Raw genomic sequence first — 576,716 nt, 5'->3', positions numbered from 1 at the left:
TGAAGGAATAGGTCCAGGCTAGGAAAGCAGCTACAGAAGGCAGGCAGATTATAACTGTGACAAAACTTTGTGGAAAATGGAATCGAGGATTACTTACTGGTGATTCACTTGCACTTGAAGCATGATTCTGAACTATTGCTTGCTGATTCTGAACTATTGCTTTGATCATTATATTTTCCAAGAAGAAAAAGTGAAATTTAATTGGTAGTAAAGGACTACTAATACATTTTGTCTTCTCATTAAGCATCTTCAATCATCAAAATCACTTGAAGGCAATAGACAGGCCTATTTTTAGATGAAAACAAGTGTCTTTAAAAAAGCAAAAATTCTGGTAGTCATACCAAGGTCTTCTATTTTACTACTGCATTGTACATTTTTTCTAATGTTGGATACCAACATTAGAAAGCTACTAGAAAGCTCTTAAAGCCCATATGTTGAATAGTGAGTTCTCTTACACTATAACATGATATTTCCCAAATCATTTACAAAGAAGGCATTGTTTCCTATTTTCTCATTCCTAGAATAAGCTGCACATGAAGACACCAAGGGTCCTCATGTTCAGACAAGGAACAAGATGAAAAAGTGAGGAATGGTATCAATTTCAAGAAAAAAATGAAGTAGGATCCAAGCAAATTTCTTCTTTGGGATGCCGAAATTAATCTGCTTACTATGGTGTGAAGACTACTTTCCAAAAAGGCCACCTAGATGAATACTAGGGATGAGGATGAGTATACCCCTCTTCATATGGAAGCCTAGAGTAGACATTTAGACATTGTCCATGAGTTGGTAGCTCAAGGCAGATATTCATGCAATAACTCTGAATGGCTGACACCCCAGGACAGTGCTTATATGTGGAATAATACCAGAGTGGCAGATGCCAATCCCCAAATTAAAGGCCTCTTGTCCTCCTTGCATGTTGCTGCTGGGAATAGAAATCGAAAAGATACTCTGTTGAACCATTATATCAAACCAGGTTTGAAGAACAGCTTGGAAGAAACTGCATTTAATATTGCCAAAAGGATAAGTATGTCTCACTACCTCTTTGAAGTTGTGGAAGGCTGTACAAATTTTTCGCATAAGTCGTAATGGTTTGGTTAAGTTTCTTAAATTTCAAAAATGCCAGTCCATCCTTTGTGGCCCTACAAATTTTTTCACAATAAAAAGCAACAGCAATATCTTACTTTAAAAATTCATGGATTCCATGGTATTCTGCCAAGTGAATTGCCTGACTCTGATGTCAAAATGCATTCAAGAATTTTTTGTCTACATCTATAATCATTTCTGCAGAGTTTGTGATTTTTTTTAATCAGAAATAATTTTAACTTATCTGTTGAAATGGTGCTTTTGTGAAAAAAGTATATCTATGTTTGTACAATATCCATAATCTATTTCATTCGCTCCTAGATATAATACTTTGAATTCTACATTTTTATATAATGTATAGTTTCATTAATAAATGTGTCCTTTCAGATTGCATTCCATATAGAAGAAGTTTAAGATTCCTTTTTTCCTAGGTCCTTATATTATTTTATTTCTTTGGGATAACATGACATTGTTATGTAATTTCAGTTTTGTAAAGGTTATGCTATGTAAAGGCCTTTCTAAGGTGAAGATTTAATACACTGATGTCAAACTAACCTTTAATTCTATGAATTACATGTATTGTTACACTTGTATTTTTGTAATCAACTTTTTAATAACTGTTTTTATATTTCTTGCATCAGAAGAATGAAAAATATAGAATACTTCACAAATTTTCATATACTCCTTGTGCAAGTGCCATGTTAATCTCTGTATTATTGTAATTTGGGTAGACCTGCTGCTGAAGCATGAAGTACCCTCTAAATTTAAGTACTTAATGATGCAATCTTTACACAGGCATATATCCATGGTTGCCTATTTGTAACAAGGAACACTTATTGTTCCTTAAAATGTGATTGATCTTATTTCTCTAAAATTCTGTGTATAGTGGAAAAGCTTATATCATTTGGCCGATTGCTCATATTTACAATTTTTTTGTCAATGATTATTTTGTCGTTTTCATTTTAAATTTGATCATACTTTGAAGCCTTTAAAGCTAAGTCCAAAGGTGATGGCTTTTCAAGTACTTATTTATCAACTGAGTTAGCTTTGTAGAGCTAATGGATTCAAAGTAAGCCTTGCTTGAGAGCTACTTCTAAACTTCTGCAGCTTAAAATTTCCCAAATAAGGTCTTGCTGGGACAAATGTCTACCTGAACCTTTACCCTTCTTCCTTGTAGGAACAGACCAACCAGAATATCTTACCCTGACAGCATAGATTGTCTTACTGGAACAAAACTAATCTTAGTTACAAGGGATCATAGAAAGATGAACAGTTCAGACAGAATTGTTCAGAATAGAAGGTATTTTATCAAAATATAATTGTTTATTATACTTATCATTTCAAAAGTAGCTAAAGCCAAGAAGGTGAAAAAATTTTCATATGCATGATTACCTACTGTCCTGGCCTGTCTATCATCCAACCAGGCAGGAACTTACAGTACTGACTCTCTATCACCAAATATTTCCATAGCTCCTGGAAAAGTCCATATGTTTCTCCTCGATATTAGGCCTTAAATTGGTAATGTTTTAATCACAGTGTTTCCTCTTGCCTCTAGGCTGTAAATCTACAAATGGTAAAGCTTTAAGTCTAACTCTACCAAACACTGAGGTAGAGATAATGGAAGAATACTTTGAAACAGAGTTGCCTTTGATTCCCTAACCACAACACAACAATACAAAACTATTTTTATATTATATATACTTATAAATTTTATATTTATAAATATAAAGTATGTGCTGATTTTAAATTCCACACAGTGAATATTACTAGAATTGATAATTTGACAAATATATTGATACTTATTCCGATAAATAGAATGGAATATAAATAATTAGATTTAGGATATATATTAGAATATAAAAAGTATCAATGCAATATCTTCGGTATAAACTTGTGATACGTTCTATGTGTTCGTTATCTTCTGAATTCACATGGTAAAATAACAGTATTGTTTTCTGCTAATCTATAATGGATTTTACTCTGATGCTCTGTTTATTGTTTTAACTCGCTGGTCCCAAAGTGTTTTTCTCCATATTTCTGAAGCATTCTTACTGATTATACCCAAATTTTGCTGATATGATGTCTAAAAGCTATTATTCTTCTGAAGTACCCACGGATCCGAGGATACCAGTTCCTAGTTATCTGTATCATCAGATAACAAGGGCAAGACTTCTCACATAGGCCCATGCAACATGCCAACAGAAAATAATTGAAGACATCTCAATTTCTCATTTCCTATAATATTTCAGGACCCCAGTTGCTTACAAGATTTAGCAGAATTCAATTGTGAACTGCAAGGCAAGTTAAAATGAAAGATGAGATGACAAAATCTGAGAGAAAGTACTATAATTCAAACTTTCAATTTACAGATGATCAGCCCATATGAGTCAACAAAATTACAAATGAACAAGATTATTTTTAATAGCCCTCTCCTAATGATTAATGAAAGATTTTAGTGAAGCCAAAAAATAGTTTTTGTAATGATAGATCCATAAGTGGCCTACCAAGGCTAGGAATACCTGATTTAGAGGTCAAATATAATTTAGAAAAACATTAATTGAGAAGATCCTTAGTGCTACAAAACACTGGTACTTCAGTAAAATGAGGTTCTGTAGTATAAAAAAATGTTGTAATTCTCAAACCAAAGATAACCTATATTTAATCTCCTGAAAGTATATTCATTTTCAAATAAACTATTTAAAATCACATTTGCCAAAATAGCACTTGACAAGTAGATGATAGTGATATTACAAGGATTTCAAGTATAGGGAGCTAGTTACAATAGAGTTGATTTATGTACCCAGCACCAATAGCAAACAAGTTCAACCATTCATCCAAGTGTAGAAATAGTACTCCCCACCATTTGTGTTGTTCAGTAGGTGCCTTCCAGAAATGTGTTAAATATATCAGCCTCCCATATTTCAAACCCAAATATTAGCTAATAAAGTAAATTTTATCACATAAGAAGGTACATTTTAAAAAGTCACTAATAGTTGCCTTATCATGTGTTGTTTTATATTTTCCCTATCTGTCTAACATAGTAAGAAATATGACTTTAAGTTTTGAATATCGGTACTGATGAGAGATGTGACAAAAACAAAATCTGTCTTTTATTTGTGTCATATTCCTCTAAGTAGTAAATTTTAGTTTTCTTCGTTTTCCAAAACTTATAGGTAGTAAAAAAATTATCCTATGTAAAATAAAATAATCATACACCATTTTACAAAGCAATTTATAAAAACTGGTAGTTAGAAATAAATTCTAAGCCATTTTTAAATTTTCTTGTTGACTAAAGATTAATCTTCCAAATGAACTAGAATAAAATCATGTCTAAGTGCTTCACATCTCCAGTCTTGCAAATTGTTATTGCAGATGAATGAATTATGGAAATATAAGCTGACATCAGTTCAAGTATATGTGGGAGTGAAAATCCATGGAATGTATATAAACGTTTCAAAGTATTAACAGGCAGTTTAACAGAATGACTATCAGGAAATTGAAACCAGAGAGGAACAATAGTAAAGAAATAGAATGAATGAAAAATGGAACAAGGGGCAAGTACAGCTAGAATACTCAATGTACATATGTAATGAAGGAAGTGCTAAATCTGAACTCAATCTTGGAAAAAGAGTTGGTTGACATTGATAGAAGGAGTGACTCCGATCCAGGAGAATTAGACAATTAGATGGACATATTTAATTGTAAAACACTTGCACAACCTTTTGAAATTCAGTTAAAAAAAACAACCAACAAAAACACACAAAAATGACAACCAAACAGCAATCACTAGAGAGTATGAATATGACCTCTCAAAATTTTAAGCAGTTAATGAAGGGCAGTCTTTGGAAAAGCAAACAATCTGTTCAAAGAGGGCATTTTGGGGTAGGGGAGAATTTTGACCAGATTTAGAAAGATTGTCTAAGGTTATAAATCACCTATATCTTCGGCAAATATTTTCTTCTGCGAGTGCTCTTTGTCTGAAATGGATACTCCAGTCCTGAGTCACACTTGATAGCTTGTGAAGACAGAATGGAAGAAACAAGATCAAGAACCTATTTCTCCACTGGAGAGAAAACAGTCCTCTCTGTTTTCTCTCAATCTCCTCACTACTCCATTTTCATACTTTTAATAAAGTCAAGTGATTTTGAATTATATCTTTCCTTCTTTGTTCTCACAAAGTAATTGTTCAAAATAATTCATTAAATATTATTTGCCATTATTTTCTATCATGCTGTTTACTTGTTCAAGCGTGTCCATTAAACTTCCCCTTTTCATTTGGTTGCCACGAAAATCCAACAACTGTGTTAATGAGGACCAACGCTAATGCAAAACTTTGTCTCCAAAAATCCAGTCCAAGAAAATATAATCACAAATATTTAGCTATAATTTTTTCTTTTTTTTTAACCTTGAAATCTTCTTGTGTCTAAAGTGCCCACAAAAATAAGTATTCCACCACTTTTTGGATCAATCACTTCTAACCTCAAAGATATTTTGCTAACAAGAAGCTTAGAGGAAACCTAAGAATACTCCACTTTTATCTTCTCTCTTAAAACTTTTATCTTCTCTCTTAAGAATTTCTTTAGATACCATATCAGGAACAGTGAAGTTATTCTTTGCAAAATTATTTCAATAGGTTATTTTCCTCTTGGTCTTGTATTTGCTCAACAAGATGTATGGAGAAGAATAGAGTTAAATCACCAATTCCTTGGATGATATTGTCTGTTACAAAGGACAATACTTCTATGTCCTACTTCTATGTCCTCTTCTTAGCTCTTGCCTGATTTCCAATTAATCACAGGTTCTTGGCTTCAATTCTAGTGAAGCTGAAGCACTATAAGGCTTCCCCCACTGCTACATCTTCATGGTTTCTCTTTGAAAACTCTTTTATTTGGAGGTGGAATTTATTTTCATGTCTTGATTCAATTTGTTCTGCATTATACTGAGCCAAATAAGCTCTGTAAAATCACTTTAGGTAGCAAAAAGATTAACACAATCTATATCACTATATAAAATAGTTTTGGCCCCCTCCAGTGCTGAAACCAAAACGCTTAGCTAGGGCTTCTAATGACGTGTTTTCTTACCTTTTCTATTTGCTCGATTCTTTTCTGATCCCCAAACTTTTGGGCTTATGTAATAAGAGAAGTTTTCACTATCTCATGTTAATAAGGATATTATATTTTTGAGCTACTTAGAAATGTGAAATCATTGAAGTATCCAGTCAGATTTTTTTCTGTGTTTCAGTGCTTCACGTGCAAAGAAATTGTGGAAAGTATTAAAACAGAGAAGTGTAAACTCAATACGTTCTTTCATTGTGCAGGACACTTTCTCCCTAAATATTTTGACCCAAATAATCTTTTTAAGAGAATTACTGTTTAGTAATTAAAGGTCAATTCTGAAATTTTGATGTCTTATTTAAAAAAAAAACTTTGAATTTAAATTCCAATACAACCTTGTTTCACACAGTAAGAGTATATTTCCTGGGTAAGGACAATTCTCATGGGAACCTATACAGGATTTACAGCAAGGTTTGAGAGGTTTGTTTGTTTACTGTGAAAATGAGCCACCTTACCCACATTGCTCCCTCTTAGCTAAGTCTCCATGGATTTCTTTGCATGAAAGCCTATTTTCCCAGGAAATTTTAAATTTTCTTAATAGGCTAAGTTAAAAGTTAGAACAATTAAAATTTACCTGCCATAATTTTAAAACACTTTTGGAATTCCTTTATCAGAATCTCAAATTTACCAATCCTAATTCCACGTTTATCATCAAAAACAGTTAACATGTTGTTTTCATGATATAGTATCCATGAAACTATTATTTTCCAGTGGTTTTGTTACGCATATATATGAAGGTATATGCTGATGCTGAGCAAAATGAATTCCAAGATATGGAAAGAGATATTTATTTGCAGTTGTTGTTTTTAATGTACTATGTGATTTCTATTTTCCTTGGGTTTTTCCCCTATGGTATAACTCCTACTGTGTTTGAATTTGGTACCCTGTGTATTGTGTATACATTTACCTTAATTAGGGAAGGGAAGAGAAACCACAAAATGGCGAGATAAAGGACAAAAAGCAAACCAATGCAATAGCAATACTCAGGAGACAATATGTTGGAAATGTACATTACAACGTGTGAGGGGTTTGGGTATGAAGGAAAAACGTGAGAAAAAATGAGAGAGGGCATAACAAGTTTGAAAAGTTATGTATTCACTGCCTTACCATTGCTAACCCACTGCACATCACTTTCACATTAAAATTAAATTTAAAAAATAGCCTGCATGAAATAAAATTTCACTGTATTGGTATAGTAAATATTATTCTTTATGTAGTAACTTTTTAAAAATTCAGTACTATTTGGCATATAATTTGAATTAATTACCCCTTCTTTATCAGAGGGCCATCAACTTGAATGTTATCCAACTAGATAATTTATTCACAATATACTTGCCAATATTTTCAGAAAAGAATAAATTAGTACTTTCTCATACTAAAACCAAAAGCCATTTAATTCTATGGAAACCCATAACTTTTAAAAGTAAATAAGTTGTTAAGAGGACAGAATAGGTGTGTTCTTCAAAATTCCTATGACTAATAACTACTCACTTTCAAATTCTCAACATTCCATACCTGAGAGATTCAAAATAGTACCTGTTTGCATTTTATGTAATTCTGCAATAGATGCATTTTCCAATGGGGTGTTACAGATTGAGAAGTGAACAGAAAAATAGCCACATTCTGGTATAGGATAAAAGTATAAAGCACCGGTTATAATTAATTCTTCAAGAGTAAGCAATTGTTTATCAGATTAAGCTATTATTTCTATGACCATCAATCCCAAAATTTATGACCTAAAGTCATCCTAGACCAACAGTTTCCAACTTGTAGTGTGCACCTCAAAATTCCCTTAATTCACATCACAAATAGCTTATCTCTATTGGGAAAAATATTACACCTTGCTAATGTGATGCCCTCCGTGTTCTGGAAAGAACACCACAACGTACTGGGTTGCATCATTTTTCCTCCACTGGTATTCTTGCAAATATTATTTATATTTATACTTTTTTACTATCATAGATATTCAGGATGCTAAGATTGGAAGATTACAGTTGAAAGCCCACCCAGGCAGGAAGGTTCCCTAGATTTTTATCTCCAATAAACTTCTCAGCAAAAGCCAGACACAAGTGGTACTGAGGTTGAAGTGGTAGGGCACAAGCCTTGGGCTTAACAGGCTCAGAGACAGTGTCCAGGTCCAGAGTTCAAGCCCTATGACAAAGCAATAAAACAAAAAAAAATAAAAACAAACCCAAATCCTAGCATTTTTCTCACTGTATACAGAGGCACGTAATTAAGGAAATTGCTTCCTGTGTTACATACAGGTAGAAGAAAGAAGAGGTCACACAATTATTCTATTCATACCATGTTATATTAAAGCCTCAAAAATTGCTTTTTCTAAATTTATAAATTAATATCATCAATTTCTTGGCAACTCTGTCTAAATTATTCACATTATCATTTTCTACATTAACAGTTAGAATTATCTATTAACTGAGTTCTAATTATAACTCGCTTGAAACAATATGCTAGGTAAATAGAATGCAAGAAACATCTGTAAATTTGTCAATTAAACCCTCTACCTAAAAAGAATTTTGTAGTATCCTATAGAATATGAAATTACAAATGAAACCAAAGTATTTTTTGAAGTCTAAACTCCAATTTAGCAAGATCTATAAAGACCTACATTAGGTGATCTTTGCTATTCCTCCAGGCTTAAGCTTTTGTAATCCTTCATCCTTTCCTTGGAATCTAACAGAATGATGATTACGTACTTTTTCAAATTTTGGATGGGAATCATGAACCACTTTGCATCTAGGAATGTTCTGTAATGAAGAGCGCATTTAAAACACAACTGAGGAGGGGCTGGGAAGGTGGCTTAGTGGAAGAGCACTTGCCTCAAATGCATGAGGCCCTGGGTTCAATTCCTCAGCACAACATAAGCAAAAAGGAAAAAAAGCAGAAAGTGGCGCTGTGGCTCAAGTGGTAGAGCACTAGCCTTGACCTGAAGAGATGAGGGACAGTGCCCAGCCAGAGTTCAGGCCCCAAAACCGGAACCAAAAAAAAAAAATTTAAAAAGAGTTAAAAAAATAAAAAATAAAATAAAACACAACTGAGGATTATATACCAGTTGTATTTCAATAGAAAACTTGGCTTCTCAAAACATAATGAAAAAATTAGCCCAAATTTCCAACTGTGTATTCCTTCCTTGTTTGGTTTGTTTTATTAAGACAAAATTATACTACCTGGTCCAGCGAAGTTATCAGTAGTAATTCCAGTCTCTAATCTCCTGTCAGTTTGAGTGCTAGAATTCAAGGCTTGTATCACATTGCCCCACCATAGTTTCTTGGTTTATTTCTTTATCTGTTTGTTTGTTTATTTATTTATTTTTGGGTCCGGTAATGGGTCCTGAACTTTGGGCCTGGATGCTGTCCCTCAGCTAATCAGCTCAAGGCTAGTGCTCTAACACTTGAGCCACAGAGCCACTTCTGGCTTTTTTCTTTTTGCTTACGTGGTGCTGAGGAATCAAACCCAGGGCTTCATGCATGCAAGGCAAGCACTCTACCACTGAGCCACCTTCCCAGCCCCTTCTTGGTTTATTTAATCTAGATACAGACTATCAATTCTGAACTTATCCAGTGATATTATCCACTAGACTTCTTAGACTGTTCATGCACTATTTTGAAAGATGTTCTAACATTTGACACAGGGTATGAACATTTTCAAATGCACCTGCCGGGTCTCTGATTCATTCCTCCATGGATCCTATCCCTTTAATATTGATTACTTGACTCTCTTACTATCTCTGGTCCCTACTTATGTAATATTCTCAAACTTTTTTGAAGAAAGTTCACTTTAGGATTTTCTAATTTTAAAAATTACCACTTGATTCTAGTCTCACTCAGGAAATACTTTCTATTGTTTTCTAACTTTTCTACATATTCTGAGAGTTGCTTCATTTGTGTATATGTGTGTGCACATATAAGTGTGTTTATGTTTATATGTATGTATGCAAAAGCCTCTAGCTCTTATTCATCATTCTTGCTCATGACTGTTATTCCATCACCTGAGCCAGTCTTCCAATCTAGCTTTTGGCTGGTTAATTATAGATAGTGTCTCAAACACTGTTCTTCCCAGGCTGGATGCAATCTGAACTTCCCAGACTCCTTTACATACTTAGGTTTAATTTATCCAGTAGAAACAACTTTTAAGCTACAAACATTTTTGTGAGTGTAAAGTCTAAGCTGTAGCCCAGATTTTTAACTCAAGAATTCATATAATGATAGATGAACATAACATTACATATGTTGAATGTACAGTGTTAGAAATGTGATCCTAAGCTGGGTGCTGGGTGGTGGTGAGATCTGAGGATTGGGGTTCAAAGGCAGCCCAGGTAGGAAAGTCCAGGAGACTCTTTTCTCCAATTTACTGCAAGAAAACTGGAAGCCGCACTGTGGCTAAAGTGGTAGAGCATTAGCCTTGAGCGGAATAGCAGAGGGACAGTGCCCAGGCCCAGAATTCAAGTGCCAAGACCACCACCAACAAAAAATATATAAGTAAAGGAAAGAAAAAATGTGATCTTATCCACCAGTTGATGGCTAGTATAATCCCTGCTCTCTCAAGTTGGAATTTTTTACTTATTAAATCCATGCTCTTATATCTGACTTGCATTGGAAACAGAATTATTCTTCCATTCTAATTTCTACAAAGTTGTGTCATTAGCAAGCGTGATTAGGAAGGGAGTGGCCTCATACTTCGGGATCCACGTAGGAGTAATGCTTTCTCAATATCACTCTCATAAATCTACATACTGGACTTGGCTTTATTATTTCAATGTGGTCTTATTTGTAGAGTCTTCTATAGTGTATTGAACCCTTATACTTAAACACAGAATTTCCCTTTCTCTTATTATTGCTATAGTTAACACGAGTTAACAAATTCATGTACACTTGGGAAATAATGTGCAGCATATATACTCACAAAAAAATGATCTAGGACCCTTCTTCCTCTTTAAAATTCGCCTTAATTTACAGAGAATTTACAAATTTTGAATTCAATATACTCATGAATAATGTATTTATAAGAAATATAAATTTCATATTTTCTCTTTACTAAGTTGTCTCTGAAATACGTGTTACATCAGGTCCAAAGTGTTCTTGTGTTATTTCTGTGAAGCCGGAAATCATTCATTATACCTCAAGCAGCACCATAGATTGTTCCTGGAAGTAACTGTTACTGGATATGGAAACTGATCCCAGTAGAGGAATGGAACATAGAGTATTGACAAAGTTCAAGTTAACTTGTGCTTTCCTTTATACTGTAAAAGAAGAGAATCCGAAGGCTTGAAGGAAACTCTGTCCCTGACTTTTTCTAGTGTGTTTTGACTTATATATAATTATTCTGTAAACTTCTAGTTGAGAGTATTACAAAAAGATATAATGTGCCATTTGCTGGCCAGCATAGAACAAAAAGAAATAACGTTGTTTTAAATATGTTCTTCTTCAGGGGCTGGGAAGTTGGCTCTGTGGTAGTGCACTTGCCTTGCATGCCTGAGGCCCTGGGTTAGGTTTTTCAGCACCACATAAACAAAAATAAGCCAGAAGTGGTGCTGTGGCTCAAGTAGTAGAGCGCTAGCCTTGAGTTAAAGAGCTGAGGTAAAGCGCCCAGGCCCAGAGTTCAGGCCCAAGACTGGACCCCCCCAAAAAATTCTACTGCAATGAAACAAAGACATGGATGTTTTATAGTGTTTTTTGGATGGATATTTCACCCCGAGATGATTCTTTTGTTGCAGAAGTCAGTTATCAATTACTTTAGTTTGGTCCTGAGTTCTCCAGAGCAATAAGGATTCCAAAAAAGCATCCAGTGCCTATGATCAGCAAAAGGAGCCATTTCTCAGACCAATACTCCTTTAAGGAGGGTCCAATGAAATATCTGTTTTTTTGTTTGCTTTTGTGTTTAGCTTGTGTTGTTTCTGGGGCTTGAACCCAGAGGCTGAACCCTGTCCCTGAACAGTTTTCTTTCCTGCTCACCTACCCCCAGAGCTAGTACTCTACTGCTTGTACCAAAACTCCAATTCTGGCTTTTTGCTGTGTAATTACAAATAAGAGTTTGACAGATGCTCCTGCCAGGTTTGGCTTTAAACTAAGATAGTAAGAAAGCCCAGTGACATCAACTGTATAGACTTCTCTTTTCAAACGAGAAATATTAGATGAAGTTTATTGTAAAGCTAATATTTTACAATTTTTTTCTTTCTTTATTATTGTGAGCATAAGGTACAGAGGAGTTACAATTACATGGGCAAGATAACGAGTACATTTCTTATCAATCATTGTTGCCTCCTCTTTGTTTCCCCTTCCCATCCCTTCCCATATTCCCCCCTCCCCATACCGGATCCTCCCCCACACCAACGTTGTAAAGTTCGTTTTTCGACATAACGACTTGTACATCTCATTGTTGAAATGGGTCCACCTGTATCCCTAGTTAAATGATTTGTTTTTAGAGCATATGTCCAGAAAAGAATCCATAACATTACTCAGCAAAAGTTGGTGCACTGAATCATTTTGGAATTTTTTTGTTTGGGAGGATTATTGAACTTGCCATTCCTTTTGGGGAAACTTAAAGTCATATTTCACCTTTTTTGTTGGTTGTGGGGCTTGAACTCTGATCCTGGGTGCTAAGCTAGAGCACCACCTCTGGGTTTCTGGTGGTTAATTGAAGGTTAGGGTATCGTGGACTTTCCTGACCAGGCTGGCTTTGAACCACAATCCTCTGGTCTCAACCTCCTGAGTAGCTAGGATTACAGGAGTAAACCACCAGCACCTGGCTCATATTTGAATTTATGTGCACTGAATGACACTGTGTAGACAAAGAATGGAAATTTTAACCAAATGATATTGCAGCATTTCAGAAAAATTGAAGTAGCAATAAATATGTCCTCCTTTCCATTTTGTTACATTAATGACTGATGATCTATGGGACCCTTACATGAGCATCCTCTGCCATCTGTATAGGTGTATTTAGTATCAGGAAATGTTCATAGAGAAATATAGAAAGAATAAGATTTTTAGAAAGCAAAGGAGATAAGGTATGAAAGAATAGCTTAGAAGGAGATACATTTATCACACAGAGATTAAGAGCTAGCCTAAGAGATTTAGAATGTTAAAGGCAATGAGGAACAGCCTAGCTGACAACTAGTTCTACAATAACCAAAAATGGTTCTCAAGAACATTTTCTGGTATACCTTAATTACTATCATTTATTCCTTCTATCTGGAGTTATTCCTTATTTTCTTTCACAACTATTAATTAACCTCTGCATTTTTGGTGCCATAACTGTCCAAAAAGATTTCAAAATCACACATAGCCTACCATTCCCTTTGTGATTAGCAGTTACGACACAAATCCTGGAGTGGTTGAATTTCCAGAATTAAACGTTACCTGACATCTAAGCACATCTCTGGCATTAATTGTTGTGACTTAATGAACAAGACTTTTTTCAACACAGTATCCTCATATAAGTAAAGTACATGAATTAGGAACTGTTGTCAGGGGTCAGTATGGAAGGAGTAATTATATATTCCAAGTGTGGGTTATTTATTTTGCATTTACTAACTGAATGTTTTTGTTTTCTTTTGATTTGATTTGTTTTTGTTCTTTTTGCCAGTAGAGGGGCATAAACTCAGGGGTAGGGAATTTTCCTGAGCTTTTTTTTTTTCTTGCTCAATGCTAGCTCTCTATCATTTGAGGCACAGCACCACTTCCAGTGGTTTTGTGTGTGTGTGTGTGTGTTACTAAGGAATTGAACCCAGGGTTTCATGGATGCTAGGCAAACACCGTACCATGAAGCCACATTCCCGGAGCCCTAAATAACTTTCTTAAGATGGCATTTCATTTTCATTCTGTAACTATATATCATATTTTTGGCCAGGTGCTAGAAAATGATGTAGAAAGCAATACAATACAATAAGTCTAGTAAGGCTGGATGGACAATGAATAACTGTTACCGTCTATCCAGGTAACAGAAGGGCTTATCTCATGGAGCTGTTTCAACAAGCTGAGGAGACAGCTCCTGACCCACAGCCAACCTTGGGTTCCAGCCACATGGGGATGCTGAGCCCCCTCCTCCAGCACCCATTTGACCCGTTCTTGTGAAAGAGAGAGAGAAAAAAAGTCAGAATTACAATTAAGTCTGGTGCCAGTGGCTCAGAATTCTAATCCTAACTATACAGGATTCTGAGATATGAGGATCATGGTTCATAACCAGCCCAGGCAGGAACGTCTGTGAGACTTTCATCTCCAAAGAACCACCAGAAAATCAAAAGTAGTGTTGTGGGCTCAAGTGGTAGAACACTAGCCTTTTGCTGAGGCTTTTGGGAACATCGCCCATGCCTAGAGTTCTAGCTCCACGACTGACAAGAAGTGGACTTCATACCACAAGAAGCGGACTGAATAGCACCCATTGTCCTAGGGAGCATTTTAGCAAAGTCAGGCAGAGCTTCCTCTGAAGTTGAAGTCATAAGTAGGTTACCTGGCTTCTCTCTGCCTTGGTATCTCCAGTTGCAAAACTCAACACAGTGAAGGATCCTCTTCCTCATGGGGATAGGGTAATGATGAGAGAGAGCCATGTTTTGTTTCATAATCCCACATCTGTTGCACAATTAATAACAGGCCCCACCTGAGCCCTTTCTGGCTATCTTCCTGTCATTTCCTCAGAGAATTGCCGAGAACCTTATCTGACGACTACTCCCTCTGTTCCTAGCCATGCTCCAGAGATCCCTCTGTATAAATCCCTTGTTTCCTCACAACTGTCCTGTGAGGAGAATGAGGTCTGATTGTTACGAACCTACCCAGACCTTCACCTGTGGTCAAGAATTGTCTGCTGTGATTTTTCTGCCTGCTCAAACTGACTTAAGAAACCATTAAACCACAGGAAAATCAAACACAAATAGACCAGAGTCTCCAACAAGAGACAGGTTAAGAACACAAGGGAGATACAGGATCTTCCCATCCCCCACAAAAAAAAAAAATCAAAGAACTCTTTCTTTGTACCTTTTACAAAATTTTTTATAAAAGTTTTTTATTAATTTTTAATTTTTTACTTTAATTTTTTCTATTAATTTTTTTCTTCCTCTCATAATTTTATCTCTTTTCAGAAACATTGAAGTAAAACCTTGCATTCTCTCAGGCCACAAGGAAAAAAAATTAAAACATAAAAGGAAAAGCCACCAGAGAAAATCCTGTAACACACTGTAACAACACACTGCTGAATCACGAGTGGGTCATTGAAGAGATTAGAAAAGAAATTCAAATGTTGATGAATACACAAATTACCAGCTCCTTTGGGACACAGCAAAGGCAGTACTCACAGGCAAGTTTATAGCTGTGAGTTCATACATCAACGAATTGGAGAGATCTGAAAACAACCATTTAATGAGACATCTGAGTCTCCTTGAAAAAGAGCAGCAAGATGATCCCCAATCCAGTAGATGGTAAGAAATAATTAAAATTAAATCAGAATTAAATGAATTAGAATCCCAAAAAAATCATAGAAAGAATCAACAAAACAAAGATTTGTTACTTCCAAAAAATTAACAAAATTGACAGACTCTTAGCAAATCTTATAAGAAAAAGAAGAGAACACACCCAAATAAACTCAGAGATGAGAATGGAAACATCACCACAGAAACAACCAAGATTCAGAACATTATAAGGGAATACTTCTCAAAACTTTATGCTAATAAGTTTGAGAACTTGGCAGAAATGGACCTTTTCCTAGCAAATATTGACATGCCAAAACTAAACCAAGATGAGTTATACCATCTTAACAGGCCCATATCAAGCATTGAAATAGAAACATCAATAACAAACCTTCCATCTAAGAAAAGCCCAGGATCAGGTGGCTTTACAGCATAATTCTATAAGCCCTTGAAAACACAGCTCACACCAATACTCCTCCAAATCTTCAATGAAATTGAAAGAGAAAGTTCACTGCTGAACTCATTCTATGAAGCCATAATAACCCTCATGCCCAAACCAGGCAGGGACACATCACAGAAAGATAACTATAAACCCATTTATTTGATGAACATTGATGCAAAACTTTTCAACAAAATGTTGGCCAATCAAATTCAACAATTCATCCAAAAAATTCTACACACTGATCAAACAGGATTCATTTCAGGGATGCAAAGCTGGATCAATATACCCAAATCAATTAATATAATTCAACACATCAACAGGAGCAAAGATAACAACCACCTGGTTATCTCAATAGATGCAGGAAAAACATTTGACAAGATCCAACGCCCCTTTATGATGATGGTTCTGGAAAAATTAGGAATCCATGGAACTTTCCTCAATGCAATAAAGACTATATATGACAAACCTACAGCCAGCATTATACTTAATGGTGAAAAACTAAAGCCATTTCCTCTTAACTCAGGAACGAGACAAGAAGGTCCACTCTCGCCACTTCTCTTCAATCTAGTATTAGAATGCCTAGCTACAGGAATAAGACAAGATGCAAACCTAAAGGGGATCCAAATAGGGAAAGAAGAAGTGAAACTCTCCCTCTTTGCAGATGTCATGATCTTGTATTTAAAGAATCCAATAGACTCCACTCCCAAATTACTCAAGCTGATTCAAATCTTTGGCAAAGTATCAGGGTATAAAATTAACCCCTCAAAATCAATGGCTTTTCTGTATACCAACAATGAGAAAAGTGTGGCTGAAATTAGGAAAGCAACTACATTCGTAATATCCCCACAAAAAATAAAATACCTGGGAATTAACCAAAGAAGTGAAGGAATTCTATGATGAAAATTTTAAAAACCTGAAAAAGGAAATCAAAAGAGATCTTAGAAAGTGGCAAAAACTCCCATGCTCATGGATTGGAAAGATAAACATCGTGAAAATTGCAATCCTTCCAAAGGCTATCTACAAATTCAGTGCGATACCTATCAATGTTCCAATCTCATTCTTCAAGGAAATAGAAGAGGCAATCCAATAATTCATAGAGGATAATAAAAGACCGCGAATAGCAAAGCGATCCTCAACAGAAAAAAACTGTGCTGGAGGAATATCATACCAAATTTCAAACTCTACTACAAAGCAATTGTAATCAAAACAGCTTGGTAATGGCATAAGAACAGACCTCAGGACCAATGGAATAGAATTGAAACCCCAGAAATGAACCTACAGACATATAGCCAACTACCCTTCAATAAGGGAGCTAAAATAATAGACTGGAAGAAAGACAGCCTCTTCAGTAAAGGGTGCTGGCAAAATTGGTTAACTACTTATAGAAAACTAAAGCTAGATCCGTATATATCACCCTGCACCAGAATCAACTCCAAATGGATCAAAAACCTCGGAGTCAAAGCAGACACTCTGAAAACACTGCAGGATGGAATAGGAGAAATCCTAGGTCTCCTTGGCCCAGGTTGAATTTTTTTTAATAGAGACCCAGAAACACAAGAAATCAAAGAAAGGTTGGACAAATGGGATTGCACGAAGTTGCAGAGCTTCTGCAAGGCAAAGGACATAGCTAGCAAGATCAATAGAAAGCCCACGGATTAGGAGAAAATCTTCACTAGCCATACTAGAGACAAGGGTCTCATATCTAAAATATACTTGGAACTCAAAAAATTAAATCCCCCAACAACAAATCCTCAAAGAAACAACTGCCCAATAAATAAGGCTAAAGCCTTAAAGAGAAACTTCTCTGAAGAGGAAAGAAGGATGGCCAATAGACAAATGAAGAAATGCTCAACCTCTCTAGCCATAAAAGAAATGCAAATCAAAACAACATCGAGATACCACCACACCCCAGTTAGAATGGCTATACTTAAGAACTCTGATAACAGATTCTGGAGGGGATGTGGACAGAAGGGAACCTTACTTCATTGTTGGTGAGAGTGTAAATTTGTTCAACCTCTTTTGAAAGCTCTATGGAGGTTCCTCAAAGCACTCAACATAGAGCTCCCCTATGATCCAGCAATCCCACTTTTGGGCACTTACCCAAAGGTTTACAAAGAAGACCACACTAAAGCATCCAGCACAACTATGTTTATTGCAGCCTTTTTTTACCATAGCTAAGATATGGAAGCAACCCAGATGCCCTTCAGTAGATGAATGGATCAAAAAATTGGGTTATATATACACAATGGAATTCTATGCCTCCATCAGAATGAATGACATTGCTCTATTTGTTAGGAAATGGAAAGACTTGGAAAAAATTATATTAAGTGAAGTAAGCAAGAACCACAGAAACATAGGTCCCATGTTTTCCCTTATTTGCAATAACTAGTATATATCTGAGTCAAGCATAAAAGTTCAGATAAATACATGTTAGTGAAAAGAACCCTAAAATATCTATTCAATTTTTTTTCTTTCATACGATTGTTTCTAGTACATTCATAAAATTTATTTATTTGTTGCTTTTTATATCCCTCCCCCACCGTATAATCCATGCTTTCACTGTATTTGATGTTGTTACAATTTATGGAGGGGAAGGGAAAAAACAAATCGTTGCAATAGGGATTAAAGTTGGACCCATTGCAACAATGAGACGTAGAAGTGGTATGTAGAAAATGAACTTGACAACTCTGGTAGGGGGAGGGGGAGGATGGGATGGGAAGGGGAAACAAAGGAGGTGGCTACAATGCTTGATAAAATATGTTTTCATATCTTGCCCATGTAATTTTAACCCCTCTGGATAGTATTTTCACAATTAAAAAAAACTCTGCTGCTGTGGACTAAATGTTTGAGATAATCCATCTAAATCGATGACTGTGCATGTTGCTACATGTTTACCACCCCAACTACAGATGACCAGGCCCGGTGGAGCAAACCTGTCACAGATAGGAGGACATCAATCCAGCCCAGCCAGAGCATATAGAGGCTCTGTTTCAGAAATGCCCAAATCAGAAAGGTGGCTTCTCAGAGCCAGGGAGAGGAAACAAGTAGTGGGTCTTGGTGCCCTCAGAGGGGCGTCTGACCCAGGGTAGGGGTGGTTTTGGGGCAGCCACTCACATGTGCTCCTAGGAGAAGTTGCTTGAGGCTGCTCCAGGTGGGGCAAGCGGGAATGGCAGTGGCATTGCAGACACATGTCCTCAGAGAACCAAGGCCATTGACCAAGTTGGAGCTTTACACAGCCTGGCAGGGTGCCATTGCCTGGTTTGAAATTCTGAACCTTGGGAAGGCGGGGAGGGGGCTGGGGACTAGGCAGGCATCTCAATTTCCTTCTATATTCCAGTCGCCTTGAGTGTCTTCTCACCACTCAGCCATCTATACCTTCCTCAACTGCTGGTAGTGTTGTAAACTAACAGAGGGAATCCTGGTGCTACCAGGCAGCATGGAATGTGGGCGTGGCCACCATGCTTGTATCTCATTGGTCAGAAAGAACAATGAAAGAATGGGGGTGTGGCCAGAATCCTGTGATGCAAACAGCATGTGCTGAGTCAAGAAGATAGCAGCTCCCCCAGCTCTTTTCCCAGGGAACAATGTCCAATTCAGTTGGAGACAAGAGCGTGACCTGCTTAAGCTGCATGGCTGCACAGATCATTGTGTATGGCTGTTTGTTCCCAGTCCCAGACCATGAACTGAGGATATGGGCAAAGTCTGTGAGCTGCTTTTGCTCAAGGCTGGCCTTCCACACTGGAGCCACAGGGATTCTGGCTTTGTTGGCACTGAAGTTGGACTTTCCTGCCTAGGGTGACTTCGACCATGAGCCACCCATCACAGCCTTGTAAGTATCAAGGAAGACTGTTGAGGGCCACTGATGCCTGCCTAATCATTGGTCTTACTGGTGTTCTTGGACAGACTGATAAGTTCCCTATCCTCGGGTTTAAGTGGTGGAAGCTATAGCCCACAGTTGGAATCCTGGTCCAGCCACCTCAAAATGGAAGGAGATCCTAAGAAACTTACTCCTGTCCATATGATTACCAATAGAATATGATGTATGTCATGATTGAAAGAGCAGTCCTTGAATGATTGTAGGATAAATTTATATATAATTATTTTATAGGACACTGATCGATGTTAGTTAATGCTTTATGAAGCATTTAAACAATCACATTCATAAAATGGAGGCATAAAGAAATACCTAAGAATTACTATACTATTACATAATATAAAGGTGCCATTATTCTGCATGGACTGGGATTGGAACCTATGGTCTTGGTAACTCTGTTGCACTGTGTGGGAAGGGGAAGCTTGCCTCCTTGAAGTCAAGAAATACAAGTCGGTTCTTTAGGCCTGGAATAGATCCCCACCACTAGAAAACATCCTATTCATGTACAATTTACATATATGATTCATATTTACATACATACGTTGACTCCATATTGCATTCAGTGCAGTTATTTTATTTGTTTTATTCATGTATTGACCATTTATTTTGACTATTATGGCACATAAAACATTGATTACATAAGATATAGGTCTGCATATGTATTCCACTTCATACCTGACACTCAAGACTTTCACAGAAAAGGAAAACATGCATCGCCATCAACTTCTTACTCCACAATTCATTTTTAGGGAGTGCTGGCAACTGAACTCACAGCCTACAAGCCTAGTAGGCCCAATTCATGAATGGGTGAGTGTCAGCATGCCATACTGGGGCAAATTAAGCTGAAAGGCTATAACCAGGAACTGAGATCAAGCCCCAGGTGTTAGCAAAATAAGAACAGATTGAACTGCAGATGGAAGTATTTATATGTATTTATATATATATATATATATATATATTAATATGTATTTATATAGAGTGTTAAAGATGTCTATATATTACTCAGTTATATAGACTAGATTCCTACCAATTCCTGGGTATTAATAATGCGTCCATGTCAATAATGTTATTGTTTTCATCCTTATACTATTAATGAAATCAATCAGTGTCCTGAAATTATTGCATTCCTGTAAGTAATAATATTCTTTTTATTCTTCATAAATACTAAATAAAAATCAATTAGCCTCCTGAAATGATGCTGCCTAAATTTATAGTAGCATCATTCATGATCAATTCATTGAACATTGACATTGATAACATTCCATTTTTCTTCCTATGGTTGGGAACAATTTTCTTAGTATCTCCTGCCATTGGTTGGTGTTAGGAGGGGGATTCGAAATCAGGGCCTATGTTGCCACGTGGGCCTATGGGTTCCCAGATAGTCTGGCAGCCTTCAGCAATGCAAGGTGAAGTACCCTTTGCAACAGTGTCATTCAGACCCATGAGGGTCACCGTGCAAAGGAAGAAAACATAAAAAGGCCACATTTTTTCTGTGCATTGCTTTCCCTGAAAGACCTGAGGGTCTAGGATCCCAGAAGGAGCTGTAGGTCTAGTCGCTGCACCCCAGCCTAGGGTGATCCAAGTTGAGGCAGAGTTGCCACAAACTGACTTCAAGCCCATACTGAGAAAAGTAAAATAAAAAATTAACTCACTGGCTTGCAATTCGTGATGTTTAATCTTCCAAGCTTTAAATTTGAACTCAGGATCTCGGTAAATCTGCAGCAATGTTGATGAAGGAGAAGATCACTGTACTTGAATATAAGAAAGTCAGACCTGGGACGATGGTGGAGAAGCTGGAGTCTAAACAAGCTCTCACATAGAAAGCAGTTTTAGAGTTCCAGTGAACAGTCCTAAGCCAGATAATCACACCAAGTGTGCCATCACAGGACAGAGAGTCAGGCCAGAGTGGGAAAATCCAGGCAAAGAGACAGATCTGAGCTCTTGTGAGCAGCCGCCGCAGCGGAGGCAGCAGTGGCAGCTGAGACTGCAGGCGCCATACCTGAGCAACACAGAGTCCGGGACGAAGGAGCCAGACGCAGCGGGTGAGCGGATTCTACTCAAAACCAGCAAGAACCGACAAGGAGCACACATCTTCATCCTGCAGTTCACAGACCAGAGACGACCCAGGAACCAAGACGGCGTGAGTAGAAGCCTGATGTCCTCACTCCTTCTCAGGGAGCAGAGGAGGGAATGCTACCCCTCCCCCCCCTATTGGAGATCTCCATCTTGGATACTGACAAAGAGCTCCAACTCAAGCCTTGGAATAAAATGAATCATTTAGCAGGTCACAAGAACTTAACGGCGTTGTGACCTGCCAGACTCAGCTCCACCCAGGGAAAAGTCACCCAGGTTGGGCGCCAGCCCTAGTAGTGGCATTCTTCACTGGGTAATCAGAGCCAGAGGCTGGCCCTCCCTAGAGAAGCCTCGACAATCAATTGAAATTCAGTAAACAGAAACCCTGAGAATGTCTCCAGGCTGGGCTTTGTGAGTCTTTCACAAACTAGCCACCAGGAAAAGCTACTGCTTGTTGAAAGGCTTCAACTATACCCAGAAACTAGCCTCATCACTGCATCTCCCTCTTTTGTGATACTCAAAGCAGATCTGACTCCCATTGAACTAGCCTGGGAGGAGGATCACAAAATCCTGGGTAAAGCAGAACATTTTTCTGCCTGTTAGAATAAACTGACTTAAGAAACCAACCAAGCCAAAGGACCAAAAGCAGACAAGAGACTCCAACAAGAGGCTGGTTACGGACACAAGGGAGATACAGGATTTTTCCCACCCCTCCGCAAAAAATCAAAGAATTTTTTTTCTTCTTCTTCTTTTTTTTTTTTTTTTTTTGGTACCTTATATAAAAAAAATTTCATTTCTAAAACTTTTTTTAATCATTAATTTTTGCCTTGATTGAAAAAAAAATGTTTTCCAGTAACTTTTTTTTCCTCTTACAATTTTTATTTTAGGGATACGTGTGTGCATTTTTCCTTCATTTTTGATTTCTTTCTTTTTTTTTCTTTTTTACTTATCTTTTTGTTTTTTGTTTAGCTCTACTGAACTTCTCATCTTTTTTCTTCCTTTCTTATCCTTTTCATCTTTTCCTCTCTTTCGTTCTTCTTTATGGAATGTACCTCTTGTTCTGCACATCCTCAGATAAACCTGTAGTTGACTATTAGACCCTATCCTCCATTGTGTACACACTTAATCCACAAATTTATTATTCAATTCAATACCTCTGAGATATAAATTCCTTAATAGCAGTAATACTTCTTTATAACTATATAATATATTAAGCATTTTATTTTTAAGTTTTCACATCTCCTTTATATCCCTCCCCTTCTCTCATTATATTCACATTCTTCTCTAAATAGATTCTTGTCGAATTCCTGCATAATATTATTAATTTTATTTTTCTATTTTTTTATGGTCTCTTTTCTTTTCCATTTCCCTTTCTTCATTTTTTTCTCTCTCTCTACTTTCATCCTACCCAACCTATTTCCTGCTTTGAGATTAGGACTTAGTTAACACTCCCTGTGATTTCCCACATCAATCTATTCCTATTTTTTACCCACATCGCTCCCTAACCCAAATAATTTCTGGTTTTCCAAATTCTTCTCCATGGTTCGTAGCCCATTAACATATAGTTGTTTGATATTGAATAAATGTATCTGTTGAACTAGATTGTATCTGTTGAACTAGATTGTATCTGTAGACTATTGACTGTGCAAATTCAGACTTTGGTTGATGCTTGCCTTAAGATAGTGTTCTAGCACAAAACTGGTGCTATTTTCATCTCAAATGGGCAGAGTAAGCCGGAAAAACACAAGAAAAATGGCAAGTCCGTGTATCTCAATTCCCAATCTTGATAATCAGGGAACAGAACAGATCATTAATAATCCAGAGGAGAGTTCCCAAATAGCTCTACAAACACTGTTGGCAAACATGATAAATGAAAAGATTGAAAACTTACAAAGGACTCTGTATGAGCATGATAAGGAGAGAGAGGAGGCAATCCAAAAGTTTATACAGGAATATCATAAGTGTGAGGAAGCTACCCAAAAACTGACACAGGATTTGCGTGAGCAGCTTGAGAATACTCAAAGAGAAAGGGAGGAATGGCGTGAGCAGGCTGAGAACACTCAAAGAGAACTACAGGAATCCCACGAACAGGAGGAAGCTAATCAAAGAGTAATACAGGAATTGAGAGAGCAGAAAAAGAATACAAAAAGATCACTAAAGGCATTCATGGAATCTATTAACAACACACTGCTGAATCACGAGTGGGTCATGGAAGAGATTAGAAAGGAAATTCAAATGCTCATACTATTCAACAAAAATGAACACACAAATTACCAGCTCCACTGAGACATAGCAAAGGTAGTACTCAGAGGCAAGTTTATACCTCTGAGCTCCTACATCAACAAATTGGAGAGATCTGAAACCAACAATTTAATGACACATCTAAACCTCCTTGGAAAAGAGCAGTAAGATAAACCCCAAACCAGTAGACAGAAAGAAATAATTAAAATTAAATCAGAATTAAATGAATTAGAATCCAAAAAAACTATACAAAGAATCAACAAAACAAAGAGTTGGTTCATTGAGAAAATAAACAAAATTGACAGACCCCTAGCAAATCTTATCAGAAAAAGAAGAGAACACATCCAAATAAATAAACTCAGAGATGAGAATGGAAACATCACCACGGAAACAACCAAGATTCAGAACATTATAAGGGAATACTTCTCAAAACTTTATGCTCAAAAGTTTGAGAACTTGACAGAAATGGACTTGTCCTAGCAAATATTGACATGCCAAAACTAAACCAAGATGAGTTAAACCATCTTAACAGGCCCATATCAACCATTGAAATAGAAAGAGCAATAAGAGGCCTCCCAGCTAAGAAAAGTCCAGGACGAGATGGTTTTACAGCGGAATTTTACAAGGCCTTCAAAGCAGAACTCACACCAATACTCCTCCAACTCTTCAATGAAATTGAAAGAGAAAGTTCACTACCGAACACATTCTATGAAGCCATCATAACCCTCATCCCAAAACCAAGCATGGACTCATCCAAGAAAGAGAACTATAGACCCATTTCTTTGATGAACACTGATGCAAAACTTCTACACAAAATTTTGGCCAATCGACTTCAACAATTCATCCAAAAAATCATACACCACAATCAAACAGGATTCATTTCAGGAATGCAAAGCTGGTCCAATATATGCAAATCAATTAATATTATTCATCACATCAAGGGGAGCAAGAATAAGAACCACATGGTTATCTCAATAGATGCAGAAAAAGCATTCGACAAGATCCAACACCCCTTTATGATGAAGGTTTTGGAAAAATTAGGAATCCATGGAACATTTCTCAATACAATAAAGGCTGTATATGACAAACATACAGCCAGCATTATACTTAATGGTGAAAAACGAAAACCATTTCCTCTTAACTCAGGAACAAGACAAGGATGTCCACTCTCTCCACTTCTCTTAAATCTAGTATTAGAATACCTTGCTACAGCAATAAGACAATATGCAAACATAAAGGGGATCCAAATAGGGAAAGAAGAAATATAACTCTCCCTCTTTGCAGATGATATGATCTTGTATTTAAAGAATCCAATAGACTCCACTCCCAAATTACTCAAGCTGATTCAAAACTTTGCCAAAGTAGCAGGGTATAAAATAAACCCTCAAAATCCATGGCTTTTCTGTATACCAACAATGAGAAAAGTGTGGCTGAAATTAGGAAAGTAACTCCATTTGTAATAGCCCCTCAAAAAATAAAATACCAAAGAAGTGAAGGACCTCTATGATGAAAACTTTAAAATCTTGAAAAAGGAAAACAAAACAGAACTTAGAAAATGGCAAAACCTCCCGTGCTCCTGGATTGGAAAGATTAACATCGTGAAAATGGCAATACTTCCCAAGGCTATCTACAAATTCAACGTGAGACCTATCAAAATTCCACCCTCATTCTTCAAGGACATAGAAGAGGCAATCCAAAAATTCATATGGAACAATAAAAGACCCCGAATAGCAAAACAATCCTCAACAGAAAAAACTGCTGGAGGAATATCAATACCAAATTTCAAACTCTACTATAAAGCCATAGTAATCACAACAGCTTGGTACTGGCATAAGAACAGACCTCAGGACCAGTGGAAAAGAATTGAAAACCCCGAAATGAACCTACAGACCTATAGCCAACTAATCTTCAATAAGGGATCTAAAATAATAGAATGGAAGAAAGACAGCCTCTTCAGTAAATGGTTCTGGCAAAATTGGTTAACTACTTATAGAAAACTAAAACTATATCCTTATATATCACCCCGCACCAGAATTAACTCCAAAAGGATCAAAGATCTCGGAGTCAAAGCAGACAATCTGAAAACTTTACAGGATGGAATAGGAGAAACCCTAAGCCTCGTTGGCTGAGGACAAAATTTTCTTAATAGAGACCCAGAAACACAACAAATCAAAGAAAGGTTGGACAAATGGGATTGCATGAAGTTGCAGAGCTTCTGCATGGCAAAGGACATAGCTAGCAATATCAATAGAAAGCCCACAGAATGGGAAAAGATCTTCACTAGCCATACAACGAACTAGGGTCTCATATCTAAAATATACTTGGAGCTCAAAAAATTAAATCCCCCAACAAGAAATCCTCAAAGAAACAACTGCCCAATAAATAAGTGGGCTAAAGACTTGAAGAGAAACTTCTGTGAAGAAGAAAGAAGGATATCCAACAGACACATGAAGAATTGCTCAACCTCGCTAGCCCTAAAAGAAATGCAAACCAAAACAACCTTGAGGTACCACCTCACCCTAGCTAGAATGTCTATAATCAAGAACTCTAACAACAACAGATGCTGGAGGTGATGTGGACAGAAGGGAACCTTACTTCATTGTTGGTGGGAGTGTAAACTTGTTCAACCACTTTGGTAAGCAGTATGGAGTTTCCTGAAAAGACTTCACGTAGAGCTGCCCTATGACCCAGCAATCCCACTTTTGGGCATTTACCCAAATGTTTTCAAACAAGACCACACTAAAGCTACCAGCACAACTATGTTTATTGCAGCATTATGTACCATAGCTAAGATCTGAAACCAACCCTGATGCCCCTCAGTATATGAATGCATAAAGAAAATGTGGTATATATACACAATGGAATTCTATGCCTCCATCAGAAAGAATGACATTTCCCCATTTGTTAGGAAATGGAAAGGCTTGGAAAAAATTATATTAAATGAAGTAAGCCAAGCCCAAAAAACAAAGGTCCATGGTTTCCCTTATTTGCAATATCTAGTATATGTATCAGTCAAGCAGAAAAGGTTAGATAATGTGATGTTTGGAAAATGAACCCTTAGATAAGTATTTAAATGCTTTTTTCATTATCTTGCCCATGTATTTGTAACCCCTCTGTACAATATGTTCACAAAAAATAAATATTAAAATTAATTTTAAAAATGTCATATGTGAAATTTAATGAGGTCAACAAGAGATTATGGGGACAAAACGGCCTTAGAATTACAATTGCAGCATATCACAAAAGTTATGATGACAGGATAGGTTTGTGATGTCATGGGGTGTTATGTGATATTGTGATATGTGGTTATTGTGATATTACAGTGGCAACGTGATGTAAAAAGGGATTGTAATGTCACAATGGTTATGAGTTTATGATTTCTTTATGATATCAACCTACAGGCCGCATTTTAAATAGTATGAAATCACAGAAAAGGCATTCATAATGTGTCTATGATGTCACAGGGAAAATGTGAAGATCTAAATCTATCATATCATTTTAGTTTTGTGATTTCCCAATGAGCAGATGTTGTCAAAAATGACAAAGTGATGTCACAATTGTGATGAACTCACAAACTGTTTTTGATGTTAAAATGTCTTGTCTGATTCTCAATTGTCAATATTTAACAGTGGGGATTTGAGTACACAAAGGGAATGTAATGTCACAAAGCTATGTATTTTATCATAGGATGTAAGAGGTCATAATAGATTTGAGATGACACAATGTGATCCTGGTGTCAAACCAGCAATGTGATGTCACAATGGGTTTGTGATGTCACACTGGTGATGAGATCATAATGGATTAGTTATGCCACTACTTTTAATATCACAATTATTTGTCCAATTTCAATTGCTACTAGACCACCATGAGGATACAGTAAAAACCAGCAGTGCCCTTATAATCCAAGGGAACATATAGTCATCATGGCCTCTTGGTCTCCACCACCAGAGGGGGTGGCTTCATGCCACTGGAGGGGGCAGGACATGCTGCTAAAGGAGATAGTATGTCAAGCCCAACATGGTGAGCTACCAAGAAGTCATTGGGTATGAACATTTGGGAAGTGATGATTGAAAACTGTTATGCAGAAAACATCGCAGTGGGGGAAGGGCCCAGCCTATATATAGGCTGCAGGTTCAGAGCAACAGAAGGGGAGAGAAAAAGGGGAAAGGCCTGCAAGGAAAGAAGTGATGAGCCAGTAGGAAGGTAAAGACCTGGGAGTAGAGGAAATTGAGGGAGAGCAGGAGGTGAAGGATGGCAGCTGGCCACCTGGATATGGGAGGGCAGGACTGTCAAGAGTAGAGCAGCCTGAAGAGAAGAAGGGAATGGTGGAAGGAGAAAATGAAAAGACTTGAAATTTAGGACAAGTCTGGAGAGAAGGAGGATGAAGAGCACGGAAAAAGCCTTGTCCTTTGAATTGTGGAGTTTTTGAGATCATTATTTTGGGGGATGGTTGTTTGCAGACCAGTTAACAAATGGCTGGGCTTCTGTTTGGAGTTCTGAGGTTTCATGGTTGAGGCTGAATTTAGCTCTGGGCATACAGCCCAGGTAAAGGTCGTCGCTTGTTACAAAACTTATGAGGACAAGGCAGGTTTGTGATGTTACATTGCATTAATGATATCACAATATCAATATGAGGTCGCAAAGGGATTGTATTGTCACAATGGTGATGTGGTCGCAATGGGTTTCTGAAATCAAACTATATGCCACATTTGAGATAAAATGAAATCACAGAATAGGCAAGCACATTGTCTCTATGACCTCACAATGAAAATGTGATGTCATAATGCTATGATGTCATTGTCATTTTGAGATGTCACAATGGGCTGATGTTATCCTAACAACAACGTGATCTCACTCTGGAGATGATGTCACAAAGCATTTGTAATGGTAAAACGGCCTGTTTGATATGTTGTCCTTTGCTCACAATGAGGATATAATTACCCAAAGGGACTGTGATGTCACAAACACTATGTGCTTTTTCAAAGGTGCTAAGAGGTCACAACAGGTTTGGTATATCACAAGGTGATCGTGATATCACTGTGGAACTATGATGTCACAATGGGTTTGTGATATCACAGTGGGGATAAGGAAACACTTCGATAGCGATGTCACTATGAATTTGTAATATCACCATTAGATGGTGATATTACTAGATCACAATGAAGATAGTTGTTCACATAAGGAGCTAGAAGTCAGAAAGGCCATGAATTTTGTAAAATATTATGAGTACATAATAGATTGGTGGAAATGCGTTGGGACAGAGATATCCCATTGGCAATATAAAGTTACCATTACATGAGATAGTATTGTTTTGAAGTCACAAATAGTTGGTAATGCCATATAGGTGATGAGGTCATATAGATTTGTGATTTCAAAATGGGATGGTGATGTCACAATCTCATGCTAGGTCTCTAATTGACAATGAATATATAAGTTCACAAGGGATAATGATGTATCCGAAGGCATATGTTGGCACAAGTGTAATGAGTCTTAACAGGTTTATGATGTCACAATATGACTCAATGTTCATGACATCTGGCAATGTGTTGTCACAGTAGTTGTGATGTCACACTTGATTTCTGATATCACATGTCATACCTGATATATTATGAATTAAACAATTATTAGCTCAGGGAGGCCAGAGATCACACTGGCAGCATGTCAAAACATTTATGAGGATAGGAGAGTTTTGTGATGTCACGGTGGGTTAGTGATATCATAATGGCAATGTGGTGTCATCAAGGTATTGTGATGTCATAATGGTTAGGTTGTCACAATCTATTTCTGATATCAACCCACCTGCCACATTAGCAATAGAATTAAGTCACAGAATAGGCATTCCAATGTATCTGTGACATCACAATGAGTATGTGATGTCATAATGCTATGAAGTCATTGTTGTTTTATGATGTCACAATGGTCTGATGGTGTCGTAATGACAATGTAATGTTACACTGGTGATGATGTCACAAAAGTTTTGCGATGTTAAAATGGCATGTCTGATCTCAGCTCAAAATGAGGATATGGGTACACAAAGGGCCTGTGATGACACAAAGGCCATGCTTTCAAAGCTTCTGAGGTCATAATAGTTTTGGGATGTCACAATATGATCATGGTGGCACAATGGCAATGTGATATCACAATGAGTTTGTGATGTCACCACAGTGATGAGGTCACAATGCATTAGTGATATCTCATCAAGTTTTAATATAACAATGACATATACAACTTCAATTTCTTCTAATTCATTATTAGGATACTGTAATAACCAGTGTTGGAGCCTATAATCATTGTAAATTCTTGGCCTGGCCCACAGGAGAATGTGGGGAATGCCGCCAAAGGTGGAGGTGTCAGGCTGTCAAAAAGTGATTGAGCATTGGGCAGATTGGGAAGAGACGATTAAAAATTGTTAGGCAGGAGACCCGTTAGAGTGAGGAGGGGTACAAGCTGTATATAGGTTGCATTTTTAGAGCATTGGAAGTGGGGATAAAAATAGGAGCTATCTGGATGGAAGAAAGTGATGAGACAACAGGAAGGAAAACAACCTGAGAAGAGAGGAATATGAAGGAGAGCAGAAGTTTGGCAAGTGGTCACTGGGTCAGAGTAGAGCAGGCATGTGGAGACTGGAGAAACCTAAAGAGAATAAGGAAATGGTGGAAGGGAAAAAGGGAACTACCAGGAAGGAAGGACAGGTCTGTAGTGAAGGAGGGAGGAATGAAAAAGTAAAAAGCCTTGCCCATTGAGGTTTGGAGATTCGGAGATCATAATTTTTTGGCTGGTGGTTTGCAGACCAATTAAGAAAGGGTGGGACTGCCCATTGGAGGTCTCAGGTTTGGTGGTCAAGGCTGCTTTTGGATCTGGCTCTCCAGGCCAGCATAAGGTAATCACAGTCCTCTTGCTATTGTAAATTGTTTTATTATATTAAATGTGACTACATGGTTTGTCTCCTTGTCTTAGAGGTCATAAGTACACGAGTTCACAGAAAGAGCTTGAAGTCTCAAAGGCCACGAATTTTCTAAGATGTGATGTGGCCATATAGGTTTGTAAAAACACAATGGGACAGTGATATCACAACGACAATACAATGTCAAAATAATGCTTTGATTCTAGAATTATTTCTTGATGCCATTCTCGTGATGAGGTCACAATAAGTTTGTGATGTCACAATGGGTTCATAATGTCAGATGGCAGATCTCAATGGTCATTATTTGGAAATGAATATATGAGTTCAAAAAGGGACTGTAATGTCTCCAAAGGCATGTGCTGTCACAAATGTGATGCCGTTCTCACAGGTTTGTGATGTCACAATGTGACACAATGGCCATGATATCTGGCAGTATGAAGTCACAGGGGATTTCTGACATCACATGTCCTATCAGAAATATGAGATTGAAAACAGATTATGAGCTGACAAAGGGTCTAACATATGACAATGTCACAAAACTTATAAGGACAGGACTGGTTTGTAATGGCATAGCAAGCAGGTTAATGATGTCACAATAGCAATGTGATGTCACAAAGGATTGTGATATCACAATGGTTATATGGTCAAATGGGTTTCTGAAATAAAATGAATTGACAGAATAAGCCTTCACACTGTTTTGTCTATGACATAACGATGTCACTGTGATTTATCATGCTATGATGCCATTGTCATTTGGTGATGTCACAATGAGCTGATGGTGTCATAATGACAATTTGATGTCACTGCTGATTTATGATGTTACAACGGTTATGAGGTCACATTATGTTTCTGATGTCAACACACATGTCAAATTTTAAATAGAATGACAAAGCCTGGCACGGGTGGCTCATGCCTGTAATCCCAGCTACTCAGGAGGCTGAGATCTGAGGATTGCAGTTCAAAGTCACCTAAGGCTGGAAAGTCCATGAGCCTCTTATCTCCAATAAAAACCATTAGAAAACGAGAAGTGGTGCTGTGGCTCGAGTGATAGTGTGCTCGCCTAGAGCTGTAGAGTAGGGACAGCACCCAAGCCCAGAGTTCAAGTCCCATGACCAACTACAACAAAAAAGAATAAAAACAGGCATTCACAATCTGTTTATAACATCACAATGACAATGGGATCTCATAATACTATCTTGTCATAGTTTTCTGATGTCAAAATAGTTGATGCTGTTATAATGAGAATGTTATGTCACACTGGTGCTGTCACAAAGTGTTCATGATGTTAAAATGGCATGTCTGATGTCAATTGTCAGTTCATAATGAGGGTATAGTTACACAAAGGGACTGTGATGTCAAAAAGGCCATATGTTTTTCAAAGGTGCTAAGAGGTCCTAATAAGTTTGGGATTTTACAATGTGATAGTGATGTCAAATATCTATGAAAGCTCACAATGGGTTTGTGATGTCACACTGGTGATGAAATCAAAGTTTTGTGAAGTCACATCTCACAATCACATGCCCAATTTCAGTTGATACTATTTCACAATGAGGATAAGAGTTCACAGAAGAAGACAAATATAAAAGGCCCTGAATTTTCTAAAATGCTATGAAGACATACTAGGTTATTGAAAACACAATGAAACAGTGATATCACTATGGCAATGTGATGTTGCAATATGATGACTTAAAAATGTTTTGATACCACAATTGGTGATGCCACACTAGTAATGAGTTTATAAGAGGTGATGTCACAATGGGTTGGTGACAGCAAAATTACAAATATGTGATCTCAATTGTCAACTCACAATGAGTATATGTGCTCACAAAGGGACTGTGATGTCTCCCAAGGCATGCGTTGTCTCAAAAGTGATGAAGTTCTAATGTGCGTGTTATCAGAATGTGACAAATGCTCATATCATCTATCAGTGTGATGTCACCATGATCTAAATGTCACACTGGATTCGGGTATCACATTTCATACCTGGATTGAGTATGAGAGAATTGAAATTTCACAGTGGATTAGTGAAATTACTATGGAAATGTAGGGTCACAAAGAGATTGTGCTACCACAATGGCTAATAGATCATAATGTGTTTCTACTCTAATAGGTTTGTTCTGTCACAATTGGTTGGAAATGTCACAATGGCATGTCGATTCTCAAATATCATTAATTCACAATGAGGATATGAGTTCACAAAGGGACTGTGTAGTCACCAAAGTCATGTGTTGGCACAAATGTGATGAAATCCTAACAGATTTGTGAGTTCACAATGTGACACCATGGTCTGGATGTCTATCAATGGGATGTCACAATATTCATAATTTCACAGTCAATTTCTGATATCATATACCTGAATTATTATGAGTTTGAAAACAGAATATAAGCTTACTAAAGGCCTAAAATATCCTAAGGGCAGCATATCACACGTTATGACTAAAAACTCATGGTCTTGGATCTTAAGATTCTTACTTTGAAATTGTATCCTCATTGTGAACTAGTAGAAATTGAAATTGGACATGTCTTTGTAATAATACAAACTCAGAGTGACATCACAAACTCATTGTGATCTCATCACCACTGTGACATCACGAACTCATTGTGACATCACATTATTGTTGTGCCTTCACAATCACATTGTGACATCACAAAGCAATTGTGAAGTCTTAGCACATTAAAAAAAAACACATGACCTCTGTGGCCTCACAGACCCTTTGTGTACCCATATTCTCATAGTGAAAATTTTGATCACACATAGCATTGTATCATCACAAATACTTTGTGCAATAATTACAGCTGTGAAATCACATTGTCATCATGACACCATCATCTCATTGTGATAACACCAAACCCCAATGACACTATACCATTTGTTTCTTTTCTTTTCTTCTGTATGTTTTTTATTTTAAATATATTGTACAGAGGGATTAGAGTTACATGAGTAAGGTAATGAGTACATATCTTATCAAACATTGCTGCCTTGTCATCACATTGTCACTTTGATGTCATAGACCCATGGTGAATGCCATTCTTTGATTTCAATCTATTTCAAATGTGCCATGTGGGTTGATATCAAGAAACCATTGGGAACTCATTACCTTTGTGACATCAAATTCTCTTTGTCATACCACATTACCTTCTTTATATCACTAACCCACTGTGACATCAAATACTTCTCCTGTCCTCACAACATTTGTGACATGTCATTGTGATATTTTAGACCCTTTGTGAGTTGAAAATCTGTGTTTGACTTCATATTTCAGATATGACATGAGATAGCTAAAATCCAGTGTAACATCATGATATTACACCACTGGACATCATAAAAATTGTGTCACTTTGTGACATCTCAGAACTGTTAGTTCTTCACCTTTTTGACTACATATACTTTGGAGACATCAGAATCCCTTCCCAAACCCATATACTCATGGTGTATGACAACTGAGGTCCCACATGCCATTGTGACATCACCAACTCCTTGGGACATCTCAAACCTATTGAGACCTCCTCATCAGTATGGTGTCACCAATTGTGACATCAAAACATTATTATAACATGATGTTGAGATATCACATTGTCATTGGGAAATCAGTGTCCCATTGGGTTTTCACATAGTATGACCTCATACTATGAAGCTTCTTCTATCACCTGGTATCCTCATATTGAATTAAGAGTAATTGAAATTGGATATATCATTCTGATATTATAAACTGTGACATCACAAAACCATTGTGACCTCATCAAAAACCCAATGGGACATCTCATTTCCATTGTGATATTATGAATCACAGTGTGCCTTCCAAAGCTATTATGACCTCTTACCACCTTTGAAAACACACATGGCCTCTATGACATCACAGAATATTTTTTGTATCCATATCCTCATGGGGAACTAATGACAACTGACATCAGACATACCATTAAAATACAAAAAAATTCTTTCTGACATCATCGTAATTGTGACATCATGTTGCCATTATGACAACATCAGCTCATTTTGACATGTAAAACTACAATGACATCATAGCACTGTAACATTATATTGTCATTCTGATATCATAGACATGTTGTGTTTGCCCTTTATGTTATTTGATTCTATATCTAATGTGGCATGTTGGTTGATATCAGAAACCCATTGTGAGTTCATCACCATTGTGATATCATGGTGCCTTAGTAGCATCACATTGCCATTGTGATGTCACATTGCCAAATTGATGTCACAAAGGGATATTAATGTCACAAAGGTTATGACATCACAATGAGTTTCTGATATCCACCCACATGCCACATTTCAAATACAATGAAATCACAGATTAGGCATTCATAATGTGACTATGGTGTCACAATGACATAATGGCAAATGCTATAATGTTATTGTCATTTTGTGATGTCACCATAAGCTAAAGATATCATAACAACAATGTGATATCATACTGGTTATGACGCCACACAGGGTTTATAATGTTACAATGGTTATGAGGTCACAATATGTTTCTGATATCAACTGATATGCCACATTTAAAATAGAATGAAATCATAGGATATACATTCTCAATGTGTCTATGACAGCAAAATGGCAATGCAATTTCATAATGCCATGATGTCAGTGTAGCTTGGTGATATCACCATGAGCTGAAGGTGTCATAACCACAGTCTGATGTCACATTGGTGATGATGTCACAAAGGGTTTGTGATGTCATAGTGGCAAGTCAGATCTTAATTGCCATGAGTTTATAGTGTGGATATGAGAATGAAATCACAATGACATACGCAAATGAACTGTGATGACACAAAGGCCATATTTTTTTCAAAAGTGCTAAAGTTCCTAACAGGTTTCAGTTGTCAAAATGTTAATGATATAAAAATGCTCTCAGCAGTCCTCCTTGATACTTACAAGGCTGTGATAGGAGGATCATGGTCAAAGTCACCCTAGGCAGGAAAGTCCTTGAGACTACTGTCCAAATTGTGCCAACAAAACCAGAAGTAAAGCCATGTAGCTCCATTGGTAGAGGGCTAGCCTGGATCAAAAGCAGCTCACAGACTGTGCCCAAAACCTGAGTTCAAGGTCTGGGACTGGGAACAAACAGACATACACAACAATTTGTCCAGCCATCTGGCTAAAGCAGGTAAACTTCTTGTCCCCAAGTGGATTGAACCTGGGAAAGGGGCTGCCATCATCTTGACTCCACCCATTCTGCCTGCATCACAGGATTCCAGCCACACTCTCATTCTTTCATGGTTCTTTCTGACCAATGGGATACAAGAATGGTGGCCATGCCCACATTCCATACTACCCAGTAGCGCTGGGATTCCGTCTGTTGGTTGACACCACTACCAGCAGTTGAGGTAGAGGTAGCTGAGTGATGAGCAAGAGACTCGAGGCTAGGAGGAGATGCCTTGCTCAGGCACAACATGTGCCCGCCTGCGCTCCGGCCCCCTCCTCCCCTTCCCTGTGGCACAGCATTTCAAACCTGGTGCTGCTGGCTAAAACCCATGTTGCCTCTTGGATTCCTCAGACAATGGTGTAATAGTGCACCTCTAGCCAGCTTGTTGCCCTGACCTGGTCCTGGCAACCTTGTCCTCTGCTCTGGGCCTGATGTCAACCATACCACTGCCATTGCTGTTCGCCCCACCTGGAGCAGCTGTAAACAGATTTTGCCAGCAGCACATGTGAGTGGTGGCCACACAGGCCCGCTCCTTGCGACCCCATATCACCCCCACTCCTGACCAGGACCTGCACCTCCTCTGTGCCCCACAGCCTGGCCCACGCCCTGACATAAATGTGTCCCAGGAGTGTGGGTGGGTGTTGACCTGAGGATCCCATCCCCATATCCAGTGTCTAGTGTGCCAGGAAATGGGGAGATGCCAGGTTGGGTGAGGAGTGGACGCCACAGAGCCCCTGACCTGGAGCAGTGGGAGACACACAGCCGCACATCTGCACCCTTCCTTTCCCTGGTGGGAACCTGGTGGGGAGCACCATGTCCACACCTGCCTTCTGGGGTCTTTTCCCTTTTTCTGGGGATGGGAGGCTTTGGATGCAGAAGATAAACCCTCCTTTCTGTGTGAACCCTTGTCTTCTGTGCTTGATCATCCTTTCACCTGAAGACGGAAAGACAGAGAGAGAAAGAGAGACAGAGAGAGAGATCATCTTTCTCCTTGTACAGCCTGACTGTGCTCAGGTGAGTGATCAGTTGGCAAATTGCAGGTACTGCATGGATGAGTCTTCTGTCACCAGTCTGTATGTGTGTGTGTGTGTGTGTGTGTGTGTGTGTGTGTGTGTGTATGTGTGTGTGTGTGTGTATAGAAGTGAGTGGTAACAAGGAGACTGAATGCTTTGGTAACTTCTACCTGCTATATTTCGGACATTCATGGGCCTCATAGCTGAGGTCTGGGAGCCGGGAAGTGTGAGATGCTTGAACGGGACACAGCACTGTTGAATTACAAGAACAAGGGATCTGTGTGCCCTGGAACTGTGTACTACCTTGGGCCTGGTTGGTGGGAGTGGGAGCTTCAGAGGACCTAGGAGTGCAGCTGCAGGGGATGGCTTTCCCGGAGGACAGAGAGCATGTCCAACACTTAGTAAAGATATGAGTCCTGCTAGTATGGAGTGCAACAGCATATGTCAGACTCTGGGTCTTCTCATCATGACCTCTGATGGGCGAGGTGAGACCTACTTTAAATCTTGAGCTGTGATCTTCAGATCCCAACCGCCTAAGTAACTAGGATTATTGGCATGAGCCTCTGGCACTGTGATTCTGGTTTTTTTTGGTATATTAGGGTTTGACCTCAAGGCTTTAGGCTTGCCAGTCAGGTGATCTACCAGGTTTTCTGTCTTGGGCATTTCTGAGATGGAGACTTAATATATGCTCAGGCTGGGGTGGATCACAGTCCTCCTGTATGTGACAGGCATGAGCCACCAGGGTCGGTCCACTGTAGTTGGATGGTAGACATGTAGTGCCACGCTCAGTCATTGGTTTAGATGGATTGTCACAAACTCAGTCCACAGCAGCCCATTTTTGACCACAGGTGAAGTTCTGGGTTGGGCCTCAACCATTGGACTTCAATCTCCTCATGGGACAGTTTTGAGAAAACAAGGGATTAATACATTGTGATCTCTAGAGCAGGGTCAGACACAGAGGGAGGGGCCCTCAGATACGGTTCTTGGCAGTTCTGTGAGTAAATGACAGAAAATACCCGGAAAGATCTCAGATGGTTTTGTGTTATTAATGTTGTGACAGGTATGGGATTATAAAACAAAACAGGATACTCTTTCTTTAATACCAATCCCCATGAGGAATGGGATCCTTCACTTTGTTCAGTTTTGAAGCTGGGGAAACTGAGGCACAGAGAAGCTGGGTGACCTACTAATGACTCCCAGCTGACAGGAAGCTTGGCCTGACTTCTCTGCCATGCTCCCTAGGACAATGGGTGTTATTCAGTCTACTTCTTGTGGTGGGAAGTCCACATCTTTTCAGTCATGGGGCTTGAACTCTGGGCCTGGGGCAGCTCCCTGAGCTCCTCAGCTCAAAGCTAGCACTCTACCACTTGAGTCACAGGACCACTTCCAGTTTTCTAGTGGTTCTTTGGAAATAAGAATCTCACATGTGTTACTGCCAGGGCTGGCTATAAACCACAATCCTCATATCTCTGCCTCCACTGTACTTAGGATTACAGGCCTGAGCAACAGGTACCTGGCTTAAGTATAATTCTGACCTTCTTCTCTCTCTCTCTCTCTCTCTCTCTCTCTCTCTCTCTCTCTCTCTCTCTCTCTCTCTCTCTCTCTCTCTCTCTCTCTCTCTCTCTCTCTCTCTCTCTCTCTCTCTCTCTCTCTCTCTCTCTCTCTCTCTCTCTCTCTCTCTCACAGGACCTGATTGAATGGGTGATGGAGGAGTTTGCCTAGCGTCCCTAATGTGGTTGGAACCAAGGTGGCCCTCTTATTCTGGAGGTGGGCTGTGGGTCAGGAGCTGTCTCGCTCAGTCTGTTGTACTAGCTCCATGAGGTAAGTCCCTCTGTGCCCTGGCTAGACCGTGACAGTTATTCATTGTCTATCTAGCCTTACTGGATTCAGTGCTGTGACCAATGCCCTTTTCTAGCAAAAATTTCTGGCTAAAATTATGATACATCGTTACGGAATGAAAATTTAATGCCATCTTAAGAGAGTTATTTAGTGTTCTGGGAATGTGGCTTCATGGTAAAGTGATTGCCTAGCATTTATGAAACCCTGGGTTCAATTCCTCAGTAACACATAAACAGAAAAAGAAACACTGGAAGTGGTCCTGTGCCTCAAGTGGTAGAGGGTTAGAATTGAGCAAAAAAAAAAAAAAAGGTGAGGAATAATTCCCAAGTGCTGAGTTTCAGCCTCAGGACTGCCAAAACAACAAGAGCAACAACAACAACAATGAACATTTAGTTAGTAAATGCAAAATAAAGAACCCAAACTTGGAATATATAATTGTTCCTTCCATACTGATACTTGACAATAATCCCTAATTCATGTACTTTACCTATATTAGGATACTGTGTTAAAAAAAGTTTTGTTCATTAGGTCAGGGCAATTAATGCCAGGAATGTGCTTAGATGTTAGGTGTACATTAATTCTGGAAATTCACATATTCCAGGACTTTGAGAGGGGTCACTTCTAATCGCAATGAGAAGGGTAGTCTAAGTGAGATTTGGAAATCATTTTGGCCAATCATAGCACCAAAAAGGCAGAGGCTAATTAACAGTCGTGACAGAAGAGAAGTAATAACTCCAGATGGAAGGAAAAAATGATAGTAGATAAGGTATAGCAGAAACAGTTCTAGGGAACCATTTTTGGTTATTGAAGAACTAGTTATCAACTAGGCTTATTCCTCATTGTTTTAGCATTCTAAATCTCTTAGGCTAGATAAATGTGTCTCCTTCTATGCTGTTCTTTCATACCTGATATCCTTTGCTTTCTGAAAATCTGTCTTTCTATATTTCTTTATGAACATTTCCTAATACGAAATACACCTACACAGATGTCACAGGATGCTAATGTAAGGGTCCCATAGCTCATGAGTCATTAATGTAACAAAATGGAAAAGGAGGAGATATTTATTGTTACCTCAATTTTTCTGAAAAGCTGCAATGTCATCATTTGGTTCAAATTTCCATTCTTTGTCTACATAGAGTCATTAAGTGCACAAAAATGCAAATATGAGCCAGGTGATGGTGGCTCTTGCCTGTAATCCTAGCTAAAACCAGAGGATTGTGATTCAAATCCAGCCTGGTCAGGAAAGTCCATGAAACACTTATCTTCAATTAGCCACCAGAAACCCAGAAGTGGTGCTGTAGCTAATGTGGTACAGCATTCAAGTTGAGCTGAAGAGTTGAGAGACAGTGCCCAGGATCAGTGTTCAATCCCCACAATCAAAAAAAAGTGCAAATATGGCTTTAAGTTTCCCCCAAAGGAATGATTAAGTCAACAGTAATCTTCCCAAAGGATTCAGTGCACCTACTTTGCTGAGTTATTTAAGTTATGGCTTCTTTGATGAACATATTCTCTTCTTGAAAAATGGTCAAAGATTAGCTTTATCGTAACTTCATCTAAAATTTTTTGGTTCAAAAGAGAAGTCCAAACAGTTGTTGTCACTTAGCTTTCTTACTGTCTTAGTTCAAAGCCAACCAGGCAGGAGAGTCTGTCATACTCTTATCTGAAATTAAACACCAAAAAACCAGAAATGGAGTTTTGGCTTAAGCAGTTGTGTACTAGCTTTGGGGGCAGGTCAGAAAGAAAGACAACTGTTCAGGGACAGGTTCCAGCCTCTGAGTTCAAGCCCCAGAACTAGCACAAAGTAAACAAACAAGCAAACAACACAATTCCTGGGTATTTCTTTGGGACTCTCCTTAAAGGAGTAGTGGTCCGATAACAGGCTGGTTTTGCTGATCATACTCTCTGGATCCTGTTTTTTGAAATCTTTATTGCTATGGAAAACTCAGGACCAGACTAAAGGAATTGATAACTGACTCCTGCAACAAGAGAATCATCTCAGGAGTGAAACATCCATCCATAAGACACTTCAAAACTTCCATATCTTTGTTTATTTGCAGTAGAACACTTTTAAAACAAACTCATTTCTTTTTGTTATGCTGGCCTTCAAATGGCATATTGTTTCCTTTAGTGATACTCTCAACTACAAGTTTACAGACAAGTTTTATATAAAGAACACACTCAAAATTGTCAGGAAGAAAGTTTCCTTCAAGCCTTGAATTCTTTTTTTGTACAGTAAAAAGAAAGCAAAAGTTAACTTGAACTTTGTCATTCCTCTATGCTCAATTCATCTCCTGAGATCAATTTCCACATCTAGTAACAGTTACTTCCGCTTACTTCCAGTAACAATCTATGGTGCCTCTCCAGAAAAAAAAAATGAATGTTTTCTGGCTTCATTGAAATAGCACAAGGACACTTTTGGACATGAGGTAACACGTGTTTCAGAGACAACTTAGTAAGGAGAAAATATGAAATTTAATTTGCTTATGAATACTTTTTTCATGAGTACATTTTGTTCAAAGTTCTTAAGTGCTCTGTAAATTATGGTGAATTTTAAATGGGAGAAGGTTCTCAAATCATTTTTTGTGAGTGTATGTGCTGTGCATTAATTTCCCAAGTGTACACGAGTGAACAGTAAGAGAAACAATAGGAATAATAGGAAAGAGAAGTTCTGTGTTTATTTAAAAGGCTTCAGTAAAATATAGAACACTCTACAAATAAGACAACATTGAAACAGTAAAGCCAAGTCCAGTAGGTAGATTTATGGGAGTGATATAGGGAAAGCATTACTTCTATGTGGAAGATGAAGCCAAATCCTTTCTAAATCATGCTTTATAAACACGTAATTTTGTAAAAAGAAGAATGGAAGAATGATTGTTTCCAATGCAAGTCACGTATGAGAGAATGGACTTAACTGGAAAAAATAAGATTTATACTAGCAATGAATCTGGTGGCTAAGATCACATTTCTTTTTTTTTTTTCCTTTTCTTATATTCTTTTTTGTAGTTGTTGGTCGTGGTACTTGAAATCTGGGACTGGGCACTGTCCTTCTGCTCAAGGCTAGTGCTCTTCCACTTGAGCCACAGTGCCACTCCCAGTTTTCTGGTAGTTATTGGAGAAAAGAGTCTCCAGGACTTTCCTACCTGGGCTGGCTTTAAACCCCAATCCTCAGATCTCACCACACCCAGCTTAGGACCACATTTCTAACATTGTATACTCAAGGTATGTAATGTATATGTTCATCTATCTTTATATTAATTCTTGAGTTAAAAATCTGGGCTACAGGTTATACTTAACACTCACAAAAGTGTTTGTAGTTTAAAAGTTGATACTCCTGGAAAAATAAAACCTAAAAATTAAAACAGTCTGAGAAGTTCAATTTGCATCCAACCTGGGCAGAACAGGCTTTGAGACACTACCTGAAATTAAACAGCCAAAAGCTGGAATACTAGTCATGAGCAAGATTGCTGAATAAGAGCATGAGGTTTTTGCATACATACATACAAACATACACATACACACAAAGGGACTTATATGTGCACACAAAAATACACAAGTGAAACAACTCTCAGAATATGTAGAAAAGTTAGAAAACAATAGAAAATATGTCCTGAGTAAGACTAGAATCAAGTGATAATTTTTAATATTAGAAAGCCCTCCAGTGAACTTTCCCCCAAAAAGTTGAGAATAATACATAGCTAGGAATCAGTGATAGTAAGGGAGTCAAGCAACATTATTAACAGGATAGGATCCATGGAGGAACGAATCAGGGAACCCTGTAGGTGCATATAAAAATGTTCATATCTTGCGTGAATTGTTAGAACATCTTTGAAAATAGTACATAAAGAGTCTGAGCAGTCAATTTAGTGGATAAGATCTTAGGAGTTCAGAATTACGAGTCTGTTTCTAGAGTAAATAAACAAACTATGGCAGGGCAATGTGATACAAGCCTGGAATTCTAGCACTTCGTCAGGAGATTAGAGAATGGAATTACATTGCGATACCTTCCCTGGAGCAGGTAGAACAACTTTGTCTCAATAAAACAAACCAAACAACAAAAAAGGAATACACAGTTGGAATTTTGGGCTAATTTTCTCATTATGTTTTGAGAAGTCAAGTTTCCTATTGAAATGCAACTTATATATATCCTCATTTGGTTTTAAATGCTCTCTTATTACAGAAAATTCTAGATGCAGAATGGCTCACTATTTCCATCCAAAAATTTACAAAACTTAGTAAGCACCATTCTGTTGGATTCCAAAGAAATGTTGAAGGATTACAAAAGCTTAAGCCAGGAGAAATAGCAAAGTTCATCTAATGTAGTACTTTGTAGACTTTGTTAAATTAGAATTTAGATTTAAAATATGTATTTTTGTTTTGTTTGTAATTTTATATTCTATAGGATACTAAAAAATTCTTTTTAAGTAGAGGGATTAATGGACAAATTCACAAATGATTCTTGCATTCTATTTTCCTAGAATATTCTTTCAAGAGAGTTATAATTAGAACATAGTTAATAGATAATTCCCACAGTTCATGTATACCATGTTAATGTGAATAATCTAGACAGAGTTGCTAACAAATGGATGATATTAATTTATAAATTTAAAAAAACAGCAATTTCCTCTCTGTTTGTTTCTAGCTCTCTGCTCTCTCATTTCTATCTCTCTCTCTCTCTGTTCTATTCTAGCTCCCTCTCTCTGTTCTTACCTCTCTCTCTCTCTGTCCTTTTCTAGCTCTCCCTGCTCTAGCTCTTTCCTCTCTTTTCAAGCTCTCTCTCATTCCCAGCCACGTGGAGAGCCAACCTTGCCTGGTCCCAGCAGGCCTACTGAATAAACCTACCCCCTTACCTGAATACCACGAGCATGCTGGTGCTGTCCTTCCTCGGTTACCTCTTTATAAAAAACCTAACATAAATGGTGCCGTGACTCGGATAAAGAGCTTAAAGTCAGGATAGCTGGGATTTCTTTCTGTTTTTTTTTTCCCTCTTTTTTCTTTTTTTGTTTGCTTTTTCCTTTTTTGCTCTGAGGAATACCCACAGTTCTGACGGCCTTTTGCGAACCAGTCTGTCTGCGGCAGAAACAGCGCATCGATACCATTGCTGGCCTTCACATCCATGTCCACACCACTTCTCTACTCTGGCCCTGGTAACTGAGGCCCAACCATCTGATGTGCTTTGTTAGCAAAGATGTCTAAATGTCGTCAAAATTTTAGGTTTTGAGATTTTCCTTTTTTGTTTTGTGTTGTGTATTCTACTACTGACTACATGGTTCTAAAATACTGGGCATATCTATGCTAAAATTCTGATCACGTCTAATGAGTTTTGTCATTGCAGAATATTTGTTGGTCAGTTCTTGATAGGAGCAGGTAAGCTCTACTTATTCTACTTGATCTCCTTGTTGCTTTAATTGGAAATAATAAAGGGCTTTTGTGGCAAAGATTTCAGTTCAAAGCCAGCTCGGGCTGAAAAATCCCTAAGACTCCATCTCCCAGCTAAACTCTGCAAGTGATACTAAAACTCAAAGTGGTTCATTGCTAGCCTTGAGCAGAAGTGCTCAGGGACAGTGCCCAGGCCTTGAGTTCAAACCTCCTTGAACACTGGAAGTGTTATTGTAACTCAACGTGGTAGAGCACTAGCCTTGAGCATAAGTGCTCAGGGACTCTGCCCAGGCATGGAGTTCAAATCTTTAATACCAACTGGGAGAAGCCATCCGAGCAACAAGCACCTAGACTCAGCCAGTCTGGGGAACAAGGAAACATGGAGAGGACAAAGAGGAGATAATATCACATCAGCTACTTTGTGCCTGCCCTTTCAAAATTAACCAGAGCTGGGAGGTCAGTGGAAGTAAGAAGCCTACCCAGCCAATGGTTATACCTGTCTACCTATTAACAGAACAGGAATTTATATTCTTGCCTTTTGTCACCTGACTTCTCTACTTAGTCGCCAGATGTCAGAAGTAGCTAGGGACATTTCTACCAACATTTTCAGCCCCAAGTCCTTCCTCTTGCCATTTATTTGCCGTTTAGTATTTTTTTTTTTCCAGCCGCTCAATGCTCATGAGACTTCTCCAGACTTCACCCAAGGACTCAATCCACCAAGGGACAGCTACTGCTCAATGCCTTCTGGGAGGGGACCAAATTCCAGCCTTTTGCCCCTATTGTCGATGTCCCTTGTCAGCAGGAAGTAGCCAGAGAGAATCCTTGCCCTATTTCAAGATTATTAAAAGGCTGGAATGTAAGGTCCACTCCTGGATGGCTAGCAGACTCCACCCTCCTCGCAGCAAAGTCTCCACCCAGTACCTGCATTACCTAGGCAACTGGGACACCTAGCAGAGGTCACATCTGAATTTGATGTGGCCACACCTTTCCCCGCCCATACCCTAGATAAGGCCTACCACAGGCCCAGGTGCTCTCTCTGTTCGTTTCTAGCTCTCTGCTCTTTCTGTTCATTTCTAGCTCTCTCTCTCTCTATTCTATTCTAGCTCTCTCTCTCTCTGTTCTTACCTCTCTCTCTCTGTTCTTTTCTCATTCTCTCTGCTCTAGCTCTTTCCTCGATTTTCCAGCTCTTTCTAATTCCCAGCCACGTGGAGTGCCAACCTTGCCTGGTCCCAGCAGGCCTACTGAATAAACCTACCCCTTACCTGAAAAAAAAAAAAAAAGAAAAAGCAATTTTTGAGGGTTTGGTTTAAAATGGTATGAAGAGAGTAGTTGTGTGACATCTTCTTTTTTCAACCTCTAAGTAACACAGGAAGCCATTTCCTTATTTACGTGCCTCTGTGTACATTGAGAAAAATGCTAGGTTGGGGTTTGTACTCAACATTGTTTTTGTTTTATTGGTTTGCCTAGAGCTTGAACTCTTGGCCTGGACAGTGTCTCTGAGTCTGTTTATGCTCAAGGCTCATGCCCTACCACTTCAACCTCAGTGCCACTTGTGTCTGGCTTTTGTGGAGAAGTATATTGGAGATAAGATTCTAAGAAACCTTCCTGCCAGGGTGGGCTTTGAACCATAATTTTTCAATCTTAGCTTCCTGAATATCTATGATAATTAAAAAAGTATAAATATAAATAATATTTGCAAGTGATCTGATCTCAAGAATACCAGTGGAGGAAAAATTATGCATCTCAGGTTATTGTGATATTCTTTCCAGAACACGGAGGGCTTCACATTAGCAGAGGTGTAGTATTTTTCACAATAGAGATAAGCTATTCATGATATGAATTAAGGAATTTTAGGGTGCCCCTTAATGTTGGGCTAGGATGACTTCATGGCATAAATGTTGGGATTGATAGTCATAGAAATAACAGATTACTCTGATAAGAAAATGCTTACTCTTGACGAATTATTACAGATGCTTCATAGTTTTATCCTCTACCAGAATGTGGCTATTTTTCTATTGACTTCTCAATCTGTACACTCCATTGGAAACTGAATCTATTGCAGAATTTTATAACATGCAAAAAAAGTACTGTTTTGAATCTCTAACGTATGGAATGTTGAGAATTTAAAAATGAGTAATTATGAGTAGTTATTTCTCATATGAATTTTGAAGAAAATATATACTCTGTCCTCTTAACAAATTATTTAATTTTAAAAGTTATGGGTTTCCATAGCATTAAACTGTTTTTCTGTTTTAGAATAAGAAAGTAATAAATTTATTCTTTTTTGAAAAATTCGGCAAGTATATTATGAAAATATTTTCTAGTTGGATAACAATCACGTTGATGACCCTCTGGTAAAAAAGAGGTAATCAATTTGAATTAGATGTCAAATAGAATTGATTTTTAAAATATTGCTACATAAAGAATAATATTTACTGTGCCAATACAGTAAAATTACATTTTACGCAGCTTATTTTTTTCAATTTTATTATCAAATTGATGTACAGTGAGGTTACAGTAATTGTAAGGTAGTGAATAAAAAACATTTCAAACTTGTTACCCCTCCTTCATTTTTCTCGCAGTTTTCCTTCACCCCTTCACCCCTCACAAGTTATAAGGTACATTTCCAACATGTTGTCTTGCGAGTATTGCTATTGCATTGATTTTCCCTTTGTCTTTTGTCTCACCATTTTGCTTTTCCTCTTCCCTTCCCTATTTAAGGGATATGCATACACAATACAAAATCAAATACAGCAGGAATGAACTATAGGGGAAAAACCCAAAGGAAACAAGTCACATAGTTCAACAAAAACAACAACCACAAATGAAAAAATCTGGTTCCATATCTTGGAATTCATTTTGCTTAGCATCAGCTTATAGGGCTGTATATACACAGTACAAAGCTACTGGAAACTAATAGTTGCATGGACACTATATCATGAAAAGAGCATGTTAACTTTTGGATGGTAAAGGTGGAATTAGGATTGGTGAATTCGCGGTTCTGATAAAGGAATTTCAAGAGTTTTAAAGTTATGACAGGTAAATTTGAATTGTTCAAAATTTTTAACAACTTAGCCTATTAAGAAAATTTAAAATTTCCTGGGAGAATAGGCTTTCATGCAAAGAAATCCATGGAGACTTAGTAGAGAGGAAGCAATGTGGGTGAAGATGGCTCTTTTTCACACTAAAAAAACCTCAGAAACATTGCTGTAAATCCTGTAGGTTACCTTGGAATCATCCTTACCCAGGAACTATATTCTCACTGTGTGAAACAAGGTGGTATTGGAATTTAATTCAAGTTCTTAAAAAATAAGACATCAAAATTTGTGAATTTATCTTTAATTACCAAACAGTAATTCTCTGAAAAAGATAATTTGAGTCAAAATATTTAGGGAGAAAGTGCCCTCCAAAATGCAAGAAGGTGTTGGGTTTACACATTTCTGTTTGTAACACTTTCCACAATGTCTTTGCATTTGAAGCAGTGAAACAGAAAAAAATCTGATTATATAATTCAAACCAATGATTTCACATTTCTAAGTGGCTCATAAAAAATAATATCTTTAATAACATGAGATAGTGAAGACTTCTCTTATTACATAAGCCAAAATGTTTTGGGTTCAGAAAAGAATTGAACATATGGAAAAGGTAAGAAAACATAGTTCTTAGAAGCCCTAGCTAAGCGTATTGGCTTTAGCAGTGAAGGGAGTCCAAACATTTTATATAAATTATATTAATATTTTTTGGAGGGTCCGGTCGTGGGGCCTGAACTCTGGGCCTGGGTCCCTCAGGTCTTCAGGTCACTTGAGCCACAGCGCCACTTTCGGCTTTTTTTCTTTTTGCTTATGTGGTGCTGAGGAATCAAACCCAGGGTCTCAGGCATTCAAGGCAAGCACTCTACCAAAGAGCAACTTCCCAGCCCTAAATTGTGTTAATATTTTTACTAACTTAAGTGATTTTACAGAGCCTATTTGGCTCACTACAATGCCGAACAGATTGGGTGGAGACATGGAAATACATTCCACATCCAAAAGAGGCAACTTAAAGAGTTTTCAAAGACAAATCATGAAGATTTAACAGTGGTGGAGCACATATAGTCCTTCAGCTTCACTAGACTTGAAGCCAAGATGCTGTGATTAATTGGAAATCAGGCAAGAGCTAAGAGGAGGACATAGAAGCAGGACATAGAAGAATTGACCTTTTGTAACAGACACTGTCTTTCTAGGTATAGGTGATTTAACTCTACTCTCCTCCATACATCTTGGTGAACAAACGCAAGACCAAGAGAAAAATAATCTATTGAAATAATTTTGCATAGAATAACTTCATTGTTCCTGATATGGTATCTAAGGAGAGTCTTACAATAGAAGATAAAAGTGCAGTATTTTTCAGTTTCCTCTAAGCATCTTCTTAGCAAAATATATCTTTTAGTTTAGAATTGATTCAACCAATAAGTGATGGAGTACTTATGTTTGTGGGCACTTTAGACACAAGAAGACTTTCAAGGTAAGAGAAAAATTACAGCCAAATATTTGTGATCACAGCTTCTAGGGCTGTTTTCTGGAGACAAAGTTTTACATTAGACTTCTTCTCATTGACATAGATGTTGTTTCATGGCAACCAAGTGCAAGAGGGAAGTTTCATAGACTCGCCTGGCCAATTAATCAGCATGAAAGAAGAAAATGGCAAATAATATTTAATGAATTACTTTGACCAATTACTTTGCCAGAAGAAAGAAGGAAAAATATAATTCAAAATCAATTGACTTAAAAGTATGAAGAAAGAGTAGTGAAGAAAGATTAGAGAAAATATGGAGGATTGTTTTCTCTCCAGTGGAGTAATGCGTTCTTGATCTTGTTTCTTCCATTCTATCTTCACAAGCTATCAAGTGTGTCTCACGACTGGATTATCCAGTTCAGACAGAGAACTCCTAGAAGAAAGATACTATTTGCAGGAGATGTAGGTGATTGTGATTTATAACAATCTATTTAAATCTGTTCAAAATTCTCTCCTATCCCAAACTTCTCTCTTTGGACAGCGTTGTTTGCTTTTCCCAAGACTACCCTTCATTAACTGCTTAAAATTTTGGGAGGAAATATTCATACTCTCTAGAGATTTCTGGTTGGTTGTGATTTTTGTGTGTTTTTGTTTTTTGTTGTGTTTTTAAACTGAATTTCAAAAGGTTGTGCAATTGTGTTACAATTAAATATATCCATCTAATTGTCCATTGCTCTTGGATCACAGTCACTCCTTCCATCATTCTCAACCAAATGCTTCTCCAATATTTATTTCAGATTTACCACTTCCGTTATCATATGTGTACAATGAGTATTCTAGCTGTACTTGCCCCTTGTTCATTTTTCAATCATTCTATGTCTTTACTATAATTTCTTTCAACTTCCTGATAGTCATCCTGTTAAACTGTCTATTAATACTTTGAAAGGTTTATATACATTTCATGGAGTTTCCATTCTGCATATGCTTGAACTGATGTCAGCTTATATTTCCATAATTCATTCATCTGCAGTAACAATTTGCAAGTCAGGAGATGAGAAGCACCTAAACATGATTTTATTCTCATCCATTTGGAAGATTAATCTTCAGTCAAAAAGAAAGTTAAAAAATGCATAGAATGTACTCCTAGCTACCAATTTCTATAAATAGCTTTGTACAGTGGTGTGATTGTTTTATTTTACATGGTATCATATGGTTTACTACCTATAAGTTTTGGAAAAAGAAGAAAACTAAAATTTATTCCTATATAGGAATGTGATAGAAATAGAAGACAGATTTTATGTTTGTCATATTTCTGATGAGTACCCATATTCAAGACCTAAAGTCATATTTCTCCCTATGTTACACAGATAGGGAAAACATAATATTACATAAGATAAGACAACTATTTGTGACATTTTAAAATGTGCCTTATTAAATGATGACATTTACTTTATTAGCAAACGTTTTGGTTTGAAATTTGGCAGGATGATCTATTTAACACATTTCCGGAAGGCTCCTACTGAAAAACACAAATTGTGGTTGGTACTATTTCTAGACTTCAATGAATGGTTGAACGTGTTTGGCATTAGTGCTGGGTAAATAATTCAACTCTATTATAACTTGCTCCCTACACTTGAAAAACTTGTAATGTCACTAAGTATCATCTACTTGTCAAATGTTATTGGGGCGAATGTGATTTTAAAAAGTTAATTTGTAAAGGAATAACTTTCAGTTGATTAAATGTAGATTATCATTGGTTTGAGAGTGACATTTTATACCACTGAACCATGTTGTACTGAAGCCCCAGTGTTTTGCAGCACTAAGGATCTTCTCAATGTTTTTCTGAATTATATTTGAACTCTAAGTAAATTTTTCTGGATCTTGGTAGACCAATTATGGATCTATCCTTCCAGGAACTATTTTTGGCCCACTTATGCTGGACTAAAATCTTTCATTAATCATAGGGGAGGGGTATTAAAAATAATCTTATGACACCTTGTGAACTTGTTCTCTAATATGGGCTGGCCATCTGTAAGTTGAATGTTTGAATCATAGTACATACTCTCAAAATTTGTGATCTCATCTTTCATTTTAAGTTGCCTTGCATTTCACAATTGCTTACTGCTAAATCCTGCATCTCAAGGAACTGTGGCCCTGAAATATAGGAAATGAGAAATTGAAATGGGTCTTCAATTACTTTGTTGTATGTTGCATGGGCCTATGTGAGAAGTCTTGCCCTTGTTATCTGATGATGCAGGTAACTGGTACCTGGGATCATAGGAATCATTGGGTCGTGCAGAAGAATAATATTTGTTAGACATCTTATCAGAAAAATTTGGGCATAATCAGTAGGAATGTGTCAGAAATATGGAGAAAAACAGTTTGGAATCAGTGAATTGAAACAATAAACAGAGAAGCAGAGTAAAATCCCTTATAGATTAGAGGAAAACAAAATTGGTTTTTTACCATGTGAATTCAGAAAACCAAAACAGTTTGAATGTATCACAAGTTTATACCAAAGACACTGCGTTGATACTTTTTATATTCTAATATACATTTTAAACCTAATTATTTATATTCCAATTCTATTTATTGGAATAAATAAATTTTAATTTATTTGTGAAATTATCAACTAATTCTAGTAAGTTTCATTGTGTGAAATATAAAATCAGCACATATAAATATAAAATATATAACTATATATACTATAAGAAAAAAGACACATGTTTTGAATTGTTCTGTTGTGGTTACAGTATCAAAGGCAACTCTGTTTTAAAGTATTATTACATTATCTCTACCTCAGTGTTTGATAGAGTTGGACCTAAAGCTTTACTATTTGTAGATTTACAGCCTGTAGGCAAGAGAAAACACTGTGATGAAAACATTACCAATTTAAGGCCTAATAATGAGAAGAAATATCTGGACTTCTCCTGCTTCCTGCCTGGTAGGATGGTAGACAGGCCAGGATATTAAGTAATCACGAATATGATCAATTTTTTTCCCCTTCTTGGCTTTAGTTACTTGTGAAATGTTAGATATAATAAACAATTATATTTTGATAAAATACCTTCTAGTCTGAACAGTTATGACTGAACTGTTCATCTCTCTATGATCCCTTGTAACTAAGATTAGTGTTGTTCAAGTAAAACAATCTATGGTGTCAGGGTAAGATATTCTGATTGGTCTGTTCCTACATGGAAGAAGAATAAAGGGTCAGGTAGACATTTGTGCCAGTAAGACCTCACTTGGGAATATGTCAACTGCAGAAGGTTAGAAGTAGCTCTTAAGCAAGGCTTACTTTGAATCCATTAGCTCCACAAAGCTAATTCAGTTGGATCAATTAGTATATGAAAAAGCCATCACCTTTGGACCTAGCAATAAATTATTGAAAGTATGATCAAATTCCAAATGAAAAAGACTTAAAATTGTCATTGACAAAAAAAATTTGCAAATGTGAGCATTAAGATGAACAATATATTTTTTTCCACTATTCACAGAATTTTAGGGAAATAAGATCAGTAGCATTGTGAGGAACAATATAGTTTCCTTATTACAAGTAGGCAACCGTAGATATAAGTCTGTATAAAGATTGCATCATGAACTGCTTAAATTTGGAAGATACTACATGCTTCAGCAGCAGGTATTCCCAAATTACAATACAGAGATTAACATGGCAATTGCACAAGGATGATATGAAAATTTGTGAAGTATTCCGTATTTTTCTTTCTTCAGATGCAAGAAATGAAAAACAGTTATTAAAAAGTTGATTACAAAATAACAAGTGTAACAACACACGTAATTCATATAATTAAATTTAGTTTGACATCAGTGTATTAAATCTTCACCTCAGAAAGGCTTTTACATACCATAAACTTTACAAAACTTTTGAAATTAGACAACATTTTCATTTTATCCCAAAGAAAAATAATATTAGGACCTAGGAAAAAAAGGAATCTAAAACTTTCTATATGGAATACAATCTGAAAGGACACATTATACAAACATAGAATATTTTAAAATATTCTTTTTCAGACAAGCACCAGAAATACTTTAGTTTCTGTACTATTCATTTAAACAGATAAGTTAAAAATATTTCTGATTAAAATTTCACAAACTCTGCAGAAATCATTATACATGTATACAAAAACTCTTGAATACATTTTGACATCCAATGCAGGCAATTCACTTGGAAGAATTCCACGGAATTCATGAATTTTTTACAGTAAGTATTGGTGTTGCCGTACGCTGGTGGCTCAAACTATAAAAAGAATTTTGAGGTATTACCAGGTGTAATAGACTCAGAGGTCTACCACTATAAAGGTCATGATAAGGTCTCTAAAAGAGACTGTTCAAGTTAATAAAGGGCAGACGATTGCCCAAATATTTTACTCTCATATCTAAACTTGCTTAATCCCACACTGACTCAAAACAGAAAAGGAGGGTTTGGCACCACAGATACTGTAGCCTGGGTTCAGGAAATTACAGACAAAAGGCCTTACAAGGCCATTAAAGTCAATGGAAAACAAATGACAGGACTCTTAGACACAGGAGCTGACAGATCCTGTATAGTTGGAAAAGATTTTCCTATGGCCTGGCCAGTGCAAGGGTCTTCTTCTTCCTTAATTGGATTAGGGATGGCTTCTAATGTAGCTTAGTCAGCTCAGAGACTCAAATGTGTATGTGAAGGGCAGTAAGGCCACTTCAAACCTTATGTTATTCCCACCTTGCCCTTTTCTTTATGGGGCAGAGACATCATGCAAGACATGAAAATAAAATAGGACAAATAGACTCCTCATCGAAGGAGCAAAATTTTTCATAGGGGCCACTGAGGAACAGCTTTATGCTGACAAAATAATATGGAAAAGTGTTGATCCTGTATGGATTAATCAGTGGCCCCTAACTCAAGAAAAGATTCAAGCCATACAGGACTTAGTTCAAGAACAATTGAGTCAAGGGAAGAATAGAAAAGACTACCCATTCTTGGAATACTCCATTTTTTGTAATTAAAAAAGAAGTCAGGAAAATGGAGATTATTACAAGATCTAAGGGCAATTAATGAGACCATGCATGACATGGGAGCCCTTCAACCAGGTCTACCCTCTCCTGTTGCAGTCCCACAGGGTAGATACATAATAATAATAAACTTACAGGATTGCTTTTTTACAATAAAATTACAACCAGAAGATTCCAAGAGATTTGCTTTCAGTGTCCCTTCGGCTAATTTTAAACAAACTTATAATAGGTACCAATGGAAAGTGCTACCTCAGGGCATGAAAAACAGCCCTACCTTATTTCAACAATATGTGAAAAGGGCTATAAAACAAATTAGAGAAAAATATCCAGGGGCATATATTATTCATTATATGGATGATATACTTATGGCCGATGAAACTAGAGAAAAGACAGAAAAAATATTACAGGATATGGTAGAACAATTAACAAAATTCGGTTTGATAATAGCTCCTGATAAAGTTCAACATGAATGACCTTTAAATTATCTGGGAAAAGTGATTGGACATGATTATATTATGTCTCAAAAACACAAATTAGAATAGATAAACGAAAAACATTAAATGATTTCCAAAAATTATTAGGGAATATTAATTGGATTCGGCCTAGTTTAAAAATAACTACAGGACAATTAGATCCTTTGATGAAAATGTTGGACGGAGACCCTAATCCTAAATCTACCAGGAAAATAACTCCTGCCGCCTTATCCTGTATAAAATTGGTAGAAAAAGCATTGAATACAGCTAAAATACAGAAAATTAATATTGCACAAACATGGTCCTTTATAATTCTGGCTACAAGCTTTACTCCCACAGGATGTTTTTGGCAGGATGGGATACTAGAATGGATCCATTATTACCATAACCCTGGAAAAATAGTTGCTTCATATCCCTTTTTTTGTGCTAATTTGATTTTAAAGGCTAGATTAAGAGCTAGAGAATTATTTGGCCAAGAAATACCTAACATTATTATCCCTTATAATAAGAAACAATTAGATCATTTGATACGATTTGATGATGATTGGAAAATTGTTGTATTAACTTACACAGGTAAAATAAGCTTTCATATGCCCCAACATCCTTTTATACTGAAACCCCTGTGATATTTCCAAAGGTTTTGGTTACAGAACCTTTGGGCGGGGCATTAACTATTTTTACAGATGGATCTTCTAGCGGAAAGTCTGTGGTTTATTGCAGTACAAAACCACCATTAATATCTTCTGACCCAACTGTACCTGCACAACAGATTATTGCAGTTCTGCTAGCCTTTCAAAATTATTCAGAGGAGTTTAACCTTTACACAGATTCCCGCTATGTGGTTTCCTTGTTTCCTGCCATTGAAACAGCCCTAGTTACTGGTCATTCTAAAGTAATAGAGTAATTAATAAAATTACAACAGCTATTACAACAAAGAACGATAAAGGCATTTGTGGGACACATCAGGGGGCATAGTAATCTCCCTGTACCTTTGTCTCAAGGGAACAAGTTAGCAGATTTACTAACTAAGGAAAGTCATGTAATGTCAGCTTTAGAAGAAGCTCAGGAAAGTCATAGACTACACCATCAGAATGCTAATGCCTTAAGAAAGATGTTTCAAGTGTCCTGAGAACAGGCAAGACAAATTGTAAGGGAATGTGTGGCATGCCCGGAAGTTTTTCATCCACAAAAAATGGGAGTTAATCCTAGAGGCTTAAAGCCTAGAGTTCTGTGGCAAATGGATGTTACCCATGTAACAAAATTTGGGAAAATCTCCTTTGTCCATGTTACTATAAATACTTATTCTCATGTTATGGTTGCTACAGCCCATTCTGGAGAGGCTGTGAAAGATGTTATTCAACATTTGGTTAAAGCCTTTGTAGACCTAGGAATTCCTAAGGAAATAAAAACTGACCATGGACCAGCATACACCTCCAATGCTTTTGCTAAATTTTATGCACAATGGAAAATCGTGCACAAAACAGGGATTCCGTATAATCCACAAGGCCAAGCAATCATAAAACGAGCTCATAAGACCTTAAAAAGTCAATTGACAAGAATTAGACAGGGAGGAGAGAAGCAATACTTCCCCCATTACACTCTTAACCATGCTTAACTTGTTCTTAATCATTTCAATGCTGATGAGCAAGGAATAACCCCAATGATGAGACATTGGGGCATGGAAAAAACTACAACTTTTCCTTTACTAAAATGGAAGGATCTACTTACTGGAACCTGGCATGGGCCAGACATCCTGTTAAAATCCGGGAGAGGCTATGCTTATGTTTTCCCACAGAATGCGGAATCCCCCATTTGGGTCCCAAACAGACTCATCAGGCCTTTCTCGGGCCCAAAAAAGAGACAGGAAGAAAATGAAAATACATCAGCAGAGAAAACTGGAGCAGAAGATAAAGACTCTTTCTCTATCACCACCACAGGCTAATTCAACAAAAACCGCAACACCACCTATATGGGGAAAGATCAAGAAGCTGGTTGAAAAGGCCCGGCACATTTTGTTAATGAGTTAAATAAGGATGTTTCTCTAACATTAACAGAGCAAAAAATTATTGATCCAAAATTAAAAAAAAAAACAAAATAGAGGCTTTGGAAAAAGTAGTCTTAAAGTTAAGGACTGAAGTCAATAATCTAATAACCCAGTAGCTGTCATCAGTCATTTAAATATATTTGTGTTACCCCATTACCTTATAATGAGAGCTTAGACTGGGAAGTTACCAAAGTGCATTTACAAAAATTCTGGAAGGACAATAGCTTAATTCATGAGATAGGATAGCTACAGGAAGACAATTCAGCCCTTAGTCAAGCTCATTTGGAAACCGTGGGGATAAATTCTTTGGCAGCAGATTTACAGAGAGGATTAAAAAGTCTTAATCCTTTATATTGGTGGCACTACTTGATTACATTTGAAGTCATAATACTTATTGTTATATGTATTATTGTTGTCTTTCCAGTCCTCTTCAAACTAGTCTTCTGCTCCATCTTCTCTATATGAGAAGAAATTTCTCTGGCACCTCTAACATATAAAAAAGGAGCAAATGCCATGCCTACTCCGGTGAAGTCTGCTGAGCATGGAACACCTGCATTTAGACCTGAGAACGGGGCTTCACAGAAGCCTATCTCTGAGAATGGGACTTCACCAAAGTCTACCTCAGAGAATGGGGCTTCAAAGAGGCCTATCTCTGAGAATGGGACTTCACCAAAGTCTACCTCAGAGAATGGGGCTTCAAAGAGGCCTATCTCTGAGAATGAGACTTCACTGAAGTCTACCTCAGAGAATGGGGCTTCAAAGAGGCCTACCTCCTGGAAAGGCAGGCAAGCCCCTGGGAAAGATGTGTTTCTGTTCCTGTTTTGCTTTTCTTCGCTGTATAGGAGTGCCTATTAATCTTTTACTGTTCCTGCTGCTTGTTCTACTTACTCATGCTCAATATTCCCTTATTCAAGGCTCTTTCTTAAAAGTGTTGATGACTCCAACATCCGATGAGTGTCCTGAGAATATGACTAACTCACCAGAGTTAAGTGCTACGGTACAAGCCCCTCTTATGGAAGCTATTAGACAAGTCATAAGTAGATATAAAAGTATGGGGGGTTCATGACATCACTTCAGCAGAAGGAATTGTTTGTAAGAGATTTACAGGAAGCTGTAGGCATGGCTAGAGCAAAAAGAGTGTATGGCTACTGGAGACTTCCCTTTAATCCTAAAGCATATACAATAGACTCATATAGATATCCTGTAGATAAGAAAGATATAGAGGGATATTTAGACCAAAAGCTAAATAAGATTCTTAAAAAGTTGGTAGATGGAAGGTGGCAATGGCTTATCAGAGGAAAATGGTGGGATCCTCCATTATCTAGAGGACCCCAAAGACTTCCCCCAGATCCATAGCCTTTTACAGGTGTGTATGATAAGTATGGCAACCATTGGGAAAACTACTTAGAAGAAAAAACTTCCTATTACTCTCTTTCTTTTACTGAGAGACTTGCTAGATCTAAGTCTCCTTGGTACTTACTATCAAAGAAGGAACAAGAAAGATCTTATGAGACAGTTAAGGCCTCTATGGAGAAGAGTAAACGATTATGTGAAAGGGTTACAGAAAAGACACTATGAGCTTAAATTTGATATATGGCCAGATTTAACTAAGTATACTAAATATCATGATTTTGGCCACAAATTGGGGACCCTCTAAAGAATGGCAAAGAAGCACAATTGCTTAAAAAAGATTTGAAACATATAAAGTACAAAACTAAACAAAAGTAACTATAAAGTACTAGAGTTCATGCCTTTCTATCCAGCACCTTGCCTGTGTGCTCTGGTTAATGGTTAATAGGTGATAAACATCAAAACCAATTGTATTTCTTAAAAATAGAGGTAAAGCCGAAAACAAGTGCCTATTGTCATAGCTGGTAATCCAAAAAACAAGATCAGGCGACCGGCTGGTGAACACCCAAAAATGAAGCCTTGCAGCAAGATTGTGTAACTTTTTGCCCTTTCTCATGGAGACTTTAGCTATAAAAGTGTGTTATCCTCTGCAATAAATCATACTCAGCATTCACTCCTCTTCTGTGTGAGTTGTCTGTTTGCCATCTCCCCACCTGTTCCAGTTCCTCCACTAGGTGTCCTCCATCGTCCCGACAGAGCCAGTCAGCGGCAGAGGTCCATTGTATCTTTGCTATCTCAATTCTCAGCAGCAAGAGGCCTTTAGTTTGGGCATTGGTATCTGTAACATGATTAAGTAAGAAAGAAGCCACTCTGGTATTATTCTGCATATATACAATGTGCAGGGTTGTCCAGCCATCTACAGTTATTGCATTTGCCACTTGAGCCACCAACTCATGGACAATGTCTAAGTGTCCACTGTAGGCTTCCTGATGAAGAGGGGTATACTCATCATCATCCCTAGTATTCACATGAGTGGCCTTTTTGGAAAGTAGTCTCCGTATTGTAGTAGGCTGAATATTTTCAGCAGCCCAATGAAGAAATTTACTTGGATCCTTCTCCAATTTTTGTCTTGCAATTGATACCATTCCTTATTTTTTCATCTTGTTCCTCATCTTCCTAAGAATTGCCTAACCAGAGACTTTGAGTGCCAATGGGAATGAAGTTTCCATGTATTTCCCTAATAGTTCACATAGGTTGAACTGGTCAGAAAAATCTAGTGAATTTTCTGCATATTTGATTTATATCCTTTTTTCCAATTTTACTATTCAAAATTATTCTAACTAGAGAGTAGGGAATTGATGGAGAACAGAGGAAAGATGTTCCTTCGTATTCAAAGGTACAGACTGAAAATAAGGACCAGTGATGTCTTCATGTGCAGCTTATTCTAGGAATGAGAAAAGATGAAATAATGCCCTCTATATAATGATTTGGGAAATGGCAGAGCAAAAAGTGAAATGATGCAACCAAAAATATAAAAGCAAAATAAATTAGGATAATTATGGTCCAATCATATTATCTATGAGAACCTTGAAATAGAGAAAGGAAGGGAGATACAGATATGTAATGACCTAGCTAGCCACAAAATTCATGCCTCTGATCAACTGATAGAGCAAACAAAATTTTATTTTTAAAAAAAAGATGGAAATATAATTTATATATTTACTTGGAATTAGTAAATACATTTTAGTAGCCTATATAAAGAGACATAGCTTTGACCAAATTACAGACAAGAATCTAAATCCTTCGTAATTCTAGTAAATCCTTGGTAATTCTTGTAAAATTTCTCTGAAATCAGTTGAATCACACTTTTCCTGTACAATGAAGAAATAGGTCCAAGTTAGTAAAGCAGCTAGAGAAGGCAGGAAGATTTTATCTGACAAAACTTTGTGGATAATGGTATTGAGGATTTCTCACTGGTGATCCACTTGCACTGGAAGCATGATTCTGAACTATTGCTTTGATCATTATATTCTCCAAGAAGAAAAAATGAGAATTGATAGTTTAGGACTACTAATACATTTTGACCTTCTCACTAAGCACCTTCAATCATCAAAATCACATGAAGAAAATAGACAGGCCTACTTTTTTAGATGAAAACAAGTGTCTTAAAAAACAAAGAATTTATGTAGTCATGCATAGGACTTCTATTTTACCAGTGCCTCATACATTTTTTATAATGTTGGGTAACAATAAATAATGGATCTATTAGAAGGCTCTTAAAGCTCATATGTTCAATAGTGAGTTCTCTTACAGTGTATCATGGTATTTTTTGTTTATGGTCTTAAGAAATTTACATAACTAACTTGAATTTCTGACAGGACAGTATCATCACTGTACATCTTGCTTCTATAATCTCAGTTTTACATTACTATCTAAGTATGTGCATTAGATAGTTATAGAGAAAAAAGTAGAAGCCACACTAGTGGCTCATGTCATTAATACTAGTTAATCAGAAAGATGAAATCTGAGGATTGTGTTTGAAAGCAGACCAAGAAAAAAATGTCCATTAGATTCTGATTTGAAAGTAACCAGCAAAAACTAGAAATGGAGCTGTGGTACAAGCAATAAAATGCTAGCCTTGAGAAAACTGAAATAAAAAATAAATTCTGGAAAAAGCTGTGTGTACAGTAGGAAATGACCTGCTGTGTTAGGAGCCATTCCAGATGTGTAGAGGCTCTGAGTTTTGTCTACAGTTGTTCTGATAACAATAGTGCCATCTTCTCGGTGGTTGGAATATTCATGTGCTCAAGGACTCCCTGAGGCCTTGGGCTACCCGTTAGTGTGTGTGTGTGTGTGTGTGTGTGTGTGTGTGTGTGTGTGTGTGTGTGTGTTTCCCTCATTTTCACCTGTCCACTTTGTGAGTGCCTGTCTGCCTATTCCTAATCTCGGATAGTGCCCCTTCTCCATTGCATACTTGCCTTTTGCCTCGATCAGGACCTGTAATGAGTCTTAAATTGTCAGAGACCTAAATATTCCACTTTTCCTTTGGAGCCCAAATTCGGCTGTCCATATCTTTGTACACCTCCAGAGGATTCTGGTTCAGCAGGGCCAGCTGGCATATGTTCTCCCCTGCCTCTGGGTGGGGGGCAGGGTCATTCATGTGATGTCCTGTCATTTTTCTCAGCTGGGCCTCTGGCTGTACTTCCCACTCTCAGCAGTCTGGCAGTGGAGTGGGGGAAGGGTGGTTGCCAGTGGCTCTGACCAACTCGAGCTTGATAACTGACTGAAGGCTAACCCAGCACGGATGATCAGGGTTTACATGGGAGGTGAGGCCAAGGTGGCTTGGAAGTATTGGTCGATGTCTAGGAAATGTCAACATATCTTTTCACAGGTAAGTCTATCTTCCAACCCTAGCAGGGCCTCTAGACAATTCCAGATGTCAGAATACAGAGGCACAGACTTTGAGCTCCAGGGCCAGAGAACTAGGGGATGAGAGACTGGTTTGGCCAGTGCCTCAATGTTCTGGGGCATTATCTTTGAACTGGCTATGTCCCCCTTGTGTAAGTTCTTAACCCAGTGCTAGCCACACACCAGACACTTGTGCTGTGGAAGTGGTAGGAGTAGAGGTGAGATCTAGGATGACCAAAATCAGGATTTATGGCCTGAATGGGGTGTAGGGTGTCTTTAAAAAAATCTTAGAGCTGGAACTCAGAGCTTGGCACTGTCCCTGAGATTCCTTTGTTCGAAGCTAACCCTCTAACACTTGAACCACAGCTCACCTTTCATCTTTTTAAATAGCTGAATAGACAGAAGAGTCTCACATACTTTCCTGCCTTGGCTGGTTTAAGTTGCTGCCCTAAGAGCTCAACCACTTGAGTAGTTAGGATTTCTGGTATGAGCCTCTGGCAACTGCTAAGGATGTGTGTGTGTGTGTGTGTGTGTGTGTGTGTGTGTGTGTGTGTGTGTGTGTGTGTGTGTGCATGTGTGTGTGTGTGTGTGTTTACCAGGGCTTAAACTCAGAGATTAGGTGGTATCCTAGGTATCTTTAACTTGTTTGCACAAGGTTGGTGCTGTACTACTTGAACTACAGTAGCTCCGCTTCCCATCTTTTTCATAATTCTTTGGAGATAAGAGTTTGCCCAGGCTAGCTTTGAATCTTGATTGATCCATAGGTCTCAGCCTTCAGTAGCTAGGATTATAGGCATGAGCCACTGGCATCCAGCTGCATGGATGTCTTTTCCTAATCTCTTCTGTTCTAACAGCTGTCTACTTGCCCTGGCCTAGATCTCTGACCTCCACATCAGCTTCCACCAGCCCCTGACTGTGTGAAGAACGTATAACTCAAACCTGATCCCATTCTTTTTCCTTAGGGGAGGAGGTTATGTTTCATCTGAAGCCTGAGGTAGGAGGGGTAGCTGTAGATGAGTGCTCAGCTGGGAGAGCGGTAATATGTTTTAGCCAAGAAAGGAAGTGTGGCCAGATGCTAATAGCTCATGCTCTCATACTCCTAGCTCCTCAGGAGTCTGAGATCTGAGGAGTGCCATTCAGAGGCAGCCTAGATAGAAAAGTCTGTGAGGCTCTCTTCTGCAAATAACCACCCAAAACCTGGAAGAAAAGCTGTGGCTTAAGTGGTAGAGTGCTAGCCCTGAATGAAAAAAGTGAGGGACAGAGCCCAGGCCCTGAGGTCAAACCCTAGTACCAAGGTGTTTATGCATGCACACACAGACACACACAGACACACAGACATGCAGACAAACATACAAACACACACACACACACACACACACACACACACACACACACACACAAAACACATACACAGGAAGGTGGTAATGATGAGCTGAGCTAGAACTGGGGGCAGTCCTGAGGCATTGTCACAGTAAACTCTACAGGCATATCAAGTGGTTTCTCCCTAAATCCTTCTTGGGCTAAGGGGTCTGGGCCATGGCAGTAAGTTCCATGGAACCTGTCCCTCCATCTGTGCACTGGGCCACAGGACAAATTGGATGCTCATTTGTAGTCGGCCCACGATTGCAGACCTTCATGTGCCCCTGAGCACTAGTGAGGAAAGGAGGCCTCTGAGCCCTGGGACTACAGGGACAGCCAGCCGGCTGTGGATTCCTGAGACTACACGTCTTTCATGAGACCAACTCAACACCTGCCCAAGGTGTGCCTGACAAATTTACACTCTTGTGATAGCCTCATGAGTGGGCATTACCTGGTGTGACATCTTGAAGCTTCTTCCCCTCCTGGCTCAGAACTGTGGTCTGAGACTTCAATTTACTGTTCAGATCCACCTTACATCCATGACAGATGCCATTCTGATTATCTCCATGCCCCAAGGCTCCACCCTTCTCTGGTACTGTGTCTTGCTCTGTAGGGAATGGCCTCCAAACAGGCTGCTCTCAAGACTTGTAGGACACCTAGAATTGGGAGACCCTTAGGGGCCCGCTGGAAAGTGGGCCTAGAGCCACAGAGTGAGGTACAAGCAGGCCAGGGGTTGGTCATGGGGCTTGAACTCTGGGCCTGGGCGCTGTCCCCAAAGTCTTCAGCTTACCACTTGAGCTACAGAGCCACTTCCGGTTTTATGGAGGTTCCTTGGAGATCAGAGTCTCCCAGACTTTCCTGCTTGGGCTGGCTTTGAACCGTGGTCCTCACATCTCAGTCTTCTGAGGACTAGGAGGACAGGTGTGAGCCACCAGTGCCCAGCTGATATGGCCTTTCACCACAGTGAGCTAGGAGCTCCTGAAAGCTTTTCTTTATTTTTCTGTGCCAGTACAGTGGCTTGAACGCAGGGTCTGGGCTCTGGTCTCTTAACTTTTTCACTCAAGGTTAGCACTTTACCACTTGAGCCACATCTCCATTTCTGGCTTTTGGTAGGTCATCGGCAAGAAGAGTCTCACTAACTTTCCTCCCCTGAGCTGGCTTGACACAGATATCTATTTCAGTCTCCTGAGTAGCTAAGATTTACAGGGGTTGAGCCACTGGTGGCATTGGGCTAGAAGCTTTTCTTAAGCAAGCATTATTCCCTGCATTTGCCCTGAATCCTACATGCAAAGGAGGTCTGAGGGTCAGGAGCTGTTAAAAATAAGCTCCCAGCCACAGGAAATGGATGGGGTCCCTGGTAAAATCTGAGCTAATCTTCACCCTGGGCCCCATTCTGGGACCCCACCCTCTGCCCTACCTGTGACTCAGCCTTGAATGTCCTGCCATACTTGCCTGAAGCCACAGAACCTTCATTCCACCCATACCATCTGCTCTACACCACACCTCAGGACCTTTGCCCATGCTGTACCTTCTTCCTGAGGCCCTCTGCCCTTAATCCACATCTTAGAACTCCTGTGGAATTTTGGCACTGCTTATATCACCTCCTGGAGCAAGCCTTTCCTTCCCTTCTCCCTCTTTTTTTTAAAATATTGAGTTGCTAGAGATGGAACGTGTGCAGGCTGACTGGCAAATGCTCTATCTTGTGTGTGTGTGTGTGTGTGTGTGTGTGTGTGCGTGCTTGTGGGGTTTGATTTCATGGCCTGGATGGTATCTGATCCCTGAGCTTTTTTTTTTTGGGGGGTCCGGTTGTGGGGCCTGAACTCTAGGCCTGGGTGCTGTCCCTCAGCTCTTTAGCTCATGGCTAGCACTCTACCATTTGAGTCACAGCGCCATTCCGGCTTTTTTCTTTTTTTTTATGTGGTGCTGAGGAATCGAACCCAGGGCCTCAGGCATGCAAGGCAAGCGCTCTACCACTGAGCCACCTTCCCAGTCCCTGATCCCTGAGCTTTTGTGCTCAAGGCTAGCACTCTAGTACTTAAACCACAGCTCTACTTCTGGCTTTTTGTGTGTTTAATTAGAGAAAAGTGTCTCATATAGACTTTCCTGCTTGCAATTGGGATCCTCAGATCTCAGCCTCCTGAGTAGCTTACAGAGGTTAACCACCATCACCTACCCTCTACCCTACCTCTTACCTATAAACTCGGCCCTCCTCTGATTCCCAGAAGAATATGTCTTATCAGGCTCACTTATTTTTTTGCCAATCTTGGGGGTTGAACTCAAGTTCTGGGCATGTTCCTGAGCTTCTTTTGCTTAAGGCTAGCACTCTATCACTTAAGTCACAGTGTCACTTTTGGCTTTTTCTTTTTCTGTGGTACAGAGGAATTGAACCTAGTCATGGAAGGGTCCTAATTAAAGTTATATAAAACATGAATTATAATATGAATGAAATTCATGGTTCCATTACTTGTTCTGAGAAAAAAATTATGCCTTTTGTTTTCAATTATATTTCTTTGAGAATGTGTAACATTCATATATTTCACTGTTAAAATTGATAAGTTACATTATATCAAGTTGATTCAAACTTGTATTTGAAAATTGCACACTGAAAACAAATATACTTCCAGTTTCTTCTAACACATAATTAAAATAACAGTATAGCAAAGCTTGGTGTTAGCTGTTCATGTGTAGAATCCTAGAAACTCAGGAGGCTAAGACCTGAATATTTTAGTTCAATGTCAGTGCAAACAGACAAAAATGTGAAAAATTATCTCCAATTATCCAGCAAGAAGCAGAAGGTGAGGATGTGGCTCAAGGAATAGAGTGTCATCATCCATGAGTAAAAAATATGAAGGAGACCATTAAACATTGAGTTCAAGCACGTACACACAAGACAACAACAAAAAAAGAGCATCAATAATGAAGACAAAATAGGAAAGATAATGAGAAATGTTTAAACATCTTGGAGACAGAAATCATTTGACAGAATTTTGATTCATGAGAGGGAAAAGTCACAGTATGATTTGTACATTCTCATTGTAGTCATTTGTGTTGAAACTTGGCTATTGGTTAACATGTGAAAGAGAAGACTGGACTACCTGACAGTGCAGACATTGCCTGTGACTATGCACTATCCCACTCTGCAAAAATCTAAAATAGTGCTTGTTAATTTTTTTAAAAAACCTTGTTAGCGACTGGTCCACACAGACTGGGGTCCTTATTTTGAGGCTTCAGACCAGTGCTTTTGTTTATAACCACTCCTATTTTATCCCTCTTCCTTTGTGCAGCTATACCTTACTTAGCTGGCACCAAGCCAAGGCTTTGAACTAGCCCCCCTGCCTAAATCCCTCCCTTTTTTCAGCTATAGCTCATTTCACATGCTATCAATGTTTTAGCATTGTCTTCCTATTCTCCACAAGAAAACTCTTATATTCATGTAAACCCACTACAAATAACCTAGGTAGATAAGGGAGTAAGGGTTTAGCATTGGCTGAGGCTCTCATCTGTAGGTTTGCTCCCTAATAAATCTGTGCTACACTATCTCATTTTTCTTCATGGCTTTTGAGTCTGACAAATGATTGATTTGGTTTGATGTAATCCCATTTATCCAAAATTACTTTGGAAGTTTTGACCTGTGACAAGGGGCCCTCGTGTTTCCCCTAACCTTCCCTGTAACATTCTCAAGTTATCCGGACTTACATTGAGGTCTTTGATCCATTTGGGATCAATTCTGGTGCAGGGGAATATATAAGGATCTAACTAAAGTTTTCTGTGTACAGACAATTCTTTCAGCACAATTTTTGGGGGTCTAGTCGTGGGGCCTGAACTCTCGGCCTGGGCTCTGTCCCTCAGCTCTGCAGATCAAGGCTAGTGCTCTACCACTTAAGCCACAGCCCCACTTCTGGCTTTTTTCTTTTTGCTTATGTGGTGCTGAAGAATCGAACCCAGGGCCTCAGGCATGCAAGGCAAGCTCTCTACCACTGAGCTACCTTCCCAGCCCCTCAGCACAATTTTTTGAAAAGGCTGTCTTTCTTCCATCCTGGGTTTCTGACTTACTTATCAAAGATTATGTGCCTATAGGAGTGGCCTCATTTCTGGGCCTTCAATTCTGTTTTATTGATGAAATTCTGTGTTTCCTTTGGAAAGAATGGTATTACCCATTCCTGAGGAAATGGAAAGACTGGAAAACGATATTAAGTGAAATAAGCCAGATCCAATTAAATATATGCTGCAATTTTTTCCTCATTTGAAATAACTACACTATGTGCATAAATCTACAAGTTAATCCAATAGATAGTAAACGACAAATAATTCCTCTTGGACATGATTAACTAACTGCACTCTAAGCATTCACATGGCAAGAAGATGGGAAGCTATTCTTAGGAGAGGATCACAATGGCTCAATATGTATGTGCATGTGACCATATAAAATGTTGATTATTGCAATGAACTCTAATAATCAATCATACATGTGAAGAACATATATCTGCATATAATTTTAAAAGATGTCAAAAGATGTCATAGAAACAACCGACTTCTCTATAAACTCAACAGCAACATTCTAAGTTTAGAAGATAAAATTGAGGAAAGTTTTCAACACAAATTGAAATACACAGTGGAAAAGGTGGGAGAGAAAAGATAAGATGAAAAGTAGAATAGCAAACTATTCAAGAATTCATAAAAAGTTTCTAAACTTTACAAGAGAGCTGGGGTACAGTTCAGTTGTAGAAACAGACTAATATATACAAAGCCATGCGTTAAATCTCCAAGAAGGCCTAATAATAATTTCATAAATAGTAGTAATACAATAGTTACTTGAAATAAATACTTTCATATTAGAGAGGCCTGAATCCTCAAAAACTAAACAAAATATTTTCAATTCTTGTACCCACTGACATAAAACTAAGAATGAAATGGAAATAGTTTCCTTTTCTGTCCTTTCCTTTCCTTTTCTGTTTTCTTCTTTTTCTTTTTTTCCTTTGGCACTACTGGTGCTTGAAGCTGCTAAGACTCTAACCACATTAGATTATTTTTCTGGCCAAGCCTCTCGTGAGTAATGACTTCCACAAACATGAGATAACAGGGAAATTACACTATGTCTAACTTACTTTGGTTTTGTAATTTCTCACAATTTTTTTTGTCAAAAGTGGCCCTGATATTTCTTCTAAATCTCTGCCTTCTAATTAGCAGGGTATATTTCAGCTCAAGCTTGGACCCAGACTATTTTTCAATGTAAACATTCCATATTGAGTTCTGTTTTCTAGTTATCATTAAATTCTATTGAGGTTAGTATGGATTTTTATGAAGTTATAAGAAGAACACAGAAATATCCCTGGAATAATTTTCCTGGTTTCTTTAAATATTTATAGCATGACATCACAAGTAGGACATTAATATTTCACAAATACTTTATGCAGACTTCAGTAGTTTTAATTATTTTGCACACATATTAAGCCCAACATATTTCTATCAACTCTATATGAATATACCATATTTACAGACACGTTTCTTTACCAAAAATGAGTCTGTCTCATGCTTCCTTTTTATAATTAAACCCACTACTTCTCTTTGTCCCATCCCAAACCTGTTTCATCCTGGTAACACATTTTTTTTCTCTGACTTCTAGATCATGCAATGTTTGCCTTGCATGTGTGAAGCCCTGGGTTTGATTCCTCAGTACTACATAAACAAAACAATCTGTAATTGGCACTATGACAAGTCATAGAGTGCTAGCATGAGGAAAAGAAGCTCAAGAACATTGCCAAGACCCTGAGTTCAACCCCCAGGACTAGCCAAAAATAAACATGATGCATTTTATTAAGCCTGGCACTAGAGGCTCACGCCTGTTGTCCTAGATGCTCAGGAGGCTGAGGATTGAGTTTTGAAGCCAGCCCTGGCAGGAAAGTCCATGAGATTCTTATCTCCAATTAAATCTCAGAAAAATCTGAAAGTATTGCTGTGCTTCAAGTGAAAGAGTTCTAGCATTCATCCAAAGGAGCTCAGGGACAGCGCCCAGACCCATATTTCAAACCTCAGGAAAGAAAAAAGAAAAGAAAAAAAACCACACTAAATACTATACATAAACTGCTTTGTCAAACAGCAATTTCTATACAGCTACTTAAAGTTAATTTAAAAATATGATTAGAATAAAATACCAATCACTTTGGGAAGAAGACATAGATAGAATTGAAAGGTTGTTTACAGGAGACAAAGTAAATTTTATATCATACACTTTGAGTTGAAATTTGTTCTTGTCTTCTTACATCATTTATGGATTTGAAAATACTATAGTTATGGTTCAGTTTCCTTGAGAAACTGATTGTATTATTCTGTCTTTTCACAAGAAACCATAGAGGTGATTTTTTGCCTCTTTTTTTAAAAATTGTGAACTTATCTTTCAGAGGGGCTACAATTACATGGGCAATGTAATGAGTTCATTTCTTACCAAGCGTTGTTGCCTCCTCATTTGTTTCCCCTTTCCATCCCTTCCCATCTTCCCCCACCCCACCAAAGTTGTACATTTTGTTTTTCGACATAAAGTCTTGTACATCTCATTGCTGGAATGGGTCCACCTGTATCCCTATTTAAACAATATGTTTTTTGCCTCCCCTCCAGAAATTATACAAACATCAAATACAGTGAAATCAAGGCCTTACCGTAGGGGTAGGACATACAAAGAAACAAAGAAATCACCTTATACATATGTTAGAAAAAAATCACAAGAAAAAAATACATTTGAATCCTTATCTTGGAGTTAATTTCTACTAACATCAACTTCTCTGACAGTTTCTGCTTGTCTCAGACATATAATAGTTATTGCAAATAAGGGAAACCATGGGACCTATGTTTCTTTGGGCCTGGTTTACTTCACTTAATATAATTTTTCCAAGTCGTTCCATTTCATAACAAATGGGGCAATGCCATCTTTTCTGATGGAGGCATAGAATTCCATAGTGTATATATACTACATTTTATTGATCCATTTATTTGCTGAGGGGTATCTGGGTTGGTTCCACATCTTAGCTGTAGTAAATAATGCTGCAATAAACATAGTTGAGCTGATAGCTTTGTTTGTGATCATTTGGGTAAATGCCCAAAAGTGGGATTGCTGGGTCATAGGGGAGCTGTAAGTGGAGTCTTTTGAGGAACCTCTATACTACTTCCAAAGTGGTTGGACAAGTTTACACTCCCACCAACAATGCAGTAAGGTTCCCTTTTGTCCACATCTCCTCCAGCATCTGTTTTTATTACAATTCTTGAATATATACATTCTAAATGGAATGAGGTGGTATCTCAATGGTGTTTTGCTTTGCATTACTTTTACGGCTATGGAGGTTTTGCATTTCTTCTTGTGTCTATTGGCCACCCTTCTTTCCTCTTCAGAGAAATTTCTGTTTAAGTCTTTAGCTCACTTATTCATTAGGCAGTTGTTTCTTTGAGCGTTTGTTTTTAGGCATTTTAATTATTTGCGTTTCAGGTATATTTTAGATGTGAGACCCTTGTCCATTGTATGGCTAGTGAAGATCTTCTCCAAATCCTTGGGATTTCTATTGATCTGGCTAGCTATGTCCTGTGCCAGCAGAAACTCTGCGATTTCGTGCAATCCCGTTTGTCCAAGCTTTCTTTGATTTGTTGTGTTTCTGGGTTTCTATTAAGAAAATTTCTGCCTGTGCCAAGGAGACCTACGGTATCTTGTATTCCGTTCTGTACTGTTTTCAGGGTGTCTGCTTTGACTCTGAGTTCTTTGATACATATGGTGTTGATTCTTGTTCAGGATGCTATATAAGGCTCTAGCTTTAGTTTTCTACAAGTGGTCAACCAATTTAGCCAGCACCCTTTACAGAAGAGGCTGTCTTTCTTCCATTATATGTTTTAGCTCCTTTATCGAAGATTAGGTGTGGGTTCATATCTGGGTTTTCAATTCTATTCCATTGGTCCTGAGGTCTGTTCTTGTGCCAGTAGCAGGCTGTTTTGATTACTATGGCTTTGTAGTGGAGTTTGAAATTTGGTATTGATATTCCTCCAGCACTGTGCTTTCTGTTAAGGATTATTTTTGCTATTTGGGTTTTTTATTGTTCTATATGAATTTTTGGATTGCCTCTTCTATTTCCTTGATGAATAAGGTTGGAATACTGATAAGTATCACATTGAATTTGTAGATAGCTTTGGGAAGTATTGCCATTTTCACGATGTTGATCCTTCCAATCCAGGAGCATAGGAGGTTTTCTGCTTCCAAATTTCTCTTTTGATTTCCTTTTTAAGGTTTTAAAGTTTTCATCATAGAGGTCCTTCACTTTTTTGGTTAAGTTAATTTGTAGAGAGCTGCGAGAGGCCGCACCTGGAAGATGGCGCCGGCTTCCGCCCTCCGCCTTCCCGATGGCGAGTGCTCTCGTGGTAAACAACTCCTGATATGGCTAAGGCAAAGAATCTGGCTTGCTTCTGTGCACCTGAACCTATTGGCGGTTCCCACGTGGCGTATCAGGGTTGGCTACCCAGCGGGTATTTAAAGCTGTGGGGAATTCTCCCCGGGGTTGGGGTCAGAAGATTACTAAAAGGTCCTGAATAAACTGCGGAGAGAAGAGTCCGGTGTCGCGTCGTCATTACCGGCCGAGGCGGTAGCGACATTAATTCCTAGGTTTTTTATTTGTTGTGGCGCTATTATGAATGGAGTTGCCTTCTTGATTTCACCCATGATATTCGCAATGTTGTCATACAGAAAAGCCACTGATTATTGAGGATTAATTTTATACCCTTCTACTTTGCCAAATTTTCAATCAGCTTCAGTAATTTGGTAGTGGAATCTTTGGGATACTTTAAATAGCAAATCATGTCATCTACAAAGAGGGAGAATTTTACTTCTTCTTTCCCAATTTGGATCCCTTTGATATTTGCATCTTGTCTTATTGCTGTAGCTAGGCATTCTAATGCTAAATTGAACAGAAGTGGAAAGTGGACATCCTTATCTCATTCCTGAGATAAGAGGAAATGGCTTTAGTTTTTCACCATTAATTGTAATGCTTGCTGTAGGTTTGTCATATACAGCCTTTATTGTGTTGAGGAATGTTCCATAAATTCCTAATTTTTCCAGAAACTTCATCATAAAGGGTTGGTTGGATCTTGTCAAATGCTTTTTCTGCATCTATTGAGATAAGCATATGGTTCTAATCCTGGCTGTTTGTTGATGTGACGAGTCATGTTAATTGATTTGCTATATTGAACCAGCTTTCCATCCTTGAAATGAATATTGTTTGATCACAGTTTATGATTTTTTGGATGAAATGTTGAAATCGATTGGCCAAAATTTTGTTGAGAAGTTTTGCATCAATGTTCATCAAAGAAATGGGCCTATAGTTCTTTTTCTTTGATGAGTCCCTGCCTGGTTTTGGAATGAGCGTTATCATGGCGTCATAGAATGAGTTCGGTATGTAACATTCTCTTTCAATTTCATTGAATAATTGGAGGGACTATTGGTGTGGCCTCTGCTTTGAAGGCCTTGTAGAATTCCACTGTAAATCCATCTAGTCCTGGGCTTTTCTTAGTTGGAAGATCTCTTACTGGTGTTTCTATTTCAATGGTTGGTATGAGCCTGTTAAGTTGGTTTAACTCATTGTGGTTGAGTTTCGGCTTGTCGATATCTGCCAGGAAAAGGTTCATTTCTGCCACGTTTTCAAACTTATTAACGTAAAGTTTTGAGAAGTATTCCCTTATAATGTTCTGAATCTTGGTTGTTTCTGTGGTGAAGTTTCCATTCTCATTTCTGAGTTTATTTAATTGGCTGTGTACTCTCCTTTTTCTGATAAGATTTGCTATGGGTCTGTCAGTTTTGTTAATTTTTTCAAAGAACCAACTCTTTGTTTTGTTGATTATTTTTATCATTTTCAAAACTAATTCGTTTAATTCTGATGTAATTTTAATTATTTCTTTCTGTCTCCTGGACTGTGATTTATCTTTTTGCTCTTTTTCTAGGATGTTCAGATGTCTCATTAAATTGTTGGTTTCAGATCTCTCCAATTTGTTGGTGTAGGAACTCAGAGCTCTAAACTGCCTCTGAGTACTGTATTTGATGTTTCTCAGAGGAGCTGGTAATTGTGTGTTAATTTTTGTTGAATATCATGAATATTTGAATTTCCTTTCTAATCACTTCCATGACCCACTGGTAATTCAACAGTGTGTTGTTCAGCCTCCATGTGTTACAGGACTTTCTTTGGTGGCTTTTGGCGTTGAGTTCTAATTTTATTCCCTTGTTGTCTGAGAGAACACAAGGTAAAAGTACAATGTTTCTGAATTTAGAGACGTTTGCTTTGTGACCTAAAATGTGGTCTATTTTGAAAAATATCCCATGTGCTTCTGAGGAAAACGTGTATTCTGATGGTGCTGGCCGAAATATTTGGTAGATGTCTGTTAAATCTAGTTGATCAATGCAGTTGAGGACCTCCCTATTTATTTTCAGAGCAGTTACAATAGGTTGATGATATCCTATAATATGTGGATATCAGATGAAAATTTAAATATATCACTGCACACATACAGGACCATCATATATAGCTTGTAACTTGAAATTTTAAGAAGGCAACAGTTGGGGAAAAAGACAATGTTAGAAGGTTAATATCAAATACACAGACATGGAAAAATACAAAAAAAATGTGCAAATAGTTAGTGCTAATAGTAACAAAACATTTTCCTCAAGTTTTAAAGTTGAAACTATAAAAATAATACTTAATATCATCAAATAAATATGCCATGGAGAAAATTTACCATAGACATATATTTCCACATAATTTGTTTTATTTGATAACAAATGGATTAGAAGAAAATATAATTACATGTCTGAAGATTATAACACTTTCAAGTGTCATTGATTGAATCCAGCAAAGGAAAGTAACAGAGAAGTGGAGTGAGAACAACCTGGGGTATGGATGAAGATACTCAATAGAACTCAGTTAGGAAAGAATGTGCTCCATTTCCCTCATCAAAATACAACTAGGACAGCTACCTTTTGACAGAACAGTTGTGATGTACAATAGACGAGTTACTAATTTAGGTAGTAATATATTGCTTTTATTTCCTAATCTTATGATGTCATTCCCAAATGATGTGAGTGATCCTAGATTTTCTGAGCCCTTGTTTCCCCCAATGTTTCTAATTCCTCCCCCTGCCAATGATTCTTCTGCTATTTTCATTTATCTTTGTTTCTGAAGTGAACTCCTGTAACCTTTTGGTTCATGACAAAGAGCTGGAGAAATATGAGGATGGCCTGGAGTCTGAGCTAACATCCACTCCAGCTTGGAGGATCTGGTGAAGGACTTCCACTTGGGTCTTAGAATCAGATATTTATTGACCTCTTTGGAATTGGAGAAACTCACTCCCTCAGGCAAAATTCAGAGAATGAGCTTTCCCAATGTCAGAAAGAACAGGTTCAAAACCAAAAGTGGCCTCAGTTCCCACAGGGCCAGTCAGAAGCCAAAAGATCACACTTTCTTCATCAAGGACATTCTGGAAGGAACAGACTATGAGCAAAGTCTAAGATGGAGATAAAATGAGAGTGGGCCTAAGGAGGACACAAAAGAATGACCCTCTCTTTGACTACAAGTGAGTTGTGTAGTGAAACATGACAGCTTCCTCCATATACGAAAATTCGCTAGGCGAGTTATCTCACTGCCACTTTGCAGGAGGTCAGTTTCTCCAAAAGAGAAGTTGTTAAATGTTGTGACTGTCAGTTTGCTCTCTAGGCTGTTGTCTCTCTCACCCCTTCCCATGCCAGGAACGCATTGCTTCTTTCAGGCACTCAACTAATTGTCCAGACTCCTAGGCAGGATTACTGTAGGCTATTCTTTGGATAACCTCTTGCTTTTGAGGTAGAATGGGCCCAGACTCTGCTCATGCCAAGAGGTAGATGGAAGAGGTGAGTATAAGCTCAGATTTGTACTGAAGAACAATCATATTGAAAAAAAATTAAATGAAATTAATAGTTGAATGATTTAGGGTTTATAACCACAAAATTTAGGTAATTATTAGTAACACATCTAGAATCATGGATTGGAAAGAGAACAGTGAATTAGGTCTAGGATACGATGCAAAAGACACACCATAGACATAACAGGACATAAGAGTTTGAAGGAAGTATTGGCATAGGTCCATTTACTCTCTTAGGAGTGACCTTGGACAGGAGGCTTTTACAATAATATCTAAAAGAGAGGGACTTGCTGGGCACTGGTGGCTCACACCTGTAATCCTAGCTACCCAGGAGGCTGAGATCTGAGTATTATGCTTCAAAGCAAGCCAAGGCTGAAAAACCCAAAAGTTGTGCTGTGGATCAAGTGGCAGCGTACTAGCCTTGAGCTCAGGGACACTGCCTAGGACCTGAGTTCAAGCTTCAGGATCAGCAAAACTACAACAACAAAATAATAATGATAAAAGAAATAAATGAAGCACTTAAAGATATGCGATGGAGCCGGGCGCTGGTGGCTCATGCCTGTAATCCTAGCTACTCAGGAGGCTGAGATCTGAGGATCGCGGTTCAAAGCCATCCCGGGCAGGAGAGACCGTGAGACTCCTATCTCCATTAAACCACCAGAAAAATGGAAGTGGCGCTGTAGCTCAAGTGGTAGAGCGCTCGCCTTGAGCTGAAGAGCTGAGGGACAGCGCCCAGGCCCAGAGTTCAAGCCCCACGACCGACAAAAAAAAAAAAAAGATATGCGATGGAATGATGATCATGTGTAACTGTTTATGGAACATAAAAGGAGATGAAATTTGGAGTAAAATAATACCTATTCATTAATAATCAAGGATGCAAAGCAAATGCCAAATCCCTCTTCTCAAAAACTTCCATACTTGGGCTGGGAAGGTGGCTCAGTGGTAGATTGCTTGCCTTGTATGCATGAGGCCCTGGGTTCGATTCTTCAGAGCCACATAAGTACAAAAAGCCAGAAGTGGTACTATGGCTTGAGTGGTAGAGCACTAGCCTTGATCTGAAGAGGTGAAAGGCAGTGCCCAGGCCCAAAGTTCAGGCCATTTGACCGGCCAAAATCAAAACAAACAAAAAAAACACCAAAAAACTTCCAAACTTCTCTTTTCTCATAATTGAGGAGAGGCTCTTTTTACAGGAATTCTCCTTATCTAGGTCAAGGTCATCATAACTTCAGTAGACTTTCCATGTGGAGATGTAATGCACCTAACTCTACTGAACCTAATCATGGCTAAGAAAGTATGGACATTGATACGTTTGCCATATTTAACCTTATGAATATATAATACTGTCAGGTATTATATATAATATATTATATATTGTGTTATGTATTAAATATGTAATAATTTAAAATATATTATGTATTAACAGACTTCCTAATTTTAGAGGTAGGAACAAGCAACATATTGAAAGAAAAAAACTTGAATCTCTGAGTAATTTCTCTACCACAGGACAATACCACGTTTCATTTTTATTACCCAAAGAGCAACATAGGAAAGCGATGCCCATGGTTGTGGTTCTCTGGATTTTGGAAACTGTGAATGTGTAAAACTCTAGCAATAGATAAATAAGTGAACACCTATGTGCACACACACTCAATCATTTTCAAGTGTAACAATTTCTTTTCTATGCTCCCTATTCACCTACATAGAGAGTACATGAGTTGCCCTTGAATTGTCCTGGAAGATCTTTATCTGGCTAGTGTAGCTTCACATCCTTTGTTCTCTAAGTAGCCAAATGTTATGTATTCAACAATACTTGTTACAGGCAAAGGTATCCACCCTGACACACAGGGTTTCAGAAATGCCACAAATAAGTGGGAAGTACAGCAGTACTTTTCAAAATTGAATAGATTACATATTTATTAGAAAGCTTGGAAGAAAAAAACTTGAGTGTAAGATGAAATACTTGAAGAAAACTACAGTTTTAATTACACATAGCAAGGTGCTGCAATAGAAAATAAATAAAAATAAAAAAATAAATGACATATAATTTATTACCAAGTCTGTACAAGGAACATAGGATATGACACGTGGCATCATATGACTTGAAGTTACAATGTTCCAGGGCATTTCCCCACTCTTCAGAACTGGGAGTAATCCTTATTAAAAAAAAATAAAAAGACTAATCTTTTTTTTTACCAAATTTCAAAACACAGTATATGTTATACAAAGGAAATGCAATAAGCATATGGTATAAAGTATCTAATTAATTGATTCATAAAAATCAATACAATGCAGTTAAAACATCCAATATCTCAAGTGTCAATTTAGCAGAATACTTTCAATCTATGATGTCTATTTTGTATATAATCCAGCTCTATCCATCCCACGATTGCAGAAGGCTCTTCCTGAGAAATTCCAGAAACCTGTCTCCTGTGAGTGCTCAATGTAGACCTGTTCACATTCTCTATTATTTGGAAATGTGATAGACTGAATATCTGATAAATTGCCAAAGGCAAAATTTGGGACTGGCTTCCAGTAATGATATTTTGGTACTCAGAAAAAAAAGGAAAATTGAAGACCGAGGGAAATCTACCAGATACCTGAAATATTTCTATCATTGTGCTAAAACTGTACCCTTCTACTGATACTTGCAGTAATTGTCACTCCAACCACATATCCAAAAATTGGCTTTCCAAATATTGGCCTGTTTTCACTTTGGTAAATCAAGACTCACTATTGTGGCCCTGTTTTACTTAAACTATCAGCTATGGTTGGCACAAGGGATAGTTGACCTTACCAATTTCTTAAATTTTAGGTTATCACACAATCACTTCATAGGCCTTAAACATTAAAAATACCTATCCCTATAAGTCTGCATTGCTTACTTATTACTGTTTTCTTCATTTGTCATGTTTTACATATTTGTATCCCAGGGCTTACTTCTATCTTAGTTCTATAATATTACTTCTCATGGTTGTTACCACTGAGTACATGTAATTATATCTGTTTTTTCTCCAGCTTTGTTCTTTCTTTAATTACAGTGCTTAATAGCATCCCGTTTACTGAAAACTCCTAGCTACTGATTTTAACAAACTCAACAGTTTCCAAAGTGAGCTTTGATCTTTATCTACAAACCAATCCATCATTGCTATTTGATTAAGTGATAACTCTTCCAGTTGTCTTGTCAAAATACCTTGGAGTCATTTCAGACTTACATACTTTTTCACACTTCATATTTAATCTATGACCAGGTTTCGACTATATTAGGAACCATATATCTATATGGAATATGTGTGCTTCTACTATCACTTAAATTTGGGGCCTAGGTTCTTTTACTCTTCTTTTTGTTCAGGCTTTCAGTCTTCTATTTGAACCACAGCTCCACTTTTAGCTTTTTGGTTCTTAGTTGAAGATAAGTGACTCATGGTCTATTTACCTATTCTAGCTTGAAACTATGATCCTCTGTTTTCAGCCATTCTAAACAGCTAGATTTAAAGGCATGCAACACTAAAACCATCCCTATTATATTTGAATTAAAAATACATTTAAAGAATGAATATTTGTAGTATTTTCAAATCAGTATGTTTTTATTTACAGTAAAACACATTGCCTTAAATGTTTTTCATTATTCCAGCTCACTTGCCAAGAAAGGAAAGGAAAAATTCACAACCAAAGAACTTCTGAATATACCAATACCCAAGCCTGCTAGCCACAATTTTTTTGATGGGAAATAACAAAGGATGATATCATCTACAGGCAGGAGAAAATGTTCTGCACTGAAGTTACTGAAAGGTTCATGAGAATGAGGACAAGCAACTTTATCCAGAAAGTATCACAAAGTATTTGTGATTGTAAGCTGACGCTAGTGGATAAGTGTAGCCAATCTTAGAAGATGTTCATAGCGATGAAGATGAACACGTGATTTCAGAGGTGTGCTTTCTTGAAGATATATTTTTATAGCATAGTTTGTCTACCGTTGAAAATGAGACAGTTAAGATAGGGATGTTTTCTTTCCTTGTATCCTTCACAGTATAATATTAAAACTAGTTTTATACATATATTTTTATAGTAGTTATAGGATATCCTTAATTATGCATATATTATAAATATATCATTTACATGTTATGTAATATAATATAGTACATTTATTATGAACACTTAATATCATTTTTCTACTCGTCTGTCCAGGTATTAAACTAGGAATATCTTTGAAAATTGATAGTAAAATAGGGTCCTTACAATTTCTATTGCAACAAAGAGCTTTACCCAATAAGTAGTTATTTATTCTGAATTGGTTTAGAAATGAAATATCATAATATAATTGAACATTCAAAAATAATTATGTAAGAACATGCCAAGGATGGAATTTTAAAAAACCATAATATGACTCATGATTGTAATTCCAGCTACTTAGGGGCTGAAATCTACATATAGCTATATGAAGCCAGCTTGAGTTAAATGACTCAAGGACAACACCCAGACCATAGTTAAAGCCTCAGTACTGACACAGAAAAAAATAATTCGACAAAAGCATACAAATATATTTATTCAAGCCGGGCGCTGGTGGCTCTCGCCTGTAATCCTAGCTACTCAGGAGGCTGAGATCTGAGGATCACGGTTCAAAGCCAGCCCGGGCAGGAGAGACCGTGAGACTCCTATCTCCAATAAACCACCAGAAAACCGGAAGTGGCGCTGTAGCTCAAGTGGTAGAGCGCTCGCCTTGAGCTGAAGAGCTGAAGGACAGCGCCCAGGCCCAGAGTTCAAGCCCCACGACCGACAAAAAAAAAAAAAAAAACAAATATATTTATTCAAATAAAGTTGTCATTCTTTGTATCCTTCACAATATAATACTAAAACCAGTTTTAAACATATTTATAGTATTTATAGAATATCAGTAATTATACATACATTATAAATATATAATTTATGTTATGTAATATAATACATTACATATATTATGCATGCATAATTTATACTGATAACACTAACATCTACTAAATTGATATATGTTTTAGAATAGGGAATAGATTTTCTTATTTAAACGACTAGTTTTTCCCCTTCCCCTCCACAAATTATACTGACATCAAATACAGTGAAAGCAGGGGTTATACTGTGGGGGAGGGACATACAAAGCAACAAAGAATTAATCTTATAAATGTGTTACAAACGAATGCATGAAAGGAAAAAAAATATTTCAATACAAAACTTAGGGTTCATTTTCCTAACATCGCCTTATCTGACCTTTTCTGCTTGGCTCATACATATACTAGATATTGGAAATAAGGGAAACCATGGGACCTATGTTTCTTTGGCTTGGCTTACTTCACTTAATATAATTTTTTCCAAGTCTTTATATTTCCTAAAAAATGGGGCAATGTCATTCTTTCTGATGGAGGCATAGAATTCCATTGTGTATATATACCACATTCTCTGGATCCATTCATCTTCTAAGGGGCATCTGGGTTGGTTCCATATCTTACCTATAGTAAATAATACTGCAATAAACATAGCTGTGCTGGTAGCTTTAGTGTGGTCTTGTTTGTAAACATTTGGATAAATGCCCAAAAGTGGGATTGTTGGGTCATAGGGGAGCTCTATGTGGAGTCTTTTGAGGAACCTTCATATTACTTTCCAAAGTGGTTGAACAAGTTTACACTCCCACCAAGAGTGCAGTAAGGTTCCCTTCAGTCCACATCCACTCCAGCATCTGTTGTTTTTAGAGCTCTTGATTATAGCCCTTCTAACTGGGGTGAGGTGATGTATCAGTGTTGTTTTGATTTGAATTTCTTTGATGGCTAGGGAGGTTGAGCATTTCTTCATGTGTCTATTGGCCATCCTTTTTTCCTCTTCAGAGAAGTTTATCTTTAAGTCTTAGCCTACTTATTTATTGGGCAGTTGTTTCTTTGAGAACTTGTTGTTGGTGGATTTAATTTTTTGAGTTCCAAGTATATTTTATATATGAGACACTTATCCGTTGTATGGCTAGTGAAGATCTCCCAGTAGTGGGCTTTCTATTGATCTTTCTACGAATGCCCTTTGCCGTGCAGAATCTCTGCAATTTCATGCAATCCCATTTGTCCAACCTTTCTTTGAATGGTTGTGTTTCTGAGTTTCTATTAAGAAAATTTCTGCCTGTGCCAAGGAGACTTAGGTTTCTCCTATTCACGGACTCCACTCACAAATTACTCAGCTGATTCAAAACTTTGGCAAAGTGGCAAGGTATAAAATTAACCCTCAAAAAGCAATGGCTTTTCTGTATGCCAACAATGAGAAAAGCGTGGCTGAAATCATTAAAGCAACTCCATTTGTAATAGCCCCACAAAATTAAAATATCTAGGAATTAACTTAACCAAAGAAGTGAAGGACATCTAGGATGAAAATTTTACAACTGAAAATGGAAATCAAAACAGAACTTAGAAAATGGAAAAACCTCCCGTGCTCCTGTATTGTAAGGATCAACATCGCAAAAATGTCAATATTTCCCAAGGCTCTCTACAATTTCAATGGGATATCCATATTCCACCCTCATTCTTCAAGAAAATAGAACAAGCAGTCCAAAAATTCATACGGAACAATAAAAGACCTCGAATAGCAGAAATGATCCTTAATAGAAAGAACGGTGCTGGAGGAATATCAATACCAAATTTCAATCTCTACTACAAGCCATAGTAATCAAAACAGCTTGGTTCTAGCACAAGAACAGATTTTAGGACTAATGGTATAGAATTAATATCCCAGAAATGAACCTATAGACATAGCTATTAATCTTCGATAAGGGAGGTAAAAAATACAATGGAAGAAAGACAGGCTCTTCAGTGAATGGTGCTGGCAAAATTGGTTAATCAATTGTATAAAACTAAAACTATATCCTTATATATCCCCCTGCACCAGAATCAACTCCATATAGATCAAAGAACTCCGAGTCAAATCAGACACTCAAATAGTCATTTTTAAAATAATGAACTGCTTAGTTCCTCCGGCTCACATATATAATCCTAGCTATAGTTAGGATTACAGGTATGAGAAACAAACACTAGATGTGTGTTGTTCATGATGGTTTGTATTAGCATGTTTTAATATTGTTCGTTTCTTATACTATAATGCTCTTATTTTTATTTTCACTTATGTGGGGGAGTGTTCAACCTTCTTTGATTGAGATGGAGCCATGTGGAAATTCTGGAGAAGTATGGCATGAAATTCAAATCCTCCAGTTCTCAGCTCCCCATGGACCTGTGATGATAGACGTATTCCATCACACAGAGCCAGGGGTTGGGGACCATTGCATGTAAAACTACACTGGTCATGAACTGATGTCCCAAATAGCTAGCTTTATAGGCATATGCTTTCAAAACCTTGTTGTATTTCAGTTCTCTTTGAAGTAGTGTTTGTACATACTTAGAGATACAATAATAACACATTACATGTTTAATTTATATAAAATAGTCAATATGATTAACACGTTTATCTCCTAAAATCATTGAAGCTAATGTATTTTGGTAACTCCTGCCTCTGATAGTTATTTTTTGGAATACACCATAAACATGAATACATTGATAATGTGCACTAGAAGACTGGAAGTTTATAGAGATAAGACAAGTTAAACTATGTGCAGTAAATATATATTTATCTATTGCTCCTCTGAAGAACATTATCATATATTCACCATAACAATACCACCATATATTCACCATGACAATAATATTCCTGCAGTGTAGAATATTCCATTTCATAATCTGCCGTCTTTTATCTTTTTAACATTCTCCTTAGAAGTATGAATGTTTTCTTATTCCTTATAATGTTTTGAAATTATTAAGATGGAATTTAAAAAATTCATAGAATCTACTGAAATTATCTCATTTTGTTTGGTTTCGTGTTGCTAAATCATTAAGACCAACTTTTCCTGAAAGTTATGCTAGCAGAGTATATCACTAAATTGTATTCTAATTACACCTTATTATTGTATTTTGATATAGGGTTTTGCTGTTGCTGTTTCATGATATAGAGTGTTGTGAAGCTGGACTGAAACATGCACTCCCACTCTCTCCAGTAACAGTGCTTTATCACCAGGTTCTGGAGACTCATAATTATAACTCTACCTAATCAGGAGGTTGAGACGTGAGATTTAGTTCAGACAGCCTGATCAGGAATTTTTATGAGTCTCTCCTCTCCAGTTCACTAGGAAAAGCTTGCATTGGAACTGTGGCACAATTGGTACAGCACTACAGTCAAGGTAAAGATGCTCGGGATTGTCATATAGTCCCTGTTCAAGTCCTAAAACACCCATATGCACAGACACATGTTCACCTACATACACACACACTCCCGCACACATGTACATGCACAAAATCACAGGCAATGTTGTATCTTAAATTCTTATCCAGGGATTGGACAACAGTCCACTTATTTGTGAAGGGTTTTCCTTGATTATTTTGAAGGAGGAGGATAGTTCATGGGACACAGATGACAAGACTTTAGTGAGGAATGTTTTATAAACGACTAGCTTATGAAAAGAACAGGAGCACAGTTTTTATCTTTAAATATTACATTCTTTCAAATACAGTATTTTAAAATAATAATCATTGAATTATGAGAATACAGTGCAGCACCTCTTCCCTTCTCCCCTTCCCATCTGTCATAAAATATGATAAAAGTATCAAAAATACTCTTGTCTTACAAGACTGTACACCTGTAAAAATTTCTGACTATATGTATAATGTTTGTTTTCAATACTTTTTTGATTTTTCCCACCTCTAAGTACTTATCTTTTTTCCAAGTGACAGCACACAGGGTCTTCAAGAGCAAACAGAAGATTAGGAAACAAAAACCTAACAATGTTCTAGGAATACATGCAAGAAGCACATGGCAGGCTGATAGGGCCCTGAGAAACAAAATGATTTGTGCAGGATGTGAAGAATAGTGACAAATAAGGCCTGAATCTGACCTAGGAAGGGCTCTTTGAGGCTGAGACAATGCCTGTATCTAGTCCAAACTGAGGATGTTGGGATGTAACAATGTCCATATGTGTATAAAGTGATGTGGCAGGGGAGATTTCAGCCTCCAGTTTGTCTTTGGGATGGTCTTATGTGAGAAAGCAGCTTAAACATTGGGCTCTGAGAGATGACACTACCTCCCTCATAATGGAATTCTGAGCGCCAAGTAACTGTAACTGACAGCTCAAGCCAGCTCACTTGGCCTGTGGCTCAAGAACAAGAAAGATGTTCCTGTGTTGTTTTCAAAGTTCAAGAGACTCAGGTCTCAGGAATGAGAGGTGTGAGTGCCTCACTCAATGCTGCAGACATTGGATCAGTGCTAAACTACAAAACCAATGTCCCAGGCCTTATTATAGTAAGAAACAAAGGGAAACACAAGGCAACCCAGGCCAGGTAGAACTATGACAGGAAACCTATTTAATATCACCCTAGCCCACACTAGACCCTTCTTCTTGTGTGCTTTTATATGTGTAGACTGAGAAAATATTTACGTGTAGTTTTCAATCTACTCTATTACAATTTCTCAATTTGAAGTGTACAAGTCCTTCCTGGGATGCTGTGTGCCGAGTCCTTCACAGGGTGCTATGTGCTGAGCCCTTAAAGGGGGATTTTCTTTCATCTGGTCCTTGTTATAGCTCAACAAGTAAGATGATTGTGCTGGTGAGAAAGTTGAGGTTCAGATATGTCCCCAAAGAAGAGCCAAATTTATGTATGTACTGAACTCTAGTGACTTGTATCCTACAGACAATTGTTTTGGTTTAGTTTTCTCCATCATTAACCTTCAACTCAGAGCCGAGGCGCTGACTATCCTCTTGTGCTCATGGCTAGCGCTCTACCACATGGAGCCAAGCATCCCCTTGCAGCAAAGTGTCACAGCTTCGGTGTCTTTAGCTGAGGTCTGTCATCCTGCCTGGTCAGGAATCTGAGGATCTGGATTCCAAACTATCCCAGACACAAAAGTCCCATGAGACTATTATCTTCTATTCATCACTTAGAAACTTGAAGTGGAAGCTGGGCACTGGTGACTCATGCCTGTCATCCTAGCTACTCAGGAACCTGAGAGCTGAGGATCACAGTTCAAAGCCAGCCTGGGCAGGAAATTCCTTGAGATGCTTTCTCCAGTGAACCACCAGAAAGCCTGAAGAGGCTCAAGTGGTAGAGTGCTAGACTTGAGCACCCAGTCCCAGTCTTCAATTCCTCCAACTTACAAGAAAAGAAAAAAACCTGAAGTGGAGTGCTGGGAATGTGTCTTAGGGGTAGAGTGTTTTGCATGTATGAAATCCTTGGTTTGAATCCTCAGTACCACATTCCTAGAAAAAAAGCCTGAAGTGGCTCTGTGGCTCATGTGGTAGTGCACTATCTTTATACAGGATAAACTCAGGTACAGTGCTCAGGTACTGAGTTCAAGCTCCAGGACTGGTGTTTGCACACACGCGCGCGCGCACGCGCGCGCGCACACACACACACACACACACACACACAAAACATACAAACACAAAACAGATACCAAAAGTGGAACTGTGACACCAAATGGTGGTAAAGCGAAGAGCTTCTGCTCTGAGCTCATGGTCAGCACCCTGGCCCTGTGTTCAACCACAAAACCTAGGCACCCAGGGCCCAACAAGGAGAGGTCAAAGGTTTCAAAACCTGATGATCTTCACCAGCCATAGATGACAGGAAGCGTTGTGATTTTGCACAAGTGCTTAGAATTAGCAAGCTTCAGGAAACCTAGGGAGGCACCTTTGCCAATTAGGAATCTTTTCATTAGGTTCAGCTAACTTGTTGTCTGCCAGAAAGACCCTTGAATTAATTGTAGCAATTTGTTTCAACACTGGAACATAGTCTAACAAAGACAGGATAAGTGCAGGGAACTTGGCCTGCCACAGGACGTGGCACAAATGAAGGCTTCCTGTCAAAAGAGAGCACTGGGGAGAGAGATAGCTTGGGATACAAAGAGGCCTTTTTCTCCTGGCCTTCAGAATCTGCCCACACTCATCCTCACTAATTGCCCTGGATGAATTGTTTGTTATACACTTGTACAGGAGTGAGGCCTTTTGTCTACTTGTTACAACAATGAGGCAGACTTCCTCCAGCAGCCTGGGGTGTGCAGACACCCTCAGGCTACACTGGGAACAGTGAGGGGAGCCCCGGAACATACACTGTCTTTAAAGCACTCTGTGCTATGAAATCATTCTATTCAAACCTTTCTTCATAGCAACTCTGGATGTTCACTGATAAAAATACATGCATACATACACAGACACATGGAGTTACTGGCTCTTGTTTTTGTGGCAGGTCCTGAGGCTTGAACTGTGAGCTTAGGCACTGTCCCTGAGCTACTTTTGCACAAGGAAGCACTGTATTGTGTCTTAACTTAGGATTACCTTAGGCTGGGGTACAGCATTTACACCCACATATGATCCAGGCTTCCTAAGACCTGAGTTCAACTCCCAACACTGGCAAAAATGCATCAAACCAACAAAAATGGAGGAGGAAAAAAACCAGTAAGTTTTGCACAACCGTTTTACCTTTGTTTCGTTTGCACTGTGACCATCCTGGGTCTCAATGATTCGGCTTGAAAATTGTATGTGACGTTACATGGCCAAAGGCTCCCAGTCTGTCGGTGAAACCTGAGTCCAACCCAGACACCTAGGTCCTTAGTTTGATCATGGGACTGCCACCTACACATGTCTGAAGATCCTAGAAAACTCTTTCCTCTCTATAGGAACTAATAGTACGTTTGACATTTATTAATTGAATTACTAATTAGCTAATAATTCTAAAATAAGATTGTATGCAATAAATATGGGTCAATGATTAATTTAATTAATTCTTTGTAAGTTTTCTACCATGATTAATTGATGGAGGCATAATTTTATTCCAAATAATTTATAGTATAGAACATATAAAACATCACTTCATATAGAGTTATACACTAGAATCTACATAAATGTTCATCTGTCTCTGTATACATTTATTTATAGATGTACATACATACATAAACATACACACACACACACACACACACACACACAAACACACACACTGCAATCTACACATCTATCAGTTTATATATTAGCCACTTCTAGGGCTTGATCTCAGGTCATCAAATTTGCCTGCCAACTTCACTTGCATCAGACTGGTGTGCTAACATTGACCCATTCATGAAGTGGGCCTTCGAGGCCCAGAGTTCAAATCACAGAACTACCAAAAACTTAATCCTTGTGGTAGAAACCAATTGTCCCACTTGTTTTCCTTATCAGTGAAAGTCCTGGGTCTGAGGATGATGTATAATACATAGTATGTCCTATGTAATAGAATGTAAAAAATGTTATACATTTAATCATACTCTCTAAAATACAAAAGAAATAAATAAAACACAAAATAAAATGAATAACTACACTAATTGTAATATGTAGTAAACATGTGTATGTAAATATAAATCCTGTATTTAAAATGTATATGAATATTATTTTTTTGAGTGGTAGGGCTTGAATTCAGCCCCTGGGAACAGGCCTGACTTTCTTGTCTTTTAGCATGGTGAGCTTTCCCTTCGCCAACAGTGCTGCAGATTTACCCAAACCCTGAGTTCAAACCCCAAGTCCGGCAGAAGAAAATGGCATGAATTCCAAGCCAAGGAGCCTTATAATTTTTTAAATATTTTAAATGTATGTATATATGCATGCATGCATGCATGCATGTATGTATGTATGTATGTATGTATGTATGTATGTATGTATGTATGTATGTATGTATTTTTATTTTGTCAAGCCCAGGGCTTCAACTCAGCTTTGATCACTCTAGGCTTTGTTGAAGCCACTCGACCCACAGCCAAACCTGGGTTCCTGAGCCTAAAAGGCTGACAGTAAATAAATAAATAAATAAATAAATAAATAAATAAATAAAATGACACAGAAAAAAACCCAGCATCTTGAAGATGGCTGCCAGTTTTACATTTTTTTTTTCAAGTTGACCATACTGGGTCTGAATGGTACGGCTGAAAAGTCTTTGTTACCTGGCATTGCTGAAGGGTGGCAGGCTGCCAGGGAAGCCATAGACCAACACAGCAACATAGGACCTGTGTTTGAAGCCCAGTCCAGACCCCTACCAATGGAGGGAGATCCTAAGAGTCTCATTCCTATTCATAGGAATACGGATGGAAGGTTATGTATATCAAGGTTGAATTAGTTTTCCTTGAATGATACTAGTATAAAATTAGAGAGTGATTTTAGGAGGCCAATGGATTTTAATGAATACTTTTTGACACATTCAAAGAGTACTATTAATTACATGGATGCAATAGTTTCGGGACAGCGGTTGATTTAATTAATAATTCATTAAGGATGAAAACAACAATAATTACAGGGAGGCATAATAAATACCCAAGAATTGGTAGGAATGTAGCCTATATAACTGAATAATGTGTAGACATCTCTGGCACCTTTTAAGGATATACATTTATTTGTGTACTACCATCCGCATGTCAATCTGTTCTTGTTTTGTCAACACCTGGGGCTGGATCTCAGGTGCTGGGACCTGCTTGTTAGCGCCATATGCCCCATGCTGGAGTGCTGACACTCACCTATTCATGAATTGATCCATGTATGCTGTGAGTTCAAATGCCAGTACTCACAAAAATTGAATCGTGGTGTAAGAAGACTAGGGTGACACGTTTTCCTTTTCTGTGAAAAGCCTGGGTGTCAGGTGTGAAGTTTCATACATAGGCAAATGTATATCCTATACAATAAATGTAGTAAATATTCCATGTGTAATAACATTCAATAAAATAATGGTAAATAAATGAGTAAAAAATAAAATGAATAAGTACACTAAGTGCAATATGGCTAGAGGCTGCTGTGCTGGCAGTCACCAATTCATGAATTGAGCCTTCTAAGCCCTGAGTTTAGATCCCAGCACTGCCAAAAATGTAATCTTGGAGTAAGAAGCCGAGCGTGACACATGTTTTCCTTTTCTTTTAAAGTGCTCAGCGTCAGGTAGGATGTATAATTTGGATGAAAATCTATATGCTATGTAAGAGAATGTCATAAAGGTAAGAAATGTCATAGGCAGAAGGATTGTCACTACAATAAATGAAAAACAGATTGAATTAGTAGTGAATCATTCTGGGATAAAATTAGACACAATAGTTATAGAACGTGAACGAAGTAAAATTACTATTTTATTAAGCATTAACAGAATAAAAATTACATGGAGACATAATTAAATACCTAATAATTGGTTGTAACACATGATGCATAATTTAATTATATATAGACATCTGTCTCATTCAATAAAATATGTAATTATATGTATGGATGTATATATATATATTATAAACAATAACAGGATATTAAGTAATTATTAATTAATGTTTTATTAGTTGTTCTACAGAGACAAATCATTAAGGTTCTGCTGTCTTTCAATCAATTGAACATTATCCTGGAGCACAAACACTTAAGGACAGTGTCTAAGCCCTTACTCAAGGCCCAGGACTGCCGCAAAAAAAGGTAGAATGTTCTAACTGCAACTACAGACGGGCAGGACTTCAAACACCTCATCACAAAGCAAGCTAGGAGTCTGGCACTGACAACTGCCACTTAACCTGACTTAGCCAGATGTAAGCCGCTGCAACCCAGCTACATGGAACCAGAGGCAGCTGGCTTACCCCCATCATCCAAGTTGCTCGGGGGCTATAAAACCCAGCCCTGACAGGAAGTCAGTGAGTCTCTTTGAAATGAGATGATTATGCAGACAAGAATATTGAGGCTCAGATATGTCCCGATGGCAGGGACGAAATTATGTATTACTAAAGAGTGGGTGAGTTGTCTCCTGCAGACAATTTTTTTGTTTTGTTTTTCCTCAGTCATGAATCTTGAACTTGGGGCTTGGCACTGACCCTTACCTCTTGGGCTCATGGCTAGCACTCCACCATGTGGAGCCAAGGAGCCCCTTGCAGCAGAGTGCCATGGCCTAGGGTTCTATAGCCAATGTCTGTCATACTGCCTTTTCAGGAAACTGAAATCTGAGGATCTGGGTGCCAAACTATCCCTGATACAAAAGGTCCCATGAGATTATATCTCCAATTCATCACTAAGAAACCTGAAGTGGAAGCTGGGTGCTTGAGGCTCATGTTGGTCATCCTAGCTACTCAGGAGGATGAGATCTGAGGATCATGGTTGAAAGCTAGCCTGGGAAGGAAAGTCCTTGAGACACTTAGCTCCAATGAACCACCAGAAAACTTGAAGTGGCTCTGTGGCTCAAGTGGTAAAGCACAAGACTTGAGCTGAAGAGCTCAGGGACAGCACCCGGCCTAGACTTCAACTCCTGCAACCGATAACAACAATAAAGAAAGAAACTAACAAACCTGAAGTAGAGGGCTGGGAATGTGCCTTAGGGGTAGAGTGCTTTACATATATGAAACCCTGGGCATGATTTCTCAGGACCACATCACTAGAAAAAAAAAAAGCCTGAAGTGTCTCTGTGGCTCAAGTGGGAGAGGGCTATCCTTGTACAAGAGAAACTATGTACAGTACTCAGGTTCTGAGTTCAAGCTCCAGGACTGGTATAAGTGTGCATGCACATGAACACACACACACACACACACACACACACACACACACACACACACACACAAACACACACACACAAGCAGATCAGAAATGAAGCTATGACACAAAATGGTAAAGCACTGGGATTCTGCACTGAGCTCATGCTCAGCAACCAGGCCCTGTGTTCAACCAAAATCTAGCCACCCAGGGCCCAAGTAGGAGAGGTCAACGATTTCATAACCTGATGATCTTCACCAACCCCATATGACAGGGAGCGTTGTGATATCTGACAAACACTTGGATTTCTCAAGCTTCTGCAAACCTAGAATAGATATCATAGGCCCATCATCACCATCAGTGAAACATCTCATAAAGGCCCCTTGCCCGAGTTGTCTGCCAGAAGGACTTCTGAATTATATTGAGCACTGTATCTGAACACCACTTATATTGTCTCACGAAGGCAGAATAAGTGAACAGAACTTGGCCTGCCACAGGAGGTAGCACAAATGAAGGCTTCCTGTCAACATGGAGCACTGGGGAGAGAGATAACTTTGGGTACAAAGAGGCCTTTTTCTCCTGACCGTCAGAGCCCTCCCACACTCCTCCTCACTAAGTGGCCCTGATGGAATTGTTTGTTACACAGCTGTACAGGAGTGAAGCCTTTTGTCTGCATATCCAGACAATGAGAGAGACTTCTTCCAGCAGGCCTTGGAGGCAGAGAAACCCTCAGCCTACATTGGGAACAGTGAAGGGAAGCCTGAAATATGTACTGTCATGAAGGCAGTCTTTGTGTTATGAAATAATTGTATTGAATACAAATTTCCTAGCTTGGTGCCTATCATCATAAATACTCTGGAGCTTCACCTATAGGAATACATCCATATATACAAATGACATGATGTACAGACTCTTTTTTTCGGGGGGGGCAGGTTCTGCGGTTGAAATATGACCCTAAGGGTCATATTTCAGGGGTTGTCCCTGAGCTCCTTTGTTCAAGGGTCGTGCATTAACTTTGAGTCACTGCCTCACTTCTGTGTTTTAAATTGATCTTTCAGAAATAACAGTGCATTGACTTTCCTATGCTGGCTGGATTCAAACTCAGATTCTCTACATCTCAGCCTCCTTAGGAGCTGGAATTACAGCCAGCAGCCACTGGCACCTGCCTTCCTTTTCTTCTTCATTTTTTTAATCTGTATAATCTGACTTCTTCACAAGGTCATTCCAATGGTTTGAATTTATAAGTAAACTACCAAATGTTCTTTATAGATGCTTTCTCTGAGAAGGAATCGCTCTTGTCATCTTCTCCTCTGGTCAGAGGTTGGAAGCCAAAAGTGAGAAATGAGTGTCGCAGGATTTGGAAACAAATGTCCACAAGACATACCAGTTCTGTAACTTAGCATTGAGCTGCAGTGAATTTATTGTCTCAGGATGAGAGGACCAAAAGCTGGAGCAATCTTCCTGCTGTCTGCATTGCTCCTTTTGCCTATAAAATGATCTAATTATTATGAGTGTATTTTGTCTCCCACTTTAATTATCTAGAACACACTAGAAGCATCTTCATGTGTCTGTTTTACTCTAGTTGCTCTCGAGATTTAGACTAAGGGTTTCTGTGGATCTGCTCTTGGTGAATCCCTGAGGAAAGCCACTTGAATCCTCCTCAAGAGATCACAATCCAAAGCCAGCCTGAGCAGGAGAGACTGTGAGAGGCTTATCTCCAATAAGCCACCAGAAAAACAGAAGTGGAGCAGTGGCCCAGAGTGTAGAGCTCCAGCTTTGATAAAACCAAGTAGTAGATACAGTCCAGACCAGGCAGGAAAAACTGGGAGGCGCTTATGTCCAATTAACGACCAGATGGATGTAAGTGGAGTTGTGGCAGTGATAGAGCCTCAGCCTTGAGCAAAACAGCTGAAGAATGCATCCGGCCTTGAGTATAAGCCCTGGGATGACCACAAAAAATTGCAAAAAGAGAAGGCAAAAAAAATTCAAAAAAATGAGAGCCCTAACTACTAATGTGTGTATATTACCTCCCTGAGTGCAAACAGACCATATGAAATGCTTCTGCTTTTATTTACAGATTTATTTTTCAGATATGCTCTTGTGCATACTGCACCATTCTCTTCATTTCTGGCCCATGGATTTTCTCTTCCAGGGTTCCAGGCATGTGACCTTATATGATGCCCACCTAAGCTCACAGTAGCCTTTATTTACATTTTATTATGAGGTGAAGGCCAGTACAGTCACAAATCAGGTAGGGGAAGAGAAGGTTATGTTTTGTAGAAATAACCTGTATTCAGAAAATTAAACTTGGAGATGTTGGCTGGTAGCATAATTATGTAAAAACTACCACTAAGAAAAAGATAGGGGCCTGGGAATGTGGATTACTGAGAGAGTGCTTGCCTAAGATGCAAGAAGCCCTGGGTTTGATTCCTCAGTAGCATGGTGTGGCTCAAGTAGTAGAATGCTAGAGACAGTGCCCAGGCCATGAGTTCAACCCAAGAACTAGCAAAGAGATTGCTAGGTAGGTATGTAGATACCTAAGTAGATAGATGAATGGATGGATAGATGGATGATAGATAGATAGATGATAGATAGATAGATAGATAGATAGATAGATAGATAGATAGATAGATAGATAGATAGATGAACCTGCTCTTGGATGTCAGGAGTAATGAAGGGAATACTTTCCAGTGATGAGGCCTTCTGCAGTGTGCCATGCCACCAGCATCGCCTTCACACAACCACAGAGCAGGCAGACTGTGTCTGTCCCACTTCTCAGGAAGCCGAGGGCTCCAAAGCCAAGAAGGCAGAGCCAGGTTCTAACTCAGATGTTCAGAGACAGAAAAGAAACAGCCCTACCTCTCTCCTTGGACTGGGGATTTGCATTAATGATGTGGAGAATGCAGGAAGGAAAAAGCACTGGCAGAGGTAGAAGAAGGGCCTTTAAATCTGACAGATGGAGAGTCAAAAACCCACTCCCTAAAACCAGCAAGCAAGGTTTTCTACTCTGTTCCTCCCCTATCCCCCTCTAAACTGGCTCTTGATTGTTAAACTAAAGATAGCCTAAGGCTCCCTTCACCTGAGGGAGGAAGGTTAATTAGTCATTGTTTGAAGAGGCTGAGAAAAGCCTGATCCTGGTGTAACTCTAACAAATGTTTCAGGTTTCCTCCCATTGCTGGCTTTGCCAGGAATGTATGAAGTGGTTTTGCAGCTTACTTCCCTGTTGGGTGTGTTCATTCTGCCTCCCAGTCCAGCAGGCCTAGGTTTCTTCACCTAGCCTGGCTTTTGAAACTGTTTTCTGTTCCTCAAATACAGTGTTACACTGGAGTTCATCTTGCTAACAGGGCTACAGGTTGGATGCTGAGAACTTCATTTAAACCCAGGATGGGTCAATGATGTTTTTTATCCTACTTCTATAGCTCGAGAACTCTAAGAACATTTAGGGGCAAATAACTTCTCATTACCAAAGGAAATCTAAGAAGCTGTTGAATATCTGATCTTTCAGAAGTGGAAGTCAAAGTGTCATAGAGTTTCCTGCCCTGGCTGGCTTCACCCTGTGATGCTCAGAACTCAGCCTCCTGAGCTAGGGTGATGGGCATGAGCTACTGGTGCTTTGCTAGGTTCAGAACTTTAATGACATTGACAATACAAGTCAACTGCTTATCACAAAGGGCTTGGGGAGCATATTAAGCCTTTCAACATTGGACGTTTCAGAACCCTCTAGGACACAAGGTTATAATGCTAGAGACAGAGAGCCTCGGCATATGGATCTACTACACTTGAACAATGAACTCAGACTCCAATTCTGGTGTACATCAGCGTTCATTTTCCAGATAATGTTCTCATAATTAGCAAATAAGAAAAATATTTTGATTATCCCCCACTTTTTTCCTGTTTTTTTTTTTTTCTCAAACTCAAGCCTGGGCACTCTCCCTGAGCCCTTCAGCTCAAGGTGAACACTACCACTTGAGCCACAGCACCATGTGGGGTCTTTTGGTGGTTCATTGGAGAAAAGAGTCTGTCTTTCCTTTCCGAGGCTGTCTTTGAACTGTGGTCTTTAGATCTCAGCCTCCCGAGAAGCTAGATTTCCAGGCGTGAGCCACTGGCATCTGGCCATTTGTTTTTGCCAGTCCTGGGGCTTGATCTTAGGGCCTGGGTACTGTCTCTGAGCTCCTTTATATCAAGCCTAGCACTGTGCCACTTGAGCCACTGCACAGCGTCTGGCTTTTTCTGAGAATGTGGCACTGAGGATTCAAACCTTGGCATTTATGCATGCTGAGCGAGCTCTTTACCACTCAGCCACATTTCTAACCCCACCCTTGCAATTTTATCCCTCAACTTGCCTATGCTCATGAAAAGGCTTCTGAGGATAAATCATCTAAAAAATCCCTAGAGGAAGATGTCCATAGATAAAGAAGTGAAATCTCATACTTGGGAGAGATTCTAAACATGTGAAGACTGTGACAAATGCCTCCATTTAATTATGTATCATGTTTCAACACTTAATATAGTATTAAGGAAAAATGAGTCAATGTCCTAAATTATTTTGTATAATTTTAAATAAATATGTGTATAATAACACTAAATACAATAAACAATAAATGAATCAAATAAAAAATGATACAAAATCAATAATAAAAAATCATAATATGTAGTTAGCAGACATATGTAAGTTTATATCATATATTACACATATGTAGAAATATTTTTTCTTTTTCTTTTCTTTTTTTCTTTTTCTTTTTTGGGTCCAGTCGTGGGGCCTGAACTCTGGGCCTGGGCGCTGTCCCTCAGCTCTTCAGCTCAAGGCTAACACTCTACCACTTGGGCCACAGCGCCACTTCTGGCTTTTTTCTTTTTGCTTATGTGGTGCTGAGGAATTGAACCCAGGGCCTCAGGCATGCAAGGCAAGCGCTCTACCACTGAGCCACCTTCCCAGCCCCTAGAAATATTTTTTTTCTATTGCAGGGCCTGCATTCTGTCCCTGGGAACTCTAACCTGAATTTCTTTTCCTCAAGGACAGTGAGCCTTGCCGTCACCCATGGTTCAAAAGAGTTACCTGGACGGTGGGATCAGATCCCAGTAATGGCAGAAATACTGGTCCCAGTTTCAAGACAGTGACTTAATTTTTTTTAATAAAAGCAGTTCTGTTTATTCAGTTCCATAGTGAACATTAAAAAACAAAGCAGTGTAGAATTTTGTACAGCTATTCAGACATCCTTCCCTTACTCCCAAAATGCTTCTCTGAGCATTACATTGTTTCTTTTTTTGTACACTTTTTATTGTAAAAATGTTGTACAGAGGGTTACAATTACATGAACAACGTAAAGAGTACATTTCCTATTGAGCATTGTTGCCTCCTTTGTTTCCCCCTACCATCCCTTCCCTCCCATCTCCACAACTTCTCCCCCTGCCAAAGTCAGTGACTTAATTTTTTTTAATTTTTGGCTTGGCATGGGGTTTGAACTCAAGTAGTGGCAACTCTGCACCTTCCCTTACATTGCTACGGATTTACCAAGAGCCTGAGTTCAAATCCCAGGCTAGAAAGAAAACTGGCAGATATGCCAAACCAGGGAGATTTTTTTTTTAATTTACTTACTTACTTACTTAGTTTTTTTAGTTATTCTTTTTTTTTTGCCAACCACGGGGCTTGAACTCAGGTCGTGGCAGCTCTACCTCAGCCTCAATCATTTAGGCTGGGTGCAGCCTCCAGACCCATAGCCAGTCTTGGGATCTTAGGCCCAGAGGGTTTGTAGGAAGAAAAAAAAGTGGGAAAGCACAAAAAGTGGTGAGCTGCAGAGGGCTGGGGGTTTTATGGGGTTTTTTTGGACAGTTACTATCCCGGGTCTGAATGACAGGGCTGCAAAGTGGACCTGACCTGACATTGCTGAAGTCTGGAGGGCTATCATGGAAGCTACAGCCAACCTGTCAACATAGGCCCAGGGTTCAAATCCTAGTCCTGACACCACGAATGGCAGGAGATCTCTAGAGATACAATTGAAAGAGTAGTTTGTGCATCAGTCGAGCCTAAAATTTTATGCAATATTCCTAGGATGCTAATTGATCTTAATTAATAGTTTATTAAGCATGAAAAGAATAATATTCCTTCAATGGTGGTATAATAAATACCTAAGAGTTGGTCAGAACATAGTAGATGCCATTCAGTCATAGACAGACTTGCACTTTTTACCAATATATATTTTATGGATATCACCGTCTGCCTCCCCATGTATAGCTGTTTTGTACAAACCTGGCGCTCGATCTCAGTGCATGGGAACGATCTGACAGCTTCACTGGCTAGAGGCTGCTGTTCTCATACTCACCCATTCATGAATTGGGCCTGCTAGGCCCTGAGTTCAGATCCCAGCACTGCCAATAATTTAATCTTGGAATAAGAAGCCAAGTGTGACACATGTTTTCCTTTTCTGGGAGCGTCCTGGATGTCAGGCATTATAGAGAACACATCTACAAATCTAGATGCTATGTGATAGTATATAAACACTGTAATAAATGGTATAAGTGTCATCAGAGTCAATAAAATAAATGGTAAATAAATGAATAAAACAAGAAATAAAATGAATAATCACACCAAACATGATATGGACTGAATATCTGAATGGAAGTATAAGTCATATTTTTAAAATGTATATAAGGAGTATGTTTTCCAGGACTGAGGCTTGAATTCAGGCCTAGGGAACAGGCCTGACTTTCTTGTCTTCAAGCATAGTAAGATTCCCCTTTCCCCAGTGCTGCCTATTTACCCAGACCTGGAGTTCAAATCCCAGGCTTGGCAGAAAAAAATGGCACAAATTGCAAACCAGGGAGATACGTAATCGTTTTATTATATTTTTAATTGTCTTTATTTTTTAATTTTTTTTCTTTTTCTTTTTTTTTCTTTTTGGCCATGCACATCGCTTGAACTCAATCGTCCCAGCTCTGTCTCAGCTTCCGTCACACTAGGCTGGGGTGCAGCCTCAGGAACCAAAGCCGATCCTGAAATCCTAAGACCCTAGTTCTGACAGGAATCCAAAATTAAAATGTCAAAAAAAAAGCTGCAAGCTGCACATGGTAAGTGGTTTCTTGGCTGTGGTTCCTTGCACGGTGACTATCCTGGGTCTGAATGACATGGTTGCCACGCACAGGTGACTTGTCATTGCTGAGGGCTGGCGAACTGTCAGAAAAGCCATAGTTCAACCCCGCAACAGAGTCGCTGAGTTCAAATTCCAGTGCTGACACCTACCAATGGCAAGAGATCACAAGAGACTCCTGCCCATGCATAAAAGTTCTGATTGAATGAGTAGTCTGTGTAGCGGTCTAGTATCAAATTAGACACAATAATCCTAAGACATAGACTGCATTTAATTAATGGTTAATTAGGCATTAAAAGAATAATATTACTTCAATGGAGGCATAATAAATACCTAAGACTGGTTAGGAACCTAGTAGATGTCATTGAATACTAGATGCACGGCTCTGACACTCTGTACTAATATGCATTTATTGGTATACTACCGCCTGCCTATCCATGTATAGCTATTTTGGCCACCTCTGAGGCTTGATCTCAGTGCCTGCCAAAACTTTCAACCTGGAGTAAGAAGCCAAGTGTGACACTTGTTTTCCTTTTCTGGGAGAGTGCTGGGTGTCAGGCATGATGGAGAACAAGTCTACAAATCTAGATGCTATGGGATAGGATGTAAACAATGTAATACATGGTTAGGTGTCATCAAAGTCAATAAAACAAATGGTAAATAAATGAATAAAACAAAAAATACAATGAATAACCACACCAAACATGATATAGACTGAACAACTGTACGGAAGTTCAATCCTATCTTTAAAATGTATATAAGGAGTATGACTGGGGCAAGAATTCAGGCCCAGGGAACAGGCCTGACTTTCTGGTCTTCAAGCACAGTGAGCTTCCCCTTCCCCCACAGCGCAACAGAGTTACCCAGACCCTGAGTTCTAATTCCAGGCCTTGAAAAGAAAAAATGGCACATTCCAAGCCATGGAGCTTCATTAGCATTTTTAATATTGTTTTAAGCTCACTTTGCCTTCATTTGAAACATTTTGATTTTATAACATGAGAGTTTTTTTTAAAAAAAGGGGGTTTAAACTTTTACATTTCAGCATAGCACATTGGTTTTTCTATTTTGACCATCTGCCATGAAGAGTGAGAATGAAAATCAGGATATATTTTCTCCCTAGAAGGTTGGGACAGTTGATGTTATTTCTTCTTCTTTCTTCTTCTTTCTTCTTCTTCTTCTTCTTCTTCTTCTTCTTCTTCTTCTTCTTCTTCTTCTTCTTCTTCTTCTTCTTCTTCTTCTTCTTCTTCTTCTTCTTCTTCTTCTTCTTCTTCTTTTCGTCGGTCGTGGGGCTTGAACTCTAGGCTTGGGCACTGTCCCTGTGATCTTCAGCTCAAGACAAGCGCTCACCTGCTTGAGCCACAGAACCACTTCCAGGCTTCTAGTGGTTTATTGGAGATAAGAGTCTCACAGACCTCAGATCTCAGCCTCCTGAATAGCTAGGATTACAGGCATGAGCCACCTGTGCCCAATAGTTTATGTTATTTCTATTTAGAATTATTTCTATAAGTATAAAATGTCTGCAATTGTGTCGTGTGAGTTTTCCTCAGTGCCTACCACGAAATACACTAGGGGAGTCTTCATACCACAAAAAGTTTGGGTTTCTGAATATAAACTCACTTCTGTGAGGACAGTAGTATTTGTAAGCATTTTGGGAATAAACTGGATTGTAAAATGAAAAACAAAAACATTGGTACTGAAATGTAGCTCAGTAGTTCAGTAGTTGCCTGAAGAGCATAAGACCATGGAAGAAAATTTTCCTAAAGCTCAGAATGTTAGAATTTTGTATGAACAAACTTCTGCCTTTTTTTTTTTTGTCTGTGGTGGGGCTTGAACTCTGATTGGGCGTTATCCCTGCACTCTATAGCTGTATGCGAGCACTCTACAGCTTGAGCCACAGCGCCACTTCGAGTTTTCTAGTGGTTTATTGGAGATAAGAGTCTCACGGATTTTCCTGCAGGGGGGGGGCTTGAACTGCCATCCTCACATCTCAGCCTCCTGAGTAGCTAGTATTATAGGCATAAGCCACTGACGCCTGGTGCGTGAAGAAACATTTAAGATTGATTCTGCAGAAAGAAACTTGGAATATACTTTTAGTACAAATAATTTATAGTGCCATGAATATAAATATAAAGGCACTAATTCAGAAGTATTTGGTCATTGGCTGGTTTCTTAGTTTATTCATATATATATATACATTATTAATTTTATATATACATATATTATTAAAAACATGGCTTTGAAGTGTACCTAAGAGCATATGTGCTCATGTAAATTTATACAACTGCACAAGCTTGATTGTTTTTTCAGTTTGTTGGTTCCATAAATTAGGTGGGATTTGTGTGTTGTTTAGTTCTCTGTTTTTGGAGGATTTCTCTCCCCTTTATCCCCCTACTCCCCTCTCCCCGCAATTGAACTCAGCTTGCTCTTTCTTGGCTTGGTTGTTCATAGCTGATTTTCTACCACTTCAGCCATACTTGTAGCCTGGCTTTTTGCCAGTTAATTAGAGATGATGTCTCTCAGGCTATGCTGCCTGGATTGGATTTGAAACTTCATCTTCTACTTCTCACCTCCTGAGTAGCTGGGATTACAGATGTGAGCCACTGGGGTACCTAGGGATAAATTAGACTTTGGTTGGTGTATTCTTTCTGTTTTTCTAAGCATGGGATGATATACTCTAGAATTTCGGTGAATGTCCTGGGTCTGAAATAAGATACATAATACATATGCAAATCTGTATAGTTCTCATAAGATATAATCAATTTAATACATAAGTGTAATAATAGTCAACAAAAATAATGAATCAATAAAAATAAAATAAATACACTCAAAGCAATTTCAATAAACATAAGTATGCAGATATTAATTATTTCAAATGTGGATGAATATTACTTTAACAGGGCTAGGTATTGAATTCAGGCCTAGGGAACAGGCCTTATTACTTGTCTTCAAAGAGGGTGAGTTTCCTTGTCCCCCACAGTGCATAAGAGTTACCCAGTCTCTGAGTTCAATTCCTAGGCCTGGCAGAAAAAAAAAAGGGCACGAATTCCAAGCCAGGGAGCATTAGTTTGATATATATCTGGCCTTGGGAACTGTTCTTGCACTCTTCAGCTCAAGGCAAGCACTATACTGCTTAAGCCACAGCACCACTTCCGGTTTTCTAGTGGTTTATTGGAGAGAAGTGTCTCAAGGACTTTCCTGCCCAGGCTGGCTTTGAACAGTGATTTTCAGATCTCAGCGTCCTGAGTTGTTAAGAGTACAGGCATGAACCACCAGCGCCCGACTATTTTTAATATTTTTAAATTATTTATTATTTATTTATTTATGTATTGCCCAGCACGGAGCTTGAACTCATAGCGTGGCAACTCTACCTCAGCTAACGTCACCCTAGTCTGGGATGGTGCAGCCTCCGGACCCACAACCCATCGTGGGATATTAGGCCTCGGGGGCTGGCAGGAAAACAAAATGAAAATGGCACCAAAAAAAAAAAAAAGCTAGGAACCGACCATGGATGGTGTTTTCTTCGTTTTCCCTCCTTGCATGGTGATCATCCCGGGTCCAAATAACACTGCTGTAACCTGTAGGTCACCTGGCAGATTCTCTCTTTTCCTTCCTTGGATGTTGACTGTCCTGGGTCTAAATGACATGGTTGCAACCTGTAGGTCACCTGGCATTGCTGAAGGCTGGCAGGCTGGCAGAGAAGCCATAGGCCAGTCTGGACACCTATGTCCTGAGTTTGAATCCCAGTAATGCCACTTACAAAGGGCTGGAGAGCCTAAGAAGCTATTGCCAGTCCATAGGAACACCAGAGAAATGTAATCAATGTCATGGTTGGATGAGTAGTTCATCAATCAGTCTAATATAAATTTAGACCCAATAATCACAGTTTATTATGCATTAAATCATAGTTTTTTATGCATTAAAAGAATACTATTCATTAAATGGAGTCCTCACTAAAGACCTGAGAACCTGTATGAACATAATATATGTCATTTAATACTAGATAGACATCACTGGCAGTATCAAAATATCTAAATATATATTTACCTGTATACCACCATCTGCATAGAAAGGTATTGCTATTTTGGCCAAACATGTGGCTGCATCCCAGTTCCTAGGATCCACTTGGCAGCTGAATGGGCTAGAGGCTGCCGTGCTGACACTCACCCTTTCATGAGTTGGGCCTTCTAGGCCCTCAGTTCAAGTCCCAGCATTGGCAAAAATTTCATCTTGGAATAAGATTACAAGTGTGACACCTTTTTCCTTTTCTGTGCAAGTGCTGGATGTCAGGTATGATATACATAATATGTGTGCAAAGCTACCTGTTATGGAATAGATTGAAATAAATGTAATAAATGATATAGGTGCACTCAAGTCCATAAAATAAATGCTAATTCAATCAGTCAATAATAAAATATAATGAATCACTCCAGCAAACACGATATAGACTGAATATATAGATGGAAGTACAAAGCATATATTTAAAATGTCTATAAATGTTACGTTTTTCAGGCTAGTGCTTGAATTATGGTCTAGGGAAGAGTTGAGAAGTTCATGCATGATTCATATAGGAAATGATAGGCAAGAACTTTGGCAAAATGAATATTTTTAATTAAGACTTCACGAAGGGTGACAATAATAATTACCTTCAGGAAATCGAGGCATTGGGAAAGATCCAAGAATTAGTAGTCACATGGTAGATAGGATTCCAACACAACTTGCCACATCTCTATACAAATAGGCATTTATTAACATACTAGCTTGAGCTTATGAATGGATGAATATGGTGCACAAACCCCAACCCGGGGATCAATCTCTGGTCCTGGGTATAGCCTAGATCGTTAATATCTTAAAAGCTGGTGTGCTCATTTGGACCCATTAGAAAGTTGGGCTTGCTAGGACTGGAGTTCAACTACCAGCAATGCCAAAAGGTTCATCCAGCTGTGTGAAGCCAATCTTTACAGCTGTTTTCTTGTCCTGTGAAAGTCCTGGGACTCAGCGAGGATGGAGAATGCTATATAGGCAATTCTATAGCCATAGGAATAGGTTGTCATCCATGGCAACACAGATATACCTGTCACCATACTCAATAAAATACATAATACATCCATGAATAAGACTCAAAATTAAAAAAAATAATTACATTGAATGCAAGATGCATATCACACCTGTCTGCAAATAGAGATCCCATGTTTAAAGGAGATGGGCTTCTTATTTTGGCCACTGCTGGGTCTTCAAATCTGGCCTTTGACCAAGCTTGACATTCTAGTCTTCAGGGATGATGATCTTCCCCTTCCCCCAAAGTGCAATGGGGTTACCCAGACTTGAGCTCAAATTTCAGCACTGACAAAAGATTCATCCTGATGTCAGAAGCCAGTCGTTGCACCTGTTTTCCTCTCGTGTGGAAGTCCTGGGTCTCAGCTAGGATGGAGAGTGAATGCATAGGCAAACTTATAACCATGAGAACAGGTCATCATCCATGTTAGCACAGTTAACATGTCACCATACTCAGTAAAATACACAATACATTCATGAATTAGACACAAATTAAGGAGAAGTGCACTGAATGCAAAATGCTGTCCACACATATTTATCAATATATATCCTATGTTTCAAGTATGATTTTATGCCTATCCTGGCTCTCCCTGGTGCTCGATGTCAGGTCCTGGGAACAGTCTAGCTCTTCAGTTGCTCACAGGCCAGTGTCCTCACTATGACCCTTTTGCCAATTGGGCCTGCTAGGTCCTGAGTTCAAATCCCAACAGTGCCAAAACATGAATCCTGATGTGAGAAGCCCATCGGTCCACTTGTTTTTTTGTCCTGTGAAAGTCCTTGATCTGAGCTAGGATAGAGAAGGCATAGGCAACTCCATGGCCATAGAAATAGGTTGCTACCCATGTCAGCACATTTATATCTGTCATCATACTTCATAAAATACAGAATGCAACCCTGATTAATACACACAACAAAAAGAATAACTACACTGAAAACATGATGCATTCCACACATGTATGTAAATAGAGATCCTATGTGTAAAATAGGTGGGCATATGATTTTTTTCAGAGCTGGGGCTTCAATTCAGGCTCTGGGACCATGCCTAATTTGTAGTCTTCAACAATAGTGAGCTTCTCCTTCCCCCACAGTGCAACAGAGTTACCTAGACCTGAGTTCACATTCCAGCTCTAGCAATAAAATGGCGTGAATTCTGAGCTAGGGTGCTTCATTTATAATTTTTCAATTTTTTAATTTTTTTTTGCCACACCCAGGCCTTGAACTCAAGTTGTGGCAACTCTGCCTCAGGTCCGATGATCCTAGACTGCAGCCTCTGGACCCACAGCCCATCCTTGGATCCTAGGACCCCAGGGCTTGGAGGAAAAAGAAAAGCCGGATATGGGAAAAAATAGCGGTGGGAAGTTCCAGCTGGCGCTTTTAGTTTTTTTTTTTTTTTTTTTTTTTTGAATATTGACCATGGTGGGACCAAACCCAGCAGACTGCAGATTGAAGGTGACTGGGTGTGGCTGAAGGCCTGCTGGCTATCAGGGGAGCCACAGGCTGACCGGGCAATGGAGTCCCCGAGGTTGAATCCCAGTCAGCCCCCCTACATTGTGGGAATGGCAGGAGATCCTGAGATACTCGATTCCGGACCTAGGAAGAGTCATGAAATGAGATCAATCTCATCCTTGAATGAGTAGTTCCTGAGAATGTGAGTAGGAAATGATAGTCAAGATTCATGGGGTATCAATTATTTTTAATAAAGAGTTGATGAAGCATATCTACAATCATCACAGTCATGAAATGGAGGCATCGGGGAAGGTCCAAGAATTGGTAGTCACAGGGTAGATTGGATTACATCACAGCTCACCATCTCTCCTACTCTATACAGATATCTACTTATTTGCATACTACCTTCAGCTGATGAATGCATGATTATTGTGCTCCCCCTGCCTTACTCCCGGGGCTAGATCTCATGTCCTAGGAACGCCCTAGCTCCTTAGTGGCTCAAAGGCTGGTGTGCTTACATGGACCCATTCACCTACTGGGCCTGCTAAGTGGTGAGTTCAGATCCCAGCAGTTCCAAAAGATTCATCCTGTCAGAAGCCAGATGTTGCACCTGTTTTCCTTACCTGTGTGAGTCCTGGGTCCCAGCTATGATGCCATGGCCAGTGGCCATGGCAAAAGGTTTTCATCCATGTCAGCCCAGTTACACCTGTCATATATACTCAAAAACATACACAATACATCCATGAATAGCATACAAAAATAAAGAGGATAACTACATTCAATGCACGAGCCAGTCCACACAATGGATGTGAATATACATCCCATTTTTCAATGATGCATTGAGGACTCTTGTGACCACCCTGGTGCTCGATCTCAGTTCCTGGGAATGGCCCAGTTCCTTAGTGGCTCACAGGCTGGTGTGCTCATGAGGACCCATTGGGCAGTTGGGGCTCCTAGGCACTGAGTTTGAATCTGAGCACTGCCAAAAATTGACCCTGATGTGAGAAACCATTCATTGCACCTGTTCTTCTGTGCTGTGCAAGTTCTTGGTCTCAGCTAGGATGGAGAATGATTAGGCAACTCTATACTCATGGGAATAGGTTGTAATCCAGGTCACCACACTTATATTTGTCATCCTATACTCAAGAAAATACACAATACATCAATGAATAAGACACCAGATAAAGACAATGACTACACCGAACCCAAGATGCCGCCCACCCATGTATGGAAATAGAGATCCTCTGTTTAAATTCTGAATTTATGGCTACGATGGCCCCCACTGAGGATCGGTCTCAGGTCCCGGGAAAAACCTAGCTGCTTAGTGGCTCACAGGCTGGTGTGCTCACCATTACCCATCCACCACTTGGGCCTGCTAGGTCTTGAGTTCAAATCCAAGCACTACCAAAAGATTCATCCTGATGTTAGAAGTCAGGCGTTGCACCTGTTTTCCTATGCTGTGAAAGTCCTGGATCTCAGCTAGGATGTAGTATGCCATATAGGCAACTCTATCCTCATGGGAATCAGTTGACATCCATGTCAGCACAGTTATAGTTGTCATCACACTCAAAAAAATACACAATGCATTCATGAATAAGACACAAAATCAAGAGAACCAGTACACGGAATGCAAGATGCTTTCCACCTATGTATGGAAATATAGCTCCTGTGTTTAAATTATGAATTCATGAATATATTGACCACCGCAGGGCAATACCTCAGGCCCTGAGAACGGCCTAGCATCTTAGTGGCTTACAGGCTGGTGTGCTCACCTTAACCCATTCATCAATTCTGCCTGCTAGGCTCTCAGTACAAAAACCAGCACAGCCAAAAGAGTCATCCTGATGTGAGAAACCAATGGATCCACATGATTTCCTGTCCTGTGAAGGTCCTGAGCCTCAGAGAGGATGGAAAATGCTATATATGCAACTCAGTAGTCATGGGAATAGGTTGTCATCCATGGCATCACAGATATACCTGTCACCATACTCAAAAAAATACACAATACATCCATGAATAAGACTCAAAATTAGAAAATAACGCATACCACACCTGTATGTAAATAGATATCCTATGTTTAAAAGAGGGGGGCTTCTTATTTTGTTCAGTGCTAGGGCTCCAAATCAGGCCCTGGACCAGGCCTGACATTCTAGTCTTCAAGGATGGAAAGCTTCTCCTTCCCCCCAGGGAAGGTTACCCAGACTTGAGTTCAAATCCCAGAACTGACAAAAAATTCATCCTGATGTCAGAAGCCAGTCGTTGCACCTGTTTTCCTCTCGTGTGGAAGTCCTGGGTCTCAACTAGGATGGAGAATGAATGCATAGGCAAACTTATAACCATGGGAACACGTCATCATCCATGTCAGTAGTTATACCTGCCACCATACTCAGTAAAATACACAATACCTCCATGAATTAGACACAAATTAAGGAGAATTGCACTGAATGAAAGATGGTTCCACACATGTATGTCAATACAGATCCTATGTTTCAAGTATGAATTTATGCCTATCCTGGCCCTACGTGGTGCTCGATGACAGGCTTACCTTCTCAGTTTCTCACAGGCCAGTGTCCTCCCCTTGACCCTTTTGCCAATTGGGCCTGCTAAGCTTTGAGTTCAAATCCCAATTCTGCCAAAATATGAATGCTGTTGTGAGAAGTCCAGAGTTGCACCTGTTTTCCTGTACTGTGAAAGTTCTGGGTCTCAGCTAGGTTGCAGTATGCTATATAGGCAACTCTATACTCATTGGAATCCATTCCCATCCATGTCAGCACAGTTATATCTGTCATCACACGCAATAAAATACAAAATGCATCCCTGATTAAGACATACAATAAAAAGAATAACTACACTGAATACATGATGCATTCCACAGATGTTTGTAAATACAGATCATCTCTATAAATTATGAATTTATATCAATAATGGACCCCAAATAGAGATCATCTCTATAAATTATGAATTTTTATCAATAATGGACCCCACCAGGGTTTGATCACAGGTCCTGGGATGGACCTAACCCCCTATTGGCTCACGGGCTGGTGTACTCACCATTACCGATTCACCACTTGGGCTTTCTAGGCCTTGAGTTCAAATCCCAGCACTGTCAAAAGATGAATACTGATGTGAGAAGCCAATTGATCCACCTCTTTTCCTGTGCTGTGAAAGTCCTACTTCTCAGCTACGAATGGAGCATACTATGTAGCCAACCTATAGCCAAGGGAATAGGTTGACATCCAGTATAGCACAGTTATACCTGTCACCATACACAGTAAAATACACAATAACTCCATGAATTAGACACAAATTAAGAAGTGCACCAAATGCAAGATGCTGTCCACACACATTTATCAATATATATCCTACGTTTAAATTATGAATTTATTCTTATCCTGGCCCTCCCTGGTGCTCGATGTCAGGTCCTGGGAACAGTCTAGCTGCTCAGTTGCCCACAGGCCAGTGTACTCACCCTGACCCTTTTGACAATTGGGCCTGCTAGGTCCTGCGATCAAATCCCAACAGTGCCAAAACATGAATCCTGATGTGAGAAGCCCATCGGTCCACTTGTTTTTTTTGTCCTGTGAAAGTCCTTGGTCTGAGCTAGGATGGAGAAGGCATAGGCAACTCCATGGCCATAGAAATAGGTTGCTATCCATGTCAGCACATTTATATCTGTCATCATACTCAATAAAATACAAAATGCATGCCTGACTCAGACACATAATAAAAAGAATAACTACACTGAAAACATGATGCATTCCAGACATGTATGTAAATAGAGATCCTATTTAGGTGGGCATATGATTTTTGCCAGTGCTTGGACTTCAATTCAGGCCCTGGGACCAGGCCTGATTTGTAATCTTCAACGATGGTGAGCTTTTCCTTCCCCAAAAGTGCAACAATGTTTCCCAGACCTGAGTTCAAATCCCAGCTCTAGCAGTAATATGGTGTGAATTCTGAGCTAGGGTGCTTCATGTATATGTATATATACACATATATACACTCATATATACGTATATATATGTATATATATACATATATATGTATATATGTATAAATATACATATATACGTATATATACATATATATACATATGTATGTATACATATACATATATATATATGTATACATATATACATATATGTATATATACATATGTATATATACACATTTATACATATGTACATATATATATATATATACATATTTAACCAGACCCGGTGCTTGAACTCAAGTCGTGGCAACTCTGCCTTAGCTCCGATCATCCTAGCCTGTGGCCTGTGGGCCTACAGCCCATCCTCAGTTCCTAGGTCCCCAGGGCTTGCAGGACAATAAAATAGCCACGAGGGGAAAAAGAGCCGTGGGAGTTTCCACCTGGTGCTTTTACATTCATTTTCCTTTGCACGGTGACCATGGTGGTTCTGAACCTGGAGACCTACAGAGTGAAGGTGACCTGGAGTTGGTGAAGGCTTGAAGCTGTTGGGGAAGCCCAGGCCGACTGGGCAATGGAGGCCCCGAAGTCTAATCCCGTTCAGCCCCCTTCATTGAGGGAATGGTGGGAGATCCTGAGATACTCATTTCCGGACCTAGGAAGAATCGTGGAATGTGATCAATCTCATCCTTGAATGAGTAGTTCCTGCAGGATGTGAGTAGAAAATGATAGGCAAGATTCCTGGGGTGTCAATTATTTTTAATGAAGAGTTGTTGAAGCATGACCATAATCATCACAGTCATGAAATTGAGGCATCCGGAAAGATCCAACAATCAGTGGTCACAGGGTAGATTGGATTAGATCACAGGTTGCCATCTCTTCTTCTCTATACAAATATGCATACTGTCTTCAGCTTATGAATGGAAGACTATTGTGCTCTCCACCTGCCCTACTCCCGGGGCTCAATATAGGTCCTGGGAACAGCCAAGTTCCTTAGTTGCTCACATCATGGTGTCCTCACCTTGACCCTTTCTCCAATTGGGCCTGTTAGGCTCTGAGTTCAAATCCCAACACTGCCAAACGAGGAATGCAGGTGTGAGAATCCAATCCGTCCACCGGTTTTCCTGTCCTGTGAAAGTTCTGGGTCTCAGATATGATGGAGAAGGCTTAAGCAATTCTATAGACATGAGAATAGATTGTCATCCATGCCAGCACAGTTATATCTGTCATCATGCCCAATAAACAAAATGCATCCATGACTAAGACATACAATACAAATGATAACTACACTGAACAAATGAATGTGAATAGAGATCTTATGTTAAAATAGGTAGGCATATGATTTTTGCCAGTGCTGGGGCTTCAATTTAGGCCCTGGGAGCAGACCTGAACTTGTAGTCTTCAAGGATGGTAAGCTTCTCTTCTCCAACAGTGCTATAGTGTTACCTAAACCTGAGTTGGAAGCCCAGCTGTGGCAGAAAAATGGTGTGAATTTTGAACTAGGCAGCTTTATTAGTTGTTTTAGTTTTGTTTTTGCTCACCACGGTGTTTGAACTCAGTTCATGGCAACGCTGCCTCACCTTCGATCACTTTAGCCTGGTGGGCTGCCACAGGCCCATAGTTGATCCTGTGATCCTAGGCCCTGAAGCTTTGCAAGAGTTAAAAATCCCACACAGAAAAATAGCCATGGGATGAATTTTTAAAATTTTCTTCCTTTGCATGGTGACCAATCTGGGTCGGAATTACACGGTTATAAAGGGTACTTCACTTTGCATTGGCCATGGCTAGCATGTTATCAGGGAAGCCACAGGCCCATATGTCATCGTAGGCCCTGATTTTTAATCCTGGTGCTGACACCTACCAATGCAGAGACTTCCCAAGAGACTCATTCTTATGCATGGGAATAACAATAGAATGTGAGCAAACTCATGATTGAATGAGAAGTTTCTGCGGGCATAGGTCTAGTATAAAATTAGACGCAATGATCCTAGGATGCTGATTGATGTTAATGAATGGTTTATTAAGCATGAAAACAATACTATTCCTTCAATGGGAGCATAATAAATTCCTAAGAGTTGGTAGGAATGTAGTTTATGTCATTGAATCCTAGGTAGATGTCTCTGGAATTCTATACAAATATATATTTATTGATATACTACCACCTGCCTATCCATGTATGGCTATTTTGTCATCCCATGTGTCTCAATCCCAGGGTCTGGGAACTGCCTGGCAGCTTTTTTGCTAGAGGATGCCGTGTTGACACACTCATTCATGAATTGGGTCTGCTAGGCCCTGAGTTCAGATCCCAGCACTGCAAACAATTGGATTGTGGAATAAGAAACCAAGTGTGAAACCTGTTTTCCTTTTCTCTGGGTGTCAGACATTGTGGAGAACACGTCTACAAATTTAGATACTATGTGATGGGATGTCATAAATATAATAAATGGAATGTATATCATATGTCATCATAGTCAATAAATGGTAAATAAATGAATAAAACAAAAATACAGCCAATAAACAGGATATAGACTGAACATCTATAGGTAAGTACAAATCCTATCTTTATAATGTATATAAACAGTATGTTTTCCAGGGCTGGGATTGAATGCAGGCCTAGAGACCAGGCCCGACTTTCTTGCCTTCAAGCATGTTGAGCTTCGCCTTCATCAACAGTGCTGCAGTTACCCAGACCCTGAGTTCAAATCCAAAGCCTGGTAGGAAAAACGGTGAGAATTGAAAGCAGGGAGCTAAATTGTGTGTGTGTGTGTGTGTGTGTGTGTGTGTGTGTGTGTGTGTGTGTGTGTGTGTGTGTGTGTGTGTGTGTGTGTGTGTGTTTTGAAATGCAAGGTCTTGAACTCAGGTCGTGACAACTCTGCCTCAGCTTCCATCACCCTAGGCTGGGGTGCAGCCACTGGAGCCACAGCTGATCCTGGGATTCTAGATCTCCAGGCCTTGTGTGGGGAAAAAATGTGCACAGAAAAAAAGTGGTGGGAAGAAAAAAATAGGGCTAGGAAGGTGGCTCAGTGGTAGAGCACTTGCCTTGCATGCTTGAGGCCCTGGGTTTGATTCCTCAGCACCATATAAGCAAAAATAAAAAAAGCCGGAAGTGGTGTTGTGGCTCAAGTGGTAGAGCGCGAGCCTTGAGCTGAAGAGCTGAGGGACAAGGCCCAGGCCCAGAGTTCAAGCCCACGATTGGACCCCCTCCCCACAAAAAAGGTGGTAGAGCCAGGTGCCCGTGGCTCACACCTTTCATCCTAGCTACTCAGGAGACTGAGATCTGAGTATCTCGGTTCAAAGGTAGCCTTGACAGGAAAGTCAATGAGACACTTATCTCCAAGAAATCACTAGAAAAATGGAAGTGGTGATGTGACTCAAGTGGTAGAGTGCTTGCCTTCTGCTGAAGAGCACAGGAATAGGGCCCAGGCCCAGAGTTCAAGCCTTATGACCGACCAAAAAAAAAAAAAGTGACGGGATTGTGTTTTTACATTTTCTTCCTTTGCACCATGACCATCTGGGTATGAATGACATTGCTCCAAAGGGTACTTCACCTTGCATTGCTGAAGGATGGCAGGGTATTGGGGAAGCCATAGTCTCGCACGGCAATGCAGGCCTAGAGTTTGAATACCAGTAATGCCACTTCCAGATGGCGGGAGATCCTAAGAGACTAGTTCCCATCCATAGGAATAATGATGAGCTTATCGTGAATGCTACTCATATAAAATTAGACTTCATGTTTTCAGTAGACTGATTCCATTCAATATGAAGCGTTAAAAGAATACTATTTCTTACAGATATGCAATAATTCCAGGACACTGATTTACTTAATAGTTTATTAAGGATGAAAACAATAACATTAATTATATGGAGGCGTAATAAATACTCAAGAACTGGTAGGAATGTAGTCTATGTAACTGAATAATGTGTAGACATCTCTGGCACTCTATAAAGATATATATTTATTAGCATACTACCATCTGCGTGTCACTCTATTCTTATTTTGTCAACCCCTGGGGCTCGATCTCAGATCGTAGGAACTGCCTGTCAGGTCAATTTGCCCCAGGATGGCATGCTGACACTCATCCATTAATGAATTGGGCCTTGTAGGCCATGAGTTCAGATTCCAGCATTCCCAAAAAAATGAATCGTGGAGTAAGAAGGTGATGGTGACACAAGTTTTCCTTCTTAGTGAAAGTCTTGGGTGTCAGGTATGAAATGGAACACATATGCAGACCTATATCCTATGGAATCAATGTAATCAATGTTCTGTGTGCCATAATATTCAATAAAATGAATGGCCAATACATGAATAAAACAAAAAATAAAATGAATACACTGAACGCTATATGGAGTCCACCTATGTATGTAAATATAAATCATATATTTAAAATGTACATGAATAGGATGTTTTCCAGTGCTAGGGATCGATTTCAGGCCTAAGGAATAGACTTGAATTTCACAACTTCAAGGAGGTGAGCCTCCCCTTCTCACACAGTGCAACAGAGTTACCCAGACCATGCATTCCAATCCCAGTCCTGACAGAAAAAATGGTAGCTATATACCATGTGATGCCCAATTCTTAGGTATTTCATTCTGCCTCCATTTAATGAATGTGATTGTTTAAATGCTTCATAAACTATTAATTAAAATCAATCAGTTTCATAGAATATAATTGTGGACAATTTTATACTAGAATCATTCAAGAACTGCCCATTCAATCATGACATATATCACATGCCATTGGTATTCATATGGATAGGATTGAGTTTCTTAGGATCTCTAGCCATTTGGACGTGGCAGGACCAGGATTCCAATTGTGGGTTCCAGTTCCCACCACTTCAACCCGAGGATAGGGAACTCACTGGTCTGTGCCAGAATATCAGCAAGGCCAATGATTAGGTAGGCACCAATGGCTCTCAGCAGTCTTGATTGACACTTTCAAGGCTGTGATAGGAGGATCATGGTCAAAGTCACCCTAGGCAGGAAACTCCTTGAGACCCTGTCCAACTTCAGTGCCAACAAAGCCAGAAGTAGAGCCATGTGGCTTCACTGGTTGAGGCTAGCCTCGAGCAAAAGCAGCTCAAGGACTGTGCCCAGATCCTGAGTTAAAGGTCCAGGACTAGCAACAAACAGACATACACAACAATCTCTGCAGCCATCCAGCTAAAGCAGGTCACCCTCTTGTCCCCAACTGGATTGGACTGAGTTTCCTGCATAACAGGATTCCTGCCACACCCCCATTCTTCCATGGTTCTTTCTGACCAATAGGAAATAAGAATGGTGCCCACTCCCACATTCCATGCTGCCTGGTAACACCTGGATTACCTCAGTTGGTTGACACCAATACTAGCAGTTGAGGAAGGTAGAGGTGGCTGAGTGGTGAGCAAGAGACTTGAGGAGACTTTGGACTAAAGTAGGAAATTGACGTCCTAGTCAGTGAGTCAGAGAATAGAGGATTTCCCAGAGCCTGGGAACGTCGACAGCCCATCTTTCCCAGTGCTCAGATATCTGAAAAAACAAGACTCCATGATAGAGCTGCAGGCAAGAAACTGCCACAAGAACACTAGCAGAAGAATCCTCCCTACAGACTTGCAACATTCAAGAAAACAAAGAACACGAAAAAGTGAAGGATCCCCAAGACAAACGCCACTGGGGAGCGTGATTCAAAGCAGAGTCCGGCCAAAGGTGATGCTGACCACGGGCCTCCCCTGCCTATGGACACAGTCACAGCCACAAGCATCCAGAGTGGCGATGGTCCCGATACCACCAAGGATACACAGAGGTGTTACTGACATGAGGTTCCTGCCCTGGATCTCAGCAAAAGAAGTAAAGAGTCGCTCTGTGCCAAGATCCAATCACTGAAGCAGAAAAGGCCAGGATCAATGGGAGAAAGAGAGGGAGAAGATAGCCAGCTCTAAGCAGCACTGAAAACAGAGCTAGAGTTCCACAAGGCACCCATACAGAGGTGGGTTTGGCAGAAAGTTATTTACAATATGCACTGTCCCGCTTGCAGCACGCGACCAATGACAGAGAAGAGAGCAAGAAGTTCTCACCAGCTGCCTGCAGGCTGGTGGAGCTGGAGATGGCAGCGTCTGTGGTCACTGCTCACAGAATGAGACCGAAATGTTCTTCAAACAGCTGAATGATGTGACCCTTTAGCTCGAGGTAAATATTAGAAGCTTCAATGATCTGGAGCAAGTGAACACCGAGTTGCAGGAGAAGCTGGAAGTGCTCTGGACACAGTGGAGCAACAGGAAGAAGAGAATCTGCAAGTTCCAACAAGCGCTGGTGTGGCATGAGTTACTAAAGACACTACTGGACAACCTGAACTGGATGGTGACTGCAGCAAATCTAGAGAGAGACACCTTCATGGAAGACCTGAGCATTGAGAAATCTGTGCAGAAGGAGGAGGCCCGGTGGCAGACCCAGTGGATGAACCAACTGACAGAGGAGAAGGGTCGAGGAGCAAGGCAGGTGTTTGACCTAGAGGAGGAGCTGCTGGAACTGAGAAGGAAGCAGGCAGAACCACGGGCCCCTGAGGGACCATCTCCAGCCACGCAGCAGGTGCAGGCCCAGGCTTACTGCACGCAGATGGAGTTGAAAAGCCTGGAGGAACAACTTCACATCCAGGTCCAGGAAAACCAGATGCTCTGTTTCCAGAACGGAGCAGCAGAAGCAACTGTGGAGACCGGAGGAAAAGGCCAAGGATCAGCAAGAGATCCCTGAGACCCCATGATGCAAATGTGTGTGCAGTGGACAGATGGAGGAACAGCTGGCCCTGCTGCAGGATGCTCTTCACAGGGTGAGCAGTGAGAAGGAGAAGCTCTCCAGCATCATGTATTCAGAGCAGCAGGTGAAGAAACACCTGCTGGAACAGCTGGACCACACAGAGGAGAAGATATAGGAATGGAAAGAGATGGCTGAGAGAGAGCCAAGTGGCTCAGGAGTGGCAGGAGCAGTCCTTTGCCCAGCTGCAGGAGCTCAGAGCCACCTGTGAGCCACACGTCCCCTCCAATGAGCAGCTGAGCTCCGAGAAGGAGGCACTGCAGCAGCACCTAGAGAGGCAGTCCCAGCTGCTGTAGCAGCTGAAGCAAGTGCAGGGCCCCACCAACTGGCAGGACCACATGGTTCCCCCAAAGTGGCAGGATACCCTCAAATGCCTGGAAGTGATCAGACCACAGGAGGAGTGCCTGCAGTCCCAGCTGAGCTTCCTGGCTTTCCCCTGGGAAGGTGAAGATGAGAGCCCTGGAAAAGCAAAAGATGAGGCAATTTTTCCCAACGTGACCATCGCAGAGGCTGGAGACGTCCCCCAAAGCTAGAGGGATGTGGATCTGTGAGCGCTCTCGGTGGCTGAAATCCACAGGGGGAAACTCCTGTGCCAAGAGTGGCAGACATACTGTGGGTGCCCAGCCCATCTGGCAGCTCAGTGTCAGAGAAAGCAGGAGCCATAGGCTGGCACCACAGCCTGCATGGGGATGGGAAGTGGGACACGTGGGCGTCAGAGAAGAAAATCTTCTTCATCCATGACGTGCATGATGAGGTGGACTTCCAGAGTCCAGAGGATGAGCTCCACCATCGATGCAGTCAGCTGTTGGCACACATCAGCACCATTGAGGACTCCCTTGTGGTGTTTAAACACCAGATGTTCCTGGATGAGCTGTGTGAGGAGAAACCTGAGTACATGTGTTGGCTGTCCCAGGAGAAGTTGGAGAAGAGGAGAGAGCTGTAGGAGCCGCTGTGGTTCCTCTCAGAGGAAGGCATGGACAGTGGGCACCAGACACCAGCACAGGCTGAGTCCCCCGCCACCATCGCTACTTCAGATGCCTCAGGCTCCAGGGTGGTTAAATGAGTGAGGAACAGAAAGATTTTATGAATTGCCACTTCAACACAATGTGGAAACTTCCAGAAGAGAGGTCGGGGTTCCCTACCCCGTACAAGACTCCCGCTTGGAGCATATCCTGCCACAGAAGCACCAAATCCAGATCGCCCACAGTTCGAGGGCTCAGGTGAAGAGCACTCCCTCCCTTTCTTCTGTAGACTGATGTGGATGATGACCCTCTATGTGACACACTGACTCTCAAAAGCCTCAGCAGCCACCACAAGTAGGTGGTCAGGTGCCCTTCTCTCAGGCCTCCATCTGACAGGTGATTGGAAGGGTAAACTGCGGGTCGGGTAGGGCAGAGGCTGCCAGGAGGCGGTCCATATTCAAGTGACATCTAATGAACCATTGGTGGCCAGGGAAGAGGCCCATGTTATGCTTATCACAAAGAATGAATTGTTTTCAAAGGGAAAACATGCCTCCAACAAAGATTTGTTCTTCCAGTCCTGGGGCTTGAACTCAGGGCTTGGCAACTGTCCCTGAGTTCTCTTTTGTCATGGCTAGCACTCTACCACTTGAACCGCAGTGCCACTTCTTGTTTTCTGATGGTTCATCGAGGATAACAGTCTCACATACTTTCCTGCCTAGGATGGTTTTGAACTGTGATCCTCCAGATCTCAGCTTCCAGAGTAGCTAGGATGACAGATATGAGCCATCAGTGCCCAGCATGTGATACCTATTGAAGGCTTCTTGGCAAGTCTGTAAAAGGAGCTCCAAAGGGCCTGGATAGACCTTGACTCAATCAAGGAGCTGGGATGGGGGAAGGCTGATGTTCTAGCCATTCTGTTCCCCAAAATTAAAGATGCCACCTGGTGTTGGATGCATGAATCACCTAGGTCAACTGCCACCAGGCTTAGCGGAGAAAAGGTAGAGAATATCCAAAGATTGCAGTGTAGAAATCTGATTGTGCATGCATGTGGTGTGTGTAGTGTGTGTGTGTGTGTGTGTGTGTGTGTGTGTGTGTGTGTGTGTGTGTGTGTGTGAACTCAGGGCCTAGGCTCTATCCTGAGTTTTCTTGCTCAAGGCTAGTGCTCTGCCACTTGAGCCACAGCCCCAATTGCTTTTCGATGGTTAATTGTAGGTAAGAATCTCAAGGATTTTCCTGTCCAGGGTGGCTTTGAAGCATAATGGTGGCCTCAGGGAACAAGAGTAAACACAACTTGCAGGTATAATCCTTATGGTGGGAGACTCCTGCCCCCTTGTAGCTGGATGTGGGACATGTGGCCTCATGCTATTGTGGGGGACTATTGTCCTGTCGAGTTATTGGGGGAGGTGACCAGGGCCACGCTGACTTTTGCCCACACTGAATGCTGATTCCAGAGCAGATCTGTTCTACCCTAGGCCAAGAGAGCTCTAGGAGGCCCAGCTCCCAGGGGCACAAGGAAGGGAGAGGTCAGCTCCAGGCCCAGCTAAGAGCCTTTGCCCACGAACACCCCAACTTGCCCTTCCTGATCCCCGTAATTCCTGTCAAAGAACAACCTCCCCAAAAAATAGGAGCTGTGGCTCAAAGTGGTAGAGCTCTAACAGTGAACCAAAGAGCTCAGAGACAGGGCCCCCAAGCTTTGAGTTCAAGACCCCCAGCTGACCCTCCCCCATAAACCATAGGTTAGCTAAATGTGAGCTAGTAGGATTTGTGAAGTGTTTCTGAAGAACGGTGATACAGAAGAAAGCACCCTAATTCTAATTACAGCTGAACTTTTGATGTACAGCTATGTGCTGAGTCCTTCACAGGGTACTGTTTTCTGTGTCCTTCCCACATGATGGTTTTGTGCTGAGTCCTCAAAAAGCATTTTGTGTATTGAGTCATCACAAAGGGTGCTATGTTCTGAGTCCTTGAGAACAGTGGGCCGTGCTGGGTTTTCCAAAGTGTGCTGTGTCCTGAGTCCATTACACAATATACGTTATGCTGAGTCTGTCAAAAGGTGTAGTGTGCCATTTCATCCCAAAGGGTGCTATGTGCTGAGCGCTTGAGAAGGGAGGGACAGGTGAATTTTTCAATGGGTTCTGTGGGCTGAGTTCTTTACACAGGGTACATTTGCTGAGTCCTTCAAAAGAGGCTGTGTGCTGAATCATTCCAATGGTTGCAATGTGCTGCATCCTTGAGAAGAGTGGGACAAGGTGAGTTTTTCGAGTGCTGTATGCCGAGTCTTTTACACAGGTTGCTCTGTACTGTCCTTCAAATGGTGCTGTGTGCTGAGTCCTTTCACAGGGTGGTATGTGTAAGTCCTTCAAAACTGTGTTATGTGCTGAGTTTTTCAAAGGGTGCTGTGCAATGAATGTTTTACACAAGGTGCTACATACTCAGCCATTCAGAGTGGTGTGTGTGTGGAGTCTTCACACAGGGTGCTATGTGCTGAGTTCTGGGAAAGAGCGTTATGTGCTGAGTTTTTTCAAAGCCTGCCATGCACTGTGTCCTATACACTGTGTGCTATGGACTTCCTCCTTCAAAGGGAGCTGTGTGCTGAGTCATCCCAAAGGTTACTATATGCTAAGTCCTTCAAAGGGTGCACTGTGATGATTCCTTTAAGCAGGGTGCTTTGTGCTGGTTTTTGAAGTGTGCTGTGTGCTTAGTCATCCCAAAAGGTGCTATGTTCTGAGGTAGTTATCCCCAACAATCTCTCTCTCTCTCTCTCACTCTCTCTCTCTCTCTCTCTCCCTCCCTCCCTCCCTCTCTCTCTCTCTCTCTCTCTCTCTCGCTGTCTCTCTCTCTCTCTCTCTCTCTCTCTCTCTCTCTCACACAGAGACACACACACACACACAGCGGTCACTGTGCACCTGCTTGATGTGTGGAGTGGAGAAGAATGGAGGAGAGTCTCCTCCAGAGGTGGGGCTGAGGGGAGATTCGGTCCCCCAGGCAAATGTTAGGGTTGGCATGGAGTGCTGAGCTGAAGTGAGGTTGCAATTCCTATGGCCTGGAAGCCTTAGGGCCCAGTCAGAGCTGCTCTTGTAGTCAAGGGTGGGGGGCTGGGCTGAGGAGAGGAGGGGGTGGGGCCCAGGGGAGGAGGAGGCATGGACCAGGAGGCTCACTGTGGTGGCAGCAGTGGCCAGGGTCTCTCAGTCGTAGGCACGCATGCATGGAGGGGCTAAGCAGCCCACAAGAGGAGTGGAGGCAGAGACAGAGAGAGAGAGAGAGAGAGAGACAGACAGACAGACAGACAGACAGACAGACAGACAGACAGACAGACAGACAGACAGACACAGACACAGACACAGACACAGACACAGACACAGACACAGAGAGACAGAGAGACAGAGAAAGAGAGAGCAGAGAGGAGCGAGGACATGCACGAGAGGAAGCAGCTTCAGTAGCTGTCTGAGGCCTCAATTGAAATGAAGGTCCTGGCCAGGAGCCCAGAGCATATGGAGCTGGCACAGCAGACACATCACCTCAACTTTGGAACCCTTTAAGTTTGATTGGGACAACTGACATGCCAGCTTTTCCAGGGTTTTATCTTTAAGCTGGCAATTACTACTAATGACTGGGATTATAGGTCAAATTAGATGGAGGATTTCAGCTGCCAAACTATGATGTTCAAAGCAGCACATGCAGAGTTCCCAAGACAGATCGTCTCTTATCATGAATATCGTACCATGACTGCCTTCCTCCAGCAGCTGCTGATCCTCCTCTGGTTCTCTCTAGTGTGACCACCACATTCAAGGACAACATGGGAAGCAGAGACGGTGACCTCGCATCCCAAGCCTGCCAGCTGTGAGCAGAGTTGATTCCCAGCACCTGCACGGGAATCTGAGAGATCCAGAGACCCCAGATGCCTCAAGCATCCTTTCTCTGCAACATGAAACTTGGGGGCCATATGTGGTGGACCATCCTGTCTGGCCCCAGGGGGAGAAGAGGAGGCCCCTTGAGCCAGGTGTTCACCTCATGGCAACCTCATTCACACCTGAGGGCGGAAATGAGTGGCAAAGTGTGGGTCAGCCGCTGGACAAAGATCTTTGAGAAGAGAGGCATCCAAGAGGCCCCAGAATCCAGCGAGTACATCGTGGCTCACATCCTCAGAGCCAAAACAGTTAAGTGTGGTGGCACCAGGAGGGCAGGACGAGGGACGAAGGAGAAATGTGGTAGAACTACATAGGCTTTGACACCTCCCCCACCAATCCTTCCACCCCCCAGGATACTTACCTGAGTTGGATGGGAGTTTTCTGTAATATTGTCATAGAGAGATGCTCATTTATTTGTCCAACAAACCGTTACAGTGTGTGTGCCAGGTCCAGGCGGTCATAGACAATGAAAGGTTCCAATGCCGGTTCCACAGCACATGGAGAAATCTTGATTTGAGCTGGATGCCGGTGCTTCACACCTGACATCCTAGCTACTTAGAAGGCTGAGATAGGAGGACTGAGACTTAATACCCAGGCAGAAAAGCCTGTAAGACTCTTTTTTTTGGGGGGGGGGGCGTCCGGTCGTGGGGCCTGAACTCTGGGCCTGGGTGCCGTCCCTCAGCTCTTCAGCTCAAGGCTAGCGCTCTACCACTTGAGCCACAGCACCAGTTCCGGCTTTTTTCTTTTTTCTTATGTGGTGCTGAGGAATCGAACCCAGGGCCTTGAGCATGCAAGGCAAGCTCTCTACCACTGAACCACCTTCCCAGCCCACCTGTAAGACTCTTATCTCCAACAAACAACCAAAAAAAAAATGCCAGAAATGGATGAGTGGCTCAAACTCTAGACTGTTGGCCTTGAGTAAAAAGGCTCAGAGACAGCACCCGGATCTGAATTCAAGGCCCAGAAGTGACACAAAGAAAGGAAAGAGAAAGAGAGGAGGGAAGGATGGAGGGAGAAAAGGAGGAAAGGAAGGAAGAACGGAACATGCAAGCCTTGGTTTGGAGTCCCTGGATCAAGGGAGCCAACCATTCACTGTGGGGACAGTTTCAGAGCCTAAAGCCAGTATGTAGGACAAAGCCATTGACCTCTCAGCAACTTCATGACATCCAGGAGCTGTGTGTTCACCGACTGCAGAGGGAAACAGCCTCGGGTAGACCTTAGGGCTCAGGATGTGTCACCAAATTTCAGTCTCCGCAGGCCCTCCGAGTTTATTTTCTGGTCAGATAAGAAGAAAGTGTCCAAGGAATAGGGAGGTATAGGCTGAGGGAGTGTCAAGAGGAGGGGGGCAATGTATAAACAGGAAGATGAAGAGGGAGGACCATCCCAGGTCAGGTGTGTCAGGCCATTGGAGCCATGACCTCACCTGACAACCTAGACCATCAGTGATAGAGCCTTCGACCGAGCCACATGGCTGTTAAAAATCCTGGCACTTTGGTTTCACTATTGACAAGCTGGCTGTCATCCACTGCGGGATGCCTGTGCGGTACATCCTTGGGGACTGGGATTATTGCTGGCTCTATCTGAAGATGACACCCCCGGTGTTCATTCCTTGACCAGAGACAGACGTGAGTGTGCCAATGGCACAGGACAGCCAGAGAATGAGGGCTGGAGTTAGACCTTGTTGCCCCGAGACTTCCTCTAGGGGACTCTAGGGCCCTGTGACTGCCATTCTCAGAGGCAGAGGTGGGTCACTTTGCTGGCTCAGCCTTTAGTCCAGATGGCAGATCTGGCATTCAGAGAGGGCCGATTGTAAGTGGGGCAGGGCTGGGTAGAGGCTGGTGCAAAAAACAGAGGCACTGACTCTGAGCAGTGTTGTTTGATTGAGGATACTCACAACCCAGGAACATTCCTGGGATGGATCGGCCCTTTTCTCCCTCCTTAGAGAGAGAGACCGAGAGCCCTCCAGTCTGCATCCCTTGGCCAAGAAATCCTTTCATTCCCATAACTTGTGGTTGGATAACTAGACCTCACTTGCCTGCCCAGTGTCGATGCAGGACAGTGAGATCTTGTGTAGAGAGTTGTGTGCAGCCATACCTGAAAGATGGCGCTGGCTTCTGCCCTCCGCCTTTCCGATGGCGAGTGCTCTCTGTGGTAAACAACTCCTTATATGGCTAAGGCAAAGAATCTGGCTTGCTTCTGTGCACCTGAACCTATTGGTGGTTCCCAAGAGGCGTATCAGGGTTGGCTACCCAGCGGGTACTTAAGGCTGTGGGAAATTCTCCCCGGGGTTGGGGTCAGAAGATTACTCAAAGGTCCTGAATAAACTGCAGAGAGAAGAGCTCGGTGTCTTGTCTTCCTTGCTGGTCGAGGTGGTCGGGACAGGTGGTGGCCCGTACGGGGATTCAGCCATAACCCCAACGGGGACTCAGAACTCTCTGTGGTCAGGGTGGTGCACCAGTAAGTTCCCAGGTAAAGGGGAAATCCAAGACAATAGCGGGGGTAAGTTCCCAGGTAAAGGGGGAATCCGCGACAAGAGCGGGGGGATTTTTGCTCTTCTTGGTAGATAAAGAGAGAGCGAGAACCGGGGGCTAGTCAATAGAGTAGCCAAAAGTGAAAGTAAAAGATTGTTTACCAGGTTAAGATTTTTAAAACATGGGCGCTTCTTCTTCGCACCCAATTTTTTTGGCTCTCAATGAGCTGCTGCACTCAAAGAAGTTAAAAGTAGAAACGAGAACTTTAGAGAGATTTTTGGATGAATGTGACATCATTGCCCCGGGGTTCACTGTCTCCGGAAGTCTCACGGTGGCCTCTTGGGAGAAACTAGGGAGGGACCTAGATTTTGCCTCTGAACAAGGAACGCTTAAGAGTGGAGTGAGACCAATATGGAAACTAATAAGAGGCTGTCTTGAGGACCAGCGCTGCAGTGAGGCGGTGGAGAATGGTCAGGCGGCCCTAGAAATGCTGCAGGAAGAAAGATCGGAAGGGGCTGGGAAAGTAGGGGGCTGGGAAAGTAAGGGGCTGGGAAGGTGACTCAGTGGTAGAGCACTTGCCTTGCATGTCTGAGGCCCTGGGCTTGATTCCTCAGCACCACATAATCAAAATGAAAAAAGCCGGAAGTGGCACTGTGGCTCAAGTGGTAGAGCGCTGGCCTTGAGCTGAAGAGCTGAGGGACAGTGCCCAGGCCCAGAGTTCAGGCCCAGGAAAAGACCTATTCAAAAAATGCTGCAAAGTTGTCTAAACAGTTGTCTAGTTATCTTTTAGGTAATTGAACTGGGGAGTTCCACAGCCTGATGGAACAGTTCAGGGTTGCCATTGTCATGGTGAACTCGACCTGATTGGATGCCGGATTGGCGGAGGGGTTATCTTCATGGATCTCCGCTGCTATGAATCATCTTAAGGAGTGGGCGGGTTTGGGAGCCCTGACAGGCCTCCTGTTATTAGCCTCCTTGTTATGTCTGTGGTGCATTTGCCAAATTAGAGTTTCTCAGCGTCGCAGTGCAGCCATGATTATCCAAGCCTTTACAGCCATTGGAGCAAGACAGTCCCCCCATGTATGGCTTGATAAGACTGGCCTTTTTTGAGCACAGGATGCGAGGCTTGAGCACTTCACTTGGGGTCCTCTGAGGTTGTGGGCCCCAAGAAGAGCATGTCTGATTGCATGTGGGTTGATACCCTAAGTCCCACCTCTGTAAAAAGGTATCAGACTGGTCTGGTAATGATTCGAGTGGATAACACCTGAGTGAAGATCAGTACAATGTCCCAAATTTCTTCCACAGAGATCAGACCTCTACTCTTGCCTGTTGCGAAATAAAAAAGGGGGAACTGTAGAGAGCTGCTTGCTGCCGCACCTGAAAGATGGCGCCAGCTTCCGCCCTCCGACTTCCCGATGGCAAGTGCTCTCTGTGGTAAACAACTCCTTATATGGCTAAGGCAAAGAATCTGACTTGCTTCCGCGCACCTGAACCTATTGGTGGTTCCCAAGTGGCGTATCAGGGTTGGCTACCCAGCGGGTACTTAAGGCTGTGGGAAATTCTCCCCATGGTTGGGGTCAGAAGATTACTCAAAGGTCCTAAATAAACTGCAGAGAGAAGAGCTCGGTGTTGCGTCTTCCTTTCTGGTCGAGGCAGTCGGGACAATCTTGAGTCCTTGATGAGGTCACGGGATCCTCAGTATGAGATTGTACTTGACCATCCTGACTTGGTGCCTGGTCAGTCCCATCTAAGACTACTGTGATCTAGGACATAGAATCCAGACAATCAGAGCAGGATGGAATCTATTCTGTGAGTCTTGAGTATTATTTGTGAGCTTTGAGCTCCTATGTGCACACCTGCTTCCCTTTCTTGGGTGGGTCTGTGCTAGAAAAAGCTTAAAACTAGGGCCTGGGTGTCATCTGTTGTTTTATGCTCAATGCTAGCCCTCTGCCATTTGAGCCACAGCTCCACTTGCAAGGTTTTTGGGTATTTAAATGGAGATAAGAGTGCTCATGGACTTTGCTGCCAAGGGTGGCATCCAACTGCAGGCAACAGATCTCAGCCTCCTGAGGGGATAGGATGACAGGAATGGAAAAGCATCTTTGGCCGGGTGCCAGTGGCTAATGGCTGTCATTCTAAGGACTCAGGAGCTGAGATCTGAAGATTACGGTTCAAAGCAAACTTGGGCAGGAAAGACCCTCAGACTCTTCTCTCCAACAAAGCACCAGAAAACCAGAAGTGGTGTTGTGGCTCAAGTAGTAGAGTGCTGGCCTTGAGCTGAGGAGCTCCAGAACAGCACCCAGGCCCAAAGTTCAAGCGTCACAACCAACAAAAAGAAAGTACAATATCTTTTCCTGCAAAGGACTGTGGATGTGTGTTGGGGGGGGGGCAGGTTGGGATGGTAGGCATTAGTGCCATGCTCAGTCATTGGTTTCGATGGATTGTCCCAAACTCTTAGTCCTCGGCAGCTGATTCTTGAACCCAGGTGAAGCTCTGGGTTGGACGTCAACCATCGGACCTCAGTCTCCTCACGGGAGAGTTGTGAGAAAAATAAGGAACTTATACAGAGGGATCTCCTGAGCAGGGCCAGCCACAAATGGCGCGGCTGTCAGATACGGTTGTCAGCAATTCTGTGAGCATATGACAGGAAGTTACTCGGAAAGGGCTCAGATGGGGCCTGTTATTAATCATGCAACACGTGTGGGATTATGAAACAAAATATGGCTCTTTAATCATTACTCTATACCCATGAGGAAGGAGAAGCTGGGTGAACTACTCATAACCCCCAGCTGACAGGAAGCTCAGCCTGACTTCTCTGCCTTTCTCCTTAGGACAGTGGGTGTTATTCAGTCCACTTCTTGTGGTGACAAGTCCACTTCTTGTCATTCGTGGGGTTTGAATTCTGGGCCTGGATGCTGTCCCCAAGCTCCTCAGGTCAAGGCTAGCGCTCTACCTCATGAGACACAATGACTTTTCCATTTTTCTTGAGGTTCTTTGAGGATAAGAGTCTCACAGATGTTTCTGCCCTGGCCACCCATGAACCATGATCTTCACATCTCAGCCTCCTGTGTAGTTAGGATTATAGGCCTGAGTCACCAGCAACTGGCTTAAGTGTAATTCTGGCCCTCTCTCTCTCTCCCTCTCCCTCTCCCTCTCCCTCTCTGTCTCTGTCTCTCGCTGTCTCTGCCTCTCTGTCTGTCTGTCTGTCTGTCTGTCTGTCTCATTCTCTCTCTCTCTCTCTCTCTCTCTCTCTCTCTCTCTCTCTCTCTCTCTCTCTCTCTCTCTCTCTCCTCTTTCTCTCTCTCTGGAACTGGAACTGTTTGAATGGGTGCTGGAAGAGATGGCCCATCATCCCCATGTGGCTGGAACCCAAGGTGGCCTTCTCATTCTGGATGTGGGCTGTGGATCAGGAGCTGTGTCACTAAAGTGTCTTTGGAAAAGGCTAGTTTGAGTTGGCCTTAGGGTATGTGTGTGTGTGTGTGTGTGTGTGTGTGTGTGTGTGTGTGTGTGTGTGTGTGTGTGTGTGTGTGTGTGTAAGTGTCGGGGATACCTACCCTCCTCTCTGCAGTGCCTCATCCTCCCAGCAGGAAGTGCATCCAGTATCCTGACCCCAAGGAAGGTGGATGGGGGAGGGTACTTAAGGTCACATCCAGGGGTATGATCCGAATTCTGTCCTACAACCGAAGGCTGGACAGATAAAGGAGAGAAGGAGAGGTGTAGGGGAACATCAAGAGAAGCCCCTTAACTTTGGCTAAAAATACCAGCCAGATCAAAGACTGAATTCATCTTTCTTGGTAGTCAGATAAAATGTGTACACTGTTCATTTATTATGATTGTGTGAGTCCTAGGGCTTGGATTCAGGTGTTATCCCTGAGCTTCTTTTGTTCAAGGCTGAGGCTCTACCACTTGAGCCACAGCACCACATCTGGCTTTTTTGTGTGTGGGTTGGGGGCGGGACAGGTGGTATATGGGAGATAAGAATCTCACGGACTTTCCCGCCCGGGCTGGCTCTGAGTCACGACCATCAGACCTCAGACTCCCGAATAGCCAGGATGATGAGTGGGAGCCAAGAGCTCCTGAGCTCCACCATCCATGGGGCCACAGGACCAAGGGAAAGGACACCGTGGATGCAACTTTGTAGTTGCCCCCCATTTGCAGACCTTCATCTGCCCCTGAGCACTGGTGAGGAAAGCAGGGATCCGAGCCCTGGGACTCCTGAGATAGGACTGCTACGAGCAGCAGCCAGCTAGCTGGCTGTGGATTTGTGAGCCCACAAGACTTTCATGAGCCCAACTCAACACCCAGTGGAAGTGTGCCTGACAGAGTCGCACTCTTGGGATACCCGTTTGAGCGGCTGTTCCCTGCCATGCCAGTTGCAACTTCTGGCCCTCCTTGCCCCAAACCCGTGGTCTGAGAAGTGGATTTACTGCTCAGATCCACACTGCACCCATGACAGATGCCATTCTGATGACCCAGCCAATGACCTCGGTTCCCCAAGGCTGGAAACTTCTCTGATAATGTGGCCTGCTCTGTAGCAAAGGCTTCCAAATGGGCTGCTCTCAAGACTTGTAGGACACCTAGACATTGGGAGAAACTCAGGGGCCCACTGGAAAATACTCTGGCTAGAGCCAAAGAGTGAGTTCCAAGCAGGCCAGGGGAGTTGGTCATGGGACTGGAACTCTGAGTCTGGGTGCTATCCCCTCAGCTCTTCAGCTTATCACTTGAGCCACAGTGCCTCTTTCAGTTTGCTGGTGCTTCCTTGGAGATCAGAGTCTCACAGACGTTCCTGCCAGGGCTGGCTTTCAACCAAGCTCCTCAGATTTCGGCCTCCTGTGGAGCTAGGGGGACAGACGTGAGTCACTGGCGCCCAGCTGATCTGGCCATTCACCACAGTGAACTAGGAGCTCCTGACAGCTTTTCTTTTCTTTTTCTTTTTTTTGCTATGTCATTACTGGCCTTGAACTCAGGGTCTAGTTCCAGTCACTTAAGTTTTTCCCTCAAGTTTGGCACTCTACCACTTGAGCAACAGTGCCATTTCTGGCTTTTGGTAGTTCACTGGCAAGAAAAGTCTCACTAACATACCTTTCCTGAGCTGGCATTGGTCCATGATCTCTGATCCCAGTCTCCTGAGTAGCTAAAGGGAGGGAGCTAATGGTGTCATTGGGGTAGAAACTTTTCTTTTCTTTCTTTTTTTTTTTTTTTGGAGGGGATCTCTGGTCCTGGGGCCTGAACTATGGGCCTGGGCACTGTCCCTCAGCTCTTCATCTCAAGGCTAGCACTCTAACACTTGAGCCACATCGACACTTCTGGCTTTTTTTCTTTTTGCTTTTGTGGTGCTGAAGAATCGAACCCAGAGCCTCATGGATGCAAGGCAAGTGCTCTACTACTGAGCCACCTTCCCAGCCCAGAAGCTTTTCTTAAGCAAGTGTTCTTCCCTGCATTTGTCCTGACTCCTCAATGCAAAGGAGGCCCAAGGGTCAGGAGCTGTGAAAAATAGACTTCCAGCCACAGGAAATGGCTGGGGTCCATGGAGAAAAGCCAAGCTAATCTTCCCCCTGGGCCCCATTCTGGGACTCCACCCTCTTCCAAACCTGTGACTCAAGTACAAACCTTGACCCAGCCTTGAATGCTCTGCCAGACTTTTCTGAAGCCACAGAACCTTCATTCCACCCACACCACCTGCTCTATACCACACCTCAGGACTTTTGCCTATTCTGTACCTTCTGCCTGAGGCTCTGTCCTGTTCCACACCTTATAAATCCTGTGGAATTTTGGCACTGATTATATCACCTCCTGGAGCAAGTCTTTCCTTCCTTTCTCTCTCTAGAGGTGGAACTTTTGCAGGCTTACTGGCAAATGCTCTATCTTGGTGTGTGTGTGTGTGTGTGTGTGTGTGTGTGTGTGTGTGTGTGTGTGTGTGTGTGTGTGTGTGTGTGTGTGTGTGTATGTGTGTGTGTGAATGTGTGTGTGTGGGTTTTCCAGTCCTAGGGTTTGAATTCATGGCATGGACACTATCCCTGAGCTTTTCTGCTCAAGGCTAACAGTCCACTACTTGAAACACAGCTCTACTTCTGGGTGTTTAATTGGAGAAAAGTTTCTCATATAGAATTTTCTACTTGTAATTATGATCCTCAGATCTCAGGCTCCTGAGTAGCTGAGATTATAGGGGTGAGCCACAAGTAGCTGCCCTCTATCTCTTACCTATAACCTCAGCCCTCTTGAGTCCCAGAAGAATATGTCTCACCAGGCTCACTTTTTTTTTTGCCAGTCTTGGGGCTTGAACTTAGGGTCTGGGCATGTTCCTTAGATTTTTTTCCTGAGGGCTAGCCATGATGCCACTTTTGTCGTTTTCTGTTTCTGTATTACTGAGGAATCGAACTCAGGGCTTCGTGCATGCTAGATAAGCACTCTACCACTAAGCCACATTTGCAGCCCAAGGCTGAATTTTAACAGGAGTTATGAGGGTGAGATTTATTGGCTTACCCCTTCAGGCATAGAAATTGCTGACTATTTCATATCTTTGCCGAGATTTGGAACCAGTCTTTGACTCGGCAATGAGGAATGATGAATGAGTGAGAGCCACCAGGCCCTAGAGGTCTAGGGATAGAGAATATGGATCCAGAACCTTCCACCACTCCTACAGCCTAGGAACTCTGAGGGCTTGTCCCAGCTTGCCCAAGTTGGGTGGGCTGAGCATGGGCAACCTGCTGAATGCCCATCATCCATACAACATCCTTTCATACACAGAGACATGAAGTTACTGCTGCCTTTTTTATTCGGGGTTGGGGGGCTGGGGAGGCAAGTCTGGGGTTGAACTGTGAGCCTATGCTCTGTCCCTGAGCTCCTTTTGCTCAAGGGTAACACTCTGCAACTTGAAACACAATCCCACTCATTTTTTTTCCTGTGATCTGTTAGAAATAAGAGTGTCACCGACTTTCCTGCCATGGTTGAATTCAAATTGGCATTCTCTACATTCTCAGCCTCCTGAGGAGCTAGGATTATAGGCAGGAGCTGATGACACCTGGCTTTCTTTTCTTCTTGTTGTTATTTTTTTAATAGTGACAATCTAAAATATTCATGGTGTCATTCTAATTGTTTGCATTCAAAGTAAGCTACCCAAGCTTGGAGTTCGAATGCTAGGACTGCTACCTAAAAATGGAAGGAGATCCTGACAAATTCATTCCTACTCATGTGAATGCTAATGGAATGCTATAAAATAATAATTAAATTTGCAGTTAATTCATGATTCTATTTTAGAATGCCACACAAATATTATTGGATTTATATCTTCCATTTGAGCACCATGGTATGATTCCTCTAATGGAAGAATATTAACTAATTTTTAATTAATGCTTTTATATGTATTCAACCATGATACTTCATTAAATGGTGCCATAATATAATAACAAATAATTGGTAATAATATACATATATACATAAATTAATATCCTCACATTCCTTCTCATATATATATATATATAAATATGGGAAGGAATATATATATGTGTGTGTGTGTGTGTGTGTACATATATATATGTATATACACATACACATATACATATCTATCAATGTATATATTGGTCACTACTGTGGTTTGATCAAAGGTCCTCAGAATTTCCTGGCATCTCAGTTTGCTGGAGGCTGGTGTGTTCAGACTGTGACCCCATGTATGGATTGGGCATTGCAGGCAGGGGGTTGAAATCCCAGCATGGCCAAAAATTTATTCATGGAGTAAGAGGCCAATTTTGACACATTTTTTTTCCTTCTCTGAGAAAGTCCTGAGTCTCAATATGATGTATAATCCGTATGCAAATATAATCTAGGTGATATGATGTAATAAATGAAGTGTTATATGTGTAATAATACCACATAAATAAGGGTAATAAAGGTCATATGCAGTAAACCCATGTATGTAAATAGATACAATATATGAATATTATTTTTTCCAAGTGCTGGGGCTTGAGTCCATGCCCTGGGAACTGGTCTGAATTTCTTGTCTTCAAGGATGGTGAGCTTCTCCTTCACCCACAATGTCACAGAGTTACCCAGGCCCTGAGTTTAAATCCAGGGCTTGCCAGAAAAATGGTGCATATTCCAAGCCAGGGCCATATTATTATTATTTATTTCTTTTTTGGCCCAGCACAGGGCTTTAACTTAGGTCTTGGCACCTCTGCCACAACCAACCCTGGGATCCTAGGACCCGAGTTCAAATCTCAGGGCTGGCAAAAATAAAAAACAAAAACAAGGAGAAGCATAAAACTGAGAAGTTCAAGAAAGGGATTTTACTTTTTTTTTCCTTTGGTATTGTGACCATCCTGGGTCTAAATGACAGGGCCCAGAAAGTGCACCTTGCATTGCTGATGTTTGGCAGGCTATTAGGGAAGCCATAGCCAAAACCGGCAACTTGGGCCTGGAGTTCTAATCCCGGAACTGTCACTAATGAATGGTGGGAGGTTCTAAGAAATACATTCTGATGATACATCCATACAAATGGATTGTTATAAAAGTAACAAATTAGTAGTGCATGATTTTCATATTATACACAATTATATTACATTGACTGATTTTCAATTAATACTTTATTATGTATTCAATCATGATACTTAAACAAGGAAGGAATAATTTAGTTGCCAATAATTAGTAGTAATAACGAATATGCAATTTCATAAGATAGAATTTCTCTTAGTTTATACATATACATCTATCTATCTACCTATCTACCTATCTATCTACGAATCTACACATTTATCTGTTTATACACTTGTTACTCCTGGGGCTCTGTAGTAGACTGTTCCCCTAGTACGTACAAAGCCCTGGGTTCGATTCCTGGTTACCACATGCACAGAAAAATCCGGAAGTTGTGCTGTTGCTCAAGCAGTTGAGCACTAGCTTTGAGCATAAAAGCTTCGGGACTGTGTCTAGACCCTTACTCAAGACCCAAGACTGGCACCAAAAAAGAAAAAAATGCCCCCATCAGAAAGAATGTCATTGCACCATTTGTTAGGAAATGGAAAAACTTGGAAAAAATTATATTAAGTGAAGTAAGCCAGGCCCAAAGAAACATAGGGCCCATGGTTTCCCTTATTTGTAATATCTAGTATATGTAGGAGTCAAGCGGAAAAGGTCAGATAATGTGATGTCAGGAAAATGAACCCTTAGATGTGTATTTTAATGTTTTTTTTTTCTTTCATGCATGTTTCTAACGCATTTATAAGATTATCTCTTTGTTGCTTTGTATGTCCCTCCCCCACAGTATAACCCTTGCTTTCACTATATTTGATGTCAGTATAACTTGTGGAGGAGATGGGAAAAAACCAGTTGTTTAAGGATACAGGTAGACCTGTTGCAACAATGAGAAGTACAAGTTGTCATGTCCAAAACAAGCTTTACAACGTCGGTGCGGGGGGGCGGGGAAGAGGGGGGAAGGAGAAGGATTGGGATTGGCGGGGAGGGGGGAGGCTGGGAAGGGATGTGAAGGGTAAACAAAGGAGGAGGCTGCAATGCTTGGTAAGCAATGTATGCATTATCCTGCCCATGTAATTGTAACTCCTCTGTACAGTATGTTCACAAATAAAATTAAATTAAATTAAAAAAAAAATGTTCTGACCTCAACTATATAAGGATAGGACTGCAAATATCTCATCACAGAGCAAGCTTGGAATCTGTTGCTGACAGTTGCCATCTAACCTGATTTAGCCAGAGGTAAACTGCTGCAACCCAGCTCCACGGAACCAGATGCTGCTGGCTCACTCATCCTTATCATCCAAGATACTCCGGGGCTGAGATCTAACACTGGTGTGCCACGCCACATATACTTGGTTGAAACTTTTGGAATGAAAGGTTCTGGACAGGAGTGGAGCCTGACATAGACTCAAGCCCCAGGCATCCCCCAGGAGTTGGTGGAGAAGTGGATTCCCTAAAAACAACAATCTGGTCAGACTTAACACGTTGTTCTCTGAGAAAGAGACATTCCAGTGTGACTGCTGCTCACCACAGTGACCCAGGGCCCAGTGGCAGGATGCCTGCCCTGTGCCCTGACAAGTCCCACCTGGGAGAGCGTCTGTCCTGCCTCCAGGCCAATTCAGGCCTGCCATTGTATACAACAACTCTTGTTTCCTCCTCTAACAAGCAGCTCAGTATCCAACCACCATGGGAACCCAGTCCGAGAGGCACAATGGAGAGGAAGCTGCCGAAGCAAGCGTTTGGAAAGGAGCAGAGATCACAGCAGGCAAAGCAGCCATGAAGATGTGTCTGCAAGGAGTCCTTAGCTGGGTTCAGCAAAGAGAAGCCAGGGCAGGTGGGCGGAGCACTTCCATAAAGCTGCCTGTGGTGGATAGATGGCTTCTGATTTGACCTCGACAACAGAATAAGGGACTGCAAGTTCAATGAATAGTCTCTGGCCAGAGAAACAAGGTCAAACACTTAAGTTTCTTCACTTCCAGTGGTTCCTGGTATTTCCAGCTGAGTGGACATCTTTCTGTAACCAGTGGGTGCCACGCCACCTTCTGCGGAGTCTGCCTGAGAGATTGTGTTGGACAAAGAGCTTCAAGGAAGCATGCCCCAGGAAGGGGGTGTTGGCTCAAGGCTTCCCATACACTTGGCTGCACCTTTATAGCCTCTACCTTTATTCTTACTATATTCTTCTTGGCTGTACATTCGTTGCCTTTATTCTCGTTTTGACTATTTTTCTATTGATCCGTGAACAGAGCATGTTGTATTTTTCCAGTCCAATAGAGATGGCTTCTCTAAGTAATAAAGACTAAGGCCAAAGATTAAATGTGGGCAATCCCCCAATCAGTCTATCATCTGATGTGACGTTGCCTCCAGATACTCCTACAACTTCACAAGCGGTTTTGCAGCTCACAAATAGTAAATATAAAGACTTAAAATTTCTAGATATGTCTAACAGACAAAATCAATGAACTAAACTAAGTTAGAAAGAGTTATCCCAGTAGTTTAGAGAGTTCTAAAAAGAAAGGTCCTCTGATTATAAAAGAAAAAGAAAGATTCTCCCAACAGTTATGATTAAGTTTAGTCCAACTTACGTTATAGGGAATAGATGGTGTTTTCACACAAAATATAAAGTTAGTGACATATTTCCTCAACCAACCAAGAACCATTTCCTTATACAGGAGCTTATAAAGATGAAATTAGTTGGATAAAATTAAAAAGAGTATAATGTAAGTACAGCCCTGTCTTAGGTTTGTTAATTATTAAACATAAAAAAGCCTGAATAGATGACGTATTCTATTAAACAATATGCTAGGCTTGTTTCGCACCACTTAGCTTAAACAGTTGGTGGGATAGTCATTAATTTTCATGTAATTCATCAATGCTTTGCCTTTAAAAAATTGATTACGTGCTTAAATAAACAAAGAATCTATGTCACAATCACACACTGAATAAAAAGGTTAATTCTCCTCAATAAAGATACACTCAGATGCAACTCTTTTGAGTCTATGTCTGTTTGTCACTTCGCCGACTCCTTTGCCCACCTATCCCGAGATCCCTGTCCCGTCGGTCCCAGTGCTCCGGCCGAGCTGGTCCATCGCACTGTGGTTTTAAAACCCAGCCCTGGCAGGAAGTCTGTGAAACTCTAAGCTGTTGCTCAAAGTGTAAGAGCTCTGGCCTTGAGCTAAAATCTTCGGGCAGTAGCCCCAACCTTCTAGTGCAATCTTCATGGCTAACTTCCTCCTAAAAAACCTCACCCCATTAAACCATTAGATGTGAACTTTGTGCAGTTTGTGATGTGTTTCTGAAAAAAAAAAGGTGATACTGATGAAAACACCCTAATTCTAATGACAGCTTGTGGGATAGAGCTATGTGATTAGTCCTTCATGAGGTGTTATGTGCTGAGTCCTTCATGGGGTGCATTCTTTCACCTGGTCCTTGTAAGAGCTCCACATGTAAGATGATTGTGCATATGAGAAAGTTGAGGCTCAAATATGTCCCATGTCAGGGCCAAAATTTTGGATGTTCTGAACTCTAATGAGTTGTCCCCTGCAGACAATTGTCTTGGTTTTATTTTTTCCGGTTGTAAATGTTGAACTCAGGGCCTAGGCACTGACCCTTCCCTGTTGGTTTCATGGCTAGTGTCCTATCATGTGGAGCCAAGGACCCTTGGCATCTGTAGCTGAGGTCTGTCATCTTGCCTACTCAGGAAGCTGAGATCTAACAATCTGGGTTCAACATTATCCCAGACACAAAAGATCCCATGAGACTATTATCTCCTATTTACCACTTAGAAACTTAAAGTGGAAGCTGGGAACCGGTGAGTTGCACCTCTCATCCTAGCTACTCAGGAGCCTGAGAGCTGAGGATCAGGGTCCAAAGCCAGCCTGGGCAGGAGATTCCTTGAGATGGTTATCTCCAATGAAACACCAGAAAGCTGAAGGGACATTGTAGCTCAAGTAGTAGTGTTCTAGATTTGAGCTGAAGAGCTCAGAGACAGCACCCAGGCCCAGACTTCAACTCCTTCTACTTACAAGAAAATAAAGCAAGAAAACTGAAGTGGAGTGCTGGGAATGTGTTTTAGGGGTAGAGTGCCTTGCATATATGAAACCCTGGGTTAGAATCCTCAGTACCACATCCCTAGGGGGAAAAAAGCCTGAAGGGGCTCTGTGGTTCAAGTGGTAGAGTGCTATCCTCATACAGGAGAAACTCATGTACAGTGCTCAGGTCCTGAGTTCAATCTCCAGGACGGGTGTGCGTGCACACACACACACACACACACACACACACACACACACACACACTCACAGATAAGGATACCAGAAATGAAACTGTGACACCAAATGGTAAAGCAAAGAGCTTCTGCTCTGAGCTTATGGTCAGCACCCTGGCCCTGTGCTCAACCTCAAAACCTAGCCATCCAGGGCCCAACTAGGAGAGGTCAAATGTTTCAAAACCTGATGAGCTTCACCAGCCCTAGATGACTGGAAGCATTGTGATATTACACATGTACTTAGATTTACCAAGCTTCTGGAAACCAAGTGAGGCACCATTGCCAATGGTGAATCATTTCATTAGGTTCAGCTCCCCAGTTGTCTGCCAGAAGGACTCTTGAATTAATTGTAGCAGTTTGTTTCAACAATGGGACATAGTCTAACAAAGACAGGATAAGTACAAGGAACTTGGCCTGCCATGGAAGGTGACACTAATGAAGGCTTCCTGTCAAAACAGAGCCCTGGGGAGATAAAGAGCTTGGGGTACAAAGAGGCCTTTATCTCCTGGACTTCAGAGCCCACCCACATTCATCCTCACTAATTGCCCCTGGATGAATTGTTTGTTACACAGTTGTACAGGAGAGAGGTTTTTTGTCTGCCTGTTCCAACAATGAGGCAGACTTCCTCCAGCAGCTTGAGGTGTGGGGAAACACGTAGGCTACACCGGGAACAGTGAGGGGAGCCCCGAACATGCACTGTCTTGAAAGCACTCTCTGTACTATGAAATCATTATATTCAAAGCAAATTTCCTAGCTGGGTGCCTTTCTTCAGAGATACTCTGGATGTTCACCAATAGAAATGCATGCATGCATACATAGACACATGGAGTTACTGGCTCTATTTTTGTGTGGCAGGTCCTGAGGCTTGAAATGTTAGCCTAGACATTTTCTGTGAGCTCTTATTGCTAAAGGAAGCATTTTATTGTGTCTTAAACTATGATTACCCTAGGCTGGGGTGCTGCTTTTACACCCACAGATGATCCAGGGATCCTAGGGTCTGAGTTCCACTCCCAACACTGGCATAAAAACATCAAATCAACACAAATGGAGAAGGAAAAAAACCAGGAAGTTTTACACAACCGTTTTACCTTTGTTTCCTTTGAACTTGACCGGCTTGGGTCTCAATGACTCAGCTTGAAAATTGAACGTGACCTTGCCTGGCTGAATGCTGGTGGGCTGTCAGTGAAGCCCGAGCCTAATTCACACACCTAGGTCCTGAGTTGGATCCTGGGAATGGCACCTACACACTACTGAAGATCCTAGAAAACTCATTCCTATGTATAGGAACACTAATAGAATGTTTGAAATGTACTAATTGAATTACTACTTAGCTAGTCATTCTAATATAAGATTGTATGCAATAAATACAGGTCATTGATTAATTTAATAATTTATTAAGTCTTCTTCTGTGATTAATTAATGGAGGCATAATTTTAGACCAAATAATTGGTAGCAATAGAACATATGAAAATAAGATATAGACATCACTCTTTATATAGAGTTATACACTAGAATCTACATAAATGTTTATCTGTCTCTGTATACATTTATATATGCATATACATATGTAAATACAAACACACTGCAATCTACACATGTATGTGTTTATATATTGGCCACTCTCAGGGCTTGATCTCCAGTCCTCAAATTTGCCGATAACTTCATTTGCATCAGATTGGTGGGATAACATTGACCCATTCATGAATTGGGCCTTCTAGGCCTGGTGTTCAAATCACAGAACTGCCAAAAACTTAATCCTTGTGGAAGAAGCCAACTGTCCTACTTATTTTCCTTATCAGTGAAAGTCCTGGGTCTCAGGAATGATGCATAATACATACACAAAACTATGTCCTATGTAATAGGATGTAAAAAATATTATATGTGTAATCATACTCACTAAAATACATAATACATAAATATAACACAAAATAAAATGAATAAATACACTAATTGAAATATGCAGTAAACATGTGTATGTAAATATAATTCATGTATTTAAAATGTGTACAAGTGGTAGGACTTGAAGTCAGGCCCTGGGAGCCTGTCTTTCTTGTCTTCCAGCACGGTGAGCTTCCCCTTACCCCACTATGCTGCAGATTTACCCAACACTGAGTTCAAATCCCAGGCCTGGCAGAAAAAAATTGGCATGAATTCCAAACCAAGGAGCCTCAAAAATTTAAAAATATTTTAAATGTATGTATGTATTTTTGTATGTATTTTTATTTTGTCAAAGACAGGGCTTGAACTCAGGTCGCGTCAACTCTGCCTGAGCTTTGATCACTCTAGGCTATGGTGCAGCCATTGGACCCACAGCCGAACCTGGATTCCGGGCCCAAAGGCTGACAGGAAAAAATAAAATAAAACAAAACAGGTAAAAAAAAAAACCCAGCAACTTCCAAATAGCTGCTGGTTTTACATTTGTTTTCTTTGCAAGGTGACCTTCCTGGGTTTGACTGACATGAAAAGTGCTGGTAACCTGGCATTGCTGAAGGCTGGTGGGATTCCAGGGAAGCCATTGGCCAACAGGACAAAATAGGACCTGGGTTTGAAGCGCGGTCCTGACCTTTACCAATGGTGGGAGATCCTAAGAGTCTTGTTCCTATTCATAGGAATACCAATGGAAGGTTATGAATGTCAAGGTTGAATTAGTTGTTCCTGAAAGATACTATTATAAAATTAGAGTGATTTTAGGAGGCTGGTGGATATTACTGAAGATTTTTGACACATTAAAAGAATACTTTTAATTACATGGACACAATAATTCCAGGACAGTGGTTGATTTAATTAATAATTCATTAAGGATGAAAACAATATTAATTACATGGAGGCATAATAAATACCCACGAATTGGTTGGAATGTAGCATATATAATTGATTATTGTATAGACATTTCTGGCATTCTATAAAGATCTATATTTATTTGTGTACTACCATCTGCATGTCAATCTGTTCTCATTTTCTCAACCCCTGGAGCTCGATCTCAGGTGCTGGGAACTACTTGTCAGCTAAATATTCACCAGGTTGGTGTGCTGACAGTCACCCATTCATGCATTGAGCCTTGTAAGCTGTAAGTTCAGATGCCAGCACTCCCAAAAATTGAATCGTGGAGTAAGAAGCCTATGGTGACACATGTTTTCCTTTGCTGTGAAAGTCCTGAGTATCAGGTATGAAGTTTCATACATAGGCAAATCTATAATCTCTGTAATAAATGTAATCAATATTCCATGTGTAATAACAGTCAATAAAATAAATGGTAAATAGATGAATAAAACAAAAATAAAATGAATAACTACACGAGGCACAATATGGAGTCAAAATATGGGGCTCCATCTCAGGGCCTGGGAACTGCCTAGGAGCTGAATTGGCTAGAGGCTGCTGGGCTGAAAATTACCCATTCATGAATTTCTAAGCCCTGAGTTTAGATCCCAGCACTGCCAAAAATGTATTCTTGGAGTGAGAAGCCGAACATGACACATTTTTTTTTTCTTCAAAAGTCCTCGGTGTCAGGTAGGATGTATAATTCGGATGCAACTCTATATGCTATGTAATAGGATGTCATAAATGTAATAAATGTCATAGGTGGAATAATTGTCACTACCATAAATGATGAAGGATTGAATTAGTGAATCATTCTAGATAAAATGAGACATAATAATTATAGGATGTGTATTAAGTTTTATTAATATTTTATTAAGCACTAACAGAATAAAAATTGCATGGAGTCATTATTAAATACCTAATAATTGGTAGTGACACATGATGTATATTTAATTATATATAGACATCTGTCTTATTCTATAAAGTATATAAATATATGTATGTATATATGTACATATATGATAAATAATAACAGGATATTGAGTAATTATAATTGATGCTTTATTAATTTTTCAACTGGCACACATCATTAAGTGGAGACATAATTTAATATCTAATAATTGGCAGTAATATCTATGTTAATAATATAGGGATGTCTCTTTTTGTGTACATAATATTTATATACAGCAATGTCTACCTACTTATACCTCATTCAGTCATGGGGCTCGATGGTTGAGTGCTTCCCTAGTAAGCAGGAAGACCTGGGTTCAATTCCTCAGTGCCATATAAACAGAAAACCCAGAAGTTCTGCTGTCATTCAATCAATTGAGTGCTAGCCTGGAGCACAAACACTTAATGACGGTGTCTAAGCCCTTACTGAAACCCCAGGACTGCTGCCAAAAAAAGGTAGAATGTTCTAACTGCAACTATAGAAGGCTAGGACTTCAAATGCCTCATCACAGAGCAAGCTAGGAGTCTGGTGCTGACAGTTGCCACTTAACCTGACAGCCAGATGTAAACTGCTGCAACCCAGCTCCAAGAAACCAGACACTGCTGGTTTACCCCCATCATCCTGGCTGCTTGGGGGCTTTAAAACCCAGCCCTGTCAGGAAGTCTGTGAGAATCCTGGAAATGTGGCTCAAAGAGGTAGATTTCTAGCTTTGAGCAAATGTTATTTGAACAGTATCCCTATGCATAGAGTACAACTCCCATGTATAACCCCCCAAAAACCCACCCCAATAAACCATTAGATGTGAACTTGTGTGGCTTATAAAATGTTCCTCAAAGAATGGTGATACTGATGAAAGCACCCTAATTCTAATGACAACTTGTGGAATAGAGTTATGTGCTGAGTCCTTCACAGGGTTCAGTGTGCTGAGTCTATCACATGATGCTGTGGGCTGAGTCCTTCAAAGAGTGCTATGTGCTGTGTCCTTCATAGGGTGCATTCTTTCATCTGGTCCTTGTAAGAGCTCCACAACTGAGATGATTATGAAGACACGAATATTGAGGCCCAGATATGTCCCCTGGCAGGGACAAAATTATGTATTACTAAAGAGTCGGTGAGTTGTCTCTTGCAGACAATTGTTTTGTTTTTCCTCAGTCATGAATCTTGAACTCAGGGCAGAGGTGCTGACCCTTACCTCTTGTGCTCATGGCCAACACTCTACCATGTGGAGCCAAGGACCCCCTTGCAACAGAGTGCCATGACCTAGGGGTCTATAGCTGAGGACTATCATCCTGCCTTCTCAGGAAGCTGAAATCTGTGGACCTGGGTTCTAAACTATTCCGGACACAAAAGGTCCCATGATACTATTATCTCCAATTCACCACTAAGAAACCTGAAGTGGAAGCTGGGTGCTTGTGGCTCATGCCTGTCATCCTAGCTACTCAAGAGGATGAGATCTGAAGATCATGGGCAGGAAAGTCCTTGAGACATTTAGCTCCAATGAACCACCAGAAAACCTGAAGTGGACCTGTGCCTCAAGTGGTAGGGCACACGACTTTAGCTGAAGAACCCAGGCCTAGATTTCAACTCCTACAACTGACAACAACAACAACAAAAAGACATAAACAAACTAACAAACCTGAAGTAGAGGGCTGGAAATGTGCCTTAGGGGTAGAGTTCTTTGCATATATGAAACCCTGGTCTTGATTTCTCAGTACCACATTACCAGAAAAAAGCCTGAAGTACCGCTGTGGCTCAAGTGGGAGAGGGCTTGCCCATATAATTGTAACCCCTCTGTACAATATTTTCACAATAAAAAAATTAAGAAGAAAATGATCCCAAAGTAATCATTTTTGTATTATTTTCTTATTTCCATGTGATTTACCTCCAATTTAGAAATCTAGATATATAATTTAATTTAATTTTACCAAAAATATTATTGAGTATAAGATTCTTATACTCTCTACATTCTTCACACTGAGATCATCAAATATGGTGAGTTTGAAATGATTAGTCTCTGTTTGACCCACGTGAATATTATTTACAATGTGAGTGAAATGTTTAAAAGTTAGTATTTATTTTAGTTGCTCTGAAGAGACAATAACTGATAAAATCAAAGGCTAAAAATGATTAGATTTAAAATTTAGAATTTAGGAAATATTTTTGACCACACTGGTTACTGGAGCCTTCACAAAAACCTCATGAGATAATTTATATTGATGAAGCAAACATCCCACACTGGTTACTGGAGCTTTCACAAAAACCTCATGAGACAATTTATATTGATGAAGGAAAAATCCCAGAGTTTAGACATTTACGAATAGGAAAATCATGTCATTCTGAATATGTAGAGCTACATAACAAACATAGAAAATTTAGCTTTTAAATATCTGAATATACTAATACATTTAATTGCAGGGTAAGTACTTGTTCTGAAAGGAGTTAAAATTGCATTTATTTTGAAAAGTAAACCTAACTATTCATTTGAATAATAGACAATGTTTAAAATATCACTAATCCAAGACACAAGATGTACAGTTCATTGTTTTTTATGCCTATTATGTTCTCTAAACTTACTACAAATATTAGATTAGTAAACCTAAATCATTGCTTTGTAGGGAAATAGAAAGATTCTTAAAACTCATGACTATAACTTTTTCTCATACAATTACTAGGTAAATGTTTTATTTTTTTTGTCAGGGAATCTTATTTTTATTCATTAAGTTAAATAATTCTCCAATAACAATATAAATTATGCATGAACAAAGTTTAGAACAAGTATTTCTTTCACAAAACATATCATAGTTCTCTTCACGAACAGTGGAAGGCAGTGTGTTATTTATTTATTTATTTTTAGTTATTTTATTAATGGTTATTAATTTTCAGAAGTGGCAGTTTCGTTATTCTCTTTCCATAATATATTTAAAACATTTTATTATACTCACTCTATTTCCTTTTTGTTACTCCTTCCTCCAAAGATCTTGTTTTTTACATAAAATTGTATCTTTATATATGCACATATAAACTCTTTTGGAAGACTTAAGCTAAACTGCAACTTAATTTTGAAGTAGGCCCTGAGAGGAGACCCGAGCTAGTACAGCTTCTTTACAGACTTTGTTTTTGTTTTAGGGATTTTAGGAAAAAAACCAAAAACCTCTAAACAAGGTTAACTGGACCTTGGCTCCAACCAGCCCAGTTCTTAGAATGAGAAGAATGCCCCTAGGTTCCCCTCCCCTTAACATCTTAACCCACCTTCATTATTCTGTTAAGGACTGACCTTTTAAACAGATAGCCAGTAATCAGGCTCATGCTGGCAACATCCTGAGTTTACCATAAAGTCCGCCTTTTTCACATGCTTGTGTTAAACTCCACTAAACTCCTTGTATATGCTTACCTTAAGCTCCACTTTACCATTGAATTCATGAGTCATTTAAACCAAAAGTGATAGGCTGGTTTAAACAGCCATTATGTGACAAAGTGTAACCTCATTGGCCACCTGTGTGTGGTCTGGTATGACTGTGCAATCTTTTTGGTGTGAGACAATCTCATTTGTTGCCTACATGACCAGGCTGTGAGTTTTGCCTTTAAAAACCTAAGTACGTGGGCCGCTGGGGATCGCAGTATCAGCTCCTGAGCCTGTGCTGCAGCCCTGGCCAGTCAGTGTAGGAACCTTCTCAATAAAGTTGCTTCTTTAATAACAACTTTGTTGTGGTGGGCTCTGTCACTCCAGACGACTAGGTGGGCTTGCCTGCCTGAGTAGGGGGTCTTCCTACTACAAATTTAAGATGTACAGAGGATTAACAGGATGAAAAAAAAATGAGTATTTTTTTTGTTAACTTCTAATTGAACTATCATTATTATTATGGTTAGGGTTAGGATACCAGACAGAATTAGAATTAGGGTTAGAGAAATAGCAAATTTAGGTTCAACTCAGGATGACCTATTGCAACAATAATACTCACAGCACACTGTACTGAAAATGAACTTTACACCATGGAGAGAGAAGAGTGATGGAGATGGGAGAGGGAAGGGATAGTTGGACAACAACAAAGAAGGGAGTAACAATGGTCAACAAGAAATGTACTCATTACCTTATGCATTTAACTTTAATCCCCCTGTCAGCCTCATTACCTACTTAGGAAGCTGATTTCTGAGGACCGCAGTTCAAAGCCAGCCCAGGCAGGAAAGTCTGTGAGAATTTTATCTCCAATTAACTACCAGTAAACCAGAAAGTGGTGCTGTGGCTCAAGTGGTACAAGCGCACACCTTGAGCTAAAGAACTCAGGGATTGTGCTCAGGCCCAGAGTTCAAGCTCCAGGACTGACAAAAAGAAAAAAAAGAAAAAGAAATGTGTTAAATGTTAAGTAAAACTAAACTTTTTTAGATTTTAGGAATTCAGGAAAATCTGGGATAATGGAAGTGCAATGTATTTCATAATATCAGGATTTGAGATCAATGGGTATAATGATTCCTCTTATGGAACAAGATAGGTTCAGAGATAAGAGTGAGAAAATCTGTAGGGCTTAGGAAAACCTGCAATTTATTTCGAGGATTACAGTGGAATTTCAGGATTGCAAAAAATGAGCATTTTTCATAAATTTTAGAATTGGGATAACTTTAGAGTTAAGGTTATGGTTAGGGTTAGGTTGAAAGAGAAAAAAAATGAGGGTCAAATTGAAGGTAAATTTTAATATAAGCCTGGCAATTATTAGAATGAATGTGAATTAGAGTATTGCTATTAATATTAGAATCAACTTGCAATTAGGCTTATATTTATTCTCAATATTCCAGTTAAGATTAAGTTTAGGGTTAGAAAATGACTAAGATATTGGAAAAAAATTGAAACTTATGTTTGGAAGGCTTATTTGAATCAAGTTAGGATGAATGAAAACTAGTGAAATACTAACTAATTAGTGTTAGTATTGATATATAATTTGGATTAAAATCAGGGTCAGTATTTTGTTCTGATTATGATTAGCGTTATGAATAGGAAAGTTTTACTATAAAATTGAGATTTCACTAACAGGTAGAAGCAAAAATGTGAGCCTTAATAGTAACTAGAGCATTATTATTATACTTATTTCTCAGTGATCATTCTTGTAATGATTAATGAGAGTTTTACAGCCAGTTTTAGGGTGAGAGTTAGCGTTAAGTAAAGGACTAGGTGATATATAAATCTGAAATTGTTTTAGGATACAGTGGTGCAGGAAAAGGTAGGATTAATGGAAACTACAGTATTTTTCCCGGTAAGAGAATTTGAGGACAAGTAATATAATGGTTCATGTTAGGAAACAAGATAACTTCACAGGCAGAATCAGGAAATTTGTTGGAATTAGGGCAAATTGAAACTCATTTCCAGAGTGCAAACTGGAATATTCATTAAAATGAATAAATCTAGAGTATTTATTATTATTAATTTTGGACTATTATTAGTTTGAAAATTAGGTTTCAGTTCCAGCTGGACAGTGTTAGTATTAGGGAAATGGAAAATTTAGGGTCAAATTGAAAATAAATCTTTGAATAACAAGTCAAGATCGAATTAGGATGAATAGGAAATAGGAAACTGCTAATAATATTAGGATTAGGGTATGATTAGTGTGAGGGAGCCTGAATGTTGTGTTAGAAAAATGGCAAGATATTAAGTAGAAACAATTTTAAGAAAGATGAGTTGAATCAAAGACAGGATGTATAAATTTAATGTACTTTATTGGCTTTTAGAATCCAAAGGCCATTGGTTCTAGGGTTAGGGATACTTTTTCTAATTTATGAACTAATGAATTAAAGGCACAATTCTTTCATTCTTACAAACCAAGACAGTCACGATTTGGGGAAAAAACAATTTCCTACATGAAAATGTGTCTTAAAATATTTTCCAACCAGGATTAAATAATAGTGAACAGGTTGTCATTTATTAAAATTGGGTAAGTTGATGATAAAACTTTCAAAAAATATCCAAACACATCAAATTGGAACTCAGATATGTTAATGGGAATACAGATACTTGCTCTAGCTGGGAAATTGTGTGTGTGTGTGTGTGTGTGTGTGTGTGTGTGTGTGTGTGTGTGTGTGTGTGTGTGTTTGTGTGTGTATGCACCCACCACATGTCTTCAAATCAGGCCTGGGCCCTGTCGTCAGCTTATTCTGTGGAAGTATGGTACTAAACCACGTAGCCACAGGCTTTCTTCTGGCTTTTTAGTAGTTATTTTGAGATAAATATCTCATGGATTTTCCTGTTTAGACTTAATCTTCTGATCCCCAGCAATCCTTGGGTTAGTGTTACTGTGGGTGCTACCACAAAATGACAGTTCATTAAACTGGGAGCAATATGGAAGTACTCTTGCAAGATATGAAGTAACCAGTTCATTAATGTGGGAGTAACAGGATCACATTAGACTGCCTTCAAACACATTATTTCTGATGAGTTTAACTGAAGCCCAAAGCATAATCCAAACCTATTTGCCACACTGTATGAAGTAGCACATATTCATGATGTAGAATATGAACAATGAATTAAATCATAAAGACTTTGTTGGGTTTGCAACAAAGAAATAGAGTGTCATTGAAATGAAGTCCAGACTGGAGGCCTGTAGCAAGCAGGAGAGCATCTGCTTAGTGTGTGTCCAACCCCCAGGACCATAAAGAATTAGAAGAGAAAGTATAATAGAAAGAGGAAAGGAAAGGAGGAAGAAGGGGTAAGAGAAGAGGAAGGGCATAGCAGGAGGGAGAAGAGGAGGGGACAGGGAGAAAGTAGAGTTAGGAGAGAAGGAAGAGGGAAACAGGACTCTGGAGAAGAGGAGCAGGTGAGGAGGCAGGAAGAGGAAGATAAATGCAATATATCAACAAGAATTGTTGGGAAACATTTTGCATAAGCGATCTGCATGTTCAATGGCAGGATTATTTTCTAATCAGAGACACATCTAGCACAGTGACAATATGGGTGATACCTGTTACTCAATCATTTTATTCCCTTCCTTCAGTGAGGAGTTCAGAAGAAATGCTTAGTTCGGTGTTTTACATATATACTTCAGGATTTCTTTTTCATGAATCAAACAATGGAAAGAACTAAATGCAACTTCCCTTAATTAAAAAAGAATAGAAGCTATATTTATTTGTATTAGTATGCATGAAGAAATCCTGGGGATTTCTGGTTAATTCAGAGGGCCCCATGCAAAAATACAGGACAGGAAGAAAGTAAAACTGTTTTTAAAGTATAATAGGTTATCATTGCTGAAAAGTTTTACTGGACGTCTTTCGTTTTTTGTTTTGTTTTGTTTTGTTTTGTTTTTGTTTTTGCCAGTTGTTCATTGCTCCAAAGCTGTGCCCTGGAGCCCTTTCCAAGTCACATGAAACTCCATTTCTGTAGTCCCTGGGGGTGTGGGTGCCTACTCAGGTCACCCGTTGAGATGTGTGGCCAACTCCTTTATCGTGGATGTGCAGTGAGTGGAGTATGTGCATGCTCCCCAGCATTTCCAGATGAGCCCAGCCCACCCTTCCCACCTAACTTCCCAGTCTCAGTTGCTCCATTTCACCCAGGAGCTGGCAGCTATGGGTATGGATTTGAGGCCACTGTTGCCCTCTCCTCCTCCAGCTGTGTTGGTACTGGTCTTCTGTGCTCCTGAGTGCGTGGCCCATCCTAGGGAGACTCTGTTCTGGGGTCACTGTTTGCCCCCATGAGTGCGGGGTGAGGGACACCCTGTTTGTACACTGTACAGTCCATTGGTAAAGGAAGGCTGGGCATGCAGTCTGCCCCCTTGGGGCCAGGCAGCCCAGCCTTGGTTCACCTCATCTGTTTTTAAGGGGGTCTGGGTACTGGAGCCATGTGTTGGCCCTTCTGCCAGCTGGCTTGTGACAGATGGAGCAGCTCAGCAACCTGGAGCCCCTTCAGCAACTCTGTGGACCTCCATTTTCTGGTCCTTGTGGACTCGGGTACAGGGCCAACCCTACATATTCCAATCAGCACACCAGCTGCAGCACCGAGGGAATGAAGTTCCTCTTGCTTTGCTGTGTAGCCTCCTCCGTCGCCTTTCTGGCCCACATGGGCCCAGCTCTGGGTGCCATTCCAGGGATACTCCATTTGGAGGCAATGGGCTCACCCCCTACCCTTGTTGTTCTCCAAAGCAGGGGAAAGGGCCTGGCCTTGGCAGTTTAGGCTGCACAGATGGAAGGCAGGACTTGCCTTGCCTTCCCCCCGGCTTTGGCACCTGAGTCTGGGTTGCTTGGTTTGGTCACTAATGGAACCTTGTTGGCTACAGCCCACCGCAAAGGTCCTGCACCTGCTGCAGCAACAATGCAATGTCCTGGACTCCCTTAGGGTCACCACATGGACCCCTGATGGGCCTACTTGGGCTGGGTGTGGGTTTCATCTCAGGAATCCCATTAGGAAGTGCCACTCTCCTTCGTGGTACTGCAAGCAAGAGGTGCCACATATAATATCTACTTTCTAACATTTTCCTTCACTGAGATAAACAGAACTTGGAGATATAAATAAGTTTTATAAAAACAATATATAAACTATATCACTTCAACCTTTTAAACCACTGTAATATTTTTATCCAGTAGGAATTCTGTCTGTAATTACCTATTTTACATTTGAATGTAACAAATGTAATGTATTTTGTGTGTATTTTACTTTTCTAGTATAATTTCATTTGCACTACTTACAATTTTTTTCAAATTCTGTGATTTAATCACGTGTTTATGGATAGGAGTTTTGTTGTACTTTTATTTCAGTTTTCCATTATGGCCTTATGAATACAAACAATAAAATCCATTCTTGTTGGTATAAAGTTCAATGATTTTGGACTAGAGACTCAAGGATATAGCATAGCATTACATATCATACAGTAATGTGTACCACTTTGTTTAATACTGCTCCAAAAAAATTGATAATTCAGGTGGCAGCCACTTCATCTGGCATGCTGGTCTGTCTGGTGAAGTAGGATCCTAGTGGCAGCCTGCCCATATCAGGCCATTGCAGGCACCTTGCCTGGGATGTGGGAGAGGATCAGGGTGCATCTGCTGTTCAGCTAGGGCAGCAACTCGGCAGCTGCTGTGTGAATGACACAGTGTCACTGACTCACATCTAACACATGCCTGCCCCGTGGGCTTGGGCCCTGAGGATCAGCCTCTCCCTCAGATAGCAGAGTTATTCTGGGTTTTGTAAAACGTTCTGCATCTGAGCATTCCCAAGTTTGGTTTTTGTATTGTTTCTTGTAAATGCTTTGTGAAATTTGTGTTTTAGGTGTTGAGGTGCGAGAGAAGGAGCCAGATTATGAACACAGTTTCCTACCAGTCTTTCATTTAAAAATGAAAGCAGATTATCTATAAAAATGCCTATCAGGAAATAAATTTGAGAGGGGAAAAAAGGCTGCTTTCTCATAAGATCAAAATGTGCTAGTTTTATATGCATGTTTTATGCGCTCAAAATACAATTAAGTAACTCACTGTCTAGGAACAATTGTCCAGAGCTAAGAGTTAAGTGTCTGGGACCTAGAGGCATAGTGTTTGTGAGGTTTATCCAAAGGGAGGGAAGAAAGTTAAAATTCATAAATGACTTTGTAGAATCAAGGTGGCAATACAAAATGAGAATCACAATAAACTTCTTTGCTATTCGGGGTCTTTTATTATTCCATATGAATTTTTGGATTGCTTCTTCTATTTCATTGAAGAGTGACATTGGGATATTGGTAGGTATCGCATTGAATTTGCATATAGCCTTTGGCAGTATTGCCATTTTCATTATGTTAATCCTCCCAATCCAGGAGAATGGGAAGTTTCCCTCTTCCATAGCTCTGCTTTAATTTTCTTTTTCAGGTTTTTAAAGTTCCCATCATAGAGGTCCTTCACCTCTTAAATTATCTCCTAGGTATTTTACTTTTTGTGCGGCTAGTAAAAAGGGGTTGCTTTCCTAATTTCAGCTGCACTCTTATCGTTATTGGAATACAGGAAAGCCTTTATTTTCTGAGGGTTAATTTTATAATCTGCTAGTTTACCAAAGTTTCTGATCAGCTCAAGTAACTTGGGAATGGAGTCCATGGGTTTCATTAAATACAAGACCATGTCGTCTGCAAAGAGGGAGAGTTTTACTTCATCTTTTACTATTTGGATCCCTTTAAGATTGCATCTTATCTTATTGCCCAAGATAGCATTCTAATATTAAGTTGAAAAGGAATGGAGAGAGCAGAAATCCTTATCTTATTCCTGAATTTATAAGTAATGGGTTTAACTTCTCACCATTAAGTATAACGCTGGCTGTAGGTTTGTCAGTTCTTAGCAGAAAGAACAGCACTAGAGCAATATCAGTTCCAAATTTCAAGAGCTACTAAAAAGCTTGTTTTTGGCACAAGAACAGACCTGAGGACCAATGGAGTAGGACTGAAGACTCAGAAATGAACCCCCTGACCGATAGCCACTTAATCTTTGACAAGGGAGCTAAAAAAAGAGAATGGAAGAAAGACAGACTTTTGAGTAAATGGTGTGGGAAAAATTGGTTAAACACCTGTTAAACTAAAGCTGGATCGGTATATATCATCCTGCACAAGAATCAACTCCAAATGGATCAAAGACCTCAACATAAAAGAGGACACCATGAAAACATTACATGAAGGAATAGGATAAACTCTAGGGCTTTTTAGCACATACCGAAATTTTCTTAATAGAAAGCCAGAAACAAAGAGTAAAGAAAAATAAGTTAAGAAATTCATTCCTTAATTCATCTCTTTATGAAACAAGTAATTTACTATTACAAGATGAGATGAAATTATAAATTCCAAATGCTGATGCAGTCTGTATGTAATAAACATATTACAATAGTCAGAAAAAGAAATCAAAGAAACGTTGGACAAATGGGATTGCTTGAAACATGAGAGCTTCTGCAAGGTAAAGGTCATAGCTAGCAATATCAATAGAAAACACACGTTTTGGGAGAGCTTCATGAGGTATATAATGGACAAGGTCTTATATCTAAAATGTACTTAGGACTCAAAAAATTAAATCCCCCAACAGCAGATCCTCAAAGAAACAACTGCTCGATAATTAAGTGGGCTAAAACTTAAAGAGAGACTTCTCTGAAGAGGAAATAAAAATGGCCATTAGACACATGAAGAAATGTTCAACTATTCTAGCCACAAAAGAACTGAAAATCAAGACAACATTGCGATTGCAACTTACTCTAGTTAGAATGGCTATAATCAGGAAATTTAATAACAACGTGTTGGAGGGGATGTGGCTAAAACGGAACCCTATTTCATTAATGGTGGGAGTGTAAACTTGTTTAACCACTTTGGAAAGCAGTATGGAAGTTCTTCAAAAGACTTCATTTAAAGTTCCCCTATGTCCCAGCAAGCCCACTTTTGTGCATTTAGGCATTTACCCAAAAGATCATATTTACTGCAACATTATTCACCATAGCTAAGATATGGAACCAACCTCGATGCTCCTCAGTTCATGAATGGATCAAGAAAATGTGACACACACACACACACACACACACACACACACACACACACACACACGCACGCACAATGGAATTCTATGCCTCCATTAGAAAGAATGAAATTGTCACATTTGTTAGGAAATGGATTTGGTACATATTATATTAAGTGAAGTAAGCTAGGCCCAAAGAAACATATTTCCCATGGTTTTCCTTGTTTGCAAGGATTACTTTATGTCTAGGACAAGCAGAGAAGATCAAAGGCTATGGACGTATAACCATATAAGATGACACTAAGTGAAAGGTACCCCAAGTCACACACACAAGTGATTTTGTCTTTCTTGTTTTTGCTTTTAATATACTTATAATGCACTATGTGTTTCTTTTGTAGGTTCATCCCCCCATGGTATAATCCCTGTTTTCATTGTATTTGATTCCAGTGTTCTGCATTTTTGTATACATTTTTGTAATTTGGGGTGTGGAAAGGTTATAGCAGAATGCTGAAATGGGGATACAGGTTGACCCATTGTGATGATGAGATGTACAGGACACTGTCAAAAATGAATTTACAATGTCAGGTAGGGGTCAAGGAGGGAGGAGTTGGAGAGTTGGGGAGGGAAAGGGTAGTAGGGGAAAAACAAAGGAGGAGATAACAATGCTCAATAGGAAATGTACTCATTACCCTACTCATGTAACTGTAAACCCTCTGTATAGTATTTTTACAATAAAAAATATAAAACTCTCTTCCTGGTATAGATTTCCAGTGCTGCCCTCGGCATTGCATTTTTTGCCTTTTCTGGCTGTGGTTAGGTCCATCTGCCTAGTGGATCAGTAGTCTTCAAGGCTTCTTGGTCCTGAAGTGGGACTTGGATTATCCAGTGATGGTTGGAACTAGGCCAAGGACAGGACAAAACCACTTCCAGGACATTGCTTCTTCATCTCCCCCCCATGCAACTAGGATTGCAAGCAGAATTTCTATGAATTTGACTCCAGAAAACAACCACTGAACCAAAAGGTAAGGTCACCAAACACCTCCCTTCCTCCCCCATTCCTTCCTTTCTTCCTCCTTGGGAAAGTACAAAATAATTTTGCAGGTTTTGGCAAACACACAAATTGCCCACCACCTCCCCTTTTAAACTAGGTTTAAGGTCACTAAGTCATGTAAATGGATAATGCCGCACTCATTATTCTGGACAACTTCAGGTTGTTTGATGCTTTAATTTGTTGTTGTTGGTGGTGGTGGTAGGAGGGCCTGAACTCTGGGTCTGGTTGCTGTACCTGATGAGCTTTACAGCTCAAGGCTAGTGTTCCTCCATTTGAGCCACAGAGCCATTTCCACATTTTTCTGCTTATGTGGTGCTGAGGAATTGAACCCAGGACCCCATGCATTCAGGAAAAGCACTCTACCACTGAGTCTCCTTCCCAGCCTTAATGCTTCAATTCTTTAAATTTTATTTTTGTCAGTCCTGGGGTTTAATCTCAGTGTGTAAATATATCCCTGAGATCTTCAGCTCAAGTGGAGCCCTCTAACACTTGAGCCACAGTGCCAATTCCTGTTTTCAGATAAGCATTTTCAGACATTCCTGTCAGGGTTTGCTTTGATCAGTGAATTTTTAATTATATTTCTTCTATGTATTTATTGGAATATTGCAGTTTATCTGAAATTTAAAGTTTTTTGTAAAACTTTGTCTTCAAGTATTTCAATAGTATTACATATTACATTTACAATCTATTCTGTAGCAATACATTTTGAAATTATTATGTTAAGATGAAAATCTTGTTGTTTGTAGAAAAGTCCCATTAAAGTCCAAATTGGTTTTCTACAAGTAGTTAACCAATTTTGCTAGCACCATTTACTGAAGAGGTTGTATTTCTTCCATTCTAATTTTTTAGCTCCCTTATCGAACATTAGATGTCTATAGGTCTGTAGGTTCATTTCTGGGTTTTAATTTCTAGTCCATTGATCCTATGGTCTGTTCTTGTGAGAGTGACAAGCTATTTAATTACTATAGCTTTGTAGAAGAGTTTGAAATTTGGTATTGATATTCCTCCAGCACTGTCGTTTCCGTTAAATAATCATTTTTGCTATTTGTGGTCTTTTATGAATTTTTGGATTGCCTCTTCTTTTTACTAAAAGAATGAGGCTGGAATATTGATAGGTATCATACTGAATTTGTAGATAGCCTTGGGAAGTATTACCATTTTCACTATGTTGATCTTTCCAATGCAGGTGCATGGGAGTTTTTGCCACTTTGTAAGTTCGGTTTTGATTTCCTTTTTCAGGTTTTTAAAGTTTTCATCATAGAGTTGCTTCTTTTCTTTGTTAATTCCTAGGTATTTTATTTTTTGTGGGGCTATTACGAATGGAGTTGCTTTCCTGAATTCAGCCCTACTTTTCTCATTGTTGGCATACAGAAAAGCCATTGTTTTTTGAGGATTAATTTTATACCCTGCTACTTTGTCAAAGTTTTGAATAAGCATGAATAATTTGGGAGTGGAGTCCATGGGATTCTTTAAATCCAAGTTCATGTCATTTGCAAAGAGGGAGTGCTTCTTCTTTCCCTATTTGGATTCCATTTTATATTTGAATCTTATTGCTGTAGCTAGGCATTCTAATACAAGTTTGAAGAGAAGTGCAGTGAGTGGACATCCTTATCGCATTCATTAGTTAAAAGGAAATACCTTTATTTCTTCACCATTAAGTAAAATGCTGGATCTATGTTTGTCATATACATCCTTTATTGTATTGAGGAATGTTCCCTGAATTCCTAATTTTTCCAGAACCTTCAATATAAGTGGGTGGTGGATCTTGTCAAATCCTTTTTCTTCATCTATTGAGGTATCCATGTGGTTCTTATCCTTGCTCTTGTTGATGTAAGTTATTGTATTAATTGATGTGCGTATATTGAAGCAGCTTTACATCCCTGAAATGAATCCTGTTTGATCATAATGTATGATTTTTTGGATGAATTGTGAAAGTTGATTGACCAAAATTTTGTTGAGAAATTTTGCATCAATATTCATAAAAGAAATGGGTCTATAGTTCTCTTTCTTTGATGAATCCGTGCCTGGTTTGGGGATGAGTTTTATGATGGCTTCATAGAATGAGTTCGGTAGTGAACTTTCTCTTTCAATTTCATTGAAGACTTGGAGGAGTATTGATGTGAGCTCTGCTTTGAAGGCCTTGTAGATTTCTGCTGTTAAACTATCTGGTCCTGGGCTTTTCTTAGATGGGAGGTCTCTTATTGCTATTTCTATCTCATTGCTTAATATGGGCCTGTTAAGATGGTTTAACTCATCTTGGTTTAGTTTCAGCATGTCTATATTTACTAGGAAACGGTACATTTCTGACAGGGTCTCAAACTTATTAGCATAAAGGTTTGAGAAGTATTCATTATAATGTACTGAATCTTGGTTGTTTCTGTGGTGATGTTTCCTGTCGCTACCGCCTCGACCAGCAAGGAAGATGTGACACCGAACTCTTCTCTCTGCAGTTTATTCAGGACCTTTGAGTAATCTTCTGACCCCAACCCCGGGGAGAATTCTCCACAGCCTTAAGTACCCGCTGGGTAGCCAACACTGATATGCCACGTGGGAACCACCAATAGATTCAGGTGCGCGGAAACAAGCCAGATTCTTTGCCTTAGCCATATAAGGAGTTGTTTACCACAGAGAGCACTCGCCATCAGGAAGGTGGAGGGCGGAAGACGGCGCCATCTTCCAGGTGCGGCCTCTCACAGCTCTCTACAGTTCCCCCTTTTTTGTTTAAAGAACACAGATGAGAATAGAGGTCTGATCCCTGTTGTGCAATGCAAGGACTGCATACAAGCCTTCTCCCAGAGGGTACCTTCTCTAGGGATGGCTCAGCCTGTCCATTGATTCATTTTTCACAAGGACAGGAAAAGGTGAATCGAACCCGTGTGCAATCAAACATGCTCTCCTCGAGGGCAAAACTCATGCCTCTCGACTGCAGTACATTGGCTTTGCAATCTGAGTTCATTGTTTTAGGGTGGCAAGCCATGCTTGGGGGGACTGACCTGCTCCAATGGCTGTAAAGGCTTGGATAATCATGGCTGCACTGCGACGCTGAGAACCTCTAATTTGGCAAATGCACCACAGACATACCAAAGAGGTTAACACCAGGAGGCCTGTCAGGGCTCCCAAACCCACCCACTCGTTGAGATGATTCATAGCAGCGTAGATCCATGAAGATAACCCCTCTGCCAATCCGGCATCCACTCGGGTCAAGTTCACCGTGACTATGGCAACCCTGAGCTGTTCCATCAGGCTGTCGAACTCCCCAGTTCAATTACCTAAAAGATAACTAGACAACTGTTTAAACAAATTTGCAGCGTTTTTTGCATAGGTTTTTTCCTGGGCCTGAACTCTGGGTCTGGGCACTGTCCCTCAGCCCTTCAGCTCAAGACAAGTGCTCTACCACTTGAGCTACAGCGCCACTTCTGGCTTTTTTCTTTTTGCTTATGTGGTGCTGGGGAATTGAACCCAGGGCCTCAGGCATGCAAAGCAAGTGTTCCACCACTGAGCCACCTTCCTAGCCCCATTCTTCTGGGTTAATTGCACCACAGCAGCAGCTAATCCAGCATTAGTTAGTGGTCCGCCCAGCTCTCTGCAAACTTTCATCCATGCTTCTAGTCCCCTATTCTTATATGGGGTTATGGCGGCTCTGCATTCCTTAGTGCACTGCTCGTAAACAAGCTGTTTAATTAATGGCATGGCTGCGTCTGGATCACCAAAAATTCTGCCAGCGGCCTTGACCATACTGGCAACAAAGTCTGAAAACGGCTCCATAGAGCCCTGCAGGATTTTGGTGAGATTGCCACTCACCTCGCCTTTATTTGGTAAGGCCTTCCATGCCTTTATGCCAATTTTATTGATTTGTTCATAAACTTGAACCGGGTAGCCTATCAGCTGATTGGCGAATCTCCCCTGTCCAAGCAGCCTATCTCTGTCCCAAGCTGGGTTTCCCGCAGCCTGATTGGCCGCAGCTTATTCACTAGAAAATTCAATCAAAAAGGACTTCCAATCTAAATACTGACCTGGGCTCAAACAAGCTCATGCGAGCCTACTCCAATCACCGGGTGTCATGCAGTGTCTGTTTGGGCCTCCACCTGGGCTACAGTAAAGGAGGCTGTGATTCCGTATGTCCGCACAGACTCAGCTAAAGATTTTATAACCTTAAAATCTAAGGGTTCATGATACCGCTGTCCCTGTGGATCCTGAAATATTGGACAGGCTAGATGTAACTCAGTTCTGACTGCTTTCCACATGCCTGGGCTGAAAGAACAGCCGGGGCTGCCACTCCCGGGGTCCTCCACATAGAGCGGAGGGGCCGAAGGTGTGGCAAGGTGCACGGAGGGCGTGCATTCGTCTTTATCTGGGTCCTCTCTCTTCTTCCCTTTCCTCTTCTTTCTTATCTTTGTTTTTTCTATTTGTTCTATGAGTGATTGTAGTTCCTCTGAGTCTGTAGACTCAGAGGTCTCTAGTTCAGCAAGATCGGGGTATAACCCCTCCCTGCTCTCCTGCTTTTTGTTGTCTGCCCTTTCTGATCTTTCTTCCTGCAGCATTTCTAGGGCGGCCTGACCATTCTCTACTGCCTCACTGCAACACTGGTCCTCGAGACAGCCTCTTATCAGTTTCCATATTGGTCTCACTCTGCTCTTAAGTGTTCCTTGTTCAGAGGCAAAACCCTAGGTCCCTCCCTAGTTTCTCCCAAGAGGCCACCATGAGACTTCCAGAGACAGCAAACCACGGGGCAACGATGTCACATTCATCCAAAAATCTCTCTAAAGTACTCTTTTTTATTTTTAACTTTTTTGAGTGCAGTAGCTCATTGAGAGCCAAAAAAATTGGGTGCGAAGAAGAAGCCCCCATGTTTTAAACATTTAAAGCAGGTAAACAAACATTTACTTTCTCTTTTGGCTACTCTACTGACTAGCCCCCGGTTCTTGCTCTCTCTTTATCTACCAAGAAGAGCAAAAATCCCCCCCCCCCCGCTCTTGTCGCGGATTCCCCTTTTACCTGGGAACTTACCCCTCGCTCTTGTCACGGATTCCCCTTTTACCTGGGGACTTATCCCAGCTCTTGTCGCAGATTCCCCTTTTATCTGGGAACTTACTGGTGCACCACCCTGACAGCAGAGAGTTCAGAGTCCTCGTTGGGGTTATGGCTGAGCTCCCCTAATGATCCACCACATGTTGCTACCGCCTCGACCAGCAAGGAAGACGCGACACCGAACTCTTCTCTCTGCAGTTTATTCAGGACCTTTGAGTAATCTTCTGACCCCAACCCCGGGGAGAATTCTCCACAGCCTTAAGTACCTGCTGGGTAGCTAACCCTGGATAAGCCACGTGGGAACCACCAATAGGTTCAGGTGCGCGGAAGCAAGGCAGATTCTTTGCCTTAGCCATATAAGGAGTGTTTACCACAGAGAGCACTTGCCATCGGGAAGGCAGAGGGCGGAAGCCGGCGCCATCTTCCAGGTGCGGCCTCTCGCAGCTCTCTACAGTTTCCATTCTCATTTCTGAGTTTATTTATTTGAGTGTGTTCTCTTGTTCTTCTAATAAGATTTGTTAAGGGTCTGTCAATTTGTTAATTTTTCAAAGAATCAACTCTGTTTTGTTGATTCTTTCTATGCTTTTTTTGGATTCTAATTCATTTAATTTTGATTTAATTTTAATTATTTCTTTCCATCTACAGGATTGGGGTTTATCCTGCTGCTCTTTTTCAAGGAGGCTCAGATGTGTCATTAAATTGTTGGTTTCAGATCACTTCAATTTGTTGATGTAGGAACTCAGAGCTATAAACTTGCCTCTGAGTACTGCATTTGCTGTGTCCCAGAGGAGCTGGTAATTTGAGTGTTCATTTTTGTTGAATATTATAAACATTTGAATTTCGTTTATGATCTCTTCCATGACCCACTGGTGATTCAACAGTGTGTTGTTCAACCTCCATGTGTTACATGACTTTCATTGGTGGCTTTTGGTGTTGAGTTCTAATTTTATTCCCTTGTGGTTTGAGAGAATGCAAGGTTTAAGTTCAATGATTTTGGATTTGGACAAGTTTGCTTTGTGACCTAAATGTGGTCAATTTGGAAAAAATTCCCTGTGCTGCTGAGAAAACGTGTATTCTGATGCTGCTGGGTGAAATATTCGGTAGATGTTTGTTAAATCTAGGTGATCTATGCAGTTTTTTATATCCATAATTTCTCTGTTAATTTTTTTGCCGAGTTGATATATCTAGTGGGGAGAATGTGTGTTAAAGTCCCCAACAATTAATATCTTTGGATCTATGGGAACTGTGAGAAAAAGTCAAGTTTCTTGGATAATTTTGGGTGCTCTTATGGGAAATAGATATTTAGAATTGTAATATCCTCCTGAAGGAGAGATCCCTTAATTATTATATAGCAACCTTCTTTATCTCTTCTCAATAATTTTAATTTGAAATGTATTTTATCTAATATGAGGATTGCAACTCCTTCCTCTATATGAGGCCGTTTTCCTGTTAGATTTTGTCCAGCCTTTCACTTTCAACATGTGTTCCTTTTTATGAGCAAGTTGTGACTCCTGAATGCAGCAGACAGAAGGATCTTTTTTTAAAAATCCAACTAGATAGTTTATGTTGCTTAAGTGTATTGTTAAGTTTGTTAATGTTTGGAGATAGTACTGAGAGATATTTGGGAGTTCTTGCCATTTTATACACCTTCTTGGGGGCTGCTCCAACTGGGTTCTTCCTACGGTTCTTGGATTCTCAATTTGGGTGCAGTTTCTTAGCTTTTATTATGTTCCTGTTGGTTTTCTCTGTGTAGGACATCTTTAAGTAACTTTTGTAGGGCTGGTTTGGTAGAGATATATTGTTTCACTTTTTCTTTGGTATGGAAAATTTTTATTTGTCCTTCAGTTATGAAGGAGATTATAGCTGGGTACAGTATTCTTGGTTGATAGTTGTTTGTCTTTAGGGCATGGCCTACATCATTCCAGGCTCTTCTTGCTTTAATTGTCTCTGCTGAGAAATCTGAGGTGATTCTAATTGGTTCCCCTTATAGGTGATTGATCTTTTCTCCTTGACAATTTTGAGGATCTTTTCCTTGGTCTGAATTGATCCTGTGGATATTATAATGTGTAGTTGTGATGTCTTGTTATGGTCTGGTCTATTTGGTGTTCTAAAAGCTTCTTGTATCTGAATAGGCCTATCTTTTTGCATGTTTATGAAGCGTTCTGCTAGGATCCTGTGAAACAAATTTCCTAGACCTTCTGTTTCCATGAGCTCCTCTACACCTATTATCCTCAGATTAGGCTTTCTGTTTGTGTCTTCCAAATGTTGAATAGATCTATCATATTTCTTGGATTTGTCTTAGATAGTTGTATGTTCTTCCACTATAATATATAGGCTGTCTTCAATCCCCGAGTTTCAGACTTCTGCATAGTCTAACCTACTGTCAAGAATTTCTACTTTTTTTTATTTCTTTTCCTTCTAATTGCTCAGCTTTGATGGCTTCAAATTCTTTGTTGGAGCTTTGTTTTAGATCTTGTATGAATTTGTTTATTTCCTTAATTTCGTGTTCAATGTTTATTCTCACAGGACTTAGTTGATTGGTTATGGTTTCCTTGGACTCTAATTCCTTCTGTTGGACTCCATTCAACATTCCCTTTCGGGTCTCCCTGACTTCTTTCAGCTGTCTTTTAATAGATTCCATGAATGCCTCTATTTGGTATGAAAGTAACACCAGTTTTGTGCTAGAACACTATTTTAAGGCAAACATCAACCAAAGTCCTGTAGTTGCACAGTCAAAAGTCGACAGATACAATCTATTTCAACAGATACAATCTATTCAACATAAAACAACAATATATTAATGGGCTAAGAACAGCAAAGTAGAATTTGGCAAACCAGAAATGATTAGTTTTAGGGAGAAAAGGGGGGGAAAATAGGATTAGAGAGATGTGGCTAGGTCAACGGAGAGTGAAATTAACCAAGTCTTAATCTCAAAGGGGAAAATGGATTGGACAGAATGATAGGAGAAAGAGAAGAGAAAATAAAAGAGGCAGGAAAAAATGGAAAAACCAAAATTTAAATTTAAAAAGTGTAACACAAAAATTATTCAAGTTTAAAGAAGTAATATTGAGTGAAGAATGGGAAAAGGATGAGAGGAGAGGAGGAGTAGAAAGGAGATATGAAGAACTAAAAATACTTATAATAAAAATAAAAATAAAAAATAATTATAATATTATATAGGTATTATGAGATAATATGGTTATTAAGGAATTTAAGCCTAAGAGTTTTTGAAATAAGTAATAAATTTCTGGATTAAGTGTGTAAACAATGTGGAATAAGGTCTAATAATCAATGAAGGGTATATCTGAGGATGAGCAGAACAGCAATTAAGTCACCCAAAAGAGAATGAAGAGAAGAAAAAGTGAAAAGAATGAGAAAGAAAGAAAGAAAGGAAAAGGATCAAAATTTCAGTAGAGATAAAATAAAAATACAAAAGTGCACATATATATACACCTAAAATAAAAGTTGTAAGAGGAAAAAAAGATTAATAGAAAACAATTTTTTAAAAAATTACAAGTTAATAAAAAGGTACAAAGAAAGGGTTCTTTGGTGGGGGGAGGGCATTGAATGGGAAGATGCTGTATCTCCCTTGTGTCTATAACTAGTCTCTTGGTGGAGTCTCTGGTTTACGTGTGGTATTTGGTTTTCCTGTGGCTTGATTGGTTTCTTAAGTTAGTTTGTTTGGGCAGGCAGAAAAATGGTCCGCTTTACCCGGAATTTTGTGAACCTCCTCCCAGGCTAGTTCAGTGGGAGGGAGATCTGCTTTCTTTCTTACAAATGAGGGAGTTGGCTGTTTCCTCTTGTTTGGAGATGCTGTGATGAGCCTAGGTTCTGGGTAGAGTTGAGGCCTTTCAGCAAACAGTAGCTTTTCCCTGAGGGGCTACCTTCTGAGACACTCACAGAGCCCAGCATGGAGTAATTCTCAGGGTTTATGTTTATTGAATTTCAATTGATTATCTAGGCTGCTATAGGGAGGGGAACCCTCTGGCTCTGTTTACCCAGTGAAGAAAGACATTCCTCTGGGGGCAGAGTTTTCACTGGCTGGGCTGAGTGCCTTTCTCCTGGGTGGAGCTGAGCCTGGCAGGTCAGGTCAGGTTCCTGTGACCTGCTAAATGACTCTTTTGTTTTCCTCCAAGGCCAGGGTTGGAGCTATATTCTGAGCCTTTGCCAGTATCAAAGATGGAGATCTCAGATAGTGGCACAGTGCGGAGTAGGAGGGAGAGGGGTGACCTTGCCTCCTCTGCTCCCTGAGAAGGTGTTATTATGTCAGGGTTCTACTCATGCCAGTGTATTGGTTCTTGAGTCGTCTCTGGTCTGTGAACTGCAGGATAAAGATACCTGTTCCTTGTCAATTCTTTCTGGTTTTGGGTAGAATCTGATCACGTGCTGTGTCTGGCACTTTTGTCCAGGACTCTCTGTGTTGTAGGTATGGCAGCAGCTGCCACTGCTACCGCTGCTGTCACCACAGCCACAGCTACCGACAATTGCTCAGATCTGTTTCCTTTCCTGGATTTTCCCTTTCTGGCAAAACTCTCTGTACTGGGATGGCATACTTGGTGTAATTCTCCCACCTACGACTATTCACTGGTACACTAAAAGTGCTTTCTAGGTGAGAGCTTGTTTAGCCTCCAGGTTCTCCTCTGCCATCTTCCCGGAACTACTCTTTTTTTTCTCTACAGTATATTTTTTGGTTTGGAACAAGTGTCATGGATTGTCCAACCATTCAAAAGGAAGCTTATTCCATTAATTTAATAGAAAAAGAATGCAGCCTTCCTGCCTCTCAAGGCAACTTTGAGTATAATGTTAATCTGATAATTCACATCATTGAATTTTCAAATTCGTATTGAGAATTTTTTGTTAAACTATTCATTAAAAAGGTTCCAAATATCAAGAATAAAAACAATGTTTTGCTTTCTAAGAATGTTTTAAAAGCTAGTAATTCAATAAAACACATTTTATTCTTCCAAGATTCCATGGTGAAGAATTTCTCTTTTATCATAGCCCTTACCAGTGACCCCCTCCCTTCAAACTTGTAGCATTATTCAGTTTTCTTGTTCCAGGTTTCATTTTGGTACTAGCATGAATAATCTCCCTGTAGTATTTGACAATGATATTCTATTTGTTGTTAGATAGCTCAATACATATTGCCAAAGGCAGACCCATGGGCATATCATAGAGCATAAACTATTGAATATCATTAACGTGATCCATCAATTAACTAGTCCATCTTTTAATATAAATACCACATAAATGTGCACCTTCATATAATTTTTAAAATGCAATGTAGTTACATATCATATGTCATAAAATAATTCAGACCACTAGTAGAAGAGAGTAAGCTCAACCTTTTGCATCATTCCCAATGCTATTTGTAAAATTTTCTTTCTCATTAACTTTCACTGCAGGGCCTTCTTTTCCTAGCAATAAGTTATGTCATGTCCTTGGATTTTTGTCAACTTTGAGTAAGCTGTTTTCTTTCCACCACCAGTTAGTCCCTCGCGTTAAAAACTTGAGGAATAACTTGTCCAAATGTGCCTGCAAGAGGAGTATCCAAGTCAACTCTCTGTGCCACTATTTCCTTACTTTGTTTGGGAATGGGGTATCAGAGACCGGGGAGACAGGGGTGTCAGGGTTCAGGTGGCTGGAACCATGGTGTTATGAATTATGGGTAGCAGAAAAGAGTAGTAGAGACTAGGATACCAGGTAAAGGTTAATTGTGACTGTAATTGCTGAGTTCCAGTGTTAGGAAATTGGTTAGCTTTGCAGGGGTTGGGGTAGCTAACACAGGTATCCAGAACTGTTTAGCAGGAACAAGTAAGCATAGACAAAAAAAGTTGTGAAGGATTGTCGGGCCCAATCAGGGTAACAAGGTCATGGGTGTGTAAACTGGGTAGCCAGTACTATGGTAGAAGCAATTGGCATGGTGGCCTGATGTGGTGCAGAGCTCTGGGTTTTCCTGTCCAGTTTTGGCTGTTAGATCTTTAGGGAAACTACCTCTAGCAGCTCATTATCAGCTTGTGTTCAGGCACGTGCCATATATAAATGTCTACTCCAAGTAGATTGCATTCTTTGACATCAGCTATAGGATCTTTGCTCTAAGCATCCTGAGAGACCACACTCCACAATGCTACAGAACAGGCTCCACTTAGTGAGCTGCAATCACCGCATACAACTCTTGCTGCTCCTCTCCAGTGTCAATTATAATGGTAGCAAGGGATCTGAGATGTGCTCAGCAGCAGTGCTCTGAAAAGCTACCAATTCTTACCATGGCAATTTGGGAGCTCCCTAGAAATGGGCAAGAGCACTTGCTGATGTTCTTCCAACTTCTCTCTGTGGCTCTGCACAACCAGTTTGTTGTACCTCAGATAGAATACTTTGATGTCTAGGTGGCATCAAACTTGCTCTATCTTCTCTCTCTAGGTGCTCTTCTGTTTCAGATGCCTCTCCATTTCCCTCCAGTTAGCTCGCTTCATCTCCACATCTTTTGAATTGTGCTTCATATCAACCTGTGGCTTTCACACCAAACCCTTCCACTTTCTCATCTACCTCTCTGTCAATATGGTACAACATGCTAACTTCTGTATCTGTTTATCGAGATTTGAGCTGGAATCCAAGATGGTACTAGCTAACTGATAACATGGGGAGATTCTTAAATACTCCGCTGCCATTCACTGCTCATTGAGAAAGATGCAAATGTGTTCTGGTCAGTCTCTCCTCCATTTCTCGTTCACAGCATAAAGTGAATTCACAATGGAGCTACCAGACAGCTGCTATGTCAGCAAGTGACAAAACCAAAGATAATTTATTGAGGGGATACTTACCAAGTGTAGTAGGATAAATGCACATATTTGTAGGATATTACTAAGAGCTTTCATCAAACTGGTTATTTTATGCTCAAAATGGCAGACCAGTGTTAATCTCTCTCCGAGATCTTCCTGTTGTGAAGGCACTGAGGACTCCTACATACAACTCAGACCTAATGACATGGGTGAATAAAAAAGTAGGTGAGTATGGATTAGTATTTTGAAGGTGTGGTAAGATGTTGTCTTGTCATGACCAAGATGTAATCAATGTCTTTATGTCCTTTCTCTGACCTTCATCATATCTCTTTATTTGGCATAATTGGCAGATTTCTTAGTGTGTCATCTTCTCATGTTAATTCAGTGCACAAGTTAAAACATTAAGTATGCCAAACCATGGGTTTCCATTGTCCTAGTAGATGTTTTGCCTTCTAGGACCTTCCTTCTAGGTAACTCTCTGTTTAGCATATTGCACAATGTCCCAATCAATGAAATCATTTTGATCCTAGGAGAAAATCTCCATTTGTAAATCAGTACACATCAGAAGGAGATGATGCCCCACACTCAAATGCTCCAGGAGAACAGAGTGTCTACACAGGGTGTCTACACAGTTGGGAAATAGGATTCTGAGGGGTGGAAATGGATGAGTTTAGATAGCAAACTTAGAAGTAATTATAAGTTTCTGAATTTCTAACCTTATTTCCTTCTGCCCCTCAGATCCAATTCAGGAGGTGGTGCAATGTTTATGATCACAAAAAGGAGTTTTTAATCCCAGACCCAAACTCTAAGTTTTCCTGTTACATCTTCCCACCTGCCCCTGATGTAAATTGTCAGAAGGGCAAAGGGGAAGGGAGCCCCCTGCTCAGGAATAGAAATGGAGCTTACATGTAACTGCAGTCTCTGACTTTCTATTTTGAAGGTAAGATAAAAGGCAGTTTGAGTTTCTACAAAATCAGTTTCTAGGCTCTATGCTTCCTTCAGAACTTCTTTCTCTCCTTCTATGTTTTGACAGCAACAGTTAATAAAGTGATTCTGTCTCTTAGGGGCAATCCTTCTCTTCACACAATGCTTAAAGTAGACAATAGATGGAAGCTGCCATTAAATTAAAAAAAAAACATGAAATAGCACACAGTGAGTGCTTTCCCTGAATTCCTGGACCTAACAAGTTACCAATTCTGAAGAGAACGTTATTATTGGTGCATACTAACAACCTCCACTGAATGGTGAGGTTAGAACACTTTTCCCACGATAGGTTCTGTCCAGGTTATTAGGATGGCTGATTTCTACTGCATCAATTAACTTACAGACCATGCAAGACAGAAAAGTCTAAGAGATTGAGATCCCAAAAAGAAACTGGACCAACAAGAGAAAACTTATCATTGCTGAAAATGTGGGAAGACTTAACTAGGAGAATGTTCCTCTGAATACAGATATGGATATAATTATAACAAAGCTCAAATTTGTGGCTCATCAGTAGAAACTATCAAGTCAAACCTCACTAAAGCAAAAAATAAAACTTATAAAATTAAAAAAAATCTATTTGGATTTCAGTACTAACATCTGTTTTAAGGAGTGCGATTGTGGTGTGTGTGTGTGTGTGTGTGTGTGTGTGTGTGTGTGTGTGTGTGTGTGTGTGTGTGTGTGTGGTGGCTGAGATTATGTATGGGACAGCATTAGTTCTTAAAACCCATCATTTTGTCAATATTCTTTAGGTTTCCCATTCAAGTCTGGTGGCATTCTAGCTCTACCATGTGAAACACACAATTCTCGCTTTCTTCTGGTTAAATGGAGATAAACATGTAATGGATATGTCAAACTGGGTTGGTTTCAAACTATGATCTTCAGATCTTACTCTCTGGAGTAGGTAATGTATAAGAGTGAGCCACTATGTTCAGCCCAGTATTTCCAGTGACTTACATAATCTTTCTGAATCTCAGGTCTTCCTGTGTGGAAAGTGAAAAGAATTACTGTGTGGACCTTAGAATCAGGTGGGAGTTATGACTGGATGTAGAAAGTATACGTGTTTGGGATGTGTGTACAAAGCCTGAAACGCTCATAAAACTACTGATGTTTATATTGAAATGTATTCCAGGAATTGGAAACAGGAGGGATTTTTCTGTTCTAGTTTATCCATTCATGGCATTGAGGGAGCCAGAGATATTCAAGAAGAACAGGCAAACAAATGCAGTAATTGTACACTGTAGATATTGTATTCACAACGAGCTATACCACTGTGGACAGGGACAGGAGGGATGGGATTGTCAAACAAGAAATGAACTCATTACCTGACTTACAAAATTGTTATCTTTTTATTTTATTTTATTTTATTTGTGAACATACTGTACAGAGGGGTTACAATTACATGGGCAGGATAATGCATACATTTCTTACCAAGCATTGCAGCCTCCTCCTTTGTTTACCCTTCACCTGCCTTCCCAGCGTCCCCCCTCCCCCACAAGCCTTCGCCCTCCCCCCCCAACGACTTTGTAAAGCTGATTTTTGACATGGCAATTTTTACTTCTCATTGTTGCAACAGGTCCACCTGAATCCTTAAACGACTTGTTTTTCCCGTCTCCTCCCCAAGTTATACTGACCTCAAATATAGTGAAAGCAGGGATCATACTGTGGGGGAGGGACATACAAAGCAACAAAGAGATAATCTTATAAATGTGTTAGAAACACATGCATGAAAGGAAAAAAAAACATTAAAATACAAATCTAAGGGTTATTTCCCTAACATCACATTATCTCACCTTTTCCCCTTGACTCATACATATACTAGATATTGGAAAGAAGGGAAACCATGGGACCTATGTTTCTTTGGGCCTGGCTTACTTCACTTAATATAATTTTTTCCAAGTTTTTCCATTTCCTAACAAATGGGGCAATGTTATTCTTTCTGATGGAGGCATAGAATTCCATTGTGTATATATACCACATTTTCTTGATCCATTCATCTACTGAAGGGCATTTGGGTTGGTTCCATATCTTAGCTATAGTAAATAATGCTGCAATAAACATAGTTGTGTTGGTAGCTTTAGTGTGGTCTTGTTTGTAAACATTTGGGTAAATGCCCAAAAGTGGGATTACTGGGTCATAGGAGAGATCTATGTGAAGTCTTTTGAGGAACCTCCATACTGCTTTCCGAAGTGGTTGAACAAGTATACATTCCCACCAACAATGAAGTAAGGTTCCCTATAACAATTTTAATAATACAGTAACAATTTTAAAAATCCGGGTTGATTCTCTACTCCAGTTTTTGTAGGTGCCCTTATGACTCAGGCCCACCAATGGAGGTTTTGAAGGTCAATTTATATAATTAATATAAAGCCATAATCTCCTAAGAAATGTTATAACAAGTATTTCATTCTTAGTACTGGTTTCTCTTTGAGTAGCAATTCTATATGTTGTTGGTAGAGCTAATGTTTTACTTTCTGGTTTTAGTATTTGTTAGATGTTGAAATCCTTCATAAAGTTTTTCAACAGATTTCTGCTATATCTTGGCACCCTGCCCCTAACTAAAATGGTAATCAACCTTTGAAATTAATGTACTTGAGTATGAGTTTTATTTATTTAATTTGCTGATGATGGTGAAATGTCGTTGTCCTTTAGCTCTTCAGTTCAAAACTAGTACTCTACCACTTGAGCCAAAGTACCTCTTCTAGCTGTTTCTGCTTAGGTGGTGCTGTGGAATAAAACCTAGGGTCTCGTGAATTCAAGATAATCTGTCTACCACTGATCCACCTTCTCAGCCCCCATAAGTGGTATTTTTGTGCAAGGGTCTATCAAACAAATCTATTGAGCAAATGTATTCATTCGCCACTAGACATAATCAAAATTTATGAATTATCTGATATTTTAATGAATAAAACTGTTATCATTGTTACTAGGAATTGTTTGTCTCCCCATGCTGTAAACATGGAGGAGGTATTTTAAACTAAAACTACTAAAGTACTCATATCTAAAATATACTAGGAACTCAAAAAATTAAACCCCCCAACAACAAAGACTCAAAGAAACAACTGCCCAATAAATAAGTGGGCGAAAGACTTAAAGAGAAACTTCTCTGAAGAAGAAAGAAGGATGGCCAATAGACAAATGAAGAAATGTTCAACATCCCTAGCCATGAAAGAAATGCAAATCAAAACAACATTGAGATATCACCTCATCCCAGTTAGAACGGCAAAAATCAAGAACTCTAACAACAAAAGATGCTGGAGAGGATGTGGACAGAAAGGAACCTTACTTCATTGCTGGTGGGAATGTAAACTTGTTCAACCACTTTGGAAAGGAGTATGGAGGTTCCTCAAAAGACTTCACATAGATCTCTCCTATGACCCAGCAATCCCACTTTTGGGCATTTACCCAAATGTTTACAAACAAGACCACACTAAAGCTACCAGCACAACAATGTTTATTGCAGCATTATTTACCATAGCTAAGATATGGAACCAACCCAGATGTCCCTCAGCAGATGAATGGATCAAGAAAATGTGGTATATATACACAATGGAATTCTATGCCTCCATCAGAAAGAATGACATTGCCCCATTTGTTAGGAAATGGAAAAACTTGGAAAAAATTATATTAAGTGAAGTAAGCCAGGCCCAAAGAAACATAGGTTCCCATGGTTTCCCTTATTTGAAATATTTAGTATATGTATGAGTCAAGCGGAAAAGGTCAGATAATGTGATGTCAAGAAAATGAACCCTTAGATATGTATTTTAATGTTTTTTTTCTTTCATGCATGTGTTTCTAACACATTTATAAGATTATCTCTTTGTTGCTTTGTATGTCCCTCCCCCACAGTATAACCCTTGCTTTCACTATATTTGATGTCAGTTTAACTTGTGGAGGAGATGGGGAAAAACCAGTTGTTTAAGGATACAGGTGGACCTGTTGCAACAATGAGAAGTACAAGTTGTCATGTCCAAAACGAGCTTTACAACGTCGGTGCGGTGGGGGGGGGGAGGGGGGAAGGAGAAGGATTGGGATTGGGGGGGAGGGGGGAAGCTGGGAAGGAATGTGAAGGGTAAACCAAAGGAGGAGGGTGCAATGCTTGGTAAGAAATGTACGCATTATCCTGCCCATGTAATTGTAACCCCTCTGTACAGTATGTTCACAAATAAAATAAAATTAAATTTAAAAAAAAGTAATTTTAAGGTCTTGGTGCTAACAAAACTGTCCAGGTGTTATTACACTAAACAGAGAATTCAAGATGAGTTTTGTTCATAAATATAGAGATTAAAGGACATATAATCCTTATTTCAAAATGCAAATTAAAGGGAAAATCAGTCAGGAGGTAAAATTTATATTGAATGTTAATTTTTGAAGAGGAAAAGAAGATCTTAGATGGCAGACTAAAAACACTATCAGAGCCCTTTATGCTGAATTATAAAAAAAATAAGCTTTAATTGAAAATTGAGCTGGAATGTGCACATCAGGCAAAGGCAAGCAATCAGAGCATAGCACCAACAACGAAACGCCATAATGTATATCTCAGAAAAAGGAAACACGTACAGACCAGGGCTCAACATCCTTATCCTTGATTTCAATGATACACATATACCCCCCTACACACAGATGCACACTCACACACATACACACACACACAAACGAACACACAAGAATGTATGCAACAGCTCAACCTAATCACTTCCATTTAACATGAATCAAAGATCTTCCTGTAATATTTGAAACTTTAAAAGTTTCAAGTCTTGTAAGTAATTGATAAAAGATGCATAGGCAATTATTTTCTGAATAGACTCTCCTATAGAAGTGAGAGTTCATGATGGTTATAACTACTTAAACATCTTTGAATCTCAAAAGAATTAAACAAGAGGCAATCTGAATTTTGGAACTATATTTCTACCAGCTATTCTTCAAAGGCTTAATAAGAGGTTACAAAGTCCAAAAATGAATACCAAATTAATACAACTAATACTTGTGTATGTGAAGTGAAAGACACTTCTCAGTGACCTATGCTGCCTCAATTTCTAAGCCTGCTGCACATTGTGGAACCTTTGATTCTGCTGGGCCAGCCCCACAGTTGTCTTCCCCAGAGCAGTAGCCCTGCTGGGGTTGGCACTGGGAGCTGTGTGGAGAGGAGGGGAGGCCTCCGGGGAGGCGGAGCTGGGGTTGGGGATGGGGGTAGTAGGGAGAGTATGGGAGGCCCTGGCAGAGGCTGGTGAAGGGAGGAAGGAGGTAGTAGGCCAATAGCTCAGGAAGTAGCATCCCCAAATGCAGCTGGGTTCTGGAGAGTGTCTGTGAGTTGCAGAGTTTGGCCCCTGGGGCCTCGTGGCTGGGTGAGGAGAGGAAAGAGTCTCAAATCCCACCCAAACAGACAATGAGAAATGAGACAACCAGTGGTTGAAGAATTTCAAGAAAAAAGGCAGGGACTTGTAGGTAAACTCTGGGGGTGGGGAGGGTAGTAGTGCCTAGCCAGTGGTGGTCATGCCTCTTTGGAGGCCCTTGATGTGAATGAGGGCCTGCTCTGCTGTGCACTAGGCCTCACTCTTGCCTTGAAGCAGGCACCAGGAATTGCAGGCACATCCTCAGGTTACCCCACAGAGCTGGCCTGCCATGAGTGCTGGGGACCGGGCAGCTGCTGGGAGGTTATGTGCAGCATGGGAGAGGAAGAATGGCTGGTGCATACTGCTCCACCCTAGCCAGGCACAGGGTCACTGGGGAAGTTCTGGTTCTGGATCAGGACCAGGGACTGCCCTCCAGGCAAGTGGCCTCTGGGGACTTGCATTGTGGCTGTTATATGTGGGCTGGGAAATTCCTTAGCATGATCAAGGTGTCTCCACAGATCGGCAAATTTACTCCTGTGCCCCTCCTATCTTCTGGATTCCCACTTTCCTCCTGCCTCGTGCCATTTCCAACTATAGGAGTAAAGTTCTCCAGCCTTTAAGAGGCCATCCCAGAGATGCTTACAGGGCTTCCCACGTCTGGTTCACCATGCATGCAGGGCTCATAGGGTTCCATCCTCCAGGCAAAGGGTACCACAATTTCAGTTTGGAAGAGGGAAAAACTTCATTGCCCCAGATACAGCTGCCCTTGGGGTTCTCTGTGTACACTAGTCTTGTGCTGAGATAATGATCCCCAAAGACCACCAAGGAGCCATTTCTGATGTGAGCACACGAGGGTCATTTATTGCAAGCTCGAGCCTGGACTCACAACTGTCAGCATCGCAGTGGGTCAGAATTGCGACCTCCAAACCTTCAATTAACAGGGTTTCTATAGGGCATAGGGCTGAGGTAAGTTGGCTCATAGCTTGTCAGTTACATGATTGGTTGACATTTAATGAGATAATATTGTAACAATCTTATTGGCTAACACGTGCAGGCTTAGCAGTAAGAAGCAAATTATGTTAACTATGTAATCTTAAGAAACATCTGTAGCTTTAGGTACCTTCCTGTCATCTGCTGATGGCTATTGCTAGAGGAGTTACGGGAAGAAGGTTGTTGGGACATTTCATGGTTTTTTCAGGAACCTGAGTCCTAACATTCGGTAAAAGTTTTTGCAATAGGTACTTTCAGTAAATGCCTTCACAATGGATACTTTCAGTATAGGCCTTCAAAATGGACTAAGTCCAGAATGGCTATACTTTGGCTAAGGTCTCTCACTAGGGGTGTGTGTGTGTGTGTGTGTGTGTGTGTGTGTGTGTGTGTGTGTGTGTGTGTGTGTGTGTGTGTGTGTGTGTGTGTGTGTGTGTGTGTGTGTGTGTGTGTGTTGTGTGTGGTTTGGTGTGAGAGAGTCAGACACAGCTGAGGTTTTGTGTAAAACATTTCTTCCCTTCAGCATTGAGTTTTGGTATCTAGTGGTTGTTCCAGCTCCTGAATTCTGAACTATAAATTTGTTCTTCTATATACTTTTATCCTTAGATCTTCTTTATTCAGATTCCTAATATCTGCTGTGAACTTCAGAATTGCTTCATAAAGGGGGTGCCTTTCTTCTAACTTTTATGATGCCCTTTGCTCTATTTAAATGCAGGATGTGCTGTGTTAGTGGTTTTACTTAGCCCAGATTGTTGTGGCCCAGGCTGTGACTGTTAGTTCTGAGATTAGTTTAGGCTAATATGAAATACTATCATTTCAATCTATCTAGTGAAAAAAGTTCAGCATCTTTATTGAAACAATTTCCTGGCTGTAAAACCAATAAAAAAAATTCCAGTGGTATAAATGTACAATGTGTTGATTTTAGTTAATTGTGCACCACAGCAATGAAAAATTTCTTCTTACTAAAGTGAATAGTACGTGAAAAAACCAAATATTATAGAACTTAAAAACTGATAAAATACCAAAAGTAAAAGAAAGACACTGATCAGGAATGCAGTACAAATGTAAGTGTTTAATAAATAAATGAAATATTTGAGATTCTTATCCACATAGGAAATACAAAGGAAAATAAATAGGAAAGTCACTGAAATCACATCCTACACACCAGAATAACTATCACCACTCGAATAAATAAACATCTGGAGAGGTTGAAATAAATCAGGAACTGTATTTGGTTTTGTGGTATTGTAAACTAGTGCAACTCATATGGAGATCATAATGGAAGTTTAGACAATACCAAAAAGACACATGTGTTGATGACTTTTACTGCAACCTTGATACATAAAGAAGGAATATAAATCAACATCAACATCCATGTGCATGGCAGCAAGAAAGAAAGCTGTGCAATCAACTTAGATTCACAAAAAAGAGGGAATAAAGAAATATGCTATTCATAACTATAAACATGTTCTGGTATATAAGAGAAGTGAATTTCTCCAATATCACTGCTAAATATTTTTGGATATACACCTAATCCTAATTTCACAGGATTTGTGGCTTCGTGTTTTTCTTTAAAAGGGACCTCCATATTGATTTTTAGAGGAGTTACAATAGGTTGAAGATATCCTATAATATGTGGACATTAGAAGAAATTTAAATATATCAATGAACACATAAAGGACCATCATATACAGTTTATAATTTGATCCAATTTTAAGAAGGCAACAGTTGGGAGAGAAGACAATGTTAGAAGCTTAATAACAAAAACACAGACATGGAAAAATTTTTTTAAAAATGTGCAACTGATTAGTGCTAATACTAACAAAATATTTTCCTCGTTTTAAAAATGAAAAAATTAAAATAATACCTAATAACATCAAATAAGTATGCCATGGAAGAAAATGTACCATAGACATATGTTCCCCATAATTTGTTTTAATTTATAACAAATGGACACAGGTCTCATGGTTTCCCTTATTTGCAATATCTAGTATATGTATGAGTCAAGCGTAAAAGGTCAGGTAATGTGATGTTAGGAAAATGAACCCTTAGATATGTATATTAATGTTTTTTTTTCTTTCATGCATGTGTTTCTAATGCATTTATAAGATTATTTCTTTGTTGCTTTGTATGTCCCTCCCCCACAGTATAACCCCCGCTTTCACTATATTTGATGTCAGTATAACTTGTGGAGGAGATGGGGACAAACAAGTCGTTTAAGGATTCAGGTGGACCTGTTGCAACAATGAGAAGTACAAGTGTTCATGTCAAAAACGAGCTTTACAACATTGGTGCGGGGGGGAGGGGAAGGATGGGGTGGGGGCAAAGGGGGAGGCTGGGAAGGGAGGTGAAGGGTAAACAAAGGAGGAGGCTGCAATGCTTGGTAAGAAATGTATGCATTATCCTGCCCATGTAATTGTAACCCCTCTGTACAGTAGGTTCACAAATAAAATTAAAAAACATTAAAAAAGGAAAAAAAAAAGAAAATGTGATTACATGTCTGAAGATGATAACACATTCAAGTATCATTTATTGAATCCAGCAACGAAAAGTAACAAAGAAGTAGAAAGTAAGAACAACCTGGGGCATGGATGAAGATACTCAGTAGAACTTTGTGAGGAAAAAATGTGCTCCATTTTGCTCATCAACGTTGAGCTAAGACAGCTACCTTTTGACAGAGCACTTGTAATGTAGTCAGAGCAGTGGAGGTACGAATTTAGGCAGTAATTTATTACTTTTATTCCCTAATCTTATGATGTGATTCCCAAATGATATGAGTGATCCTATATTTTCTGAGCCCTTTTTCACCCAAATTTTCTAATTCCTTCCCTTGCCAGTAATTCTTCTGCTATTCTCATTTCTCCTTGTTTCTGAACTCAACTCCTGTGACCTTTTGATTCATGAGAAAGAGCTGAAGAAATATGAGGATGGTCAGGAATCTGAGGAACATCCACTCCAGCTTGGAGGATCTGGTAAAAGACCTCCATCTGGGACTCAGAATCAGATATTAATTGACCTCTTTGGAAATAGAGAAACTCAATCCTTCAGGCAGGATTCATTATTCCTTGACTTTCTCTGAAGAGATTTGGTACTATGGCACAATTCAGAGAATGAGTTTTCCCACCACTCACCACAGCTTTGTCAGGAGGAATAGGTTCAAAACTAAAAGTGACCTCAGTTCTCACAGGGCCAGTCAGAAACCAAGAGATCACATTTTCCTCCTCATCAGGCACCTTCTGTTAGAAACAGAGTCTGGGCAAAGTCTAAGATGGAGATAAAGTGAGACTGGGCCTAAGGAGTACACAAAAGAATGACCCTCTCTGACTAAAAGTGAGTTGTGCAGTGAGACATGATAACTTCCTTTATATATGAAAATTCACTAGGTGTGTTATCTCACTGCCATTGTGCGGGAGGTCAGTTTCCCCAAAGAAGTTGTTAAGTGTTGTGTCTACCAGTTTGCTCTCTAGGCTATTGTCTCTCCCACCCATTCCCATGCCAAGAATGCATTGCTTCTTTCAGGCACTCAACTACTTGTCCTGAATCCTAAGAAGGAATATTGTAGGCTATACTTTGGCTAACCTCTTGCATTGGAGGTAGAAAAGGCCCAGGCTCTGCACATGCCAAGAGGTAGAAAAGGTGAGTATAAGCTCAGATTGGAACTGAACAACAATCATATTGAAAAAAATAATAAATGAAATTAATGGTTGAGTAATTTAGGGTGGATAGCCACTAAATTTAGGTAATTATTAGTAACACATATACAATCATGGATTAGGAAGAAAACAGTGAAGTAGGTTCAAGATAACATGGAAAAGACACATAATAACCATAACAGGAGATGAGAGTGTGAAGGAACTGTTGGCATAGGTCCATTTACTATCTGAGGAATGAGCTTGGTTAGGAAGCTTTTAGAATAATATCTAAAAGAGACGGACTTGCTGGGCACTAGTGGCTCACACCAGTAATCCTAGGTACCCAGGAGAGTGAGATCTGAGTATTACGATTCAAAGCAAGCCCAGGCAGAAAAAGCCAGAAGTAGTCCTGTGGCTCAAGTGGTAGAGCACTAGCCTGGAGCTCAGGGACACTATCTAGGCCATGAGTTCAAGCTTCATGATCATCAAAACAACAACAACAACACAATAATGATAAAAAGAAATAAAAGAAGGACTTAAAGATATGCGATGGAATGATGTTCCTGTGTAACTGTCTAGGGAACATAAAAGGAGACAAAATTTGGACCAAAATGATACCTATTCTTACTAATCAAGGATGCATAGCAAATGCCAAATTCCTCTTCCGAGAAACTTCCAAACCTGAGTTCCGAACATGGCTCATTGGTTGAGTGCTTGCCTTGCAGGCTTGACGCCCTGGGTTCAATTCCTCAGCCAGAAGTGGTGCTATGGCTAGAGTGGTAGAGCATTAGCCTTGAGGTGAAGAGGAGAGGGACAGGACCCAGGCCCAGAATTCAGGCCCCATGACCTGCCAAAAAAAAAAAAACCCAAAAACAAAAAAAGCTTCCAAACTTATTTTTTCTCATAAATTAGGAGACGCTTTTTTTTTTAACATGTATTCTTATCTAGTTCAAGGTCATCAGAACTTCAGTAGAGTTTTCCTGTTGAGATATAATGCACCAACTCTGCTGAACTTAATCATGACTAGGAAAGTATGGACACTAATGTGTTTATTATAATTTTCCTTATAAATATATAATTCTGTCAGATATTATATATAATATATAGTGTAAAATATATTATACATTATATAGTATAATAAATATAGTCTAATATAACATATATTATATATTAACAAACTTCCTAATTTTAGAGTTAGGAACAAGCAACATATTGAAAGACAAATGCTTGAATCTCTGAGTAATTTCTCTACCACTGGACAATTCCAGGTTTTATTCTTATTACCCAAAGAGCAACATAGGCAAGCGGTGCCCATGGATGTGGTTCTCTGTATTCTGGAAACTGTGATCTGCATATATATATATATATATATATATATATATATATATATATATATACATGCATATATGAAATATTGTTTTATACTAGTGAATGTGTAAAACTATAGCAACAGATAATTAAGTCAACATCTATGTGCACACACACTCAATCACTTTCAAGTATAAGAATTTCTTTTCTGGCTGGGAAGATGGCTCAGGGGTAAAGCGCTTGCCTTGCATGCATGAGGCTCTGGGTTCAATTCCTCAGCACCACATAAGCAAAAAGAAAAAAGCCAGAAGTGGTGCAGTGGCTCAAGTGGTAGAGCACTAGCCTTGAGCAGAAGAGTTGAGGGACAGCACCCAGGCCCAGAGTTCAGGCCCCATGACCGGCCCCCCAACAAAAAAATAATGTCTTTTCTTTGTTCCGTATGCACCTACACAGAGAGTACATGAGTTGCCCTTGAATTGTCCTGGTAGTTATTTATCTGTCTCCTGTAGCTACACATCCTTTGTTCTCTTAGTAGCCAGATGTCATGTGTTCAACAACAATACTTGTTACAGGCAAAAGTATCTACCCTGACACACATAGGAACTTGGATTTCAGAAATGCCACAAATAATTGGGAGTTACAGCAGTACTTATCAAAATTAAATAGATTACATATTTATTAGAAAGTTTGTCAGAAAAATAAACTTCAATGCAGGATGAAACACTTGAAGAAAATTACAGTTGAAATTACATATAGCTATGTGCTGGTAGCTCATGCCTGTAATCTTGGCTAATCTGGAGGCTATCTGAGAATCAGTTCAAAGCCATCTTGGGCAGAAAAGTTGCCATGAGACACTTACCTCCAGTTACTCAATCAAGACTAAAATTGATACTGTGGCTCAATGTTGTAGATAGATAACCTTGAGCCAAAGACCTCAGGAACAGTGCCCAGGACCCAAGTTCAAACTCTGCAATAGACAATAAATAAAAATAAAAAATAAATTACATATAATTTATTATCAACTCTGTACAAGGAAAATAGGATATGACACATGGCAACATATGACTTCAAGTTACAAAGTTCCAAAGCATTTCCCCACTCTTGAGAACTAGGAGTAATCCACATTGAAAAAAATAAAAACATGAATAATTTATACCAAATTTCAAACCATACTATATGTTATACAAAGGAAATGCAATAAACATGCATTTCACAATTTAGTAACATCATATAGTATAAAGAATCTGATTAATTGATTCATAAAAATCAATACAATGGAGATAAAACATCTAATATCTCAGGGGTCAAATAAGCAGAATACTTTCCATCTATGGTGGCTGTTCTGTAAATTATCCAGCCTTATCCATCCCACAATTGCAGAAGGCTCCTCCTTAGAATGGCCAGAAATCTGTTTACTGTGAGTACTCAATGTAGACCTGGTCCCATTCTCTATTATTTGGGCAAGTGATTGACTGAATATCTGAAAACTTGCCAAAGGCACAATTTGGGAATGGCTTCCAGTAACGACATTTTAGTTCTCAGAAAAAAAGGGAAATTGAAGAGAGTGGGAAAATGTACCAGACCCGGAAAGATTTCTATCATTGTATTAAAACTGTACCCTTCTACTGACACTTGAACAAAGTGCAGCAATTGTCACTCCAACCACATGTCCAAAAAATAGCTTTCCAAATATTGACCTGTTTTCACGTTGGCAAATCAAGACACTCTATTGTGGCCCTGTTTTATTTAACCTATCTGCTATAGTTTGCCCAAGAGATAGTTGACCTTACCAATTTCTCAAATTTTAGGTCATCACATAAACACTTCATAGCCCTTAAACATTAAAAATATCTATCCATATAAGTCTGCATTACATACTTATTACTGTTTTTCTTCATTTGCCATGTTATACATATTTGTGTATCCCATGGCTTAGTTCTGTAATCTTCCTTCTCATGAGTGTTACCACTGAGTACATGTAATTATTTCGTTTTTTTTCCTCCAGCTCTGTTCTTTCTTTAATTCAATTCCTTAATAGCATCATGTTTACTGACAACTCCTAGCTATTGATTTTAACAAATTCAAAAGAGTCCAAAGTGAGCTTTGATTGTATCCCTCATTACTATTTGATTAATTGATAACTCTTCCAGTTGCCTTGTCAAAATATCTTGTAGTCATTTCAGACTTACCTATTATTTCTCACCTCATATGTAATGTATGAGCAGGTTTTGACAAATTAACTCACATAATATTTTAGGAACCATAAATATATAGTATATGAATACTAATACTATGACTTAAATTCGTGGACTTGGTTTTTTTTTTTTTTCTTTTGTGCTCAGGTTGTCAGTCTTCCATTTGAGCCACAGCTCCACTTTTACCTTTTTGGTTCTTAGTTGAAGATAAATGTCTCATGGTCTATTTACCTGGTCTAGCTTGAAACTACGATCTTCTGTTTTCAGCCTTATAAATAGCTAGATTTAAAGGCGTACACCAATAAAACCACCCCTGTTATATTTGAATTAAAAATAAGTTCAAAGAACGAATATTTATAGTATTTTCAAATCAATATGTTTTCATTTACACATTGTCTTAAGAGGTTTTTGTTATTACAGCTCACTTATCAAGAAAGGAATGGAAAAATTCATAACCAAAGAACCTTTGTATGTACCAATGCTCAAGCCTGCTAACCACAATTTCTTTGCTGGGAAATAACAAAGGATGATATCGACTACAGGCAAAGCAAGAGAAAAAGCTCTTCACTGAAGTTGCTGAAAGACTGATAAGGATGAGGACAAGCAACTTTATCCAGAAAGTATCACAAAGTGATTGCTGTGGATAAGTGTAGCCAATCTTAGAGGATGTTCATAATGATGAGGAGAATATTTTATTACAGAGGTGTGCTTTCTTGAAGATATCTATTTATAACATAGTTTGTGTACTGGTAAAAATGAGACAGTTATGATAGGGATATTGTCATTCCTTGTATCCTTCACAGTATAATATTAAAACCAGTTTTATACATATAGTATTTATAGTAATTATAGACTATCACTAATTATGCATGTATTATAAATATATCATTTATGTTATGTAATATAGTATATTACATATATTATGCACACATAATTTAATTTTTCTACTTGTCTGTCCAGGAATTAAACTACCAATATCTTTGAAAATGGATAATAAAGTAGGGTCCTTACAATTTTGATTGCAACATAGAGTTTTACTCAGTTAGTAGTTATTTATTCTGAATTGGTTTAGAAATGGAATATCAGAATATAATTGAGCATTCAAAAATAATTATGTAAGAATATGCCAAGGATGGGATTAAAAATCTATAACCTGACTCATGTATGTAATTCCTGCTACTTAGGGCCTGAGATCTGAAGATAGCTATATGAAGCCAGTCTGAGTGAAATGGCTCAGGGACAAAACCCAGTCTCAGTAATGGCACAAAAATAAATTATGTGACTAAAACATACATATATATTTATTTACATAAACTTGTCATTCCTTGTATACTTCACAGTATAATACTAAAATGTTTTATACATATATTATTTATAGTAGTCCTAGAATATCAGTAATGATACATACATATGCATATATATGATATATAAATATATAATTTCTATTTTATGTAATAAGATACATTACATATATTATGCACACCTAATTTATACTGATAACACTAATATCCATTAAATTGATATATGTTTTAGAATAGGGAATAGATTTTTTTTGGTACAACAAGGAAGTAAGTACACACGAAAATTATTCCTTATGGATTGTATATCCATAACAATCTACCCTGTGTATTGAGGGTATTGATTGATAAAAGCCTGTGTTCGTCAGCACAGGTGTCTTCGATACCAGGAATAATAAACAGTGGAAGCTGAATGATGTTCATTCAGATATTTCTTTAGAAATTAAACTGATCTTCATTTGATATAAAGATCACTTGTGCTGTCATTATCCACACCCTTTTCATTTAAAAATATTTATAAGCTGGGCGCTGGTGGCTCACGCCTGTAATCCTAGCTACTCAGGAGGCTGAGATCTGAGGATCGCGGTTCAAAGCCAGCCCGGGCAGGAGACACCGTGAGACTCCTATCTCCAATAAACCACCAGAAAACCGGAAGTGGCGCTGTAGCTCAAGTGGTAGAGCACTAGCCTTGAGCTGAAGAGCTGAGGGACAGCGCCCAGGCCCAGAGTTCAAGCCCCACGACTGACAAAAAAAAAAAAATATTTATATTCTGTATCAATGTTATTGATCTCATAACCATAATTAGGAAGATAATGTGGATTCATCTGCTCCATAGCTCTTGAAAAGTAATGAATGTGACACAGAATATCCACAGATGTGGCTGGTGGAATTCTGGTTTTGAATTATGGGTCTCAACTGATCAGTCTTAGCACCTTGGGAAATTTGTTTGGGCTTCTTTCCTACTTTTGTTTTTAATAAAAAACTTAATTCATTTCCTAACTTGAAGAAGACTCATGAGCACTTAAATTACCCTAATGCAGGTTCAGTGCTTGGAATGGTGTCTGCACCTTGTGTAGTAGGTCCCGAAGAAGTTAGCTTCCATCAACATGGTCACAGCATCCTTCCTGAAGGACTTCAGAAATATATACCCAATTGATGTTAATATCTTTGAAAATTTATCTTTACTAAAAAAAGTCTTGTCCTCATATGAAACAATGAAAGCAATGTTGGGGTTGTCCTGTGGCTTTTATTATGAAGGAGTTTTGCCTAAATTTCATTCTTACTCTATTAGTGGTAGCAGTAGCATTCTTTAGTGCTACCCTTCATATTTCTAGTTCTGTGTTCCAGGTGGAATACTATTGTAACTTCGTTTATAATCTTTGTTATAAGAATAAATAAACTACAACTGCTGAAGTTTTCAATAGTCAATGCATTACATTTTATGTGCTTAATATTTTCCTGAAATTATTACCTTTGGATTATATATCCCTAACAAACTATTTTTTATGATTTCCTATATGATTTATATAGATTTCTTATGTGATTCTTATATGACATCTTAGAGATTCATAATTAAAACAGCTCAGAACAGGAAAAAAGTAGGTAAGAAGTCATAAACAATACTATTATGGTGCTCTTAATGGCTAAGTGTAAAGAATATATGACAAAACTGTTTGAAGATTCACTTGGTTTTTTTTTTGTTTTTTTTTGTTTGCAAATCTCTCCCCTTTCTTTGTAGAAAAGGTTCTCACTATAAAGTGCCAACTAGCCTGGACCTTTCAAGGCTTGTCTCAGTGACATAAGTGATGGGATTAGGGACATATGCCCCCATGGCTGGCTTTTAGGAAGTTCACAATATCGCAATACCAATACACATAAAGAAACTTTTGTGAGTAATGTGTATTCACTTCCTCAATAGCCACAATGTCAAATTACTAATAACTGGCATCACTAACACCTCCATAAATCAAATGCAAACTAAAAGCTCTACTTCAAAAACCAACATCTAAGGCAGTGTTGGAAATACAAGAAGATACATAATACATCTAAAGGAGTGAGTTCTTTAACACTGGCAATGAGCAGTGATAGCTGAATTTTTAACCAGCTTGAAAAGTTCGGGTGTCCACTAACTATGTGATTAGAGTTGCAGAGTTGACCTTGGTATCAAGATTGGAGGTAACATTCTAAGGCAGCTAAGTTGCTGCAATATTGTAGCTCGATACAGTGTGACCCTTCCTGATAATGGTAAACAGAGAGTAGAAGCTAAGTCAGTAAAATGTATAGGAAGGATTCTCCACTGAGAATAATTTTAAAGGGTGATCTTTACTCTTGCGTTGAAAATGAATAGCCCATCATTCTGCTTTAAGCTCTAGCATATTTATGATTTGAGGACAATTATAACAAACCACTGTGCCATGAGTACTGAGCAGTGTAGGTGTATATTACTATAATATATGTAAATATCCTTACAGGTATGGAATGGCCTGACCCTGACACTTCATTCTGTGTTGTTGAGTTTCATGGAGAAATGTTCATAATTAGGCAATTCATAGTCATCTAAGTCTGAATCAGGCAACTGAGATAAGACATTAGAGTCATCACTCCAGTGACATGGTCTGTGACCTGTGAAATAAATAACATTATTTAACAATGCATATGTGTTTCTGAAAATGCATGCAGTACCAAATACCAAATATACAAAAGGGACAATAATCCATCTCATATTATCAGAAGTAAAGATATTCCTGAATTGTACTTACTTGCTAGAGGATCACAGGGTCACTGATAATGTTTGGTATCTTTCCAGGTGCTCAATCTTCCTCAATCATTTTTGAGTACGTGTTTTTCCATAGTTTGTTTTGAGGTGTTCAGAAAATCAGTACTGTCACTAACCACAACCATGGGACAGGAAAGATGATGGGATACATGGCCAAAAAACTGAGAAATCACTGGAAATGATAGGAAAGAAGACACCAGAGGACCCAAAGCCTCATTGCCAGCTTCTGGATCACCAAATCATGCTTAAGATGTTTATATTCCTTCTACTACAAGGCGGGTGGTGGTCAGTGGCTATAGGTATGTCCACAAACTAAGGCATTAACCTAGCTTTGGTTACAACTATTAACATGAGGTATTGTTTGTATACATAGTGATAATTCAATCCCTTATTGTTAGGGAGCAGAAGGAAGTAATAGTCATTACATCCATAACACAGACATCCATCTTGTCTCGAAAGTCTTAATCTTTTAGTGTCCAACAGCTCGAATTTATATACTTTTGAGGTAATAACTCATACCCCTGTCTTCCCTTGACTGACCTTTCCAGAACAGAGCTCTCAGTCTTTTGATTGCTGTTTGAGATGGCTTCGCAATCTATCCCTTTCCAGGTTTAACAGTTTGACCCTAGAATCCCTCACAAGTACTGTGACAGTTATCTTATTTTGAAAACTATATTTTTTCTAGGATAGGTTCAATTTTTAAATTTTATTTTATTTCAAAAATACTGTACAGAGTGGTTAGAGTTACATGAATAAGATACAATCCTTGTTGAATATTTTTATCCACTCCATTGTTGTTCTCATTTCCCTTCCCACTCTCTACACATCCTCCCCACCCCATAGTTGTAAAGTTCATTTCTGAAAGTGTCTTGTGAATATCATTGTTGCAATGGGTCACTCTTTGTACTTCTTTCATCACTATATTTTGTCCCTTTCCATCTCCAAATCAGATAAATGTATATACAAGATGGAAGGTACCAAAATCAAGACAGAGTTTGCTAGGGATAAACCAATAGAAAAGACAAATGAAATAAAATAATGTCTAGATACTCTACTGACATCAAGGTTGATATCTGAAAAAAAAACTTGCTGTTTCCATGTCATGGAGTTCAACCAAGCTACAGGAAAATCAAATACCACAAGCCGACCAGAGACTCCAACAAGAGACTGGTTATGGACACAAGGGAGATACAGGATCTTCCCTTCTCACCCCCAAAAAGCAAAGAACTCTTTTTTGTCACCTTTTATTAAAATTTTTTTAACATTTTTAATTTTTAATTTTTAACTTTAAAAAATTGTTTTCTATTAACTTTTTTTTCTTCCTCTTATAATTTTTATTTTACGGTTATATGTGTGTGTGTGTGTGTGTGTGTGTGTGTGTGTGTGTGTGTGTGCGTGCTTTTTTCCATTTTTGTTTAGCACTACTGACCTTTTGATCCTTTTTTCCTTTCTTTCTCATTCTTTTCACTTTTTTTCTATTTCGTTCTTCTTTGCGTGAATTAGTCGCATTTCCGCTCATTCTCAAATATACCTGTAGTTGATTATTAGACCTTATCCCCGATTGTATACACACTTAATCCAGAAATTTATTACTGAATTCAAAACCTCTTAGACTTAACTTCTTTAATAGCTGTACTACCTCTATATACCTATATAAAATTTTAAGCATTTTTATTTTTTATTTTTTGACATCTCCTTTCTATCCCTCCCCTTCTCTTATCATATTCCCATCCTTCTCTGAATATTACGTTTTTATTCTGCATAATTTTAAGTGTTTCACTTTTTAATTTTTAATTTTTGTTTTAGTATTTTTCCTTGTCTTTTTTTTTCTCTTTCTTTTTACCCCCGGTGTCTACTATCATTCTATGGAATCTATTTCCTGTTTTGAGATTAGGACTAAGTTAGCTCCCCTCTACCTTTCCACATCCCTCTATTCCTATTAATACCCACATCTCTCACTAAACCTAATAATTTCTCGTTTGCAAAATTCTTCTTTGCGGTTCATAGCCTATTAATACATAGTTGGTTGATGTTGAAAATGTATCTGTTGAACTAGATTATATCTGCAGGCTTTTGTAATATTTATTTATTTATTTTTATTGTGAAAATACTGTACAGAGCGGTTACAATTACATGGGAAAATATTTGCTGCCTTCAGGAGTCACACCTTGCCCGTAAAAACAAACACATTTTCAATGTTAAAGGCTGGAACAAAATCTACCAAGCAAACGGCTCCCATAAACAGGTGGGAGTTGCAATCCTAAAATCAGATAAAATAGAGTTCAAATTAAAATTTGTGAGAAGAGATAAAGAAGGTCGCTACATACTAATCAAGGGATCTCTCCTTCAGGAGGATTTGCAGGCTTTGGACTGTGCAACTACAGACTTTGTTGATGCTTCCCTTAAGATAGTTTTCTAGCACAAAATTGGTGTTACTCTCATGCCAAATGGGCAGAAGAAGCCGGAAAAACACAAGAAAAATGGCAAGTCCGGGTATCTCAACTCCCACACATGATAATTAGTGGACAGAACAGATAATAAATAATCCAGAGGAGAGTTTTCAAAAAGCTCTAAAAACACTAATGGTAAACATGGTAAATAACAAGATTGAAAACCTTCAAAGGACTCTGGGTAAGCATGATATAGAGAGAGAGGAGGCAAACAAATGTCAAAAAAGAAAGCTCATAGGTGTGAGGAAGCTACTCATAGATAGATAAAAGAATTGCATGAGCAGCTTGGGAACACTCAAAGAGAAATAAAGGAATTGTGTGAGTAGGCTGAGATTCGTCAAAGAGAACTAAAGGAATTGCATGAACATGAAGAAGCTGATCAAAGAGTAATACAGGAATTTCAAGAGCGGGAAGAGCATAGACAAAGATCACTAGATGCATTCATGGAATCCATAAACAGAGAGCTGAAAGAAGTCAGGGAGTCCACAAAGGGAATGCTGAATGGATCCCAACAGAAGTAATGGGAGTCCAAGGAAACCATAACCAATCAACCAAGTGATTTGATAATAAACACTTGACACTAAATTAAGGAAGTAAAGAATTTCATACAAGATCTAAAACAAAGATCCAACAAAGAATTAGAAGCCATAAAAGCCGACCAACTGGAAGGAAAAGAAAAAAAAAAGTAGAAAGTCTGGATAGTAGGATTGGCCATGCAGAAGATTGAATCCTGAGGATTGAAGACAGCCTAGATATTATAGAGAAAGAATATACAACCTTCAAAGACAAATCCAAGAAATATGATAGATCTATTCAACATTCAAGCCTTGGAAGACTGCACTAGAAGGCCTAATCTGAGGATAATGGGTGTAGAGGAGCACCTAGAGCCAGAAGTCAATGGTCTAGGAAATATGTTTAACAGGATCCTAGCAGAGAACTTCCCAAACATGCAAAAAGATAGGTCTATTCAGATACAAGAAGCTTTTAGAACTCCCAATAGACTAGATCAGAAGAGGATATCCCATTGTCACATTATAATACTCACAGGATCGATTCAGAACAAGGAAAAAATCCTTAAAGTTGTCATGAATCAAAGATCAAACACCTATAAAGGGAAACCAACTAGAATCACCTCAGATTTCTCAGCAGAAACAATCAAAGCAAGAAGAGCCTAGAATGATGTAATCTATGTCCTAAATACAAACAACTATCAACCAAGAATACTTTACCCAGCTATACTCTCCTTAATAATTGGAGGTCAAATAAAACCCTTCCATAGCAAAGAAAAATTGAAACAATATATCTCCACCAAACCAGCCCTACTAAAGGGTCTTAAAGATGTCCTACACAGAGAAAACCAACAAGACCACACTAAAGGCCAAGAAATATCACCCAAACTGAGAATCCAAGAACCATAGGAAGAACACAGTTGCCACAGCTCTGAAGTAGTTGGATAAAATGGAAGGAACTCCCAAATACCTCTCAGTTCTATCTCTCAACATTAACAGACTTAACTCACCAATTAAGCGACAAAGTCTGTCTACTTGGATTAAAAAGCAAGATCCTTTTATCTGCTGGCTTCAGGAGTCACATCTTGCCCACAAAAACAAACACATTTTCAATTTTAAAGGCTTAAACAAAATCTACCAAGCAAACGGCTCCCATAAACAGGATGGAGTTGCAATCCAAAATCAGATAAAATAGACTTTTAATTAAAATTAGTGAAAAGGTTGCTACATACTAATTAAGGGATCACTCCTTCAGGAGGATATTACAATTCTAAATATCTATTTGCCAAACAGCAGAGCACCCTAATTCGTCCAAGAAACTCTACTTTCCCTCAAATCCCACATAGATCCATAAACATTAATTGTTGGGGACTTTAACACACAACTTTCCCCACTAGATAAATGAACTTCGCAAAAACTCAACAGAGAAACCGTAGATATAAACAACTGCACATACCAACTAGATTTAACACACATCTACTGAATATTTCACCCAGCAGCATTAGACAATACGTTTTTCTCAGCAGCACATGGAACATTTTCCAAAATAGACCACATTATAGGCCACAAAGCAAACGTCCAAATTCAGAAACATTGAAGTTATACCTTGTCAGACCACAAGGGAATATATTTAGAACTCAACACCAAAAGCCACCAAAGAAAGTCATGTAACACATGGATCCTGAACAACACACTGCTGAATCACGAGTGGGTCATGGAAGAGATTAGAAAGGAAATTCAAATGTTCATGATATTCAACAAAACTGAACACACCAATTACTAGCTCCTCTGGGACACAGCAAACACAGTATTCAGAGGCAAGTTTATAGCTCTGAGCTCCTACATCAACAAATTGGAGAGATCTGAAAACAACTATTTAATGAGACATCTGAACCTCCTTGAAAAAGAGCAGCAAGACAAACCCCAATCAAGTAGACAGAAAGAAAAAATTAAAATTAAATCAGAATTAAATTAATTAGAATCCAAAAAAGCTATAGAAAGAAACAACAAAACTAAGAGTTGGTTCTTTGAAAAAATTAACAAAATTGACACACCCTTAGCAAATCTTATCAGAAAAAGAAGAGAACACACACAAATAAACTCAGAGATGAGAATGGAAACATCATCACAGAAACAACTAATATTCAGAACACTATAAGGGAATGCTTCTAAAACCTGTATACTAATAAGTTTGAGAACTTGGCAGAAATGGAACTTATTCTAGAAAATACTGACATGTCAAAACTAAGCCAAGATGAGTCAAACTATCTTAAAAGGCCTATATCAAGCACTGAAATAGAAACAGTAATAAGAGACCTCCAATCTAAGAAAATCCCAGGACCAAATGGTTTTACAGCAGAATTCTATTAGGCCTTCAAAGCAGACATCACACCAATACTCCTCCAACTCTTCAATGAAACTGAAAAAGAAAGTTCACTACTGAACTCATTCTATGAGGCCATCATAACACACATCCCAAAACCAGGAAGGGACTCATCTAGGAAAGAGAAATATAGACCCATTTCTTTGACGAACTTTGATGCAAAACTTCTCAACAAAATTTTGGCCAATCGACTTCAACAATTCATCCAAAAAATCATACACTACGATCAAACAGGATTCATTTCATGGATGCAAAGCTGGTTTAAGATACGCAAATCAATTAATAAAATTTATCACATCAACAGAAGCAAGGATAAGAACCACATGGTTATCTCAATAGATGCAGAAAAAGCAATTGACAAGATCCAACATCCCTTTTTATGAAGTTTCTGGAAAAATGAGGAATCCATGGAACTTTCCTCAATACATTAAAGATTTTATATGACAAACCTATAGCCAGCATTATACTTAATGGTAAAAAACTAAAGCTATTTCCTCTTAACTCAGGAATGAAACAGGATGACCACTATCTCCACTTTTCTTCAATCTAGTATTGGAATGCCTAAATACAGTAATAAGACTAGATGCAAGTATAAGAAGGATCCTAATAGGGAAAGAAGAAGTAAAAGTCTCCCTCTTTGCAGATGACATGATCTTGTATTTAAAGAATCGCACAGAGTGCACTCCAAAATTACTCAAGATGATTCAAAACTCTGGCAAAGTAGCATGGTATGAAATTAACCCTCAAAAATCAATGGATTTTTCTGTATGCCAACAATAAGAAAAGTGTGCCTGAAATTAGGAAAGCAACTCCATTTGTAATAGCCACACAAAAATTAAAATACCTAGGATTTAACTTAACCAAAAAAGTGAAGGACCTCTATGAGGAAAACTTTAAAAAACGGAAAAAGGAAATCAAAACTGAACTTAGAAAGTGGCAAAAACTCCCATGCTCCTGGATTGGGAAAGATCAACATAGTGAAAAAGGCAATACTTCCCAAGGCTATCTACAAATTCAATGCGATATCTATCAATATTCTAACCTCATTCTTCAAGGAAATAGAAGAGGCAATCAAAAAATTCATATGGAACAATAAAAGACCCTGAATAGCAAAAATGATCCTTAACAGAGAGAACAGAGCTGGAAGAATATCAATACCAAATTCAAATTCAACTACAAAGCCATAGTAATCAAAACAGTTTGGTACTGACACAAGAACCGACCTCAGGACCAATGGAATAGAATTGAAACCCAGAAATGAACCTACAGACCTATAGCCATCTAATCTTCGGTAAGGGAGCTAAAAAATAGAATGGAAGAAAGACAGCCTCTTCAGTAAATGGTGCTGGAAAAATTGGTTAACAACTTGTAGAACACTAAAGCTAGATCCTTATATATCACCCTGTACCCGAATCAACACTAAATAGATCAAAGACCTCGGAGTCAAAGCGGACACTCTGAAAACATTACGGATTGGAATAGGAGAAACCCTAGGTCTTGTTGGCACAGGCTGAAATTTTCTTAATAGAGACCCAGAAACACAACAAATCAAAGAAAGGTTGGACAAATGGGATTGCATAAAATTGCAGAGCTTCTGCATGGCAAAGGTCATAGCTAGCAAGATCAATAGAAAGCACACAGATTGGTAGAAGATCTTCACTAGCCATAAAATGGACAAGGGTCTCATATCTAAAATATACATGTAACTCAAAAATTTAAATCCCCCAACAAATCTTCAAAGAAACAACTGCCCAAAAATAAGTGGGCTAAAGACTTAAAGAGAAACTTCTCTGAAGAGGAAAGAAGGATGGCCAATATACACATAAAAGTCATAAAAGAAATGCAAATCAAAACAACATTGAGATACCACCTCACCCCAGTTAGGATGGCTCTAATCAAGAACTCTAATAACACCAGATGCTGGAGGGGATGTGGCAGAACGGAACATTACTGTATTGTGAATGGGAGTATAAATTTGTTCAACCAGTTTGGAAATCAGTATTGAGGTTCCTCAAAAGTCTCCACATAGAGCTCCCCTATGACCCAGAATCCCACTTTGGGTATTTACCCAAATGTTCACATACAAGGCCACAGTAGAACTTCCAGCACAACTATGTTTATTGCATCATTATTTACCATAGCTAATATATGGAACCAACCCAGATGCCCCTTATTAGATGAGTAGATCAAGAAAATGTGGTATATATACACACTGGAATTCTATGCCTCCATCAGAAAGCATGACATTGGCTCCATTTGTTAGGAAATGGAAAGACTTGGAAAAAATATATTAAGTGACGTAAGCCAGGCCCAAAGAAACATTAGTGCCATGATTTCCCTTATTTGCAATAACTAGTATATGTCTGAGACAAACAGAAACTGTCAGACAAGTTGATGTTAGGGAAATGAGTCCTAAGCTATATATTCAAATGTTTTTCGCTTTCATGCAATTGTTTCTAACACATTTATAAGAATATTTATTTTTTGCTTTGTATGTCCCTCCCCCAATGTACAAACCCTGCTTTCACTGAACTTGATGTTGTTATAATTTGAGGAAGGGAAGGGAAAAAACAAATCATTTATATAATAGGGATACAGTTGGACCATTAAAACAATGAGATGTACAAGTCATTATGTCGAAAACAAACTTTAAAATTTTGGTGGGGGAAGGACTGGGTGGGGAGCGGGGAGAGGACGGGAAGTTATGGGAAGGTGAAACAAAGGAGGAGGCTACAATGCTTGATAGGAAATGTACTCATTATCATGTCCATGTAATTGAAACCCCTTTGTACAGTATTTTCACAACAACAAAAAATAAATTTAAATATGGAATGAAATTAGTTCCAATAATGCATTGCATTAAGGTATTTAGAAATAACTGAGAAACTTAAAGGTGCATACGATTTTTTTTATTGGAAATGAAGGGATATTGGAATTTGGTTCTCTACATTTTAAGCAATTTGCTTAAAAGAATCGGCAAAATAAAATTTATATTTGCAGCAGACTTCACACATTAAATTTTGTATATTGAAAGGGAAACAAGCCTCAACAATATGTCAATTCTCTCTTCTTATTTATCTCTAAAGGTTTGTGCTTCTGGTCTCTGAATATTAAAACTTCAAAAAAATTGTTTAGCTAGTTGTGCAAAGGGGTTTTGCTTCATCATGTCAGTGTTGAATAGAGTGTGTGTGCATTTCAATATACAGTGAATTTTTCTTCTTTCCCTTACCCCAACCTCACCTATCCCTTCATGTTTCCTACTTATATTCTGACATGTGTACATTGAATGGTATGACTGTATTAGTCCACCATTTCCCTCTCCATTCTTCTACCCTACTCCCTTTTAGCCCAGATCCCCCTTTAAGACTTGTTTCAACTTCATGGTATTTTGTTAAATATCTCTACTTTGGCATTTGGCTATGGGCTTGCCACATCCTCTCTTCCATGTTTGACATACATAAATTAGTATATTTCTCCACATTTCTAATCTCAGATTGGCAAAGATAGCTCTTCTTTACTATTCACCTTCTGTCCTAAATTTAGAATTGTACTTTCAGGGCCTTCCAATAGAGCATTTTTATTCTCTACTCACTGAAGATGGAAGGGAAATAATTTCCATGCTGTCAGCATTATGTTATCCATCATAAATTCCCATCGCTTATCACTTCAGCAGTCTAAATTTAAAGTCATATTTTCTGCATTATATTCACACAGTATAAGTGAATATCAAGGGTATTTTACCTAGTATTTGACATTTAGGGACAATCTTCAATTTCTGATGATAGAGACAGGAATCAGTTTCAATTTTCAGATTCCACTATGTAGTGAGCTTTGTAGTCTTCTAAATTTTCGATAAATTTCAAGTTACTTTTTGTTAATAATTTAAAAAGTTTTATTTCAGTATTTGAAATGCTGCTCCAATTATTTTAAAAGTTTCACAATAAGTTAGACTGAACTTTTTCCTCCCATGTTCCCCACTAGTTCAGTTAATTCTCCTTTTGCTTTATATTTTGAGAGACCAAGGGATGAGGGTAAACAGAGAGATGATCATTACTCACATATCTCCTTCCTCTCCTGTTTCTGCTGTTCTTGTTGAGAGGAAGACTGGAGCAGGGAACAAGAGTGAAGCTTGACTTCACCATACAAGGGAGCATTCCTGGCATGTCAATTATTGTTTCTCAGAATCACTTAAATTGCTTACTCTTGCCTTCTCTCTGACAGTAACCTAATTGTGGCTTCCTTGGTGCAGACGGAAGCACACTAACAGGTTATTACCTGTAAATTGGTATTTTATATCTCAGCTTACTACTACCGAAAATAAAAAGCTTTGGCTACATAAATGCAAAGGTACTGATTGTCCAACAAAACCTTAGTGAGGAGTAGATAATTCTACTCAGCTACCCCCTTCTCTCGTATCCTCCCTTCCACTCCCCTCCCCTCTTTTAATCTCCCTTCCTTTCTTCTTTCTTTGTTTCTCTCTCCTGCATATTCATGTCTATCTTCTCTCTTTTTCCCTTCCAGTAGCAAGTGCTTTGTTTTATCAGACAACACATAAATAATTGAACAAATATTTTTTCTCCTCTTTGTGTGATTTTTTATACTTAAGAAGTGAGTTCTAGCACAGCACCAGTGGCTTACATCTAGATAGTCGGTAGGTTCAAATTTGACAATTGAAATTCGAAGCTATTCCAAGTGGATAAACCAAAGAGATTCTTTTCTCCACTTGTGGTAAATGGAAGAAGTGAAGGTGTGGCTCAGGTGGTATAGAGCAAACATTGAGAATTAAAGCCCAGATATAGATCAAGTCCAGGAATTCAAACCCCAGTACCAGCACAATATTAAAAAAATGAGTCCTTTGTCTTTGAAAAGGGATATTTCATGGTGTATATATACCACATTTTCTTGATCCATTCATCTACTGAGAGGCATCTGGGTTGGTTCCATATCTTAGCTATGGTAAATAATGCTGCAATAAACATAGTTGTGCTGGTAGCTTTAGTGTGGTCTTGTTTGTAAACATTTGGGTAAATGCCCAAAAGTGGGATTGCTGGATCATAGGGGAGATCTATGTGAAGTCTTTTGATCAGAAAGAATGACATTTCCCCATTTGTTAGGAAATGGAAAGGTTTAGAAAAAATTATATTAAGTGAAGTAAGCCAGGCCCAAAGAAGCATAGGTCCCATGGTTTCCCTTATTTGCAATATCTAATATAGGTATGAGTCAAGCGGAAAAGATCAGATAATGTGATGTTAGGAAAATGAACCCTTAAATATGTATTTTAATGTTTTCGTTTCTTTCATGCATGTGTTTCTAACGCATTTATAAGATTATTTCTTTGTTGCTTTGTATGTCCCTCCCCCACAGTGTAACCCCCGCTTTCACTATATTTGATGTCAGTATAACATGTGGAGGAGATGGGGACAAACAAGTCATTTAAGGATTCAGGTGGACCTGTTGCAACAATGAGAAGTACAAAATGTCATGTCAAAACCAGCTTTACAATGTCGGTTTGGGGGGGAGGGGGTATAATTGGGTGGGGGAAGGGGGGACGCTGGGAAGGGAGGTGAAGGGTAAACAAAGGAGGAGGCTGCAATGCTTGGTAAGAAATGTATGCATTATCCTGCCCATGTAATTGTAGCCCCTCTGTACAATATGTTCTCAAATAAAATAAAATAAAATTAAAAAAAAAAAGAAAAGGGATATTTCTCCAAAAATTCATACAAAGGACAGTTTCCAAGGTCCAAGACTCTTTCTAAGGCTCTTTCACATCTTAAACTGATTCCTCTGCTTGATTCATATTAAGGAAAATAGGAGTCACACTTCATATTAAAATGTATGCACATTACTGAACAGTTCTTACCATTTTTAATGTAAAGGAAGCATGAGAGAAGAATTCACCTCACTTGGGTGAGTTAGGTTTGATACACTGACAGACTTTTGCAAGTAAATGAGGGTTTGTTTACATGTAAAGAAGTCTATATAGATGCTTTCTAGGAGAGAGAACAAGCTACCTGTTTCCATGTTTGAATCAGATTAAGTTTATTCCTATGAAATGGTAAAGAGAAGCTCATCTCATACAACATTATGCAGACAGCAATTTCAAAAATATTAAAAACCCATGTCTATGTTTTGAACAGCTAAGTTTTCACAAACAAAAAACAGTTTACTGAACCAAGAAAATATAAGTTAGAGCAATAGGAACTATGTGAAATATAGTTAATGGCTGAGTGATATGTGTAAAAGAGTTCTGTAATCACAACTAAACTATAAATTTTTTCATCATGTACCTAACAAGAATCTCTAAGATAGGCCTTTCTAATCTGTCATAGAGAGCTGTGTTTATGCAATTGTAAGGGTCCAATATCTCCCACAGTCACTTGGGTTGCAAACTGCTCACACCACATGCAGTGTATGGAAACACATGCTGTCTTGCTAGGCACCTAAGGAATTTTTGTGCCATTGTGAATAGTTATTGTTTTCTTCTTGTAATTATACCTGTCAGTGTGATGTCCTTTCATGATAAGAATAATAGTTCCTGTATCCTTTGTTCTACTAACAAATCTCAGATATAAGTATAGTCGGGTACCCGTGGCTCATGCCTATAGTCCTAGCTACTCAGGAGGCTGAGATCTGAGGATTACAGTTCAATGCCAGCTCAGGCAGGAAATTCCATGAAATTCTTTTCTCCAATAAACTACCAGAAAACTGGAAGTGCCGCTAGGTCTCAAGCGGTAGAGCTCTTGCCTTGAGCAGAAGAGCACATGGACAGCACCTAAGCCCAGAGTTCAAGCCCCACGACTGACCAAAAAAAAATCTATCTATCTATCTATCTATCTATCTATCTATCTATCTATCTATCTATCTATCTATCTATCTATCTATCTATCATCTATCTATCTATCTATCTATCTATCTATCTATCTATCTATCTATCTATCTATCTATCTATCTAATCTATCTAATCTATCTATCTATCTATCTATCTATCTATCTATCTATCTATCTATCTATCTATCTATCTATCTATCTATCTATCTATCTATCTATCTATCTATCTGTCTATCTGTCTATCTATCTATCTGTCTATCTATCTATCTATCTGTCTATCTGTCTATCTGTCTATCTGTCTGTCTGTCTGTCTGTCTGTCTGTCTGTCTGACTGTCTGTCTGTCTATGTATCTATGATGAGATGAATTACATTTAAATATAAATCAATATTTGTGATACACATTTAAAATATAAGTAAATATATGATGTATTTATAATATATACATATATTTACATATATAAGATCATATTATATCTGTACGTTTATAAATATACTTGTAATTTATATCCAAAGAGTACATCTGAAGATTTTGGGGAAAATGTAGAGTGTCTAAAGGTTACTAATGACCCACCATACTTTCAATCATTTTTTCCACTTATTGCAATGTCTGGATTACTAAGACTGAATGATTATGAAACAGAGTTGTTGTTTTAATCCTTACGATTTTGGATTAGAAACATCTACTTACTTGGTATAAAACCTACCAAAATGTGACCTTGAAATCACACTCCAAAAACTGGATATATATATATATATATGTATATATATATATATATATATATATATATATATATATATATATATATATATATATATATATATATATATCAATTTAGCAACTTACAGGTCTTAAACTTTTATTTGAATCTTGTATCTCACATACATTCAGTTTCCTTCGAGTCAGCTACATGTACAAACATGCCTAGATTTTCATGCTCACATACATCCCCATACTCACATTACACACTAAATGTAACATTGTAATAAAAAATAATATGTATACTGAAAAAGAACATCTTTGCAAATGTAATTAAATTTTATTTTTAAACACAATGCATTATTGAAAAACTGATGAAAGAGCAGTGGAGAGATGTTTCAAATAGTAGATTGCCTGCCTAAAGAGCATGTTTCTTATTCCAAACATCATTATTTCCATCCTTCCTTCTCCCACATAGAAAAGCATAAATAACTACAGAATTAACTGCATGTTCCTTAATCACTCATTGAAGAAACTATTTTATATATATATATATATATATATATATATATATATATATATATATATATATATACTATTTAGCCACACACAATTATGAAATCACATCATCTTCAAGAAAATAGAATTGAAACCTTCATATTTAAGCAATTAGTGATACTGTGAAAAACAATTATTAGATTTCTCATATCCAAACGCTAGACCCAGAAAATAAAATGAATGACCCAGGTGTAAAAGCTGGAACTGATTAAGTTTGGAAAAATGTAAGAGAGGAGATAAAGAGAAATATTGTGGAGTAAATATGTTCAAATATTTCATAAATTTGTATGATGACATAATAAAATATAAGTATAAAAATAGGATAATGAAATTAATAAAAGGAATAAAATTTAACAAACTACATTATGTGGATATATGTGTATAACACAATAAAATAAAATACTTTTGTGAAATTGATATTTGCTTAAAAAAAGTAAAATTCATTCCAGTTGTTATAGATTCATAGGTTAATTTCCATTTTTAGCTGAGATATTTCCCTGATAAAGTAAAAGGAGGAATTGGTTTTGCTCATTTAGAAGGACAATCTTGTCCAATTAGCATTAAAGTATTCTAGATAGTTAATGTCAATGTGAAATTGTTCGTTATTATATTAGAATATTTCCAATTGACTCTTCAAAATATTACCCTATAGGTATATACGTTTTGCTACTAATTGAATATCTTTCTACTCAATTACTATATACCATTTTCTGAATGAAGTTTGGTAAATGTAACTAGGATATATTATACCTGACCAGGAAATCAATTATTCAAATAGTTTTTATCAAAAATGCCTATAACGAAATAAAGATATAAATCCAAATTATGTATATTTGAAGACAATACTTGCTTAGTCCTCGTCTCATATTCTTCATTCCCTTCTTGAGAATAATACACATTGTAAGGGAATGCTTAATATGTTTCAGAGAAATAGATTGACTTTAGTCAAATGAGTTACTCTATGCTGCATTTTGGTTTAAATTATATTCAGAAGAGCTAAATTCTTAACTTATGATTTTCCTTAGATTTTATACTCAGGTTTAACCTCTGATAGGTGACAGATAAAGGTATAAACATTTTTAACAGTGGCTAAATTTAGGCTGAGGAATCTAGGTACAACTTTACTCATGCAGATAGGCCTGATCAGTCATGAGACCACGTTATCAAAATGTTAACCTCTGCTTCCTGAAATCATGCTTATGAGATTTTGTGTATTATAAACAGAGGTTATTAGAATTTGTTTTGTAAACAACATCATTTCATGGGATAGGAGCTGAAGTGAGATATTATACCCAGAACAAAATTTAAGGAGGCATCCAAAATTAGTTACCAAGATATAAATCATTTAACACAACGTTTTAAAAATGCAAGACAAAGGAAATAATTTATGAAAAAAGCCAACGTTTAAAATAAATACAGAATCAGTATGACTGATTTTTATTTTATCCCAGTTGCAATACGAATTGCATGATGACTTTTCTAGTTATATGTTTAGTTAGGACTTGATACTTAGTTGGAGAAGTTATGTTCCTTCATATATTCATTTGTCAGATCAAAAAGGAAATGAATTCCATGCCAGAGTCAATATCAATAATAATGTTACTGATGTATTCTACTACTTTGCCAGTTTCAAATCAGCTCGAGTAACTTCGGTCTTCTTTGGATCTAACTAATTAGGTATACAATTTAGTCAGTACTGGATTTTGACCACCATTTATTAAAGTATTATTTTCCAGAAACTACTACTATTCTCTCTTTTCGTGAGATTTTTAATTTCATTTATATAACGTGCTGATGTTTTCCTTTAGATAATCCACATTCAGTCTTCTAAAAACTGTATAATTTGGAGTATTTATAAATTATGTACACTCATGTACACTGCTCAGATTCTATTATTTGCACATTTTGTTCTTGTTAAGTCAGTAGTATTTAGTTCTCATTATGGATATTTTGGAATTACTAATTGCATTTCAGAAATTTTAAGAATGTTATGATTTTTGTGATTTCATACTGTAGCATTTTTTTCTTTTAAGTATGTGCAGATCTTTCTTTACATACAGTTACATTTGTTTTAAACAATTTGATCCATTCAAGGGATTTTCTATATTAGGTTGATCCAGATGAATTTAATTACAGATTAACACAACCTTATTTCTGAGAGACAGTTATACTTATAGCTCTACTTAAATTAACATGTGTTTGAAAGTTTTGTAGTTTAAAAAATAAACTGGGCACAACATGTTTTTGTTCCTGGGGAAGTTCCAATTTGTTGGTTGTTTTTCCAGCTGTGATGACTTCAAAATATGTGTGCATTTTATTTCAATTGTTTTGTGCATATATTTTGTTTCATATAACAGAAAATACAAAAAGAATCAGTGATTTAGAACGTTTCCAAATAGAATTCAAAGAGAGACACTTGAAGTTTTGTGACAACTGGGAAAAGGGGGTCTTCTTAGTGGAGGGGTTAGCAGAATAACAGAGACATTGTTCGATGAGATTTGAATTCTGCCACTTCCTGCCTCACTATTTCCAATGGTATTTCTTCAACGTATTTAGTGGAAAGAAAATAATTTTGTCTGTATGAATTCACAATTTTTGGTTTAATTGGGCCACACTACACATTCATATTTGATTTTACCTCTAAAATCTTTTCTCCTTAGTTTAAAACCACAGATGTGAATTTATAATGTAAAATAGCACCGAGAATTTATATGAAATGGTCCAGACTATTTGGAATGTAATGAATATAGTGTGTGAGATAGTATGTAATAATTGATTTTGGAGAAAGTCAATTACAGTGGATTTTTGTGAAATACTGAGTAATAGAATTATATTTGTTTCTATAAAAAATTCACAGTTACATCTAAAAATAACTAAGTTATAAGCTAATTCTGAAAAAATACGATTGTTTACTGGAAAAAGCTAGACGTTTCAATAAGCTTGCTTTTTAAAAATTGACTTGGATCTGGACTTTGATGGCTCATGCCTGTAATCCTCGCTACTCAGGAGTCTGAGATTTGAGGATAGTGGTTGAAAGCCAGCCTGGGCAGAAAAGTCTGTGAGACTCTTATCTCCAATAAACCACCTTAAAACCAGAAATGGCACTGTGGCTGAAATGGTACAGTGGTAGCCTTGAGATGTAGAGCTGAGGGACAGTGCCCAGGCCCAGCGTTCAAGGCACACAACCAACAAATAAATTGACATGGAGTTTTACTATATTATTTCATGATTTTTTATGAGTGGTTGTTCAGTGAAAATGTCATTGGTTTTTATATTTTGTGTTGGCATAAAATGAGCCTAGTGTTGTCTTAAATTAATAAAAAAATTTCTTATTCTATGACTGCATACATTTTGTGGGTAATGGTTAAAACCAAGTTGCCTTATTAAAGTAAAATATTTATATCATCCCCCCAAAAAGAGGAACAAAATAAAATATATGCCAGAAACTTACTCTGTAAATCTTCATGGACTAATAACCTGTCAGTTTGTTTTAACTTTTAATAAAAAATTAAAGTAATACTGGATAATATGAACCCATTTAAATTTCTTCATCCTTGTCATTTAAGATTCACTTTAAAAAGTTCAACAGGTGAGTGTTTTTTCCTTACTTTTCCAAAGAAATGATCATTTCCTCATTATAGTGTATAGTACAATATACCCAGAAAGCATTTCTTAAAGAAAAAGTTTTTTTCCCATTCTTTGGTTTGCTTCAGTCTGTATTTAAACTGCATACCACAACTTACCCACCCTATTGTCTGTCTTTTCATTTGAAACATTTCAAAAGTTTTCCTTCCCTGTTGTGTCAGCCAGCAAAGTTTTTACAAAACAGCACACTTTCATTCATTGTGCTTTCCAAAATATATCTCACAAATGCAAACAATGAAACACAATCTGAAACATCTGTGGACTTTTCTACTTATAGTGGAAAAAATCACTTTCCATACTCCTTAGAACCAGCTGTTTACAGGCATTAATTGCTGCCAGTTCCATGCTTTAGAACAGCTGCATTTGACAATGGCATACATGGTAATTTGTTTACCACATCTGGTTTGTTTTCAGGAAGGACTGTGTTCATAGAAGATGGTAATAGATGAGTTTTGAAATTATGTAGTTTAATAGGGCTCTGAGTTGTGGATATAGAACATCCATTTCAGTGACTAAATTTTAAATTAAATCCTATAAAGTATATTCCTTCAATTTTCTGGGTAAAGTGTTCTACAGTCTAGGTATTTTTAAAGAAATATTATATGTTGTTTCCTTGGTGACAACGTAATTGGAGGACTTAAAATATTATATACCATGACCATCTTAAATGCAGTAGATGTACTTGGGTTGGCATGCAAAACTTTTGGTAAGTAAGGAAAGTGCTCTACCACTGAGCCACCTTCCCAGCCCTTCATGCATGCAAAACTTTTGGGAGAGCATTAATGTTTGAATCTTGGATAGGATTTGATTGGGAATTGTGGCAGACCTTCATAGTATAAGAAGAAAAACAAAAGGCCATACTAATATTTTTTTTGGGTCCGGTTGTGGGGCCTGAACTCTGGGCCTGGGCATTGTCACTCAGCTATTAAGATCAAGGTTAGCGCTCTATCACTTGAGCCACAGCGCCAGTTTTTTCTTTTTGTTTATGTGGTGCTGAGGAAGCGAACCCAGGGCCTCATGCATGCAAGGCAAAGGCTCCACAACTAAGACACTTTCCCAGCCCCACTAATACTTTTCTCTGCTACATTGTTATATTAGTTTATTAAACACACACATACAAACACACAGATACACACATTTGTATTATAAAGACATACTCCGTCTGCAAGAAAATATTTTAATAGGAATTCCATAAAATATTTAGTCTGCTGAGTTATGATTAGAATTTACAGAAATATCTACTTGCTTCTTCCCCTGGACAAGTCATTATCCTTTGTGAAGGTGTTGCCAATTGAATTTAGAATGCCCCAGAAAGATCTATGAGTTAAAGAAAAGTGACTTTCTATTTCCTCCCAGACTGTGGAGAATATCTGAATAGTTCTGGAGATTAAGTTCTTCAGCGTGAAAGCTATGAGAACATAGACTCTCCACTATTTTCTTATTTTATCTTTTAATCAGTCTAGGTAAAAAAAAATTCTCTTTGATATACTCCCCACCTTGCCATTGTCTTCTCACAGGCTTCCAAAGCAATAAAACCAACTGAACATATACTGAAACCTTCAAACTTGGAAATCTGAATAAGCATTTCTGTTTAATAAGTCGACAACATCACTTATTATCGTAGGTTATAAAGCTAACCCAGAAGACTAGTCTTTCTAACAATGTAGAGTATATTAATTATGTTTCATTATAAAATATCTAACTCCATGTTTTATTTTATATTTTTGTTTCTGTTGATCCCAGGGCTTAAACTCAGGGCCTGGATGGTGTTTTTGTGTTTTAGAACACAGTGCTTGCCAGTGCTTGCCATACAATCTGAACTGTAACTCCATTTGCCCTGGTGGTTAATTGGAGATAAGAATCTAATGAACTTTCTTATGCAGGTTGGATTTGAACTGTGATCTTCAGATCTTAGCCTCTTATCTAGCTAAGATTATATCCTTGAGCCACCAGTGCCTACCCATGTTGCATATTTTGTGTAATTCAAATTTTCAGCATTGTATAGATGCTCTTAGTACAATTAAAAAAACAACAACCTAGTTTTCACTGTATTTGATGTTGGTATAATTTGTGGAGGGATACAGGGATACAGGTTGACCCAGTGCAACAATGAGATGTACAAGATGTTATGTAGAAAAAATGAAATTTACAACTTTGGCTCAAGATGGGAGAGAGGGTCGGGAAGGGGAGATGGAAAGGGATGATATAGGGATAGAAAGGAGGAGGTAACAATGCTTAATGAGAAATGTACTCATTACATTGTCCCTGTAATTGTAACCCCTCTGTATGGTATTTTCACAAAAAACTTAAAACATAATAAGGATATTTGTAAAGTATATAATGAAGGAAGAATTTTCATCCTTTACAAAATCTATGCTAAGCTATCTATATTTTACTGTACCTTTCCTGCAACCAGTTTGATATAGTTTAACACCTGTCACTCCAAGTTTCTCTATATTCTACTGGAGATTTAATTTTTCGTGTATGTATGTATATGCACATGTATATGTATATGTATATATCTATCTATCTGTATATGTTCCAATGTGGATCATCAAACTTGAAACTTTGCTTTTTTTTGGCTGTTCAGCAGTTAACCTGGTCGGCTCAATCTGTGACAATATCTGTGCTCATTCTGATCATTCCTTTATTTACCAAACCCTCAGCCTTTAAAATCAGCTTTATTTCCAGAGATGATTACCAATCAGTCCAACCAATATACACCCAGAGGGTTTTAATAAAACAAGCTTTAAGGAAGGAAGATAACATGAAATGACAACTACAAAATTTCTACAGAGACCTGACATCCTTCTGATACTTAAGCAAGAATTGACTAACACTATAAATAATACTGCAATTATAACTTAAAGATCAGTGTTTTTTTGAACCTGAAGCCTTCTTTCCATGATTTTTGACATAAACTTTTGTGAGACTTTTTTTTTTATTGTGATGGCATTCCATCCAAAACAAAGCCATGTATAAAAAGAAAGCCAATGGTTTCAACTCAGAGTACTAAACAAAAAAGGGAGAAAATTAAGGTTAGCTATATATGTTAGGCACAAATATAGGCAATACCAAGATATTTTGAAATTGTATACTTTTACTGGATAAAGTGGCTCAAATCTATAATATTATCTACTTGGAAAACAGAGCTTAGAGAATTCCAGTTCCAGGCAAAATGTTTTTGGCTTGTGTTAGGAGGACCTCAGTCCAAGCAGGCCCAGGCATAGTGATACTACCTCAAAATAAGCAATCAAATTATAATCTGCAGGTATGGTAGTGTCAGAGATGCTGTTTCACAAGTATAGGTTTTGAGTTCAATTTTCCAATAGCACTGGGAATTTAAATGTGGCACGTCTAAGGTATAACCATATCTTCCATGTCCCAAACAAATAATTTCATATTAGAGATTTTCTTCTATTAAGTAATATGTTATGTCCCACTGAAATCAGACTAAAGATAAAAAACCATTGTTTTACAAAGTGATTGCATATGGAAACAGAATCTCAAAGGTAGCATTTAAGTTGAAGTCTACTCCGAGAGAAGCAGAATGCCTTGAATATGCCAAGGAAAGAGGAATCAGAAGCCAACTCTAATCTTGGAGTTCTAATTCGACCAACTCAGAGACAATGTATTTACAATATTAATGCTACCCAATCTGTGGTAGTTTATTATTGCAATTACTAGCAAACATGTGGAAGCTATAAGACACGAAAAGTCATTGACTCTTCGGATCCAAGACTCATCTCTATAATCCTAGTGATTAAGAAGTACGAGACTTGGGGGATAATGGTTTTCAGGCTAGTAGGAAAGTTCATGAGGTTCTATCTCCAATTAACTACAAAAATTTCTGGGCTGGGGCATGGTTCAAATAGTAGACTGACCACTGTTAGCAAAAAAAATAAAAAACAAAAAAACTGAGAGCATGATGTATGTTCAAGCCCCAAACTGGCAGAAAGAAAAAGTCCTTAGAAGAATACTATGAGAAAAATTATGAATAGGACAGCAGAAACAAAAGAAATAAACTTATTGATATAAACAAACCTTCTTATTGTGAAATATGGCACAAACTGTAATATTTAGGGTTTACCTTCCTAAACAGTAGAAATAAATGGCATTTTTACTTGACGAAACTAAAATATAAAACTGTATGCAATAAATAATCACATTACTTTTATCTTTCCATAATTTAACTTGTTTTACTAAATATTTCTCGAATAGTGTAGCTTTTGAAAATCAATAAATGTTGTATTTTCATATATGATTACATATCCTTCCAAGTGTTGTGTAAAATTGATCTACACTGAAATGATTGCTATTGACATCTTTCTGAAGATATTTATACTTTCAGCTGACCTTCCACAAAACTCATACCCAAAATATAACTTTTTAGTTTGTTCATGCAAACATAGGAACATAAACATATGTCTCAAAAATGTTAATTACTTTTATCTCCTGTCATTAATGTAGTATAACTAAAAGAATTAAGTATATACCCTGAGAGAAATAAGATATTTCCTTCTAAATACAGACTTGGAGGCACTCACACAATCACACATGCACACATATATATTTACCACTCTGACTCAGGTTAGATTCCTGACATTGGGTGTCAGCAGTGATCTAATAATCAAATTTTCCAGCCCAGACATTAAATACATTCATACTTCCACACAGACAAAAACACCAGATCATTCAAAATAATGAGAATATCTAACAGAACCAACCAGTCCTGAGCCATCTACTCCCTGATTTCATTCATTCATGATGATGCATGTTTCATATCATAATTAAAAATATTTTTGTCTCTGATTATCAGAAAAAATATGCTATCATATAATAGAAATTGTAGGTAAAATTCTTGTAGTCTTTAATAGATCTTATCAAAGACTTCTTTTTCCTTCTTGCAGAGTGTTTTGGGCATTTTGCCCTAATGTCTATAATTAAATTACAAAGGACATGCCATATATCTTAATTCACTTTTCCTAAAGGTTATGCTATGAAGTTGAATCTGATTTGTTTGCTTATTCTAAATTAAATATTCTCAACAACTTGGAATTATTGTTTATGTTACTCCTAATCCATTTGAAATATCAAATAGAACTGGAAATTCCCCTCGGCAATGATTTGTGAATGTCATTAATGGTTGTGGAGGGATGAAGGATTCGAATTTTCTAGAATGCATTAATAATGGCACTGTTATTCAAAGGGCTGATCATTTAGTCAGCTTTTAAAGTGTGGTGTTCTTATTTCATCTAAGAAGATAACACTATGCTTTCCATCACATTCTTGCCTGCAGAGAAGTAGAATTATTTCCTTTGTACAGTTCATGTCCAGCTGCGACATTAGTGAAACCTACAAACAACTGCACAGGTGTATTAGCTGCTCTAGCTTTTGAAATTTTCTTCCTGTAGCCCTTGTGATTTGAGCCCAGATTCATGGGAGAGTCACATAATCCACAGTAACAAAGCACCACAATATACAAAGACCACATGCAAAATGAGGTTCAATTTTTTCATTGTTGTTTCCTTTTTTATTGATTGTCTTTTAAGGAGCTAAGGGTGTTTATTTCTCATTATTTTTGATGTGACTTAAATAAATTTTCCAGATTTTTCAAATAAAATAAAGAGATATAATAGAGAACTATTTAGTCACAAAATACAGCTAACCATTTGCTTGATTTTTTTATTCTAATCCTGTTATCAGATATCTTCAAATAACTTTGAGATGAGCCTACCATATGTGTAAATTGACATGTATAAAGCACACAGAATTCTGGAATCTTTGGACTGTGATTTCTATATAACTTCACTTAGAAAAGAAAATTATCACTTGGTGCATGTCTGAAGTAATCTACTTAAAACAAGTTTTATTAATTTTATTAATAGATGTCATAATCTATGGTACTGATGCATTGCATAAGTATTTGATTCCTTATGTCCACTGAATTAACATTACATATATTTTACTTTTTTACACATGAAATAATGACATTTGTGAGGATAAAACATGCCTGTTTTTAATTTTGGTTGCCAAAAGGGAATTATTAGACATTTGGAACATCTAAATATGAACTTTCAAATTTCACTAGGACTTCAATTGTGTTACTTACAACTTTAATATTAAAATAAAAAGCATTACTAAATAGAAAGCAATATTATTTTATTACACCTTAATCCCTGAATTGACTTCATGATAAAAAACAATTAGATTTATATAACAACATATACATACTCAAATGAACTATGAGATACAGAAACAGAAAACTTCTTTTTTGTTTTGTGTTTGTAGTTGTTTATAGCTTGTGATAATTCTGTCTTTTTTACCTTATGCCTGGTATATTCATTGTGTGTCTTCAGGAAGGTGAGGGGTGGGCACAGAGCTTTAGGGAAAAGAGTGAAAAATTGCAGCAGTGGAGTTCATTGAACATTGATGAAAGTGAACTATTTAACACATGGGTGGGGACAGAAGGGTGGGACTGGGAACAAGTGAGGGAACTGAAGACATTTCACAAAAGGAAATGTACTCATTACCTGACCCATGTAATTACAATCCATCTATAAATCACCTTAATAATAACAACATAGATTTTTTTAAAGTCAAACAGAATGTTGCTTGTTAGAATTCTAGATTTATTTTGTTCACTGGTTTGAGCTTGTTGAGTCTATCTCTGAAAATAGCTACATTGACATTCATTGGGTGAATTTTTGAGCTACTAGTAGATAAAAGTCAATTATGATTGTATGTTTTTTGAGACTGATTCATTTATTTTTTTAATCTAATTTGTATTATTTCTGTCTAGTGTTTTTTGGTTTTATTTTTCCTGTTTTGTCAAAGACTTAGTGGTGCATCATTAGTGCTGATTTAAGATTGTTCTAATTTGTTGATGTACATACTCAAAGCTATAAATATTCCTCTGAGTATTGTCTGTGCTGCTGTTGTGTCCCAGGGGAGGTAGTATTTTGTGTGTTCACTTCCACTGAATTCCATAAACGTTGGAACTTTCCTGTATATCTCTTCAGTGACTCACTGATGATTTAACAATGTGTTATTCAATCTCTGTGGGTTTCAGAATGTTATGTGATGCCTTTTGATGTCGAGATCTAATTTGGTACAATCATGGTCTGACAGGATACAAAGAGTAGTTTCGTTTTTATTTTTGAATTATGAAAGATTTTCCTTGTGATATAAAATATGACCTAATTTGGAGAACATTTCTTGGGCTGCTGAATGGAATATATATTGTGACACTGGTAGATGAAATACTCTGTAAATATCTGTTAGGTATAACTTGTCAATACAATTATTTAGCTCTAAAAATTTTTGCTAAGTTTTCACCTGGATGGCGTGTCCAGATTTGTTCAAGCAACCAACAATTTATTTGGATATATGCATGTTTTTAGGGTAAGTAGTATTTCTCTGATGAATTTCTCTAGGATTCAGGACATTGATATTTAGAATTTTTATATCCTTCTGATGGAGAGTTTTCTTTGTCAATATTTAATGTCCTTCTTTGTCTCTTTTTATTTTCATACCATTTTTATTTTAAAGCCATTTTAATCTAATATTTGTATAGCTACTCGTCTGTTTATGAGGTCCATTTTTAATTTGTAAAGATGATTTACAGATGGGTTACAATTACAAAAGTCAGATGATGAGCACATTTCTTTTTGAACAGTGTCACCTCTTCACACATATTCTCCCAGTTTTTCCCTTTCAAACGCCCTCTCGCATAAGTTGTATAGTTCATTTACTATGTAATGTCTATTGAGTAGCACTGCTGCATTTAAGCCTTTGTCCCACCATTTCTGTATTCCCCCTTGCCCTATCCAAACGTACATATAAGACCAAAGGTGCAGAAATTAACAAAATGGCATCAGAACACTGAAGGAAAAAGCAAAATAATAAAGAAACTCTCATAATCATTTCTTGGAGATCATTTTAATGAATATTATTTTATATGATAATATTCGTACAGCTATTGATCCTTTGTGATCCTCTCCAAAGGGCATCCTCCTTTGATCTCACTGTATAAATGTTTAGAATCCCATAAAATTTATCATGTCCAAGTGTAATGTTTTCTCTTTTACCATCCAATTGTGTTTACTTGTAGAATTAGAGGCACGTTCTACTACAAGATATGAGGGAAATTAGGCAACTTATGTTTCTTTGAGTCTGTCTTTCTTCACTTAATATAAGTTTGTTCCAAGGCTTTCCATTTCCTTATGAATGGTGTAATATCATTCTTTCTGGATCAATAAAATCGCATCATACTGAAGAGTTTCTACATGGCAACAGAAAAAGTTAGCAGAATATATAGAAAGAGAACAGAATGGAAGAAGATTTTTATTACCTAAGCATTAGACAAGTGTTTTCATAACTAACCCATATTTAGAGATCAAAAAGTTAAACCCAACAAAATAAACCCTCAAATAAACAAGAACCCAATTAATATATGGGATAAAGACTTAAAGATAACTTCTTAGAAGAAGTAAGAATGACAAATAGCTGCATCTCTCTCCATAAAAGAAATGCAAATCCAAACAACACTGAGATTCATCTCACCCTTCTTACAATGTCATTATGAAAAAACGAACGATCACAGATACTAATAGGGATGTGGCCAAAAGGAAACTCTATTACACTGTTGGTGGGAATGTAATCTTGTTCAATCACTTTGGAAAACAGTATGGAAATTGCTCACAGAACTGAATAGAGAGCTACCCACCTATGATCCAGCAATTCCACTTATGGTCATTTATCCAATAGAGCAGAAACAAGGCCACACTGAAGCTGTTCATTATCACATTATTTTCTGTAGCCAACATATGGAATCAGCCCAGATGCCTCTCATTGTAAAAAGAGATCAAGAAATATATATGTATATATAGATTATATATACATATATATATATATATATAATTTTATTGGTCCCAATTTACAAGTATATATGTACGTATATAAATGTATGTATACAAACATATATGCATATAAATATATATACAAACATATAAATACATAATGGAATTCTGTTCATTCATCAGAAAGAATAACATTGCACCATTCTAAAGGAAAAATGAAACACTTAGAAATAATATTAAGTGAAATAAAGCAGACCCAGAGAAACTTATTTTGCATGACTTTCCTCACTTGTGGTAGATAGGAGTGTCTATAAATGTAAAAGTAAACACATTGGATGGTATGCAAGGAGGTACAAATGAATTAGCTGAAGTGTCAGAGTCCATGGAGAGTGAAAATACTATAATTCTCTTAAAAGGCTAAGTGAAAGCCAACAAAATGAATACCAGTAAATGTGTAGTGCAAGAGAGGATAGTGGGGGGCAATGTGAGAGGGGTAGGAAATTGAAGGGGAAAAGGATAGAATACAGGCAAGAATCCATTGTATACTTCCCAGAATTGAAATATACAAAGCAAGGGGTAGTTTGAAATGAGGTTGAAGATGTTGAAGTGGTGACACAATTCCAGGTGCATTGTACACCTAAACTGCTTTGTTAAATGGCAAGAAATTCCATAATATAATATTGAGATACATAAGGATTGGATGAGAGTGTTGAAAGGGGTGACATTGATCAAGATGCACTGTATCCATATACTGTTTCAGTGAATGGCAACACCTTTGTACAACTAAAGAAAATTAAAATATTCAAAAAATTAATTTTGATAGTTCAATAGAGAGTTGAACCTCAATTCAATTCCTATTTACAACCCGAAGACTTGGAGAATAAAATTCAAATAATAAAACCTTATGAATCTTTTTTATCAGAATTTGTGAAATTTAAATCAGAACTTTGCTTTTTGTCAGCCATTGGGCTGTTAAAATATTTCAAAGTAAGTGGCTTAAAAATATCAGGAGTATATTATCCATACTCCAGAAGCTTAAACATTGATTTTAAAAATGGTTATTCAAAGCAATTTTTGTCTTATGGGGGTCTACTTTCTGATTCATAATAATCTATTTGCTGGGCGTTCACATGGCAGAGTAGTTATATTGGGCTTCTTTCATCAGAATCATTATTGCAGGGTCATCTTTGAAAGGTAGATTCTAATGTCACCAGACAGGAGAATAGAATTTTAACATGTGTATCTGGAAGGAGTTACATCGTCCAAAACACTTTGCTACTTTTTCTTTAACTCAGTGTGGTGTACATTTGGATAATATTTCATAGAACATAATAACTTAAGGACAAGATTATATCATGTAAATTATGTGAATTATTCTTGTTACAATGGGAATAATTATAGTGATGGCAAAATGAAGTATGATTGTTTAGTGGCTCTTGAATCACATCATCGGTAACCATGTTAACGTGGTACAGCCTTTCTAAGGCCCTTCTGATGTATTTGAACAATCTCCAATGAGTTAATTGCTTTCAGAAATATTCATTTGTGCCAACAAATACAGATCTCCTTTCATTTTAATTACTGTCTGCTATTAGGACTCCCACAAACACCAAAATCAGAGTATGCTAATTTCTCTGCTAAAACACATAATAAAATTGTTACAATTAATATAACATAAAGACTATTATTAATAGCATTATAATTATTAGTATTCACATTATATAATATATTGACATGCCTTGGTTACTGGAATTTTTAGAATATTTATAACTAAATGTAAATTGTTTGCAAATAATTATTTGATGATGTATGGAAAATGAGAAAAATATTTACATACATATTTACTACAGATGCAATCAGATTCACCTGGTTATTTCTGAACCTTCATTTGTTGGTTTCATTCATGCATTGGAAACATGCAGAGAAATGAAAATTACAAACTTACATTTACTAAAGGGTTAATTACAAGTTTATATTGGGCTAAATAGCACATTTTATAAATTAAATTGTTGTTGTCCCTTTCTTCCTCCCTCCCTTCCTTCGTTTCTTTGTGCCTTAATTCCTTAATTCCTTCCTTTTTTCCTTCCTTCCTTCTTTTCTTCTTTCCTTCCTCCCTCCTTCCCTTCATCCCTACTCCTCTCTCTCTTTCTCTCTTCCTTCCTTTTCTTTCCTTCTTTCTTTCATTCTTTTTCTTCCTTTCTTCCTTTCTTTCTTTTACTCAGACTATCTCTTATGGCTATAGAAAAATTACCAACTCTTATACTCCAAGGTGTTATGAGTAATTATAAATATACTATATTATCATTAATTTTAATAACCTAAGTTATATCTTAAGACAAATGATAATAAAAACAAATTCACAAAATTTCAGGATATGTAACAAATATTACTTTCCATGATATTGTTTATTTCTTTAAACTAAAATAAGAATTTATACATAATATTGTGTGTGTGTGTTGTTCTTGTGATTTGAACTCCAGACCTATCCCTTGATTTTTTACCTAGCAAGGACATTGCTCTAACATTTGAGCCACAACTCCACTTCTGGCTTTGTGTATGTTTGCGTGTGTCCTGATGTGTGTGTGTGATTAATTGAGATGCGACTCACAAACTCTTGGCAAGTCTGGCCTTTTTTATTCAATTTTTATTGTGAAAATACTGTACAGAGGGGTTATAATTACATGAGCAAGGTAATGAGTACATTTCTTATCAAGCATTGTTGCCTCCTCCTTTGTTTCCCCCTCCCAAACCTTCCCATCTACCCCCCCTCCGCCCCTCACCAGGCCAAAGTTGTAAAGTTCATTTTGCAACATAACGACTTTTACACCTCATAGTTTTAATGGGTCCACCTTTATCCTTATTTAAATCATTTGTTTTTTCCCTTCCACTCCACAAATTGTACCAACATCAAATACAATGAAAGCAGTGGGGGAGGGACATATCTGAGATAAGCAGCAAAGGTCAGATAAGTTGATGTTAGGTGAAATGGACCCCAAAATAAGTATTCAAATGTTTTTTTCTTGTAATTGTTTCTAACTTAGTTATAAGATGATACCATTGTTGTCAAGGCTGGCTTTGAACCCCAGCTTCCTGAGTAGTGAGGATTACAAGCTTGCGATACCCATATTCAGCACTGATATAATATATGTAAGAATAAAATAAATTTCTTATTATTTGACTTCTAGAGGCTCAATTTAACAAATTAATTTTTACATATTTATTTAGTTAGTGAATCTGAACCTGCAGTGTGAAAAAAGTTTTCATTTTTATGAAAAAATATACACTCAAAGGTTAAAATGACAGAATGTTTGCACAAATTGAAATACTCTAATATTCAAAAGTGATGAAGGGATCGTTAATCAAATTTCTCATGTAAGCTAAAAGCAATAGGCTCTGTTAGGGTGAATGAAGTAATTTTTCATTAAATTAAATATTATCGACTGTGCTCACATGATTTTCTCTTCTTTTAAACCAAAACTTTTTTTGACATAAAATATAGATTCATACATTTTTGGAGTATATAAAAATCTTAATTACTAGTTATTTATTTCTGAGGTTTGGGTACCGAGACATTTCAGAGAAACACTGAATTTCATGTATTTTATGTCAACAGTGATTTTTAGAAATTGAATCAATCTCCATATAAAATAAAGCAAGATATTCCATTACATGCAATTATTCCTATAGACTTGAATATAACTTATTTTTGAATGGTAGGAAATTCATATTCCTACTCTATGGAATAATTAAGAAATAAATGGTTGTGATAGTATTTATTTTTCCTTCAACTAGAAAGAAAGAATCTAATTATAGATGACAAAATATTGAATAGAAATGTCATAAAACTATGAAAAATTAAAGTCATTATGAGTTAACTGAAATAGTCATTTTTGAAAGTCACCAAATGAAATCTCTAAAGCTTCCTTATCTGTTAAATAAAATGTATTTGCACTCAAAATGTTTCTCCAGCAATGGTATAACCAAACCACTTCCATGCCAAATAGCTTCTTTGATTAATTCAAGTAAATATTTAGGAACAGAAGTTATCACAGTGTATAGAAATATCTACCCACCACTCTAGAAATTAAATCTGAAATCATAAAGGATTGAGATTAATAATTAGCTTTCACTAAGTTGCCATAAAGAGGTGAAACCTTTCATGTGGGCATAGTTATAGAGATTTGGTCGCTGAGAACTTGTGATTAAAGGTGTTCAGATCAAAGTCCTTTCCTCCTCTTCCTTCTTTTTCTTCTCTGTCTCCTTCTTCTTCTTTTCCTTCTCCCTCTCTCTCTTCCCTCTTCCTCCTTCGCCCTCTCCCACTCCTATTCCTGTCTTCCACGAATACACATATTTCAACACATATTCCTGACATGGGGTACTGTGCCACCACCAACCCAAGTCAATGAGGATAAGAAACATAATCTGAAATGTATAAAATCAGAAGTCAAGTTTAATCTTTCCCCCTTTTAAGTTAATTTTATAAAGTATTTTTTCATATTAATAGGAGACTGTCACAGCATGCTCTCATTTATTATAGGGGATAAGATTTACTGGAAAAAATCTAACCAACATCACCCTAATGAAATGATTGATTAAATTAATATTATATTAGGACAAATCTACTTTAAAATATCAGATATAGTTCAATACAAGGCAAAATATCACCTCTATGATTTCGTATAAAAGACAGCAGCATACAATCTGTTCCTCAAGGAAATTGACCTATAATTGGCAGTATTGTCAATTTCATAAATGATTTAAGAAGACTATAGAACAAATTTCAACTCAAACTGCATGATATAATATTTACTTTGTCCCCTGTATACCATCTTTGTCTGGTTCCCAAAATGACTTGTATTTTATCATTTTTTTAATTAACTTTAAGTAGTTGTGTGGGACTTGCTGTTTGACAAAGCAGTATATTAACAGTGTATAGTGAGTTTTCTTTTTCTTTTTCCTCTCCTGAAGTTTGAACTCTGGGTCTGGGGGTTGTCCCCGAGCTCCTTTGGATGAATGCTAGAACTCTATCACTTGAGGCACAGCAGCACTTTCTGATTTTTCTGAGATTTAATTGGAAATAAGAATATCACAGACTTTCTTGCCTGGGCTGGCTTCAAACCTCAATTTTCTGCCTGCTGATTATCTAGGATTACAGCCGTGAGCCACTAGTGCCCTGCTTAATAAAATGCACCTTTTTTTTTTTTTGCCTAGTCCTGGAGCTTGAATTCATGCCTTGGCAACGTCCTTGAGTTTTTTTCCTCATGCTAGTACTCTATGACTTGTGTGATAGTGCCAATTCCTGCTTTTTAGTTTATGTAGTACTGAGAAATCAAACCCAGGGCTTCACACATGCAAGTCAAGCATCTACCACTAAGCCACATTCCATAGCCAATACAATGCATCTTATGATCATTATCCCTCATCCTTCTCAATCCTATCTCATAGCTCAATTTACATGAATTTGTAGAATACTCACTGTCTCTTAATGTCATATATAGGCACTCAGAGGACATATCACAGATCATATTTTCTTGATAGTCTTATTCATCAACATACTAAAGTTGTGCATTATAGAATTCTGTGATTTTAAATTCTAAATTATCACTCAGATTAACCCACTACTATTCTAAAATTTTTCCTAATGTTAATGCAAATGCAATCTGTGATTCTTCGATAAAGTCCAATGATTCTTAGAGTGTTAAAGAGTTGTAGTAAGGACATCACCTTCAGTTCAGGAACATTTTATCATTACTACCCTCTCAAAATACTCAAATATTTATTAATAGTCATTTCCTGTCATCATTTCAACCTACTCTCCCTTTGAGCAGCTATTATTTCATATTCTACCTTTACAGATGTGCCCATTTTAAAAACCTCATATAATTAGAAAATGTAGTCTATTTTATCCATTTCTCCCATGTAATATTACTGTTTCCAAAGTAAGTCCCTGTAAATTTTTCTCATGGATAGAGCATATTTTTTGCATGCATGTGTATATTGGAATAACATCCTCAATGAGCATTTCCATGTTTTATTATATGATATTATGAAGGGTTTTGCTATGTATATTCTTGTACATGTGTCTCATTGGACATATGTTGTAACCTATTTTGTATATAAAATTATAATTCAAAATACTGGATCATAGAGACAATTCTATGTTTAATGTCTTAAAGATTTCCAGTATATTTAAGAAACTGACTATATCATTTTAGGTGCCAAGCACCAATGTATAAGGATTGTAATTTCTTCATAATGGTTGTGCAGGGCTATTTTATTCTTTCTATTTCCACTAATCTCTATATGTATGTAATGTCTAGGTATGGTATGATCTTTCCATATGTTCCTTGATTGTTATTATATTACTATAGAGATATGTATTTGGATTTTTGGATAACATATTCAGGATGGTTAAAGTATTTCATTGGCATTAATATGCTCTTAATATATTTCTGATTCAAGTCTATTTAAATAAATATATATGTGTACACACTACATGTACATATGCATATAGTCATACTTATATGTGTATATATTCAAATACATATATGTATACATATATAAGAATATACAGATGTGTACATACATGTATATATACAGATACATATATTATAATTTTTATTTGTCTGTAAGTTATTGGCTCATGCCTGTATTTCTAGCCACTCAGGAGGCTGAGATCTGAGCATCATGGTTCAAAGCCACCCTGTGCAGGAAAAGTCTATGAGACTTTTATCTCCAATAAACCACCAGAAAGCCGGAGGTGATATTATGGCTCAAGTGGTAGAGCTCTAACCTTGAGTGGAAGAGCTGAGGGACAGAGCCCAGGCCCAGGGTTCAAGGCCCAGAACCTCCACCACAACCAGCAACAAGGAAAAGAATACTGACTCAAAAAGCAATAGTATTAAACAGTCTTAAAGATAGGATCAAGTCTAACATTTTAGAATTATCTTAGATACCAGCAACTTTCGAGTCCAATGAGCCATGAGCCCTCAGAATGTTGACTGAATTTCTTAGTTTATTTACACAATCATTATAAGTATGCATTTTCTCATCTATCTTTCTTTCATTTCACCACAGAATGTGTATTTATCCTTTATGTCATACTTGAATACCAAAGCCTTTGGAAGATAGTTATTAATTGGTGCATATTAATTATATGAAGATATTTTATTGCAATATCTTACATTCTCACATATTGATGAAGGGCCTGATTAACCCGTTTCTGGCTTTCTCCATTTCCATTTCCCTTTATATTTCAACTGTTTTCTTTGAACTTCTTTATGCTACCTTCACACATTGTCAAAATGTATTAAAGTGCTATTTACTCACCATCATTGAAAATTATACAATGCTGAATATAAAAGCAAACATCTAAATAAATGGAGACATAATTTTTGTCGATTGGAGGATACAATTCAGAAAAGATATAAATTGTCTCTTCCCCTTTTTTTGGTCATTCATGGGGCTTGAAATCTGGTCCTGGCATTGTCCTTCTGCTATTCATTTCAAAGTGAATGCTCTACTCATTGAGCAACTGTGCCACTTCTGGTTTTCTGGTGGTTAATAGGACATAACAGTCTTACAGACATTCCCATTCCAGCTAAATTTCAACCACAATCCTCAGATCTCAGCCTCCTATGCAGCTAGGATTACAAGCATAAACCAACAGCACTCAGCTTCACAGTTTTATTTATGTTTATGACAATTTCTAAGAACACCTGACTAGCACTCTTTGAGTCATTCACAAAGAAAAGTAATCTGTAATATATTTCTCTGTCCAATATTAAAGCTATTAGTGTAAAATTGTTATATTTGTAGAGGAAAGATTATCCAGCTCAATCGGTCTGTAGGGCACCAGATTAGATCCACATAAATATTATCAAGGAATATTTAATAAGGGGTAAAACCAAACATTTGTGGAATGATGTTCTGTTTAATAAGTGATGATACATTAGGAAGTATTTGGGAAAATTAAAAAGTGAACATTGACTTAAACATAACAATTTATTCAAATGTTAACTTCAAGCAGGATTAAAACGTGGCATATAAAACAAAAAGAGAGATGGAAATATACAGCAACGGAAGATGTTTTGACAATTTTGAGATTTGGCATTAAAATTATAGGAAAGGAAAATGAAAGAGTTGAACTTATTGAAAGTGTAAAACAATTTAGCCTATGAAAGTTCATATACAAGTGGTGAGCAGGTGTGTCATGTATCTCATCCTAGCTACTTGGGAGGCTGTGATTTGAGTTTTGCTGTTTGAAGGCAGCCCACAAAATAAACTCCCTGATAATCTTATCTCTGATTAATCAGCAAAAAAGCCAGAAGTGAGGCATGACTGAAAGGGTAAATTGTTAAAAAATTGCAACAAATCTCAGGGACTCTGAGTTCAAGCCCCAGGACCAAACAAGTTTGAATCAACTTGATATAATGTAACGGTTATAAATTTTAACAATTAAATCAATGAATATTACACATTTCCACAGAAATATAATTGGAAACAAAAGGCATAATTGTTTTCTTAAAACAAGTAATGGAACCATGAATTTCTTTCACTTTACAATTCATGTTTTATGTAACTTTAATTAGCAGACTTCCAGGACTAAAACTAAATATATTAATTGTATACCACAAGAAGAAAAGTGATTATAGTTAAGAATAGATATTTAATCCTAGCCAGAAGATAAGTTTTTGAGCATTCTCTCTAAAAAGAAATGTTACATGCAGAAATTAATGGATATGATGTAGCTTTATTATTACACAACATATAAATGAATGGGATTATCAAGCAATATTTCATAGCTATGTAAAAAATAATTGTGTAGCTAGGAGTCAGTGGCTCATGCTTATAACCCTAGCTACTAAGAAGGCTGAGAGCTGAGGCTCATGGTTCAAAGCCAGCTTAGGCAGGAAAGTTCATGAGACTCTTATTTCCAATGGGCCACCAGAAAACTGGCAGTGGCTCAAGTGGTAGAGCACTAGTCTTGAGCTGAAGAGCTGAGGGACAATCTCCAGGCCCAGATTTCAATCCCCACTACCAACAAAAATTAAAAATAAACAGTTACAAATAAACAAATATTTTGAAATAAATGTTAAAAATATATTCTAACAATTTTTAAATCCTTACTAGGTATACTAGTTTATATAAATATAAAGAATTGCTTTCTGGATTAGTTGTCATTGAGTCAAATTTGTAAATCACACATTTGTCACTCAATTCATATTTGTATATTTCTATACTTACATACTTTAAGTATAATTAAGTGATAAGTGAAAGGCAATACTGTTTTAGGAATCTCCCTTGGCTTTCTATAATTAAGCCTCCTATCCTAAAATCAATATGCCCTCCAAAATAGTCAGACGTTTCATCTCATTGGAGAAGAAAAGTATAAGCCATAATCATTGCTAGAACAAGTAACATTTGACATGTATTTCACTTAGTTTAAGAACCAAAACATTCAAATCATCTTAATAATGCCAGTAATAGCAAAATGTCTTCTGAGCTTTTCAGTCTTTAAGGAGATGAAAATCTTTAATTATACATCTATTTTTTTCTACATTACATCCTATATCTTAGGAAGATATTTTTGGTAACCCTCTGTTCCTGATTAGAAGACCAGAACAAAGGCAATAATGAAAATAGCCAAGGAAAATACTTGAAAACTATTAAAAAAGCAATCACAGACACTCTTGTTTTCATCAATTTCAATGAGAATGTACGGAAAAGTATCACGTTTTGTTGCATTTAAAGAGTAATAATTAAACTTTAATTAGCAGTGAAGAACGGAACAGAAAACTTTGAAGACAGCTTGACTTTGAACAATTCAACACAAGCATAATGGATTTATCTTGTTTTTCGATGCAGTTGCCAAAATAATAGAGAACAACATCCAAAGGCAGGAAAACACCTAAATCAAAGCAGTAAACTTTTGTCTATAAAATAGTTTTGAGGGTCTAACTCTTTCAAAGTCAGGCTTGCAAAGAGGAAAGTGTATTTGCTTTGGAGTGAACAATAAAAATATAAAAATCCTCTATTAATGTTTATCATATTTTGATTAGGACTTCTTGTGTTGGAGAAAAGTTATGAGAAAGTTCAAGATAATTTGACTATTCCCCAATATCATTATTATTTATCAGCTGTAGCTATGGAAGTAGCCTTGATTACTCTTAATATCATTCTTCTTTACATTTAGAAGCATTGTTTGTTTCTGGGTTATAAACTGCAAACACTTGAGTGTTAATAAAGGGTCATTTCTTAAGAGTGGAAAGATGCTGTGCAAACAAACCTAAAATATCAAAGTCTTAGAATAGTAGAAACTATTTTCTAGCTATATCACAATCTGCAGATGTAGATTTTGTTTCAAATTGTTCCAGGGGAACGATTTTTGTTATCTTCTTTTTGACCATCTAGTGATCCTATTCCATCCTATACCATCCTGGGATGGCTGTACATTTACTGGATTCTCTAATTGCTGTTGGAAAGTTAGGAGGAATAGAAAATTGAGTTTTTGTATCTGTTTTACCTTATTTTTTTATTACATTAAAAACTGTAACTCAAAATGACATAAAAGAGGAAAAGAGAAGGAGAAATCTAGATATTTTTTTCTTCCTCATCTCAATCACAAGATCTGGATAATTATTGTGGATATTAGATCCAGTGCTCTAGAGTGATTAAACACATCTATAGAAATAGATAACCCCACAAATGATCACATGGAGAATGCTTATTTATAAAAAAATTGTAATATCGCTCTCTGCTCTTTTCTAGCTCTCTCTGCTCTCTCTCTGCTCTAGCTTTCTCTGCTCTCTATGCTCTTTTCTAGCTCTTTCTGCTCTCTGCTCTCTCTGTTATTTTCTAGCTCTTCTCTCTCTCTTACCCAGCTCTCTCTCTTTCCCAGCTCTCCCAGCTCTCTTTCCCAGGCCTTTCCCCACCGCATTGAATACCAAAATGGCCTGGTGCCAGCCGGAATGCTCCATGTAGTACCTGTGTTACCTAGGCAACTTGGACACCTGGAAGAGGTCACATCTGAATTTGATGTGGCAATACCTTTCTCCACACATAAGGCCTAATTCAAGCCCAGACACTCTCTCTCTGTTCTTTTTTAGCTCTCTCTGCTCTCTCTGCTCTTTTCTAGCTCTTTCCTCTCTTTATTCTAGGTCCCTTCTCTTTCCTAGCTCTCTCTCTTTCCCACTTTTCCCAGACACGCTCTCTCTCTGCTCTTTTATCTCTTTTTCCTCTCTCTTTCCTCTCTTTCCCAGCTCTCGCTCTTTCCCAGGCCTTTCCCAGCCACGTGGAGTGCCAACTTTGCCTGGTCCCAGCAGGTCTACTGAATAAACCTACCCTTTACCTGAAAAAAAAACGTAATATCTTCCAATAGGAAATGTTATCAATTTGTTTAGTTCTTGTTTAGGATTTGTTGAATTCTGGTGTGCTATAGCCAGCTATCATATATATATAAAAGAATGGTAAGAAACTAGCATCTTAATATATTCTAATATTAGCTTAGTTTTGCCTGTGTTATATGTATGAGGCTGTATTTGAGTTTTGCCTCATTTTCACATGCTACACTCTTCCAACACATAAGTTGAAAGAAGACTCTCTCTGGAAATATGCTATTTTTATAGCTAAGGAGAAAAAGACACAGATAATGAGATAGAAATCTTCCCCTAGAAATAGCCTTTCACCACTTCTGGTTCACTTTTGTAAGCTGAAGTAAGTCACATGACCCATCTTGACACTGCAGAGTAGAGGTAAATCTCACCTACAGGAAGCTGATTCAGGACATAGAGTAATATGGCAAGATATGCAACACTTTAGATAAAGAGGAAAAAAAGAGAACCATAATACAATCAATCATACTTGTCATCACATGTCTCTGCAGAAAGGATGCAATTACGTTCCTTATTTTCTAAAACAACTGAGATCTTCAAATCATGTCTTTTATGTTTGGAAGTTACAGAAATTAGAGAACATTTTGATACTGAAACAGCATAAAATTTCAAAGAAAGTTGGAGTAATCACTTCAATACTACCTTTTGTTCTCCAAGAAAAGAAACCATTTTATAGACAATAATTTGTAATTTCTTAACTAGTATCTTATTTTTCCAGAAATGGATTTTGTTAATATATGTGATTATCCTCCAGAATAAATGTCTTCATTTATCTGCATCTTGTGCAAACAGCAAGTCAATTAGATGTAAGTGGGAGTTCATCAGTAGCACTTTTTAAAAATGCAAAAAATGTGGACAGGGAGCCAATATACATATTTTTCCACCATCACTTACTACATCCTCCTTCTTCCTTCCTAGGAAACACACCCAATCAATAAAAAGGCGTACATATTTGGTTCTTGACCTGGAAAGTGGAAGCAGAATGTTATGGATGTCTGGGATGACAGTTAATAGTGTTTTACATAATAATGTCACATACAACAGCCCTAAGAGTCCTGCAGGTCTTAACACTACTTCCTTAGTGATGTGATCGGAATGTCAGCCTTACTGGACTTAGTATTGTTTTCCACTTCCTTTCCTATCACTTGTCCAAAATTGTAATACATATTAACCTAATGAAAAAGTAATGTCATCTTAAGAAATTCTTATTGCAACAAGACATTATGTCGAAAAAAGAACTTTACAACTTTGGCGGTGGATGGGTGGGGAATCGGAGGGCAGGGATGGTAAGGGTAAACAAAGGAGGAGGCAAAAATGTTTGATAAGAAATGTACTCATTACCTTGCTCATGTAATTATAACCCCTCTGTACTGTATTTTCACACAAAAAACTTAACATAAAAAAAGAAAGTCATTTAGGGCTCTGGGAATGTGGTTTCATGGAACAGTTATTGCTTAGCATGCATGAAACCACATAAACAGAAAAAGAAACACTGGAAGTGGTGTTTTGCCTCAAGTGGTATAATGCTAGCCTCGATTAAAAAAAAAAGAAGCTCAAGGACAGTTCCTTGGCCCTGAGTTCAAGCCCCAGGACTGTCAAAAGAGTCATTTAGCTAGGAAATGCAAAATAAAGAACCCATACTTGGAATATATAATTGCTCCTTCCAACTGATACCTATCAATAGTCCTTAATTCATGTACTTTACCTATATTAGAATACTGTGTTGAACAAAAAAAAAGTTTTGTTAATAGGTCATGGCAATTAAGACCAAGAATGTGCTTAGATATCAGTGAAGATTAATCCTGGAAATTTAAAGATTCCAGGCTCTTGAGTGGGCACTGCTAATCACAATCAGAAGAGGAGTATAAGTGAGATTTGGAAATCTTTTTGGTAAGTTATGGCACCAAAAAGGCAGAGGTTAATTGATAGTTTTGACAGAAGGAATAACTCCAGATGGAAGGTATAAATGATAATAATAACTAAGTTATACCATAAACTGTTCTAGAGAACCATTTTTGATTATAAATAACCAAATAACTTAGGCTAGTCCGTAATCTCTGTGTGATAAGTTGTATATACTTCTATGCTGCTCTTTCATACTTGATCTCCTTTGCTTTCTACAAATCTGTCTTTTTCTATTTCTCTATGAACAATTTCTGATACTAAGTCCACATATGCAGACAACAGAGGATGCTAATGTAAGAGTCCCATAGGTCATGAGTCATTAATGTAAGAACATGGAAAAAGAGGACATATTTATTGCTACATCCATTTTATTGAAAAGCTGCAATGTCACATCATTTGATTCAAATTTCCATTCTTTGTCAACATAGTGTCATTAAGTGTACATAAATGCAAATATGAGCTGGGTGCTGGTGACTCACACTTGTAATACTAGCTACTCAGGAGGTTGAAACCACAGGATTGTGGTTAAAAGCCAGCCTGGTCAGGAAAATCCATGAGAATCTTATCTTCAATTACGACCAGAAATCTGGAAGTGGTGCTGTAACTAAAGTGGTAGAGCCCTCAACTTGAGCTGAAATGCTGAGGGACAGCGCCAAGAATCAGAGTTCAAGCCCCATGACTAACAGAAAAAGTTCCTCAAAAGGCACGATGAAGTCAATACTAATCTTCCCAAGCAGAGAACATAATTCCAAAATAATTCAGTGCACCTACTTTTCCTGAGTTAAGTTATGGTTTCTTTGCTGAATATATTCTCTTCTTTTAAAAATTTGTCGAATATTAGCTTTATAATAAACTTCATCTAACATGTCTTGGTTCAAAAGAGAAATGCATACAATTGATCTCACTTGGATTTATTACAGTCTCAAAGCCAACAGGCAGAAGAGTCTGTCAAACTCTTATCTTTAATTAAACACCAAAAAAGCCAGAAGTGGAGTTTTGGCTCAAGCAGTAGAGTACTAGCTATGGTGGCAGGAGGGCAGGAAAGACAACTATTCAGTGACAGGGGCCAGACTCTGAGTTCAAGCCCCAGAACCAGCACAAACTAAACAAACAAGCAAGCAAAAAACGTCCACATATTTATTTTGGACCATCCTTAAAGCACTGGTTTGAAAACAGGCTCGTTTTGCTGATCATACTCACTGGATCCTGATTTTTGGAATCCTTATTGCTATGGTGAACTCAGGACCAGATTAAAGTAATGGATAACTGAATCCTGCAACAAGACAATCATGTCAGGAGTGAAATATTGAGGCATAAGTTACCTTTAAACCTACATGTCTTTGTTTCTTTGCAGTAGAACACTTTTAAAACAACCTTATTTCCTTTTTATCTATGTTGGCCTTCAAATGGCATATTGTTTCCTTTTGTAATACTCTTAACTAGAAATTTGCAAACAAGTTTTATGTGAGTAAAGAACACACTCGAAAAAGTCAGGGACAGAGTTTCCTTCAAGCTTTGAATTCTTTTCTTGTACAGTAAAGCGAGTGCACAAATTAAGTTGAACTTGTCATTTCTCTATGTTCAATTCCTCTCTTGGAATCAGTTTCCACTTCCAGTAACAGTTCCTTCCAGTTACTTCAAGTAACAATCTATGGCGCTGCTCCAGGTAAAATGAACGTTTTGTGGCTTCATTGAAATAGCACAAGTACATCTTTGTACATGAGATAAAGCGCTTCAGAAACAACTTAGTCATGAGAAAATACGGAATTTAAATCACTTATAAAACATTATACATGTACATATAGCCATATAAAATGATGTTAAGTGAAATGGACTCCAAGATAGTACACAACTTGATTTTTCTTTATTGTTACCTAACAGGTACTATGTGATTTTTTTTTCTCTTCTATTTTCTACCACCATGGTATAACCCCTGTTTTTACTGTATTTGATGTCAGTGATCTGCATCTTGCATATACCTTTTTCTAATGTGGGGAGGGGAAGGGAAATAATAAAATGCTGAAAGAAGAGTACAGTATGATCCATTGTAACAATGAGTTCTACAAGACGCTATGTAGAAAATGAACTTTATAACTTGGGGAGGAGAGGGGGGATTTGGGGCAGCGAGGAGGAAAGGGAAGACAGGAAAAACAAAAGAAGAGTTAACAATGCTTGATAGATTATGTACTAATTAACTTACATATATAACTCTAACCCTTCTGAACAACATTTTTACAATAAAAAACATGAAAAACCATTATCCTGGAGTACATTAAGTTCAAATTTCCTAAGTGCTCTATAAATTAAGACCAATTTTAAGTGAGAAGAAGGTTCTCAGAAATATGTGTGTGTGTTTTGTACATTTTTTCACAAGTGTGCATAAGTTTACAGTAGGAGAAACAATATGAATAATAGGAGAAAAAGAAGTTCTGTGTTTAAGTATGGTTGTTCAATACAGTATAGAAGACTCTGCAAATAAGACAAATTTGTAACAATAAAGCCAAGGCCAGTATGTATATCTATGGGAGTGATGTAGAGAAAGCATTACTACTCAGTGGAACATGAAGGATGAGGCCACTCTGTTTCTTCTTCTATCTCTAAATCATGGCGACTAATCATGCAAATTTGTAAAAACTAGAATGGAAGAATAATTCTAGTTTCAAAGCAAAGCATATATAAGAGCATGGACTTAACTGGAAAAAGAAAGCCATGTGGTGAGAGCAGGAATTATACTAGCAATGAACTGGTGGCTAAGTTCACATATCTTTTATTTCTTTACTTTTCTTTTCTTTTGGTATTTGTGGGGCTTGAAGTCTGGGCCTGGGCACACTTCCTCTACTCTTCACCTTAAGGCTAGCAGTCTACCGCTTGATCCACAGTGCCACTTCCAGTTTTCTGGTTGTTAATTGGAGATAAGTGCTTCAGAAACTTTCCTACTTGTGCTTGATTTGAACTGCAATCCTCAGATCTCAGCCTCCTGAGTAGCTAGTATTATAGGCGTGAGCCACTGTCATCCGGCTTAAGATCACATATCTAACAGTGTACACTCAATGTATGTAATGTGTATGGTCATCTATCTTTATATGAATTCTTAAGTTAAAAATCTGGGCTACAGGTTAGACTTTACACTCACAAAACTGTTTCAAGTTTAAAAAATGACACCCCTGGAAATATAAAACCTAAGAATGTAAAGGATTCTGGGAAGTTCAGTTTGCATCCAGCCTGAGAAAAAAAAGTATTTGCCACAATACCTATAATATAACCAGGCTAACCTGCGTTGTAAGAATGTCTGAAGTCATGGAATACTAGGTATGAGCAAGACTGCTGAATAAGAGCTTGAGGTTTTGGCATACATACACGCAAGCATGCACATACACAGAGGCACTTATATGTGTAAACACACATATGAAACAACTCTCAGAATGTGTAGAAAAAGTTGGAAAATAACAGTAAATAGGTCCTGAGTAAGACTACGACAAGTGATAATTTTAATATTAGAAAGTCCTCAAGTGAACTTTCCCCCAAAAAGCTTAAGAATATTACAAAGATAGGGACCAGAGATACTAAGAAAGTCAAGTAATCACTATTAAAGGGATCAGATCCATGGAGGAATGAATCAGAGAACCCTGCAGGTGCATCTGAAAATGTTCATATCCTGTGTCAAATGTTAGAACGTCTTTGAAAGTTGTACATAAACAGTCAAAGCAGTCAGTCTAGTGGATAAGATCATCGGAGAAGTTCAGAATTGCTAGCCTGTTTCTAGATTAAATAAACCAACAAACTATGGCAGGGCAATGTGATACAAGCCTGGAATTCTAGCACTCAGACTAAGATAGGAGATTAGAGAGTGGAATTACATAGCGATACCTTCCCTGGACCAGGTAGTATAATTTGTCTCAATAAAACAAGCCAAACAACAAGAAAGGAATACCCAGTTGGAAGTTTGGGCTAATTTTTTCACTATGTTTTGATAAGTCAAGTTTCCTAGTGAAATGCAACTCATATATCATCCTCAGTTCTGTTTTACATGCTCTCTTCATTACAGAACATTGCTAGATGCAAAATAGCTCATGATTCCCAATCGAAAATTTGAAAAAGTAAGCACCATTCTGTTGGATTCTAAAGAAATGATGAAGCTTCAGCCTGGAGAAATAGCAAAGTTCATCTAATGTATGACTTTGGAGACCTGCCTAAATTAGAATTTAGATTTGAAATAAATGCTTTTTGTTTGTAATTTCATATTCTCTAGGATACTACAAAAATGTTTTCAAGTAGAAGATTTAATTTAGAAATTCACAAATGGTTCTGGCATTCTAATTCCCTAGAATATTCTTTCAAGTGAGGTATAATAAGAAATTAGTTAATGCATAATTCCAACAGTTCATGTATAACATGATAATCTGAATAATCTAGACAATGTTGCCAACAAATGGATGCTATTAATATATAAATTTAGAAAAAGATCAATTTTTTGAGGCTTTGGTGTAACATTGTATGAATAGAGTAATTGTATGACATCTTTTTTCTTCTACCTATACATAACACAGGAAGAAATTTCCTTACGTACCTCGTAATTACTCATACAATGAGGGAAAAAAGCTAGGTTTAATGCTTATTTATATTTTGTTTTTGTTGTTTAGTTTATGCTAGGGCTTGACCTCTAGGTCTGGGCACTGTCCCTGAGCCTGTTTTTGCTCAAGGCTACTGCTCTACCACTTGAACCTCAGTGCCGCTTGTGTCTGGCTATTCCTTATGAGTTTATTGGAAATAAGAATATAAGGAACCTTGCTACCTGGGTGGGTTTGATCCATAATCTTCAGATCTTAATATTCAGATATTCTGATCTCCTAATCTTCAGATCTTAATATTCAGATATTCTGATCTCCTGAATATCTACGATAGATAAAAATAATACATAATAAAATTAATATAAAATAATAATATAAATACTATTTGCAAGTGTTCTGATCTCAAGAATACCACTGGAGGAAAAATGATGCAGAAAAGTTTAGTGTAGTGTTCTTTGCACAATTGGGAGGGCATCACAGCAGAAGTGTAGTATTTTTTTCACAATAGTGATAAGCTAGTCATGATGTGAATTTAGGCAATTTTAAGGTGCACCTTACAAGTTGCAAACTGTTGGGCTAGGATAAAAATTTGGAATTGATTGTCATAGAAATAATAGCTTTTTCTGATGAACAAATGTTTACTCTTCAGGAATTAATTATTATAGATAGGTCATAGTTTTATCTTCTACCAGAATGTGGCTATTTTTTCTATTCACTTTTACATATGTAACATCACATTGGAAATTTCATCTATTGCAGAATTAATTAAAATGCAAACAGATACTGTTTTAAATGTCTCTGGCATGACATGATCAGAATTTGAAAATGATTAGTTAGTAGTCATCTGAATTTTGAAGAATACATATATTCTTTCGTTGTAACAATTATTCAGTTTTAAAAGTTAGGAGTTTCCGTAGAATTAAACTTTTCTGTTTTAATATGAGGTAATGGTTTTTTCAACATAAAGGCAAATATATTGTGAAGATATTGTATAGTTTGATAACATTCAAGTTGATGACCCTCTGATAAAGAAAGGGGGAATAGAGTGGTATTTACTATACCAATACGGTGAAATTATATTTTATGTAAGTTATTTTTTTATTTAATTTTATTGTCAAGGTGATATATAGAAGGGGTTGCCGTAATTGTAAGATGGTGAATACATAACATGTAGAACTTTTTATCCACTACCTCACTTTTCTAACAGTTTTCCTTTACCCCAATACCCTTCCCAAGTTGTAATGTCAATTTCCATATTGTTGTCCTGTGAGCATTGCTATTACATTGGTTTATACTTTGTCCTTTGTCACGCCATGTTATTGTTCCTCTTCCCTTCCCTAATTATGATAAATATATATACAATAACACATGATACTGAAATCAAATACAGCAGGGGACAAACCATAGGGGAAAACACAAAAGAAAAAAGAATCACAGAGTACATTAAAAACAACCACGAAGAAAACCTTTGTTTCCATATGTAGGAGTTCATTTTGTTCATCATCTTCTTATACATAGCTACTGAGCCATTCTGCTCATCTGCTAGGACTATCCTAGATATTTCCTACTTGTTGCAAATTAGGGAAACCATGGAATCTCTTTCTTTGTGTCTTGTTTATTTTACTTAGTAGGATTTTTCCATTTCCATATGAATTGCAAGCATAGAATTCCACAGTGGATATATTTATCACATTTTGTCAATTCGTTCATCTCCTGAGAGGCATATTGATTTAAAACATGATTGCATGTAAGTATCACTTAAGGTCATTCAAAAATGACAAATGCCACCTCCCCAGATATTCTAAAATCATGATTTTAATGAAGATAGGATTTCATGGTGGTACAAGTGTTGAGATATCTGGATGAATCTAATGTATATCTTGCACTGAATTAGACAGGAAGATATCCAATATCATAGGGGTTAAAATGGTAGTGACAAAATATTCTCTTGAGAAAGATAGAGGAGGCTTCCGAAGTATGAATTAGTTCATATAATTTTGAAAGATTTAGTAATGCAAGCTCAAGTATGTCTCTTTAAATAAAAATTATGTAATTGTTAGGGCAAAAGATGGGGAGGGGAAAGAAAACGACTGACAGCAGATCATTTTCCCAAGTTAGAGTATAAAAAGACGTAATCTAAAACTTCCCAGTTAAAAAGAGAGTAATATACTATGTCCCACTTAATTTAGGTACATGCAAAAAATTTACTTGGGTTTTTCCTACTTTAACCCACCAAAATAATTGAAGTCTTATAAGAAAAATTATGTTATTTCCATTACTTCAACCTGAACACTAACTGTGATGAGCCCTCTTTTTCTCACTTTGCACTTGGAAAATAGTCCCTAAGTTGATGATGATGTGGCTGATTAGAGTCAGAGTTAGGGGCTTCTACTTGCACAATTATCACCGAAGAGTTTAAAGCAGTTTTTCCCCAAGATACCCAACTACTTTTTCTTAAGCTGTACTTTGAACACACCCTCACACCTGAGCACATAATTTGAAATTATACTTCAGCATTTCCTTGGCACATTCTACTTTGTGCCTTTCGCTTTTTTGCAAATTCCTTTTGAGTTCATAGTTGCTCTCTTTCCATTTCATCTATACAAACTGCTAAGAACATTGTTCAACTACCACTTCTTGTTTGCACAAGACCAGTCTATGTACGAAAGTACTTTGTCCATATTAAGCAATAGGGTAGTACTCACTCTTTGAGGAGAAAAGTTCCACAGTGTAACCCTATGCTCACATTAGAGAATGTAGAATTTAAAGCATTTTGAGAAAAACTGATATTAGAATTGAAAGTCTCCTTAGGTCAATTTCCATGGGGCTCATTAGGTTTCCCATGAGAAATATAAATAGCCACAAAATCTAAAGCTAATTAGTAAGTATCCGAATTAACACTAGATCCAAGATGTTGTGTTAGTAAAAGTCAGCATTGTAGGTGAATCCTTCCCTACTTGCCAATGGGTATGAGAAAATGAAAGGAAGGCATTACAGCAAAATGTTTTACCTTTTTAGGCATTCAGTCGTACTGGTGAGGGTAAAATCTGAACTCTCCAATTCAATAAAAGCTTGAAATTTATAAAAGCATTCCCTACATATAAGAATTTGTGGCAGGATGATTGACAGGGTTATTTCACCATGGAGATATCCCTAACAAGAACTAGAGTTAAATGGAGTATATGGCAGTTATGATGTGTCAATGACTATTGAGGCATTTTCTATTCTAAAGAAGAATCAATTTGAGGAGTCTTCAGTCACATCAGTAATGCTGTTTGTTCAAGCTAATACTTAGTGTTACTTGGCTTACATTTATAACGAATAGGCTGATTAGACATCCAAACATATCTAAAAATATTTCAATAAAATCCCAAACTGATGTGGATACATGGGCCACACATTGGAACTGTAGGACAAATTAGGCTTGTCTGTGCTGTAGTTCAATCTACAAACTCCTGAATAAACAAAGTCTTCAAAAATATTCACACAATACCTATGAGTAAAGTTCATGACAGTTATATCTGTATAATTTTTCTAAGTTCAGGATAAAAGCATTGGTTCCCAACATTTAAAATCAACAGGATCTGTTGAATTTATGGATCCAGAATTTTATGGCTTCATATTCATATCCCAAAATTTTATCAATATGACTTTCACCAAAACAATGATCTTATTGAACTTGTCTATGTCCTTTTACTTTTCAAATCCAAATAGCATATTTCTTTCAATATCTTCTTGCAAATTCCTTCCTTTACTTCTGTAAATCTGTGTTTGTTACTTTTTTATTTCCTTATTTATCTCTTTCTTCCAATCTTGTCTACAGTGGTGCCCACATTGCTCACACCTGTGTCAGAACTTTCCTTTTCCTTTTCCTTTCAATAATGCCCCCAATTTTATAATTCTTTGCCATATTCATGGTCGTGGATATTTTGATGATGTCTAAACAGAGCCATCTTTGCAACTAAACTTTAGAACTATCAGATTTTTTCCCCTAAATCGATCAGTTCCACCTGTGGTCCTTATAACTAAGAGTAGCACTAACAGAGTTGCCAGCCAAACGTGTGGAAGCACATTAAGATTTCTTCTTACCCTTCTACTCCCTCCCATTAGATAAGATGAATGATCCAGATTTTCTCAGTTTCTGTCACTCAAATAATTTCTATTTTTTGGGTGGGCGCATTCGTGGGGCCTGACCTCTGGGCCTGGGCGCTGTCCCTCAGTTCTTCAGCTCAAGACTAGCACTCTACCACTTGAGCCACAGCACCACTTCCGGATTTTTTCTCTGCTTATGTGGTGCTGAGAAATCGAATCCAGGGCCTCATGCATGCAAGGCAAGCGCTCTATCACTGAGCCACCTTCCCAGCCCCCACTCAAATGATTTCTATATACTCCTTTTTTATGCCCCTGACACCAGCCTGTTTCATTTACTCAACACTGTCACCTAGTCCTAAAACAACCATATCCAAAGTATGCTTTTTCCCCATAGTCTTTTCATATTGGTCCCTTCCATCACCAAAATACTCTCTTTGTAAGCACACAGAGTGAATAACTCAGACACAAATTCTAGTATCATTATTTACTCACTACATTGACTGTTGGCCTTACATTTCTCATCTATAAATGGATGTAATCTACCAGAAATAATGAAGAATATATGGGTTGACTTCTAGAGCAGGAAAAAAGAAAATTGAAGAGTCCTTACATTTTCCACCTTACCTTACAAATAAGGAAAGACTCAAATTCAGTTTGTTGGTATAAAGTCACAAATTGTTTCCTGCAGAAATAAAAATAAATTTTACCTCCTGGCTCTAAGGTATATGTCATTTTAAGGTAACTACAGTTATATAAGTGGTACTATGTAAAAAAAATAGTGTCATGTTTTTTCAGATGTATTGAAGAACATACCCTTAATATATCATTGGAAACATTGGTTATTGAATAGTATCTATAGGAGAATGTTTTTGAACTAATCATACTAAGCTGAAAACTATACCTTAGTCCATCAAAATGTGGAAATAAATAATTTTATTTATAAGAAAATAATACCACCAAGAAAAGTGTGTATACATTAGAGAGACTTCAGGAATAACATTAGGGTTTTTACTGTCTCTACCCATTTATGTGATAGTATTTCTTGATATTGAAACTCTCCTCTTGTTATTCTTATTGTATGTAATTCAACGCTATTTTTTACTATATATTTAATATGGGAAATATAGATTCAAAAATGTGTAAAGTTTTTTTCCTTTTCAATCACAATATTGTCATTATCAGGATACTCTGTGATCATCATTATCCTCATCAAAATTATTATTAGAATCATATGTGGTAGCTATTGAAACTCTGATATGTATCTATGATTTTGCGATTATTCCTTTTGTCTTTTGATTAATAGTTTTAATGTTAATCACTGTGCATGCATCCATATTAAAATTTTGAACAAAGAAACCAAAAAACTAAACCATAACAGGTAGCTTGGCTGTTTGCTTATAACATATTATAGAATACATTTTTGAAGTATTGCAATTTCCTAACAAGTATGAATTAACTTCCTCTCTCCTCACCACTACACACAAATATTTGAGTTTGAACAGAATTATTTTAAGTAATATACTACAATATCATGTGTATATCTAAAATTCCCTTAAAAGTAATAAACGCTACATTCTATTGAAATATTAGATATTTTATTCTAGGAAACTTTTGGAAAAACATACTCTATATCTTTGAAATAAAAAGGTAAAAAAATAGTAGCATAAGAAGTTTTAGAAGGAGTCTGTCTTCAGAAATGTTTATATATATATATATATATATATATATATATATATATATATATAATGTGTAGAAAGACATACATTTTTAGAGATTGTCATCAGAAATACATACATATATCTAAATTTATGTGTAGAACGATGTACATTATAATGAAACAAAAATCTTGAAACATCAGGTGGACCTCTTGCAACAATGAGAAGTACAAAATGTCATGTCAAAACCAGCTTTACAATGTCGGCGTGGGGGGGGAGGGGGGTATAATTGGGTGGGGGGAGGGGGGAGGCGGGGAAGGGAGGTGAAGGGTAAACAAAGGAGGAGGCTGCAATGCTTGGTAAGAAATGTATGCATTATCCTGCCCATGTAATTGTAGCCCCTCTGTACAGTATGTTCTCAAATAAAATAAAATAAAATTTTAAAACAAAATAAAAAAAATAAAAAAAGAAAAAGAAAAATTAGATGTCCACATAAAAACCCATAAAAAAATCTTGAAACATAATTAAAATTAAAAATATACATTAAACCATGTGCCAGTGACTCACACTTATAATTCGAGCTATTCTGGGTAATGAGGTCTTGGAATTGTTTTTGAAACTAGCCCAGACAGAAAAGTACTTGTTAGATTCTCCAATTAACCACTAAAACCAGGAATTAGCTCTATACCTCAAGTTGTAGAGTGCTGGCTTTGAACACAAAATGGCTTAGGGACAATGCATAACTTTGCAAACAACATCTAGACCAACAAAATATATCTCATTAATTTCACAGAAGCATCTTTTACCTGCTGTGAACATTTCTTAGAAACATGAATACATGCCAATGGAAAATGTTAGGTAAAACATATAGAATATTTACGTCTATGTTAAAGACATGACTATTTAGATTGTTTAAGATATTTAGGTAATGATTTAACATTAAGAATAATGATAATATATTGGGACTGTCTTTTATTCTATTTTATGATAGTAATACAATATTTGTAATTAATCTGTAAAATTACTCTTGCTTGGTATTTAAATTATAATAAATGATAAACATTTTTAAATGAATTCCATAGGAAAGGATAATTTTAATGGTATTAATTCTTTTGTAATTTCAAAACAATTAAGAAAATTATTCCAAGGCTGGTTTTTTCTAAAACTATATTTATTTTCTTATTCTAATTTTCATATGTTCGTAGAAATTAAAATTCCAAAAATTCAATGGATGTTGGCATTCAGAATCATCTTCATAAATACTAATAATGGAGTCGCTTAAGTGGAATTGTTTTATTTCATTTGTTTTTGTCACAAATAAATCAAGATGATTGTATGTTTTGTTTCTTTTCACGTTATTGGCTCTTATCCTGAGAATACTTTTTTCTAGCAAAGTAGAGAAAAGCAATTGGATTGAGCAAGTAACATATGGCTATCAAAAAATGCAGATGCATATATTTGTGTTTTCTATCATTTGCTAAAAGTTTCTTCCAGAAAAGGTTATCAATTACGTATAAGTGATGTATAATTCCTAGATATTCCAGTTATCACATACATTTTTTGATTGGGTTATCTCTGCATAAAGTATAAAAACAGACAAAAAACTCAAAATAAACAGAAATCACATCTTTGTTTTAGAAACTGCAGTTTACAAAGAATTTTTAGCCAACACCAAAAACATTAGGTATTTTGCAATTTGTAGGAAGAATTTTTAACTATAGGTTTATTTTTTTGCTGACATGAAATTCACATACAATATATTATCTCCTTTCATTGTATACATTTTAGTGCTTTGGAAGTGAATTGTACACTCATAGGTTTTCCAAGCCTAATTTTCACAAACTTGGATTTCTTCAAATAGAAATGCTATAAATTTTAGAACAGATATTAAAATAGATATAAAATTGAGTTACAGGAATTTATCCAGCATACATTTTCTATAGGGTGTATTTTCAAAATTAGTTTTGAGGAATTATTTCAGGTTCTCACTCATACTGTCCAAGTGCACAGTCAATGAACTACATTCCCGATCCATACAAGTTTTTTACTTCTCTTTAATACATACATAGAAGTGTAATAGCTAGAACATATACAATTCTCTTTGACCTTTTGAAGACTTGAAAAATTGCTTAATAAAATGACTGCAGTATTACACAAATCATTCTACTATACGAAGTATATCAATTTCTCCACAAATGCATTACTATATTTTGTGTCATCTTTTTATATTATGGTCATACTACTGAATTTTCTTTTTCTTTTTTCTTAGATACTAAAGAGGAGCTTAATTCATATGCTTCTCCTATTGACTATTAATTTACATATGTTCTTTGTAGAAATATCCTGTTCGGAAAAAATTTATACAGAATTAGAAGATATAATAGTACTTAAGATTCAGGATCACTGTAGCACTAACATTGTAGCATTAACAAATATGTACCCTCTATCTGTTGGATATGTTTTCACTACTTTCATAGAATTAAGAAAGGTCATCAGTTGATATTAGTTTATTCTTGCTTTTCTTTAGCCACTAATGCTTTCCATGTCAAATTTTTGGAAACCGTTACTGATCCATTGTCATGAATTTTTACATGTTGGTTTTGTAGGATTTTACAACTCACATTTAGTTTGATAATAATTTTTATTTAAAAATTTTTGTATATGGTTTGAGGTAGTAGTCTAAGATCATTCTTTAAAACTAGAGAGGCAGTAGTGCCAATATACCCATTTAATATTCTACTTTTATTTCATTAAGTCATGGCATCCTTTTCAAAATCAATTGACAATAAAACTAAGAATTTATTTTTGATAAATCTGTTACATTCTTCTGTGTGTCGGTTCTTTCACTAATAAACATGGTAATAAAATTCAAATCTAGTTAGAGTGCTCAAGCTACACCATTTTACAAGATTGTTCTGATTGACCTGTATTCCTTGAATTTACATACAAGTTTATTGAGTTGGTGGACCAATATTCTACAGATATCTAGATGTTTGATAGTCACTCATATTTTGCACCTTGTGAAAACACAAGACCCCAGATATTATATAGTGAAAAATGTCTTTAGAGAATGCTTAAAACAACTAAAATTAATTTAGGAATGACTTAAGATTTAGATAACACTATAGAATAATAAAGGTGAATGATAACGACTACAGAGAAGAGTGAAAGGGGATAGAATGATGGACCACCTAGGAGCTGTATGTCATTGTTATTGTGTTTCAAAAACAGAAAGACTTCAGAGAACAGAAGGAGGAAAATAATCAAAGGGTCCTTAATCAAGTTCTTTTTAACCCAGCTAATAGTGTGGACTGAGAGTCAGAGAAGATAGGAAAAACAAAATAGAAAATAAAGCATTGTATAGACCTCTTACAATGTAAATAAATTGTAATAGCAATATGATAATTAATTTCCAAAGAAATAAAAGAAACATTAGCTAAAATCTAAAGGCAAAAAGAATGAAGGGAGAAAAGAAGCAAAGTAAAACCTTTATCAATAACAAACACAAGAATTTGGAAGTGAAAAAGCAGTGGAAATACTCTAAATAACAATAAAATAACAATACAAATTGCTAACATGGATAGAAAATGGATCACATTTAATCATATATAATTTTGAAAAAACATACTAGGAATGAAAATTTTAAAGTCATAATTTAAAACACTAATTACATTATAACTACACAGTATAGTTCAGTGGTAAAATCTTGACCTAGCATATGTGAAATAATGGTGTGATCTCTCAAGCATTACAAAGGTACCCACAAAGCACACACACACAAAAACCACATAAACACACACACACACACACACACACACATACACACACATACCACATACACATATTTGGAATATTGATATTATAATATTAAATAGAGGAAATTTTCACAAATAGTAAAAAAAGACTAATATATGAAATCATAATATTGCTCATACTATTTAAGCGTTTAGTAGAAATCAAATAATCACCATATACTTGGATTCTTATAGATTAAGTAAATGGAAAATTAAGAAATAGAAGACATGAGAACCTTTGTAAATAAGTTTTAAATAATAAACATTTTGAAACATGTATCCTTTAATTTTGACAAAAGATTAATGTTACTGGTGTTTAAGTCTCAAGATTTAGAATATGATAACCAGGTGCTCTATATCTCGCTATGGGTGGCTATATCTCAAATCATTTCACTCTGGATATTTTTATGATAAGGTCTCATAGTTTTTCAGGATCTCCCGAATTACAAACCCTATTTACAGTTCCTACCATAGGTAAAAAATGGAAGACCCAAATCACCATGCCCAGCTCAAACTTTTTTTTTAATTCAAGTACAAATATTTACAAAAAAGTGACCAGGAAATGAAGCCTTTCTTAATATAGTATGTGATTCTTGAAAATAAAGTAATTATTTGTTACCGGGAAAAATATGTTTAGAACTATAAGAAAACCAATTTATGTAAATTCACCAACCATATAATAATTAAGAAAATTATATTAAATATTCACATGTTAAATATTTTAAAAGTAACATATATGTGAATAATTTACATGTGTAAAAATCATGCAAAATTAAATGAAATAATCCTAAACTCTGAAAAAAGAATTATCTTCAAAAACAAGAAAATAATTAATTAAGACCAAAATTTGAAATATAGAAAATAAAATGACATGTACCCTTTAGTTGACTTAAGTAACTGTAAACCATTTTTATATTAATTTTATAATAAAAAAGTTTGAACAAAGAAAGCAAAAGTACATTTGAACAATACCAACAGCAAAAGCATCAGTAATTGAGTGTACAAAACAAAAATCGATGGAGGGGATAACAATATTCCTTCCAAAAAATGTACTCATTACCTTAATTATGTACCTGTAACCCCTCTGTAAATTACCTTTAAATAAAATTATATTGAAATTAAAATTAAAACAGATAATATAGCAATTAAGAATTCTTAGAAGCCATTAGTTAAAAACTTTATAAAAAACTGCACCAAGTAACCAAGGAATATATTTTGATGATAATATTTAAAAACTTAAACTTCAGCAGAAAAGCAAAATGTTTAAAATCTTTTACAAATAAAGTAATAAATCAGAATATATTACTATAGGGGTTCCGGGAAGATGGCGGAGGAGAAGCTGGATTCTGAATAATCTCTCGCATAGAAAGCAGTTTTAGAGTTCCAGTGAAGAGTCCTAAGCCAGAGAATCACACCAAGTGTGCCATCACAGGACAGAGAGTTAGACAAGAGAGGGAAAGCCAAGGCAAGAAGACACATCTGAGCGCTTGCCATCAGCCACCGCGGCGGCGGCAGCAGGGTCCCGGCTGAGACCGCAGCCAGGGCTATACCTGAGCACTCACACAGAGAGTCCAGGACGAAGGAGCCAGAAGCAGTGGACAAGCAGATTCTACACAACACCAGCAAGAACCGACAAGGAGCGGACATCTTCATCCTGCAGTTTGCAGACCAGAGACAACCCAGGATCCAAGACTCAGTGTGAGTAGAAGCCCGACGTCCTCACTCCTTCTCAGGGAGCAGAGGAGGGAAGGCCACCCCTCCCCCCACAGCACCGGTGATCTCCATCTTGGATACCAACAAAGCTTGGAGGAGCTGCAAGCTCCAACTAAGGCCTTGGAGTAAAACGAGTCATTTAGCAGGTCATAAGAACTTAACAGCGAAGTGACCTGCCAGACTCAGCTCCATCCAGGGAAAAGTCACCCAGCTCAGGCGCCAGCCATTGGAGTGGCTTTCCTCACTGGGTAACCAGAGCCAGAGGCTGCCCCTCCCTCTAGCAGCCTCAACAATCAATTGAAAAACAGAAACCCTGAGAAAGGCTCCAGGCTGGGCTCTGTGAGTTTTTTTCACAAAATAGCCCCATGGAAAAGCTACTGTTTGTTGAAAGGCATCAAATCTACCCAGAGTCTAGCCTCACCACTGCATCCCCCTCTTTTGTGATTCTCAAAGCAGATCACCCTCCCATTAAACTAATCTGGGAGGGGGATCTCAAAATTTTGGGTAAAGCAGAGCATTTTTCTGCCTGTTCCAACAAACTGACTTATGAAACCAATCAAGCCACAGGACCTCAAGCTGACCAGAGACTCCAAAAAGAGGCTGGTTACAGACAAAAGGGAGATACAGGATTCTTCCCACCCCTCCCAAAAAAATAAAAAAAAATCAAAGAGCTTTTTTTTTCTTCTTCTTCTTCTTTTCTTTTTCTTTTTCCTTTTCTTTTTTTGGTACCTAATATATATAAATTTTTTTTAAAAAAATTTTTTTTAAAAAATTTTTTAAAAAAATTTTATTAATCTTTAATTTTTGTCTTTTTTGAAAAAAATATTGTTTTCCAGTAACTTTTTTTTCCTCTTATAATTTTTATTTTAGGAATACGTGAATGTGCGTTTTCCTTTCTTTTCTTGTCTTCTTTCTCTTTTTCTTTCTTTCTTAACTATCTTTTTGTTTTTTTTCTAGCTCTACTGAGCTTCTGACCTTTTTTCTCCTTTTCTTATCCTTTTCACCTTTTCCTCTCTTTTGATCTTCTTTATGTGACTTAACTTTTGTCCTGCACATCCTCAGATAAACCCGTGGTTAACTAGTAGACCCTATCCCCCATTGTGTACACACTTAATCCACAAATTTATTACTCAATTCAAAACCTCTGATACTTAAATCCCTTAATAGCAGTACTACCTCTTTATACCTATATAATATTTTAAGCATTTTTTCAGTTTTTCACTTCTCCACTATGTCCCTTCCCTCCCCTTCATATACTCACATTCCTCTCTAAATAGATGGTCTTTTAATCTCCAAAATAATATTAATTTTTACGTTTCTATTTTTTTCTGGTCTCTTTTCATTTCCTTTTCCCTTTCTTCTTTTTCTCTCTCTCTCTACTTTCATCCTACCCAACCTATTTTCTGCATTGGGATTAGGACATAGTTAACTCTACCTATGCCTCCCCACACCAATCTATTCCTATTTTTTACCCGCATCTCTCCCTAACCCTACTAATTTCTGGTTTTCCAAATTCTTGTCTGCGGTTCGAAGCCCATTAACATATAGTTGTTTGATGTTGAATAGATGTATCTGTTGAACTAGATTGTATCTGAAGACTATTGACTGTACAAATGCAAACTTTGATTGATGGTTGCCTTAAGATACACAAAACTGCCTTAAGATACACAAAACTGGTGCTATTTTCATCTCAAATGGGCAGAGTAAGCCGGGAAAAACACCAGAAAAATGGCAAATACGGATATCTCAATTCCCAATCTTGATAAACAGGGGTCAGAACAGATAATGAATAATCCAGAGGAGAGTTCCCAAATAGCTCTACAAACACTGCTGGCAAACATGATAAATGAGAAGTTTGACAACTTACAAAGGACTCTGTATGAGCGTAAAAGTGATAGAGAGGAGGCATCCCAAAAGCTTATACAGGAATATCATAAGCGTGAGGAAGCTACTCAAAAACTGATACAGGATTTGCATGAACAACTTGCGAATACTCAAAGAGAAAGGGAGGAATGGCGTGAGCAGGCTGAGAACACTCAAAGAGAACTGCAGGAATCCCACGAACGGGAACAACACTAATACCCCAAAACAATGAGGTATTGGCCATACCAGTCTCTCATTCCCCCAGTTCCCTGGCCCTGGAATCTAAAGTCTGTGCCTCTGTATTCTGAGCACCTGGAATTGCCTAGAAGGACCTGAGGGGCACAGCTGGGGCCAGAAGATAGACTGTCCTGTGATAAAGTACGTTTACATTTCCTAGAAACTGACCTATACTTCCAAGCCACCTTGCCCTCACCTCCCATGTAGCACTAGATCCTCCTTGCTTGGGCAGTCTTCAGTCAGCTGTCAAGTTCGAGTTGTCCAGAGCCACCAGCAATCCCCCATTCCACACTCCACTGCCAGCCTGATGAGAGGGATATGAAGTCAGAGGCCCAGTTGAGGAAAAGGATAGGACATCACATGACTGAGGCCCTCCCTTTCCGGCAGAGGAGACCCTATGCCAGCTGGCATCACTGACCCAGAATCCGCTGAAGGTGACCAAATATTGGGACAGCCAGACTTGTGCGCCAGAGAAAAGTTGGAACACAGGACTGTGGCAATTTAGGACTCATTGTAGACCCTAATAGGTGGCTAAAGCAAGGTCGGTGTGAAGGATAGGCACCATCTGAGATCAGAAAGAGGCAGACCAGCAACCAGGAACGGGACAAAAAAATACGAGGGAAAATTACACACACACACACACACACACACACACACACACACACACACACACACACACACAAATATTCCAAGCCCTTAGAAGTTCCTGAGAACAAAACCATGAACTCCCTCTATTAGGATCACATCCAACCCATGAGAAGATGGCACTATCATACTCAGACTAACTGTAGACACATCATTGAGCCTCTCATATCTGGAATGTCTCAGAACCCAGCATGGAATTTCCTACCGTACACACTGCAATGTCGAAAACTCAGCTAACCCCTTTTTTTAATGTTGGTCATGGGGTTTGAACTCTGGGTCAGGGCGCTGTCCTCCAGCTCTTCAGCAGAAGATGAGCACTCTATATTTTGAGCCACAGTGACGTTTTCTGTTTTCTGGTGGCTCATTGGATATCAAGACCCACAGACTTTCCTGCCCAAGCTACTTTGAACCATTATCTTTACATTTCAGATTTATGAGTAGTTAGGATAACAGTTCTGAGCCACCAGAGGTGCCAGACATCATCCATCTTCATATACCCAGAGAAAACCCATTTCATCAGACCACAAACTTTCTTGCAACCCTTTACTTCAGACTTTGACACCCAGCATCCAAATCAATCCTTCATTAGGGAGAATACAGACACAACAATCCCACCCCTGCACCCATTTGCCCACTCCCTGCCTGCCATAGGCCTTGACCACTTGAGTTCTTGGTAAGACACCATGCATTCTACTGTGGCTTCAAACAGGTGCAAATTTGGGGAGTTCTTAGAATGTCTGTAAAGTGAGGCCAGCACCTGGTCTCTCAATCACAGCACCCTCCCACACACACCTCCACATCTTTGCAGCGAAGATGTTTTACTTTCTTTCATTTTTTCGATTGTGAGCTTGAATGCTGGGCCTGGGTGCTGTCCCTGAGCTCTTCAGCTCAAGGCAAGTACTCTACTATTTGAGCCACAGCACTCCTTCCAGTTTTCTGGTGGTTTGTTGGAGATGAGAGTCTCAGGGTCTTTCCTGCCCAGTCCTCTTATCTCACCTCCTGAGTACCTGGGATGATAGCCATGAGCTACTGGCACCCAGCAAAACATACTTTTCAATGCCTGTCATCCTATCCTCTCAGGAGACTGAGATCTGAGGAGTGAATTTGGATGCCACCCTTGGCAGCAAAGTGCACGAGAACTCTTTATCTCCAATTAAACACCCAAAAACCTGGAAGTGGTGCTGTGGCTCAAGCAGTAAAGGGCTCGCCTTGAGCTGAAGAGCTGAGGGATAGCGCCCAAGCCCAGAGTTCAAGCCCCATGCCTGACCAAAAAAAATTCAGTTTTCACTAACAAGTAGGAGCAAAAATGAGAGATTGAATATTAACTAGAGCATTATCATTATATTTATTTCTCAGTGATCATTCTTGTAATGATTAATGAGAGTTTTCAAGCCAGGTTTAGCTTAAGAGTTAGTGTTAAGTAATGGATTAGATGGCAAGTAAATTTGAAATTGTTTTAGGGTACAGGGATTCAGGGAAAGGTAGGATCATTGGAAACTACAGTATTTTTCCTGATAAGTGAATTTGAGGACAAATAATATAATACTTCATGTTAGGGAACAAGATAACTTCAGAGGTAGAGTCAAAAATTTTGTGGGAATTAGGGCAAATTGAAATGCATTTCCAGAGTGCAAATTGGAGTATCCATTAGAATGATTAAAAACTAGAGTTTTTTTCTTAAACATTAGAATTGGACTATCATTAGAGTGAAAGTTAGGTTTCAGTTCCAGCTGAAGTTAGAGTTAGCCTTAGGGAAATGGAAAGTTTAGGGCCAAACTGAAAGTAAATCTTCAAATAACAAGTCTAGTTAGAATTCAGATGAATGTGAAATAAGAAAGTGCTAATAATATTAAGATTAGGGTATGATTAATGCGAGGGTTATCCTCAATATTCCAGTTAGGTTTCGGGTTACAAAAATGGCAAGATACTGAGTAAAACTACAAACTGTTTTTAGAAAGATGAGTTGAATCAAAGTTAGGATGAATAAAAACTAATGTATTTGTATGGCTTTTAGAATCCAAAGGCTATTAGTTCTAGGGTTAGGGTTACTGTTCTAGTTCAGGTTAGACTTAGGCTTAGGGAAGGGTAAGCTTTACAGTAAAACTGAGTTTTCTGCTAACATTTTCAAGTATAATAAGTTTGAAATTTAACAAAAACTACAGAGTTTTCCTAAGTTTCCTATTCAAGGTTGAATAGGGTTAAATTTAGAGTTAGGTTTCTAGTAAGGTTTATATATAGTTAGGGTTAGGTACTAAAGTAGATTTTAAATAAACCTGCAACTTCTTTTTGGAGATATAGGAGTTCAGTAAACGTTAAGATCAGGGGAAACTGAGATAGTTTTCATAATATGAAGATTTGAGGTTAATGATTCATAACAGGGAACGATTTCATAGTCCAAGTCATGGAATCTAGTATTTGGAGCAAACTGCAAAGCATTTCAAAAGCAATGAGTATCTGTTAGAATGTGTCTAAACAGGAGGATTTTCCATTAATTTTAGGATTGGGTTACTATTATCATCAAGATTACTCTTAGGGTTCTGTCCAAAATTAGAGTTAGAATTAGGGAAATGGAAAGTTGAGAAATTGAGTGACTTACTTTGTTTGTGATGTATATGCACTATTCTAAGGCTTGAACACAAGGATTGGGTTCTGCCCCTGAGCTTTTTGCTGTAGGCTAGAATTCTACCACTTGAGCCATGAGTCCAATTCCAGGTTTCTTTGACAGTGAATTGGAGATGAGACTCTCACAGACGTTCCTATCTAAGCTGACATTGAACTGAGATCCCCAGAGCTCTGCTTTCTGATTTAAAGTAGGATTAATGCATGAGCTACTAGTGCCCTGGAAAGTGCCTGAATTATACTGATTGTTTTTAATTTTGTTCGATATTGAGACTTGAATTCATTATCTTACAGCTTTGCTCACTAAGTATCACTCGGCCACTTGAGCCATGTATTCACAAATGATTATTTTAAATAGCTGGAAATCATTAAATTTTCTTCAAATGATATGTATCATTAGTGTTGTTCTAAAACTTATCCTAACCAAAAAAGATTTATTGACCCTAGAGATTATCTGAGCAGATTCTCATGCTTTGCTTCTAATTGCATAATATTTTAGGGACATGATTTTTTAATTATCATTTTGAGTAGCAAAGCAGTTATCATTTAACAAAGCAGTTTATGCGTACAATACACGTTGATCAATGCCAACCCTTTCAACATTCTCATCCATCCCTCCATCCCTCCCCTATACACCTCTTCCTTCACTCTTCTTAATTTTATAAGATATTTACTGGATTCCTCTCTGCATTTTACACCTTTTCTCCTATTCAATCTTCTGCCTTTTCCCACTTCACTCCTCTTTTGACTACCCACTTCCATATAATCCAGCAACTCTACTCCTGGGCATTTACCGGAAAGAATACAAACCAGGATATAGTAAAGGTTTCAGCACAACCATGCTTACTGAATCAGCCCAGATACTTCTCAAAAGAGAAATGAATCAAGTAAATGTAACACACACACACACACACACACACACACACACACACACACACACACACACACACACACACACACACACACACACACACTGGAAATTATTCTTACTCATCAGAATGAATATTGTACCATTTGTATCTCTCATTTATCATTTCATCTGCCTGGTATCTCATTGCCAGCGTATTGTCCCTGTACTGCAGTAACTGACACATGCAAACTGATGTAAAAGATTTTTAGGTTATGGGCTAACCATAGATTCCTAAGTATGAGTTCTCTGCTCATTCTCTTTGTCTATGCATGCCTTTGAGTAGTGATTGTACAGATTCATTTGTACCATTTGCTACACAGAAAAAAGATGAACCATACATATATATGTATATATATATATATATATAATTATACACACACACACACACACACACATATATATATATATATATATATACATACAAGGATATATGCACACATGTGGATATATATTAAATACTTGGGTACATTTTATGTTTTCAAGAATTATGGAGCTAACAAATATCACATGCATTTTCCTACCTTTTCAATTTTTTCAAAACCTAAAGAATTTTGTCTCTTTTGCAAACCTAATTTTTAAGATAATTTCATCATCTCTGATCTGTCAGTGGCCTTGAAATTAGATGTTCAAATAGGACAAAGTTATTTAGGCTTTTTTGTGGAAGAAAGGAATATTACTAGGGTTCTATTCAGGGGTTCTCTGCTTGCTAGACAGGACTTTGTATAGCACCAAGCATCTCAACTACTTTTGCTATACTTCTAGTCCATTTTATTTACTTGAGGTCTTGAACTTCTGCCCTGGTCAGATCTTAGATTGACTAAGACTTTGCTACCTATGCCTCCCACATAATTAGCTAGGATTACAGATGTGAACCACTATGGCCAGCTCATTTGTTGAGATGGCTGTCTTGGCAGTTATTTCTTTGGCCTGCCTCAGACCAAGATCCTTGTCATTTCTGCTTCCCAATCAGCTGGGATTACAGATGGAGCTACTATACTTGGTGTACATGACACCTGCTTTTTTTTTTTTTTTGTCGGTCGTGGGGCTTGAACTCCGTTCTTGGGCGATGTTCCTGCACTCTTCAGCTCAAGAGGAGTGCTCTACCCCTTGAGCCACAGCGCCAGTATCTGTTTTCTAGTGGGTTTATTGGAGATAAGAGTCTCACAGACTTTCTTTCTAGGGCTGTCTTTGAACCATGATCCTCAGATCTCAGCATCCTGAGTAGCTAGGATTACAGGGGTCAGCCACAGGTGTTCGGCACACCTTCTGTTCTTTAAATCAGGTTTTAATTGTAAAAAATGCTGTGTAGAGGGGTTATAGTTACATGAGCAAGTTAATGAGTACATTTTCTATCAAGCATTGTTACCTCCTCCTTTGTTTTTCCCCTACTCTCCCCTCCCACCTCCACAACTACACTCCCCTGTACTCCCTTCCCTTCTTCCCAGCCTATATTGTAAAGCTCTTTTTTTTTTAACATATGTCTTATGCATCTCATTGTTACAATGGGTCAGCCTGTATCACTATTTATCTATTTTGTTTTTTCCCTTCTGCTCCACAAGCTAGAGAAGGGTGTATACAAGATACAGGGCACCAACACTAAATATAGTGAAAACAAGGGTTAAACCATGGGGGAGGAACATAAAAAGAATAAAAAAACACTTGGTAGATTATAAACCCTATCGTGGGTTTCATTTCACTTAACATCATCTTATCTGGTCGTATGTACATAGCTTTTGAACTTTTATGCTTGCCCCAGACATGTAATAGTTATTGCAAATAAGGGAAAACATAGGAGCAATGTTTCTTTGGTTTTGGCTTACTTCACTTGATATAATGTTTTCTAAGTCCTCACTTAGAGTTCCCCTATGATCCAGCAGTCCACATTTTTGGGTATTTATCCAAATGATCACAAAAAACCATACTAAGCTACTGGTACAACTATGTTTATTGCAGCATTATTTACCATAGCTAAGATATGGAACCAACCTATATGCACCTCAGTAGATAAATGGATCAAGAAAATGTGATACACACACACACACACACACACACATGCACAGACACACTGGAATTCTATGCCTCCATCAGAGAGAATGACATCACCCCATTTGCTAGGAAATGGAAAGACACAGAAACAATTATATTAAATGAAATTAGCCAGGCTCAAATAACCATAGGTCCCATGGTTAATCTTACTTGGAGTAACTAGTACATGGTACCATATAACCGTATAAGAGGATGTTATGTGAAATGAACCCCAAGATAGGGACACAAATAATTTGTATTCCATGAGATTCTTTTCTCTCTATGATCCCCCAAATAAAACTGGAAGGGGAGCTGTCGTTAAAATACAGAGCACCACCCTTAAGGGAAAAAGCCTAAGTGACAAGGTTAGGTCCTAATTTTAAACCATAATATCAGCCCTCAAAAAAGTTGATTTCTTTTCCTTGAGGTTTTTATTAAATTGCTCGGGAAAATAATCAACGTTTTATTTATGTTTAGCATTACTATTAAAATCATGTTATGTTTATTTATGGTATTCTTTATTTTCTTAAATTTTACTTACACTTTAATATCCAGTAATGATAAGAGATGATTACTGTTTCACAAGTTTTTATGTCACTTGAATATATGGATGAGAGGTACATACAAGGAGTTTGGACTGAAAATAGATATTAGCAAGGTCTTAACATAAGAAATGATAGTTGAAAGAGCTGTGGGCATGTATGAAATAAACTAAAGAAACCAGCAAGGAAAGATAAGGTATGATTCTGGAAAGCAAACAATTTTGGAAGAAAAAAAAGGAAAATATGTAGCTTTTGGTAAGAACTTTGTAATGCATCTGCACATTCAATTCCTTATTTGTAGTGGAAGGCATTTCAGTTAACTTTATTTTACAAAGTTAAACATGATTGACATTTAATACCAACTAGCCTCTGTCTCAGGTAAGCAATTATTCTAACCAGGTGCAAGGGGCTCAGGCCTATAATCCTAGCTACTCAGAGAGCTGAAACCTCTAGATCCTAGTTCAAAGCCAGTCTGGAGAGAAAAATTGGTGAGACTTTTCTGTGGCACTGTGGCTTAAAGTGGCAGCACTAGTCTTGAGTAATAAATCTCAGAGACAGAACCCAGGCCCTGAGTTCAAGCTCTCTGAAATTATTCTAAAAATACTTGTTCTCATTATTTCTTTAACTTGTTTAGAAGGATGTTTTAAACTTAGGGTTTTTTTCTTTTTTTAATTTTAATGTTTTTTGTGAACATATTGTACAGAGGGGTTACAATTACATAAGCAAGATAAGGAGTACATTTCTTATCAAGCATTGCAGCCTCCTCCTTTGTTTACCCTTCACATCCCTTCCCAGCCTCCCTCTCTCCCCGACCTAATCTCCCCCCTCCCCTCACCAAAGTTGTAAAGTTCGTTTTCGAAATGACAACTCGTACTTCTCATAGTCCCAACAGGTCCACCTGTATCCTTAAATGACTTGTTTTTCTCATCTCCTCCACAAATTATACCAACATCAAATATAGTGAAAGCAGGGGTTATACAGTGGGGGAGGGACATACAAAGCAACAAAGAAATAATCTTATAAATGAGTTAGAAACAAATGCATGAAAGAAAAAAAAAACATTCAAATACATTTCTAAGGGTTCATTTTCCTAACATCACATTATCTGATCTTTACTGCTTGACTCATACATATACGAGATATTGCACATAAGGGAAAGCATGGGACATATGTTTCGTTGGGCTTGCATTATTACACTTAATATAATTTTTTCCAAGTTTTTCCATTTCCTAACAAATGGGGCAATGACATTCATTCTGATGGAGGCATAGAATCCCATTGTGTATATATACCACATTTTCTTGATCCATTCATCTACTGAGGGGCATCTGGGTTGGTTCCATATCTTAGCTATGGTAAACAATGTTGCAATAAACATAGTTGTGCTGGTAGCTTTAGTGTCGTCTTGTTTGTAAACATTTGGGTAAATGCCCAAAAGTGGGATTTCTGGGTTATAGGGGAGCTCTAAGTGAAGTATTTTGTGGAACCTCCATGCTAATTTCCAAAGTAGTTGAACAAGTTTACATGCCAACAATGAAGTAAGGTACCCTTCTGTCAACATCCTCTCCAGCATCTGTTGCTGTTAGAGTTCTTGATTATAGCCATTCTAACTGGGGTGAGGTTGTATCTCAATGTTGTTTTGATTTGCATTTCTTTTATGGCTAGGGAGGTTGAGCATTTCTTCATGTGTCTATTGGCCATCCTTCTTTCTTCTTCAGAGATTTTTCTCTTCAAGTCTTTATTCCACTTATTTATTGGGCAGTTGTTTCTTTGAGGATTTGTTGTTGGGGGATTTACTTTTTTGAGTTCCAAGTATATTTTATATATGAGACCTTTGTCCATTGTATGGCTAGTGAATATCTTCTCCCAATCTGTGGGCTTTCTATTGGTATTGAAAGCTATGTCCTTTGCCATGCAGAAGCTCTGCAACTTCATGCAATCCCATTTGTCCAACCTTTCTTTGATTTGTTGTGTTTCCGGGTCTCTATTCAGAAATTTTCGGCCTGAGCGAAGGAGACCTAGGGTTTCTCCTATTCCATCTGTAATATTTTCAGAATGTCTGCTTTGACTCCAAGGTCTTTGATCCATTTGGAGTTGATTCTGGTACAGGGTGATATATAAGGATCTAGTTTTAGTTTTCTACAAGCAGTTAACCAATTTTTCCAGCACCATTTACTGAAGAGGCTGTCTTTCTTCCATTCTATTATTTTAGCTCCCTTATCAGAGATTAGTTGGCTATAGGTCTGTAGGTTCATTTCTGGGTTTTCAATTCTATTCCATTGGTCCTGATGCCAGTACCAAGCTGTTTTGATTACTATGGCTTCATAGTAGAGTTAGAAATTTGGTATTGATATTCCACCAGCAGTGTTCTTTCCATTGAGGAGCGTTTTTGCTATTCGGGGTTTTTTACTGTTCCATATGAATTTTTGGCTTGCCTCTTCTATTTCCTTGAAGAATGAGGTTGGAATTTTGATAGTATCAAGGGATTTTTTATTTCATGTTGTCTTAATTTATTTTTAAGATGTTCAGAGAAAAATGATGTATAGTAAGAACTGGTTTGTATTGCTTTGTATTTCGTTTTGCTTCTACACCTGGAAAGGAGATGGTCAAAACCATCCTCCCCCCACCAAAGTTGTAAAGTTAATTTTTCGACATAATGATTTGTATATCTCATTGTTGCAATGCGTCCACCTGTATCCCTAGTTAAACGATTTGTTTTTGCCCTTCCACTTCACAAATTGTACCAACATCAAATACAGTGAAAGCAGGGGGAGAGACATGAAAAGCAGTATAGAAATAATCTTATAAATATGTTAGAAACAACTGCATGAAAGAAAAAAATTGAATACTTATCTTGGGGTTCATTTCCCTAGCATCAATTTATCTGACCTTTTCTGCTTGACTCAGCATAGTTATTTCAAAAAAGGGAAGCCATGGGACCTATGTTGCTTTGGGTCTGGCTTACTACACTTAATATAATTTTTTCCAAGACTTTCCATTTCCTAACAAATGGGGCAATGATATTCTTCCTGATGGGTGCATAGAATTTCATTGTGTATATATACCATATTTTCTTGATCCATTCATCTACTGAGGGGCATCTCGGTTGGTTCCATATCATAGCTATGGTAAATAATTCTACAATAAAAAATAGGTGTGCTGGTAGCTTTAGTATGGTCTTGTTTGTGATCATGTGGTTAAATGCCCAAAAATTTGGATTGCTGGATCATAGGAGAGCTCTATGTGGAGTCTTTTGATGAACCTCCGTACTGCTTTCCACAGTGGTTGAACAAGTTTACACTTCCACCAACAATGTAGTAAGGTTCTCAGCTGTCCAAATCCCCTCCAGCATCTGTTGTTATCAGATATCTTGATTTTGCCATTCTAACTGTGGTGAGGTGGTACCAAAATGTTGTTTTTTTATTTGCAATTCTTTTATGGCTAGAGAGGTTGAGCATTTCTTCATGTGTTTATTGCGCATCCTTCTTTCCTCTTCAGAGAAGTTTCTCTTTAAGTCTTTAGCCCACTTATTTAATGGGCAGTTGTTCCTTTGAAGATTTATTGTTGAGGGATTTAATTTTTTCAGTTCCAGGTATATTTTAGATATGAGACCCTTGTATGTTGTATGTCTAGTGCAGATCTTCTCCCAATCCATGGGCTTTCTAGTGATCTGGCTAGCTATGTCCTTTGCCATGCGGAAGCTCTGAAATTGCATGCAATATCATTTGACCCATTTGTCTTGGATTTTTTTTTGTATTTCTGAGTCTCTATTAAGAAAATTTCGGCCTGTGCCAAGGAGACCTAGGGTTTCTCCTATTCCATCCTGTAATGTTTTCAGAGTATGACTTCAAACTTTTAATGTTTGAAGATCTTTGATTCATGTTGAATCGATGTGAGTAGATTGAGCTGTTGCATACATTTGTGTATGTGTGTGTGTGTGTGTGTGCGCGCGCGCGCTCGCTTACGCGCCTGTGTGTGTATCATTGAAATCAAGGATAAGGAACTTGGTTCCTTTTTCTGAGATATACAATATGGTGTTTCTTTGTTGGTGTTAGGCTGATTGCTTGCCTTTGCCTTATGTGTACATTCCAGCTCAATTTTTCAATTAAAGTTACTTTATTATTGAACATATAATGCTCTGATATTGCTTTCTTTTTAGTCTGCCATCTAGGATTTTCTTTTCCTCTTAAATATTAACATTCAATATGAATTTTACCTCCTGACTAATTTTCCCTTTAATTTGCATTTTGAAAGAAGAATTATAATACCTTTGATCTCTGTATTCATGAAGAAAATCCACTTTGAATTCTCTGTTTAAAGTAATAACACCTGGACAGATTTGTTAGCACCAAGACCTTAAATTATCTTTTGTAGTTTTAGTTTAAAATAACCCTCCTCCATGTTTTTAGCGTGGGTAGAAAAGAATTCCCACAATGCCTCACAACTTTTATCTTTCACTTTGTCTATGCTTCCTTGTCAATGCTAAATTGTTCTGGATGCCTGTATTAGCTACCCCAAACCCTGCAAAGCTGTTGCTGCTACCCAATTTACTGACAATACAACTCAGCAATTACAGTCACAATTACCCTTTCCATGTTATCCTATTCTCTCCTACTCATTTTGCTACCCATAATTCTTAACACCATGGTTCCAGCTACCTGATCCCTGATACCCCTGTCTCTGGTAACACATTCCCAAACAAAGCAAGGCAAGAGTAGGCACAGACAGTCGAATTGGGTACTACTCTTGCAGGCACAATGGGACATTATTCCTCAGGTATTTAACATGAGGAACTAACTAGTGGTGGAAACAAAAGAGGTTACTCAGAGGGGACTAAAATCCAAGGATATCAACTTGTAACTTGTTGCTAGGAAAAGCAGGCCCTAAGGTGAATGTTAATGAGAAAAGAAAATTTGACAAAAATATTGGGAATGATATAAACAAAAGTTCCAGCTTAATCTCTTCTACCATTGATCTGAATTATTTTATGACATAGATATGTAACTACTTTGCAGTTTTAAAAGTTTAAGAAGTTGCAAATTTATGTGGTACTTATATTAATTTATGGAATATTTGCATATGATCATGTTAATGATACTCAATAGTTTATGCTTTATGATATGCTCACGAGTCTGCCTTTGGCAATATGAATTGAGCTCTCTAACAATAAATGGGATTTCATTGTCAAATACTACAAGGATATTACTGAGGCTAATACCAAAATGAAAGCTGAAACAAGAAAACTGAACAAAGCTACAACTTTGAAGGGAAGGGATCAGTGGTAAGGGCTATGATAAAACAGAAATTCTTCACATAGGAATCTTGGAAGAATAGAATATGTCTTGTTGAATCACTACTTTTTAAAACATTCTTAGAAAGAAGAACATGATTTTTGATTCTAGCTTTTTGGGACCTCTTTAATGAGTGGTTAAAGAAAAAAATTTTGAAATGACTGAAAATCCACTGACATGAATTATTAGATTAACAGTATACTCAAAGGTGCCTTGAGATGCAGGCAGGCTGGATTCCTTTTCTATTAAATTAATGGAATAATCTTCCTTTTGAATGGTTGGACAGTCCATGACACTTGTTCCAAAACAAGAAAAGATACTGGAGAGAAAAAAAAAAAGAGGAAGGAGAGCCAAGGCTGCTGAAATTAGCATATTTCCCATTTGGACTTTAATGGGTTGTTACTACAAAGAATTACAATTTCATCTTAAGATAATAATTTTAAAATGGATGTGCTAAAGGATAGCTTCGAAATGTAATATTTAATGCTGTTGCATTACTTGAAGACAAAGGTTTACAGAAAACTTTAAATTCCAGAAAAACTGTAATGTACCAATAAACACCTAGAAGAAATATAATTTAAAAATTTACCCGTTCACCTTAAATATGTATTTTAATGTTTTCGTTTCTTTCATGCATATGTTTCTAACGCATTTACAAGATTATTTCTTTGTTGCTTTGTATGTCCCTCCCCCACAGTGTAACCCCCGCTTTCACTATATTTGATGTCAGTATAACATGTGGAGGAGATGGGGGCAAACAAGTCGTTTAAGGATTCAGGTGGACCTGTTGCAACAATGAGAAGTACAAAATGTCATGTCAAAACCAGCTTTACAATGTCGGGGGGGGAGGGGGGTATAATTGGGTGGGGGGAGGGGGGAGGCTGGGAAGGGAGGTGAAGGGTAAACAAAGGAGGAGGCTGCAATGCTTGGTAAGAAATGTATGCATTATCCTGCCCATGTAATTGTAGCCCCTCTGTACAGTATGTTCTCAAATAAAATAAAATAATATTAAAAAAAATTTACCTGTTCAAAGCAAATCCTGGCATGAAAGTCTGTGAGTCACTTATCTCCAAACAGGAAGAGGCACAGTAGCTCAATTGGGAGAGGGCTCCCCTTGAGCTGAAGGACTCTGGGATATGTTAATACCCAAGCCCTGAGTTCAAGGCCCATGACTGACAAAAAGAAATTTTAAAGAATTAAATCGTTAGGGTTGAAGAAGACTTGTGGTAGAGTCATTGTATTGCATGTATGAGGTCCTGGTTCAATTCCTAAGCACCACATAAGCAGAAAAAACTGGAAGTGGCACTGTGGCTAAAGTGGTAGTGCACTAGCCTTGAGCTGATCAGCTCAGGGACAGCACCCAGACCCAGAGTTCAGGCACCCCTACCAACAACATCAACAACAGCAACAACAAATTAAAGCATCAAACAACCTAAAGATTTTGTCCAGAATAATGAATGCAGCATTATCCGTTGACATGACTCAGTGACTTGAAACCAAGTTTACCAGGGGAGATGGTGGACATTTTGTGTGTGTGTCAAAACATGCAAAATTATTTTCTACATTCCCAGGGAGGGAGAAAGGAGGAAATGGTTGGGGGAGGGGGGAGGTGTTTGGTGGACTTGCCTTTTGTTTCACTGATTGTTTTCTCTAGTCAAATTCAGAGAAATTCTGCTTGCAATCCTAGTTGCATGGGCAATGACGAAGCCATGTCCTGGAAGTGGTTTTGTCCTGTCCTTGGCCTGGTTCCAAACACCACTGGATAATCCAAGTCCCACTGGAAGACCAAGATGCCTTGAAGACTACTGATCCATTGGGCAGGTGGACCTAACCACAGCCAGAATAAGCAGAAAATGCAATTCTGAAGGCAGCACTGGAAATTTATATCGGGTAGATATTTTAAATATATTTTTATTGTAAAAATACTGTACAGAGGGCTCAGAGTTACAAAACTAGATAATGAGTACATTTCCTATACAGCATTGTTACCTCCTCCTTTGTTTTTCCCCTGCCATCTTTTCCCTCCCCACATCTCCAACTCCTCACTCCTCAACCCCTGCCTGACATTGTAAACTCATTTTCGACACAGTGTCCTGTACATCTCATTATCACAATGGTCAACCTGCATCCCCATTTATGCATTCTGCTATATTCCTTCCACTCCCCAAATTACAAATATATATATATAAATAAATATATATATGTATATACATATATATGTGTATATATATATACATATATATGTGTATATATATATATATATATATATATATATATATATATATATATATATATATATATATATATATGGTGCAGAACACTGGAATCAAATAAAGTGAAAACAGGGTTTTACCGTGGGGGAATAACGTACAAAAGGATCATAGAATACATTATAATCATACTAAAAACAAAAGAAAGAAAGGAAAAAACAATTGTGTCTCTGACTTGGAGTACATTTTGCTTAACATCATCTTGTATGGTCATATGTACCTAGCTTTGATCTTCTCTACTTGTCCTAGACATGTACTAATCCTTGCAAAGAAAGGTAAACCATGGGTTCTCTGTTTCTTTGGGTCTGGCTTACTTCTTTCTGATGGAAGCATAGAATTCCAGTGTGTGTGTGTGTGTGTGTGTGTGTGTGTGTGTGTGTGTGTGTGTGTGTGTGTGTGTGTGTGTGTGTGTGTGTGTGTGTGTGTGTGTGTGTGTGGGTGTGGGTGTGGGTGTGTGTGTACCACATTTTCTTGAACCATTCATCTACTGAGGGGCATTGGGGTTGGTTCCATATCATAGCTATTGTGACTAATACTGCAATAAACATGGTTGTGCTGGTAGTTTTGTGATCATTTTGGTAAGTGCACAAAAGTGGGGTTGCTAGGTCATTGGGGAGCTCTAGGTGGAGTCTTTTGAAGAAATTTCATACTGTTTTCCAAAGTGGTTAAACAAGTTTAAACAGCTGCAAGTAATGCAGTAGGGTTCCCTTTTAGATATATCCCCATCAGCATCTGTCATTATTACATTTCTTGATTACAGCCATTCTAACTGGAGTGAGGTGTAATCTCAATGTATTGATTTGCATTTCATTTATGACTAGAAAAATTGAGTATTTCTTCATGTCGCTAATGGACATTTTTTATTTCCTCTTCAAAGAAGTCTTTCTTTAAGTCTTCAGCCCACTAGGTTATTGGGCAGTTGTTCCTTGCAGGATTTGTTGTTGTGGGATTTATGATTTGGAGTCCTAAGTATATTTTAGATATAAGACTTTGTCTGTTTTATGACTCATGAAGAACTTCTCCCAGTAAGTGGGCTTTTTATTGATCTTGCTATCTATGAACTTTACCGTGCAGAAGCTCTGCTGTTTCATGCAATCCCATTTCTCCAACCTTTCTTTGATTTGTTTTGTTTCTGGTTCCCTATTAAGAAGTTTTTGGCCTGTTCTAAAGAGCCCTAGAGTTTCTCTTATCCTTCATGTAATGTTTTCACAGTGTCTGCTTTTATTTTGAAGTCTTTGATCCATTTTGATTTGATTAACATGCTCCCCTGTCAAAGATTGCGTGGCTATAAGTCAGTGGGTTTATTTCTGAGTCTTCAGTCCTATTCCATTGGTCCTCAGGACTGTTCTTGTGCCAGTACCAAGCTGTTTGTATTACTATGGTTTTTTAGTATAGTTTGAAATTTGGAACTGATATTTCTCCAGTGCTATTCTTTCTGCTAAGAATTGACGAACCTACATCCAGCATTATACTTTATGGTGAAAAGTTAAAGGCATTTCTTATTAATTCAGGAAAGAGATAAGTATGTCTGCTCTCTCCACTCCTCTTCAACTTAGTATTAGAATGCTAGCTGGGGCAATAAGACTAGATGCAAACTTAAAGGGAATCCAAATAGGGAAATATGATGTAAAACATCCAAGATGACCAATGGAATAGAATTGAAAACCCAGAAGTGAACCTACAGTCCCATAGGCATCTAATTTTCGATAAGGGAGCTAAAAAATAGAATGGAAGAAAGACAGCCTCTTCAGTAAATGGTGATGGAAAAATTGGTTAACTACTTGTAGAAAACTAAAGCTAGATCCTTATCACCCTGCACCAGAATCAACTCAAATGGATTAAAGACCTCGGAGTCAAAGCAGACACTTTGAAAAAATTACAGGATGGAATAGGAGAAACCCTAGGTCTCCTTGGCACAGGCCAAAATTTTCTTAATAGAGACCCAGAAACACAAAAAAAAATCAAAAAAAGGTTGGACAAATTGGATTGCATGCAATTGCAGAGCTTCTGCCCAGCAAAGGACATAGCTTGCAAGATCACTAGAAAGCTCACGGATTGGGAGAAGATCTTCACTAGTCATACAACATACAAGGGTCTCATATCTAAAATATACCTGGAACTTAAAAAATTAAATCCCCCAACAACAAATCTTCAAAGAATCAACTGCCCAATAAATAAGTGTCCTAAAGACTTAAAGAGAAATTTCTCTGAAGAGGAAAGAAGGATGGCCAATAAACACATGAAGAAATGCTCAAACTCTCAAACCATGAAAGAAATGCAAATCAAAACAGCATTGAAATACCACCTCACCCCAGCTAGAATGGCTATAATCAAGAACTCTAATAACAGATGCTGGAGGGGATGTGGACAGATGGGAAGCTTACTGCACTGTCGTTGGCAGTGTAAACTTTTTCAAGGACTTTGGAAAGCAATATGGAATTTCCTCAAAAGACTCCACATAGACCTCCCCTATGACCCAGCAATCGCACTTTTGGGCATTTCCCCAAATGTTCACAAACAAGACCACACTAAAGCTTCCAGCATGACTATGTTTATTGCATCATTATTTACCATAGCTAAGATATGGAACCAACCGAGATGCCCCTCAGTACATGAATGCATCAAGAAAAAGTGATATATATGCACAATGGAATTCTATGGCTCCATCAGAACGAATGACATTGCCCCATTTGTTAGGAAATGGAAAGACTTGGAAAAAATTATATTAACTGAAGTAAGCCAGGCCCAAAGATACATAGGTCCCATAGTCTCCCTTATTTACAGTAACTAGTATATGTCTGAGTCAAGCAGAATAGGTCAGCTAAGTTGATGTTAGGGAAATGAACCCTAAGGCATATATTCAAATCTTGTTTCTAACACATTTATAAGATTATTTCTTTGTTGCTTTGTATTCCTTCCCCCATGGCATAACCCCTGCTTTCACTGTATTTGATGTTAGTATAATTTGTGGAGGGGAAGGGAAAAAAACAAATCGTTTAAATAGGGATACAGGTGGACCCATTGCAACAATGAGATATACAAGTCATTATATCGGAAACGAACTTTACAACTTTGGTGGTGGGGAGGAGGATTGGGTGGGGGCAAGGGAGGAGGATGGGAAGGGATGGGAAGGGGAAACAAAGTAGGAGGATACAACGCTTCAGAAGAAATGTACGCATTATCCTGCCCAGGTAATTTTAATCCCTCTGGACAATTTTTCCCAATTAAAAATAATAAATTTAAAAATAGCAAAAAAGAAAAAAAATATGAAAATGACATGATCTTGTATTTAATGGACCCCATGGACTCCACTCCCAAGTTATGTGAGCTGATCAGAAACTTGGCCAACTTGAAGACTATAATTTTGTCTCAATAAAACCAAACAAGAAAGGAATAAAAAATAAACAAGAAAGGAATACACAGTTGGAAATTTGGGCTAATTTTGTCATTATGCTTTGAGAAGTCAAGTTTCCTATTGAAATGCAACTCATATATAATCCTCAATGGTGTTTTAAATGTTGTCTTAATTACAGAACATTTCTAGATGCAAGAGAGCTCATGATTCCCAACCAAAAATTTGAAAAAGTAAGTATCATTCTGTTAGAGTGCCAAGAAATGATGAAAGATTACAAAAGTTTAAGCCTGATGAAATAGGAAAGTTCATTTAATGTAGGACTTTGTAGACCTGGTTAAATTAGAATTTAGAGTTAAAATAGATATTTTTTGTTTGTGATTTAATATTATATAGGATACTACAAAATTCTTTTCAAGTAAAAGGTTTAATTTACAAATTCACTAATTAGTCTGGCATTCTAATTGACTAGAATATTCTTTCAGCTGGGAAGGTGGCTCAGTGGTTGAGTGCTTGCCTTGCATGCCTGAGGCCCTGGGTTTGATTCCTCAGCACCACATAAGCAAAAAGAAAAAAGCCAGAAGTGGCGCTGTGGCTCAAGTGGTGGAGCACTAGCCATGAGCTGAAGAGCTGAGGGACAGTGCCCAGGCCCAGACTTCAGGCCCCACAACCGGACCTTCATAAATAAAATATAATATTCTTTCAAGGGAGATATAATAAGAACTTAGTTAATAGATAATTCCAACAGTTCATGTGTAAGAAGATAATGTGAATAATCTAGACAAACTGTCAACAAATTGATTATATTAATTTATATAGAAAAGGAGCAATCTTTTGAGACTTTGGTGTAATGTGGTATGAAGAGAGTAATTGTGTGACATCTTTTTTTTTCTACCTATACATAACACAGGAAGAAATTTTCTTAATTATGTACCTCTGTATACAATGAGAAAAATGCTAGGATGGAGGTTTGTTTTTATTTTGTTTTTGTTGCTTGTTTTGTCCTAGGGCTTAACCTCAGGGCTTGGGCACTGTCCCTGAGCCTGTTTTTGCTCCAGGCTACTGCTCTACCACTTGAACCTCAGTGCCTCTTGGGTCTGGCTTTTCCTTATGACTTTATTGGAGGTAAGAATCTAAAGAAGCTTCCTGCCTGGGTGGGCTTTCAACCATAATCTTCAAATATTAATATTAATATATACAGATCTCCTGAATATCTATGATAGATAATATATATATATAATAATTATAAAATAAAATAAAAATAAATAATATTTGCAAGTGTTCTGATCTCAGGAATACCACTGTGGTGAAAATGATGTAGCAAAGTTTAGTGTAGTATTCTTGCCACAATAGGAAGGGCAACACATTAGGATAAGTGTAGTATTTTTTCACTATAGTGATAAAGTAGTCATGATGTGAATTTAGGGAATTTTAAGGTGCACCTTACAAGTTGGAAATTGTTGGGCTAGAATGACTTTATGGAAGAAAATTTGGGATTGATTGTCATAGAAATAATAGCTTACTCTGATGAAGAAATGTTTACTCTTAAGGAATTAATTATTATAGATACTTCTATTGTTATCCTCTACCAGAACGTGTCTATTTTTCCTGTTGACTTTTAAATATGTAATGCCTCATTGGAAACTGCATCTATTGCTGAATTAATTAAAATGCAAACAGTTAATGTTTTGAATGTCTCTGATATGGCATGTTCAGAATTTGAAAATGAGTAGTTAGTAGTCATAGGAATGTTGAGGAACAGATATATTCTGTCCTCTTAACAATTAGTGAGTTTTCAAAGTTAGTAGTTTCCATAGATTTGAACTGTTTTCTGTTTTATTTTTATTTTTTTTTAATTGTATTTTATTTTATTTGGGAACATACTGTACAGAGGGGCTACAATTACATGGGCAGGATAATGCATACATTTCTTACCAAGCATTGCAGCCTCCTCCTTTGTTTACACTTCACTTCCCTTCCCCGCCTCCCCCCTCCCCCCCACAATTTTACCCCCCTCCCCCCACCCAATTATACCCCGCTCCCCCCCCACACCGACATTGTAAAGCTGGTTTTGACATGACATTTTGTACTTCTCATTGTTGCAACAGGTCCACCTGAATCCTTAAACGACTTGTTTGTCCCCATCTCCTCCACATGTTATACTGACATCAATTATAGTGAAAGCGGGGGTTACACTGTGGGGGAGGGACATACAAAGCAACAAAGAAATAATCTTGTAAATGCGTTAGAAACACATGCATGAAAGAAACGAAAACATTAAAATACATATTTAAGGGTTCATTTTCCTAACATCACATTATCTGACCTTTTCCGCTTGACTCATACCTATACTAGATATTGCAAATAAGGGAAACCATGGGACCTATAGTTCTTTGGGCCTGGCTTACTTCACTTAATATAATTTTTTCCAAACCTTTCCATTTCCTAACAAACGGGGAAATGTCATTCTTTCTGGTGGAGGCATAGAATTCCATTGTGTATATATACCACATTTTCTTGATCCATTCATCTACTGAGGGGCATCTGGGTTGGTTCCATATCTTAGCTATGGTAAATAATGCTGCAATAAACATAGTTGTGCTGGTAGCTTTAGTGTGGTCTTGTTTGTAAACATTTGGGTAAATGCCCAAAAGTGGGATTGCTGGATCATAGGGGAACTCTATGTGAAGTCTTTTGAGGAACCTCCATACTGCTTTCCAAAGTGGTTGAACAAGTTTACATTCCCACCAACAATGAAGTAAGGTTCCTTTCTGTCCACATCCCCTCCAGCATCTGTTGTTGTTAGAGTTCTTGATTTTTGCTGTTCTAACTGGAGTGAGGTGATATCTCAATGTTGTTTTGATTTGCATTTCTTTTATGGCTAGGGATGTTGAACATTTCTTCATGTGTCTATTGGCCATCCTTCTTTCTTCTTCAGAGAAGCTTCTCTTTAAGTCTTTCGCCCACTTATTTATTGGGCAGTTGTTTCTTTGAGTATTTGTTGTTGGGTGGTTTAATTTTTTGAGTTCCAAGTATATTTTAGATATGAGACCCTTGTCCGTTGTATGGCTAGTAAAGATCTTCTCCCAATCGGTGGGCTTTCTATTGATCTTGCCAGCTATGTCATTTGCCCTGCAGAAGCTCTGCAATCTTATGCAATCCCATTTGTCCAACCTTTCTTTGATTTGTTGTGCTTCCGGGTCTCTATTCAGAAAATTTCGACCTGAGCCAAGGAGACCTAGGGTTTCTCCTATTCCATCCTGTAATGTTTTCAGAGTGTCTGCTTTGAGTTCAAGTTCTTTGATCCATTTGGAGTTGATTCTGGTGCAGGGTGATATATAAGGATCTAGCTTTAGTTTTCTACATGTAGTTAACCAATTTTGCCAGCACCATTTACTGAAGAGGCTGTCTTTCTTCCATTCTATTGTTTTAGCTTCCTTATCGAAGATTAGATGGCTGTAGGTCTGTAGGTTCATTTCTGGGTTTTCAATTCTATTCCATTGGTCCTGAGGTCTGTTCTTATGCCAATACCAAGCTGTTTTGATTACTATGGCTTTATAGTAGAGTTTGAAATTTGGTATTGATCTTCCTCCAGTAGTGTTCTTTCCGTTGAGGAGCGTTTTTGCTATTCGGGGTCTTTTATTGTTCCATATGAATTTTTGGATTGCCTCCTCTATTTCCTTGAAGAATGAGGGTGGAATTTTGATAGGTATCGCGTTGAATTTGTACATAGCCTTGGGAAGTATTGCCATTTTCACGATGTTAATCTTGCCAATCCAGGAGCATGGGAGGTTTTGCCATTTTTTAAGTTCTGTGTTGATTTCCTTTTTCAAGATTTTAAAGTTTTCATCATAGAGGTCCTTCACTTCTTTGGTTAAGTTAATTCCTAGGTATTTTATTTTTTGTGGGGCTATTACAAATGGAGTTGTTTTCCTAATTTCAGCCACACTTTTCTCATTGTTGGCATATAGAAAAGCCTTTGATTTTTGGGGGTTAATTTTATAAACTGCTACTTTGCCAAAGTTTTGAATCAGCTTGAGTAATTTGGGAGTGGAGTCTATGGGATTCTTTAAATACAAGATTATGTCATCTGCAAAGAGGGAGAGTTTTATTTCTTCTTTCCCTATTTGGATCCCCTTTATGTCTGCATCTTGTCTTATTGCTGTAGCTAGGCATTCTAATACTAGATTGAAGAGAAGTGGAGAGAGTGGGCATCCTTGTCTTGTTCCTGAGTTAAGAGGAAATGGCTTTAGTTTTTCACCATTGAGTATAATGCTGGCTGTAGGCTTGTCATATACAGCCTTTATTGTATTGAGGAATGTTCCATGGATTCCTAATTTTTCCAGAACCTTCATCATAAAGGGGTGTTGGATCTTGTCAAATGCTTTTTCTGCATCTATTGAGATAAGGATGTGGTTCTTATTCTTGATCCTGTTGATGTGATGAATAATATTAATTGATTTGCGTATATTGAACCAGCTTTGCATCCCTGAAATGAATCCTGTTTGATCATGGTGTATGATTTTTTGGATGAATTGTTGAAGTCGATTGGCCAAAATTTTGTTGAGAAGTTTTGCATCAATGTTCATCAAAGAAATGGGTCTGTAGTTCTCTTTCTTTGATGAGTCCCTGCCTGGTTTTGGGATGAGGGTTATGATGGCTTCATAGAATGTGTTCGGTAGTGAGCTTTCTCTTTCAATTTCATTGAAGAGTTGGAGGAGTATTGGTGTGAGCTCTGCTTTGAAGGCCTTGTAAAATTCCGCTGTAAAACCATCTGGTCCTGGACTTTTCTTAGCTGGGAGGTCTCTTATTGCTGTTTCTATTTCAATGCTTGATATGGGCCTGTTAAGCTGCTTTAACTCATCTTGGTTTAGTTTTGGCATGCCAATATTTGCTAGGAAAAGGTCCATTTCTGTCAAGTTCTCAAACTTATTAGCATAAAGTTTTGAGAAGTATTCCCTTATAATGTTCTGAATCTTGGTTGTTTCCGTGGTGATGTTTCCATTCTCATCTCTGAGTTTATTAATTTGGGTGTGTTCTCTCCTTTTTCTGATAAGGTTTGCTAAGGGTCTGTCAATTTTGTTAAGTTTTTCAAAGAACCAACTCTTTGTTTTGTTGATTCTTTTTATAGTTTTTTTGGATTCTAATTCATTTAATTCTGATTTAATTTTGATTATTTCTTTCTGTCTACTGGATTGGGGTTTATCTTGCTGCTCTTTTTCAAGGAGGTTTAGATGTGTCATTAAATTGTTAGTTTCCGATCTCTCCAATTTGTTGATGTAGGAGCTCAGAGCTATAAACTTGCCTCTGAGTACTGCCTTTGCTGTGTCCCAGAGGAGCTGGTAATTTGTGTGTTCATTTTTGTTGAATAGCATGAACATTTGAATTTCCTTTCTAATCTCTTCCATGACCCACTCATGATTCAGCAGTGTGTTGTTCAGCCTCCATGTGATACTGGACTTTCTTTGGTGGCTTTTGGTGTTGAGATCTAATTTTATTCCCTTGTGGTCAGAGAGAATGCAAGGTATAACTTCAATGTTTCTGAATTTAGACAAGTTTGCTTTGTGGCCTAAAATGTGGTCTATTTTAGAAAACGTTCCATGTGCTGCTGAGAAGAATGTGTATTCTGTTGCTGCTGGGTGAAATGTTCGGTAAATGTCTGTTAAGTCTAGTTGATCTATGCAGCTGTTTAGATCTGCGGTTTCTCTGTTGAGTTTTGCTGAGTTGATCTATCTAGTGGGGAGAGTGGTGTGTTAAAATCCCCAACAATTAATGTCTTTGGATCTATATGGGATTTGAGGGAAAGTAGTGTTTCTTTGATAAATTTGGGTGCTCCATTGTTTGGCGAATAGATATTTAGAATTGTAATATCCTCCTGAAGGAGAGATCCTTTAATTAGTATGTAGCGACATTCTTTATCTCTTCTCACGAATTTTAGTTTGAAGTCTATTTTATCTGATATTGGGATTGCAACTCCCGCCTGTTTATGAGGGCCGTTTGCTTGGTAGCTTTTGTTCCAGCCTTTAACCTTGAAAATATGTTTGTTTTTACGGGCAAGATGTGACTCCTGCAGGCAGCAGATAGAAGGGTCTTGTTTTTTAATCCAACTAGATAGTCTATGTCTCTTAATTGTAGAGTTCAGTCCGTTAACGTTAAGAGATAGGACTGAGAGGTATTTGGGGGTTCCTGCCATGTTATCCACCTTCGTGGGGGCTGTGAAAACTGGGTTCTTCCTAAGGTTCTTGGATTCTCAGTTTGGGTGCAGTTTCTTGGCATTTGTTGCGTTCTTGTTGGTTTTCTATGTGTAGGACATCTTTAAGAAGCTTTTGCAGGGCTGGTTTGGTGGAGATGTATTGTTTCAATTTTTCTTTGCTATGGAAGGTTTTTATTTGGCCTTCAGTTATGAAGGAGAGTTTAGCTGGGTACAGTATTCTTGGTTGATAGTTGTTTGTTTTTAGGGCATGGCATACGTCATTCCAGGCTCTTCTTGCTTTGATTGTCTCTGCTGAGAAGTCTGAGGTGATTCTAATTGGTTTCCCTTTATAGGTGATTAACCTTTTCTCCTTGACAGCTTTAAGGATCTTTTCCTTGGTCTGGGTTGATCCTGTGTGGATTATAATGTGACGGTGGGATGTCCTATTCTGGTCTGGTCTATTTGGGGTTCTAAAAGCTTCTTGTATCTGAATAGGCCTATCTTTTTGTATGTTTGGGAAGTTCTCTGCTAGGATCCTGTTAAACAAATTTCCTAGACCATTAACTTCTGTTTGTAGGTGCTCCTCTACACCCATTATCCTTAGATTGGGCCTTCTGATGGTGTCTTCCAGGTTTTGGATAGACCTATCATATTTCTTGGACTTGTCTTGGATGGTTGTATGTTCTTTCTCTATAATATCTAGGCTGTCTTCAATCCCTGAGATTCGATCTTCTGCATGGTCTAACCTGCTGTCAAGACTCTCTACTTTGTTTTTTATCTCTTTTCCTTCTAATTGGTCAGCTTTGATGGCTTCAAGTTCTTTGTTGAAGCTCTGTTTTAGGTCTTGTATGAATTTCTTTACTTCCTTAATTTGGTGTTCAGTGTTTGTTCTCAGATCACTTAGTTGATTGGTTATGGTTTCTTTGGACTCCCATTCCTTCTGTTGGGTTCCATTCAGCATTCCCTTTGTGGTCTCCCTGACTTCCTTCAGCTCTTTGTTAATGGATTCCATGAATGCCTTTAGTGATCTTTGTGTATTCTCTACCTGGTCTCTTAATTCGTGAATTACTCTTTGATTAGTTTCCTCCCTTCTGTGGGATTCCTGCAGTTCTCTTTGAGTGTTCTCTGCCTGCTCACGCCATTCCTCCCTTTCTCTTTGAGTATTCTCAAGTTGTTCATGCAAATCCTGTATCAGTTTTTGAGAAGCTTCCTCACGCTTATTATATTCCTGTATAAACTTCTGGGATGCCTCCTCTCTCTCCCTATCACGCTCATACAGAGTCCTTTGTACATTGTCAAACTTCTCATTTATCATGTTTGCTATTAGTGTTTGTAGAGCTATTTGGGAACTCTCCTCTGGATTATTCTTTATCTGTTCTAATCCCTGATTATCAAGGTTGGGAATTGAGATACCCGAATTTGCCATTTTTTTTGTGTTTTTCCGGCTTCCTCGGCCCATTTGAGATAAAGATTGCACCAGTTTTGTGCTAGAACACTATCTTAAGGCAACCATCAACCAAAGTTTGCATTTGTACAGTCAATAGTCTACAGATACAATCTAGTTCAACAGATACATCTATTCAACATCAAACGACTATATGTTAAAAGACTTCGAACCGCAGAAAAGAATTTGGAAAACCAGAAATTATTAGGATTAGGGAGAGATGTGGGTAAAAAATGGGAATAGATTGGTGTGGGGAGGCACAGGGAGAGTTAACTATGTCCTATTCACAATGCAGGAAATGAGTTGGGTAGGATGCAAGTAGAGAGAGAGAGCAAAAGAAGAGACGGAAAGGGGAATAAAGAGAGACCAGAAAAAGAATAGAAACGTAAAAATTAATGTTATTATAGAGGTTAAAAGACCGTCTATTTAGAGAGGAATGTGAATATGTTCAGAGAAGGGGAGGGACATAGAGGAGATGTGAAAAGCTTTAAGGATGGGAACGGGAGAAGAAAAGATCAGAAGTTCAGTAGAGCTAGATAAAAAACAAAAAGATAATTAAGAAAGAAAGAAAAAGGGAAAGAAGACAAGAAAAGAAAGGAAAACTCTCATTCACGTATTCCTAAAATAAAAATTATAAGATGAGAAAAAAAAAGTTACTGGAAAACAATTATTTTTTCAGAAGAGGCAAAAATTAAAGATTAATAAAAGTTTTAGAAGGGAAAAAATTTATATATATATATATATATATATATATATATATATATATATATATATATATATATATATATATATGGTAACAAAAAACAAAAAACAAGCAAAAAAAAAGAAAAGAAGAAGAAGAAGAAAAAAAGAAAAAAAAAGAAAAAAAAGTCTTTTGATTTTTTTTGGGGGGGGGGAGGAGTGGGAAGAATCCTGTATCTCCCTTTTGTCTGCAACCAGTCTCTTGTTGGAGTCTCTGGTCAGCTTGAGGTCCTGTGGCTTGATTGGTTTCTTAAGTCGGTTGGTTGGAAGAGGTAGAAAAATGCTCTGCTTTACCCAAGATTTTGAGATCCCCCTCCCAGGTTAGTTTTCTGGGAGGGTGGTCTGCTTTGAGAGTCACAAAAGAGGGGGATGTGGTGATGAGAGTATGTTCTGGGTAGAGTTGAGGCCTTTCAACAAACAGTAGCTTTTCCCTGGGGCTATTTTGTGATAAAGCTCACAGTGCCCAGCCTGGAGCCATTCTCCGGGTTTCTGTTTTTCAATTGATTGTGGTGGCTGCTAGAGGGAGGGGCAGCCTCTGGCTCTGGTTACCCAGTGAGGGAAGGCACTCCGATGGCTGGCGCCTGAGCTGGGTGACTTTTCCCTGGATGGAGCTGAGTCTGGCAGGTCACTTCGCCGTTAAGTTCTTGTGACCTGCTAAATGACTCATTTTATTCCAAGGCCTGAGCTGGAGCTAGCAGCTCCTCAGAGCTTTGTCGGTATCCAAGATGGAGATCACCGGTGCTGGGGGGGGAGGGGTGGCCTTCCCTCCTCTGCTCCCTGAGGAGTGAGGATGTCGGGCTTGTACTCACGCCGAGTCTTGGATCCTGGGTCGTCTCTGGTCTGCAAACAGCAGGATGAAGATGTTCGCTCCTTGTCGGTTCTTGTTGGTGTTGAGTAGAATCCGCTCGTCCGCTGCGTCTGGCTCCTTTGTCCCCAACTCTCTGTGTCTCAGGTATGACTCCGCGGTCGCCACCGTGGCCCCGCCGCCGGAGCGGCAGCTGGTGCGTTTCCTTGGCTTCCCCTCTCTTGTCTAACTCTCTGTCCTGTGATGACACACTTGGTGTGATTCTCTGGCTTAGGACTGTTCACTGGAACTCTAAAACTCCTTTCTATGTGAGAGCTTGTTCAGATTCCAGCTTCTCCTCCGCCATCTTCCCGGAACCCATCTGTTTTCTGTTTTAGAATGAGACAATACTAAAATAATGTTTTTTAAAAAATAATGGCAATTGTATTCTGACAATATTGTATAGTTTGATAACATTCATGTTGATGTCCCTCTGATAAATAAAGAGGTAACTCAAATTAGCAGGCCAAATGTTCATTTTTATAAAAGATAATACACATAGAATAATATTTACTATACCAATACAGTGAAATTATATATTATGCAGCTCATTTTAAGTTAATTTTTTTGTCAAGGTGATATATAGAAGGGGTTGCAGTAATTGTAAGGTAGTGGATATATAACATCTCAAAATTTTTACCCCTCCCTTATTTTTCTGACACTTTTCCTTCACCCCAATACTCCTCACAAGTTGTAAAGTAAATTTCTAACATGTTGTCTTGTGAGTGTTGCTATTGCATTGGTTTTCCATTTGTCCTTTGTTGGGCCATTTTATTGTTACGTTTCCCTTGCCAAATGAAGATAAATGTATATATAATACACAGGATACTGAAATCAAATACAACAGTGGACAAAAAATAGAGGAAAACACAAAAGAAAAAAGAAATCACATAGTACATTAAAAAAAACAACCACAAAGTAAAACCTCTATTTCAATATCTAGGAGTTTATTTTGCTCAGCATCATTTTCTGTGGTCATTTATACATAGCTATTGAGCCATTCTACTCATCTGCTAGGACTATCCTAGATATTTCCTAGTTATTACAAATGAGGGAAACCATGGAATCTGTTTCTTTGTGTCTTGCTTATTTTTCTTAGTAGGATTTTTCCAGCTCTTTCCATTTCCTTATGAATTGGAAGCATAGAATTCCTCCGTACATATATAAAACACATTTTTTTCAATTCCCTCATCTACTGAGTGGTATATCGGTTTAAAACATGATTGCATGTAAGTATCACTTAAGGCCATTCAAAATGACAGATGGCAACTCAGCAGATATACTAATGTTATGATTTCCAAATAAAACAGTATTTTATGGTGGCAGAAGTGTTGAGATATCTGAATGAATCTAATGTATATCTTGCACTGAATTAGGCAGGAAGATATCCAATATCATATAGGATAAAAATGGTAGTGACAAAATATTTCCCTTGAGAAAGATATAGGAGGCTGCCAGAAGTATGAATTAGTTCAGATAATTTGAAGAATTTAGAAATGCAAGCTCAATTATGACTCTTTACATAATAATCATGTAAGTGGAAGGGCAAAATAAGGGTAAGAGAAGAAAATAACTGACAGCAGACAATTTTCCCAAGTTACAGTACAAAAAAATATAATCTATAACTACCAAATTAAAGAGATCCCAATATAATATGTCCCACTTAATTTAGGTACATGCAGAATTTTACTTGGCTTTTTCCTACTCTAATGCTCCAAAATAAATGAATACTTATAAGAAAAGTTATGTGATTGCCATTGCTTCAACTTGAACACTAACTGTGATAAGCCCTCTTTGTTTGATTTTTGCACTTGGAAAATAGTCCCGAAGTAGATGGTGTTGTGGCTGATTAGAGTCAGAGTTAGGGGCTTCTATTGTACAATTATCCCAGAATAGTTTAAAGCCGTTTTTCCCCAAGACATCCAACTACATTGTCAAACTGTATTTTGAACACACCCTCACACCTGAGCACATTATTTGAAATTATACTTCAGTTTTTCTTGGCACATTCTACTTTGTGCCTTTGTCTTTTTTGCACATTCCTTTTGAGTTCATAGTTGCTCTATTTCCATTTCATCTGTACAAACTGCAAAGAACATTGTTCAACTACCACTTCTTGTTTGCACATGCCCAGTCTATGTATGAAAGTACTTTGTCCATGTTAAGCAATAGAGTAATACTCACTCTCTGAGGAGAAAACTTCCACAATATAATCCTATGCCCACATTAGAGGATGTAGAATTTAAAGTATTTTGAGACAGTGATATTAGAAGTGAAAGGCTCCTTAGGGAAATTTTCCTGGAGCTCATTAGTTTACCCTAAAGAAATAAAAATATCCACAAAATTTGGAGCTAATTACTAAGTATCTGAATTAACATTAGATCCTAGATGTTGTTTTAATACAAGTCATGATTGTATTATTGTTACAACAGAAACCTTCACAACTTGGCAATGTGTATGAGAAAATGAAAGAAAGGCATTAAAGCAAAATGTCTTATCTTTTTAGGCATTTAATCCTAGTGGTGAGGGTAATGTCTGAACTCTTTCATTCAATAAAAGCTTGAAATTTATAAGAACACTTTCCTACATATACAAATTTGTGTCAGGTTGATAGACAGGGTTATTTCAGCATGGAGATATACCTAACAAAAATTACATTTCAATAGAGTATTTGGAAGTTATGATGTGTCAATAGCTATTGAAGCATTTTCTATTTTAAAGAAGAATCAATTTGAGGAGTCTTCAGTCACATCAGTAAAGCTGTATGTTCAACTTAATACTTGGTGTTACTTGTCCTACATTTTTAATGAGTAGGCTGATAAGATATCCAAACATATCTAAATATATTTCAATAAAATCCCGAACTGATATGGATAGATGAGTCACTAATTGGAACTGTAGGACAAATTACGCTTGTCTGTGCTTTAGTTCAATCTATAATCTCCTGGATAAATAAAGTTTTCAAAAATGTTCACAGAATACCTCTAAGAAAAGTTCATGACAGTTATATCTGTATAATATTTCTAAGGTCAGGATTAAAGCATTTGTTCCCAACATTGAGAATCAACAGGACCTGTTGAATTTATTGGTCCAGAATTTTATGTCTTCACATTCATAGCTCAACATTTTATCAATATGACTTTCACCAAAACACTGTTCTTATTGATCTTGTCTATGTCCTTTTACTTTTCAAATCCAAATAGTAGATTTCCTTACTGAAATTTCTTTCCTTCTTTTTCTTCTGTAAATCTGTGTTTATTACCTTTTTGTTTCCTTATTTGTCTCTTTCCTCCAATCTTGTCCACACTGGTACTCACATTGTTCACACTTTTGTCAGAACTTTCCTTTTCCTCTTCCCTTTAATAATGTTCCTGAATTTATCATTACATTTCATATTCATGTTCGTGGATATTTTGATGTTGTTCATATAGACCTATCTTGGCATCTATTTAACATAAACCTTAGAACTATCAGAGAGTTTATTTTCATTTAAATCCATCTTTTCCTCCTGAAATCCTTATCACCAAGAATGTAACTAACACAGTTAGGAGACAGAGATGTGAAAACACTTTATATTTCTTCTTACCCTACCTCCATCCATAGATAAGATGAATGATCAAGATTTTTTCAGTTTCTGTCATAATGTAATTTCTATGTACTCCTTTTTATGCCCCTGACACCAGCCTATTGCAAATACTCATCACCAGTCACTCAGTCCTAAAACAACTGTTTACAAAGTATGCATTTTTCCCCATAGTCTTTTCATATTGGTCCTCTCCTTCACCAAATGACTCTCCTTGCAAGCACACAGAGTAAAGAACTCAGAGAAAAATTCTAGTACCATTATTTACTAACAACATTGACTGTTGGTCTTATATTTCTCATCTGTAAATGGATGTAATCTACTAGAAATATTGAAGACTATATTTGTTGAATTCTAGAGCAAGGAAAAAGAAAGTAAACAGTCCTTCCATTTTCTACCTTAGCTTACAAATAAGGAAAGAATCAAATTCAGTTTGTTGGTATAAAGTCAGAAATAGTTTCATGCAGAAATAAAAATAAATTTTAACTCCTGGCTCTGTAGCTTGTGTCCTTTTATGGTAACTGCAGTTATGTAAGTGGTATTATGTAAATTGTATCATGTATTTATAGCTGTCATGAAGAACATTTTCTTAATATATCATTGGTAAACATTGATTATTGAATAGTATCTATATGAGAATGTTATTTGAACTAATCACACTAAGTTGAAACCTACATCTTAGTCCATCAAAATACGGAAATAAATGATTTTATTTATAAGAAAATAATACCACCAAGAACAGTGAGTATACATTAGAAAGACCGCTGGAATAACATTACGGTTTTTACTGTCTCTACCTGTTTATGTGATTGTATTTCTTGATATTCAAACTCTCCTCTTGTTATTCTGGTTCTTTTTTTTTCTTTTTGGTTCGTCATGGGGCCTGGACTCTGGGCTTGGCACTGTCCCTCAGCTCTTCAGCTCAATGCACTCTACCACTTGAGCCACAGTGCCACTTCCCGCTTCTTCTGCTTATGTGGTGCTGAGGATTCAAACCCAGAGCCTCATGTAGGCAAGGCCATCACTCTGCCTCTGAGTCAGCTTCCCAGCCTTCCTCTTGTTATTGTTATTGTATGTAATCCAACTCTGTTTATAACTATGCATTCAATGTGGGAAATTTAGCTTCAAAGATATCTAAAGATTTTTTTTTTCCTTTTCAATCACACCATCGTCATTATCGGGCTACACTGTGGTAATCATCCTCTCCATAAAAATTATTATTAGTATCATAAGTGCTAATTATTGAACGTTGGATTTGTGTCTATGATTTTATTATTATTTGTCTTTTGATTAATAATTTTAATGTTACCACTCTGCATGCATCCATATTGAAATTTTGAACAAATAAACAAAAAAAACTAAACCATATCAGGTTGCTTCACTATGTGCTTATAACAAATTATGGAATAGATTTTTTGAAGCATTGAAAATTCCTAATCAGTATGAATTAACTTCCTCCCTCTCCTTTACTACAAACAAATATTTAAGTTTGGGCAGAACCTTTTCAAGTAATACACTGTAAATATTACTACAATATCATATGTATATCTTCAATTCCCTTGAAAGTAATAAACTCTACTTTCTATTGAAATATTAGTTATTTTATTCTAGGAAACTTTTAGAAAAATATAGTGTATATCTTTGAAATGAAAAAGGTCAAGAATAGTAACATGAAAATTTTAGAGGGTGTCTGTTAAATATATATATATATATATATATACATATATATACATATATATATAAATGTTATGTGTAAAATAGTACATTTTTAGAGATTATTTGTCATCAGAAATATATACATATATCTAAATTTATTTGCAGAATGATATAAATCCTAGTGAAACAAACATCTTAAAACATAATTAAAATTAAAAAAAAAAATACTTCATGAAACCAAGTGCCGGTAACTCACCCTAATAATATGAGCTATTCTGGGTGCTGAGATCTTAGAATTGTTTTCAAAACCAGCCCAGACAGAAAAGTACTTATTAAATTCTTATCTCCAATTAACCACTGAAAACAGGAATTAGCTCTTTTCCTCAATTTCTGGAGTGCTGTCTTTGAGCATAAAAATAATTAGGGACAATGCCCAGGCCTTGCAAACAACACCACCACCAACAAATTGTATCATATTAATTTCACAAAGGCATCTTTTAACTGCTGTGAACATTTCTTAGAAACATGAATACATACCCCTGGAAAATGTTAAGTAAAAAAGTATAGAATATTTATGTCTGTGTTAAAGACATGACTATTTATACTGTTTAAGATATTTAGGTAATCATTAGAAGTTAAGAATAATGATAGGTAGGTCATATACTGGGAGTGGTTTTTTATTCTATTTTTTATTCTATTTTACAATAGTAATAAAATGATATTTACAATGCTTATATAAAATTACTCTTGCTTGGTATTTGAATTATCATAAGTGTTAAATGTTTTTAAATGATTTCCAAAGCAAAGGAGTATCAATTCTTTTGTGATTTCAAAACAATTAAGAAAATGATTTCAAGGTTGGTTCACTCTAAGTCTATATTTGTTTTATTGTTCTAGTTTTCATATGTTTGTAGAAATTGAAATTCCAAAAATTTAATGGATATTGGCATTCAGCAACATCTTCACATACACTAATATTGGATTCCCTTAAGTGGAATTGCTTTATTTTATTGTTACTTTCACCAGTAAATCAAGATGATTGTGTATTTTGTTCTTTTCATTGCTTTGGGCTCTTATCTTGAGAATACGTTTTTCCTAGCAAAGTAGAGATAAGCAATTGGATTGAACAAGTAACATATGACTTTCATAAAATGCAGATGCATAGATTTGTGTCTTCTGTAATTTGCTAAAAGTTTCCTCCAGAAAAGTTTCTCAATTAATTAGAAATTTTTTCCTTTCCCCTCCACAAATTATACCGACATCAAATACAGTGAAAGCAGAGGTTATACTGTGGGGGAGGGACATACAAAGCAACAAAGAAATAATCTTATAAATGTGTTAGAAACAATCGCATGAAAGAAAAAAAAACATTTGAATACATATCTTAGGGTTCATTTCCCTAACATCACCTTATCTGACCTTTTCTGCTTGACTCAGTCATATACTAGATATTGCAAATAAGGGAAACCATGGGGGAAAAATAGGGATACAGGTGAACCCATTGCAACAGTGAGATGTACAAGTCGAAAAATGAACCTTACAACAGTGGGGGGGGGGTAGCGGGGAGGATTGGGTGGGGCGGCGGGGGAGGATGGGAAGGGATAGGAAGGGCAAACAAAGGAGTAGGCTACAATGCTTGATAAGAAATATACTCATTATCTTGCCTATGTAATTGTAACCCCTCTGTACAGTTTTTTCACAATAAAAATAATAAAAATAAAAAAAATTACTTATCACATATACTTTTGGATTGAGTTATCTCTGTATAAACTCAAACGGACAAAATACCCTCAAAATAAACAGAAATCACATCTTTGTTTTAAATGCAGCAGTTTACAAAGAGTATTTAGCCAGCACCAAAAATATCTTTTTAGCAATTCTGCAGTTTGTGTGAAGAAGTTTTAACAATAGTTTTTTTTCCTGACATGCAATTCACTTACAATATAATATCTTCTTTTATTGTATACATTTTAGTGCTTTGGAAGTGAATTGTACCTTCATAGGTTTTCAAAGCCTAATTTTCACAAACTTGTATTTCTTCAAATAGAAATGCTGTAAATTTTAGAACAGACATTAAAATAGATATAAAATTCAGTTAGAGGAATTTGCCCAGCATATATTCTCTATAGTGTGTCTTTTCAAAATTTGTCTTTGGGGATCATATCCAGGGTCTCACACCTACTATTCAAGTTCACTGTCAATTAACTACATTCTCTGTCCAAAAAAGTTTTTTACTTCTGTTTAATACATTCATAAAAGTGTAATACCTGAATCCTGTACAATTCTTTCACCTTTGAAGATTTGAAAACTTGTTTGCTAAAATGATTGCAGTATTATACAAATCGATCACTATGAGAAGGATATCAATTTATCCACAAATGCATTACTATATTTTGGGTCCTCTTTTTATATTATGGTCATACTAGTGAGTTTTCTTTTTATTATTTCTTAGACACTAAAGGGAAGCTTATTTCATATGTTCCTCCTATTGACTATTAAATTACATATGTTATTTAAAGAAATATCTTATTCAGGAAAAAATTTATATAGAATTAGAAGATAGAAAAATACTTAAGTTTCAGAATCACTATAGCATTAACTTTGTAGCATTAACAAATCTGTGCCCTCTGTTGGATATGTTTTCATTTCTGTTATACTGTCCCTTGAGTTATGAAATGTTATCACTTGATATAATCCACTTCTTGCTTTTCTTTAGCCCCTAATGTTTTCCATGTCAAATTTTTAGAAACCTTTACTGATCAATGTCATGAATTTTTACATTTAATTCTTATAGGTTTTTACAATTCACATTTAGTTTGATAATCATTTTTTATAAGATTTGAGGTAGGCCATGTGCCAGTGGCTCATGCCTGTAATCCTAGCTACTCAGGAGGCTGACATCTGAGGATCGTGGTTTAAAGCCAGCCTGGGCAAGAAAGTCCATGAGACTGTTATCTCCAATAAACCACTAGAAAACGGGAAGTTTTTGCTGTTGCTCAAGTGGTAGAGTGCTCACCTTGAGCTGAATAGCACATGGGCAGCGCCCAAGCCCAGAGTTCAAACCCCATGACCGGCAGACAAACAAACAAACAAAGGATTGAGGTAGTAGTCTAAGATCATTCTTTAAATGTAGAGAGGCAATAGTGCCAACACAACCATTTAAGTTTCTGTTTTTATTTCATAAAGTCATAGCATCCTTTTCAAAATCTGTGGATCATAAAACTAAGAATTTATTTTTGACAAATCTGTTACCTTCTTCTATGTGTCTGTTCTTATAGTAGAACTATGTTATCTTCACTACTAAACATGGTAATACTATTAAAAGCTATTATGAAGGCTCAAGCTACACCATTTTACAAGATTTCTCTGACTGACCTGTATTCCTTGAATTTACATATGAGATTATTGAGCAGGTGGACCAATATTCTACAGAGATATCTAAATATTTGATAGTCACTCATATTTCACACCTTGTGAAAATACAAACCCCTGATATTATATATAGAAAATGTCTTAGAGACTGCTCAATGAAACTAAAATTAACTTAGGAATGAGTTAAGATTTAGATAGCAGTACAGCATAATAAAGTTGAATGATAACTACTTCAGCTGCACTGCAGAACAGAGTGAGAGGGAGAAGAATGGTGGACCACAGGGGAGCTCTATGTCATTGGTATTGTTTCAAAAAACAGAAAGAAATCAGAGAAGAGAAGGAGAAAAATAAAGTGTCCTGAATCTAGTTTCTTTTTAATCCACCTGATAGATTGGACTGAAAGTCAGATAACATGGGAAAAATAAAATAGAAAATAAAGCATTGTATAGAGCTGTTATAATGTAAAGAAGCTGTACTAGGAATATAATTAATTTCCAAATAAATAAGAGAAAGAATAACAATAACAATTGCTAACGTGGATAGAAAATGGATCACATTTTATCATACATAATTTTGAAAAAACATACTAGGAATGAAAATTTCAAAGACATAATTTAAAATACAATTTGTATTATAAGTAGATAATATAGCTCAGAGGTAAACCACTGGCCTAACATATGTGAAGCAATTGTGTGATCTCCCAAGCATTACAAAGTACACACAAAGCACACACACAAAAAAACACATAAACACACACACACACACCACATACACACATTTGTTATTATCATATTAAACAGGAAATTTCCACAAATAGTAAAATTATTTTAAAATATGAAATCATAATATTGCTCATAATATTTAAAAGTTTAGTAGAAATAAAATAGTCACAAGATTCTTGGATTCTTTTTTTAAATTTTTACTTTTTATTGTGAACATATTGTACAGAAGGGTTACAATTTCATGGGGAAGATAATGAGTACATTTCTTATCAAGCATTGTAGCTTCCTCATTTCTTTACCTTCACATCCCTCCCCAGCCTCCCCCAGCCCCGCGGCACCAAAGTTGTAAAGTTCGTTTTCAACATGAAAACTTGTACTTCTCATTGTTGCAATGGGTCCACCTGTATCCTTATTTAAACCACTTGTTCTACCCCTCCCCCCCCACAAATTATACCGACATCAAATACAGTGAAAGTAGGGGTTACACTGTGGGGGAGGGACATACAAAGAAACAAAGAAATAATCTTATAAATGCGTTAGAAAGCAATGCATCAGAGAAAAAGCAATTAAATACCTATCTAAGGGTTCATTTTCCTAACATCACCTTATCTGACCTTTTCTGCTTGACTCATACATATACGAGATATTGCAAATAAGGCAAACAATGGAAACTATGTTTCTTTGGGCTTGGCTTACTTCACTTAATATAATTTTTTCCAAGTCTTTCCATTTCCTAACAAATGGGGCAATGTCATTCTTTCTGATGGAGGCATAGGATTCCATTGTGTATATATACCACATTTTCTTGATCCATTCATCTACAGAGGGGCATCTGGGTTGGTTTCATATCTTAGCAATGGTAAATAATGCTGCAGTAAAATAGTTGTGCACGTAGCTTTAGTGTGGTCTTGTTTGTAAACATTTGGGTAAATGTCCAAAAGTGGGATTGCTGGGTCATAGGGGAACTCTATGTGAAGTCTTTTGAGGAACTTCCATATTACTTTCCAAAGTGCTTGAACAAGTTTACACTCCCACCACCAATGAAGTAAGGTTCCCTTCTGTCCACATCCCCTCCAGCGTCTGTTGTTATTAGAGTTCTTGATGTTTGCCATTCTAACTGGTGTGAGGTGGTATCTCAGTGTTGTTTTGATTTGCATTTCTTTTATGGCTAGGGACGTTGAGCATTTCTTCATGGGTCTATTGGCCATCATTCTTTCTTCTTCAGAGTAGTTTCTCTTTAAGCCTTTAGCCCACTTCTTTATTGGGTGGTTATTTCTTTGAGGATTTGTTGTTCTGGGATTTAATTTTTTGAGTTCCAAGTATATTTTAGATATGAGACCCTTGTCCGTTGTATGGCTATTGAAGATCTTCTCCCAATCCGTGGGCTTTTTATTGATCTTGCTAGCTACGTCCTTTGCCATGCAGAAGCTCTGCAACTTCATGCAATCCCATTTGTCCAACCTTCCTTTGATTTGTTGTGTTTCCGGGTCTCTATTAAGAAAATTTTGGCCTGTGCCAAGGAGACCTAGAGTTTCTCCTATTCCATCCTGTAATGTTTTCAGATTGTCTGCTTTGACTCCAAGGTCTTTGATCCATTTGGAGTTGATTCTGCTGCAAGGTGATATATATATGCATCTAGCTTTAGTTTTCTACAAGTAGTTAACCAATTTTTCCAGCACCATTTACTGAAGAGGCTGTTTTTTTTCCATTCTATTTTTTTAGCTCCCTTATTTAAGATTAGATGGCTCTAGGTCTGTAGGTTCATTTCTGGGTTTTCAATTCTATTCCATTGGTCCTGAGGTCTGTTCTTGTGCCAGTAAAGAGCTGTTTTTATTTCTATGGCTTTATAGTAGAGTTTGAAATTTGGTATTGATATTCCTCCAGCGGTGTTCTTTCTGTTGCGGAGCGTTTTTGCTATTTGGGGTCTTTTATTGTTCCATATGAATTTTTGGATTGCCTCCTCTATTTCCTTGAAGAATGAGGATGGAATTTTGATAGGTATCGCATTGAATTTGTAGATAGCCTTGGGAAGTATTGCCAATTCACGTTGTTAACCTTTCCAATCCAGGAGCATGGGAGTTTTTGCCACTTTCTAAGTTCTGTTTTGATTTCCTTTTTCAAGTTTTTAAAGTTTTCATCATAAAGGTCCTTCACTTCTTTGGTTAAGCTAATTCCTAGGTATTTTAGTTTTGTGGGGCTATCACAAATGGAGTTGATTTCCTAATTTCAGCCACACTATTCTCATTGTTGGGATACAGAAAAGCAATTGACTTTGGGGGGTTAATTTTATACCCTTGTAATTTGCCAAAGCTTTGAATCAGCTTGAGTAATTTGGGAGTGGCTTCTTATATATTAAGTAAATTGAAAATTAAGAATTAAAGGACATGAGAAATTTGTAAATAAAGTTTTAAGTAATAAACATTTTGAAATATGTGTCCTTTTATTTTGACAAAAGATTGATGTTACTAGTGTTTTAACTCAAGATTTAGAATATGATAACCAGGTGCTCTATATCTTGCTAGGGATGGCTATATCTCTAATCATTTCACTCTGGAAATTTTATGATAAGGTCTCATATTTTCTCAGTCTCTCCGAATTACAAACCCTATTTACACTTCCCCCAATAGTTAGAAAATGGAAACCACAAATCACTATGCCTAGCTCAAACATTTCCAAAAAGTGACCAAGTAATAAAGCCTTTTTAAATAAAGTATGTGCTTCTTGAAAATACAGTATTTGTTACATGTACAAATATGTACAAATATGTTTAGAACTATAAGAAAATAAATTTATTTAAATTCACAAACCACATAAAATTTAAGAAAATAATTTGTACATATTCACATGTTAACTATTTTGAAAGCAAAATATATATCTGAATAATTTACATGTGTTAAAATTATACAAAACTAAATTAACAAATCCTCCAACTCTGAAAAAAGAATTACCCTAAAGAAACAAAACAAAATAAGTTCAAAATTTGGAATTTAGAAAATAAAATGAAGTGTTCTCTTTAGTTGACTTAAGTAACTGTAAACCCTCTGTATATCAATTTTATAGTAAGAAATGCATAAACAAAGAAAGAAATGTACCCATTGGTCAATTGCGACAGGAAAAACATCAGTAGTTTTTTTTTGAGTGTGCAAAAATTCAATGGAAGAGATAACAATGTTCCTTCCATAATAAATGTACTCATCATCTTACTTATGTAACTGTATCCCCTCTGTACATTACCTTTAGAGTAGAATTAAATTGAAATTAACAATAAACTAATTAATATACCAATTAAGAATTCGTAGGGAGCTAGGAAGTTGGCTCAGTGGTAGTGCGCTTGCCTTGCATGCTTGAGGCCCTGGGTTCGATTCCTCAACATCACATAAACAGAAAAAAAGCCGGAAGTGCCGCTGTGGCTCAAGTGGTAGAGTGCTAGCCTTGAGCTAGCCTTGAGGGACAGTGCCAAATCCAGAGTTCAGGTTCCACGACTGGACCCCCCCAAAATAAAACAAAAAGAAAAACAAAAAACCCCACCAGAATTACTAGAAGCCATTGGTTAAAAACGTTTTAGAAAACTGCCCTAATTACCCAAGTAATATAATTTGATGATACTATTTAAATACTTCAACTTCAGCAGAGAAGCCAAAAGTTTAAAAATGTTACAAAGTAAAGTAATAAATCAGAATATATGACTATTAATAATAATCAAAAGATGAATTTATAGTGGTAGTCAAATATGTAAGAAATGAGGAAATTTGCCATTCGTTTGCACTTAATAAGTGAGAAGGAATTTTCTAGGTCTTTTTAAATATATAGTAAGTTTAATGAAGAAACTATTCTGTCACATCATATGATACTGAGATGAAGCTGATATTAGAACAAAGAGCAGATTGTACTAAGTGTTGGATGTTAATGTTTATACTTATTTTGGTTGTGGGAAATTGTGTTCAACTTGGGGTATTATTTTTGTTAACTGGTGTCATATCACTGGTTAATTTTAGGATAGGGGTTCCCTTTCCACAAGAACACGCACCTGATCTGTCTTTTTAGCCTTCCCATTATCAATGGCATAAGAGTTGCACACCAACTTGTCTAGATTCCTACCTTGGTTGGCCTGGATTCTGTAGTCCTTCCAATTTTATCCTGTAGATAGTGCAGGATGGTGGAAATAATCCAATGCACCCAGCAATAAATAGAGAAGGAAGTCCACTAAACTTTTGGCCTGGGTTCTGTTCTCAAGCCTCCTCAATAATTAAGAGTTCAGATGGGAGCCCCCGGTGCCATGCAGTAAGACTATTTTTTTAAAGCAACTACACATATATATGACTTAGTCATGTGAAAACCTCAGGACAAGAATAAAAGATCGGTGAAGCATAAAGGACAGGCCCAATTTTAACTAGCTACTTAGAGGCTGAATAAGCTTAGCTAGCTACTCAGGAGGCTGAGATATGAAGACCACTATTCAAAGCCAGTCCAATCATGAAAATAAATGTGATTATCTCCAAAAAAAAACCAGAAGTGGAACAATGGCTCAAGTGGTAAACCACTATCCTTGGTCACAGAAGAATAGGGAGAGTGCCCAGGCACTATCAAGCCTCAGGAATGATGAATGAATGAATGAGCACTTGCACATGCACGTGCGTGTATATGCGTGCATGTGTACACACACACTCTCTCTCTAACACACACACACACACACACACACACACACAAATGAGTATTTCAATGCGAAGTTCTTTTTTTACGGTGTTGTAATCTATTTCCCTGTATTAGTTTACAAATTAACAAAATCAGCTAAGCACCTACTTACATAAACTCATCATGTTTCTCTAAAGTCAACTCTCTTTTAGGAAGCATGCTTTTATTTGAACCAAATGTAAATTATTCAGAAGTTCGATTTATCTCCTTCAATTCTGTAGAATTAGATGACTGTTTAGCTTCTTCCAAGCAATATAATTTTGTGAAATCCTGCATCAAGCAACGTATTTCTTTCACTAGACGGGAAGCCTCTGTCAAACAATTAATAATAGGTTTTCTTCTCCTTGCTAGCATCTGTAGTTTTATTATCTTCTTATATTTCATGATCTGTCTGTGTATGACAAAGACTGCTGTGAAAATAAAAAGACCCTTCGCAGCACTTATCATTTATATACCATTAATAGATATGAAGGTGTTTAAATATTATTGAAATTGCTTTGGAATGAATCATGTTCACTTTGACTATCGTGAAAAAGAAGAATTGGTTTCTCAGAACTTTAGGTAAGAACTTGATTGAAAGAAAGAAAAGGAAAAGGGAGAAACAACTCCACACATACATTCAAATGAAAAAAAAAACAACACAAGAAAACAAATTAAGTACTGAAGAACCTGCAGGAAATGCAAAGACTTAAAAAAAATCAGCTATGACAAGCTTATGAAAATCCTGACTACATGGGAGTCTACTCTTGTGAGGATAGAGGTTAAAGCCCAGACTGGACAAAGATGTGTACATAATGCCATGCACCTGATATTCTAAATTCCAGAAAGAATAACATAATGTGGACTGAGCCCAAGATCATATACAAGTATCTGAAAAATAATCAAGATAATTTAGTCCTGGAAACCTGACAAAGCGGTAAGAACACCCATTTTTGGGGCACAAGACACTCAATTCAAACTCTAATATTATGAGTATTAAAGTAAAAAGCTATGATTTTAAATAATTGGAACAATTGTAAGATTTGAATATTTGAGTGGAAAATGCATGAGAGAGATAGAATGAACCCATGGTGCAATGCTTTCAACTTAAGTGAAAATATTTTCTGGTACTTCAGACAAAACAGAGTTACCTTGCAAATGAGCATGGTTGTGCATTTGTGTGATGGACATACTTTACTTACACAGGTATAAATTAAATAGATTTTATTTGGGTAGTTTGTACTTCTTGAACTAAGAGCCTTCATGATGTCCCTGAAATTTTTCTCTCAAGGCTACCACTCTACTACTTTGAGCCACAGTTCCAATTCTGATTTTCTGTTGATTGTTTGGTGATAAGAGGCTCCTGGACATTCCTGCCCAGGATGACTTCAAACCATGATCATCAGATCTCAGCCTCCCGAGTAACCAGGATGCCAGGCATGAGCCGTCGATAGTTTTTATAATTTAGTAAATTGTACAGTTACTGAAGTTATTCATTATCATTATAACCTGTGTAATATATGTGTGTATGTATATAACAATGCATATGGATAGAAATATTTTAACATATTTTTGTATCTACAGTATGAAATCATACATTATAAAATAAAATGGAGACAAAAGTTAATAAGGAGCAAAACAAAGGAAATTATCACATGTTTCTTGTTGTTGAATGGAATACGAATTGCAAAAATCTGTTTGGGAAAATCATCTGTACGTTAACAAAATGGATAAGAGCTATTAATTCCAATCCATCTATTTGCCCATGTTGTGCAACCTCACAGATGAGTGTCAAAATCAAACCACAATTTTTCCTTTGCTTTTAACTCACCTGTTATAATTTACAGGTTAGATGAAGTAATCAAATAAAGATTAAAATAATATTATATGAAGCTATGAATTGGAGCTGAAAATTATATTAAATGTGATAATAGCTAATTCAATTGCATACTTCTTACTTTTACTTTGTGATGTCCCTCATTCCCACATTAGGAAAGTACATAGAAGGTTCTCACTAAATTATGGGAACAATGTGGTTTTAGCTTATTTAGACCTGTAGGGGGAAGTGTGTTTTTGAGGACTTGCAATACATTGTGATGAAGATGAAGGGAGGGATGTTCTTATTCTGGAAAACTGGCTAGAGGCTTGCTCCCATAAAGGTAATGATGAATTCTACCAAAAGATTACAATAAAATCACTTTCACAATCACTGCTGCACTATTCACCGTAGCCAAGTTACGGAAACAAACCAGATACCCTTTGGTGGAGTGATGGTTGGAGAAAGTGTGGCACATATACACAATTTGATTGCACCCATCCATTCTGAAGACTGTTACATTATTTGCAATGAAATGGATAGATCTAAAAATATACTAAGTGAACTAAGTCACTAAGTGAACTAAGCCAGACACACAAAAGACCCATGTTTTGTCTCATATTTGGAAGCTAGAACTTCATACAGGTTTACACAAATATATTAACCAAAGCGTGCTATTTGCAGAGGAGTATTTCAAAGGTGTAATTTCTTATAAAATTGAAGCTTTAATCCAACAAAATATATATCAGGAAACTATCACTTGGAAGATGTGAGGGGAAGTCAAAAGGAAGGAATAAAGAGAGCTATGGAGGAAGAGAGTGAAGGTATAATATTCAATGCAGATAGTATGAAACTAGAAAAAATTAAAGTGGGGTGAGGTTTGGAAGGGTGTGGAAAAGTTATATAAAGATACATTATACTTAAAAAAATACTAATTTGTTGAATGGAAATTCCATTATCCAAGTATTTAGGATAATAAAAATCTAATTAAAAACAATGGAGACATCTGATCTTAAATTCTATTTCCATCTCTTTTAAAAAATTAAATTATTTGCTCTATAAATTGATCAGAGGGATGGATTTTGTGGCTAGCTATATCATTTCAGATCTGTCTCTCTCTTCCTCTCTCCCTTTCATGGTTCTCATAGGTAATATGATTGCTCCATAATTATCTTAATTTATTTTGCTTTTATATTTTTGGTTGCATCATTTCACTTTCTGCTCTGCCATTTCACAGTTCATTTACATAGAAGGCATTATTTCCTATTTTCTCATTCCTAGAATAAGCTGCACATGAAGACACCACTGGTCCTCATTTTCAGTCTGTACCTTTGAATACGGAGGAAAATCTTTGCTCTCTACCAATTCCCTACTCTCCAGTTAGAATAATTTAGAATAGTAAAAATTAAAAAGGAGAAAATAAATAATAGTGAAAAAAAGCAGATGCAGAAAATTTACTGGATTTTTCTGACCAGTTCATCCGATGTGAACTATTGGAGAAATACATGGACACCTCATTCTCACTGGCACTCAAAATCTCTGGCTAGGCAATTCTGATGAAGATGAGGAACAAGATGAAAAAGTAAGAAATGGTATCAATTGCAAGAGAAAAATGGAGAAGTATTCATGTAAATTTATTCTTTGGTCTGACGAAAATAATCGCCTTCATACAGTGTAGAGACTACTTTCCAAAAAGGCCACTCATGTGAATGTTAGGGATAACGATGAATATACCCCTCTTCATCGAGAAGCCTACAGTGGACACTCAGATATTGTCCATGAGTTGGTGGCTCAAGGTAGATATTCATGCAATAATCGTGAATGTCTGGACAACCCTGCACAGTACTTATACATGGAATAATACCAGAGTGGCTTCTTTATTTCATCATGATGCAGATACAAATGGCCAAACTAAAGGCTTCTTGAGCCCCTTGCATCTTTCTGCTGAGAATAGAAATAGCAAAGTTATGCTAGATCTCCTTCTGTTGAACCATTATATCAAACCAGGTCTGAAGCACAAATTGAAAGAAACTGCATTTGATATTGCCAAAAGAATAATTATGTATCACTACCTCTTTGAAGTTGTGGAAGGCTGTACAAATTGTTCTCCTAAAGACTAATGGTTTGGGTAAGTTTCTTAAATTTCAAAATTGCCAGTCCATCCTATGTGTCCATACAAAATATTTTTAAAATACAACAGCAATATCTTACTTTAAAAATTCATGGATTCCATGGTATTCTTCCAAGTGAACTGCCTGACTTTGATATCAAAATATATTTGAGTAGTTTTTATACACCTATAATGATTTTTGTGATTTTTTAATCAGAAATAATTTTAAGTTGTCTGTTGAAATGAGTAGTACAGAAACTAACGATAATTCTGGTGCTTGTCTGAAACAGTATATTTTAAAATATTTAGTTTTCTGTTTGTATAATGTCCATAATCTATTTCATTCTCTCCTAGATATAATACTTTGAATTCGACATTGTTTTCACAATATATAGGTTCATTAATAAATGTGGCCTTTCAGATTGCATTCCATATAGAAACAGTTTAAGATTCCTTTAATTCCTAGGTCCTTATAGAATTTTATTTCTTTGGGATAAAATGACAATGTTATCATATTTCAAAAGTTTTATAAAAGTTATGCTATGTAAAGACCTTTCTAAAAAGGTAAAGATTGAATACACTGATGTCAAACTAACTTTTATTTCTATTAATTACATGTATTATTACACTTGTATATTTGTAATCAATTTTTTAATTACTGTTTAATTTCTTGCATCTGAAGAATAAAAAATAATGAATACTTCACAAATTTTCATATCATCCTTGTACAAGAACCATGTAAAATTCTGTATTGTAATTTGGGTGGACGTGCTGCTGAAGCATGTAGTACCCTGTAAATTTAAGTAGTTAATGATGCAATCTTAAGACAGGCATATATCCTTGGTTGACTATTTGTAACAAGGAAACCTTATTGTTCTCAAAATTTCTATTCATCTTATTTCTGTAAAATTCTGTGTATGGTGGAAAAAACATATTGTTTGTTCGATTGCTCACATTTGCAATTTTTGTCAATGATTATTTTAAGTCTTTTTCATTTGAAATTTGATTATACTTTGGAGCCTTTATAGCTAGGTCCAAAGGTGATGGCTTTTCAAATACTTATTTATCAACTGAATTAGCTTTGTGGAGCTAATGGATTCAAAGTAAGGCTTACATAAGAGCTACTTCTAAACTTAGGCAGCATAAAATTTCCTAAATGACTTAGAGCTTACTGGCACAAATGTCTCCCTGACCCTTTTCCCTTGCTCCATGTAGGAACAGACCAACCAGAATATCTTACCCTGATAGCATAGATTGTCTAACTGGAGCAAAACTAATCTTAGTTACAAGGGATCATAGAGAGACGAACAGTTCAGACAGAAATGTTCAGACTAGAAGGTATTTTTTCCAAATATAATTGTTCATTACACCCTACTATTTCAAAAGTAGCTAAAGCCAAGAAGGTGAAAAAATTGTTCATATGCATGATTCCCTAATGTCCTGGCCTGTCTACCATCCAACCAGGCAGGAACTTATACCACTAATTTTCTATCACCAAATATATTCCATAGCGCCAGGAGAAGTCCATATGCTTCTCCTCGTTATTAGGCCTTAATTTGGTAATGTTTTAATCACAGTGTTTCCTCTTGTCTCTAGGCTGTACATCTCCGAATGGTAATGCTTTAGTTCTAATTCTACCAAACACTGAGGTAGAGGTAATGGAATAATACTTTCAAACAGTTGCCTTTGATACCATAACAACACAGAACAATGCAAAACATTTTCATATATTATATATAATTATATATTTTATATTTATATGTTTTGATTTTATATTTCACACAGTGAATTTTACTAGAATTAATTGATAATTTGACAAATTAATTGATATTTATTCCAATAAATAGATTGGAATATAAATAATCAGGATTAGAATATATATTAGAATATAAAAAGTATCAATGCAATGTTTTCGGTATAAACTTGTGATACATTCTAAGTATTCTTGGTTTCTGAATTCACATGGTAAAAAAAAAAACAACAATATTGTTTTCCTCTAATCTATAAGGGATTTTACTCTGCTGATGTTTATTGTTTAACTCGCTTGTCCCAAACTGTTTTTCTCCATATTTCTGAAGCATTCCTACTGATTATACTCAAATTTTATTGAAATGATGTATAAAAGCTATTATTCTTCTACAGGATCCACGGGTCCTAGGATCCCAGGTCCCAGTTATTCGCATCATCAGATAACTAGGGCAAGAGTTCTCACCTAGGCCCAAGCAACATGCCAGCAGAAAGTAATTGAAGACCCATCTCAATTTCTCATTTCCTATATTTCAGGGCCCCAATTCCTTGAAATGCAGGAATTAGCAGTGAGCAATTGGGAAATGCAAGGCAACCTAAAATGCAAGATGAAATCACAAAAGGTGAAAGTACAGTAATTCAAACTTTCAGTTTTCAGATGACCATCCCATATGAGTGAACAAGACCACAAATGTCACAAGATTATTTGTAATACCCTTCTCCTAATGATTAATAAATGATTTCAGTCCAACATCATCAGGCCAAAAAAATAGTTCCTGGAATGATAGATTCATAATTGTCTACCAATGCCAGGAATACTTGACATAGAGGTCAAATATAATTCAGAAAAACATTAATTGAGAAGATCCTTAGTGCTTCAAAACACTGGTACTTCAGTAAAACTTGCTTCTGTAGTAGAAAAATGTTAACATTCTCAAACAAATGATAACCTACATTGAATCTCCTGAAAGTATATTCCTTTTCAAATAAACTTTTAAAAATCACATTTGCCAAAATAACACTTTACAAATAGATGATATTTAGTGCCGTTACAGGTTTTTCAAGTGTAGGGAGCAAGTTACAATAGAGTTGATTTATTTACTCTGCACTAATGCCAAACAGGTTCAACCATTCATTAAAGTGTAGAAATAGTACCCCCCTCCATTTGTGCTTTTCAGTAGGTGCCTTCGAAAATTTGTTAACTAGATCAGCCTCCCATATTTCAAACCAAAACATTAGCTAATAAAGTAAATTTCATCACATAATAAATACATTTTAAAAAGTCATGAATAGTTGCTTTATCATATGGTGTTTTATGTTTTCCCTATCTGTCTAACATAGTAAGAAATATGACTTTAAGTCTTGAATATGGGTACTCATCAGAGATTTGACAAACATAAAACTGTCTTCTATTTCTATCATATTCCTCTACAGTAGTAAATTTTTAGTTTTCTTCTTTTGCCAAAACTTATAGTAGTAGAAAATATTATCCCATGTAAAATAATCACAAACCACTGTACAAAGCCATTTATAAAACTGGTGGTTAGGAACACATTCTAAGCCATTTTTAAACTTTCTTTTTGACTACAGATTAGTCAAAAAAAAACAATACTGTTTGGCGTCTAATTTAAATTAATTATCCATTTTTAATCAGAGGACCATCAACTTGAATGCTATCCAACTAGACAATATTTTCACAATATACTTACCAATATTTTGAAAAAAGAATAAATATAGTCCATTCTCATACTAAAAGGGAAAACAGTTTAATTCTATGGAAATTTATAACTTTTAAAAGTAAATAAGTTGTTAAGAAGACAGAATGTATGTGTTCTTCAACATTCCAATGACTAGTAACTGCTCATTTTTAAATTCGGAAGATTCCATATCTGAGATATTCAAAAAAGTACCGGCTTGCATGTTATGTAATTCTGCAATAGATGCATTTTCCAAAGGCATGTTACAGACTGAAGGTCAACAGAAAAAAACACATTCTGGTAGAGGATAAAACGATGTAGCAATGGTAATAATTAATTCTTCAAGAGTAAGCAATTGTTCATCACAGTAAGCTAGTATTTTTATGACCATCAATACCAATATTTATGATATAGAGTCATCCTAGCCCAACAGTTTCCAAATTTTAGGGTGCACCTCAAACTTCCCTTCATTCACATCATGAATAGCTTATCTCTATTGTGAAAAAATAGAACTCTACTAATGTGATGCCATACATGTTCTGGAAAGAATACCATAATAAACTGGGTTGCATCATTTCACACCCCCACCACCACCACTGGTATTCTTGAGATTGGAACACTTGCAAATATTATTTATATTTATACTTTTTAAACTATCTTTTAAATTCTGGATGCTAAGATCGGAACATTACACTTCAAAGCGCACCCAGGCAGAAAGATTCCCTAGATTCTTATCTCCAATAAACTTCTCAGCAAAAGCCAGACGCAAGTGGCACTGAGGTTGAAGTGGTAGGGCACGAGCCTTGAGCATAAACAAGCTCAGAGACAGTGTCCAGGCCCAGAGTAAAAGCCCTAGGACAAACCAATAAAACAAAAACAAAAATATAAACAAATCCAAACCTAACATTTTTCTCAGTGTATACAGTAGCAAATAATTAAGGAAATTGCTTCCTATGTTACATACAGGTAGAAGAAAGAAGATGTCACAGGATTATTCTCTTCATACCATGTTATACCAAAGACTCCAAAAATTGCTCTTATTCTAAATTTATAAATTAATATCATCAATTTTTTGGCAACTCTGTCTACAACGTTCACATTATCATTTTATACATGAACTGTTGGAATTATCTATTAATTAAGTTCTAATTATAACTCTCTTGAAATAATATTCTAGGGAAATAGAATGCAAAATCATTTGTGAATTTGTCAATTAACTCTCTACTTAAAAAGAATTTCGTAGAATCCTATAGAATATAAAATTTCAAGCAAAAACAAATTATTTTAAATCTAAATTCTAATTTAGCAAGATCTTCAAAATCCTATATTAGACGAACTTTGCTATTTTTCCAGGCTTAATCTTTTGTAATCCTTCATCATTTCTTTGGTATACAACAGAATGATGATAACTTATTTTTCAAATTTTGGATGGGAATCATAAGTCATTTTACATCTAGGAATGTTCTGTAATGAAGAGAGAATTTGAAACACAAGTGAGGATTAAGTATGAGTTGTATTTCAACAGGAAACTTGCCTCCTCAAAAGATAATGACAAAATTAGCCCAAATGTGCAAGTATGTATTCCTTTCTTGTTTGTTTTGTTTTATTAAGACAAAATAACCTGGTCCAGGGAACATATCACTATGTAATTCCATTCTCTAATCTCCTGTCTTAATCTCAGTGCTAGAATTCTAAGCTTGTATCACATTGCCCTGCCATAGTTTCTTGGTTTATTTAATCTAGATATAGACTACTATCAAATTTTAAACTACAAACATTTTTGAGGGTGATGTCTAAGCTGTAGCCCAGATTTTTAACTCAAGAATTATTTTTTGGGTAGAGTTGTGGCCTTTATCACCTCACTCCAGTTAGAACAGCAAAAATCAAGAACTCTAACAACAACAGATGCTGGAGGGGATGTGGACAGAAAGGAACCTTACTTCATTGTTGGTGGAAATGTAAACTTGTTCAACCACTTTGGAAAGCAGTATGGAGGTTCCTCAAAAGTCTTCACATAGATCTCCCCTATGATCCAGCAATCCCACTTTTGGGCATTTACCCAAATGTTTACAAACAAAACCACACTAAAGCTACCAGCACAACTATGTTTATTGCAGCATTATTTACCATAGCTAAGATATGGAACCAACCCAGATGCCCCTCAGTAGATGAATGGATCAAGAAAATGTGGTATATATACACAATGGAATTCTATGCCTCCATCAGAAAGAATGACATTTCCCCATTTGTTAGGAAATGGAAAGGTTTGGAAAAAATTATATTAAGTGAAGTAAGCCAGGCCCAAAGAAGCATAGGTCCCATGGTTTCCCTTATTTGCAATATCTAGTATAGGTATGAGTCAAGCGGAAAAGGTCAGATAATGTGATGTTAGGAAAATGAACCCTTAAATATGTATTTTAATGTTTTCGTTTCTTTCATGCATGTGTTTCTAACGCATTTATAAGATTATTTCTTTGTTGCTTTGTATGTCCCTCCCCCACAGTGTAACCCCTGCTTTCACTATATTTAATGTCAGTATAACATTTGGAGGAGATAGGGACAAACATGTCGTTTAAGGATTCAGGTGGACCTGTTGCAACAATGAGAAGTACAAAATGTCATGTCAAAACCAACTTTACAATGTCGGTGTGGGGGGGGAGGGGGGTATAATTGTGTCGGGGGAGGGGGGAGGCTGGGAAGGGATGTGAAGGCTAAACAAAGGAGGAGGGGGCAATGCTTGGTAAGAAATGTATGCATTATCCTGCCCATGTAATTGTAGCCCCTCTGTACAGTATGTTCTCAAATAAAATAAAATAAAATTTAAAAAAAAAGAATTATTTTTTGTTTGTTTGTTTTGGTGGGGGGTCTGGTCATGGGGCCTGAACTCTGGGCCTGGGCTCTATTCCTCAGCTCTTCAGCTACGGCTAGCCCTCTACCACTTGAGTGACAGCGCCAATTTTGGCTTTTTTCTTTTTTGCTTAAGTGGTGCTGAGGAATCGAACCCAGGGCTTCATGCATGCAAGGCAAGAGCTCTACCACTGAGCCACCTTCCCGGCCTCTAACTCAAGAATTCTTATAAAGATAGATGAACACACACATTACATATCCTGAGTGTATACTGTTAGGAATGTGATCATAAGCTGGGTCATGTTGAGATATGAGGATTGAGGTTCAAAGCCAGGCCAGGTAGGAAAACCCAGAGACTCTTTGCTCAAATTAACTAAAAGAAAACTGGAAATGGCACTGTGGATCAAGTTGTAGAGTATTAGCCTTGAGCTGAATAGAAGAGAGACAGCTCGCAGACCCACAGTTCAAGTGCCAAGACCACTGCCAACAAATATGTGTGTGTGTGTATGTATGTGTGTAAAGACAAAAAGAAATGTGATCTTAGCCACCAGTTCATTGCTAGCATAATCGCGGCTCTCACAAGATGGATATTTTTTTACAGTTAATTCCATGTTGTTACATTTGACTTGCATTGAAAACATAATTATTCTTCCATTCTACTTTCTACAAAGTTGCATGATTACCAAGCATGATTTACAATGGGATTGGCCTAATACTTCATGTTCCACATAGGAGTCTTGCTTTCTGTATATCAGTCCCATAAATCTACATACTCGGCTTGGCTTTATTGTTTCAATGTTGCCTTATTTGTAGTCTTCTATATCGTATTGAGCCCTTATACTTAAACAGAGAACTTCTCTTTCTCCTATTATTGCTATTGTTTCCTTACTGTTAGCTCATGTACACTTGGGAAATAATGAAAACACATACACTCACAAAAAGAATGTTCTGAAAACCTTCTTCCCATTTAAAATTCACCTTAATTTACAGAGAACTTACAAAGTTTGAACTCAATGTACTCATGTATAATGTATTTATAAGCAATATAAATTTCTTATTTTCCTTTTACCAAGCTGTCTCTGAAACACGTGTTACCTCTCAGGTCCATAGGTGTTCTAGTGTTATTTCAGTGAAGCCAGAATACATTCATTATACCTCAAGCAGCACCATCGATTGTTACTGGAAGTAACTGTTACTGAATTTGGAAACTGACCCCAGGAGAGGAATGGAACATAGAGGAATAACAAAGTCAAGTTATCTTGTGCTTTCCTTTTTACTGTACAAATGTATCCCAAGGCTTGAAGGAAACTCTGCCCCTGGCTTTTTGAGTGTGTTCTTTACTCATATAAAATTTGTCTGTAAACTTCTAGTTCAGAGTATTACAAAAAGAAATAATGTACCATTTGAAGGTCAGCATAGAACAAAAGGAAAATAAAACGTTGTTTTAAATGTGTTCTCCAGCAAAGTAACAAAGACATGGAGGTTTTAAAGTGTCTTATGGATGGCTATTTCAATCCTGAGATGATTCTCTTGATGCAGGAGTCAGTTATCAGTTCCTTTGGTCTGGTCCTGAGTTCTCCAGAGCAACAAGGATTCCAAAAAAGCAGGATCCAGTGAGTTTGATCAGCAAAAGGAGCATGTTCTCTGGCCAGTATTCCTTTAAGGAGGGTCCCAAAGAAATATCTGGGATTTTTGTTTGCTTGTTTGTTAGTTTGTGGTGGTTCTGGGTCTTGAACCCAGAGGCTGGATCCTGTCCCTGAACAGTTGTCTTTCCTGCCCACCTGCCCCCAAAGCTAGTACAAAACTGCTTGAGCCAAAACCCACTTCTGGTTTTTTGGTGTTCAATTTGTGATAAGAGTTTGACAGACTCTCCTGCCTGGTTTGGCTTTGAATTAAGATAGTAAGAAAGCTAATTGACATCAACTGTATAGACTTCTTTTTTGAAACAAAAAATATTAGACGAAGTTTATTGTAAAGCTAGTATTTGACAATTTTTAAAGGAAGACAATATGTCTAGCAAAGAAGCCATAACTTAAATAATTCAGCAAAAGTAGATGCACTGAATCATTTTGAAATTACTTTTTTCTGCTTGAGAAGATTATTGATCTTGTTCTTCCTTTTGGGGAAACTTAAGGTAATATTTGCACTTTTTGTTGGTTGTGGGGCTTGAACTCTGATCCTGGGTGCACTCCCTCACCTCTTCACCTCAAGTTGAGCACTGTACGGCTTAAGCTACAGCACCATTTCCGGGTTTTAGGTGGTTAATTGAAGATAAGTGTCTCATGGACATTCCTGACCAGGCTTTCTTTGAACCACAATTCTCTGGTTTCCTGAATAGCTAGGATTACAGGCCTGAACCACCAACGACCAGCTCATATTTGCGTTTATGTGCACTGAATGACACTATGTAAACAAATAATGGAAATTTGAATCAAATGATGGCATTGCAGCTTTTCAGAAAATTTGAGGTAACAATAAATATGCCCTCCTTGTCCATGTGGTTTCATTAATAACTCATCAGTTATGGGACCCTTAAATGATCATTCTCTGCCATCTGTGTAGGAATTTAGTATCAGGAAATGTTCATAGAGAAATATAGAAAGACTGAGATTTTTAGAAAGCAAAGAAGATAAAGTAAGAAAAAATAGCACAGAAGGAGATACATTTTTAAGAGGTAACATAAGAGATTTAGAATGTTAAAGGTAATGAGGAATAAGACTAGTTGATAACTATTTTTTCAATAACCAAAAATGGTTCTCTAAAACAGGTTCTGGTATACCTTAGTTATTACCATTTATTAACTCTGGAATTATTCCTTCTCTTCTGTCACAACTGTTACTTTGCCTCTGTGTTTTGGTGCCATGAATGACCAAAAATATTTCCAAATCTCACTTAGACTACCCTTCTCATTGTGATTAGCAGTGCCATTCAAAAACCTGGAATCTTTGAATTTCCAGAATTAATCTTCACCTGACATCTAAGCACATTCAAGACATTAATTGTTGTGAGCTAATGAACAAATTTTTTTTCAACACAATATCCTAATATAAGTAAAGTTCATGAATTAGGGACTATTGTCAGGTGTCAGTAGGCAGGAGCAATTATATATTCCAAGTATGGGTTCTTTATTTTGCATTTGCTAATTAAATGTTTTTTGGTTTGGTTTTGGTTTGGGATTTTTTTTTGTTTATTTTGCTCAAGGCTATCACTGTACCACTTGAGGCACAGCTCCACTTCCAATGTTTTTCTGTTTATGTGGTACTGAGGAATTGAACTCAGGGTTTCATGCATGCTAAGCAATCACCGTATCATGAAGCCACATTCCCAGAGCCCTAAATGACTTTCTTAAGTTGAAATTACATTTTCATTCAGTAACTATGTACCATAGTATTGTCCAGGTGCTAGAAAATAATGTAGAAAAGAATACAATAAAATAAATCCAGTAAGGCAAGATGGACAATGAATAACCTTCACAGTCTTTCAATGGCACAGAGGGTTTACCTCATGGAGATCTATCAACACGCTGAATGAGACAGCTCCTGACACACAGCCCACCTCCAGAATGAGTGGGCCATCTTCGGTTCCAGCCACCTGGGGACGTTGTGCCACCTCCTACAGCACCCATTGAACCAGTTCCTAAGAGAAAGAGAGAGAAATCAGAATTACACTTAAATCGGGTGCCAGTGGCATAAAACTCTAATCCAAACTACACAGGAGGCTGAGATATGAGGATCATGGTTCATAGACAGCCCAGGCAGGAACGTCTGTGAGAATCTTATCTCCAAAGAACCACCAGAAAACTGGAAGTGGCACTGTGATCTCAAGTGGTAGAGCGCTAGTGTTGAGCTGAGGAGGTCAGGAACAGTGCCCAATCCTAGATTTCAAACGACTGAAAAGAAGTGGACTACCCACCACAAGAAGTGGACTGAATAGCACCCATTGTCCTAGGGAGCATAGTAGAGAAGTCAGGCCGAGCTTCCTGTGAACTTGAGGTCATAAATAGATCACCTGGCTTCTCTGTGCCTCGGTTTCCCCAGCTGCAAAAAAAGTGAAGGATCCCCTTCCTCATGGGGATAGAGTAATAAAAGAGACATGTTTCAGTTCATAATCCCATACCTGTTGTACTATTAATAACAAGCCCCACCTGAGCCCTTTCTGGTATCTTCCTGTCATATGCTCACAGAATTGCCAAAACCTTATCTGAAGGTCGCTCCCTCTCTGCCTAGCCATTCTCCAGAGATCTCTCTGTATAAATCCCTTGTTTCCTCACAACTGTCCTGTGAGGAGACTGAGGTCCAATGGTTGAGGCCCTACAAAGAGCTTCACGTGTGGTCAAGAATCCGCTGCTATGGACTGAGTTTAGGATAATCCATGTTAACCGATGACTGAGCATGACACCACATGTCTACCATCCCAATTACAGAGGACCAGGCCTGGTGGAGCATACCTTTCACAGGAGGACCGTGATGCAGCCCAGCCTGAGCATATTTGTAATTTCTATCTCAGAAATCCTCAAGACAGAAAGGTGGCTCATCAGCGCCATGGAGAGGAAACAAGAAGGGGGGACATGGTGCCCCCAGAGGGGTGTTTGACCCAGGGTATGTTGTTGTTGGGACAGAAACTCACCTGTGCTGCTGGGAGAAGCTGTTGGCAGCTGCTCCAATTGGGGCAGCAGCAATGGAAGCAGCATCGCGGACACATGGGCCCAGAGCAGAAGACTAGGGGCAGGGACCAGGTCGGGGATTTAGGCCTGCTTGCAGCACAGCCTTTCCTGAGGTTTGAAACCTGGCACCGTGTGAAGGGAGGGAAAGGGCCAGGTGGGGGTGGGAGCATCAATTTTCTACTATACTCCAAAGTCACCTCGAGTCTCTTCCTCACCACTCAGACACTGCTACTTTCCTCAACTGCTGGTAATGGTGTAAACTAACAGAGGGAATCCCAGTGCTACCTGGCAACATGGAATGTGGGCGTGGCCACCATTCTTGTATCCCATTGGTCAGAAAGAAGCATGAAAGAATGGGGGTGTGGCCATAATCCTGTGAAGCATGCAGCATGGGCGGAGTCAAGAACACAGAGCTTCTCCCAGCCCTTTTCCCAGGGAATTCTGTCCAATTCAGTTGGGGACAAGAGGGTGACCTGCTTTAGCTGGATGGCTACACAGATTGTTGTGTATTTCTGTTTGTTGCCAGTCCCAGACCTTGAACTCAGGGTCTGGGCACAGTCCACAGCTGCTTTTGCTCAAGGATGGTCCTCTACAGTAGAGCCACAAAGCTTGTGGCTTTGTTGGCACTGAAGTTGGACAGGGGTCTCAAGAATTTTCCTGCTTAGGATGACTTTGACCATGATCCTACTATCACAGCCTTGTAAGTATCAAGGAGGTCTGCTGAGAGCCACTGGTGCCTGCTTAATCACTGGTCTTATTTATGTGCTTGGACAGATTGGTGAGTTCCCTATCCTCAGGTTGAAATGGTGGGAGCTGGAGCCCACTATTCGAATCCTGGTCCTGCCACCTCTAAATGGTAGGAGATCCTAAGAAACTTGTTCCTATCCATATGATTACCAATGGAATGTGATGTAAGACATGATTGAACAGTTCTTGAATAATTCTAGGATACAATTATACACAATTATATTACACGACATTGATCGATTTAGTTAATATTTTATTAAGTATTTAAACAACCACATTCATTAAATGGAGGCATAATGAAATACCTAAGAATTGGGCCTCACATACTATAAAGGTGACATTTTTTCTACCAGGACTGGGATTGGAGCTTATAGTCTGGGTAACTCTATTGCACTGTGTGGGAAGGGGAAACTTGCTTCCTTGAAGTCAAGAAATTCAAGTCTGTTCCTTAGGCTTGAAATCGATCCCCAGCAATAGAAAACACCCTATTCATGTACAATTTACATATATGTTTTATAGTTATATATATATGTTGACTCCATATTGTGTTCAGTGTAGTTATTTTTTTTATTTTATTCATGTATTGACCATTTATTATATTGACTATTATAGCAAATAGAACATTGACTACATAGGATATAGGTCTCCATATGTATTCCACCTCATACCTAACACGCAGAAGATTCACAGTAAAGGAAACCAGGTGTCACCATCATCTTCTTACTCCACGATTCATTGTTTGGAAGTGCTGGCATCTGAACTCATGGACTACAAGGCCAAATTCATTAATGGGTGAGTGTAAACACGCCATCCTGGGGCAAATTGAGCTGACAGGTTGTTCCCAGGACCTGAGAACAGGCCCCAGGGGTTAACCCAATAAGAACAGATTGGCATGCAAATGGCAGTATGCTAATAAATATATATCTTTATAGAGTGCCAGAGATGTCTATACATTATTCGGTTACATAGACTATATTCCTACCAATTCCTGGGTATTTATTATGCGTCCATGTTATTAATGTTATTGCTTTCATCCTTAAAATATTAATGAAAGCACTCAGTGTCCTGAAAATATTGCATTCCTTTAAGTAATAATATTTTTAATGCTTCATAAATATTAAATAAAATCCACCAGCCTTCTGAAATTATGCTATTTAATTTTATAGGATCATGATTCACGATCAACTCATTCAACTGTGAAATTGACAAAATTCTAGTGTTATTCCTTTGGATGGAAACCAGTTTCTTAGTACCTCCTGCCATTGGTTGGTGTCAGGACGGGGATTCGAAGTGAGGGCCTAGGTTGCCACGTGGGCTTATGGCTTCCCTGATAGTCTGCAAGCCTTCAGCAATGCAACATGAAGTAACCTTTGCAACAGTGTCATTCAGACCCAGAAGGGTCACTGTGCAAAGGAAGAAAACATAAAAGGCCACATTTTCCTGTGCATTGTTTTCCCTACAACACCTGGGGGTCTAGAACCCCAGTAGCACCTGGGTGTCCAGTGGCTGCACCCGATCCTAGGATTATCGAAGCTAAGGCGGACTTGCTAAGACCTGAGTTCAGGCCACATGCTGAGAAAAAAATTAACTCACTGGCTTGCAATTCACAAAGTTTATACTTACAGGCTTTGGATTTGTACTCAGGATCTGGGTAAATCTGAAGCAATGTGGATAAAGGGGAAGATCACCTTACATGAAGATAAAAAAGTCAGGCATATTCACTAGTCCTGAATTCAAGACCCAGCCCTGGAAAACATACTATTTATATGTATTATAAAGATAGGATTTATACTTACCTATAGATGTTCAGTCCATACATGTTTGCTGTGTTTGTTCCTTGTATCTATTGTTTTATTCATTTATTTACCATTGATTTTACTATGATGAAATACATTCTGTTTAATACATTGATGAAAAACTATCACAGATCATTTAGATTTGGAGAAATGGTCTCCATTAGGCTTGACCCACAGAATTCTCAGAGAAAAGGAAAACAAGTTTCACACTCTCCTTCTTACTCCACAATCCACTTGTTGGTAGTGCTGGGATCTGAATTCAGGGCAAAGCAAAACAAATTGGCCAATCAGTCAAGGTGATCATACGAACCTGTGAGCAACTAAGGAGTGTGGCCATTCCCAGAATCTGACATTGATCCCCAGGGTGGTCCATTATAGTCATAAATTCATAATTTAAACATAGGATCTATATTGACGTCCATGTTTGGACAGCATCTTGTGTTCAATGCAATTATTCTCCTTATTTTGTCTCTAATTCATGGAGGTATTGTGTATTTTAATAAATATGGGGACAGGTATAAATGTGCTGACATGGATGACAACCTGTTCTGATAGTTACAGGGTTGTCTATCGTGTTCTCCATCGTATTTGAGGCACAGGACTTTCAAAGGAGAGGATAAAAGGAACAAAGACTGGCTTCTGACATCAGGATGAAGCTTTAGTCAGTGCTGGGATTTTAGCTCAGGTCTGGGTAACTCTGTTGCACTGTGGAAGAAGGGGAAGCTCACCATCTTTGAAGAGAAGAATGTCAGGTCTGGTGCAGGGCCTGATTTGAAGCCTCAGCACTGGACAAAATAGCAAGCCCACCTTTTTAAAACATAGGATTTCTCTTTAACTGCAGGTATGGTATGCATCTTGCATTCAGTGTAGTTATTGTTTTTATTTTGTGTCTTTTTCAAGGATGTATTGTGTATTTTATTTCGTATGGGGTGACAGATATAACTATGCTGACATGGATGACAACCTATTCCCATGGCTACGAGTAGCCTATATAGCATTCCCCATCCTCAATGAGACCCAGGACATTCACAGGACAGGAAAACCTGTGCCACCATAGGCTTCTCACATCAGATTGAATCTTTTGGTAGTGCAGGAATTTGAACTCAAACCTAGCAGGCCCAATTGGTGAATGTGTCATGGTGAGCACACCAGGCTTTGAGCCACTAAGGAATTAGGCCATTCCTGGGACCTGAGATGGAGCCCTGGTGGGGGCCAATATAGTCATAAATTCATAACTAAATAGAGGATCTATATTTCCAAACATGGGTGGGCGGCATCTTGCATTTGGTGTAGTCATTCTCTTTGTTTTGTGTCTTATTCATTGATGTATTGTGTATTTCCTTGAGTATAGGATGACAAAAATAACTGTGGTGAACTGGATGACAACCTATTCCCATGAGTATAGAGTTGCATATACATTCTCCTTCCTAGCTAAGCCCCAGAACTTGCACAGTACAGGAAAACAGGTGCAATGACTGGCTTCTCACATCAGGTGAATTTTTGGCAGTGCTGGGATTCAAACTTTGGACCTAGGAGGCCAAACTGCCCAATGGGTCCACGTGATCACACCAGACTGTGAGACACTAAGGAGCTGGGCCGTTTCCAGGAACTGAGATCGAGCCCCAGGGAGGCCAAAATAGTCCTCAATGATCATTGAAACATGGGATGTACATTCATATCCATGTGTGGACTGCATCGTGCATTGAGTGTAGTTATTCTTTTTATTATGTATGCTATTCATGGGTGTATTGTGTATTTTCTTGAGTATATGATGACAGGAATAACTGGGCTGACATGGATAACAACTTATTCCCATGGCCACAGGGTGGCCCATGCATTCTCCGACCTAGCTGAGATCCAGGACTTGCACAGGAAAGAAAACAATTGCAATGATTGACTTCTGACATCAAGATGAATTTTTTGGCAGGGCGGGGCATCTGAACTCTGGACCTAGCAGGACCAAGTGGTGAATGGGGTCATATGAGCACACCAGCCTTTGAGCCACGAAGGAGCTAGGCCGTTCCAAGGACCTGTGATTGAGCCTCCACCCCCGAGGGGACAGCGGGGAGCCCAACAGTCATCCATTCATAAGGTGAAGGTAATATGGAAATGAGTACACATTAATATAGAGTAGGAGAGATGGTTACCTGTGGTAGAATCCAATCTGTGTGACTACCGATTCTTGGATCTTTCCTGATACCTCCATTTCATACTGTGATGATAATTGTCATGCTTCATCAACTGTTCTTTACAAATAATCAATACCCCATGAGTCGTGCCTATCATTTCCTACTTGCATCATGCACAAACTACTCATTCAAGGATGAGATCAATCACATTCCATGAGTCATCCCAGGTCCAGAAATGAGTATCTCAGGATCTGCTGCCATTTCTTCTGCATAGAAGGGCTAAATTCAAGCCTCAGGCCTGGAAAATTTACTCCATATATATATATATATATATATATATATTGGTCCACTCGTGGGCCTGAACTCTGGGCCTGGGCGCTGTCCCTCAGCTCTTCACCTGAAAGGTAGCGCTGTACCACTTGAGCCACGGCGCCACTGCCGGCTTTTTTTCTGCTTATGTGGTGCTGAGAAATGGAGCCCAGGGCCTCATGAATGCAAGGCAAGCGCTTTACCATTGAGCCACCTTCCAAGCCCTCCTTGTATATATTTTAAAGATAGGATTTATACTTCCCTACAGATGTTCAGTCTATATTGTGTTTGGTGTGGTTATTTATTTTATTTCTTGTTTCATTCATTTATTTAGAATTTATTTTATTGACTCTGATGACACCTATACCATTTATTACATTGTTTACATCCTGTCACATAACATCCAGATGTAAGATGTGTTCTCCATCATGCCTGGCCGTGCTAGGATCTGAACTTAGTCCCTAGCAGGCCCAATTCATGATTGTGTGAGTTTGAGCATGGCAGCCTGTAGCCAATGAAGATGTCAGGTGTTCCCCAGACTCTGAGATCAACCCCGGTTTGGCCAAAACAGTGATACATGGATAGGCAGACAGAGGTATACAAATATATATATATATATATATATATATATATATATATATATGTATGTATATATGTATATATATAGGTAAAGAGTTCCATAATCGTCTATGATAGAATGACACCTACTATGTTCCTACCAACTCTTAGGTATTATTATACCCCAATTGAAGAAATATTATTCTTTTCATGCTTAATAAACTATTAATTATGCTCAATCAGCATTCTAGGATTATTGCATCCAATTTTAGCCTAGACCGATGTATAAAATATTCTTTCAATCAGTATTCCTATGCATAGGAATGAGTCCCTTGTATTTTTCTGCGATTGATATCAGGAATGCAATGTGAACCCAGGGCCTATGTTAACAGGTTGGACTATGGCTTCACTGATAGCCCACCAGCCACCAGCAATGGCAGCTTAAGTCCATATTGCAGCTTTGTCATTCAGACACAGGATGGTCACTGTCCAAAGAAAAAAATCGTAAAACCCCACCTCTCCGCAGGTCACCACTTTTTGTGCTTTCCAATGATTTTTTTCTTCCTGAAAGCCCTCTGGGCCCAGGATCCGAGGATGGGCTATGGGACCAGAGACTGCACACCAGCAAAGGGAGATCCAACATGAAGTAGAATTTCCACGACCTGTGTTCAAATCCCATGCTTGGTCAAAAAAAAACTATATATATATAGATATATATAATATATCTATATCTATCTATCTATCTATCTATCTATATATATATATATATATATATATATAAATTATTTAACTAAATTAAAAAAGTAAAGCTCTCTGGTTTGGAATTTCTGCCAGTTTTCTTTTCTAGTCTGGGATTTGAACTCAGGGTCTTGGTAAATCTGTAGGAATGTGAGTAAAGAGTTGCCATTACTTGAGTTCAGCCTTGTGCCAACCAAAAATGAAAAACTAAGTCACTGACCTCGGCAGGGGGAGGTAGTAGTGGAGATGGGAAGGAAGGGATGGTAGGGGAAAAACACAGGAGTAGTAAACAATGCTCAATAAGAAATGTACTCATTATCTTGCTCCTGGAACTGTAACCCCTCTGTAGAATATTTTTACAATAAAAATATACAAAAAAAGAGAAACAATGTAGTTCTCAGAGAAGCACTTTGGAGGTAAGGGAAGGACGTTTGAATAGCTGTACAAAACTCTACACTGCTTTTTTTAATGTCCAGTATGGAACTGAATAAACATAATTGCATCCATCAAAAAATTAAGTTACTCTCTTGGAACTGGGGCCAGTATTTCTGCCATTGCTACTTTTTGAGCTCACCGTCCAGGTAACTCTTTTGCAACAGGGGTGAATGCGAAGCTCATTGTCCTTGAGGAAAAGAAATTCAGGATAGTGTTCCCAGGGCCTGAATGAAGGCCTTGCAATGGAAGAAATATTTCTATACATGTGTAATACATGATATATACATATATATTCATGTTAATTTCATATTATGAATTTTATTATAGTTTTTGTATTGTATTTTTCTTTGATTCAATTATTCATTATGGTATTTAGTATTATTATACACATAATATCATATTTTGCACATCTATCATAAAATTATACAGAATAATTTAGGGCATTGACCCATTTTAATTAACATTTTATTAAGTGTTGAAACATGATACATAATTGAATGGAAGCATTTGTCCCAGTCTTCACATATTTAGAGTCCCTCCTAAGTATGAGCTTTGAGTTCAAGCCCAAGTCTGGCAAAAAAAATTGAGCCTGGTGAGATATATTATTCTGGAACTCAGAGGAGGGCCGAGGTTATAGTAAGAGGTAGGATAGAGAGCAGGTGCTGGAGGCTCACCTCTGTAATCTACTCAGGAGGATGAGATCTGAAGATTCCAACTGCAAGCAGGAAAGTCAATATGAGACACTTTTCTCCAATTAAACACCCCAAAAGCCAGAAGTAGAGGTGTGGTTCAAGTAGAAGAGTGCTAGCATGGAGCACAAAACCTCAGGGATAGGATATCATCCAGGCCCTGAATTCAAACACCAGGACTGGTGCACACACACACACACACACACACACACACACACACACACACACACACACACACACACACACACACACACACACACACACACACACACAAACACACACACACCAATATAGAGCATTTGCCAGTCAGCCTGCACAAGTTCCCTCTCTAGCAACTCAATATTAAAAAAAAAAAAGATGGAGAAGGGAAGGAAAGATTTGCTCCAGGAAGTCATATAGCCAGTGCCAAAATTCCACAGTAGTTCTAACATGTGGGTACAAGACAGAGAGCCTCAGGCAGAAGGTATAGCATGGGCAAAGGTCCTGAAATGTGCTGTAGATCAGGTGGTATGAGTGGTATGAAGGTTTTATGGCTTCAGAAAAGTCTGGCAGGAAATTCAAGGCTGGGTCAACGTTGACTTGAGTCATAGGGCAGAGGGTGGGAATGGTGGGTAGAATGGTGCCCAGGGGGAAGCTTAGCTTGGCTTTTCACCAGGGACCCAAAGCCATTTCCTGTGGTTTGGAACCTGTTTTCCTAGCTCCTGACCCTCAGGCCTCCTTTGCAGGGAGGAGTCAGGGCAAACGCAGGGAAGAACTCTTGCTTTAGAAAAGCTTCTAGCCCAATGCCACCAATGGCTCAACCCCTATAAATCCTAGCTACTCAGGAGACTGAGATAGAAATCAAGGGTCATGCCAGCTGTGGAGGGGAAAGTTAATGAGACTCTTCTCGCCGATTAACTACCAAAATCCAGAAATGGAGCTGTGGCACAAATGGTAAAGTGGTAACCTTGAAGGAAAAAAGAGACCAGAGCCAAGACCCTGAGTTCAAACCCCAATACTAGCACAGGAAAATTAAAGAAAAGCTTTCAGGAGCTCCTAGTCCACTGTGGTGTAAGGCCAGATCACCAGGCACAGGTGGCTCAGCCTGTCCTCCTAGCTCCTCAAGAGGCTGAGATGTGAAGATCACGTTTCAAAGCCAGCCCAGGCAGGAAAGTCTAGGAGACTCAGATCTCCAAGGAACCTACAGAAAACCAGAAGTTGCTCTGTGGCTCAAGTGGTAAGGTGAAGAGCTGGGGGACAGCGCCCAGGCCCAAAGTTCAAGCCCCATGACTAACACCTGGCTTGCTTAGACCTTGCTCTGTAGCTCTAGGCAGAGTTCTTTCCAGTGGGTCCCTGAGGGTCTCCTAATGTCTAGGTGTCCTACAAGTCTTGATAGCAGCCTGTTTGGAGGCCATTGCCTACAGAGCAGGACACAGTAGCAGAGAAGTATCCAGCCGTGGGGCATGAAGATCATCAGAATGGCATCTGTCATGGGTGCAATGTGGATCAGAGCAGTAAATCACTATCTCAGACCACAGTTCTGGGCCAAGAGGGGCAGGAGCTGTAAGATGTCACACCAGATAATGCCCATCACATGAGTATCATAAGAGTGCAAATTTGTCAGTCAGACCTTGGGCAGGTGTTGAGTTGGGCTCATGAAAGTTTTGTAGGCTCAGGAGTCCACAGCCAACTGGCTGCTCCTTGTAGCAGTCACTAGTCCAGGAGTCCGATGGCTCAGTGCCCTGCTTTCCTCATCAGTGCTTGGGGAAGGGGGCCAGAGGAAAGTCTGGAATCATGGGCCGACTACCAAAAGCAACCCTAATGTCCTTCACTTGATCCTGTAGACCCATGTTGAGATAGAGGGGCATGTTCCATGGAACTTACTGCCATGGCCCAAACCCCTCAGCCCAAGAAGGACTTAGGGAGAAACCACTTGATCTGGCTTGAGAGTTTACTGTGACTATGACTCAGGACTGCCCCCCAATTGTAGCTCAGCTAGCTCATCCAGGGCAAAACTAATGCCCCAGAACATTGAGGTACTGGTTATACCAGGTTCTCATCCCCCAGTTCCCTGGGCCTGGAATTTAAAGTTTATGCCTCTGTATTCTGGGAATCCAGAATTGTCTAGAAGGACCTAAGAGGCCCAGCTGTTGCCAGAAGATAGATTTGCCTACAATAAGGTATGTTGACATTTCCTAGACATCGAACAATACATCCAAGCCACCTTGGCCTCACCTCTCATGTAGCCCCAGATTACCCTTATTTGGGGAGCCTTCAGTCAGATATCAAGGTCGAGTTGGCCAGAGCCACTGGCAACCACCCTTCCCCCACACCACTGCCAGCCTGCTGGGAGTGGGAAATGCAGCCAGGGTCCCAGCTGAGAAAAAGACAGGACACAGCATGAGTCACCCTGGCCCCCAGAGGCAGGAGAGAACATATGCCAGCCGGCCCTGAGGATCCAGAATCCCCTGGATGAGGACAAAGATATGGACAGCCAGACTTGTGTCCCAAGGAAAAGTTGGAATAGGCAGGTCTCTGGCAATTTGGGACTCATTGTAGACCATGATAGGGGACTAAAGACAAGGTTGCTATTGAGGAAGGGTTCCATCCAAGGTCAGGAAGAGGCAGACAAGCACCCAGGAAGTGGGTAGAGAATGATCAGGGAAAAATACACACACATAGAAACACACACACACACACACACACACACACACACACACACACACACACACACACACACACACACACACACACACGGGTAGCCCAAGGACTCAGCAGTCCCTGAGCAACTGAACATCCCAAACTCCAAGAAGATGGCACTACCAATCTCAGACCAAATGTTGACAAAACTCAGAGTCTCTCACACATCTGGAATGGCTCATAAAGCAGCATGGCATTTCCTACTGTATACCCCACTATGAAGAAAACTCAGCCACAGCATTTTGGTTGTCAGTCATGGGGTTTGAACTGTGTGCCTGCGTGCTATCCCTCAGCTCTTCAGTTGAAGCTATGCACTCTACCACTAGAGCCACAGCACCAATTCCAGTTTTCTGGTGCTTCCCTTGAGTTAATTTCTCACAGACTTTCCTGCTCAAGCTGGCTTTGAACTGTGATCCTCAGATCTCAGCCTCCTGAGTAGCTAGGATGACAGTTGTGGGACACTGGCAGTGCCCAGTTTCAGCCACCTTCTTACAACCAGGGGAAATCCAAATTGTCAGGCCATAAAGCACATGCGACCCTATTCCCATTCTCCCACTCCCTGCATAAGATAGGCCACAACCTCTGGAGTTCTTGGTAAGACAACGCCCAGGCTGCTGTAACTTTACACTTGGGCAAATGTGGGGAGTTCTTAGAAATGGCTGTACACTGAGGCCAGAACCTGGTGTCCCAACAACAGCAACCCCACTCCTTCACCATTTCTGGCAAGCAAAGGGTGTCTTTCTTTCTTGTTTTTCTGGATGAGGGGCTTGAACTCAGGGCTTGGGTACTGTCCTTGATGATGAATTTGCTCAAAGCCAGTGCTCTACCACTTGAGTCATGGCACCACTTCAAGTTGGAGATTGGAGATGAGAATCTCATCGGAATTTCCTCCTTGTGCTGGGAAACAAGACCCTCTGGATCTCAGCCTCCCGAGTAGCCAGGATGAAAGGAGTGAGCCATCAGCGCATGGCCTATGATGTCTCATTCTTTACAATTTCTATCTATTCTTCCTCTAGACACTACCACCTAGAACCTCCTCTACCTCCCTTAGGGACAGCAAAGGGAGGCTCAGAATCTGGGAAGGGCCATGGGCATAAAAGGGGCCCCTTCACATCACTAATCCTTTCTAAGCTCCCATCCACTTCCTCTGGATGGCCTGGATGTCTGGCGTAGATCAGACCTACTAGGACTTCTTAGGCCTGCCCTGTATCCCCCCCGCCCCCCGTCACACCCAACCAGTACCTGAGAATTTCTGGGGGCAGCTGCTCCATGTCCCAGTGGAAGACGTTGGAAGGTTGCTGATAACCAAGTCCAGGGGTGCCCAGGGAAGAAAGAGTGTCCAGATCCCCTCTGTCAAAGAAGGAGACACAAAGCATGAATGGATCTACTAAGTGCTACAGGGCACACCATCCACCTGTCACCCAGGTCCCTTGGAGTGAAGTTTTACCTTGACAGAGCTGGGGCTTAAACTCAGGGTCCAGGTGCTGTCCCTGAGCTTCTTTTGCTTGATGTGAGCACTCTTCTACCTGAGCCACAGTACCACTTCTGGCTTTTTCTGTGTATGTGGGACCTAGGAATCGAACCCAGGGTTTCCTGTGTGCTAGGTGATCCCACTACTGCTAAGACAAAATCCCAATATTGGATAGCTGTTCTTCTGTGACCCCTTAGGCCTGACCCGGGACAGTCTTGCACATCTTTACCGAGTATATAACCAGCAGCCTTGGCTGGAAAAGAACACGCTCTTGCTATGTTGTCCTTTATCTATGGCATCTTTTCTCTCTGTGCTTCCTGTCCCATCCTCCTTCTTAAGCAAGATCTCCTTTCAAGTGCTGCCTCTAAGAAGCCCACTCTAATCACCTTGGCAGAGGGGGATCTTCTCCACTCTGCAGGCTTTTGGCCTTGTCATGCTCTGCCTCAAGCTGTTGTGGTTGAGAGCGCACAAAGGCGAAGGCCTGGCTTTCACCACCCAATTTCTGAAGGCTCTGATACACTACCTAGGGACCAGTGTGGTATCACATTCTGTGAGAGGGCACTTGAGGCCCAGGCAGCCAAGGAGCAACAAATGGGGCCATTTCTTATGTGGGTTGGAACTGAAGATCTGGGAGCTGTCTCTCTGAGTTTTCATGCTCAAGGCTGCTACTCTACCACTTGAACCACAGCTACACGTCTGGATTTTTGGTGGTTCCATGCATAGAAGTGTCTTATCACCTTGCCAGCTTATGGCTGGCTTCGATCTTTGATCCTCAGATCTCTGCCTACTGAGGAGCCAGGATGTCAAGTGTGAGCCTGAGCCAGACAGGCTCCAGAACCTTTCCTTTGAGCTTCTGTTTATCTTGTGTCAACTAGCAAGCCCTAGTTAAAATAGTCATTTATAGAGGATCATGTTCCTCTCCTAGGTCAGTTAACCCAAGGAGATAAAGTATCTTTGGAAAAGGCTAGTAAGAGTTGGCCTAGGTGAGTGTGTGTGTGTGTGTGTGTGTGTGTGTGTGTGTGTGTGTGTGTGTGTGTGTGTGTGTGTGTATGAGTTTCAGGGATACCTACCCCCATCTCTCTGGTGCTTCTTTCACCCAGAGGTGAGTACATCCAGGATCCCCACCCCATGAAAGGCGGGTAGGGGAGGGTACTTAAGGTCACATCAAGTGGGATGATCTGAATTCTATCCTGCAACTGAAGCCAGGAGAGATAATAGAGAGAAAGAGAGCTTTAGAGGAACATCAAGGGAAGCCCCTTACCTTTGGCTACAAGTACCAGAGAAAAGAATGTATCCATCCTTTTTGGTAGTAAGATAACAAGTGTCCACTGTTCTTTTTTTTTTTTTTTTTGTGAGTCCCAGGTGTTGGATTCAGGGACTCGGTTTCATCCCTGAGCTTCTTTTACTCAAGGCTGAGGCTCTATAACTTGATCCACAGCACCAAAACTGGCTTTTTTCAGGGTGGGGTGAAGGAGGTCGTTTATGGGAGATAAGAATCTCGCAGACCTTCCTGCCTGGGCTGGCTCTGAGTCACGACCATCAGAACTCAGCCTCCCAAATAGGCCGGATGACAAGCGACAGCCACTGGCACCTTGTTGGGTCTTCATCTGCACAAAAGACTGACGGGGTCTGAGGAAAGGAAAGGTAAGTGCTGTGCTCGCCCGTTCCCCAGCCTCCCTCAGCCCAGGAGACAATCAGATACAGCGGGGAGCCAAATCCAGCAGGTAAAACACTCATTTATTAACAGAGAGCAGCCCCGTTTAAAGACAAAAAGGGCAGGTGGCATGGTATGTGAGGAACCAATCACTGTCAAGGTCACACCCTATCATTCACCTGAGCCTTCATGGGCTGGTTAGGCACTGATCAGCAGGTCAATTGGGCTCTGCCCACTCTACTCTCTCCCAGCGCCATCTTGGCTGCCCATGTGCTCTACAGTAAATTAGGCTCTGCCCACTCAACCCCCTCTCAGCGCCATCTTTGCTGCCCATGTGCTCCACAGATTCCCCCCTTTTTCTTTGTTTTGTTTTAATGGCAGACCCACCTAGCACAATAATAAACATCAGTCCCACCACAGTTAGAAATGTCTGAAGCAGTTCATGGCTGGGCACTGGTGGCTCACGCCTGTAATCCTAGCTACTCAGGAGGCTGAGATCTGAGGATGGCGGTTCAAAGCCAGCCCGGGCAGGAAAGACCATGAGACTCCTATCTCCAAAAAACCACCAGAAAACCGGAAGTGGCATTGTAGCTCAAGTGGTAAAGCGCTCGCCTTGAGCTGAAGAGCTGAGGGACAGCGCCCAGGCCCAGAGTTCAAGCCCCACGACCGACAAAAAAAAAAAAAAAAAGAAATGTCTGAAGCTGTTCAATTAATTCCTGGGCACCTGGTGTCTTTTAAATAAGCCAATTCCTTGTACATGCCTTTAAGCTAGCACAGGGGTCAAGATAAACTTTGAGCTTTACTGTCAGCTCCCAATGGCTCCCAACATCATCTCTCCCCCCCCCCGTCTTTGTTTAAAGAAGCGAACCCACCTGTCTTAGGTTGGGTGGATCGCCTTGTCTGCCTTCCCTGTAATCGGGAACTTCTTCAGAGAGAAGCTGAAGGCCCTGTCTTAGGTTGGTCACACTGACACCCCCTCTTACCCGTCTCTGGCTGCGATTCCTCTGGGGGGGGGAATTCATTCATTTGGAGCTTGATAACTGGCTGGCTAAGCTCATAAGAGTTTTGCAGTGCACGTATAATGCAAGGAAAGCATAGAAAAAACCATCAGCAAAAGCATTACCAGGCCAGGAAATGTCACTACAAGTCCTTTAACCTTAGTGAAGGATGGGATAGCAGTCTTTGCCACTTCAGAGTCCGGAGGTGGGGATTGTTCTAATCCAGCTATTTGCCTGTGGGGTTGGACAAGATCTAAACTGCAAGCATAACAAAAGGTGGTTGTTTAACAATAATTATGGATAATGCTGCTAGACAAGCAATTAGTAAAAGAACAATTAAAGCAGGTAACATTGAAATAATTAACTCCTACAAAAATATTAAACACTTCATAGGGTGGGGAGCAAAATGAAAGTCAGGCCACCAGGTCGAAGGGACAGATTCTCTTGTGGTGCTCCCGACGATTTTTGCATTGCCAGCGTTGATCACTGCCCAGGTCACCCATTGAGGTTGATGCAGAATCTATGAATCAGGGTTGGGAGAGTCAGGACAGCCAACAGCTGGAGTATCGCCATCTGCAATTGTTAGAGAACACAAGAGTTTCTCAAGGGCTGGTTGCCCTTGGGTATGGTTAATAATTGTCTTTCTGGCTTTTGTCTTTAAAACACAAGCCTAGGCCATGGCCATTTTTCTTTCCTTGTTGGTTAGCTTATCCTTTGGCATCCTCCTGTAGAGAGGAAATGGGTAAAAACTTAAGGTTCCTGGCAGGGATCCAAATGGGAGTGTACTCCCCTACGGGAAAAACGCATCCAAATCCCCTGCTCATAGTAACTAGGGGGTCAGGTCCTCTCCATTGTTGTGTCTCCACCTGACTTGCACTTGGGGCTTAGGGTTTAGTTGTCTCCAGTGCTTCTGAAATCTGGATTTAGTTGCCCCTTTTGAAAAATTTAAAAACAAAGCTATCTGTAACTGTATATGGGGGCTAACTCCCCCTTTTTTGTTTTATAGGCTATCAGAATACAAATTAAAGGCCAGCATTTCCTTATATTGTAATTGTAGGGACAGAAACCCGTGACAACAGCCAATTGATTTCCCCTAAAAGACTCTGAAGTTGGGTTAAGGTTAGAGAGGCTGGAATATCCAGCAAAGGCTTAAGGTGGCTGGCCTGAGTCAAGGTAAGGTGGGTCCTGAGCACCTTAAAAGGAGCTACCTTTTGAATTTTATTAAGGGCTATGGTAAAACCCCCCTTTTTTAATATGGGGGGAAGCTGGGTCAGAAGGCCCTCCAGGCAGCTTGGGTCTCGGTGCCCCAGAATCATATCATCCATGTATGCATAGACAAGGGAGGTATCTGAACCCAGCACAGGCTCTAAAAGTGTGGCCAAGTATGGTTGGCAGAAGGCCGGGCTATTGGCCATACCCTGTTGCAGCACCGTCCATTCAAACCTCTGATCAGGCTGGGAAAAATTAAGAGAAGGTATAAAGAAAGCAAACTTCTTGCAGTCATCTGGATGCAGAGCAATAGAAAAAGAAAAACAATCTTTAATATCAATCACAACCAAAGTATATTCTGAAGGTATAGCAGGAGTCCAGGGCATGCCTCTTAGGGGCATTCCTACTAGCTCCATCCTTTCATTTACCTTATGTAGGTCTTGGAGCATATGCTAAGCCCCGGAGGCTTTTTGAATAACAAATACAGGTATGTTCCAAGGACTTATAGAAGGGCTGATATGCCCAAGGCTTTATCTGTTCCTCTACCAGAAGGTGGAGGGCTTCAAGTTTAGGTTTGGTCAATGGCCACTGCTCCACCCAGATTGGGCTTCCCGGCTTCCACCTAATGGGAGGTACTCGGGGGGCAGTGGCCTTTAGGATTGGGGATGCACCCGGGAGGGTCCCCTATGTTCTTCTCTGTAATTATGAAAGTTAAAAAAATCCCTTTCCTTAACTCCCTCTAGATCCTGTTTATGCCTTTGTGCGTCTTCCCCATCCAGGATATCATCATAGGATGCTTGATGGTCTGTAGTGACCACGGCATCCATTTGTCTTAGCATAGCTTGCCCTAGTATATTGGCAGTGAGGTTCTTTGCCACTAAATGGCGTATCTTTCCCTGTTCTCTTTCTGGGCTAGTCCATGTCATAACGGAAACAGTCTCTTTGGTCTGGGAATTGCCCCTACCCCCAATATAGGAGGCCCAGGTGCAAGCTTCCAATCCAAGGGCACTTCCTCCTCCCTGAGTATGGTTCGGTCTGCCCCACTGTCAATTAAGCAGTGAAACCTCTTTCAGCCTATGAGAATACTCTTTTTAGGGCAGAGTCGGTCCACCAGGAGGATGGTCCAATGGAACTGGGCTGCCCTGCCATGAGGCTGCCTGGGCTTCACAGCAGAGGGAGTTCCTCCTTGAATTAATGGGGCTAGAGAATACCCCTCTCTAAGTTTAAAGACTTCCTATCTAAATTAAACTTGTATCCCTCCATGTCCCTGGGGCAGGGTGTAGGGGGCAGTTTGCCCTCAGGCTGGTTGGCAGGGGATTGTTGTAAACAGTCCCTCTTAAAGTGCCCCTCCTGCCCGCATTTAAAACAAGTCCCTCTCCTCGATAATCTCGGGGTTCCTTGGCCCTGGGCTGCCAGCACCTGAGAAATAGCCTCAGTCATTGCAGACGTCTGAGCCTGTAAAGCTAAAGCTAGTGATTGGGACTGGTGCTGTTGCATTCCCACATCCTGTGAGGCCACCACCCATCTGCTCAGGGAACTCTCTCTCAATCCTGCGCAGGCCATGCGGTGGTCTGCATTCATCTCTTCCCAGACCAGCAGCTTTACAAACTGATCTCAGAGGTTCCCTGCTGGTAGCTTGCAGTGAACACTCTGTTGGACTCGGTCTATGAAATCAGGTAGAGATTCACCCGGTTTTTGTCTCACTCCTGCTATGGGGAACTCAGTAGGTCCATCATCTAGTTTGTACTACGCGGCAAGTCCTGCCTGCCTCACCTGGTCATGGTACAAGCCACGTATTGCGGCCTGTTGGACGCTGGTGGAGTACCCTTCCCCCATCTGTGCTAGCATGGCATAAGTAATGGGTATCGCGGGTTGAGCCTACCGGTTACTCTCTGCTCACACTCTGCATTCTTCCTGAAAGAAAGCACAGCATTTAATAAACTGAGAACTAGTAAGAACGGATTTGGCCACATCCATCCAGTCCTTAGGGGCACACGGGTGATAGGCAATATCTTGTAATAGGGTCTGGGCCCAGGGAGAATTTGGGCCATCCTCCGCCACCGCCTTGCGGAACTCTTTAAGATCCTTAACTTCCCATGGATACCATTCCAAGGGCCTGTTAGCTCCTGGTGCCAGGTTGACCAGATATGCTTGGGGAAGTGAATCCTGTGGCCGAGAGTCTGGGCTCTTGAGTGGCCCTTCCTTTCCAGAGGAGGTCTCCGAGTAGGTTACTTTCCCAGCCCTCGGCCCCTCCAATGAAGGTTGGTAGGGGTCTGGGTCTTCCAAGTCCCTCTCGCAGGTCTCGTAGGGCGCCGTACCTCCTCTCCAATTGGGGGAATAGGGAGGGGGCCTAGGACCGTCATTATCAGCTGGGTCAGAGCGGGTAATTTTTACCCTCCTTTTAACTTCTACTGTGCACGTTTCAGTGCTTTCTCGATCGGATTTGACCGTTTCCTTTTCCTTCTCATTTCCAAGTCATCCTGTACTTCTTCTAGGCCTAATGTTGCCTCCTCCTTCTTCTGTGATATAGCATTACCCAAATTTAGGGTTTCACTTACCCCGAGAGACCACTTAGCCTCGGCCGGTATCTTTTCCTTTCGTGCCCCACGTTGGGCACCAGATGTTGGGTCTTCGTCTGTCCCACAAAAGATGGACGGGGTCCGAGGAAAGGAAAGGTGAGTGCGGCGCTCGCCCGTTCCCCAGCCTCCCTCAGCCAGGGAGACAATCAGACACAGCGGGGAGCCAAATCCAGCAGGTAAAAACTAGTTTATTAACAGAGAGCAGCCCCTTTTAAAGACAAAAAGGGCGGGTGGCATGGTAAGGGAGGAAGAGGAACCAATCACTGTCAAGGTCACACCCTATCATTCACCTTAGCTTTCATGGGCTGGTTAGGCACTGATCAGCAGGTCAATTGGGCTCTGCCCACTCTACTCTCTCCCAGCGCCATCTTGGCTGCCCATGTGCTCTACAGTAAATTAGGCTCTGCCCACTCAACCCCCTCTCAGCGCCATCTTTGCTGCCCATGTGCTCCACAGTAACTGACTGCCACCATCCATTCATAGTCCCCTAGATCCAGTGCTAGGCTACCTGCACTGCATCCTCCTTTTTGTGAGTTGGAAGCAGACCTGTGTGGGTTTGATTCTTCAACCGCCTACCTACCTTTGAGCATTGTTCTGGCTCAGTCTGATGCCGGCTTCCTCCTTATCTACATCAATGACTTCGTGCTGTCATGGAACAATTGTCCCCCAGGAGGTGTCGGACCTGGGGTCTTTCCTCTGCACACTGACTCTACTCCCCGAAATGACACACTGCAGCAATGTGAAGTTGACATAGAGTGAATTCAGTTTCTTATAATCAGGGTCTGGCCAGATAGGTGGCAGTGAGGATCAGAGGCTCAGGATAGTGCTGTGCATTTGGACAATGTGATGCCTCCTCATCCACTTTCCTTTAACTGTCTTAGAAGAGAGTAGTGGGGAAAGATTCACCAGACAGACTGACAATGAGTTACCATCACGGTCTACACCGGGCATAGAGGGGCTTACCTAAGGGAGCTAGTTCCACAGTCCAAGTGGGAATGATCCTGACACAGCCTACCTCCAGAATGAGAAGGTCACCTTGGGTCCCAGCCACATGGGGACGCTGAGCCAACTCCTTGAGGACAAATTCAACAAGTTACTGAGAGAGAGAGACAGAGTCAGAGACAGAGAGAGAAAGAGAGAGAGAGAGAGAGAGGGAGAGAATTACACTTAAGCAGGCTGCCGGTGGCACAGGCCTACAATGGTAACTACACATTGAGATATGAGGATCATGGTTCATAGCCAGCCGAGGCAGGAATGTCTGTAAGACGCTTATCTCCAAAGAACCACCAGAAAACCAGAAGTGGTGTTATGGCTCAAGTGGTAGAGCCCTAAACTTGATCTGAGCAGCTTGTGGACAGTGCCCAGGCCCAGAATTCAAGCCCCACGACAGACAATAAGTGGACTTCCCACCACAAGAAATGGACTGAATAGCATCCATTGTCCTAGGGAGCATGGCCAAGAAGTCAGGCCAAACTTCCTGTCTCCTGGGGGTCATGAGTAGGTCACCCAGCTTTTCCGTGCCACATTTGCCCCAGCTGCAAAGCTGAACAGTGAAGGATCCCCTTCCTCATGAGGATAGGGTAAGGATGAAAGAGAGCCATGTTTTGTTTCATAATCCCATACCTGTAGCATGATAAATAACAGGCCCCTTCTGAGTCCTTTCCAGGTATCTTCTTGTTATATGCTCACAGAATTGCCAAGAAACTTATCTGATGACAGTTGCCTCTATGCCTGGCCCTGCCGCAGATTTCCCCTTGTATTGATCCCTTGTTTCCTCACAACTGTCCTGTGAGGAGGACCAATGGTTCCAGGCTGAACCCAGAGCTTCAACTGTGGTCAAAAATTGGCTGCTGTGGACTAAGAGTTTGGGACAGTAATCTAAACCGATGACTGAGCATGGCGCTACATACCTACAACTACAGAGGACAAGGCATGGTGACACCTGCCTGTCATAGGAGTACCATGATCCAGACAAGCCTGAACATATATGGAGTCTCTATCTCAGAAATGCCCAAGACAGAAAGGCTTGGCTCCCATGGAACAAGACCTGATTGGAAACCCTAAGCTCTTGAGTTCAAACCCTAATATACCAAAAAGAATCTGAGGCCTGGTGCCAGTGGCTCATGCCTATAATGCTACCTACTCAGGATGCTGAGATCTGAAGATCACAGGTCAAGATTTAAAGTAGGGTTGGCCTTGCCCATCAGACGTCATGATGAGATTACCCAGAGTCTGACCCATGCCAATAAGGTCCATACTAACAGGGCTCACAGCCTTAATAAGTGCTAACCACCCTTTCTATCCCCCTGGGGAGCCAACCCCTAAGGGCCCCACCCCCAGGTCCTCCCGTGCTCCCTCTGCCACCAACCAGGCCCAAGAGAGTAGACAGTTCTGGATCACAAAGATCCCTTGTTCTTATAATTAAAGGTGCTGAGTCCCCTTCAAACGTCTCACCCTTCCAAGCCCCCAGACCTCAGCCACAAAGTCCATGCACCCCCCCAAAGACAGCAGATAGAAGTTACCAAAGGTTCCAGCACTCCTTGTAACAACCAACTTCTACACACACACACACACACACACACACACACACACACACACACACACACACACACACACACACACACACACACACACACACACACACACACACACAGAGCCATCACGGGTGGCTCCTGTCTGTCATCCTAGTTATTTAGGAGGCTGAGATCTGAGGATCACTGTTCAAAGCCAGCCACTCAGGAAAGTTTGTGAAGCTCCTATCTACACTGAACCACCAAATAGCCACAGGTGGAGCTGTGGCTCAATTGTCAGAGCTCTAGCTTTGAGCAAGATATCTCAGGGACAGCACCTAGGCCTTGAGTTCAAGGCTCAGTTCTTCTACCTCCAAACACACACAATCACAGACACAGACAGTCAGACAGACAGACAGACACACACACACACACACACACACACACACACACACACACACACACACACACACAGGATAAACCAAGGATTCCGCAGTCCCTGAGAACAGAAACATGAACTCCCTCAATTAGGATCAGATCCCACCCACTAGAAGGTGGCAGTACCAACATCAGACCCACTGTAGACAAAACCTTGAGCCGCACATATATCTGGAATGTCTCATAGACCAGTATGGCATTTCGTATCATGCACACTGCTATGTGGAAAACTTAGTCACCTCTTTTTTTTGTTGTTGGTCAAGGTGTTTGAACTCTGGGCCAAGGTGCTGTCCCTCAGCAATTCAGCTGAAGGTGAGCACTCTCCCACTTGAGCCAAAGCAACACTTCCTGTTCTCTAGTGGTCTATCATCAAGTCTCACAGACTATTCTGCCCAAGCTGACTTGTAACCATGGTCCTCACATCTCAGCCTTCTGAGTAGCTAGGATGAGAGTTGTGAGCCACGGGTGGCTTCTGGTTTCAGCCACCTTCATATACACAGAGGAAACCCATCTTGTCAGTCCAAAAACTTTTTGCAACCATTCACTTCAGATTTTGATACCCAGCATCCAAATCTATCCTTCAATGGAGAAAAAAAAAGACAAAACAATCACACCTGCACCCCTTCGCCCACTCCCTGCCTGTCACAGGACATGTCCTCTTGAAGCTGTGGCTTCAAACTTGGGCAAACTTGGGGACTTCATACAAATATCTTTACAGTGAGGCCAGCACTTGGTCTCCCAAACACAGCACCCTCCCCACACCCCCACACCTCCACCATCATTTGCAGGCAAAGATGTCTTACTTTCTTTCTTTTTTATGTTGTGGGGCTTGAACTCTGGGCCTGGATGCTGTCCCTGAGCATTTCAGATTAAGGCAAGCACTCAATTGCTTGAGCCACAGCACAACTTCTGGTTTTCTGGCAATTCCTTTTAGGTAAGAGTCTCAGGCCAGCTTTGACCTGTGATCCTCAGATCTCATGACCTGAGTACCTAGGATAACAGCCATGAGCTACTGGCACCCAGCCAAACAAACTTCCATTCCTGTCATCCTCTCCCCCTAGGAGACTGAAATCTGAGGACTGCAGTTGGATGCCACTTAGCAGCAAGGCCCGTGAGAACTCTTTATCTCCAATTAAACACCCCAAAAAGCTGGAAGTGGAGCTGTGATTCAAATGGTAGAGTGCTATCTTGGAGCAAAGAAGATAAGATCCATGCCCTAGTTTCAAACTTTTTCTAGCATAGACCCACCCAAGAAAGGGAAGCAAGTGGGCACACGGGAGCTCAAAGCTAACACATAATACTCAGAACTCCCACAACAGACACCATCCAGCTCTGATTCTCTAGATTCTATGTCCTACACCATGGCAGTCTTAGATGGTACTGACCATGCACCAAGTTGGGACATTCAAGTACAATCTCATACTGAAGATCCCCTGACCTTATCACTCAGGATCTCTCGCTGTCCTGCCTGAAAACTAGGCAGTGAGGTAAGATCTAGTTATCCACCACATGATATGGGAACCAAAGGGATTCCTGGTCAAGGGACGGAGACTGGGGGAATCTAGTTCCCTCTTTGGGAGGTGAAAAGGGAGGTTCTATCCCAGAAATTTTCCTATGTTGTGAGTATTATCAAAGAAACAACCCTGCTCAGACCACAGTGCCTCTGATTTTTCCACCAGCCTCTATCCAGCTCTGCCCCACCTTCAGCCTGCACTCTCTGAATCCCAGATCTGCCATCTATACTAAAGAGTGAGCCAGCCAAGAGACGCACTTCCTGCCCTTATTCAGAGGCTGTCCTGTGTCAGTGGCATGCATTCCTCAGTCTTTGTTGAAGGAATGAACACCGGGAGTGGTATCATCAGATTGAGCCCTGTAAAGTCCTAGTCCCTAAGGGTGTACTGCACAGGCATCCTGCAGTGAACGGCAGCCAGGTTGTCAATGATGAACCCAAGGTGCCAGGACTTTTAACAGCAGTGTGGCTGGATCAAAGGCAGGTAGTCTATGTTGTCAGGCGAGGTCATAGCTCCAAAGGCCTGACACACGTGACCCAGGATCATTCTCCCTCTTCAAATTCCTACTTATACTTTGATCCCCCCTTGAAACTGTCTCACTCCAATACCTCCCTAGCCCTTGGAAACTTTCTTTTTATCTGACCAGAAAATAAACTCAATGAGGCTGGGCATAATTGATACCTGGTGACCCACTTTGAGCCTTAGGTTCTACCCAAGGCTGGTTCCCTATATTGTCAGTGACCACACAGCTCCTGGATGGCATGAAGTTTCTGAGGGGTCAGTGGCTTGGTCCTCCATACTGGCTTTAAGCTCTGAAACTGTCCCAACATAGATTGTGAATAATTGGCTCCCTTGATCCAGAGACTCCAAACCATGGCTTGCATGTTCTCCCTTCTTCCTTCCTTTCCTTTTTTTCTCCCTCTGTCCTTCCTTCCTTTCTCTCTTTACTTTCTTTGTGTCAGTTCTGGGACTTGTACTCGGAGCCTAGGTGCTGTCCCTAAGCCTTTTTACTCAAGGCTAGCAGTCTATGGCTTGAGCCACACATCCATTTCTGGTGTTTTGGTTTTGGTAGTTAATTGAAGACAAGAGTCTTACAGGCTTTCCTGCCTGGGCCAAAAGCCTCAATCCTCTGATCTCAGCCTCCTAAGTAACTGGGATGACAGGCTTGAAGCACTGGCATCCAGATCAATCCAAGGTTTCTTCATGGGTTGTGGAACCAGTCCTGGAACTTTTCATTGTCTATGACCCCCCAGAGCCTCGTGCACACTGTAATGGTTTGTTGGTTAAATAAATGAGCATCTATGACAATACTACAGAAAATCCCATCTGATTCAGGTAAGAATCCTCTGTGGGGGAGTGGGGAGAAAGCCTGTGTAGCTCTCCCACAGTTCTCCCTCCTCCCTCTTACCCACTCCTGGTGCCACAACACTTAACTGTTTTGGCTCTGAGGGTGTGAGCCACTATGTACTTGCTACATTCCAGAGTCTCTGGGATGCCTGTCTTCTCAACGATCTCTGTCCAGCAGCTGACCAGCTCTGTGGCACTCAATTCACCATGGAGGTGTGAATGAGTTTGCTGTGAGCTGAATGGCTGGCTCAAAGGGACTCCTCTCCTCCCCGTGGGGCCAGGCAGGATTGTCCACCACATGTGGCCCCTAAATTTCATGTTGTAGATGAAGGATTCTTGAGGTAGCCTGGGTTCTCTGAATCTCCCAGAGTCCAGTACAGGTGCTGGGAATCATCTCTACTCATTGCTGGCAGGCTGGGGATGGTGAGGTCACAATGTCTGCTCCCCACAATGTCCTCAATTGGGGTCATCACCCTAGAGAGATGCCACAGCTGCCAGAGAAAGGCAGTCAAGGCACAACGTTCAAAGCAGGAGACTATCTGGCTTGGGAACTCTGTGTGTGCCACTTTGAACATCATTGTTTGATGGCTGAAATCATCCATCTAATTTGATCCATTATCCCAGGTATTAGTGGAAATTGCCAGCTTAACTAAAAAAAAAAAACCTGGAAAATGTGGTATTTAATTTGTCCCAATCAAACTTAAAGGGTTCCAAAATCAGTGGTCCCCTTTTCCTTCCAGACTGCCTATAACAGGTTACAGAAACTGGCATTCAGCCAGCCCTAGCTAACTGCTACCTCCTGATACTAAGCGGGCTCCAGCAAGGGAAATGGACTTGACTACCACTGCCCAGCTGGAAACAGCCCAGGCGGGACACAGACTGGATTCTGCAGGACTCCAGGGAGGATTGACACTGAGCACTGCCCCAGGAGGGTGTCCTGACCATCGGGGGGGCCCGCAACCCTGTGCCAGAATGCCCACAGAGACAGTTAATGCCCTAGATATGGTTCCCTTCTCACCCACTGTCATGGTGAACCATCTGCCATGTCACACCATACGCCAGTCCCCAAAACCTCATAGCTTCACAGCCCCTGCCTTATCATTTCCCTCATCTCGTTCCCTAATTATGTTGGGCAAACATTCCAAACCCTTGAATTCCCTCCAACTAAACACACAAGAGCAGAGTATCTGGCTTGGAGAATGTGGCTGTGATCTCATTCACCTCATGAAACTTCTGGCTGGGGATAGAAGGACAGGCTTCCACTCCAGTCCAGGGTTCGCAAAGTTCTTCTAGAGGAGGCCCACTCTGGCCCAGCAGCTCCTGTGGGCTAAAAGAAAGGGGGAAGAGAGAGGTGGAAAGAGGAAGAAAGTAATGTCTACTTAAATCTTCCATAAAGGAGCCATGAAACTGTGAAGGAGAAAACAAAAATTGTGGTTTGGCTTGTACTTGGTATTGATGAAGAACAACAACAACAAATACACACACATACAGAGAAATAAAATGTTTTTGCTGTTTTTAGACATGGTGACTTAAATATATTTTCATTGTTCTCATCTCCCTGCTCTCCCAACACACACACACACACACACACACACACACACACACACACACACACACACACACACACACACACATACACACACACACACACACACACACACACACACATACACACACACACCTCCAGAATGGTGACAGATGACACTTCCATGCAGCACCTGCAATTTGCCAACTGATCACTCACCTGAGGACAGTCAGGCTGTACAAGGAGAAAGATTCTCTCTCTCTCTCTCTCTCTCTCTCTCTCTCTCTCTCTCTCTCTCTCTCTCTCACACACACACACACACACACACACACAGACTCAGAGTAGTACCTCTCCTAAGTTTGTTGATTCCTCCTCGGAGCACGTGGCTTCCCATTCTCCATTCCCTTGTCAGAACCAAGGGCTCCCACACAAGGGGAGCACCACTCTAATGACACAGCACAAACCCGCCTCTCCCCTTCTCCAGGGACAGACCCTTCCCCTTGGGAACAGCCAGCCTTAACTTCTCATTCACCAAAACCCTACGCCAGGATGGTGGGTGAAGGAATCCCCAGACAGGTTGGTCCTCAGAGCAGGACTGAAACAAGCATGGGTCATGGGGTGCCAAGGGGGGTTTCTGACCCAGGGTGGGGGCGGTGTTGAGGAAATGGATGGGGTCCTAAAGGCTACATACATGCACAGACTCCTACTTCCAGCCTAGATACTTCTGGGCAACTGGGCAGATTCTTGGGGAGGACAAGGAGACCAGATGGACAGGGAACACTGGCAGACACTGTCAGAACTGGGAAATGTGATCACCCTGTGAGTACTGTTGACAGCTGGGGTGGGGGGATAGGCCGGGTATATGTGTGTCTGAGGGCGTGTGTTCCTCCCATATATTCACCTAGTATCTGACCCCCAGTGCCCTCACCTCCCTAGTGGGCTTTTCTGGGACCCTCCTCAGATGAAAGGGTGACTGAGCACAGAGGACAAGGGCTCACATAGCAAGGAAGGCCTATCTGCTGCATCCAACATCCCCCACTCCCAGAAAAAAAGGAAAAGACCCAATAAGGCAGGTGCAGAGGTGATGTTCCCCACCTCTGACTAAAGCCACCAGGTTCCCACCAGGGAGAAGAAGGGTGCAGATGTGGGACTGTGTAGCTCCCACTGCTCCAGCCAGGTGCTCAGTGGTCACCCCTTCTCACCCATTCTTGCATCTCCCCATTTCCATGGATACTGGCCACTAGGGATGGGGGTGAGTTCCCAGAGTCAACACCTACTCCCCAACCCCCCACTCCTGGGGCGCATTTGTGGCAGAGTCAGGGCTGGCCTGCCTGGTGCTGGGGAGGCATGGTTCTGACACAAGAGGGTTTGCAGGGGGGGGAGTGGGAGTGGTAGGGGGAGGTAACAAGGTACTGACCTGCGATCGGCCACTTACTTGTGCTGCTGGGAGAATCTGTAGGCTGTGGTCTGTGTGCAGCGTGCAGCAATGGTGTGAGGGATGTGCCTGATGTGCTGGCTTTCTGTGCTCTGTACTCCTGGCCCAGACCAATGCTCCCACAGCAGCAGAGGTTTTGAGGCCGCCATCCCTGGTGTATGTGCCTGCTCTTCTCTCTGCTCTCTCTGCCCCCACTTCTCTCCAGGGCTGCCCTGCCCCTGTTGCACAAGTGCTGCAGTCCATGTGTGCCCCTGGCTGCAGTAGATATGTGCCCCCTCAGCCACGCCCTGTCCTCCCCTGGGTCACGCCTCCTCCCTCCCTCAGCCACGCCTCGATCCCTGGCTTTGTGCTGTCCTGACTCTCCCCTAAGTCTACCAGGCCATGGCAGAAGTAGTCTCACCTCAGGTCAGGGCTTCCCCCTAACCCCAGCAGCTGCCCGGGGGGGGGGGTGATCGAATCTCCACTCAGCCCAACGGAGGAATCTTCTCCATCCACCCCACACCAAGCTGGTGCACGGTGTCTCTGTATGTTTGTGTGTGTGTGTGTGTGTGTGTGTGTGTGTGTGTGTGTGTGTGTGTGTGTGTGTGTGATTTTTGGGGATACCAACCTTGCAAGGACTCAGAACGATTTTAAAAAATAGCACAAAGAATCCTGTGTAATGGACTCAGCACAATAGCAACCTTTGGGATCCTCATGGTAATCTAATGACTAGTAAGATAAGACATGCAATTTTAACATCACTAAACTTACATATCATAGTATTATGACATCATATGTCATAGTGACATTATAGACATATTGTGAATGCCTATTCTGTGATTTCATTCTATTTCAAGTGAGCAATATTGGTGGATTTCAGAAATCCATTGTGACCTCAAAACCATTGTGATGAGAAAATCCCTTTTTCACATCACAGTGCCATTGTGATAGTAACCTGTTGTGACATTACAAACTGGTCCTGTCCATTGTTACCTCATCACCAAGGTGACATCATAAAGCCATTATCATATCACATTGCTGTTGTGACATTACAATCAAGTTGAGACCTCCCAAACCCATTATGACATCTTTAGCACCTTTGAAAAAACACATGGCCTTTGTGACATGACAGTCCCTTTGTGGACCCATATCCTCATTGTGAAATGTCAATTGAGATCAGATATGCCAGAGGAATATCACAAAGTATTTACAATATAATCATAGGTGTGACATCACATTGTCATTGTGACAAAATCAGCTCATTGTGACATCACAAATCTGTAATGACATCATACCACTATGACATCACATTGTCATTGTGACATCATATATACATTATGAATGCCTATTAGGTGATTTCATTACATTTCAAATGTGGCATGTGGATTCATATCAAAAACACATTTTGACTTCATAACCATTGTGACATCACAATCCCTTTGTGATGTAACATTGAAATTGTGATATCTCTAAACAACTGTGACAACTCAAATATATCCTGTCCTCAAAAGTTTTGTGACATGTTGCCACTGTGTTAGGCACATTGATAGCTCAATCTATTTTCGACCTCAAATTATTTCAGGAATGACATGAAATATTAGAAATATACTTTGACATCATGAGCATAGTGACATCACACTGCTAGATGTAATGACCATTGTGTCATATTGTCACATCACAAATCTGTTTTGACTTCATTACATTTGTGCCAACAAATGCTTTGGAATCCTCACAAGCCCATTCTAAATTTATATACTCATTGTGAGTTAGTGACAATTGAGGTCTGGAATGCCATTGTCACATCATCAATCTACTGCAACATCACAAAACAATTTTGAACTCATCACTATTATAGCATCAACAATTAATTGTAATTTGACATCATATTGCAATTGTGATATTACTGTAACATCATGCTTTCACAAACCTATTATGTCCTAATCACATCTTAGAAAATGCATGGCCTTTGGGACATCAAGCTCCTTCTGTGAACTTGTATCATTGTGAACTTGTAGCAATTGAAATTTGAAATAATATGTGATATTACAAACTAGTTTTGACATCATTAACCCATTTTTATATCATTAACGTTTTGACAACCAAAACCTGTTAGGAACTTTAGCACTTTTGACAAAAAACATGGCGTTTGTGTCATCACAGTTCATTTGTATATGTCATGGTGACTTCATTCTCATGTCCTCATTGTAAACTAATAGCAATTAAGATCTGACATACCATTGTGACATCACAAACCATTTGTGCCATCATCACCAGTGTGATCTCAATCATTATGACACCATCAGCACATTGTGACATCAACAAGTTACAGTGACCTCATAGCATTATGACATCACATTGCCATTTTGCTGTCTTAGACACATTGTGAATGTATATCCTGTGATTTCATTCTATTTAAAATGTGGCATGTCAGTTGATATCAGTAACACATTGTGACCTCATAACCACTGTAACATTATAAACCCTGTGTGACGTCATAGCTGGTGTAACATCACATTGTTGTTATGACATCTTTAGCTTATGGTGACATCACAAAATGGCAATGACATTATAACATTTGCCATTATGTCATTGTGATATCATAGTCACATTATGAATGCCTAATTTGAAATGTGGCATGTGAGTTGATATCAGAAACTCATTCTGATTTCACAACCGTTGTCACATCAAAATCCCTTTGTGACATTAATTTGGCAATGTGACATCACAATGGCAATGTGATGGAACTAAGACATCATGATATCAAAATGGTCATGAACACACAATGTGTTTCTGATAACCGACATGCCACATTAAAAATAGAATCAATAACATAATAGGCAAACACAACGTGTCTATGACATCAGAATAACAATGTGATGTGGTAATGCTATGATGTCATTGTAGTTTTACATGTCAAAATGAGCTGATGGTGTCATAATGGCAACATGATGTCACAATTATGATGTCAGAAAGGATTTGTTATGTTTCCTTGGTATGTCTGATGTCAGTTGTCATTTGTTCCCCATGAAGTTATGGATACAAAACAGGTTCTGTGATGTCACAGAGGCCATGTTTGTTTTCAAAGGTGGTTATAAGTCATAATAGTTTTGGAATGGCACAATGTGATCCATAATGTCACAATGGACTGAGATGTCCTTTTGGGTTTTGATGTCACCGTGGTGATGAGGTCACAATGGCTTTGTGATGTCACAGTTTGTTTGTAATATCAGAATGATCCAATTTCAATTACTCATAATTCAATATGAGGATACCATTTGATAGAAGAAGCTTCATAGTGTGAGGTCATACTATGTGAAAACCAAACGGGACAGTGATTTCACAATGACAATGTGATGTCTCAACATCATGTTATAATAATGTTCTGATGTCACAATTCGTGATGCCATACTGATGAGGAGGTCATAACTTAGTCATAACTTGTGTGAAATGCTGCCATTAGGATATTTTGGCTTTTAGTAAGCTTATAATCTGTTTTGAAACATAATAATTCAGGTATGACATATGATATCAGAAATTGACTCTGACATCATGAACATTGTGACATCATGAACATTGTGACATCACATTGATAGATATCAAGATCATAGTGGCACAATATGAACTCACAAATCTGTTAGGACTTCATCATATTTGTGAAACACATGACTTTAGAGACAACACAGTCCCTTTGTAAACTCATATCTTCATTGTGAATTAATGACATTTGAGATCTGGCATGCCATTGTGACATTTCCAACCAATTGTGACAGCACAAACCTATTATACTAGAAACACATTGTGATCTAATAGCCATTGTGACAGCACAATCCCTTTGTGACCCCACATTTCCATAGTGATAATACTAACCCACTGTGAAATTCCAATCCTCTCAAGCCCAATCCAGGTATGAAATGTGATACTCGAATCCAGTGTGACATCTAGATCATGGTGACATCACACTGATAGATGTTAGCATTTTGTCACATTCTGACAACACACACCTGTTAGGACTTCATCACTTTTGTGAAAATACATGCCTTAGGAGACATCAGAGTCCCTTTGTGAGCTCATGTACTTATTGTGAGTTAATGAAAATTGAAATTACATGTGTCATTTTGATATCACCAACCCATTGTGACATCACACACTTCTTGTGAACTCATCAGTGTGGCATTACAAATTATGATATCAAAACATTATTAAGTCAACATATCGCAACATCACATTGTCATCATGATATCACTATCCCATTGTGTTTTCACAAACCTAGTATGTCTTCATAGCATTTTAGAAAATTCATGGCCATTTATACGTGTCTTCTTCTGTGAACTCATATCCTCATTGGACATGTGAAACAGGACATGTGATTATGAGATGTGACTTCACAAAACTATTTGATATCATCACCAATGTGTCATCACAAAACCATTGTGAGCTTTCATTGCCATTTGACATCACTATCACATTGTGACATCGCAAACCTATTAGGACCTCTTATCACCTTTGAAAAAACACATGCCCTTTGTGACAAAACAGTCCCTTTGTGGAACTATACCTTCATTATGAACTGACAATTGATATCAGACATGCCAATTTAACATCATGAACCTTTTGTGACATCACCAGAGTGACACAACATTTTCATTATGACAGCATCAACTACTTTTGACATGACAAAACTACAAGGACAAGAGAGCATTATGAGATCATATTGTCATTGTGATGTTATAAAAAGATTGTGTATGTGCCACGCCGACCCCAGTAGAGTCTGCTTAGCATGGGAAACCATCTATCAGACCATGATAGGGGCCTCGAGACCTATCTCTGAGTTTTGGGACTTCACCGAAGTCTACCTCAGAGAATGGGGTTTTACAGAATCCTATCTCCAAGTTTTGGGACTTCACCGAAGTCTACCTCGGAGAATAGGGCTTCTAAGAGGCCTACTCCTGGGAAAAGGCTGGCAAAAACCCCTGGAAAAGATGTGTTTCTGCCTATCTTTTCCTCATAAGAGTGCCTATTAATCTTTTACTGTTTCTACTGCTCTTTGTACTTGCTCATTGTCAACGTTTCCCTTATTCAAAGCTCTTTCTTAAGAGTGTTGATGACTCCAATATCTGATGAGTGTCTTAAAAATATGACTAACTCACCAGAGTTAAGTGCTACCCTGAAACCCCTCTTATGGAGGCTAGTAGACAAGTTATAAGTAAATATAAAAGTATTGGAGGTTTCACAAAGTCACTCCAGCAGAAGGAATTGTAAGAAATTTACAAGAAGCTGTAGGCGCGGCTAGAACAGAAGGAATGTATGGCAGTTGCTGAGATAACTACTTAGGAGAAAGAACTTCCTGGTACTCTCATTTACTAAGAGACTTGCTAGATCTAGGCCTCCGTGACCTTACTATTAAAGAAGGAACAGGAAAGATCTTATGGGATAATTAAGGCCTCTATAGAAATAAGGTAATGGTGAGATGGTGACAAACGTCGAAACCCATTATATTTCTTAGAGATATAACGGAAACAAGTGCCTTTCAGGCGACCAGCTGGTGACCACCTAAGAATGAAGCCCTGCAGCAAGATTGTGTAAACTTTTGCCCTTTCAGGCGACCAGCTGGTGACCATCCAAGAACGAAGCTTTTCAGCAAGATTGTGTAACCTTTTGCCCCTTTCTTATGAAGACTTCTGTTATAAAAGTTTGTTATCCTCTGCATTAAATCGCACTCAGCACTCAGCATCCACTCCTAATGTGTGTGAGTTGTCTGTTTGCCATCTCCCCATCCTATTCCAGGTTCCTCCCCTAGGTATCCTCTGTCGTCCTGACAGAACCTGGCCCGCGGCAGGTGGCGCCCAACGTGGGGCTCAAAGCGGGGCACGAAGCAGTTTCTTCAGTCAAGGAACCTTGGGAGGTAAGCATCTATCTCTCTCTTTTCCTTTCACCTGGAATAGTAGTCAGAAGCTCGTTGGGGTGCTGCAGGCCCCTCAGTTGTGGCTAAGAAAGATAACGAGTAAATCATGGGGAGTTCATCTTCTAAGAATAAGGATAGTTTGTCTCTATTTTAAAACATATACTCCACAGCAGCAGTGGGAGAACAAACTAATCCTTGGTTCCTGCAGGAAAAAGGAAACCATTGAAAAAGTGAATGTAAATCTAAGTTCCATAAAGACGGAACTCCTCCTTCGAGAGGAAACAAAAAACGGAAAAAGGAAACCATTAGAAAAGTGAATGTAAATCTAAGTTCCATAAAGACGGAACTCCTCCTTCGAGAGGAAACAAACAAACAAACAAAAAAAAAAAAAACGGAAAAAGGGAACCACTGAAAAAGTGAATGTAAATCTAAGTTCCATAAAGAGGAAACTCCTCTTCAAGAGGAAACAAAAAACGGACAGAGGGGCAACCAGCCCCTCCCCAAGAGAATAAGAAACAGTTAGATCATTTGATACAATTTTCATATTTCAGGAATAGTGAAAGCCTGCAGGTGTGGTCTTGGGGCTGGCGGAGAGTCTTGGCGGACGCGCTATAAGACTGCCAGTGGGGCCAGTGGGAGACGTCCCCTGGACCCCTGGGTGGGGCTGTCCTCGAGATCGGGTAGAGGGGGTTCGAGTCCCCCTGATTAGCCTATTCTCTCTGGTTGGAAGCCCTTCTGGACAGACTGTCTGACCAGCAGTCTGATGCGCTTGCTGTCTGTCTTGAGTGTGCGTATATGTCTTCTGTTAACTCTAATTTGAATCTTAGGCACGCAGCCCGGGGGCTGGTGGATGAGGGGCTTACTGATCCCCTAGACCAGAGGAAGAGTGCGCATTTCCCACTTAATTGCCCCTTCCACCCTTTTAGAATTCCAGGAGTGCCCGGACCAGATTGCCCACCTCCCCAGAGAAAGCGTGACCAAGTGCACGTACATTACCAACCCCCGTATGCAGCAGTGTGTGTGTGTGTGTGTGTGTGTGTGTGTGTGTGTGTGTGTGTGTGTGTGTAATTTTAACTTCTTTTTCTTTCTTATCTCGGTTTTATTAATTTGGACACTCCTTGTCCCAGAGATGGGGCAAGGACAAAGCAAGCTTACTCCTCTCAACTTCCTGCTCAGTCATTTCAAAGAGGTAAAAGATAGGGGGTATAATTTGAGTATAATTGAAAATCTCAGAAGAATCTAAAAAGAAAAATTCTCTAGAATAAGTAGAGGGGGTTCGAGTCCCCTGGTAAGTGGTGAGATGTCACCCCATTCACTGGGACCTGATTTTGTCTTTGTGGCCACTTGTTTGTCTTGTTTAGTGTGTGTGTGTGTTCATTTTATGTTTTCTGAGGTAGGAAAGTTTTGGGTGAGTGTGGCAGGCTCACTCAGCCGACTCTGGATTCAGCTTGCTGAATGAGAACAGCACAGAGATTCAAAAGACTAATTAGTGAATTGCCTTGCTAGATAAGCAAGCTCTGGGAAAATGAAGCCCAGCAAAGGTACCTAGTTTAAAAGAAATACTGTCTTAAATTTTTGTTTAAAACCTTTAGAAAGTGTACGTACAACTGATTTTGATTTTTGCGTGCTTTAAGATCTGTGTGTTTTGTGTGTGTCTGTGAACGTGTTCAAAGATAAAAAATTGTCAGCATGCTGTAACAATTGGGTGAGTTTAAATTTAAAAAATTCAAAAGGTTATGAGGTTTGGACATTACCAAAAAATTTTAAAAATCTTCACATTGTTTTAAATGGCTTTTTAAAAGGTTCTTTAACTTGTAAATTAGAAAATCTGGTATTTTAAAAACTAATATTTTAAAATGCATAAGACTGTTTATACTGTAATCAAGTTACCTGGCTTAACAAAAATGCATTGGCAGTTCGGGATTTAATTCCCTTGGCTAAAATTTGGGATAAATATTAAAAATTTAAATGTAAAAGTTAGTTTAACACTGTCAAAGAAGTTACCTGTTCTGTCTGTCAAAAACTGTATTTCATTCGAGAACCAAGAGAAGAGACAGGGAAAAACTTAGAAACCAACAGAAGACCTATCTTTAGAGGTGAAGGGTGAACAAGCAGAAGTGCAGTTCAGCTGGTCATGCAGTGGGACAGGCCCTGGGAGGGGTCCACGCATGGTGAGGCAAGCTGGGACAAACGCAGTTCATCTAACCCTAAAGAGTCAGATTGAGTGTGTGGCCATTCCATAGGAGGGGCCAAGTGGCCCATCGTTGTTCTGTCTCTTTTCCCTGCAGATAGACACTGAAAACATGATGGTTAAAATGAATGATGTGATGATCTGATTAGTATTGCTAAAACTTTCCCTTGGATGTGTTAACATTAAAATTAGGAAGGCTTTAAAAAGAGGGTAAAAATTATTTGTATAATGTGGCTTACTTTCAATTATGTTCTACAATTAGGATGTTTTTAAAAGTTATAAAGATGTTAAATCTAGCTTTGTGGTATAGTAAAGGTGACTGTAATTCTTGCATTAAGGAAAATTGTCATTTGAGTTTAAAAATCTTAATGTGTGTCTGTTTTAAAACAAGCAGCCAAGAGACAATGAGTGACACTTGGCCTCAAGATTTCAAGGGATCATTTCAAAATGCAAATAAAAACTAAAGTATAAAATATTAAAGGTGATTAGTAAGAGGTTTAAAAAAATAGGGAATGGATTTTTGGATATAAAGTTTAAATGTAAAATCATTCTTGACATTGGCCTCAATGTGCAAAAAAAAAAAAAAAAATTGCTATTCTAGTTTGCTCTTATAGTTTCTTTCAGTTTCCAGCAAAGTCCAGAGCAAAGCACAGAGGATTCTCACAGTTTGTCAGATGTAACTTTGACTCTTAATAAGTGTCAGGTAAGTGCATGCTTAAAAGCTACTTCTATGTTGACCACCTTGTTGCTTTTAATTGGAGTAAAATGGCCTTTTATAAGACTCACTGATCTGCAAACTGGTTCAAGGCCAGCCCGGGCGCAAAAAGGTTCCTGTGAGACTGTCACCTCCATTCAGCCAGCAGCAGAGTACTAGCCCTGGACTGAAGAGTCAGGGGACAGTACTCAAGCCCCAAGCTGGAGACTCACAGTGGCAGAGCACTAGCCCTGGACTGAAGAGTTAGGGGACAGCATTCAAGCCCCGAGTCTGGGACTCAAAGTGGCAGAGTGCTAGCTTTAAGCTGTAGAGCTGAGGGACAGTGCTCAGGCCCCGAGTTCAAGTCCAGCGACCAGCTAAAGGGAAATGCCAATGAGGCATTTATCCAGTGTAGAGAAGACACTCATGGGACAAAAGCAATGGAGGAGCATCCAGAGGCAGTAAGCCACTGCTTGGATGGCAGAAATGTCAGATCCTAGAGTCATTTGTGAGTGGCCCTTCAAAACTGGTCAGAGCCGGGAGGTAATGGGAAGAGTTTATAAGCATGCCTAATGTTCATGACTACCTTGTAAGGGACAGGAACTTGCCAGTCCTCTGTGATAGTAAAAAGCTAATGTTATAAAATGTGGGACATAGCTTAAATCTTAACCCCTTTATGTGCCAAAAGCTCTAATTGGCAGTAACTATTGAGCTGACACTAGTTACATGAAATTCATCTGCCCAGGAAAAAGTTTGTAAACCTGAGAGACTGTTTCTATTGATATCTGTCTTAGGCATTATTTGGGATCATTAGAGATCACATTCCTAAGCCTTCTAAAAAGATGCTTTTACAAACCAGAGTGCTAAACAAGCTACACTACTGTAGCCGGAGAAAAGGTCTGTGCAGTTGTCAAAAGTTAAATATTGTTCTTAATGACATCTAACCCTGATAGCCTCTTTGTAAAATAGGCTAAGGTTATAGGCTCCTGTCTAGGTAAGATCAACGCCCCTAAAGTCAGCTTGAAGAAGTTACAGAAGATGGACCTTCACCCATCAATCCCCTTTTAAGATCAAGGGTCCAGAGTCAGTTTTGAAAAAATGAGGCAAAATAGATAAAATAATTTTTTAAAGGCATAAAGAATAGTGTTAACAGCTGTAGGTGTGCAAGTGTGGAGACTGCATCTGTCAGAGATGGTTACAAGACTAAGCCTTCTGTGTCTATTTATAAAAAAAAAATCTGGTTAGTAAAAAAGGTTATTTTGGTAAATTGTCCTGGTCTATTGTCTAAATGTTCTTAGAAACCAACGGAGTCACGGCCTGCCAAGCCTATGTATTACTTGCAACCTTAACCAGTCTGTGTAGGAATTTACAGCCCAGCATGAGGTGTGACAGTCCCTTGGAGCCACTGAGAGACCCAGCTGTTGCGGTTGCTGCTGCTGCTGCTGTTGCTGCATACCCTAATGGGTAAAGTTCAACGACGGCCTGACAGTCAACCGGAGATACTCCTGCTTGATTCCATCACCTGAATCTGCTTCCTGGTTGAAAGCTGCTAAATCTAAGATCTTGTGGGACATTCTTTTGGGTGATATACAGAAATCCTCTCTATTCCCACAGTGGATATTGGGGAAAAGAATATCACTGGCTTGCTTGCCTTAGGCACTTCAGTGCATAGTGACTGGAAATCCACTCTATGGTCACAGCCTAGTTTGACTCTGGTATGGAAATAACCTGAGTGTGTTATCAATAGTGGTAATACTCTTAGCCTTAAAATCTAGCAAGCTTCTGCATCACGGTGGTGCCTTAAGGCTGTTCTAAGATAAAGGTTCCGCAAGCCATAGGAAAATTGGGCAGTTTTAAACTACAGCCACAAAGATGGTCAAGAGATTGTAAAGAAAGAGGGTGGTAAAGAAAGTCTTGGGAAAGGAATTGTAAAGAAAGAAGGAAGTAAAGAAAGCCTTGGAAAGAGAATTGGGGAAATTTGAAAAGTAAGGATTGTCTTTAAGACAAACCTCAGAAAGTTTAAGTATGTCGCAAATGGTATGAGTATGTCTTAAAATTGGAGCTTACAAGTACAGCTGGTATAAAATTGATACACGGAGTCAGGACTGGTGAAAATTAAAATAAAAAAAAAAAAGGGGGCAAATGCCACGCCAACCCCAGTAGAGTCTGCTTAGCATGGGAAACCATCTATCAGACCATGATAGGGGCCTCGAGACCTATCTCTGAGTTTTGGGACTTCACCGAAGTCTACCTCAGAGAATGGGGTTTTACAGAATCCTATCTCCAAGTTTTGGGACTTCACCGAAGTCTACCTCGGAGAATAGGGCTTCTAAGAGGCCTACTCCTGGGAAAAGGCTGGCAAAAACCCCTGGAAAAGATGTGTTTCTGCCTATCTTTTCCTCATAAGAGTGCCTATTAATCTTTTACTGTTTCTACTGCTCTTTGTACTTGCTCATTGTCAACGTTTCCCTTATTCAAAGCTCTTTCTTAAGAGTGTTGATGACTCCAATATCTGATGAGTGTCTTAAAAATATGACTAACTCACCAGAGTTAAGTGCTACCCTGAAACCCCTCTTATGGAGGCTAGTAGACAAGTTATAAGTAAATATAAAAGTATTGGAGGTTTCACAAAGTCACTCCAGCAGAAGGAATTGTAAGAAATTTACAAGAAGCTGTAGGCGCGGCTAGAACAGAAGGAATGTATGGCAGTTGCTGAGATAACTACTTAGGAGAAAGAACTTCCTGGTACTCTCATTTACTAAGAGACTTGCTAGATCTAGGCCTCCGTGACCTTACTATTAAAGAAGGAACAGGAAAGATCTTATGGGATAATTAAGGCCTCTATAGAAATAAGGTAATGGTGAGATGGTGACAAACGTCGAAACCCATTATATTTCTTAGAGATAAAACGGAAACAAGTGCCTTTCAGGCGACCAGCTGGTGACCACCTAAGAATGAAGCCCTGCAGCAAGATTGTGTAAACTTTTGCCCTTTCAGGCGACCAGCTGGTGACCATCCAAGAACGAAGCTTTTCAGCAAGATTGTGTAACCTTTTGCCCCTTTCTTATGAAGACTTCTGTTATAAAAGTTTGTTATCCTCTGCATTAAATCGCACTCAGCACTCAGCATCCACTCCTAATGTGTGTGAGTTGTCTGTTTGCCATCTCCCCATCCTATTCCAGGTTCCTCCCCTAGGTATCCTCCGTCGTCCCGACAGAACCCGGTCCGCGGCATGTATGCCTGTTTTTAACATTTTTTTGTCTATCGTGGGGCTTGAACTCTGGGCTTGGGTGTTGTCCCTGCTCTTCAGCTCAAGGCGAGTGCTCTATCACATGAGTCTCAGAGCCACTTCCGGTTTTCTAATGGTTTTTATTGGGAATAAGATTCTCATAGACTTTCCAGCCTAAGCTGGCTTTGAACCTCGAACCTCAGATCTCAGCCTCTGGAGTAGCAAGGATTACAGATGTGAGGCACCGGCGCCCAGCTTTTTCATTTTATTTCAAATTTGACATGCGTGTTAATATCAGAAACATAATGTGAACTCATAACCATTGTAACATCATAAATCAGCAATGACATCAAATTGTCATTATGACACCATCAGCTCATTGTGACATACCAAAACGACAATGGCATCACAGCAATATAAATCACAGTGACATTGTTACATCATAGACTTAACAGTGTGAAGGCCTATTCTGTGAATTCATTATATACCAGAAACCCATTTTGACCATATAACCATTGTGATATCACAATCCTTTGTAACATCACATTGCCATTGTGATATCATTAACCTGCTGCTCCATCACAAACCAGTCCTGTCCTTATAAGTTTTGTGACATACTGCCATTGCCATATATTAGGTCCTTTCTCAGCTCATAATCTGTTTGCAATCTGATCTTTCTGGTATGACAGGTGATATTGGAAATCCCCGGTGACATCAAACTGCCAGATGTCATGACCATTTTGTCATATTGTGACCTCACATTTCTAACAAAACATGCCTTTGGAGACATTACAGTCCCTTTTTGAACTCATATATTCATTGCCAATTAATGACAGTTGAGATCTCCCATTCCACTCTGACATCGTGAACCCATTATGACATCACAAACTTATTGTGACCTCATCACGAGAATAGCATCAACAACTAATTGTTGTATCAAATCATTATTTTGACATGATATTGTGGTATTGCTGTTGTGATATCACTCTCCCATTGTGGTTTTACAAACCTGTTATGGCCTCATCAAATCTTAGAAAATTCATGGACTTTGAGACTTCAAGCTCTTTCTGTGTACTCATGTACATATGACCTCTAAGGCAAGGAGAAAATCCATCGAGTCACATTTAACATAATAAACCATTTTTCACTAGAAAGGGGACTGTGATTAACTTATTCAGGACTTGATACCCAGGTTCAAGAGCAGCCTTGACCACCAAACCTCAGACCTCCAATGGGCAGCTCCACCCTTTCTTAATTGTTCTGCAAACCACCAATCACAAAATTATGATCTCCAAAGCTCCAAAGCTCAATGGGCAAGGCTTTTTTTCTTTTCCATTCTTCCCTCCTTCTCTACAGACCTGTCATTCCTTCCTTGTCTTTCCCTTTTTCCCTTCCACCACTTCCTTCTTCTCTTCAGGCCTCTCGTCTGCACAGGCCTGCCCTACTCGGCCCCAGTGACCAATTGCCAACCTTCTGCTCTCCCTCAGCTTCCCCCTTCTCAGGTTTTTCCTTTCCTGCTGTCTCAGAACTTTCTTCCATCCAGGTAACTCCCATTTTTATCTCCCCTAACAATGCCCTGAAAATGCAACTTATATATAGGTTGTACCCCTCCTCCCTCCAACGGATCTCAAGACTAACAGTTTTCAGACATCACTTCCAAAACTGCCCAATGCTCAATCACTTCTTGACAGCTCACTGTGTGAGGCTTGACACCTCCACCTTTGGCAGCATTCCCCACACTCTCCGGTGGGCCAAGCCAAGAATTTACAATGAATATCGGCACCCACAGATAATCCTGGCCCCACTGGTTATTATAGTATCCTCATAGTGAATTAGAAGAAATTGAAATTGTGTATGTCACTGTTATATTAAAAACTTGATAAGACATCTTTAACTCTTTGTGGCCTCATCACCTCGGAGACATCACAAACTCTTTGTGTTATCACATTGCCATTGTACCAACATGATCACATTGTGAAATCCCAAAACTATTATGACTTCAGAAGCTTTCAAAGAAAGCATGGCCTTTGTGACATGACAGGCCTTTTGTATACTCCTATCCTCATGTTGAGCTAATGACAATTGAGATCAGGCATGCCATTTAACATCGCAAAACCTTTGTGACATAATCACCAGTGTAACATCACATTGTCATTATGATAACATCAGCCCATCATGACATCATAAAACAACAATGACATCAAATCACATGTAATTGTGATGTCACAGATACATTGGAATGCCTATTCTGTGATCTCATTCTATTTCAAATATTGCTGGTGGGTTGATATCAGAAATACATTGTGACCACATAAGCATTATAATATCACAATACTTTGATGACACCACATTGCCATTATTATATCACTAATGCACTGTGACATCACAAAACAGTCTTATCCTCATAAATTATTTTACATGCTGCCAGTGTGATCTCTTTGGCCTCCCTGAGTTCATAAATTGTTTAACTCATAATACTTCAGGCATGACATGTGATATCAAAAATCCACTGTGATATCATGACCACTGTGACATCACACTGCCAGATTTCTTGACACTGAGTCACATGAGGACAACACAAACGTGTTAAGACTCATTACACTTGTGCCAATGTATGCCTTAGGATACATGATTATCCATTGTGAACTTATATAGTCATTGTCAATTTGAGATCTGGCATGAGATTGTGACATCACCAACCCATTGTCAAATCACAAACCTATGTGACCTCATCACCTGTATGGCATCACCATTTGTAACTTCAAAACCATACTATCTCATGTAATGGTAGCATCACATTGCCAATGGGATATCTCTGTCTCATTGCATTTTCACCAGCCTATTATGTCCTCATAATATTTTACAAAATTCATGGCCTTTCTGACTTCTAGCTCCTTACGTGAACTCGTATCTTCATTGTGATCTAGTAGAATGAAATTGGACATGTAATGGTGATATTACACATTCATTGTGACATCACTATCCAAGTGTGACCTTATCATCACTTGACATTACAAACCCATTATGACATCATATTGCCACAGTGATATCATGATCACCGTGTGATATCCCAAAACTGTTGTGACCTCTTAGCACCTTTGAAAAAGCATATGGTGTTTGTGAGATCATGGTCCCTTTGGGTAACCATGTTGTCATTATGAACAAAGACAACTGACATCAGACAGGCCAAATTACCATTACAAACGCATTGTGACATCACCTCCAGAGTGAGATCACATTGTTGTTATAATACCATCAGCCCATTGTTACATCCCAAAATGACAATGACATCATGGCATTATGACATCACATTTTCATTGTGAGGTCCTAGAGACAATGTGATTGCCTGTTATGTGATTTCATTCTATCACAAATGTGGCACAAAGGTTTATTTCAGAAACCCATTGTGACCACACCATCATTGTGACATTACAATCCCTTTTTGACCTCATATTGACATTGTGATATCATTAATGCAATGTAACATTGCAAATCTGTCTTGTCCTCATAAATTTTGTAACAAGCCACTACCTTGGCCAGGCTGGATGCGGAGAGCTAAATTCAGTCTCAACCATGAACCCTCAGACCTCCAAAGAGCAGTTCAGGCATTTGTTAACTGGTCTGCAAACAACCAACCGCCAAAATAATGATCTCCAATACTCCACACTTCAAAGGCCAAGGCTGTTTTCCTATCTCTTCATTATCCTTCTCTACAGATCTGTCCTACCTTTCAGCTCTTTTCATTTTTTCCTTCCAGCATTCCATTCTTCGCTTCAGGCTGCTCTGCTCTTGACAGGCCTGCCCTGCCTTGTCCAGGTGGCCAGTTGCCATCCTTCACCTCCTTCTCTCTCTCAATTTCCTCTCCTCCCAGGTCTTTGCCCTCCAGCAGTCTCATCATTTCTTTCCATCCAGGCCTTTAACCTTTTTATCTCCCCTTATCTTGCTCTGAAAATGCAGCTTATATATAGGCTGTACCCTTCCCCAACTGCAATAATTTCTTGCCTTCCAGTTTTTAATCATCACTTACCAAATGTCCATGCCCAATCACTTCTTGGCAGCTCACCATGTTGGACTTGACATCCTATCTCCTTCAGCAGCATGTCTTGCCCCCTCCAGTGTCATGCACCCCCTTTCAATTGGTCCAGATTAGGAGGCCATGATGACTATCTGTTCCGGTGGATTATAGGGGCACTGCTGGTTATTACAGTGTCCTCATGGTCAACTAGTAGCAATTGAAATTGGACAAATAATTGTGATATTACAAACTCGTGACATAACTAACCCATTGTGACCTCATCACCACTGTGACATCACAAACCCATTGTGACTTCACATTGTTGTTTTTGATACCAAGATCACATTGTGACATTTCAAATCTATTATAACCTCTTATAACATTTGAAAAATGCATAGCTTTGTGATATCAGAGTCCCTTTGTGTACCCAAAGCCCCACTGTGAAATATTGACAATTGAGAATCAGACATGACATTTTGACATCCAAAACAGTTTGTGAGATCATCATAATTGTGACATCACATTATCATTTTTATACCATCTACTCATTGTGAAATCACAAAACTATAATGATAGAATTATAACTTCACATTGTCATGGTGATATCATAGACACATTATGAATGCCTTTTCTGTGATTTCATTCTATTTTAAATGTGGCATATAGGTAGATATCATAAAAAATCAGGAACTCATAATCATTGTGAGATGACAATCCCTTTGTATATCATGTTGCCATTGTGATATTACTAAACCACCGTGATATCACAAACCTATCCTCTCATGATAACTTTTGTGACATGCTGAAATTCTGATACCTTAGGCCTCATTGTCCTCATAATCTGTTGTTGACCTCATTAAATTTCATATATGACATTTGATATCACAAATTCCCAGTGACATCATGACCATGTTGGCATCATACTGCCAGATGTCATGTCCATTGTGTCAAATTATGACATCACAAAACTTTTAGGATTTCAATATATGTGTGACAACACATACTTTTAGAGAAACCACAGTCCCTTTGGGAACTCATATACTCATTGTAAGTTAGGACAATTGAGAATCATAATGTCATTGTGACATGCCCAACACATCACCAATATTTTGTGACCTCACAACCAATGTGGAATCATCAACTACTAGTGACACCAAAACAATATTTTGACATGATGTAATGAGTTGACATTGTCGTGGTGATATCACTCTCCCATTGTTAATTCACAAACCTAAAATGACCTCCTAACATTTTTAAAAATTCATGTCCATTAGTACTTCCAACTCATTCTGTGAACTTGTATGCACATTGTGAAATAGTAACAATTGAAAATGGACTTGTGTTTAGATATTACAAATCATTTTGACGTCAAAAGCCCATTGTGACCTCATCACAACTGTGTATCATAAAGCTATCATGACCCCTATGTACCTTTGAAAACACACATGGCATATGTGACATCATAGTCCCTTTGTGTCTCCATATCCTCATTGTGAATACATGACAATTGAATATATATATGCCATTGTAACATCACAAACCTTTGTGACCCCATCACCAGTGGGACAACACATATTCATTATTACACAATTACCTCCTTGCAACATCACCAATTTACAATGACCTCATAGCATTATGACATTTATTGTCACTGTGATGTCATAGTCACATTGTAAATGCCTATTCTCTTATTTCATTCTATTTCAAATGTGGCATGTGGGTTGATGTCAGAAATATATTGTGATCTTATAAATATATGGCATCACAATCACTTTGTGACATCACAGTTCCATGGTGATATCACTAACAAACTGTGATATCACAAACCTGCCCTGTCCTCATAAGTCTTGTGATGTGCAGCAATTATGATGTCTTAGGCCCTTTATGAGCTCGTAATCTGTTTTCAACCTTATAATATTGCAGTTATGATATATGATATCAGAAATGCACTGTGACATCATACCATTGTGACATCACACTGACAGACATCATAAACATTGTGTCACACTGTGACATCACAATCCTCATCTGACTTCATAACGTTTGTGAAAACACATGACTTTGGAGATACCACAGTCTGTTTTGAACTCATATTCTCTGTGATTTCATGACAATTGAGATCCGTTTTGCCATTTGGATATCACTAATCAATTGTGACATCATAGACCCCTTAGCATATAGCATCACCAATTAATTGTAACATCAAAACCTTTTGTAATGTCACAATGTGACACGATGATCATGACATCTGTCAATGTGATGTCACAATGGTCATGATGTCACAGTTGATTTCTGTTATCTCAAGTCATACATGAAATATGAGGTTGATAACAAATTATGAGGGCAAAAAGGTCTAAGATATCACAATGTCAGCATGTCACAAAAGTTATGAGGACAGAGCTTTGTGATGTCACATTGTGTTAGAGATATCACAATGGTACTGTGATGTCACAAAGTGATTATCATGTCAAAATGGTTTGTAGGCACAAAATTGCGTTTCTGATATCAACTCTCATGCCACATTAGAAATACAATGAAATCACAGAATAGGCATTCACAATGTGTCTATGATATCACAATGAGAATTGTTGTCATAATGCGATTCTGTCATTGAGTTTGGTGATGTCACAATGAGCTGATGCTCTCATAATGAAAATGTGATGTCACACTGTTGAGGATGTATCAAACACTTTTTGATGTTATAATGGCATGTCTAATCTCAATTGTCATTACTTAACAACAAGGATATGGATACATAAAGGGACTGTGATGTTGAAAAGGGCATGTGATTTTCAAAGGAGCTAAGAGGTCATAATAGATTTGAGATGTAACAATGGAATCATCATGTAACAATGACAATGTTGTCACAATGGCTTTGTGATGTAATGGCGGTGATGATGTCAAAATGGATTTGTGATGTCACAACGAGTTTGTAATACCACAATCAAATTTCCAATTTCAATTGCTACTAGTTCACAAGGAGGATACTGTAATAATTAGCAGTGCCCGATAATTTATAGGGTCTGATAATCAGCATGGGCCCATCTCCTGGCCAGCTGGGGAGGACAAAGAATGCCACCAAAGAAGTTGAGGTATCCTGTGGGAGGGACTGGTGCATTAATCACCATGTGTTGAGCTGTTAAGAAGTGATTGGGTTGTGGGCAGTTTGGGATGTGATAGTCGAAAACAGGCAGTTGGAGTGGAGAAAGGGTACAGACTTTATATAGGCTGCTTGTTCAGAGCAATAGAAGGTGAGAGAAAAAGGAAAAAGTCTTGGAAGGAAAGAACTGGTGTGATAGCATAAGGGGAAAGACCTGGGTGGAGAGGAAGTTGAGAGAGGGCAGAAGGTGAAGGATGGCAACTGATGAGCCCTGCAAAGCAGTTCAGGTCTGTGGAGAGTGGAGAGCCCTAAAGAGAAGAAGGACCTGGTGGAAGTGAAAAAAGAAAAGACCTCGAAAGAAGTATAGGTCTGTAGTGAAGGAGAGATAAAGAGAAGAGGAAAAGAGGCTGTCCCTTTGATGCTTGGATTTTGGATATCATAATTTTGGGGGTTGCTGGTTTGGAGAACATTTATTATATAAAACGTATCTCGATGGATTTTCTTGAACTATAGAGGTCTTAATTTTTGAAGACTCCATCGAGATAATCCATTTGGATTGTATCAGGCCTTGGCCCCAGGGAAAAATCCCCATAGGTGTGAGTGTCAGCCTTCAGGGTTGAGAGTCTACCTCGAATGTTTGTCTCCGGAGGTCCAACATGAAAAAAAGTCATTTATGTACCTCTAGAGGTGCATCTTGGCATGCTTGCCAGCTTGTTTAGGACCCCTCTGGAAGCAATTTGTGGCTTCCTTGGGACGCCATCTGGAACCTACTTGAGAGATAATGTAGGGCTTCCATGGGAAGCCATCTGGAACCTCATCAAGAGTACATCTGCAACTTCCTTGAGAAGCCATCTGAGACCTAAGCTGGAGGTCATCTGCGGCCTTCTCCAGGGGCCATCTTGGACTTTCTCCAGAAGTCATCTGGGGCTTCCTCAGGAGGCCACCTGAGACCTCTTCAAAAGTAGTCATTGGGGCTTTCTTAAGAGGCAATCTAGTACCACCTCCTGAGGTCATCTGGAGCTTCTTTGGGAGGTCATCTCAGGCTACCATGATGAGAAATCTATGACCGTCTTTGGACATCATCTGGGACTTCCTTGAGAAGCTATATAGGACCTTTCCTGGAGGTCATCTGTTGCTTTCTCAAGAGGGTTATTTGGAACTTCCTCTGGAGTTCATATGTGGCCTCCTTGAGTGGCCATCTGGGAGCTACTTGAGAGGTAATGTCAGCCTCATTGAAAAGACATCTGGAAACTCCTTTGGAGATTATCTGACACTTCCTTGGGAATCAATTTGGAACCTCCATGAGAGGTCATCTAGGGCATCCTAGGGAGGACATATGTGACATCATCCAGAGGTCATCTGTGTCCTCCTCAAGACACAATCTGGGACGTTCTCTCTGTCATCTGGGACCTCTTGTAGAGGTCAACATTGAGAGGTATGACACATGTGGGTTAAGTGTCTGTGGCTCTTGGTCTTTGTATGTATGCTGATAGTTCTATCTGTGTCCTGCATACACCTGTTTACTCCTTTTCTCAGGATGGGAGAACAAGGCCTTAGGTTGTCATATCCAAAAAATATTCTCCCCCAGGTTTACAGAATTCCTCAGTGGAAGATGCACTGATGTATTCTCTCTCCTATTCTTTGCCATCAGCACCTCTAATGTTAAGTCTTCCCATACCAAAATGGTTACTTGTACTAGTATGAGGTGGTACAAAGTTGTATGTTACCCTTATTACCTTTGAGACAGGAACTTGGAGGAGATGGTGGGCAAGCCCTATTTCTAGTATATGTTCCCTTTACAACTAGTGACCTGTATAACTGGAAACAGCAAAATCCATCTTTACAGAAAAAAAGGGGCTCATTACTTCATTAGAGACAGTAATTTTCACACACAAGCACATCTGGGATGAGTGTCAGCAAATTTTACAGGCACTTTTCACCTGGTAGAAAAGGGAGTGAATCCTGCTTGGTGACTTGAAGGTGGTCCTTCGACCAGAGAGTAGCCCCACTATTGATCCAGAAAGTCTTTCCATAGACTTACCCAAGCTGAGACTAACAGCAATTGAGGTATGGAGGTGGTTACCTATTATTACCAGGTTCTGTTAGCAGGGATACCGCAGTGGCTAAAAAGCCAAATCATCAATCTAAGTTGGGTGAGATGGTACAGTTCCCCAGTGAGCACTCTAATGCTTTTCTGAAACTTCTCCCAGAAGCCTATAGGACATATAGGCCTATTGATCTTGAAGCCCTGGAGAATGAAAGAGCCCTAAATATGGCCTCTGTTACCCAGACAGCCCCAAATATTAGAAGAAAGCTTCAAAAGTCAGAAGGTTTTGAGGGAAAAAGTTTATTCTAATTTGGAAGTAGTTGCCCAGAGGGTGTTTGTTAACAGAGATACCCAGGAAAAAGAGTCTAAGAAGAGGGTTTGAGTTTTGGTAGGAGCACCAGAATAGGGATCAAGAAACTCTTGGCAAAAACAGTACAAGTCATTTCCAAATGGCAATAGGGAACCTCTAAGAATACATCAGTGTGCTCATTGCAAACAAAATGGACATTGGGAAAAGGAATGTCCAAGGAGGAGAAAGATAGAAAATGACAGGTTAATTAATCACATTAACCACCTGGAAAATGTGTTTATATCTCTGGAGAAACATGCAAAGGAGCTTGGGGCTCTGAATTCCAACTATGTTCAATTTAAAAAGCAGCCCTCTGAACTTCAGAAATGTGGCAAAGAAAAAATTCCACCCTTCTATCTCAAAACATAGTCTTATAAAAGACTGTGTCTCCAATATGTGTCAGTCAAACCCACCAAGAGATTAAAAGCACATAGAAAAGCACATTGGAGAAAACAGAGAGAATTATTTGACGTGAAGAAAAGATTTGAAGATATAAATTAGGAACATCTGACAGTCAAAAATGAGAAGAAAATCCTCAAAGGGAACCTAGAAAACACTCAAAATCAAATGAAATTCAAGTACATTAGCCTGGGTGAGCATGAGGCAAATTAGGGGACCACAGGTCAGAGGCAAACAGGAGCACAGGACAGCAATTTTACCATCCTTGCGAACCACAAGTGAGGCCAAAAAGAGATCCTGATGCTGCATTAAGAAATCATTGCCATGAAAAAGGAGCTGGACCTCATATAAGAATGTATTAGGCTGAAGTACATGTCAATTATCAGCTTTGAAATGTGTCACCAGAAATTCAAAGCAAAAGAGAAAGAAGGAAAGGGTAGTTAGCAGAGAAGATGGGGAAGTGCTGTGTCATAGAAGATGAGGCCAAGAAAAGTGAAAAGGAAAATATCAGGCCCAAGTTCTCAATTATTAACTAATGCCCTAGGAATAAATTGGAAGTTACAATCCATTTATAAGCCTCACAGTTCAAGCACTAGAAAGAATGAATATGACCTTAAAGGAAACTTTAACTAAATTAAATACAGAAACTGGCAATAGCTAGGTAAGCCTCCTACTCTTCACTCTCCTTTGAGCAAGATGTAGCCCATATGTTAATGGATTCAATACCTTGAAATACTTTAGTGTAGAACACCCACTTGGGTTCCTAAAATTAGGAAGGCTATATTAACAGAAATGTCTAACTACAATCTGCAGGTTTTACAACATATTCTTTTATGTACCTATCCTTTGGTAACCAAGGCCCAACGGCCGGATAAGAAAAAGTCCAACTGAAGGGGAGGGACCAAGAAAGTGATGGAACAGCAGGGAAACACCACAGCTCTCTCCAACCAAATACTGAGTTTGGATTTCAATTCTCTGTTTCTCCAAGTGACCCACAAAAAAAGACAATTACTCAGAGAGATAAAGGAAGTGCAAAAAGAAAAGTGAAAAACCCACAGAGACAGTAAAGTGGGAAGACCCTTCCCCCACCCTTTGTTGGTGATGGCGCTCCATGTTGCGCAGCTTAAGTGATGGGGTTTTGTGCCAAGCTGCTTAAGTGCCCCGGGACTGGACCCTATGAGGACCACACACCCACAAGCATCCCAAGTCCCAGGAGACACCCAAGAGCTGGGCCAACCCAGAATATACAAACAGAAATCTCAGAAGGCAGAGCTGGAACAAAGACTCCCCTCACCCTCCCTGGTACAGCGCCTCTGCCTGGCTGGTACAAGTAGCCCATCCCAGTCAGGAGCAGTAACAGCTGTCAACAGTGGCAAATGACCCTAGTCTCTCAGGGTGGCACCTCTGTCCTGCTGGTGTAAATAGCCTAGCCTAACCTGGAACAGCAGCAGCAGCTGGCAGTGCTGGCAAACCACCCAGAATTGGGGCACAATGCCTCTTGGCAATGGCCAGACCAGCCTGGGGCGGCAGCGGTGGCTGAGGTGGGGACAGCTACAGTGAACAAGTCCAGACCTGTGGTGGTTTGTGGCCTGCATAAGTGGCCCAGCCTAACCTGAGACAACAGCAGTGGTTAACACCTGACTTGTGGTGGGGTGCCTGGCTTGCATAAGTGGCCCAACTGATCCTGGGGCAGTGGCAGCAGCTGGGGTAGTGGCAACAGCTGTGGCAGCAGCAGTGGCATCAACAGTGGCAGCAAACAACTCTGGACCCGTAGTGGGTGTGGCACCTCTCCATACTGGTTTGCATAAGCAGCCCATGGTGGCAAAGGTGGTGAACAACCCTAGACCTGAAGCAGGGTGTGGTGCTGAGCAACCCCAGAAGAGAATCCCTGGGCTGGCTTTGAACCTGAATACACAGATCTGAGCCTCCTGAGTAGCTAGAATTAAAGGTATTCACACCAGTAGGGTCTTCCTCTTGCAACCCCCCTAACTTTTTCTAAAATAGATAATTTCTTAGTTCAAACATGGAATTTAAGCAAATACAAGAGGATCAACATAATACTCTGTATTCTATCTGAGCATAGTGGAATCTCCCAGACTTTCCTGCCTGGGCTGGATTTGAAACGTGATCCACACATCTCAGCCTCCTGAGGAGCTAGGAGGACAGGTGTGAGCCACCTGTGCCTGGATGATCTGGCCTTACACCACAGTGGAATAGGAGCCCCTGAAATCTTTTCTTTAATTTTCCTGTGCTAGTTTTGGGGCTTGAACTCAGGGTCTGGGCTCTGGTCTCTAAAAATTTTCCTTCAAGGTTACCACTTTACCATTTGTGCCACAGCTCCATTTCTAGATTTTGGTAGTTAATTGCCAAGAAGTGTCTCATTAACGTCCTCTCCTGAGCTCGCTTGACCCTCTATCTATATCTCAGTCTCCTGAGTAGCTAGGATTTACAGGGGCTGAGCCACTGGTGGAATTGGGCTAGAAGCTTTTCTAAAGCAGGAGTTTTTCCCTGCGTTTGCCCTGACTCCTCCATTCAAAGGAGGCCTGAGGGTCAGGAGTTGTGAAAACAGGTTTCCAGCTACAGGAAATGGCTTTGGGTCCTTGGTGAAAAGAAAAGCTAATCGTCCCCCAGTGCGCTATTCTGGGACCCCACCCTCTGCCCTGTGACTCAAGTCAACTTTGACCCAGACTTGAATATCCTGCCAGACTTTTCTGAAGCCATAACACCTTCATACCATTCACACCACCTGCGCTACAGCACACCTCAGGACCTTTGCCCATGCTATACTTTCTGCCTGAGGCTCTCTGTCCTGTACCCACATATTAGAACTACTGTGAAATTTTGGCACTGGGTATATCACATCCTGGAGAAAGTCTTTCCTTCCCTTCTCCATCTTTTTATTTTTTTAATATTGAGTTGCTAGGCATGGAATTTGTGCAGGCTGACTGGCAAATGCTCTATATTGGTGTATGTGTGTGTGTGTGTGTGTGTGTGTGTGTGTGTGTGTGTGTGTGTGTGTGTGTGCCAATCCTGGAGTTTGAATTCAGGGCCTGGATGCTTTCCTATCCCTGAGGTTTTGTGCTCCAGGCTAGCACTGTACTACTTGAACAACAGCTCTTCTTCTGGCTTTTTGGGTGTTTAATTGGAGAAAAGTTTCTTAAATTGACTTTTCCACTTGCAATTAGGATCCTTCCTCCTGAGTAGCTTACAGGGGTGAGCCACCAGCACTGCCCTCTACCCTACCTCTTACCTATAACCTCGGCCCTCCTTTGAGTCCGAGAAGAATATGTCTCACCAGGCTCAATTTTTTTTGCCCAGTCTTGGTGCGTGAACTCAAAGCTCATACTTGGGAGAGACTCTAAACATGTGAAGACTGTGACAAATGTTTCCATTTAATTATGTATCATGTTTCAACACTTAATATAATGTTAATGAAAAATGAGTCAATGTCTTAAATTTTTGTGTATAATTTTATAATAGATGTGCAAAATATAATGTGTATAATAATACTAAATACAACAATCAATAAATGAATCAAAGAAAAATACAATACAAAATCAATAATAAAATTATAATCTGAAATTAACATACATATATAAGTATATATCATGTATTACACATGTATAGAAATATTTCTTCCATTGCAGGGCCATCATTCAGGCCCTGGGAACTCTATCCTGAATTTGTTTTCCTCAAGGACAATGAGCTTCACATTCACCCATGGTACAAAAGAGTTACCTGGATGGTGAGCTCAAAAACTAGCAATGACAGAAATACTGGCCCCAGTTCCAAGACAGTGACTTAATTTTTTTAATGGAAGCAGTTATGATTATTCATTTCCATACTGAGCATTAAAAAAATAGTGTAGAGTTTTGTACAGCTATTCAAACATCCTGCCCTTACTTCCAAAGTGCTTCTCTAAGAACTACATTGTTTCTCCTTTTTTGTATGTTTTTTATTGTAAAAATGTTCTACAGAGGGGTTACAGTTCCAGGAGCAAGGTAATGAGTACATTTCCTATTGAGCATTGTTTACTCCTCCTGTGTTTTTCCCCTATCATCCCTTCCCTCCCATCTCCACAACTACATCCCCCTGCTGAGGTCAGTGACTTAGTTTTTCATTTTTGGTTGGCACAAGGCTTGAACTCAAGTAATGGCAACTCTTCGCTCACATTGCTACAGATTTACCAAGACCCTGAGTTCAAATCCCAGGCTTTAAATTAAAACTTGCAGAAATTCCAAACTAGGGAGCTTTATTTTTTTAATTTAGTTAAATAATTATACATATATATATATATATATATATATATATATATATACACATATGTGTGTGTATATATATATTGATTTTGGCCAAGCATGGGGCTTGAACACAGGTCATGGAAATTCTACTTCAGCTTGGATATGCCTCAGCTGGGGTACAATCTCTGGACCCATAGCCGATCCTGGGCCAAGAGGGCTTTCAGGAAGAAAAAATCGTTGGAAAGCACAAAAAGTGGTGAGCTGCAGAGAGCTGGGGTTTTATGATTTTTTTTTCTTTGAACAGTGACCATCCTGGGTCTGAATGACAAAGCTGCAAAAGGGACCTGACCTGCCATTGCTGGTGGCTGGCAGGCTATCAATGAAGCCATAGGCCACCTGTCAACATAGTCCCTGGGTGAAATCGTAGTTCTGACATCAATCACAGGAGATCACAAAAGACTCATTCTTATGCATAAGAATACTGATTGAAAGAGTAGTTTATTCATCAGTCTACTCTAAAGTTGGATGCAGTAATCCTAGAATGCTGATTGAGCTTAATTAATAGTTTATTAAGCATGAAAAGAGCAATATTCCTTCAATTGCGGTTTAATAAATACCTAAGAGTTGGTAGGAACATAGTGCGTGTCATTCTATCATACATAGATGGCTATGGAACTCTTTACAAATATGTATATTTATTTGTATACCTCCGTCTGCCTATCCATGTATCCCTGTTTTGGCCAAACCTGGTGGTCGATCTCAGATCCTAGGAACCACTTGACATCTTCATTGGCTAGAGGCTGCCATGCTCAAACTCACCCAATCATGAATTGGGCCTGCTAGGCAGTATGTTCAGATCCTGGCACTGCCAGGCATACTTGAGAACACATCTAACATCTAGATCTTATGTGACAGGATGTAAACAATGTAATAAATGCTATAGGTGTCATCAGAGTCAATAATATAAATTCTAAATAAATGAATGACACAAGAAATAAAATAAATAACCACACCAAACACAATATGGACTGAACATCTGTAAGGAAGTAAAAATACTATCTTTAAAATATATATAAGGAGGGCTGGGAAGGTGGCTCAGTGGTAGAGCTCCTGCCTTGCATGCATGAGGCCCTGGGCTCAATTCCTCAGCACCACATAAGCAGAAAAAAAAGCTGGCAGTGGCGCTGTGGCTCAAGTGGTAGAGCACTAACCTTGAGATGATGAACTGAGGGACAGCGCCCAGGCCCAGAGTTTAGGCCCACAAGTGGCCCCCCAAAAAATTATATACGGAGAATCTTTTCTATGCCTGAGGCTTGAATTCAGTCCCCCTATGAGGAGGGAATGTCGGGAGATCTTGAGGTACTAGTTTCTGGCCTGGGAAGAGTCATGGAATGTGATTGATCTCATCCTTGAATGAGTAGTTTGTGCATGATGCAAGTAGGAAATGATAGGCAAGACTCATGGAGTATCGATTATTTGTAAAGAAGTTGATGAAGCATGACAATAATCATCACAGTCATGAAATGGAGGCATCAGTAAAGATCCAAGAATCTGTATTCACACAGATTGGATTCCACCACAGGTTACCATCTCTCCTACTCTATACATGCATACTACCTTCAGCTTATGAATGGATGACTGCTGTGCTCACTGCTCTCCCCTGGGAGGGGGGCTCAATCGCAGGTTCCAAAGGCTGGTGTGCTCATGTGGACAAATTCGCCACTTGGTCCTGCTAGGCACCGAGTTCAGATTCCTTGCCCTGCCAAAATATTTATCTTGATGTCAGAAGTCAATCATTGCACCTGTTTTCTTTCTGTGCAAGTCCTGGATCTCAGCTAGGATGGACAATGCTTGATCCACCCTGTGGCCATGGGAATAAGTTGTTATCCATGTCAGCCCAGTTATTCCTGTCATCATATACTCAAGAAAATACACAATACACCCATGAATAGCATACAAAATAAAGAGAATAACTACACTCAATGAACGATGCAGTCCACACACGGATGTGAATATACATCCCATGTTTCAATGATCATTGAGGACTATTTTGGCCTCCCTGGGGCTCGATCTCAGTTCCTGGGAATGGCCCAGCTCCTTAGTGGCTCACAGTCTGGTGTGATCACGTGGACCCATTGGGCAGTTTGGCCTCCCAGGCCCAAAGTTTGAGTCCCAGCACTGCCAAAAATTCACCCTGATGTAAGAAGCCAGGCGTTGCACTTGTTTTCCTGTACTGTGCAAGTTCTGGGGCTCAGCTAGGAAGGAGAATGTATATGCAACTCTATACTCATGGGAATAGGTTGTCATCCAGTTCACCACAGTTATATTTGTCATCCTATACTCAAGGATATACACAATACATCAATGAATAAGACACAAAACAAAGAGAATGACTACACCAAATGCAAGATGCCGCCCACCCATGTTTGGAAATACAGATCCTCTATTTAATTATGAATTTATGACTATATTGGCCCCCACCAGGGCTCCATCTCAGGTCCCAGGAATGGCCTAGTTCCTTAGTGGCTCAAAGCCTGATGTGCTCACCATGACCCATTCACCAATTTGGCATGCTAGGTTTGAGTTCAAATTCCTGCACTACCAAACGATTTATTTTGATGTGAGAAGCCTAAGGTGGCACAGGTTTTCCTGTCCTGTGAATGTCCTGGGTCTCATTGAGGATGGAGAATGCTATATTGGTAACTCTTAGCCATGGGAATAGGTTGTCATCCATGTCAGCACAGTTATATCTGTCACCCCATACACAATAAAATACACAATACATCCATGAAAAAGACACAAAATAGAAAGAATAACTACACTGAATGCAAGATGCATACCACACATGTAAGTAAAGAAAAATCTTATGTTTTAAAAAGGTGGGCTTGTTATTTTGTCCAGTGCTGGGGGCTTCAAATCAGGCCCTGCAACAGGCCTGACATTCTACTCTTCAAAGATGGTGAGCTTACCCTTCTTCCACAGTGCAACAGAATTACCCAGACCTGAGCTAAAAATCCCAGCACTGACAAAAGATTCATATTGATGTCAGAAACTAAAAATCCCAGCACTGACAAAAGATTCATACTGATGTCAGAAGCCAGTCGTTGTGACTTTTATCCTCTCCTGTGAAAGTCCTGGGTCACAAATATGATGGAGAATGCATGGACAACACTGTAACCTTGGTAACTGTTAGGTTTTTAAAAAGAGGTAGTCGAGTAAGAACAGCACCAGCACACACGTGGTATTCAGATAAGGGGTAGGTTTATTCAGTAGACCTGCTGGGACCAGGCAAGGTTGGCACTCCACGTGGCTGGGAAAGGCCTGGGAATGAGAGAAAGCTAGGAAGAGAGGAAAGAGAGAGAAAAGAGTAGAGAGAGGGGTAAGAACAGTAGCACTCACGTGGTATTCAGGTAAGAGGTAGACCTGCTGGGACCAGGCAAGGTTGGCACTCCACGTGGCTGGGAAAGAGAGAGAGCAAGAGAGCAAGAGAGCAAGAAAAGAGCAGCAAGAGCTAGAAAGAACAGAGAGAGAAAAAAGGGAGAGTCTGGGCCTGGGCTAGCCCTTATGTAGGGTATGGGTGGGGAAAGGTGTGGCCACATCAAATTCAGATGTGACCTCAGCGGATGCAGATGTGACCTCTTCCCAGTGTACCAGTTGCCTAGGTAACGCAGGTACTGGGTGGAGACTTTGCTGCGAGGAGGGTGGAGTCTGCTTGCCATCTAGGAGCGGACCTTACAGTAACGGGTTCTCATCCATGTCAGCACTGTCATAGCAGTCACCATACTTATTAAAATACACAATACCTCCATGAATTAGAGACAAAATAAGGAGAATAAATGCACTGAACCCAAGATGCTAACCAAACATATATGTCAATATAGATCCTTTGTTTAAATTATGAATTTCTGACTATAGTGGACCACCCTGGGGATCAATGTCAGATTCTGGGATTGGCCATACTCCTTAGTTGCTCACAGGTTCATATGATCACCTTGAATGATTGGCCAATTTGTTTTGCTCTGCCCTGAGTTCAGATACCAGCATTATCAACAAGTGGATCGTGGAGTAAGAAGGAGAGTGTGAAACTTTTTTTCCTTTTCTCTGAGAATCCTGGGGGTAAGGCATGAGAGAGAACATTTCTACAAATCTAGATGTTCTGTGATAGGTTGTCATCAATGTAATAAACACATTGAGTACATAAATGAATAAAACAGAAGATACAAGGAACAACCCCACCAAACATGTATGGACTGAGCATCTATAGGTAAGTATAAATCCTATTTTTACAATATATAGAAATAGTATGATTTCCAGGTCTGGGTCTTGAATTCAGGACTAGTGAAAAGACCTGACTTTTTTATTTTCATGAAAGGTGATCTTCCCCTTTATGCACATTGCTGCAGATTTACCCAGAGCCTGAGTTACAATCCAAAGCCTGTAAGAATAAACTGTGTGAATTGCATGCCAGGGAGTTAATTTTTTTCTCAGCATGGGTCTTGAACTCAGGTCGTGGCAACACTGCCTCAGCTTTGATCACACTAGGATGGGGTGCAGCCACTGGACACACAGGTGCTTCTGGGATTCTACACCCCCACGTGTTGCAAGGAAAACAATGCACAGAAAACATGTGGCCTTTTATGTTTTCTTCCTTTGCACAGTGACCCTACTGGGTCTGAATGACACTGTTGCAAAGGGTACTTCACCTTGCATTTCTGAAGGCTGGCAGACAATCAAGAAAGCCATAGGCCCACGTGGCAACATAGGCCCTCATTTCAAATCCCCATACTGACACCAACCAATGGCAGGAAGTACTAAGAAACTGGTTCCCATCCAAAGGCATAACACTGGAATTTTGTCAATGTCACAGTTGAATGAGTTGATCGTGAATGATGATCCTATAAAATTAAACAGCATCATTTCAGAAGGCTGATTGATTTTATTTAATATTTATGAAGCATTAAAAGAATATTATTACTTACAGGAACACAATAATTTCAGGACACTGAGTGCTTTCATTAATATTTTAAGGATGAAAACAATAACATTAATTACATGGACGCATAATAAATACCCAGGAATTGGTAGGAATATAGTCTATATAACTGAATAATGTATAAACATCTCTGGCACTCTATAAACACACAGACACACACACACACACACACACACACACACACACACACACACACACACATATGCCATCTACATGTCAATCTGTTCTTCTTTGATTAACCCCAGGGGTTCTCAGGTCCTGGGAACAACCTGCACCTCAATTTCCCCCAGGATGGCATGTTTGCACTCACCCATTCATGAATTTGGCCTTGTAGGCCATGAGTTCAGATGTCAGTAGTCCCAAACAATGAATCGTGGAGTAAGAGGATGATGGTGACACATGGATTCCTTTACTGTGCATCTTCTGTGTGTCAGGTATGAAGTGGAATACATCTGTAGACCTATATCCTATGTAGTCAATGTTTTATGTGCTATAATAGTCAATACAATAAATGGTCAATACATGAATAAAACAAAAAATAAAATAACTACTCTGAATGCAATACGGTGTCAACATATGTATAAGAATATAAAACATATATGTAAATTGTACATGAATAGGGTGTTTTCTAGTGCTGGTGATCGTTTTCAAGCCTAAGGAACAAACTTGAATTTTTTGACTTTAAGGAAGCAAGCTTCCCCTTCCCACACAGTGCAACAGAGGTACCCAGACTATGAGTTCCAATCCCAGTCCTGGTAGAAAAAACTCACCTTTATAGTATTTGAGGCCCAATTCTTAGGTATTTCATTATGCCTCCATTTGATGAATGTGATTGCTTAAATGCTTAATAAAATATTAACTAAAATCAATCAGTGTCGTGTAATATAAGTGTGTATAATTTTATCCTAGAATCATTCAAGAACTGTTCATTCAATCATGACTTACATCACATTACATTGGTAATCATATGGATAGGAACAAGTTTCTTAGGATCTCCTACAATTTGGAGGTGGCACGACCAGGATTTGAATTGTGGGCTCCAGCTCCCACCACTTCAACCCGAGGATCGGGAACTCACCAGTCTGTCCAAGAACATCAACAAGGCCAATGATTAGGCAGGCACCAGTGGATCTCAGCAGTCCTTCTTGATACTTACAAGGCTGTGAATAGAGGATCATGGTCAAAGTCACCCTAAGCAGGAAAATCCTTGAGACCCCTGTCCAACTTCAGTGCCAACAAAGCCAGAAATCTTGTGGCTCTAGTGTAGAGGACCAGCCTTGAGCAAAAGCAGCTCATGAACTGTGCCCAGATCCTAAGTTCAAAGTCTGGGACTGGCAACAAACAGAACTATACAGCAATCTGTGTAGCCATCCAGTTAAAGCAGGTCACCCTCTTCTCTCCAACTGAATTGGACAGAATTTCCTGGGAAAAAGGCTGGGAGAACCACTGTCATCTTGACTCCGCCCATGCTGTTTGCTTCACAGGATTCTGGCCACACCCCCATTCTTTCATGCTTCTTTCTGACCAATGGGATACAAGAATGGTGGCCATGCCCACATTCCATGCTGCCAGGTAGCACTGGGATTCCCTCTGTTAGTTTACACCACTACCAGCAGTTCAGGAAGGTAGAAGGGGCTGAGTCCTGAGGAATAGACTCAAGGTGACTTTGGAGTTTAGTAGAAAATTGATGCTCGCACCCCACCTGGCCCCTCCCCTCCCTTCACGCAGTGCCAGGTTTCAAACCTCAATCAATGTCTAGCTGCCAGCCGGCCTAAATCCCAGACCGGGTCCCTGCCCCTAGTCTTCTGCTCTGGGCCCATGTGTCCACAATGCTGGCGCCATCGCTGCTGCCCCAATTGGAGCAGCTGCCAACAGCTTCTCCCAGCAGCACAGGTGAGTTTCTGTCCCAACAACAACATACCCTGGGTCAAACACCCCTCTGGGGGCACCATGTCCCCCCTGCTTGTTTCCTCTCCATGGCGCTGATGAGCCACCTTTCTGTCTTGAGGATTTCTGAGATAGAAACTACAAATATGCTCAGGCTGGGCTGGATCATGGTCCTCCTGTGAAAGGTATGTTCCACCAGGCCTGGTCCTCTGTAATTGGGATGGTAGACATGTGGTGTCATGCTCAGTCATCGGTTAACATGGATTATCCTAAACTCAGTCCATAGCAGAGGATTCTTGACCACACGTGAAGCTCTTTGTAGGGCCTCAACCATTGGACCTCAGTCTCCTCACAGGACAGTTGTGAGGAAACAAGGGATTTATACAGAGCGATCTCTGGAAAAGAGAGGGAATGGCCTTCAGATAAGGTTTTAGCAATTCTGTGAGCATATGACAGGAAGATACCAGAAAGGGCTCAGGTGGGGCCTGTTATTAATCATGCAACAGGTGTGGGATTATGAACCGAAACATGGCTCTCTTTCATTACTACCCTATCCCAATGAGGAAGGGGATCCTTCACTTTGTTCAGTTTTGCAGCTGGGGAATCTGAGGCAAAGAGAAGCCAGATGACCTACTTATGACCTCAAGTTCACAGGAAGCTCGGCCTGACTTCTCTACCATGCTCCCTAGGACAATGGGTGCTATTCAGTCCAGTTCTTGTGGTGGGAAGTCCACTTCTTTCAATCGTGGTTCTTGAACTCTAGGATTGGGCATTGTTCCCGAGCTCCTCAGCTCAAGGCTTGCGCTTTATCACTTGATCCCACAGTGTCACTTCCAGTTTTCTGGTGGTTCTTTGGAGATAAGATTCTCAAACACGTTCCTCCAGGGCTGTCTATGAACCATGATCCTCAAATCTCAGCCTCCAGTGTAGTTAGGATTAGAGTTTTATGCCACTGGCACCTGATTTAAGTGTAATTCTGATTTTCTCTCTCTCTCTTTCCCTCTCTCCCTCTCTCCCTCTCTCCCTATCACCAACTCTCCCTCCCTCCCTCTCTTCCTCTCTCTCTCTCTCTCTCTCTCTCTCTCTCTCTCTCTCTCTCTCTCTCTCTCTCTTTCTCTCTCTCTCTCTCTCTCTCTCTCTCTCTCTTCTCTCTCTCACTGTAGCTCTCAGGAACGGGTAGAATGGGTGCTGTAGGAGGTGGGCCAATGTCCCCAGGTAGCTGGAACCCAAGATGGCCCACTCATTCTGGAGTTGGGCTGTGGGTAGGGAGCTGTCTCGTTCAGCATGTTGATACATCTCCATGAGATCAACCCTCTGAGCCCTTGCAAGACTGTCAGGGTTATTCATTTTCCACCTAGCCTTACTGGATTTTTTATATTGTATTCTTTTCTACATTATTTTCTAGCACCTGGCCAATATTATGGTACATAGTTACAGAATGAAAATGTAATGTTAACTTAAGAAAGTCATTTAGGGATCTGGGAATGTGGCTTCATGATATGATGATTGCCTAGCATGCATGAAACCCTGAATTCAATTCCTCAGTACCACATAAACAGAAAAACACTGGAAATGGTGCTGTGCCTCAAGTGGTACAGTGATTGCCTTGAGCAAAAAAGGAAAAAAAAACCCAAAGCAAAAAACATTTAATTAGTAAATGCAAAATAAAGAACCCCTACTTGGAATATGTAATTGCTCCTGCCATACTGACACCTGACAATAGTCCATAATTCATGTACTTTTTCTTATATTAGGATATTGTGTTGAAAAAAAGTTTTGTTCATTAGGTCAGAGCAATTAATGTCTTGAATGTGCTTAGATGTCAGGTGAAGATTAATTCTGGAAATTCAAAGATTCCAGGTTTTTGAATGGTCTCTGCTAATCACAATGAGAAGGGTAGTCTAAGTGAGATTTGGAAATCTTTTTGGTTATTCATGGCACCACAACGGCAGAGGCAAATTAACAGTTGTGACAGAAGAGAAGGAATAACTACAGAGGTAATGAATAAATGATAGTTACTAACGTATACCAGAAACGTTTATAGAGAACCATTTTTGGTTATTGAACAAATAGTTATCAACTAGTCTTATTCCGCATTACCTTTAGCATTCTAAATCTCTTAGGCTACTTCTTAATCTCTGTGTAATACATGTATCTCCTTCTGTGCTGTTTTTTCTTACCTTAACTTCTTTGCTTTCTAAAAATCTCAGTCTTTCTATATTTCTCTATGAACATTTCCTGATACTAAATACACCTACACAGACGGCAGAGAATGCTAACTAAGGGTCCCATAGCTCATGAGTCATTAATGAAACAACATGGAAAAGGAGGACATATTTATTGTTACCTCAAATTTTCTGAAAAGCTGCAATGCCATCATTTGATTCAAATTTCCATTATTTGTCTACATAGTATCATTCAGTGCACATAAATGCAAATATGAGCTGGGTGCTGGTGGATCACGCCTGGAATCCTAGCTATTCAGGAAACCAGAGAATTGTGGTTCAAAGCCAGCCTGGTCAGGAATGTCCATGAGACACTTATCTTCAATTAACCACCTGAAACCCAGAAGTGGTGCTGTAGCTTAAGCGGTAGAGCACTCAATTTGAGCTGAAGAGCTGTGGGAGTGCGCCCAGGATCAGAGTTCAAGCCCCACAACCAACAAAAAGTGCAAATATTACCTTAAGTTTCCCCAAAAGGAAGGACAAGATCAATAAACTTCCCAAGCAGAAAAAATAATTTCAAAATGATTCAGTGCACCTACTTTTGCTGAGTTATTTAAGTTATGGCTTCTTTGCTAGACATATTGTCTTCCTTTAAAAATTGTCAAATACTAGCTTTACAATAAACTTCGTCTAATATTTTTTGTTTCAAAAGAGAAGTCTATACAGTTGATGTCACTTAGCTTTCTTACTATCTTAATTCATTTTTTTTTTTTTTTGGTCGGTCGTGGGGCTTGAACTCTGGGCCTGGGCGCTGTCCCTCAGCTCTTCAGCTCAAGGCGAGCGCTCTACCACTTGAGCTACAGCGCCACTTCCGATTTTCTGGTGGTTTATTGGAGATAGGAGTCTCACGGTCTCTCCTGCCCGGGCTGGCTTTGAACCGCGATCCTCAGATCTCAGCCTCCTGAGTAGCTAGGATTACAGGCGTGAGCCACCAGCGCCCGGCCTATCTTAATTCAAAGCCAAACCAGGCAGGAGAGTATGTCAAACTCTTATCGCAAATTGAACACCAAAAAACCAGAAGTGGAGTTTTGGCTCAAACAGTAGATTACTAGCTTTTGGGGTAGGTGGGCAGGAAAGACAACTGTTCAGGGACAGGATCCAGCCTCTGGGTTCAAGCCCCAGGACTAGCACAAACTAAACAAACAAGCAAATAAAAATCCCAGATTTTTCTTTGGGGCCCTCCTTAAAGGTGAACTGGTCAGAGTAGAGTCTTCTTTTGCTGATCATATTGACTGGATCCTGCTTTTTTGGAATCCTTGTTGCTCTGCAGAACTCAGAACCAGACCAAAGGAATTGATAACTGACTCCTGCATCAAGAGAATCATCTCAGGATTGAAATAGCCATCTATAAGATACTTTAAAACCTCTATGTCTTTGTTACTTTGCAGGAGAACACTTTTAAAACAATGTTATTTCCTTTTGTTTTATACTGGCCTTCAAATGGTACATTATTTCTTTTTGTAACACTATGAACTAGAAGTTTCCAAAAAAAATTATATGAGTAAAGAACACACTCAAAAGCCAGGGACAGAGTTTCCTTCAAGCCTTGGGATAACTTTCTTGTACAGTAAAAAGGAAAGCACAAGGTAACTTGAACTTTGTTTTTCCTCTATGTTCCATTCCTCTCCTGGGGTCAGTTTCCACATCCAGTAACAGTTACTTCCAGTAACAATCGATGGTGCTGCTTGAGCTATAGTGAATGTTTTCTGGCTTCACTGCTAGAAGACTAGAACACCTATGGACCTGAGGTAAAACGTATTTCAGAGAAAATTTAGTAAAGAGAAAATATGAAATTTATATTGCTTATAAATATATTATACATGAGTACATTGAGTTCAAACTTTGTAAGTTCTCTGTAAGTTAAGGCGAATTTTAAATAGGAAGAATGTTTTCAGAACATTCTTTTTGTGACTGTACGTGCTGTTCATTATTTCCCAAGTGTGCATGAGCTAACAGTAAGGAAACAATAGCAATAATAGGAGAAAGAGAAGTTCTGTGTTTAAGTATAAGGGTTACATACAGTATAGAAGACTACAAATAAGCAACATTGAAACAATAAAGCCAAGTCCAGTATGTAGATTTATGAGAGTGATATACAGAAAGCAAGAACCCTATGTGGAACATGAAGTATGAGGCCACTCCCATTCTAAATCATGCTTGCTAATCATGCAACTTTGTAGAAAGTACAATGGAAGAATAATTCTGTTTTCAATGAAAGTCAGATATAAAAGCATGGATTTAATTGGAAAAATGTCCATCTTGTGAGAGCAGGGATTATGCTAGCAATAAACTGGTGTCTAAGATCTCATTTCTTTTTTTTTTCTTTACACACACACACAGACACACAGACACAAACACACACACACACACACACACACACACACACACACACACACACACACACACACACACACACACACATATATATATATATATTTGTTGGCGGTGATCTTGGGACTTGAACTCTGGGCCTGCGAGCAGTCTCTCTGCTATTCAGCTCAAGCTAATGCTCTACCACTTGATCCACAGTGCCAATTCCAGTTTTCTTTTAGTTAATTTGAGAAAAGAGTCTCTGGGACTTTCCTACCGGGGCTGGTTTTGAACCTCAATCCTCATATCCCTCCATAACCCAGCTTACGATCACATTCCTAACAGTGTACACTCAAGATGTGTAATGTGTCTGTTCATCTATCTTTATAAGAATTCTTTAGTTAGGGCTGAAAGGTGTCTCAGAGGTACAGAGCTTGCCTCGCATGCATGAGGCCCTTGGTTCGATTCCTCAGTACCACTTAAGCAAAAAAGAAAAAAGCCAAAATTGGCGCTGTGACTCAAGTGGTAGAGGGCTAGCCGTGAGCTGAATTGCTGAGGGACAGAGCCCAGGACCAGAGTTCAGGCACCATGACCAGACACCCCACCAAAACAAAAAAAAAGAATTCTTGAGTTAAAAATATGGGCTACAGCTTAGACATTACTCTCACAAAAATGTTTGTCGTTTAAAAGTTGATACTCCTGGAGAAATAAAACCTAAGAATGTAAAGGAGTCTGGGAAGTTCTATTGGCATCCAGCCTGGGCAGAACATTCTTTGCAACAGTATATAAAATTAAGCAGTCAAAATCTGGATTGGAAGAATGGCTCAATTGATGGAATATCAGTCATGAGCAAGATTGCTTAATAAAAGCTTGAGGCTTTTGCATATATACATACAGACATACACATACACCCAGAGGCACTTATATATGCACACACAAATACACAAATGAAACAACTCTCAGAATGTGTAGAAAAGTTACAAAACAATAAATATATGTCCTGAACAAGACTAGAATCAAGTGATAATTTTTAATATTTGAAAGTCCTCAAATGAACTTCCTTCAAATAAGTTTGAGAATATTACATTGGTAGGGATCAGAGATAGTAAGAATCAATAATCATTATTAAAGGGATCAGGTCCATGGAGGAATGAATCAGAGATCTGGCAGGTGCATTTGAAAATGTTCATATCCTGTATCAAATGTTAGAACATCTTTGAAAATAGTAGATAAAGTTTAAGCAGTCACTCTGGTGTATAATATCACTGGAGAAGTTCAGAATTGGTAGTCTATATCTAGATTAAATAAACCAAGAAACTATGGCAGGGCAATGTGATACAAGCTTAGAATTCTAGCACTGAGATTAAGACAGGAGATTAGAGAATGGAATTACATATTGATACCTTCCCTGGACCAAAGTGTATAATTTTAACTTAATAAAACAAAATAAACAAGAAAGGAATACATAGTTGGACATTTGGGCTAATTTTGTCATTATGTTTTGAGAAGTCAAATTTCCTGTTGAAATGCAACTCATACTTAATCCTCACTTGTGTTTTAAATTCTCTCTTCATTACAGAACACTCCTAGATGCAAAATGACTCATGATTCCCATCCAAAATTTGAAAAAATAAGTTATCATCATTCTGTTGTAACCCAAAGAAATGATGAAGAATTACACAAGCTTAAGCTTGGAAAAATAGCAAAGTTCCTCTAATGAAGGATTTTGAAGATCTTGCTAAATTAGAATTTAGATTTAAAATATTTTGGTTTTGTTTGTAATTTTATATTCTATAGGATTCTACAAAATTGTTTTTAATTAGAGGGTTTAATTGACATTCACAAATGATTTTGCATTCTATGTGCCTAGAATATTCTTTCAAAAACTTAGTTAATAGATAATTCCAACAGTTCATGTATGAAATGATAATGTGAATGTTGTAGACAGAGTTGCCAACAAATTGATGACATTAATTTATGAATTTAGAATAAGAGAAATTTTTGGAGTCTTTGGTATAACATGGTATGAAGAGTATAATCGTGTGACATCTTCTTTCTTCTACCTGTATGTAACACAGGAAGCAATTTCCTTAATTATTTGCTACTGTATACAGTGAGAAAAATGTTACATTTGGGGTTTGATTTTATTTTTGTTTTTGTTTTATTGGTTTGTCCTAGGGCTTTTACTCTGGGCCTGGACACTGTCTCTGAGCCTGTTTATGCTCAAGGCTCATGCCCTACCACTTCAACCTCAGTGCCACTTTCATCTGGCTTTTGCTGAGAAGTTTATTGGAGATAAGAATCTAGGGAATATTCTTGCCTGGGTGGGCTTTCAACTGTAATCTTCCAATCTTAGCATCCAGAATTTATATGATAGCTAAAAATTATAAATATAAGTAATATTTGCAAATGTTCTGATCTCAAAAATACCAGTGGGGGGAAAATGATGCAACCCACTTTATTGTGGTGTTCTTACCAGAACATGAATCGCATCACATTAGCAGAGTTGTATTTTTTCACAATAGAGATAAGCTATTTATCATATGAATTAAGGGAAGTTTGAGATGCACCCTAAAAGTTGGAGAATTTTGGGCTAGGATGACTCTATATCATAAATATTGGTATTGGTGGTCATAAAAATAATAGCTTATTGTGATAAACAATTGCTTACTCTTGAAGAATTAATTATTACCGATGCTACATAGTTTTATCCTCTACCAGAACATGGTTATTTTTCTGTTGTCTCTCAATCTGTAACAACCCATTGGAAAATGCATCTATTGTAAAATTACATAACATGCAAGCCGGTATTGTTTTGAATCTCTCAGGTATGGAATCTTCAGAATTTGAAAATGAGTAATTACTAGTCATTGGAATGTTGACGAACACATATATTCTGTCTTCTTAACAACTTATTTACTTTTACAAGTTATTTATTTCCATAGAATTAAACTCTTTTCACTTTTAGTATGAGAAAGTACTATATTTATTCTTTTTTCAAAATATTGGTAAGTATATTGTGAAAATATTGTCTAGTTGGATAGCATTCAAGTTGATGGTCCTCTGATTAAAAAGGGGTAATTAATTCAAATTAGACACCAAAAGTATGGAATTTTAAAAAGTTACTACATAAAGAGTACTATGTACTTTACCAATACAGTGAAATTTTATTTCATGCAGCTTATTTTTTAAATTTAATTTTATTGTCAAAGTGATGTACAGTGTGGTTACAGTAACTTTAAGGTAGTGAATACATAACTTTTCAAACTTGTTACCCCTTCCCTCATTTTCTTCACAGTTTTCCTTGACCCCAGTACCCCTCACAAGTTGTAATGTACATTTCCAACATATTGTCTTGTGAGTATTGCTATTGCATTGGTTTGCCTTTGTCCTTTGTCTCACCATTTTGTTGTTCCTCGTCCCTTCCTTAATTAAGGTAAATATATACACAATACACAGGCTACCAAAATCAAATACAGCAGGGAAAAAAGCATAGGGGAAAACCCCAAAAGAAAATGGAAATCACATAGTACATTAAAAACAACAATCGCAAATAATACTCTCTGTTTCCATATCTTGGAGTTCATTTTGCTTATCATCAGATTATAAGGCTATATATATGCATAACAAAGCCACTGGAAAATAGTAGTTTCATGGACACTATATCATGAAAACAACATGTTAACTGTTTTTGATATTAAAGGTGGAGTTAGGATTGATGAACTTGTGGTTCTAATAAAGGAATTTCAAAAGAGTTTTAAAATTATGACAGGTTTGGCTGGGAAGGTGGCTCAGTGGTAAGAGCGCTTGCCTTGCATGCCTGAGGCCCTGGGTTCAATTCCTCAGCACCACATAAGCAAAAAGAAAAAAAAAGCCGGAAGTGGTGCTGTGGATCAGGTGGTAGAGCGCTAGCCTTGAGCTGAAGAGCTGAGCTAAAGCGCCCAGGCCCAGAGTTCAGGCCCCACGACTGCACACCCCCCAAAACTGACAGGTAAATTTTAATTTGTTCAAACTTTTTAACAACTTAGCCTATTAGGAAAATTTAAAATTTCTTGGGAAAATAGGCTTTCATGCAAAATAATCAATGGAGACTTAACTGAGAGGGAGCAAAGAGGGTGAAGATGGCTCATGTTCATACTAAACAAACAAACCTCAGAACCCTTGGTATAAGTCCTGTAGGTTCCCTTGAGAATTGTCCTTACCCAGGAAATCTACTCACTGTGTGAAACAAGGTTGTAGTGGAATTTAAATTCAACGTTCTTAAAAAAAAATCAAAATTTGTGTATTGACTTTAATTACCAAACAGTAATTCTCTGAAAAAGATAATTTGGGTCAAAATATTTAGGGAAAAAGTGCACTCAAAAATGTTTGTAATACGTTCTACAATGTCTTTGCATGTGAAGCACTGAACTACAGAAAAAAACCTGATTGGATACTTGAAACCAATGATTTCACATTTCTTAGTAGCTCAAAAATATAATATCCTTATTAACGAGATAGTGAAGACTTCTCTTATTATATAAGCCCAAAAGTTTTGGGATCAGAAAAGAATTGAGCAAATTGAAAAGTCAAGAAAACGTGTTCTTAGAAGCCCTAGCTAAGCATATTGGCTTCAGCAGTGGAGGGTGGCCAAACTTTTTGATATATTGTCTTAATATTTTTGCTACCTAAAGTGATTTTACAGAGCCTATTTAGCTCACTACAATTTAGAATGGATTGAATGAAGACATGAAAATAAATTCCACATCCAAATAAAAGAGTTTTAATAGAGAAACCATGAAGAGGTAGCAGTGGGGAAGGACTTATAGTGGTTCACCTTCACTAGACTTGAAGCCAAGAATCTGTGATTAGTTGGAAATCACGCAAGAGCTAAGAGAAGGACAGAGACATAGGACATAGGAGCATTGTCATTTTGTAACAGACACTGTCATAAAATGTATGGATGATTTAACTCTATTCTTTTCCATACATCCTTCTGAGCAAATGCAAGACCAAGAGAAAGATAATCTATTGAAATAATTTTTGAAAGAATAACTTCACTGGTCCTGATATGGTATCTAAAGAGATTCTTAAGAGAGAAGATAAAAGTGAAGTATTCTTCGGTTTCTTCTAAGCATTTTGTTAGCAAAGTATATCTTTGAGGTTAGAAGTGATTGAACCAAAAAGTGGTGGAGTACCCATGTTTTTTTTTAATTTTTATTTTATTTGTGAACATACTGTACAAAGGGGTTACAATTACATGGGCAAGATAATGCATACATTTCTTACCAAGCATTGCAGCCTCCTCCTTTGTTTACCCTTTACCTCCCTTCCCAGCCTCCCACTCACCCCCCACCCAATCCTTCCTCCCATCCCTCCACCCCCACCGACATTGTAAAGCTCATTTTTGACATGACAATTTGTACTTCTCATTGTTGCAACAGGTCCACCTGAATCCTTAAACGACTTGTTTTTCCCTATCTCCTCCACAAGTTACACTGACATCAAATATATTGAAAGTGGGGGTTATACTGTGGGGGAGGGACATACAAAGCAACAAAGAAATAATCTTATAAATGCATTAGAAACACATGCATGAAACAAAAAAAAAAACATTAAAATACCTATCTAAGGATTCATTTTCCTAACATCACATTATCTGAATTTTTCCGCTTGACTCATACATATACTAGATATTGCAAATAAGGGAAACCATGGGACCTGTGTTACTTTGTTCCTGGCTTACTTCACTTACTATAATTTTTTCCAAGTTTTTCCATTTCCTAACAAATGGGGCAATGTCATTCTTTCTGATGGAGGCATAGAATTCCATTGTGTATATATACCACATTTTCTTGATCCATTCATCTACTGAAGGGCATCTGGGTTGGTTCCATATCTTAGCTATGGTAAAAAATGCTGCAATATACATAGTTGTGCTGGTAGCTTTAGTGTGGTCTTGTTTGTCAACATTTGGGTAAATGCCCAAAAGTGGGATTGCTGGGTCATAGGGGAGCTCTATGTGAAGTCTTTTGAGGAACCTCCATACTTCTTTCCAAAGTGGTTGAGCAAGTTTACATTCCCACCAACAGTGAAGTAAGGTTCCCTTCTGTTCATATCCCCTCCAGCATCTGCTGTTGTTAGAGTTCTTGATTTTTGCCATTCTAACTGGAGTGAGGTGGTATCTCAATGTTGCTTTGATTTGCATTTCTTTTATGGCTAAGGATGTTGAGCATTTCTAAATGTGTCTATTGGCCATCCTTCTTTCTTCTTCAGAGAAGTTTCTCTTTAAGTCTTTAGCCCACTTATTTATTGGGCAGTTGTTTCTTTGAGGATTTGTTGTTGGGGGATTTAATATTTTGAGTTCCAAGTATATTTTAGATATGAGACCCTTGTAAATTGTATGGCTAGTGAATATCTACTCCCAATCCGTGGGCTTTCTAGTGATCTGGCTAGCTATGTCCTTGGCCAGGCAGAAGCTCTGCAATTGCATGCAATCCCATTTGTCCAACCTTTTTTTGATTTTTTTTGTGTATCTGGGTCTCTATTAAGATAATTTCGGCCTGTGCCAAGGACACCTAGGGTTTCTCCTATTCCATCCTGTAATATTTTCAGAGTGTCTACTTTGACTCTGAGGTCTTTAATCCATTTGGAGTTGATTCTGTTGCAGGGTGATAAATAAGGATCTAGCTTTAGTTTTCTACAAGTAGTGGATGAATTTTGCCAGCACCATTTACTGAAGAGGCTTTCTTTCTTCCATTCTATTTTTCAGCTCCCTTATCGAAAATTAGATGGCTATGGGACTGTAGGTTCGTTCCTGTGTTTTCAATTCTATTCCGTTGGTCATCTTTTACGTTTTACTTCATCTTTCACTATTTGGATTCCCTTTAAATTTGCATCTTGTCTTAATGTCCCAGCTAGCATTCTAATACTAAGTAGTTGAAGAGGAGTGGAGAGAGCAGACATCCTTATCTCTTTCCTGAATTAATAAGAAATGCCTTTAACTTTTCACCTTTAAGTATAATGCTGGCTGTAGTTTCATCAATTCTTAGAAGAAAGAAGAGCACTGGAGCAATATCAGTTCCAAATTTCAAACTATACTAAAAAGCCACAATAATAAGAAGAGCTTGGTACTGGCACAAGAACAGTTCTGAGGACCAATGAATAGGACTGAAGACTCAAAAATAAACACACTGACATATTGCAACCTAATCTTTGACAAGGGAGCTAAAAAAATAGAACGGAAGAAAAACAGCCTTTTCAGTAAATGGTGCTGGTAAAATTGGTTATACACCTGTAGAAAACGAAAGCTAGATCCATATACATATTTATGTATCATATATATCATGCAGGGTGATATATATATATATATATATATATATATATATATATATATATATATATTAATAGAGAACCACAAACAAAACAAATCAAAGAGAGGTTGGACAAATGGGATTGCATGAAACAGCAGAGCTTCTGCAAGGTAAAGTTCATAGACAGCAAGATCAATAAAAAGCCCACTTAGTGGGAGAAGTTCTTCATGAGTCATAAAGCAGACAAAGTCTTATATAGAAAATATACTTAGGACTCAAAATCATAAATACCCCAACAACACATCCTCAAAGGAACAACTGTCCAATATCTAAATTGGCTGAAGACTTAAAGAGAGACTTCTTTGAAGATGAAGAAGTATATATATATAGTATATATATATATATATATATACATATATACATATATATATATATATATATCTGTAATTTGGAGAGAGGAAGGGATATAGCAGAATGCTTAAATGGGGATTCAGGTTGACCATTGTGACAATGAGATGTACAGGACACTGTGCAGAAAATGAATTTACAATCTCAGGCAGGGGTCGAGGAGGGAGGAGTTGGAGATGTGGGGAAGGAAAGGATGGTAGGAGAAAAACAAAGGAGGAGGTAACAATGCTGTATACGAAATGTACTCATTACCTAGTCCTGTAACTCTGAGCCCTCTGTACAGTATTTTTACAATAAAAATATATTAAAAAAATCTCTGCCTGCTGTAGATTTCCAGTGCTTCCCTCGGAATTGCATTTTCTGCCTATTCTGGCTGTGGTTAGGTCCACCTGCACAATGGATCAGTAGTCTTCAAGGCATCTTGGTCTTCCAGTGGGACTTGGATTATCCAGTGGTGGTTGGAACCAGGCCAAGGACAGGACAAAATCACTTCCAGGACATGCCTTCGTCATTACGCAGGCAACTAGGATTGCAAGCAGAATTTCTCTGAATTTGACTCCAGCAATCTATCAGTGAACCAAAAGGCAAGTCCACCAAACACCTCACTCTTCCCCCCCCATTTCCTCCTTTCTCCTTCCCTGGGAAAGTAGAAAATAATTTTGCATGTTTTGACACACACACAAAATACCCACCATCTCCCCTGGTAAACTTGGTTTCAAGTCACTGAGTCATGTCAACGGATAATGCTGCATTCATTATTCTGGACAACATCTTCAGGTTGTTTGATGCCTTAATTTGTTGTTGTTGTTGTTGATGTTGTTGGTAGGGGTGCCTGAACTCTGGGTCTGGGTGCTGTCTCTGAGCTGTTCAGCTAAAGGCTAGCGCACAACCACTTTAGCCACAGTGCCACTTCTAGTTTTTTCTGCTTATATGGTGCTGAAGAATTGAACCTAAGACTTCATGCATGCAATACAATGACTCTACCACTGAGTCTTCTTCCAGCCCTAATGATTTAATTCTTTAAAATTTATTTTTGTCAGTTATGGGCCTTGAACTCAGGGCTTGGGTATTAACATATCCCAAAGTTCTTTAGCTCAAGGGGAGCCCACTCCAAATTGAGCTACAGTGCCACTTCCTGTTTGGAGATAACTGACTCACAGACTTTCATGCCAGGATTTGCTTTGAACAGATGAATTTTTAAATTATATTTCTCCTAGGTGTTTATTGGAACATTACAGTGTTTCTGGAATTTAAAGTTTTCTGTAAACCTTTGTTTTCAAGTAATGCTACAGCATTAAATATTACATTTCGAAGCTATCCTTTAGCACATCCATTTTGAAATTATTATCTTAAGATGAAATTCTAATTCTTTGTAGTCACAAAGCATTAAAGTCCAAATGGGAAATATGCTAATTTCAGCAGCCTTAGCTCTCCTTCCTCTTTTTTTCTCTCCAGTATCTTTTCTTGTTTTGGAACAAGTGTCATGGACTGTCCAACCAAGCAAAAGGAAGATTATTCCATTAATTTAATAGAAAAGGAATCCAGCCTACCTGCATCTCAAGGGAACTTTGAGTATAATGTTAATCTAATAGTGGATTTTCAGTCATTTTGATAATTTTTTGTTTAACCACTCATTAAAGAGGTTCCAAAAGGCTAGATTCAAAAATCATGTTCTGCTTTCTAAGAATGTTTAATAAGCTAGCAATTCAACAACGATTACATGGTGAAGAATTTCTCTTTTAACATAGCCCTTGCCACTGATCCCTTCCCTTCAAACTTGTAGCTTTGTTCAGTTTTCTTGTTCCAGCATTCATTTTGGTATTTGCTTCAGTAATATCCTTGTAGGATTTGACAATGAAATCCCATTTATTGTTAGAGAGCTCAATTCATATTGCCAAAGGCAGACTCATGAGCAGTTCATAAAGCATAAACTATTGAGAATCATTAACATGGTCATATGCAAATATTCCATAAATTAATATAAGTACCACATAAATGTGCATCTTCATATACTTTTAAAAATGCAAAGTAGTTACATATATATGTCATAAAATAATTCAGATCACTGGTAGAAGAGATTAAGCTAAAATTTTTATTTATATCATCCCCAATATTTTGTGAAATTTTCTTTTCTCATTAACATTCACCTTAGGACCTGCTTTTCCTAGCAACAAGTTGTAAGTTGATATACTTAGATATTAGTCCCCTCTGAGTAACGTCTTTTCTTTCCACCACTAGTTAGTCCCTCATGTTAAATACCTGAGGAATAACGTCCCATTGTGCCTGCAAGAGAAGTACCCAAGTCGACTGTCTGTACCTACTCTTGCTTTGCTTTGTTTGTGAATGTTGTAGCAGAGACAGGGGTGTCAGAGATCAGGTGGCTGGAACCATGGTGTTAAGAATTATGGGTAGCAAAATGAGTAGGAGAGAATAGGATACCAGGGAAAGGGTAATTGTGACTGTAATTGCTGAGTTGTATTGTCAGTAAATTGGGTAGCAGCAACAGCTTTGCAGGGGTTGGGGTAGCTAATACATGTATCCAGAACAATTTAGCAGTGACAAGGAAGGACAGACAAAATGAAAGATAAAAGTTGTGAGGCATTGTGGGAATTCTTTGTCTACCCATTCTAAAAACATAGAAGAGGGTATATTAAACTAAAACTACAAAAGAAAATTTAAGTTCTTGGTGCTAACAAATCTGTCCAGGTGTTATTACATTAAATAGAGAATTCAAAATGGTTTTTCTTCATGAATACAGAGATCAAAGATATTATAATTCTTATTTCAAAATGCAAATTAAAGGGGAAAATTAGTCAAGAGGTAAAATTCATATTGAATGTTAATATTTAAGAAGAAAAGAAGATCCTAGATGTCGGACTAAAGACAAAGCAATATTAGAGCATTATATGTTCAATAATAAGAAACTTTAATTGAAAAATTGAGCTAGAATGTTCACATCAGGAAAAGGCAAGCAATCAGAGTCCACCACCAACAAAGAAACATCATAATGTATATCTCAGAAAAAGGAACCAAGTTCCTTATCCTTGATGTCAATGATACACATAACACCCTTACAAACACACACACACACACACACACACACACACACACACACACACACACACACAAATTATGCAACAGCTCAAGCTACTCACATCCATTCAACATGAATCAAAGATCTTCTTGTAATACTTGAAACTTTAAATTTTGAAGTCTTACTCTGAAAACATTACAGGAAGGAATAGGAGAAACCCTAGGTCTCCTTGGCACAGGCCGAAATTTTCTTAACAGAAACCCAGAAATACAAAAAATCAAAGACAAATGGGACAAATTGGATTTCATGAAATTGCAGAGCTTCTGCATGGCAAAGGACATAGCTAGCAAGATCACTAGAAAGCCTATGGATTGGGAGAAGATATGCACTAGTCATTCAACGGATAAGGGTCTCATATCTAAAATATACCTGGAACTCAAAAAATTAAATCCCTCAACAACAAATCTTCAGAGAAACAACTGCCCCTTAAATAAGTGGGCTAAAGACTTGAGAAACTTCTCTGAAGGGGAAAGAAGGATGGCCAGTAAACACATGAAGTAATACTCAACCTCTCTAGCCATAAAAGAATTACAAATAAAAACAACATTGAGGTACCACCTCACCCAATTAGAATGGCTATACTCAAGTACTCTAATAACAACTGATGCTGGAGGGGATGTAGTCAGAAGGGAACCTCACTGCATTGTTGGTGGGAGTGTAAACTTGTTCAAACACTTTGGAAAGCAGTATGTAGGTTCATCAAAAGACTCCACATAGAGCTCCCCTATGACCCAGCAATATCACTGTTGGGCATTTACCCACATGATCACAAACAAGATCATAGTAAACCTATCAGCACACCTATGCTTATTGTAGAATTATTTACCATACCTATGATATGGAACCAACCAAGATGCCCCTCAGTAGATGAATGGATCAAGAAAATGTGGTATATATACACAATGGAATTCTATGCCTCCATCAGAAAGAATGACATTGCCCCATTTGTTAGGAAATGGAAAGACTTGGAAAAATTATATTAAGTGAAGTAAGCCAGACCCAAAGAAACATAGGTCCCATGGCTTCCCTCATTTGCAATAACTAGTATATGTCTGAGGCAAGCAAAAAATTCACATAAATGGATGCTAGGGAAATGAACCCCAGGATAAGTATTCAATTTTTTTTATTTAATGCAGTTGTTTCTAACATATTTTTAAGATGATTTCTATATTGCTTTTTATGTCTCTCCCCCTGCTTTCACTGTATTTGATGTTGGTACAATTTGTGTAGGGGAAGGGCATAAACAAATCGTTTAACTACGGGTACAGGTGGACACATTGCAACAATGAGATATACAAGTCATTATGTTGAAAAAATGAACTTTACAACTTTGGTGGAGGGAGGAGGGGTTTGGCCATCTACTTTCCAGCTGATCTATAGGTGTAGAAGCAAAATGTAATACAAAGCAATACAAACCAGTTCTTACTATAAATAATTTTTCTCTGAACATCTTAAAAATCAATTCTGACAACATGCAATAAAAAAATCCCTAAGTTTAAAGCATTCTTCTTGACAAATTGAAGAAATACTGAGAACATGTATTTTAAGAATAATTTCAGAGAGCTTGAACTCAGGGCCTGGGTTCTGTCTCTGATATTTATTACTAAAGACTAGTGCTGCCACTTTGAGCCACAGTGCCACAGTAAAGTCTCACCAATTTTCCTCTCCATACTGGCTTTGAACTATGATCTAGATGTTTCAGCTCTCTGCATAACTAGGATTATAGGCATGAGCCCTTGCACCTGGCTAGAATAATTGCTTACCTGAGACACAGGCCAGTTAGTATTAAATGTCATTCATGTTTAACTTTGTAAAATAAAGTTAACTGAAATGCCTTCCACTACAAATAAGGAATTAAATGTGTAGGTGGGTTACAAATTTCTTACCAAAAGATACATATTTTCCTTGCTTTGTTTTTCTTCCAAAATTGTTTGCTTTCCAGAATCATACCTTATCTTTCCTTGCTGGTTTCTTTAGTTTATTTCATACATGCCCACAGCTGCTTCAACTATCAATTCTTATGTGAAGACCTTGCAAATATCTATTTTCAGTCCAAACTCCTTGTATGCACCTCTCCTCCATATATTCAACTAACATAAAAACTTGTGTAACAGTAATCATCTCTTATCATTACTGGATATTAAAGTGTAAGTAAAATTTAAGAAAATAAAGAATAACATAACTAAATATAACATGATTTTAATAGTAATGCTAAACATAAATGCAACGTTGATTATTTTCCGGAGCAATTTAATAAAAACCTCAAGGTAAAGAAATCACAAAATGTCATGTCAAAACCAGCTTTACAAAGTCGGTGGGGGGGGAGAGGGGGTATAATTAGGTGGGGGGAGGGGGGAGGCTGGGAAGGGAGGTGAAGGGTAAACAAAGGAGGAGGCTGCAATGCTTGGTAAGAAATGTATCCATTATCCTGCCAATGTAATTGTAGGCCCTCTGTACAGTATGTTCTCAAATAAAATAAAATAATATTAAAAAATAAAAATAAAAAAATAAAAAAAAATCAACTTTTTTGAGGGCTGATATTATGGTTTAAACTTAGGACCTTACCTTGTCACTTAGGCTTTTTCCCTCAAAGGTGGTGCTCTGTATTTGAATGACAGCTCCCCTTCCAACTTTATTTGGGGGATTATATACAGATAAGAATCTCATGTAATAAAAACATTTGTGTCCCTATCTTGGGGTTCCTTTCACATAACATCCTCTTATACGGTACCATGTACAAGTTACTCCAAGTAAGATTAACCATGGGACCTTAATCACTTAATATAATTGTTTCTGCGTCTTTCCATTTCCTAGCAAATGGGGCGATGCCATTTTCTCTGATTGGAAGCATAGAATTCCAGTGTGTGTGTGTGTGTGTGTGTGTGTGTGTGTGTGTGTGTGTGTGTGTGTGTGTGTGTGTGTGTATCACATTTTCTTGATCCATTAATCTACTGAGGGGCATCTGGGTTGGTTCCATATCTTAGCTATGGTAAATAATGCTGCAATAAACATAGTTGTACCGGTAGCTTAGTATGGTCTTGTTTGTGATCATTTGTGTAAATGCCCAAAAATGGGGACTGCTGGATCATAGGGTGGCTCTAAGTGAGGTCTTAGAAAACTTTATATCAAGTGAAGTAAGCCAAAACCAAAGAAACATTGGTCCTATGGTTTCCCTTATTTGCAATAACTATTATATGTCTGGGACAAGCATAAAAGTTCAAAAGCTATCTCCATATGACCAGATAAGATGCTGTTAAGCAAAATGAACCCCAAGATAGGATTTACAATCTACCATGTGTTTTTTTTATGTTCCTCCCCCATGGTTTAACCTTTGTTTTCACTGTATTTAGTGTTGGTGCCCTGCATCTTGTATACACCCTTCTCTAGCTTCGGGAGGGGAAGGGACAAAACAAAATAGATAAATAGTGATACAGGCTGACGCATTGTAACAATGAGATGCACAAGACACTATGTTGAAAAAGTATATTTACAATATAGGTGGGGAAGAGGGGAAGGGAGTAGAGGGGAGTGTATTTGTGGAGGTGGGAGGGAAGGGGAGGGGAAAAACAAAGGAGGAAGTAACAATGCTTGATAGAAAATGTACTCATTAACTTGCTCATGTAACTATAACCCCTCTACACAGCATTTTTACAATGAAAATCTCTTTTAAAAGATAGAAGGTGTGCCGGGCATCGTTGGCTCATGCCTGTAATCCTAGCTACTCAGGATGCTGAGATCTGAGGATCACGGTTCAAAGACAGTTCGAGAAAAAGTCCGTGAGACTCTTATCTCCAATAAAACCACTATAAAACCGATGCTGGTGCTGTGAGTCAAGCGGTAGAGCACTCTACTTGAGCTGAAGAGTGCAGGGACAATGCTTGTGTCCAGAGTTCAAGCCCCGCGACCAACACACACACACACACAAAACAGAACTTGTCATGTACACCAAGTATAGTAGCCCCATCTGTAATCCCAGCTGATTGGGAAGCAGAAATGACAAGGATCTTTGTCTCAGGCCAGGCCAAAGTAATAACTGCCAAGACAGCCATCTCAACAAATGTGCTGGCCATTGTAGTTCACATCTTTAATCCTAGCTAATTGTGTGGGAGACAAAAGAAGCAATCTAAGATCATTCAGTCAATCTGAGATCAAACCTGGGCAAAAAGTTCAAGACCTCAAGTAAATAAAATGGACCAGAAGTATGGCAAAAGTAATTGAACTGCTTGTTGCTAAACAACTAAAGTCCTATCTAACAAGCAGAGAACACCTGAATAGAACCCTAGTAATACTCCTCTCTTCCACCAAAAAGCCTAAATAACTTTGTCCTATTTGAACATCTAATTTCAAGGCCACTGACAGATCAGAGATGGTGATATTATCTTAAAAATTGGGTATTCAAAAGAGACAAAGTTCTTTAGGTTTTGAAAAAGTTGAAAAGGTAGGAAAATGCATGTGATGTTTGTTAACTCCATAATTCTTGAAAACATAAAATATACTCAAGTATTTAATATATATCCATATGTGTGCATATATCCATGTATGTATATATATATATATGTGTGTATATATATAATCATATATATGTGTACATACATATATATGTATGGTTCATCTCTTTTCTGTGTAGCAAATGGTTCAAATGAATCTGTACAATCACTACTCAAAGGCATGAATAGACAAAGAGAATGAGCAGAGAACTCATACTAAGGAATCTATGGTTAGCCCATAACCTGAAAATCTTTTACATCAGTTTGCATGTGTTAGTTACTGCAGTACAGGGACAATACGATGGCAATGAGATACCAGGCAGATGAAATGAGAAATGAGAGATACAAATGGTACAATATTCTTCTGATGGGTAAGTAGAATTTCCAGTGTGTTTATGTGTGTGTGTGTGTGTGTGTGTGTGTGTGTGTGTGTGTGTGTGAGTGTGTGTGGGGGGAGTGGGTGGGTGGGTGTATTACATTTACTTGGTTCATTTCTCTCTTGAGGAGTATTTGGGCTGATTCTGTAAGCATGGTTGTGCTGAAAACGTTACTATATCCTGGTTTGTAATCTTTTGGGTAAATGCCCAGGAGTAGAATTGCTGGATCATATGGAAGTGGGTAGTCAATAGAGGAGTGAAGTGGGAAAAGGTAGAAGATTGAATAGGAGAAAAGGTGTAAAATGCAGAGAGGAATCCAGTAAATATCCTACAAAATTAAGAAGAGTGAAGGAAGAGGTGTATAGGGGAGGGATGGATGAGAATGTTGAAAGGGTTGACATTGATCAAAGTATATTTTACGCATAAACTGTTTTGTTTAATGATAACTGCTTTGCTACTTAATAATTAAAAAATCATGTCCCTACAATGTTATGCAATTAGAAGCAAAGCAGGAGAATCTGCTCAGATAATCTCGAGGGTCAATAAATCTTTTTGATTAGGATAAGTTTTAGAACAACACTAATGATACTTATCATCTGAAGAAAATTTAATGATTTCCAGCTATTTAAAATAATCATTTTTGAAGATATGGCTCAAGTGGCAGAGTGCTACTTAGTGAGCAAAGCTGTCAGATAATGAATTCAAGTCTCAATCTCGAACACAAGTAAAAACAATAAGTATAATTTGGGCACTTTCCTGGGCATTAGTAGTACCTTATATCAGAAGGCAGAGATCTGGGGATCTCAGTTCAATGTCAGCTTAGATTGGAATGTCTGTGAGACTCTCATCTCCAATTCACTGTCAAAGAAAGCTGGAAGTGGAATCATGAGTTAAGTGGTAGAATGCTAGCCTACAGCAAAAAGCTCAGGGGCAGAAGCCAAGCCTTGAGTTCAAGCCTTAGAATAGTGCATATATATACACAAAGAAAGTAAGTCACTCAATTTCTCAACCTTCCATTTCCCTAATCCTAACTCTAATCTTGGACAAAACCCTAAGAGTCACCTTGATGATAATAGTAACCCAATCCTAAAATTAATGGAAAACACTCGAGTTTAGACACATTCTAACAGATACTCATTGTCTTTGAAATGATTTGCAGTTTGTTCCAAATCCCTGACTTGGACCCTGAAATAGTTCCCTATTATGAATCATTAACCTCAAATCTTCATATCATGAAAACTATCACAGTTTCCACTGATCTTAACGTTTACTGAACTCCTATATCTCCAAAAAGGAGTTAAAGGTTCATTTAAAATATACTTCAATACGTAACACTAACTATATATAAATCTTACTAGAAACCTAAATCTAAATTTAACCCAATTCAACCTTAACAAGTAAAACTCTGTAGTTTTTGTTAAATCTCAAACTTATTTTACTTGAAAATACTAGCAGAAAACTCAGTTTTACCATAGAGCTTATCCTTCCCTAAGCCTAAGTCTACCGTGAACTAGAACAGTAACCCTAACCCTAGAACTAATAGACTTTGGATTCTAAAAGCCATACAAATATATTATTATTTATTCATCTTAACTTTGATTCAACTCATCTTTCTAAAAATAGTTTGTAGTTTTACTCAGTATCTTGCCATTTTTTAATTTAATTTAATTTAATTTGTGAACATACTGTACAGAGGAGTTACAATTACATGGACAGGATAATGTGTACATTTCTTACCAAGCATTGCAGCTTCCTCCTTTGTTTACCCTTCACATCCCTTCCCAAACTCCCCCTTCCCCCCAATCCCAATCCTTCTCCTTCTTCCCCCTTTCCCTCCCCCCCACCTGCACCGACCTTGTAAAGCTCGATTTGGACATGACAACTTGTACTTCTCATTGTTGCAACAGGTCCACCTGTATCCTTAAACAACTGGTTTTTCTCCATCTCCTCCACAAGTTATACTGACATCAAATATAGTGAAAGCAGCCATTATACTGTGGGGGAGGGACATACAAAGCAACAAAGAGATAATCTTATAAATGCGTTAGAAACACATGCATGAAAAAAAAAACATTAAAATACATATCTAAGGGTTCATTTTCCTGACATCACTTTATCTGACCTTTTCCGCTTGACTCACACATCTACTAGGTATTACAAATAAGGGAAACCATGGGACCTATGTTTCTTTGGGCCTGGCTTATTTCACTTAATATAATTTTTTCCAAGTTTTTCCATTTCCTAACAAATGGGGCAATGTCATTCTTTCTGATGGAGGCATAGAATTCCATTGTGTATATATACCACATTTTCTTGATCCATTCATCTACTTAGGGGCATCTGGGTTGGTTCCATATCTTAGCTTTGGTAAATAATGCTGCAATAAACATAGTGGTGCTGGTTGCTTTAGTGTGGTCTTGTTTGTCAACATTTGGGTAAATGCCCAAAAGTGGGATTGCTGGGTCATAGGGGAGTTCTATGTGAAGTCAAATATTACATGGGTATAAGTCTGTAGGTTCATTTCTGGGTTTCCAATTCTATTCCATTGGTCCTGAGGTCTGTTCTTATGCCAATACCAAGCTGTTTTGATTACTATGGCTTTACAGTAGAGTTTGAAATTTGATATTGATATTCCTCCAGCAGTGTTCTTTCCGTTGAGGAGCGTTTTTGCTATTCGGGATCGTTTATTGTTCCATATGAATTTTTGGATTGCCTCTTATACTTCCTTGAAGAATGAGGTTGGAATTTTGATAGGTATTGCGTTGAATTTGTAGATAGCCTTGGGAAGTATTGCCATTTTCACAATGTTTATCTTTCCAATCCAGGAGCATGGGAGGTTTTGCCATATTTTAAGTTCTGTGTTGATATCCTTTTTTAAGATTTTAAAGTTTTCATCATAGAGGTCCTTCACTTCTATAGTTAAGTTAATTCCTAGGTATTTTATTTTTTGTGGGGCTATCACGAATGGAGTTGCTTTCCTAATTTCAGCCACACTTTTCTCATTGTTGGCATACAGAAAAGCCATTGATTTTTGGGGGTTAATTTTATACCCTGCTACTTTGCCAAAGTTTTGAATGAGCTTGAGTAATTTGGGAGTTGAGATTGTGGGATTCTTTAAATATAAGATCATGTCATCTGCAAAGAGGGAGAGTTTTTTTTCTTCTTTCCCTATTTGGATCCCCTTTATATCTGCATCTTTTCTTATTGCTGTAGATAAGCATTCTAATACTAGATTGAACAGAAGTCGAGAGAGTGGGCATCCTTGTCTTGTTCCTGAGTTAAGAGGAAATGGCTTTAGTTTTTCAACATTGAGTATAATTCTGGCTGTAGGTTTGTCATATAAAACCTTTATTGTATTGAGGAATGTTCTGTGGATTCCTAATTTTTCCAAAACCTTCATCATAAAGGGGTGTTGGATCTTGTCGAATGCTTTTTCTGCATCTATTGAGATAACCATGTGGTTCTTATTCTTGCTCCTGTTGATGTTATGAATAATATTAATTGATTTGCGTATATTTAACTGCTATGCATCCCTGAAATGAATCCTGTTTGATCGTGGTGTATGATTTTTTGGATGAGTTGTTGAAGTCGATTGGCCAAAATTTTGTTGAGAAGTTTTGAATCAATGTTCATCAATGAAATGGGTCTATAGTTCTCTTTCTTTGATGAGTCCCTGCCTGGTTTTGGGATGAGGGTTTTGATGTCTTCATAGAATGTGTTCGGCAGTGAACTTTCTCTTTCAATTTCTTTGAAGAGTTGGAGGAGTATTGGTGTGAGATCTGCTTTGAAGCCCTTGTAAAATTCTGCTGTAAAACCATCTGGTCTTGGACTTTTCTTAGCTGGGAGGTCTCTTATTGCTGTTTCTATTTCCATGCTTGACATTAGCCTGTTAAGATAGTTTAACTCATCTTGGTTTAGTTTGGCATGTCAATATTTGCTAGGAAAAGGTCCATTTCTGTCAAGTTCTCAAACTTATTGGCATAAAGTATTTAGAAGTATTCTCTTATAATGTTCAGAATCTTTGTTGTTTCCGTGGTGATGTTTCCATTCTCATCTCTGAGTTGATTAATTTGGGTATGTTCTCTTCTTTTTCTGATAAGTTTTGCTAAGGGTCTGTCAATTTTGTTATTTTTTTCGAAGAACAAACTCTTTGTTTTCTTGATTGTTTCTATAGTTTTTTTAGATTCTAATTCATTTAATTCTGATTTAATTTTGATTATTTCTTTCTGTCTACTGGATTGGTGTTTATCTTGCTGCTCTTTTTCAAGGAGGTTTAGATGTGTCACTAAATTGCTAGTTTCAGATCTCTCCAATTTGTTGATGTAGGATCTCAGAGCTATAAACTTGCCTCTGAGTACTGCCTTTGATGTGTCCCATAGGAGCTGGTAATTTGTGTGTTCATTTTTGTTCAATAGCATGAACATTTGAATTTCCTTTCTAATCTCTTCCATGACCGACTCATGATTCAGCATTGTGTTGTTCAGCCTCCATGTGATACCGGACTTTCTTTGGTGGCTTTTGGTATTGAGTTCTAATTTTATTCCCTTGTGGTCAGAGAGAATGCAAGGTATAATTTCAATGATTCTGAATTTAGACAAGTTTGCTTTGTGGCCTAAAATGTGGTCTATTTTAGAAAACGTTCCATGTGCTGCTGAGAAAAACGGGTATTCTGATGCTTCTGGGTGAAATGTTCGGTAGATGTCTGTTAAGTCTAGTTGATCTATACAGCTGTTTAGATCTGCGGTTTCTCTGTTGAGTTTTTGCCGAGTTGATCTATCTAGTGGGGAGAGTGGTGTGTTAAAATCCCCAACAATTAATGTCTTTGGATCTATATGGGATTTGAGGGAAACTAGTGTTTCTTTGATAAATTTGGGTGCTCCATTGTTTGGCGAATAGATATTTAGAATTGTAATATCCTCCTGAAGGAGAGATCCTTTAATTAGTATGTAGCGACCTTCTTTATCTCTTCTCACGTATTTTAATTTGAAGTCTATTTTATCTGATATTAGGATTGCAACTCCAGCCTGTTTATGGGTGCCGTTTGCTTGGTAGATTTTGTTCCAGCCTTTAACATTGAAAATGTGTTTGTTTTTACGGGCAAGATGTGACTCCTGCAGGCAGCAGATAGAAGGGTCTTGTTTTTAAATCCAACCAGACAGTCTATGTCGCTTAATTGGAGAGTTCAGTCTGTTAACGTTAATAGATAGGACTGAGAGGTATTGGGGAGTTCCTGCCATGTTATTCACCTTCTTGGGGGCTGCGAAAACTGGGTTCTTCCTATGGTTCTTGGATTCTCAGTTTGGGTGCAGTTTCTTGGCCTTAATTTCTGTCTTGTTGGTTTTCTTTGTGTAGGACATCTTTAAAAATCTTTTGTAGGGCTGGGTGGTGGAGATGTATTGTTTCAATTTTTCTTTGCTATGGAAGGTTTTTATTTGGCCTTTAGTTATGAAGGAGAGTTTATCTGGGTACAGTATTCTTGGTTGATAGTTGTTTGTTTTTAGGGCATGTCATACATCATTTCAGTCTCTTCGTGCTTTGATTGTCTCTGCTGAGAAATCTGAGGTGATTCTAATTGGTTTCCCTTTATAGGTGATTAATCTTTTCTCCTTGTCAGCTTTAAGGATCTTTTCCTTGGTCTGAGTTGATCCTGTGTGGATTATAATGTGATGGTGGTATGTACTATTCTGGTCTGGTCTATTTGGGATTCTAAAAGATTCTTGTATCTGAATAGGCCTATCCTTTTGTATGTTTGGGAAGTTCTCTGCTAGAATCCTGTTAAACAAATTTCCTAGACCATTAACTTCTGTTTCTAGGTGCTCCTCTACACCTATTATTCTTAGAGTAGGCCTTCTGATGATGTTTTCCGGGTATTGGATAGATCTATCATATTTCTTGGACTTGTCTTGGATGGTTGTATGTTCTTTCTCTATAATATCTAGGCTGTCTTCAATCCCTGAGATTCGATCTTCTGCATGGTCTAACCTGCTGTCAAGACTCTCTACTTTGTTTTTTTATCTCTTTTCCTTCTAATTGGTCAGCTTTGATGGCTTCAAGTTCTTTGTTGAAGCTCTGTTTTAGGTCTTGTATGAATTTCTTTACTTCCTTAATTTGGTGTTCAGTGTTTGTTCTCAAATCACTTAGTTGATTGGTTATGGTTTCTTTGGACTCCCATTCCTTCTGTTGGGTTCCATTCAGCATTCCCTTTGTGGTCTCCCTGACTTCCTTCAGCTCTTTGTTAATGGATTCCATGAATGCCTTTAGTGATCTTTGTGTATTCTCTCCTTGGTCTCTCAATTCCTGTATTACTCTTTGATTAGCTTCCTCCCGTTCATGATATTCCTGCAGTTCTCTTTCTTCCTGTCCGTGGGATTCCTGCAGTTCTCTTTGAGTGTTCTCAGCCTGCTCATGCCATTCCTCCCTTTCTCTTTGAGTATTCTCAAGTTGTTCACGCAAATCCTGTATCAGTTTTTGAGTAGCTTCCTCACGCTTATGATATTCCTGTATAAACTTTTGGGATGCCTCCTCTCTCTCCCTATCACGCTCATACTGAGTCCTTTGTAAGTTTCAAACTTCTCATTTATCATGTTTTCCAACAGTGTTTGTAGAGCTATTTGGGAACTCTACTCTGGATTATTCATTATCTGTTCTGACCCCTGATTATCGAGATTGGGAATTGAGATACCCAGATTTGCCTTTTTTTGTGTTTTTTTTTTCTGGCTTACTCTGCCCATTTGAGATGAAAATAGCACCAGTTTTGTGCTAGAACACTATTTTAAGGCAACCATCAACCAACGTTTGCATTTATACAGTCAATAGTCTACAGATACAATCTAGTTCAACAGATACATATATTCAACATCAAACAACTATATGTTAATGGACTTCGAACCACAGAGAAGAATTTGGAAAACCAGAAATTTTTAGGGTTAGGGAGAGATGTGGGTAAAAAATAGGAACAGATTGGTGTGGGGAGGCACAGGGAGAGTTAACTATGTCCTAATCTTAATGCAGGAAATAGGTTGGGTAGGATGCATGTAGAGAGAGAGAGAGAAAGAAGAAAGGGAAAGGGAAATGAAAAGAGACCAGAAAAAAATAGAAACGTAAAAATTAATATTATTATGGAGATTAAAAGACCATCTATTTAGAGAGGAATGTGAGTATATTAATAGATGTGTAGGGACATATAGGAGAAGTGAAAAACTTAAGAAAATGCTTAAAATATTATATAGGTATAAAGAGGTAGTACTGCTATTAAGGAATTTAAGTCTCAGAGGTTTTGAATTGAGTAATAAATTTGTGGATTAAGTGTGTACACAATGGGGGATAGGGTCTACTAGTTATCTACAGGTTTATCTGAGGATGTGCAGGACAAGAGTTAAGTCACATAAGGAAGAACAAAAGAGACGAAAAGGTGAAAAAGGATAAGAAAGGGAGAAAAAAAGATCAGAAGTTCAGTAGAGCTAGACAAAAGACAAAAAGATAATTAAGAAAGAAAGAAATAGAGAGAGAAGACAAGAAAAGAAAGAAAAACGCACATTCACGTATTCCTAAAATAAAAATTATAAGAGGAAAAAAAGTTACTGGAAAACAATTTTTTTTTCAAAAAAGGCAAAAATTAAAGATTAATAAAAGTTTTAGAAAAGGAAAAAAAATTATATATATAAGGTACCAAAAAAAAAAAAAGAAAAAAGAAAAGGAGAAGAAGAAAAAAGAAAAAAAAAAAGTTCTTTGATATTTTTTTTTTATTTTGTTGGGAGGGGTGGGAAGAATCCTGTATCTCCCTTTTGTCTATAAACTGCCTCTTATTGGAGTCTCTGGTCAGCTTGAGGTCCTGTGGCTTGATTGGTTTCTTATGTTGGTTTCTTCGAACAGGCAGAAAAATGGTCTTCTTTACCCAAGATTTTGAGATTCCCGCTCCTAGGTTAGTTTAATGGGAGGGTGATCTGCTTTGAGAATTACAAAACAGGGGGATGCAGTGATGAGGCTATGTTCTGGGTAAATTTGAGGCCTTTCAACAAACAGTAGCTTTTCCCTGGGGCTATTTTGTGAAAAACTCACAGAGCCCAGCCTGGAGGCATTCTCAGGGTTTCTGTTTTTCCATTGATTGTGGAGGCTGCTAGAGGGAGGGGCAGCCTCTGGCTGTGGTTACCCAGTGAGGAAAGCCACTCCAATGGCTGGTGCCTGAGCTGGGTGACTTTTGCCTGGATGGAGCTGAGTCTGGCAGGTCACTTCACCGTTAAATTCTTGTGACCTGCTAAATGACTCGTTTTATTCCTAGGCCTGAGTTGGAGCTGGCAGCTCCTCTGATCTTTGTCGATATCCAAGATGGAGATCACCGGTGCTGGGGGGGGGAGGGGTGGCCTTCCCTCATCTGCTCCCTGAGAAGGAGTGAGGAAGTCCAGCTTCTACTCACGCCGAGTCTTGGATCCTGGGTCGTCTCTGGTCTGCAAACTGCAGGATGAAGATGTACGCTCCTTGTCAGTTCTTGCTGGTGTTGAGTAGAATCCGCTCGCTCACTGCGTCTGGCTCCTTTGTCCCAGACTCTGTGGCTTAGTTATGGCTGAGGTCAGCGCTGCGACCCTGCCGCCGCCGCCACCGCGGGAGCTGCTGGCAAGTGCTCAGATGTGTCTCCTTGCCTTGGCTTCCCCTCTCTTGTCTAACTGTCTGTCCTGTGATGGCACACTTGGTGTGATTTTCTGGCTTAGTACTGTTCACTGGAACTCTAAAACTGCTTTCTATGAGAGAGCTTGTTCAGATTTCAGCTTCTCCTCTGCCATCTTCCCGGAACTCCTCTTCCCATTTTTTTAACCCGAACCCTAACTGGAATATTGAGGATAACCCTCGCATTAATCATACCCTAATTGTAATATTATTATCAGTTTCTTATCTCACATTCATCCTAATTCTAACTAGATTTGTTATTCGAAGATTTACTTTCATTTTGACCCTAAGCTTTCCATTTCCTTAAGGCTAACTCTAACTCCAGGTGGAACTGAAACCTAACTTTCACTCTAATGATAGTCCAGTTCTAATGTTTAAGAAAAAAACTCTAGTTTTTAATCATTCTAATGGATACTCCAGTTTGCACTCTGGAAATGTGTTTTAATTTGCTCTAATTCCCACAAATTTTCTGACTCTACCTCTGAAGTTATCTTGTTCCCTAACATGAAGTATTATATTATTTGTCCTCAAATTCTCTTATCAGGAAAAATACTGTAGTTTCCAATGATCCTACATTTTTCTGAACCCCTGTACCCTAAAACAATTTCAGATTTACTTACCATCTAATCCATTACCTCACTAACTCTCAAGTTTAACCTGGCTGGAAGACTCTCATTAATAATTACAAGAATGATCACTGAGAAATAAATATAATGATAATGCTCTAGTTACTTTTTAATCTCTCATATTTGTTCCTACTTTTAGTTAAAACTGAATACTTTTTTGTTCAGGCATGGGGCTTGAACTCTGGGCTTGGGCACTATCCCTCAGCTCTTCAGCTCAAGGCGAGCCCTCTACTGCTTGAGCCACAGCACCACTTCCAGGTTTTTTGGGTGTTTAATTGGAGATAAAGAGTTCTCATGCACTATGCTTCCAAGGGTGGCATCCAACTGCAGTCCTCAGATCTCAGTCTCCTGAGAGGATAGGATGACAGGCATTGAAAAATATGTTTTGCTGGGTGCCAGTTGCTCATGGCTATCATCCTAAGTACTCAGGAGTTGAGATCTGAGGATCACGGCTCAAAGCCAGACTGGGCAAGAAGGACCCTGAGACTCTTATCTCCAACAAACAACCAGAAACCTGAAAGGGGTGCTGTGGCTCAAGTAGTAGAGTCCTTGCCTTGAGCTGAAGAGCTCAGGGGCAGCACCCAGGCCCAGCGTTCAAGCCCACAATCGAAAAAAAGAAAGAAAGTAAAACATCTTCGCTGCAAGGATGTAGAGGTGTGTGGGGGAGGGTGTTGTGATTGAGAGACCAGGTGCTGGCCTCACTTTACAGACATTTCTAAGAACTCCCCAAGTTTGCACCACTTTGAAGCCACAGTAGAATGGATGGGGCCTTGCCATGAACTCAAGTGGTCAAAGCCTATGGCAGGCAGGGAGTGGGCAAATGGGTGCAGGGGTGGGATTTTTGTGTCTGTATTCTCCCGAATGAAGGATGATTTGGATGCTGGGTGTCAAAGCCTGGAGTAAAGAGTTGCAAGAAGTTTGTGGCCTGATGAATTTGGTTTCCTCTGGGTATATGAAGATGGATGAATCTGGCGCCTGCTGTGGCTCACAATTGTCATCCTAGCTACTCATAAAGCTAAGATGTATAGACCACGGTTCAAAGCCAGTTTGGGCAGGAAAGTCTGTGGGTCTTGATATACAATGAGCCACCAGAAAACAGGAAACGGCACTATGGCTCAAATTGTAGAGTGCTCATCTTCAGCTGAAGAGCTGAAGGAGAGCTCCCTGACCCAGAGTTCAAACCCCATGGCCAACAATAAACAAAGAGGTTGGCTGAGTTTTCCACATTGCAGTGTGTATGGTAGGAAATTCCATGCTGGGTTATGAGCATTCCAGCTATGAGAGGCTCAATGCTGTGTCTACAGTTAGTCTGAGTATGATAGTGCCATCTTCTCAGGGGTTGGATGTGATCCTAATAAAGGGAATTCATGGTATTGTTCTCAGGAACTGCTAAGGGCTTGGAATATCCGTGTGTGTGTTTGTGTGTGTGTGTGTGTGTGTGTGTGTGTGTGTGTGTGTGTGTGTGTGTGTGTGTGTGTGTGTGTGTGTGTGTGTGTAATTTTCCCTCGTCTTTTTCTGTCCCCTTCCTGGTTGCTGGTCTTCCTCTTTCTGACCTCAGATGGTGCCCCTCCTTCACACCGATGTTCCTTTTAGCCCCCTATCAGGGTCTACAATGAGTCCTAAATTGCCACAGGCCTGTGTTCCAACTTTTCTCTAGGGCACAAGTCTTGCTGTCGCAATATTTGGCCGCCTACAGGGGATTCTGGGTCAGTGATGCCAGCTGGCATAGGGTCTCCTCTGCCTGAGAGAGATAGCCTCAGTCATGCGATGTCCTATCCTTTTCCTCAGCTAGGCCTCTGACTGCACATCCATCTCATCAGGCTGGCAGTGGAGTGGGGAATCAGGGATTGCTGGTGGCTCTGGCCAACTCGAGATTGACAGCTGACTGAAGGCTGCCCAAGCAAGGAGGATCTAGGGCGACATGGGAGGTGAGGCCAAGGAGGCTTGGAAGTATAGGTCAGTGTCTAGGAAATGTAAATGTACTTTATCACAGGACAGTCTATCTTCCGGTCCCAACTGGGCCTCACAGGTCCTTCTAAAAAAATTGCAGATGCTCAGAATACAGAGGCACAAACTTTAGATTCCAGGACCAGGGAACTGGGGAATGAGAGACTGGTATGGCCAATACCTCATTGTTTTGGGGTATTAGTGTTGACCTGGCTATACACCCCCTTGTGTACTTTCACTTCTTAACCCAGTGTTGTCCACACACCGGACAATTGTGGCAGTACTGTGGAAGTGGCAGGAGTGGATGTGAGGTCTAGGATGACCAAAATCAGGATTTATGACCTTTGGGGGTGGCAAAGGATGACTTTCAAAAAAAAATCTTAGAGCTGGGGCTCAGGGCCTAGGCAATGTCCCAGAGCTTCTTTTGCTCAAAGCTAACATTCTACCACTTAAACCAGAACTCACCTATCATCTTTTTTTTAGTAGTTTAGTGGAGATAAGAATCTCATGGACTTTCCTGCCTGTTCTGGCTTCAAGCTGCCATCCTAAGATCTCAGCCTATTGAGTAGCTAGGATTGTTGGGATAAGCCACTGGCACCTATTAAGGATATTAGTGTGTGTGTGTGTGTGTGTGTGTGTGTGTGTGTGTGTGTGTGTGTGTGTGTGTTTACCGGGACTTGAACTCAGAGCCTAGGTGGTATCCTTTATCTTGTTTTCACAAGGTTGGTGCTGTACCACTTGAACTACAGTAGCGCTTCTTCCCAGCTTTTTGGTGATTCATTGGACATAAGAGTGCCCAAGCTAGCTTTTAATTTTGATTGATCCTCAGGTCTCAGGCTTGCATACCTAGGATGACAGACATTAGCCACAGGCGCCCAGCTGATAATGGCCTTTCACCACAGTGTACTGGGATCTCCTGAAAACTTCCTTTATTTTTTCTGTGCCAGTACTGGGGCTTGAACTCAGGGTCTGGGCTCTGGTCTCTTAACTTTTTCCCTTAAGGCTGATACTCTACCACTTGAGCCACAGCTTGATTTCTGGATTTTGGTAGTTCATTGGATAGAAGAGTGTCACTAATTTTCCTCCACTGAGCTGGCTTTGACCAACGATCTCTGATCTCAGACTTCTGAATAGCTAGGATTTACAGGGGTTGAGCCACTGGAGGCATTGGGTAGAAGCTTCTCTTGAGCAAGAGTTCTTCCCTTCATTTGCCTTGACTCCTCCATGCAAAGGGGGCCTTAAGGTCAGGAGCTGTGTAAAATAGGCTTCCAGCCACAGAAATTGGCTGGGGTCTTTGGTAAAAAGTCAAGCTAATCTTCCACTGAGACCCATTCTGGGACGCCACCCTCTGCCCTACCTGTGACTCAAGTACAATCCTTGACCCAGCCTTCAGTGTTCTGCCAGACTTGTCTGAGGCCATAGAACCTTCATTCCACCCACACCACCCTCAGGACCTTTGCACATGCTCTGCACCTTCTTCCCTAGGCCCTCTGTCCTGTTCCACATCTTAGAACTCCTGTGGAATTTTGGCACTGATCATATCACCTCCTGGAGCAAGTCTTTCCTTCCTTTCTCTCACTTTTTTTAATACTGAGTTGCTAGAGATCGAACTAGTGCAGGCTGACTGTCAAATGCTCTATGTTGGTGTGGGCGTGTGGGGGGGTGCCAGTCCTGGGGTTAGAATTCATGGCCTTGATGTTATCCCTGAGTTTTTATGCTCAAGGATAGCATTCTATTACTTGTACCACAGCTCTGTTTTTTGGTGCTTAATTGGAGAAAAGAGTCTCATATAGACTTTCCTGCCTGCACAGGCTTGCAGTTATAATCTTCAGATCTCAACTTCCTGAGTGCTATTATTACAGGGCTGAGCCACCACCACCTGCCCTCTACCTCTTACCTACCTCAGCTCTCCTCTGAGTTCCAGAAGTGTATGTCTCACCAAGCTCACATTTTTTTTGCCAGTGTTGTGGCTTGATCTCAGGGTCTAGGCATGTTCCTGAGCTGCTTTTGCTCAAGGCTACATTCAATCACTGTGATACTGAGGAATCCAACCCAGGGATTCATGCTTGCTTGGTAAGCACTTTACCACTTAGCCACATTCACAGCCCAAGGATTATTTCTAACAGGAACTATGAGGGTGGGATTTATTGGCATACTCTTTTCAGCACAGAAATCGATGGGCTTTTCAAATCTTTGCCAGGATTTGGGATCAGAGTGGGACTCGGCAATGAGGAATGATGAATGAGTGATAGCCACCAGGCCCCAGAGATCTAGTCTGAAGTCCTACAGAGGGATAGGGAATATGGAGCCAGAAACTTCCACAATACCTACAGTCTAGGAACAGTGGTCTCCCTGGAGGCAGTGGCTGGCTGCTAGATGTCCCAATGGGACACCTCAGCCAGAACATAATGAACCCGTTGAATACACCAGCCAAGGCAAGCCTTCTGGGCTTCAGTTATTAAATGGCAGAGAAGGATGCTTTGTTCAAGCTACTGGCTTAGTACACTCTGAGGGCTTGTCCCAGCATTCACATGTTGGGGGTCTGTTCATGGGCAACCTGCTGAATGCATATCATCCATACATCATCCATACATACACAGAGACATGAAGTTACTGCCTTCTTTTTTTCTTTGGCAGGTCTCAGGTTGAAATATGAACCTAGGCCTTATCCTTAATCTACTCTTTCTCAAAAGTAGCACTCTGCCCTTGAGCCACAGCCCCAATACATGGGGATATTTTCCTGTGATCTCTTAGAAATAAGAGTTTTGCAGACTTTCCTGCCCTGGCTGAATTCAAATTGGCATTCTCTACATCTCAGGCTCCTGAGGAGCTAGGATTACAAACAGGAGCCACTGACACCTGGCTTTCTTTGCTTCTTCTTGTTCTTTTTTTAATCATGACAATCTGAAATCTTCAGTGTCATTCCAATGGTTTGCATTCGAAGTAAACTTCCCAGGCCTAGAGTTTGAACCCCAGGACTGCCACACAGAAATGGAGGGAGATCTTGACAAACTAATTCCTATTTATGTGAAGGATAATGGAATGTTATAAAAGTAATTAAATTTGCAGTTAATTCATGATTCTATTTTAGAAAGCAACACATAAATCATTGGATTTATATCTTCCATTCTAGTACCATGTTATGTTTTCCCTAATGGAAGGATATTGATTAATTTTTAATTAATGCTTTCATAAGTATTCAACCATGATACTTCATTAAACGGAGACATAATTTAATAACTAATTATTGGTAACTATATATCATTAAATGGAGACATAACTTAATAACTAATTATTGGTAACTATATATATAACATTTAATAATATCTTCACATTCTCTCTCTCTACATATATATATATATATACAGCAATCTACACACATACATATATATATGTATATATATATATGTATATTTATATCTATATTGGGAACTACTGTGGCTTGATAACAGGTAACAGGTCCTTAGAACTTCCTGGCATCTCAGTTTTCCAGAGGTTGGTGTGTTAAGACTTTGATCCCATTTATGTATTGGACATTGTAGGCCGTGAGTTGAAATCCCAGCATTGCCAAAAATTTATTCATGTAGTAAGAAGGTACTTCTGACACATTTTTTTCCTAAAAAAAAGTCCTGGGTCTCAGTATGATGTATAATTCATATGCAAATATATCATGTATGATAAGATGTAATAAATGAAATGTTATATGTGTAATAATAAATGAATAAGGGTAATAAACATCATATTCACTAAACTCATGTGTGTATTTTTTCCAGTGCTGGAGCTTCAATTCAGGCCCTGGGAACTGGTTTGAATTTCTTGTCTTCAAGGAGGGTGAGATTCCCCTTCACCCACAGTGACTCAGAGATACCCAGATGCTGAGTTCAAATCCCAGGCCTGCCAGAAAAATGGTGCAAATTCCAAGTCATGGCCTTATTTTATTATTTTTTTGCCAAGCAAGGGACTTGAACTCAGGTCTTGGCTTCTCTGCCACAGCTGGCCCTAGGATTCTAGGACCCAAGTTCAAATATTGGGGTTGGCAAGAAATAAAATAAATAGGAAAAGGATAAAATGGAGAAATTCAAGAAGGTGGTTTTACTTTTTTTCCCTTTGCATTGTGACCATCCTGCGTGTAAATGACAAAGCCCTGAAAGTGTACATGACATTGCATGCTGATGTTTGGCTGGCTATTAGGGACGCCATAACCAAAACCATAACTTAGGCCTGGAGGTTGAATCCCAGGGCTGCCACTAAATATTGGCGGGAGATTCCAAGAAACCCATTTCCATGTACATCCTTTCGAATGGAATTTTATAAAAGTAACAAATTAGTAGTTAGTGTATGAATATACTATAAAATTATACACAACAATTTTATTACATTGATTAATTTTAAATTAATACTTTACTATGTATTCAACCATGATACTTAAAAGTGGAAGGAATAATTTGAATGTCAATAATGGATAGTAATATAATATATGTAATTTCATAATATGCAGACACATTTCTCTTGTCTTATACATACATATATGTATATATATATATATATATATGTATATACATATACATATATGCCAATATACACATTTATCTGTTCATACACTTGTCACTCCTGGGGCTCAGTGGTATAATGATAGCTAGTACATACAAAGCCCTGGATTCGATTCCTCACTACCACAAGCACATAAAAATCCAGAAGTTGTGCTCTCGCTCAAGCAGTCGAGCATTAGCTTTGAGCATCAAGCCTAGGGACTGTGTCTAGACTCTTACTCAAGGTCCAGGATGGGCATGAAAAAATATTGAATGTTGTGACTGCAACTCTATAAGGATAGGACTTCAAATACCTCATCACAGAGCAAGCCGGGAGTCTGGTGCTGACAGTTGCCATCTAACCTGACTTAGTCAGAAGTATACGACTGCAACTCAGCCCCAGAGAACCAGATGCTGCTGGCTTGCTCACCCCTGTCATCCAAGCTACTCGGGAGCTGAGATCTGACACTGTTGTATTTAAAACCCAGTCCTGGCGGGATGTCTGTGAAACTCTGAGCTGTGGATCAAAGTGATAGATCTCTAGCCTTGAGCAAAAGATCTTAGGACAGTACCCCCAACATTTCAGTGCAATCCCTGTGGCTGACACCCCCCCAAAAATGCTCCTCTGACTCATTAGATGGGAACTTTGTGCAGTTTGTGATGTGTTTCTGAAAGAATGGTGATACTGATGAAAGCACCCTAATACTAATGACAGCTTGTGGGATGCATCTATGTGATGAGTCCTTCCTGGAATGCTTGGGCCCTCACGGGGTGCTGTGTGCTGAGTCCTGCACAGGATGCTATGTGCTGAGTCCTTCACAGGGTGCAGTGTGCTGAGTCTTGCATTGGGTGCTGGGTGATGAGTCTTTCACAGGATGCTGTGTGCTGAGTCCTGTAAAGAGGGTTATTTGGAGCCGGGCACCAGTGGCTCACGCCTCTACTCCTAACTACTCTGGAGGCTGAGATTTGAGGATAGTGGTTCAAAGCCAGCCCTGGCAGGAAAGTCGCTGAAAGTCTGATCTCCAATAAATCACCAGACAACTGGAAGTGTCGCTGTAGCTCAAGTGGTAGAGCACTAGACTTGAGCTGAAGAGCTGAAGGACTGTGTTCAGGCCCAGATTTCAAGGCCCATGATTGACAAAAAAAAGTGTTATGTATTTTGTTCTTGAAAGGGTGCATACTTTCATCTTGTCCTTGTAAGAACTCCAACTGACATGACTATGCAGAAAAGAATATTGAGACTCAGATCTGTCCCCAGGGCAGGGACAAAATTATGTATTACTGAAGACTAGTGAGTTGTCTACAGGAGACAATGGTTTTGTCTTGTTTTTTCTAAGTCATGAACCTTGAACTCAGGGCTTACGCACTGACCCATACCTCTTGGGCTCATGGCTAGCACTCACCACACAGAGCCAAGGACCCCCTTGCAGCAGAGTGTCACAGCTTAGGGTTCTATAACCGAGGTCTGTCATCCTGCCTTCTCAAGAAGCTGAGGTCTGGGTTCCAAACTATCCCTGACACAAAAGGTACCATGAGACTATTATATCTTATTCACCACTAAGAAACCTGAAGTGGAAAATAGGTGCTTGTGGCTCATGCCGATCATCCTAGCTACTCAGGAGGATGACATCTGAGGATCATGGTTCAAAGTTAGCTTAGCCAGGAACGTCCTTGAGACACTTAGCTCCAATGAACCACCAGAAAACTGGAAGTGGCTCTGTGGCTCAAGTGGTAGAGCACAAGATTTGAGCTGAAGAGATCAGGGACAGCTTCCAGGCTCAGATTTCAACTCCAACAATGACAACAACAACAAAAAAATACAGAAACAAACTAACACACTTGAAGTAGAGGGCTAGGAATGTGCCTTAGAGGTAGAGTGTTTTGCATATACGAAACCCTGGGCTTGATTTCTCAGAACCACATCACTAGGAAAAAGCTTGAAGGGGCTCTGTGGTTCAAGTGGGAGAGAGCAACCATTGTACAAGAGAAACTAGGTACAGTGCTCATGTCTTGAGTTCAAGCTCCAGGACTAGTGTATGCACACACACATGCACATACACACACTCAACACAGAGAGAAAGCAGAAGTGAAGCTGTGACAAAGTGGTAAAGCACTAGAGTTCAGCTCTGATCTCATGGTCAGCACCCAGGCCCTATGTTTAACCTCAAAACCTAGCCACCCAAGGCCCAACTAGGAGAGGGCAAAGGTTTCAAAACCTGATGAGCTTCATCAGTCCTAGTTGACAGGAAGCTTTGTGATATCCAACATGTGCTTGGATTTCCCAAGGTTCTGGAAACCTAGGAGAAGCATTATAGGCCCATCATTGCCGACGATGAAATGTTTCATTATGTTCAGTGCCCTAGTTATCTGCCTGAAGGATTCCTGAATTATATTGAGCACTGTATCTGTACACTGGAATATAGTCTCATAAAGGCAGGATAAGAGCACAGAACTTGGCCTGCGATGGGAGGTGGCAAAAATGAAGGTCTCCTGTTAAAACAGAGCACTGGGAAGAGAGATAGCTAAGGGTAAAAACAGGCCTTTTTCTCCTGACCCTCAGAGCCCGCCCACACAGCTTCACTAATTGGCCCAGATGGAGTTATTTGGTACACAGCTGTACAGGAGTGAGGGCTTTTGTGTGCCTGTCCAGACAAAAAGGGAGACTTTTTCCAGCAGGCCTGGGGTGAAGAGAACCCCTCAGGCTACATTGGGAGCAGTGAGGGGAGCCCTGGAACATGCAATATCATAAAAGCAGTCTCTGTGTTATGAACTCATTGTTTTGAATACAATTTTCCCTGCTTGGTGCCACTCATCATACCTACTCAGGAGTTTCACCTAGAGGAATACATCCATACATACACAAAGAAATTGAGGTACAATTTTTTTTGAGGGGGCAGTCCTGGGTTTGAACTATGAGCCTAGGCCTGGTCCAAGAGCTCCTTTTGCTCAAGGGTACTGCATTAAGCTTGAGTCACAACCCCACTTCTGGGTTTTTCTGTGATCTCTTAGAAATAACATTGTCAAGGACTTTCTTACACTGGCTGGTTTCAAACTCAAATGCTCTACATCTCAGCCTCCTGAGGAGCTGGGATTATAGTCAGCAGGCACTTTCACCTTCTTTTTTTTTCTTCTTTGTTTTATAATCTGAACTTACTTCTTAATAAGGTCATTCCTATGGTTGGGACTTATAAGTAAACTACCCAACGTTCTTTATACCTGCTTTCTCTGAGAGTATTTTCTCTCTTCATCTTACCCTCTGGTCACAGGGTTGAAGCCAAAAGTGAGAAATGAGTGTTACAGGATTTAGGAGCAAATGTCAACAGGACATGTCATTTCTGTCACTTAGCATTGAGCTGCAGTGAATTTATTGTCTCAGGATATGAGGACCGAAGACTAGAGTGATCCTCATACAGTCTGCATTGCTCCATTTGCCTATAAAATGATCTAATAATTATGAGTGTTTTGTATCTCCAACCTTAATTATCTGGGACACACTAGAAGCATGTTCCTGTTTCCGTTTTTCTCTAGTACCTCTTGATATTTAGACTAAAGGTTTGGGTGGAGCAGCTTCTAGGTGAATCCCTGAGGAAATCCACTTGAAGCCTCCTCAGGAGATCTCCATTCAAAGCCAGCCCTAGCAGGAAAGGTTTATTGTCTCCAATAAACCACCAGAAAACCAGAAGTGGAGCAGTGGCCTAGAGGGTAGAGCTCCAGCTTTGAGAGAGAAATCCAAGCAGGACTACAGGCCAGACCAGGCAGGAAAGCCTAGGAGGTGCTTATGTCCATTGAACAACCAGATGGCTGGAAGTGGAGCTGTGCCAGTGGTAGAAACTCAGCCTTGTGAAAAACAGCTGAGGAATGCATCATGTCCTCAGTTTAAGCAATGGGATGGCCACAAAAGAAAATTCAAAAAGAGAAGGCCAAGTTTATGTATCACGTGTGTATATTACTTCCCTAAGTGCAAAGAGGCTGTATGCAAAACTTCTGCTTTTATTTACACATTTATGTTTTAGATATGCTCATTGTACATACTGCATCATTTTCTTCATTTCAGCCCCATTGATTTTCTCTTCCAGGATTCTAAGCCTATTTCCTAATATGATGCACACTGAAGCTCTCAGCAGCCTTTATTTACATTTTATTATGAGGCCAATGCAGGAGCAGTCATAAATCAGGCAGGGGAAAAGAAGATCAGAGTTCATAGAAATAAGCGGTATTCAGAAAATTATACTTGGGGACACAAACTGGTAGCATATATATGTAAAAACTACCATTAAGAAAAAAGATGAGGGGGCTAGGAATGTGGATTAGTGGGAGAGTGCTTGCCTAGCATTCAAGAGGCCCTGGGTTCGATTCCTCAGTAACACATACACAGAAAAATCCAGAATTGGTGCTGTGGCTCAAGTAGCAGAGTGCTAGAGACAATGCCCAGGCCTTGAGTTCAGCCCAAGAAATGTCAAAGAGATAACTAAGTAGGTAGTTAGGTAGTTAGGTAGTTAGTTAGGTAGGTAGGTAGGCAGATAGGTAAGTTGGTACATAGATAGATACAAAGAAAGAAAGAAAGAAAGAAAGAAAGAAAGAAAGAAAGAAAGAAAGAAAGAAAGAAAGAAAGAAAGAAAGAAAGAAAGAAAGAAAGAAAGAAAGAAAGAAAGAAAGAAAGAAAGAAAGAAAGAAAGGTCAATATATGATAGATAGATAGATAGATAGATAGATAGATAGATAGATAGATAGATAGATAGATAGATAGATAGATAGATAGATAGATGATAGATAGATAGAAAAATGATAGATGAATCTGGTCTTGGACTTCAGGAGGAAAGAAGGGAACTATTCCCAGTCATGAAGCTTCTGCAGTGTGCCAGGACACCAGCATCACCTTCACACAACCACAAAGCAGGAAAAATGTCTCTTTACCACTTCTCAGGCAGCCGAATGCCGCAGAGCCAAGAGGGCAGAGCCAGGTTCTAACTCAGCTGCTTGGGGACAAAAGAGAAATTACCCTGCCTCACCTTGGACTGGGGATTAGCATTAATGATGTGGAGAATGAAGGAAGGAGAAAAGACAGGCAGAGGTTGAAGAAGGTCCTTCAAATCTGATAGATGTAGAGTAAAACACCCACTCCCTAAGACCAGAGAGCAGGGCTTTTCTACTCTGTTCTTCCCCTCTCCCTCACTAAACTGGCTCTCTATTGGGGTAACCTAAAGATAGCCTGAAGCTCTCTTCACCTGAGTGAGGAAGGTTAGTCATTGTTTGAGGAAGCTGAGAAAAGCCTGATCCTGGTGTAACTGTAACAAACATTTCAGGTTTCCCCCATTGCTGGCTGTCCCTGGAATGAATGAAGTGGTGTTGCAGCTCACTTCCCTGTTGAGTGTGTATATTCTGCCTCCTTGTTCTGGCTTTTGAAATTGTTTTCTGTCCTTCAAATACAGTGTTATACTGGAGTTCTTCCTGCTGACTGTGCCAGGGCTTGGATCCTGAGAACTTCATTTGAACCCAGGATGGGGCAATGGGTCAAGAACACTAAGAACATTCAGAGTAACTTCTCATCAGCAAGGGGAAAACAAGAAGCTCTTGAACATCTGACTTTGCAGATGTGGAAGTCAGAGGGTCATAGAATTTTCTGCCCTGGCTGGCTTCAGTGTGATCCTGAGACCTCAGCCTCCTGAGCTAGGGTGATGGGCAAGAGCTACTGGTGCTCTGCTAGGTTCAGATGAGTAATGACATTAACAATACAAGTCAACTGCTTATCACAAAAGGGTTTGGGGAGCATATTAAGCCTTTCAACATTGGACCTTTCAGAACCCTGTGGACACAAGGTTACAATGCTAGAGCCAGTGAAGGCTGGACATGTGGATCTGCTACACTTAAGCCTGGAGGTCTGACTCCAATTCTGGTGTATATTAGTGTTGATTTTCCAGAGAATATTCTCATAATTAGCAAATAGGAAAAGTACTTTGAGTAACCCTCAATTTTTTCCAGTTGTGTGTCTTGTATCAACCCTGGGCACTGTCTCTGAGCAATTCAGTCATGTCTAACCCTCTACCACTTGAGCCACAGCTCTACATTGGATTTTTTAGTGGTTCATTGGAGATAAGAGTCTAACAGGCTTTTCTTGCCTAGGCTGTCTTTGAACTGTGGTCTTCAAATCTCAGCCTCATGAGAAGGTAGTTTTCCAGGTGTGAGCTACCAGCATCTGGCCTATTGTTTTTGACAGTCCTGGGGATTGTTTTTCTCAAGGCTAGCACTCTACCACTTGAGCCACTCCACTGCGTCTGGTATTTTTTGAATATGTGGCATTGAGGATTCAAACCCTGGTATTCATGCATGTTGAGTGAGCTCTTTAGCACTAAGCCACATTTCTAGCTTCCCCCTTACAATTTTATCCCACAAGTTTCCTGTCCTCAAGAAAGCCTTCTCAGTATAAACCATCTAAAAACACCCCTATAGGAAGGTGTCCAAAGATAAATAAGACAAAGCTCATTCTTGGGAGAGACTCTAAACGTGAGAAGACTGTGACAAATGCCTCCATTTAATTAGGTATCATGTTTCAACACAAAAAGTTTTAATGATAAATGAGTCAATGTCCTAAATTATTGTGTATAATTTTATAATAGATGTGCAAAATGTAAATGGGAATAATATAAATAAATTAAACAATAAAAATGAATCAAATAAAAAATAAAATAAATACAAAACCAATAATGAAAATCATAACATGTAATAAACATACATATGTACGTATATATCATCTATTACACATGTATAGAAATATCTTTTCCATTGCAGGGCCTTCATTCACGCCATGGGAACTCTAGCCTGAATTTCTTTTCCTCAAGGACAGTAAATTTTTCCTTTACTCATGGTACAAAAGAGTTACCTGGACGGTGAGATCAAATCCCAACAATGGTAGAAATACTGGCCCCAGTTCCAAGACAGTGACTTAATCTTTTAATGGAAGCAGTTATGTTTATTCAATTCCATACTGAACATTAAATAAAAAGCAGTGTAGAATTTTGTACATCTATTCAGACATCCTACCCTTACCCAGAAAGTGCTTCTCGAAATACTACATGGTTTCTTTTTTGTATGTTTTTTATTGTAAAAATGTTGTACAGAATGGTCACAGTTACATGAGCAAGGTCATGAGTATATTTCCTATTGAGCATTGTTACCTTCTCCTTTGTTTTCCCCCTACCATCCTCTACTTCCCATCTCCACAACTACTCCCCTTACCAAGCTCAGTGACTTACTTTTTAGTTTTGGCTTGGTAAGGTGTTTGAACTCAAATAGTAACAAATCTGCACCTTCCCTCACATTGCTACAAGTTCCTGAGTTCAAATCCCAGTCTAGGAAAGAAAACTGGCAGAAATTCAAAACCAGAGAGATCTATTTTTTTTTAATTTAGTTAAATAATCATTTTTTTTCTTTTTTGTGGCTTTTTTAGGGCTTGAACTCAGGTCGTGGCAACTCTGCCTCAGCTTTGATCACCCTAGGCTAGGTGCAGCCTCGGAACCCATACCCAATCCTGGAATCCTAGGCCCAGAGGGCTTGCGGAAAGAAAAAAAAAGTGGGATAGCACAAAAAGTGGCAAGCTGCAGAGGGATGGGGGTTTAATTTTTTTTTTAATCTTTGCACGGTGACCATCCTGGGTCTGAATGCCATGGGTGCAAAGTACACCTGACTTGCCATTCCTGAGGGCTGGCGGATTAGCAGGGAAGCCATAGGTCAACCGGTCAACATAGGCCCTGGGTTCAAATCCAGGTCCTGACAACTACCAATGGCAGGAGATCACAAGATGCTCATTCCTATGCATAGGAATATCAATTGAAAGAGAAGTTTGTGCATTTGTCAAGCCTAAAATTGGATGCAATAATCCTAGGACACTGATTGATCTTAATTTCATGCTTTATTAAGCATGAAAAGAATAGCATTCCTTTAATTGTGTTATAATAAATACCTAAGAGTTGGGAAGAATGTAGTATATGTCATTCAATCATAGATAGGATGCTATGGTGCTTTTTACCAATATATATTTATTTGTATACTACTGTCTGCCTATCCTTGTATCGCTGTTTTGGCCAATCCTGGATCACGATCTCAGCACCTAGGAACCACCTCACAGCTTCATTGGCTAGAGGCTGTTGTGCTCACACTCACCCAGTCATGATTTGGACCTGCTAGACCCTGACTTCAGATCCCAGCACTGCCAAAAATTTAATCTTGGAATAAGAAGCCAAATGCGACACCTGTTTTCCTTTTCTGGAAGAGTTCTGCGTGTCAGGCATTATGGAGAACACATCTACAAATCTAGATGGTATATGATAGCATGTAAACAATGTAATACATAGTTAGGATGCATAAGTGTCAGTAAAATAAACGGTAAATAAATGAAAAAAATAAATATATATAATGTATAACCACACAAACATAATATAGACTGAACATCTGTAGGGAAGTTCAATCCTATCTTTAAAATGTATATAAGGAGTAAGTTTTCCAGGTCTGGGGCTTGAATTCAGGCCTAGGGAATAGGCATAACTTACTGGTCTTCAAGCAGGGCGAGCTTCCCCTTCCCTGACAGTGCAATAGAGTTACCCAGAACCCGGGTTCAAATTCCAGGACTTGCAGACAAAATATGGCACACATTCCAAGCCAGGGAGCTTCATTAGCATTTTTAATATTTATTAAGTTCACTTCACCTTTATTTGATACATATTGATTTTATCATATGAGAATTTTTCCAAAAAGGGGTCTAAACTTTTACATTTCAGCATAGCACATTGGTGTTTCTATTTTGACCATCTGCCCTGAAGAGTGAGAATGAAAATAAGGACATTTCTCCATAGGAGATCAGGACAGTTGAATTTATTTCTATTTAGAGTTTTTTCTACAATTATAAACTCTCTGCATTTGTGTCGTATGAGTTTTCCTCAGTGCCTACCATGAAATACACTAGTGGAGTCCTCATAGAACAAAAGGTAGGATTTCTGAATAAAACCTCACTTCTGTGAGGACAGTAGGTACTTCTAAGCATTTTGGGAATAAACTGGATTGTAAAATGAAAAACGAAAACAATGGGACTGTGATGTATCTCAGTAGTGGAGTACTTTGCTAAAGAGCATAAGAACCTGGCAGAAAAGTTTCCTAAGGCTCAGAATGTTAGAATTTTATGATCTGCAGGAACAGACATTTCTTGGGGGGTCCTGTGCTTTGAACTCAGGGGTTATCCCTGTGCTCTTCAGCTCAAGACAAGCGATCTACTGCTTGAGTCACAGTGCCACTTCGGTTTTCTAGTGGTTTATTGGAGATAAGAGTCTCACAGACTTTTCTGCCTGGGCCGACTTTGAACCGCCAAACTCAGATCACAGCCTCCTGAGTAGTTAGGATTATAGGCATGAGTCACTGGTGCCAGGCACATGAAAAAACTTCTTAAAGATGGATTCTGAGAAAAGAAACTTGGAAAACACTTTTAGTATAAATAATTTACAGTGCCATGGTTAAGGCACTAATTCAGAAGTATTTATTCATTGGCTGGTTTCTTAGTTTATTTAAAAAATATATATATATATTCATTATTAAATTATATATGTATATATATATATTATTAAAAACATAGCTTTGAAGTGTACCTAAGAGCATATGTGCTCATGTAAATTTATACAAATGAAAAAGATTCATTTTTCTTTTCAGTTTGGTTGGTACCATAAATTAGGGGGGATTTGTGTATTGTTTTTTTCTCTGTTCTCCCAACCCCCTCTCCTCACATTTGAACACAGCTTGCTCTTCCTTGGCTTCGTTGTTCATAGCTGATTTTCTACCACTTCAGCTATACCTTAGCCTGGCATTTTGCCACTTAATTGGAGATGATGTCTCTCAGGCTTTTCTGCCTTCATTGGCTTTGAAATTTCATCTTCCAGTTCTCAGCCTCCTGAGTAGCTAGGATTAAATATGTGAGCCACTGGGGTGCCTACGGATAATTTAGACTTTGGTTAGTGTATTCTTTGTGTTTTTCTTGGCATGGGATCATTTACTATAAAATTTCTGTGAATGACCTGGGTCTGAAGTAAGGTATATAATACATATGTAAATCTGTAGAATTTTCATAAGATGTAATAAATTTAATACGTGTTATAAGTGTATTAATAGTCAACAAATATAATGAATTAATAATACAAAAAATAAACACACTCAAAGCAATATGCAGTAAACATAAATATGTAGATATTAATCATTTCATATGTGGATGAATATTAATTAACAGGGTTGGGATTGAATTCAGGTCTAGGGAACAGGCCTGAATTGCTTGTATTCAAAGAGTGTGAGTTTCTCCATCCCGCAGAGTGCATTAGATTTTCCCAGACTACAAGTGCAAATCCCAGGCCGAGCAGAAAAAAACGAGCATGAAATCCAAGCCAGAGAGCACCATTAGTATTTTTAAATTTTTAAAATTCATTTTATTTTATTTTCTATGTATGTATGTATGTATGTATGTATGTATGTATGTATGTATGTATGTATGTATGTATGTATGTATGTATGTGTGTGTGTATGTATTTTGCCAAGCACTGGATTTGCACTTAGGTCGTGGCAACTCTGCCTTAGCTTCCATCAGCTTAGGCTGGGTTTGTGCAGCCTTTGGACCCACAGCCCATCCTGGGAGCCTAGGCCTCATGGCTGACAGGAAAAAAAAAGAAAATACAAGGAAAAATAGCCACGAATTGCAAACAGTTAGAGGTTTCTCGGTTTTCCTTCCATGCATGGTGACCATCCCGGGTCCAAATGACACGACTGCAACCTGTAAGTCACCTGGCACTGCTGTTAGTGGGCTGTCAGCGAAGCCATAGGCCCATCTTCACACCTAGGCCCTGAGTTTGAATCCCGGTCTTGCCACTTACAAAGGACTGGAGAGTGTAAGAAACTATTGCCTGCCCATAGGAACACCATAGGAATGTGATCAATGTTATGGTTGGATGAGTAGTTTGTCAATTAGTCTAGCAAAAACTAAATCCAGTATTCACAAGATGTGGATTGATTTTAATTTATAGTTTATTATACATTAAAAGAAACATTGTGTGTGTGTGTGTGTGTGTGTGTGTGTGTGTGTGTGTGTGTGTGTGTGTGTGTGTTTGTGTGTGTGTGTTTTGTCAGTAGTGTGGACTGAACTCGGACCTGGGCGTTATCCCTCAGCTTTTCAGCTCAGGGTTAGGGCGGTACCATGTGAGACACAGTGCCATTCCCAGCTTTTTCTGATCATGTGTTGCTGAGGAATCGAAACCGGGACTCATGCATGCAAGGTAACGCTCTCCCAATGAGCCACCTTCCCATCCCCTAAAAGAATACTATTGATTAAATGGAGTCCTCATTAAATACCTGAGAATCTCTAGGAAGGTAGTATATGTCATTGAATAACAGATAGACATCACTGGCAATATCTACATATCTAAATATATATTTGTATACCACTGTCTGCATAGAAAGGTATTGCTATTTTGGCCAAACCTGTGTCTCCATCCTAGGTCCTGGGATCCACCTGGCACCTGAATGTGCTAGAGGCTGTTGTGCTGACACTCATCCATTTGTGAATGGGGCCTCTAGGCCCTCAGTTCAGTTTCCAGCATTGCTAAAAATGTCTTCCTGGAGTCAGATTGCAAATATGATACCTGTTTTCCTTTTCTGTGCAAGTGCTGGGTGTCAGGTATGATATTTATAATATGTCTGCAAAGCTACCTGCTATGGAATAGATTTGAATGAATGTAATAAATGTAATAGGTGTACTCACAGTCCATAAAATAAATTGTAAACAAATAAATATATAATAAAATATAATTAATCATTCCAACAAACAAGATATAGACTGAATGTATGGATGTAAGTATAAATCATAAAATAAAAATGGTTATAAATGTTATGTTCTCCAGGGGGGGCTTGAATTCAGGCCTAGGGTACAGGCCTGAATTGCTTGCATTCAAGGGAGGAGATCTTCCTTTCCTCCGGCTCCCCCAAGTGCATCAGAGTTACCTAGATCCCAGGTGACATCCCTGGCATGGCAGACAATAAAATGGCACGAAATCCAAGACAGGGAGCTTCAATAGTGTTGTTAATTAATTAATTAATTTTTGCCAAGCACAGAGTTTGCACTCAGGTTTTGGCAACTCCTCGTCATTTTCTATCACCCTAGGCTGGGATAGTGCAGCCTTTGGACCCACAGCCCATCCTGTGGTCCTAGACCTCAGGGGCTCACAGGAAAAGAAAATGAAAATAGCATCGAAAAAAAGACACAAACCAAGGACGGTCAGCAGTTTCTGTTTTCCTTCCTTGCACGTTGACCATCCTGGATGTGAATGACATGGCTGCAACCTGTAGGTCATCAGGCATTTCTGAAGGCTGGCTCTATCAGCGAAGCCATAGGCCAACGTGGACACTAGGCCCTGAGTTCGAATCCCGGTCATGCCACTTACAAGGGGCTGAAGAGCCTAAGAAAATATTCTTGTCCATAGGAATACCAGAAGAATGTGGTTAATGTCATGGTTGGATGAGTAGTCCGTCAATCTGTCTTGCTTAAAATTAGACCCAATAATCACTGGACAGGGATTGACTTTAATTCATAGTATATTATGTATTAAAAGAATACTATTGATTAAATGGTGTTCTCACTAAATACATGAGAATCGGTAGGAAGGTAGTATATGTCATTGAATACTAGATAGACACCTCTGGCAGTACCTAAATATCTAAATTTATATTTGGGCTGGAAAAGTGGCTCCGTTGTAGAGCTCTTACCTTGCATGCCTGAGGTCCTGCATTCGATTCTTCAGCACCACATAAGCAAAAAGAAAAAGCCAGAAGTGGTGCTGTGGCTCAAGTGGTAGAGTGCTAGCCTTGAGCTGAGGTCAAGCAACCAGGCCCAAAGTTCAGGCCCCACGACCAGACACCAAAATAAATACATAAATTTTACTTATTTATATATCTCCATCGTCATAGAAAGTTACTGCTATTTTGGCCAAACCTGGGGCTTGATCCCAGGTCCTGAGATCCACTTGGCAGCTGAATCGGCTAGAGGCTGCAGTGCTGACACTCACCCATTCATGAATTCAGCCTCTCAGGCATTCACATCAGGTCCCATTATTCCCAAAAATTTCTTCCTGGTGTAATATTTCAAGGGTGACACCTGTTTTCCTTTTCTATACAAGTTCATAATATGTCTGCAAAGCTACACGCTATGGAATAGATGGGAATAAATGTAATAAATGTTATAGGTGCACTCACGGTCCATAAAATAAATGCTAAATAAATAAATAAATGATAAAATATCACTCAAAAAACATGATATAGACTGAATATATTGATGTAAGTAGAAATCATATATTTAACATGTCTATAAATGTTATGAGATGCTTGAATTCAGGCCCAGGGAAGAGTTTAGTTCATGCATGATTCTCATTGGAAATGATACGCAAGATGTATGACACAACAATTATTTTTAATTAAGAGTTCATGAAGTGTGACAATAAGAATCACATTCAGGAAATGGAGGCATTGGGAAAGATCCAAGAATCGGTACTTAAATGGTAGATAGGATTTGAACACAGCTCGCTACATCTCCTACTCTATCCAAATAGGTAATTAGCATACTAGCTTCAGCTTATGAATGGATGAATATTGTGCCCCATCCCCACACTGGGGCTTGATCTCAGGTCTGGTTATGTCTTAGCTCAGAAGCTGATGGGCTCATGTGGACCTATTTGGCTGTTGGGCTTCCTAGACCCCAAGTTCAAATCCCAGCACTACCAAAAGGTTTATCTTGATGTGAGAAGCCAATTCTTGCACCTGTTTTCCTGTACTGTGCAAGTGCTGGGTCTCAGCAAGAATCAAGAAACATTGGCAACTCTACACCCATGAGAATAGGTTGTCATCCATGTCAGCACAGTTTTATATGTCATTCTATGCTCAATAAAATACACAATACATCCTTGAAAAAGACACAAAATAAAAAGAATAACTACACTGAATGCAAGATGCATACCATACCTGTACGTAAATAGAGATCCTATGTTTAAAAGAGCTGGGCTTCTTTTTTTGTCCAGTGCTGTGACTTCAGATCAGGCCCAGTACTAGGCCTGACATTCTATTCTTCAAGGATGGTGAGCCTCCCTTTCCCCCACAGTGCAACAGAGTTACCCATACCTGAGTTCAAATCCCAGCACTGACAAAAGATTCATCCTGATGTCAGAAGCCAGTCGTTGTACCTGTTTTCCTCTCCTGTGAAAGTCCTGGGTCTCAGCTAGGCTGGAGAATGAATGCATAGGCAACCCTGTAAACATGGGAAAACTTTGTCATCCATGTCAGCACAGTTATAGCTGTCACCATACTCAGTAAAATACTCCATACCTCCATGAATTAGACACAAATTAAGGAGAAGTGCACCAAATGCAAAATGATGACCGCACATGTATGTCAATATAGATCCTGTGTTTAAATTATGAATTTAGGACTATCCTGGCCCTCCCTGGGGATCGATGTCAGGTCCTGGGAAAGGTCTAGCTCCTTAGTTGCTCACAGGCTGGTATCCTCACCTAGACCTTTTCGCCAATTTGCCCTGCTGGGCTATGAGTTAAAATCTCAATACTGCCAATAGATGAACTCTCATGTGAGAAACACATCGATCCTCCTGTTTTCCTATGAAAGTCCAGGTTCTCAGGGAGGATGGAGAATGCTATATAGGCAACTCGATAGCCATGGGATAGGTGGTCATCCGTTTCGGCACAGTTATGTCTGTCATCATGCTCAATAAATCACAAAATGCATACATGACTAAGACACACAATAAAAAGAGTAACTATACTGAATGCATGAGGCATTCCACACATCTATGTAAATAGAGATCCTATATGTAAAATAGGTGGGTATATTACTTTTGCCAATACTGCGGCTTCAATTCAGGCCCTGTGACTTAGCCTGATATTGTAGTCTTCAAGGATGGTGAGCTTCCCTTTCCTCCACAGTGCTATAGATTTACCCAGACCTGAGTTGGAAACCCAGCAGTGGTAGAAAAATGGTGGGAGTTCTGAGCCAGGGTGTTTATTATCATTATTATTATCATTATTATTACTATTATTATTACTATTACTATTATTATTTGCCAAGGAAGGGATTTGAACTCAGTTCGTGGTAACTCTGCCTTAGCTCCAATCACCTCAGGGTGACAGGCTGCCATGGGCCCATAGCCAATCCTGGGATGCTAGGCTTTGAAGTCTTGCAGGAAAACACACACACAGAGAGAGAGAGAGAGAGAGAGAGAGAGAGAGAGAGAGAGAGAGAGAGAGAGAGAGAGAGAGACAGAGAGACAGAGAGACAGAGAGACAGAGAGACAGAGAGACAGAGAGACAGAGAGACAGAGAGACAGAGAGACAGAGAAAGACAGAGACAGAGACAGAGACAGAGAGAGAGAGAGAGAGAGAGAGAGAGAGAGAGAGAGAGAGAGAGAGAGAGAGAGAGAGAGAGAGAGAGAGAGGAAAGGCTGCGGGATGGATTTTTTACATTTTTTTTCCCTTTCTATGGTGACCATCCTGGGTCTGAATGACATGTCTACAAAGGGTACTTCACCGTGCATTGGCGAAGGCTAGTGGGCTATCAGGGAAGCCATAGTCCCATGCAGCAATGTAGGCCCTGAGTTTAACTGTTGGTCCTGACACCTACGAATCGGGGGATTTCCTGAGACTTATTCCTATGCATCGGAATACCGATGGAATATTAACAAACTATGATTGAGAAGTTTCTGCATGCATAGGTCTAGTCTAAAATTAGACACATTGATCTTATTGAATAGTTTATTAAGCATGAAAAGAATCCTATTCCTTCAATGGCACATAATAACTACCTAAGAGTTGGTAGGAACGTAGTTGATGACATCGAATCCTAGGTAGATGTCTCTGGCACTCTATACAAATATATATTTATTGGTATACTACCACCTGCCTATCCATGTATGGCTATTTTGTCCACCCCTGTGGCTTGATGTCAGAGTCTGGGAACTGCCTGGCAGTTTCCTGGGCTAGAGGTTGTCGTTTTGACACACCCATTCATGAATTGGTTCTGCTAGGCCCTGAGTTCAGATTCCAGCACTGCCAACAATTGGATCGTGGAATAAGAAGCCAAGCGTGACACCTGTTTTCCTTTGCTCTGAGCGTTCTGGATGTCAGACATGCTTGAGAACACTTCTATAAATCTAAATACTATGTGATAGGATGTCATCAAAATAATAAATGGAATGAGTGTTATCACAGTCAATAAAATAAATGGTTAATGAATAAAACAAAAATACAATAAATAACCACAACAAACAGGATATGTACTGAACATCTATAAGTAAGTATAAATCTTATCATTACAATATATATAAATAGTATGTTTCCCAGAGCTGGGGCTTGAATTCAAGCCTAGGGAGCAAGCCTGACTTTCTTGACTTCAAGCACAGTGAGCTTCTCCTTTGTCCACAGTGCTGCAAAGTTACCCAGACCCTGAGTTCAAATCCAAAGCCTAGCAGAAAAAACGGCACCAATTGCAAGCCAGGGAGATTATTTATTTATCTATCTATCTATCTATCTATCTACTTATTTATTTTGTGCGAAGCAAGCTCTCGAACTCAGGTCATGGCAACTCTGCCTCATCTTCCATCACTCTAGTCTGGGGTGCAGCCACTGGAACCACAGGCAATCCTGGGATCCTAAACCTCCAGGCCTTCTGGAGGGGAAAAATGCACAGAGAATAAGTGGTGGGATGAAGTTTTAACATTTTGCACCATGACCATTTGGGTCTGAATGATACGGCTCCAAAGGGTACTTCACTTTGTATTTCTGAAAGCTGGCAGGGTACTGGGGAAGACATAGTCCTGCACGGCAATATAAGCCTAGAGTCGAATCTAAGTCATGTCACTTCCGGATGGTGGGAGATCCTAAGAGACCCATTCCCATTTATAGGAATAATGATTGAATGTTGTAAGTGTCACGGTTGAATGAGTTGCTCATGAGTGATACTCGTATAAAATTAGACATTATGATTTCAGTAGGCTGACTAATTTTATTTAATATGAAGCATTAAAAGACTACTATTTTTGGAAGTGGCTCTGTGGCTCAAGTGATAGAGTGCTCGCTTTGAGCTGAATAGTGCAGGGACAGCGCCAAGCCCACAGTTTATGTTTTTGAAAAGACTACTATTTCTTACAGGGACACATTAATTTCAGAACACTGATTTACTTAGTAGTTTATTAAGGATGAAAACAATAATATTAATTATATGGAGACATAATAAATACCCAAGAATTGTTAAGAATGTAGTGTATATAACTGAATAATGGATAGACATCTCTAGCACACTATAAAGATATATATTTATTAGCATACTAACATCTGCGTGTCAATCTGTTTTTATTTTGTCAACCCCTGGGGCTCAATCTCAGGTCCTGGGAAATGCCTGTCAGTATGGCATGCTGACAATCATTCATGAATTTTGCCCTGTAGGCCATGAGTTCAAATGCCAGCACTCCCAAACAAGAAATCATGGAGTAAGAAGCAGATGGTGACACATGTTTTCCTTTTCTGTGAAAGTCCTGTGTGTCAGGTATGAAATGAAATACATATGCAGACCTATATCCTATGTAATCAATATTATATGTGCCATAATAGTCAATAAAATAAATGGTCACTACATGAACAAAACAAAAAATAAAACCCTCCCATCAGATCTTCAGCATTCAAGAAAACAAAGAATAAATAAAATGGAAGGATCCCAAAGACAAATACCTCTGGGAAGGGTGATTCAACCAAGGGTCTGGCCATAGGTGATGCTGACCACTGGCCTCCCCTGCCTTTGGACACAGTCACAGCCACCAGGGTCCAGATGGTCAAGGGTCCCGAAAGCACCAAGAATATGCAGAGGTGCTAGCAACATGTGGTGCCTGCCCTGGACCACAGCAAAAGGAGAAACCAGGTGCTCTATGCCAAGATCCAACCACTGAAACAGGAAAAGACAGACCTGCAGGATTGACGAGAGAAAGAGAAGGAGAAGGTAGCCAAAGTACACAAAGCACCAAAAACAGAGCTAGACATCCACAAGCCACCCATATAGAGGTTGGTTTCGGCAGAAAGTGATTTACAATCAGCACCAGCCCACATGCAGCTCATGGCCGATGACAGCGAAATGGAGCATGAAGCTCTCACCAGCTGCCTACAGGCCGCAGAGCAGTGCATGGCAGAGCTGGAGATGGTGGCTTCTGTGGTTACTACTTACAGAAGGTGACCAAAATGTTCAAACAGGTAAATGATGTAACACTTCAGCTCAAGAGAAAGAAGAGAAGCTTCTATGACCTGCAGCAAGTGAACACAGAATTTTAGGAGAAGGTGTAAGCATTCTGGACATAGAGGAGCAACAGGAAGAACAGAATCTGCAAGTTCCAACAAGTGCTGGAGGGGTGTGAGGTACTAAGGAGACTTCAGGACAACCTGAGTTGAATGGTGTCTGCAGCGAATCTGGAGACAGACAACTTCTTGCAGAACCTGAGCATTGAGAGGTCCAAGCAGAAGGAGGAGCCCTGGTGGCAGACCGAGCAGGTGAACCAACTGACAGAGGAAAAGGAGTGAGGATGAAGCTAGGTGCTGCACCTAGAGAATGAGCTGGGGGAACTGAGAAGGAAGTTGGCAAAGCCATGGCCCTCTGCGGGTCCATCTCAGGAGGAGCAGCACCTGCGGGCCCAGACCTACAGCACGCAGATGGGGTGGAAAAACCAGGAGAAACAACTTCACATCCAGGTACAGGAAAACTATAAACTCCGTCTCCATTATGCAGAACAGCGGGAGCAAGTGGGAGGATTGGAGGAGAAAACCAAGGATCCACAGGAGATCCCCGAGACCCCACGGTGTGCATGTGTATGGAACCCACAGCTGGAGGAACAGCTGGCCTTGCTGCAGGACACTCTCTACAGGGTGAGCAGTGAGAAGGAGGATCTCACCAGCATCGTGGACTCAGAGTAGCAGGTGAAGAAACATCTACAGGAATAGCTGTACTGCTGAGAGGAGAAGATAGAGAAAGGGAAAGAGGTAGCTGAGAGAGAAAGCCAAATGACTCAGGATCTCCGGGAGCAGCAGGAGCAGTCTCTGGCCCAGCTTCAGGAGCTCAGAGTCAACTGTGAGCAGCACATCACCTCCAAAGAGGAGCTGTGCTCCAAGTAGTAGGTCCTGCAGTAGCACCTGCAGAGGCAGACCCAGCTGTTGGAGCACCTGAAACAAGTGCAGGGTCCAACCAACTGGAGGGACAAGATGGTGCCCCCAAAGTGGCAGGACAGTTTCTAGTGCCTGGATGTGACCAGTCCAGAGGAGGAGCACATGCAGGCCCAGCTGAGCTTCCTGGCTTTCCCTGGGGAAGGAGAAGCTGTGAACCCTGGAGAAGCAAAAGCTGAGGAAGCCACTCTCCTCGATGTGCCCATGGCAGAGGATGGAGATGTCCCCCAAACTCAGAGGGACGTGGAGCTGTTAGCACTCTCGGAGGCTGAGATCCACAGGGGGATACTCCTGCCACAGGAGCAGCGAGACTGCTGCAGGCACTCCCCCTCCCACCGACAGCTCAGTGCCAGATAGAGCTGGAGCCACAGGTCCCCCGCCCAATGAGCTGCCACCACAGCATGTGTGAAGATGGGAAGTGGGACACGTGGGCGTCCAAGAAGAAAATCTTCTTCATCCACAAACTGCCTGATGAGGTGGACTTCCAGAGTCCTGCAGATGAGCTCCACCATCGATGCAACCAGCTGTCGGCACATATCTGCACCATCCAGGAGTCCCTCCTGACATGTAAAGGACAGATGTTCATTCTGGATCAGCTGTGTCAGGAGAAAGCCGAGTGCATGTGCCAGCTATCCCAGGAGAATATGAAGAGTAGATAGCTGCCAGAGCTTCTGTCGCTCCTACACGGGTCTCCAGATGCTGACACAGGCTGAGCTCCCCACCAGTGCAGCTGATTCAGAGGACTCAGGGTCCTGGGTGGTCAAAATCAGGGAGAAGCAGAAAGGTTTTGAAGAATTGCAACTTCAGGATAGTGTGGAAACTGCAAGAGGAGAGGTCAAGTTTCCCTGCCCCGTACAGGACTCCCCCACAGAGCATGTCCTACTGCAGATCCCCACATGCAGAACTGCCCACAGCTGGTGTGCTCAGGCTTGCATTGCTCTGTACCTTTTTTCTGTAGACAGATGGGGATGATGACTCCCTATGTGACTTACTGAGTCCCAAAATCCTCAGCAGCCACCAGAACTAGGTGGCCAGGTGGGCTTCTCTAGGCCTCCATCTGCCTAGTGATAGGAAGGGTAAACTATGGGCCTGGTAGAGCAGAGGCTGCTGGGAGGAGGCCCAAATTCCAGGAACATCTAATGGCTCATTGGTGGCCAGGGAAGAGGCCCGTGTTATGCTTAACAAAAAGAATAAATTGTTTCCAAAGGGGAAAAAAATGCCTCCACAAAGATTTGTTCTTCCAGTTATGGGGCTTGAACTCAGGGCCTCTCCACTGTCCTTGAGCTCTATTTGATCAAGACTGGTGGTCTACAAGTTGAGCACCATCTCCCCTTCCAGCTTTTTCTTTGTGGAATCGAACCTAGGGCTTCAGGCTTGCTAGGCAACCATTCTATCACTGAGCCACATTCTCAGCTAGGATGATCTCCTGCCCCCAAACCCATATGGCCATTCCTCAGATAAATAGGAAGTAGGGGCTAGGATGAATATGAAGCACAAGTTTGGTTCACACAGAAACAATCCCCTGTCCCCTCTTCGACACCCTTATTTAAAGTTTCTCTTTTACTATTGAGGGATGAGGGAGGGAGAGGGACATCTGAGAGAGGAGTACCATGAACAGTGGCCCCCTGAGCCCCACAGCTTCCCCCACACAAGTCGTCCTACAGATTCCCATCTTACCTGACTCAATGTTGTGTCTACACTGTCTCCCTACTCCTGCAAAGCTCAGAATGAAATAAATGTCAGCCCTGGCCTCATCCCACACCCAGGGTAGAAGCTCCTAGTCCCAAACTGATTTCCACCTCTGACTTCCCAGAGTTAGGCTGGACCCACCACTCACCACTGTGTTGGTGTCAATGATCTCATGGATGGATTTCAGGAAGAAGGCCTATGGCAAAGAGCAGATGCAGCAGGGTAAGCAGGGAGGAAGGACCCAGGGCAATTGGTCTGGGATATTCCTCCTTGGAGTCCTCCCAGAGCCATCCTGACCCAAAACCCAGACAAGGGCAGGGGGTGGAGAAGATATAGGAGCACGGGACTAGAGGAGGTACTGCTTTATCTTGGTGCACTTGAAATTTCCAATATTTGGCCCATGCCAATCCCAAAGCCAACATGCAATGCCTCTCCTTGTTATTGTCCATGAGTGTTGTCCCTGAGCTCTTTTTCTCAAGGTTTGCACTCTACCACTTTAGCCAAGGGACACTTCTTGTTTTCTGATGGTTCATAGAGGATAAGATTCTCACACACTTTCCTGCCCAAGCTGGCTTGGAAGCCAGATCTCACCTTCCTGAGTAGCAAGGATGTCAGGCGTGAGCCACAACTGCCCAGCATATGCTGCCTTTTTAAAGGATCTTGGCAAGTCTGTAAATGGAACCCTAAAGGGCCTGGATAGACCAAGACCCAATCAAGGAGCTGGGACTGGGGAAGGCTGACATTCTAGCCATTCTGTTCCCCAAAAGTATAGATGTCAGGTGATGTTGGATGCATCGAATTACTAGGCCAACAACCACCAGACTTTGTGGGAAAAAGGTATAGAATACCCAAAGGTTACAGTGTAGAAATCTCTGATTTTGCATGCATATGGGTGTGTGTGTGTGTGTGTGTGTGTGTGTGTGTGTGTGTGTGTGTGTATGTGTGTGTGTGTGTGTTTGTGTGTGTGTGTGTGTGTGTGTGTGTGTGTGTTTACCAAGGGTTGAAGAGCCTAGGTGGTAACCTTTAGCTTGTTTGCACAAGTTTGGTGCTCTAACACTTGAACTATAGTATTACTTCTTCCCAGCTTTTTGGTGATTCTTTGGAGATAAGAGTATGCCCAGGCTAGGTTTGAATCTTGATTGATCTTCCAGTGTCAGCGTTGAGTAGCTAGGATTATAGGCATGTGCCACTGTCATCCAGCTGCATGGATGTCTTTTCATACTTTCTGTTCTAACAGCTGTCTACTTGCCTTGGCCTAGATTGCTGACCTCTACATCAGCTCCCAGCAGCACCTGACTGTGTGGAGACCATAATGTTCAAAAATTGTCAGTGCATCCTATTTCTTTGTCCTCAGGGGAGGGTATGTCTCCTCTGAAGACCGGAGGGGTAGGGGAAGGGGTACGAGGGATAGCTGTAGATGGGTGCTCGGCTAGGAAATAGGTACTCTGTTTTATCCAAAAAGGAATGCGTGCCCAGATGCTAATGGCTCATGCTCTCATAATCCTAGCTCGTTCAGCAGGCTGAGATTGGAGGATTAACGTTCAAATGCAGCCCAGCAAGAATTGTCTGTGAGACTCTCCTCTCCCAAGAACCACCTGAAAGCTGGAAGAAAAGCTCTGGCTTAAGTGGTAGAGTGGTATCCTTGAATGAAAAAACTGAGGGACAGAGCACAGGCCCTGGATACAAGCCCTACTACTAAGATGCACTCATGTGCACGCACACACACACACACACACACACACACACACACACACACACACACACACACACACACACACAGAGGAAGGTAGTAATGATAAGCTGAGCTAGAACTGGGGGCAGTCCTGAGGCATAATCATAATAAACTCTCAAGCCACATCAGTTGTTTTCTCCTTAAGTCCTTCTTGGGCTGAGGGGTCTGGGCTATGGCAGTAAATTGCATGGAACCAGCCCCTCCATCCCAGCACGGGGACATAGAACCAAGGGAAGGCCAATATGGATGCTCCTTTGTAGTTGTCTCATGATTGCAGACCTTCATCTGCCCTGAACACTGGTGAGTTAAGCAGGGCTCCGAGTCCTGGGACTCCTGGAATATAGTGACTGCTACAAGCAGCAGCCAACCTGCTTTTGTTCCTCAGCCTACAAGTCTTTCATGAGCCCAACTCAAAACCTGCCCAAGGTGTGCCTGACAAATTCACATTCTTGTGATTCCCTTGTGAGCTGGCCTTAACTGGTCTACCCCTTCTGGCCCAGAACCATGGTCTGAGACATTGATTTAGTGCTTAGATCCACACTGCACTCATGACAGATGCCCTTCTGATGAACGGCGGATGACCTGAATGCCACAAGGCATTACCTTTTCTGGTACTGTGTCCTGCACTGTAGGCAAAGGCCTTCAAGGAGGCTGCTCTCAAGACTTGTAGGACACATAGACATTGGAAGACCATCAGGAGCCCACTGGAAAGTACTTGCTAGAGCCATAACATGAGGTCAAAGCAGGCCAGGTATTGGTCATGGGGCTCTAAGTCTGGGCCTGGGCACCATCTCTCAGCTCTTCAGCTTAGCACTTCAGCCACTTCTGGTTTTCTGGTGGATCTTTGGAGATCAGAGTCTCCTGGACATTCCTGCCCAGGATGGCTTTGAACGGCAATCCTCACATCTCAGCCTCCTGATGTGCTAGGAGGACCAGCATAAGCCACCCATGCCTGGCCTATCTGTCCATTCACCACAGTGGACTAGGAGCTCCTGAAAGCTTTTCTTTAGTTTTTAGGTGCCAGTAATGGGGCCTGAACTCATGGTCTGGCCTGTAGTCTCTTAACATTTTCTCTCAATGAGGACATGCTACCACTTGAGCCAAAGCTCCATTTCTGGCTTTTGTTAGTTCACGGGCAAGAAAGTCTCACTAACTTTCCTCCCTTGAGATGGCTTTGACCCACAATCTCTGATCTCAGTCTCCTGAGTAGCTAGGATTTACGGGGGTTGAGCCAATGGTGGCATTGGGCTAGAAGCTTTTCTTAAGAAGAGTTCTTCCCTGCATTTGCCCTGACTCCTCCATGCAAAGAGGGCCTGAGGGTCAGGAGCTGTGAAAAATAGGCTTCCAGCCACAGAAATTTGCTGGGGTCTTTGGTGAAATGTCAAGCTAATATTTCCCTGTGCCTCATTCTGGGACCCCACCCTCTGCCCTACTTGTGACTCAAGTACAAATCTAGACCCAGCCTTCAGTGTTCTGCAAGACTTGTCTGAAGCCACAGAATCATCATTCCATCCACACAACCTGCTCTACACCACACCTCAGGACCTTTGCCCATGCTGTACCTTGTGCCTGAGGCTCTCTGTCCTGTTCCACAACTTAGAACTCCTATGGAATTTTGGCACTGGTTATATCACTTCCTGGAGCAAGTCTTTCCTATCCTTCTCCATCTTTAAAAAAAAAAATACTGAGTTTCTAGAGGTGGAATTTGTGCAGGTTGACTGTCAAATTCTCTATCTTGGGGTGTGTGTGTGTGTGTGTGTGTGTGTGTGTGTGTGTGTGTGTGTGTGTGTGTGTGTGTGTGTGTATGTGTGTGTATGTGTGTGTGTGTGTGCCTGTGCCTGTGCCACTCCTAGGGTTTGAATTCAGGGCCTGGATGCTATAACTGATCTTTTGTGCTCAAGACTAGCACTCTACTACTTCAACCACAGCTCTACTTCTGGCTTTGTGGGTGTTTAATTGGAGAAAAGAATCTCATATAGACTTTCCTGCTTGCATTTGGCATCCTCAGATCTCAGCCTCCTGAGTAGCTAAGGTTACAGGAGTGAGCAAACAGCATCTGCCTTCGACCTATTACCCATAACCTCGGCCCTCCTCTAAGTCCCAGAAGAATATGTCTCACTATGCTCACGTTTTTTGTTGCTGTTGTTGTTGTTGTTGTTGTTGTTTTTGCCAATCTTAGGGCTTGAACTCAGGGTCTGGGCATGTTCCTGACCTTTTTTTGCTCAAGGTTAGCACTTTTATTGCTTAAGCCACAGTTTCACTTTTGGCTTTTTCTGTTTCTGTGGTAGGAAGGAATCGAACTCAGGGCTTCATGTGTGCTAAGTAAGCACTCTACCAGTAAGCCACATTCAAAGCCCAAAGCTTACTTCTAATGGGAGTTATGATGGTGGGATTTATTGGATTACCCCTTTTGGCACAGAAATTGCTGGCTATTTCCTATCTTTCCCAGGATTTGGGACCAGCCTGAGACTCAACAATGAAGAATGATGAATGAGTGATGGCCACCAGGCCCCAGAGACCTAGGCTCACATCTTAATGAGGGATAGAGGATTTAGAGCCACAACCTTCAACAACTTCTACAGCCTAAGAATTGTGGTTTCCCTTGAGAAGTGCCAGGACATAATGCACCCATTGTACACACCAGTTGCACACACCAGCCCAGGCAAACCCTTTGTGGCTTCAGTTCTTAAATTGCAGTGAAGGATGCTTATTCAAGCTGCCTGCTCAGACTTAGTACTCTCTGAGGGCCTGTTCCAGCTTGCCCAGTTTGAGGGGCTGGGCATGGCCAACCTGCTGAATGCCCATCATCCTGGCCCTGTCCCTGAGACTTTTGCTCAAGGGTAGTGCTCTGCAACTTGAGCCACAGGGCCACTCAGGGTATTTTTGTTGTTATTTTATTTTGATTTCCTGTGATCTCTTAAGAAATATGAGTGTCGCAGTCTGTCCTACCCAGGCTGAATTCAACTTGGCATCTCAGCCTCCTGAGGAGCTAGGATTACAGGCAAGAGACACTGACACTTGGCTTCCTTTTCGTCTTGTTGTTCTTTTTTTTCGTGACAATCTGAAATCTTCAAGGTGTCATTCCTTTGGTTTGTATTAGAAGTAAACTTCCCAGGCCTGGAATTCGAATGCTAGGACTACCACCCACAAATGGAGGGAGATCCTAACAAACTCATTCCTATTCATGCGAATGCTAATGGAATGTTATGAAAGTAATAATTAAATTTGCAGTTAATTCATGATTCTACTTTAGAATGCCACACAAAAATTATTGAATTTATATCTTCCATTCTAGCACCATGGTATGATTCAGGATATTGACTGATTTTTATTAATGATTTTATAAGTATTAGATGATGATACTGAAGTGCCCCCGTCGCAGGACCCCCACCAAGAAGACCACCGAGAGTTGGATGTTCTGAAATACAAAAGCAAGGCTTTATTCAGTCAGGCTGCAGCTCAGGCCTCATCCTACACACCGACACAGTGGAGCTTAGGAGGAAGCCCCGAGCTGAAATTTCATAGGGCTTATAAAGGCAAAAACTACAAAGTTACAGTAACCAGATGTGTTAACAGGACATCCTAGTGTGATAAGGGGTGATAGGGGGTGATCAGACCATTTGGGCTAGGGCATTAAAGGGCAGGGTGTTATCAGACCATTTGGGCTAGGGCAATAAAGGGCAGGGGGTTATCAGACCATTTGGGCTAGGGCAATAAAGGGCAGGGGGTTATCATACCATTTGGGCTAGGGCAATAAAGGGCAGGGGGTTATCTGTGAAGCAAGGGAAGTTTGTGGCCACAGATAACTCTGTCCTTGGGATTCATGTGAGCTCTGGTTAACTTCAACAGGGACAAGTCAGTTCCTGGAATTTATGTTTGCTCTGGGTCACTCATAATTTAACATAAAGGACAGAATGGCTGCTGCCTCAAAATGGAGTTACTTCAACTCTTCAATACTTCATTAAATGGAAGCATAATTTAATAACTAATAATATGTAATAATATATAATTTAATAATATCCTCACATTCCCTCTGTCTATATGTATGTATGTATGTATGTATGTATGTATGTATGTATATATATATATATATATATATATATATATATATATATATATTTGGCGTTACTGTGGCTTGATCACAGGTCCTCAGAACTTCCTGGCAGCTCAGTTTTCTGGAGGCTGGTGTGCTAAATCTGTGACCCCATTTATGGATTGGGCATTTTAGGCCGTGCGTTGAAATCCCAGCATGGCCAATAATGTATGCATGGAGTAAGAAGCCAATTTTGACACATTTTTTTCTTTCTCTGTGAAAGTTCTGGGTCTCAGTATATGTGATATGATGTAATAAAATAAATGATTTATGTGCAATAATACTAAATAAATAAGGGTAATAACTGTCATATGGAGTAAACCCATGTATGTAAATAGAACTCATATGTGAGTATCATTTTTTCCAGTACTAGGGCTTCAATTTAGGCGCTTGGAACTTTTCTGAACTAGTCTTCAAGGAAGGCAATCTTCCCCTTCACCCAAAGTGCCACAGAATTACCCAGACTCTGAGTTTAAATGCCAGGCCTGCCAGTATAATGGTGCAAATACCAAGCCAGGGCCATATTATTATTGTTATTGTTGTTGTTGTTATCATTATTATTATTATTTGGTTTTAGGCCAAGTACCGAGCTTGAACTCAGGTCTTGGCATCTCTGCCAAAGCCAATCCTGGGATCCTAGGTCCCGAGTTCAAATCTCAGGGCTGGCAAAAAAATAAAAATAGAAAGGAAAAAAATAAAACTGAGAAGTTCAATGAGGTGATTACACGTTTTTTCCTTTGTATTGTACCATCCTGGGTCTAAATAACAATGCCCAGACAATGTACATGACCTTACATTGCTGATGTTTGGCAGGCTATTAGTGAAGCCAAGCTGAAATCGGCAACTTAGGCCTGGAGCTTGAATCCCAGGACTCCCACTAATGAATGGCTGTCGGGAGATTCTATGAAACGCTTTCCAATAGACATCTGTACAAGTGGAATGCTGTAAAAGTAACAATTACATTAGTAGTTAGTGTACAATTATATTAGAAAATTATTCACAACAGGTATACTACATTGACTAATTTTCAATTAACACTTTATTATGTAGTCAATCATGATACCTAAAAAAGGAAGGAATAATTTAATTGGAAATATTTAATTTAATTGGCAATATTTGATAGAAATATCATATATGCAATTTCATAATTTACAGATATCTCTCATTAAATATATCTACATCTATCTATCTGTCTATCTATCTATCTATATATCTATCTATCTATCTACCTATCTATCTATCTATCTGTCTGTCTGTCTACCAATCTACACATTTATCTGTTTATACACTTGTGACTACTGGGGATCCATGGTAGAGTGCTCGCCTAGTAAGTACGAAGCCGTGGGTTCAATTCCTCACTACCATTTGCATAGAAAAATCCAGAAGTTTTGCTGTAGCTCAAACACTTGAGCACTAGCTTTGAGCATAAAGGCTTAGGGACTGTGTCTAGATCCTTACTCAAGAGCCAGGACTGGCACCAAAACAAAAAATAAAAAAGGAAAAGTTAGAATGTTCTGACTGCAACTACATACGGATAGGGCTGCAAATACCTCATCACAGAGCAAGCTGGGAATCTAGTGCTGACATTTGCCAACTAACTTGAATTAGACAGAGGTAAACTGCTGGAACCCAGTTCCATGGACTAGATGCTGCTGGCTTGCTCACCCTGTCATCCAAGATACTAGGGGGCTGAGATCCTACACTGGTGGGTTTAAAACCTAGGCTTGGCAGGAAGTCTGTGAAACTCTGAGCTGTGGCTTAAAGTCGCAGAGTTCTAGCCTGATCAAAAGACCTTAGGACAGTACCGCCAAAATTTCAGTGCAATCCCCGTGGCTGACTCCTCCCCCCCAAAAAACTCACCCCTCCAAAATCTAAATTTGGACTGTTTGTGGTGTGTTTCTGAAAGAATGATGATACTGATGAAAGCACCCTAATTCTAATGATATTATGTGGGCTACAGCTATGTGATGAGAATTTCATGAGGTGTTGTGTGCTGAGTACTTCTTGGAGTGCATTTTTTCATCTGGTTCTTGTAAGAGCTCCACAAGTAAGATGATTGTGCAGATGAGAAACTTGTGGCAGCATTTCATGGCCAAAATTATGTATGTAACTAACTGTAGTGAGTTGTCTCCTGCAGACAATTGTTTTGTATTATATTTCTTGATAATGAACCTTGAACTCAGGGCCTAGCCACTGACTTTTACCTTTGGGGATCATGGGTAGCACCCTACCACAAGGAGGCAAGGACCCCCTTGCAACAGAGTGTTACAGTCTAGGCGTGCATTAGCTGAGGTCTGTCATCCTGTCTACTCAGGAAGCTGAGATCTGACGGTCTGGGTTCAAAACTATCCCAGACACAAAAAGTCCCATGAGACTTTTATCTCCTATTCACTACTTAGGAACTTGAAGTGGAAGCTAGTTGCTGCTGACTTGTGCCTGTCATCCTAGGTACTCCGGATGCTGAGATCTGAGGATCACGGTCCAAAGCCAGGCTGGGCAGGAAATTCCTTGAGATGCTTTTCTCTAGTGACACACCAAAAACCTCAAGGGGTGCTGTTGCTCAAGTGGTACAGTGATTGGCTTTAGCTAAAGAGCTCAAAGACATCACCCAGGCCTAGACTTAAATTCCTCCAACTTCCAACAAAAGAAAGAAAGAAACCTGAAGTAGAGTGCTGGGAATGGGTCTTAGGAGTAGAGTGCTTTGCATGTATGAATCCCTGGGTTTGATTCCTTAGTACTACACTAGAAAAAATCCTGAAGTGGCTGTGTGCCTCAAGTGGTAGAGTGCTATTCTTGTACAGGAGAAACTCAGGTACAGTGTTCAGGTCCTGAGTTGAAGCTCCAGGACAAGTGTATGAACACACATACATGCACGCACACACACACACACACACACACACAGATAACAGAAGTGAAGCTGTGACAAGAAATGATAAAGCACTGAGCTTCTGCTCTGAGCTCATGGTCAGTATCCAGGTCCTGTGTTCAACCCTGAAACACAGCCACCCAGGGCCCAACTAGGAGAGGTCAAAGTTTCAAAACCTGATGAGTTTCACCAGCCATAGATGACATGAAGCATAATAATATTACACATGTACTTTGATTTAGCAAGCTTCTGGAAACACAGGGAAGCATCATTGCCAATAATGGATCATTTTATTAGGTTCAGCTCCTTAGTTGTCTGCCAAAAGGACCCTTGAATTAATTGTAGCAGTTTGTTTCAACACTGGAACATAGTCTAACAAATGCAGGATAAGTGCAGGGAACTTGGCCTGCCACCGGAGGTGGCACAAATGAAGTCTTCCTGTCACAACAGAGCTCTCAGCAGAGAGATAGCTTGAGATACATAGAGGCCTTTTTCTCCTGGCCTTCAGAGCCCACCCACACTCCTCACTAATTGGCCTAGAAAGAGTTTTTTGTCACTCAGCTCTACAGGAGTGAGGCCTTTTGTCTGCCTGTTCCAATAATGAGGAAGTCTTCTTCCAGCAGGCCCAGGCTACAATGGGAACAGTGAGAGGAGCCCCGGAAGATGCACTGTCTTGAAAACTCTCTCTGTGCTATGAAATCATTTTATTCAAAGCAAATATCCTAGCTGGATGCCTTTCATTATAGGGATTCTGGACCTTCACCAATAGAAATACATGTGTACATACATGGGGAGACATGTTGTTACTGGCTTTTCTTTTAATTGCCAGGCTCGGGAGTTTTACTATGAGCCTAGGCACTGTCCCTGAGTTCTTGTGCTTAAGGTTAATGCTCTGGCCTTGAGCCATAGCCCCATTCATGGGGATTTTTTATTCCTGTAATCCCTCAGAAATAAGAGTGTGGTGGATTTTCCTGTCCTGGCTGAATTCAAACTGGCATTCTCTACCTCTCAGCCTCCTGAAGAGCTAGGATTACAGGTAGGATCCACTGACATTTGGCTTTCATTCCTTCTCATTCTTTTCTTTCATCCTGACAATCTGAAATCTTCACAGTGTAATTCCAATGGTTTGCATTTCAAAGTAAAATATCCAGGCCTGGAGTTAAAGTGACAGTACTACCACCTACAAATGGAGGGAGATCTTGAGAAAATCATTCCTATCCGTGGGAATGCCTAATGAAATGTTATAAAAGTAACAATTAAATTTGCAATTAGTTAATAATTCTCTTATAGAATGCCACACAAAAAGTATTGGATAATGTCTTCCATTCTAGCAACATGATTTGATTCTCCCAATTATGGAATACTGACTACTTTTACATTAATACTTTAATAAGTATTCAACCATGATACTTCATTAAAAGGAGGCATAATTTAATAACTAATAATTCATAATATATATAATTCAATATTCTCACATTCTCTCTCATATACATAGCAAACTACATGTCTATCTATCTATCTATCTATCTATCTATCTATCTATCTATCTATCTATCTATCTATCTATCTATCTATCTATCTATCTATCTATCTATCTATCTATCTATCTATCTATCTATCTATCCGCCACTACTATTTCTTGAATACAGGTATTCAGAACTGGCTGGCAGTTCAGTTTGCCAAAGGCTTTTGTTTTACAAATGACCCATTCATGATTTGTGCATTGTGGGCTGTGAGTTTAAATCCTAGCATGGCCAAAAGTTTATATGTGGAGTCATAAGCCAATTTTGACCCATTTTTGTCCTTCTCTGTGAAAGTTGTGGGTCTCAGGATGATGTATAATCCATATGCAAATAAATCCATGTGATAATATGTAATAAATGAAATAAATGTGATATATGTAATAATACAAAATAAAATAAATAAAAAATAAATAAGGGTAATAAATGTCATAGGGAGTAAACACATGTATGTAAATAGATCTCATGTATGAATATTATTTTTTCCAGGGCTAGTGCTTGAATTCAGGCCCTGGAAACTGGTCTGAAATTCTTGTCTTCAACGATGGTGAGTTTCTCCTCCCCTACAGTGCCAAAGAGTTAATCAGACCCTGAGTTGAAATCCCAGGCCTGCCAGAAAAATGGTGCAAATTCCAAGCCAGTGTCTTAATTTTTTGACCAGGGACATGCACTATCTTGAAAGCACTCTCTGTGCTATGATATCATTCTATTCAAAGCAAATTTCTTAGCTGGGTGCTATTTTTCCTAATGACTATGGATGTTCACTGATAGAAATACATGCATATATACACAGACACATGGAATTACTGACTCTTTCTTTTTAGTGCAGATCCTGAGGTTTGAACTATGAGCCTAGAAATTATCTCTGAGCTCCATTTACACAAGGCAATACTATATTGTGCCTTAATCCATGATACTTCATTAAATGGAGGAATAATTTAATACCTAATAATTATTAGTAATATGTTAAATGTCATTTAATAATATACAAACATCTCACATTCTATAATATATTTATATTTAAATGTACAGTGGAATATACATATACATCTCTCTCTCTCTCTCTCTCTCTCTCTCTCTCTCTCTCTCTCTATATATATATATATATATATATATATATATATATATATATACATGTATTTGCAGCAAATTACACATCTATCTATTTATATATTGACCACTCCTGGGGCTAGAACTCAGGTCTTGGGAACTGCCTGGCATTGAATTTGTTTGAGGCTGCTGTGCTTAAACTGACCCCTTGATGAATTGGACATTCCAGGACCTGAGTTCAAATCACAGGAGTGCTGAAGTCAATTGGTGGAGTAAGAAGCCAATGTTGACCTAATTTCCTCTCCGTGGAAATATTATGCCCTAGGTACAATATGTAATATCTATGCAAATACATATGTATGATATATATTATACATGTATATAAATATTATTTTTGCCAGTTCTAGGGCTGGAATTCACACACTGGGAAATGCTCCAGATTATTTTTTTCTTCTAGGTTAGCTTTCACTTCACCCAGAGCACAATAGAGTTACCCAGTCCCTGAGTTCAAATTACAACTATGGCAGATAAAATGGCCCAAACTCCTATCCAGGACCTTAACTTTTTTGGAGTGGCAGGCACGGAGCTTGAACTCTGTCTCCACAACTCTTCCTCAGCCTTGATTATCCTAGGCTGGGGTGCAGCTTTTACACCCACAGATGATCCAGGGATCCTAGGACCTGTGTTCAACTCCCAGCTCTGACAAAAAAATAAACCAACCAAGATTGAGGAGGAAAAACCAGGAAGTTTTAGACAACAGTTTTACCTTTGTTTCTTTTGCACTGTGATCATCTTGGATCTCAATGACACGGCATGAAAATTGTATATGACCTTGCATGGCTGAAGGTTGGCGGGCTGGCAGTGAAGCCTCAGCCCAACCCAGAAACCAAAGCCCTGAGTTTGATCCTGGGACTTCCACCTACTCGTTCCTATCTATAGGAACAATAATAGAATCTTTGTAATGTACCAATTGAACTACTAATTAGCTAGTCATTATAGTATAAGATTGTACGCAATAAATATAGGTCATTGATTAATTTAATATTTTATTGTCTCCCACTGTGATTAATTAATGGAGGCATAATTTTAGACCAAATAATTCATAATAATAGAGTATATAAAATAAGATATAGACATCATTATACAGTAGAATCTATATAAATGTCTATTTGTCTCTCTCTATAACTTCATTTATAGATTCATATACATATGTAAATACACACCCTGCAATATGCATATCTGTTTATATATTGGCCGCTCCTAGGGCTTTATCTCAGGTCCTCAAATTTGCCTGACAACTTCACTTGCATCAGACTGGTGTGCTAACATTGACACATTCATGAAGTGGGCCTTCTAGGGCCAGAGTTTAAATCACAGAACTGCCAAGAACTTAATCGTTGTAGAAGAAGCCAATTGTCCCACTTGTTTTCCTTATCAGTGAAAGTCCTGGGTCTCAGGAATGATGTATAATACATAGGCAAATCTGTGTTCTATTTAATAGGATGTAAATAATGTTATACATGTAATCATACTCTCTAAAATATATAATAAATAAATAAAAAACAAAATAAAATTAATACCTACACTAAATGCAATATGTCATAAACATGCATATGTAAATATAAATCATGTTTTTAAAATGTATACAAATATTATTTTTGCCAGTGCTAGGGCTTGAATTCAGACCCTGGGAACAGGCCTGTCTTTTTTGTCTTCCAGCATTGTGAGCTTTCCCTTCCCCCACAGCACTGCAGATTTACCCAGACCCTGAGTTCAAATCCCAGGCTCGGCAGAAAAAATGGCTCGAATACGCCAAGTAGCCTCATAATTATATAAATATTTTTAATGTATCTATGTATATATGTATGTATGCATGTATGTATTATGTATTTTTATTTTGTCAAGCTCAATGGCAGCTCTGCCTCAGCTTTGATCACTCTAGGCTGGGTTGTAGCCAGTGGACCCACATCCAAACCTAGGTTCCTGGGCCTCAAAGGCTGACAGAAAAAATAAATAAATAAAAAGACACAGAAAAAAACCCAGTAACCTTCAGATGTCTGCCGGTTTTACATTTGTTCTCTTTTCAAGGTGACCATCCTGGATCTAAAAGACAGGGCTTAAAAGTGTTGGTAACCTGCCATTGCTGAATGCTGTTGGGCTTTCAGGGAAGTAATGGGCCAACACCACAACATAGGCCCTGTGTTCGAAGCTGGGTCCTGACCCCTACCAGTGAAGGGAGATCCTAAGAGTCTCGTTCTTATTCATAGGAATACCGATGAAAGATTATGAATGTCAAGGTTTAATTGGTTCTTCCTGAATGATACTAGTATAAAATTAGAGAGTGATTTTAGGAGTCCGAAGGATTTTAATGAATATTTTTGGCACATTAAAAGAATACTATGTGGACACAATAGTTTTGGGACAGTGGTCGATTTAATTAATAATTCATTAAGGATGAAAACAGTAATATTAATTACATGGAGGCATAATAAATACCCAAGAATTAATAGGAATGTAGCCTATATAACTGAATAATGTACAGACATCTCTGGCACTCTATAAAGATCTGTATTTATTTGTGTACTACCATCTGCATGTCAACCTGTTCTTGTTTTGTCAATCCCTGGGACTCAATCTTAGGTGCTGGGAACTGCTTGTCGGTTCAATATGCCCCAGGCTGGCATGCTGACACTCACCCATTCATGAATTGGGCCTTGTAGCCTGTGAGTTCAGATGCCAGTACTCACAAAAATTGAATCGTGCAGTAAGACACAGGGTGACACATGTTTTCTTTTTCTGTGAAAGTCCTGGGTGTCAGGTGTGAAGTTTCATGAATAGGCAATTCTATATCTTATTTAATAAATGTAGTAAATATTCCATGTGTTGTAGCAGTCAATAAAATAAATGATAAATGAATAAAAATTGAATAATTTCATTAAGCACAATTTGGAGTCAACATACAAGGCTCTAGCTCAGGGCCTGGGAACTGCCTGGCAGCTGAATTGACTAGTGGCTGCTGTGCTGGCATTAACCCATTCATGAACTGAGCCTTCTTTGCCTGAGTTTAGATCCCAGCACTGCCAAAATGTAATTTTGGAGTGAGAAGCTGAGCATGACACATGTTTTCCTTTTCTGTGAATGTGCTCTGTGTCAGGTAGGGTGTATAATTTGGATGCAAATCTATATTCTATGTAATAGGATGTAATAAAGGTAAAAAACATCATAGGTTGAAGAATTGCCACTACAGTAAATAATAAACAGATTGAATTAGTAGTGAATCATTCTAGGATAAAATTAGATGCAATAAGTGTAGGATGTGCACTAAGTTTAATTGCTATTTTATTAAGCATTAACAGAATAAAAATTACATGGAGACATAATTAAATAACTAATAATTGGTAGTAACACATGATGCATAATTTAATAATATATAGACATTGGTCTCATTCTATGAAATATCTAATTATATATATGGATATATGTACATATATGATAAACAATAATGGGATATTGAGTAATAATTAATTAATGCTTTATTAATTGTTAACTGGGACACATCATTAAATGGAGATATAATTTAATACCAAATAATTGGTAGTAATATTATCTATAATTTAATAACATGCAGAAATCTCATTTTGTATATATAATATTTATATAAAGCAATCTCTATCTATTTGTACCTCATTCACTCCTGTGGCTCAGTGGTTGAGTGCTCCCCTAATAAGCACGAAGCTCTGGGTTCGATTCCTCAGTGCTACAAAACAGAAAACCCTGAAGTTCTGCTGTCTTTCAATCAATTGAGTGCTAGCCTTGAGCACAAACGTTTAGGGACAGTGTCTAAGCTCTTACTCATACCCCAGGTCTGATAAGAAAGAGGTAGAATGGTCTAACTGCAATTATAGGACATAACTTCAAATACCTCATTACAGATCAAGCTAGGAGACTGGTGCTGACAGCAGCCACCTAACCTGACTTGACCATATGTAAACCGCTGCAACCCAGCTCCACGGGTTACCTATATCATCCTGGCTTATGCCCATCATCCTGGCTGCTCAGGAGCTTTAAAACCCAGTCTTTGCAGGAAGTCTGTGACACCTCAAAATGTGGCTCCAAGAGGTAGAGCTCTAGCCTTGAGCAAATGTTATTGGAACAGTACCCCATGCTTTGAATTCAAGCCCCTTGGCTAACAACCCCTCCCCCAAAAAAACACCCCACTAAACCATTAGATGTGAACTTGTATGGTTTGTAAAATTTTCCTCAAAGAATGGTGATACTGATGAAAGCACCCTAATTCTAATGACAGCTTGTGGAATGGAGCTATGTGCTGAGTCCCCCATAGGCTGCTCTATTCTGAGTCCCGCACAGGGTGCTTTGTCTTGAGTCTTTCATAGGATGCAGTGTGCTGAGTCCTGCATTGGGTGCTGGGTGCTGAGTCTTTAACAGGATGTTCTGTGCTGAGTGGTACAAAGAGTGCCATGTGCTGTGACCGTAACCGGGTGCATTCTTACATCTTGTCTATGTAAGAGCTCCACAACTTAGATGATTATACAGACAAGAATATTGAGGCTCAGATAGGTCCCCATGTCAGGGATAAAGTTATGTGTTACCGAAGACTAATGACTTGTCTACAGCAGACAATGGTTTTGTTTTATTTTTTCTCGGTCATGAACCTTGTACTCAGGGCTTAAGCGCTGACCCTTATGTCTTGGGCTCATGGCTAGCACTCTACCATGTGGAGCCATGGACTCCCTTGCAACAGAGGCCACAGCCAAGGGGTCAGTAGCTGAAGTCTCTCATCCTGCCTTCTCAGGAAGCTGAGTTCTAAAGTCCATAAGACTATTATCTCCAATTCACTACTAAGAACCTGAAGGGGAAGCTGGGTGCTTTTAGCTCATGTCTCTCATCTTAGCTACTCAGGAGGATGAGATCTGAGGATTATGGTTCAAAGCTAGCCTAGGCAGGAAAGTCCTTGAGAAACATAGCTCCAATGAACAACCAGAAACCCGGAAGAAGCTCTGTGGCTCAAGTGGTAGAGCACAAGATTTGAACTAAAGAGGTCAGGGACAGCACCCAGGCCAAGACTTCATCTCATTCAACCGACAACAACAACAATAAAAAAAGACAGAACTAAACTAACAAAGCTGAAGTAGAGGGCTGGGAATGTGCTCTAGTGGTAGAGTGCTTTCCATATATGAAATCCTGGGCTTCATTTCTCAGGAGCACATCACTAGGACAAAGCCTGAAGAGGCTCTGTGGCTCAAGTGAGAGAGGGATATCATTATACAAGAGAAACTAGGTACGGTGCTCAGGTCCTGAGGTCAAGCTTCAGGAGTCATGTATGTGTGTGCAGGCACACACACACCCGCGCACACACACACCGTCATGTGCTCACACACACACAGACACACACACACACACATACTAGATATTGCAAATAAGGGAAATCATGTGACCTATGTTTCTTTGGGCTTGGCTTATTCACTTAATATAAATTTTTCCAAGTCTTTCCATTTCCTGACAAATGGGGCAATGTCAGTCTTTCTGATGGAGGCATAGAATTCCATTGTGTATATATACCACATTTTCTTGATCCATTCATCTACTGAGGAGCATCTGGGTTGGTTCCATATCTTAGCTATGGTAAATAATGCTGCAATAAACATAGTTGTGCTGGTAGCTTTAGTGTGGTCTTGTTTGTAAATATTTGGGTAGATGCCCAAAAGTGGGATTGCTGGGTCATAGGGGAGCTCTATGTGGAGTCTTTTGAGGAACCTCCATACTACTTTCCAAACTGGTTGAACAAGTTTACACTCCCACCAACAATGAAGTAAGGTTCCCTTCTGTCCACATCCCCTCCAGCATTTGTTGTTATTAGAGTTCTTGATTTTTGACATTTTAACTGGGGTGAGGTGGTATCTCAATATTGTTTTGATTTGCATTTCTTTTATGGCTAGGGAGGTTGAGCATTTCTTCATGTGTCTATTGGCCATCCTTCTTTATTATTCAGAGAAGTTTCTCTTTAAGTCAATAGTCCACTTACTTATTGGGCAGTTGTTTCTTTGAGGATTTGTTTTTGGGGGATTTAATTTTTTGAGTTCCAAGTATATTTTAGTTATGAGACCCTTGTCCATTGTATGGCTAGTGAAGATCTTCTCCCAATCCGTGGGCTTTCTATTGATCTTGCTAGCTATGTCCTTTGCCATGCAGAAGCTCTGCAACTTCATGCAATCCCATTTGTCCAACCTTTGTTTGATTTGTTGTTTCTCCGGGTCTCTATTAAGAAAATTTTGGCCTGCGCCAAGGAGACCTAGGGTTTCTCCTATCCCATCCTGTAATATTTTCAGAGTGTCTACATTGAGTTCAAGGTCTTTGATCCATTTGGAGTTGATTCTGATGCAGGGTGATATATAAGGATCTAGCTTTAGTTTTCTACAAGTAGTTAACCAATTTTGCCAGCACCATTTACTGAAGAGGCTGTCTTTCTTCCATTCTATTTTTTAGTTCCCTTATCAAAGTTTAGATGGCTCTAGTTCTGTAGGTTCATTTCAGGGTTTTCAATTCTATTCCATTGGTCCTGAGGTCTGTTCTTGTGCCATTACCAAGCTGTTTTGATTACTATGGCTTTATAGTAGAGTTTGAAATTTGGTATTGATATTCTGTATGCCAACATTGAGAAAAGAGGGGCTGAAATTACGTAAGCAACTCCATTTTTAATAGCCCCACGAAAAATAAAATACCTATGAATTAACTTAACCAAAGAAGTGAAGGACCTCAATGATGAAAACATTAATAACATGAAAAAGGAAATCAAAACAGAACTTAGAAAATGGGAAAACCTGCCATGCTCCTGGATTGGAAAGATTAACATCGTGAAAATGACAATACTTCTCAAGGCTATCTATATATTTAATGCGATACCTATCAAAATTCCAACCACATTCTTCAAGGAAATAGAAGAGGCAATCCAAAAATTCATGTGGAACAATAAAATTCCCCGAGTAGCAAAAAGGCTCTTCAAAGGTTGTGTGCCTTTATAAATCATGCAAATCTTTAGCTCGGGGTTCTCCTCCTTGGCTCTGCTGTGTTGGAGTGTAGGATGAGACTCGAGCTGCAGCCTGTTTAAATAAAACTTTAAAACAAATGTAAAGTCTGACTCTCAATGGTCTTCTTGGTGGAGATCCTGCAACCTGGGTATAACATTAGTGGAGGCCTTCAGGGATCCCCCGAAAGACATCTGAGATCTCAGACTCCAAAGGTAAATTTTGTTAATTTGTTAATTTGTCATGTCCTGTCGTTGTCTGTTTTACTTTCATTTTCATTTGTGAGGATGGCTGCTACCATGTACAAAGGGTTGTCGAGCTGAAGCACTTGTACAACAATTCTGGAGGAACTGGGAGACGTCCCACATCCTCTTGTGGGGAGGGGGTCTTTTGAACCCCGCCATGTGGGGAGGGAGTTGGAACCCCACTGTGTAGGGTGGGCTGGGGGGGTTCTTAGAACACCGCCTTGTGAATTTTGGGACGGGGGTCGTTTCGGTGTTGTGCTGGAACTGACCAAGAGGGCCTCCTAACTGAGGCCTAACTTGCCCACTGTGGCTCTGTTCCTTCTGCTGTGGGGCGTGAGTGGGGAACCTCGCCATGACAGGAGTCAGTGGACCAATTTGGGAAATCTCCTCTTAGTAAGCTTTTTTTTTTGTAACTGTCAGGCCTGCATGTGTTTTGTTTGTACTGTTTATTGGTTTTTGGACTGTACAACTGACCACTCCATCTAGCCCCCTAGACTTACAAAAAGAAACTGAGGAAGAGGTAAAGAAGAGGTACCCCTGGTTTTTCAGGGAGATAACTTGGAAGAAGAAATATTTCCTCCCCCATACTCTCCTTTCCAGGTTCTTTTTGCAGAATCTGAGAATGATCAAGAGGAGGAGGGAGCTATAGAATCCTCGGCACCTGCCCTTAAAGTTTCTGAGGGACCAGTCACTCAACGATGCCATGGGATCAACCCCTCTTCTAATACAGCTGTTTTTCTCTTAGCACCATAGGTCCTGTGTATGTGGATGGTCAACAGCAACTCCAATATTGGTCATTTTCTACCAGTGACCTATACAAAAATGCCTATACACCCAAAATGCCCCCTTTTCTGAGAAACACCAGGATTTAATTAGTTTGCTTAAACTATTCACTTTATTCATCAGCCCATTGGGATTTTAGTCAGCTTTTACAGGCCTTTTTTTACCACCGAAGAAACAGACTGTATCCAAGAGGTGGCACGGAAACATCCCTGGCCCCACAGGAGCACCTATCATGGATCCTGCCCTGATCACTGCCTATTTTCCTGAGATCCGACCAACATGGGACTACAATATGGTTGAAGGTAAGGAGTGACTCCTCATCTATCACCAGGCTCTGTTGGCAGGTCTCAAGGCGGCAGCTTGCCAACCTCCTAATATGGCCAAAGTTTTTTATGTTAGACAGGGAGGAAGTGAAAGTCCATCAACATATCTTGAGTAGCTCGTAGAAGCTTTTAGTCAATATACTCCAAATATCTTGAGACCCAGGAGTCGGCTCAGATGATTATGTTTGCCTATATAAGTCAAGCTGAACCAGACATAAAGCAAAATTTGCAGACTCTAGACAGACTTGGTGAAAAGTCTATTAGGGATCTATTAGCTGTGGTAGAAAAGGTTTACAATAAGAGAGAGACAGAGGAGCAAAGACAGGAAAGGAAGGACAGAGCATGTGAAATTGAGTGTTAAAAGAGCAACCAGACCAAGGAAAAGAGTCCAGACTTGTTGAACACGACACTATCGCATGCCGAGCATACCTGGTTCACAGAAGGGAGCAGTTTCATTTGAGATGGAAAAAGGTACGCAGGTGCAGGAGTCACCATGGACACTGAGATAGTGTGGGCAGAAGCACTCCCCCAGGGAACGTCTACACAAAGAGCAGAACTAGTGACACTAACAAAAGCCCTACACATGGGAAAAGGGAAGAGACTAAACATTTACATGGATAGTCAGTATGCTTTTGCCACTGTGCATGTTCATGGAACCATTTACCAAGAGAGGGGCTGTTGACACCTGAGGGAAAGGCAATTAAAAACAAACAAGAAATTTTAAGCCTCATCCAGGCCTTATGGGAACCAGCAAATATTGCCATTATGCACTGTCCTGGCCATCAAAAGGTAACTGATTCAATAACCAAAGGAAATAACTTGGTCCATCAGGCAGCTAAGAAGGCGGCCCTCCAGCCCAGAGTGGAAGTAGACCCAGGGCCACAAGTTATGCCTCTTGAGCCTCAGTACTACCAAGAAGATTTGCAGTGAATAAAGAAAATTTCCATGGCCTAACCCCTGAACAGAGAAAGAAATGAAGACTGATGGAAAACTGGTGAGGGAAAAGTTATCTTGCCACAAAGATTGGGCAAGGGAATTCTTATGAGAATCCATTGGGTCTCACACATGGGAACCCGAAGAATGCAGCACTTGCTGACACTCAGAAGTAAAAATCAGGCAAGGAAATCAACTCATTGAAAACATTGTTAAAAATTTTAAAGCCTGTTAGCTCACCAATGCCCCCAATCAACCGGTTACAAAAGGAGCTCGCCTCTGTGGAGATAGACCAGGTGTGTGTCAGAAAGTAGACTTCACAGAAATTAAAACTGGAAAATTTGGATATAAATATTTGCTAGTTTTTGTAGACACTTTTTCAGGATGGGTTGAAGCCTACCCAACAAAGCATGAGACCAGGAACGTTGTGGCTAAGAAGATCCTGGAAAAAATCCTACCCAGGTATGGCTTCCCATCCACCATTGGGCCTTCTATTCAAAAGTAAGTCAGGGAATAGCCGCAGCATTGGAGACAGATTGGAAATTACACTGTGTTTATAGACCCCAGAGTTCAGGGAAGGTAGAAAGAATGAATCGGACTCTAAAAGAGACCTTAACTAAATTGGCCTTGGAGAATGGTGCAGACTGGGTAACTCTGCTTCCTTTTGACCTGTTTAGAGTAAGAAATTCATCCTATCAGCTTGGCTTTACTCCTTTTGAAATAATGTATGGACAACTCCCAACCTAGCCTCCAGACTGAATTGCTTGCTGATTTGGATGATACTGAATTTCTGTGTAAGCTTGACTATTTAGAGCTGGTGCATAAGAGGATGTGGCCCCAGCTTAGAGCATCATATGATTCTGCTTCTATTCCTGCCCCCAATTTGTTTAAACCAGGGGACTAGGTGTTTGTTTGAAGGGACAACTTGAGATCTCTGGAACCTTGGTAGAAGGGACCTTACATAGTGCTACTGGGTACACCTACTGCCCTTAAGGTGGATGGCATTGCTGCTTGGATCCACTGCTCCCACTCCAGACCTGCTGACCACTTTGCCCTAGACGACTGTGGGGAAACTTAGGGAAGTCTCCAAGCATCCTACCCAACCACTCCGCATATGCCTCAAGTAAAGAAAAATGAACTCCTTGTTATTGGTATTGTTGTTTAATAGAATAGCTAAGGTCAAAGAGGGACCATAATCCATTCAAAATCAAGAGCTGTTGGAGTTTAGTTTTGGGCCAGAGCCATAAGATGGTGTCTTGGGACTATAAGTCAAAGGGGGGAAATGCAGGGTTAAAGTTTTGAGGCAGTGACCACTTGTTGCTTGTTTCTAGCAGAGCAACACATGGTGGTAATCCAAACACCAGGTTGGTTGTGTGCCTTTATAAACCCTTCAAATCTTCAGCTTGATGCTCTCCACCTAGGCTCCTCTGTGTCAGAGTGTGGGACTAGGCCCGAGCTGCAGCTCATTTAAGTAAAACCTTAAAACAGCTGTAAAGTCTGACTCTCGGTGGTCTTTTTGGTGGGGGTCCTGCGACTTGGGTATAACAATGTTTCAATTTTTCTCTAGTACCCCTCGAGATTTATACTAAGGGCTTGTGTGGAGCGGTTCCTCGGTGAATTCTTGAGGAAACCACTTGAAGCGTCCTCAGGAGATTGCCATTCAAGCCAGCCAAGCAGGAGAGTCTCTGAGACTATTTTATCCAATAAACCACCAGAGAACCAGAAGGGGAACAGTGGCCCAGAGGGTAGAGCTCCTGCTTTGAGAGAGAAAACTGAGCAGGAGATACAATCCTGACCAGGCAGGAAAGCCTGGGAATTGCTTATGTCCAGTTAACTACGAGATGGTGGTAAGTGGAGCTTTCGTGGTGGTAGTGCCTCAGCCTTGAGCAAAGCATCTCAGGAACACATCAGGCGCTGAGTTTAAGCCCCGGGATGGCTACAAAAAAATTCAAAAAGAGAAAGCCAAGTTTATGTGTCAGTGTCCTACCTACTTATGTGTGTATGTATATTACCTCCCATAGTGCAAACAGACCTATGCAATGCTTCTGCTTTTATTTACTGGTTTATTTTTCAGATATGCTAGTTGCGCATACTGCATCATTCTGTTTATTTCAGGCCCATTGCTTTTCTCTTCCAGGGTTCTAGGCCTGTGTCTTTATATGATGCACACTGAAGCTCTCAGCAGCCTTTATTTACATTTTATTATGAGGCCAATGCAGGAACAGTCACAAATCAGGCAGGGGAAGAGAAGATCAGGTTTTTTAGAAGTAATCGGTATTCAGAAAATTAAATTTGAGAACATAAAATGGTAGCATACTTATGTAAAAACTACCATTAAGAAAAAATGAAGGGGCTGGGAATATGGATTTAATGAGAAAGTGCTTGCCTAGCATGCAAGAAGCCCTGGGTTCGATTCCTTGAGTTCAACCCAACAACTGTCAAAGAGATAGCTACCTAGGTAGGTAAGTAGGTATAAAGAAAGAAACAGAGAGAGAGAGAGAGAAAGATAGAAAGACAGAAAGAAAAAAAGAAAGGAAGGAAGGAAGGAAGGAAGAAAGAAAGAAAGAAAGAAAGAAAGAAAGAAAGAAAGAAAGAAAGAAAGAAAGAAAGAAAGAAAGAAAGAAAGAAAGAAAGAAAGAAAGAAAGAAAGAAAGAAGGAAGGAAGGAAGGAAGGAAAGAAAGAAAGAAAGAAAGAAGAAAGAAAGGCAGTTGATAGATGAAGCTGTTTTTCACATCAGAAGGAAAGAAGGGAACATTTTCTAGTCATGAGGGTTTCTGCAGTGTGCCAGGACACCAGCATCACTTTCACACAACCGCAGAGCCCGATGACTGTCTCTGTCCCACTTCTCAGGCAGCCAAGCACCCCAGAGTCAAGAGGGGAGAGCCACGTTCTAACTCAGCTGCTTGGAGACAGAAGAGAAATGGCCCTACCTCTCCTTGGACTGGGGATTTGCATTAATGATTTGGAGCATGAAGTAAGGAGAATAGACTGGCAGAGATAGAAGGGTCTTCAAACCGGACAGATGGAGAGTCAAAAATCCACTCCCTAAGAACAGGAAGCAGGATTTTTCTACTCTGTTCCACCCCTCTCCCCCACTAAACTGACTCTCTGTTGGTAAGCTAAAGATAGCCTGAGGCTCCTTTCACCTGAAGGAGGAAGGTTAATTCTTCATCATTTGAAGAGGCTGAGAAAAGCCTGACCCTGCTGTCACTCTAACAAATGTTTCAGGTTTCCCTCATTACTGGTTGTGCCTGGAATGAATGAAGTGGTTTTGCAGCTCACTTCCCTGTTGACTGTGTACATTATGCCTCTTAATCCCGCAGGTCTAGGTCTCTCCAAGTAGCCTGGCTTTTGAACTTTTTTCTGTCCTTCAAATAATGTTACACTGTAGTTCTTCCTGCTAACAGGGCTAGGGCTTGGATCCTGAGAACTTCATTTGAACCCAGGATGGGTCAATAATATTTCTTTCCTTCTATAGCTCAAGAACTCCAAGAACATTTAGAGTGTAAGTAACTTATCACGAAGGGAAACACAGAAACCTCTTGAGCATCTGACCTTTCAGAACTGGAAGTCAGAGTGTCCTAGACTTCCCTGCCTTGGCTGTTTTCACCCTGTGATACTGAGACCTAGGCCTCCTGAGATAGTGTGATGGGCGTGAGCTATTGGTTCTCTGCTAGGTTCAGAACTATAATGACATTGACAATACAAGTCAACTGCTTATCACAAAGAACTTGAGGAGCACATTAAGCCTTTCAACAATAGGCCTTTCAGAACCCTGCAGGACACAAGTTTATAATGCTAGAGACTGACAGGCTGGGCTTATGTATGTTCTACACTTGAACCTTGAGGTCTGACTCCAAATCTGTTGTACAACAGCATTCATTTTCCAAAAAAATATTCTCATAATTAGCAAATAGGAAAAGTACTTTGATTATCCCTCACTCTTTTTCCAGTTGTGTGTCTCAAACTGAAGCCTGGGCGCTGTCCCTGAGCCATTCAGCTCAAGGCAAACACTGTACCAATTGACCCACAGTGACACATGGGGTTTTTTGATGGTTCATTGGAGGCAAGAGTCTAACAGGCTTTCCTTCCCGATGCTGTCTTCAAACTGTGATCTTCAGATCTCAGCCTTCTGAGAAAGTAGGTTTCCAGAGCCACTGGAATCTGGCGTATTGTTTTTGCCAGACCTGGGGCTTGAAATTAGGGCCTGGGTACTGTCTCTGAGCTTCTTTTTCTCAAGGCTAGCCCTCTACCACTTGAGCCACACCACAGCTTCTGGCTTTTTCTGAGTATGTGGCAGTGAGGATTCAAACCCTGGCAATCATGCATGCTGAGCAAGCTCTCTACCACTAAGCCACATTCCCAGCCCCAACCTTATGATTTCATCCCTCGACTTTCCTATCCACAAGAAAAGGCTTCTGAGTATAAATCATCTAAACAAATCACTATAGGAATTTGTCCAAAGATAAATAAGACAAAGCTCATACTGGGGACAGACTCTAACCATGTGATGACTTGAAAAATGCCTCCATTTAATTATGTATCATGTTTCAGTACTTAATAAAGTATTAATGAAAAATGAGCATGAGTCAATGTACTAAATTATTGTGTATAATATATGTACAAAACATAATTAATATTATGTGTATAATAATACTAAATAAAATAAACAATATAATGAATAAATTAAAATTAAATACAAAATCAATAAATATAATCATAATATGAAATAAACATACATATGTACCTATATATCACATATTACACATGTATACAAATATTTTTTTCTATTGCAGGGTCTTAATTCATGCCCTGTGAACTCTAGCTTGAAAATCTTTTCCTCAAGAACAGTGCTCTTAGCCTTCACCCATGGTGCAAAAGAGTTACATGGACAGTGAGCTCAAATCCCAGCAATGTCAGAAATACTGGCCCCAGTTCCAAGACAGTGACTTAATATTTGTAACAGAAGCAGTTATGTTTATTCAGTTCCATAATGAACATTTAAGAATATCAGTGTAGAATTTTGTACAGCTACTCAGACATCCTTCACTTACCCCCAAAGTGCTTCTTGAGCACTACATATTTTTGTACGTTTTTTACTGTAAAAATATTGTACAGAGGGGTCACAGTTATATGAGCAAAATAATGAGTATATTTCCTATTGAGCATTGTTGCCTCGTTGTTTGTTTTCACCCTACCTTCCCTTCCCGCCAGTCTTCACAACTAACTTTCCTTGTCGAGGTCAGTGACTTAATTATTTATTTTGGCTTGGCATGGGGTTTGAACTCAAGTAGTGGCAACTCTGTGCCTTCTGTCACATTGCTACACATTCATCAAGTCTCTGAGTTCAAATCCCAGGCTAGGAAAGAAAACTGGTAGAAATTGCAAACCAGGGAGCTTTATCATATCAAATTAGTTAGTTAGTTAGTTAGTTCATTAATTTTGCCAACTACGGGTCTTGAACTCAGGTCATGGCAACTCTGACTCAGCTTCACTCTCCCTAGGATGGGGGGCAGCCTCGGGACCCACAACCTATCCTGGGACCCTAGACCCAGATGGCTTGCAGGATGAAAAAAAAAAAAAAAACAGAACAGCACAAAAAATAGGGAGCTGTAGAGGGCTCAGGGTTTTATAACTTTTTCTTTGCACGGTAACCATCCTGGGTCTGAATGACGGGAAATCCTGAAATACTGGTTTCTGGACCAGGAAAAGTCATGGAATGCGATCGATCTTATCCTTGAATGAGTACTTCATGCATGATGTGACTAGGAAATGATGGGCAAGACTCATGGGATATCGCTTATTTGTAAAGCAGTGTAGATGAAGCGTGACAATAATCATCACAGTCATGAAATGAAAGCATCTGGAAAGATCCAAGAATCAGTAGACACATGGTAGATTGGATTCCATCACAGGTTATCATCTCTCCTACTCTATACAAATGTGTACTTATTTGCATACTACCTTCAACTTATGAATGGATGACTGCTGTGTGCCCTCCCCCCATACCCACACCTGGGGGTCCATCTCAGGTTCTGGGAACGGCCTTACTCCTTAGTGGCTCACAGACTGGTGTGCTCACATGGACCCATTCGTCAATTGGGTCTGCTGGTCCCCGAATTCAGATCCCAGCAGTGCAAAAAGATTCATCCTGATGTCAAAAGCCAATTTTTGCCCCTGTGTTCCTTTCCTATGCAAGTGTTGGGTCTCAAGTAGGATGGAAAATGCATGGGCCACCCTGGGGCCATGGGAATAGGTTGTTATCATATGAGCCCAGTTATACCTGTCATCATTTACTGAAGAAAATACACAATACATCCATGAATAGCATACAAAATAGAATAACTACACTAAATGCACAATGCAGTCCACACGGATTTGAATATACATCCCATGTTGAAATGATGCATTCAGGACAATTGTGGCCTCCCTAGTGCTCGATCTCTGTTTCTGGGAAGAGCCCAGCAACTTAGTGGCTCACAGTCTAGTGTGATCACATGGACCTATTGGGCAGTTGGACCTCCTAGGCCCAAAGTTCAAATCCCAGCACTGCCAAAAATTCACTCTGATGTGAGAAGCCAGCCATTGCACAAGGTTTCCTGTGCTGTGCAAGTACTCAGCTAGGATGGAGAATGCATAGGCAACTCTATACTCATGGGAATAGTTTGTCATCCAGGTCACCACAGTTATATCTGTCATCCTATACTCACGGAAATACACAATACATCAATGAATAAGACACAAAACCAAGACAATGACTATACTGAATGCAAGATGCTGCCATCAAGCTATGGAAATATAGATCCTCTGTTTAAATGATGAATTTATGACTATATTGGCCCCACCTGGGCTCCATCTCAGGTCCTGGGAATGGCCTAGCTCCTTAGTGCCTCACAGGCTGTTGTATTCATTATGACTCATTCACCAATTGGGCCTGCTAGGCCTTGAGTTCAAATCCCAGCACTACCAAAAGATTCATCTAGATGTGAGAAGCCAATAGATCCACCTGTTTTCCTGTCCTGTGAAAGTCCTGGGTCTCAGCAAGGATGGGAAATGATATATAGGCAACTCCATAGCCATGGGAATAGGTTGTCATCCATGTCAGCACAGTTATATCTATCACCATACTCAATAAAATACACAATACATCCATGAATAAGACACAATTAAAAGAATAATTACACTGAAGCATACCACACCTGCAGGTAAAGAGAAACCCTATGTTTAAAAAAGGTGGGCTTGTTATTTTTTCCAGTGTTGGGGATTCAAATCAGGCTCTGGGTCAGGCCTGACATTCTAGTCTTCAAGGATTGTGAGATTCTCCTTACCCCAAAGTGCAACAGAGCTACCCATTCCTCAGTTCACATCCCAGTACTGACAAAAAATTCATTCTGTTGTTAGAAGCCAGTCTTTGCACATGTTTTCCTCTCTTGTGCAAGTCCCGGATCTCAACTACGATAGAGAATGCATAGGCAACCCTATAACCAGGGGAACAGGTTGTCATCCATGTCAGCACAGTTATACCTGTCACTATACTCAATAAAATACACAATAACTTCATTAATTAGACACAAAATAAGGAGAAGTGCACCAAATGCAAGATGCTGTCCTCACTGGTATGTAAATATAGATCCTATGTTTAAATTATGAATTTCTGCCTATCCTGGCCCTCCCTGGGATTCGATGTCAGGTTCTGGGAATGGCCTATCTCCTTCGTTGCTCACAGGGTGGTGTCCTCACCTTGACCCTTTTGCCAATTGGGCCTGCTAGGCTCTGAGTTCAAATCCCAACACTGTCAAAGATGAATCCTGATGTGTGAAGCCCATCAATTCACCTGTTTTCCTGTCCTGTGAAAGTCCTGGGTCTCAGCTAGGATGGAGAATGCATAGGAAATCCTATAATCCTATAGCAATAGATTGTCATCCATGTAAACACTATTATATCTGTAACCATGCTCAGGAAAATACACAGTACTTCCATGGATAAGACAGAAAATAAGGAGAATAAGTAAACCAAATACAAGATGCTGTCCACACATGTAAATATAGATCCTATGTTTAAACAATGACTTTATGACTACTGTGGCCCATCCTGGGGATCAATATCAGATCCTGGGAATGGCCTAACTCCTTAGTTGCTCACAGGCACGTGTGTTCACCGTAAACTATTCACCAATTGGTCCTGCTAAGCCCTGAGTTCAGATCCCAACACTACCAACAATTGGATCATGGAGTACGAAGCCAAGTGTGCAACTTTTTTTATGTTCTCTGAGAGTCCAGGTTGTCAGGCATGCTGGAGTAGATGTCTACAAATCTAGATGCCATGTTATAGGATGTCATCAATGTAATAAACAGAATGGGTGTCATCATATTAAAATCAACAGTAAATAAATGAATAAAACAAAAAGTACAAGGAACAACCACATCCTAGTCCTGGCACCTTTACACTATGTGATGCCCAATTCTTAGGTATTTCATTATGCCCACATTTAAATGAATGTGATTGTTTAAATGCTTCATAAAGTATTAATTAAAATTGATCAGTGTACCATAATATAATTGCATATTATTTTGTCCTAGAATCATTCCAGAACTATTCAATCATGACACACATCACATTCCATTATATGGATAGAAATGAGATTCTTAGGATCTCCTGCCATTTAGAGGTAGCAGGACCAGGATTTGAATTGTGGGCTCCAGCTCCTACTACTTTAACCTGAGGATAGGGAACTCATTGGTCTGTCCAAGAACATCAGCAAGACCCATGATTAGCCAGGCACCAGTGGCTCTCACCAGTCCTCCTTGATACTTACCAGGCTGTGATAAGGGGATCATGCTCAGTCACCCTTGGCAGGAAAGTCCTTGAAACTCCTGTCCAACTTGTGCCAACAAATCCAGAAGTAGAGGTGTATGGCTCCAGTGGTAGTGGAGCAGCCTTGAGCAAAAGCAGCTCACAGACTGTGCCTAGATCCTGAGTTCTAGGTCCAGGACTGGCAATAAACAGCCATATACAATAATCTGTGCAGCCATCTGGCTAAAGCAGGTCACCCTCTTGTTCCCAACTGGATTGGACAGAGTTTCCTGGGAAAGGTTCTGCTATTATTTGACTCTGCCCATTCATTCTGCATCACAGGATTCCAGCCACACCCCCATTCTTTCATGGTTCTTTCTGACCAATGGGATACAAGAATGGAAGCCACACCCCATATTCCTCCTTCCCCCGTCCTGGCCCGGACCCGTACCTCTACCGTGCCCCACACTCTGGGCCAGGCAAATATGCCCCAGTGGGTGTTTACCTGAGGATCCCACCCCCATCCCTACTGGCCAGTGCCCCTGGATAAAGGAAGATGCAGGCTTGGATGAGGAGTTGGCAACAAAGAGCCCCTGGCCTGGAGCAGTGGGAGCCACACAGCGGCACATCTGCACCCTTCTTCCTGGTGAGAACCTGAGGCTTTAGCTAGAGGTGGGGAGCTGCATGGCTGCCTTCTGGGGTCTTTTCCTTTTTCCTGGGGGTGAGAGTGTTGGATGCAGAAGATAGACCCCCCCCCCTTGCTGTGTGAGACCTTGTCTTCTGTGCTTGGTAAACTTTTTCAACTGAAGAGGGTCCCAGAAAACCCAGCAGGGAGGTAAGAATGCTGGGGTCAGAACAGAAGGTGAATATCTGGGAAGACCCCCTCCCCCCCCACACACATACAATCGGCCTATCCCCCGCCCCCAACTGTCTAAAGTTCTCACAAGTTGATCACATTTCCCATGTCTACCAGCTTCTGCTGGTGCTCCCGGTCCATCAGGTCTCCAACAAACTCAGGAGATGCACAGCTCTGTGTGTGTGTGTGTGTGTGTGTGTGTGTGTGTGTGTGTGTGTGTGTGTGTGTGTGTGTGTGTGTATGTGTGAAAGAGAGAGAGACAGACAGACAGACAGAGAGTCAGAGACAGAGAGAGTCAGAGACAGAAACAGAGACAGAGGCAGGGACAGACAAAGAGAGACAGAGAGATCAGAGAGACAGAGAGACATACATAGAGAGACAGAGAGACAGAGAAAGAGAGGTCATGTTTCTCTTTGTACAGCCTGACTGTACTAAGGTGAGTGATCTGTTGGCAAATTGCAGGTGCTACAAGGAAGAGTGTTCTGTTCTGTCACCATTCTGAATATGTGTGTGTGTGTGTGTGTGTGTGTGTGTGTGTGTGTGTGTGTGTTTGTGTATGTGTGTAGAATTGGGTTGTAACAAGGAGGCTGGATGCTTTTGGTAACTTCTACCTGCTTTCTTTCGGGGGTGCATGGGCTTCACAGCTGAGGTCTGGGGGCCTGGAAGGGTGAGAGGCTTGAAGGGGACTCAGCATTGTTAAATTACAAGAACAAGGGATCTCTGTTCCCTGGAGCTGTGTACTCTCTTGGGCCTGGTTGGTGGCAGTGGGAGCTTGGGAGGACCTGGGAGTGTGGCTTGAAGTTGGTGGCTTCCCAGGGGGAAAGAGAGTATGGCCAACACTTAGTAAGGATATGAGCCCTGCTAGTATGGAGTACAACAGCATAGCTCAGACTCCAGGTCTTATCATGATGTCTGAAGGGTGAAGCCAAGCTACTTTAAATCTTGAGCTGTGATCTTCAGATCTCAGCCTCCTGAGTAGCTAGGATTATAGGCAAGAGCCTCCGGCACTGGGCCTCTGGTTATTTTTTGTATATTAGGGTTTGACCTCAAGGCCTTAGGCTTGCCAGTCAGCTCTTCTATCATTCAAGCCAAGCTTTTATGTCTTGGGGATTTCTGAGATGGTGACTTAATATATGCTCAGGCTGGGCTGGATCATGGTCTTCCTATCTGTGATAGGCATGCGCCACCAGGTCTTGTCCCCTGTAATTGGAATTGTAGACATGTGGTGCCATGCTCTGTCATTGGTTTAGAGGGATTGTCCCAAACTCAGTCCATGGCAGCCAATTCTTGACCATAGGTGAAGCTCTGGCTTGCGCCTTGACCATTGGACTTCAATCTCCTCATGTGACAGTTGTTAGGAATCAAGGGATTAATACAGAGGGTATCTGGAGCAGGGCCAGGCAAAGGGAGGGACCTTCAGATACAGTTCTCAGAAATCCTCTGAGCATATGACAGTAAGATACCCAGAAAGAGATAAGATGGTATCTGTTATTAATGGTGTGACAGACATGGGATTATGAAACAAAACATGGCTTTCTTTCATTATTTCCCTATCCCCATGAGGAAGGGGATCCTTCACTTTGTTCACTTTTGCAGCTGGGGAAACTGAGGCACAGAGTAGCTGAGTGACCTATTCATGACTCCCAGCTGAGAGGAAGCACGGCCTGACTTCTCAGCCATGCGCCCTAGGACAATGGGTGCTATTCAGTCCAATTTTTTGTGGTGGGAAGTCCACTTCTTGTCAGTCTTGGGGCTTGAACTCGGCCTGGACCCTGTCCCAGAGCTCCTCAGCTCAAGGCTAAGGCTCTACCACGTGAGTCACAGCACCACTTCTGGTTTTGTAGTGGTTCTTTGGAGATAACAGTCTCACAGTCATTCCTGCCCGGGTTTGCTATGAACCATGATCTCATATTTCATCCTCCTGTGTACTTAAGATTATAGGTATGAGCCACCTGCACCAGGATTAAGTGTAATTCTGACATTCTTTCAATCTCTCTCTCTGTCTCTCTCTCTGTCTCTCTCTCTGTCTCTCTCTCTGTCTCTCTCTCTCTCTGTCTCTCTGTCTCTCTCTCTCTCTCTGTCTCTCTCTCTCTCTCTCTCTCTCTCTCTCTCTCTCTCTCTCTCTCTCTCTCTCTCTCTCTCTCTCTCTGTCACAGGATCTTGTTGAATGGGTGCTGGAGGAGGTGGCCCAGCGTCCCCATGTGGCTGGAACCTGTGGCCCTCTCATCCTGGAGGTGTACTGTGGGTCAGGAGATATCTTGCTCAGTCTGTTGTACCAGCTCCATGAGGTAAGCCCTGCTGTGCCTGGCTAGACCAAGACGGTTATTCATTGTCCATCTAGCCTTACTGTACTCAGTATTGGGTTCAATGTCCTTTTCTAGCAAAAAAATTTCTGGCCAAAATTGATACATAGTTAAAGAATAAAAATGTAATGCCATCTTAAGAAAGTCATTGAGGGCTGTGGGAAAGTGGCTTCATGGTATGGTGATTGCCTAGCATGCATGAAACTGGGTTGAATATCTCAGAACCACATAAACAGAAAAAGAAACACTGGAAATGGTGCTGTGCCTCAAGTGGTAGAGGGTTGGCCTTGAAGGGAAAAAAAACTGAGGAATAATTCTCTATTCCTGAGTTTATGTCCTAGGACTGGCAAACAACAACAACAACAAAAAACAAACATTTAGTAAATGAAAATAAAGAACCTATACTTGGAATATATAATTGCTGGTTCCAAACTGATACCTGACAATAGTCCTAATTCATGCACTTTAACTATATTAGGATACTTTCTTGAAAAAAACTTTTTTTCATAAGGTCACTGCAATTAATGCCAGGAATGTGCTTAGATGTCAGGTGAAGATTAATTCAGGAAATTCAAAGATTCCAGGCTTTTGAGTATTCACTGCTAATCTCATTGAGAAGGGTAGTCTAAGTGAGATTTGGAAACCATTTTGGCCAGTCATGTCACCAAAATGGCAGAGGCTAATTAACAGTTGTGACAGAAGAGAAGAAATGACTCCAGATGGAAGGAATAAATGATAGTAAGTAAGGTATAGCAGAAACCATTCTAGGGAACCATTTTTGGTTATTGAAGAAGTAGTTGTCAACTAGGCATATTCCTCATTGCCTTTAGCATTCTAAATCTCTTAGGCTAGTTCTTAATCTCTGTGTGATAAATATATCCCTTTCTATGCTGTTCTTGCATACCTGGTCTCCTTTGCTTTCTTTTTTTTATTATTTTTTATTGTAAAAATACAGTGCTTTCTAAAAATATGTCTTTCTCAATTTCTCTATGAATATTTCCTGATAATAAATATACCTACACAGATGGAAGAGGCTACTAATGTAAGGGTCCCATAGCTTCTGAGTCATTAATGTAACAAAATGGCAAAGGAAGACATATTTATTGCTACCTCAATTATTCTAAAAACTGCAATGTCAAATCATTTGATTAAGATTTCCATTCTTGTCTACTTAGTGTCATTAACTGCACTAAATACAAATAGGAGCCGGGTACTGGTGGCTCATGCCTGTAATCCTAGCTAGTCAAGAGGTTGAGACCTCAGGATTGTGGTTCAAAGACAGCCTGGTCAGGGAAGTCCATGAAACACTTATCTTCAATTAACCACTAGAAATCAGGAAGTGGTGCTGTAGCTAAAGTGGTCGAGCACTGGACTTGAGATGAAGAGCTGAGGGACATTGCCCAGGATCAGAGTTCAAGCTCCATGACCAACAGAAAAAGTGCAAAAATGACTTTAAGTTTCCCCAAAAGGAATGACAAAGTCAATAGTAATCTTCCCAAGCAAAGAAAATAATTCCAAAATGATTCAGTGCACCTAATTTTGCTGAGTTACTTAAGTTATGGATTCGTTTCTGAACATATTCTCTTCTTATAAAAATTGTCAAATATTAGCTTTAGTATAAACTTAATCTAATATTTCTCGGTTCAAAAGAGAAGTCCATAAGTTGATGTCACTTAGATTTATTACTATCTCAGTTCAAAGCCAACCCAGGCAGCAGAGTTGGTCAAACTCTTATCTGTAATTAAACACCATAAAATGCAAAAGTGGAGTATTGGCTCAGTCAGTAGAGTCAGTCAGTCAGTAGGGGGCAGGTAGGCAGGAAAGACAACTGTACAGGGACAGGGTCCAACCTCTGAGTTCAAGCCCCAGAACCAGCACAAACTAAAAAAAAAAACAAGCAAACAAAAGAAATCTCAGGTATTTCTTTGGGACCCTCTTATAGGAGTACTGGTCTGAGAAGAGACTCCTTTTACTGATCATACTCACTGGATCCTGCTCTTTTGAAATCCTTATTGCTATGGAAAACTCAGGTCCACACTAAAGGAATTGATAACTCCTGCAACAAGAGAATCATCTCAGGAGTGAAACATCCATCCATAAGACACTTTAAAACCTCCATGCCTTTGCTCCTTTGCAGGAGACCACTTTTAATATGAAGCTATTTCCTTTGTCCTATGTTGGCCTTCAAATGGCATATTGTTTCCTTTTGTAATACACTCAACTAGATTAGAAGTTTATAGACAAGTTTTATATGAGTAAAGGACACACTAAAAAAAGTCAGGAACAGAGTTTCTTTCAAGCCTTGGATTCTTTTCTTGTATTGTAAAAAGGAAAACAAAACTTAACTTGAATTTTGTCATTCCTCTATGTTCAATTCCTCTCCTGGGATCAGTTTACACTTTCAGTAACAGTTACTTCCACTCACTTCCAGTAACAATCTATGGTGCTGCTCCAGATAAAATGAAAGTTTTCTGGCTTCATTGAAATACTACAAGGACACCTTTGGGCATGTGGTAACATGTGTTTCAGAGACTTAGTAAAGAGAAAATGTGAAATTTAAATTGCTTATAAATACATTATCCATGAGTATATTGAGTTCAAACTTCTTAATTGCTCTGTAAATTAAGGCGAATTTTAAATGGGAAGAAGGGTTTCAGATCATTTGTTTTGAGTGTCTGTGCTGTGCATTAATTTCCCAAGTATACATGATTTCACAGTAGGAGACATAATAGCAATAATAGGAGAAAGAGAAGTTCTGTGTTTATGTATAAGGGTTCAATACAATAGAGAAGACTCTACAAATAAGACAGCATTGAAACAATAAAGTCAAGTCCAGCATGTAGAGTTATGGGAGTGATATAAAGAAAGCATTACTCCTAAGTGGAACATGAAGCATGAGGCCACTCCCTTTCTAAATCATGCTTGCTAATCACGTAAATTCGTAAAAAGTAGAATGCAAGAATAATCCTGTTTCCAATGCAAGTCAGATATATGATCATGGACTTAACTGGAAAAAAAGAGTCCATATTGAGAGAACAGGGATTATACTACCAATGAAACTGGTGGCTAAGATCACATTAATTTTCTTTCATTTTCTTATATTCTTTTTTGCTGTTGTTGGTCATGGCAATTCACTTCTGAGACTGTGAGCTGTCCCTCTGCTATTCAGCTCAAGGCTACTGCTCTACCACTTGAGCCACAGTGCCACTTCCAGTTTTCTGGTAGTTGTTGGAGAAAAGATTCTTCAGGACTTTCCTACCCGGGCTGGATTTGAACCCCAATCCTCATAACCAACCACCACTAGGCTTGCGATCACTTTTCTAACAGTGTACACTCAGGATATGTAATGTATATGTTAATGTATCTTTATATGAATTCTTGAGTTAAAAATCTGTGCTACAGCTTACACTTTACACTCACAAAAATGTTTGTAGATTAAAAGTTGATACTCCTAGAAAAATAAAACCTAAGGATGTAAAGGATTCTGGGAAGTTTAGTTTGTATACAGCCTTGGCAGAACAGGCTTTGACACACTACCTATAATTAATCAGGCAAACCTGGAATCCCAGACATGAGCAAGATTGCTGAATAAGAGCTTGAGACTTTTGCATAAATACATACAAACATACACATACACAGAGAAGCACTTATATGTGCACAACAAATACACAATGAAACAATTCTCAGAATATGTAGAAAAGATAGAAAACAATAGAAAATATGTCCTGAATAAGACTACAATCAAGTGATAATTTTTAGTATTAGAAAGCCCTCAAGTGAACTTTCTTTAAAAAAGTTGAGAATATTACATAGCTGGGGACCAGAGACAGTAAGAGATTCAAGTAATCATTATTAATGGGATCAGATCCATGGAGGAATGAATCAGAGACCCCTGCAAGTACATCTGAAAATGTTCATATCCTGTGTCAAATGTTAGAACATCTTTGAAAATAGTACATAAACAGTCTGAGCAGTCAGTCTAGTGGATAAGATCATAGGAGAAGTTCAGAATTGCTAGTCTTTATCTAGATTAAATAAACCAACAACCTATGGCAGGGTAATGTGGTACAATCCTGGAGACTAAGACAGGAGATTAAGGAGTGGAATTACATAGTGATACCTTCCCTGGACCAGGTAGTATACTTTTGTCTCAAAAAAGCAAACCAAACAACAATAAAGGAATAAACAGTTGGAAGTTCGGGCTAATTTCATTACCATGTTTTGAGAAGTCAAGTTTCCTATTGAAATGCAACACATATACAATCCTCACTTGTTTTAAATGCTCTCTTCATTACAGAACATACCTAGATGCAAAATGGCTCATGATTCCCTCCCCCAAAATTGCGAAAGTAAGTATCATTCTGTTAGATTCCAAAGAACTGATGAAGGATTACAAAAGCTTAAGCCTGGAGAAATAGCAAAGTATGTCTAACGTAGAACTTTTTAGACCTTGCTAAACTAGAATTCAGATTTAAAATGAATATTTTGGTTTTCTTTGTAATTTCATACTTTATAGGATACAACAAAAGTCTTTTTAAGTAGAAAGTTTAATTGACAAATTCACAAATTATATCGGCATTCTATTTTCCTAGAATATACTTTCAAGAGAGTTATAATTAGAACTTAGTTAATAAATAATACCAACAGTTCATGTATAACATGATAATGTGAGTAATCTAGACAGAGTTGCCAACAAATGGATGACAGTAATTTATAAATTTGGGAAAAGAGCAATTTTTTGAGGGTGTGGTATAATATGGTGTGAAGAGAGTAATTGTGTGACATCTTCTTTCTTCTTCCTATATGTAACACAGGAAGCCATTTCCTTAATTACGTGCCTCGTTATACATTGAGAAAAATTCTAAGTATGGGGTTTGTTTTCATTTTCGTTTTTGTTTTATTGGCTTGTCCTAAAGCTTGAACTCTGGGCCTGGACACTGTCACTAAGCCTGTTTATTCTCAATGCTCGTGACCTAACACTTCAACCTCAGTGCCACTTGTGTCTGGCTTTTTCTGAGAAGTTTATTGGAGATAAGAATCTAAGAAACCTTCCTGTCTGAGTTGGCTTTGAACCATAATTTTCCGATCTTAGCATCCTGAATATCTATGATAGCTAAAAAGTGAAATATGAATAATATTTGCAAGTGTTCTGATCTCAAGAATGCCACTGGGGGAAAAATGATGCAGCTCAGTTTATTGTGGCATTCTTTCCTGTACAAGGAGGGCATCACATTAGCAGAGGTGTAGTATTTTTTCACAATAGAGTTAAGCTATTCATGATGTGAATTAGGGAATTTTAAGGTGCACTTTTTACAAGATGGAAATTGTTGGTCTAGGATGACTTTATGGCTTAAATCTTGGGATTGATGTTCATACAAATAAAGCTTACTCTGATAAAAAATTGCTTACTCTTGAAGAATTAATTATTACAGATTCTTCATAGTCTTATCCTCTATAATAATGTGGCTATTTTTCTGTTGACTTCTCAAGTTGTAACAGCCCATTGGAAGCTGTACTTACTGCAGAAGATCATAACATGCAAACAGGAACTGTTTTGAATCTCTCAGGTATGGAATGTTGATAATTTAAAAATGAATAATTAGTCATAGGAATTTTTAATAACACACATATTCTGTCCTTTAAACAACTTATTTACTTTGAAATGTTTTGGGTTTCCATGTAATTAATCTCTTTTCAGTTTTAGTATGAGAATGTACTAAATTTATTCTTTTTTCAAAATATTGGCAAGTTTATTGTGAAAATACTGTCTAGATGGATAACATTCAAATTGATGACCTCCTGATAAAGAAAGGGTAATTAATTCAAATTAGAAGCCAAATAGTTTTGATTTTTAAAAAGTTACTACATAAAGAATAATATTTACTATACCAATACAGTGAAATTATATTTTATGCAGCTTATGTTTAAAATTTTATTATCAAAGTGATGTACAGTGTGGTTACAGTATTTGTAAGGTAGTGAAGGCATAATTTTCCAAACTTATTACCTCTTCCTCATTTTTCTCACAGTTTTCCTTTCCCCCTTCACCCCTCACAAGTTGTAATGTCCATTTCCAAAATATTGTCTTGTGAATATTGCTATTGCATTCGTTTGCCTTTCTGCTTTCTCTCACCATTTTGTTGTCCCTCTTCCCTTCCCTAGTTAAGGTAAATGTGTACACAATACACAGGGTACCAAAATCAAATACAGCAGGGAGAAACCATAGGGAAAATCCTAAAGAAAATAGCTATTACATAGTACATCAAAAACAAAGACCACAAATAAAAATCTGTTTCCATATCTTGCAGTTCGTTTTTCTCAGCATCAGCTTATATGGTCATATACACACATAACAATGACACTGGAAAATAATAGTTGGATGAACACTAAATCATGAAAACAACATGTTATCTTTTTGATTGTAAAGGTGGTATTAGGTTTGGTGAATTCGCGATTCTGATAAAGGAATTTCAAAAGAGTTTTAAAGTTATGACAGGTAAATTTTAATTGTTCAAAAATTTTAACACCTTAGCCTATTAAGAAAATTTAAAATTGCCTGGGAAAATAGGCTTTCATGCAAAGTAATCCATGGAGACATTGTAGAGAGGAAGCAATGTGGGTAAAGATGGCTCTTTTTCACACTAAACAAACCTCAGAAAACTTGCTATAAATCCAGTAGGTTCCCTTGAGAATTGTCATTACACAGGAAATCTACTCACTGTGTGAAACAAGGTTGTAGTGGAATTTAAATTCAAATTCTTAAAAAATAAGACATCAAAATTTGTGAATTAAACTTTAATTATCAAGCAGATAATTTGGGTCAGTCTGGGAAGGTGACTCAGTGGTAGAGCTCTTGCCTTGCATGCCGGAGGCCCTGGGTTTGATTCGTCAGCACCACATAAGCAAAAAGAAAAAATCCAGAAGTGTTGCTGTGACTTAAGTGGTAGAGTGTTAGCCTTGAGCTGAAGAGCTGAGGGACAGCGCCCAGACCCAGAGTTCAGGTCCCATGACTGGACCCCCACCCCGAAAAAAACAAAAAAACAAAAAAATACAAAAATAATTTGAGTCAAAATATTTAGGGAGAAAATGCCCCCTACAATGAAAGAGATTATTGGGTTTACACTTTTCTGTTTGTAATACTTTCCTCAATGTCTTTGCACGTGAAGCAGTGAAATACAGAAAAAAATCTGATTGGGTACTTCAAACCAATGATTTCATACTTCTAAGTGGCTCACAAAATATAATATCCTTATTAACAAGAGATAGTGAAGAATTCTCTAATTTCATAAGCCAAAAAGTTTTGGGTTCAGGGACTGGGAAGGTGGCTCAGTGATAGAACGCTTGCCTTGCATGCATGAGGCCCTGGGTTCGATTCGTCAGTGCCCAGGCCCAGAGTTTCAGGCCCCATCACCGGACCCACCCCAAAAAAATAGTTTTGGGTTCAGAAAAGAATTTAGCAAATGGGAAAGTTTAGAAAATAGTGTTCTTAGAAGCCCTAGATAAGTGTATTGGATTCAGCAGTAGATGGAAGCCAAAACTTTTTGATATAGATTGTCTTAATATTTTTGGTACCTAAAGTGATTTTACAGAGCCTATTTGGCTCACTACAATGCAGAACTGATTGAATGAAGACATGAAAACAAATTCCACATCCAAATGAGGCAACTTAAAAGAGTATTAAAAGAGAAAACATGAAGATGTAGCAGTGGCTGAGGCTTCACTTAGACTTGAAGCCAAGAAAATCAGGGAAGAGCTAAGAGGAGGACTTAGAAGTAGGACACAGAAGCGTTGTCCTTTTGTAACAGACCTGTCTTCAAAGGTATGGGTGATTTAACTCTATTCTTCTCCATACATCTTAGTGATCAAATGCAAGACCATGAGAAAAATAATCTATTGAAATAATTTTGTAAAGAATAACTTCACTGCTCCTGATATGGTATCTAAGGAGAGTCTTAAGAGAGAAGACAAAAATGGAGTATTTTTTTGGTTTCCTCTAAGCATCTCGTTAGCAAAATATATCCTTGAGGTTAGAATTGATTGAAACAAAAAGTGATGGAGTACTTATTTGTCTGGGCAATTTAGACACAAGAAGACTTTCAAGGTAAAAGAAAAAAGAAAAAAAATATAACCAAGTATTTGTGATCACAGCTCCTTGGACTGGTTTTCTGGAGACAAATTTTACATTAGATTTGTCCACATTAACATAGATGTTGTGTCATGGCAACCAAATGCAAGAGGAAAGTTTAATGGACTCGCTTAGTCAATTAAAGAGCATAATCAAAAAAATGGCAAATAATATTTAGTGAATTATTTGACCAATTACTTTGCCAGAATAAAGAAGGAAAATGTAATTCAAAATGAATTGACCTAAAAGTATGAATAAAAAGTAGTGAAGAGAGATGAGAGAAAAAATAGAGGATTGTTTTCTCTACAGTGGAGTAATGGGTTCTTCATCTTGTTTCTTCACAAGCTACCCATTGTGGCTCAGGACTGGAGAATCCAGTTCAGACAAAGAGAACTCATAGGAGAAAGTTAATATTTGCAGCAGATATAGGTGATTTATAACCTTAGATAATCTATTTAAATCTGTTCAGAATCCTCCCCTATGCTAAACTGCCCGCTTTGAACAGTTTTGTTTGCTTTTACCAAGACTTCACTTCATTAACTGCTTAAAATTTTTGAGAGGTCATATTCGTACTCTCTAGAGATTGCTGTTTGGTGATTTTGTGTGTTTTTGTTTGTTTTTGTGTTTTTTAACTGAATTTCCAAAGGTTGTGCAAGTGTCTTACAACTAAATATGTCCTCCTAATTATCCATTGCTCCTGGATCACAGTGACTCCTTCTATCATTCTCAACCATCCCTTCTACAAGATTTATTTCTGGTTTACCACTTCCTTTCTCAAATGTGTACATGGTGTATTCTAGCTGTACTTGCCCCTTGTTCCATTGTTCATTCCTTCTATGTATTTACTATTATTCCTCTTTGGTTTCAAGTTCCTGATAGTCATTCTGCTAAATTGTCTGTTAGTACTTTGAAACGTTTATATACATTCCATGGAGTTTCTGTCCTGCATATACTTGAACTGATGTCAGGTTATATTTCCATAATTCATTCATCTGCAATAACAATTTGCAAGACTGGAGACTTGGAACACCTAGACATGATTATATTCTCATCCATTTGCAGATTAATCTTTAGTCAACAAGAAAGTTTAAAATGGCTTTGAATGTATTCTTAACTACCAATTTTTATAAATGGCATTGTACAATGGTGTGTGATTATTATATTTTACATGGGATAAGAATTTATACTACCTATAAGTTTTGGAGAATAAAGAAAACTAACATTTACTACTATAAAGGAATATGATAGAAATAGAAGATAGATTTTGTCACATCTCAGATGAGTACCCATATTCAAGACTTAAAGACATATTTCTAACTATCTTAGACAGAGGGAAAACAAAACAACATATGATAAGGCAAGTATTTGTGACTTTTTAAAATGTCCCTTATTAAGTGATGAAATTTACTTTATTAGCTAACGTTTGGGGTTGAAATATGGGAGTATGATCTATTTAACAAATTTCTGGAAGACACCTACTGAACAACACAAATGGTGCATGGTACCATTTCTGCACTTTAATGAATGGTTGAACCTGTTTTGCATTAGTGCTGGGTAAAGAAATCAACTCTATTGTAACTTGCTCCCTACACTTGAAAAACTCGTAATGTCACTAAGTGTCATCTACTTAGCAAATGTTATTTTGGCAAGTGTAATTTCAAAAAGTTTATTTGAAAAGGAATACCCTTTCAGGAGATTAAATGTAGGTTATCATTGGTTTGAGAATGACATTTTTATAACACAGAACCAAGTTGTACTAAAGGACCAGTGTATTGAAGCACAAACGATCTTCTCAATTAATGTTTTGCTGAATTACATTTGACCTCTAAGTCAAGTTTTCCTAGGCTTGATAGATCAATCACGGATCTATCCTTCCAGGAACTATTTTTGGGACCACTTAAGCTAGACTGAAATATTACATTAATCATTAGGGGAGGGGTATTAAAAATAATCTTGTAATACTTTCTGATCTTGTTCATTCATATGGGCTGGTCATCTGTAAATTGAGTTTGAAATACAGTACTTTCTTTCGATTTTGTGACCTCATCTTTCATTTTAAGTTGCCTTGCATTAAACAATTGCTTGCTGCTAATTCTTGTATCTCAAGGATTTGGGGCCCTGAAATATTATAAGAAATGAGAAATTGAGGGAGGTTCCAGGAAGATGGTGGAGGAGAAGCTGGAGGCTAAACAAGCTCTCGCATAGAAAGCAGTTTTAGAGTTCCAGTGAACAGTCCTAAGCCAGAGAACCACACCAAGTGTGCCTTCACAGGACAGAGAGTTAGGCCAGAGAGAGAAAATACAGGCAGGGAGACAGTCCTGAGCACTTTCCAGCAGCCACCACGGCGGCGGCCATGGTGGCAGCGGCAACTGCCACCGCCATACCTGAATCACAAAGAGTCCAGGACGAAGGAGCCAGACACAGCCTGAGAGCGGATTCCAATCAACACCAGCAAGAACCGACAAGGAGCAGACATCTTCATCCTGCAGTTCGCAGACCAGAGATGACCCAGGAAGCAAGACTCGGCATGAGTACAAGCCTGATGTTCTCACTCCTTCTCAGGGAGCAGAGGAGGGAAGGCCACCCCTCCCCCAACCAGTACTGGAGATGTCCATCTTGGATACTGACAAAGCCCGGCGGAGCTGCTAGCTCCAACACAGGCCCTGGAATAAATCTAGAGTCATCTAGCAGATCACAAGAGCCTAACCTGACCTGCCAGACTCAGCTCCACTCAGGGAAAAGTCACCCAGCTTGGTTGCCAGCGCCAGGAGTGGCTTTCTTCACTGGGTAATCAGACCCAGAGGCTGCCCCTCCCTTTAGCAGCCTGCACAATCAACTGAAATTCAGTAAACAGAAACCCTGAGAGTGGCTCCAGGCTGGGCTCTGTGAGTTTCTCACAATCCAGCTCCCGGGAAAAGCTACTGTTTGCTGAAAGGCCTCAACTCTACCCAGAACCTAGCCTCATCACAGCATCTCCAAACTCGAAGAAAAAGCCATCTCCTCCCATTGAATGAACCTGGGAGGAGGATCGCAGAGCATTTTTCTGCCTGTTCCAAGAAACTGACTTGAGTAACCAACCAAGCCACAGGAACACAAGACCAGAGACTCCAACAAAAGGCTGGTTATGGACACAAGGGAGACACAGGATTTTTCCCACCGCTCCCAAAAAAATCAAAGAACTTTTTTTTTTGTTGTACCTTCATAAAAAATTTTTTTTCTTAAAAAATTTTTGTAATCTTTAATTTTAACTTTTTTTGAAAAAAAATATTTTCTAGTAAATTTTTTTCTCTTAGAATTTTATTTTAGGGGTATAAGTGTGTGTGCGTTTTTCTTCTCTTTTCTGTTTTTGTTTTTGTTTTTTTGTTTTGTTTTGTTTTGCTTTTTGTTTAGCTCTACTGAACTTCTGATCTTTTTTTCTTTCTTTCTTATCATTTTCACCTGTTCTTCTATTTCGTTCTTTATGTGACTTAATTGCTGTTCTGCATATCCTCAGATAAACCCGTAGTCGATTATTAGACCTTATCCCCCATTGTGTACACACTTAATCCACAAATTTATTACTCAGTTCAAAACCTCTTACACGTAAATTCCTTAATAGCAGTACTACATCTTTATACCTATATAATATTTTAAGTAAATTCCTTAATAGCAGTACTACATTTTAATACCTATATAATATTTTAAGTATCTTTATTTTTAAGTTTTTCATATCTCCTTTATATCCCTCCCCTTCTTTCATTATATTCATGTTCTTCTCTGAATATTTTTTTTCTTTCTGTATAATATTTTTAATTTTTACCTTTCTATTTTTTCTGGTCTCTTTTTGTTCCCTTTCTCTTTCTTCTTTTTTTTCTCTCTGTCTTCTTTCATCCTATCCAACCTATTGCCTGCTTTAAGGTTAGGACTTAGCTAACACTCCCTGTACCTTCCCACATCACTCTATTCCTATATTTTACCCACATCTCTTCCTAACCCTAATAATTTCTCGTATACCAAATTCTTGTTTGCGGTTCATAGCCCATAAATATATAGTTGTTTGATGTTGAATAGATGTATCTGTTGAACTACATTGTATCTGCAGACTATTAACTGTACAAATACAGACTTTGGTTGATGCTTGCCGTAACATAGTGTTCTAGCACAAAACTGGTTTTAATTGCATCCTAAATGAGCTCAGTAAGGTGGAAAAACACAAGAAAAATGGCAAGTCCGGGTATCTCAATTCCCACTCATGATAACCAGGGGACAGAACAGATAATGAATAATCCAGAGGAGAGTTCCCAAATAGCCCTACAAACACTGCTGGCAAACATTGATTAATGAAAAGATTGAAAACATAGAAAGGACTCTGTATGAGCATGATAGGGAGAGAGAGGAGGCAATCTAAAACTTTATACAAGAATACCATAAGCGTGAGGAAGCTACCCAAAAACTGATACAGGATTTGCGTGAGTAGCATGAGAATACTCAAAGAGAAAGGCAGGAATGGCATGAGCAGGCTGAGAACACTCAAAGGGAACTACAGGAATCTCACGAATGGGAGGAAGCTAATCAAAGAGTAATACAGGAATTGAAAGAGCAGGATGAGAATACACAAAGATCACTAAAGGCATTCTTGGAATCCATTAACAAAAATGTGAAGGAAGTCAAGGAGACCACAAAGGGAATGCTGAATGGAACCCAACAGAAGGAATGGGAGTCCAAGGAAATCACAAGTAATCAATTAAGTGATTTGAGAATAAACACAGAACACCAAATTAAAGAAGTAAAGAAGTTCATACAAGATCTAAAACAAAGCTTCAACAAAGAATTTGAAGCCATCAGAGCTGAACAACTAGAAGGAAAAAAAATAAAAAACAAAGTAGAAAGTCTCAACAGCAGGTTAGACCATGCAGAAGATCGAATCTTGGAAATTGAAGAGAGCCTAGACATTATAGAGAAAGAACATACAACCATCCAAGACAAATCCAAGAAATATGATAGATCTATCCAACACTTGGAAGACACCATCATAAGGCATAATCTAAGGATAATGGTTGTAGAGGAGCACCTAGAAACAGAAGTTAATGGTGTAGGAAATTTCTTTAACAGGATCCTAGAAGAGAACTTCCCAAACATGTAAAAAGATAGGCCTATTCAAATACAAGAAGCTTTTAGAACTCCAAATCGACCAGACCAGAATAGGACATCCCACCATCACATTGTAAACTGCACAGGATCAATTCAGACCAAGGAAAAGATCCTTAAAGCTTTCAAGGAGAAAAGATTAATCACCTATATTGGGAAACCAATTAGAATCACCTCAGATTTCTCAGCAGAGACAATCAAAGCAAGAAGAGCCTGGAATGATGTATGCCATGCCCTAAAAACAAACAACTATCAACCAAGAATACTGTACCCAGGTAAACTCTCCTTCATAACTGAAGGCCAAAAAAACCCTTCCATAGCAAAGAAAAATTGAAACAATACATCTCCACCAAACCAGCCCTTTATGATGAAGGTTTTGGAAAAATTAGGAATCCATGGAACATTCCTCAATACAATAAAGGCTGTATATGACAAATCTACAGCCAGCATTATACTTAATGTTGAAAAACTAAAGCCATTTCCTCTTAACTCAGGAACAAGACAAGGATGTCCAGGCTCTCCACTTCTCTTCAACCTAGTATTAGAATGCCTAGCTAAAGCAATAAGGCAAGATTCAGACATAAAGGGGATCCAAATAGGGAAAGAAGAAATAAAACTCTCTGCAGATGACATGATCTTGTACTTAAGGAATCCCATAGACTCCACTCCCAAATTACTCAAGCTGATTCAAAACTTTGGCAAAGTAGCAGGGTATAAAATTAACCCTCAAAAATCAATGGCTTTTTTATATGCCAACAATGAGAAAAGTGGGGCTGAAATTAGGAAAGCGACTCCATTTGTAATAGCCGAAAATAAAATAACTATGAATTAACTTATCCAAAGAAGTGAAAAGCCTCTATGATGAACTTTAAAAACTTGAAAAAGGAAATCAACACAGAACTTAGAAAAGGGGAAAAACTCCCATGCTCCTGGAAAGATTAACGTTGTGAAAATGGCAATACTTCCCAAGCTATCTACAAATTTAATGTGATTCCTTTCAAAATTCCAAACTCATTCTTCAAGGAAATAGAAGAGACAATCCAAAAATTCATATGGTACAATAAAAGACCCGAATAGCAAAAACACTCCTCAACCGAAAGACCACGGCTGGAGGAATATCAAAACCAAATTTCAAAATATAAAGCCATAGTAATCAAAACAGCTTGGTACTGGCACAAGAACAGACCTCAGGACCAATGGAATAGAATTGAAAACCCAGAAAAGAACCTACAGACCTAGAGCCATGTAATCTTTGAAAAGGGAGATAAAAAAATATAGAATGGAAGAAAGAGAGCCTCTTCAGTAAATGGTACTGGCAAAATTGGTTAACTACTTGTAGAAAACTAAAGCTAGATCCTTATATATCACCCTGTACCAAAATCAACTCTAAATAGATCAAAGACCTCGGAGTCAAAGCAGACACTCTGAAAACATTACAGGATGGAATAGGAGAAACCCTAGGTCTCCTTGGCACAGGCCGAAATTTTCTAAATAGAGACCCGGAAACACAACAAATCAAAGAAAGGTTGGACAAATGGGATTGCATGAAGTTGCAGAGCTTCTGCATGGCAAAGGACATACCTAGAAAGATCAATAGACAGTCCACGGATTGGGAGAAGATCTTCACCAGCTATACAACGGACAAGGGTCCCATATCTAAAATATACTTGGAAGTCAAAGAACTAAATTCCCCAACAACAAATCCTCAAAGAAACAACTGCCCAATAAATAAGTGGGCTAAAGACTTTAAGAGAAACTTCTCTGAAGAAGAAAGAAGGCTGGCCAATAGACACATGAAGAAATGTTCAACCTCCCTAGCCACAAAGGAAATTAAAATCAAAACAACATTAAGATACCAGCTCACCCCAGTTAGAATGGCAAAAATCAAGAACTCTAATAACAACAAATGCTGGAGGGGATGTGGACAGAAGGGGACCTTACTTCATTGTTGGTGGGAGTGTAAACTTGTTCAACCAGTTTGGAAAGTAGTATGGAGGTTCCTCAAGACTCCACATAGAGATCCCCTATGACCCAGCAATCCCACGTTTGGGCATTTACCCAAATGTTTACAAACAAGACCACACTAAAGCCACCATCACATCCATATTTATTGCAGTAGTATTTACTATAGCTAAGATATGGAACCCACCCTGATGCCCCTCAGTAGATGAATGGATCAAGAAAATGTGGTATATATACACAATGGAATTCTATGCCTCCATCAGAAAGAATGACATTGCCCCATTTGTTAGGAAATGGAAAGACTTGGAAAAAATATATTAAGTGAAGTAAGCCAAGCCCAAGGAATCATAGGTCCCATGGTTTCCCTTATTTGCAATATCTAGTGTATGTATGAGTCAAGCAGAAAATGCCAGATAAGGTGATGTTAGGAAAATGAACCCTAAGTTTTGTATTCAAATATTTATTTCGTTCACGTGATTTTTTCTAACGCATTAATAAGATCATTTCTTTGTTACTTTGTATGTCCCTCCCCCACAGTATAACCCATGCTTTCACTGTTTTCATGTCGTTATAATTTGTAGAGAGGAAGGAGAAAAACAAGTCGTTTAAATAAGGATACATGTCGACCCATTGCAACGATAAGTACAAGTTGTCATGCCGAAAACGAACTTTACAACTTTGGTGGTGGGGGGAGGATTGGGTGGGTGGGCGGTGGGAGGATGGGAAGAGATGGGAAGGGGAAACAAAGGAGGAGGCTACAATGCTTAATAAGAAATATACTCATTATCTTGCCCATGTAATTGCAACCCCTCTGTACAGCATTTTCACAGTAAAAAATAATTAAAAAATTAAAAAAAAGAAAAAAAAGCCTAGGACCAAATGGATTCACAACAGAATTGTACAAGACCTTTAAAGAAGAACTAACATCTATACTCTTCAAGCTCTTCAGTGAAACAGAAAACGAGGGAGCTATCCCAAACTCATTCAATGATGCCAATAACACACTCATCCCCAAACCAGGCAAAGACCCAACAAAAAAAGAACTACAGGTCAATTTCCTTGATGAACACAGATGCAAAGTTCCTTAACAAAATTCTAGCTAACAGAATCAAGAAACATAAAAAAAAACACTAAAACCAAGTAGTCTTCATCACAGAGATACAGGGATGGTTTATCATACATAAGTCAATAAATATAATCCAACACATCAACAGAGCCAAGGTCAAGAATCATATGATTATCTCCACAGATGCAGAAAACGGTTTTGATAAAATTCAACATGCATTCATGCTAAAAGTTCTGGAGACAATAGGAATAGAAGGAACATTTCTTAAAAGATTAAAAGCCATTTCAAACATCAAGAACTCTAACAACAACAGATGCTGGAGGGGATGTGGACAGAAAGTAACCTTACTTCATTGTTGGTGGGAATGTAAACTTGTTCAACCACTTTGGAAAGCAGTATGGAGGTTCCTCAAAAGACTTCACATAGAACTCCCCTATGACCCGGCAATCCCACTTTTGGGCATTTACCCAAATGTTTACAAACAAGACCACACTAAAGCTCCCAGCACAACTATGTTTATTGCAGCATTATTTACCAAAGCTAAGATATGGAACCAACCCAGATGCCCCTCAGTAGATTAATGGATCAAGAAAATGTGGTATATATACACAATGGAATTCTATGCCTCCATCAGAAATAATGGCATTGCCCCATTTGTTAGGAAATGGAAAAACTTGGAAAAAATTATATTAACTGAAGTAAGCCAGGCCCAAAGAAACATAGGTCCCATGGTTTCCCTTATTTGTAATATCTAGTATATGTATGAATCAAGCAGAAAAGGTCAAATAATGTGATGTTCAGGAAAATGAATCCTTAGATGTGTATTTTAATGTTTTTTTCTTTCATGCGTGTGTTTCTAACGCATTTATATAATTATCTCTTTGTTGCTTTGTATGTCCCTCCCCCACAGTATAATGGCTGCTTTCACTATATTTGATGTCAGTATAACTTGTGGAAGAGATGGAGAAAAACCAGTTGTTTAAGGATACAGGTGGACCTGTTGCAACAATGAGAAGTACAAGTTGTCATTTCCAAAACGAGCTTTACAACGTCGGTGTGGGGGGGAAGGAGGGGAAGGAGAAGGATTGGGATTGGGGGGGTGGGGGGAGCCTGGGAAGGGATGTGAAGGGAAAACAAAGGAGGAGCCTGCAATGCTTGGTAAGAAATATACGCATTATCCTGCCCATGTAATTGTAACCCCTCTGTACAGTATGTTCACAAATAAAATAAAATTAAATTTAAAAAAAGGCCATTTATGACAGACCAATAGCTAATACTATACTTAATTGGGAAAAGTTACAACCAATTCTCTTAAAATCTGGAACAAGGCAAGGATGCCCACTGTGTCTACTCCTGTTCAATATAGCCCTGGAAACCTTAGCCAGGTCAATAAGGCAAGAAAAAGACATTAAAAGGATCCGCATAGGGAAAGAAGAAATTAAACTATAGCTTTTTGCATATGACATGATACTATACCTTCACAATCCCAAAAACCCCATCCCCAAACTCTTAGAAATCAAAAATCACTTCGGCAATGTAGCAGGATACAAAAATCCATCCAATAAAATCAGTTGCCTTCCTGTACACTGACAATGTAGAAGCAGAAAGGGAAATAAAGGAAGAAACCCCATTCACAATAATCTCCCCTAAAATAAAATATTTAGGAATTAACCTAACCAAAGCTTTAAAAGAACTATTTAATGAAAACTATAAAACGTTAAAGAAAAAAATTACAGAAGACACTAGGAAATGGAAAGACCTCCCATGCTGTTGGATAGGCAAACAGTATAGGAAAATGGCAATACTGCCTCAATTAATATACAAATTCAATGCAATTCCTATTAAAATCCCAATGATGTACATCTCTGAAATACAGAAAACAGTCCAATAATTCGTATGGAACCACAAAAGACCTAGAATAGCCAAAACAATTCTAGAGAATAAAGAAAACATGGGAGGGATATCCATGCAGCACTTCAAACTCTACTATAGAGCCATAATAACAAAGACAGCATGGTACTGGCACAAAAACAGACCCGAAGACCAATAGAATAGAATAGAAGATCCAGAAATAAATCCACATGCCTACAGTCAGCTGATATTTGACAAAGGAACCAAAGACATAAAATGGAAGAAACACAGCCTCTTCAACCACTGGTGCTAGGAAAACTGGATGGCCACATGAAGAATAAAAGTGGACCGCAGCATATCACCATACACCAATATCAGCTCAAAATGGATTAAAGACCTTAGCATTAAACCTGAATCTTTGAAACCACTGCAAGCAGAGTAGGAGAGACACTTGAACTTATAGGCACTTATAGGCACAGGAAAGATTTTCCTGAACAGAGCCTCAGGGTCACAACAAATTGGAGTGAGACATGACACATGGGACTATCTTACAATAAAAAGCTATAACAAAGCTATAGCTGCAAAGCTATAGCGATTGCAACCAAGCTAGAAAGACAATCAATTAATTGCGAAAAAATACTTACCAGCAATACATCCTACAAGGTGTTAATATCCAGTATATACAGGGATCTCAAGAAACCAGGCCCTCCCAAACCTAACAAACCAATTACTTAATGGGAAAGGGAACTAAAGAGCGACTTCTCAGAAGAAGAGATAAAAATGGCAAAGAAACACATTAGGAAGTGTTCACCATCCCTGGGTGTAAAGGAAATGTAAATAAAGACAACCATGAGATACCACCTTACCCCAGTCAGAATGTCCCACATCCTCAAGTCATCCAATGACAAATGCTGGAGGGGATGCGGAGAAAGAGGAACCCTACTACACTGCTGGTGGGAATGTACACTTATACAACCACTTTGGAAAACAGTCTGGAGAATCCTAAGAAAGCTAAATATTGACCTCCCTTATGACCCAGTCATACCACTTCTAGGCATCCATCCTGAACAACAGGAATCAGTATACAAGGACACATGCACCTCCATGTTTATTGCCGCACTGTTCATAATAGCCAGGATTTGGAAACAACCCAGATGTCTCATCACAGATGAATGGATCTCAAAATTGTGGTATCTATACACAATGGAATATTATTCAGCCATTAGAAATGACAAAATAATGGCATTTGCAGGGAAATGGATGGAGCTAGAAGGTGATCATGTTGAGCAAAGAAGACAAGAGCATTGAGACCAACAGTACATGGTATCCCTGATAAGTTGATGTTAAAACCAAAATGTTAGGTAATACGACATATTTAACAGGACTTAGGAAACAAAGGACTTTCACTCATCTGGTCAAATCTCTACTAAATAGCCCCATGCTGCTGATCACATGTATGGTATATATGTGTACAATGAAGAGGAACCAGGAAGACGACATAGAAATAGAGGAAATTAGGGAAAAATTCATTAGTTGCACTGGACATTGACCAAAATGAACTAAGCAAGTTAATGGCAGGGATAGAAGGGAGGGAACAAGTGGGAAAAGGGAACAGCTGATGTTATGCAAAACAAAAGAAATGTACATACCAACCAATGTGGAAGAAATAACAGTATCGCAAAGCTCATGGAACTCATAAATGTTATAGACTGTGAAAGACAATTTTCTCCAGAAATGTTAGAATGTGTTTGTGATATTAACTGAGTGTCACTATCCCACAATACTGTGAAATTAGGGAAATTATGTAACCACTTAATTACAATAAAAAGCAAAAACTCTCCAGAAATCATTATAGATATATACAACTAAATCTTGAATACATTTTGACATCAAAGTAAGGCAATTGACTTGGAAGACTTCCATGGAATCCATGAATTGTTGCAGTAAGCTATTGTTGTTAGTTGGATTGTGAAAATATTTTGTATGGAAACAGAATGAAATGGCTTTTTTGAAATTTAAGAAACTTAACCGAAACATTATGACTTAGGAGAGCAATTTGTACAGCCTTCCAAAACTTCAAAGAGGTAGTGATACATACTTATCCTTTTGGCAATATCAAATACAGTTTCTTCCAAGTTGTTCTTCAGAGCTGATTTGACATAATGGTTCAACAGAAGCAGATCCAACATGTCTTTGCTAACTCTATTTCCATCAGCAAGATGCAAGGGGGCCATTGGTATCTCCATCATGATGAAGTAAGAAAAAAGCCACTCTATTATTATTCCACATATAAGCACTGCACAGGGTTGTCCAGCCATCTACAGTTATTGCATGAATATCTGCCGCTTCAGCCACCAACTCACAGACAGTTTCTAAGTGTCCACTGTAGGCTTCTTGATGAATATGGGTATACTCATCATCATCCCTAGTATTCACATGAGTGGCCTTTATGGAAAGTAGTCTCTGCACTATAATAACCTGATTATTTTCAGCAGCCAAAAGAAGAAAGTTGCATGGATCTTTCTCCATTTTTTCTTGCAATTGATACCATTCCTCACTTTTTCATCATGTTCCTCGTCTTCATCAGAATTGCCTAACCAGAGACTTTGAGTGACAGTGGGAATGAGGTGTCCAAGTATTTCCCTAATAGTTCAAGTTAGTTGAACTGTTCAGAAAAATCCGGTGAATTTTCTGCATCTGTTTTTTCACCATGATTTATTTTCCCTTTTTATATTTTTACTATTCGAAATTATTCTAACTGGAGATTAGGGAATTGATGGAAGCAGAGGAAAGATTTTCCTCCGTATTCAAAGATACAGACTGAAAATAAGGACCAGTGGTGTCTTCATGTGCAGCTTATTCTAGGAATGAGAAAAGATGAAACAATGCCTTCTATATATTTGATTTGGGAAATGGCAGAGCAGAAAGTAAAATGATGCAACCAAAAATATAAAAGCAAAGTAAATTACAATAATTATAGAGCAATCCTATTATCTATGAGAAACATTAAAGAGAGAGGAAGAGAGACAGATGTGCAATGACCTATATAGCCACAAATGCATGCCTCTGATCAATATATAGAGCAAGCAGAATTTTATGTTTTAAAAAGATGGAAATAGAATTTATGTATTTACTTGAATTTGGTAAATACATTTTTAGCAGCCTACATGAAGAAACATAGGTTTAATCATATTGCAGACAAGAATCTAAATCCTTGATAATTCTAGGAACAGATCTGAATGAAATCAGTTGAATCACACTTTTCATGTACAATGAAGGAATAGGTCCAGGCTATGGAAGCAGCAAGAGAAAGCAGGCCGATTGTATCAGTGACAAACTTTGTGGAAAATGGTATTGAGGATTACTTACTGTTGACCCACTTGCACTGGAAGCATGATTCTGAACAATTGCTTGCTGATTCTCAACTATTTCTTTGATCATTATATTTTCCAAAAAGAAAAAGTGAGATTTAATTGATAGCAAAGTACTACTAATACATTTTGATTTCTCATTAAGCACCTTCAATCATTGAAACCACATGAAGACAATAGACAGGGCTACTTTTTTAGATGAAAACAAGTGTCTTAAAAAAAACAAGGAATGTAAGTAGTCATGTAAAGGACTACTTTTTCAGTACTACATTATATATATTTTTTTTCTAATGTTGGGTACCAATAAATAATGGATGTATTAGAAATCTCTTAAAGCTCATATGTCCAATTGTGAGTTCTCTTATACTATATCATGGTTTTTTTGTGTGTGTTCTTAAGAAGAAATTTACATTACTAACTTGAATTTCTGACAGAACAGTATCATCACTGTACATCTTGCTTCTATACTCTCATTTTTGCATTAGATAACTATAGAGGAAAAATAGAAGCCACACTGTTGGCTCATGTCATTAATCCTAGCTAATCAGAAAGATGAAGTCTGAGGATTGTGGTTTGTAACCAGACCAAACAAAAAAAAAGTCCATTAGATTCTGATTTGAAATAAACTAACAAAAGCTAGAACTGGAGCTGTGGTACAAGCAGTAAAATGATATCCTTGAGAAAACTAAAACAAAAAAATAACAAATTCTGGGACAGAGACAGGCCCTGAGTTCAAGCCTTAGTATTAGCACCAAACAAATGATTGAATTAATTAGTTAATTAAGTAAGTAAATATAAATTAAGTGGTCACATGTGGATAGGCAGGTAAAATGTAACATCTGTGGTGACTATATTGTGTATTTTTTTGTAGTAAGGCAAATTATTATTTGTACTAATCATTAATTTTTTATTTGAACTTTTTTTGAATTTAACATGCATGTATAGGTGTGTGTACATGTGTGCATATTTGTGTATGTGTATATGTGTGCATGTGCTGTAGCAATGTTGCTTGCCAATGTGGACAGGGTGAGGCTGAAAAGAGCTGAATTTGTTGCAATGTTTTTATGTATCAGTATTCTGTCATGTCATTTCAGTTGGACCACGCTTTTGTACATTTTATTTGTCAAATAATATCATCAGAATCAAAGGATTTACAATATTAAGTTAGATGAAAGAGAACGCTTTCAGCTCTTATTATATGTTAGATGAGAAGATTCAGACATATTTAGGGAGTAAATTATTGCTGGAAGATGACTGTCGGTACAAAATATGTATTTGACTTCTTAAATTTGTTATACTTTTAACATATGCTCCTGGAGTAAGTTTGACCAACTGGACCAAATAGGTATTGCTCTCTGGTTATTCCCGTGAAACACAAAGTGGATAAACTCTTTCTGGCTTTCTGTTGAAAATAACTTTCTTTGTAAGATCATATCTATTCACACTAAGAGGTAATCAACCCAATATTTATCAAGTTTGAATATCCCATCATATTGACTGAAAATCAGTATTGTTGATATGCTTGTTAGCTATTCCTTTCAAAAACAAACAAACCAAAAGCATGTGTCATCTTTAGATAGTGGATGTATCTGAAGTTGTTTTGTACATGCAAAGGGCTAATGGCTCTTCTGTGGGAGTAACTATCTCAACTTAACAAATAAGGCTTTTCGAATATCTTTTCCAATATGAATAACATCCCAGAGCAAGTCTTGCAATTTCTGAAAACCCTTTGAATATTTTAGTACTAATTCAGTTCATTGACTATGGAGCTAAAGACATTTCTGAAATAAATATTGTTAAGATCTGGAAATGTATGTGGGTATATAGGCATTTTATGCATCATCTTATGAAAATCCAGTTTTTATGAAACTAAATGAAATAAAATAAAAGAATGTATGTGAATTTGGTAAGCTAATTATTAGTTTAACTTTGTTTTCTATTAACACAGTCCATTGAATGTAGATGATGCAGTTAAATTACTTCCTTTGTGTTTTTGTACTTCAGTTATTTTTCATATCATTGTAGTTATGGGAGTGAATTTGTAGTATAAATAAAGGTCCTTTAAAATGATTAGGATTAATCTTGTGCTTTGTGTCCTACTCCCAAGAAAATGAGTTATTTTCAACTGTTAATAGTTTATAATTGAATCTCCATAAGAAAAATTTAAAACTGCAGTAGTATTGATGACTTTTTAAACCAATTGTATTGACAAGTTGGAGAGTCTTTAATTCATGCTTCGGTCTTGGTGTCTATGATTTTTAACCCCTTGTTGCTAACATTAATGATAGCTCAGACGGCATTTTGGGGTATATGAAAGGTAAAATATTTATCTGGGGTCAAAGGTGATTTTTATATCAGTCTTGCTTTAATAACATTTTAAAGTAGTATATTTCTCTCAGAATGTTTGGTATAAAAAGCAATCAAAATACTTCTAATGGTAAACAACCTAGGTGAGCTACAATGTGGAAATGATTCGTCCATAACACCTGCAGTCTGTTTCCATCAGGAATTGGGCAGGACACTCTTTCGGTATGACTGTGTTAAACAGAAATGGGATCCCCAGGCAGTGCAGTGTTGAGTGAAGGGATAGATTATGATTTCTAATATTTTGATCTAGAAATCAAGAATGTTATACTTTAGCAGTTCCTTTCACCAGGGATGTATAAATTGATTATGAACTTGGAGTTTTCATATTACAGCTACCTATTTTCTAACAAAGATAAAGTCAAATATAATTAGAGTGTACACAATAATTCTTGGAAATTTTCCTAGAATTAGTAGACTAAGTGCTGGTATTTTAGTCATAAAATAAAATGCAGTTATTTGATACAGCGAGAGATGGGCCTCAGGGTAAAACTTACCATGTGTGCAATGCTGTACTAGTAATTCCAATTCTGAAGATGTCAATACCATCATCTGAGAATTAAAAATGACGTAGTTCCACTTTATGGGATTATTGTGAGGATTAAGTTAGATACCATAAGTAAAGTACTTGGAAAAACTATAATTCATCATTTGATACTTTCTACCTGTTATTTTTTCATGTGATGAATTCTAACAATTTTACTGTTTTTATATTGTGTCTATTTACAATAGGCAATGTGATATATTGATATTCATTGCATTGGTCAGTTTTCTGACATTATGAGGAAAATACCTGCAAAGAAAATTTCTGAGGAGGAAACTATTATATTGATTCATGGTTTAAGAGAATACAGTTGAAGATGAGATGTCTCCATTGTTTTTAATTATATTTTTGTTAAATAGTTGTTTCAAAGAATTTCCATTCCACAAATCAGTTTATAAGTACAATGGATCTTTAATAACTTTCTTATACCATTCCAAACCTCACCCCACTTTCATGTTTTCTAGTTTCATACTATCTGCATTGAATATTATGCCTTCACTCTCTTCCTCCATAACTCTCTTTATTCCTTCCCTTTGACTTCCGCTCACATCTTCCAAGTGATAGATTCCTGGTATTCATTTTGTGGATTAAAAGTTCAATTTTATAAGAAATTACATCTTTTAAATACTCCTCTGCAAATAGCATGCTTTGGTTAATACTGGTGTGTAATTGTAACCCCTCTGTATGGTATTTTCACAATAAAAATCTCAGTTTTATGGTCAATAGATTTTGAAAAGGATGCCATGACTTTATGAAATAAAAATAGAATCTTAAATGGTTGTTGTGGCACTATTGCCTCCCTCTATTTAAAAAAATTTCTTAGACTACTACATCAATCCTTATACAAAAATTTAAAGTTTTTAAATAGAAGATCATTATCAAACTAAATGTGAGATTTAAAAACATAAAACATAAACATAAAAATTCATGGCATTGGATCAGTAAAAGTTTCTAAAATATGACATGGAAAGCATTAGTGGGTAAAGAAAAGCAAGAATAATCTGTATAATATCAACTTATACTCTTTCATAATTCAAAGGACAATATAACAGAAGTGAAAAAATATCTAATAGATAGAAGACACATATTTGTTAATGCTACAATGTAAATGCTAAAATGATTCTGAGTCTAAGTATTTTTATATCTTCTAATTCTATATAACTTTTCCCAAAATAGGATATTTCTTTAAAGAATATATGTAGATAGTAGGAGCATATGAAATAAGTTCCTCTTTAGTATCCAAAAAATAAAGAGAAAACTCACCAGTAGGACTATAATATAGAAAGATGACACAAAATATAGTAATGCACTTGTGGAGAAATTGATATACTCCACATAGCAAATGAATTTGTAAAATACTTCAATCATTAAAGCAAGCAAGTTTTCAAAAAGTCAAAGAGAATTGAATAGGTTCTATCCATTACACGTCTATGTATGTATTAAAGAGAAGTAAAAAACTTGTTTGGACAGGGAATGTAGTTCATTGAGATTGCACTTGAATACTTTGTGTGAGACCCTGGAAATAATCCCCAAAACCAAATTTTGAAAAGGATCACTATCGAGGATGTATGCTGGACAAATTCCTGTAAATGAATCTTATATCTACTTTAATGTCTGTTCAAAAATTTACAGCATTTCTATTTGAAGAAAAGCAAATTTGTGAAAATTTTAGGCTTGGAAAACCTATGATTGTGCAATTCATTTCCAAATCACTAAAATGCATACAATAAAAGGAAATAATATATTTCAGGTGAATTACATGTCAGCAAAAAAAAAAAGCTATTGTTAAAATACTTCACACAAAATGTAGAATACGTAAAAAGATATTTTCTGTGTTTGCTTATAAACTTTGTAAACTGCAACATTTGAAACAATAATATGATTTCTGTTCATTTTAAGTATTTTTAATTGTTTATTTTAAGTTTATTCAGAGATAACTAAATCAAAAAGTGTATGTGATAACTGGAATACCTAGGAATTAAGCAACACTTATAAATAATTGATAACCTTTTCCGGAAGAAACTTTTGGCAAATGACAGAAGACACAAATCTATGCATCTGCATCTTATGAAAGCAATATGTTACTTGGTCAATCCAATTGTTTTTCTCTACTTTGATAGGGAAAAAATATTCTCAAGATAAGAGCCAATGGCAGTGAAAAGAAACAAAATACACTATCATCTTGATTTATTAGTGAAAGTAACAAATGAAATAAAACAATTCCACTTAAGGGACTCCAATATTAGTATCTATGAAGATGTTCCTGAATGCCAACATCCATTGAATTTTTGGAATTTTAATTTCTATGTACATATGAAAACTAGAAAAAGAAAAGAAATATAGTCTTAAAGCAAACCAGCTATGGAATAATTTTCTCAATTGCTTTGAAATTACATAGAATTGATATTCCTTTCCATTGGAAACATTTAAAAATGTTTATCATTTATTATAATTCAAATATAAAGCAAGAGTAATTTAATATAATCATTATAAATATCATTCTATTACTATCATAAAATAGAATAACAAACCAGTCCCAATATATTACCTACCCATCATTATTCTTAATTCCTAATCATTACCTAAATATCTTAAACAATCTAAATAGTTACGTCTTTAATATAAACGTAAATATTCTATACTTTTTACTTAACATTTTCCAGGGACTTGTATTTATGTTTCTAAGAAAGGTTCACCGCAGTTAAAAGATGCTTTTGTGAAATTAATGTGATACATTTTGTTGTAGTTGTTGTTGTTTTTTGAAAGGCCTGGGCATTATCCATAAGCCTTTTTATCTTCAAGGAGAGCAATCTACAACTTGAGGCAGAGAGCTAATTCATTTTTTTAATGGTTTAATGGGGATAAGAATCTAACAAGTACTTTTCTGTCTGGGTAGTTTTCAAACACATTTCTAAGATCTCATTACCCAGAATAGGTCAAATTATAACAGTGAGTCAATGGCACTTTTTGATGTAGTTTTTATTTTAATTATGTTTTAAGATTTTTGTTTCACCATAGTGTACATCATTCTACCCATAAATTTAGATATGTATATATTTCTGATGACAATCTCTAAAAATGTCATTCTATACATAACATTAATATATATATATATATATATATATATACACACACATATATTTCTGAAGACGGACTCTCTATTTTTTGCTAATATTATTGACCTTTTACATTTCAAAGATATACAGTCTATTTTTCTAAAAGTTTCCTAGAATAAAATAACTAATATTCCCACCAACAATGAAGTAAGGTTCCTTTCTGTCCACATCCCCTCCAGCATCTTTTGTTGTTAGAGTTGTTGATTTTTGCCGTTCTAAATGGAGTGAGGTGATATCTCAATGTTGTTTTGATTTGCATAACTCCTCTGTACAGTATGTTCACAAATAAAATTAAATTAAATTAAAAAAAATAAGTAATATTTCAGTAGAAAGTAGAGCTTTTATTTCAAGGGAATTTTAGATACACATATGACTTTGTAGTAATATTTACAGTATATTACTTGAAAAATTTCTGTCCAAACTCTTAAATATTTGTGTGTAGTGAGGGGAAGAGAGGAAGTTAATTCATACTGATTAGGAATTAGCAATGCTTCAAAAATCTATTCCATAATTTGTTATAAACACATAGTCAAGCTACCTGATATGGTTTAGTTTTTTTTGTTTCTTTATTTGTTCAAAATTTTAATATGGATGCGTGCAGTGTTAACATTAAAAATAATAGCAAAGTCATAGGCACATATAAGATTTTCATTAATTAGTATTTATGATGCTAATAATAATTTTGATGAAGATGATGATGATGACCACAGTGTAGCCTGACAATGATAAGGTGATTGAAAAGGAAAAAAAACTTTACACTTATTTATAGCTAGTGTTCCCACATTGAATACATAGTTGTAAACTGAATTGGATTACATTCAATAATAACAAGAGGAAGAGTTTCTATACCAAGAAATAAAATTACATTAATAGGTAGAGACAGTAAAAACCCTAGTGTTATTCCTGCAGTCTCTCTAATGTATACTCACTTTCTTTGCTGGTATTGTGTTCTTATAAATAAAATCATTTACTTCCACATTTTGATGGACTAAGATATAGTGTTCGAACTCAGTGTGATTAATTCAAATAACATTCTCTTATAGGTAATATTCAATAATGAATGTTTCCAATAATTTATTAAGAGTATGTCCTTCAGTACAGCTGTAAACACGTGACACAATTTACATAATACCACTTACATATCTGAAGTTACCACAAAATGACATAGGCCATAGTGCCAGGACTTAAAATTTATTTTTATTTCTGCATAAAACAACTTTTGACTTCATACCAACAAACTGAATTTGACTCTTTCCTTATTTGTAAGCTAAAGTGGAAAATGTAAGGACTCTTCACTTTTTTTTCTTGTTCTAGAAGTCAACAAATATTCTTCAATATTTCTGGTAGATTACATCCATTTATAGATGAGAAATGTAAGGCAAACAGTCAATGTAGTGAGTAAATAATGATACTAGAATTATTGTCTGGGCTCTTCACTCTGTGTGCTTACAAAGAGAGTAATCTGATGATGGAGAGGACCAATATGAAAAGACTCTGGGGAAAAAAAGCCTAATTTGTAAGCGGTTGTTTTAGGACTAGGTTACCAGTGATGAATACTTGTAACAGGCTGGTGTCATGGGCATAAAAAAGAGTACATAGAAATTGTGTTAGTGACAGAAACTGAGAAAATCTTAATCATTCATCTTATCTAAGGGGAGGGTAAGAAAGGTAAAAAGTAAGGTAAGAAGAAATCTAAAATGCATCCACATCTCTGACTGGCAACTGTTAGTTATATTCTTGGTGAAAAGGACTACAGATGGAAAATACGGACTTAGAGGAAAAAATTCTCAGTTCTAAGGTTTATGTTAAAGAGATGCAAATATATGTCTGTTTAGACATCATCAAAATATCCACGACCTTGAATATGCAAAAGAATAATAAAATCGGGGGCATTATTAAAGTGAGGAGGAAAAGGAAAATTCTGACACAAGTGTGAGCAATGTGAGCACCAGTGTGGACAAGATTAGATGAAAGAGATAAATAAGGAAACAAGCAATAAACACAGATTTATAGAAGTAAAGGAAGGAAAGAATTTGCAGGAATATTTTGAAGGAAATATTCTATTTGGATTTGAAAAGTAAAAGGACATAGATAAGTTCAATAAGAACAGTGTTTTGGTGAAAGTCATATTGATAAAATTTTGTGATATGAATGTGAAGCTATAAAATTCTGGATCCATGAATTCAACAGATCCTGTTGATTTTAAATGCTGAGAGCAAATGCTTTTATTCTGACCTTAGAAGAATTATACAGTTATAACTCTCATGAACTTTCCTTAGAGGTATTTTGTGAATATGTTTCAAGACTGTTTAGACAGGAGATTAGAGATTGACAAGGCACAGACAAGCCTAATTTGTCCTACAGTTCCAATGAGTGATTCATGTATCCACATCAGTTTGGGATTTTATTGAAATATTGTTGGATATCTTATCAGCCTAGTCATCACAAATGTAGGACAAGTAACACCAAGTATTAGGTTAAACATACAGCTTTACTGATGTGACTGAAGACTCCTTGAATTGATTCTTCTTTATAACAGAAAATGCCTCAATAAACATTAACAAATCATAACTGCCATATACCTTATTGAAATCTAATTCTTGTTAGGGATATCTCCATGCTTAAGTAACCCTGTCAATCAACCTGCCACAAATTCTTTTTTCTATTTTTGGGGGGGGGGGGTCCGGTCGTGGGGCCTGAACTGTGGGCCTGGGCGCTGTCCCTCAGCTCTTCAGCTCAAGGCTAGCGCTATCACTTGAGCCACAGCACCACTTCTGGCTTTTTTCTTTTTGCTTATGTGGTGCTGAGGAATCGAACACAGGGCCTCATGCATGCAAGGCAAGCACTCTACCACTGAGCCACATTCCCAGCCCCTGCCACAAATTCTTATATGTAGGAAGTGCTATAATAAACTTCAAACTTTTATTGAATGGAAGAGTTCAGACATTAGCCTCACCATTTAATCCAAATCTTTCATTTTCTTATACACATTGACAAATAGGGAAGAATTCTGATATAACAATAATACAATGGTGACTTGAATTAACACAACTTCTAGGATCTAGTATTAAATTGATTACTTACTAATTAGCTCCAAATTTTGTGGATATTTATATTTCTCCTGGGAAAACTAATGAGCTCCAAGCAAATGTCCCTAGGGAGGCTTTCACTTCTAATATCACTGTTTGTCTCAAACTGCTTTAAATTCTACACCCTCTAATGTGGGCATAGGGTTATACTGTGCAATTTTTTTCCTCAGAGAGTGAGTACTACCCTATTGTTTGTCATAGACAAAGTACCTTGATACATACACTGGGTGTGTGCAAACAAGAAGTGGTAGTTGAACAATGTTCTTAGTAGTATATAAAGATGAAATTGAAATAGAGCAACTATGAACTCAAAAGGAATGTGCAAAAAAGATAAAGGCACAAAGTAGAATGTGCCAAGGAAATGCTGAAGTATAATTTCAAATTACGTACTCACGTTTGAGGGTGTGTTCAAAGTACAGCTTCAGACAATGCAGTTGGATATCTTGGGGGAAAGACTGCTTTAAACTATTTTGGGATACTTGTACAAGTAGAAGCCCCTAACTCTGATTCTAATCAGCCACAACATCTTCAACTTATGGACTATTTTCCAAGTGCAATGTGAGAAAAAGAGGGCTCATCACAATTAGTGTTCTGGTTGAAGTAATGGCAATCACATAACTTTTCTTATAAGTCTTTATTTTGGAGCATTAAAGTAGAAAAAACCAAGTAAATATTTTGCATGTACCTAAATTAAGTGGGACGTATTATATTGGTCTCCTTTTAACTGGGAAGTTATAGATTATTTCTTTTTATACTCTAACTTGGAACAATGATCTGCTGTCAGTTATTTCTTCTCTTCCTCTTCTTTTGCCCTTCCACTTTCATAATTTTTATTTAAAGAGACATACTTGAACTTGCATTTCTAAATTCTTCAAAATTATCTGAATTTCTTCATATTTCTGGAAGCCTCCTAAATCTTTCTCAAGGGAATATTTTGTCAGTACCATTTTTATCCTATATGATGTCTTCCTGCCTAACTCAGTGCAAGAAATACATTAGACTTATTCAGGTATCTCAATACTTGTCCCACCACCAAAAACTATCTTACTTAGAAATCGTGATTTTAGTATATCTTGGGAGGTGGCATCTGTCATTTTTGTATGACCCTAATGATACTTACATGCAATCATGATTTAAACCAATATGCCACTCAGAAGATGAACAAATCCATTAAACACACACACCGTGGAATTCTATGCTTCCAATTAATAAGGAAATGGAAAGACTTGGAAAAATCCTACTAAGAAAAATAAGCAAGACACAAAGAAACAGATTCCATGGTGTTCCTCATGTGAAATAATTAGGTAATGGCTAAGATAGTCCTAGCAGATGAGCAGAATGGCTATGTATATATAACCATATAAGAGGATGCTGAGCAAAATGAACTCCTAGACATGGAAACAGAGGTTTTTCTTTGTGGTTATTGTTTTTACAGTGCTATGTGATTTCTTTTAGGACAAAGGGCAAACCAATGGAATAGCAATACTCACAAGACAACATGTAGGATATTCACATTACAACTTGTGAGGGATATTGGGGTGAAGTAAAAGTGTGAGAAAAATGAGGGAGGGCATAAAAAGTTCAACTTTTAGATATTCACTACCTTACAATTACTGCAACACCTTGTATATACCACCTTGACAATAAAATTAAATTTAAAAATAAGCTACATAAAATATAATTTCACTATATTTCTATAGTAAATGATATTCTATGTCTATTACATTTTTTAAAAAAATGAACAATATTTGGCTTCTAATTTGAATTAATTGTCCCTTTCTTTTTCAGATGGTCATCAACTTGAATGCAATCAAACTATACAAACTTTTCAGAATATACTTGCCATTATTTTTTTTAAAAACATTATTTTAATATTGTCTCATACTAAATAGAAAATAGTTCAATTCCCTGAAAACTCCTAATTATTAAAACTGAATATTTGTTAAGAGGACAGAATATATGTGTTCTACTAACTACTCATTTTGAAATTCTGAGTATGCCATACCAGAGACATTTAAAACAGTGCTTGTATGCATTTTATGTAATTCTGCAAGAGATGCAGTTTCCAATGAGACATTACATATTTATATGTCAACAGAGAAACTAGCCACATTCTGGTAGAAGGTAAAATTATGAAGTATCTATAATAATTAATTCCTCTAGAGTAAACATTTGTTCATCATAGTAAGCTATTATTTCAATGAAAATCAATACCAAAATTTTATGCAGTAAAGTCATTCTAGCCCAACAGTTTCCACCTTGTAAGCTGCACCTTAAAATTCCCTAAATTCACAGCATGACTAGCTTATCACTATTGTGAAAAAATTCTACAATTCTGCTAATGTTATGCCCTTTTTATTGTTGAAAGAACACTACACTAAACTTTGCTGCATCGTTTTCCCTCAAGTGGTATTCTTGAGATCAGAAAACTTGAACATATTATTTATACTTATCTTTTCGTCTACCATAAATATTCAAGAGGGAAAGATCTGTATATTATGGTTCAAACCCCACCCAGCCAGGAAGTTTCCTTAGATTCTTATCTCCAATAAATTGCTCAGGAAAAGCCAGACACAAGTAGTACTGAGGTTCTAGTGGTAGAGCATTATCCTTGAGCAAAAAACAGGCTCAGGGACAGTGCCCAGGCCCAGACGTCAAGCCCTAGGACAAACAAAACAACAAAAACAAAATGAAGACAAACTCCAAACCTAGCATTTTTCTCATTGTATACAGAGGTATATAATTAAGGAAATTTCTTCCTATGTTATGTACAGGTAGAAGAAAAAAGATTTCAAATAATAATTCTCTTCATACCATGTTACACAAAAGTCACAAAACATGGCTCTTTTTCTAAATTTATAAATTAATAGCATCCATTTATTGTCAACTTTTTCTAGATTATTCACATTATCATGTTATACATCTACTGTTGGAATTATCTATAAACTAAGTCCTAATTACAACTCTTTTGAAAGAATATTCTAGACAAATAGAATGCCAGAATCATTTGTGAATTGGTAAACTAAAACTTCTACTTAAAAAGTATTTTGTAGTATCCTATAGAATATGAAATTACAAGCAAAAGATATTTATTTTAAATCTAAATTCTAATTTAGTAAGGTCTACAAAGTCCTACATTAGATAACTTTGCTTTTTCTCCTGGCTTAAGCTTTTGTATTCCTTCATTATTTCTTTGGAATCCAACAGAATGATGCTAAATTTTTAAATTTTTTGGTTCGGAATCATGACCGATTTTGCATCTAGAAGTATTCTGTAATGAAGAGATCATTTAAAACATGACTGAGGATGATATATGAGTTGTATTTCAATAGGAAACTTGACTTCTCAAAACATGAAAAAATTTGCCCAAAATTCCAACTATGAATTCCTTTCTTGTACTTTGGTTTGTTTTATTGAGGCAAAATTATACTACCTAGTCCAGGGAACGTATTACTATTTAATCCACTCTCTAATCTCCTGTATTAGTCTGAGTGCTAGAATTCCAGACTTGAATCGCATTCCCCTGCCATAGTTTGTTTGTTTATTTGATCGAGAAACCTACTAGTAATTCTGAACTTCTCTGATGATCTTATCCACAACTGACTGTTCAAACTGTTTCTATACAATTTTCAAAGATGTTCTAACATTTGACACAGAATATGAACATTTTCAGATGCACCTGCAGGGGTCTCTGATTCATTCTTCCATGGATCCGATCCCTTTAATAATTATTACTTGGCTCTTTTACTATCTCTGGTCACTACTTATGTAATAGTCTCATGCTTTTGGGGGGAAAGTTCACTTGACGACTTTCTAATATTAAAAATTATCACTTGATTCTAGTCTTACTCAGGACATATTTTCTATTGTTTTCTAACTTTTCTACACATTTTGAGAATTGTTTCATATGTGTGTTTGCACATATAAGTGCTTCTGTGTGCATGTAAATGTTAATATGTATGTATGCAAAATCCTCAGGCTATTATTCAGCACTCTTGTTCATAACTAGTATCCCATCACTTGAGCCATTCATCCAATGCAGCTTTTGGCTGGTTAATTATAGGTAGTGTTGCAAAGACTGTTCTGCCGAGGCTGGATGCAAACTGAACTTTCCAGACTCTTTTATATTCTTAGTTTTTATTTTTTCCAGGAGTATGGTTTTAAACTACAAACATTTTTGTGAATGTAAAGTCTAACCTGTAGCCTAGATTTTTAACTCAAGAATTCATACAAAGATAGATGAACATACACATTACACATCCTGAGTGTACACTGCTACAAATGTGATCTTAATCCTGGTACTGGTGTCTCAAAATTTTAATCCTAGTTACTCAGGAGGTTGAGATCTGAGGATTGCAGTTCAGATCAAACACCAGTATGAAAGTTTTCTGAGGCACTTAACTCCAATTAACCACTAGAAAACTGGAATTGGCACTGTGGCTCAAGTGGTGGAGTTCTAGCCTTGAGCTGAAGAGGGGAGGGACATCGCCCAGGCCCAGAGTTCAAGACCCATAACCATAAAAATAAACTGAAAAAGAAAAACAAATGTGATCTTATCCACTAGCTCATTGCTACTATATTTCCTGCTCTCTCAACATTGCCTTTTTTTCCAGTTAAGTCCATGCTCTTATATCTGACTCATTTTGGAACCAGAATTACTCTTCTGTTCTACTTTTTACAAATTTGCATGATTAGCTACCATGATTTAGATCTAGTAGAAAACAAGAGTGGCCTCATCCTTCATGTTCCACTTAGTAGTAATGCTTTCCCTATATCACTCCCATAGATCTACATACTGGCCTTGGATTTATTGTTTCAATGTTGTCTTACTTGAAGAGTGTTCTATAGTGTATTGAACCATTATACTTAAGCACAAAACTTCTTTTTCTCCAATTATTCCTATTGTTTCTCCTACTGCTAACTTATGTACACTTGGGAAATAATGCACAAAACACACTCACAAAAATGTTTCTGAGAACATTCTTCCCACATAAAATTGGTCTTAATTACAGAGCACTTAGAAAATTTGAACTGAAAGAAGTCCAGGATGTTTTTTTCATGTTTATTTTTGTAAAAATGGTTTAAAGAGGGCTAGAGTTACATAAGAAAGTTAATGAGTACATTATCTATCAAGCATTGTTACCTCCCCTTTTGTTTTTCTCCTACAATCCTTTTCCTCCCCACCAAACTAACTCCGTTCTCCCCTCCTCAAGTTGTAAAGCTAATTTTCTACATAGTGCCATGTACAACTCATTGTTACAATATGTCATACTGTATACTTCTTTAAGCATTTTGTTATTTCCCTTCCCCTCCCCACATTAGAAAAATGTATATTAAAGATGCAGGTCTCTGACAATAAATATAGTGAAAACAGGGGTTATACCATGGAGGAAGAAAATAGAAGAGAAACAAAAAAAATCACATGCTACTTGTTAGATACATTAAAAAAATGACAAGCAAGAAAAAGCAAGTTGTGTCCATATCTTGGGTTCCATTTCGCTTAACATCATCTTATATGGCCATATGTACATGAATAAGGTTTTATAAGCCATGCAAATTCCATATTTTCTCGTTATGAAGTTATCTCTGAAACACATGTTACCTCATGTCCAAAGATATAACTTGTGCTATTTCAATGAAGCCAGAAAATATTCATTTTACCTGGAGCAGCACCATAGATTGTTACTGGAACTAAGTGGAAGGAACTGTTATTGCAAGTGGAAATTGATCCCAAGAGAGGAATTGAACATAAAGAAATGACAAATTTCAAGGTAATTTGTGCTGTCCTTTTATGGTACAAGAAAAGAATCCAAGGCCTGAAAGAAACTCTCTCCCTGAGTTTGTCAAGTGTGTCTTTACTTACATAAAACTTGTCTGTAAACTTCTAGTTGAGAGTATAACAAAAGGAAACAATATGCCATTTGAAGGCCAGCATAGAATAAAAGGAAATAAATTTGTTTTAAAAGTGTTCTCCTGCAAAGAAACAAAGATTTGGGGGTTTTAAAGAGACTTATGCACGGATATTTCATTCCTGAGATGATTCTCCTGTTGCAGGAGTCAGTTACCCAATTCTTTAGTCTGGTCCTGAGTTCTCCATAGCAATAAGGATTCCAAAAAGCAGGATCCAGTGAGTACTATCAGCAAAAGGAGCCTCTTCTCAAAGCAGTGCTTTAAGGATAGTCTCAAAGAAATATGTGGTTTTTTTCATTTGCTTGTTTGTTTGTTTAGTTTGTGCTGGTTTGGGGGCTTGAACCCAGAGGGTGGACCCTGTCCCTGTACAGTTGCCTTTCCTGTCCACCTGCCCCCATAGCTAGTACTCTATTGCTTGAGCCTAAAATCCACTTCTGGCTTTTTTAGTATTTAATTACAGATAAGAGTTAGACAGACTCTCCTGCCTGGGTTGGCTTTGAACTGAAATAGTAATAAATCCAATTGATTTCAACTGTATGGACTTCTCTTTTGAACCAAGAAATATTAGGTGAAGTTTATTATAAAGCTAATATTTGACAATTTTTAAAAGAAGAGAATATGTCCAGCAAAGAAACCATAACTTAAATAACTCAACAAAAATAGGTGCACTGAATCATTTTGGAATTATTTTTTCTACTTGGAAAGATTACTATTGACTTTGTGGTTCCTTTGGGGGAAACTTAAAGTCAAATTTGCACTTATTTTGTTGGTCGTGGGTCTTTTACTCTGATACTGGGCCCTGTCGCTCAGTTCTTCAGCTCAAGTTGAACACTCTGCCACTTTTGGTAAAGCACAACTTCTGGGTTTCATTTGGTTAATTAAAGATAAGAGTCTCATGGACTTTCCTGACCAGGCTGGTTTTGAACCTCAATCCGTTGGTCTCAAATTTCTGAGTAGCTAGGATTACAGGTGTGAGCCACGAGCATCCATCTTATATTTGCATTTATGAGCACTTATTGACACTATGTAGACAAAGAATGGAAATTTGAATCAAATGATGACATTGCAAGTTTTCAGAAAAAATGAGGTAGCAATAAATTTATCCTCCTTTTCCATGTTGTTACATTAATGATTCATATGTCATGGGACTCTTACATTAGCATCCTCTGCTGTCTGCATTTGTCAACTTAGTATCAGAAATTGTTCATAGAGAAATATAAAAGACTGAGATTTTTAGAAAGCAAAGGAGTTCAGGTATGAAAGTACAGCCTAGAAGGATATACAACCTATCACACAGAAATTAAGAATTAACCTAATTACTGGAATGCTAAAGGCAATGAGGAATAATCCTAGTTTATGACTAGTTCTTTAATAACCAAAAATGGTTCACTAGAACACTTTGTGGTATAACTTAGTTATTATCATTTATTCCTTCCATCTGGAGTTATTCCTTCTCTTCTGTAAAAACTATTAGCCTCTGCCTTTTTGGTGCCATGACTTACCAAAAAGATTTCCAAATATCACTTATACTACGCTTCTGATTGTGATTAGCAATGACCACCCAAAAGCCTGGAATCTTTGAATTTCCAGAATTAATCTTCACCTGACATCTAAGCACATTCCTGGCATTAATTGCCGTGACTTAATGAACAAAAGTTTTAGGTTTTTTTTTTCAAAATTGTATACTAATATAGGTAAAGTATATGAATTAGAGACTAATGTCAGGTATCAGTATGGAAGGAGCAATGGTATATTCCAAGTATGAGTTGTTTATTTTGCATTTACTAACTAAATGTTTGTTGTTGTTGTTGTTTTGCCAGTCCTGGGGCTTAAACTCAGTGATAGGGAATTATTCCTCAGCTTTTTTTTTAGTTGTTGTTGTTGTTCAAGGATAACCCTCTACCACTTGAGACACAGCACCATTTCCAGTGATTCTTTTTCTGTTTATGTAGTACTGATGAATTGAACCGAAGTTTTCATGCATGCTAATCAATCACCATACTGTGAAGCCACATTCCCAGAGCCCTAAATGACTTTCTTAAGATGGCATTACTTTTTCATTCCGTAACTATGTATCAAAAATTTAGCCAGAAATTTTTGCTAGAAAAGGTCATTGAACACAATACTGAGTCCAGTAAGGCTAGATGGACAATGAATAACCTTCACGGTCTAGCCAGAGCACAGAGGGGCTTGCCTCATGGAGCTGGAACAACAGACTTAGTGAGACAACTCCTGACCCACAGCCCACCACCAGAATGAGAGGGCCACATTGGTTCCAGCCACATGGGGATGCTGGGCCAACTCCTCCAGCACCCATTCAATAAGTTAGAGAGAGAGAGAGAGAGAGAGAGAGAGAGAGAGAGAGAGAGAGAGAGAGAGAGAGAGAGAGAGAGAGAGAGAGAGAGAGAGAGAGAGAGAGAGAGAGAGAGAGAGAGAGAGAGAGAGAAAGAGAGAGAGAGAGAGAGAGAGAGGGAGAGAGAGAGAGAGAGAGAGAGAGAGAGTCAGAATTACACTTAAGTCAGGTGCTGGGGGCACAGGCCTATCATCCTAAGTACACAGGGGACTGAGATATGAGGACCATGGTTTATAGACAGCCTGGGCAGGAACATCTGTGAGACTCTTATCTCCAAAGAACCACCAGAAAACCGGAAGTGGTGCTATGACTCACGTAGTAGAGAACTAGCCTTGAGCTGAGGAGCTCGGGGACAGTGCACAGGCCCAGAGTTCAAACCCCACGACTGACAAGAAGTGGACTTCCCACCACAAGAAGTGGACTGAATAGCACCCATTGTCCTAGGGAGCATGGCAGAGAGTTCAGGCCGAGCTTCCTGTCAGCTCTCTCTTTTTATTTTATTATGAAGGTGATATTCCAAGGGGTGGGTCACAGTTATATAAGTAATAAGTATTTTTTTGCAGTGTTACCACTTCCTCATTTTTTCCTGCTTCCCCCAACCCTGATATCCCATTTCCCGAAAGTTGTAAAGTTCATTTCTAACATAGTGTTTAGTGTATATCACTATTGCTTTGGTTAATCATTGTCCCAACATTTCTGTGATTTCCCTTCCCTTCCCCAAATCAGATAAACTTGTAAATAAGACAAAGGGTACAGCAATAAAAAAACGGTGACTACAGGGAATAAACCAAAATGGAAACAGTAAATAGAAATACATAAAAGCAGTTCACTATACAATCATCTTGTATCCATTTCTTGGAGCTCATTTCAATAAGCATCATTTTCTATGGTGACATGCTTATAGCTATAGAGCTGTTGTGATCTTTTATAAGAATATCCTAGACATATTCTAGTTTTTTTTAATGAGTGAAAACATGTAGCCTATGATTCTTTAGGTGTGGCTTGTTTGACGCATTATGTTTTCCAAGTTTTTCCATTTCCTTACAAATGGGGCAATGTCATTCTTCTGATGGAAGCATAGAATTTTGTTGTGAATATATATGACATTTTCTTGATTGATTCATCTACTGAGGGGCATCTGTGTTGGTTCCATATCTTAACTATGGTAAATAATGCTACAATTGACATAGTTGTGATAGTAACTTTAGTGTGGCCTTGTCTGTGGTCATTTGGGTAAATGCCCAGGAGTGGGATTGCTGGGTCATAGGGGAGATCTTCTGAGGAACCTGTATACTTCTTTATGGAGTATTTGAACAAGTATACTTTTCAACCAATAGTGCAGTAACATTCCCTTTTGGCTATATTCCCACCAGACCAGCATCTGTTATTATTAGTTTTCTTCATAATGGTCATCAAACTGGGGGAAGGTGGAATCTCAATGTTGCTTTTATTTGTATTTCTATGGCCAGAAATGTGGCATATTTCTTCATGTTTCAATTCACCATTCATATTTCTTCTTCAGAGAGGTCTCTCTTTAAATCTTTAGCCAACTTATTTAGAGGGTTGTTTCTTTGAAGATTTGTTTTTGGTGGGGAGTTAACATGTGGGGCTCTAAATATATTTGACATGTAAGGCCATTGCCTGTTGCAGAGCAAGTAACGAACTTTTCCCAATCTGTGGGCTTTCTATTTATCTTTCTATCTATGTAAGTTCTCTTCTTAGATTTGGTGTCCGTCAAGTCTGTTAATTTATTGAAACAACCAATTCTGTTTTGTTGATCTTTTTATGTTTTAGTTCATCTTTATTTAGTTATTTCTGATTTTTTAAATTTGTTTCTGTCTTCTGCTTTGGGTTTGGGCTTGTTCCTGTTTTCAAGAATTTTGAGTTATATAATTAAAATACAGACTTCAGATTTCCCCAATTGCTTGATGTAGGCACTTAGAGCTATAAATTTTCCTCTAAGTACTGCACTTACTGTTTCGAAGAGGAGTTGGTATTTTGTGTGTTCAATTTGTTAATTTTCAGAAACTTTCAGATTTTCATGCTAATGTATTCAGTGCCTCACTGGTCATTCAGCAATGTGTTGTTCACTCTTCATGGGTTAGGGTTTTTTTTTTTTTTTGCTTTAGCTTTTTAATTCTAAGTTTATTCTGTTGTGGTCTGACAAGATATGGGAATTCAAATAATTTTTCTTTCAATTCTGATAGAATTTCTATGTGACATAGGATATGTTCTATTTTGGAGATTCTTCCATGAGCTGCTGGGAAGAATTTGTATACTGGTGCTGAATGTATATTCTGTCTATGTCTGTTAAGGAGAAGCGTTCAATGTAGTTATTTAGGTCTTCAGTTTCTTGGTTGTGTTTTTCCTGGATAACCTATCCATGCATTTCAATGATGTGTTGCGATGTGTTTTTAGGTTAAGTAGTATTTGGTTGATGAAATGGGGTGCTCCAGGATTCAGGATATTGATACTTAGACATGATATATCCACCTAATGGAGATGTGCCTTTATCAATATATAATGTCTCTTCCTAGTAATATTTTTTTGAATTCTATTTCATCTTATGTTTGTACTATGGCCTGTTTATGGTGTTCATTTGCTTGAAAATTTTCCTTCCAGCCTTTCAGTTTGAGTAAGTGTTTGTTTTTGTCAATAAAATGTGTCTCTTGTAGATACTACATGCATGTGTCTTGTTTTATTATACTACTATTTAGTCTGTTTTTTATTTGGAAAGTTAATTCCATTGATATTGAGAGTTGAGACTGTGAAATATCTCATAAGTCCTGCCATGTTATTCACCTGTTGTTAGGCTCTGTGTCTAATCTACTCTTAATACATTTACCTTGTTCACTGGTAGGGAGCATTTTATATAACCAATTTCAGTTCTTCATGATCTTCTCTATGTAGGATATATTTGATTAACTTCTATCCTGCTGCTTTGGTGGAGATACATTGTTTAAAGTTTTCTTTGTCATGAAATATTTTTATATATCCTTTTAATGTAAAGGAGAGTTTGGCTTGGGACCATGTTCACGGTTGGTATTGTTTGCCTTTAATGTTTGTCATATATCATGCGAGGCTCCCCTTTTTACCATATCAGCTAAGAAATTTGTGTTTATTCTGACTGTATATCCTTTATCAATAATCGGTCTTTTCTCCTGACAGATTTAAGAGTCCATTCATTGATGTCTAATGATCCTCTAATGGATTATGATGTGATGGTGGTTTGTTCTGTTCTGGTACACTCTGGTGTTCTAAAGGCTTCTCTTATCTGAATGAGCCTATCTCTTTGATTTCTCTGTCTTACAATTGGTTATTGTTTTAGGGCTTCTATCTCTTTATTAAAGCTTTATTTTAGGTCTTGTATGGATTTTCTTTACAACTTTTTATTGGGTGGGGACTTGGGAGGTATGTGTTTTAGCGATGTCTTCTCTCATATCTTTTAACTAGGCATCAATTTTTCCCTTGGACTCTCTTGCCTTCTCAGAATTTATTTTTCTTTGTGTTTGGAGTCTCCATGAATTATTTTGCTGATCTTTGCCTGGTCTCATCTTGTTCACAAATTTCCTTGTAGAGGTTTTGTATCTTTTCATTAATCACAATTTCCAGCAGTATTTTTAATGTATTTTGAAAACTATCTTCTAGGTAATTGATTGTTCTAATGCCTGTTTATTTATTGTGTGAATTTTGTTACCTTGGCATGACTTTTGTCATATTTTTCTGATTTGTTCTGTCCATTTGAAGTATTTCTTGGCTTCAATTTGGGGGATCTATGATCTTAATAGGTGACTATCTATGTTCTTGGTTGATATGCCAAGTGTTGCTTTGTTCTTCTGTTGTGATTTGCTTTTCTGGAATTAGGTTTTTGTCTAGACCATTAAGTGTAGGAGAAGAGATCAGTAGTGAGAGATGTTGTCAAATGAATACTTATGCTTCCAACGAAAGTTCCGACTATCCATTGGTAAGGTGAATTATGTGTGTTTATATGTGAGTGTCTCTGTTCATGAATTTTTTTCTCACGTGGCCCTTTCAGTTCCACACTGCAGTTGTGTTTTTGAATATGTTGGTCAATACAGTCACAGCAGTCACCTTCCTGGCTGGGTAACTTTTCATAGATTTCTGTTTTCTTGTGAAGACAGTATAAAATATTCTTTTGAATTGTGTAACTATATATAATTATACCAAACTTAGTGTGACACTCTAGAAATGGAGTACCTTCTAGGATTCTAAATCTCTGTTTCATTAGAGAAATCTAGGGTAATTTTCTGTTGTTATTCTGCCACTGTTTATCCTCTTCCTCTGGTTTATTTATGATATTGTGGATTTTTGTGACACAATTTAGGATTTGTGATGGTTGTATCAAGTTATTTTTGTTTTTCTGTTTGTGTTACTTTGAAATAGTGATTTGTGGCTTGTATGAAGAGACAGTAATAATATGAAATGTGAAGAGCTTAAAGCTTAAAGAGGCACAATGAAGTCCTAAGTAACTTCATTACAGGCTAGCAACCATCTTGTGAGGTATGAATTATGAAAATAACCATGGGTTGAACCCAGAAATGACACAAAAAGGAAATCAATTCCTGGACAACTGAGACATAAACAATCCTTGGTAAAGCCACAGGAATTTTCTACAAATGCATTTACCAAACATTGGTTAGCCATGCAGGACACGGTGACCCAGTGGCCAGACACTTCCTGTCAATCACACCTCAATAATATTAGCCAATCACACATGTATAGCTTAGTTTGCTTAAAATGTTAATCAACCAAGTAATTTCTCATGTAAATCTTCCTCAAAGTAGTTTGTTCAATACTCTAAAAACTGTGCTGATTCTATATTTTGGGTCTCTTTGTGTCATGGGTTACCGATTGCACAGAGTACCAGCCTGGAGCTTGCAAATAAAAGACTCCTTTGTTATTTGCATTGGTCGAGGTCTCTGGTGGTCTTCGGGTGGTCTTGAGTCTAGGTAAGACAAATGTAAGTTATTACATTGAAAGAAAGAGAGCAGATATTTTAACCTATTTGCTACAATTAAATTAATATTAAACAAAGCTAATTAACTCTTATTTACTCTTCAGAGGTTGAGTATAGTACTCTTGGATAACTTGGAGGAAAAGACTGTAGACTGATTACAATTGATGCCTTTCACAGAAATTACTGGCTAAACATTCTTCTTCAGAAAGGCAAATGCTCCATTTTTTCATATTAGTATCATAAAATCATAACATCTGCATGTTGAATTGTTTTCCTCTGCTATTTTCAATACCATTCTTCATCCATTAGGTATCTAGGACTTGGTATGACCCGTTCCTTAAAATACCTATATTGCTTATATTGTGATATAAATCTCAGTAATATTAATATGAATTTATCTCTGAGTCTCATCTTGAGCTACATTCATATGTAATTTACGCAGTTTCAAGCAAGAAACCTATTTTACTCTTTTCTGTTCTTTAAACAATAAATCTATTATCTTTAGAAATATATTTTAAAGAAAATATGTTCTTTTATATTGTTACATTAAACATCATTTATTTCTAGTACTTTTACTGAAATAAATATAAAGTATGTCACATGGAGACAACCCCCCCCCTTATCACTTTAAAGTATATCCTTGGGGACTATTTTATATATAAAAATAAATAAGTGCAATGCACATGTTTATACATTAATCATCTAATGGTTAAGTCAATTAGACACAAAAACTATCATACCACATCAAGTCTCAATTTACTTAAAGACACATTGTTCATGAATATCACTCATTTTTAGAAAATGACTAGTCACAAGAAAGTTTATATTTCAAATAAAAAAAATAAAAATTACACCCAGATTTGATGTGAATATCCTGTTTCCAGGAATACATTTATTCAGCAAACAGGGAAACAAAAATATAAGGGTTTGTCATATAGAAAGAAAGATGTAAAGCATAATGTCTTTCCTTAAGATGATACATACATGAAAATCGTGTCATTTATTCAAAGATACTATAGAAATTCATGAGCGGATTTGTGATAAGAAGTGATAAGTAAGCAAAGTAACTGGAAAACTGTATTTGTAAATAGTGCTTTCAATATATGATGACGTTTTCAATAAATAAGCCTATAGATGATGATTTTGTATCTGTAACACACATCCAGTATTCTACATTTTAGACATACTCCCATTGTCTTCCCTAAGTTCTTGATCAATATTATTCTACTTTCATGATGTCAATTGCTACTAAGGTAAAAAGGTGGGTGTTCTCTTGGTTTCCACATCCAATAAATTTTAGTATTTTGCAACGGTGTCTAAAGTCATGGAGTTTGACTTGGATGTGAAGTTTGAGGATACTGTATTTAGGGTATTAATTGGCCTGTAGCAGCCAGGAACTTATTGTGAATACACAGACACACGGGATACTAAGAATTAGGGACTTGATCTTGGGGAAAGATAAAGGTCCAGGCAAGATCTTGAAGCTGAGATAAAGCAATGCAGCAAACATCAATCAACTATCATTACAAGGAAATGGAACTTATCTCTGATATGTCTGGTTGGTAGCTGTGTGTGTGTGTGCGTGTTTGTGTGTGTGTGTGTGTGTGTGTGTGTGTGTGTGTGTGTGTGTATGTGTGTGTGTGTGTGTGTAGAGAATTTTAGTGTGGCTTCTATATTTACAGTCCATAGAGCATTACTTGTTAAGGAGAAGGTGCCTTTACCAGAGCTCCGATACGACTGTCATCACTTTTTACTGCAAAAAAACCACTTGCTTAATCTCTAATTAAAAAGGGAAAAATAAATTAACATCTTAGATGATTGTTTTGAAAATTAATTGGCAAATTGAAGGCCAAAGGGAGAAATTGGAGATTAATATAATCTTTTTCCTCTCTTCTGATTATTAAACCACAATAGCTGTGATTTTCAGGAATCTCTTGTAATGTGCTTACTGCTGAATTATTAGTATGTTTAATAATATGAAACACATGATAGAGAAATAGATCAGCCAGCAAGCAGAAAAAAACTAGTGATAAGATCGAGCTTTTGAGCAGGGTTGCCACATCTTTTAGGAATGCAGTTCCTTCATATGAATTTCAAATTTCATGGCTTTCCCTGTGTGAATAAATGGCAAGAAAGTACTATAGAAACAAAATTCCTGTTCAGCCAAGTAGAAAGTGCTTATGTTCCCATCCTCATGTGGCAAATTTCAATTCCATAAAGAGTCTTTGTTAGAATGCTTTCATTTAATATACTTTAGCACATCATCCTTCCCTGTTGGAGACAGGAAAAAAAGATAATTTTGTTTGAAAATTATCTCACATAAGTTAGTGTGTACCGACATGATTTGTATAATTACAGAAGTTTGTAATAAATATAAGTAGGGATCATGTCACAACTATAAAATATAATTAAAATCACATAAGTCTAGAAGTCACAGAATTTTGTGCATGAAAAAATACATTAGATTAGTTGCAGAATTTCTATTTTGAGACAGACTTTATATTAAAGTATAAAGCACTTTACTAAGGGTTGAAACATTTTATTGAAAAATATATATTTCTTAGAGATATTTTGCTTCATATTTTAAGAAGAAAAATCGTCTCAAAGTAATTTTTTTTAAATTTTTTTCCCGTTTCCATGTGATTAACCTCCAAATTAGAAATCCAGATATTTAATTCAAATTAGCCAAAAATATTTATTGAGTATAAGAACCTTCTGCTCTCTACATTCTTCACACTAACTTTACCAAATATGATGAGTCTGAAATAATCAGTCTCTTTGTGACCTGTGTTGATATTATTTACAATGTAAGCAAAATGATTAAAAAGTAGTATTTAGTTTAGCTTAATTGCTCTGAAGAGACAACAAATGATATAATCAAAGGCTAACACTGAGTAGATTTAAAATTTAGAATTCAGGAAATGTTTTTGACCACACTGGTTACTAACCATTATTTAATCTTAACTGGAACATTGAGCATAACCATAAGCTTAAGTGTAAGTAGATTCTAAAATTAATAGCAATACTCTAGTTCACATTCATTCTAATTCTTTCCTGGCTTAATATGAAATTTACCATCAGGGGCTGGGAATGTTGCTCAGTGGTAGAGCGCTTGCCTTGCATGCTCGAGGCCCTGGGTTTGATTCCTCAGCACTACATAAGTAAAAAGAAAAAAGCCAGAAGTGGTGCTGTGGCTCAAGTGGTAGAGTGCTAGCCTTGAGCTGAAGAGCTGAGGGACAGCACCCAGGCCCAGAGTTCAGGCCCCATGACCGGACCCAAAAAAAAAAAAAAAAAGAAATTTACCTTCAATTTGACCCTCATTTTTTTCTCTTACATTCTACCCCTAACCATGGCTAGAATCGTAACCATAACCTTGACAGTAATGGTATATCAAATCTAAAATTTTTGAAAAATGCTTGTTTGTGTCATTCTAACTGAAATTCCACTTGTAATTCTTAAAATAAATTGCAGGTTTTCCTAAGCCCTATAGATTTTCTCATTCTTAACTTTGAACCTATCTTGTTCCATAAGAGGAATCATTATACCCATTGATCTCAAATCCGAATATTATGAAATACATTGTACTTCCATTATCCCAGCTATTCCTGAATTCCTAGAACCTAAAATAAGTTCAGATTTACTTAACATTTAACCCATTCCTTTTTTTTTTCTTTTTGTTGGGCGTGCAGATTGGTCTCTGGGCCTGGGCAGGATCCCTGAGCACTAGGCATGGGCAAGATCCCCGAGTTCTTTAGCTCAAGGTGTGCACTTTACCACTTGAGCCACAGCACCACTTCCAGGTTTTCTGGTGGTTAATTGGACATAAGAGTCTCACAGACTTTCCTGCCAGGGCTGGCTTTGAACTGCATTCCTCAGAAATCAGATTCCTGAGCAGCTGTGATAATAGGTGCAAGCCACCAGTTTAACCAAGTTCTTTACTCTTTCCTCAACCCCCTTTAACCAGAAACCTAATCTTAATCACAATCTAAATTAACACCAAATGGTTAATGTAAGGAAAATTGTCTGGATTCTATTCAATCACATTTTATTGCTTCTGCTTCTTAGTGAAAAACTAAATTTTACCCTAATCCTATCCTTCGCTAACCCTAACAAGAACTAAAACAGCAATTCACAATTTAAACCAAATAATATCTGAATGTTAAAAGTAACACAGACGTTGGTTTTCATTCATTCTAACTTTTATATCATTCATTCTTCTTAAAACATATTGCAGTTTTACACAATACCTTACATCTTCTTCTCATCCAAACCTCAGCTCTACCTGGAACACCTTGTTGAATCCTAAACCTACAGATAACTGAATCAAAATGTTAATAGCAAGCCTCTATTTCACATTTATCCCAACTCTTGCTAGGTATGTAGGTCTAAATTTTACTTGCATTTTGAACCTAAAATTTTTAAAGTGTTTTCCTATTTCCTGTCAGGTTTTATTTTGCATTTTTTAAAATTTTAGTTATTGTAAAATAGGCTGACAGAGGGATTATGGTTATATGTGTAAAGTAATGAGTACACTTCTTGATGAACATTGTTACCCTCTTCTTTGTTGTTCTCCCACTATAACTTCCTCTCCCACCTCTCTCACTCTTCTTTCCCAATGGTGTAAAGTTCATTTTCAATATAGTGTGTTGTGAGTATCATTGTTGCAATGGGTCATCTTGTGTTGAACCTAAATTTTCTTTTTCTCTAACCCTAATTTTAATTCTGTCTGGGATCCTAACCCTAACCATAATAATAACAATAGCCCAATTCAAAAGATAAGAAAAATATTAAAGTTTTTATTCATCCTGTTGATTCACTGTACATATTGAATTAAGCTGCAGTTCACCTTAAATCTTCCAAATTAGATTATATGTGCATATTTAAAGATGTAATTCTATGTGCAAAACAGAAATCTTTGGAGGAAGGAGTAATGAAAAGGAAATAGAGGGAGTATAATCAAATGCTTTAAATATATTTTGGAAAGAGCATAAGGAAACTGCCACTTCTGATAATTAATAACCATTAACAAAATAACTAAATATTAATAAATAAATAACACACTGCCATCTAGTGTTCTTTAAGAGAGCCATAATATGTCTTGTGAATAAAATATTTGTGTTAAATAAACTTTGTTCATGCATAATTCATATTGCCATTGGCCAATTATTTAAATTAATCAATAAATATATATCAAATAAAATTCCATGATAAAAAATATAAATCAGTTAGTCATTGTTTGAGAAAATGTAGTCATGTGCTACTGAGAAAAACGTGTATTCTTATGCTGGTGGGTGAAATATTCGGTAGATGTCTCTTTAATCTAGTTGATCTATGCAGCTGTTTAGATCTGCAGTTTCTCTGTTGAGTTTTTGCAGATTTGATCTATCTAGTGGGGAGAGTGGTGTGTTAAAATCCCCAACAATTAATGTCTTTGGATCTATGTGGGATTTGAAGGAAAGTAGTGTTTCTTGGATAAATTTGGGTGCTCCATTGTTTGGCGAATAGATATTTAGAATTGTAATATCCTCCTGAAGGAGAGATCCCTTAATTAGTATGTAGCGTAATCTCTTCTCACCAATTTTAATTTGAAGTCTATTTTATCTGATATTATGATTGCAACTCCCGTCTGTTTTGGGGGGCCGTTTGCTTGGTAGATTTTGCTCCAGCCTTTAACATCGAAAATGTGTTTGTTTTTATGGGCAAGATGTGACTCCCGAAGGCAGCAGATAGAAGGATCTTGTTTTTTAATCCAACTAGACATTCTATGCCGCTTAATTGGAGAGTTCAGTCCGTTAATGATAAGAGATACGACTGAGAGGTATTTGGGAGTTCCTGCCATTTTATCCACCTTCTTGGGGGCTGCAAAAACTGGGTTCTTTCTATGGTTCTTGGATTCTCAGTTTGGGTGCAGTTTCTTGTCATTTATTGTGGTCTTGTTGACTTTCTCTTTGTAGGGCATCTTTAAGAATCTTTTGTAGGGCTGGCTTGGTGGAGATGTATTGTTTCAATTTTTCTTTGCTATGGAAGGTTTTTATTTGGCCTTCAGTTATGAAGGAGAGTTTAGCTGGGTACAGTATTCTTGGTTGATAGTTGTTTGTTTTTTACGGCTTGGCATATATCATTCCAGGCTCTTCTTGCTTTGATTGTCTCTGCTGGGAAATCTGAGTTGATTCTAATTTGTTTCGCTTTATAGATGATTAATCTTTTCTCCTTGACAGCTTTAAGGATTTTTTCCTTGGTCTGAGTTGATCCTGTGTGGATTATAATGTGATGGTGGGATGTCCTATTCTGATCTGGTTTATTTGGAGTTCTAAAAGCTTCTTGTATCTGAATAGGCTTATCTTTTTGCATGTTTGGGAAGTTCTCTGTTAGGATCCTGTTAAAAAGATTTCCTAGACCATTACCTTCTGTTTCTAGGTGCACCTCTACACCCATTTTCCTTAGATTAAGCCTTCTGATGGTGTCTTCCAAGTGTTGGATAGATCTATCATATTTCTTGGACTTGTCTTGGATGCTTGTATGGTCTTTCTCTATAATATCTAGGCTGTATTCAATCCCTAAGAGAAATTCACTACTGAACACATTCTATGAAACCATCATAACCCTCATCCCAAAACCAGGCCCAGACTCATCAAAGAAAGAGAACTATGGATCCATTTCTTTGATGAACATTGATGCAAAACTTCTCAACAAAATTTTGGCCAATCGACTTCAACAATTCATCCAAAAAATCATACACCCAGATCAAGCATGATTCATTTCAGTGATGCAAAGCTGGGTCAATATAGGCAAATCAATTAATATTATTCATCATATCAACAGGAGCAAGGATAAGAACCACATGGTTATCTCAATAGATGCAGAGAAAGCATTCGACAAGATCCAACACCCCTTTATGATGAAGGTTTCGGAAAAATTAGGAATCCATGAAATATTCTTCAATACAATAAAGGCTGTATATGACAAACCTACAGCCAGCATTATATTTAATGGTGAAAAACTAAAGCCATTTCCTCTTAACTCAGAAACAAGACAAGGATGTCCACTCTCTCCACTTCTCTTCAATCTAGTATTAGAATGCCTAGCTACAGCAATAAGACAAGAAGCAACCATGAAGGGGATCCAAATAGGGAAAAAATAAAACTCTCCATTTTTGCAGATGACATGATCTTGTATTGAAATAATCCCATAGACTCCACTCCCAAAATACTCATGGTGATTCAAAACTTTGGCAAAGTAGCAGGGTAAAAAATTAACCCTCAAAAATCTATGGCTTTTCTGTATGCCAACAATGAGAAAAGTGTGGCTGAAATTAGGAAAGTAACTCCATTTGTAATAGCCCCTCAAAAAATAAAATACTTAGGAATCAACTTAACCACAGAAGTGAAGGACCTCTATGATGAAAACTTTAAAATCTTGAAAAAGGAAATCAAAACAGAACTTAGAAAATGGCAAAACCTCCCATGCTCCTGGATTTGAAAGAAAAACATCGTGAAAATGGCAATATTTCCTAAGGCTATCTACAAGTTCAATGCGATAACTATCAAAATTCCAACTTCATTCTTCAAGGAAATCAAGAGGCAATCCAAAAATTTATATGGAACAAAAAAAGACCCCGAAAAGCAAAACGCTCCTCAACGGAAAGAACACTGTTGGTGGAATATCAATACCAAATTTCTAACTCTACTATAAAGCCATAGTAATCAAAACAGCTGGGTACTGGCATAAGAACAGACCTCAGGACCAATGGGATAGAATTGAAAACCCAGAAATGAACCTACAGACCTATAGCCAACTAATCTTTGATAAGGGAGCTAAAATAATAGAATGGAAGAAAGACAGCATCTTCAGTAAATGGTGCTGGCAAAATTGGTTAACTACTTGTAGAAAACGAAAGCCAGATCCTTATATATCACCCTGCACCAGAATCAACTCCTAGTGGATCAAAGACCTCGAAGACAAAGCAGACACTCTGAACACATTACAGGTTGGAATAGGAGAAACCCTATGTCTCCTAGGCTCAGGCCGAAATTTTCTTAATAGAGACCCAGAAACACAACAAATCAAAGAAAAGTTGGACAAATGTGATTGCATGAAGTTGCAGAGCTTCTGCATGGCAAAGGACATAGCTAGCAAGATCAACAGAAAGCCGATTGATTGGGAGATGATCTTCACTAGCCATACAACGGACAAGGGTCTCATATCTAAAATATACTTGGAACACAAAAAATTAAATCCCTCAACAACAAATCCTCAAAGAAACAACTGCCCAATAAATAAGTGGGGTAAAGACTTGAAGAGAAACTTCTCTGTAGAAGAAGGAAGGATGGCCAATAAACACATGAAGAAATGCTCAACCTCCCTAGCCATAAAAGAAATAAAAATCAAACCAACATTGAGATACCACCTCACCCCAGTTAGAATGGCTATAATCAAGAACTCTAACAACAACAGATGCTGGAAAGGATGTGGACAGAAGGGAACCTTACTTCATTGTTAGTGGGAGTGTCAACTTGTTCAACCACTTTGAAAAGCAGTATGGAAGTTCCTGAAAAGACTTCACATAGAACTCCCCTATAACCCAGCAATCCCACTTTTGGGCATTTACCCAAATGTTTACAAACAAGACCACACTAAAGCTACCAGCACAACCATGTTTATTGCAGCATTATTTACCATAGCTAAGATATGGAACCAACCCAGATGCCTCTCAGTAGATTAATGGATCAAGAAAATGTGATATATATACACAATCGAATTCTATGCCTCCATCAAAATGAATGACATTTCCCCATTTGTTAGGAAATGGAAAGTCTTGGAAAAAAATTATATTAAGTGAAGTAAGCTAAGCCCAAAGAAACATAGGTCCCATGGTTTCCCTTATTTGCAATATCTAGTACATGTATGAGTAAAGCAGAAAAGGTCCGATAATGTGATGTTAGGAAAATGAACCCTTAGATATGTATTTAAATGTTTTTTCTTTCATGCATTTGTTTCTAATGCATTAATAAGATTATTTCTTTGTTGCTTTGTATGACCCTCCCACACAGTATAACCCCTGCTTTCACTCTCTTTGTTGTCGGTATAATTTTTGGAGGAGATGGGGAAAAACCAGCCGTTTAAGGATACAGGTGGACCCGTTGCAACTATGACAAGTACAAGTTGTCATGTCGAAAACGCACTCTACCACTTTGGTGCAGGCGGGGGATTGGGGGGGGGGGAGGCTGTGAAGGGATGTGAAGTGTAAACAAAGGAGGAGGCTTTAATGCTTGATAAGAAATGTACTCATTATCTTGCCCGTGTAATTGTAACCCCTCTGTAGATTATGTTGACAAAAAATAAAAATTATAATTAAAAAAAGAAAAAGTAGTCATGACTTTTAATAAATTGAATTTCGAGTTCCCTACAAAGCAATGATTTAGGTTTACTAATCTAGTATTTCTAGTAAGTTTAGAGAACATGATTGGCATAAAAATCAGCTAAATGTACATCTTCTTTCTTGAATGGGTGATGTTTGAAACATTTTCTTTTACCCAAATGAATACTTATATTTACTTTTCAAAGTAAATGCAATTGTATCTCCTTTTATCTCCCTGCAATTAAATGTATTACTATATTCAGGTATTTAAAAGCTAAATTTTCTATGTTTGTTATGTAACCCTACATATTCAGAATGACATGCTTTTTCTATTCGTAAATGTCTAACCTCTGGAATTTTTGCATCAGTAACATAAATTATCTAATAAAGTTGTTGTGAAGGCTCCAGTAAACAGTGTGGTCAAAAACATTTCCTGAATTGTAAATTTTAAATCTAATCCTTTTTTGGTTTTGATTATGTCATTCATTGTCTCTTCAAAGCAATTAAACTAAAATAAATACTACTTTTTAAACCTTTAGCTCACATTGTAAATAATATAAACATAGTTCACACAGAGTCTAATTATTTCAATCTCACCATATTTGATGATCTTCATGTGAAGATTATGGAGAGTAGAAGGTCCTTATACTCAAAAATATTTTTGTTTAACTTAAATCAAATCATTTATCTGGATTTCTAATTTGGAGGTTAATCACATAGAAACAGGAAAATAATAAGAAAAATGATTACTTTGGGAGCATTTTCTTCTTAAAATTATGCAGCAAAAACATCTTAAAATATCTTAAATATATATTAAATATATTATATGTGTTAAATATATTTTTATAAGATGTTTTAATCCTTAGGTAAAGTGCATTATTCTTTAATATAAAGTTTATCTCAAAATAGAAATTCTGCAACTAATCTAATATACGTTTTCATGAACAAAATGCTGTGACTTCTAGTTTTGTTATATAATTTTAAGTATATTTTTAGTTCTGACATGATTCCTATTTACACTTAATACTAACTTCTGTAAGCATACAAATCATGCCTGTACACACTAACTTATGTAAGATAATATTTTAAAAAATCATCTTTTTCCTGTCTCCAAAAGGGAAGGGTGAGGTGCTGAAATATATTAAATAAAAGCATTCTAAAAGAGATTCTTTATGAAATGGAAATTTGTAACGTGAGGATGGGATCATGAGCTCGTTCTACTTGGCTAACAGGAATTCTCATTTCTACAGTAACTTCTAACCAATTAGTCACACACGGTAATCCACAAAATTTGAAGTTCATATGAAGGAATTACATTCCTAAAAGATTTGACAACCCTGCTCAAAAGTTCGGTCTCATCACTAGTTCTTTGTATTTGCTGGCTGATATAATTCTCTATCATATATTTCATGTTATTAAGCATATTAATATTAATAATTCAGCTGTACATACATAGTAGGAGACTCCTGAAATCACAGTTATTGCTGGGTAATATGCAAGAGAGAGGAAAAAGATTATATTAATCTCCAATTCCTCTCTTTGGCCTTCAATATACCAATTAATTCTCAAAGCAATCATTTAAGATGTTAGTTTATTTTTCTCTTTTTAAGTACAGATTAAGCAAATGTTTTTCTCAGTAAAAAGGGATGAATGGTATCAGAGCTCTGATATGAGCACCTTCTCTTTAACAAGTAATGCTCTATGGGCTATAAATATGGAAGCCATACTAAAATTTTCTCTCTACACACACAGACACAGACACACACACACACACACACACACACACACAAACACACACACACCCAGCTGCCACCAAGACACATCAGAGATCAGTTCAGTTCCTTTGTAAAGATAGTTGATTGATATTTGTTCCATTGGTTTTTCTTTTCTTGAAGATCTTGCCTGGACCTAAACGTTTCTCTGAAATCAAGTCGCTTGCTCTTAGTATACTGTTTCTATATATTCATAGTTTGTTCCTGGCTGCTTCAGGCCAATTAACAGTATCCTGAATACAGTATCTTCAAACTTGACATTCAAGTCAAACTCCATGAATTCATCCTACTATTCCAAAATACTAAAATTTATTGGATCTACAAACCAAAATATAGCCACCTTGTTATATTATTAAGAATTGACATCATGAAAGTAGAAGAATATTGATCAGGAACTGAGGTAAGAGAAGAGGAGTATGAGGGAAAATGTAGAACACTGGATGTGTTTTAGAGATACAAATCATCTTCTGTAGACTCATTTATTATAAACTTGTGATCTTATAGTGAAGTTTCAATCTACATATACAGTTTTCCTGTTGCTTTGCTTACTTGTCACATCTGATCACAAATTCTCTTATGAATTGCTATAGTATCTTCGAATGCAAATATTTATCATATTAAGGAAAGACAGTCTGTTTCTACATCTGTCTTTCTAAGTGAAAAATCCTTATTTTTTGTTTCTCTACTGAAAAAATGTATTCCTGGAAACAGGATATTGACAACAAATCTGGTGGTAATTTTCACTTTTTAAGTTTGAAATGTAATATAAACTTTGTTGTGACTAGTCATTTTTTAAAAAATCAGTGATATTCATGAACACTAAGATTTTTGGTGCCTTTAAGTAAATTGAGACTTGATGTGGTATGGTAGTTCTTGTTTCTAATTGACTCAACAATTAGATGACTCATGTATAAACATGTGCATTGCACTGTTTTATTTTTATTTTTTATTTTTAACTTTAATTTTTATTTTTTGTGAACATACTGTACAGAGGGGTTACAATTACATGGGCAAGATAATGAGTACATTTCTTATCAAGTATTGCAGCCTACTCCTTTGTTTACCCTTCACATCCCTTCCCAGACTCCCCCCTCATCCCCCACCCAATTCTCTCCCCACCTCCCGCACCAAAGTTGTAAAGTTCGTTTTCGACATGACAACTTGTACTTCTCATTGTTGCAACGGATCCACCTGTATCCTTAAACGACTTGTTTTTCCCCATCTCTTCCACAAATTTTATTTTTATTTTTATATATAAAATAGTCCCCAAGGTTTTACTTTAAAGTGATTGGGGGGGGCTAGTATTCATGTTCCATACTTTATATTTATTTCAGTAAAAGTACTAGAAATACTTGATGTGTACTGGAGCAATATAAAAGGTGAGAACATATTTCTAAAAAGAATGAATTTATTGATTAAAACAGAAAAGGGTAAAATTGTCAGGTTTTTTGCTTGAGACTGCATAAATTTCATATGAATGTAGCTTAAGACGAGACTCAGAGGAAAATTCATATTAATATTACTTTTTCTGCTTGATTTAAACCTATACTAGTTATTGCAATAAGGGAAATGGTATTTTCACAATAAAAATCTATAAGGAAAAAATATTACTGAGATTTATATCACATCATAAGCAGTATAGTTATTTTAAGGAATTGGTCATTCAAAGCCCTAGATACTTAATGGATGAAGAATAGAATTGAAAATAGCAGAGAAAAACAATTCAACATGCAGATATTATGATTTTATATTAATATGAAAGACATGGAGCTTTTGCCTTTCTGAAGAAGATAGTTTAGCCAGCAATATCAATGTAAGGCATCAGTTGTAATGAGTCTAAAGTCTTTTCCTCCAAGATATCCAAGAGTACTATATTCATCCTCTGAAGAGTAATGAAGTAATTATTTTAATTAGCTTTGCTTAATATTAATTTACTTGTAGTAAATACGCTAAAGTGTCTGCTATCTTTCTTTCCATGTAATAAAATACATTTAATATTATTACTGTCTCTTCATACAAGCCTGAAATCACTATATCAAATTAACATAAACAAAAAAACAAAAATAACCTGATACCACCATCATGAATCCTAAATTATGTGGAAAAAATCAACAATGAATAAAATAAATCTGAGGAAGAGGAAAACCAATGGCACAATAACAACAGAAAATTACCCTAGCTCTCTCTAATGAAACAGATCTTTAGAGTCCTACAGGGTACTCCACTTCTAGAGGGTCACACCAAGTCAACTATAATTACATATAGATATACAATTCAAAAGAATATTTTATATGTCTTCCAAGCAAACAGAAATCTTTGAAAAGGTGCCCAGCCAGGCAGGTGCCTGCTGTGAAGGTGGTGGCCAACATATTCAAAATACAGTTGCAGTGTGGAAATAAATGGTCTACATGGGAAAAAAGGAGGAACAGAAGTGTACAACGGAGACAGCCAAATCTATACTCAGAGACAATTGAAGATATCACTGTACAACCCGAAATGTAACTGGAACCACAAGTATTAACATCACAACATCTTCCCACAATTGATTTCTACTCCTACACTTAATGGTCTAGACAAAAAACTAATTCCAGAAAAACAAACAAAACAGAAGATCAAACCAACACCTAGCAATTCAACCAAGAACATAAAGAGTCATCTGTTAAGATCATAGATGCCCCAAAAGAAATCCCCCGAGTGAACAAAACAAATCAGAAAAATACAAGAAAAGGATGTCAAAGTAGTATAATTCACACAGTAAATAACCACGCATTAGAACAGACAATTAAGGATGTAGAAGACAGTTTTCAAAATTCATTACAAATACTGCTGAAAAATGTGATTAATGAAAAGATACAAAACCTCTACAAGGAAATTTGTGAACAAGATAAGACCAACTATAGATTAGCTAACTCATGGAGACTACAAACCGAAATAAATTCTGAAAATGCAAGGGAGTACAAGGAAAAAATGGATGCCTAGTTAAAAGTTATAAGAGAAGACACAGCTATAAAAACAACCCTTCCAACCGCGCCCCACCCCCCGCCCAAAGAAAAGATGTAAGGAAAGTCCATACCAGACCTAAAACAAAGCTTTAATAAAGAGATAGAAGCCATAAAAATGACGAATTAGAAGGCAGGGAAATCAAAAAACAAAGTAGAATATAACCACAGCAAACAGATGACATAGAAGATAATCTCAGGGGTCAAAGACCTAATAGGAAAGAGGAAGTAATAATTTAGAACAAATCCAAAGAATAAGAAATGATCTTGCAATAGAAAGCCCACCGATTGGGAGAAGATCTTTACTAGCCATACAACGGACAAGGGTCTCATATCTAAAATATACTTGGAACTCAAAAAATTAAACCACCCAACAACAAATCCTCAAAGAATCAACTGCCTAATAAATAAGCGGGCGAAAGACTTAAAGAGAAGCTTCTCTGAAGAAGAAACAAGGATGGCCAATAGACACATGAAGAAATGTTCAACATCCCTAGCCATAAAAGAAATGCAAATAAAAACAACATTGAGATATCACCTCACTCCAGTTAGAACAGCAAAAATCAAGAACTCTAACAACAACAGATGCTGGAGGGTATGTGGACAGAAAGGAACCTTACTTCATTGTTGGTGGGAATGTAAACTTGTTCAACCACTTTGGAAAGCAGTATGGAGGTTCCTCAGAAGACTTCACATAGATCTCCCCTATGATCCAGCAATCCCACTTTTGGGCATTTACCCAAATGTTTACAAACAAGACCACACTAAATCTACCAGCACAACTATGTTTATTGCAGCATTATTTACCATAGCTAAGATATGGAACCAACCCAGATGCCCCTCAGTAGATGAATGGATCAAGAAAATGTGGTATATATACACAATGGAATTCTATGCCTCCATCAGAAAGAATGACATTTCCCCATTTGTTAGGAAATGGAAAGGTTTGGAAAAAATTATATTAAGTGAAGTAAGCCAGGCCCAAAGAAGCATAGGTCCCATGGTTTCCCTTATTTGCAATATCTAGTATAGGTATGAGTCAAGCGGAAAAGGTCAGATAATGTGATGTTAGGAAAATGAACCCTTAAATATGTATTTTAATGTTTTCGTTTCTTTCATGCATGTGTTTCTAACGCATTTATAAGATTATTTCTTTGTTGCTTTGTATGTCCCTCCCCCACAGTGTAACCCCCGCTTTCACTATATTTGATGTCAGTATAACATGTGGAGGAGATGGGGACAAACAAGTCGTTTAAGGATTCAGGTAGACCTGTTGCAACAATGAGAAGTACAAAATGTCATGTCAAAACCAGCTTTACAATGTCGGTGTGGGGGGGGAGGGGGGTATAATTGGGTGGGGGGAGGGGGGTAAAATTGGGTGGGGGGAGGGGGGAGGCGGGGAAGGGAAGTGAAGGGTAAACAAAGGAGGAGGCTGCAATGCTTGGTAAGAAATGTATGCATTATCCTGCCCATGTAATTGTAGCCCCCCTGTACAGTATGTTCTCAAATAAAATAAAATACAATTAAAAAAAAAAAAAAAAAAGAAATGATCTTGCCAGAACTTCAAGACTGAGAAGATCAAATTTAGGGAAGATTGGTATCAAGAAGAGCAGGACACTAAATTGATGGGAGACATATTACAGAATTCTAGCAAAGAACATTGCAAACATCCAAAGAGATAGATTCATTCAGAGAAGAGAAGCCTTTAGAACACCAAGCAGAGAATTCTAGAAAAGAAAAACACACCACCACATCATAATCCATTAGATGATCATTAGAAATCAAGGAAAGGATTCTTAAAGCTGCCAAAGAGAAAAGATTGATTATTTATAAAGGATATGCATTCAGAATAACTACAGATTTCTTAGTTGATATGGTTAAAAAAAAATAAGAGGCCAGCATGATATATAACAAACATTAAGGGCAAACAACTATGAACCATGAATATGGTCCCAAGCCAAATATTCCTTTACAATTAAAGGATATATAAAAATATTTCATGACAAAGAATACTAGAAACAATGTAGCTCCACCAAATCAGCAGGATGGAAGTTAATCAAAGATATCCTCCACAGAAAAGATCAAGAAGAGCAGGACGTGGTTATATGACATGCTTCCTACCAGAGAACAAGTTAAATATATTCAGTAGATGATTCACAGCTCCTAAGAGCTGCTAAGAGGACTCACCCAAATAGATAAAATAAGAGAAAAAAAATGAGACTACACATAAATTAGCAAAATTGAGACTGTTATATGAGAGTATTTGAAAACCATATGCCAATAAACTGGAGAATCCTGGAGAAATTTATGCTTTCCTGTACTCTAACTGAACCAAGAAGTGATACATAAGAAGTAATGAAAATGAAATTTCAATAAACAATTTCTCATAACAGAAAAATGTAGGACTCAATGAATTTATCATGAAATTAAGGCCTGCAAAGAACTTACAATACTCAGATATATCTCTTCAATGGAATAGAAAGGGAAATGGAATTATCAAACATATTCTATGAAGCTGGAATTAGACTCTTCCCCAAATCTGATAAGGACTCATAAAAGAAAGAGAACTATGAACCCAACTCTTTTATAAACATTGATAGAGAACTTCTCAATAAAATTCTCACCAACCAATTTCACAACTAACAAAAAAATCGTATGCTATGATCGAACATTATTCATCCTAGGATACAATTGGATTCAATATACTTGTCAATAAACATAACAGACACCATCAGGAGAAGCAGGGAAAAGAACCACATGATCGTCTATATTGATGTAGAAATAGCTTTTAAAATTATCCAATACTCCTTTATGATTAAAAGGTCTGAGAAGCTAGGAACACATGGAATTGTCCTCAGTATAATAGAGTATGTATATGACTAAGAGATAATAAGCACGCACCTAACAGTGGAGGCATGAAGACATTAAAATCAGGAATGAGCAAAAGATGTCCACTCTCTCTAGTACTGTTCAATATAGTACTGGACTTTCTAGCAAGTGCAATGGGCAAGAGCAAAACAAAAAGAGGATCCAAATAGGGAAGAAGTAAACCTATTCCTTTTCACAGATGAAATGATCTTGTATTTAAAGGACCCCTATAGCTTCTCAGTCAAGTTAGTAAAGGTGATGCTAACCTTCAGCAATGAAGCAGGGTATAAAACCCCCAAGAATCAGTAGTTTTTCTGTGTTTCCAACAATGGGAAGATCCAGGCTGAAATCCAAAAAACAAACACATATGTATTAGCCTCAAAATCAAATCAAATTTAAGCAAAAGAAAATAACAACAAAACTAGGAATTAATTAATTTAATTAAAAATGTGAAGGACCTCTACAGTGAAAACTTTAAAAATCTAAAAATGAAAAATTGAGGGAGATTCAAGGAAATGGAAAATATTTCAATCCTCCTAGTTGGAAGAATTAACATTGTGAAATTTGCAATGCTGTCCCCAAACAATTGGCAATGCAATACCCATCAAAATCCCAACAATATTCTTCAATGCAGTAGAGAAAGTAATCCAAATTTAATATGGAATTGCAAATTTTCAGTTGATACAAAAGGCTTAGAAATGAACTCATGGGCATATAATCATGTTACACACACACACAATGGAACTCTATTCACCCATCAGAAAGGATGACTTTTCACCAGTCTTAAGGACAATGAAAAGCTTGGGAAAATTATAATAAGAGAAAGGAATGCACACTCAGAGCAATATAGGTTTCATAGATTCAATCATTTATGGTAGCTCAAAAGTGCCTATATATCTACAAGTAAACAAGATAGATTCTACCTTGTCCCAGTTAAATGGCCATTATCAAGAAAATTAACAATAGCAAATGCTGACGTGGATGTAGCCAAATGGGAACTCTATTACACTGTTGGTGGGAAATTACACATGTTCAACCCCTCTGGAATGCAGTATGCAGATTCCTCAATATTCTAAATATAGAACTCCCTTAAGACCCAGTAATTACCCACATGGACAGTAATCCAATAAATAAAAACTAACTCACATTAAATATACCAGCAAAACCATGTTCAGGGCCCAGAACCAGAGTTCAAGGACTGGAAAAAAAGTTACCACTGCTGGTATTTGTTTCCACAAATATGAACCTTTTGACAAAAGATACCTAATCATTCTATTTTCAGCAGCTAGGACAGGTGGACCCATTGCAACAATGAGATATAGAAGATGTTAAGTAGAAAAACAAAATTTACAAATTTGGCTCCAGGTGGGGGGGAGGGTCAAGAGGGGGAGATGGGAAGGGATAGTAAGGGGAAACAAAGGAGGAGGTAACAATGCTTGATAAGAAATGTACTCATTACCTTACCCATGTAATTGTAACCCCTCTGTATGGTATTTTCCCAAAAATCACCTTAAAACATACTAAGGATATTTGTAAAGTACATAATGAAGGAAGAATTTTCATCCTTTACAAAAATCTATGCTAAACTATTGATATTTTACTCTACTTTTCCTTAAACCAGTTTGATTTAGTTTAATATTTGCCACGCCAAGGTTCTCTATATTTTACTGGAGATTTAATTTTTCATGTATGTATTTATATGTATATGTATATTTACCTGTATCTGTATATGTATCTATCTATGTATGTTCCAATATGGATCATCAGACTTGAAACTTTTTTTGCTGTGCAGCAATTAATGTAGTTGGCTCATTCTGTAACAATATCTCTGCTCATTCTCATCATTCCTTTATTTCACACACCATCAGCCTTCTAAAATCAGCTTCATTTCCTGGAGAATATTACCAATCAGTCCAACCAATATTCACCCAGAGGGTTTTTAATAAAGCAAGCCTTAGGAAGGAAATTAACGAGAAGTGACAGAGAATTTCTACAGAGACCTGACATCTTTCACATTTCTGCCTTCTTCCTCATATTTAAGAAAGCATTGACTAACATTATGAATATACTTCATTTATAACTTGGGATCAGTGCTTTTTTTCCAAACTGAAACCTTCTTTTCCATGATTTTTGACATAAACGTTTGGGAGATTCTTTTGATTGTGATGGGTTTCCATCCAAAACAAAGCCATGTATATAAAGAAAGCCAACGTTTTCAACTCAGAGTACTAAAAAAAAAAAGAGGGAGAAAATTAAGGTTAGCTATATATGTTAAGCACAGATATAGGTAATATCAAGATATTTTGAAATTGTATACTTTTACGGAATAAAGTGACTCAAAGCTATAATATTATCTACTTGGAAAACAGATATTAGAGAATTCCAGTTCCAGGCAAGCCCAGACACAAAAAGAAGTTTCAGAAACTCTAACCATTTGCTGGGTGCAATGTTTTATGCTTGTGTTAGGAGGACTACAGTTCAAAAGGCCAAGGCATAGTGATACTACCTCAAAATAAACAATCCAATTATAATCTGCAAGTTTGGTAGTAATAGAGATGCTTTTTCACAAGTACAGGTTTTTGGGTTCAATCCTCCAGTACTGCTAGGAATTTAGTGTGTGCCAGGGTAAGAATTTGGCATGTCTAAGGTCAAGACTTCATACTCATTTTACAAGCTCTAAAGAAACCTGTACCTCTTTTGCTATTTTTTAAAAGTATAACCATAACTTCCATGTCCAAAACAATTTCCTATGATATTTTCTTCTATCCATTAAGTAATATATTATGTGTTGGTTACTGTCCCACTGAAATCATGCTAGAGAACAAAAACCCATTGTCTTAGAAAGTGACTGCCTATGGAAACAGAATCTCAAAGGTAGCAAGTAAGTTGAAGACTCCTACAAGAGAAGCAAAAGTGTTGGGTCTTCGTCTGTCCTGCAGAAGACGGACGGGTTGAGAGGAAAGGTAAGTGCACGACTCACCCATTCCCTAGCCTCTCTTAGCCTCGGAGACAGACACAGCAGGGAGTCAAATCAAGCAAGAATTTGTTTATTACCACACAGCAAGCAAAAAAACAATGCAGCATGGAAAGGGAAGAAAAGGAACCAACCCATCATTGTAGAGTTCACCCTATCATGCGTGGTGCTATTGTTGATTTCTCCATTGCCATTGCTGATCACTGCCCAGGTTACCTGTTGAGGTTGATGTGGATTCCATAGGGACATTGCTGGGACTGGGAGTGTCAAGACAGGCAACAGCTGCAGTATCACTATCTGCAATTGTTAGCTAACATAAGAGTTTCTCCAGGGCTGGTTGCCATTGGGGATGGTTAGTAGTTATCTTTTTAGTTTTCCCTGTTTTAAACACAAGCCACGGCCACCAGAGCCGTATTCTTTCCTTGTTGTTTAGTTTATCCTTGGGCATCCTTGTGTATAGAGATAATGGGTAAAAACTTAAGGTTCCTGGCTGGGATCCAAATGGGGGCTGTGTCCTTTATGGGACAAATGCATCCAAATCCCTTGCCCATGGTAACTAGCGGGTCAGGTCCTCTTCATTGTTGTGTCAGAGGGTCCTTCCACCTGACTTTCACTTGGGGCTTAGGGGTTAATTGTCCCCAGTGCTTCTGAAATCTGGATTCAGTTGCATCTTTGAAAAATTTAAAAATGTTAACGGTAAATAAAGCTATCTGTAACTGTATATGGGTGATAACTCCCCCTTTTTGTTTAATAATTGTTCCTTAAGACATTGGTGTTTTCTTTCTATAATTGATTGGTCTGGGTGATTATAGGGAATTCCTGTAGTATGATTAATATGCAATCTGTCCTGTAGTATGATTAATATGCAATCTGTAAAAAAACTGACATTGCTATACAAACAAAACAGGGTTCATTATCGGTTTAAATTTGTGGTTATAGACCCAAGGTGGCAAAGCATTGAAGAAAATGTGTTTGTGAATGTTTAGTGTTTTTCTCCTCTATGTGTGTGGCCCAACATGTTCATGAATAGGTATTTATAGAAACAAAAATATATTTAAGCTTACCAAAGCCTGAGAAATGAGTAACATCAGTTTGCCAGAGGATGTTGTGGTTGAGGCCTCTGGGATTTAATCCTGGTGGTTGTAAAGGGAGTACTTTTAAGAAGGGCTGGTATGTTTTGCAGGTATGTCCTATCCTTTTGAGGTCCTTTACAGGAAACTGAGGGAATTTATGTTGAAAACCTCTCCAATTGATGTGGATTAAATCATGTAAATGGGTGGCGCCTTGTAACGTTAATATTTGTGGGCCAGTAGCTAACTGGTCTGCCCAATTATTGCCCATGGATAAAAATCCAGGAAGTTTTGAATGCCCTCTCAATGTTGAATATGAATAGGGTCTCCCCATCCTTCTAATAGGCCCTTAAAGGTAACCATAAGGGGGAAAATAGAGTTTCCATCCAGCTTAATATGTTCCTGCGGAATATGAGGGAGCAAGTTAATTACATATAGGCCATCAGAATAGAAATTAAAGGGTTTTTGAATATCCTGAAGGGCCATTATTACAGTGAACATTTCTTTATATTGTGCCGACCCTTGACAAGGTTGAAATCTTTGTTGGCTGGGGGTCTTTTGTTGCACATCAAAGGCTGCATAGGCAGAGCCGGCTTTACCTCTGTCAGTAAAAACATGACGGGTGCCAGGAATAGGTGTAGGAGAAAATAGAGAAGGCATTTTGAGGGGAACTCACCATAACATGACGGTCCATTTGGATGGCCTGTAATGGCAGTCAATATGGCTTAGAAAGCCCTCTAGGGAGAGAGCAAGATGAGCATTAGCTCGAGTGAGCCCTCAACGTCTGTCATCTGAAAAAGAAAAACAATGGAGTGATGGTCAAGGCCATATTTCCTTTGGGCTTGGGTCCTTCCCTTGATGATAGCATCGGTAATTTGTTCTGCCTGAGAGTATAACCAAAGTGTGTCCCCCAGGGGAGTTTGAACCCACTCTAATGGCTCCCCCCTTTGAGTTAAAACTGCAGGAATCAATGTGTCACCCACAAGCAACCAGAGGGAAATGGGCTCAAGAATAGAATACCTCTTCAAGGAAACTTCATCCATGTATTTTTGAAACTGTAAAAATATTCTTGGGGCGTCATGTCTTTTAGTAAGGCAAATAAGGGCACAAGACAATATTTAGAGATGGGAACCCATGGCAACAGCTAGTTGATTTCCCCTAAAAGACTTTGAAGTTGGGTTAGGGTCAGAGAGGCTGGAATATCCAGCAAAGATTTATGGGGGCAGACTTAAGACAAGATAATGTGGGATCCAAGCACCTTAAAAGGAGGTACTTTTGAATTTTATTGAGGGCTATAGTAAAACCTCCTTTTTTAATATGACAAGAACCTAGGCCACAAGGCCCTCCAGGTGGCCCGGGTCTTGGTGCCCCAGAATTATATCATCCATGTAGGCATAGGCAAGGGAGGTATCTGAACCCAGCACAGTTCCTAAAAGTGTGGCTAAGTAATGTTGGAAAAAGGGTGGGCTATTGTCCATTCCCTGTTGCAACACCGTCCATTTGAAACTCCAATCAGGCTGGAAAAAATTAAGAGAAGGGATGAAGAAGGCAAACTTCTCTCAGTCCTCCAGATGCAGTGGGATAGAGAAAAAAACCATCTTTAACATCAATCACAACCAAGGCATATTCTGAAGGTATAGTAGGAATCCATGGCATAGCCTTTAGGAGCGTTCCTACTAGCTCCATCTTTTCATTTACCTTACATAGATCTTGGAGCATGTGCCAGGCCCTGGATGCTTTTTGGATAACAAATACGGGTGTTCCAAGGACTCATAGAAGGGTGTATGTGCCCAAGGTTTATCCGTTCCTCCACCAAAAGTTGGAGGGCCACAAGTTTAGGTTTTGTCAATGGCCACTGCTCCACCCAAATAGGGATTCCCGTCTTCCACCTGACGGGAGGTATTTGTGGGCAGTGGCCTTTAGGATTGGGGGTGCACCCAAGTGGATACCATATGTTCCTCTCTATAATTATGAAAGTTAAAAAATCTTTTTCCTTAAGTCCCTCTAGATCCCATTTAAACCTTTGTGCTTCTTCTCCATCCAGGATATCATCATAGAATGCTCGATTGTCTGTAGTGACCATAACATCCATTTGTCCTAGCATGTCTTGCCCTAGTAAATTGGTGGTGAGGTTTTTTTTTTTTTTGCTACTAAAGTGCATATCTTTCCCTGCTTTCTATCTGGGCTAGTCCATTTCATAAGGGCAACCATCTCTTTGGACTAGGAGTTTTCCCCTACCCCCAATATTGTGGACCCGGGTGCAAGCTTCCACTCCAAGGGCACTTCCTCCTCCCTGAGTACAGTTCTGTCTGCTCCCGTGTCAATTAGGCAGTGAATCCACTTCCTGCCTATAAAAATACTCAGTTTAGGGCTGAGTCTTTTTACCAGTGGGACAGTCCAACGGGCCTGGGTTGTCTTGCCATGAGACTGCCAGGGCTTTAGATGAGAGGGGGTTCCTCCTTGACTTAACGGGGCTGGAAGATGCCCCTCCTCTAGTTTAAAGCATCCCATCTAAATCATATTTGGATCGACAATCCTTTTTCCCATGGTACCCATTCCTGCACCTGGGGCAGGGTGTAGGGGGCAGTTTGGACCCCCTGGGCTGGGTGTTGAGGAATTGTTGTGAACAGTCCCTCTTAAAGTGCCCCTCTTGCCCACATTTAAAACAAGTCCAATTACCCAATGGCCTTGGGGTTCCTTGGCCCAGGGCTGCCAGTGCCTGTGTGATATCCTCAGTCATAACAGATATCTGAGCCTGTAAAACTAAAACTAGTGATTGGGACTGGTACTGTTGCATTCCCACATCTTTTTTTTAATTTAATTTTATTTTATTTGTGAACATACTGTACAGAGGGGTTACAATTGCATGGGCAGGATAATGCGTATATTTCTTACCAAGCACTGCAGCCTCCTCCTTTGTTTACCCTTCACATCACTTCCCAGCCTCCCCCCTCCCCCCTCCATCGCAGTCCTTCTCCTTTCCCCCTTCCCCTCCGCCCCCGCACCGACGTTGTAAAGCTCATTTTGGACATGACAGCTTGTTCTTCTCATTGTTGCAACAGGTCTACCTGTATCTTTAAACAACTGGTTTTTTCCCATCTCCTCCACAAGTTATACTGACATCAAATATAGTGAAAGCAGGGGTTATAGTGTGGGGGAGGGACATACAAAGCAACAAAGAGATAATCTTATAAATGCATTAGAAACACATGTGTGAAAAAAAAACATTAAAATACATATCTAAGGGTTCAATTTCCTGACATCACAATATCTGACCTTTTCTGCTTGACTCATACATATACTAGATATTGCAAATAAGGGAAACCATGGGACCTATGTTTCTTTGGGCCTGGCTTACTTCACTTAATGTAATTTTCCAGGGTTTTCCATTTCCTAACAAATGGGGCAATGTCATTCTTTCTGATGGAGGCATAGAATCCCACTGTGTATATATACCACATTTTCTTGATCCATTCATCTACTGAGGGTCATCGGGGTTGGTTCCATATCTTAACTATGGTAAATAATGCTGCAACAAACATAGTTGTGATGGTAGCTTTAGTGTGGTCTTGTTTGTAAACATTTGGGGAAATGCCCAAAAGTGGGATTGCCGGGTCATAGGGGAGTTCTATGTGAAATCTTTTGAGGAACCTCCATACTGCTTTCCAAAGTGGTTGAACAAGATTACATTCCCACCAACAATGAAGTAAAGTTCCTTTCTGTCCACATCCCCTCCAGCATCTGTTGTTGTTAGAGTTCTGGATTTTTGCCGTTCTAACTGCAGTGAGGTGATATCTCAATGTTGTTTTTATTTGCATTTCTTTTAGGGCTAGGGATGTTGAACATTTCTTCATGTGTCTATTGGCCATCCTTCTTTCTTCGTCAGAGAAATTTCTCTTTAAGTCTTTCCCCACTTATTTATTGGGCAGTTGTTTCTTTGAGGATTTGTTGTTGGGGGGTTGAATTTTTTGAGTTCCAAGTATATTTTAGGTATGAGACCCTTGTCCGTTGTATGGCTACTAAAGATCTTCTCCCAATCCATAGGCTTTCTATTGATCTTGCTAGCTATGTCCTTTGCCATGCAGAATCTCTGCAACTTTATGCAATCCCATTTTTCCAACCTTTCTTTGATTTGTTGTGTTTCCGGGTCTCTATTCAGAAAATTTCGGCCTGAGCCTAGGAGACATAGGGTTTCTCCTATTCCATCCTGTAATGTTTTCAGAGTGTCTGCTTTGAGTTCAAGGTCTTTGATCCATTTGGAGTTGATTCTGGTGCAGGCTGATATATAAGGATCTAGGTTTAGTTTTCTACATGTAGTTAACCAATTTTGCCAGCACCATTTACTGAAGAGGCTGTCTTTCTTCCATTCTATTGTTTTAGCTTCCTTATCTAAGATTAGATGGCTATAGGTCTGTAGGTTCATTTCTGGCTTTTCAATTCTATTCGATTGGTCCTGAGGTCTGTTCTTATGCCAATACCAAGCTGTTTTGATTACTATGGCTTTATAGTTGAGTTTGAAATTTGGTATTGATATTCCTCCAGCAGTGTTCTTTCTGTTGAGGAGCGTTTTTGCTATTCGGGGTATTTTTTTGTTCCATAAGAATTTTTGGATTGCCTCTTCTATTTCCTTGATGAATGAGGTTGGAATTTTGATAGGTATTGCATTGAATTTGTAGATAGCCTTGGGAAGTATTGCCATTTTCACGATGTTAATCTTTCCAATCCAGGAGAATGGGAAGTTTTGCCATTTTTTAAGTTCTGTGTTGATTTCCTTTTTCAAGATTTTAAAGTTTTCATCATAGAGGTCCTTCACTTCTTTGGTTAAGTTAATTCCTAGGTATTTTTTTTTGTGGGGATATTACAAATGGAGTTGCTTTCCTAATTTCAGCCACACTTTTCTCATTGTTGGCATACAGAAAAGCCATTGATATTTGGGGATTAATTTTATAACCTGCTACTTTGCCAAAGTTTTGAATCAGCTTGAGTAATTTGGGAGTGGAGTCTACGGGATTCTTTAAATACAAGATCATGTCATCTGCAAAGAGAGAGAGTTTTATTTCTTCTTAACCTATTTGGACCCCCTTTATGTCTGCATCTTGTCTTATTGCTGTAGCTACGCATTCTAATACTAGATTGAAGAGAAGTGGAGAGAGTGGGCATCCTTGTCTTGTTGCTGAGTTAAGAGGAAATGGCTTTAGTTTTTCACCATTGAGTATAATGCTGGCTGTAGGTTTGTCATATACAGCCTTTATTGTATTGAGGAATGTTCCATGGATTCCTAATTTTTCCAAAACCTTCATCATAGAGGGGTGTTGTATCTTGTCGAATGCTTTTTCTGCATCTATTGAGATAACCATGTGGTTCTTATTCTTGCTCCTGTTGATGTGATAAATAATATTAATTGATTTGTGTATATTGAACCAGCTTTGCATCCCTGAAATTAATCATGTTTGATCATGGTGCATGATTTTTTGGATGAATTGTTGAAGTCGATTGGCCAAAATTTTGTTGAGAAGTTTTGCATCAATATTCATCAAAGAAATGGGTCTATAGTTCTCTTTCTTTGATGAGTCCCTGCCTGGTTTTGGGATGAGGGTTATGATGGCTTCATACAATGTGTTCGGTAGTGAGCTTTCTCTTTCAATTTCATTGAAGAGTTGGAGGAGTATTGGTGTGAGCTCTGCTTTGAAGGCCTTGTAAAATTCCGCTGTAAAAACATCTGGTTCTGGACTTTTCTTAGCTGGGAGGGCTCTTATTGCTGTTTCTATTTCAATGCTTGATATGGGCTGGTTGAGCTGGTTTAACTCCTCTTGGTTTAGTTTTGGCATGTCAATATTTGCTAGGAAAAGGTCCATTTCTGTCAAGTTCTCAAAATTATTAGCATAAAGTTTTGAGAAGTATTCCCTTATAATGTTCTGAATCTTGGTTTTTTCCGTGGTGATGTTTCCATTCTCATCACTGAGTTTATTAATTTGGGTGTGTTCTCTCCTTTTTCTGATAAGATTTGCTAAGGGTCTGTCAATTTTGTTAAGTTTTTCGAAGAACCAACTCTTTGTTTTGTTGATTCTTTCTATAGTTTTTTTGGATTCTAATTCATTTAATTCTGATTTAATTTTGATTATTTCTTTCTGTCTATTGGATTGGGGTTTATCTTGCTGCTCTTTTTCAAGGAGGTTTAGATGTGTCATTAAATTGCTAGTTTCAGATCTCTCCAATTTGTTGATGTAGGAGCTCAGAGCTATAAACTTGCCTCTGAGTACTGCCTTTGCTGTGTCCCAGAGGAGCTGGTAATTTGTGTGTTCATTTTTGTTGAAAAGCATGAACATTTGAATTTCCTTTCTAATCTCTTCCATGACCCACTCTTGATTCAGCAGTGTGTTGTTCAGCCTCCATGTGATACCGGACTTTCTTTGGTGTCTTTTGGTGTTGAGTTCTAATTATATTCCCTTGTGGTCAGAGAGGATGCAAGGTATAACTTCAATGTTTCTGAACTTAGACAAGTTTGCTTTGTGGCCTAAAATGTGGTCTATTTTAGAAAACGTTCCATGTGGTGCTGAGAAAAACGTGTATTCTGATGCTGCTGGGTGAAATGTTCGGCAGATGTCTGCTAAGTCTAGTTGATCTATGCAGCTGTTTAGATCTGCGGTTTCTCTGTTGAGTTTTTGCCAAGTTGATCTATCTAGTGGGGAGAGTGGTGTGTTAAAATCCCCAACAATTAATGTCTTTGGATCTACATGGGATTTGAGGGAAAGTAGTGTTTCTTGGATAAATTTGGGTGCTCCATTGTTTGGCGAATAGATATTCAGAATTGTAATATCCTCCTGAAGGAGAGATCCTTTAATTAGTATGTAGCGACCTTGTTTATCTCTTCTCAGGAATTTTAATATGAAGTCTATTTTATTTGATATTAGGATTGCAACTCCAGCCTGTTTATGGGTGCCGTTTGCTTGGTAGATTTTGTTCCAGCCTTTAACATTGAAAATGTGTTAGTTTTTTCGGGCAAGAAGTGACTCCTGCAGGTAGCATATAGAAGGGTCTTGTTTTTTAATCCATCTAGACAGTCTATGTCGTTTAATTGGAGAGTTCAGTCCGTTAACGATAAGAGATCTGACTGAGAGGTACTTGGGAGTTCCTGCCATGTTATCCACCTTCTTGGGGGCTGCGAAAACTGGGTTCTTCCTATGGTTCTTGGATTCTCAGTTTGGGTACAGTTTCTTGGCCTTTATTGTGGTCTTGTTGGTTTTCTCTGTGTAGGACATCTTTAAGAATCTTTGTAGGGCTGGTTTTGTGGAGATGTATTGTTTCAATTTTTATTTGCTATGGAAGGTTTTTATTTGGCCTTCAGTTATGAAGGAGAGTTTAGCTGGGTACAGTATTATTGGTTGATAGTTGCTTGTTTTTATGGCATGGCATACGTCATTCCAGGCTCTTCTTGCTTTGATTGTCTCTGCTGAGAAATCTGAGGTGATTCTAATTGGTTTCCCTTTATAATGATCAACCTTTTCTCCTTGACAGCTTTAAAGATTTTTTCCTTTGTCTGAGTTGATCCTGTGTGGATTATAATTTGACGGTGGAATGTCCTATTCTGGTCTGGTCTATTTGGAGTTCTAAAAGCTTCTTGTATCTGAATAGGCCTATCTTTTTCTATGTTTGGGAAGTTCTCTGCTAGGATCCTGTTAAACAAATTTCCTAGACCATTAACTTCTGTTTCTAGATGCTCATCTACACCCATTATCCTTAGATTAGGCCTTCTGATGGTGTCTTCCAGGTGTTGGATAGATCTATCATATTTCTTGGGCTTGTCTTGGATGGTTGTATGTTCTTTCTCTATAATATCTAGGCTGTCTTCAATCCCTGAGATTCGATCTTCTGCATGGTCTAACCTGCTGTCAAGACTCTCTACTTTGTTTTTTATCTCTTTTCCTTCTAATTGGTCAGCTTTGATGGCTTCAAGTTCTTTGTTGAAGCTCTATTTTAGGTCTTGTATGAATTTCTTTACTTCCTTAATTTGGTGTTCAGTGTTTGTTCTCAAATCACTTAGTTGAGTGGTTATGGTTTCTTTGGACTCCCATTCCTTCTGTTGGCTTCCATTCAGCATTCCCTTTGTGGTCTCCCTGACTTCCTTCAGCTCTTTGTTAATAGATTCCATGAATGCCTTTAGTGATCTTTGTGTATTCTCTACCTGGTCTCTCAGTTCCTGAATTATTCTTTGATTAGCCTCCTCCCGTTTCTGGGATTCCTGCAGTTCTCTTTCTTCCCGTTTCGTGGAATTCCTGCAGTTCTCTTTGAGTGTTCTCAGCCTGCTCATACCATTCCTCCTTTTCTCTTTGATTATTCTCAAGTTGTTCACGCAAATCCTGTATCAGTTTTTGAGTAGCTTCCTCACGCTTTTGATATTCCTGTATAACCTTTTGGGATGCCTCCTCTCTCTCCCTATCATGCTCATACAGAGTCCTTTGTAAGTTGTCAAACTTCTCATTTATCATGTTTGCCACCAGTGTTTTTAGAGCTATTTGGGAACTCTCCTCTGGGTTATTCATTATCTGATCTGACCCCTGATTATCAAGATTGGGAATTGAGATACCCGGATTTGCCATTTTTCTTGTGTTTTTCCGGCTTACTCTGCCCATTTGAGATGATAATAGCACCAGTTTTGTGCTAGAACACTATTTTAAGGCAACCATCAACCAACGTTTGCATTTATACAGTCAATAGTCTACAGATACAATCTAGTTCAACAGATACATATATTCAACATCAAACAACTATATGTTAATGGACTTCGAACCGCAGAGAAGAATTTGGAAAACCAGAAATTTTTAGGGTTAGGGAGAGATGTGGGTAAAAAATAGGAACAGATTGGTGTGGGGAGGCACAGGGAGAGTTAACTATGTCCTAATCTCAATGCAGGAAATAGGTTGGGTAGGATGCATGTAGAGAGAGAGAGAAAAAGAAGAAAGGGAAAGGGAAATGAAAAGAGACCAGAAAAAAATTAATATTATTATGGAGATTAAAAGACCATCTATTTAGAGAGGAATGTGAGTATATTAATAGAAGTGTAGGGACATAGAGGAGAAGTGAAAAACTTAAGAAAATGCTTAAAATATTATATAGGTATAAAGAGGTAGTACTGCTATTAAGGAATTTAAGTCTTGGAGGTTTTGAATTGAGTAATAAATTTGTGGATTAAGTGTGTACACAATGGGGGATAGGGTCTACTAGTTAACTACAGGTTTATCTGAGGATGTGCAGGACAAGAGTTAAGTCACATAAAGAAGATCAAAAGAGAGGAAAAGGTGAAAAGGATTAGAAAGGGAGAAAAAAAGTTCAGAAGTTCAGTAGAGCTAGACAAAAAAACAAAATGATAGTTAAGAAAGAAAGAAAAAGAGAAAGAAGACAAGAAAAGAAAGGAAAACGCACATTCATGTATTCCTAAAATAAAAATTATAAGAGGGAAAAAACAGTTACTGGAAAACAATTATTTTTCAAAAAAGGCAAAAATTAAAGATTAATAAAATTTTTAGAAAAGGAAAAAAATTATTTATACATAAGGTACCAAACAAAAAAAGAAAAAAAAAAGAGAAAAAAAAAGAAAAGAAGACGAAGAAGAAAAAAAAAAGTTCTTTGATTTTTTTTTTTTGATTTTTTTGGGAGGGGTGGGAAGAATCCTGTATCTCCCTTTTGTGTGTAAACAGCCGCTTGTTGGAGTCTCTGGTCAGCTTGAGGTGCCGTGGCTTGATTGGTTTCTTAAGTCAGTTTCTTCGAACAGTCAGAAAAATGCTCTGCTTTACCCAAGATTTTGAGATACCCCTCCCAGATTAGTTTACTGGGAGGGTGATCTGCTTTGAGAATCACAAAAGAGGGGGATGCAGTGGTGAGGCTAGATTCTGGGTAGATTTGAGGACTTTCAACAATCAGTAGCTTTTTCCTGGGGCTATTTTGTGAAAAAAAAACTCATAGAGCCCAGCCTGGAGCCGTTCTCAGGGTTTCTGTTTTTCAATTGATTGTTGAGGCTGCTAGAGGGAGGGGCAGCCTCTGCCTGTGGTTACCCAGTGAGGAAAGCCACTCCAATGGCTGGTGCCTGAGCTGGGTGACTTTTCCCTGGATGGAGCCGAGTCTGGCAGGTCACTTCGCCGTTAAGTTCTTGTGACCTGCTAAATGACTCATTTTATTCCAAGGCCTGGGTTGGAGCTGGCAGCTCCTACGAGCTTTGTCGGTATCCAAGATGGAGATCACTGGTGCTGGGGGGGGGAGGGGTAGCCTTCCCTCCTCTGCTCCCTGAGAAGGAGTGAGGACGTCGGACTTCTACTCACATCAATTCTTGGATCCTGGGTCGTCTCTTGTCTGCACACTGCAGGATGAAGATGTCCACTCCTTGTTGGTTTTTGCTGGTGTTGAGTAGAATCCGCTCGCCCGCTGCGTCTGGCTCCTTTGTTCCAGACTCTCTGTGTGAGCGCGCAGTTCAATTTGTGAAATTTAAATCAAAACTCCTTTGCTTTTTTTCATCCACTGGGCTGTTAGTACATTTCAAAGTAAGTGGCTTAAAAAACATCAGGAGTATATTATGCATACTCTAGAAGTTTAAACATTGATTATAAAAATGGTAATTCAAAGCAATTCTTTGTCTAATGGGGTCCACTTTCTGGTTCATTATAATCTATTTTCTGGACGTTCACGTGGCAGAGTAATTATATTAGGCTTCTTTTATCAGGATCAATATTGCAGGGTAATGTCTGAAACGTTCATTCTAATGTCACCAGGCAGAGGAATAGAATTTCAACATGCTTATCTGGAAGGAGTTACATCGTCCAATACACTTTGCAACCTTTTTTTAACTCAGTGTGGTGTATCATTTGGATATTATTTCATAGAAAATAATAACAAGGACAATCTTATATCATGTGAATTATGTGAATGATTCTTCTTACAATGAGGATAATTATAGTGTTGGCAAAGTGAAGTATGATTGTTTAGTGACTCTTGAATCACATCATAGGTAACCATGTAAACGTGGTACAGCCTAAAGCCCTTCTGATGTCTTTGAACAATCTCCGATGTGTTAATTGCTTTCAAAAATATTTGTTTGAGCCAACAAATACAGATCTCCTTTGATTTTAATTAAGGTCTGCTATTAGAACTCTCACAGTCACCAAAATCAGAGTATGCTAATATGTCTGATAAAATACAAAATAAAATTGTTACAATTAATGAAAAATGAAGACTGTAATATTAATAGCACTATAAATACTAGTATTCACAGTATATAATGTATTGGCAACCTTTGGTTACCTCAGATTTTAAAATATTTATAACTAAGTGTGAATTGTTTACAAATAATTATTTGATGATGTATAGAAACTGAGAAAAAGGTTTGCATACCTATTTACTACAGATGCAAACAAATACACCTGGTATTTCTGATTCTTCATTTGCTGGATTCATTCATGCATGGGGAACATGCAAAAGAAAATTGCAAAATTGCATTTACTAAAGGGTTAATTACATGAAGTTTATGTTGGGCTAAATACCTGATTTTATAAATTAAATCGTTTTTGTCCCTTCCTTCCTCCATCCCTTCCTTTGTTCCTTCGTTCCTTCATTCCTTCCTTCCTTCTTTCCCTCCTCCTTCATTCCCTCCATCCTTACCTCTCTCTTTCTCTCTTTCTTTCTTTTTCTTTTATTTTTTTCTTCCAATCTTTTACTCAGAATATTTCTTATGGCTATAGAAAAAATACCAACTATTGTACTTTAAGGTGTTATAAGTAATTATGAATATACTAGAATAATATTAATTTTAATAACCTATGTTATATCTTAAGAAAAATTATACTAAAAACAACTTCACAAAAGTTGCAGGATATGTAACAAATATCACTTTCCATGACATTGTTTATTTCCTCAAAGTAAAATAAGAATTTAGACATAATATTGCGTATGTGTTGTTTTTGTGATTTGAACTCTCAAGGATATTGGTTTAACATTTGAGCCACAACTCCACTTCTGGCTTTGTGTGTGTGTGTGTGTGTGTGTGTGTGTGTGTGTCTGTGTGTTTGTGTATGTCGTGATGTGTGTGTGTTTAATTGAGATTCGACTCATGAACTTTCTTTCCAAGGCTGGCTTTTTAAATTTTTTTAATTTTTTTATTGTGAAAATACAGTACAGAGGTGTTACAATTACATGGGCAAGGTAATGAGTACATTTCTTATCAAGTTTTGTTGCCTCATCCTTTTTTTCTACTTCTCAACCGTTATCATCTCCGCCCCTCCTGCCCCATCCACCACCCCCCGTCAAAGTTGTAAAGTTCGTTTTTCTACATAATGACTTGTACATCTCATTGTTGCAATGGGTCCACCTGTATCCTTATTTAAACCATATGATTTTTCCCTTGCCCTCCACAAATCATACCAACATCAACTACAATGCAAGCAGTGGTTATACCGTGGGGGAGGGGCATGTCTGTGACAAGCAGAATAGGTCAGATAAGTTGATGTTAGGTGAAATGAACCCTAGGATAAGTATTTAAATGTTTATTTTTCTTTCTTGCAATTGTTTCGAACATATTTATAAGATTATTTCTTTGTTGCCAAGGCTGGCTTTGAACCCCAGATTCCTGAGTAGTGAGGATTACAAGCTTGAGAAACCCATATTAAGCACAGATATATATAAGAATAAAATATATTTCTTATTATTTTAATTCTAGAGGCTCAATTTAACAAATTAACATTTAGATATTTATTTAGTTATTAAACCTGAACATGCACTGTGAAAAATAGTTTTCATTTTTATAAAAAAAATATACATTCAATGGTTTAAATGTCAGAATCTTTGCACTAATTGAAATGCTCTATTATTCAAAAGGGACAAAAGGATCCTTAATCAAATTTCTCATGTAAGCTAAAAGCAATAGGCTCTGACAGAGTTAATGAAGCAATTTTTCATTAAATTAAATATTATCTACTGTGGTCACATGATTTTTTTCTTCCTTTAAACCTAAGATTTTTTGACATAAAATATAGATTCATACGTTTTTTGAGTATATAAAAATTTTATTTACTGGTCATGTATTTCTGAAGTTTGATTACTAAGACATTTCAGAGAAACATTGAATTTCATGTATTATGCCATCAGTGATTTTTAGATATTGAATCAATCTCAATATGACATAAAGCAAGATATTCCATGACTCATGCAATTATTCCTAGAATTGAACATAACTTGTTTTTGAATGGTAGGAAATTCATGTTATACCTACTCTATAGAATAATTAAGAAATAAATGATCGTGATAGTATCTATTTTTTCTTCAACTACAAAGAAAGAACCTCACAACAGATGACAAAAACTTGAATAGAAATTTCATAAAATTATGAAAAATTCAAATCATTATGAGTTAGATGAAATAATCTTTTTTTGGGGGGGGATCCGGTCGTGGGGCCTCAACTCTGGGCCTGGGTGCTGTCCTTCAGCTCTTCAGCTCAAGGCTAGCACTCTACCACTTGAGCCAGGATTGGGATTAATAATTAGCTTTCACTATGTTACCATAAAAAAGTGAACCCTCTCACGTGGGCATAGTTGTAGAGATTTGGTCACTGAGAACTTGTGATCAAAGAGAATGTTAAGATCAAAGTCCTTTCCTCCTCTTCCTTCTTTTACTTCTGTTTCTTTTTGTTTTTCCTTCTCCCTCTCCCTCTTCACTTCCTCATGTTTCTCCTTTTCTCCACTCTTATTCCTACTTTTCTTTACTTCCTGTCTTCCATGAATACAAATACTCCATCACATGTTCCTGACATGGGGTACTGTGCCACCACCAACCGAAAGCAATGAGGATAAGAAATATAAACTGAAATGTGTAAAATCAGAAACCAAGATTAATCTTTCCCCCTTTTAAGTTAATTTTATAAAGAATTTGGCATATTAATAGGAGACTTCACAGCATGCTCTCATGTATTATAAGGGATAAGATTTACTGGAAAAAAATCTGACCAACATCGCCCTAATGAAATGATTGTTTAAATTAATATTGTATTAGGACAAATCTAGTTTAAAATATCAGATATACTTCAATAAGAGGCAAAAAATCACCTCTATGGTTTCCTATGAAAAGATAGCAGAATTCAATCTGTTTCTCAAGGAAATAGACCTATAATTGACAGCATTGTCAATTTCATAAATGACTTAAGAAGACTGTAGAACAAATTACAAATTAAACTGCATGATATAAAATTTACTTTGTCCAGTGTATTCTATCTATGTCTGGATCCCAAAATGACTTGTGTTTTATCATATTTTTAATTAACTTTAAGTAGTTGTATGGGAGTTGCTTTTTGACAAAGCAGTTAAAGAATAGTGTTTAGTGAGGTTTTTTTTTTTCTTTTTTCTCTCCTGAGGTTTGAACTCTGGGTCTGAATGCTGTTCCTGAATGCCTTTGGATGAATGCTAGAACTTTCCGAGATTTAGAATCTCACAGACTTTCTTGCCTGGGCTGGCTTCAAACCTCAATCCTCAGACACCTGATTATATAGGATTAAAGGTGGGAGCCGCTAGTGCCCGGCTTAATACAATACACCTTTTTTTTCACTCGTCCTGGGGCTTCAACTCAGGGCCCTGGCAATGTCCTTGAGCTTATTTTCCTCATGCTAGTACTCTATGACATGTGTCATAGTGCCAATTCCAGATTTTTTGTTTATGTAGTAATGAGGAATCAAACCCAGTGCTTCACACATGCAAGGCAAGCAGTCTACAACTAAGCCACATTCCCAGCCCTATACAATGCCCCTATACATTATCCCTCATTCTTCTCAATCCTATCTCATCCCTCAATTTACATAATTTTGTAGAATATTCGCAATTGTATGTTTAGTCACTCAGAAGATATACCACGGATCATATTTTCTTGATAGTCTTATTCAGCAACATACTAATGTTATGCATTATAGAATTCTGTGATTTTAAACTCTAAATTATCACTTATATTCACCCACTACCATTCTAAAATTTTTCCTAAGGTTAATGTAAATGCAATTTGTAATTCTTCGATAAAGTAAAATGATTCTTAGAATGTTAAAGTGTTGGAATAAGAATATTACCTTCAGTTCTAGATCATTTTATCCTTACTACCCTCTCAAAATACTCCCATACTTATTTTTTATTTTTTTTTTTTTGGGTCCGGTCGTGGGGCCTAAACTCTGGGCCTGGGCACTGTCCCTCAGCTCTTCAGCTCAAGGCTAGCACTCTACCACTTGAGCCATAGCGCTACTTCCGGTTTTTTACTTTTTGCTTATGTGGTGCTGGGGAATCGAACCCAGGGCCTCAGGCATGCAAGGCAAGCGCTCTACCACTGAGCCACCTTCCCAGCCCCATACTCCCATATTTATTATTAGTCACTTCCTGTCAACATTCCAACCTACCTCCCTTGAGCAGCTATTATTTCATATTCTTCCTCTACAGATGAGCCAATTTTAAAAAGCTCATATGATTAGAAAATGTAGTCTATTTTATCCATTTTTCCCATGCAATATTATGTTTCTAAAGTAAGTCCATGTAAACTTTTCTCATGGATAGAGCATGTGTATAATGGAATAACATCCTGAATGGACATTTAAATACTTTATGATATGTTATTATAAAAGGTTTTGCTATGTATATTCTTGTACATGTGTCTCATTGGACATATGTTGCAATCTATTTTGTATATAACATTATGATTCAAAATGCTGGATCATAGAGGCAATTCTATATATAATATCTTAAAGATTGTCAGTATGTTCAAAAAACTGACTATATAATTTTAAATGTCAAATACCAATGTATAAGGATTCTAATTTCTACATAATGATTGTACAGGGGTATCTTATTGTTTCTATTTCCACTAATCTCTATATGTATGCAATGTCTAGGTATGTTATGATCTTTCCATATGTTCCTTGGTTGTTATTATATTACTATAGAGATATGTATTTGGATTTTTTATAACTTATTTAGGATGGTTAAAGTTTTTCATTGGCATTCATATACTATTAATATATTTCTGATTCAAGTCTCTTTAAATAAATTTATATATATACACACTATATGAATATATCTGTATATTCATACTTATATGTGTATATATACTAATACCTATATATATATAAGAATATACAGATGTGTATATACATGTATATAGACATGTATGCATATTATTATATTCATTTGTCTGTAAGTTATCATTTTACTTCATTTGTTAAACATGTCCTTTATTGATTTTACTACATTTTATATTATGGTTGATGTTGTACAGAGGAGCCAGTTGCCTGTGGCTCACCCCTGTAATCCTAGCTACTCAGCAGGCTGAGATCTGATTATCGTGTTTCAAAGCCAGCTTGTACAGGAAAAGTCCATGAGACTCTTATCTCCAATAAACCACCAGAAAACCAGAAGTGGCACTATGGTTCAAGTGGTAGAATTCTAGCCTTGAGTTGAAGAGCTGAGTGACAGCATCCAGGCCCAGAATTCAAGGCCCATAACCCCCACAAACACCACGACCAACAACAAAAAGAGTACTGACCGAAATTCAGTAGTAGTAAGCAGTCTTAAAGATAGGCTGAATTCTAACATTTTAGTATAATCCTAGATTCCAGCAGCCTTCTAGTCCAATGAACTGAGTCCTCAGAATGTTGATCGAATTTCTTAGTTTATTTACACAATCACTATAATTATGGATTTTCTCATCTCTTTCTTTCATTTCATCACAGAATCTGTATTTATCCTTTATGCCATACTTGAGTACAAAAGTCTTTGGAAGATATTTATTAATTGGTGTATATTAATTGTACAGAGAAAAATTATTGAAATATTTTACACTTTCACATATTAATGAAGGGTCTGATTAACCTGTTTCTGGTTTCTTTCTTTCTCCATTCCCATTGCCTTTCATTTTTCAACTGTTTTCTGTGAATTTCTTTGTGCTGTCTTCAAATATTGACAAAATGTATTAAAGTGCTGTTCATCCATCTTTATTGAAAATTATACAATGCTGAATATAAAAGAAAAATCTAAATAAATGGAGACATAATTTTTGTGTATTGGAGGATACAATTGAGCAATAATATAAATTGTCTCCTCCCTTTTTTTTTTTTTTTGATCATTCATGGGGCTTGAAATCTGGTCCTGGTCACTGTCCCTCTGCTCTTCAGTTCAAAGTGAATGCTCCACTCATTTAGTAACTGTGCCACTTCTGGTTTTCTGGTGGTTAATTGGACATAAGTGTCTTATGGACATTTCCATTCCAGGTGGCTTTGAACCGCAATCCTCAGATCTCAGCCTCCTATGCAGCTATGATTACAAGCATGAGACAACAGAGCTCAGTTTCACAGTTTTATTTATGTTTATGACAATTTGTAAAAGCATCTGTGTAGCACTATTTTAGTCATTGACAAAGCAAAATAAGCTGGAATATATTTCTCTGTCCAATAGTAAAACTCTTAGTGTAAAATTGTTATATTTGTGGAGGAAAGATTATACAGCTCAATGGGTCTGTAGGGCACCAGATTATATCCACGTAAATGTTATCAAAGAATATTTAGTAAGGGGTAAATCCAAACATTTGAGGAATGATATTCGCTTTAATAAGTGGTGATAGGTTAGACAGTATTTGGGAGAATTAAAAAGTGAACATTGACTTAAACATAACAATTTATTCAAATGTTAAGTTCAAGCTGGATTAAAACGTGGCATATAAAACAAAAAAGTGATGTGAATTAAAGCAAAGAAATTTGCTTACCAGAAGTGGTGCTATGGCTCAAGTGGTAGAATTCTAGCCTTGTGCTGAAGAGCTGAGGGACAGCATCCAGGCCCAGAGTTCAAGGCCCACAACCAGCACAACCACCAACACCAATAATAAAAAGAATACTGACTGAAAAAGCAATAGTATTAAGCAGTCATATAGATAGGATCAAGTCTAACATTTTAGTACTATCTTAGATACCAGCAGCCTTCTAGTCCAATGACTCCAATTGTCAAGACATCTTGACCATTTTGGAGATGAAGCATTCTTAAATTTGGCATTAAAATTATAGGAAAGGAAAACGATATAGTTGAGCTCAATAAAAGTGTAAAACAATTTAGTCTGTGAAAGCTCATATACAAGTAGTAAATAGAAGTTGGGAGCAGTTGGCTCATGTATCTCATCTTAGCTCCTTGGGAGGCTGTGATTTGAGTATTCCTATTTGAAGGCAGCCCACAAAATAAAGTCCCTGAGAATTTTATCACTGATTAATCAGCAAAATGCCAGAAGTGAGGCACGACTCAAATGGTAAATTGTTTAAAAATGCAACAAATCTCAGGGACCCTGAGTTCAAGCTTCAGCTGTGAGCAAAGATGATTCCCAGCACCTTCATGGGACTCTGGGAGATTCAGAAACCCGGGATACCTCGAGGATCCTTTCTCTGCAACATGAAACTTGGGGACAGGATGTGGTAGACCATCCTTCCTGGCCCCAGGGGGGAGGAGAGGAGGCCCCTTGAGCCAGGCCTCAGTTCACTGGCAACCTCATTCACACCTGAGTGGGGAATTGCGTGCCACAGAGCTGGTCAGCTGCTGGACAGAGATCTTTGAGAAGATAGGCATTCCACAGGCCCAAGAATCCAGCTAGTACATCATGGCTCACATCCTAGGAGCCAAAAGAGTTAAGTGTGGTGGCACCAGGAGGATGGGAAGAGGGAGGAGGGAGAATTGTGGGAGAGCTTCATTAGGCTTTGCCCTCTCCCCCAGGATCCTTACCTGCATAGAATGGGACTTTTCTATAGTGTTGTCATAGGCAGATGCTCATATACTTATCCAAAAAAAACAGTTATAGTGTGCAACAGGCTCCGGGAGTCATAGATGAAACGATCCACTGCTGGTTCCATAGCACATGAAGAAACCTTAGATTGATCTGGATGCTGGTGCTTCACACCTGTTACCTAGCTACTTAGGAGGCTGAGATGGGAGGATTGAGGCTTAAGGCCGGGGCAGGAAATCCTGTAAGACTCTTATTTCCAACTAACTACCAAAAAGAAAACACCAGAAGTGGATGTGTGGCTCAAGTTGTAGTCTGTTGGCCTTGAGTAAAAAAGCTCAGCGACAGCATCCAGGGTCCGAGGTCAAGGCCCATGAGTGAGAGAAGAAAGGAAAAGAGAGTGACAGGAGGGAAGGATGGAGTGAGAAAAAGTGGAACGGAAGAAGGGGGAACAGGCATGCCTTGGTTTGGAGGCCCTGGATCAAGTGAGCCAACCATTCACAATCTCTGTGGGCAAAGTTTCAGAGTCTAAAGACAGTATGTAGGACCAAGCCGCTGACCTATCAGCAACTTCATGAAATCCAGGTGTTGTGTGGTCGCTGACTGCAGAAGGATGTAGACCCTAGGGCTCAGGGTGGGTCACGAGGTTTTAATCTCTCCTGGCCCCACCAAATTTATTTTCTGGTCAGATAAGAAGAAAAGCTCCAACAGCTAGGTAGGTGTTGGGGTGACGCAGTGTCAAGGTGGGGGGCAAGGGATAAGAAGGAAGATGAAATGGGAGGATGATCCCAGGTCAGGTGTGTCAGGACATTGGAGCCATGATCTCGCACGACAATCTAGACCATCAGTGATAGAGCCTTTGACCAACCATAGGGTTATTAAAAGTCTTGGGGTCTTGGGTTCACCATTGAGCACCTGGCTGTCGTCCACCGCAGGATGCCTCTGCAGTACAACTTTGGGGACTGGGATTTCCAGGGCTCAATCTGAAGATCACACCTCCAGTGTTCAAGACCAGAGACAGAGGTAAGTGTGCCACTGGCATAGGACAGCCAGGGAATGAGGGTGGGAGTCAGGACCTGTGTTACCCGGAGACTTCCTCTAGGGGACGCTAGGAACCTGTGACTGCCATTCTCAGAGGCAGGGGTGGGTCTCTTTGCTGGCTCAGCCTTTAGTCTAAATGGCAGATCTGGGATTCAGAGAGGGCAGTCTGGTGGTGGGGCAGGCTTGGGGAGGCTGGTGGGAAAACAAGAGGCACTGGGCTCTGAGCAGGGTTGTTTCTTTGAGGATACTCACAACCTAGGAACATGCCTGTGATGGATCAAGCCTTTTCCCCTTCCCGAGAGAGACGGACCTAGAGACTTCCAGTCTGCATCTCTTGGCCAAGAAATGCTTTTGTTCCCACATCCTGTGGTTGGATAACTAGAACTCACCTCACTGCCCAGTGTTGAGGCAGGACAGTGAGATATCCTGAGTCTTTCATAAGGTCAGGGGATCCTCAGTATGAAATTGTACTTGAATGTCCTAACTTGGCGCATGGTCAGTCACATCTAATAGTGCCATGACATAGGACATAGAATCTAGAGAATCAGAGCCGGATGGGATCTGTTCTGGGAGTCTTGAGTATTATGTGTGAGCTTTCAACTCCCATATACCCACCTGCTTCCCTTTCTTGGGTGGGTCTTTACTAGAAAAAGCTTGAACCTAGTGACTGGGTCCTATCTCTTGTCTCTTATGCTCAAAGCTATCACTCTATCATTTGAGCCGCAGCTCCACTTGCAACTCTTTTGGATGTTTAATTGGAGATAAAGAGTTCTCATGGACTTTGCTGCCAAAGGTGGCATCCAAGTGCAGTCCTCAGATCTCAGTCTCCTTAGGGTATTGGATGACAGGCATGGAAAAATATGTTTGGCCTGTTGCCAGTAGCTCATGGCTGTCATCATAGGTACTCAGGAGATGAGATCTGAAGATCACAGGTCAAGGACAGCATGCTCAGGAAAGACCCTGAGACATTTTTTTCCAACAAACCACCAGAAACTGGAAGGGGTGCTGTGGCTCAATTAGTTGAGTGCTCACCTTAGCTTAAGAGATCATGGATGGCACCCAGGCTCAGATTCAAGCACCATAACAGAAAAATGAAAGTAAGACATCTTTGCCTGCAAAGGATGGTGGAGGTGTGGGGGAGAGTGGAGTGTGTGCTGTGGTGAGAGACCAGGTTCTAGACTCACTGTACAGACATTTCTAAGAACTCCCCAAGTTTGCTCCAGTTTGAAGCCACAGCTTCAAGAGGACATGGACTGTGGCAGGCAGGGAGTGAGCAAATGTGTGCAGGGGTGAGATTGTTGTGTTTTTATTCCCTCCATTGAAGGATGGATTTGAGTGCTGGGTGTCAAAGTCTCAAATGAAGGTTTGCAAGAAGTTTGTGGCCTGAGGAGATGGGTTTCCTCTGGGTATATGAAGGTGGCTGAAGACGGAAGCCACTGGTGCCTCACAACTGTCATCCTAGATACTCAGAAGGGAGAGATGCGAAGAACGTGATTCCAAGCGAACATGGGTAGAAAAGTCTGTGAGACTTGATGTCCAATGGATCAACCACAGAACAGGACGTGGTGCTGTGGCTCAAATGGGAGAGTGCTCACCTTCATCTGAAGAGCTGAGGGACAACACCATGGCCCAGAGTTCAAACCCCATGACCAACCACAAAAAAAGAGGTGAGTAAGTTTTCTGCATACCACTGCGTATGGTAGGATATGCCATGCTGGTCTATGAGACCTTCCAGATATGTGAGAGGCTCGACCTAATGGAGGGAGTTTACGGTTCTGTTCTCAGGGACTGCTGAAGCCTTGGGCTTTTCATGTGTGTGTGTGTGTGTGTGTGTGTGTGTGTGTGTGTGTGTGTGTGTGTGTGTGTGTGTGTGTGTGTGTGTGTCTGTGTGTCTGTGTGTCTGTGTGTCTGTGTCTGTGTCTGTGTCTGTGTGTGTCTGTGTCTGTGTCTGTGTCTGTTTGGAGGTAGAAGAACTGGGCCTTGAACTCAGGGCCTAGGTGCTGTTTCTGAGCTTTTGTGCTCACAGCTAGTGCTCTGACACTTGAGCCACAGTTCCACCTCTGGCTATTTCGTGGTTCACTGTAGATGACAGCCTCAGAGACTTTCCTGTGCAGGCTGGCTTTGAACAGTGATCCTCAGACTTCAGCCTCCTGAGTATTGAGGATGACAGACAGGAACCACCTGTGCCAGCTTTGTGTGTGTGTGTGTGTGTGTGTGTGTGTGTGTGTGTGTGTGTGTGTGTGTGTGTGTGTGTGTGTCTGTGTGTGTGTGTAGAAGTTGGTTGTAACAAGGAGCACTGGACCCTTTGGTAACTTCTAACTGCAATCTTTGGGGGGTGAATGGGCTTTGTGACTGAGGTCTGGGGGCCTGGAAGGGTGAGGTGCTTGAAGGGGACTCAGCACTGTTAAATTATAATACCAATGGATCTTTGTGCCCTGGAACTGTCTACTCCCTTGGGCCTGGTTGGTGGCAGAGGGAGCTTAGGAGAGTCTGGGGGTGAGGCCTGCAGGGGGTGGCTCCCCAGGGGGACAGAGATAGCAGCTGATTCTTGACCAGAGTTGAAGTTCTGGGTTGGGCATGGAACCTTCGGACCTCAGTATCCTCACAGGACAGTTGTGAGAAAACAAGGGGTCAATACAGTGGGATCTCTGGGGCAGGGACAGGCATAGAGGGAGTGGTCATCAGATAAGATTCTTGGCAATTCTGTGAGCATATGACAGGAAGATTCCTGGAAAGGGCTCAAATGGGGCCTGTTATTTATCATGCCACAGGTATGGCTTTCTTTCATCCTTACCCTATCCACGTGAGGAAGGGGATCCTTCACTGTTCAATGTTGCAGCTGAGGAAAATGAGGCATGGAGAAGCGGGGGGACCTACTCATGACCCCCAGCTGAAAGAAAGCCTGACCTGACTTCACTGCCATGCTCCCTAGGACAATGGGTGCTATTCAGTCCACTTCTTGTGGTGGGAAGTCCACTTCTTCTCAGTCATGGGACTTGAACTCTGGGCCTGAACGCTGTTCCCGAGCTCCTCAGATCAAGGCTAGCACTCTACAACTTGAGCCACAGCACCACTTCCGGTTTTCTGGTGATTTTTGGAGATAAGAGTCTCACAGACCTTCCTGCCTGGGCTGGCTATGAACCATGATCCTCATATCTCAGCCTCCTTTGTAGTTACCATTATAGGGCTTAAGTGTAATTCTAACTCTCTCTCTCTCTCTCTCTCTCTCTCTCTCTCTCTCTCTCTCTCTCTCTCTCTCTCTCTCTCTCTCTCTCTCTCATAGGAACTCTTTCTCTGTCTCATACACAGGAACTTGTTGAATGGGTGCTGGAGGAGGTGTCCTAGCATCATCATGTGTGGCTCGGACCCAAGATAGCCCTCTCATTCTGGAGGTAGGCTGTGGGTCTGGAGCTTTCTTGCTCAGGCTGTTGAACTCACTCCTGCAGGTAAGCCCCTCTGTGCCTGGGCTAGACCGTGATAGTTATTCATTGTCAGTTCATCTGGTGAGTCCTTCCTCACTACCCTCTTCTAAGACAGTTAAAGGAAAGTGGATGAGGAGGCATCATGTTATCCAACTGCACAACCGAATCAGGGGCCTCTGATCCTCACTGCCACCTATCTGGCCAGACTCTGATTATAAGAAAATGAATTCACTCTATGTCTACTTTGCCTTGTTGGGGTGTATCGTTTCAGGGAGGGGATGTGGTGTGCAGAGGAAAGACCTCAGACCTGATACCTCCTGGGGGATATTTCTTCTGGTGACAGAGCCAAGTCATTCCTGTGGATAAAGAGGAAGCCGCCATCAGACTGACCCGGAACGATGCTCAAAGGTAGGTAGGCTGTTGAAGTATCAAACCCACTCATGTCTGCTTCCAACTCAAAACAACAGGGATGCAGGGCGGGAGGCCCAGCACTGGCCCTAGGGAATTATAAATGGATGGTGGCGGCCAGGTGCTGGTGGCTCTAGCCTGTCATCCTCGCTATTCGGGAGGCTGAGGTCTTGACTCAGAGACTGCCCAGGCAGGGAGATTCTTATATCCCATAAACCACCTCCCACCCCCACAAAAAAGATATATATGGTGTTGTGGCTCAATTTGTAGAGACTCAACCTTGAGTAAAAGAAGCTCAGTGATGACACCGAGGCCCTGAATCCAAGCCCTGGGACTCACAAAAAAAATAAAATAAATGAATATTGGGCACCTGTTATCTTACTACCAAAAAGGATGGATTCATTCTTTTCTCTGGTACTTGTAGCCAAATGTAAGGGGCTTCCCTTGATGTTCCTCTAAACCTCTCCTCTCTATTATCTCTCCCAGCTTCAGTTGCAGGATAGAATTCAGATCATCCCACTTGATTTGACCTTATGAACCCTCCCCTACCCGCCTTCCTTAGTGTGGAGATCATGGATGTACTTACCATTGGGAGAATGAAGCACCGGAGAGATGGGGGTAGGTATCCCTGAAACTCATACTCTCACAAACACAGACAAGCCAACTCAGACAAGCCTTTTCCAAAGACATTTTATCTCTTTGGATTAACTGACCTAGGAGAGGAACTTGATCTCCTGTAAATAACAATTTTAATTAGGGCTTGCTAGTTGACACGAAATAAACAGAAGCTCAAAAGAAAGGCCCTGGTGCTTGTCATATCTTGCTCAGGCTCACGCCTGACATACTGGCTCCTCAGTAGGCAGAGATCTGAGGTGCAAAGATTGAAGCCAGCCATAAGCTGGAAAGCAAGTGAGACTCTACTCTCCATGGAACCACCAAAATGTTAGAAGTGGAGCTGTGGCTCAAGTGCTGGAGCATCAGCCTTGAACAGAAAAACTCAGAGAGACAGCTCCCAAATCCTCAGTTCAAGCCCACACAAAGAAATGGCCTCATTTCTTCCCAACAGAATGCGTGGGCCTCGAGTGCCCTGTCATGGAGTGTGATACAGCACCTGTCCCTGGGTAGTACATCAGAGCCTTCAGAAATTGGGTGGTGAAAGCCAGGCTTTCCCCTTTGTGCGCTCTCAATCTACACCAGCCGGAAGGAAGAGCATGACAAGGTTGGCATTGTGTGGAGCTGAGAAGATCCTCCCACCCCTGTCCCCACCAGAGCAACTAGAGTGGGCTTCTTAAAGGCAGCACTTGAAAGAGGTCGTTCTTAACAAGGAGGATCTGACAGGAAGCATAGAGAGTAAAGATGCTGTAGATAAAGGACAACATATTGGGGCATGTTCATTTCCAGCCAGGGCTGCTGGTGAGAAACTCAGTACAGATATACAAGATTGTTCAGAGACAGGCCCAAGAGGTCACATAAGAACACTATCCAGGATTAGGATTTTGTCTTAGCAGTAGTTGGCTTGTCTAGAGCACAGGAAACTGTGGGATCGATTCCTACGTCCCGCATACACAGAAAAAGCCAGAAGTGGCACCAGGAGAGTGCTTGCCTCAAGAAAAGGAAGTTCAGGGACAGTGCCTGGGCCCCCAGGCCAAGCCCAAGGACTGTCAACATAAAACAGCACTCCAAGGGACATGGGTGATAGGTGGATTGTTATACCCTGTAGTTCTTAATAGATCCATCCATGAGTCATGTCTCCTTCTTTGACAGAGGGGAGATGGACCCTCCTTCTGCGCTGGGCACCCCTGGAACTGGTTATCAGCAACCCTCCAAACATCTTCCACCGAAACTTGGAGAAGCCAGCCCCAGAAATCCTCAGGTACTGGTTGGGTGGGGCGAGGGGATACAGGCCCCAGAAGTCCTAGTGTGTCTGATCTGCCACAGAAGACCAGGCCATCGAGAGGAGGTGGATGGGAACTTAGAGATGGGTAGTGATGTGAAGGGGGCCCTTTAATGCCCATGTCCCTACCCAGATTCCGAGCCTCCCTGTCCCTGAATTAGATAGTGGAGTGACTAAGTTGTAGTTTGTAGAGGAGGACTAGGTGGAAATTCTAAAAAATGAGACACCATAAGCCCTGCGCTGGTGGCTCACTCCTGTCATCCAGGCTGCTTGAGAGGCTGAGATCCAGAGAATCTTGTTTCCTAGCCCAGGCAGGAAGCTCCCATGAGAGTCTCATCTCCAATCTCCAACCAGAAGTGGCACCATGGCTCAAGTGGTACCACTGGCCTTGAGCAAAAAATTATCATCAGGGACAGTACCCAAGCCCTGAGTTCAAGCCTCTCTACCAGTAAAACAAGAAAGACAAACCTTGTTTGCAAGAGAGGGTGAAGGAGTGGGGTTGCTGTGGTTGGGAGACCAGGTGCTGGCCTCAGTGTAGAGACATTTCTAAGAACTCCTCAGGTTTTCCCGAGTGTGAAGTCATAGCATGGTGGGCGTTACCTTACCAAGAACTCCAGAGGTTGTGGCCTGTCTTAGGCAGGGAGTGGGCGAATAGGAGCAGGGGTGGGAGGGTAGTGTCAATTATATTCTCTCCACCCAAGGAAGAATGGTTTTGGATGCTGATGTCAAAGTCTGAAGTGAAGGACTGCATGTGCCTTGAGGCCTGACAAGTTTGATTTCCCCTGGGTGCAAGAAGGTGGCTGAAGCTCGGAGCTGCCATTGATTCACAACTGTCATCCTAGCTACTCAGGAGGATAAGATCTGAGGATTATGGTTCAAAGTCTGCTTGGGCAGGAAACTCAGTGAGACTTTCAGAAAAACTGGAAGTGGTGCTGTGGCTCCAGTGGTAGAGTGCACACCTTCAGCTGAAAATCTGAGGTCTGCGGGAAGGCCAAAGTTCAAACCCCATGACCTACAACCAAAGATAAGGTGGATGAGTTTTCTTCATAGAGGTGTATACATAAGGAAATGCCATGCTGTGTTATGAGCCATTCCAGATGTGTGAGAGGCTCTTGATTTGTCTACATTTGGTCTGGGGACAGTAGTGCCATCTTCTCAGAGTTTGGGATGTTCAGATGCTCAGGGACTGCCGAGACCTTGGGCTACCCACGTGTGTGTGTGTGTGTGTGTGTGTGTGTGTGTGTGTGTGTGTGTTGTGTGTGTGTGTGTGTGTGTGTATCATTCCCTCATCTTTCTCTGTCCACTTCCTGGGTGCTTGTCTGGCTCTTTCTGACCTCGGATGGTGACACTGCTCCATGGCAACTTTGCCTTTAGCCCTTTAGTAGGCAACTTTGCCTTTAGTCTACAATGAGTCCTAAATTGTCAGAGACCTGCACATTCCAGCTTTTCTTTGGGGCCCAATTCCGGCTGTCCATATCTTTGTCTGCCTCCAGGGGATTCTGGGTCTGCAGGGCCGGCTGGCATAGTTTCTCGCCTTCCTCTTGAGGTGGGGAGCAGGGTCAGTCATGTGATATCCTGTCTTTTTCCTCAGCTGGCCCTCTGGCAACATATCATACTTCTAGCAGTCTGGCAGTGGAATGGGGCAAGGGTGCTTGCCAGTGGCTCTGGCCAACTTAAGCTTGATAGCTGACTAAAGGCTGCCCAAGCAAGGTGGATTTGGGGCTACATGGGAGGTGAGGCCAAGATGGGTTGGAAGTATTGGTTGGTGTCTAGGAAATGTCAATGTACATTTCTGAAGGCAAGTATTTCTTCCAGCCACAGCTGGGCCTCTTAGGTATTTCTAGATAATACTGGATGCCCAGAATACAGAGGCACAGACTTTAGATTCCAGGGCCAGGGAACTGGGGGATGAGAGACTGGTATGGCCAGTACCTCAATGCGCTGGGGCATTAGCCTTGACCTGGCTATGCCCCCCTTGTGTAAGGTCACTTCTTAACCCAGTGCTGGCCACACACCGGCCACTTGTGCTGTGGAAGTGGCAGGAACAGAAGTGAGATCTAGGAGGACCAAAATCTGGATTTATGGCCTGATTGGGGTGGAGGGGTGTCTTACAAAAATCTTAGAGCTGGAACTCAGAGCATGGCACTGTCCCTGAGCTTCCTTTGCTCAAAGCTAACACTCTAACACTTGAACCACAACTCACCTTTCCTTCTTTTTTCGTAGTTTAGTAGACAGAAGTTTCTCACATATTTTCCTGCCTGGGCTGGCTTTAAGTTGCCACCCTAAGAGCTCAGCATCTTGAGTAATTGGATTGTTGGTATGAGCCACTGGCATCTAGCTGCAAGGATGTCTTTTCTTACTCTCTTCTGTTCTAACAGCTGCCTACTTGCCCTGGCCTAGATCTCTGACCTCCATGTCAGCTCCCACCAGCCCCTGATTATGTGGAGAATATAAACCTCAAACCTGATCCCATTTCTTTGTTCTCAGGGGAGGAGTTTATGTTTTGTCGGAAGCCTGGGGTAGGAGGGGTAACTGTAGATGGGTGATCAGCTAGGAGAGAGATAGTCTGTTTTAGCCAAGAAGGAGTTTGGCCAGATGCTAATAGCTCATGCTCTCATATTCCTAGCTCCTCAGGAGTTTGAGATCTGAGGATTGCTATTCAGAGGCAGCCCAGCTAGAAAAGTCTGTGAGACCCTTTTCTGCAAATAACCACCCGAAGCCTGGAAGAGAAACTGTGGCTCAAGTGGTAGAGCGCTAGCCCTGAATGAAAAAAGTGAGGGAGAGAGCCCAGGCCCTGAGTTCAAGCCCTAGTACCAAGATGTGTACAAGAATGTGTGCATTCACACGCACACACACACACACACATACACACACACACACACACACACACACACACACACACAGAGGAAGGTGGTAATGATGAGCTGAGCTAGAACTGGGGGCAGTCTTGAGTCATATTCATAGCAAACTCTCAAGCCAGATCAAGTGGTTTCTCCCTAAGTCCTTCTTGGGCTGAGGGGTTGGGCCATGGCAGTAAGTTCCATGGAACCTACCCCTCCATCCATGCACAGGGCCACAGGACCAAGGGAAGGACACTAGGGATGCTCCTTTGTAATCAGCCTACAATTGCCGACCTTCATCTGCCCCCTTCCACCCCCTTGCACTGGTGAGGAAAGCAGTGGCCTGAGCACTGGGTCTCCTGGGATAGTGTCTGCTACAAGCAGCAGCCAGCCAGCTGTGGATTCCGGAGCCTACAAGCCTCAACTCCACACCTGCCCAAAGTGTGCCTGACAAACTCACACTGTTGTGATGCCCACATGAGCAGGCGTTACCTGGTGTGACATCTTGCAGCTTCTGCCCCTCCTGGCCTAGAACCGTGGTCTGAGACATCGAATTACTGCTCAGATCGATATTGCACCCATGACAGATGCCTTTCTGATGAGCTGCATACCCCAAGGCTCGACTCTTCTCTGGTACTGTGGCCGATCTGTAGGCAATGGCCTCCAAACAGGCTGCTCTAAAGAATTGTAGGAGATCTAGATATTGGGAGACCCTCAGGGGCCCACTGGAAAATACTCTTCCTAGAGACACAGAGTAAGACCAAGCAGGCTAGGTGTTGGTCATGGGACTTGAACTCTGGGCACTGTGCCCCAGCTCTTCAGCTTACCACTTGAGCTACAGAGCCACTTCTGGTTTCTGGAGGTTCCTTGGAGATCAGAGTCTCCCAGACTTTCCTGCTCAGACTGGCTTTGAACTGCAATCCTCACATCTCAACCTTCTGAGGAGCTAGGAGTACAGGTGTGAGCTACTGGGGCCTGCCTGATCTGGCCTTTCACCACAGTGGACTAGGAGCTCTTGAAAGCTTTTCTTTACTTTTTAGGTGCCAGTACTGGTGATTGAACTCAGGGATCTGGGCTCTGGTCTCTTAACTTTTTCCCTCAAGGTTAGCTCTCTACCAATTGAGCCACAACTCCATTCCTGGCTTTTGGTAGTTCATCGGCAAGAAGAGTCTCACTAATTTTCCTCCCCTGAGCTGGCCTGACCCATGATCTCTATCTCAGTCTCCTGAGTAGCTATGATTTAGAGGGGTTGAGCCACTGGTGGCATTGGGCTAGAAGCTTTTCTTAAGCAAGAGTTCTTCCCTGCATTTGTACTGACTCCTCCAGACAAAGGAATTCTGAGGGTCAAGAACTGTGAAAAATAGGCTTCCAGCCACCAGAAATGGCAGGGGTCCGTGGTGAAAAGCCAAGCTATTCTTCTCCCCGGGTCTCATTCTGGGACCCCACCCTCTGCCCTGTGACTCAAGTACAAACCTTGGCCCAACCATGAAATGTCCTGACAGACTCCTCTGAAGCCACAGAAACTTCATTCCACTCACACTACCTGCTCTACAGCACACCTCAAGACCTTTGCCCATGCTGTACCTTCTGCCTTAGGCTCTCTGTCCTGTATCCACATCTTAGAACTCCTGTGGAAATTTGGCATGGTTATATCACCTCCTGGAGCAAGTCTTATCTTCGCTTATCCCTCTTTTTTTTAAATATTGAGTTGCAAGAGATGGCACTTGTGCAGAGTGACTGGCAAATGCTCTATCTTGATGTGTGTGTGTGTGTGTGTGTGTGTGCCAGTCCTGGGGTTTGAATTCATGGCCTGGATTCTATCCAATCCCTGAGCTTTGTGCCCAAGGCTAGCACTGTACTACTTGAACCACATCTCTACTTCTGGGTTTAGGGTGTTTAATTAGAGAAAAGTGTCTCATATAGACTTCACTGCTTCCAATTGGGATCCTCAGATCTCAGCCTCCTGAGTTGCTTACAGAGGTGAGCCACCAATAGCTTCCCTCTACTCTACCTCTATAACCATGGCCCTCCTCTGAGTCCCACAAGAATATGTCATACCAGGCTCATTTTTTTTTCTTTTTGCCAGTCTTGGGTCTTGAACTCAGGGTCTGGGTATGTTCCTGAGCTTCTTTTGTTCAAGTATAGCACTCTATCACTTAAGCCACAGTGCAACTTTTGGCTTTTTCTGTTTCTTTGGTACTGAGGAATGGAACCCAGGACTTAGTGTGTGCTAGGTAAACAGTATACCACTAAGCGACATTTACAGCCCAAGGCTCACTTCTCATGGGAGTTATGAAGGCGGGATTTATTGGCATACCCCTTTTGGCATAGAAATTGCTGACTATTTAATATCTTTGCTAAGATTTGGGACCAGCCTGAGTCTCGGCAATGACGAATTATAAATGAGTGATAGCCACTAGGCCTCAGAGATCTAGGCTCACATCCTACAGAGGGATAGAGACTATAGAGCCAGAAACTTCGACAACTCCTACAGTCTAGGAACTGTGTTCTCCCTGGAGGCAGGGGCTGGCTGCTAGGTGTCCTGATGGGAGACTTCAGCCAGAATATAAGGCTTCAGTTATTAAATGGCAGAGAAGGATGCTTTGGTCAAGCTGCACGCTGAGACTGAGTACTCTTCAGGGCTTTTCCCAGCTTGACCAGGTTGGGGGGCTGGCCATGGGCAACCTGATGAATGCCCGTCATCCATACATCATCCATCCATATACAGAGACATGGAGTCATTGCCTCCTTTTGGGGGGGCCGTTCCAGGTTTGTACTATGAGCCTAGGCCCTGTCCCTGATCTCCTTTTGTTCAAGGGTAGTGCTCTGCCCTTGAGCCACAGCTCCATTCATTTTTTTCTTGTGATATCTTAGACATAAGAGTCTCACAGACTTTCCTGCCCCCGCTGAATTCAAATTGGCATTCTCTACATTTCAGCCTCCTGAGGAGCTAGTATTATACGCAGGAGCCCATGGCTCTTGGGTTTGTTTTCTTCTTTTTGTTCTTTTTTATAATTGTAACAATCTGAAATCTTCATGGTGTCATTCCAATAGTTTGCATTCAAAGTAAACTACCCAGGCCTTGAGTTCAAATGATAGGACTGCCACCCACAAATGGAAGGAGATCTTTCCTATTCATGGGAATGCTAATGGAATATTATCAAAGTAATAAACTTGCAGTTAACCATGATTCTATTTTAGAATGCCACACAAAAATTATTGGATATATATCTTCCATTCCAGCACCATGGTATAATTTCCCTAATGGAAGGCTCTTGACTAATTTTTAATTAATGCTTTCATAAGTATTCAACCGTGATACTTCATTAAATGGAGGCACTATTTAGTAATGAATAATTAGTAATTACATATATATATATATATAATTTAATATCCTCACCTTCCGTCTCTCTGTATGTATGTATATATATATATATATATATATATATATATATATATATATATACATATTTATCTATCTATCTATAAGGCACTCCTATGGCTTGATCACAGGTCCTCAGAACTCCTGGCAGCTCAGTTTGCCAGAGGCTGGTGTGCTAAGACTGTGACCCCGTTTATGGATTGGCCATTGAAGGCCTTGGGTTGAAATCCCAGCATGGCCAAAAATTTATTCGTGGATTAAGAAGCCAATTTTGACATATTTATTTTTTCCTTCTCTGAGAAAGTCCTGGGTCTCAGTATGATGCATAATCCATATGTGGATATATCCTATGTGATATGATGTAATAAAAAATGTTATATGTATAATAATACTAAATAAATAAGGGTAATAAGCATCATATACAGTAAAACCATGTATGTAAATAGATCTCATATATTAATATTCCTTTTTCCAGTGCTGGGGCTTCTATTCAGGCCCTGAGAACTGCTCTGAATTTCTTGTCTTCAAGCACGGTGAGCCTTTGCCCTTCACCTACAGTGCCACAGAGTTATGCATACCCGGAGTTCAAATACAAGGCCTGCCAGGAAAAGGGTGCAAATTCCAAACCAGGGCTTTATTGTTGTTGTTATTATTATTATTATTATCATTATTATTATTATTAGCCGAGCACAGGGCTTGCACTCCGGTCTTGGCATTTCTGCAACAGCAGAACCTTGTATTCGAGAACCCGAGTTCAAATCTTGGGGCTGGCAAAAAAATAAAAATAAAAAGGAGAAGCATAAAACTGAGAAGTTCAAGAAGGTGGTTTCACTTTTTTTTTCCCTTTGTATTGTGACCATCCTGGGTCTAAATGACAAGTCCCAGAAAGTGTACATGACCTTGCATTGCAGATGTTTGGCAGGCTATTAAGGAAGCCATACCGAAACTGGCAACTTAGTTCTGGAGGTCGAATCCTGGGATTGCCACTAATGAATGGTGGAGATTCTAAGAAACCCATTCCCATATACATCCATACAAATGGAATGTTATAAACGTAACAATTAAGTTGGTAGTTAGTTTATGATTATAAAATTATACACAACAATTATACTACATTGACTAATTTTCAATTAAGCCTTTATTATGTATTCAACCATGATAGTTTAAAAAGCAAGGAATAATTTAATTGCCAATAATCGGTAGTAATATTGTATATGCAATTTCATAGTATACAGACATATGTCTCTTGCTTTATGCATCTACATCTATCTATCTATCTATCTATCTATCTATCTATCTATCTATCTATCTATCTATCTATCTATCTATCTACCAATCTACACATTTATCTGTTTATACACTTGTCACTACTGGGGCTCAGTAGTAGAGTGCTCGCCTAGTACATGCAAAGTCCTAAGGTCAATTCCTCACTACTGTGTGCATAGATAAATCTGGAAGTCGTGCTGTTGCTCAAGCAGCTGAGCACTAGCTGAGCATGAAAGCTTAGAGTCTGTGTGTCAAGACTCTAACTCAAGACCCAGAAATGGCACCAAAAAAGATAGAATGTTCTGACTGCAACTATATAAGGATATCACTGCAAATACCTCATCACAGAGCAAGTCTGCAGTCTGGTGCAGAGTAGTTGCTGTCTCACCTGAATTAGCCAGAAGTAAACCGTTGCAACCCAGCTGCACAGAAGCAGATGCTGCTGGCTCGCTCACCCCTGTCATCCAACATTCTTGGGGGCTGAGATCTGACACTGGTGAGTTTAAAACCCAGCCCTGGCAGGAAGTCTGTGAAACTCTGAGCTGTGGCTCAAAGTGGTAGAGCTCTAGCCTTGAGCAAAAGATCTTAGGACTGTAACCAGGCTTTCAATGCAATCCCTGTGGCTGACTCCAACTCCCCCCAAAAACCCCTCTAAATCATTAGATGTGAGCTTTGTGTGGTTTGTGACGTGTTTCTGAAAGAATGGTGATATTGATGAAAGCACCCTAATTCTAATGACATTGTGTGGGATACATCTATGTGATGAGTCCTTCATGAGGTTTTGTGTGTTGAGTCCTACTTTCATCTGGTCCTTGTAAGAGCTCCACAAGACCGATAATTGTGCTATAGAGAAACTTGAGGCTCAGATATGTCCCCACGTCAGGGCCAAAATTATGTTTGTCTCCTGCAGACAATTGTTTGGGTTTATTTTTCTCGGTCATGAATCTTGAACTCAGAGCCTAGCCCCTGACCCTTCCATATTGGGCTCATAGCTAGCCCTCTTCCACGTGGAACAAAGGATCCCCTTGCAACAGAGTGTTACAGTCTAGGTATCTGTAGCTGAGGTCTGTCATCCTGCCTACCCAGGAAGCTGAGATATGATGATTTCGGTTCCAAAATATCCCAGACACAAAAGGTCCCATGAGACTATAATCTCCTTTTCAGCACTTAGAATCTTGAACTGGAAGCTGGGCACTGGTGACTTGCACCTGTCATCCTAGCTACTCAGGAGCCTGAGAGTTGAGGATCACAGTCCAAAGCCAGACTGGGCAGGAAATTGCTTGAGAGGCCTCTCTCCAGTGAACTACCAAAAACCTCCAGGGGTGCTGTAGTTCAAGTAGTAGGGGATTGGTTTTAGCTGAAGAACTCAAGGACAGCACTCAGGCCTAGACATAAATTCCTCCAGCTTCGAAAAAAAAGAAAGAAAGAAACCTGAAGTGGAGGGCTGGGAATGTGTCTTAGGTGTAGAGTGCTGTATGAATCCCTGGGTTTGCCTGTATGAATTCCTGGGTTTGATTCCTTAGTACCACATACTAGAAAAAGCCTGAAGTGACTGTGTGGCTTAAGTGATAGAATGCTATCCTTGTACCGGAGAAACTCAGGTCCAGTGTTCAGGTCCTGAGTTCAAGCTACAGGACAAGTGTATGCAGACACATACATGTGCACACAGACACACACACACACAGACACACACAGATACACACACACACATACACATACACAAATACAGATACCAGAAGTGAAGGTGTGACACCAAATGGTAAAACACTGAGCTTCTATTCTGAGCTCATGGTCAGCACCCAGGTCCTGTGTTCAACCCCAAAACCTAGTCATCCGGGGCCAAAATAGGAGAGGTCAAAGGTTTCAAAACTTGATGAGAATAACCAGCCCTAAATGACAGGGAGCATTGTGATATTACACATGTGCTTAGATTTAGCAAGCTTCCAGAAACCAAGGAAGCCACCGTTGCCAATAATGAATCATTTCATTAAGTTCAGCTTCCTTGTTTCCTGCCAAAAAGAATCTTGAAATAATTGTAGCAGGTTGTTTCAGCACTGGAACATAGTCTAACAAAGACTCGATAAATGCAGGGAACTTGGCCTGCCAAGGGAGGTGGCACAAATGAAGGTTTCCTGTCAAAACAGCACTGGGGAGAGAGATAGCTTGGGGTATAAAGAGGCCTTTTTCTCCTGGCCTTTATAGACTGCCCACACTCCTCCTCACTAATTGGCCTGGATGGAGTTGTTTATTACACAGCTGTACTGGAGTGGGGCCTTTTGTCTGCCTGTTCCAACAATGAGGCAGACTTCCTGCAGCAACCTGGGGTGTGCAGAAAACCTCAGGCTACACTGGGAACAGTTAAGGGAGCCCCGGAACATGCACTGTCTTGAAAGCACGGTCTGTGCTATGAAATCATTCTATTCAAAGCAAATATTCTAGCTGGATGCCTTTCATCATAGGGACTCTGGACCTTTACCGATAGAAATACATGCATACATACATGGGGAAACACGGAGTTACTTGTTTTTTATTTTGCTTTTTTTTTGGCAGGTGCAGGGGTTGTATTATGAGCCTAGGCACTGTCCCTGAGCTCTTTTTGCTCAAGGGTAGTGCTCTTTCCTTGAGCCAAGGCCCACTCATGACGAGTTTTTATTCCTTTGATCTCTCAGAAATAAGAGTGCTGTGGACTTTCCTGTCCTGGCTGAATTCAAACTGACATTCTCTGCCTCCCAGACTCCTGATGAGCTAGGATTACAGGCAGGAACAAATGACACCTGACTTTCTTTTCTTCTTGTTCTTTTTTCCACTGTGAGAAACTGAAATCTTCACAGTGTCATTCTAATGGTTTGCATTTTGAAGTAAACTGCCCAGGCCTGGAGTTCCAATGCCAGGACTGCCACCTACAAATGGAGGGAGATCTTGAGAAAGTCTTTCCTATTCATGTGAATGTTTAATGGAATGTTATAAAAGTAACAATTGGATTTGCAGTTAGTTCATGATTGTTTTATAGAAGGCCACACAAAAAGGATTGGATTATGTCTTCAATTTTATCTATTTTGTATAATTATCCCAAGTAAAGAATACTGACTACTTTTACATTAATGCTTTAATAAGTATTCAACAATGATACTTCATTAAATGGAGGCATAATTTAATAATAATTCATAACATATATAATTTAATATCCTCACACTGTCTCTTTCTCATATATATTGTAAACTACACATCTATTTATCTATATATATTTATATCTATATCCATATCTATATCTACACCTATATCTTTATTTATCAGCCACTACTATGGCTTGTTCCCAGGTCCTCAGAACTGGTTGGCAGCTCAGTTTGCCAAAGGCTTTTGTACTACAACTGATCCTTTCATGAATTGGGCATTGTGGGTTGTGAGTTCAAATCCCAGCATGGCCAAAATTTTGTATGTGGAGTCAGAAGCCAATTTTTACACATTTTTTCCCTTCTCTATGAAAGTTCTGGGTCTCAGTATGATGTATAATCCATATTCAAATAAATCAATGTTATAAGATGAAATAAATGTTATATATGTAATCATACTAAATAAAATAAAAAATATGGATAATAAATGTCATATGGAGTAAACCCATGTATGTAAATAGATCTCATATATGAATATTATTTTTTTCAGTGCGGGGGCTTGAATTCGGGCCCTGGAAACTGGGCTGAAATTCTTGTCTTCAATGACGGTGAGCTTCCTCTCCCCCACAGTGCCACAGTTACCCAGACCCTGAGTTCAAATCCCATGCCAGCCTGAAAAATGGTGCAAATTCCAAGCCAGGGCCTTATTTCTTTTTGGCCAGGCCTGGGGCTTGAACTCAGCTCATGGTAACTCTTCCTCACCTTCGATCATCTTAGGCTGGGGTGCAGCCTCTGGAACCACAGTCCATCCTGAGATCCTAGGATCCAAATTCAAATCTTGGGACTGGCAAAAAAAAAAAAAAAGAAGTGCTGGGAAGGTAGCTCAATAATAGAGTCCTTGCCTTGCATGCATAAGGCCATGGATTCGATTCCTCAGTTCCACATAAGCAGAAACAAGCCAGTAGTATTGCTATGGCTCAAGTGGTAGAATAATAGCCTTGAACTGAAGAGTTGAGCGACAGCACCAGGACTCAGAATTCTGACCCCAAAACCAAGAAAAAAAAAGAAGAAAAGAGAGGGGGGAAAAAGGAGAAGGTTAAAACTCGGAAGTATCAGAGGCGGTTTTACATTTTTTTTCCTTTGCATGGCAAGCAGGGCTCAGAAAGTGACCTTGCACTGCTGAATTTTGGTGGGCTATCTGGGAAGCCATAGCCCAAAGCAGAAACCTAGGCCTGGGGTGTGAAGCCCAGGAATCCCACCTATGAATGGTAGTATATCCTAAGAAATGCATTTCGATATACATCCTTATGAATGGAATGTTGTAAAGTAACAATTACATTAGTGTATGATTATATTATATAATTATACACAATAATTATACTATATTAAATAATTTTCAATGTATACTTTGTTATGTATTCAACCATAATACTTCAATACAGGAAGGAATAATTTATTGATAATTGTTAGTAATATAATATATATAATTAAATAATATACAGACATCTCTGTCTTGTTTCATACATATATATACATATATATACATACATACATACATATATATATGTATATATGTATATATGTTACAATGTACATATCTACTTCTACACTTGTTATTCCTGGAGCTCAGTGGTAGAATGCTTGCCTAGATGTATGAAGACCTGGGTTCAATTCCACACTATTACATGCACAGAAAACCCGGAAATAGTGCTGTGAAGCAGTTGAGCACTGGCTTTGAGCATGAAAGCTTAGAGACTGTGTCTAGGCCCTTACTCAAGCCCCAATACTGGAACCAAAAACAAGGTGGAATGTAGAATGTTCTGACTGCAATTATAGAAAGCCAGGATTTCAAATACCTCATCCCAGAGCAAGCTGGGAGTCTGAAACTGACAGCTGTCATGTAACCTGACTTAGCCAGAGTTCAATAGCTGCAGCAGAGCATCATGGAACCAGACACTGTTGGCTCACCCCTAGCTGCTCAGGGGGTGAGATCAGACACTGGGGATTGAAAACTCAGCCCTGGCAGGAAGTCTGGTAGACTCTGAGCTGTGCCTGAAAGTGGTAGAGATCTAGCCTTGAGGAAAAGATCTTAGGACAGTACCTCTAACCTATGAGTGAAATCCCTGAGGCTGATGACTCTCCCCCACAAAACATCCCTCTAAACCATTAGATGTGAACTTGTGCGGTTTGTGATGTGTATCTGAAAGAATGGTGATAGTGATGAAAGCACTCTAATTCTAATGACAGTTTGTGGGATATAGCTATGTGATGAGTCCTTCCTGGGGTGCTGGGTGTTGAGTATTTCTGGGTTGTCCATGGAGTACTGAGTGCTATGTGCTAAGTCCTTCACGAGTTGTATTCTTTCATCTGGTACTTATAAGAGCTACACAAGTAAGATGAATGTGCAGATGAGAAAGTTGAGGCTCAGATATGTCCCCAAGGCAGGGCCAAATTTATGTATGTACTAAACTCTAGTGATTTGGCTCCTGCAGACAATTGTTTTGATTTAGGTTACTCCATCATGAACCTTGAACTCAGAGCATAGATGCTGACTTTCTTCTTGGTTTCATGGCTAATGTTCTACTATACTGAGCCAAGGACCCACTTGCAGCAAAATGTCATGGCTTAGATGTCTTTAGCTGAGGTCTATCATTCTGCCTGCTCAGGAAGCTGAGGATCTCATTTCAAAACTATCCCAGATCAAGGTCCGAAGTCAGCCTTGGCAGGAAATTCCTTGAGATGGTTATATCCAATAAACCACCAGAAAGCCTGAAGAGACATTGTAGCTCAAGTGGTAGTGTGCTAGACTGAGATGAAGTGCTCAGAGACAGCATCCAGGCCCAGACTTCAACTCCTCCAACTTACAAGAAAAGAAAGAAAGAAACCTGAACTGGAGTGCTGGGAATGTTTCTTAGGGGTAGACTGCTTTGTGTGTGTGAAACCCTGGGTTTGAATCCTCAGTACCACATCCCTACAAAAAAATCCTGAAGTGGCTGTGTGGTAAGAGTACTGTCCTTATACAGGAGAAACTCAGGTACAGTGGTTAGGTCCATAGTTCAATCACCAGGATGGTGTATGCGCGCGTGCGCGCGCGCACACACACACACACACACACACACACACACACACACACACACACACACACACACACACACACACACACACACACACACACGGAGGCACCGTTGCCAATAATGAATCATTTCATTCTGTTCAGCTCCCTAATTGTCTATGAGAAGGACTGTTGAATTAATGGTAGCAGTTTGTTTCAACACTGAAACATAGTCTAACAAAGACAGGATGAGTGTAGGGAACTTGGTCTGCCATGGCCGGTGGTACAAATGAAAGCTTCCAGTCAAAAGAGCACAGAGGAGAGAGATTGCTTGGGATTCCAAGAGGCCTTTTTCTCCTAACCTTAACAGCCTGGGCACACTCATCCTCACTAATTGGCTTGGATGAATTGTTTGTTACCCAGATGCACAGGAGTGAGGCTTATTGTCTGCCTGTTCCAACAATGAGGCAGATTTCCTCCAGCAACCTGGGGTATAGAGACCCCCTCAGGTTAACTGGGAACAGTGTGGGGAGCCCCGGAACATGCACTGTCTTGAATGCACACTCTGTGCTAAGAAATCATTCTATTCAAAGCAAATTTCCTAGCTAGGTGCCATTCTTCATAGCAACTCTGGATCTTCACCAATTCAAATACATCCATATATACACAGACACATGGAGTTACTGGCTCTTCTTTTGTGGGAGGACCTGAGGCTGGAACTGTGAATCTAGACATTTTCCCTGATCTCCTTTTGCTCAAGGAAGCATTTTATTGTGTCTTAAACCATGATTACCCTAGGTTGGGATGCAGCTTTTACACCCACCCAGGGATCCTAGGACCCGAGTTCAATTCCCAGCACTGGCAAAAATACAGCAAACCAACAAAAATGGATGATGGAAAACCAGGTAATTTTACACAACAAGTTTGCTTTTGTTTACTTAGCACTGTGACCTTCCTGGGGCTCAATGACTTGGCTTGAAAATTGTATGTGACCTTGCATGGATGAAGGCTGGGGGGCTGTCAGTGAAGCATCAGTCCAACCCAGATACCTAGGCCCTGAGATCGATCCTAGGCCTGCCACCTACACATGGCTGAAGATCTTAGGAAACTTGTTCCTATCTATAGGAACACTAATAGAATATTTGAAATGTGCTAACTGAATTACTAATTAGATAGTCATTCCAGTATGAGATTGTATGCAATAAATATAGATCATTGATTAATTCTTTATTAAGTATCCTACCATGATTAATTAATGGAGGCATAATTTTAGACCAAATAATTGGTAGTAATAGAATATGTGAAAATAAGATATAGACATCACTCTATATAGGGTTATACACTAGAATCTACATAAATGTCTGTCTCTCAGGGTTATACACTAGAATCTACATAAATGTCTGTGTCTCTCTGTATACCTTTGTAGATGCATATACATATGTTAATACACACACACACATGCACACATACACACAAACACACACACACACACACTGCAATCTAAACATCTATCTGTTTATATATTGGCCATTCCTTGGCTTGATCTCAGGTCCTCAAATGTGCCCACCAACTTCACTTGCATCAGACTGGTGTGCTAACATTTACCCTTTCATAAAGTGGGCCTGTCAGACCCTGAGTTCAAGGCACAGAACTGGCAAAAACTTAATCCTGTGGGAAAACCCAATTGTCCCACTGTTTTCCTTATCGATGAAAGTCCTGGGCCTCAGGAATGATGTAGAATACATAAGCAAATTTATGTCTTATGTAATAGGATGCAAAAAATGTTATATGTGTAATCATACTCACTCAAATGCATAAGAAATAAATAAAACATAAAAAATGAATACATTAACCACAACATACAGTAAACATTTGCATGTAAATATAAATCATGTTTTTAAAATGTATACGAATATTATTTTTGAATTCAGGCCCTAGGAACAGGCCTTTTCTTTTTGTCTTCCAGCATGGTGATCTTCCCATCCCCCAATGTGCTGCAGATTTCCCCCGACCCTGAGTTCAAATCCCAGTCCTGGCAGAAAAAATGGCAAGAGTTACAAGCCATGGATCCTCATAATATTTTAAATATTTTTAATGTATATATGTATGTATGTATGTATGTATGCATGCATGCAAGCATGTATGTATGCATGCATGCAAGCATGTATGTATGTATGTATGTTTGTATGGTTTTTTTTTTTTTGTCAAGCACAGGGCTTGAACTCAGGTAGTGGCAATTCTACCTTAACTTTGATCACTCTAGGCTGGGATGTAGTCACTGGACCCACAGCTGCTAATGGGATCAGGCCTTTCAGGGAAAACAATGCACAGAAAAAATGTGGCCTTTTTACGTTTTCTTCCTTTGCATGGTGACCCTCCTATTTCTGAATGACACTGTTGCAAAGGGTACTTCACCTTGCATTGCTGAAGGTTGGCAGACTATTAGGGAAGCCATAGGCCCACGTGGCAACATAGGACCTGACCAACCAGTGGCAGGAAATACTAAGAAACTGGTTCCCATCCATAGGAATAACAATGGATTTTTGTCAATGTCACAGTTGAATGAGTTAATCATGATGCTCCTATAAAATTAGACAGAGTGTTTTCAGGAGTCTGATTGATTTTATTTAATATTTATGAAGCATTAAAAGAATATTATTATTTACAGGAACACAATAATTTCATGACACTGATTGATTCCATTAATAGTGTAAGGATAAAAACAATAACATTAATTACATGGAAACATAATAAATACCCAAGAATTGGTAGGAATGTAGTCTTATAACTGAATAACGTATAGACATCTCTGGCACTCTATAAAGATATATAGTTATTAGTATACTGTCATCTGCATGTCAATCTGTTCATATTTTGTTAACTCCTGGGCTCCATCTCAGGTCCTGGGAACAGCCTGTCAGCTCAGTTTGCCCCAGGAGGGCGTGTTCACACTCAACCATTCATGAATTTGGCCCTGTAGGCCATGAGTTCAGATACCAGCACTCCCAAACAATGAATTCTTGAGTAAGAAGCTGATGCTGACACGTTTTCCTTTTCTGTGAATGTCCTGGTGTCAGGTATGAAGTGGAATACATATGCAGGCCTATATCCTATGTAATCAATGTAACCAATGTTCTATGTCTCATACTAATCAGTAAAATAAATGGTCAATACATAAATAAAACAAAAAATACACTGAATGCAATATGGAGTCAACGAATGTATATAAATATAAATATAAATCATATATTTAAATTGTACATGAATAGGTGGGGATCGATTTCAGGCCTAAGGAACAGACTTGAATTTCTTGAGTTCAAGGAGGCCAGATTCCCCTTCCTACACAGTACAACAGTGTTACCCAGACCATGAGTTCAAATCCCAGTCTTGGCAGAAAAATGGCACCTTTATAGTATGTGAGGCCCAATTCTTAGGTATTTCATTATTCCTCCATTTTATGAATGTGATTGTTTAAATGCTTAATAAAGTATTAAATAAAATCGATTAGTGTCCTATAATATAATTATGTATAATTTTATCCTAGAATCATTCAAGAACTGCCCATTCAATCATGACATACATCCCATCCCATTTGTATTCATATGGATATGAATGAGTGTCTTAGTATCTCCTGCCATTTGGAGGTGGCAGCCCCAGGATTCGAACTTTGGGTTCTAGCTCCCCCCACTTAAACCTGAGAATAGGGAACTCATTGTTCTGTCCAAGAACATCAGAAAGAACAATGATTAGGCAGGCACCAATGGCTCTCAACATTCCTCCTTGACGTTTACAAGGCTGTGATGGGAGGATCATGGTCAAGGTCACCCTCAGGAGGAAAGTCCTTGAGACCCTGTCCAACTTCAGTGCCAACAAAGCCAGAAGCCCTGTGCCTCCAGTGGTACAGGGCCAGCCTTGAGCAAAAGCAGCTCAGAGACTGTGCCCAGATCCTGAGTTCAAGGTTCGCGACTGGCAACAAACAGACATAAACAACAATCTGTGCAGCCATCCAGCTAAAGTGGTCTCCCTCTTGTCCCCAACTGAATGGGACAGAGTTCCCTGGGAAAAGGGCTGGGAGAGCCCCTGTCAACTTGACCCTGCCCATGCTGATTGCATCACAGGGTTCTAGCCACACCCCCATTATTTCATGTTTCTTTCTGACCAATGGGATACAAGAATGGTGGCAACGCCCAAATTCCATGATACCTGGTAGCACCTTTTAGTATACCACTACCAGCAGTTAAGAAAGGTAGAGGTGGATGAGTGGTGAGCAAGAGACTCAAGGTAACTTTAGAGAATAGTAGGAAATTGACATGCCCCACCCCCCTCCCCCCCTTCCTGTGGTGCTGGATTTCAAATCTCAGTGGGCCTAAGGCCCTGACCTGGTCCCTGCCCCTGGTACTCTGCTCTGGGTCTATGTGTCTGTCATGCCACCGCCATCCCTGTTCTCTCTACCTGGATCAGCTGCCAACAGCATCTCCCAGCAAGCACAGGTGAGTGGCCGCCCCAACACCATTCCCAACTCTGGTCAGAAACCCCTCTGAGAGCACCATGACCCCCTGCTTGTTTCCTCTCCCTGGTTCTGAGGAGCCACCTTTCTGTCTTGTGCATTTCTGAGAAACAAACAATATATGCTCAGGCTGGGCTGAGCTCAGGCGGTCTTCCTATCTGTGACATGTATGCTCCACCAGTCCTGGTCCTCTGTAGTTGGGATGGTAGACATGTAGAGCCATGCTCATTCATCAGTTTAGATGGATATCACAAACTCTTAGTCCATGTCAGCCAATTCTTGACCACAGATAAAGCTCTGGGAAGGGCCACAATCATTGGAACTCAGTCTCTTCACAGGACAGTTGTGAGGAAACAAGGGATTTATATAGAGAGATCTCTGAAACATGGCTAGGCACAGAGGGAGTGGCCTTCAGGTAATGTTCTCGACAATTCTGTGAGCATATGACAGGAAGATACCTGGAAAGGGTTCAGGTGGCCCCTGTTATTAATGGGGCAACCAGTGTGGGATTATAAAACAAAACATGGCTCTCTTTCATCATTACCCTATCTCCATGAGGAAGGGTATCCTTCACTGTGTTGAGTTTTGCAACTGGGGAAAACAAAGCATGGAGAAGCTGGGTGACCTACTTGTGACCTCAAGTTCACAAGAAGCTAGGCCTGACTTCTGTACCATGCTCCCTAGTTAAATGGGTGCTATTCAGTCCACTTTTTGTAGTGAGAAGTCCACTTCTTGTCAGTCATGGGGCTTGAACTCTAGGTCTGGATGCTGTTCAGGAGCTCCTCAGCTCAAGACTAGTGCTCCACCACTTGAGCCCACAGCACCACTTTCAGTTTTCTGGTGGATCTTTGGAGATAAAGATAAAGTCTCACAGACTTTCCTTCCCGGGCTGGCTATGAACCATGATCCTCATTTCTCAGACTCCTGTGTAGTTGGGATTAGAGTTATGAGCCACCTGCACAGGGCTTAAGTGTATTTCTCACTTTCTTTCTCCCTCTTTCTCACATGAACTGCTTGAATGTGTGCTGGAGGAGGTGGCCCATTGTCTCCATGTGGCTAGAACCCATGGTTGCCCTCTTATTCTGGAGGTGGGCTGTGGGTCAGGAGCTGTCTCGCTCAGACTGTTGAAACAGCCCATGACATAAGCTCCTCTGTACCCTGCGTAGACCATGACGGTTATTCATTTTCCATCCAGCCTTACTGGACTTCTCATATTGAATTGTTTTCTACATCATTTTCTAGCACCTGGCCAAAATTATGATACATAGTTACAGAATCAAAATGTCATGCCTTCTTAAGAAATTCATTTAGGATTCTGGGAATGTGGTTTCATGGTACGGTGATTGCCTAGCATGCATGAAACCCTGGGTTCAATTCCCTAGTACCACATAAACAGAAAAACAGTGGAAGTGGTGCTGTGCCTCAAGTGGTAGAGTGCTAGCCTTGAGAAAAAAAAAGCTCAGGAATAATTCCCTAGCCCTGAGTTTAAGCCCCTTGACTGGCAATAAAAAAAAGTATTCAAATATTTTTTCATTCATGTGACTGTTTCTAATATATTTATAAGATGATTTCTTTATTGCTTTATATGTCCCACCCCACATGATATAACCCCTGCTTTCACTGTATTTAATGTTGGTATAATTTGTGGAGGGGAATGGAAAAAAATCGTTTAAATAGGGATACAGGTGGACCCATTGTAATAACGAGAAGTACAAGTCGTTATGTTGGAAAATGAACTTTACAATTTTGGCGGGGGGGGGGATGGTAGAGATGGGAGGGATGGTAAGGGATAGGAAGGGGAAATAAAGGAGGAGGCAACAATACTTGATAAGAAATGTACTCCTTATCTTGCCCACATGTAATTGTAACTCCTCTGTACAGTATTTTCACAATTAAAAAGAAACCATTTAGTTAGCAAATGCAAAATGAAACCATACTTTGAATATATAATTGCTCCTTCCATACTGATACCTGAACAATAGTCCTTTATTCATGTACTTTACTTATAAGAGCATACTCTTTTGAAAAAAAAGTTTTGGTCATTAGGTCAAAGCAACTGATGCCAGGATTTTGTGTGGTCACTGCTAATCACAGAGAGAAGGATAGTCTAATGACATTTGGAAATCTTTTTGGTCAATCATGGTACCAAAAACGCAGAGGCTAATTAACAGTTGTGACAGAATAGAAGGAATAACTCGATGGAAGGAATAAATGATAGTAACTAAGGTGTACCAGAAACTGTTCTTGAGAACCATTTTTGGTTATTGAAGAACTAGTTATTAACTAAGCTTATTCCTCATTGCCTTTAGTAGACTAAATCTCTTAGGCTAGTTCTTAATATGTGTGTGATAAATGTATCTCCTTCTGTGCTGTTCTTTCCTACTCAATCTCCTTTGCTTTCTAAAAATCTCAGTCTTTCTATTTTTCTCTATGAACATTTCCTGATACTAAATACACCTATACAGATGGCAGAGGATGCTAATGTAAGGGTCCCATGAGTCATTAATGTAACAACATGGAAAAGGAGGACATATTTATTGCTACCTCAATTTTTCTGAAAAGCTGCAATGTCATCATTTGGTTCAAATTTCCATACTTTGTCTACATAGTGTCAGTAAGTGCACATAAATGCAAATATGAGCCAGGTGCTGATGGTTCACCCCTGTAATGCTAGCTACTCAGGAGATTGAGACTAGAGGATTGTGGTTCAAAACCAGCCTGGTCAGGAAAGTCCATGAAACCCTTTTCTTCAATTAAACACCAGAATCCCAGAAGTGGTGCTGGAGCTAAAGTGGTAGAGTGCTCAACTGGAGTTGAAGAGCCGAGGAAAAATGCCCAAGATCAGAGTTCAATCCCCACGACCAACAAAAAAAGTGAAATGTGACTTTAAGTTTCCACAAAAGGAACGACAAGTTCAATAATCTTTCCAAGCAGAAAAAATAATTCCAAAATGATTCAGTGTACCTACTTTTGCTGAATTATTTAAGTTATGACTTTTTGCTGGACATAATCTATTCTTTTAAAAATTGTCAAATATTAGCTTTACAATAAACTTCATCTAATATTTCTTATTTCAAAAGAGAAGTCTATACAGTTGATATCACATAGCTTTCTTACTAGCTTAGTTCAAAGTCAACCCAGGCAGAAGATTCTGTCAAACTCTTATCTCTAACTAAACACCCAAAATCTAGAAATGGAGTTTTGGCTCAATAGTAGGGGTAGGTGGGGTAGGTGGACAGGAAAGGCAACTGTTCAGGAACAGGGTCCAGCCTCTTGGTTCAAGCCCCACAACCAGCAAAAAACTAAACAAACAAGCAAACAAAAGCAACAAAGATAGACCCTCCTTAAAAGAATACTCCTTTAAGAGAAGGGGCTCCTTTTGTTGACCATACTCACTGGATCCTGCTTTTTGGAATCCTTACTGCTAAGGAGAACTCAGGAGCATACTAAGTAACTGATAACTGACTCCTGCAACAAAAGGATCATCTCAGGAATGAAATATCCATGCATAAGGCTCTTTAAAATTTCCATGTCTTTGTTTCTTTGCAGTAGAACACTTTTAAAACAACGTTATTTCTTTTTGTTCTATGGTGGCCTTCAAATAACACATTATTTCTTTTTGTAATACTCAACTAAAAGTTTACAGAAAAGTTTTATATGAGTAAATAACACACTCGAAAACGTCAGGGACAACGCTCCTGGATTGGAAAGATTAACATCGTGAAAATGGCAATACTTCCCAAGGCTATCTACAAATTCAACGCAATACCTATCAAAATTGCAACCTCATTCTCCAAGGAAATAGAAGAGGCAATCCAAAAATTCATATGGAAAAATAAAAGACCACGAATAGCAAAAATGCTACTCAACGGAAAGAACACTGCTGGAGGAATTTCAATACCAAATTTCAAACTCTACTATAAAGCCATAGTAATCAAAACAGCTTGGTATTGGCATAAGAACAGACCTCAGGACCAATAGAATAGAATTGAAAAGCCAGAAATGAACCTACAGACCTATAGCCATCTAATCTTCGATAAGGGAGCTAAAACAATAGAATGGAAGAAAGACAACCTCTTCAGTAAATGGTGCTGGCAAAATTGGTTAAGTACATGTAGAAAACTTAAGCTAGATCCTTATATATCACCCTGCACCAGAATCAACTCCAAATGGATCAAAGACCTTGAACTCAAAGCAGACACTCTGAAAAGATTACAGGATGGAATAGGAGAAACCATAAGTCTCCTTGGCTCAGGCCGAAAATTTCTGAATAGAGACCTGGAAACAAAATAAATCAAAGAAAGGTTGGACAAATGGGATTGCATAAAGTTGCAGAGCTTCTGCAGGGCAAATGACATAGCAAGATCGATAGAAATCCCACGGATTGGGAGAAGATCTTTACTAGCCATACAACGGACAAGGGTCTCATATCTAAAATATACTTGGAACTCAAAAAATTAAACCCCCCAACAACAAATCCTCAAAGAAACAACTGCCCAATAAATAAGTGGGAGAAAGACTTAAAGAGGAACTTCTCTGAAGAAGAAAGAAGGATGGCCAATAGACACATGAAGAAATGCTCAACCTCCCTAGCCATAAAACAAATGCAAATCAAAACAACATTGAGATATCACCTCACTCCAGTTAGAACGGCAAAAATCAAGGACTTTAACAACAACAGATGCTGGAGGGGATGTGGACAGAAAGGAACCTTACTTCATTGTTGGTGGGAATGTAAACTTGTTCAACCACTTTGGAAAGCAGTATGGGGGTTCCTCAAAAGACTTCACATAGAACTCCCCTATGACCCAGCTATCCCACTTTTGGGCATTTACCAAAATGTTTACAAACAAGACCACTCTAAAGCTACTAGCACAACTATGTTTATTGCAGCATTATTTACCATAGCTAAGATATGGAACCAACCCAGATGCCCCTCATTAGATGAATGGATCAAGAAAATGTGGTATATATACAGAATGGAATTCTATGCCTCCATCAGAAAGAATGACATTGCCCCATTTGTTAGGAAATGGAGAAACTTGGAAAAAATTATATTAAGTGAAGTAAGCCAGGCCCAAAGAAACATAGGTGCCATGATTTCCCTTATTTGTAATATCTAGTATATGTATGAGTCAAGGGCAAAAGGTCAGATAATGTGATGTCAGGAAAATGAACCCTTAGATGTGTATTTTAATGTTTTTATCTTTCATGCATGTGTTTCTAACGCATTTATAAGATTATCTCTTTGTCGCTTTTATGTCCCTCCCCCACAGTATAACCCCTGCTTTCACTATATTTGATGTCAGTATAACATGTGGAGGAGATGGGGAAAAACCAGTTGTTTAAGGATACAGGTGGACCTGTTGCAACAATGAGAAGTACAAGTTGTCATGTCCAAAACGAGCTTTACAACGTCGGTGCGGGGGGGGGGGGGAGGGTTGGGAAGGAGAAGGATTGGGATTGGGGGGGGAGGGGGGAGGCTGGGAAGGGATGTGAAGGGTAAACAAAAGAGGAGACTGCAATGCTTGGTAAGAAATGTACGCATTATCCTGCCCATGTAATTGTAACTCCTCTGTACAGTATGTTCACAAGTAAAATAAAATTAAATTAAAAAAAAAAGAAAACGTCAGGGACAGAGTTTCCTTCAAGCATTGGGATTGTTTTATTGTACAGTAAAAAGGAAATCACATATTAACTTGAACTTTGTCATTCCTCTATGTTCCATTCCTCTCCTGGGCTCAGTTTCCACATCCAGTAACCGTTATTTCCAGTAACAACCAATGGTGTTGCTTGAGGTATAATGAACAGGATTTATCATAGGATACAATTGGATTCAACATACTTGTCAATAAATGTAACACATACCATCAGCAGAAGCAGGGACAAGAACCACATGATCTTTATATGGATTTAGAAATCTTTTAATAAGCTCCAATACCCCTTTATGATTAAAAGGTCTGAGAAGCTAGGAATGCATGCAACTTTCCTCAATATTATACAGAGTATGCGTATGACAAAGAATGTACCTAACAGTGGACACATGAAGATATTAAAATCTGGAATGAAGTCCAGACTAAAACTCTTCTACACAGCTCTTTAAAAACCACTTGACCCACAACTATTTTTCTAATAAAACAATTGTTAATACCAGAAAAGTCTTATTAATTTTTCTTGCATCTGTTGCTTAAAGATTTGTGATAAGCTGGGCTTCTCAATAAACTCTAAAGCAGAAATATTTGTCTTGGAGTCCGTGGATGCTTTAAACCTGTGTTTTAATTCACAATATTACATTAAATGATTTAAGGGTTTTGTATCATTTCAAACATTTGTGGTGTAATGAATGATCTTTGTTAAACATGTATTCTGTAAAGTGCCATAGTCTTTTTATGTGTAGTGTATTTAAATATATATCATATAAAATACATACACAATTTGTGTGAAAGATGTGCAATAACAAAGGTGTATGTATATATATATATATATATATATATATATATATATATATATATATATATATATATATATATATATTGGAAACTGGACAGGAGTCGAAACGGGGTGTTTCTGTTTTGGCAGAGGAGAATCACACATTTTTTACTTGCATGGCCTCATCATTAGCGTTAAACAATTTTAATGCTACAAAAATTTTATGTGAAGAAATGACTGCTATGAACTCATTTTCTCTTAGGTCTAAAATAAAATAATCACTCTAAGTGAGTGAAGCCAGACCCAGTTAATGCTAATCTTTCATGTGAAATGTGAAGCTCCCATGTTGCCTTTTTCTGTTGGTGTGATAACTAGTAATTGGTACATTCTCACTAGAGAGCTATTTCTTAACATAAACCAGGTTAATGCTACACCACTGTTTAAAGGGCTAATCTCACACGTTCTTAGCCATGAGTCTGGCTTAGAATGGAGTTCTCTGTGCAATAACTTTTGGCCACTGGAAATCCCTGGCCTCCAGTTGTGTTTGGGTACCAATGACTCCATTGGCCCCAAGAGTTGAAGGGATGACTGGGATTTCAACTGAGATTGTGGTGAAAATCCACCCAAGGCTGAGGGGGGCAAGAGGTGCTTTGGAGGAACTTGGCACCATTTGAAATTCAGTAGCCATTTGAGCCAAATATAAAATTGTATTTACAACTGACAGACTCAATTTGAGCCTTCAAATTTGTGGTTATTCTATTGTAAAGTAATATGTTGTTTATCTAGCATTTATTAGATTTTTACGCATATGTATTTTCACAGTGTGCTCCTCAATTTGAATTAAACCAGATTTTGCAAACTCAAAAAATAATAAAATAAAATCTGGAATGAAACAAGGATGTCCACTCTCTCTACTACTCTTCCATATAGTAGTGGACATTCTAGCAAGAGCAATAGGCAAGAGAGAAACATAACGGGGATCCAAATAAGGAAGAAGTAAAACGATCCCTTTGTACAGATGAAACTATCCTGTATTTACAGACCCTGTACCTACCTTCCCAAGTTAGTAAAGGTGTTGCTAACCTTTAGCAATGTAGCAAGGGTATAAAATCCACAAGAATCAGTAGTCTTTCTTTGTTACCAACAATGGGAACATTCAGGTTGAAATCCAAAAAACAACCTCATATGTATTAGCCTCAAAATCAACTCAAATCTAAACAAAACAAAACAACAACAAGAAAACTACGAATAAATTTAACCAAAAATGTGAAGGACTTCTACTGTGAAAATTTAAAAATATAAAAAGAGAAATTGAAGGAGATTCAAGGAAATGCAAAATCTTTCAATGCTTTCACAAATAACATTGTGAAAACTGCACTACTGCCCCCAAACAATTGACAATGCACTACCCATCAAAATCCCAACAATATTCTTCAATACAGTAGAGAAAGCAATCCAAATTTAATATGAAATTAGAGAATTACAGAAGAAAAAGTAGGCTTAGAAATGAACTCATGGGCCTATAGTCATCTTACATACACACACACACACACACACACACACACACACACACACACACACACACACACACACACACACACACACACAAACACACACAAACACACAATGGAATTCTATTCACCCATTAGAAAGGATGTCTTTTCACCAGTCTTAAGGAAAATGAAAGGCTTGGGAAATTTATGCTAAAAGAAAGGAATGCAGACGCAGAAAAATACAGGTTTCATGGATTCATTCATTTATGGTAGCTAAAAGGTGCCTACAAATCTACAAGTAAACAAGACAGATTCTACCCCTTCCCAGTTAGAATGGCCATTATCAATAAAACTAATAAGAGCAAATGCTGCCATGGGTGTAGCCAATTGGGAACCTCCCTGGGCTGGCTTTGAACCATGATCCTCAGATCTCAGCCTCCTGAGTAGTAAGGATTACAAGCGTGAGCCACCAGCACCCGTCTCCAATTGGGAATTCTATTACACTGTTGGTGGGAAGTTAAACTTGTTCCACTCCTCTGGAATGCAGTATGGAGTTTCCTCAAAAGACTAAACAGATCTCTCTTATGACCTCGTAATTCCCCTCATGGGCAGTAATCTAATAAATAAACAAGCTCACATTAACGCTACAAGCATAACCATATTCAGGGCCTGGGCCCAGAGTTCAAGGACTGGAAAAATATGTTACCACTGTTGGTATTTGATCCCGAAAATATGAACTTTTTGACATAAGATAACAAACCATTGTATTTGCAGTAGCTAGGACAGGATTTAAATGTTGTGAGTGATAAAATGGCTTCTTTGTTGAATGTTAGGAAAAGATGTAGGCAGTCCAAAAAAAGGGAGATTTTTTTGGTCTTGGTCGAGGGGCTTTAAGTCTGGGCTTGTGTACTGTCTCTGAGCTCTTCAACTCAAATGGAGATAAGAGTCTCAGGGACTGTCCTGCCAGGCTGGCTTTGAAAAGCAGTCCTCAGTTCTCAGCTTCCTGAGTAGCTAGGATTACAACTGTGAGCCTCTGGCACCAGGCTAAAAATGGGGGATTTTTAAAAAAGAAAATCCCCCTCTTCATCTATGTCTAAACCTCACACATCACTATTAGAACACTTCACTCTCAACTCCATTTCATCAGACATTTGTAAATTTTCTCTTTTCCTTCATGTGGGAATACTGCAGTAAATATCAACTCAGCTGTGGGAATGGATCAATTGTATGGTATTTGCTAGCACATAAATCAGCACATCAAAACAAATGAAACCCTCATTTGGAATATTTTTTCTCTTTTTATTACAAATCTGTGCTTGATTCCTTCCTAATGTGATATTGGACCTCGTAACTGAGTGATGACGTTTTCTTTCTCTTCAGCAATTGGCCTTCTCCTACATGTGGTCAAATATTTAAGAATGCAAAGATTTCCATTGATAATTCATTAAGCTGACCTCTAAGAGAATGCACATATCTGGAATTTGGTCTGCTGTCTTGTTCTTATATGCACAGGCTTTCTAAGATTTATTTGCTGTACAAGGAAGTGTATTTTCCAATCTTCGTGTGACCAATTTTAGTCTCTCTGATCAGTCTTTTGACCCTCTCTCTGAAGTCTTATTTCAGTCTGCCTCATAAAAATATATTAGTTATCAGATAAATGACTCTCAGCTTCCGTATTTTGCCTGACTTCATGTAGGCTGTGATAGTTGCCCTGAGTTGCTGTTCCTACTGGACTTGTGTTTTGTTTTGTTTTTAGAGGCCTAGGATCACTATTCAAGGTAGTAGCTTCTCTGGACCCCTTTCATCCCCAGGCCTAGAGTCAATGGATTTTTTCCTAAAGATACTAAGAACAGCTGAATAAATTCCTGTTTTAATTGTCTCAAAATGAGGCAATCCGGCATCCTTGCAAAGCCATGGATAATCCAATGTAACCACTTAAAAAATGGTCTATCAAGATGGCTTTTCAAGGTTGACTGTGAAAAATGTTCATTTCCAAGTCAACAACATAAAACAGATCACATCCCTGGGAGCCGACTTTTGGAAAGAAGGTACCCCTTCCTTCCTTCTTTTATGATAGACCAAACCATAATATTCTGCAGTTGTGGTCAGCCTTGAGCACATTTCCCTTATAATATTCTGTAGTGTAAAAGAGGACCAACTATCAAAATAAAGGTGAAAATACTTATCTACTACACACTGATTTATCTTTTTTATATCTGTTCTTATTTTCATTACATCAAACATGGATAATTTAAACTTGGGATTAAACAATTGGCAAAATATTGATAGAATAAACATTCAGTTTACCTTCATATATCCAATATAATACACTTAACCCTTTATGGAAAAAATAAATCCAACAATAGAAACAATGGCAGGGATATAACATAATCCTCAACTCAGAAACTCAGTCTCTCTATAAATATTTATTTGGTAGAAAACAATAAAATTTAATTAATGAATGTGACTTTTAAGTATCATCAGAAACACTCCTCATATACATAATTGTTTATAATTTTATAGATGTCACCTTGGCAAGAATTTAATATGCATGTAGAAATCAAATTTCCACAATTTAAGCTAGATGAGAGGAGCCAAACTCTGATGTACTGTGTGGTGTGAATATTACCACAGTGCTGAACCCTTCCACCTAATACCAAGTCATGTGCAATAGTTTATTATTTGATGTTAAGATGAGTGCGAAGTGTAGAAAACACTTTGAATTATTACATTAATTCACAGAAATGAAACAATAATTATGTCATTCATTTAAATTCTAATGCTTCTCAATTTTACAATTCATGCTATATATTATTGAACTTAGTTTCACTTTCTATTCTATAGCTACTGAAATTAAAATTATATATTAAACATTCAATATTAAGAAATCAATAAGAAGTAACCTAATTTTAAAATGATATACTATTAAACTGTGATTTGAAGTATAGTTCCAACAAGTTGTGAGGTTAAGAAAACATTACTAGAATTATTAGTAACATTTTATAACTTACCAGCTTGTTATTTGTTTACTAATTGTGTCATTTTTTATTCTTGGTCCAAGTTATCTCTTCACCTTAATTGTTTAGTTTTCTATTTTATCTCTATTGGTTTACTGATTGTACATTTTGTTTTCCCTTTTTAGTGACTGACATGAGGCTGAAAATCTGCATCCTAGTTTATTACTTCCTATGTTAAAGTCAAATTACTGCTCTCCACAGCTGTTTTACTCTTCTTTGTATAGTACAGTATTTCCCCGCTCACATCTCCTGTATTGCTGCTTGTTATCATGTATTTTATGTTTTATATTTAAATTTTATTGTCAAGTTAATGTACAGAGGGGTTATAGTTACATAAGTAAGATAATGAATTCATTTCTTTTATAACTTGTTATCCCTTCGCACATTTTTCTCCCTCTTTCATCCCAATGCCCCCCAAGACTATTTCCAACGTATTGTCTTGTGAGTATCACTGTTGCATAAGTTCCCCCTTTTGTCCTTTGTCTCACCATTTTGCTTTTTCCCTTGCCCTTAACTAGTTCGGATCAACATATTTACAATATCCAGGGTATCAAAATCAAATACAGTTACTACAGAGGATAAACCATAGGAGTGGAAAACACAAAAGGATAAAAAGAAATCACATATTACATTTAGAACAACAAGAAATAACATATCTTGGAGATCATTTCCCTTGGAATCACCATACACCCTCATATGTACATAGCTATTGAGCTATTCTTCTCATCTACTAAGATTATCCTTGATGTACACAATAATGCTCCCCTATTACACAGTAATTGCACTTCTTGGCATTTACCCAAGTGATCACAAACAAGATCACACTAAAGCTACCAGAACAATTATGTTTATCACAGTATTATTTATGATAGCTAGGCTAAGGAATAAACCCAGACACTCCTCAGTAGATCAATGGATCAAGAGAATGTCACACACACACACACACACACACACACACACACACACACACACACACGGAATACTATGCTTCCATCAGAAAGAATGATACCACCTGATTTGTACTGATATGGAAGATCTTGGGAAAAAAATCATATTAAGTTATGTAAGCCAGACTTAAAGAAACATAGGTCCCATGGTTTCCCTTATTTGGAATTATTAGTTTACATCTAGGATAATCTCATGTATTTAAATTTGACATTTTGTTCTATGTTGAGCATACAACATTATTGCTACCTTGTTTGTTATTTCTGCAAACAGGCAGGTATATTTAAAGAATTACGTTCATGTCATCCATTACTGAAGGAAGAACATCTAAAAGAGCAGCCCCTACTAGGAAGAACAACTCCTACTCATTTAGCTTCATTCCTATCTTATGCCAGTATTGTCCTCTGTATCCTCATGTTGTACATCAAATTGTATACTTGGTCATCCTGTATATTTACTATCTTCTACATTGTGACCTAAATGCCCCAGCAATTCCAGTTTGCTTTACTTAAAAAAAATTATCTCATAATGATTGAGGTTGGTGTGTGTGTGTGTGTGTGTGTGTGTGTGTGTGTGCGCGCGCGCGCGCGCGCGCGTAGTTTTACAGGTATCAGAAGACAACATTTTTCTTCATTTAGAATACATTTTTCAGGTCATTGTAAGCTATGCCTAATTGGAGAAATCTCTTGCTATTTTAAAGATGAAACAGAAAAATATATTTGTGCATGCACCACAGTTGTTTTATTAGTCTGTTGTTGAACACTTAACTTCTATTTATATCTGGGCAGCTGTTGTGAACAATGTGAATAACAAACAACTACACATATATTTTCCAGTTACCCAGAGAGAAATAATCAAATGATTGGTGTGTCAGATGGTATTTCAACTTTGCATTTCTTTAGAAAACTGCAAATTACTTTCTACAATGAGAATACTAACCTGTATTTTGAACAAGAGTGTAGAAAATTCCTTTTCTCACACTCTCACCAACATTATTACATTTTGAGTTTTTTAAGGGCAGGTTTTTACAATGTGCAGAACCCCAGCCTGGCCTTAGACCCAAATCCTCTTACTCCAAACTGCTAAATGCTTGGAATTACAAGCCTTTTAACCACACCTGGTTCCTTTGATTTTTTTGATAAGAGTTGTTATAGTTATGAAGTAGTATCATAGTAATTTTCAATTGCATTTCTATAATGACTTCTGTTCACAAAGCATTAACGTAGCATAGAAGTGGTATTAAACACAACTTTGTAAACACACTGGCGCTTTTCAGGACTTTTTGGAAAACGTGTCTATTCAGAACTTTTGTCCATTTTTAATGGTTTCTTGTTAATCTCATCTTTAATCTCTCTATACAAAATCAATACTTAATTCAATATAGTAGAAAGAAAAAAATTAAGCAACTCCTAACATTTTTCAATTTTCAATAATATTATATTATTTAAATCATTTTTTGTTTACACTTAAGACTATATAAATAAATTTAGTTAGACCTTTTACAAGGCTATATGTATTTTATTTATTTTTCGTTCATGGCTCTTTCCAAAGCCTGCGTGTCTAATTTTTCTAGGTTTCTTTCAGTCTCATGTAGTTCAGATTTCAAACTGAAGTATAAATGGAAAGAAGCACAGAAACAATAGAGTTCCTCTCATCTGATGATGCCTGTACAAGAATGAGGAAAGAGTTCAATCTTCTAAGGACCTTTGATTGGCTATCAAAAAGAGAATTCATTCCTCTAGGTCTTCCCTATTTTTGCAATTTAACTTAAATGATGTAAAACACAATATACTACTCAGAGACTTTTACGTTTTCATCAGTTTTGCACATTTTAATATGGACTTCACCTCAGTCTACAACATTCCTTCATTATTCTGTCCCTGATGTTTTTATACTGTCAAGACATAATAAAACCAGTTTGATTTACAGCATGAGAAGTTATCCACCTGGCTGACTTTGAAGCAGAGCATGGTCAATAGACAACATTCCTTCTGGTTTCTCATTACATGTAATGGCTTTTGTAATACTGATTGCATTCTATTTAGTATTTTTAAAAAAAAACTGCTGGCTAGTTTGTGACCATTTGGGTAAATGCCCCAAAGTGGTATTGTTGGATCATAGAGGAGTTCTATGTGGAGTCTTTGGAGGAAACTCCATACTACTTTCCAAAGCTGTTGAACAAGTTTACACTCCCAACAATAATGCATTAAGGTTCCATTCTGTCCACATCCCCACCAGCATCTGTTGTTTTTAGAGTTCATGATTATAGCCATTCTAACTGGGGTGATATGGTATCTCAATGTTGTTTTGATTTGCATTTCTTTTATGGGTAGAGAGGTTGAGCATTTCTTCATGTGTCTATTGGCCATACTTATTTCCTCTTCAGAAAAGTTTCTCTTTAAGTCTTAAGCTCACTTATTTATTGGACAGTTGTTTCTTTGAGGATTTGTCGTTGGGGGATTTAGTTTTTTTGGGTTCCATGTATATTTTAGATATGAGACCCTTGTCCATTACCAGCACAACTATGTTTATTGAAGCATTATTTATCATGGCTAAAATATGAAACAAACCCAGATGTCCCTCACTAGATGAAAGGATGAAGAAAATGTGATATATATATATATATATATACACACACACACACACACAATGGAATTCTATGCCTCCATCAGAAAGAATGACATTGCCCCATTTGTTAGGAAATGGAAAGACTTAGAAAAAATTATATTAAGTGAATTAAGCCAGGCCCAAAAAAACATAGGTAATAGGTCCCATGGTTTCCCTTATTTGGAAAAACTATTATATGTCTGAGACAAGCAGAAAAGGTCAGATAAGTTGATGTTAGGTGAAATGAACCCCAAGATAAGGATTCAATTGATTTTTTTCTTTATTGCAATTGTTTCAAACATTTATAAGATTATTTCTTTGTTGATTTGTATGTCCATCCCCCATGGTATAACCCATGCTTTCACTGTATTTGTTGTTGGTATAACTTGTGGAGGGGAAAGGAAAAAACAAATCATTTAAATAGGGATGCAGGTGACTCATTGTAAAAATGAGATGTACAAATCCTTATGTCGAAAAATGAAATTTACATCTTTGGTGGGGAGGGAGAGTTGATGGGATGAGGAGTGTGGAGGGAGATGGGAAGGGATGGGAACAAGAAGCAAAGGAGGCATCAATGCTTGATAAGAAATATACTCATTATCTTGCCCATGTAATTGTAATTGTTATTCCTAGCAGTTTATGTTAAGTATTTCACAAGTTTTTTTTCTCTTAATTCTGAAGAAAACACTTGCTATAATTCTAATATTATTAACATTTTAGTGTTAGGAAATATTGTAATTAAAGGCACTAAGTGCATGGCCCAAATACACACAGTGGGGAAAGAAATGATTCAAAATTTCAAAAAGTAAGCAATAAAAAAGTAGGTAAAATCCTCTTCATTCCCTTACTCTTTCAACTCAATATTCATGCTGTCCAAGAAATAATAGCATAGCAATTATTTCCCACGGTAATTGTTTTCTGTCACATTTTCTCTTCAACACAATGTTGGTGACATTGGGTTATCATGCTCAGAGCTGATATGCTATCCACCTCCTTGGGGGCTGTGGAAACTTGGTTTTTCCTATGGTTCTTGGATTCTCAGTTTGGGTGTGGTTTCTTAGCCCTTATTGTGGTCTTGTTGGTTTTCTGTGTGTAGGTCATCTTTAAGTATTTTTTATAGGGCTGGTTTGGTGGAGATATATTTTTCAGTTTTTCTTTGCTATGGAAGGTTTTTACTTGACCTTCGGTTATGAAGGAGAGTTTAGTTGGGTACAGTAATCTTGGTTGAAAATTGTTTGTCTTCAGAGCATGGCATACAGCCTGCCAGCCTCTTCTTGCTTTACTTATCTATGCTGAAAAATATGAGATGATTCTACTTGGTTTTCCTTTATAGATGATTGATCTTTTCTCCTTGACATTTTTAAGATCTTATACTTGATCTGAATTGGTCCTGTGTGGATTATAACGTGACAATGGGAAGTGCTGTTCTGTTCTGGTCTATTTGGGGTTCTACAAGCATCTTGTATCTGAATAGGCCTATCTTTTTGAATGTTTGGGAAGTTCCCTGCTAGGATCCTGTTAAACAAATTTCCTCAACAATTAACATCTGTCTCTACGTGCTCCTCTATACCATTTGTCCTAGTAGGCCTTCTGATTGTGTATTCCAAATGTTGAATAGATCTATCATATTTCTTGGATTTGTCTTGGATAGTTGTATGTTCTTTCTCTATAATACCTAGGCTGTCTTCAATCCCCAAGATTCAATCTTCTGCATGCTCTAACCTACTGTTGAGACTTTGTACTTTGTTTTTTATTTCTTTTCCTTCTAATTTGTCGGCCTTGATGCCTTCAAATTCTTTGTTGGAGCCTTGTTTTAGATCTTCTATGAACTTCTTTACTTCCTTAATTTGGTGTTCTCAAATCACTTAGTTGATTGGTTATGGATTACTTGGACTCCGATTCCTGCTGTCAGGCTCCATTCAGCATTCCCTGTGCTGTCGCCCTGAATTCTTTCAGCTGTCTGTTTATGGATTCCATGAATGCCTCTCTTGATCTTTGTCTATTCTCATCCCAATGTCACAATTCCTGTGTTATGCTTTGATTAGCTTCCTCACGTTCATGCAATTCCTGTAGTTACCTTTGACTGTTCTCAGCCTGCTCACGCAATTCCTGTGTCTCTTTTCATCTGTTCTCTGCCTGCTCACGCAATTCCTTTCTTTCTCTTTGACTGTTCTCAGCCTGCTCACGCAATTCCTTTATTTCTCTTTGACTGTTCTCAACCTGTTCACGCAATTACTGTATCAGTCTTTGAGTAGTTTCCTCAAAGTCACGAAATTCCTGTACTAATGTTTGGTTTGCCTCCTCTCTCTCTCCTTATCACGTTCAAACTGAGTCCTTTGCAAGCTTTCATTTTTTTCATTCACCACGTTTACCAGTAGTGTTTGTAGTGCTTTGCAGGAACTCTCCTCCGGATTATTCATTAACTGTTCTGTCACTGGATTATCATGAATGGGAGTTGAGATACCCAGACTTGCCATTTTTCTCGTGTTTTCCGGCTTGTTCTGCACACTTGATATGAAAGTCACACCAATTTTTTTTTGCTAAAACACTATTTTAAGGCAAGCATCAACCAAAGTCCTGTAGTTGCATAGTCAAAATGGCTGCAGATAGAACCTAGTGTAATGGATACAATCTATTCAACATCAAAAAACTATGCATTAATGGGCTAAGAACAGCAAAGATGAATTTTTCAAATCAGAAATTATTATGTTTAGGGAGAAATGTGGGGAAAAATAGAATTAGAAATATGTGGAGAAGTTAAAGTAAATTTAACCAAGTCCTAATCTCAGAGAGGGAAAGGGATTAGACAGAATGATAGGAGAGAAATTAAAAAGAAGATAATAAAAAATGAACAAAAATTTAAATTTAAAAAGTGAAACATTTAAAAATTATGTAACTTTAAAGAAGTGATATTGAGAGAAGAAAAGGATAGGATGACAGGAGGGGATGATAGAAAGGAGACATGAAAAACTAAAAAATAAAAATTCTTAAAATATTTACTTGAAAATTATATGGTATATAGATATAATACTCTTATTAAACAGTTAAGCCTAAAAGTTTGTGAATTAGGTAATACATTTCTGGATTAATTATGTACACAATGGGGGATAAGTTCTAATAATTGATGAAGGCATTTATCTGGGGATGAGGCAAAACAGCAATTAAGTCACACACACACAAAAAAGACAAAAAAAAATGAAAAGAATCAAAAAAATAAAAACAATTTAAAAAGGACCACATGTCAATAGCGATTTTTTTAAAAGGCACACACACACACACACACACACACACACACACCTAAAATAAAAATTAGGAGAAGAAGAAAAAGCGATTAATAGAAAACAATTAAAAAATTAAAAAAAATAGTACCAAAAAGAGTTGTTTAATTTTCCGGGGTGTGTGTGTGTGAGGAATGGGAAGATCCTGTATCTTCCCTGTGTCTGTAACCAATCTCTTCGTGGAGTCTTTGGTCTGCTTGTGGTGTTTGGTTTTCCTGTGGCCTGATTGATTTCTTACATCAGTTTGTTTGAGCAGTCAATAAAATGTTCCGCTTTATCCAGGATATTGTGATCCTCCTTCAGGCTAGTTCAGTGGGAGGGAGATCTGCTTTGAGTATCATGAAAGAGAAAGATGGCTGTTTCCTCTAGTTTGGAGATGCTGTGATGAGGCTACGTTCTGGGTAGAGTTGAGGCGTTTCAGCAAACAGTAGCTTTTCCCTGAGGGGCTAGCTCTTGAGACACTCCCAGACCCCAGCCTGGAGACATTCTCAAGGTTTATGTTTATTGAATTTCAATTAATTGTCTAGGCTGCTGTAGGTAGGGGCAGCATCTGGTTCTGTTAACCCAGTGAAGATATTCACTCCTCTGGGGGGCAGAACTCTCTCTGCTTGGGTTAGGTGACTGTTTCCTGGGTGGATCTGAGCCTGGAAGGTCAGGTCAGATACCTGTGACCTACTAAATGACTCTTTTGTTTTCTTCCAAGGCCTGAGTTGGAGCTAGTTGCTCAGCCTGGCCTTTCTCAGTATCAAAGATGATATCTGGTGGGAGGGGGAGGGGCAGCCTTCCCTCTTCTGCTCCATGAGAAGGAGTGAGGATGTCAGGATTCTACTCAAACAGGAGTCTTTGTTCCTGGTTATCTCTGGTCTGTGATCTGCAGGATGAATTTATCTGCTCCTTTTCATTTCTTGTTGGTGTTGAGTAGAATCCGCTCACCCACTGCATATGGCGCCTTTGTCCTGGACACTCTGTTGTAGATATGGTGGCTATAGGTGCCACAGATGCTGCCACAACCGTGGCTACTGGCAAGTGCTCAGATCTGTCTTCTTGCCTGGATCTTCCCTCTCTAGTCAAACTCTGTGTACAGTGTTGGCACACTTGGTGTGATAATCTAGGCTAGTACTGTTCACTGGAACACTAAAACTGCTTTGTATGTGAGAGCTTGTTTAGTCTCCAGGTTCTCCTCTACCATCTTCCTCCGACCTCCACGAAACGCTTTATATTTTATGTTGATTGGTTATTATGCAACAAATACCTTCAAATGTACATGTAGTGTCAAAAGATAGGCATATGAATATTCTCATACAGCTCTTATTTATCTGTTATGCACTTTCAAAATTATGATATTTCTCTCTCTACTCTCTAACATTTCCTCACTTTCTCTTTCATGCTTCATGTCTGCTGCTTAGAATTTCTGGTGGTCTACTATTATCCTTCAGGATCCACTGGTTTGTGGGAACATGATATGGACAATCAGTCACCTTTGCCTTATTGAGGAGTTACAACTGTGATGTGATATTATTATTTGCCATTCTAAATGGTAAAACAACAGATCTAGGAATTCCTTTTCAATTTTATTACTATTATAAATTTTATCTCATAGGAATAATTGGGATGGATAAGATACTTTTAACCTGTGACATAAAAGTACGTTTCCTTTTACAAACAACCTTTTCCTTTGAGTATCAGTGAGTAACTACATGTAATGAAAACAAAGCTATCCTATGGAAAGTAGACTAAAAAACAAGATAATGAGGAAGTGAGTACAAAGGATACCCGTCATAGAGCACAGATCCTTAGAGCAGGTTATCATGTACACTTTGTGAGAATGCCAATGTGTTAGAAACTATACATTAAATCACTGAACACTTGATATATATATGCAAATATATTTACATTTGTTTATATATGCATATATGTATGTGCCCTTATATATGTACACATGTATGTTAATATACTCACAAATACACACATACATATACCCATGTATACATGCACACATGGAGAAAGACACATAGTTACAGTCAACATAAGTTTCACTAGTTGTTGAATATGCCTTAGATGGAATTCTTGGAACCAAATATGTTGAAGATGTATTTGTCTCTAAGAGTTCTTTTACCACTCCTCTTATCTCTTTTTTTTAAATTAATTTAATTTTATTTGTGAACATACTGTACAGAGGGGTTACAATTACATGGGCAGGATAATGCGTACATTTCTTACCAAGCACTGCACACTCCTCCTTTGGTTTACCCTTCACATCCCTTCCCAGCCTCACCCCACCCCCTCAATCCCAATCCTTCTCCTTCTCCCCCTTCCCCACCCCCCGCACCGACATTGTAAAGCTCATTTTGGACAGGACAACTTGTACTTCTCATTGTTGCAACAGGTCCACCTGTATCCTTAAACAACTGGTTTTTCTCCCTCTCCTCCACAAGTTATACAGACATCAAATATAGTGAAAGCAGGGGTTATACTGTGGGGGAGGGACATACAAAGCGACAAAGAGATAATCTTATAAATTCGTTAGAAACACATGCATGAAAGAATAAAAAACATTAAAATACATATCTAAGGGTTCAATTTCCTGACCTCACATTATCTGACCTTTTCAGCTTGATTCATACATATACTAGATATTGCAAATAAGGAAAACCATGGGACCTATGTTTCTTTGGGCCTGGCTTACTTCACTTAATATAATTTTTCCAATTCCTAACAAATGGGGCAATGTCATTCTTTCTGATGGAGGCATAGAATTCCATTCTGTATATATACCACATTTTCTTGATCCATTTATCTACTGAGGGACATCTGGGTTGGGTCCATATCTTAGCTATGGTAAATAATGCTGCAATAAACATAGTTGCGCTGGTAGCTTTAGTGTGGTCTTGTTTGTAAACATTTGGGTAAATGCCCAAAAGTGGGATTGCTGGGTCATAGGGAAGTTCTATGTGAAGCCTTTTGAGGAACTTCCATACTGCTTTCCAAAGTGGTTGAACAAGTTTACATTCCCACCAACAATGAAGTAAGGTTCCTTTCTGACAACATCCCCTCCAGCATCTGTTGTTGTTAGAGTTCTTGATTTTTGCCGTTCTATCTGGGGTGAGGTGATATCTCAATGTTGTTTTGATTTGCATTTCTTTTATGGCTAGGGATGTTGAACATTTCTTCATGTGTCTATTAGCCATCCTTCTTTCTTCTTCAGAGAAGTTTCTCTTTAAGTCTTTTGACCACTTATTTATTGGGCAGTTGTTTCTTTGAGGATTTGTTGTTGGGGGGGTTTAATTTTTTGAGTTCCAAGTATATTTTAGATATGAGACCCTTGTCCGTTGTATGACTAGTAAAGACCTTCTCCCAATCGGTGGGCTTTCTATTGATCTTTCTAGCTATGTCATTTGCCCTGCAAAATCTCTGCAACTTTATGCAATCCAATTTGTCCAACTTTTCTTTGATTTATTGTGTTTCCGGGTCTCTATTCAAAAAATTTCGGCCTGAGCCAAGGAGACCTAGGTTTTCTCTTCTTCCATCCTATAATGTTTTCAGAGTGTCTGCTTTGACTTCAAGGTCTTTGATCCATTTGGAGTTGATTCTGGTGCAGGGTGATATATAAGGATCTAGCTTTAGTTTTGTAAAAGTATTTAACCAATTTTGCCAGCACCATTTACTGAAGAGGCTGTCTTTCTTCCATTCTATTGTTTTAGCTCCCTTATTGAAATTAGATGGCTATAGGTCTATAGGTTCATTTCTGGGTTTTCAATTCTATTCCATTGGTCCTGAGGTCGGTTCTTATGCCAATACCAAGCTGTTTTGATTACTATGGCTTTATAGTAGAGTTTGAAATTTGGTATTGAAATTCCTCCAGCAGTGTTCTTTCCGTAGAGTAGCGTTTTTGCTATTCGTGGTCTTTTTTGTTCCATATGAATTTTTGGATTGCCTCTTCTATTTCCTTGAAGAATGAGGTTGGAATTTTGATAGATTTTGCGTTGAATTTTTAGATAGCCTTGGGAAGTATTGCCATTTTCACGATGTTAATCTTTCCAATCTAGGAGCATGGGAGGCTTTGCCATTTTTTTAGTTCTGTGTTGATTTCCTTTTTCAAGATTTTAAAGTTTTCATCATAGAGGTCCTTCACTTCTTTAGTTAAGTTAATTCCTAGGTATTTTATTTTTTGTGGGGCTATTACAAATGGAGTTGCTTTCCTAATTTCAGCCACACTTTTCTCATAGTTGGCATACAGAAAAGCCATTGATTTTGGGGGGTTAATTTTATAACCTGCTACTTTGCCAAAGTTTTGAATCAGCTTGAGTAATTTGGGAGTGGAGTCTATTGGATTCTTTAAATACAAGATCATGTTATCTGCAAAGAGGGAGAGTTTTATTTCTTCTTTCCTTATTTGGATCCCCTTTATGTCTGCATCTTGTCTTATTGCTGTAACTAGGCATTCTAATACTAGATTGAAGAGGAGTGGTGTATGATTTTTTGGATGAATTGTTGAAGTCGATTGGCCAAAATTTTGTTGAGAAGTTTTGCATCAGTATTCATCAAAGAAATGGGTATATAGTTCTCTTTCTTTGATGAGTCCCTGCCTGGTTTTGGGATGACGGTTATGATGGCTTCATACAATGTGTTCGGTAGTGAGCTTTCTCTTTCAATTTCATTGAAGAATTGGAGGAGTATTGGTGTGAGCTCTGCTTTGAAGGCCTTGTAAAATTCCTCTGTAAAACCATCTGGTCCTGGACTTTTCTTAGCTGGGAGGTCTCTTATTGCAGTTTCTATTTCAGTGCTTGATATGGGCAGGTTAAGATAGTTTAACTCATCTTGGTTTAGTTTTGGCATGTCAATATTTGCTAAGTAAAGGTCCATTTCTTTCAAGTTCTCAAACTTATTAGCATAAAGTTTTGAGAAGTATTCCCTTATAATGTTCTGAATCTTAGTTGTTTCCATGGTGATGTTTCCATTCTCATCTCTGAGTTTATTAATTTGGGTATGTTCTCTTCTTTTTCTGATAAGATTTGCTAAGGGTCTGTCAATTTTGTTAATTTTTTTCAAAGAACGAACTCTTTGTTTTGTTGATTCTTTCTATAGTTTTTTGGATTCTAATTCATTTAATTCTGATTTAATATTGATTATCTCTTTCCGTCTTCTGTATTGGGGTTTATCTTGCTGCACTTTTTCAAGGAGATTTAGATGTGTCATTAAATTGTTAGTTTCAGAACTCTCCAATTTGTTGTTGTAAGAGCTCAGAGCTATAAACTTGCCTCTGAGTACTTCTTTGCCTTGTCTCAGAGGAGCTGGTAATTTGTGTGTTCATTTATGTTGAATAGCATGAACATTTGAATTTCCTTTCTAATCTCTTCCATGACCCACTCATGATGCAGCAGTGTGTTGTTCAGCCTCCATGTGATGCTGGACAATTTTTGGTGGCTTCTGGTTTTGAGTTCTAATTTTATTCCCTTGTGGTCAGAGAGATTGCAAAGTATAACTTCAATGTTTCTGAATTTGGACAAGTTTGCTTTGTTGCCTAAAATATGGTCTATTTTAGAAAATGTTCCATGTGCTGCTGAGAAAAACGTGTATTCTGATGCTGCTGGGTGAAATGTTCGGTAGATGTCTGTTAAGTCTAGTTGATCTATGCAGCTGTTTAGATTTGCGGTTTCTCTGTTGAGTTTTTGCCGAGTTGATCTATCTAGTGGGGAGAGTGGTGTGTTAAAATCCCCAACAATTAATGTCTTTGGATCTATATGGGATTTGAGGGAAAGTAGTGTTTCTTTGATAAATTTGGGTGCTCCATTGTTTGGCGAATAGATATTTAGAATTGTAATATCCTCCTGAAGGAGAGATCCTTTAATTAGTATATAGTGACCTTCTTTATCTCTTCTCACGAATTTTAATTTGAAGTCTATTTTATCTGATATTAGGATTGCAACTCCTGCCTGTTTATGGGGGCCGTTTGCTTGGTAGATTTTGTTCCAGCTTTTAACATTTAAAATGTGTTTGTTTTTACGGGCAAGATGTGACTCCTGAAGGCAGCAGATAGAGGGGTCTTGTTTTTTAATCCAACTATACAGTCTATGTCGCTTAATTGGAGAGTTCAGTCCGTTAACGTTAGGAGATAGGACTGAGAGGTATTTGGGAGTTCCTGCCATGTTATCCACCTTGTTTGGGGCTGCAAAAACTGGGTTCTTCCTATGGTTCTTGGATTCTCAGTTTGGGTGCAGTTTCTTGGCCTTTATTGCTGTCTTGTTGGTTTTCTATGTGTAGGACATCTTTAAGAATCTTTTGTAGTGCTGGTTTGGTAGAGATGTATTGTTTCAATTTTTCTTTGCTATGGAAGGTTTTTATTTGGCCTTCAATTATGAAGGAGAGTTTAGCTGGGTACAGTATTCTTGCTTGATAGGTGTTTGTTTTTAGGGCATGGCATACATCATTCAAAGCTCTTCTTGCTTTGATTGACTCTGCTTTGAAATCTGAGGTGATTCTAATTCGTTTCCCTTTATCGGTGATTACCCTTTTCTCCTTGACAGCTTTAAGGATCTTTTCCTTGGTCTGAGTTGATCCTGTGTGGATTATAATGTGACTGTGGGATGTCCTATTATGGTCTGGTCTATTTGGTGTTCTAAAAGCTTCTTGTATCTGAATAGGCCTATCTTTTTGTATGTTTGGGAAGTTTTCTGCTAGGATCCTGTTAAACAAATTTCCTAGACCATTACCTTCTGTTTCTAGGTGCTCATCTACACCCATTATCCTTAGATTAGGCCTTCTGATGGTGACTTCCAGGTGTTGGGTAGATGTATCATACTTCTTGGACTTGTATTGAATGGTTTTATGTTCTTTCTCTATAATATCTAGGCTGTCTTCAATCCCTGAGATTCGATCTTCTGCATGGTCTAATCTGATGTCAAGACTCTCTACTTTGTTTTTTTATCTCTTTTCCTTGTAATTGGTCAGCTTTGATGGCTTCAAGTTCTGTGTTGAATCTCTGTTTTAGGTCTTGTATGAATTTCTTTACTTCCTTAATTTGGTGTTCAGTGTTTGTTCTCAAATCACTTAGTTGATTGGTTATGGTTTCTTTGGACTCCCATTCCTTCTGTTGGGTTCCATTCAGCATTCCCTTTGTGGTCTCCCTGACCTCCTTCAGCTCTTTGTTAATGGATTCCATGAATGCCTTTAGTGATCTTT

General features: G+C 38.9%; 1 long non-coding RNA gene and 4 pseudogenes across 1 annotated transcript; 3 read left to right on the top strand and 2 right to left on the bottom strand.

Moving 5' to 3' along the window:
* Positions 1-1,731: 1,731 nt before the first annotated feature.
* On the bottom strand, positions 1,732-1,831 carry LOC138815177 (U6 spliceosomal RNA; annotated as a pseudogene).
* A 50,827-nt stretch (positions 1,832-52,658) lies between these two features.
* LOC138815200 (U6 spliceosomal RNA) lies at positions 52,659-52,755 on the top strand (annotated as a pseudogene).
* A 66,551-nt stretch (positions 52,756-119,306) lies between these two features.
* Positions 119,307-536,011, top strand: LOC138815088 (MTRF1L release factor glutamine methyltransferase-like; annotated as a pseudogene).
* Positions 353,552-359,973, top strand: LOC138815150 (uncharacterized). The gene is made up of 3 exons (XR_011368187.1): positions 353,552-353,742; positions 357,599-357,709; positions 359,851-359,973. It is a non-coding gene; the product is annotated as an uncharacterized lncRNA (long non-coding RNA).
* Positions 463,361-464,025, bottom strand: LOC138815142 (ankyrin repeat domain-containing protein 49 pseudogene; annotated as a pseudogene).
* Positions 536,012-576,716: the final 40,705 nt, after the last annotated feature.

This window comes from Dipodomys merriami, unplaced genomic scaffold (genome assembly GCF_024711535.1).
Source record: "Dipodomys merriami isolate MVZ:Mamm:240054 unplaced genomic scaffold, mDipMer1.0.p SCAF_108, whole genome shotgun sequence".
Classification (NCBI taxonomy): domain Eukaryota; kingdom Metazoa; phylum Chordata; class Mammalia; order Rodentia; family Heteromyidae; genus Dipodomys; species Dipodomys merriami.
The sequence above is the reverse complement of the archived record's forward strand: the minus strand, read 5'-3'. Positions and strand labels throughout refer to the sequence as shown.